At 36.3% G+C, this 576,716-nt stretch overlaps 1 protein-coding gene, 1 long non-coding RNA gene and 1 pseudogene across 2 annotated transcripts; 1 reads left to right on the top strand and 2 right to left on the bottom strand.

Moving 5' to 3' along the window:
* The first annotated feature begins 92,885 nt into the window (after nucleotides 1-92,885).
* On the top strand, nucleotides 92,886-358,943 carry CHSY3 (chondroitin sulfate synthase 3). The gene is made up of 3 exons (XM_041764534.1): nucleotides 92,886-93,837; nucleotides 96,212-96,495; nucleotides 356,555-358,943. The coding sequence occupies exons 1-3, from the start codon at nucleotides 93,030-93,032 to the stop codon at nucleotides 358,115-358,117; spliced, it is 2,655 nt and encodes an 884-aa protein (XP_041620468.1). The 5' UTR covers nucleotides 92,886-93,029; the 3' UTR covers nucleotides 358,118-358,943.
* Nucleotides 171,285-171,910, bottom strand: LOC121496191 (annotated as a pseudogene).
* LOC121496192 lies at nucleotides 271,271-284,162 on the bottom strand. Its single transcript, XR_005989121.1, has 3 exons — nucleotides 284,105-284,162; nucleotides 282,062-282,212; nucleotides 271,271-271,341 (listed from the first exon to the last, which is right to left on the bottom strand). It is a non-coding gene; the product is annotated as an uncharacterized LOC121496192 (long non-coding RNA).
* Nucleotides 358,944-576,716: the final 217,773 nt, after the last annotated feature.

Below are 576,716 nucleotides of genomic sequence, written 5' to 3'. Positions count from 1 at the left end.
AATCTGTGAGCTGTATACCTCAAGATCCTATCTGATTCTGGGGAGGCACTTCCCTAGTCAATTTTTTTCCAGTTATATTGAGAAATAAATTTAAGGCATACAGCAAGATGGTTTGATTTGCATTTATTGCAAAATGATTACCACAATACGTTGTGCTAATATCCCTTTTCTCATATAGATATAATGGAAAGAAAAAAAGGAAATAGGAAACAAACATTATCCTAGTGCTAAGAACACATAGGATTTACTTCCCTAATGAGGTTCCTGTACACCAAATGTCAGTGCTACCTACAGTCATCATGACATACATACCTGGTACTTATTTACCTTATAGAACTGGAAGTTTGTATGATTTGACCACCATCCTCTCTGCCAGACCCTCCGCCTCTAATAACTACAAGTCTGATCTCTTTTCCTATGCATTTTAAGATTCCACATGTAAGTGAAATCAAACAGTATGTCTTTCTCTGTCAGACTTATTTCCCAGTCCCACCAATTATGCATGAGGCTTCTCTTTTCTCCACATCCATACCAGCATTCATTACCTTGTGTCTTTTTTTTATGCTGGCCATTAGCAGAGAGAAAAAACAACTAGTGAAGACACAAAGGAAATAAAGCTTATATATTGGAAATGACGATGACATGACATCTCCTTATGGTTTTAATTTGCATTTCCCCAATGACTAGTAATCTTGCGTATCTTCTCATGGACAGGTTGGCCTTTTATATATCTTCTTTGGAGACATAGCTTCTAGTCCTTTACCATTTTTTAAAATTTTATTGAAGTTCAATTTGCCAACATATAGTATAACACCCAGTGTTCATCCCATCAAGTGCCCTCCACAGGGCCCATCACCCAGTTATCCCATCTCCCTGCCTGCTTCCCCTTCCACTACCCTTTGTTCATTTCCCAGAATTAGGAATGAATTCTCATTGTTTGTCACCCTCTCTAATTTTTCCCACTCATTTTCCCTCCTTTCCCTTATAATGCCATTCACTATTTCTTACATTCCCCATATGAGTGAAACCCTATAATGATTATCCTTCTCCGATTGATTTATTTCACTCAGCATGATACCCTCCAGTTCCATCCATGTTGAAACAAATGGTGGGTATTCGTCCTTTCTAATGGCTGAGTAATATTCCATTGTATATATAGAAGACATCTTCTTTATCCATTCATCAGTCAAAAGACATCGAGGATCCTTCCACAATTTGGCTAATTGTGGACATTGCTGCTATGAACATTGGGGTGCAGGTGTCCCAGCATTTCACTGCATCTGTATCTTTGGGGTAAATCCCCAGTAGTGCAATTGCTGGGTCATAGGGTACCTCTTATTTTCACTCTTTGAGGAACCTCCACACTGCTTTCCAGAGTGGCTCCGTGTGTTTCAGTTTCTTCCAAATTTGTTCTTGTGATTGAGTTCTAGTTTCAAAGCATTGAGGTCTGAAAATATGCAAGGACAATCCCAATCTTTTGGTATCGGTTGAGACCTGATTTGAGACCCAGTATGTGGTCTATTCTGGAGAAAGTTCCATGTGCCCTTAAGAAGAATGTGTATTCAGATGTGTTTGGATGGAAAGTTCTGTCTTTATCTGTGAAATCCATGTGGTCCACTGTGTCATTTAAGACCCTTGTTTCTTTGGTGATGTTCTCCTTATAATTTTTGTCATTTGCAGAAAGTGGCGTGTTGAAGTCTCCCACTATTAGTGTATTATTATCTAAGTATCTCTGGTTATTAATTGACTGATATACTTGGCAGCTCCCACATTAGGGGCATAAATACTAATAATTGTTAGGTCTTCTTGTTGGATAGACCCTTTAAGTATGATATAGTGTCCCTCTGCATCTCTTACTATAGTCTTTGGGATAAACTTTATCTGATAGGAGGATTGCTACCCCAGTTTTCTTTGGAGGACCATTTGAATGGTAAATGGTTATCCACCCTTTCATTTTCAGGATGGAAGTGTGAGTCTCTTGTAGACAGTAAATAGGTGAGTCTTGCTTTTTTATCCAGTCCAATACCCTGTGTCTTTTGATGGGATCATTTAGCCCATTCACATTCAGCGTAACTATTGAAAGATGAATTCAGTGTCATCGTAATACCTACTCAGTCCCTGTTTTTGTGGATTATTTCTTTGGACTTCTTCTTTCTGTTACAGGGTCCCCCTTAATATTTCTTGCAGAGCTGGTTTGGTGGTCATATATTCTTTTAGTTTCTGCCTATCTTAGAAGCTCTTTATCTCTCCTACTCTGAATGAGAGCCTTGCTGGATAGAGTATTCTTGGCTGCATGTGCTTCTCATTTAAGACTCTGAATATATTCTGCCAGCCCTTTCTGGCCTGCCAGGTCTCTGTGGAGAGGTTGGCTGTTAATCTGATATTTCTCCCCATGTAAGTTAGAAATCTCTTGTCTCTTGCTGCTTTAAGGATTTTCTATTTATCTTTGGAATTTGCAAGTTTCACTATTAAATGTCAGGGTGTTGAACAGTTTTTATTGACTTTGGTGGGAGGGATCTCTCTATCTCCTGGATCTGAATGCCTGTTTCCCTCCCCAAATTAGGGAAGCTCTCAGCTATGATTTGTTCATATATACTTTGTGGCCCTCTCTCCCTCTCAGCATCTTCTGGAACCCCAATTATACATAGATTCTTCCTTCTCTGGCTATCATTTATTTCCCTTAACCTTTCCTCATGGCGTCTTGTTTCTCTTTTTTCCTCTTTTCTCTCTTTTTTCCTTAATGGCAAGCTTCATTCCTTGTCACTTAGTCTTTCTTCCACCTCATTAACCCTAGCAGTTAGGACATCCAGTTTGGTTTGCATCTCATTTAATTTATTTTTAACTTTGGCCTGATTAGATCTAAATTCTGCAGTAACAAAGTCTCTGGAGTCCTTTATGATTTTTTCCAGAGTCACCAGTAGCTTTATAATTGTGCTTCTGAGTTGGCTTTCTGACATCAAATTGAAATCCATATTCTGTAACTCTGTGGCAGAAAGTATTGTTTCTGATTCTTTCTTTTATGGTGAATTCTTCCTTCTTGTCATTTTTAGTGCAGAGTGGCTGTATGAGCGGGCTGAGTCAAAAATATCAACCATGATCTAAGTAAATTTCACCCTAGATGATTCTGACAAGGTCAGAGACCAGAAAATGAAAAAGAAGATCAGAACAAACGAAAACAAAAGGACCACAAAAGTGAAAAACAAATTTTAAAACAAAATTGTGAAAAATAAAAGGCCAAAAACCCCAAAGAAGAAGAAAAAAGAAAAAAAAAAAAAGAAATCATAAGAGGAAACAGAGAAAAAAGAAAAAAAGCGAGGGGTACTGGGAGATAGTGGTGGTGAAGAAGTGGTAGTGGAGGGAGAATGTAGTCTACCTGAGGGGTTCTAGAGGGTTATCCTTTTGGTTCTGAGTGTATTAAGTTCTGTATGTTAGAAGATGCTGAGTGCCAGATTCATATAAACCAGCAATACTTGTAGAAAGCCCCAATACGGACCACCAAAATATACAAGATAAAAGAGGGGGGCAGAATGGGAATGAAGAGAATATAATCTCACAGAATGATCCAGCAAGGTATCCCACTTTGTTCTGGGTGTATGTTGTTCATGCTTTAGAAGATATTAACTCCCACCATTGTAGAGCAAAATGAGGCAGAGAAAACAGAAAACACAAAACAAAAACCCATATCTCGTATATCTCCCCAAATTAAATTAAATATGTTGAAGGGAATCCAGAAGTGAAAAAATACATCTAAAACAGTAATTGTAGAAATATGAAAGTCAAAAGAAAAAAACTTAAAAATGAAGAGCTGGTAAAATATTGTAGTTAAGAGAAAAAATATTGGAAATTTTAAGTCTGATATAAAAACGAGTTGTAATGGAAAAAGGAAAAACATTTTTTTAAAAAAAGGGAGGACCCTCTATTTCTATATACTATGTTCCCTTGATTTTCCCTTGGTCCTGGAGCTTCCCAGAGCCACGTGGTCCAGAACTTGCTCCTCCCCGTCCTTCCAGCTGGTCTTCCGGGGGCGGGGCCTGCCGCGCTGACTCTCAGGTGCGTGCACCTGGGGGAGACGCCCCGCCCCCCGCCAGGTGCTGGGCTCCGCCTGCGCTGCTTCCCGCGAGGCCTCTGTCCCCCGGGCCCCCCCTCCCGGGCTCAGGGGAACGAGGAGGAACCAGCAGGGTGGCGGCGGCCGGCTCTCCAGCCCTGGAGTCAGCTCCGCGGGCAGCACCGCAGGCTCCCGCCCCACCCCCCCCCGCCCTGGCTGAGGTGCTCCCGGGGCGGCGGGGGCGCTGCTCGGCGCAGCTCGGGGTGCCTGGCAGCAGGAGAGGCCGCGCTGCCCTGGGCCCTCCCCGCCTCCCCCGCAGCCGCCGCCTGCCCCCCCCTGGCTCCCCCAGATGCCCCCAGGCTGCGGCGCTCCAGCCCCACCCCGAGGTCGGCCACGGGGTGCGGGGAGCTCTCCCCGGGCGCCCCCCCTTCCTGGGGACCCCGGGAGCCTGGAGGCTTCCCCGCCCTCCTGCGGCCCCTCCGGCCTCCCCGCCCAGCACTTGTCCACCCGGGGAGCTCCGCGGGGGTCCAAGGTCCCGCTTCTCGGGCGGGGCTTCCCAGCTCCTTGCGGCGCCCCTCCCGCACTTCATTGTTTGTTATTTATTTTTTTCCACCTTTGTACTTTGTTAGAAGACAAAGCTTTTCACTCTGTAGAGTCCCGTCTGTTCTCTATATCTCAGGTCGAATTCATAGGTGTTCAGGATGTTTTCAAAATTATCTAGGTAAGTTGGTGGGAGCCGGTGAGTTGAGTACTCCTACTCCTCTACCATCTTGCCCCACCTTATCCAATTTTTTTTTAAGATTTTATTTATTTAGGGATCCCTGGGTGGCACAGCAGTTTAGCGCCTGCCTTTGGCCCAGGGGCGATCCTGGAGACCCGGGATCGAATCCCACGTCGGGCTCCCGGTGCATAGAGCCTGCTTCTCCCTCTGCCTGTATCTCTGCCTCTCTCTCTCTGTGTGACTATCATAAATAAATAAAACTTTAAAAAAATTAAAAATTAAAAAAAATATTTTATTTATTTATTCCTGAGAGACACAGAGAAAAAGGCAGAGACATAGGCAGAGGGAGAAGCAGGTTCCCCAGTGGTTCCTGGTGTGGAATTTGATCTCAGGACCCCAGGATTGTGACCTGAGCCAAAGGCAGATGCTCAACGAGTGAGCCACCCAGGTGCCCGCCTCTTTGTTCATTTTTTAATTGGGTTATTCATTCTTTTTCTATTGAGTTGGATAAGTTCTTTGTATATATTTTATATTAATCTCTTATCAGATGTATGGTCTGCAAATATTTTTTCCCATTCTACACATTGTCTTTTCACTTTTTTTGATGATTTCTTTTGTCATACAGAAACGTTTTAACTAGATGTACTTCTACTTGTTTAGTTTTTATTTTGATGCTGTGCTTTAGGTATCACATCTAAAAAATCATTACCAAGACTGATGTCAATGAATTTTTTTCCTGTTTTATTTTAGTAGTTTTATGGTTTCATATCTTACATTTAAATCTTTAATTCATTTTGAGTTAACTTTTGTGAGCGAGCAAGATATGGATTCAGTTTTATTCTTTTATATGTTAACATCCAGTGACTGCAGCATCATTTATTGAAAAGACTCTTTTCTTCATTGAGTATCTTTGTTCCCCTGTCAAATATTAGTTTACCATGTATGCTTGGGTTTATTTCTGCGTTGTCAATTCTATTTGTTTTTATACTCGTACCATACTCTTCTGATGACCATACTTGTATAATATAGCTTGAAATCTAGAAGTGTGATGCTTCCTGCTTTTTTCTTCTCTCTCAGGATTTATTTGGCTAGTTGAGGTCTTTTGTGGTTCCATATAAATTTTAGAAGTGTATTTTCTGCTTCTGTAAAAAATATCTTTGGAATCTTGATAGGGATGAAAATGAATCTGTAGATGGCTTTTGGTAGTATTGACATTTTAACAATATTAATTCCTCCATGGGATGCATTTCCACTCATTTGTGTCTTTAATTTTTTTCATCAAACATTATACTTTTTATTTGTTTTAAGGTTTTTATTTATTTATTCATGAGAGACAGAGAGAGAGACACAGAGACATAGGCAGAGGAGAAGCAGGCTCCACGCAGGTTGCCCGATGTGGGACTCAATCCCAGGACCCCAGGATCACGCCCTGGTCTAAAAGCAGGCGCTAAACCGCTGAGCCACCCAGGGATCCCCCAAATCTTATACTTTTAGAGTAGAAGTCTTGCATCTCCTTAGTTAAATTTATTCTAAGTATTTTGTTGTTTTAGATGCTATTGTATATAGGATTGATTTCCTTATTTCTGGTTCAGAAAATTTGTTGTTAGTGTATCAAAATATTAAATTTATATGTTAATTTTGTACTTATCCTGCAACTTTACTGAATTCATTGATTAGATCTAACAGTTTCTTGGTTAAATCTTTAGGATTTTCTACATATATATCATGTCTTCAGCACATAGCAACAGTTTCATCTCTGGCTTTCCAATTCTGATTTTTTAAATTTCTTTTTCTTGGGATGCCTGGGTGGCTCAGCAGTTGAGTGTCTGTCTGCCTTTGGCTTAGGGTGTGATCAAGTCCCACATGGGGCTCCCTGCATGGGGCTCCCTTTGCCTATGTCTCTGCCTTTCTCTGTGTGTTTCTCACGAATAAATGAATAAAAATTAAAAAAAAAATTTCTTGCCTGACTGCTCTAGCTAGGACTTCTCGTACTCTGTCAAGTGGGAGCGGTGAAAGTGGGCACCCTTGTCTTGTTCCTGATCTTAGAGGAGAATTTTTCAACCTTTTACTCTTGAGTATGACTTTAACTGTGGGCTTGTTGTATATGGCCTTTATTATGTTGAGATATGTTCCTCCTATGCCTAATTTGTTGAGTTTTTACCATGAATTGAATGTTGCAATTTGTCAGTTGCTTTTTCTGCATTATTGGGATGATCATACGATTTCTTTCATTCTATTCATGTGATGTATCACGTTGATTAATTTGTGTGTTGATGAGTGAAGCCATGGGCTCTGCTCTCTACTCAAGTGCCACTCTACATAGGGCTGCTGAATAGGCTACATAGCTTCCAGTGTGCTTTGGTTAGTTTCCCTGGTCAGATAGGCCTGACGGCTGTATTCAACAATAGGGTGGTGGTGGAGGGGTGGCTACACATTAGACTCCCCAACCAGATACAGAAGGAGAAACAGCTTTAAAGCTGGTAAACCTCTTTGCTATCTTAGTTTGAGCTGACCCACCAACCTACATCCCAAATTCTCTGACCAGAAAGGGCCACTGGCTTTGTTTTGCAAAATATCACCTCACATACCTGCCACTCAGCTTAAGTGTCCCTGGAGTTGTTTTTTTCAGGAGTTGTCCCTAGCCTATATGGTCAGATGGAGCCTCTCTACACAGCAAATGAGGCTTCCAGGAGTTGTTGCCAGCCATTCTGGTCAGATAACCCTGGAAGATGCTCTCCAAGTGAGTGGGTCTTTCATTTAGTGGTGGAGTGGGTGTTGGATTTTGCTCTATACCTGGGCATAGGCAAACCAGGCTCTAGGGCTGGGAAAATTCATTTGAGGATCCAAATTAGATCCACTGAGTTCCCTGGTCAGAATGCAAACCTGCCATGGTTCTGCACGTAAGTAAAACCACTAGTTGGGATTTCTGCTTGGGCATTGCAGGTATGAACTCAGTTTGCCAAGATCCTTATGCTGGTTGTTGCAAGCTCGTCTCATCATGGTCAGGTTCCCAGTAGCTGGACCCCACAGATTTCCCTGCAACCATGTAGTGTGAGATCAGAGTAAGGGTTCTGTCAAAGTGATCCATAATGCCGGGGTGGGGGCAGCTTCTTGTCCTCCCAGGCTCTGTTTCCACACTTGGAGGAAGTGGAAGCACTAAGGAGACCACTCCAGGTAGTGCTGTGCTGGCCTGGCAGAGGGGCAATGCAGTAAGCACATAGCTGCTGCCCTTCCCCTTCTCATGCAGTCTGTTTTGTCCCGTGGTGCAGGAGTGGCTGCTCCAGGCTCACTGCCATGTTCTAGGATCCTCTCAGTGATGTCTTATTCTTGAACAATCATCAGTTGTCCTTCTTGTGAAGGGGACAGTGTCAGGAAGAATCTATGTTAACATCTTGATGACATCAACTCCCTCTCTGATCAATTTTAATTTGAGACTTCTAAGTGGCATGCAGTTCCAGAGTCTAGTGGAGCCTTCTTTAACTGAGATATGTGGGCTGAAGTGTTAAGTCTCTTGAATTTGGCTACTGTCTGGGTAGTGAGGAGAACCTGGTATCACCCCTTCCAAGTAGGTTCAAAGACAGTCTTTGTTCTCAGGGATTCCAAAACAGAAGAGTACCAGAAAATTGAAAACATTAGTTTAGAGAATTGCAGCCAGATATGTGAGGAAATTAGAAGAAGTCTGGATCCAGTTTGGTTTAGAAGTATATAACAAAACCTCAGAGACCATGAAGAGAACTAGAATTTGATACCCACAAAGATGTGTTATAGTTTTCTACTGAAACATAATTTTTTTACTCTATAATAACCCTCATTTCAATCAAAGATATTGAAAGGAAGACTAATTTGTTTGCCAAATAAGTCTAATCTCATTAAAGTTGGTCTGATTATTTACGTAAGTATAACAAGAGAAGTAATTGGCCATACAGGCTCTTTTAAAATCTGCTTTGCAAGAACTGTTAATAAACAATCTTAATTCAGTCTTGTAAAGCCTCTCTAGGCTGAGACCAAGTCAAGGACTCACTTTCAGAGTTCACCTGGAATACCCATAGATTTTGGGTTAAATCTTCTCTTTTTGAGGTCCCTAAAATATCCTGAGGCTCCTGGGACTGCCAGGAAGTAACCTTACTTATTCACCTGGTAAGGCATCAAGGAATCCTGTCAGCAAGTTATCAGGCCAGTTTTTCCAAGGGCCTTGTATTGTCTCCATAAAATCAACTTTAGTTCCTTAAATCTGTTTGGTGATACTGATTTTATGCCTGTTCTCAAATATGATAGTCTAGTTAAAGCCTTGGTAATGGACCAACGTTTCTAGTTGTGTCCTGTTATAAGAAGAACAGATTCCTATTGAACTGATGCAAATAATTATCTTGCTAAGAAAATAAGAATACTCAACAAGTTTCTGAATTCTGGAGGGATTATGTAGGGAGAAAAAGTAAATGTTTCCATTCTGTTTACAAAGGTGTATTTACGAAATTACTTTTGAGCCATAGGTAACTTAGGAAAAAAAGAGAAAAAACTTCCCTTAAATCTAGAAAAACAAAACATTAAGGAACTAGGAATATTTCAAAGAAAAAGTGGTAAAAACAATTATAATCATCATCATTTCATTCAATACTTTGTTATTCTTGTTCTGCTTGAATCCAGTTTTTTCATTAGTTCTGTAAATTCTTACCCAGTTCAGTTCCATGATCTTTTCAAGTTTTCAGAAACTTGAAATCTGGAGTTGTTGTCAGAGTCTTTTCCATGGATCTCCTGAAGATGCAGGACTTTTGCAAATGCTTCCGAATAAAACAATAACTATAAATGACAAAAGAACTTTTTAAAAAAAATGGCCATTGTTAAAGAGCTGATGAGAGTTCATTTGATAAGGAAATGCAGTTATTTCCATGGTATACAATAATTTAGAATAATAATTGAACAATGAGAGCACTGACAAATTTTTAGAAACTTCAAACAATTTTTGGAATACTTATATTAGTAACATATAACTATACACATGTCTCCTAACAAGGTTTATTTTCACTTCTTGCTTGGTAATGCTTCCCATGGAATTTAACATATCAAAGAAACCACAATAGTTTAATATCTGTCCTTTACAAAGTAGGAACAAATTCTTTGAGATTTTTTTTTTCAGGAACATTTTGGGAAATCTCCACATTACTTTGAAGCAAATAGATTCCATTTAGAATTTGATTTGGGGAAGTTGTTAAAACATCAGAAGTTTTGAGCATCTAACTAAACAGGGTCACACATCATTCTGAAATAATAATTATCTATTTAACCAAAATGACAATAGAAGACTTTAAAGGCAAATACAGAAAGTTTCATAGTTTTGGACAAAACTGAGCCCTTTTAATATTGAGAAAAGTAGATTTTCTTAATTAATGAAAAACCTGATAAAGTCAACATGAAGCACAAGAAGTAATTCTAAGATCTTGGTTTCCTAGGAAGATTTTTGAATGGAAAAAAAAAAATCCACAATCTCTTATCAAGAGCCGACCAATAGTTGAAGAACATTTTGTCCTTTTAACACAGGAAAAAACAAACAAACTAATTCTAACTTTGTACCAGTGTAGCTTTAATATTAAGGCCCTTTTTATTTTAAAAGATTTTATTTATTTATTCATGAGAGACGCAGAGAGAGAGAGAGAGGCAGAGACACAGGCAGAGGGAGAAGCAGGCTTCATGCAGGGAGTCTGATGCGGTATTCGATCCTGGGTCCCCAGGATCAGACCCTGGGCTGAAGGTGGCGCTAAACTGCTGAGCCACCCAGGGGTCCCCCTTAAGGCCCTTTTTTTTAAAAAAAATAAATAAATTCATTCCTATCTGTGAAGATAGCTTGACCACACATAAAATTCCTTCATCATGATTCCTTTTCTACAATTCTTAGCCACTCTTATTTTTCCTCATGTGCATTCTGGAATGACCATTTTACTCTAGGTCAAAATTACTCTCTTTTTTTTTCTCCTTAACAACAACAAAACATGTCCTCCATAACTTTCCTTTTCCAGATACACTTTCAACTCCTTTTAAAACTATTTTCTGGGATCCCTGGGTGGCGCAGCGGTTTGGCGCCTGCCTTTGGCCCAGGGCGCGATCCTGGAGACCCAGGATCGAATCCCACATCAGGCTCCCGGTGCATGGAGCCTGCTTCTCCCTCTGCCTATGTCTCTGCCTCTCTCTCTCTCTCTCTCTCTGTGACTATCATAATTAAAAAAAAAAACAAAAAACAAAAAAAAAAAACTATTTTCTATGTGTAGTTATTTTCTTTTTGCTTCATTACTCCTAGTAGTTTGAATTATACATATTGATTAGCATTCTTAGAAACATTCATTTCTAGTGAAATTACTTAGCAGTAAGCAGCTCTGGAGCTGGTTACACACTCCCATTCTATGGGTTAGTAAGTTTATGAATACATCCAACTACCTTATCTTCAGTTTGCTTCTTTATGTCAGGGAGAAGATCTTTGACTAAGATGGAAATCAAAGATTCTTATGTCTGAAATTTAGAGCTGTGTGTCTTTATAATGTTTTAGAAAATCCTTCCGTATACAGCTTCAGGATATTTTTCTTTCCCTCTGGGTATAGAGTTTCATTTAAACTTAGGGGAGAAGATCTTTAAAAAATTTCCTATCAGACTCTGAATGGTAGTTTCCAATTCAGCCAACTTCTGAGCATAGGGCTACTTTTAATTTTTTTTTAAACAGATTTTATGTATTTGAGAGACAGAAGGAATACATGCACAAGAGAGAGCACAAGCAGGGGTAGGAGCAGAAAGCAAGGGAGAGGGAGAAGTAGACTCCCTGCTGAGCAGGGAGCCCAATGCGGGGCTCGATCCCAGGATCCTGAGATCATGACCTGACCCAAAGGCAGATGCTTAATCGACTGAGCCACCCAGGTGCCCCCATAGAGCTACTTTCAAAAAAATCCTTTTGCAAGCACCTGGGTGGCTCAGTCAGTTAATCTGACTCTTGATTTGGGCTCAGGTCATGATCTCAGGGTCTTGAGATGTAGCCCTATGCTGAGCTCCACACTCAGTGAGGATTCTGCTTGAGATTCTCTCCTCCATCTGCCTCTCCCCCTGCATGCTTGCTCTCTCTCTCTCTCTCTCAAATAAATAAATAAAATCTTTTTAAAAAATCCCATTGAATATCTTGTCAGGTTTCAGCATGGACAAACAATAATAATTCCTAGCAGTTTTGGAAAACCCCATAGGTGTAAATGACATCCCACAGAGGGTGCAAAAGCTACTACCCTCTCAAGATGCAGAGCCATTCCCCAAAATAACCAAAAGAAACACAGACTTGGGCAATTCTTCTGGGAGCTAACAACAGTTAGTAGGGCCCTAGCAGCAAATGGTGTGCATCTCATATTTCTGTCCAGCCATACTTTGGAGCCCCCAACCTGAAGGCTGAGCTTCCTATACACAAAAGAGCTACCTGTCTCAGGCAGGCAGAAAGCCATGCTAAGTTCTCTGCACATGAGACAAATAAAAAGGCAATACCTATTTCTGGGAAAGGATCAATAACCAATTGGTACCCCAAAGCAAATTCATGAGTCACAATTCAAAGCTCTAATTCTTAAAAATTTTTTCCTGCAATTTGAATTTAGAGAGGAAGAAACAAAATGAAATTTTACCTTCCTTTCTCAACCACATACCACAGAGAGAAATCTGGGAGAGGTGACTTTGGTAAAAAGTCTTATTTTTTGCTGATTTCTGTCAGTTTTTGCCAGATCCCATCTGCAGGCTCTGGCGTGGGTGGAGTATCCCAGTGGATCTCATCTAGGTCATCAGAAACCGTAAAAAAGGAGCACCTAGGTTGCTCAATGGTTGAGCATCTGCCTTCAGCTCAGGTGGTGATCCCAAGGTCTGGGATAGAGTCCTGCATTGGGCTTACTGCAGGGAGCCTGCCTCTCCCTTGCTCTATGTGTCTGCCTTTTTCTCTGTGTCTCTCATAAATAAGTAAAATCTTTAAAAAGAAAGAAAGAAAGAAACTGTAGAGGAAGAAAGATAATTTCTCATCTACCCTTTATAGTGAATGGTTGGCCACTTTTTCTCAAGCATATCTCATACATGGATACATTTATCTCAGTTAAAATTCCTCCACTGCAGCCAATGTGATTCCATATTACCTTTGATGAGATTAACCTACCTGTGCCTCATTAAAACAAAATTTCATTTACCAGAGGCTTCATGCTGGACCCAGTCCAGGTGAAGGCGGACCTAGTCCAGCTCTGAACTCAGTCCAAGTCTGGCTGGTCTCAGACCCAGTCCAGAAAAAAGAAAAAAAAAACAAAACAAAACTGAAACCTCATAGCACAAATGCTGCAGAGTCAGGAACTGAGAGGTGCTTACCCAGAACCTTCCTTCAGAGGCAGTGAGAAAGCAACCTGCTTAAGGGGCTCCACAGGTACCCATGTCTGGTTGCCCCTGGCTCCTGGGGCTATCTGGGGTCTCCTTTGGTTTCCTTTTCTGATGCCAGAGCTGTTAAAGATAAACTGAAGTATATTAAAAATTCTGAGAATTTATTTGAAGAAATATGGATTTGAATTAGGCAGTGCCAAACCGGAAGTGGTTAGGAGCATTCTGTGGACAGGGGCCAGGGAAAAGATTTATGTAGAGAAAGCACAGAAACAATGGAAATTATTGATTGTCTGTAGTTTAAAGCCTAGTCAGCTGTTGGTGATTGGTTTGCCTTAATGTTTTGATTTCATAACCTTGAGACATTTCCAGGCTTACATTTTGGTGTGTTTATGTAGGCCACTGGGGTGTGAGGCCCCCATTGCGGGGAGAGGAGACTCCCCACTGAGCAGGGAGCCTCACTTGGGCTCCATCCAGAGACTTCAGGATCATGACCTGAGCAGAAGGCAGACGTTTAAGGCAGCACCCCTAATGGCCTCCCTGTTTGATTACTTTAACAGCACATAGAAATCATTATAAAACAGCAAATAAACACAAGTAAACGACAATGGAGTTCAAGAAGGGATCATACCTGGTGGAGGGGGATCAGAGGTTTCATAGAAGAAGTGGTCTTTGAAATAGGTCTGAAAGAACCAGTAAAATTTTAGCAGACGGAGGTAAATGGAAGGAGTTTTCAGGCCCATAAAAGTGAGTCAGACCAAACTATTTGTACTCTATGCCGTGGAAGTTGGCAGCTGCCGAGGGTGTTGAACAGGTGAATGTTGATTTCCTTTTGACATTTCCTTGGCTTAAGAAAATAACTGAACATGGATCTATGCTATAAAAAATTAATAACTAAAGCAAAAACGAAATTCTGGCCTTGATTTATATACAGGGTGATCTCTATCAATGTTTTGAGCTCTCAACCTCATGTAACCAGATGGTTCTGTCAAGTTTGTCTCTTTCCCCCCAAAAAATTCACCAGCAGAGACATTGGGGTCAGGAGTTGGGAGACTAGAATTCAGCCTCGGTCAGTTCCTACCAGTGTGAGTGACCTTGGGAAGGTCTCCCACTCAGCTGGAACTTCTTCATCCATTAAGAAATAATGAATCATTTCATGCCTTCTTCACAGCATTAGAATGATCAAATGAGTGAACATTCAGCAAGAATTCTTTGTGAGCAGTGAAGTGTTCTGCCAAAGAGATGCAGCTTTATTCTGTCATTTCCCATTGCTCCCACCCCACCCCACCCCACCCCACCCCTTGCCTCCTCAGCAGCATGATGATGGCAAATTTGAAAGCATAGGCAGATGTGGTGGCCTAACACTGGATTTTATTATTCAGCATTTTCAGTTGTTAACATATGCAATGACCATCGGTAAGGATATATGTTTCTGGCCTATCTGGAATCCAAAGCAACATTTTGCCTTTGTGTTCCTCTGCTATTGCAAGTGGGGATTGTTTCCTATTTGCTAGGAGAACCTTTAACTAGGGTAAAACAATTTAAAGCCAGATAGGATATTGAGAATTATGCAGCCACTCTATGCCCCAAAATAAATGTAGCATAAGTACTCCAACATAAGCAAGGCTTTGGGCATCTAGCTAACTATGATGGAAAAAGTCATTTTGTGCCCCCAAGCAAAAGAGAATTATAAAAGTAATGTGCTGTCAGAAAAAAAATAGAACAGTTTCCACAGAAGGAAAAACTCAACTACAAATATCGGGTAACCACATAGCTGGTCTAAGCAGTGAGACAGCTCTCTTGGTTGTGAGCAATTTGGAGATGATACAGAATTTAACAGGTCAAAGTGTCAAGTTACAAAAGAACTGTTTTGGAGAACTGAGATAAGTCATGCCATTTTAAAATTCTGTCCTTCTATTTCTGATGGCCTCTCTGAGGGTTTCCTCATCCTAACTAAGCCAGCTGAAATGAGATTAAATGAGGATAGTGTCTAATTCTGGCCCTAGGAAAAACTGAGGTAAGACTTTTTTTTTTAATTTACTCTAAAACTCACCATGAAATTTGTTTCATTGCCCTTGATAATTTTTAGACATCTACTTCCTTTCTTTTCTCTTGTCTCCTATCCCCTCTTTTATATCGACATATATCATCACTTACATACAGGATAATCCCTCTACTACCCTGCATATTTCATTTCCATTTCAAATCCTGTGTAGATTTCAGAGTTAACCCACAGTTCCAGTCCCTCTGGAGCTTTCCTTCTACTCATGTGGTGATGACTGATAACAAATTTGTTGATGTGCCCTTCATCTCAAGAAGTATACTTCTATTATAGGGGCACCTGGGTGGCTCAGTTGGTTAAGTGTCTGACTCTTGGTTTCAGCTCAGGTCATGATCTCAGTCATGAGATTGAGACCCACATCAGGCTCCACACACACAGTGGGGAGTCTGCCTGAGAGCTCTCTCCCTCTCCCTCTGCCCTCTGTGCATAGATATAGATATAGATTAGATATAGATATAGATATAGATATAGATATAGATATAGATATGGCACTTCAAGTAGTGAGAATTTGGTTGTAGAAAACCAAAAAAGGGAATTTTGCAATAAGCCTTGCAGAAGTGTTCCTTATATCCCCAGCTACTTGACACTAAACTAGATGATATCTGATGAAACTTTAAATAAAAAATAAAAAAATGTATAAGTATATTAAAAGTAAACAAATGAAAAGAGTTGTGCCATGCAAACACTAACCACAAAGATACCTATTCTAGGTATATAGTATCAGGCAAAATAGATCTCAGAGAAAGGACTATCACTGGAATAAAGAGAGACATTATGTAGGGATAAAGTAGTCAAATTTCAAATATATATATATATATATACACACACACAATCTTAAGTATATATATACTTATATATATTATACATAATATATATAACAATCTTAAGCATGCACCAAATAATAAATCTGCAAACTACAAGAAGTGAAAAAATGATAGCATTTAAAGAAGAAACAGACATATCTACAATTATAGTTGAATACATCAATATTTTGCCCTTAAGAACTGACAGAACAATGAGAGAATAAAAGGTCTGCACTGAGCTCCACGTCCCCCTGATCCTCTTTCAGTTACCCTAACCCCTGAACCAAGTGTGTATCAAATTCTATGATGATAGACAACAGCAGGAGCTCCTCTTGCACACCATCCATCCCATCAAGGTTACGGGTTGCAAGAACTGATACGTGTTTCAATCTATCCTTTTAGGTTCCAGTTCTTGTTTGGGGTCACAGCTTGTCTTTGCTCTTCCCTACATGACATCATCTTTCCTCCTCACTGCCTGCCCTGCAGACTTTGGCTCCAGCATTAAATGCAAACACAGTAGCCTTACAGACACTGACTCACAGGCTCCCGTAATTGTATAAGGTCAAATCCTTGTAGCAAATCCTTTAATATATTATATTTGTGTCTATGAGTCTATATATCTACATCCATATCTGCAGCTGTATTTCCAACTACATCATATGTATATCTACATATCCTACTGGTTCTACTGCTCTGATTGAAGGCTGATTGGTATAGAATTTGGTACCAGAGGAATAAAATCTTTAAGATTAGTTCTAAAAAAATAGAATCTTTAAATTAGTTTTTCAGAAACTCAAACATAGTTTTGAGTTTTCTGGACTGGATCTTCAGATTAGATTTATAGGCATTAATGACCACCTTTCCCAGGGGAAAAGGGACCTTGGTCATCCATGGCACACAATTTCACAACAATTACTTAAATTATCTCCTATAGATGACAGTAGTCATGTGCCCATTGAAGCCAGTGCTCTGGGAGGCCTAGTAATTGCTTCCATAGAGCATTTTAGTGAATATGAGAGGTATGCAGGTGCCTAAATGGCTCAGTCAGTTAATCGTCTGACTCTTGATTTCAGCTCAAGTCATGACCTCAGGGTCATGTATCGAACCCCATGTGTGGCTCTCTGTACTGAGTGTGGAGCCTGCTTGGGATTCTCTCTCTCTCTCTGCCCCTCACCCCTGCTCATTCTCTCTCTCTCTCTCTCTCTCTCTCTCTCTCTAATAATAATAATAATAATAATAATAATAATAAAAGAAGTATAATGGAGTTGGTTGGCTATTGTGCTGCAGAAATGAGGGAAAGAAAGTAGTGAGCTCAGGGCTTTAAATTCCAAACTTTTGGTCTGCCCAAGGGATTGAAAGCTTCAATAAGTCTCCTAAAGGAAACTCTTATCTCTTGTAGCCATAGGGAAGCTATTTCTCAAAATCAAACCCAGTGTCTTATCCTGGGGATGGCTGAATTCCAAATGCAAATCAAATTCCCAATTCTAGAGAATCTCTATTGTTAATGTTAGATCATTGATACAGCTAGAGTAACACCTGAATAATTGGAAAGGGATCATTCAGGCATATTCTGGTGACCTTGGTACTTGGAACCTCAAAATTCTGCCAAGCCTTCTTTCCCTATAGAAGACTTTTAACCTCTGCCTAATGATATTAGTCTTCCCTTGGCTGAAGAACCTGTACTGGCTTCCCCAGAGGTAGTTATCTTGCACGGTACTACTGATAGACCTTGGGACCTACTCTCACCATCTCTCTATACTTGCAGACATATAACTATACTCAAGACTCAGTAGGCCTCAAAGGATGAAACACAAAGTGTGTTCCTTGAGGAAATCTGATATACAGAAAATAACTTTTTTCCAGAAAGCTGGAAAATAGATATAGGAATAAATTTTAAAAGTATAGGATCAAGGTAGAAGCAATATAAAGTGATAGGGCTCACTCATCAGAGAGTCTGCATTCAAAACTAAAGGCCTGTAAATGGCTCTAACAGTTTTCTTGATTAGCTGTCCAAAATATGGACCCCAAAGTGGCCTATGCTAAATTAAGTCAAAGTGCCAGATTTTTGGTATACCAGAGAATAAGCTATCCAAACATTAGGGAAAATAAACAAACTCACATACATTTAGTGACTGTTTAATGTAGGTATTCTCTGCTCAGTATATGAAGTTTTATTTATAGTTATTACTTTGATCTCATTAACTACCTTATTCAGCTTTGGTATTTGTGATGGCTTGTCTACTTTCCATATCTGCTTCTGAGAAGAATGTCCTAGGACTCTGTAATCACAATGGCTTGTCTCTTTCTTCCGGTTCTGTCAGCTTATTTTATTTTATGAAAAGAACTCTCTAATGATGAAAGTTGTATACTTTTTTTGTAACTAACTTGCCCTTTTTCTTTGGGCTCTCCCCAAATAAAACTCTCTTTGCAAAGGAGCATTAATAAATAATGGTAAGTTTATTCAACCTAACACAGGTCACAAGGGAAGGGATTGTGTTTTTCAGTGTATAATACTCATTTCAAACATTTCCATTATATATCCCCCTCCCAAGTTTCCTTTCTTGGCCTCACATCCATCGGGCGTCCTCTTTCCCTTTCCCTGCTCTGGCTCTACAACTCTTGCCTCCATCTTGTGTTACCCCAGCCCCCTCTACTCACCACAACTAAAACCATCACTACTCTCTGTCTTGGTTTATTATATACAGAAATTTAGCTCTATCCTAGATTCTTACTGCAAATCATATGATTTAATCCACTACTTCATATAAATTCAATGTATCTAAGGCCTTTGTGATGAGGGAAACATGTTGACTATGCTCAGAAAAAGAAAGACTCCCCCACTCCTAGGCCCCATCTTCCTTTAGAGGCAATGGGCTTACACATTTAATATGGTAATATATTTCAGTTCAAAATAAGACTTTTTTTTTATTCAAAGAGAAGAGAGACAAAATTGCTATTTTTTTCTGGTTATCTAAAGAGTCATGCATAACAACCTGAATTAATGGACTGGATCTATGTTTTTATTCCAGGTTTTAATGAGTTTCTTTTTTTTTATTATTTATTCATGATAGTCACACACAGAGAGAGAGAGAGGCAGAGACACAGGCAGAGGGAGAAGCAGGCTCCATGCACCAGGAGCCCGATGTGGGATTCCATCCCAGGTCTCCAGGATCGCGCCCTGGGCCAAAAGCAGGCACCAAACTGTTGCGCCACCCAGGGATCCCCTTTAATGAGTTTCAATGATGTCTCAGGGTCTCTTGTGGGCAGTCACTCTGGCAACTGCTGGCTTGACCCATCATTTGATCCAATTCTATTCCAAGATCATGACAAGAGAAAATACTGAAATTTCTTGGAAAATCAATGAATTTCAATGTCCTTTTTATCTCATTGAATGATTTGTCTGTTGACAATGCTTTCTCTCCACACACAGCTATACACAGAAAACTATTTCATTTTAACATAAATCATACAATGTTTCAGATGATAGGACATTACTATGGTCAAAATCAGTAGTTGTAATTATCTAAGACCAACTAACTCATGAGGGCAGAAACATGTAACTTTAATGTTACATCATTCATCTTTGCTTCTGTCTCAAGTTTACACATCTTTTCTGATACCAGAAAATAAAAACTTAAATCAGTCCTAGGTTCCTTCAGTCTTTATCAGCACTAGCATCCTGTGAGTACGTATTTGCAGACCACAAATACGTCCTAAGTACAGAGTTGACAAGATACATTTCTCATCATCTCCACAGAGCCTGAAGATGATGGCATTATATAATTCAGATAAAGTGCTTTGAAAAGTTAAATGTACCATATAAGTAGACCTTGGTGTACAGCAATATGATGCCCAGTAATTTTCTTTTATAGCTTTCAGCCAATTAAATCTGTGTTGTCAATTGACTGTACTCATTGCCAGCAGAGAGCACAAAAATGAACCTTAATCTGCTATTCTCTTTATGTTCTCTAGCTTCTAGACCCACACATATCTAACCTTTTGCGTGTTCCTATAACCCCCCACCATTCTTCCTCCGTGGGGCCAGGCAAGTAAAGTAGGGAAAACAAGAAAATCTGGGGGCCAAAGATGATTGTCCCTGCCCCTGTGTAAAGATAATGGTTCTTATCCATTGTTGTGATTTTCATGGTTTAAACGCTTTTTAAGCCATTACAAATAAGGTGATCCTAAAAGATATCTATATAACCTCCCTCTGCTTTGAAGAGTTCTACTTTGTCATTGCTCGTATTCATGTTTTAGCAAGAGAGAGCTTAGGCTTTGGAGTTAGACAGACTAGGAATAAATCCATGCTTTACTTGTATTGTCTTTGTAGCTTTGGACAAGTTACTTAGTTTTTTTGAGTTTCAATTGTTTTTCTTTTTAAAACGTTAATGAAAAAGGGGCACCTGGCTGGTTCAGTCAGTTAAGCATCTAGCCCTTAATTTTGGCTCAGGTTGTGATCTCAGGGTCATGGGATTAAACCCACATTGGCTCCATGCTCAGCTGGGAGTCTGCTTCTCCCTCTCTCTCTGCTCCTCCCCTTGCTCTTGCTTTCTCCCTCTCTCTCAAATAAATAATCTTTAAAATATTAATTTAAAAATTTACCCAACAGAGAGGTTGTGAGGATTAGAGATTAGTATTAATACATGCACCAGCTGTAGAGTATTTAGCACATTGTGGATCCTTGGTCCTTGGTCACTGATACCTACTGCTGGGGCTGCCCCTGGGTGTGGAGAGCCCTGATCAAATATTTTGTCTGGGGCCTCTGCTATGTAAACAATTTGATTTAAAGCAATTATTAGAACATTTACTGAAACAGGTAAGGTTTGTTGACTTAGTGATGAATATTTAATGAGAAGATGAGAGGTACTCACATATTTGTTTATTGTCCAGTCCACGCACATGAAGATTCTTTGTGGTGTTCAGATGCCATTTCTTCCTGTTCAGGTTGAAGAACCACTTCTTGTGATCCTTATTGTCATGTGTACCATCCCAATTTCATATCTCCCACTGTGAGATACATGATTAATAGAGACAGTGCTGTGCTCTTCAGAATTTGTGTTTGTATTTTGAATTGAAACAAAATAAACTTCCTTGCCACTGTAATTCCGCTTACCATTTATTTACTGCTATTCCATCATTACTCAAGACAGTGCATCATCCTTTGTGTGGCCCATGAACACTGGCCTCCAACGATCCTCTGAAAGTTGTTACTGAGCATCACTGATAATGACCACAAATGCACGTGTACCCAGAGTAGGCAGGGAAATGAGACCAATAATTTATTTCTTGGTCATGTTAAATTTATTATTTCAAATTTTATAGCATATAAAATAGAATAGTGTATCTTCCAACTGTTTTTCTCTAGGCTGCACACAATCATGGTATTCCTGGAAAGCGATCTTTTTCAGTGTTGGCCATACTTCTTCCTTCCACATGTTGCCAACAATTAGAAGGATGAGGGAGGTATTCATGGGCAGGGTGAATAGAATATCAGTCCTTCTTCCAGCATGGTTTAAGAATGCTTACTGTGCTTAGGTCTGAGGCAAGGCAGAACTTTTATCTGAAGAGCCAGTGGTGTTTTAGCAAAGGCCCTCAAGCCCTCAGAAGAGATAGGGGTGGCCCCTTTTGGAGGACTAGTGACTTAGGGTGGTGAGCTTGCAAGCAGAGTTGGTGAGGCCATCCTGGGTACCAGGGGAAGCCCCCTCTACATAGGGTAAAGAGTGACCACAATATCCCTGCTGTAGACTAGAGGAACTGTCGTGGTTGGAATGCAGATGGTTGAGTGCTGGCTCACACACATGGCCTATGATTTGACAATGGGCCTTCAGTGCCCCAAAGCCATGCACTTATCCTATACCCAGGACGAGTGAGTGTCACCCACCATCAGCATGTCAACCATAGAGGCATAAATTTGCCCCATTTCACAAAACAATTACCATATTGGCAACAGGAGTTGCCCACTTGGTACTGGGATCTGGCTACTGGCTTCTGGGATGATCCACTGGGCAGATCCACTGGGCAGAGTCCTCAAGCTTTATAGCATGTCTGATCAACCTCACATAATTGGGAGGGCTAAGGAGTCAGAGAGCTCCCCAAAGGAGAAAAATAGGGACTTGGATCCACTAGATCCCTCGTTGGGCACAGGGCTTCAGCCTAGATGAATTGCTGGTATAATCTGGTTTCAGGTTCCATAAGGTTATGAATTATTGAGTCAGAAACTTTAAAAATACAGAACCCTTTGAGGAGCAGCCAGTGCAAAGGTCTTGCTTGCTGAAGTCTAAGGCAGTACTGCCAGTTGCCATAACCAATTTTTAACAAAACTGACTAAAGAAACCAGTGGTCTAGTGGTCTTAAAAGCCAGACTAGGGGTCAAATGTAGGACTTGGAGATGGAGCACAGATATTGTTGATTTTGAGGACTTGGAACAACACTGTTGCCTGTATTTGTTCAAAAGTCTGACCAAAGCTTTGTCATTGAACACATGAAACAATACAGGAGACTGACAAAATAAAGAACTAAAATTAGGATTTTCTCATAAGTCTTCAGCAGTTCTGTCCACTATTACTTCATACCGCTTAAAGCATGAAGCTGGAATGCCAATCGGGGTGGCCTCAGCAAACAGGAGGATGTTTAAAGGTGACAGACTTACCCAGGGCTTGATCTCTTAATCTGTGTTTACTGTAGGAAAAACCACAGTGCGGAAATAAGTCACCAGACAGACATACCAGTGAACTAGTAACATCAACAAAACAAAACAGTCACATCAAGTGACCTAAGCCTGCCTGTAAAACCCCTTTGAAAATATCAGAGAACCTCTTTCAAATTCTATTACCTCAGTATCTACAATGCTTCTAATGTTTGTCATCCATCCATGGCAGTAGGAGTAATATTGAAATTATGTGATGTGACATTTTATATATACAGTATTTGATTATCTAAGTTTATAAAGTTTTGGATAAAAAAATAGAGTTTTGGATAGTATCTAGAATACAGTTTAAGCCAATGTTGTCAAAATATGCTACATAGACTGCCTAGATTAGAACCAACTGGAAAGCTCTTTTTTTTTTTTTTTTTTTTTTTTAAATAGCTTCCTGGATCCCAGAATTATGGACTCTGGGAATGGGTTCTTGAAATCTGCATTTTTAGCAAACCCTTTAGGGAATACTAACAAACTATCTGTTAACTCTTGGATTAAGATTTTAGAAATTAGGGATCCCTGGGTGGCACAGCGGTTTAGCACCTGCTTTTGGCCCAGGGCGCGATCCTGGAGACCCGGGATCGAATCCCACATCGGGCTCCCGGTGCATGGAGCCTGCTTCTCCCTCTGCCTGTGTCTCTGCCTCTCTCTCTCTCTCTGTGACTATCATACATAAATAAATAAAAATTTAAAAAAAAGATTTTAGAAATTATTAAATTTAGCCACATCTTCTGGAAGTAAGGCATTAATTCTGTTTTTTCAGCTCAATGCGCCATTTATGAGATGCAGCAAGCCATCTCTTATCATTAGCCCACCTGAGCCCTGAAGCCAACTAGCCTCTCCCTAGCACCAAATAAGAAAGAGTATTTTCATAGAGAGAAAAATCCCATCAGTGCTGCCTAGATTGAAAGATAGGCTTAGCTTTTGAGGGTCTCAGGCATCTGAAGTTGAGAAATAATGGAAAGTACATGTAGCAAAGCATCTAATAGACCAAAAAGAAAAAATAGTGCTTTTTAATTAAAAACTAGGAATCTAGATATTTCTAGATTTCTGATTTTTTTTTTTTTTTTTTTTTTTTTTTTTTAGAGAGAGACGGAACACACACATGCATGAGTGGGAGCAGGGGAGGGACAGAGAGAGAATTGCGAGCAGGCTCTATGCTCACCACCCTGAGATCATGACCTGAGCCAAAAACAAGAGTCAGATGTTAAACTGACTGAGCCACCCAGGGCCCCTAGTTTTCTGACTTCTTAAATGACCTTTTGCATCAGTTGTTCCTGAGTGCTTTTAAATGCCTTATTATTACAATATTTCTTCTCTCTCCCTCCTGTGTTGAATATTTATTGGTAGAAATTGATTTTCAACACAGTTGTCTAAGCATTTCCAAAAATCTTTAATCTCCATTTAATATACATTCTAAAGGGTGGGTTACTTTTCTTTGTAATACAATGTCTCCTACTGAATGTGTTAAAAATAATTTAATGTTGAGTTTTGTAGTTTTTCAATGTGAAATTATCTTGTGAGGATAGTCTCCTGAGATGGAAAGTTAACACTGCCTTGTTATAAATTCTCTGAGATAGAGGAATTGACCAATCCTGGGAAGAAGTTAAGAATATTAAAAAAAAATACTGTCAGGAATAGAAAAAGTTATTTAAGTGATTAAATTGAAATATAGTCAAAATTGAAGTTGAAAATGTAGAATCTCAGTCCATTTTAGGATACTCAGGTGCATGAAGCCTAGAATCACTATCTCAGTTTACCTAGATTAACATTTCTATCATTAGTACACAGCTAAGAAATCCCATGTTTAAAAAAAAAAGAAATAGATTAGGTATTTAATAGTCAGTCTTTAATGTTGACTTGCTGCCTGGCCAACACCTCTCTTTTCTTGGTCTTTGCCTGAGTATGGTGCTACCTTCCCGGTATCTGTTCATCCCTGCATTACCATGGAAAAACAGTGCACAGTACCAAGTCCCTCTCACTGTTTGCAACCTTAGCAATGGATGTAATTGACCCAGAATATACTATATATGGAATTTGAATGGTAGGTTTTATAATTTTAATTTAGGAACATAGGATACACATAACAAAATGAAGAACTAAAAGATTTTCTTTCAGGTGAATGAAATATATTCTATACCAAGCCACAAATATGCTTGGTGCTTTGCTTAGAGTTCAGGTGAACTCCTTGGAGTTCATGCTGGCCTCTGTCCTAGAATTTAGAGTCTAGATTGTAAAACAGAAGTAAAAGACACACACACACACACACACACATACTAGTTAATAATCCCTGACTCCAGTGATGTGCTAAGTATCATGAAGGTTCAGAGAGATGAAGGAAAGAGAGGACTCATTTTACATTAAAAAAAAGACAACCGCAAAAATAAAAGTAATGTTTTCTTTTTCTATTTTTAGATTATCAGCCAGAATTAACATGCTTTTCCCATCACTTCAGTATATTTCATGTAATTTCCCCCTCTTCTCTAAAGAAGATCCATAGAATACCCTAAAATCTGCATTTTTAATGAGTTTCATAAGTTAAATATTCTGACAAGAACAAAATATAAAGCAGTAACATATATTTTTCATCAATCTTCTTTTGTCATTGATAAGTAAAGCTTTTTAAAATTATTGAGATATATATGCCTTTCAGGCAAAAACACATCCTTTTCTGATGCATTTCTTTTATTAGTTAATATATGTTACATCCAGACTTAGGCTTCCAAAATATATTTGGTAATATAAATGTTTAATGAATCAAATAACACTTTATTAGGCATAATACACAAGACGGTAAGAAAACATTGTGTCCTAATTATCTTTACCATCTGTGTTCAGGAGGACAATGTTTCTGAGCTCTTCATATTGCTAAGTTTTCTTTTTTAATGTGCTATTATTGGTACATGACAAAAGATAGAACTGAAAGAAAGTCAAACATCAGATAGGGGACAGAAATTAATGAGTTAGGATAGAAAAAAAACCAGAAAACTTAAGAAGTCAAAATACTGTGTTTTGGGAAAGATTAGCAAAATAGCTCAAAATAACAAAACATCGTGCTTGATTAAAGAAAAAAAAGGGAAAAGCACAGACAAACATAATAAAGAATGATAAGATAGGAAATAATGTTTGAAACAGGAGACATTTTTAAACAATTCTAAGATACTATTTTGTAGACTTCTATGCAAAGAAATTTGAAAACTTAACCAAAAGGACAATTCCCTAAGGAAATATCCGTGGCACCAGGCCCAGATGGTTTCACAGGTGAGGTCTACCAAATCTTAACCATTACATATGAGGAAGGCTCATTGTGTGGGTCTCTCCTGTCCTCTATTACTGCTAGTAATATAAACTGACATTACTGAAGATATTTCTTAGAGGAACTTAGAAAATGTCACACATTCAATTTGCTAAAACATAGGAAATTCATTTTTCAGAAATGCTACATTTTACTTGCTTACCATTTGCTATTTGGTATTATTATATCCTTCCTTTTTTCTGGGAGAAGGTGGGGAAAGAGTGAGAAAAAGAGAAAAAGTCTTTAATTTTATAAATGCGAAGTGATTTTGGATTTAAATAGGGAACTCTGACCAAGGGTTGTCCATTAGAAATCACACCAAGACATCTAGGGTCCCTGTTATTTCCTGTTCTTTGAGACATACAGGCATGATGTTATATGTGTGTAAACCACATTGTAAAAGGGCTGTGGTATACTGTCGTGGAAAATTTCAGCCCAAAGTAGATGCATTTGTTATAAGAGTAAATAAATCTGAATCTGGATGGTGAGGGTGTAGTGCAGTACTGGTAGGTTAAAGCAAAATCATTATGCTATTATAAAAATAGACAAATATATTCAGCTGACATAGCTTCCTATCATGTGCTAGGAGTTGCATTAATTTGCCTCAATAAGAAAACCACACCTGAAACATAAACAGCAATTCATGTCATCACCTGATTAGGTTTATAATAACCCTTTGCCATTCCCCAAGACTTTTCAGTATTTCTAACTCCCCATCTGTGGAATTTAATGAGGATGTAATCAGACCTTAGATACCAAGTTTGAATTTCCTGCAGTGAAATAATTTTGCTTTGAATTTGCTAGTTTGGGAGAAAAGAAGAGACAAAAGGATTTATTTTATGGGTAAAGGATTCTTTCAGTTGCTCAAGATATGTATTCCAAGTATCCAGTAAGGACTTGGGAAATAGCCGCAAGTAATATTGAAGTCTACCATGAGTCTACCATGAAACAAACTTAGCAGAGACATACTTTTATGCTAGTTAATGCCCATTGGAAATATTGGGCAGAACTGGGATCCTAGTCCTTCAGAAAGTAATGTCATTTCTTAGCCAACAGTCCTTCCTTACTCAAGACTTTCTTCAGGAAAGAGCAGATAAAAGTACCCACATGTGAACTATCACAGTGTCTATCAAGAGTCTTGATCTAACTCAGGCATGAGACTTAGTTAGTGGTTGGGACTTTCTAATGTTGTGACTTAAATCATACCCCTGTTTACCAGATTTCGAGTGTGGGGGTTTTACAATTAAATAAGACCTAATTGGCTTTCCTGAATATTTTATTTTGGTGGACCTCCATAATTATATAACCATTCTAGAGAATTCTGAGTGTTGAATCATTCCTTGAGTTACCATGTCTTTCTGCTCTACTGCTCTATTTATCACTATGTAGGCTCAGCCGTACAGGTTCCTCCCATTTTTGCAAAAATCGGAGAGTCCAATTTTGTCCATTTCGATTGCTGCCTCTTCCACTAGAATTCCTGGCCTAGAATGAATAACCATCAAAGTTATTCTTAAAGATTCTAGTCCTTCTCTCACCAGTCTATTCTTCATCATAAGTGTGAAAGAATAAGGTAGAGTTTTCTTTTCTTTTTGTGATTTGGTTTTTTGTTTTGTTTTTTTGAAAGCATGGATATTCAGTAACATTTCCATCTCCCAAACTCTTTCAAGTCTACCTTCCAAATTATGTCAAGATGTTTCTAATCTCTTTTGCTACTTATGGTCTAAGTTCAGTATAAATTATCTTAATGAACCTGGAAAATATTTACATCAACATGGAGCTACCATGTTTGATACAGAAACTCTAGTAAGTTCATTCATATAAAAAATTTAGCCTAATCCAAAAATTTATTTTCATTATCCTTGCTTGGTTAAGCAAAATATTCATTTCCCCAGGCACTTTACATTTATGAATTCCTGTAATACATTTTAGTCTGATTTTTCATTTTATCACCTAAGGAAAGTTGAGATTTTTTAAATCGTTAGAATAAGGCTCTAGTAGAAGTTTTATCTATTCTTTAGGGAGGTACATTTTGTTCAGCTAAGAGACATGCAATGAAAATCATTTCAGATGGAGTCATTGGTCCAGGGCTTTCAAGGTCTTCAAAATCATCTCTGATTTCATTGTTTCAGTTATCAAAAACTCACTTATTTGATCAAAGTTCTAAGTTTTATTTGAAAAACTTGAGTGAAGTTAATTAATCCAAAGGATACTGTAATTCAGCAACTTAAAAGAATCAGTCTTCAATTTGATTTTCAGTGATCTCTAACCAACTGCTGGAGTCAATAAGGTATTTTTTATGACTGTCACAGGAAGGCTAATAGTTTCCTCCTGTTTTTGCTGAGCATCAAACATTATGAACTTGTTCTCTCTAGCTTTGACCATCAGGATCAAATGTTTCACCCCTGTCTGGCATTCTTTATCCCCTTTAAATTAGCCTTGTGGACTAGCACCCCATCCAAGAGTGTCACCCTCAGAGGGCACATTGGCTCAGGTGAACAGTCCCAATCAATTGATTCATCACATTGCCATGACTGACCATCAGTAGCTATGTCCTCATCCAGAAGTCTTGTTACATTTACTTCATCTCATCCAAAAACCAAATCCAAATTACTCACATTTTCCTGAGAGTCTGTTGCTAGAATCCAAGTTTTATTTCTAATTTTGTTACATTTCTTTGGGTGTCATCAACAGAAACCAATTATGCTTAACTTAAGGGAGGCGAAAGAATGTGTTAGAAGAAAAATATGTAGCTTACAAAATCAAAGGACAAGTTGAAAAACTAAATCTTGGAGCAGATTAAATTCAGAATAGTTTCAGGTATTTTAATGGTAAGGACTCAGGAATTTATCCTTGGGTCTTATAATCAGGAAAAGTCTTCCAATTTCCTTCTGCCTCTAGGTTTTTCTGTGTAATAACTGAACTCTGAGAACAGAGAGTCTAATTTGCTAGCATGGGACATGGATCTACCTTCGTGTTGGTAAGGAGTACACTGGGCCCCAAGATCCCTTTAAAATTATCCAGCTTAGGAAAGGAATAATCCCCACTCCACTTCCCAAGAAGGGAGGCTGGGAAAGCTATACATATAAATACATAATGTACATCTATACATACTTAAAAGAATGTCCCCTACAGCTGGAAAATGATGAAGAATTCTTATTGACTTGCATGATTATTCTGGAAAAGAAATCTGATTACTCAAATGAGGGTAGGTATGCTTAGTTCAACCACATCCCTCAGCTGCCACAGGCATGGCTTTGTGTAAATTATTTCCAGTACATGGATTCTACACACTTTTGTTTCTGAAACTTGACTTTCACTTATCTTAAATGAGCTCTAGGGATCTGTAAATAGAAACATTAGACAGTGATGAAATAGGCTGGTCATCAAGATTTCCTGGTTGTCTTAGTGCTCAACCATCACTTCAAACTCTCCCCAAGGTGCCAGTCCTGCTAAATTTCTAATTAGGTGATGTCTTAACTGTGCGTATCCAGATACAAATGACAAATTACAAGACAACAGGTACAGATTCCAGCTAATGCTTTGCTTTAACCACCAACTCCTAGTGTTTTTGTTTTTGTTTTTTTAACACAAGAATTAGATTTTCTTGCCACAGTAACTTGGGGACTTTTTTCCTACCAAGAGAAAAGATAGCATTGGCCACTGAAACACCATCATGGTTCAGTTTTGAAAACATTTATTTCACAAAGGGCCTGGGCTTGCAAATTAGAAGAATGCCCCCTTTCTGAGATGGAATTAGAAGAGCCACTCTCTGAGCAATGACAACCACTCAGGTATACAACTTGGCAAGTAGAGCAAGGACAGAACTTCAGCTGCCCCTGGCCCTGTGGCCTAAACCTTTGTACAATGCATAATCTGATCTGCTGTTTGTGGTGACTCTGCTCTTGGAGTGATTGAGACCAGCTGGAACAACTGCAAACCTTTCTTTTGGGGTCATCTAGTTGGAAGCATCAACAAAAAAGACCACAGAAAATCCTGAACTGGAGTCATCCAGTATTTCCTATATTCCTTAGTTTATTAAAGAAAATTGCCCCATCTAACTGATTGAAAGCTTTTTGCCTTGTGGTACCCAATTCTTGAGATGCTTATGTCTTCTTGATATTTAATGTAATACATCATATTTAAGATGCTGGATGTCTGCTGCATGTCGTCAAAGTTGAATATTGGGGTGCCTACCTCCTTTCCTGAAGGGTAGGTTTCCTAGCCTCCATCTTTCTTATACTTCTTTCTCATTCCTTGCTCTCAACTCTTCTATTGTCCACAATATGTCTGGTCCCTTTAACCCAAATGTGTACAGGCTATTATGTCTTGTTAACTACCCGGTATTATTTTCCCTCCATCTCAGCAATACCTTCATGGACATCATTAAGTCATGAGCCTTCTGTCTCAGCTGGGCCCTCAGGACCCTCTCATATGTATACTTTATTCCCAATCTGGCTTGGCCGGACTGACAGATTCTCTCTGGCTTTTATCTTTCCTTACCCACTTTGGCCCCAGGCTCACTCTTTTCAACCCCACTTTTATCAGCACTATGCATTTATTTTGATCCTCTGTTAAAACTACCTAACTGAGATCCTTAACGTAACCATTCTTAACCCAGCCATTCTCTCATTGGTTTCTAGTAACACTTCACATCAGTGGTCCTCAAATGTCATCTGGGCATCCCTGAAGCCCTTCAAACTATTTCAGGGGGTCAGTGAGGTAAAAGTCAATTTTATATTAATACCTAAATGTCCTTTGTCTTTTTAAATTCTCATTTCCTCTTACTAATGTGCAGCTGAATTTTCCAGAATGAATATAGAAGCAGATATGAGTCTACCTATCTTGCATTTGACCACGTATTACAGAGTTGCCAAAAATTCACACTTCTCTTCTCATTAAGCTTTTGCTTTCCAAATAGTTATTTTTCGTAAAAATCTAATATTTTAATGTGTTTAATTTGATTTTTATTTTTAAATAAATAAATACACTTTATTTTTAAAATAAGTAAATAAATACGTTTTAAAGTTTTCAAAGGCTACGTGGTAAAGTTTTATAGGTGTAGTACACAAAAGTAAAAGCTCTATGGGGTTCAACAGTTAAGACTGCAAGCAAGATGTCTGAAAATCACTGTTGTCAAACATGAGCTCACTTGTGAACATTTTGGGAAAGTGTGTGCCAGGATTCTCCTGAGTCCAGGTAGCATGCTCCATAGCAGTTGGACAGTGAGTGTGGATGTCAGGACACTGATATTTGATGAAAATTTGTTGCTATTTGAATCTTTGGTGTATAAGTGATAATTTAAGCAGTAGCCGTGGTTGAAATGTCCCAGGGAATATACTGAGTAAGAGGAGAACTAGGATAAATTTTTAAGAAACAGCAACCTATAAAGATAGACATCAATAGAAAGGTTTGCAGAGAATGCCCACGTGAAACATCTAAAGAAGGAATTGAGGAGAGGGCAATGTCATAGAAAGGAAGGGGCAAATGTTTCAATAATAGTAGAGTTGTCACACCAGTGAGAATAGTGGAAATTAACAAGACAGGAAACAACCAATGTTGGAGAGGATGTTGCACTGTTGGTGGGAATGTGAACTGGTGCAGCCACTCTGGAAAACTGTGGAGGTTCCTCAAAGAGTTAAAAATAGAGCCACCCTACGACCCAGCAATTGCACTACTGGGGGTTTACCCCAAAGATACAGATGCAGTGAAACGCCGCGACACCTGCACCCCAATGTTTATAGCAGCAGTGTCCACAACAGCCAAACTGTGGAAGGAGCCTCGGTGTCCATCGAAAAATGAATGGATAAAGAAGATGTGGTCTATGTATACAATGGAATATTACTCAGCCATTAGAAACGACAAATACCCACCATTTGCTTTGAAGTGGATAGAACTAGAGGGTATTATGCTGAGTGAAGCAAGTCACTCGGAGAAGGACAAACATCATATGGTCTCATTCATTCGGGGAATATAAAAAATAATGAAAGAGAAAAAAGGGGAAAGGAGAGAAAATGAGTGGGAAATATCAGAGAGGGAGACAGAACATGAGAGACTCCTAACCCTGGGAAACAAACAAGGGGTGGTAGAAAGGGAGGTGGACGGGGGGTTGGGGTGACTAGGTGACGGGCACTGAGGGGAGCACTTGGCGGGATGAGCACTGGGTGTTATGCTATATGTTGGCAAATTGAACTCCAATAAAAAATATACAAAAATTAAAAATAATAAAAATCTTTAAAAGAAAAGGCAGAGTTGTCAGTAGTAATTCTAGGAAATTCTGCCATGGGATCAAGTAAGAGGGGACTTTGGTGACCGTGGTGAGAGACATTTCAGTGACCTTGTGGGGAAGAGGTTTGCAGAATTCACATGTAAGTGATTTTAGATAAAGTAGAAGATGGAAAATTTATCATAGCAACTCAAAAAAATCAGTTGGAAGGAGTGAGGTAATAGGATAATGAAGGCAGAGAGAACACAAGTTAGATCAGGATTTTCTTTTTTTTTTTTTTTTTAATTTTTATTTATTTATGATAGTCACAGAGAGAGAGAGAGGCAGAGACATAGGCGGAGGGAGAAGCAGGCTCCATGCACCGGGAGCCTGATATGGGATTCGATCCCGGGTCTCCAGGATCGCGCCCTGGGCCAAAGGCAGGCGCCAAACCGCTGCGCCACCCAGGGATCCCAGAGCAAGGTTTTCTAACAGGGAATATTCATCCACCCAAGAAAGCGGCTTAAATGTCTATTTATGTAATTATTTCCATGTGTCTGTCTTTCTTGTATAATTGCAAGTACCTTGAGTGAAGAGGTCTTTCTAACACCCATCTGTATGTTCTTAGCACCCACTACCTATCTGACAAATCACAGAAACGTCATATTTATTTGTTTAAATTAATTAATTACCTTTTACTATTTTTAATATAAGGTAGGCTTATCATTTTTAATAAAGGAAATAAAGAGCTAGCTATCACCCCTGTTGAAAAAAGCCTCAAAATGCTTATGTTAATAGGCCATGGCAGCTAGTTGATATCATTTAGGGAAAAGACTAACTAATAAAAATAATTCTTTGGGAGTGCCTGGGTGGTGCAGTTGGTTGAGCAACCGACTCTTGGTTTCGGCTTAGGTTGTGGTCTCCATGTCCTAAAATTGAGGCCTATGTCAGGTTCCCTACTCAGCATGGAGTTTGAGATTCTCTCTCCCTCTCTCTGCCCCTTCTGCTTGTACTCTCTCTTTCTCTCTAAAATAAACAGATAGGAACACCTGGGTGGCTCAGTGGTTGAGCATCTACCTTTGGCTCAGGTCGTGATCCTGGGGTTCTGGAATCGAGTCCTACATGGGGCTCCCTGCAGAGAGCCTACTTCTCCCTCTGCCTCTGTCTCTGCCTCTCTGTGTCTCTCATGAATAAATAAAATAATAACATAAAGAGATAAATCTTTTTAAAAATTTCCTTTAAATGCAGCAAATTATAAATCATCTTTAATCACAGAAAATGTATATTCCTAGCTCCTCCCTAATAAGAGGATGATATTAATGACACTTACTTCAAGCCAGTGGAACAGGGAAAGCGGAGGAGAGTCACCAACTGTGGAAGCTCTGAGAAAGGAATTGATTTTTGACTGACGTAAAGAGATTCTTGATTCATCTATGTGTATCTAGTAAGTGGGACTTTGAAATCCTAAATATACACTGTAGTTACCAACAGTGATCTTTTAAAGGTCTATGAAGTATTAGTGAAGTGAAATCATCACTGGGAAATCATATGTTCAGAAGAAAAATAAAGTGAGCCTAATTAAATGGAATGGTGATTGAAATTTACATGTACAATTCATAATTCTTCAATTATTTTCATGACAGTACTCTAACATCTGTGTATAAAAAAATTCCATTACAAACACAAGACACACAGGAGCTTCTATAGGCTCAAAAATAAAACAAAATTATGCACAACTGAGAAATCTGCAGCATGCTAATGACCGATTGCTTTATTCATTTGTGAGATGGGTAATTGGTGAAATGAATACTGTCTACCATAATTTTTCATTAAAGAAACATTTTTCTTTTAAACTAGCAGCTTGTTTTAAATAGAGCAGAGCCAATGACAGGTTCTCACAATGTATCAGTAAATGGTATCCAGCGCTTAATTACTGATACAAAACAGGACTAGTAAACTCTTAACTCTTTCAGTATGTGGGTAGAAAACAGAGTAGGGATTAAACTTAAACCCTGTTTGTAATGGACATCTACCACCTTCTTCATTCCCCTCGTCTTTGGATGGCCTGTTTGGGAGGAAATGTCCACAGTACGATCATTACTTTTGCAGCGTGACAGTCAGAAGTAAATTGTCAGCCTCGTTTGCAGAGAGCATGAAGGCAGGTGCCCAGAACACCCGGTCAGACACACCTGCGGAGCTTTCTATTCAGAAATGAACAATGGAGACAATGGGATGTAGGATATGGGACCAGAGACAGGCTTGGTTTCCCAGAGGCGGCAGTGCTGGGTTTGGAATCAGAAGTGGAATCAGTACTGGTGGCAGTGCCAGTCAGGTGCAATGTCTGGTATTTGGCACCCAACAGAGGCACCGGGCAGGGTGTCCTCAATTGTCCAGTTCCGTGTTGTGTTTTGGAGTATTATTGCTAGAAGCTTCATTTCGAATCTCTTTTTTTCTCCCCAGTGAATCTTTTAACCTTCTGATATTCCTAACATCACTTTTCTGATTAAACTAGTCAGAAGAGAATCTGTTGTTTACCTATGTTAGGACTTATATACCAATGTAGCTCATAAATTGGGGGGGAAATTCAAGGTCTCATTGCTTCTTTGAGCTACTTGAATTTTTATTGGAGGAACTTCTGTTTCTGCTCTACAAGGGTAATGAAACTGAGAAGCAAAGTACAAGAAGAGTTACATGATCTGCAGAGCTTTGGATTTGCTTCTTAACACCACCATTACTAGCTGTGGCTAAGTGACTTAACCTCTTTGATTCTGAATTCTATCACCTATGATGGATGATAATAATAATTGTTAGGATTAAATGGGATAATATTTATAAAGTATTAGTGCAATGCTTCATACTTCAAACTGACAAAGAGCTTTGATTCAGCTATTGCTAATGCCTCATAATATTGGTGAGATTTAAGTTTCAGAGAATCTAATCCACTCAAGCTACTTTACACAGAAAGGGATTTATATTGGAGGATTAAATCACTTCCCGAATGTTTGGGAGGGCTGAAGAAATGAAGTCGAGGGTGAGATTCTAGGAAAACCCCAAAGCCACCCTCAGAATATGCTAACAAAAAGCTGGTATCCTGGTTCTGATGAGGCAAGTGTAGAATTGGGAAGCTTTCTAATAACTAGAAAGCTTTTACTCAAGCTGCTGGCTCTACCATCTGAGTTATGCTCTGGAAGCTACCTGCTGAATCAGAATATCATTATTCGGGATCCCTGGGTGGCGCAGCGGTTTGGCGCCTGCCTTTGGCCCAGGGCGCGATCCTGGAGACCCGGGATCGAATCCCACATCAGGCTCCCGGTGCATGGAGCCTGCTTCTCCCTCTGCCTGTGTCTCTGCCTCTCTCTCTGTGACTATCATAAATAAATTAAAAAAAAAAAACAGAATATCATTATTCTCCATCGGACTAAAAATACACTTAGTTTGGCCTTTTTTTTTTTTTTAAGACTTTATTTCTTCATGAGAGGCACATAGAGGCAGAGACAGAGAGAGGGGGAAGCAGCTCCCCACAGGGAGCCCTATATGGAACTCGATCCCAGGACCCTGGGACCACCACCTGAGCCAAGGCAAATGCTCAACCACTGAGCCACCCAGGCATCCCTAGCTTGGCCTATTTTTGAACTCTATTTAAACAGAACCATGAATTATCTACTGTTTCATGTCAACAATTCCCCATCAGTTTATGAGATCCATTCATGCTGCTCTATGCAGCAGTGCTACAATCTTTTTCACTACTGTATGGCTGGGTAACGTGTATGTCTGGGTAAGGTGTATGGCTGGGTAAAGTAGGTAGAATAACATCTCCCAAAGATGTCAACATCTTAATACCTAGAACCTGTGAATATGTTGCAGCCCAAGGCAAAGGAAAATTGATTTGCCCATGGAATTATGTTACTAATCAGCCAACCTTAATATAGGGAGATTAGTCTGATTATCCAGATGGGCTCAAGATAATCACCAGGATCCTTAAAAGTGGAAGAGTCAGGGGATCCCTGAGTGGTTCAGCAGTTTGGCACCTGCCTTTGGCCCAGGGAGTGATCCTGGGGTCCCAGGATCAAGTCCCACATCAGGTTCCCTGCATGGAGCCTGCTGCTCCCTCTGCCTCTCGCTCTCTCTGTGTCTCTCATGAATTTAAAAAAAAAAAAAAAATGGAAGAGTCGGAACGATAGGTCAGAGTTAGCAGTATGAGAAGGAGTTGGCTGGCTTTGCTAGCCTTGAAGGTGAAGGAAGGGGTCCAGAAGCCAAGAAATACAAATCTGTGAAGTGCAGTAATGAAAAGTGAATGTCCTCTAGAAGCTGGAAAACACAAGTAAACAGATTCTTCCTTAGGGCTTCCAGAAGGGAACACAGCCTTGTCGACCCTTGATTTTAGCGCTGTGCAGCCTGCGTGGGACTTCTGGCCTACAGAACTGTGAGAACATATGTGTGTTGTTTTAAGCCACTAAATTTGTGGTAGTGTGTAATAGTCTGTGGTAATGTGTGATTTTCATGGAAAGCTAATACAGGGGTCTCATCTTCAGGGGTTCTCTTCTTCAGCCCCCATTGACCTTTTGGACCAGATAATTGTTTGTCATGGGGGCCATGCCGTGTATTGTATCTGTGTTAAATGTTTGGATTCTACTTGCTAAGTGCCATTAGCACTTCCACTAGTGTGGCCAACACAAATGTCTTCCAAACATTGCCAAGATGACTCCCAGATGAGAACAAATACTGCACAGGATTTTATTTTATTTTATTTATTTTTATTTTTATTTTATTTTATTTTAAAGATTTTATTTATTCATGAGAGACACACAGAGAGAGAGAGAGAGGCAGAGACACAGGCAGAGGGAGAAGCAGGCTCCATATGCAGGGAACCTGACATGGGACTTGATCCCAGGTCTCCAGGACCATGCCCTGAGCCAAAGGCAGGTGCCAAACTGTTGAGCCACCCAGGGATCCCACAGGATTTTAATTTATAAATATGCCACAATTTATTTAGCTAATCTATTATTTGAAGATTTTTTTGGATCGCTTCTTTGGTTACCATCTACATATGTGTTTTGGTTAATATATGTGCAGCTTACTCTGGGATATATACTGAAAAGTGAAATCACTTGGTGACAGAGTATGCTTTTTGTACCAAATCTGCAATTCTACATGAGATGTGTGAAAATTTCTGTTGCATCTCATTCTTGCTAATATTTAGCACTGCCTGCCTGTTTAATTGTAGCCATTCTAGTAAGTGTGTAGAGCATGTTCCTGTGATTTAAATTTGCATTTACATCATCTCTAAAAAACGTTAGGTATAAGTATGTGTGTTCACTAGGACAGTCTTAGTTATGAAGTGTCTCATCATGCCTTCAGCCCAACATTTTTTTTTGCATTGTCTTTTTCTTTTTTGATTTGCAGAGATTGTTTTTATGTTCAGATACCTGTTCTTTTTTGGATATGAACATATGTTGACTTGGGTGATGGATCCTAATTATCTTAGTACAATAAAGTTGTTACCTAGTAGGACTGAGATTAAGTCTGGAATCTGAGTAAAATACTGTAGTGCCTCTTAGGTGGGCATTCACTTTAAATTTTGTATTCTCAAAACCACAAGGCCCCCCAAAACTCTATTTTCCATTGCAGAGGGTTTCCAGTGTGATTTGTTTCTCTCTCTCTCTCTCTCTCTCTCTCTGCAGCTGCCTCAAGGAGAAACACCTGGCAGTGTGGGGCTCTCATCCCTGTGCCTCCCTTCTGTTCAGTGTCTTGGCTACTGCACATTCTAGTTTTTTCTTTCTGGACCTGTGCAGTTGCCCCAGCTCTGCAGGCATCCCTGCCTCTCATCTGTAGTCCTCCATCTCGTTCCCCTGCCCACTTCCCCAGTACTCCTAACAATAACTATCAGATACCTTGACGGGGAAAGCCGAATTCAGGTCACTCTGTGATCCTGTTTCTCATGTTCAGGTTGCCTCAGGAACTCTCCAACACCTTCAAACAGACAGTTTTATATTTTGGAGCAATTTTGTATTTGGCTAACTGTTCTCAGCAGGAGACATGTTCTGATGAATTCCATCCTAGCTGGACACACAAGTGCCACAGTGGAGGTTTAAGGCCTGACATCTCACGTTCATTATAATCTTCCCAAATTTCTTCCCTTTCATTTAGTACCATTGTTCTACACTGGGATTTAACATCTATATTACTAAACTGTTTCTCATGTCTGGCTATACCAGCCTTTGTAGCCAGTGATAAGAGATTCTTTTAGGAAAATCATAGTTCTCTCAACTTCTGACTGTGCCTTGTACTGAGAACATAAACTATGAGTTGGTTATTTTCTTTCTTGTGTAGTATGGTTAGAAGCTGTGAGCCACCCGCTGTTTTCCTCTTCATGCTCAAATGGTTTGTTGTAGCAGCTACTAGGTGTACCAAAGAATTAGCCTCATTTCACATTAAATGACCATATGTGAAAATTGTTTTCCCATGGTCTTTATGAACCACTGCGCTCTCGTTTCACGTTTGTGCAATCCTTTCCAGGTAACATGACTTGTCCCAGAATCCTATTTCCTGGAGAGTTTCTGTGAGCTACACAAATCTCTGTTACCGAGATGTGCATTATTCCAGAAACAGGCACTCTCTGGTTTCACTTCAAAGGGAGAGATTGACTATTCTTCCAGAATGGTTAGGAGAACTGAAGAAATAGAATAGGCTAAACTTGAGGAGAAAATAGATCAAAGCAATGCCTGCCCTATCTGTGATGATCACCAAGTGGTAGACTTAGAAGTGGTCATGCCCTGTGTCTCCACCCCTGGGCCACACCCTGGGCTTGACCTCTGCCACACCCTGGGCTGTCAAAACAAGTGTCAAGTCTGGCTTGTCTCTCTCGTAATCTGTTTTCAAGCCAAGTCTTATAAGAATGCATCTAATTGGCAAAATCCAATTTAGCTCTGATACCCTCCCTGTGAGATACAAGGGAAATGCTGCCTAAAGTTTCCTTGCCTAAAGAACTCCCTTTGCAGTTCAGGAAAGTATTTGAAAAGGGAGCTAGACCTAATATAATAACAAGCCAGTCTGCCGTGTTCACAAATCTACTCATGACCTATTTCCCAGGGCATCATAATTGCTCTTTTTTCACATTATTTGACCAGAATGTCTTGCTTCTAAGCCCTTCACTGTGTGTCAATGCTGAAGTAATTGAGTCCTCCAGACCTATTTCTCTCCCTGTTTTCTGCTTCTGAGAACAGCAGTGGCTCAAACTAGAGGCCTGATAGGTAGCCTGGCATTTCCCACTTTCCTTTTTTATTTTATTTTATTTTATTTTATTTTATTTTATTTTATTTTATTTTTATTTTTATTTCCTAACAGCTTTCTACTCCTATTTAAACAAGCACCCAGTCCTGGGGATTGTCTCCTTAACATTCTGCATTTCATCTTCTCCATTCTCTATGCCACTTAATTCATTTGGACTTTTCCCGTTCTTTCTTTGAATATTTTCACAGCCTTTTCATTGTTCTTCCCTCTTGACTCTATCCACGTACGTCTCTCCAAACAGAGCCTATCCTTGCCAGTACTGCTGGACATCTGTCCGTTTCCCTGCCTCTTCAGGAGTGCACCCTTCAGTATGCATACGCAGCCACACGGAACTAATAATTGACCAAGTTCATTTTGCACATTTCTACTTCTTCCACTTTCATTTCTAGTATTCTCTCTGCCTGAAAGTTCTTGTGCTCTCCATTCTTTTCTTAAATCCTGCCCATTCCTTAAAACTCTGTTCAAGGGTGCCTGGCTGGCTCAGAAGGTTACGCGGCTATCTTCGGTTCAGGTCATGATCCCAGGGTCCTGGGATTGAGTCCCAAATCAGGCTGCCTGCTCAGCAGGGAGTCTGCTTCTCCCTCTCCCTCTGCCCTTCTATCCTAGACAGGCTTTCTCTCTAAAATAAATAAAATCTTTAAAAAAATTGAAAGAAATTTTGTTCATGTGTCACTCCATGAAGCCTTTCTAAACTATTTCTGCTTTAGATGTGCATAATCTGTGACAGCCTCAACCTGTTCAATCATCAAGGCTTCAGTAGTCTGTTGCTTTCCACCAGACTATGAAATCCTTGAGGACAGGTATCCCATATATTAAACTTTTCTTGCCTAAAACATACTATTAATAGCTGGAATTGAGTAGTCAGGCATATTTGTGGGGAAAAAATAGTGATTAGAGTAGAAGTCTTAGTAATATTTTGCAAGGCCTATAAATTAGATTATATTTTTGAGCTAATTGCAGGCTGGAACTTGATAGTCTGTTTTCCCACAATTAGTACATTCTCAGTGTTGACAGCAAGGAACAAACTTTACTAATCTGAGCCAGGAAACTGTCTGAAAAACACTCTCTGTTCCAGCTAGGGTCCAAATATTTTCTAGAAAATTAATGAACACCATTTCTCAAAAAATTAGAATTTCACTGTAATTAATAGGGCATAACCATGACTTTAAAATCTTCCATACATTGTGAGAAAGAAAAAAACCCCAAATACAACAAACTATATTAGGATTAAATTCTCACATAGGTCACTTTTTCTAAAATACTAGAATTTTTAAAAAATTAATTCTAACATTGTAAGGTAAAGAAGTTTACCTTTACTAAATCTCTTCTTAAATAAAACCATATTCCTTTAAATTTTTTTCAGGAATAACACCCCTCATCAATCTGACATACTTACTCTGAAATAAGACTCTCCTTTGTATACACAGACCACACTACTGCCCAGGGACCAGTAGAGCATGTAGTTTTCCTAAAGAGATAATAAGCATCCAATTGTAAATCTAAATTGCACCAAACAGTCCTGGAGTTTCAAAAAATATCATGCATTTTCAAAATGTCCAACCAAAATTACAGGTTTATCTCTGACTTAGAAGTAGGGCAAAGCCAGGTTCTCACCAAGTTGTTTATCAAACTGTATTCAAGGGAACCTTGATGATAAGATTTTAATAGTGGTCCTTGAAAATGGCAATATGGCAAATAAACTTGGGATACTAGGTTAAATTTGAAAAGACTTGTTTTTGTCTTTTTTTGTGCTTCGTTTTTATAAGACTTCTCAAGGTTTTCATATGATGATAAGGATTCTGTTGATTGTCAAAGTATTAGGATTTGCAGGGTCCCCAAATTTACCTGACCATAAAATTGTCTCCACTCTCAAACAAGCACACTTTTTTCTTCTTCTCACATAATTTGTATACATTCTTCAGAGCTCAATTAGGAAATGCTATCCTAACCAAAAAGAAATTAAAAGTGACAGTTGACAGGAAATCTTGACAAAAGCATTTTATTTAAAAATGTTTCAAAACACAAAAATTGGACCTTATGAATTTGAGAAAAATTCTACAAAAATTTACCTTAAAAAAAAGTAATAAGAATAATCTCCTTCTACATAGTCCCTTCGCTGAAAGAGAAACAATGACTGGTTTGCAGAAAAGGTTTTTTTCTTTTTTCTTTTCTTTTTTTTTTTTTTTTGTCTGGAAGGGAAGGATCATACTTAAATTCTCAACATTATCAAAAATGAAGGTCTCCCCTTAGAACTCATTTCTGCATTGAGTAGTTGGCTCTAACAGGAATAGCTCTCTTGAATCTAAACCAGTCAGGGGCTGTGCTCCTGAGAGGGCAACCTCTGAGAGGTTTGCTAAGTTTACTTTGAGTTTCAAAATTGTGTTACTGAATCTGTAAATGGAGCCAGGAACAATTAGATGCCAACTAGGTACCAATGACTGCTTATTATGGCTCTAGTTCCTTTTTTGTTGAGGAGATATTATTTATATTAAATACACCATTTTTTAGGTGTGCAATTCTGTGGTTTTTAATATACACACAACATTGTACAAGTATCAACTAATTCCAGGACATTTCCAGCACCATCCTGCATAATCCCTCCTACCTATTAGCAGCCACTCCCAGTTCCCTCCATTTGCTAATGACCATTTAATGCATTTGTCTGTTCTGAAATTTCATATGAATGAAATCATCATAAGTGGCCTTTTGTGTCTGCCTTCTTTCACTTAGCATAGTATTTTCAAGGCTTATCTCTCCATACTTTATTCTTTTTCATTTTTGAATAATATTCCGTTGTATAAACAGAACCTATTTGGTTTATCCAATAATCCTTGAAGGAACATTTAAGTTTTTGCCACTTTTTTTGGCTATTGTGACTAATGCTGCTATGAACAAGTTTTTATAGACACATTTAGTGTTCAAGTTCTTAGGTGAATATGTGTTTCTGTCTTCTTGGATATGTACCTAAGAGGAATGGCTTGGTCCTATAACTCAATGTTTAACTTTTTGAGGAACTGCCAAAATACTCTGCACAGAGGCAGCACTAGCTTCCCCCCACATCACCAGCGATGTATGAAGGTTCCAATTTCTTCATATCCTCGTCAGCATTATTTTTCTAAAAATATTAATAACTCTTATAATTCCAAAAATATAAATAACTCTTATAATTCAATAATAAAAGGCAAATAGCCCAATAAAAATGGGCAAATGATTTAAATCAGCAGGTCTCCAAGTAAGATATACAAGTAAATGATTAATGAGCTCATAAAAAGATGCTCAGTATCATTAGTCAAAGAAGGAAATGTAAATCTGAACTACAAGATACTACATGTAGTCCTTTTGGGCTTGAAAAGAACAATACCCTGTAATTTTTTCTTATATTTCTTGAAGAGATCCATAGTTAGCTCTAAGGCAATTAACTTCACCAAGTACTAAAACCCCTGGTGACCTTTGTCCTTCTTGCCTTAGGCATGGATACTCACCTGGTCCATTTCATTATAAACCCTGCTCCTTTTTCTCTTTAGTTAGGTTTGTACTTAATGCACATTATCAGAGATAGAGTCTATATTGTTTCCTGTGTGTTTCCTGAATCTGTGGTAACTTTCTGTCATGGTGCAGGGATTGATTTTATGTTCTTAAGAGAACACCTTACCTTTCAAACACTATTTGACTACTCATTCTTTCTGACTATTGCCAGCACACCTTCACTATTGTTTTCAGGTGTCCTATCATTTTATAGTTTAATCTTTGATCCAAGAAGCCTTCATTCTTAAATGGGTCATACTTCTTTTTAAAGGCTATTCAAGAACCTCAATTTTAAAACACAATTAAATATAACAATAGAGCCCTGGATAAAAATACAAGGTGATATTTTGGAGTGTATTAGACAAGATATTAACATTTTTATATCTAAAAATTTAAGAAAATCATCTTCACAATTATGTATTTTTTGAGAACTGCTTCTAATTTATGCACAACACACACACACACACAGACGTTCACATGTTTCTAATGAAATACTGGTAGAAAACCCTTTAGAATAGGAAGTAGTGACCTACTTAGTTTTTTCTGGATGTTCTATCTTTGAGACCAAAAATTTCACAGGTAAAGTTTTCATTCAAAAGATAATAGGAAGTATTTAGAAGAATCATTCTATGTGCATGTTAAAGCCTTTTCATGACAAGGCATAATAAGATCATTTATATATATAAGCCTTGTTCTTTTCCACATGCCAGTAAGAAAAATACTACATCATATAATTGCTTTAAAAGAGGTCATTAAAAGTGGGAAATAGATCTTTGCACAACATTCTCACTTTTACAAAACTGCTTTATTTCCCAGTTTAAAAGAATTTGCTGAAGCATGCACATAGATGTTTGAGAATAAATTATGAGAGACCATATCGGCAATACTGATTTTAGAAGCTTATGTTTCTCAGCGGAATTTTGATGAATGTCTTCAATGTATATTTATGCATATTAACAACATTTGAATTCCTCTTTGACTATAATACTGCCTCTAAAATACTGAGAAGATTTAAAGCAGACTTAAAAGGTTGGTTTCATTAAAGGTAATGTTTTTCTCTTAATCTCTGGGAATACACTTGCCTGTTCCTCTTCATCTAGGTGGCTATGTATATGCTAAAGAAAATAATGTAAACTGTAGCTCCCTGCTTGCAAATATTAATAACTCTGGCAAGGTTGAAATGCATTTTCTCTTCCTCACTTCCATCTTACTTTTTTTTTTTTTGCAATCATCTGCATTATTTAGCCTGTTTGTTTCAGGGGTAGAAAACTTTTCATTTACCCCTGAGAATCATATCAGAAAATGGAACCTATGCCTCCTTAGAAACTAAGGTGTCTCATGTGAGGTGGCCTTTGGTTTGTAATCCAGGGACACCTGGGTGGCTCAGCAGTTAAGCGTCTACCTTCAGCTCAGGGTGTGATCCTGGAGTCCTGGGATCAAGTCCCACATCGAGCTCCTTGCCTGGAGCCTGTTTCTCCCTCTGCCTGTGTCTCTGCTTCTCTCTCTCTCTCTCTCTCTCTCTCTGTCTCTGTCTCTCTCTCTCTGTCTCTCATGGTTTGTAATCCATTCTCCATCCACTAAACAGTTAATACTAGGGAGAAATATGCAAGACCAGTACCCATGACTTGAACATTCAAAGGGCATCTAAAGCAAAATTTATTTCATGAGTGAGAGGCTACATAAGGCTCTTATGTATTCTATCTCAACATGTGGTCCTCTATTAGGTAGATTTGATTATTTATATTTAAAAGGGCATGCAGAGTAATTTTAAAGATATTTTCATCTCCCCTCACTGCTAACAGATTTGAAAAATGAAATGTGCTTCATTACTTTTATTGCTTTCCTTGTGGCAATTGCAAGTTCTTATCTCTTGACTTTTAATGCACATGTCAGTATGTTCCTGTTTCATGTGCTATGTAACTGAGCAGAGACTTAAAAACTGATGGTAAAATGTGCCAGGGTTCCCTAACTGTCCATGAAGTGCCGGTTCCTCTTCAGCACAATCCTTAAATGTCAGACCAATTCTCCATGTTCATATCAAGCCTGACCGTACTCTGGATCTCTAGGACTACAACACACCTCTCATCCTTTGATCTTTCAGGACGGCTTCTGCAATACAAGAAAAAGTTGTTAGGCCCAATGACCATGGACCATTATGGGAGCTATCTCCAAAATTTTTGCAACTTTGTGAAGATATCAGCTGAACCGCTAACTCTATAACACTGTATCAATGGAGACTAGATCCAAACATCATGGCTTTTGGGAATCAGTGCTTTTTCCATACCTTCTCAACTCCTATTTAAAAAGGAGGCACTCTTTCAAGGAAATTTTTAAGAAATGTAGGTTTAAAAAAAATTGAAATCAACTTCAGAAAAAAAAATCAAAAGCATCAAAGTGAACAGACGAAAGAATACAGATTTTATGTTCTAATTCAACTATACGTGATAATATTTATTGAACTCTTGTGTACAAGGCCATGCCTTAAGTACTCTAAATGAATAACCTCATTTAGTCCTTAGCTGATGGATGTAGATAATACTATCTTCTCCATGTTATGAATAAGAAAACCAATAAGGAGAAAAATGCCCAGGATCATATGCTAGCAATATGTGGCACTGTAAGGAAGATTAAGATCTCTGTAAATTGACACAGTTTTGAGACAGAAGACACTGGGCTCCTAAGGTTAGCCTATTGAAACTAGATTCTAAGGTATCTTTTTTATTTGTTGAGTAATCAATATTCTCTGGAAGGGATAATCTCAACTATGAACTTCAGGTTGCAAATTATGAAATTTTGCATTATATCTACCCTCTTTATCACAAAAATCTTTGTCATTACCAGTGAAAATAATGTAAAATATAAAAACATAAAATCATTGAATTGTAAATACTCTTAAACTTGTATGTGTGTGTGCGTGCGTGTGTGTGTGTGTATGTGTTTGTGTGTGTAGAAACATCCATTTCTCCTAAGAAACCTTTTTGGTGGATATAAAATGTAGATACATTCAGATAAGTAAAAATTTTAGAGGATCCCTGGGTGGCGCAGCAGTTTAGCGCCTGCCTTTGGCCCAGGGCGCGATCCTGGAGACCCGGGATTGAATCTCACGTCGGGCTCCTGGTGCATGGAGCCTGCTTCTCCCTCTGCCTGTGTCTCTGCCTCTCTCTCTCTCTGTGACTATCATAAATAAATAAATTAAAAAAAAAATTTTAGGCAAGTGAATGGGACAATAAATGAACGAGAAAGGCATTTCTTCCCAATGGGAAAGGGCAATATTTACAAAGAAAACACAATGCCTGTAAAAACACAATGAATAAATATTTTGTATACATTGCATAGTCTTGAATAAATTGCAGCCAAAGAGATGGAGGGTTCTCTGAAAATAGTATCACAAATAATATCCCTACTTAAGCAGAACACCTTGGGACAAAAAGTGGTCCAGTAGAAACATAGTAGTCCAGGCCAACCTCGACAGATTAAAGATGAGGAAACCCTCCCAGAATTCAACAGAGAGAATTAATGAAGCACTACCTTGGTAATCCAACTAAATTTTGCAAATAAGAATGAAAAGTTTTTACTAGAAAAAAAAAAGAAAAGTTTTTACTAGAAATTAGCTTTATATGACTAGCATGATTTAGGCATCTGTGCTAAGCCAATTATATAAAAAATGGTATACATATCTTCTCCAAAGTTAAAGGAACCAACCCTGTAGGTATTCTGTTAGAGGTAAACCTGGGTCGTATCAAAATTTCAGTAAAAATAACTGAGATCAAGCTTTCTGGGACAAGTACTGAATTCTTAGGGATGCATGACTTGGGATGACATCACGAAGGTGGTCTGTACCAGAAGCATTCCCTTGGTGGTAGGCAGAAATGGGCAAGAATGGCCATATTTCTGTGCATGGCCTTTCTTGTGCCCTGCAGGATGTAGCCTTCAAGATGCTGGGGTCTGGAATGGGTTGAAGAGAGAATCTGACTCACCTGCCGTGCCTGTGTATGAACTGGAACACATGTTTGTTGAACTCCTTTTCCATCTTTCTACAGAAAGTGCTTTGGAAGCAGTTTGGTCTGAATTCCATGTTGTGTGTCAGGATAGTAGAGAAGAAACAGACAAAGAAGTGAGGTTTAATGTCTTTCGACACACAAAAGGCAGTACACCTTCAAAGGATAAAGTTAATTGTTCTGCTCAACTAAAATTGAGGATCTGCAAGTCTAAGTTACAATGACAGATGGATCACTGACTGTATGACCTTGGCACCATGCTGCTTTGAGGCCCTTCTAATGTAGAGGCATCCTATGCCAGGCCTGTCTCCGAGGAAGAACTCTATCTGTACTATCACCATCACCAAAGGCACCAATGTGGAAAGGAACTGCAATGGATTGCTCAAAATAAAAAATGCTGACAGGAAGTCTGGCAGGAAAAAGCACATGTGAAAGGGATCTGTGGCTCCTAATCATGAGAAGAACAAAAAATGTTGAGACATTTCAAGTTTGGTCAAAACCACAGAGCAACTGAAAAATACTGATGATGCCAAGATCTCCCCAGAATCTTCTACAGCAGCTCAAGGTCAAAGTAGCAAACATCAGAACATAGTAGATGAAATTCAAAGGGCCAGCAGTTTATAGGGGCTCATAGACAAAAATCTGGTACTCTCTGAGGCTTTCCTTCAAGATGGAGCACCAGTTTGTACCCAAAATTTCCTGTAGGTCCAGTGTAGAGTTAAATTTTGCTCCAAGGAGACAGAAATAGTGAGTAATATTAAAATGTCAGAAAACAAATAGGAAGAAGGTGTAATAGAAATTGAAACTGAATTTTTCTTACATCTCTATTGTTTTTCACACATTGTGAGAAGCTTTTTAAAAAAATCCTTTTATGAGGGCTACCAAAAATTTTAAAACTAAGTTAATAAAAAATATAAAGAACCAGAAAATAACTGAATCAGGTAAGCTTCTGTAACAGTAGACTACCATAAGACGACTCATTTTTATCAGGGGTGTGATACCAAGGGATGCTACAAAATTCTTGGAAATAAAGAAAGCAGATTGCAGTCAGGGTCACTTCTAGCCCATAAACATCCTTCATGATAACAAGAAAAAGATGCCCCCTCTGAGCAATACAGCTTTGTGAATATTCAGTATGGAGAACAGGCTATGTCTTTGGGCAAATTAAAAGCTGCAACTGTCCCTGTGAGTAAATACAGTCCCATGATGGGCTCCTACTGGCAAGGGAGTTGCAATCTGGATTTTAGCTCCCATTTACTCCCTTGATAGGGTACTATTGTGCAGTGAACTTTCCACCAACTGAATGTGACACCAATGCCTATACTTTAATCACGGTTTTATAAGCAAAAATCAAGCACAGGAAGTATGTGTATGAAAATATTAACCTTTAATATTAAAGCATGTCTGGCATCTCTGGATTGTGGACTGTGATACTTATATGTGTTTTGAAATTATCTGTAATTTATAAATTACCCACAGCAAACCAGTATCATTACTGAAATAAGAAAAGTAACATTAAAAACTATTAATTTTCAAATCTCTTTTCCTTTGGAGTCTTTTCTCTCATACCATTATTTTTGTCATTTGTCTTCACTTTCTATTACTGTCTATTGTTCCAGTTGTTATATTATAAATGAATTCTGACAGGTGGCATTTGTATGGCATTGTCTAAACACCAGCACTAGATATATCTTCAAGCACTGGGGTGTGGAAGAAGGCAGACTTCAAATCCTGGGTTTAACACTTTCTAATTTGGTCATTGAAGTGTTCTAAATTTCTAATTCCTAATCTTTAAAATATAATATTTAAGTAGTAAGATTACTTAAAAAGATACAATTAATGTACATAAAACAGCTATGCATAAGAGATTTTAATATATTATAATTACTATTATGTCTGAATTTCTTCAAAACTAATTATACCCTGAGTAAGAATATTAAAGTCTCTTACAGCTCCCAGTGGCGCTAACTGGTCATTCATCTGAGATGAAGCTGTACTTGAAGTAACTCTTAAAATGTTGGTTTCAGTAATTGATTTTTATTTCCCCTGAGTATATGCAGCTGAATTTGTTGAGGGTTGGGATGAGAATTAGTTGAACTATTGAAAACAGAAAAGGAGTGTTTGTCTAATGTATGGAAAAGCATGTGGTGATATTAACAGTAAGGATAGTTGTGCCTAGTGGTGATGCCACATAGAGGCTGCAGGAGCAAGAGGTAGAGGAGAGGGCAGATGAGGGGGTAGAGATATGCTAGTTGAGCAGGCCTCTGCTACCTACCTGAAACATAAATGAGAATAAGGAGTCAGCCACTGATCTCTGGCTTGTTAGCTCACTTAGAAAGTAGCACAGAAAACAACTGAGAAATAACCTTGTAGAAAGAGTCAAAGGTCTGATTTCCAGAGATGATCTCACAATTTCTAAGTTTTGCAACCTTTGGCTAGTCTCTAGCTTTTAGATTGCCAGTGCTATTTCTAAAATTTGAAAAAAAAATTGAATGGATTGAGGATCAAAAGACATGTTTACCAAATCGCATTTTAAACATTTTGTTTATGTGTGAGTTAGTATTAGAGTCACACTGGCAGTCTTCCTCTTCCTTTGCCTAGGGCCTCCCAGGTGCTGTGCTAGAAGAATAAGAGGAGTACAACTCAGAGCAAAGTTGCAGTGCATTTACTGGGATGTTTATGCATTCATTGATAAAAGAGATACTTATTCACTCCTTTCTGTGCGCCAGAAACACAGTAAGGTAGTGATGTGGTGATACAATGTAGGCGTACAGTAGTAAATGAGCCAAGATTATACTGTTCTTCGTCGCTACAAACAATGCTATGTCAATTCTAAGAAGGGAATTATAGGCTGCTATGAGATGGGGCAGCAGATCTAGCCAGGTAATTCTCAAGGAAGAGACATGTGCCATGAGAGCTGAATGACAAAGTGATGTTAATCAGTCAAAGAGAGGGAGAAAGGGTCTTCTGACAGGAAAGAGTATACAAATGCCCCTGAAATCAAGGGAGCTTGTATATTGCAGGAACTGGAGAAGGTCAGTGAGGCTGAAACATGGAGGCAAAAAGAAGGAGCTAAGATTGGGATGTACTCAAGGTTGAGTCCATGTAGCTATGGCTTGGCTACACGAAAGATTTGGGTCTTGAAGCAGAATAACCCTATATTCAGTTGGACTAGTGGCATTGGAGAATAAGAGGACATAGAGAAAAGATACTTAGTTAAATCAATGGATATGCTAAAGGTTAGATATATATGGGTGATAGAAACTATGTATTATGTTCCCAACTCTAACTCTCTGCCTATGTATTTTGATGGATAATGGTTCCATTTACTGGGTACCAGATTTGGGGGAAAGATCATGACTTCAATTTAGGCATGATGAGTCCAAAGTGATTTTGAGATATCTAAGGGGATGTGCTAAGTAGGTTAATCGAAATTCAGATCTGGCATTCAGAAGAAGAAATCTGGGCTGAAGTATAATTGATCCTTTTCCAAAGATACAGGAGGTAGAAGCCATGGGCACAAAGGTGGAATTCCATAAGATAAAGAAACAAGTGAAAGGGAAGAACACTTGTACCAAGCCTAAGACAAAACTGACTGCTATGTCAGCTATATGGACTTTGCTTAATCTGCTACATAATATAAATGATCTCTGAAGAGTAAATGCCCATAAATTGTATAGTTGGATGCCAGCCAGTCCCCTAACTCAATTTTGTAGAAACAAATTGCGTCAATTATACTTCTTTTATAGCATGGAGATACTCATGCTATGATCATGGCATGTTTTTTAGTCAATCTTTTTTGTTATTTGCTACCACTTTAGATTATTAAAAAGAAATGCAGCCTGTTTTAGAGACCAGATAACTTACTAAAATCATGCCTTGGTGCCAGAAATATCATTGAGAAAAACAAATGGGAAAGAATGCAAGATTCTTTGATGTAGAAACTCAGAAACTAGACAATCCTCTAAATGCTTTTCTAAGGTTAAAAATGGAATCTCACAACAGATTACAAACTTTCTAACCATTTAGCATTGGAAACCATTAAAATAAGTTGATTCTAAAACTGTGTAGCTCACTATTTGTTTCCCTCTGTTCATCTCACTGCTACTTTTTTGAAAGATTTTATTTATTCATGAGAGATATGAAGAAGTCATAAATATACACACATATATAAATTATATATTATATATATTTATATATATAAAATTTATATATATATAAATTTTGGGGGTAGGCATATTATGAACCAAGTTATTTGGAGAGCAACATTGAAAGAATACTTGAGCAGTGGAACAACAGAGATGTAATTTGTGGATGATACCAGCCAAAAAAAAAAAAAAAAGGATAATCCTATTTTTAAAAAGTTTTATTTTGACAACAGTAAATATTTACTTTTAAAACAAATAGTGAAAATATGGTTAAAAGACTATGGAGTTTAGAATAGTAGTTGGAGAAAAAGTTGAAAATAGAGCTACCCTAGACCCAGCAATTGCACTACTGGGTATTTACCCCAAAGATAGAAATGTAGTGATTGAAAGAGGCACCTGCACCCCAATGTTTACAGCAACAATGTCCACAGTAGCCAAACTACGGAAAGAACCCAGACCCATCAACAGATGAATGGATAAAGGAGATGTGATACACACACACACACACACACACACACACACACACACACACTGGAATACTAAGCCATCAAAAACAAGAAAAAAGAAATCTTGCCATTTGCAACAATGTGAATGTAACTAGAGGGTATTACATTAAGTGAAATAAGTCAGTAAGTCAATCAGAGAAGGATGATTATCATATGATCACACTCCTAAGTGGAATTTAAGAAACAAACCAAGATCATAGGGGAAGAGAAGGAAAAATAAAATGATGCAATCAGAGACAGAGGCAAAACATAAGAGACCCTTAATCATAGGAAACAAACTGAGGGTGGCTGGAGTGGGAGTGTGGGGGATGGAGTAACTGCGAGATGGGCATTAAGGAGGGCTTGTGATGTGATGAGCCCTGGGTATTATATAAGGCTGATGAATCACTGACCTCTACCTCTGAAACCAATAATACACTACATGTTAATTAATTGAATTTTATTTTTTTTAATTTTTTTATTTATGATAGTCAGAGAGAGAGAGAGAGAGAGAGAGAGAGAGAGGCAGAGACACAGGCAGAGGGAGAAGCAGGCTCCATACACTGGAACCCGATGTGGGATTCGATCCCAGGTCTCCAGGATCGCGCCCTGGGCCAAAGGCAGGCGCCAAACCGCTGCACCACCCAGGGATCCCAATTAATTGAATTTTAATAAATTTTAAAAAATAGTAGTTGGGGGAAAAAAAAGCAAACTCATATTAACCAATACTATTTTCTGACATACACATCATTTAAAAATTCACCTTCAGTAAAGAATGATTTTAAATGGAGGTTGGTTGATGTTTTTCCTGATAAACAAGCCAAACAAGCAAGGAAACAGGAAGCCAAAAATATTTGTAGTCATCAAGATATGTTTTCTCATCAGATAGCTGATGAAAAGCTATCTTAGGATTTTGGAAAGTAAATAGAGGTTACCAAGTTAATTTGAACCTTGCCTTAATGAGAAATAAAGATATGAATGTTCCAAAGTCAGGAATTATTATAACTCTAATACTGGCAAACAAAGGATTTTAAATGTTTTAGCAGGAACTATAATTAACCGAATTTTTATAGGTGAAGGATCTGAACATTGATATTACAACCCAGTAACCCAAGATTGCTCAGAAATGGCATTTATCAAACTGAACAGTCAGATGCCAGAGCCCACAGGCTTTCTCTCTGTGCTGAATTTGATAATACTAGGAGAGAGACCAGAAACTCAGCTTACAACCTTACTTACCTTACAGCACCGAACTGCTCATACCTATGTTGGAAAATGTGTGGTTCCCATTTTATTATATTTTATCTTCTGATAAATTCTGAAGAAACTGATAAATTCAGATATCTGATAAATTCAGATAGCAGGAAATTCAGAAGTACTTACTGTAACACTAAAACAGTAGTTTGCGTAAACAGGACAGGCAGGCTTGCACAAATATGCAAGTTAGCTGTGCTTTGCCTCCAAAGAACGGGGAGCCACTGCATCTATAAGGAGAAAGTCTCATACCTGAGTCTCCCTCAGACGGACCTGCTTTCACATGCCGAGAAGGAATTGTCTCACATTCATCATAATCTAATACTAGTAAAACAAGAGCAACAATGACAAAAATAACAAACCCAAGGTAGGATTTTAGTGAAACATTTTTAGGGAGACAGAGGAGGGAGCTAGCATCCCATTGTTCAGAGTGAAGTTCTCAACAATTACTTAACCATCTCTACTCTTCTAAGACCACTGGCAAGCTTTGAGTGTTTCTCCTTGCCTTCTGTTTCAGCTGTTTTCAGGACCTCTCTCACCTGTGTTTCTTCTTCTTCCCAGAACTCTGAGTCTTCCCCCTGAGTGTTTCTCTTTGCCATTCTTCTGTAGCACAATGTATCCCTCTCTGGGATCCACAATTTTGCATGTTCGTCTGTCATCTTGCTCAACAAGAAGCATCCCATGACTGACTGACTTAAGAAGGCGTGGGGTGGTGGGTAGGATGTGTCACTTTTAATAACTTACCATATTTTCCCTGGTCACACTTGGGACTTCCAGGATCTGAATGGATACACGTCATCTCCTCTTACTCTGTTTCTTGTGCATTTTGTTGCATCCAGAATGGCCTCTGTGCTAACCCTTAGACCTGCCAGGCACACCTTTGTTTGGTTTTCTCTCTTTGAAATGTTTTCTCTGAAATGTTTTCCACATGGTTTCCTTCCTCATCTTCTTCCTCCTTCATCAAAAGTGATCTTCCCAGTGAGACCCCACATTTCAATCCCTGATATTTCCTCCCGGCTTTCTTCGTAGCACTTAACCACTCTCTAACATAGTATATATTTTGCTTATTTGCCTATTTTAAACCTATTTCCCCTTTAGAATATAAAGCACAGGAAGGTAGGAACTTCTGTCTTCTTTTTTTATACTCCTCTATCTTTAGAGCTAAGAATAAGGCCTGACATGTAGTCAGAAATCATTACATATTTGTGGTTGAATAAATTGTATCTAAGTGCCAACACGTTGGTGATGGATGAATTTTTCAACTAATGGCTGATTGACTTAAGAAATGCATAAATTTGTATGGAATCAGAAAATTTCAGAATTTACATCAGAGAATTTAAGTGGGTGGAATTTGAGAGTTAAGAGATCATTTGCTTCAACCTTGCAGTTTGACAGATAAGGAGATTGGGGCCCCGATTGGAGGGATTTATATATCCAGTGACTCTCACATCACAAGTGAGAAACAAGGTTGCAATGATAATCTAGTCCTCTGACCTCTGAGTCCAGTGCCCTGTCACATATAGAGATAAATTTTTAGAAAAAGAAGATATTTCATATTTTAAAGTCTATTTTATATGCAGATAATAATCAGAATATTTGAATAAAGCTCCCTGAATCTTAGCTTAATGTCACTGTCATTTTCAGGGCTTACACTTAGGTAGCTTCTGGCTTTGGGCTGGTTTATTGTCAAAGCCCCTGCAACTTGTCTTTCAGCTGCTGGATATTACTTCTCACTGTATGAGCCACGGGTGATCTTTTTAATTTCACTAAGCTGCTGAAGCTAATAAAAGTAAAGGTCTTTTTGCCTCTATAGCACTCCTGTTGATACAGAAATGTTTTTTCTATGTTCTCTTGCACTAAATCCTCCTGTTTCTTAATTATCCAGAGGATGGAAAACCAAAAGAAAAAAGCATATGTGTCCAGCCCCGACTGGAACAGGGGAAAATAGTTTCCAAACTATTTCTACTTTTAAAATAGATTTAATAAATAAAAAATCTCTTTAGCTTCAATCTTCCTACATTATTTGCCATTTAAAAGTGACTCAGAAACCACCTTTGTTTTTGGAATAGGCAAAAGAGAAATTCTGGGCTTTTGTTGTTTACATTGGTGGTGGTAATAGACCAACTGTTGCTTTTTAAAAGTTTTTTTTGTATATCTTATAGCAGAATGGACTCTATTTTTAAAACAAAATGCAATTAATTAATGGTTTTAGCCTAAGAGAGATATAATGATTATTCAGTAATTTGGTCCATTTAGAGATAAGGAAACAGGTAAAATATCTTGTCTGAGGGTACACAGCTAGAAACTAGCACAATTTGGGTTTTAATTCAGATCATTCTGATTCTAATATCTAAGCACTTTGACTATGTTATGGCCATAAAGGAGAATTGTCATTCCCCTGAAGAGTAATAACAACAGTTCCTAAACAATTTTTTTAAAAACTTTTATATATTTTTAAACATTTAAATTGGATTCTAGATGCACAGATTCTCAAGAGTGAAAATATCTGGTGTCATCTAACCCATTCTCCTTCTGGCAGCTTCAATCTCTTACACAATATCTGGGCAACTGAGGATCTGGTCTCTTACTGAACAACTTAAGGGATAGGAGACTTAGTCCTTATATTCAAAAATAGGTTGCGTATAACTTTAACGATTAGAATAGTAATTTATTTTGATATAGGTTCTACATCACTAAAACTTTTGAGTTGTGGTCTTTAGAACCAAAATATATATAGTTCATCAAAAATGTGTTGTTGTTGTTTTCATTTATCAACCTTCTTCCAGAGTATGGAATCAGAACAGAACACAATACCATAAAACCTCAGGATAATATACTGGGGAGGTGCATGGTCCAAAAATTAAAATGCTGGTCAGTAATGTTGCCATGTTGAGGAAATTGAACCACGATGAACCTGGAGTCCACAGGTCTGTCTTGTGATCCAAATCCACCTTGATCCCTGCTGTGCTTTGGTGCCACCTGGTGGTGGATGCTCTCTGACACATACTGTGATGTTTGCGCTGGGTACTCAGTTGATTTGTAAAAAGACAGATTTAATCAATGACGCAAAGAAGCTCATTATAACAAACTGATAAGAATAAGAACAGTGTTAAAGAGAATAGAACAAAAAAATTTCACTGAAAGGGAAAGTGAGGAAAGCCTGTTTAAGGAAGTGACATTTAAAACTTAAATGGTTCTAGAAGTCAGTCTCAACCTGCAGTTAATGGAAAGGGAAGTAGCAGGTATAAAGAGGCTCAGGAATATAGAAACAATATATTTTACAAACTGTAAGAAAAATAATGGCAAGAAGCTCAATGAGGCTGACAAGCTGTTAATAGAAGGAGCTCTTAATAAGAGAGTAGTTGTTAACTGCAGAAGTAGTCAGAAGCCTGAACTTGAAGGATCTGGAAAAGTTTGGAGGTTCTCAGACTTCAGTGGGAAGCCATTAATGTTGGGATTGATATTATAGAGGGGAAAGCAAGAGTAAAAGCCAGGAGACCAGTTAGAAGATTATTGAAATGGTTCCAGTGAGAAAGCAGTGCTTGTGGCTTGAACTAGAATGGTAACAAGGGACAGAAATAAATAAAATGGCTGATTTGTTGGAAATTTCCTTTCTCTTGGTTTCCTTTTGTTTTCTCTTTTTGCACCTATGTGGTGTGTGAACATGCCTTGCATTTTAGAATGAAGAAAATGAGGTAATTGTAAGGACAATTGGTTACATGAAAACCGAAGATTTTTGGTTTTGTTTTGGTTGGTTTACCTAGATAGACTGTCAGAGCTGTCAGAGCTAGCTCTCTAAGTTGCAAGTATATCCACTAAAATTCTAGCATTATTTGTGTCATGTTTGAAAATGAGAGGAGACTAGGGAACCTGGGTAGATCAGTTAGTTGGGCTTCTGACTCTTGATCTCAGCTCAGATCTTGATCTCAGGGCTATGAATACGAGTCCCATGCTGGGCTCCATGCTGGGTATGCAGCCTGCTTAAAAGAGAGAGAGAGGTGAAAGAAAGAAAGAGAAAGAAAGAAAGAAAGAAAGAAAGAAAGAAAGAAAGAAAGAAAGAAAAAAAAAAAAAAGAAAGAAAGGAGAGAGAGAGAAAAAAGAAGCAAACACTGCAGGGCTTCTCATGTCAAATTGACTATCAGACCTCCAAGCCTGTGCTACAGAAGGGAAAGGAAATGGGGCTGAGAAAGGATTTTTTCTTCCTTCTCTATTCTATAAAGGTGTTCAGCTTCCTCTCAGATGTGAATAAGGAAAGTGAACACAGAGGCAATAGAATTTTATGAGTAAGAGCACAGGCCCTGATAAAGAATACCTAATCTTCAGTCCAGTTCTAACACTTACTTGGGCAAGTTACATAACCTTTTTGTGCCTCAGTTCTACCTCTATAAAATGAAGATAAAAATAGAACCCATTTCATGGAGTTGTTGGGATAATGAAATGAGTAATATGAGGTAGGTGTTTAGAAGAGTATCTGGCATATAAGCAGTGTTAAAAAAATATTAGTTTTTAAGTTTGTGAAATATCACTATGTGGTTAACTAATTTGAAAATAAAATTGTCACCAATAAGAGGGTTTTATATTTAAAGTGAGAATAAAAGGACAGTGTTTCAATTTTTTCTATCTGCTACCTAGAGATGAGTCACATACTGGAAATAATTTATTGCCAACTTGAACACTCCCCCCCCCAAAAAAAATCCAACATCAGCAAAAGGATAAAATGAAAGGAACATCTAGGGTTTCCATTTACATCCCCTTTTCTACTAAGAATTTGAAGGGAGAGAAAAAAAAATTTGAAGGGAGAGGCTCTTGGTGGATGTTTTCTATTTTTCCAAAGATGGAAATCTGTTGGAGGAACCTCTGCACGTAAGAGCATTTTGACACCTCTGATCAGTGGATTGTTAATAAGGAATAAAACAGGACAATACTCTCAAGACAGGTCACACACTTTACAGTGACTAATCCTAAATATAAATAAAGACATAAACTCTTCACTGCATTTTTTCTTAAAGAATTTTAAGAGATGCTAAAAAAAAAAAAAAAACAGTTTTGTCTGGATAACTGAGTTGGATGGTAAACAGTCTGCAAGAGTAATATTTCCCAAGATGGCACTCTGTTTTTTTTTTTTTTTTTCTTTCTTTCTTTTTTTTTGTAAACCAGCAGACGGCTTTGGCAATAGCCAAAACATTCAGGAATAACTGTTAATGACATAGCCAGATGTGCCTTAGAGAATCAACTGTCTGGCCAAACCACCAAATTCTACAGAAAGGGAGAATGAGCTCAACAGGTAGAAAAAATCCCATCATGCATGATGTATGCTAGGAATATTATTGCGACTCAGCAGCATAGTCTTTATTTCCTATTGGGTTTAAAACTCTTAAAGAAGTTTCTCCCAGGGCTACTGCAAGATAACAGAGACCCTCCTAAGTCCTATCCTAGGATCCTCAAAGCAATCATGTGTGTTCCAGCAGGCCTTGATTCATTCCCAGGGCGCACTGTACTCAGTGGTGATTCTTACTGATTATTACAGAAGAGCAGCCAGCGTCAGTCATTCAAATGCATTATTATCTAGAGAGCTGCTATTAAGAATTGATTTTTTTTTAAACAAATTACGATGCGAAGATAATCCTGTAAAGAAAAACTGGTTCATGCTTCTAGTAGCAGAGAACACTGCCTGACTTCTTCACACGACCTTGTGCTTCTTCTGGAGCTTCTTTGCTGCAGGAGACCTTCCTTGCCTGTCTCTCTCCCCTTGAAGGAGGAGGAAGAGGATTCATCCGAGTGGAAAGTTTGAGAGCTCATTAAGGGCAATTTCTTTTGTTTCTCTGTCAATCTCTGTCACTCTTTCTCCCTCAATTCCAGCTGAGTACTGGCAAGAAGATGTCTTCTCAGCTGTAAATTGTTCCATAAGAGCTTTCCTTGCCCAAAGGTGTTTTGTAATCTCACCTGCTTCTGTCCTCCAATAACCTTATCAGATTAGGTTGTCTGGGATAGGAGTGGGGGGAAGAAGAGGAGGGTCTGGCAGTTTATTTTTTGAGAGGGGAGTAAATTCAGTTTAGAGGCACATGAGAAAGGCCACGTGAGCTGTTGATGCGAATGAGTACCTAAGTGTTAGTGGAGTGGGATAGGGCCAGCAGTATCTCAGGGATGCAAGAATGAAACAGTAGGGGCATTGGCTTATAAAGTATCTCCAGCATTTGGGCAAGATGGGCCAATTATAATTATAAGGACTATAAAGCTAATTACTAGCTGCTCTGCGCCATTTATGCACCAAGGGAAGCAAACATAGTGGCAGATGAGTTAACTCTTATGTCAACATATGAAAGCCAAAAGACCTCCATGGAAGTAGCATCTGAAGACCTCCTCATGTCCTGAAGTCACAGGCAGACTATTGTAAAGTTCAGTCCCAGGACCTGGTGTTCAGACTACCAGATTTACAAAGATTGTTGAACTAACTAACAGCCCTCAAAAGTCACCTTGGTGGATGTCAAAGCCCTGATAAAGAATGAGTGAGATCCTGAGATGCAGGATGAGAACATGTAGCTTGGATGTCCTTGAGACCCAGACTCTCAAGTGTACCCTGATTCTTCCAAGCCAGCAGGACTGTCTCCTTCTTGATTGGAGACAACATCCTCTCCTTGCTTGGAGACAACTTAAAGTCTTCACAGGGGATGTGTGCCTTGCAAGATGATTCTGGCCCTCTTCTAAATCTGCCCTAACTTCCCTCATGCCTTCTAAACCATAAACTAGATTCACTCTCCACATGGCCTGACCAAGCAACTATTGGGAAGAAATAGGTTCATCAAAAACATCACAGGACCTGGATAATGTGTCCCAGCTGGAACTAAAAGAGCATGCTGGAGAGTAGATGAGGATACCTATATTTAGGGTTTAATGTTTTAGCATTTACACCTATGGCTATTCCTAACAGGCTGCTAATATAGGTCCTTGATGTTGAAAAAAAATATATAGCTGGAAAAGCTGGAAATGCCTGGATAAAATACTGACAAAAGGCTCAGAAAACTAGTCAGGTCAGAATAGATTTATTATGTAACACCAGAGAAGGGCTGACTATGTTGCCCTGAAGGTCCCAAGGGAAACTTCCATTCACTGGAGTCTTAGGAATCTGCCAGTAAAGGAGGACCAGCATTTTAGATAAGATCAGATGCTTGTTCTCTTTAGGCAGGGCCAAGATTACGCTATACTCTTGTGGATTTGGATTTTCTGAAGGTAATGGGATTCCCAACTAACAAAGGCCAGGTAGCAGCACTTACTTCTGAGTCAAGATCAATGCAATTCCTGTAGTGGGCAGAATTGTCAAAAGCAACCAGGGATCTCTGACCCATAGGGATCAGTCCGTGGTAATAGCTTATAGAACATGGTGATCCTTGGGTCAAGATAGATGGGCAACCCCAAGAGTATTGCTTAAGATCTATAATAAAAAAAATGATCAAGAGTGCAAGAACAGAAGGCTTATTTAATAGCCATAGAAAAGTCACAATCCCTTGCCAGTTTCCAGACCTAAGCCTATTCTCAGATCTAGAGTTCATGGACTTAAGAAAAAAACTAAGTTCTCTTGAGGAAAGATTCTTAAATGTCTTTACAATGTTTACATTGTGATTCTCTTAGTCCTTCTTCTTGGGAAGCTATGACCATTGCCTAGGTAACACGTCTTCAAAGGGGAAAGGAGAATAATACTCAAATCTTTTAGGGGTAGTTTAATACAGAAACTGAGAGGACTCCAATACAGGGTACAAAAAGCATCATCATGGTTCCCCTGCAAGAGTGCAGGGAGACTAGTGATAGTGTCTTGGCTCAGAGTTTGTCTCACAATGGGACTGGTATGTCATTTTCCTGGTGTCTGAGTGTACAGTTGGTATGGATATACTTGGTAGCTGGCTGTACCCTCATATTATTTCTCCAGCCTGTGGTAAGAGCCAGAAGGAGAGAAAAGGCCAAGTAGAAGCTCTTGAGCTTGCTGACTCTGGCCAAGATAATAAATCAGAAGCAATACGTCATTCTACATAGAATTACAGGGATCAGTGCTGACCTCAAAAACATAAAAGGATACAAATGACCATTATATCCCCATTAGACCTACCAGTCTGGTACCTGCAAAAGAGAGATGAATTGTGGCAGAGATGTAAAACCATTTATTGGGTAACATGGAAAGTTTTTCATTTTGAATGGGGCTCCTTAGAATGTACAGGCTGCATTACCAGCCCTGCTGCTATTTGGGCCATATGTCATAGCAGATCCTATGTACTACATATTTCTTGATAAGGATGCCATGTACATTTTTGCAAGTACCAAAACAAGAGGCATACCACAGACAGACATCCTACTATTCTGGGGCAAGATGACATCTACAGAGAACTTCTTCTGCTACAGAGAACTATTCATCTTTTAGAAAGTAGTTTCTATTGTGCAACTAGACCATAGTAGAAGCTTGCCATCTGACTTTAGAGTATCAGGTGAAAGTATGATGGAGATGCCCATCCAGATATGGGTTTTGTCAAACCCATCAAGTAATAAGATTGGAGGTAAAACAAGATGGAAAGGATATGTTGAAGTTCAGGCCAAAGGAAGCCTGGAGAGGATAAAAATGTTAAAGATAATCCAAATTTTCTCTTCTAGACACCTTTATTGCATTAATACCAATCCCACAGATCATACTGTGGCCTTATGGGGCAGTTCCCTGTGACCAGATAACAAAATATGATGAGTTCAGGCTGTCATGTCAGCAAAATTCAAGTGTGTTGCCGCTATAATCCACTCAAAGTTGTCTTAAAAGATAACAGTGAGACAAAACCCTCCCATGGGCAGAGCTCTGAATGGTATACCCAATCACCAAGTAGCTGTGGAAGAGAAGTGGTCTGAGGTAAGTATATGCATGTGCCTATATTCCTGATACTTTGACTACATCCATGCAGCACAGTGCTTGAAAAATTGGCCTTAGATGGAGTACTCAGAACATCAAGGATAATGGCTTGCATATCTATGCCAAAGGCTGCCCAAGTATTATATAGTTACTACCAGTGCTTAATTTTGAACAATCAAAAGAAAAAAAAATGATGTTAAGTTCTCAATATGGTACCATTTTTCAAGAAACCAAACAGCCACCTGGTGGCAAGTTAAATAAATCAGATCTCTTTCAGCCTGGAGGAAACAACAGTTTGGATTTACAGGGATAATACCTGTTGAGTATATTTTTTTCCCATCCTTTCCTGTGTTAAAGAGGCAGCACAAGTCTATATGTCTATACATCTAAAAAAGCTTCTGATCACTCCCACCTATTGCTTCTCCCATGGACTCTGGAAAAGTTGGAGTAGCACATCCACATTGCTTGCTCATTGTGCTCACTGACAAAATCATGACCCATCAGGAGGGAACCATACTCCTCTACTATGCCTTTTGTCATTCAGGTTAGGTTCAGAGACCAGAAGCTTTCTAGAGTCCTCTTAGGTACACTGTGAGTAGGGAGCAAAATCCTCCTCAATTCTGTTCAGTGCTTATCTCTGCTGAATTTTGAATTTCAGGACTGCTTCTCTACTAAGATGCACATGTAAAGAAGGTCTATGGGAGACTTACCACACCTTTACAGATTCATGTTGCCAAAGACTGATTTTAATTCACCTGCCCTTTTCTGCTAGAACAAATAGGTAAAACTTAATGATATAGAAAGCTTGGTGACATTTTGCTCCAACATCCCCAAACTGAAGAAGATGTAATTAAATCATTTCCTGTATAATAAACACAGCAAAATAGAAAAGTGAAACTAATCAGCCTAGGGAGTATTACTAAAAAGGAAGGGCAAGGAAGAGGAGGAGATAAATCACCCGTGGGTGCCATTGGGAGGAAATAAGGCAAGTAAAGCCTGAAGTTTGTATTTGGTAATATTCTAATTACAGCTACTCGCTGTGGTGCAGAGTAAATTTAATTTTTATTACCCCAATCCAGCCTTCTGTTCTCATTCTGATAAGCATTACCCTAAGAACTAGCTTGTGGGACTCAAATGAATTGACGTTTGGACTTGGTGTCCTGAAGTGTCTTAAGAACTTCATCCCCACGTAAGGAGAGTGCAGAGGAATATGTGGATGGATAAAATATTGATGGCAATGCAATGGCAGATTTGGAAGGAATAACATTTTGCTTCATTCTATTTAAAAAGTCTCCTTGTTGTGTTTCCTCTTTTTACTTTTCTCCAGTTTTGCTGGATTAATCAGGTCTTTCCCCCATCTTTAGTGTCTTTTACTGGCAATGTGATATTACTCATACAGAGTTCTACTTTCTAAAGGCTAACTTACTATTTCTAAAAACTAACATTTCATTCTATATTTCTCAATTGAGGTAAAAAATTTAAGTACTAATGCTCCAGATGATTTATTCCCCAAACATCAAAGAGAGTGCTGATTTGAAACCCAGCCTCCACTGATTGCACAGGTATGGGACTGAGCAGAAGGGATATGCGTCACATGACTATTTCTGGGTGAAAGCTATCCATTCTTTGGTGAGAATGGCCCAAGGACAAACACAAGAGTCAGTGGCTGAGGCTGCCTCAATTCTTCTGCTTTTATTATTTGCATTTTCATTCAATACCTTTTGCACTCTCCCATCTTGTGATTATTGATAGGTTCTGCTGGAAAAAAAAAAATCCTGAATTTTTGGATTTGTGCCTTTTTTTTAAAGGCTATTTATATCACTTTTTGGAATTTCAGAGTTTTCTACTCTTCTAGATTTTGAGACCAACTTGTTCCTTGTTCCTGTCTGCTTTCCCCATTTTTCTGGTCTTGCTATGCCAACCTTTTCCATTATCCGGGACATCAGATATTTAACCTGTCACTGAAGCTGCATTTAATGAGGAAGATGAAGCTATCACATATGTGGCTATTGTGATCTCTATGCTAAAGTCCAAAGGAAAGGACTAAGTGAATGAGAATACAATAGATCATTGGGGTTTACTTATATCTTCTTTGTGAAATGCCATAGATACATAAATGTACCAAAAGTTTCTGGAGGCAGTATGTCATGGACAAAATTTGAAAATCCTATAACTTACAGTTAATACTTTGTTTAACCAAAAATAGCACAAATATTTAGGCTTTATTTTAAAATAACTCTGGTAAGAATCATTCAAGGGTTTAATCCTTATGACTTCTTGGATTTATTACTTTTATTCTCCTAGCCACTTTCTTTTCCTTTTCTTTAGAGTAAAACATGCAGTGTCTGTCAGCCATGAATTTGCCTTCTTTCAGTACCTCTTTTGTTTTCTGTATTGGCATGATCCACTTAGTTCTCAATTTCTACTTTACATTACTGTGTTGGAGGCTAGTTGTGAACAGAGAGTATGGTGCGTACTCAGTGTGTGTTTACCCAGAATTTCACCACCCACTGTTCCTTGTCATTAATTGAAAGAGAAAATAGAAGCTGAAAGGAACCAGAGTTGATGTGGCTTATGAAGTTAATGAAGTGGAGGAAATATGAAGATTCAGGACATGGAGGAAGATACACCCCATGATTTACAGAAATAACTACTCTGAATTGAACAAGTTACCGATATTTTTTTTTTGATGCAAAGTCTTAGGATATCTAGGGCTGTGTACAAAACCTCGTTATTAGAAATCCAGAAAAATTAATGGAAACAGATTCACTTTGCTACAGAAGGAAGAGAATCAGGGGTTTGGAAAGAGTTGAGTAAAAAAAGATTGTTAATATTGCAGAGGAAGAATGATTGTTAGGAATGTGAAAGAGAAGTAAGAAATAAAGAGAAAAATTAATGTCTGAAAAGGCTATTACAATGTGATGTAAGAGGTCATTATTTCAGTGCAATAAAATTGTATAACTAGGAGACATCAGCCAATATGTAGCTATAACCACCTTTGCATATAAACCCAGACAAAGCCATCTCTACTGATATAATGATTTAAATATGTCTTTGTTTTTTGTTTTTAGCAAATAGCACAATTCAATTGTAGGGAAACAGTTTTATTGAGTAAGATGTCCTGATAAGCTTATTTTAAGGGGGACAAACTCATTTCAGTTTAGTTCCCAGATGAAAGAAGAAGCATCTCTGCAAAATAAAGTGTGTGAGGGGAGGGAAGTACAGGGATTCTCTGTGTTGTAAGGATAGAGAAAATGGTTAGCATGGCTAAGAAAAGAGTTAGTTGCACAACGCCAGGCATATCTAATGAGAATTTACCAAATTATTTGTTAGTGATTTTTATTTAAATCTCACCTTCCATCTCACCTAGAAAATTTCCAACAATTTCTTAATTGTTCCTGAAAGCTTTTTGTTAATGGATTGTTTCCATGGGCTATTTAAAGCTTCATGTGAAGTAGGGTAATATGAAAGAAAATCAAAATACTTTGGGAAGTCAAAAGCTTGCAACTGCAGCCAATCTGATTTTTGAAATTTAGGAACATCTTAAAAATATTTCTTTCATTTAGGAAATGACAGCATCTACCTACCTCTATCTATTATATTACTTATAATCATTCAACCTTGAGTTATTAACTTTCTACCCTTCATAAAGCACTTGTTGGCACAATTGAAGAATTAAGTTACCTTAAAATGGAATAGTGAGTAACGATAAGATCTTATATAATTAAATGGTAAAGTAACTTAATGGACATGAAATATAATGAGTACTAGAAATATAGATGGCTCAGAAGAGAAAAATGAAAAAAGAACTCAAAAAAGAAATTACGTATAAACTGGATCTTAAAAGATGGGTAAAATTTTCTTAAACAGAATGGAGTAGACATGAGGAACATGAAAGGGGAGGGAAGCATATGAGTAGCAGTGTGGGGATATGGGGAAAGCAGAGTACACTTGGAGAGGGGTGGAGGTAAAGATTCAATGGCAAGTGGGAATTATAAATAAGTTAGCCAGAAATCAGTGTCTCATCCTACAGTTACCTGTGTGATCCTGCAATCACCGAATTACCCAGGCTCTCTAGGACTCAGGGAAGTACATATGGAAGTATGGGAGTTGGTGGAGAAGCAGTGGCTCATGAGGATTGGGATGTTGGGGTTAGGCGAGAGTAGAATAAATCCAAGAATTCTGAGCCCACAAACCTCACAGAACTCCCTTTCTCAGCAGAGGCCACCTCTCTTGAGTTCTTTAATGAGCTGGCTTTGTTACTTAAAGACCCAGCAATGACCTCCTCTGAAAGCAGCCAGGTGAGGATGGGTTTTTAAAGTGCTGGAGCAGAGAGGAGGGGACATAGCATTAGTTGGGCCATTTCACACACATTCCTTCGATTTCTTTATGTAAATTTAGCAAAATCATGCAATTCATTTTGGGTATAGGCTCTAGGGAAGAATCAGTTGCCTTTTCCAGCTTCTAGAGGCTACTTGCATTCCTTGACTCAGAATCCCATCCTCCACTTTTAAAACCAGCAGTATAGCATCTTTGAATCTCTTTTTAAATCTGACCTTACTGCCACCCTCTGATAAGGACCCTTGTGACTACATTAAGGTCACTCAGATCATTCTGGATAATCCCCCTATCTCAAGAACTTCATTTTAATCACATCTGCAAATTCCCTTCTATAAGATAATATATTCAAAGGTCCCAAGAATTAGGATTCTTAAAGAAATTGAACAAAGAGGCCATTTGATTGAGGAGACTCTAATGCCTTGGTAGCCTAATAAGCAACACTGAAACCTAAGCCAGAGTCAATTCCTATAAATGCTTTCATATTCTTAAAACAAATTTAAGAACACCCAATCACTAACCACCAACTAAGTTTTCCCACATAAGGCAACTATTTAAACAATAGCCAAATAATTTCCTTGCTTTGCTTCTGCAACTCCTACATAAAAATATTTCCCTAGCTCTTGTCCTCAGATCCTAACCATTTTTGTTTTGGTGCTGCCTTATTTGAATTGATGTTTGTTCAAAGAAAGCCTGAAAAGTCAGATGTCGGCATCCCTGAGGCCTGTTACTCAGCCTCCTATACCTGGAGCACAGGGATTTGATGTTAGTTGTGGTCCTGGAAAGAGGAAAATTGGAACAAGTGGCACATGAAGAGAATTAGTATTCCATTGTCAAGTACCTGCCTCAGCATAGCTGTCTCAAGTAGAGTGATGTGGTGACAGCAACCGTCCCCTGAACTGTGAATGGCAGCACTAGATTCTGAATTCTGAATTATAGTATCAGGGTGTGACTTCTAATTCAAAAGTTCATTGACAGCCTCTGCCCCTCTAGTTCATCCAGTGCATTTGTAAAAACCTGTCCCCTTCAGAGTAAATCCTTCGCTGCTTGTGATATCTAGGTGGGTTTCTATTTTCTGCACTGAACTCTGATTGATAGGACTTTTGAACCCAATACACATTTATCACCTATGGCAGCTAAAAGCCATATTCTGACAGGTCTTAAGTTTGGAATCCCAGCTCCAACACTTAATGGCTGTGTGATCTTAGATGAGCTATTTCTTTTTTAATGCCTCTGTTTTCTTGCCTGTAAATGAGAGTTATAATATTACCTACCTGCCACCCAGGGGTTTGTTTCTTCCTCTTTTTTTAGTTGAGTGAGTCACCATATGTAATGTCTTTAGAAAATGTCTGCAACATATCATTACTATTATACAGAATATCACACCCCAAAATACAGCAAATATTTTAATAAGAAAAAGAAAAGTCAAACATAGAAAATCATAAAAAGTGATCATTTGTATCTGTCTAATATCTTAAAGGAAAGGATTTATATTTTAATAGGAGATAATTTAATGTAAATAATTTTTATGTAGTAACTGAAAAGGCAAAGAAGAATATTACAGTATCACAGGAAAGCAAATATATCACTCCCAGATTTAGGGAAACAAAGTGAAGAGATGCAAATTAATTAAAATTAGAAATTTGGAGGGCCCCCATGGAGCTGGAACCATGGTCTCTGAGGAAGGGATGACTGGCTTTGTGAGAGGCGGTATGATGAAGCTGATTCTAAAAGTGTTGGGGAAATATAAAATTGATGCAAACACTGCTGCAGAATGGTACACAGCTTCCTTTGTTGGAAATGTTTTTAAAGAGTGTTTATAAGATGGTGCTCATAAGGCTAGGAAGCAAACACAAGGCAAATAGGATGGAACAAGTTTATTTTTCCAACTAAAGCTCTGAGTGTTTGTCTCGAATGCCAGATATCAGCTAGATAATAGGGAGCCAGTGCAAAGCAGCAAAGAGATTTGTAGACTTTCAGCCATACTCTCTTAAAATGAATATGGAAGAATGGGTTTGGAGCTGAGAGAGAATAGCTTAATAACTAGCAAATCTACCTAAACTACTCAGTATCCATAGGAAAACTTTAGATAAAAATTGGAAATTCCCTATTTCTACCCAACACAATGCAACTCTCCTTCTTACAGATAGAAATGTCCTTCTGTTTCCCTGAAACGGGAAGCAAACTTCCAGTACCCATTGAACCATCTCTGGGAGACAGCTACACTGTCCCTTTCTGTGCTATGTTAATTAGTCTTCAAATTCACTCACGGGGCCAAGTGACTTCCGTATTACTTAAAAACCAACTTTTACACAATATTTTTATAAAATGCTAAAGGGAAGGAGGAGATGGTGCATGGGGGAGAACCTCCTCTAGGAAAAAGTCAAGTTGCTCCACTTTTTTTTCCCCCAAATATTACAAAAGAGTCATCATGTTTGATGGGCATTTTCATTTTTGCAGGCAACATTCCTTCTCATTTGAGCACCTTCCTTAGACTTGCTTACCAAGTTAAATTATAGGTTTGGATCTGATGGTTATTAATGTTGAAAATAATGTCTTAAAAATGTGTTATAATTGAGTACATTTTATCTAATATTTTCTAGAGTATAAAGGGATAGTTACATTTCCAAAATGCTCAGATTGTTCTAGAATCTCTCATACATCCTCCAAATACACTCACTCTCTTCCTTTTCTGTTTATATACAGTTAAATTTGTATTACAATCAACATCATTTTCCATACCTTTCCATAAACCTTCATGATGACTAGACATATTTAACCTGATTTTGCCATTGTTCTTAACAATGAAATTCAATACTTCTGAATAAAGGAACTCTTGGCTTATTCTGATTGAAAGGTAAATAATAGACTTTTAAATAATTAGTGCATTTTTATCCTTTTAAAAATTCCTTTTATGTGATTCTTCTTCCTTCATCTTCTACAGGCATTTTTTTTTTTTTTTAATGACAGAGTTCAGTTGTTACGGGAAGGATGCCAAGAGGAAGATGGAGTCAACATTTAGCGTTTCATGTCAGAATGGGATTTCTGAGACAAAAATGTAAAAATAAACTTGAGACACAGGCTTTGTGAAGAAGAGGATTTCATTAACATATCTGGGGCCAAACTTCATTGATCAGCTCACAGAATTTTATCATAAGCCAAGAATAGGACAAAAACAGAGTAAAGTGAGGCAGTCCTTATCATATAGAGGGGAGACAGAGAGACTTCCTGTTTGACCTTGAATTGGGGGAAGAAGGCCACTGCCATCATGGAAGTAAAGGTGTGTCTCCTGTGTTCTGTGTTCTCACTTCCCTTTTGCCAGGCTTGTGTTCCAGTAATTATGGTGGTATATATTAGCATGTTCTCCAGAAAAGTACAAAACAGAATAGCTTTACCTTGTTTTCTATTCAAAATCTTGGCAGAGGGATGCCTGGGTGACTCAAATGGTTGAGCATCTTCCTTCGGCTCAGGGCGTTATCCCAGGATCCTGGGCTCGAGTCCCACATCAGGCTTCTTGCATGGAGCCTGCTTCTCCCTCTGCCTATGTCTTTGCCTCTCTCTGTGTGTCTCTTATGAATAAATAAATAAAATCTTAAAAAAAAAACACCTTGGTAGACCACAGACAGGCTGACCCCTCTCCATGATGGGGGGGGGGGGAGGAAGAAGAAAAAGGTGGTGTGGTGTTTAATGGCTCTGTACAACAAAGGCAGTTACAAGGATCACACAAAACTAGGGAAACTGTGCGCCATGTCTCAAGGACTCCTATAGTTCCAAGTTTCATGTCCCAAGTTTCTCTTATACCCTGACTTCAATTTCAAGAGGAAAGTGAAAGGGATAATGATCCCTAAAGTAGGTTTAACTGTGGATTGAGAGAGTATTAATGCAGTAGAGATATTTTAAATTGAAAGACATTGAGCAAAACAAAAAATAACAAGCTATTGTTAAAATTTCCCTCCAATTCCAGTGCCTGTTTTTCCTTGTGGATGGTTTAGAAGAGCTGCAGATAATAATGAATGCTTGCATTCTTTGGACATCTGTGTAGCGTATGTGTGAATTTAATTTCACAATAATTATCTGTTGATTTAAAAGAGCTTGGTGATAGGAGCCGTAGGCATATAATTATATATAATCTAAGTCACAAGCATTTTGGAGACAGAACTCCAAATAGATAAATGTAGGGATTATACTGTTTCAGTATTTCTTTTAATTACTTGGCAATGTTGACATTATATTGTAAGAAGCAATTAGTTCTAATAATAGTCAAATAGGTTCACTTATTTTATGTAAAATTGTACAATTTTCAGTCTTTTGTGATATTTTGCTATATTTCTACTCTAGATCATTCTTACTGGATTCATGTTAGAGAAAAACTAATAAAAATTATCTTATTATTTATAAAAGGCCAATATCCACAGAATAAGTAGTTGCATTTATAAGTTAACACCTATGAAAAAAATACATGCTATAGTTAGAAAGTTTGAGGTTTTAATCTTTTTCACATTGCATTATTTTTCACCTAGCTTACATTTTTACATTTGGTTTAAGCCTAGGAATTGACTAGCTATATTAAAAATGAGACAACATTTTAATACAAATTATCATTTTAATAATTGCTGCCATATAATTTATTTCTCATTTTAATACAGAATAATTTGATTTTAAAGCATTATCATTTTATTTGCTTTATACACTAATTAAAAGCCTCCAACTGGAACCACATTCCATTAAATATCTGTTATACCATGTCTGTAGAAATGTCTGCTCTTTGTGTATAAAATCCTCAGGAAACTGGAAACTTAATATTCAAGTTTTATATAATTCTGTTAACAACACCCTGAGGAAAAAAATTAAGGAAAATTTATGACTAAGTTACTGAAATAGCTAACAAAAATTCTGCCAGTTTAGAATATCTACTGGTTTGTTGCTATCCATAGAGTTTTTGTTTTAGTGCCAGAATCAAATATTCCATTTAAAAAATAAAATAAATAGAATGTCTGGGCCACTGGTTGGCAACTTTTGATTCATGGATTTTATGTTGCTGGTGTCATCAAACACAAGAATTTATGTCTTCACCTTTTTTTATGTTCTAATTTTTGCTGAGAATTTCCTCATCTTTCTTTGATTCCCTTTCATTCCCCAATTTAATTTCTTTGATTCATCTTTCTTTGATTCTCTTTAATTCCCTTTTAATTTAATTTAGATTTTTCTCTATCTTTGCTTTGCTTCAGTGTTGTTTCCAATTTCTGCATTATTACCTGGTTGTTTTAAATGCATCTATTCCTACCCAGGAATTTGAGTGTATATACTATTTAATGTGATAATAATAATAGCTTGCATTTACTGAGCACTTATCATGGGCCAGACATTCTACTATAATACACACACACACACACACACACACACATATACACACACGTGCGTGCGATCGCTCAATAAATACTCCTCACTTAAAGAGGTCACAAATTCTGCAAGTGAAAGAGCTGAGCTTCCATTGCATGTGGTCTGACTTTGGAGTGCACTTAACAGTATTCTAGTGAAGATTCTATTACTCATGAGTGACAGAAATTTATTGGAAATGAGCTTATGAAAAATGGCATAAAATGCCTCCCAAACCTGAAAAATCCAGAAGTGGTTTTCTAAACATGCTGCATTTAGACACTTAACGAACAGCAGGGTCTCCTTCATCACCCTTTGGCTTCCTCTCTTCCCTCTCAGACTGCCTCTGTGTATCTAGAAGGATGACTACCAATGGCTGTGGTGTTACCAGGTCCCTACAGCAAGAGATCATGGAGGAGTGAGAGCATCTCTCCTACCTTTCTAGCAATAATCCCAGGGAAGGTTACAGTTAGTCTTGTTTGGTCACACGCTTGAAGTTTAATTGTGGTTAAGACTTTTAAAGGCAGCTATGGACAATAGTCAGCCCTTAGTCACCCCTACCCAAACCATAAAGGCTGAATAGGATTACTGTATAAGATAGGGATAGAAGAAGGATATTGGGCAGCCCCAAAAATCCATTCCATGTCCATTAATGCACATTGGCCTTAGACCCTGTGAATGGAAATGACTAAATATACAAATCACAAATGCATCACATAAAACCTTAGAAAAACTGTTATCTTCATTTTTTCAAATAACAAAAACTAAAACTGACACAACTTGCCCAAATTCACATTAGGTGTAAGTCATCAGGCCTTTTGTTTTTTGTTTTATGTTTTATTGTTTTCTGAAGAGAGAAAGCATGCACACAGTAGGGCTGGGGGGCAGAGGGAGAGGGAGAGGATTGATCTTATAACCACCAGACCATGCCTGAGCCAAAATCAAGAGTCAGACACCTAACCACCCAGAAGCCATCCAGGTGTCTCCATCAGACCTTTTATTTTATTTTTTTAAATTTATTTATGATAGTCACAGAGAGAAAGAGAGGCAGAGACATAGGCAGAGGGCGAAGCAGGCTCCATGCACCGGGAGCCTGATGTGGGATTCGATCCCGGGTCTCCAGGATCGCGCCCTGGGCCAAAGGCAGGCGCCAAACCGCTGCGCCACCCAGGGATCCCTCCATCAGACCTTTTAAAGATAATTATGTATCCAACTGCACTGCCACCAGAGGAATAACATACAGAATTCAAAACCTAGACCTATATGTCATGGCATCAACCTAAGTATTCATTTTTTAAAGATTAAATATTTTGGAATGGATGAAATTAGACATTACTCTGGCTTTAGTCCTTCAGTGTTTGATGATAATTAATCTTTCAAAGATATTCTAATGTCCTGTGCATCCTTTAACTTGCATTCCCTGAGGGCATAAAATCAGAGTGAAAAATTTTTATTGGATGAATGTCAGCTTTATTCACTTTCTTTAGTTGAATAAATGTGATTGCTAAGAAGCATATTTAATGAAGTAAGTTTAGAAGTTACAAGGACTTGAAGCAACAGCTAGTACTTGATTAACATTCTGTGTAATACAGAAGTGTCATCAGGGAAAAGAAATTATTTTTTAATATTAGTAAAAGTCATTGCTGCCTAAGGAAGGGGGAATTGTGTTTGCTTTATATATTTATATACTCCATATACATGCAAATCATATTTCTTTATTTTTTTAAGTCATCCTAAGTCCATCTCCAAGCCTCCATTTGGAGTAGATATTAAGAAATTAAATCTAAGACATTACTGGGTTATGCACCCTATGCATGGTTGTCTAAAATACAAAGGTTGTGTAAAGCATTGAGTATCTCTGATCTCCTCGAAGTAATGGTTTTGCAGTGTTTTATGCCAATACAGCCATCCTTCCACTAAGAATAGCCCCTTCAGTCCAGTGGCTGCTACTTCTCTTCTGTTGGGTGCCTTTGGTCTTTGTAGAGACTGAAGCTACCGTGTCTAGGGTCCAGGTTCCCTGGAGGCTGCTACCTATGGGTAGTCATGGGACCCCCAAGTCTTAGTCTCCTTCACGTAGTCTGGAAATGTCCTCTCTCTTTGGCCTCCATGGCCTATTCTCTTCTCCCTTCTCTCCTCATCTGCTGGGACAGCCAAAGGATCTCATCCATGAGCTAATACTCTATAAAAGATAGGAAGGGCTGTTGTCCTTGAGATGATTCTACTTCCAGCTCTGTGAAAAGTCCCAGAGCAAAGAAATACAAATGGGCCTGGCTACCAACTTGAAATAGGAGGAATCAACACAAACCTTTGTTTTAAAATTACTGTTCTGTCATAGGCATATCACCAGGATCTACAGCTTGAATTATATACAGGTTCATCAGTGTTTCACCTCTGAAATAATGTGTCACATGACAAAAAAGTCTCATTACCTCTAGCCATCTTGAAGAACAGCTAATCAAACACATCTCAGCTCCTGTGAGGTAGTGATTATGCCTGAAATGGATGCCAGCAGGATCCATAAACAGCAGCTGGATGAAGGAATGAGGAGACTCCATTAGTGGGGTAAGCAGAATAAACATTTAAAAACTGTTGGAGAATAGTTAAGGAAGTCGGGCAAAAATACCTACAGCTAGAAACTGAGAGGCTACTGTCTCTTCTGAAACTGAGGGATGTGGAGAATTTTGATATTGGGAGTCTTTAAACTCATCTAGCTCAGAAATCATCAGTCTATATTCTGTGGGTCCATAGAGAGGCTTGATGGCTTCTCAAAATATTTGATTGGTTTTTCATTTAAAGATAGTGTGGGGTTTGTGTTTGTTTGTTTATTTTTGCTATTTTAAACATTGTAATAAAAAAAAGAAACTAAAAGAGTTACATTGTGAAGGGATACATTTGGTATGTATGTATTCGGTGGATATGTATTTGGTGTGTAAATTACAACTTAATTTGAGATCCTAACTTTCATGTAAGATGTGACTCCACAAGCCCCATCCTGGAGGAATGTGTTAAATATATGTGATCTTACTGCCCTCCTCTATTCAACATCTACAGTGGCTTCCCATCCTACTGTAGGTGAAAGCCTTACATTGGCCAACAGGTGCTACAGGAACATCCCTTACCTTTATAACCTCATCTTTTACCACCTTCCTTTTGTTCATACCCTAGTCTCCTCGCTGCTCCTAGGACATATCACCCTTGCTCCCCTCTGCCTGCAATCCTTTCTCCATAGGCATCACTGTAGTTTGCTTCCTCACCTCCTTCAAATATTTGCTCATATGCTATCTTCTGAATGAGACCCTTCCTGACCACTGTATTTAAAAATTGCCTCCCTGTCTCTAAGTCCCTAATCCTCTTCCCTGATTCTGGTATTCATACCTTGTCTCACTATCTTATATACTATGCAGTTGAATGTTGTGTTTTATTTTATTGCCTGCCACCTCCAACCAACATGTACACTCTCAAGACAAGGGCAAGGGAATTTGGTTTGCTTTATTATACCTAGGACATCACCATATAGAAGTTGCTTAGGTAATCATTGTTGAATAAATGAATAGAGGGCTAAATGATCGGTGGAATAACAAATGCTACCTCAGAAAGACCAGAGAAAGTGATCAAATTTTGTTTACACTTCTGTGTGTGTGTGTGTGTGTGTGTGTATGTTCTATCACTTGCTTAAAGACATACATATATATAAATTATATTTAAATAGAGGCAATATTTATGAAGCACCTCTGTGTTCCAGATCTTATGCTGGGATGATTCATCTTGTTTAATTCACTTGAACCACAAAACAACTTGTAAAGCTATTAAGGTATTTCAATAGAAGTTAAGCCCTGGGACGCCTAGGTGGGTCAGTGGTTGAGCGTCTGCCTTCAGCTCAGGGCATGATCCCAGGGTCCTGGGATCAAGTTCTGATCGGGCTCCCCACAGGGAGCCTGCCTCTCCCTCTGCCTGTGTCTCTGCCTCTCTCTGTGTGTCTCTCATGAATAAATAAACAAATCTAAAATATATATATAGAAATTAAACCCTGAAAGCAAAGGGCATTTTAGAATTCTTCACTTACCCTGTAGTCACTGCAAGAGTTTGATAGGTTATCTTAAAGGCAGAATGTCATCATATATGAGTAGAATCTTTTCCTTAGGCTAGTTCAACTTCCTCAGACTTAAGTGGCATCAGATATATCATACAGGGATATATATTCAAGATCACGTATAATCTATATAGTTAAATAAGGGATCATCAAGAGTAATTTTTACTTGACCCAATTTTCAGTTTATTTTCTAATCTAATCTCTCAAGAATGTAACTTCAGTTTTTGTACTAACTTCAGCCTGTGATTGTAAATTACCTGGTTTCTTTTTGCTTGAACTTTAGCATAAAGCTTCAACTGTTGTATTTGTGCACATACCTAAACATTTTGTTAAGCAACCCTAGAACAAGAAGGTTGCTGTTCTTCTCCACTCTCCTTAAAATTCAAATTTGCTTATGTCCACTCACATAAAATTGCAGCAGCAAAATCATCTGCTCTGTCTGTTTTTCACTGCATGGTTGTCATTGGTACAAGGACAGGAAAACACCGCAGGTGTTAAAATACATAGACAGCTTTATCTCCCATTCCAAATTGTTGGTGCTTCTCTCTGATTGCTATATTTTGATTATGAGGAGGTTTTTTTTTTTTTTTTTTTTTTTTTGGATATTGCAAGTAAAATCAAAATTTCCTAATTCTCTTTTAAGAATTAGGATTAGTTTAACTTCAGAGTGTCCTGAGTTTGCAAGGTGAACTGTTAAAAAATTGCTACTAATAATAACCACTTATCTGTTCAAAACAGGACTTTATTTTTGAAATCATCTAACAAAAAAATCCACAGGAATAAATTGTAGGCTAAATCCTAATTGTCATCTACAATCTCCAATGTCAAAATTATCGTTCCTTCCTTTAGTCTCTCATGTTCATTAAAGCAGCCTCATTGTTCCTGATTGAATTTTTTAGCAAGCAATTATTTAAAATTTTAAATTAATTTAAATAAATATATAGTTATTTGTTTTCAGCAAAGGGTTTGGGAATAAGATTTTCTCCCTCTCTTTTTAAAGTTCTGTAACTGAAGATAGTTTGAAAATCACAGCTGTGTCCAAGGGGTGATTGAACATTTTCTGCAAGGGCCAAATACTAAATATTTATGCTTTGCAAGTCAAGAGACAAAAACTGAGGATATTATGTAGTTACATAATTTTTTTTATAATTATTTTTTTTTAATTTTTATTTATTTATGATAGTCACAGAGAGAGAGAGAGAGAGAGAGGCAGAGACATAGGCAGAGGGAGAAGCAGGCTCCATGCACCAGGAGCCCGACGTGGGATTCGATCCCAGGTCTCCAGGATCGTGCCCTGGGCCAAAGGCAGGCGCTAAACCACTGCGCCACCCAGGGATCCCTAGTTACATAATTTTTTAAATGTAAAACCATTTTTAAAATTCACAAATCATTCTTTAATTTAGAAACCACCAAAAAAAGGTAGTGGGTTGGATATGGGCCCATGGGCTGTAGTTGGCCAACCTCTGTGCTAGCCCAGTATTATTCATTTTTTTAGGTGAAGAAATAGCATAATTGAATTTCTTGTGGAAGGCTCATTGGTACTGTGGTAGCACTAGGAGAAATGCATGAAGTGCATCGGGGGCCTCTAGGTGCCTGATGTTGCAGGATTGTTTTTTGTTGTTGTTGTTGTTGTTGCAGGATTGTTAATGAAAACTTCAGAAAAGTCCCAAACATCAAAAGACCCCAAGCCATAAGTGATGACAAAACCACACTGAATACAACTACATAAACATTCACTCTATAAAAGAACCAGGTTTAGCATGTTTTTAATGCCTCAGAGTATACTTACTAAACCTAACTTGTATGCAAAGGAAAATTTCTCATAATTCTTTTATGATTTCCTATATAGTAAACCAGAAATACCAGATGGCTAGGAAATAGATACACATAGGTAAAATTTGAATTCCGACTCTTAAAAAATCCCGGCCTATTTGCTTCCAAATTTTAAAAGTTAAGTAAATGCAATTTTTTTCGTATATTTTTTATTGGAGTTCGATTTGCCAACATATAGTATAACACCCAGTGCTCATCCTATTAAGTGCCCCCTCAGTGCCCGTCACCCAGTCACCCTATCCCCCTACCCACTTCCCCTTCCACAACCCTTTGTTCATTTCCCAGAGTTAGGGATCTCTCATGTTCTGTCATCCTCTCTGATATTTCCCACACATTTTCTCTCCTTTCCCTATAAACCCTTTCACTATTTTTTTAATAAATTAATTTTTATTGGTGTTCAATTTACCAACATACAGAATAACACCCAGTACTCATCCCGTCAAGTGTCCCCCTCAGTGCCCGTCACCCATTCCCCCCATCCCCCGCCCTCCTCCCCTTCCGCCACTCCTAGTTCGTTTCCCAGAGTTAGGAGTCTATGTTCTGTCTCCCTTCCTGATATTTCCCACACATTTCTTCTCCCTTCCTTTATATTCACTTTCACTAGTATTTATATTCCCCAAATGAATGAGAACATACACTGTTTGTCCTTCTCCGATTGACTTACTGCACTCAGCATAATACCCTCCAGCTCTATCCACGTTGAAGCATATGGTGGGTATTTGTCATTTCTAATGGCTGAGTAATATTCCATTGTATACATAAACCACATCTTCTTTATCCATTCATCTTTTGATGGACACCGAGGCTCCTTCCACAGTTTGGCTATTGTGGACATTGCTGCTAGAAACATCAGGGTGCAGGTGTCCTGGCGTTTCATTGCATCTGAATCTTTGGGGTAAATCCCCAACAGTGCAATTGCTGGGTCATAGGGCAGGTCTATTTTTAACTCTTTGAGGAACCTCCACAGTTTTCCAGAGTGGCTGCACCAGTTCACATTCCCACCAACAGTGTAAGAGGATTCCCTTTTCTCTGCATCCTCTCCAACATTTGTTGTTTACTGCCTTGTCAATTTTCCCCATTCTCACTGGTGTGAGGTGGTATCTCATTGTGGTTTTGATTTGTATTTCCCTGATGGCAAGTGATGCAGAGCATTTTCTCATGTGCGTGTTGGCCATGTCCATGTCTTCCTCTGTGAGATTTCTCTTCATGTCTTTTGCCCATTTCATGATTGGATTGTTTGTTTCTTTGGTGTTGAGTTTAATAAGTTCTTTATAGATTTTGGAAACTAGCCCTTTATCTGATTCGTCATTTGCAAATATCTTCTCCCATTCTGTAGGTTGTCTTTTAGTTTTGTTGATGGTATCCTTTGCTGTGCAAAATCTTCTTATCTTGATGAAGTCCCAATAGTTCATTTTTCCTTTTGTTTCTTTTGCCTTTGTGGATGTATCTTGCAAGAAGTTACTGTGGCCAAGTTCAAAAAGGGTGTTGCCTGTGTTCTCCTCTAGGATTTTGATGGAATCTTGTCTCACATTTAGATCTTTCATCCATTTGAGTTTATCTTTGTGTATGGTGAAAGAGAGTGGTCCAGTTTCATTCTTCTGCATGTGGATGTCCAATTTTCCCAGCACCTTTTATTGAAGAGACTGTCTTTCTTCCAATGGATAGTCTTTCCTCCTTTATCGAATATTAGTTGACCATAAAGTTCAGGGTCCACTTCTGGGTTCTCTATTCTGTTCCATTGATGTATGTGTCTGTTTTAGTGCCAGTACCACACTGTCTTGATGACCACAGCTTTGTAGTACAACCTGAAATCTGGCATTGTGATGCCCCCAGCTATGGTTTTCTTTTTTAAAATTCACCTGGCTATTCGGGGTCTTTTCTGATTCCACACAAATCTTAAAATAATTTGTTCTAACTCTCTGAAGAAAGTCCATGGTATTTTGATAGGGATTGCATTAAACGTATAAATTGCCCTGGGTAACATTGACATTTTCACAATATTAATCCTGCCAATCCATGAGCATGGAATAATTTCCCATCTCTTTGTGTCTTCCTCAATTTCTTTCAGAAGTGTTCTATAATTGTTAGGGTATAGATCTTTTACCTCTTTGGTTAGGTTTATTCCTAGGTATCTTATGCTTTTGGGTGCAATTGTAAATGGGATTGACTCCTTAATTTATCTTTCTTCAGTCTCATTGTTAGTGTATAGAAATGCCATTGATTTCTGGGCATTGATTTTTGTATCCTGCCATGCTACCAAATTGCTGTATGAGTTCTAGCAATCTTGGGGTGGAGACTTTTGGGTTTTCTATGTAGAGTATCATGTCATCGGCGAAGAGGGAGAGTTTGACTTCTTCTTTGCCAATTTGAATGCCTTTAATGTCTTTTTTTTCTGATTGCTGAGGCGAGGACTTCCAGTACTATGTTGAATAGCAGTGGTGAGAGTGGACATCCCTGTCTTGTTCCTGATCTTAGGGGAAAGGCTCCCAGTGCTTCCCCATTGAGAATGATATTTGCTGTGGGCTTTTCGTAGATGGCTTTTAAGATGTCGAGGAAAGTTCCCTGTATCCCAACACTGAAGTGTTTTGATCAGGAATGGATGCTGTATTTTGTCAAATGCTTTCTCTGCATCTAATGAGAGGATCATATGGTTCTTGGTTTTTCTCTTGCTGATATGATGAATCACATTGATTGTTTTACGAGTGTTGAACCAGCCTTGTGTCCCGGGGATAAATCCTACTTGGCTGTCTACAAGAGACTCATTTTAGACAGAAGGACACCTACAACCTGAAAATAAAAGGTTGGAGAACCATTTACCATTCAAATGGCCCTCAAAAGAAAGCAGGGGTAGCCATCCTCATATCAGATAAATTAAAATTTACCCCGAAGACTATAGTGAGAGATGAAGAGGGACACTATATCATACTCAAAGAATCTATCCAACAAGAGGACTTAACAATCCTCAATATATATGCCCCGAATGTGGGAGCTGCCAAATATTTAAACCAATTAATAACCAAAGTGAAGAAATACTTAGATAATAATACACTTATACTTGGTGACTTCAATCTAGCTCTTTCTATACTACATAGGTCTTCTAAGCACAACATCTCCAAAGAAACGAGAGCTTTAATGATACACTGGACCAGATGGATTTCACAGATATCTACAGAACTTGACATCCAAACTCACCTGAATACACATTCTTCTCAAGTGCACATGGAACCTTCTCCAGAATAGACCACATACTGGGTCACAAATCGGGTCTGAACCGATACCAAAAGATCGGGATAGTCCCCTGTATATTCTCAGACCATAATGCCTTGAAATTAGAACTTAATCACAACAAGAAGTTTGGAAGGACCACAAACACGTGGAGGATAAGGACCATCCTGCTAAAAGATGAAAAGGTCAACCAGGAAATTAAGGAAGAATTAAAAAGATTCATGGAAACTAATGAGAATGAAGATACAACTGTTCAAAATCTTTGGGATGCAGCAAAAGCAGTCCTGAGGGGGAAATACATCGCAATACAAGCATCTATTCAAAAACTGGAAAGAACTCAAATTCAAAAGCTCACCTTACACATAAAGGAACTAGAGAAAAAGCAACAAATGGACCCCACCCCCAGCAGAAGAAGACAGTTAATTAAAATTCGAGCAGAACTAAATGAAATCGAGACCAAAAGAACTGTGGAACAGATCAACAGAACCAGGAGTTGGTTCTTTGAAAGAATTAATAAGATAGATAAACCATTAGCCAACCTTATTAAAAAGAAGAGAGAGAAGACTCAAATTAATAAAATCATGAATGAGAAAGGAGAGATCACTACCAACACCTAGGAAATACAAACAATTTTAAAAACATATTATGAACATCTATACACCAATAAATTAGGCAATCTAGAAGAAATGGACGCATTCCTGGAAAGCCACAAACTACCAAAACTGGAGCAGGAAGCAGTAGAAAACCTGAACAGGCCAATAACCAGGGAGGAAATTGAAGCAATCATCAAAAACCTCCCAAGACACAAAAGTCCAGGGCCAGATGGCTTCCCAGGGGAATTCTATCAAACGTTTAAAGAAGAAATCATACCTATTCTACTAAAGCTGTTTGGAAAGATAGAAAGAGATGGAGTACTTCCAAATTCGTTCTATGAGGCCAGCATCACCTTAATTCCAAAACCAGACAAAGACCCCACCAAAAAGGAGAATTACAGACCAATATCCCTGATGAACATGGATGCAAAAATTCTCAACAAGATACTAGCCAATAGGATCCAACAACACATTAAGAAAATTATTCACCACGACCAAGTAGGATTTATCCCCGGGTCACTATTTTTTATATTCCCCGTATGAATGAAATCATATAATGTTTGTCTTTCTCCGATTGACTTACTTCACTCAGCATAATACCCTCCCAGTAAATGCAATTTAATGAATAAAAAGGTAAAAAAAATACAATAAAAGGCAAAAATAGAAAAATATAGCAACTTTTTCTTCTCTTGGCAGCACCTTTATGTCGTGATGTAGAGATTAGAATATTAGTGATGATTAAAACTTAGTAGCAGAAAATGAGATTGCTTCTGGGAGGAACAAGCTTCTGTTTTTGGATTATTCAGTTAGTTTTACCAAGCAAGACCTTCTAAGGAAATGAGGATAGATATCTTTAATGTTCAACCATATTTTAAAATCTCTGGATCATCAAAAATTAAAGATAAAGAATCATTTGTGCTGTCTTTACCAGCAGGTTGTACCATGAGATAAGTTTTCTCCTCATAGAAGTATTCTAGTTAACAAAGGAAGAAACAATGGTGAATTATAATTATTACCATTTGTAACTTCTAATGAATGAACAAATCTAGGAATTCATTATCAACAGCAGCTTATGTCAGAAATACGAATATTTTGGGTCTCTTACTGAAAGAACACAATATCATCTATTGAGTAATTTTGTTTAAAAAAAGAAGTGAATTTGTATCTGGAAATTCTCTAAGTCATAATACCAATTTACCAATTCCCAGGACATACAGAAAACAGAGAAGCATGTTAAATGACACTGTAGGAATGGAATCTACAGAATCCAGATGGTAGGAAACCCTATAAGGCAAATGATCCACTTAAAAAAAAAATATATATATATATGTATATATAATACAAGGAAAATAAGAGATAAAGGCAGAACTTATTAAAGAAGCTTGAGAGCTGCCTGGGTGGCAGCTTAACTCTTAAATTAAGAGTTAAGTGTCCAACTCTTAATTTTGGCCATGTCATGATTTCAGGATATCAAGCTCTGAGTCTGGCTTTGTGCTGGGCATGGAGCCTGCTTAGGATTCTCTCTCTCTCTCTATCCTTCTGCCCCTCCCTTGTGCTCTCACGCTTTCTAAAAAGAAAAAGAAGAAGCATGAGAGACATATAAAATGATATTGATAATTAAAAAATAGAAGTGTAAAAATCCAATTGGTAGGACTGTTGACAATTTGAACAATTATTTGATGATATTAAGGAATAATTTTTGAATTTAGATAAAGTGATTGCATTTTTAAAGTTTTTACATTTTAGAGCTATATATTTAAATGTTTATGGATAAATAGTGTCTGTAGTTTGCTTTAAAAAACTCCATCAGAAGCTAAGTAGGTAAAGACACAGATAAAACAAGATTGATTGAGTTAAGAAGTGCTGAAGCTGGGAGATAGGTTCAGGAGGTTTTAGTCCATGTAGTTTGTATATGTTTGAAAATTTCCCTTGCAAAACGTTTTTAAAAGATAGCCAAAGGGAATTCTCAAAACTAAGACACAATAAAATGGCCCTCCACCAATAATTCTAGTAATTCAGCAGAGGAGAGTAACAGGAAAACATCAGCAACTCCAATAGCCCCATAAGATTGTTTATATAACATACATTCCTCAGTTAAAAGAAATCTAAATTTGCAAATCATGCTTTTGAAAATATTACTTGGTGTATTGTTACTCACGTGGATTGTATTGTGTCTATTGTAATATAGAAAGTCCAAAAATCTGGCATTAGGAGTGAATATCACTTTAATTTGTGGCTTAGAGCAGAGGATGCCAGAGTCCTGCCCACATCTCCTTGCCTTTACCACTTCCATCCTTGCCAATGATTCGTCTTCCAACTATTAACCTCTTTAACTCTTTGCTGAACAGTTTTTTCAAACTGTCCAACAGGCAGGCTTGAAGTGCTGGGGAATGTGTCCCCTGGGAGCAGCCCTTCATCAATGACAGACAGAAGTTAGTATATAAATACACCCAGCTTGTTTGCTTTTCCCATGGGATAAGCCTGAGGCCTATGGCCTACATTGACTGCAAGAGTTTCCTAAGTGGAATTAAAGTTGAGCTTTCCACAGGGGTAACTGACTTCTGAATTTACCCTTTATTGGTTTCCTCTCTTACCCTTCATCCCTTCACTTCTCCATTCTCCCATGGGTATTCCCTAGGATCACTTTCCAAATAAAACACTTACTCTCAAATTTTTACCTTGGAGTCTGCTTCTTGGGGAATGCAAACTAATTTACATTCAGTTTGTAAAAAGCAAGTGAATAAGGGTTATTCCATCATTTGGGGCTGAAGAACCTAGAGTTTCAGCCATATATTCATGTTTTGTGTGTGTGTGTGTGTGTGTGTGTGTGACAAATGTCAGTAAACAGATATAACAATTCTGTTCTTTATGTTTATTTGTTTAATTTAATGTATGTTCTTAGGACTTTGAATTATCCCATTTATCAAGAACGATTAGAATATTAGGTTACAAACTTTAGTATGTTTAACAAGTGCTCAAGTGTCTTGTTATAAATATGGATTCCTGGCCCCTTCAGCAATTCTGATTTCAGAAGAACTCCAGATTTACTATTAATAGCTATGCACATTAAAACCTTAGAAATACACAGGAGTCCTGAGGATCCTACTTTGAGATACACTGACCTAGGTGCCAAAGTTTTAATTATTTGTAAGATGTCATGGCCATTTGGGTTCTATATGCCTAATGAGAAGATTTGATCTGACTCTGATAGCTTTATCCTGTCCTGGAGTCCCAATTCTATGCTGCTAATGCTAAAACCTAAATTTAATTTTAATGTGGTTCAGATGGTACTGTGACTATTTCTGTCCGTTTTCTGTAAAGGTAGACGTGGGAAGTGCAGTTTGGAAGAGGAAAGTGTGGTGTTGTATGAAGGGTGTGGTAAGCAGAACTGTAGCAAAGGTCTTAAAAATTCAGTGCTCCACCCCTTGCTTAGGTCTTGGGTGTGCTTCAGCAATGCCTCCTTTTGAATCTCTTTGTGCCCAGTTGGGAGATGAAAGCAGAAAACACTGCTGGAAAATCATTTAGCTATAAGGCTAACATTTGCTCTTAGTCTTCTCTTGAGACTTCTTCTAGTCCTTTTTCTGCCCAGTGAAGTTTCAGAGGTAAGGCCACAGGGACCCAATGAGAGAAAGTACCACCAGGTACTAGCCCTCCTCTCCCCCAACTCATATTTTGTATCCAGAACACAATTCCTATAGCAACTTGCAAACGACGACCACTTATTTCATTTATGAAAGCCAATTTGACTTTTTCAATTAGTTCATGCAATTTTATTTGGATTTTACATTTTGTCTATTCCTAGAGCTAAAACTGGCTTCAAAGGGCAAATAATTGGACCTTCAACTTTATTGGTATGGCAATGTTATCTTCCTCTCTCCTCACTAAATTTTATGATTCTCCACCTCTAGAATGAACTTACTGAGACATTTTCTTTTTGGCACAGTAACACGAAATGGTTAGAGCTTCGGAATGATGTATTGTTCTATGCATAGCAGTGAAATGAAGTAAAAAATGTACTCCCAAATTTGTGTAAGTTACTAATTGTTATTTGATACCAATTAGAATTTGAAATGTCTAAATGATTTAAATTGTCTTGAAATATTCATTCTTGACATTTTATTCCAATAGCAACACATTTAAAAGAAAGAAAGAAAAAAAAAGCTGAGGCACTGGATTCCAGAATGTAGTATGTATGAATCTCAACGCATGGAGGCAATAGTATACTTAGAAGCATGTCAAAGCTTCAAAAATACAAATTCAATGATAGCCACTCTCATGTCATCCCAAATTATTAGAGTCAGTGTTCCATCAGATGGAAGGTAGTCTCTTAATTATTCCTCCTAAAAAATAATTGTTGTGCTATTTCCAAGAGAAAAAAATAAATGAAGCTATTTCTCTAGACATTGTTCTCAAATATTTTGTTCTTGGGACTCCCTTATGGTCTTAAAAATCAATGAAGATCCCAAGTATTTAGAGTATTAGAAGTTAAAAATTAGAAAAAAATTCAATATTAACTCATACAAAAGTAACAAACCTATATATTAACATGAAAAATATTTTGTGAACATAAGTATATTTTCTAAAATAAAAACAACCATAAAGGGTGGCAGAAAATAAAAGCTCTGCCCTCACACTGCTAATATTTTATTGAAATATATAAAATCTGAGTTTCAAAACTATTGAGAGCTTGTGTCATTGTTAGCTCATTGAATTTAAATAAAAATCCACTACTGGATCCAGCAGTCTTAGAGTGAATTAAAACTCTACCTGCCTCACGCTCTCAAAATGCAATGACAGTGGGTTGAGAGATGCTATATTTAACCTCTCTTTCATCTTAGTAAAATATCCTGAAATTGAGGCATGGTAGAAAAATCCCCCTAATCTCTCCGCTTATGCTTATTCTGCAGTGGTAGTATGGCTGTAAACAAATAAATGGTATATATATCTGTACCCACATGCATATGTATATATCATATTCATGTATCCATATGCAATTTATTTGTATATTGATACTTAAGAAAGCAGCAAAATAAATCCTGTCCATGTTCTGAAATCCATTTGTCTCTTTGTTAATCAAAAATGAGCTTTAAGACTTAAGTCAGAACTGGATGTACTGGGTAAAATAAAGTATATTATTAATATTCATGGCACTTGTTTTTATTTTTTAGAATGTGGCTCCTAGAAAAATTTGTATTACATATGTAGGTCATATGATATTTCTTTTCAATATTTCTTTTCAGCTGTGATCTGTAGGAGAAGAAAAGACACCATATAATTTGTAGGGTTTTAAAAAATTAAACAGGAAGGAAGGTGGCATGCGCATTTTAAATTTTTGATGGATTACAAATATCGAATTGGAGCATGTTAATATTTTGAAGAGTAGTGAAAGGAGAAAATCAGAAAAACCTTTTAGAATAAATTCATATTAGTTATTAGGAACTCTCTGAGGATTTTATAGATCACTGCCTAATCACAGATAACTACTGCTTAAAAAAAAAAAAAGTCCTCATCATAAATAGGGCCTCTTTATTTGTTAAAGCTTGATTAGGTGTTTTGCTTACATCTAAGAAACTATAATGGATCCCAGGGGCAATGGAAGAAGAAGTTTTAATTCTATATGGTCACCTCTTGAATCTTTCTTTCTTTCTTTTTTTTTTTTTTTTTTTTTTTGAATCTTTCTTAAGTAACAGCAAGAGTCTTATTTTCTTCTCAAAATATGTTGATGGTTTGGACAAAGGGACTATCTTATGCTGAGATAAATATATAGGAAATGAAATTTATATATGTGCTGCTCTTTTTTTTTAAGATTTTATTTATTTATTCATGAGACACAAAGAGAGAGAGAGAGTGAGAGAGAGAGAGGCAGAGACACAGGCAGAGGGAGAAGCAGGTTCCACGCAAGGAGCTCAATGTGTGACTCAATCCCAGGTCTCCAGGATCAGATCCTGGGCTGAAGGCAGCGCTTAACCCCTGAGCCACCCAGGCTGCCCTATATATGCTGCTCTTAAACAAAATATTTCCTTTAAGTGTTTTATTACAGAGAATTCCAAGTCTACCCCAAACTAATCTCCCAGCCCAGTTAGCCCAGTTATCAATACCTGGTTATTCAGGCTCCACACACATCGTCATCCACTAGCACTTTCCTCAAGCCTATATTATTTGATTTCCAGACATCACACCAGCTCATCTACAGAGAGTTCAGTATGTAAATTCTGAAAAAATAAGGGCTTTCTTTGGAAACATAGCCACTATACCATTATCATATCTAAAAAAAGGAATTAATAATTCCTTAGTAGCATCAACTATCTAGTCAGCATAAAAAAAAACACCCTACAACATTTTCGTTTTTATTAAATGTAAGTTAGAATTAGGCTGTAAAAGATACATAGTTTTATAATGTGCTTTAAATAATTACCTTTTCACATTTCAGTATATGAACTATCATTCCCTCATGTGATGGTTTCTGAGGAAATAAACATAAAATTAAATGGTCATCTTATTAGGGGTCTATGTTTAATTTCCTATTTATTGAGATTCCTCTATCGATAGGGGATGTCAAAAATGCCATTCAACACAATCTACCCCTTTGAAACAAACCGAATTACATTATGATTATTAGCCACTAGATGCCACAGTTGCTTCACACAAATGAAACCAACTGGGCCTTGGTCTGTCAAGAAAAAATGATAATATTCTAAAGATTACAGTAAAATACTAAATCAAAGTGTCAGTACTAGCCTAAACTTGCTTGCACCTTGTAGTACAAGTGTATGCTTAACCATATGCTTAAATATTTACCTTTAACTTTCATACCTGAGCCAACTATGATATCCACCCTTTTAAAAGCATCTCTGCCTTTTTCTGTGATTTTGAAGTTGTTGCTAATTCTTTCCAATCAATTCACTCAATGCAATACCTTCACAGAAGTCTGCCTAATGGCTGTCTGTAAGTGTGCCTGACTTGATTTCGGGGTGGTTGAAATTCTTAATGGATTGAGAGGACAGAGAATCAGTTTTGTACTTTTTTTTCAGGAAAATACCATAATTTTAAGAAGCTTTTGTTGTTACTGTTTTCCCTACAATCTGCTGAGCTGCTTCATAGAGATTTTATCAGGTGGTTCACAAGCATATCTATTGAAATATCCTTGTTTGGCTAAGAACAGCAATCCTATCAACATATTTGGCCAGCGGTATTAGAATTGCCTACACTTTTATACGCGTTCTTCCAATAATGTACTCTGATCTGGCTATATTTTAGTATACATTTGGTATGTTTAATTTCATTCCATGATAAGAAGTTTCCATACACATTTGTCAATTAACACCCTTCTTGTCCAAATACTGTTTTTAGAGCTTCTTCCTAGAATATATTATTCTTTGTTCTAATAAAACAAAAAACAAAAAACAAAAAAAAAACCTTAGTCCTTTGTGGAGATTTCCCAGCAAATTAGCTACCTGGCAACTCATGTATCTTCAAAATTAAAGTGAGTATGAGAAAATTACTTCACTGACCTTGGGAAATACCACATAAATAGCTAACGGAAATGTCAATATATACGAAATTAAACTTTTAGGAAAAACTTTCTCAATACTTCTACTCATACAAATGAGGAAGAGACACAGACACTGTGTGGGAAGAAGTCATGGAGGTCACCTCAATAATGCTTTAAATGCTTTCCCTGCTTTTATCCTTGTCCCTTGCTAGCTTCTTCTTCCCACAGCAGCTAGAATGGTCCTTGTAAAACATAAATAAATAAAAACCATACCACCGCTCTACTCAACACGTTCATTGTCACTCAGCGCAAAAGTCCAAGCCTTTACAAATGTCTGTAAGGCTCAATATGTACTGCCCAGTGTGGTAGACACTAGTTACCCGTGCCTCTTGAACATTTGAAATGTAGCTAGTTTGACTTGAGATGTGTTATAGCGTGTAAAATACACAATGGATTTGGAAAACTTAGTACTGATACAAAGAATGTAGACTAAGAAATAATTTTATATTATTATTTATATATTACATACATAGTTGCAATGATAATATTTTGGATATATTGAGTTGAATAAGATATGTTATTTAAATTGAATTCACCTAAAAATAAATAAATTGAATTCACCCATTTTTAAAAAATGTATGTACAAGAAAGAAGTTAAATTACATGTCTTACATTTCTGACTCACATTCTAATTCTGTTGAACAGCACTAGCCTCAATGACCAGCAAGTCACCAGCGCCCTCCCATTTGCAACCCACATTGGCTTCTTTGCTGTTCCTCATTATAATCCACGTATATCTCAAGCCTTTGTGTCAGCTATTCTCTCCTCCTAGATAATCTTCCCTCAGATATCTTTATGGTTAGCCTCATCACTTTTTTCTGTTCTGTGCTAAGATTATCAGAAACAGTCAATCAAAGATGGTCTCATCTAACACTTGTACATACCCACTATCTCTATTTTTTTTTAAATTTGTATCAGCTGGCACAATTTATGTATTTGATTGTGTGTAATTCCTCCTTAGGAGAATAATCCCCATAAAGTCAGGAGCTGTGTTTTGTTTATTGCTGTTTCTCTAGAATAGTGCTTGGCTTTTGGTACACACTAAATAAGTATGTGTTAAATAAATCAAAGGATAAATATCATTAAAAATAAGTAGAGTGATATCTAAGGCATTTTATCATGAAAGTTTAGAAAATGAGAGCAATCAACACTTCCTGAGTGCCTACAATGAGCTAGACACTGTGCTAAGCACTTCTATATAATATCTTAATAAATCCTCACAGAAACGTACTCGCAGATTAGAAATTTAAAGCTCAGACAACTTAAATGATTTTCCCAAGGTCACTTAGCCAGGATGGAACATCATTTCAATACTTTTCATTTTATTTCAATGTCTCCAAGTACTTTCCCCGAGTTCCAGAATAAATTACTTTCCATGTATTTTCCTTTCATATCATTTGTCACCACCGTGATAATTCAATTTGTAATGTGGTGCTTAGTGTCTGTCTTCCCCACTGCACTGTAAACTTCATGATATGTGGCAGTATCTTGTTGATATTTCCATGTCCAGAGACTTCACCCTCATGCTTAATCTCTAGTACATATTTATTGAATAAATGAATAAAGTTAACGTTATCTCAAAATATTAAAACAGTTGATAAGTGGGTTATTTGTGGTCAACGAGAAGTAATGGTTTTGTAGATCTACTAAAAGAATGGCACTCATTGGGGATCCCTGGGTGGCGCAGCGGTTTAGCGCCTGCCTTTGGCCCAGGGCGCGATCCTGGAGACCCGGGATCGAATCCCACGTCGGGCTCCCGGTGCATGGAGCCTGCTTCTCCCTCTGCCTGTGTCTCTGCCTCTCTCTCTCTCTGTGACTATGATACATAAATAAAAAAATAAAAATTTAAAAAAAAGAATGGCACTCATTTAGAGTAACACCCCCCTGGGTATCGCCGGGGAGAGAGTGCTGGTGTAGGGGTTCTTCACACTTGATGATATGTAACAGTACTACACGTTGCGGATTTTCTCCGGAAATGTGTTGTTCAACATGGCGGTCACATGGGGGCTATTTAAATAAAAATTAAGGTAAAATAAGTGGGAAAATCCATTCCCTCAATTTTATTAGCCACACTTCAAGTGCTCAACAGTCAAACACGGTGAGCGGCGGCCTTAATGAAGAGACAGATAAATAAAATTTCCATCATAGGGAGAGTTGTACTGAACAGCACTCTTAGAAAGTCAAAAAATTCTTAGGAGGATCTATTTTTAAATCTGAAGGGGATTGTTCAATAGTTTTGTATTCTAAGTACACTGAAACTTTGAGAAAGAGCCCAATAACCTGTATTCCCAAGTGTTTCTGGGCAAGACCGCGACATGGAAAAGCAGCTTCATTGTCTGGTGGATGAAACGTTTGGTCAGACGTGCTCATGCACAGCCAGTGGCTGGTGTGGAAAGAACCGCTCCTCCACGGCCCCGGCAGGCCTGCTGTTCCGGGGATGCTGCCAGCGCCTGGCTGCATCCAGCCCTACGTCTAATGCGACCCAATACCATCCCTTTGCATCTGATGCACAAAACAGAAGACCGGAATTTGAAGAGGAAAAGACTTTGGAAGGCCAAACGCACCTCAGACTATTAGTTAGATTCACAACTTCTAGAGAGAACGTTTTTTTTTTTTTTTTTAAATGCCCCCTTCCTCAGGTTAATTTCTTCATAGTGTAACTTTCAGTCATTTTGGCCAATACAATTTAATATTCTTTCAGATTCTTGCATCCGAAGATGTTTTCCCGTAATCGGACGAGTAGAAACATTACCTGTCATTGCCTTAGAAAATAAAAGTTTAGAGACAAGAATAAAAATCATATTTTCGATTATATTTTCTGATGAACTTCACTTATTTGGGGCGGGGGGGTGTGTGTGTAGGCATTTTCTTAAACGGAATCTTTGGTTCTTGGCTCTATCATTTGCTCACATTTCTCCACCATCTGCCAGTCTTACGAATCAGGCTTGACCGAGGCTGAAAATAGTTCATGATTGTGGCTTCTTAGACAGGAGCCCAGCGGGCGGCCCACACTTCCCAACTCAACAGGTGGGGAACGCGGGATGTCTCTATTCTTTGGGGACTGGATGCCCACTCCCCGCCGTCTGCCAGAGGGGGTTCCCTATGCCTCTGAGATGGTCTTCGGAGAGACACCGGGTGACAGTGGCGCCGCGGCGAAGGGTGCAGGTGGGCCTGGGGAGTTGGAAGGGCTGGGAGGTGGGGCGCTAGCACGGGACAGACGGTCTCCGCGGCAGCCAGCAGGGCCCGAGCGGAGGGCGGGGAGCCACCGAGCCGCGGCGCCGACTGAACCGCGAAAAGCGCCGCAAACGCGAGGCGCGGAGCGCGCACGGACCTGGGCGGGGCGGAGTGGGCGGGGGTCACGCCGGGCCGGGCCCCGCGGTGGGCAGGGGAGGCGCGCGGGCGGCAGCTGCGGGCGCCGGCCGGGGCTCGGGGGCTCGGGGGCTCGGGGGCTCGGGGGCTCGGGGGCTCGGGGGCCCGAGCTCCGCGCTGAGGTCAGTGGAGCCGGCGCGCCGGGAGGAGGGCAGCGCGGCCCCCGGACGCGGGTGCAGCGAGGCGGGCAGGGGGGCGGGCCGGGACGGGAAATGGGACGGAGAGCTCGGCCGTGGGCGGAGGGACGGGGGGGCGTCGGCGCGGGGAGCCGGAGGCGGCCCGACCCGGACCGTTTCCTTCCGGAGAGGAGGCCGGCTCTGGGCCGCGGCGCGGACGGGGGCGTCCGGGGGCGGGTGGCGGGGACTCCGCGCGGCTCGCGGGCTGCCGGCGGCGCTGCTCGCGGCTCCTGCCCGGGGCCGGTCCCCGGCCGGGCGGCGCGTTGTGGGGGGCGGGGGGAGCGGGAGGCGGGGAGCGAGGGCGGGGGCTCGGGGAGGGAGGAGGGAGGGACCAGGCGCGCCAGTGACAGGGTGGCAGCCTAGGAGCGGACGCGCCGCCGCCGCCGCCGCCGCTCCACCTCCTCCTGCTGCAGCTCCTCTCGCCGCCGCCGCCGCCGCCGCCGGGAGAAGTTTCACTCCCGACCCTCGCTCGGAGCCGGGACCCGGAGCGGAGCGGGGAGCGCAGCCGGCAGCTGCTGCCCGGAGCGCTCCGACGCGGAGCCGGAGCCGGAGCGGGAGCGGGAGCCGGAGCGGGAGCCGGAGCGGGAGCGGGAGCCGGCGTCGGCGTCGGCGTCGGCGCCTCGGCCGCGGGCAGCGGCCCGGGCTGGGGGCGCCGAGGCGGAGGAGGGGCGGGTGTCAGCCGGGGACCCGCGCGCAGCGCCACAGCCGTCGCGATGGCCGTGCGCTCCCGCCGCCCGTGGATGAGCGTGGCGCTGGGGCTCGTGCTGGGCTTCACCGCCGCGTCCTGGCTCATCGCCCCCAGGGTGGCGGAGCTGAGCGAGAGGAAGAGACGCGGCTCCAGCCTCTGCTCCTACTACGGCCGCTCGGCCGCGGGCCCCGGCGCCGGCGCGCAGCAGCCGCTCCCCCAACCTCAGCCCCGGCCGCGGCCGGAGCAGTCGGCGCCCCCCGCGCGCCCGGAGCTCCCGGGGCCGCCGCTGCCCGAGGCGGCGCCCGGGGCGACCAGTTTTCGGAGCAGCCCCTGGCAACAGCCGGCCCCGCTGCAGCAGCGCCGGCGAGGACGCGAGCCCGAGGGCGCAACGGGGCTGCCGGGCGCCCCCGTGGCCGAAGGGGACCCCGAGGAGGAGGACGGGGGCGCGGCTGGGCAGCGGAGAAGCGGCCGGCCGGGGAGTAGCCACAACGGCAGTGGGGACGGGGGCGCCGCCGCCCCGAGCTCCCGACCCCGGGATTTCCTGTACGTGGGAGTGATGACCGCGCAGAAGTACCTGGGCAGCCGCGCGCTAGCGGCGCAGCGGACCTGGGCGCGCTTCATCCCCGGCCGCGTGGAGTTTTTTTCCAGCGAGCAGTCCCCGAACGCCGGCGCGAGCCAGCCCCCGCCACCCCTGCCTGTCATCGCGCTCCCGGGGGTGGACGACTCCTACCCTCCCCAGAAAAAGTCCTTCATGATGATCAAGTACATGCACGACCACTACCTGGACAAGTATGAGTGGTTTATGCGCGCCGACGACGACGTCTACATCAAAGGTGACCTCCCAGCGCCAGCCGTCCCGCGCCCCCCTTCCCGCGTTTCTCCGCAGCCGGCCCCGGCCCCCGCCCCTGCCCAGCCCCTGCCCAGCCCCTCTCTGCTGCTCGTCGGCACGTGCTCGGGGCTCCTGCAGCCCCCGGCCTGCCGTCCCCCACCCCCTCGCCTCCGCCCACCGTCCTTTCCTCCTGCGGTCTGGACCCCCCCTCACACCTGACCGGCTTCATTCGCCCTCCTCGCTCGTGCTGTGCTCGCCTCCGCCCTGCGCTCGCCCCTACTCTGCACTGTGTGGGGGGGCGGTGTGGCAAGGGACTTCAGCCTTAGCCAGAGGCTGGTCCCACGCTGTCCTGCTCTGACAGCCCTGGGTGGGGGTAGTTTCCCAAATCTATCCAGAGGGGCGTGTCCTCGGTGACGGAAAGGAAGACCGAGCCCGGGCGAGAGCCTGTCTGGAGAGGGTGTGCTGCCTGTAGCCTACAATCCTTTTGTCTTCATTGGATCTAGCGCAGTTTGGGAGCTGCTGAGATTAAGGCATCATTTCTCGCTGTTCCGGACCGTTCCCTGTGCGTTTCCTTCCCTCTGTCACGACCCACCACGCCCTGGGAGCCCTTGAGCACCCCCACACTGCTCCAGCGCTCCCCTCCTTCCAGCCGCTACAGTGTAGCTGCGAGTCGGCCGCTGCCACCACCACGCCGCCCCCCCCGCTCCCCGCTCCCCGCTCCCCGCTCCCCGCCGCTCCTCTGTAAAACCCCGAGGAGATGAATGTGTCTTTAGGAATTGGCGGTGGAGAAGAAGGGGACAGCGCTCGTTGAACTCTCCAGATGCCAGGAGCTCCAGGCTGTATATACACTAGTGTGGATCCTTTCCAGTCTGTTTCGGTGGCTGCGGCGATAAGCGGAGCCTGGAAGTCCTTTCCAAAACCACGCACAGCCACAGCAGGAGAAAACTTTGTCAGTTTTAAAAGAGGCGCGGTCCTTCACCCTGGGTGTGGGTGGCTTTGGCCAGAGATTTCTAAACTCAGCATAGACGAGTTCCTAAGAGCCGGAGTAAATCTTTCCAGTCCTGCCCGTTGCGGAGATAGAGATGGATTGGTCAAAGGGAGGCAGCCCTCCCTAGTGCATACCTCTCTTGTAGCCTCATTGCTTTCTCCTGATCTAGGTAGTCTTTCACCTGATTCAAGGGAAAACGAACAAGATCTGTTACATTTTGGCTCAGGGAGTGAGTGTAGAGTAATAACTAGGGATTTCTTGGGGTGAGATTGGGAAGAGTGAAGTCATTCCATTGATAATTCGATATAAAAATAAATGATTGCATTTCTAATGAAAACACTTATAGATTTCATATGTACAGATATCTATATTTGTAAGCGATAAATCCTTTCTTGTGTAGCCCCCTTCTCTTCTGTGCCTCATTAAAATCACAAAGGCTTCCTGGCAGGAGTTTGCCATACTTTGCAGAGTATTTCTAAAATGCATTAGCAGCATCTACTTCTGTCATTTCTCTCAGTGCTTTGAAAGATTGTCCTTCAGAACACTGAAGTGCCGTAGTCTTTCCATTTCTATTAAGAATGAAATGTATTTTGTATTAAGAACCCAATAATAGCCCAAACTCATTGAGATCCAAGGGGCGAGGCATGGAATCAAGATAAATGACTTCAAGTGCCAGGCTCATCAAAAAAAATGATAGTTAAAGTTGCTGACTGGGAATATAAAGAAGGTGACTACCTCGTTGTATCACTTTGTAGAATACCTAATGTGTTCAAACTCTTTTAGCTACAGAGTTTTACTTTTAAATAGTTTTTCTTGATGAACTTAGGTACTGTAAGGAAACAAGTTATTTAATTTTTAACAAATATTTATTTTTTCTGAAAAGATGTTTTCCAAAGTTAAATTCCAAGAGACTTTAATAATCCTCTCTTTATCAGCTTTTGGGTTATATATGACTGTTCAGTAATGTGAAGTTAAGGACAAAAATGCAACTAAATCAATTATCAGGGAAAAATATTTATTGAATATCAACAGTCTGTCAGTCAATACTAAATATAACATTGTTTTCTGAAAAATTTATCATTACTTCAAATATATGTGAAGAAATTTGTCATTATTCTTGTCATTATCTCACCTTTTACAAAACAAAGTGATGGTCGTTAGACTTCTTAAGGCTTTTCAGTGACCTTGATTAAAAGATTGATAACATTCCATTATGATTTAATTAGTAACTGAAAATTAGTAGTTTTAAAATAATAGAATATTCAGAGAGGTTTTTTTTTCAATTGTAGTGTGACTTTCGCGCAGTGTCCGAAGTTCTTTCTCTTACTTTGTATATTCTAAATAATTATGAAATGAGGAAAAGGAGTGACTGTTGCCTTTCTCTTTGTAGGTGATAAGTTAGAAGAGTTTCTTCGATCACTGAATAGCAGCAAGCCTCTCTACCTGGGTCAGACTGGCCTGGGAAATATTGAAGAACTTGGAAAATTGGGGCTGGAGCCTGGAGAGAACTTCTGTATGGGGGGACCTGGCATGATCTTCAGTCGAGAGGTTCTCAGGAGGATGGTGCCACATATTGGTGAATGCCTCAGAGAAATGTACACCACTCATGAGGACGTCGAAGTAGGAAGATGTGTTCGACGCTTTGGCGGGACTCAGTGTGTATGGTCTTATGAGGTAAGACAGTCTGTGATGAAAATGTTCACGTGTTACAGATGCATGCCAATTCATAATCTGGGGCAGTGATTTTGTTTAATTTCTCAGTATCTTTTTATTTGCTTGAAAATGATAGAAGCAGCCAGGAATGGACACAAGAGTGGTTGTGGAAGACAACTTTCTTCACAGGGCTGAGACCGATTGAAGTATTTTAGCATGACCCTCAGCTTTAAGTAGCGGCCTATATAAATGGTCACATCTTTGGAAGATGCTACTTTCCATCTATTTGATTTACTGGTGTTTACATACATGCTTATCCATTTTCGGTCTCTAACAAGAGGACTGATTTTATTCTCTCGGGTTGTTACTGCCTTTAGCATTTGGTACTTGGTTGGTTGTTGCTGTTGTTGTTTTGGTTAGGTATATAATCACATCTCTTTGTTTCCAAATAGTTAAAATCTGAAAATTCTTTCTTGAAAGATTTTCATGTGGAAATTTAACATGCTGTTTTTTTAAAGCATAGGAAAAGTTAGCTCATTATATATCATTTATGATAGATTTATTCACAGAATAAAGGGAATTACTTACCTGGGAAAACAGAAGTAGTTATGATGATGTTAAGTTACTTTAATATTATGATTGATTGCTTAAAATTGGTCTCTGTCTGCTCTTACTCCATTTCCTGAACAGCAGCTATTACTTAGATCATCTGTTATGAACTGTTCTTTTATTGTGATAATTAGCTTTATGAAATATCTGGGATTTTTTTTCCTTCAGAAATTTGTTTTGAAATGAAATATAATTTTATTTAAATTAGTTTTCCTAAAAGATATTCTTAGTAAACATTGGATTTAACATTTAAATAGTGTATTGCACTTTCCAATAGTTTGGTTTTTAAGTATTTGGGGTTTGATACACTTCAGCTACCCAATGCACATATTTGTAAATTACAACTTAACTTATTTATTTATCTTTTCAAATTTTTCATGTCTCCTGGTACAGAAGAAGCATAAAAATATGTTCTTGTGAAGTCACGCTACCTCAAGATTATGCAGTCCTATTCACTCTTCTTTTGGAAGTGTAATCCCACTTTAGTTAATTTTCCTTAATTTTTTTACTTTATGGTATTTATACTTTGGAGGAATATTTCTTCTATCTATTATAGAAAGTAAAAATTATCAGCAACCATTTATTTGGATTACATACTATGCAAATTTAGAATATTATATACCTCATTTCCTTTGGTATAAGAGAGTAATTTTTTTTTTTTTTGTAAAACTATGACTACCCTGTAGAATAAAATATATGCAAGAACATTATAGTTAAAAATAGGTATTTTAGAATAAACTTATTGAAACATATTTGTGTCTCTTCATGTAATGTAAAACTAACTAGAAGGCAAAAAATAAGTAGTATAGAAAACACATTAGGTTGATTTTGTTTGTATGAAGATATTTTGGAGACATTTGTTCTGTGTGGATGATTAAACGAAATTAACCATATTTAAAAATAAAGGTGAGAATTTATTGTGTTTTATTTGATACTTTATTGGCTTAATATCACATAGAAAGTTTTAACAGACCTTTTTTTTTTTAATGTCCTTCCCCTCATGTTTTCATTGATTATGCTATGAAAGCATAGTCTTCACCTAGCCATGTACTCATTTATATTCCAAGAGAGTAAAATATGCTCAGGTAACCTATGTGCCAAAGAATTGACTTAATATTTATTTTTAAAATAGACATTTGTTCTGATTAAAATGGATGGGAATTCTCATAGATGTGCATACTCTATGTTAGAATAAGTGGAATCTTACATCTTATCATAAACTGACATAAAAGAATAGACAAGCCAAGGGGTTTCAATTCTTACAAGATGTAACTTCATGATCACAATATATTCATTAGCTTTTCAAAATACATTTTATTTTGGACTCATACTAGGACATCACTGACTTCACAATCTGTATGAGGAAAATCATTTCTACCTTTTTTCCTGCCAGTAGAAAATACTTTTTTCTGAAGTTGTGCTATTCACTTTGTTTTGCTAAACAGTTGTATAGTTTTGTTTTGGAATTTCAGTTTTTAAAGAGTATTTAAACAGTATTTATTTTAGAGGAGGCATCAATTTGGTAATACAAAGTCAACAAAGTCTTATTTAAAGGAATGATGGAAAATTTCATTACCAGGGGACATATTAAACAATATCTGCTAATACATTCAGTAAAGATAAATACACAATTAAGTTGTAATTTCAGCATTTTAATATTAGGATGTTGTTCTCCGTTTTGAGACACCTGATTAGGTCAATTGGATCACAGCCAAACAAAGGTGTTCTTTGTTAATGAGACACCCGATTAGGTCAATTGAATCACAGTCAAACTAGGGGTTTCCAGTTTGGATTTTAGGTTAGTTCAGATCATGTCCATTCTCTGCTACTGTTCACATTATATGGAAAAAGTAATCTATTCTACTGTACATTGGCATCCTCAGCAAAGGTGAGATTTTGTATCTGGTCATATAACAAGTTATGAAATTGATCCTTAACTTTGTTTTCATATTTCTTTTGAAAGAACCATCTGTGATGGAATTCTCTTAAAATCTTGAATTTCCTTTATCTCTTTCATGGATATCAGGATTGTTTGGCTTTTTCTCCTAGTAAAAGTTCAAGCAGAGTTAAGAGCACAATCCACGATTTTTTGAGTTTGAATATATGAAACATTCATGATTGATTTTTATCTCTTAAAAGTGGTGAACAGACTTGCAAATCTTTCAGGAAGAGAATTGGACAAATCTATTAAACTATATAGACAATGTAGCTTTTCTTTATTATAAATTATGTTTTTTATAAAACCATGGAATCTTCTAGAATTCTTTACTGCTCAGTGAAAGTGTACTTTCTTTGTATTTACAATTAAGCATAATTGAGAAAAAGAGAGGGTAAACTTGAACTTGGTTTGAGTTCTGTTGCCTTTTATAAATTACTTCTTTGAGCCTTGTTTAATTCAACTGATATTAGAGATTGTAACAGTATCTACTGTTGGAGATTAAGTGAAATGGCAAAATGATCTATGTAAAGCCCTTAATACAGTGCTTGGCACCTCGTAAATTGTCAGTAGATGTTAGTTATTGTCATATTGTTGCTGAGTAGATCGTGTACTATATTATGTATAATAGGGATTCATCGGTATTCTATTTCATTTATTAAGTATTAATAATGAGTGATTTGTCTATATCAAAAGAGCCAAACTAAAAATAAACTGAATTCTTTTCAGTTGAAGAGTCCAAGTTTACGCTTTTCTGGCAAAGAACAAGAAACCAGTGTTTTGGTACTGTAGAAGTATAGGGAATCCAATGTCAGTAGAACTTATTATAAAACATGGAAGTTTGTATATTTAAATGATGCATTACAAATATTTGCTTCAGTCTTTGACCACCATATTAATAGCTCATCTTAAGGAGATAATGCAGAAAGTTTTATTTAACAAGTGATTATCTAATATACATATTTAAGGAATCCCAAATAGATCAGACTCTCTGTTAAAAAAAAATTAAAGCATACATTTCTAGATCAGTTGGCAGAACAATGGCTTTTTTTTTTTTTCTGATTTTCTCTGGAATTTTCCGTAGGAAAGGAAGTTAGTAGTATCTCATTCTGCAGTCAATTTATATGAATACCCAGGAGCTTTTCTTTCTAGTATGTAGAACCTCATTCTGATGTTGCTCACTTTTTCAGGAAATGATAGATAGCTTCACTTCCTACCAGGGTAAGGTCCTGGTAGTCTGGGATAATATGTCTTACCTATGAGCTTCTTGCTTTGTTTCTCTCTCTACCATCTCCTTCCCTTGTACTTTTTTCCTTCTATATTTAATGATATATAAAATAGATTACAAATGCATTTTGGTATGCTCTGCTTTTCATCATGTTCTCATTAAATTAACATGCTTTGTTGGCCAATCCCAGTATTGCAAGAGATCATGTGATGTGTGCCAAGATCATACTTAGGGCCCAAGAGTCCCTTGACCTCTTCTGAGTTAAGAGGGCTTTGGTTGCTGGTGAGCCTCAGGTGGATTGGTTCTCTGTGTGCCTGAGACCGTTGGACAGTCAAAATTAGGATTCTCCCTTTGCTGCTTGGAGGGAGAAACATCTAGATTCTAAGGACATATGGCAGATGTTAATAATCAACACACTTGATGGGTTGCTTTTGTGCTCATTTATACCTCAAATTGTTTAAGTAAAGATTACTAACTGAAGCATGTTCGTGAGAAATCATTCTATTTTATTCACTCTGTGAGTGTGAGAATTTATTGGCATCTACTGACTTTTTTAGTAGAGCTCTGTCTTGGCTACTGTTTTCCTAGTTATCTGAGCTACAATCTGGCAGCTTGGGAGGCTGCATATGGCTCTTAAACATTGTTTGGCTCATAGAGTGTTTTAAGGTTTTCTGTTTTTGTTTTTTGATGCCTTTAGTAGAGACAGACGGTCTTTAGTCCCCTTCAGGTCCTGTTTCTAGCACCAAGCTCTCCTTGCATGTTTTTTCTAACTGCCTGGCCCAGGTATACATAGAGTCCTGATATTTTGAGACAGATAATCCACATGTTGAAATTTTTATTAAAATAGTCTCTAGAAAATGAACTCATCTTCTAGTAAGAATGAGATGTGTATTTTAAATACTGTAATTTACAGAATAATTATTTTTTTCACCTTGGCTGTTAGAATTTGTATATCATTAGAATAGTTAAACTTTCTTTGTTTTAGGTATGTTTTTAGTACCTAGAAAGTCCCTGCTGTTAAAGGAAAAAGTTTAAACAATTCACTTTCAGCCCGTGTCTTAGCAGAATTGGAAGTTGTGTTTCTTCGGTTTTTGTTTTAGTAAGATCTTTTATATTCAAGCATTAAAGTGATTTTAATTTCAATGATTCTTCCTCTCCCTGTGAGGGAGTTTTACGTTTCATAGTCTAAGACTTATCTTTGGAATAGCGTGTATTTATCTTTTTAATGTTTATACTTAAATGGAGCCAGAGAACATATATATCTTTATTTCATTCAATTAAATGTTGTTTCAAATAAAATATAGCTCTTTGTTGATAAAAAATATTTCTCTATGGGTTTAAAAAACCATTTCTTACGACTAAACAGATTTTTTATTAGATTCCTTAAAGAGTTAATTTCAAGCCAGAATGTCTTATGTCTAATCTTGGCCCCCTAAAGGCTATAAACACCCTAGAAGATTCCATTATTTCACAAAAGGATATGTTCTGAAAGTGTTTCTCTGGGCTTGTAATACCAGAGAGCTACACCATAAAAAACTTAACTACAAATAACTTCTTCATAACATAACCATTAAGGTTAAAATATCTATGCCATTCTTAAAGGACTATTGCACATCCTTCTTAGCATCTTGCTATTACTTATGGGCTTCATTCCTCTGTAATGCTAATTTTGCTGTATCATGAACATGGTTGATGCCCCTTAAGTATATTAATATGTATGGAAAAGCATAAGTGGGGATTTTGATCTAAAATTCAGTCTTTCAAACTTCTTTTCTTGGTTCTTATTCAGTCACAGTTTAGTTTTTAACTAAAAGCAGTAAGCTTCTCACACCTACTCTTCCCACCCCCATTCCACTTGTCACATGAAATCATCATGCATTGATTTTATGCAGTTTCTTTTCTGCCACATTGTTTTCTCCCTTGTACAAAATGAAATTGCATTCCAGGTTGAAGGAGAAACAGGTATGGTTTTTCGTATTTTGTAGTCGTAGCTAGTTTATTTTTATTGTTAACTGATGCCTTATCACCTGAATTGTGACAGTATGTGCTTTACAAGAAGATGATTCCTACAAGTTGTGAAAAATAGGTAGATGCCTCCACACAATTTTGAAATAAGTTCTGCGATAACATAAATATTAATTTTAGTTTAAAAACTTTGAATATTCTTCTTCCTAAATTGATCACAAATATACTAAATTCCTGGAGAAATTCCAAGTCAGTTTTTTACTTCTACTTCTTTTGTCTTGATCTCCAAAAACCTATATTTTGAAAAACATTTACTTCACTCTTTTTTCTATCTAGTAAATTAGTGCTCATTATACAAAGAGATGTATTCAGTCATATAACTAATATGACATTTTACTTTGATTATAGCATGTTCCTTGTTTTGCATAAAGGTGTACCTTTTAATAATGGGATATTGGAGCTAAACAGGAACTTCATTAAAATAAAAAAAAATCAGTATCTTCAGGCATCTGAGTCATTATTTGATATTATTAAACAGTAAGAAAATCTCAGTAAACTGAACAGTTGGGGGGTTGCAGTTCTTCAGAATTCTAACGTTCTGTTCAATCACTATCCTAACTATTAACACTAGTTAAGGCTTAACCACTTATAAATCATTTTGAATCATGACATTTATTTAAGGTTACCCTGTCTTGCAAAGGTGTTGGACATTTATAGTACAATAAATATATTATAAATTCTAATTAACTGGTCAAAATAGTATTAAAAAAATCTGTAAGCATTGTTTTGGAGCTAACTAATAAATGAAATGGATTTCTTAATTCCTTGATATTCTAAAATCCCTACTCATCACTCATAATTTTGAAAGCTGTGTCTCTCATTTTTACCATCCATAGTATATGAATTTTTCATTGTGTCTTTCAGTTTTATTTTTTATTTTTAGCCCTAATTATTTATAGAGCATCAGTACCTTAAAAAGAGTTTTAAAAATAGATACATATTAATAAAAGTAATATACAATAAAATTAAAATGTGGAGAAATAATGGAAAAACAAAGATGTAAAAATTAAGAAAAATGATATTAAAAATATTTTAGGCTCCTGTTTAGCTGGTATTAAAGAGAACACTAACTTATCTAAATATTGAGATCTGAAAGAAATCTTTCCCATAGAACAGAGGGAGGCTCTGAGGGATTACAACACTCAGCACCACGTCTGTGATTATAATAGGATGATTTACTTCCATGTTTCTTATTAATCTCCTCAACATAAACCAGGAATGCAACACAGAAGGGCAGTTCTACTGAAAGAGTTCTACTTGGAAACAATGAAGTTGGGCAGTCGGGGTGGCTCAGCAGTTTAGTGCTCCCTTCAGCCCAGGGCATGATCCTGGAGACCTGGAATCGAGTCCCACGTTGGGCTCCATGCATGGAGCCTGCTTCTCCCTCTGCCTGTGTCTCTGCCTCTCTCTCTATCTCTCTCATGAATAAATAAATAAAATCTTAAAAAAAAAAGAAACAATGCAGTTATGTTCAGGTGCATCATTGTCTGGTGACTTACTTGATTTTATTTTAAAATTTAGAATAGCCTTCAGAGAGCCCTTCATGGATATTACTTCTCACTAAGATGTTGTACATTAGGTTGGCCAACAGGAAATTTGAATTATGCATGTTGTCTGGTGAGAACCCAGAGTGCATCTGTTGTGTCATTGGTTAAGAATAGATATATGATTGTGTTTTGTTCATCAAGAGGATGATAGAGACACCAGCTACAAATGAAGAAGTCAAACCACGTCAGAAACCCAATGGCAAAAAAAAAAAAAAAAAAAAAAAAAGAAACCCAATGGCCATCCCATCTGAGGAGCACAGAGTCAGGCCCAAGAGAATTCCTAACAACTTGGCCTAGAATTAGCAATGTGGTTACATAGCTATTGAGTTGATTATTAGAAATGTCTATTTTAATTAATAATTTATCATATAATAATTATATACATTCTATAAATATAAGGGCACCCGGTTGGCTGAGTGGTTGAATGTCTGCCTTTAGCTCAGGTCGTTTTCCCTAGAGATAGAGTCTTGCATCAGGCTTCCTTTGGGGAGCCTGCTTCTTCCTCTGCCTGTGTCTCTGCCTCTCTCTCTCTGTGTGTATCTCTCATGAATAAATAAAATCTTTTAAAAAATTATATGAATATAATTGTTAAGTTTTTATATAATATAAGTCAATTTTATGGTAAAATTTGCATACACAAATTAAAATGTCAAAAGATCAACATTTTAATGAAAAAGTATATTCTAATATAATCTATTATACAGAAATAAGTTTTATATAGAATAAAGGTATTATACATTATGGGTATTGTGAAATATGAGAAAAATACAGCGTTAAGATAAAAAGCCTGCTTTAGAATTCAGTTGTCTCACATCTTCTGTAGCTAGCTGATTTCATTTGCTTATATGTATTTATTGAGCACTGTCAGCAGTGAGCAAACATAGACCTTCCTTGTCTTCATGGAGCTCACAAGGAGGAGGGGCCTGGCTTCTAACCAGTCTCTTGCTTTCATGTCTTCTAGAGTTGGGTTTCCCATCTTTGTCATGCTTCTAAATTCTTTTTCATTCTAAGTCATAAAAGCTCCAGTTGGGTTCACCAGTGATGCCTGTTTTAGAACTGGGATCACATGATCCTTCTTTCTTCCTCTCACATTAGTGTTAATATTTCCTGAAGATGAGTTAAGATAAAGACGTGTAGTGATTTTATTGTGTATTAATATATTTTGTGCCTTTCGTAGAGCACAGGTCAGTAGGATTTTGGTTTTTAATAAAATCTAGAGCTAGAATACTTGGCTTCAAATCCCAGCTCTGCCATTCACTAGCTGTAAAGCGCTAGACAGTAATTTAGCTTCTCTGTGCCTTTCTATCAAATCGTTACAATCGCAGTACCTACCTCATAGAACAGTTGTGAAGATTAGATGAATCAATGTATATAACAGCACTCAGAATAATGCCTGGCAGTGTTAAGTATTCTGCAACTGTTAGCTATTTTCGTAGAAGCAGAATGGCATAACATAGTGCCAGCTTTATAGAGCCATTGTGAGGCATAAAAAGGTCAATGTATTAGAAGCCCTTAGAATAATGCTTCATATAAGTCCTGTATAACTCTTAACTACTATTAATGTTTTCCAGTTTACAATGTTCATATTCTTTTTTCCCTCATGGGAAAGAGAGAATGTTGATTGGAAAGGGTTTATTGCAATTGCTTTTTGAAAGATGGGCTTTGCTGTAACAGGGAACATGCTGATTCAGTATTTCCCTAGCCTGACTGCACAATTGAATCCCCTGGGGGACTTTGAAAAAAAAAAAAAATCTGGTGCTGGAACCCATCCCTGACCCATTATATTCAGAATCTCTTACAGGTGAGTCTTGTCATATGGGTAAAGTTTAAAACTCCCTAGGTGATTCCAATGTGGCTCTAGGGTTTAGAGCTCTGTATAACTTTTTAAATGACTTTTTTGTATTCAAATATCCAGTCTATTCATTGTAAAAATTACCTTTTGTTTTTGTTTTACTTTAGGGGGCATCATAGGAGAGTAATCAGCACTCTGCATTTCTTTCTGTTACTCATCTGTTCCAAAGAGTTAGTGAGTGGATTTTAAGACAATAAATTTAAAGCCATCACTCACAACTGTAGGCTGTCTTATGATCTGATTTTCATGGCTCATATATTACTCTTTTTTTTATAAAAGAAAAATTAAAGATAGATTTTAAAACATTCTTAGAAAAAAAGTACTTTTTAATCCATGCAATTCTTGAGTTTTTATAACTGTTTTTTTAATGTAATACATTTGAGTAATATATAATAATAGAGTTCTTAAAATTATAGGTGGGATATTTTCATTGACTTGATTGCTTTAACTGTGATTGTTGAATTGGAGCACAAAAGGAAAAAAGCTATCATGGTGTCTGTTTGATTCCAGAAACAATAACTTATTTAAAAACTTATGTGGGTAAATTTGTTTTTACCAGTCATTTTCAACAAATATTTTCATGTCCATGCTATAGTCTACTAATGGAATAGAGGAAAATATAGGATATAACAGAACTATAAGGAAAGAAGTCCCCAAAGAAAACAGCAAAATGCAGTGCTTCCTTCAGACTGGAAGTCACGCATAGGTACCTTGCCAGGTGAGTCAGGATGCACGGGGAAGGCAAAGGTCGAAGGAGAGCATGGTGGCAAATAGTGTGTTTACTTCAAGCATATCTGAGAGTAGGAGAAATGGCCTTCAATAGCTGTTGGTAGAACTCAGGAAAGATCTTGTACAGCATCCTCAAAGGTTTAAGATTATACCTTGTAGATCACTGATTATTAGAATCACCTGGGGAAATGTCATTGGTTTAGATACTATAGTAGTAATGGAGCTTTTGCATAATATTGTTAAAAATCTTTCTGGGCAATTGTAAAGAGTAGTCAGAGTGGAAAATCAGATCCATAAATAATGAGTAGCTTTGATGAGTTTTTCATTAGTAAACACCATGATCAGATTACACAGTTAGTGGGTATAACATGGAAGGATGGAATGGAGGCTTTTGTCCCTAGAAATGGTGACAAAAAACAGGATGCTATTGCACCACACCAATAAGAGATGAATTTTGATGAAAGAGTCATAGTGGAAGTAGAGGTGAGGAGATGGCATTGAGAGCTAGTGAAGAAAGAAAATTAACACAAGTAGATGCTTGATTCCATGTAGAGTAGAATGGAGAGTTTAAGGTAACTCCTTGGTTTTGGATTCAGATGATAGTGCTATTCCTAGAGACCCAGAATAAAGGAAGACTAAGTGTGGGTGATTCGTGTATTTCAGGCCTGGGCAGAGGGTGAGAAAAATTGAGTTTTATTTTGGATACATTGAGTTTTGTTCATTATTCATTGATTCAACCAATCTTACTGAATAACTAATATTCCTGGCACTTTTCTAATGGGAAAAAAAAATGGACAAAAGTCCCTGTTTTGTTTTCTGGAGGGGAAAGACAGTAAATTACCACAGGAGGGACTAAAGAATACAGGACAGTGGATGTGTAATTTTAAATAGGGTGGTTAGGTGAGCCTTACTGAGAAAATGATATTTGAACCATGCTGATAACTGAGGGAGAAGCTTTCCAGTCAAAAGCGATCAGGGCACAAGTCAGGAACTCACCAAAGGCAGAACAGAAGCTAGAGTTGAAGAAGGGGCCATGAGAGTAGTAAAATGGAGATCAGAGAGGAAAAGCGGTAAGAGGTGGAGGCAGACATCATGTTTGGCTTTGAAGTCCTATGTAAATACAAAAGTGAGGCCCACAAAGCTGTTAATTTCTTAGGTTAGGCAGGTAGGAGTATGGCTCCATTGTAAGTATTATCAGACTACATAAAGGCATTTTTAAAAAAGATTGATTGATTAGAGAGAGAAAACATGAGCAGGAAAGGCAGGAGGAGAAGGAGAATCTTAAGCAGACTCTGCACTGAGTGCAGACCCTGACACCAGGCTTGATATCACAACACCCAGATCATCGCCTGAGCTGAAACCAACAGTTTGAGACTCAACCACCTGCACCACCCAGGAATCCCAATGCATTCATTGCAATTCTTCATTCATGGGTGAACAGTTACTGTTTAAAATGTAAAAAGAAAACTTGTACCATAGCCATAGGATTAAAAAGTTTGCTTAAAATTTAATTTATTAAGATTAGTGATTTGTTTTTGAATTATTTAAAAATTTAAATTTTATTTGTGATTGGAACCAGTGGACTTAGAATATGGTTCAAAAACAAAGCATAAAAATAGATACTGTTAAAAGCTCTTTCAATTTCTGTCCCCCTTCTGTCTGGAGAGGCCTTCCCTCTACCAGCTGTGTACTCATCTTTCCAGAGTTTCTTTTGCATGTCAGACTATGCATGCACAGTATTCCCCACCTCCACAAGTTGTGTTTTTCACAAGAGGTGGCATATTATACGCTTTTCTGTGAATGCTGCTTTTTTCAGTGAAGAATATTTCTTGGAGTTATTCTTATATCATTACCTCATTCTCATTAATCTCATTCTTATAAAAAATCCTCATTCTCTTTAATGTTTTTTTTTTTTTTTTTGAGAAAGGGAGGAAGTGACAGAGAGAACAAGGTAGGAGGGGCAGAGGGGGAGAGAGAATCTTAAGCAGGCTCCATGCTCAGCACAGAGCCTGCCCCTGGCATGGTATCACAACCCTGAGATCATGATATGAGCAGAAATCAAGAGTCAGGCCCTTAACTGACTGAGCCACCCAGGTGCCCTTCATTCTCTTTTATTTTAATGCTGGTGTAATAGTTCAAAACAAAATTAAATTATTACTTTAAGAGGTACTGCTTTCACTAGTGTGAGAGCAAAAGGAAAATGGACAATGCAACAGCTTGTAATCAATATACATATTCCTGCTTTTTCTAGACAGCTAAAAAATTTTGTTTTTTTATAGTTTTTATCCAAATTTCAGTTAACATGCAGTGTAATATTAGTTTCAGGTATACAATATAGTGATTCAGTACATCCATATAAGACCCAGTGCTCATCACAAGTGCAAAGAAAACCAAAAACTGAAAAACCAAATAAATAAAATTTTAAAAAGAGTAAGAGACTCCTCAAATGGTTAACCCTTTTTAATCTCTATACCCAAAATTAAGCTCAAATAATTTGGAGATTAAAAGTTGCATGCTGGGGGCACCTAGGTGGCTCAGTGGTGGGGGGTCTGCCATTGGCTCAGGGTGTGATCCTGGCATCCTGGGATCAAGTCTCACATGGGGTTCCCTGCAGGGAGCCTGCTTCTCCCTCTACCTATGTCTCTGCCTCTCTCTTTGTGTCTCTTGTGAATAAAATCTTTTTAAAAATAGTTAAAAAAATAAAAATAAAAAAAGTTGCATGTTTTCCAACTGACTTAGAATTAGAAATATAAAATATATATTATTTTATATTATTTTAAATAATACATATTTTATATTTCTTGAATATTAATGCTTAGTGTGAATAAATATGTATTAAATTTACTGTATTATATGTTAAGTATGTATAATTTATTTAATGTAAATGTGTATTTGTATATACATATGTAAATTTATTAACATATGAGCTCTTGAGGATACATTTAATAGGGAGGCATACAAGTGCTTTATTACTAAGCAGCCAGTAAGAGAATATTGGGCATAAAGCATAATAAATGTCAAGTTATAAATTTGGGCTTCCATTTTTTATACCTTATTTACCAGATCTTATATGCAATATATTATGTTATTGTATAGTTTTCTACAATAGGATTACCAAACAAATTTTGGGTCATTAAAGCATATAGCATGGAACTTCATTATATAATATTATTTTGCAATGGACAAAAGTTGTTTTTATTTCACTTGAAAATTTAGATAATTTTAGAAAAGCAATGTATTGCAGATTTATAAGATTTGTTATGATTATTCATTCATACAATATAGAAATCATGTTACAAAGTTTTGTTTTTTTTTTTTTTATTACAAAGTTTTTATCTGATATGGCTTTAGCTTAGTGTTTCAATCCTTTAAGATACATATCTTCCTTTGTGAAACTGGAATTTAGGATTTATGAACATATAGTCTTTTTTGTATCTTAATTGAATTTTAGGTGCTTTGGTTACAAATAGATTTAGAACAGGATAACCTTAGATTAATTACGTATCTCATAAATCCATCATCCTTGATATCCTATCCATATAATTGCTTATATTGATTCATGTGTTTCTTTTAGAGTTGCTTAAAATTCTTCATTTCTCATTTTTAACCTTTTTCTTATTTTGCCTTCCTATTTTAATTAAATAACCTTAAAGACTTAAGAAATTGTGGTCAGTCATATCACGGCGAGAACGCTGACTTTGTATAGAAAGACCCAGTGTAATCAAATAAACTTTGTTAATTAGTATTTGCTTTTCTGACAAAACATTTTATAGTAGTATTTGTGAATGTTTACTTTTATTGATTGTAAGCATGTAACTGATGATCACTCTTGTTCTTAAACACATTTGTTACAATAATATTTATATATTCCCTCCAGTAGATTCTACATATAGATTGTCTAATTCTTAATTTTAAAAATAATCTGTTTGAATTGATCTGTTTCTTCATTTAAAGAGCATTTCACAGCATACCATAAATTAGTTTTTTGAAGGTTAAGCAATATAATGAATGATAGTGTATTAATTGAAATACCAAATATATACATAATTATAAAATAATTATGATATTTTATAATAAAGCAGAATTTCTTGAAGCACACCTTATAAATGTGTTTTCATCAGGTCCTGTAAGACCCTCATTTAAATACATTTTAATTTTTGGTCCTTTTTTTGTAGAAAATAAATCTGTTTCAAAAATGATGCCTTAGCTAACAAATACAGCTACACTGGCCTAATGTTATTGACACAGTATGAATTTTTTTTTTTTTGACACAGTATGAATTTTGATTACACCTTTCATGTAAAACCAAATTGCTATATTGAGAGAAAATGCATCATCTTATTTTTTATTTTCAGTTTTGATACTTTAAACACAAGGTCACATGGCTTTGCGTTCCTAAATGACAGAACTAGCCTGGCAAATACCTTCCAACTATACGAAGCTTGCAAAACTTAAATCTCCTTTTTAATTAGACAAAAAGTTCCATTTTGCCAAGAACATCATTTGAAGAATTGCTTGAAACAGTAATAATGAGTGAAATTGATTTTATCAGTTTTGATAGATAGTGGTAAATTGTGTCTGGTAATAATGGAAAGCAGATCTGTTCCATTGCTCTCCAGGTTTTATTTTATAGCAATTATCAGTTGTATAAAGTATGTAAGTAATGATGCTGATAATTACTGATTATGTAAACCATTTTACTTTTATTTTTTAAAGAACCCCTGATTTCACCTTATTCCTTGTCCAAAAGAAAATTTGTTACTGAAAACACTATGTGAAAAAAAATATTTTTAGGAATTTGAGTGGTGAATCCCATTTTTGGTTTTCCATTTTTTTCATACTAGTGTTAAATTTCACTTTACATGCCATTTACATGCATGATTCTTTGTGACATCTAGTTTTCCAGCCAGTTTCTACAACCCTTAGATAAGTTGAATAAGGAGTGAGTTTAGCGGTATATGATTCTCATGACCAGTGTACATACATTTATTAGTCATAGATTTTGGAATGATAGAGAATTGTGAAATACTTTTTTGTTAGTACATTTTCTGTGCTTTTTCTGTAGAGTAGAATTAATGTAGCATGGACAAATTAATCTAGATCTGGATCTAATAGATTTTCTTCTGCTTAAAAAATTGGTGCGTAATCCTGGCATCATTTTGTAGAGCCATTTTGATCACATGTTTCTTTTGTTTTTTATGTGTTTTATTTTCTTTACAAGTTTTCATTTAAATTCCAGTTAGTTAACATTGGTGTAATATTAGTTTCAGGTGTAGAACACTTTCATACAGCATCAAGTGCTCATCACAAGGGCCCTCCTTAATACCCATCACCTATTTAGCCCATCCACCGCCCTACCTCTCCTCAAGTAACCCATAGTTTGTTCCCTATAGTTAAGGGTCCATTTCTTTGTTTTCCTTTCTTTTGTACCCCCCTACATTCATTTTGTTTCTTAATTCCACATAAGAGTGAAATCATATGGTATTTGTTTTTCTCTCACTGACTTACTTTGCTTAGCATTATACTCTAGCTCTGTCCACATCATTGCAAATGGCAGGATTTCATTCTTTTTGTGGCCAAGTAGTATTCCATTGTGTGTATGTATGTATGTATGTATGTGCACAATATCTTCTTTATCCATTTATTAGTCGATGGGCATTTGGGTTCTTTCCATAATTTGCCTAGTGTTAATAATGTCATTTTCAACATTGGGGTACATATATCCTTTTGAATTCATATTTTTGTATCCTTTGGGTAAATATCTAGTAGTGCAGTTGCTACATTGCAGGGTAGTTGTATTTTTAACTTTTTAAGAAACTTCCATACTGTTTCTTAGAATGGCTGCAACTGTTTGCATTCCCAACAATAGAGCATTCTGCTTTCACTGCATCTTTGCCAACACTTGTTTCCTGTGTTGTTGATTTTAGCCATTCTGACTTGTATAAGGTGATATCTCATTTTAGTTTTGATTTGTATTTTCTGAAGATGAGTGATATTGAGCATCTTTTCATGTGTCTGTTGGTCATCTGGATGGCTACTTTGCAAAAGTGTCTGGTAATGTCTTTTTTAAAAATATCTTATTTATTTATTTATTCATGAGAGAGAGAGAGAGAGAGAGAGAGGCAGAGATAACAGGCAGAGGGAGAAGCAGGCTCCATGCCCCAAGCCCGATGCGAGACGAGACTCGATCCTGGGACTCCAGGATCCGGTCCCGGGCCAAAGGCAGGCGCCAAACTGCTGAGCCACCCAGGGATCCCCCTCTAGTCATGTCTTATGCCCATTTTTTTAACTGGATTATTTGTTTTTTTGGGTGTTGAGCTTTAGAAGTTCTTGATATATTTTGGATACTAACCATTTATCAGATATGTCATTTATAAATATCTTCTCCCGTTCCATAGGTTGTCTTTTAGTTTTGTTCATTGTTTCTTTCACTGTGCAAAGAAGCTTGCTTTTTATTTGGATTAAATCCCAATATATTTTTGCTTCTGTTTTCCTTGCCTTAGGAGACATCTCTAGTAAGAAGTTGCTACAGCCGATGTCAAAGAGGTTACTCTAGGATTTTGATGGTTTCCTGTCTCATATTTATGTCTTTCATCTGTTTTGAATTTTCTTTTGCATGTGATACAAGAAAGTGGTCCACTTTCATTTCAGAAAATGTTACAATTTTTTTTTCAACCATAAAACATATTTTAAAGAACCCAAGAGCATGTCAAATAATAAATAATAGAATGTTAAATTAACCCAGATTTTACCATTTCTTTTGATCCTCCTTCATTCCTGATATTTCAAGTTAACTTCTGGTATCATTTCCCTTCTCTCTGAAGAACTTTTACCAGTTATTTTAGAGCAGTTCAACTGTCAAGGAATTTCTTTTGTCTTCCTTCATCTGAGACTGTTTTTACTTCATTTTCCTTCATTCCTGAAGGATGTTTTTATTGGCTATAGAACTGTGAGTCTATGGTTTTTTTTTCCTCTAGCACCTTAAAGATGTGATCCCACTTTCTTCTGGGCTCCACAATGAGACTTCCTTCTCTCTTTTGATATTAAATCTGAAGTCATTTACATGTATTACCCTATACCGGATTATTTGTTTTTTGGGTTTTGAGTTTCATAAGTTCTTTATAGATTTTGGTTACTAAGCCTTTATAAGATATGGCATTTACAAATATCTTTTCCCATTCTATAAACAGCCTTTTACTTTTATTGTTTCCTTTGCTGTGCAGAAGCTTTTTATCTTGATGAAGTCCCAACAGTTTATTTTTGCTTTTGTTTCCCTTGCCTCCAGTACATGTCCAGTAAGAAATCGCTACAGCCTAGCTCAGGAGGTTGCTGCCTGTGTTCTCCTCTAGGATTTTGATTTTTACATGTAGATATTTCATCCATTTTGAATTTATTTTTGTTTATGGTGTAAGGAAGTGGTCCAGTCTCATTCTTTCGCATGTGGCTATCCAGTTTTCCCAGCACCATTTGTCAAAGAGATTGTCTTTTTTCTATTTAATATTCTTCCCTGCTTTGTCAAAGATTAGTTGACCATACAGTTGTAGGTTCATTTCTGGGCTCTCTATTCTGTTCCATCAATCTCTGCATCTGTCTGTTTTTGTGCCACCACTATACTGTCTTGTTGGTTACAGCTTTGTCATATAGCTTGAAGTCCAGAATCATAATGCCTCCAGCTTTGCTTTGCTTTTTTAGGATTGCTTTGGCTATTTGGAGGCTTTTGTGGTTCCATTAAAAATTTTAGGATTGTTTGTTCTAGCTCTGTGAACATGCTGGTGTTATTTTGATAGGGATTGCATTATATGTGTTGATTGCCTTGGGTAGTATAGACATTTAACAATCTTTCAATCCATGAGCATGGAATGTTTTCCCATTTCTTTGTGTCCTCTTCAATTTTCTTCTATAAGTGTTCTCTAGTTTTTAAGAGTACAGATCTTTCACCCTTTGGTTAGGTTTATTTCTAGGTACCTTAGGGTTTGGGCACAATTACTTATTTTCGATTTAGTTGAATGTCTGCATCTTTTTAACAGTTAAGGTAATAGCCTGTGGGAAAATGGAAGCCAGGGTAAGGATGGATTTAGGATAGTGTAAAAAGCAATGTAGACAACTTAAGCAAATGCTGAACTATAACTTAGTGTGATTCTGCTCATTTTACTTTATCTCATGAAGAACAAAGACTATGCTGGGAAATGTCTGCAACTGTCTAGTATTTTTTAATATGATGAGCAATTATCTAAGCTTTTTAACTTGAGTACCTGAAATAATAACAATAAAGCATCAGATTGATTTATGTTGACATGTAGCTATAAAAATAACTACTGATCATTAGTTATATAGAAAGCACTATACTGGATGCCTTCACATACTTTTCTGAGTCATAAGGAGGATTAAGTGAGTGAAACTGTCCTTTGCCTTAGGGTCCACATGGGCAACACATTCAGAGCAGTTGAGTAACTTGCCCAAGTTCACACAGCTAGGAGCTGTTTGAGTCTTGCTCTGAATTCTAGTTCATTTGATTCCAAAGACCATATTCTTCTTGTTATGTTACATTGACATTCTGCCTAAACATTCAGAGAACGAAATTTCATTTTTATTTTAAAACTATGTTGTCAGATTGGAATAAACAAGTTCAGATGTGTTCAATAGGGGGAAATTGGAAAGAAAAGAAGTTGGCTGCAAAGGTCAGACAGTAAAGACCTCGAATGGAGAGCTGCTGCCATCAATTTTAGCATCCCTTCCACATCCCTTCCTGCTGGAGATAGAGAGACCTTCATCTTTCTGGGAGAGACCTATAAAGACTGAATGAAAAGGACCAGAAGGTACAGTCCTTCTAGTCCTTGACATGTGTGTGTATAGGAAAAATATCTCACAATAAAGCTTTCATTTTCTGTAGAAACAGAAAATTGTATATTTTACTTTACTTCAGAGTGAAAATAAAAATGTAGGCTATCAGTTTTATCTAAATTGTTTCTTTCTGCTTCACTATGAAGGAACAAAGCACACATGGGCATATGTATCATGATATAATTTTACTTATTGGGATATATGCTGAGAACTCAGGATTTTATCTTTAAAATATTCCTTATGAATTGGTTTATGTGAGAATGAAGATTTGTCATTTACTTGTCAGAAATGTGTACACATAGAGAAAAAATTTCAGAAATAGTTAAATACTGTTTTTTCAAAAGGCTAAAACTTTGTAGAAACCCTTACTGTTCATACTTATTAGTTGCTAAGAGTGCCTTTTTCATGGGCTTAAACTGTTAATAAATTCTTGTGAAAATCCCTGAGGATAAATAGGCTTATTACCATCTTTATTAGAACTGTCATAGTAAGCAGGCCTGTGTTGAGTACCAGCCTTATACTTAGCTCTAGACAGAGTATGAAAAATAAAGATGGTGCTGCAGATAATAGCTTTAGAATGGTACCGCTATTTCTAGAGTTTAAACAAAATGAAGTCATACGGTAGAAATATTAGAATAGCAGCCTATGTCTGAGTGAATGTATTTCAAGCACTTGCCAATATAAGATTGTGTGTATTGTTTTAAGCATGTAAACTTCTCTTGAAGGATTTAGAGTGTAGCTAGGAGAAAGGATACCTGAATGAGAATATGAATAAAATGGAAGTGAGTGTGGAATTGATGAATCATCCTCACTGTAGTAGTCTCAAAAGGAGCCATCCCTGGGGGCTAAGAAATTGTCAGTTTTCCAAAAGTGTAGGTAAGTAGGCCACGACTAAGTAGGTGCTATATATTATCATCATGGTCCTATGCTTTTACTGTCTTTTTTGATCTGCCTTTGCTTAGAATGTTAGCTTCTGTCTACATGGTTATAGATTTCAGGAACTTTCAAGTATCTGATTCTAGTTTCAGGTAGGAAGGGGAAAGACTTTCTATTGGCAAGAGTTTAGTCCTTTCTTCAGGGATGGAAGTCCTCCCCCGTGGACTTCTGCCTACATATCCTTGATTGGAATTATGTCACATAGCCATCTGTGGCTGCAAGAGAGGTGGGTAAATTGGTACTTCTAGCTTCCATAGCAGAAAAAAAACTAAGGAGAAGGAACTTGGGAATAGGTGTTAATAAATCTAACCTACTATATTAGAAATCTATGGAGAAACAGAATAACAGGATGTATGGCTAGCTGCTTATATCTATCTATCTATCTATCTATCTATCTATCTATCTAGAGATAGAGATATTTTAAGGAATTGGTTCACATGGTTGGGTGGGGGTGCCAGCAAGTCTAAAGTCTGCAGGGAAGCCTGGCAGCCTGGAAATTCTGGCAAGAATTGATCTTGCAACTCAAATCTAAAAGCAGTCTGGAGGCAGAATTACTAATATCAATTTAAACAAGGGAAAGTCTTTTTAAGAAAAAAAATTTGAGTTTTATTTAGTTCTAAGGTGGTAAACGACTTATAGCATTTTAATCCATAAGATTACTTTTACCTAAATGGGCCAGAGAATGTTAGGAGGGACAGTGGAATACTAACTGGCCTAGAAATTGGGAAACCTAGGTTTTTATATTATTTCTGACATCCTCTAGTTCATTACCTTTCCTTTCTGAACCACCTATAAAAGAACCACCTAATAATAGATCCCCTGCTTTTCCAACTGGATTGTGACACTTACATAGGATATGTATCTGAAAAATGCTTTGTGAACCATAGAGTAATAAAATCTCTGAGGATAAACTAGAATAGAAAGATAAGTGTCTTGTAATAACCTCCTCTGTGCTTGAAAGATGACATGGCTGATGAGTTGTCAAGTGAGGGTTAGTGCTGAAAGCAGAGTCAGAAATGATCTGGTCCTAACTCTTACAGGGTAAGCGTTAGTCTAGAGGGCCTCAGAGAAACATCAATCCCATGAAGGTGTGATTTTGTGGAAAGCAATAGGACGAGGGCTGTTTCCTGGCAGAATGAGGAATGTTTTGAAATTCACATCAGGCTGTTAGGTTTGGTCAGTGTGACAGCTGTCGCTGTCCATGCTTGCTCCACCCTCTCTCCTTTGGACATACACAATGGTTATTCAACTAATATTGGGAGAATATAATTTAAGAAATACTTCATTTTAAGAACGAACTTCTACACATAGTTAGTAAATTCAGAAAACTAAGGAAGGGATTAATAGAAGAGTACACCTCGTGTTATATTTATTAAGAACAGCCTTTACATAATCCCAATTGATATTGTTTAGTTTTATTTGTAAGAATAAGTAGGCACAACTAAAGTCATTGATAATCTCTTCATTATTCAGCCATTGTTTCAAGCACGTATACACCAGCTGAAATTCGACAAATAGTTGATAATAAATATACCTATGGAATAGGATTCACATGACCCTAACTATATTTACCATTAACTTCTGATTTCTTTCATATAATCCTAAACATCTTTGGAAGAATGATTTTGAATGTGTTTATATAGGATATCAGCTTCTTATTTATAAAATTTAGAAGGTATATCTAGTAATTTAATTCCTTTTGAAAATGCTGATTTTTGAAACTCTTAAACAATACCAGTTAGCACTTTTTATTGATGTTCATGTGAAATGGATACTTAAAATTTCAAAGTTGTCTTCAAGTTTCTTCAATGTTAGTTACAAGTAATCTATCTTTTGTCCTAGCAATTTTCCTTTCTTTCATTTATTCTAAGGAATCTAGAGATCATTAGATTTGTATGTAAGTATTTGGCATATGAGACAACCTAAACAGTAAAGAAAGTGGTTAAAGTACTATGCACCCATATAACAGATTTGTAGTCACTAAAAATGCTTTGCTACATTTACAATATGAAATAAAAAATACTTAGGATGTAATGTGAAAAGAATGAGATAAAAATGGAATATAATCATTACTGGACTACAATATATAAATTATATTTGCAGTAAAATTAAGACTTTGGAGATACCACATTGCTTTCTGTTATTTTTGGTAAGAATAGGTTAATATGTAAAATTCTGTGAGTCTTTTGTTTAATGAAATTGAGAGTGCTTTTTTATGTGGGAGAATGAAAAGCAGACATGGTGGATATATTTCCAGTCAACATAGAATAATTTATTTGAATTTTAACAGTAGGCACTGTCATATGTTCCTCAGTAAAGTTTCATGATTACCATAGACTTATAAGACGATAACTGAAATAGCAATATGTGGAAAATTCTAGAATAATGACTAGATTTGAAATGGGGATGGGAAGCTTTAATTTGTCATTCAGAATATGTTGATGATTGGTAGTTGGGTATGAAAAAGGCTTAGAATTGGTTTTTGGAGAACATAAAATTAAACTTAGATATCTTGTTTTTGTTTTCAAAAAATAATGCCAACATCTTTTTATTTCCAATAGAGGTCTGATATGAATTAGGAGAAAAGAGAAGAGAAGCACTGGGGAATCAGATGTTCTATAAAGAGGTTTAGTTTTAACAGTTGAAAGGAGCTTCACTGCTAGTGATTAGCCTACCTGGGAAGATACCTGTACTAACTTAGGAGTCCTTAGTTCAAAGGTGGCCCTTAGAAATACAGAAGGAAATTCTTACTCATAATAATAATTAGACCCTAACATTAAATCAGTCATACTAAGAGCTGAGCTATAAAAGGAAGGTGAACTTTTAAAAAGAGCTATTTTAATTACTGTGCCAAGAAATATATTTCCAGTAAAGATAGAATTTCCTTGGTTGCAACATGTTTCTTTTGTGTAGTTATCTTTTTTTTATTGTAAGAAAATTTGAATTATTCAAATTGACATTTCTTCAGAAATATTTCTCTGAAATATTTGTTTCGGGCAGTTCTTTTAACATTTAACTAATCTCTCTTTCTGATCACAACCATGAAAGAGACTGTCTTGTTAGGTATCATTTTTCCTCCTAGTGGTCATAATATAGTCATATATGAAATATGAAATAAAATCAAAAAGCATTTTTGTTCATTTTTGGCAGTCTATATCTTTATTCTGTGTTCCTAAATTAGACTCACATCACAGCCTTACCTCAGAACACTCATTTTCTTGTGCCAAATAAGGAAGGACAGATGTCACTCCTGTGGCCACTTTGTCATTCATCCAATTAAAAGGTTGGTTCTCTACAGTCTGTCATTTAGGCAAAATACTCATCTCATACAGTTGGCATCTTCAGAGTTCATTCATCTACAAGGGCAGCAATTTTCTGTATGAAAGGAATTCTTTATATAAATTGCTTGAATAAAAAGTAAAAAGGATGGTAGAGCCTTCCTGAAATTGTATTTAGAAATGAGATGGGAATACTTTTTTTTTTTTAAAAGATTTTATTTATTTGTTCATGAGAAACACACACAGAGAGAGAGGCAGAGACATAGAGGGAGAAGCAGGCTCCATGCAGGAAGCCTGATGTGGGACTTGATCCCAGGACTCCAGGATCACTCCCTGAGCCAAAGGGAGATGCTCAACCGCTAAGCCACCCAGGCATCCCCAGTGATACTGTTTTATTTACTTTTACTAAATTCTAAGTCAATAACATGGAAATAGTGCGTTTTAAAATAGATGTTACACTGCATCACTTATGGCTTTTGTGCTCCTAAAGTAAAGTTGCCACATTCAGGTGTTAACTTATATTGCTCATAAATCTCTGTTGAGACAATATTCATTTGCAAAGGTGGTGCAGAAAAATGTCCTGTTAAGCACTTTTTAAAACAACATTGTTGGGATCCCTGGATGGCGCAGGGGTTTAGTGCCTACCTTTGGCCCAGGGCGCGATCCTGGAGACCCGGGATCGAATCCCACGTCATCCCACGTCGGGCATCCCGGTGTATGGCGCCTGCTTCTCCCTCTGCCTGTGTCTCTGCCTCTCTCTCTCTCTGTGTGTGACTATCATAAATAAATAAATAAAAATAAATAAATAAAACAACATTGTTGCAGAGCAGTTTCTTACTAGACTTATCTGGGATCTAGTAACAGGGCTGGGGAGAACCTCTTATTCATTGATTCAGAAGGCAATTTTTGTTAAAAAAATAGATATAAAATAATAACTTGAGGGCTAAATGTATAAATCAGGATTTCAAAGTTTTAGCAGAGTACAAATTAAAAGATAATCTAGGGATACCTGGGTGGCTCAGTGGTTGAGCGTCTGCCTTCAGCTCAGGACGTGATCCCGGAGTTCCAGGATGGAGTCCCACATCGAGTTCCTGCAGGGAGCTTAATTCTCCTCCCTCTGCCTATGTCTCTGCCTCTCTCTGTGTCTCTCATGAGTAAATAAATAAAATCTTATAAAAAAAAAAAGATAATCTACGTTAATATTGGTTTTTGTTTTTGTTTTCAAATCTTTTATTATTTGAGAGAGAGAGAGCATGAGTACGAGGGGGAGGAGGGACAGAGGGACAGAGAGAAGCAGACTCTGCGATGAGCAGGGAGCCCAACTCAACTCGGGACTCAGTCCCCAGACCCTGAAATCATGACCTAAGCTGAAGGCAAACTATTAACCGACTGAGCCACCCAGGTGCCCATACATTCATACTGTCTTTATTTTTTAATTAAAAAAAATTTTTTTTTCATACTGTCTTTATTAATTCAGTAGTACATATCTTGATGTAAAATTTTGGGCTAAGTTGATAACTTTGTAAGACTCTTTAGTGGTTAAAAAGAAATAACACTTCTAAATCAAACCCACATTTGGAGAAAATTAGTTTACCTCTAACTGACTTTTGATTTTACCTATCCTACAAAATAAAGGTCAAGCACTTTTGCATGGTGTATTAGAATTCTTGGTGGAAAGCCAAAATACCACCTCTGGCTAATTTGTACAGAGGGAATTTTTTGAAAGAACTGTGGGCAGTTCACAAAATTTTGACAGAGCCTGAGAAACAGGTTGAGGCCAGGCTGCCAGAGATGGGCCCAGAATTATATTCCAGTCCCTATCTGGTAAGGTATCAGGTGTATGGCATGTGATATAGCAGCCACATTTTTCTTTTAATTTTTATTTACTTATGATAGTCACAGAGAGAGAGAGAGAGAGAGGCAGAGACACAGGTGGAGGGAGAAGCAGGCTCCTTGCACCGGGAGCCCGACGTGGGATTCGATCCTGGGTCTCCAGGATCACGCCCTGGGCCAAAGGCAGGCGCTAAACCGCTGCGCCACCCAGGGATCCCAGCAGCCACATTTTTGCAGGAGAGCAACTTAACACTGTTGATTTCTTCCTCTCTCTAGCTTCCTGGATCACGTGTGGCTGGTGGGAAAATCCCAGGTCAGATTTCCGTATCCCAGCTCTAAGGAAGGCTTTGAACATGATTGTGTTCCACTTTTTCCTTCTTGGACAAACATAAACTGGGGGATTCCTCAAACTTAGGAATGGGGTATAGATGATGAGAGTCTGGAAAAAACTAAAATGTATATCACATGTGAGTTCTTCAACTACTAACTTCATCACTCTGTTCCACCCTCACGTTGCCCCATATACTCTGCATTCTGACCATAGACGACTCCTCATCCCTTCAGCATCCCTTATCCTTTTCTGACAGTGTGGCTTCACTCATATAGTTCCCTGAGCCTGAAATTCTCTCCTCTTCCATTTATGTACACTTTCCTTCCAAGGCACCTGAGCAGCCAAGTGTTCCACAGAGTCTTCCCTTTTTTCTCCAGGTATAAATACCTTCTCTCATTTAGAGTTCTGTCTCCAGCTCTTTTACTCTCCTGTCAAATTCTTTCTCATCCCTACCTGGATGTAAGCTCTTAAACATAAGGTGCCAGTTTCATTTTTTATGGAACTTCAAGTCATGCTGTATTCACTGGTGCATCCTCTTGTCAAAGGAGTTTGTAATAAAACTCTGTAGGACTCTAATTTTATAATATTTGAATGAGGATTTAGATTTTTGCTTACTTCCTCCAAATACTATTTTGCTTATAGCTGTAAATACTACTTTTTTGTATAGTTTGAAAAATAAAACAAACCTAAAAGTTATATATTTTGAATTTTTCTCTCTAAATAATAACATATAATGTTAAAACAAGTTTGCTGTGGGTGAAAAACCAAGCCTATCTGCTTGTCTAAATGTAAGTTCAATTATATTCGTGGACTATCATAAAAAGAACTTTTCATATTAAAAATAAAACATAAAGTACAAACCTATCGTATTGCTAAATGAGGACTCAGAATATGGAAAGTCTTATGCTGATTGAGGCTTTGAATTTGCCATGTAGTGGACTTTATTTCAGTGAGTCTGGATTTACATTTGGGACACTAATTTTCACTGGTTTTGAAAATGATGGGCTGAAAGTCAAGGTACTCCTAACTTTTTCATGCAGAGCCTGTAATATCAATTAACATGGGAAATCTTTTTGTAAGTACTGCCTCAAGATGATAACTTAAAGCCTGAGGATATGAAGATGTAAAGATTATACATGTCTTAGATTCTAATTATTCTATTTCATGTGATAGTGGCAGATATTATTCCCATTCACTGGGGACCATTTTCTGTTTTCTGAGCTATGGAACTAGTAAAGATTCTAAGTAGTTTATGCTAATCAAATTATAATGGCTTCAAAAGAATTCTTTAAAGGCTTGACATTAAATAGAAATGTTCTAAATTCCCTTTTCCAGTTTAGATTACCTTAGGATACCCAAAGAATGCAAAATTTAAACCTATTTTCTAGATCTAAAGGATTTTGGGGTGGCATGTTGTTTGCTTTTTTAAAAACAAACAAAATCTTTGTTTACTACAGATGGGATATGAATTTCTGATCATTAAATTATTGATGATGTGATGAATCTAGATTCTTTTGACTCTTGCTAACTGAACTCATTCTTAGCATTTGTAGTGATAACATGTATGTAAGTCAAGGATTAAAGTTTTTCAGAGGAGATAATTGTCAAAAAAAAGTCATTAAGACTTCTGTAAAAATTTTATTTTCAGGAATCTAATCTTTAGACATTATGTTAACCTTTTACAAAATAAACTGAGGACAAACCCACATGTTGGTAATTTTAGGTAGATTCTTAAAGATGTGAGGATACGTTTTTGGGGGGATGATGACATAAAATTGACCCTGTCTTTCTTTTATAAACTATTCTTTAAAACTTTCACTTTTAGAAAAAAAATGAATTGTGTATCCTTATGTGTGTGTGTGTATATATATATGTATACTATATGTATGTATACTATGTATATAGTACATACAGGTGTGCAGATTTATAGGATAGTTTATTTGCAGAGATATATATTTTATATAATATGTATTATATAATATATTCATTTACCTAAGTATAGATATATATGTATATATGTCTCTAATTACATACATATGCACACAGCTTTATATGAGACAGATTTTTTCAGTCCCTGTTTATGATTTTTATGACTTTTCTTGACATAAGTGAAACCTACCCAAACTTCTGAATACATCACTTTACATACAGCAAGGCCCACTCAAATTCTCATAATATTAGTACTAGCTCACAAAAACCATCTAATGTGAAGATTACCAAAGAGTAACATTCATTGAAACTGTAAAACACTATTTGTTTTACTTAAATGAGTCTGTTATTCTCTTATAATTGTTAGTCTCTAAAATTTCTATTAGATATTTGCAAAACTACATTTGTTACCTTTTTTTAAACTTTCATAGAATTAAATAAATTCTGTCGTATTCTTGAATATAGATTTTATTCATGCATAGTAATAAAATCAAATAATTATATTTTAAAATGTTTATTTCCAAAGGGCATGGTCCCAATTAGCTGTAATAAAAGAAGGTATTCACATTTATTGCCTCACACACCATGTATAACATGATCTATATTATCTTGTTCAGTTTTGACAGTAACCCTGCATGTATGTATTTTTATCTCCCTTTTACAGATGAAGAAAACTGATGCTAAAGAGGAGATTAAATCATCTTTCTAATATCTATCTGACTGCAAATCCTCTGCGGTTTGCACTTTACTTCATCAAATCAGGGAGACAGTGCACACTTTGGTTTGAATTTCTAAAAGTATCTTTTATTTGAGGATAGATTTGGGAGGTAGAGCTTATGTTTAATGTTTTCTTCACTTCAAGCATGTTGCAAATTTAGTGAATAACAATTTACAAGGTAAGCTTTATTTGAACCTTAGGTTTATCCTGCCTCTAATGGAAACTCTCCATTGGGGTGTTTTCTTGAACCTGCAGGAATCAACAGTTGATTTTTATGGGTCTGAAAGTTCCATAGAAGTTATTCTGTGTTTTTATTTTGATGATAATTAAAAAGTATACAATGATACATGAACAGATTCTGAATCGATTGGACAGTGTCATAATTGAGTCTTGCCATACAGAATAAGTATATTTATAACCATGTTTACTCTTTTGTTGGAGCTGAATAGGACTCTTTTCATTATCATGAGTGAAGGGTAGCAGAAGAGAGTCAGACTTAGTATAGACATAATACATTAGCACCTAAACGAGGATTAGAATATCTTCAGTGCACTCCATGCGAAAGGGTTTGCGGTAGTGCAAACAGAGCTGTTGGAGGAAGTGCTTCATGAAATGGTGATTATATATGCAGGCTGAACTCAAAAGAATCTGTGCCATTTTAGGCAGTACCCCAAACAAATTGCAAAGCAACATTTGTCACTTTAAAATATTGCTCAATTAATGTTAATTCAGATTTTAATTGTATGTTTGTGTCTGTGTAGTTTAATCAGTGAAGTAATTTATATATAAATAAGATTATAAGATATAAGTTCATAGATTTTATACTTAGCATATGTTTGTATGTATTTAGGTACTATCATGATACTTGAGGATTTTTTTTCTTTCAAAAGATATTTTGTCCATAAAATTTGATAAAATGTAGATTAGAATATTTCAGATGCCTAAGGACAGGGACCAGGTCTAACTCAGAGCTCTAAACTATAAGTGTTTTCAATAAATTTGTGAAGAATTACATCGTATAGTACCACATACATACAGCTATTAAGGTCATGCACATAGGACACTAAAAAAATGAGCATATAAGGTTTCGGGGGTTAACTATTAAGCATTGCCATAAAATTTGGAAGATGTTAACTGGAAATCTGAAGTTAGATTAATCCTTGGCAACTTGCACCAAGCTGCGCGATAGTTAAGGAACACATGTGTATAAGAGTTGTAATGAATTGCCTTCTTATGAGTATCTTTCCACTCTTCAGTGCTACATGTCTTTTCTAATGATAGCTCTTCAAGGATTCTTATCAAACTTAGAGATTCCAATTGGAAAGTGATAGTCAAAGAACTATCGTTTTCCCTTGGGCTTCAGCACTGAGTCTATGATATCCCTCTCTTGTGATGCTTGGAAAAAGGCCAGCTGAAATTAATCTGAGGAAGAGTCAGCACCTCTAACCTTAAGATCTCCTGTCTTGGACTAAGATAAGCGACCCCTCTGAATACCCATGGCAGTTTGCTGGTGGAGCTGGGGAGGAGTGAGAAGACTAATTGTTCTAGACTGGTAGTGTCCCATGATGAGGTCTGTTCCAGTTTGCTTTAGCCGAATTACAAGCTATGTGTGGAGGTAGTTTTATAAATTGCCCCGTGGTAAAGAGCCTTCAGGTCATTCAGTGGGGTTGATGGAATGGATTTGGTATTTTGAACTGTTTACTGGAACTTATATTTGTAACACCAGTACATTAACCTTTTTAGATCAGTACACTTTCATGGAAGGTGTTCCATGAAAACAAATGTGTCCTCTGTGTATAGATGAAAATTTCCACCTCTGTAATTTTACTGCTTTTTTTTTTCTTTTTTTAATTACAAAAGCAATGAGTGCTTCTTAAAAAGTAACAGGACATGTGGATAAGGGGAACAAAGTCAAAGTCTCCTTTCCCTGGACTCCTCATAATGTATATTCACATTTTTAGACACAGCTTGCTTTTTGATTAAGACATGAAAGGTATGAGAAGGATTAATTTCTAATTCTCTTTCAAATAGTAATGTCAAATGATAATGTGAGTACGCTAATATTCCAGAGTAAGAAATCTATTATTTTCTTTTTTATTTCTTTAAATTTGTCTGCCCAAATTAACTGGATTGGAAATGAAAATAATGAGCCCACAGGTTGCATTCATTGTGCTTGAGTAAAAACAGATGTCTAGGGAACCCTGGGTGGCGCAGCAGTTTAGTGTCTGCCTTTGGCCCAGGGTGCGATCCTGGAGACCCGGGATCGAATCCCATGTCGGGCTCCGGGTGCATGGAGCCTGCTTCTCCCTCTGCCTATGTCTCTGCCTCTCTCTCTCTCTCTCTCTCTCTCTGTGTGTGTGTGTGACTATCCTAAATAAATAAAAATTAAAAAAAAAGAAAAACAGATGTCTCTTTTAATACCTAATACCTAATTCCAGTACCTAGTCCGTGAATCATCCTGAAGTCTTCTGTGAGCTACTGCTCTGGGTTTTGTAGGTGAAGGTGGGCATTTGGGGACTCTTTGGGATTGGAGGCATGTGTAACATGGCCCATGTGCCTGCTTGGAGAAAGCGAAAAGCCAAAAATCGCTAGCCTGCTCTTTTTAAATTGGCCTGGGTGCCCCAAGAAATGCTGCAGGCTAAAAATGGCACTATTTAGTGAAGTATCAGCTTTGCTTGAAGTTTTGAGGGCAAACAGTTACAATGAAATAGATAAGACTTTATTAGGGAACAAATTTAAGTACCTAATTTATAGGAATTTTAAACTTTTAACATAAAACAGAAGAAATTCTTTCTAAGCCTTGAGCTTATACATTAATGGTATTAATGACCTGAGAGCACATAGCTTACCTCCTTCTTCATAAGGGTACTTCTCTTTGGGAAAATTTGAGAAACTCTGCTGTTTTAGGGACCTAGGGAAAGAACAAAGTCTTTGGTGGTTTCCTACGAAGTTTAGAATTATTTGTTGTCTTATTCCATGAAAAAAATGAGATTGAAGTTTTGATAGGGATAGCATTGAATATGTGGACTCCTTTAGGTATTATGGACATTTTAACAATGATAATTCTTAAAATTCATGAGCATGAAGTAATCCATTTATTTGTGTCTCCTTCACTTTCCTTCATCATTGTCCTTGAGTTTTTACTGTACAGGTCTTTCACTTCCTTAGTTAAATTTATTCTTAGGGATTTTATACTTTTTAATGCAGTAGTACATTTTCTTAGCTTTTCTTGCTGATTGTTATTAGTGTGTAGAAACAACACTTTTCTGTATGTTGATTTTATATCTTCCAACTTAATTCATTTATTAGTTCTAACAGTATTTTGGTGGAGTCATTAGGGTTTTCATATATAGTATCATGTCATCTGTTTTACTTTCTCCTTTCTAGTTTGGATAATTTTTCTTCCTTTTTCTTCCCTAACTGCTCTGCTTAGGATTTCCAGTGCTATGTCAAATAAAAGTGACAAGAATGGATATCCTTGTCTTATTTTTGAAATTATGTGAGAAGCTTTCAGTTTTTCTCTACCTGAGTATGATGTTAACTGTGGGTTTGTCACGTATAGCCTTTATTATGTTCACTTATGTTCTATCTATGGGCATTTTGTTGAGAGTTTTATAATTGATGTTGAGTTTTGTTGACTGCTTTTTCTGATTGTGTTGAGATGAACATGTTGTTTTTATCCTCGTTTTGTTAATGTGGTGAATCGTGTTGATTGATTTATGGTCATCAAATCACCCTTGTATCCCTGAAGTAAATCCCACTTGATCAGGGTGAATGAGTTTTTAAATGCATTGTTAAATTTAGTTTGGTAATATTTTGTTGAGGATTTTTGCATCCATGTTCATTAGTGACATTGGCCTATAATTTTCTTATTTTGTAGTGACCTTGTCTGGTTTTGCTACAGAGGGTAATGCTGACCTCCTAAATGAGTTTGGTAGCTTTCCCTTGTCTTCGATTTTTTGAAAGAGTTTGAGAGGAATAGTGCTAAATACTCTTTGAATATTTGTTACAATTCATCACTGAAGCTGACTGGTCCTAGATCTTTGTGTGTTGGGAGTTTTTTTTTCTTATAGGTTCAATGTCTTTACTAGTAATCTATTCAAATTTTCTATTTTATCATGATTCAGTCTTCTCATTTTATATGTATCTAGGGATTTACTCAATCTTCTTCATTGTCCAGTTTGTTAACTTATATCTTTTTATAGAAGTCTCTTATTATCTTAGTGTTTCTGTATATAAGTTGTAAATTCTCCCCTTTCATTTCTGATTTTATTTGAACCTTCTCTCTTTTTTCCTTGGTGCTGTCAATTTTGCTTATCTTTTCAAGCAACTGGCTCTTAGTTTCTTTAATATTTTCTGTTGTCCTTTTTGTCCCTATTTTTGCTCTATTCCTTGTTATTTCCTTCCTTCTACTAACTTTGGACTTCATTTGTTCTTCTAGTTCCTTTATGTACAAAATTAGAGCATTTATTTGATATTTTTGTTTCTTTTGGTAGATCTGTATCACTAGGAACTTTTCCATTCCTAGAACTGCATTTGCTACATCCCATAGATTTTGGATTGGTGTATTTCCATTTTCATTTGTCTTGAATTTTTAAAAATTTCCCTCTAGTTTCTTCATTGACCCATTGGTTGTTCAGTGGCATGTTATTTAATCTCCACCTCTTTGTGTTTTTTTCTGGTTTTCTTCTTGTAATTAATTTCTAATTTCATACAAATGTGGTCAGAGAAGAAGCTTGATTTGATATTATTCTTGTTAAATTGATTGACTTATGTTGTACCTAATATGTGATCTATCCTGGAGAAAATTCTATGTGCACTGTAGAAGAAGGTGTATTCTGTTACTTTTAGGTAGAATGTTTTATATGTACCTATTAAGTTCATCTGGTCTAATGTATTGTTTAAGGTTGGGGTTTCCTTATTTTTTGTAGACAATTTATCCATTGATGTGAATGGGACATTAAAGTTCCCTAATATCATTGTATTGCTTTCAGTTTCTCCCTTAGATCTGTTAGTATTTGCTTGTATGTTTAGGTGCTCCTGTGTGGGATTCATAAGTATTTACAGTTGTTATGTCCTCTTCTTGGATTGATCCCTTTATCGTTATGAAATGCCCTTTTGGTCTTCTATTGCAGTTTTGTTTTAAAGTCTATTTTGTAATAGCTACTGTTTTATAGTCTATTTTGTATAGCTACTCTGGCTTTCCTTTTTGTTTCCATTTGCATGAAACATCTTTTTCCATGTCTTCACGTTCGGTTTGTGTGGAAGACACTGCCCTGTCTTCCAGGTTATTGATCTGCTTCATCTAGTCTGCCTTCAAACCCTTGTAGTGTATTTTTCCATTCAGTGATTGTATTCTTCAGCTCTGTGACTTCACTTTGGTACTTTGTTATATTTTTTATCTCTTTGCTGAGGTTCCCATTCTTCTCTGGAGTTATATGAACATCTTTATGGTCATTATTTTGACCTCTTTATCAAGCAGATTAGTTATCTTTATTTAATTAAGGCTTTGTCATAAGTTTTGTGCTTTTGTTTGGAATGTATTTCTCTCTTTCCTCATTTTACGTGACTCTGTGTTTGTTTCTGTGTTATTGGGTGAAATAATTCCTCTCCCAGTCTTGATGTAGCGGTCTTATATTAAAGATGACCTTATCGGGGATCCCGGGGTGGCTCAGCGGTTTAGTGCCTGCCTTCGGCCCAGGGGGTGATCCTGGAGTCTTGGGATCAAGTCCCGCGTCAGGCTCCCTGCATGGAGCCTGCTTCTCCCTCTGCCTGTGTCTCTTCCTCTCTCTCCCAGTGTCTCTCATTAATAAATAAAATCTTTAAAAAAGAAAAAGATAACCTTATCATTTATCATTGCTCTAACTCCTGGTTGTCTCTCTTAAACTTTTGTGATTGACTAAGTAGCCTAATGTATTCTTGATAGGTCCCAGTTGTTTAGAGTATGACAAGGCCTGTCACTTTCCCAAAGGAGAATCTCACTCAGCACCTAGTTTCAGGCTGATTGGAAGCCAGATCCTCAGGCCGCAACCTTGAAAGCATGCCGATATATACAGTCCTGTGGCGCTGCAATTGTAAACCCTGCTGACCTCCAGTTCAGAAAATACAGAGAAGTCCCCTCAATGTATATTGCAACAATATTTCAAATGAATATATAATAAGCTCTTTTTTGGGGGGGTGCTATGAAATTGCGGTGAAGCCAGGAGATGGTGTCTCCCTGCCCACGTTACCTGAGACTTCCTCTGTAGCCTCTAAGTGTGTGGCAAACCTAAAGCCTGTCCCTTAGAGTAAAGCTCCAACACAAGTAGATGGGCCTTTTTTACAGGCAGATTGTGGGACTGTGTTTCATTCTATGGTCTGTGCAGTGCCCTGGGTTTGGTAGTCTGGCTGGAACTCATAGCATGAGTCCCTCAAAAGGAGTATCACGGGTCCTCACAGGTACCCTTTCCCCACATCTCCTGGACATAAGCCCCATTGATTTCCACTGCCAGATATTTTTAGGGCCTCATCTGTCCAGTGCAGGTCCCTAGGGTTGTGGTGCCTCCTGTATCACACAGATCCCTCACCCCTCAGACAGAGGCTTCAAACTTGTGAGTTACCTCCCCATTGTGAGTTGTCATGCGAGGTTGGGGTTTTTTGGGAAACCACATCTCTTTTATCTTCTTATGGCACTTTTATCCTTTATTGTGGAGGGAGATGTTTAGCTACTTTTTAGCAGGTATCTGTCCATATGTAGCTCTAGATGATGTGTCCTTGAGAGAGGGTAAGTTCAGGAATTTACTATGCCACCATCTTGGACTTTCCTTCCCATGAAATTTATTTTTAAGTCTAATGACTCTTAGCACTAATTCTTTAAGAGTATCAGAGAGGCACAGGTTAATTCTTTGATGTATGAATGGGGGTGCGGGGCTGAGTTTTTCCATATTTGTGGACATCCCTATGTTGTTCGCCAGCTGTTTCCTTTGTCTTTAAAAATGTAGGCTGATGTTAGGTAGTATGGCTGAAATAAATTTTTTACGTTTTTTAAAAGTAAATTTTTAAAAAAGTTTTCTTTAGGATACATAGACATTTCAAGAAATTTTTCCTTCTCCTTTCATAGGTGCTTTCTGAAGAATATTTTGAAGATAGGTTAGGGATTTTTGAAGTAAACGTTATTTCCAGAAAGAGTTTCTCCAGATGGGGAAATTATTATCCATAATTAGGTCAAGGTAAAGTATAAGATTATAAGATTAAAAGTAAAGTATATTTTGAAACCTAACATTCCAAACATAATTATAAATTCATGTGAATTTTTTGTTTACACCAAAATTGAGTATGTTTTGGTAGGTAATTTTGCATTAACTTATGCTTTCTGTACTTTTAATTTATAAAGTACATGTAAGCAAAATAAGAGAATTTTTACAATGCCTTTTGAGTTAATATTTCTCAGTTTTTTGTCAGATCTATAAATTCAAATGTGCAATGTCAGTGTAAGAAATAACATATAACGTTTTCATTGTGACTAATATTTTTTTGAAACAGTTGGAAGAGTTTAAATAGAAAGCATTGAAATCTATATTGTTTAATTAATATTCAGAAATGTTAGAATACCATGGAAACTTAGAGAATAATTTTTAGGATTTATCTCAAGAATGGTGAAATTAGTACACATAAACAGGTATTCTAATAATGTTCTAAAAATCTCATCAATTTTCTTTTACCAAATTTAGTAGTTTTGTATAACTTTCAGCAGATGATAACAGCTGAACAGTTGTCTTTCTCTCTGAATGACTACAAAACTTTTCTCTTAGTATGCATTGATGATATTTTTAATCTTCATTTTGACGTTAATGTATTATGTCCATATTAAATCTTACTCTCTTCTGAGACCCTTCACTCATGTTAATGAAAAAAGTACTAGTTGGCTCCAAAGGAAGAGCAACTATGAATATAAATATACTGCATGGCAAGACTCAATTTTCATGTATCTAGGTGTTATATTCATTTCGTTATAAATACTTATGCCCTTTAAATTTGTTTTTTTTCCTCCCTGTTATTCTTTGATACCTTCCTCTGCACCATTTTGTGTTCACTTTCTTTTTCCTGATATGAATGCTCATTAGTCACATCTTTTATCCTGTTTTATTGATTCCCTGTTTTTTTTTCATATTTTCCTCCTTATATTTACATCCTGGGCAATATATTCAATTATATGTCCCAGACCTTCAGTTGATTTTAAAATTGACAGTCTTCTAACTTTCTAAATGTTCATGTTCTTGTATTGTTTTTCTTTAAATCGCACAGTTATTTTTATGGCTATGGCACCCTTTTTGAGTATTTTGAATGTTATTAGTTTGTGTGTTTTTCTTTTGTGGCTTAAATTAGCACTTTTTTCTGTTCTTTCTTTCTGATGTTGTTGCTTTTCCTTGGAGATCTGTTGATTTTTGGTTGCCCACATTTCAGTGAAAGCCTTGATTGATTATTCTAATTAGGCAGTTTGGACTTCTGGAATGTTGTGTAAGGAGACGCATTTCCTGCTGAGACTTTCTCTGGAGGAGGACATGTAACTGGGAACTATATGGAGGAGGAAGATGGCCTGAATGAAGAGTATTACTTACATTGAGTGTGGGGCCAAACAACTGTCAAATGAATGACCATAAGTCTTCATTAGAAAGCTCTCCTACAGGTTACTTTACAATTTTTGTAACTTACATACTTTCTTGAATTATTTGTGTGTGTGTGTGTGTGTGTGTGTGTGTGTGTGTTTAAGTAATCTCTATGCCCAACAGGGCTCAAACTTACAACCTCGAGATCAAGAGTTGCATGCTCTACTGACTGAGCCAGCCAGACACCCCATTAGATTCCCTGAATCATTTTTGTTATTCATTAAATTTCACTTTACTGCTGGTTCTACACTCAGGGAAATCATATTAACAAGTTAAGGGTCAAATAGTTTTAACCTGCAAAGCAAAGTTGAAAGTAAACAATAAAAAAGGCACTATGATTCTGAAGAATCTGTCACAGAAACCTTAGAGAAAAAATCGTGAACTTTATTTTTTACCCTTCATATAGTCCTATAATCTCCAAGTTTATCTACGTTCATTGCCTTCTTTTTAAGAAAATAAAGAAGTAATTTCTTTTAGGGAGATTATTTTTGAATGACCAGGAAATGTAAAAAGAATAATCCTTGAAAGTATAAAATTTAGAACTTGACATTTTCCCTACTTGCTTAAATGAATGAGTTGTTATCCTAGTTTGTTAGCCACACATAACAAAATTCTATTCATCATTCAAAGGTCATTTTGAATCTTGACCCTTTTAGTCATGTCTTTCCAGATAAACCCCACTTGAATGTACTCTCTCTAATCCATTTACATACTTATATCTTTCTTTTTCTCCTTCTTGGGAGGTTTGCCATGTTTTGCTTCATATTCTGATTTGTATGCTTGTGTTATAGTTAATGATAGAAGCTAATCATGCAAAAAAATATTTTAATTTTTAATCATTTTTGTATATTTCTTAGATATTCTTTGCCCAGTCTAATGATTGGAATGATGTCAATCACATAATTTTCCAATAATCAATTGTTACTTGCTTCTCAGCAAAAAATACTATGTATGTATTTAGAATATTGCTACCTTTTGATGAGTTCCCTTCATATTTCCTGAGCTTGTCTCTGGAATTATGGGTAGTATTTTCACTTAGGGCTTACATCTTGAAATTTGAATGTCTTCTATTTTTTCACATTCATTTTATTGTGACTCAGTAGTGCAGAGAAACTCCTACTTTGCATGAAAAAGAATGTGAGATGTGTCAGTTTCAATATTGTTAAGTAGGGAAAAATAACAATAAACATGTACTTATGATCTGGAATAGTTGAGCTCATTGTTATTCAGTTTGAATATGCAACTAAAGTGGCAACATTATAAATATAAGTGGTTTCCATAGATAGTATTTTGGACTGATTTGCATTAAGATTTCTACATCACCAGCATGGGAGAGATGCTGAGAACTGTAATAAATTTTGAAATTTTCTTCATTCACATGTACATTCATGTACATTTTGTTACAGTTTAAGGTACTATTTTTCCTGTTATTGTAATTGATGTATTTTTAAAAAATTTCTTAATAACACTTTAAAAGTTCCCTGATATGTTATTAGATTATTTCATTGCCACAGAGTTGAGTGATTTGAAGTGTTAAAGAATTTCTGATACTGGCTTATATTCTTCAGAAAAACCTTAGAAAATTGCTAATCCTAAGAACTCCAAATACACTAGGTTGGTTTTATGACAGCAGACCTCCATTCGATGAAGTTAAAATGGCTTTTCTGGGACCCTGTCCGAGTGATGTTCCCATCCTACAAACAGCAATATGGCCAAATTCTTTCTGTTCCCAAAAGACTAGCCATATCTTGTTACACAGCCTATATGCTGCCTTTGTTGCCTTAACAGACTTCTTTCGCCATTTGACTTTGTTCACAGAAGTTAGGTTAGGGTCTGGCATTTAGCTGATACTCACTAAAACCATGGAATGAATGAAGTTTGATTTCCTGAATGTTGGAATCTCTCTTTGAAGGCTTTTGACCAAAAAATAACACGGTGAAAAATCAATCTCCAAAATATTTATTTCCTGATGCTCAATTTTTTAAAAGATTTATTTATTTTAGAGAGAAAGAGCATGTGAGTAGTGGCAGGGAGGGATAGAGGGAGAGAGAATCTTAAGCAAGAATCTATCCAAGGCAGAGCTGTCATGGGGCACAATCTCACATTATCTCAATCCTGAGATTGAGCCAAAATCAAGAATTAGGTGCTTAACCGACTAAGCCAGCCAGGGACCCTGTTTTTCCTGGTACTCGTTAAAATGGCTATTGATACTGGTATTTTATTACTTGGTTCATTTATTTTAAAAATATAGAAATTCAAGGATTGTTTTTTTTATGGAATAACTCAAGCAAATGTATAATCTCTCTTTTCTGCAAAAAAAAAAAACTGTAGTGAGATGAGCAAGGCTTTGGACATTTTACTTGAATACATTAGAAGATGGAAATAATAATAATAAAAAAAAGATCATTTAACTCCAATATTCTGGTTTTGGTTAGATTTCTTTTAAAGTTATGCAACTCTCAATGTAGTAGTCTTATAATTTGCTAAATGTGAAACTTTGCATCAGCATTATTTTAGTAAATCACTTGTTTTATACATTATTATTTTTAATGAATTTGTTACATTTTTTAAAAGAAATAAGCTAGTTTTTACTACTCCTGAAATCTATTTTGCAGCTTTTTAAGGAACATTTTATATGTACCCTACATCCAGTGTTAGCATAGATGGGGAAAAGTATTAAAAAAGGACTGCTCTTGTAATAATTTTATTTTGTATCTAGTGTTCTGCATTATCGAATTAGAATTTATTTTCTAATATACTCTAAATACCATTTCTACTAGTAGATATGTTCAAACTAGTAGAAAATCTCTGCATCCTTTTCTGAGTTGAAATTCTTCCCAGAGTGACTTGAATTGGAATGTTGGGTTGATTACGGCAAGTCTGACTTGCTTTTCGCCATAAATGGTACAGACGTGAGTTTTCAGAAAATGGGCAGTGGAAATTACAGCTAATGCATGGAATACACCAAAAGGGGTAATTGCTTCCTTCCTTCCCTCTTTAAATTTAGTACTTCTGACACTGCTAAAGTTGCTCAAAATGCTTTCTTTCCTAATTGTAACATATAAAGTCAGTAAAAACAGGGGAGGTGAGTGAAAATGAAAAGAGGTTTTGAATTGAGAGAGAATATGTTCACATTGGCCTATTATCTCTTACAATATTTTCATGCGAAACCATAGCAATATAGAGAAAATTATTCCTTAGGATTGTCTGGATTATCTCAAGTTGAATCTTTCCATTTGAGAGTAAAATTTGAGATGACTTACCCCTTTTAAAGAGCAATGGTCGTTTGTCATGACCCCTTCATCTCACGTCTGTGAATACTGTACAATATATTCTTAGCCCTGGGTGTTTTCCCTGGCTCCCAGAAGGCACTAGAGCATTCCAGGCTTTACTCATCCCTCTGTGCTTCAGATTTTCTTTTGAAGATTTATTTATTTATTAGTGTGAGTGTGCATGTGTGTGAACAAATCAGGGAAGGAGCAGAGGGAGAGAATCTTCAAGCAGACTCTCCACTGAGTGCAGAGGCTGACGTGGGGCTCCATCTCATGACCCATGAGATCATGACCTGAGCCAAAACTAAGAGATGCTTAACTAACTGAGCTACCCAGGCACCCCTGTGTTCCAGATTTTAGACACTATACCAGGCCCTTCTCTGAGCACAATTGTTTCTTTATCTTTGAGCATAATCAAGCAACTCTTCCCAACTTTTCCCTCTATTAGTCATCTTCATATATATATATATATGTATGTATATATATGAATTGTATGTATACATATATGTATGTATATATATGAATGAATATATGTATGTATATATATATAGCATATATATATATATATATAGCATATATATCCCATATATATATATAGGGAGAGAGAGATCTCTATATATCTATCTCTACATCAAAGTCTGCAATTTCAGTAACATTTTATGTTACAATTCCTTTTAAGCCCAGACTTTTTAATACAAATACAATCTGATGTCACCTTACACAACTGTACTTTATTTCTGTGGTCCACATACTTTTTTCACTTTCAGTAACTACCTCAAACTTTCTGTACTCTCACACTTTTTCTTTCTAAAGATTTTTTTTATTTATGAGAGAGAGTGTGGAGGTGAAAGCAGAGGGAGAGGGACAAGCAGACTCTGCACTATGTGTGGACCCCATGGGGGGGCTTGATCCCATGACCCTGAAAGCATGACCTGAGACAAAATTAAGAGTATGACACTCAAGTGATGGAGCAACACCTAAACAACCCTTTACTCTCACACTTTTTGTTTTTCATGTCATTCTCTACAAATGACCCTTTATCTTCCATCCATGTGGAAACTCAGCTTCCCTCACGTCAGACCAGGAAGTTACCTATATCTGGAGCCATCCTTCAACTTTTTCCTCACTTACATAAGAGGGATCCTGATTGTATTATACACACCCCTTCATGTGGGCTTTGTTTCCTGTATTCCCAACTCAGAAAATTTCTGTGATCAGTTACTCCTTTCTCTTTCACATACAGTTTCATCTCAAAGCAGTCATTCTAGTCATGACTCAGATTCAGCTACTCCATGCTTGAATGCTTGACCTTCATCACCATCCCCTGCCTCTCTGATCCTCTGATCTCAGTAAATAACACCACTCCAAGAAATTGTATACATAAACATGAGGCATTCATGAGAGCGCTTCTCTCACTTTCTGAATTCAGTCTCTCCCCATGTCTAATTGATACTGCTCCCTCAAGATCTCCAGTACACCTCCTTCTTTCCATATCCTTTTTAAACAGTCTCATGTAGGCTAGCATGACTTTTGCCAGAGAAACTGTGAAAGCCTCTTAACTCATCAAGACCATTCTCCAGTTTGAAGCAGTATTTATCCTTTCTGATTATAAATATGACCTGTCAATCTTCTACTCAAAACTATTTAGTCATTTCCCATAACACAAAATAAAAACCACACTTCTTTCAGTAGCCTGTAAGATCCCACATGGACTGGCTGCTGCCTGTTTTTGAACCCTCCCCTCACTCTTCCCACTGTCCATCTACACCAGCTTTCTTCTGCTGCTCAAGCAAAGGAATCCTGGCCTCCTCCTCTTTGATGGTGACACTGAGTCCCTGGATGGCTCTTTTTTTCCCATATATTAACTCAGTGGCATAATTCTTTCTTCAAGGATTTCATTCAACTGAAAATTCTAGTAGAAAGAGGAGAGTTTTCTAGAGTTATTGAAATTATTTAAAAGGGTAAGTTGACTCTGAGAGTTGGTCTAGGTTCCAGCCATCTTGGATGTTGGTAGCCAATTTGGAGTCCAGTTTCTGGTGTGGTTTGTGTTAAATATTCTGCTGCTGAAATTCTGTCAACCTTAAGTTGGTTTCTAGAAAACTTGGGGTGGCTGACAGGGCTCCAGCTTCAATGGTGAGGCCAGAATGATCAGAATTGACTATACTTATAATCATTCCAACAAAATGATAGGACCTTATTTTATTTCTGAGACAAGATTACTGGATGGTAGGTACTATAAATACTTTATATCTCTGTAGCATTTTAGTGTTTATAAAACTATTTTTACATACTGTGTTGGTTGATAATTCATTTCTTAAGGTAGACACAACTGTCTTTCAAATTCTTTTTGTATAGGTGAGGAAATTAAAAAGATTAGAACTTCACCATGACACTTGAGTTTCAAAGCCAGAGTGAACAGCAGCATCTAATTCCTGTGCTCCTCTTCACAGGGTTGCTATAAAATTCAGCCCTCTTCTGGACAAAGTGTGTACTATTAACATACTAGTGAAGTGTGTTGTACTGGGAAAATAACTAGCAGATGACATTGAGGAATCCATTTTCAGCTGTTTTTCACAATGCAGCCCACTATTCAGCAGTTCCATCAACCTATTTTTAGTTGTGTTTGGGATGAAGCCCAGAGCCGTACTGAACAGAGTCTACAACCTTCTGTGTGGTGTTACTTGCCCTTATTCATTCTTTGAATGTTTCTGATGTCGTCTGACACAGAAGATACACATTTTCATTGTCTGCTACAGTATTGGTTCAGCTTATCTTGAGTCCTTTAAAATGTCAGGGATTTTTTAATTTGTTTTTCTTTATGAGGTTGAAAGAACCCTAAGAAATGATTCTCTGTATGTGTGTATATGTGTAGAGTTGCACATGGGTGTGTGTATCCTGTAATTGGTTAGTGATAAATGTCTCAGTCGTGGTACTGCTTAGTTTCTGCATTGTCACTTTTCAGATTGTATGTGCCAGTTAGTGGGTAACCTGCCCATCAAGCCCACCTCATGGTGACAGGGAAGTCTATGCTGTTTGGGCATGAGATAATGGTTTGGCTCCTTCCTCAGAAGCCAGGCTTTCTATATAAGTTGGGAGCTGTTTTCAAATAAGAGAATCTGATGTGCCTGCTGGCCATGTGATCCTGGAGTGACTAACTTCATGTCTGATTTGACTCTGAATGTGCGTATTTGTATAGGAAAAGAGGTGTGTCCTTGGATAAGGTGGAATTCCCAGTAGTATCTCCCTAGCCTCCCCTGTCTCATCAGTCAATCTCTACCCTAGCTAGTGAAGGATGAGGTAAGAGAAGGTGATAGTGGTCTAGGGAAGAGAAGACCGTGATGATTATAGCTTTCCTTGAAGCTAGGGGCTGGCATAGCCCAAATATAGCTGGGGAGATTCCAGTAGGTCCTAACTCATCCCTGCCAATACCATGTGCTCCTTCTCTGGGATTCTCAACCAGAAGCAGTGCATGATCTCGGACTCTCCTTATTTTAATAATTTTGTGTGTAGCAAATAGCATGTACAGAATCTTAATCACTTTAGAAATAATCTTAATTACTGACATAAGACAACTTATTAGTAATTCTGGTGTGTTTAAAATTCAAATTAATATGAAGAGTCTTTATTCTTCCCTGTATAAACTATTGAGCTGGGAAGCTGCTCACAGTGTAAACATTTTTTTTTTTTAAGTTTTAGAGCTGTGACCAAAAACACAGAGATTCTTGATCTTTCTTCCCCACCATGAATTTTCTATCATTCAAATTGTTTTTGAAATATGTTTAGTCTGCTACCAAAAAATGTAGATTGTCACATTATTTACAGGCTTTTATTTCTACCAATTTAAACTTTGATTTTTTTAAATGACAAAAAAATTTTACATATGTCATGAGAATTATCAGTCTCAATGCAATGAACAGTGAGAGCCACTGTCATCAGCATCAGTGGCTATAGATAAGCCTCTTTGCCATCAGCACACCCTTTAAGTATTTTCTCGACTGCAGTTTGAAAGATAAAGGTCAAGACTGGTGGCCATGCAGTAGCCAGAGGAGAGTGTGTGTGTGTGTGTGTGTGTGTGTGCGTGCGTGTGTGTGTGTGTGGTGTGGGCATGGACTGTGGTTGATGAGTATTAGAAACTGTCAGGCTTCCAGGCCACACACATACCAGGAGCCACTTCTGCTGGTATCTATTCATGTTGCAACTGTTTTTTTTTTTTTTTTTTTTTTTTTAGTTAAAAGTAATACCTCTCATCTCATTGAAGATTTAAGTGACTGGGCTTATGATTATTCTTTTGGTACATGACATTTTTTAAAGAAAATCTGTTTACTGCTATATTTCCAGCACCTAGTACATGGTAGGCACTCGAATAAGTAACTTCTGAATGAGTGAATGAACTGGTCTTCAAGGCAGCTCAGAGACTCATACTCTGAACTAACCCTTTGTAGCCAGCACACAAATTGATCTAAGTCCTTGTTTTCTAAAACTTATATTCCCCATGACACTTTCAAAATAGATAAAGGCATTAATAAAAGCTTTGCATATTAAAATTACTTATTCAAATTGTTCAATGTTTATTATATGTCAAGAAGAGTTTTAGTTGCTAGGGATTCCAAGATGAAAAAAAAAAAATCCCAGCCCATTTGGAATTTACATTTTAGTTCAGAAAAGGAGGCAATGCATGGACAAATAAATTATTCTGTGTTAAGTCCTGGCAAGTGCTATAAAGAAAAATCAAGAAAGCCCTCTCTGAGGTAACATGTCAACAGAGATCTGAAGGGAGTGCTGTAGTGATCCTGTGAACATCTAAAGAATGTTCTACTCAGAGAAAGTACATAGGTTTTGTGGTGGTAGCATGCTTGGTGAACGCACAGGCTCAATAAGAAGGCAAATGAGGCAAAAGAGGGGTAGGCAAGGCTAAGAATGGTAGTGTGGGGTCAGTGAAATACTGAGGTGGGAACAGATGATTTGTGGGATTGGAATCCATTGTAAAGTTATTGTTTTTCCTTTGAGTGAGCTTGGAAGCCAGTGGAGGCATTCTGAATGACTCGATAATGGGATCATCAGAAAGACAGAGCAGGACCTTTTCCATCACCTCTGTGGGGATTGGCTGGTAGAGCCATTCATCTGTGTATCCACAGTGTCTGCAGTATTATGATAGATATTAACCAAGATGATATACTTTTAATTAGAGCTAGCCCAGGAGAGATGTATAGGTACAACAGACAACACCACTCCATGCCTCTGACCCACTAGCACATATTTATTTAAAAGACATTTTCCTTTAAATTTTTTGTTATTCTAAATTTTAGTATTAGCTTGAAATCTCTGGGTATGCATGTTATCAAAAAGTTGGATGTAAGAGGAATTTGCATTTTAGGAGTAAGAGAAATTGGGCATTTGTGTGGGTTCACATTATTTCATGGAAAAAGCTCTGAAATGGGTCTCAGAAACCTAGTTTTCAGGCCAACTTCTGATAAACACTGCCATTTGACTGTGGGCAAATGATGTTATTCTTAAATACATAGATCTGCCATCTTAAAACAGCAGAATTTGGCTGGATGTATTCCAGAGACATTGCTAGTAAGTATTTTAGTCTGTTGTTGCTGCTATAACAAAATTATTTATTGGGTTGCTTAAGCAATAGAAATTTATTTCTCATGGTTTGGGAGGTTTAAAGCCCAAGATCTGGGGATCCCTGGGTGGCGCAGCGGTTTGGCGCCTGCCTTTGGCCCAGGGCGCGATTCTGGAGACCCGGGATCGAATCCCACGTCAGGCTCCCGGTGCATGGAGCCTACTTCTCCCTCTGCCTGTGTCTCTGCCCCTCTCTCTCTCTGTGACTATCATAAATAAAAAAAAAAAAAATACTGTGAGGAGACAAGTTATTTAAAAAAAAAAAAAAAAAAAAAAAAAAGCCCAAGATCTTAGTGCAGACCACTTGGGTTCCTGTTAAGAATTTCTAGCCTGGGAGATCCCTGGGTGGCACAGCGGTTTAGCGCCTGTCTTTGGCCCAGGGCGTGATCCTGGAGACCCGGGATTGAATCCCACGTCAGGCTCCCGGTGCATGGAGCCTGCTTCTCCCTCTGCCTATGTCTCTGCCTCTCTCTCTCTCTCTCGCTCTCTCTCTCTCTCTCTGTGACTATCATAAATAAATAACAATTAAAAAAAAAAAGAATTTCTAGCCTGTAGGCAGCCTCCTTTGACATCTGTTCCTATAATGGCCCTCACATTCTCCCAGATACCATTCAGTTGAGGCTTCAGTGTGAGAATTTGGGGAGACACAGACATTCAGTCCATTACAGCCAACTTGTGTTCCTGTGACACCATCATATGTTCTTTTATTTTATTGAAGAATTTTCAAGTCATATCTAATTGGTAGTGTTGGTTTGACATGGAGCTCATCAAAAGTTTGCTTTACCTGACACAATTGACAGTTAAATAAATATCATATGCCCTTGTTTTGTGAACTCCTGGGTTTTAGCTATTATAGGCTATTTCGGTGCTATAGTAGGCATTGTGGTTGTTCTGTTTCAATACGCTATATTAATAGAGTGCAGTGGTTGATGAAAAGTTTTCATTGTGCCTTATTTCATTGAAACAAGGTAATTGACAGGTTTCAAAAAGAAATAAGGGGGTTACTAATTGTAACATATAATTAATAAATGGTAATTGTCTTTCCACATTTGCCAGACATTTTCTTCTTCGGTAATTATTCTTTGCAGTTCTAAGAAAGGCATTGTAGAGACACCAGAGACTTTGTTTCATCTTATAAATTTGCTGGTAGAAAAATATTTCAGTTAGTAAGATGAGTGGCTTAAATTCCTGTTTTAAAAGTTGTTAGATGAGGCATCGTTAACTAACTCTTCTTTAAAAAAAAAAAAAAGATTTTATTTATTCATTAGAGACAGAGAGAGAGGCAGACACATAGGCAGAGGGAGAAGCGGGCTCCCCACAGAGAGCCTGATCCAGGATCCTGCGATCACGACCTGAGCCAAAGTCAGACACTCAACCACTGAGCCACCCAGGTGCTCCCAACTAACTTTTCTCAAATTCCGTGCCTGTTGACAACCTGGAGAGGACAAAGGTGTGATCCTAGCTCCTGGTATTTTCACATGATCAATAGGAAAACATTTGCAAACTATTTAGTGCCTTGTATGTAACAGAATGTTACACGTGGCGAATGTCAATAGTCAACATTTGTTCCTTGCTGTGCAGCTCATTAGGTAGGTCATTCTGTAAAACCTGTTGCACTGCCCAAGCTTGAGTCCTGGCTCTCCGCATGCTTGCCTCATCTCTCTCTGTCTCTCTCTGTCTTTCTCTCTCTCGAGCTTCCGTATGCTTATTTGAACATGAGGCAATCATAAGACCAGTGTCATAGGGTTGTTATGAGCATTAAACTGGATAGTAAAATCTTATTAAAATAACTCAATTTTAATAATATTTTTGGTTTGGGCTTAGTACATTTTAGAGGAACCAAAACAGAAATGCCCCCCAGGCAGAGCCATCGAGTCATTTTGGAGTTATAGAGCCTGGCACATTAAGGGGAGAGTCTTTACTAAATGGGAGCTTTTTTAGTTGCATAAAAAGTTCCAGTTTTATCTAGCAGCTACTTGAGGGACAGACTCTAACCTACAATTGTGGATCAGTTTTCTTGAAACGTATTTAGTTCTAGCCTTGAAAAGGGAAAGGAAAAAGAAGGCAGACGGAAGTAACAATAAAGGAGCCAATGCCCGACTTTATTTTCTCTCTTGGTGACCAAGTTGCCCTTTTTACACTGGGCATACTGTAAGTAATTTTATACTTAAAGTCAAAGGACTCCTTGTGTAGGGTCTCAACACGTCTAGTGTTACTTGTGTCGAAAGCAATTTAAGAAGGTAGTAAATGAATGATTCTGACCATCTTCTATTTATATAACCAATTTAGAGTGACAGGGTTGTAATGGAAAAAACACTCATCATCAAAGAACCTTATGTTTAAAATCAGACTTCACTCCTCTACTGCCTTCAGTGTCCTCATCTGTAAAATAAAAATAATATACTTGTCTCATAGATTTCTTGGTTTTAATGTGCTTCACACATAAGTACCCCCCATATGTTGTTATTTGAAGTCAGTGTGATATATACATGAGTTTGAAGAAACATCAAAATCTAATTTAAATGTATTTGACAGTGTGGTCATTTGGGTAGTGATCTGACCAATAGTATATCTCCATGTGTGAAACAAATTGGTTCTTCTGTTTATATGGGACTAATAAATTGCTAAAGCTACTATAGTCACTTATTCCATTCTTTTTAAATTTCAGGATTGAAAATCAGTTATCCCTTGTTCAGATTGTTCAAAATTCTTCACAGAGGGCAGCCCCCGTGGTGCAGCGGTTTAGCACTGCCTGCAGCCCAGGGCGTGATCCTGGAGGCCCTGGATCGAGTCCCACGTCAGGCTCTCTGTATGATGCCTGCTTCTCCCTCTGCCTCTCTCTCTCTCTCTCTCTCTCTCTCTCTGTCTCTATGAATAAGTAAATAAAATCTTTTAAAAAAAAAGATTAAAATTCTTCACAGAGTCTTTAAATTTGTCATCACAATAATTTTTAAGATTCAATTTATAATAGTAATCAAAATTGAGGATTAGGTTTTAGGTATTGAGCAGTTAATAAAAGATAAATGAGTGAGCCAAAAAATCAGGCATTTTTGTATAGATGTTTTAATTAGATTCCCTCCCCCCCCCTTTAGAATTCCTCTCATTCTTCTTTCTCCAATGTGGATATGGTATTCCTGTGGTTAAAAGTGGAAATATTAAAAAAAAAAAAAGTGGAAACATTATCTCTCTTCAGATAATTATATTTCCTGAGATTGATTAAAATTAAATTTATTGCAATAAAGCTGCATGACTTAGGTGCCAGTGGCCTGGGAAGGATGAAGATGTATCCCTCATTTCTAACGGTCTTTTAACATAATCAATAGGATCACATTTGGCTGTAGAAAAGAGCTAGAAAATGGGTACTGGACGCTGTAATCAAGTGTTGAGATGTCTAGCTCAGGCAGGATTAATGAACACAGAGCACATCCCAAGTAGAATTCCAAGTGAAAACGTGTCCTGTAATGTATATTGGTAGGCAGAAAGTCCAAAGCACACTTTAGGGCATTAGATGCAGTTCAAAAAGAATCTCTTTAAGGAGGATGCATATAAAACTGGTATTACAGGACAGTATGGTAAACTTCACAAACCAAATATATGTAGTGTGAAAAAGAGTTTGAAGGAAGATGGCATCATTTAATGGAAGGCCTTTATTCCTAAAGAGTTAATAGTTAGTTGATCCAAGAGGAATCAAGCGAATGAAGACTATTTTTAAATGATCATCATAGATGATGATAAGTATTTCTCTGACATACAGATGTGCACATATATTTGTATCTTGTTTACTCTTAAATATCCTCTGAAGAGTATAAAATAAATTTATTTCTGTGGAAATTGAAAAATAACTTATAACTTCATTTTCTGGCTAAATATGGCATTTATTTAAAAGGTCTAATATTTACCAGTCACTGCTACTGTTTGGTTCCATAAAAACCCTCCTAATTATCTGAGAAAGCCAAATGTGATCTGGGCTTTCTTGGCAAAAGGATATTGACTTTCATTAAGACTGAATTGCAGTACAGACCTTTAAGCCTTTATCTGCATCTCATTAACTAGCATGTGATTTGGGAGAGTGGCTATTAATTATACAGAAGATGGTGAGTGAATAGAAAGGATCGTTCAAAGGCAAACCATGCTTAAACCTGACTGTGTCCTCAAGCATTATACACTTCATCTGATAGGCATTCATTTGCCTAAGAGTTTAGAATCAGCCATAGTAAGAGCGTTTAAAGGACACATCCAGAGGCAACATTAATGTCTAGGTTTTTTCATTTAATTTAATTTACTACTAAGTCCTTTTTCATGAGTTTGCATGACTGCTTGGTTGAAGAGGCAAGAAAGGAGTGTATTTGATGTAATAGGGAGTAAACTCTGAAAAGCTTCAGATCCATTTTTATAAACTGAGTCCCTCTCCCCTCCATTATAAACTATGTTGGTGTGCTTTTCTGGAATCCACTACAAAATAAAATGTCCCCTTACTTACTATAAAGATACAAGAAGAGATAATCCTCATTCTTATTTTTAGGAGGTCAACAAGTAGATTGTGTCTTGTTAAATATGGACTGTACTGGAAATCCATATTCTGCTTTCACTAGCATTAGAGTGACATCTTCTCGTAATATATTTTTATAAACCCACACATATAAGTATAGATTAAGATGAATTTGCAGTAAACTCTGTGTGAACTCGGTTTTTAGTTTTATCTGTGTAGCTAATGCTTTTGAAATATTGGCCGCATGCTCTCAAGTTTGGCTTCTTTATAAAGTCAAACTGTTATATCTGATTTTTGTATGGAAAATTCCTATCCTTTCCAGTATAAAAATTATCCGCCTAACTATAATTTAGCACTTACATACAATATTGAGTGTACATACGTTTTGCTCCATTAAACCATTTTTAAAAGTGGTCAAAACTTGAAACTCAACACTTGAAAAGCAAGGTGGGGAAGAGAGGATTTTCCACCCCCACTCATGGTGTGAATGGAATGTTTAGTCATCTGATCTGATCAGTTAGTGTTTTTTTTTTTTTTTTAAGATTTTATTTATTTATTCATGAGAGACACAGAAAGAGAGGCAGAGACACAGGCAGAGGGAGGAGAAGCAGGCTTCATGTAAGAAGCCCGGTGCAGGACTCAATCCCAGGTATCCGGGATCATGCCCTGAGCCAAAGCCAGACAATCAACCACTGAGCCATCCAGGCATCCCTGATCAGTTAGTTCTGATTAATTTTCATGAGTTTGAGTATAACTATGTCTGTAAATGATAGATCTTTCTTACACATTGATGGAATGAAAGCTAATAGAAGTTAGTAATTTTGGTTGTATATTTTTATTAAATGGTAAGCATTATGTGACAGTAAGATCCTGGACTAGATCGGACCCTGAGGTTTTCCAGGCTATAAAGGGCAATGTTTCCCGAAGTTCAAGGTACCAGTAGTTCTCCTGTATATGAAATATACAAGTGTTTGTTAATGCAGATTTCTTGCCCTGCTCCAAACTAAACTGAGTCAGAAATCTCTAGGAGGTTAGAGCCTGGGGATCTACATTTAACCCCCTTCATGGGTAATTCTTAACCACAGTTTTATCTTTCTAGTATTTGGGATAATGAGCGATCTATTTCTATGAAAAATGCTTATATTTAGTGGATGTCACATTATAGTTAAATCAGTATTGGTATTGGTATATATTTTATGGAATTACTGTGTCTTTCAAAAGAGGTATCTGTGGGTCATTAGAAGTAAATTGATACGGCTATGGTATCAATTAAAATTAAATTTTTCATATAAATGATATTCCCGATACTATTTTCTATTTTTCATATAAAATGATACTTCAAAAGGTGTGCTTTGTACAAATGTAGATGAACACACATGAAGTTAAGAGGTGGCAAAGCCAGGGTTAAATAAATTGGTACAAGTTTAGGACCAGATTTCTGGAGTTAATATAAATACCACTATATTTAAAGTAGTTGATACTAATTCCATTATCAAAGTAATGATTTACTTATTAATGTTTAATGCTTAAACATTACTTAATGTAATTAAATGAATCATGTTTTATGATGCACATTTTCTTCAGCTAAGCATTCAGTAATTGTACTTAAGTCATTACATATACTGATTGCAAGCTAAACACATTTCCTTGCTCTTTATAAACATTTAATTTGAAATACTGTGAGAAAAACTATCAGTTATTTTTATTTGCCTCTGACTAAACTCAGGGTGAATAGAAACTTTCTCATGAAGTATTTTAATTCATTTCTCTTTACACAAAGGATCTACAATTTGAAAGCATGATATAAATGGATTTGCAAGATCCTTTGGAGTAGAAAATATATCCTTCTCCCTATTTTAAATTCTTTTATCTTTTTATTTAGCAGTGGAATCATTTTGGTAAGGTGTTCTTAAGTACTAGTCCTACAGTAGCTGAAGGTCAGCCAAAAATATAAGCTCAAGCAAAATGTTCCACCTTAATTAATTCATTAAGGCAATTCTTTTTGTTGAATCAAGGAGCGGGGGGGGGGGGGGGGGCAGAACTTAAAACCAAAGACTAGTGAAGCATTATGCTCGTATTTATTTGTTGAATAAATAAAAAATATGCTGCATTTTTTTCAGATTCTGCAGCACTCCGCTGTTTCCTGCGTATAGCTTCTTACCACACATTGTACCTCTACCTATAAAGAGGTTCTCCAGGTTTGCAAACCTGCCTCCTTTTCATCTTTTAGATTCTCACTTGAAGGCAGTCTTCTCAGATCAGTTTTGACTGCTCTGTGTAGCACATACCTCCTCTTCAGCCTCTTATTTGCATCTTTCTTAAGACTGAAAGACTTGTCATTGTTATCATTGTTTTGTTTGTTGATTCATTTCTTGTCTGTCTTTTCCCCTGGGCTGTAAGCAACTCGAGATCAGAGAAAATATTTGTCTCATAAACATTTGTATCACCTGAGCTTAGCAGAATGGCTGCCACGTAGGAAGTACTCCGTATGAATATTTTGATGTCGGGATCGAATAGATAGATGGGTGGGTGGATGAAGGGATCAAAAGTAAATGCTATTGGGTTGAATATATTTACAGAGAGAAATCTTAAATGGTATGCCAACATGAAATAATGCTTACATTTGATCAGTGGTGGGGAATAGGTAAACCTACATAGTAATTATTTATTTACCTAAACCGCTTGAGTGGAATTGGACCAATCAAGTTGGAGTATTTTGTAGCTTGTGTCCTTATTCTGAGATTCTGTACTTTACATTGCTTTATGTGACTTGATTGAAACCATAGGTGTAATTGTCTTTGTGTAACTTTTTTCTCCTTTTGATTTTTTTCTCCTTTTTATAAAAAGGACATGATCTATGGATATATTTTGTTTACTAATGCCACCAGCTACTCTAGGTTATAAAGTCATACTGCCAGAAGTCATGCTGTGATTTGAATTTGGTACATATTTAAACCTGGTGATGTATGAATAGCACTGGGGGAAAAGTGAGTTGATATATGCAACTCTAAATTGTTGTTGTTAAATATCAATGTAGATGCATCTGTTATGCCAGATAAATATAAGATCATGGCATCTCTTTTCCATGAAGCTAGGAAATTAAGGTTTACTGCAGTAGGTATTTATAAACTACATAAGTAGCACATTTCTTGGTGTTCATTTTAAAAATACATGAAAACATTTAGAAGAAAATGGAATATTGGGAATTCAAAGAGAATGTGCTGAGCAGGTTCAAGAGATTTAAAGTGAGTAGTTTTCAAGAGTATTCTGTTCTCTAATTTATAGTAAGATGAAAGTAGCTCTGCATGTATTTTAATTTTAATAATAAGGTAGGAAACTGTGCATTTTAGATTTAGCATCATTTTCCAGAGAAAGACAGCACATATTTGATACACAGTTTAATCAGTCAAATATAGTAAGTTGTTTTAAGACAGATCCTGTAATAAAGATGCAAAAAAATCAGTGTTAGTTCGTAATTACATGCTTTTCATTTAACTTTATAAATCTTCAGTAATTGATTAATAAAAGACTGGCATCAGAATACCAAACACTGTAGGTTGAATTATTATATTATATTACAGGCACTGAAGTAGGCAAGGTGTTGGTATATCTGTATTCACAGCAACTCTGCAAATTAGTATTATTATGTCTGTTTTACAAATGAGAAAATCGTGGCTTACAAAAGTTATTAGTCTAAAGCCATATTGTCTAAGAATTGCTGAGTCAAGTTTATCTGCTTTCAAACCCAAAATTCTTTATGCAGTATTACACACATTGTTTCTAGAAAATAACTTTAGCAATTTAAAATAACATGCATAGACATTATTAATGTAGTGTATATTTCCATTTAGTTAGTCAACAAACATTTATAAGAAGTGATGAGGCACTGAACTGAGAATTGGGGATAGGCTAAAATTATGCATGAAACCTGTCCCTGAGGTCCTGATTTTTGTAAAGTGAGACTCTTGCTGGTAGCTGTAAGTTTCCGCACATGCTTGGGTGCTAGTGGGAATTCAGTGCACTATTTTACTCAACTCTCTTTTCTAGCTAATGCAAAAGTGTGAAAGGGCTGCCTCCCCTAGAGCAACTCTCCATGTGCCTTGTTTAACCAACAATGACTAAATCATTCTGGCAAGAGACAGATTTTCCCTTATGAATCAGATTGGAATTTTAACTGAATTAAAGTAGGTAATTTGAGCAAAAAGAACTTCAGTGTTGCCTGCTACCTATGGAGTAAATTAAATTATTTAGATTGATTTTAAAAATATATCACCAGTCTCTAAGTTTAAAAACATTACAGGCTGTTTCTAGATTACCACTCAGAACCCTCAGATTCAAAAGGCTAGTTATCTAACTCCTTATTCCCTAAATTTACTCTGGTGGTTATTGACACTAATCCTTTGCTGTCAGGTTTTCTGTGCCTGGAGTGTTTTTGCTGCTTTGGCAAATCTTCCTCGTATTTCATGTCTGGCTCAAGTCAACTTCCCTGGCAAAGACATTTTCAACTGTTCCCATCCCTATTAATCATCCCTTTCCAGAACTCTTTTAGCCCATATTGTTTCACATGTCCTTGCCGCCTTAACTTTTGTATGCTCATTCATCTCTATCCTCAATGTGTGACTATATTTTCAAATAGGTTGTAAACCTCTGTGGTAAGGGATCACGTCATACCTTCATTTTGTTTGTTTTTGCAGTGCCCAGCCGGTATTACGGATACAACTGGCATTTAATAGTCCTTTGGTTCAGTGAATAAGCCCAATTACTAGGTGACGGTTTCTAATTTCTAAGGACCAACAACTATATAGTTTTTTAACTGCTTTCAAGGTGAAAGCTTATTAAACTAGGACTAATTCATCCACGCTGAGTATTTTAGTGGGAAAAGATGTTACCTTTGAGAACAAGGGAGAAATTCTAAGCAGAAATATCTGCTTACATCACTGTCAATCACCTATGAGACAAAAGGCCAAAAGCACAGAATTTTTAGTTTTAAGGATTGTGCAGTGAAAGAAAGTGCACTTCTTCTTGGTTTGATACTTAAATTTTGAATATCCACAGAAGGGTAATTGATTCTAATTAAAATGAGGACTCTCATGTTGAAATCTGTTAAAAGCATAATTGAACATAAAATGTGCATATAACATCATCACCACAAACACGTGGACTGTCATATTGTCCCATTCAGTCTAATTGTCTTTCTGACAGTGTCATCATCGGCTGTATGCTTTTGTTTTTGTTTTTTGCATTTAACTAGATAATAAGGCTTAAATGCTCCTAATTTCTTGTTATAAGCCATTGTTGGGGTGCCATCTGTAAGCATGTAAGAATATAGTTTCATCTTTTGCCACTCTTTATGATCTCAGTGATAAAAATCCATATACAGTTCCTGTTGTTTAACCCAACACTTAGCTTTAGGAATTACCACTAAAAGTAAGTAATGCATAGAGGACAGAGAGAAGAATTCCTCAGGGTCAAAGTGAATAGTGTTCTACTAATATGTGCCTATGATCCTTCTTTCCATTTGGAGTGACCTTTGACCATCCATTGCCCAACAGAGTGGTTTGAGCTCAAATTTCTCACTAGATCTTTTTTCAGACGGGTCATTGCTTCTATGCTTATGTGTTTTATTTATATTTAATATTTAATGTACGTTCACTTGGAAAAAAACAACAGAAAGTATTTTTTCATTTAAATTAAGAGTTAATAAGTCCAGCCATACCAATACTAAAACATTCTAAGAAAATCTCAGCATCTAAACAGACTTCAGTGTTTCAGAAAGATATAAGAGTGAAAGATCACGCAGGAGAGGGGATGACTTGAGGACATTTAACCCTGTCCCTGGAATGTTTCCCTTCCCACTTTCTATTTCTAGTATTCCAGGATGTTGCAGAACAAGCCCAGTTTAGTCTTTGCAGCCTCACAGAGTATATATAGGAGGTATCTTGTTTTTTCATAACTGAAAATTCTTGATTGTACTAGCCCTTCTTTGCTAGGTAAAACTCTTCATATTTGTTTTAGGAACTCTGTTCTGGGAGGTCTGTACCATGAAAGCAGCTACTGTCCTATTTCTGCAGTCAGGTGTGTGTGTGAGTGCATATACACTTGTGTATGCTTGTGTGTCTCTGTGTGTCTGTGTGTTATTTGTGTGTCTGGATGAATATGGGAAAATGCCCTGCAGTTGGACACTGAAAGATACTTTCTCCATCCTCTGTGCACTCAGCATCAGGCACATATAGTTGTCAGGAAATAAGTAGAGAGACTCTTCTCTTTATTCCTCTCCCATTATCCAATGCTTAGATATTGCCAGTTTGCCTGCTGCCTGTGCCTGCATGTTGTGGTTACTTGGGTCTTAATTTTGTGCCTTATGTCTTCTCATGGCCGTCACCTCTGTCTTGTAGGTTTGTCATGCCTACTTTGCCCTTTTCTCCCATGCACAGCCTTGTCCCTTCTAACAAGACCTTTAGTCCACTGACCAGATCTTGTGATGGGTCACTCCTGCCTTCTCGTCTCATGATGAGCCTCATGCCTTCTGTTGCTCTCACATGGGGATTCCAGCTGTCTCACATGATGCTCCCTTCTTCTCTCTCCTTTGATGGCTCTTGGATTAACTGCCTTTCTTGTGAGTTATCCTTTAGCCATGGTGTTTTTGAAACCTTTGGGCCATAGATTCTGCCTCCGCTAATGATGCCTTATCAGGAATTTAATCCTGTAGGCCATGATTGTTGATGCATGTCATATCACTCAATGCAAGGTCATAAGGTTTTCCAAAAAGAGCTCATTCTTGTTTTATTCCTTTTAATTTAATTATACTTTCTATGAAGAATTTTAAAGAGGATCTAGATTCCTATCATAGTCCTAGCTTAGCTACTTCTAACTGCATATTAAAATGAACTGAGCAAATTTTGTCTGTCTTTATATATCTCTCTGAATTATATTCTTTTATGATTAGCTATTTTCTGAATATAAAACTCTTGTTCTGTTTTTAATGAATATAAAGGGTTTCCTTTTGAGCAGTTGCTAAATTTTCAAGTTAATTTCAAATGCAACTCCAGTTTCTTTAGGAATTCAAAATGCTTATGTTTTTCCACCTCTCTCTTTCTGATACCCAAGGTTGTTTGGTATGATTTCTGTTAGAAGTTTTCAGTGGCCTGTATTGTCATTTTGTAAAAATCTACTTTGCTTAGTCTTTGCAGGCAGTGCTTTGATTAAAGACCTCATTTACACTCCTGGAAGAATGATGAGCTGCACTCGTATAGTCCATCCCCTCTCCAAATGATGGCTTCTGTAGTACTCTTTCTTAAATATGTCATTCTGGATAAGGCATTTTTATGCTTAGGGTTTTTAAATGTCTCCCTACTGACAAAAACTAGACAATATAGCAAGATCTGCCCCTGCTTACATTTTCAATAAAAATTACCCTATTCCTTCTAAAACCCAAACTACTTGTATTTTCCCTTATAATGATATGCTATTTCATAACACCATGATTTTTTTATATGCTAGAACCTCAGTCTGGAATGCTTTTATTTTGTCTCTTTGGTGAATTCCTCTCTGCCTGCATTCTTAATAGATTGACTACCTCTGAACTTTTTATAGTTATAAAAATAACTTATTATCCCAAATAACTGGATATGAAATATTCTAGTTTCATCAAATGTATTCTGGAATAAATGGATTTTCTGGTACAGAACTTCTTTCTAGTAATCCTTAATCAGAAGGGATATATTTGAACTGTTGAGGCCTTTTACAGTGATCTGGTTACAACCTCCTGCCTGGTCCTCCTTGCAAAACACGTATAAGGGATGGAATGTGCCAGTCTGGGTATGCTGATTATCACCGCAGGAAGGAGAAAGGAACTGGCCCTTTTGTGGTCTGACTCTGAATTAGACCAGTTCGAAAAACAGTCATTCCAGTTGAAATACTTAAAATGTGTTTGTGCTCACACCCTTACTCTTATGCTTTTGATATGGTTCCTGTTGCTCATCTTTAAACTGGGATTTTAGAAAACACCAGAATCTTTTAAATGATCTCTGATAAAATGCAAGTAGCATAGTTCAGAATCAAAAGCAAAGGACTCTATGTATTTATGTTCTTCAGGGATGTCGGGTGTGATTTGGTAGGTGGTGTACCTTGCAGTTCTAGAGAAACTGCATGGCATGGTTCTAAGGGGTGGCACTGAGAAAAGAAGGCTGAGCATAGGATTTCTTCATTGGGTGCATGGTGGACAGTGCAGAAGACAGTAAAGGATCGTAGCAGATCTTATAGATTTCAGGCCACCATAGAGAGTCCTTTGTTCATTCTGTGAAAGAGATCTAAATTTATCGTTTCTGCTGGAAAATATTTTATTGGCATAATACACTGTGTAAGGAAGTCATGTCATGTTAGATAGGACGACATTTAAAACCTAGTAAGACTGTGGTTTTCATTGTTTCTGTTATAGTATCATCTAAGAATTTTAGTTTTCAAATTGTATGTAATTATTACTTACATATAGTTACATCATAATTTACAATGCAACAAAATGACTTCTCCTTGACGCTCAACTTGTAAAGGAGGTAACAAGTTGAAGAATGTAACTAAAGTACTGATTATAAGCTGATTATCATGATCTTTAATGGTAGGACAATAGTTTAATACAATAATGAATTATTCCTGTGTAACAATCATTTTAGAAATTTTGACTAAGATGGTCAAATAGTAATTTTATTTTTTAGAAATTATTTATTTGACAGAGAGGGAGAGGGAGTGCAAGCACAAGCAGGGGGAGTGGCAGGCAGAGGGAGAGGAAGAAGCAGGGAGTTTAGTGTGGCCCTTGATCCCAGGGTCCTGGAATCACAAACTGAGCTGAAGGCAGAAGCTCAACCAACTGAGCCATCCAGGTGCCCTCAGATAGAAATTTTAAATAATGGTTTACTTAATCTGATTATTTGAGGGATCCCTGGGTGGCGCAGCGGTTTGGCGCCTGCCTTTGGCCCAGGGCGCGATCCTGGAGACCCGAGATCGAATCCCACATCGGGCTCCCGGCGCATGGAGCCTGCTTCTCCCTCTGCCTGTGTCTCTGCCTCTCTCTCTTTCTCTCTGTATGACTATCATAAATAAAAAAAAAAAAATCTGATTATTTGATGGTTTTTAAAATGTTTATAAATAATTTTTTTCATACATTATAGTATGTCATTGTGTAGGTATTTGAAATATTTCCCTCTGAAGCTTTTCATATGGTCAGCCTAGTGAGGCATCAGTATAATGAAGAAATTAATTTTAAATCATCTTTCTTATAAGATTTCTCTTCTAAGAATGATGTCTCTTCTGATGATGATGACAATGATAATGACGGTGACATGATATTTACTGTATGATATTTTAGCTTGTATTATTTGAAAGTCTGTATTTTAAATATTTTGTAGGGATCCCTGGGTGGCGCAGCGGTTTGGCGCCTGCCTTTGGACCAGGGCGTGATCCTGGAGACCCGGGATCGAATCCCACATCGGGCTCCCGGTGCATGGAGCCCGCTTCTCCCTCTGCCTGTGTCTCTGCCTCTCTCTCTCTCTCTCTGTGACTATCATAAATAAATAAAAATTAAAAAAAATTAAAAAAAAAATAAAAAAAATAAATATTTTGTATAGGATTATTGCACAGATTTAAGGAAATAGTTCATGAAGTAGATGCCATGGTGTTCCTCTTTATGCAAGGAGTCTGAAGGATGGAGAATTGAAGTAACTTGCCCACGTTAGTAAATGGCTGCAATCAGAGTTTTATCCCAGATGGTCTGACCTAATTATATGTTCTGTGTGTTAAAGAGAGAGAGAGAGAGAGAGAGAGAGAGAGAGAGAGAGAGACTGAGGAGGATGGAGGGAGGGGGGGGGGAGGGAGAAAGGAAAGAAAGAAGGAAGGAGAGAGAAAGAAAAGCCTGTTTGACTGAAATTAGGGGCACAACCTATATCCATTTGTCTAGCAACCCTCAAATGTCTGTAGGTTCAGTTGAGTAATCTGAACCAAAAGATTTGCCCAAGCCCTTTATTTTTAAAGTTCAGACACAGCTGAGTAGAGAGATCAAGTAACTGCCATGTACCTTCTCAGGGTCAGCTATCAATAACTAGTTTTAGGATTGAAAAGCCTCATTACTCAAATCAAGTGTTGTTTCTGCTACATGATTTGCCCTCATATTTAGTTTTACTTAAATGCAACTTCTGTGTTTGAGGCATCTGTTAAGTCAACATGTATCACCTATTTGTCTATTACTTAATATGTACCAGGGCCATCTCTTTCTGTACCCTAGAGGTGACTTAGACACTTATTAAAGCTGATCCATAGTTAGAAGCTTTTTAGAGGCTGAATTCACTGGCTTGGACCTGAAGCCATTATATTCACTCCCCTGGGTTTAGTCAAGAGTGCGCGCACAGAGAACTGTGTCAGGAATGAAACAATTGGCTGGACTTTCATCTTGCTCAGGGAATACCAGCTGTTTTATTATCTCTCCTCTTGGTACAATAATTGGTTTGAAAATGTCCCTATCTAGAACCCTGCAGCTACTGGAGATGTGCAGCAAAGATCTCACAAAGAAGTAAGATGTGATCAGTCAGTTTGGAGCTAGAATCAGTTTTTCATGAACTGGAAATTATCCTGATTGGCAGAAAATTCCTGAGAAAGAAGCTTGGCCATCTGCCACTTAGAGTACCCTTTGCCAGTTTGAATTGCTGAACAAACCCTTTTCTTTTACCATCAGCAGATGTGGTGTCTTTATAACTTACCTCCCCACTGTGGATTCAGATTGTGTTCTCATGGTCAACGTCATTCAGTAACTGTATCATATTCAATGAACATTCCAGGCTCTTGCCCCTTGCATTTGGGTACCAGCACACTGGGTGATCATATCTGTGTTCTGTTACTAGTTCGGGTATCACCACTATTAAAGTCATGCTCCTTGCCTACTGAAATGGGGCAGATTCAGGAATACGTGGCCTTTGCACTTACTACAGAAGTATGGTCATCACTTAACTTGATAATCAGAATTTTCTACGAGATGATTCATATGTATATGGGTATATTGTTTGCATTAGCTAGCTTTAGATATACTTAAGAATCATTATGGATTGTCTTGCTCATTTCTGAAACATCATTCATTCCCTTTTAGTAAGTAAGAATATAATGCAAAAGTAAATAAATTCTAAATGTTTAGGGTGACATGCTCAATTTTTTGTAACATGGAGCATGATGTTTCCCTCTGAACTATTTGAAGAACACTAGGGAAAAACTATTAAAAATAGGTGGAGGCTATAAATTATAAAAAGTTAAAAAAGCAAACATATAGTGATTTGAGCTCTATAACCATTCCTGTCCTGGTTTCATGTATAACATCCCAGTGAATATCTCAGATATTTGCTGTAACAGATGTCCACTTAAAGACACAGGGAATTTTTTGAAGGTACTTGAATCAAATGTTATAAAAGCAGATTATTGCATATCTGAGAACCCTCCTTTTTAAAAAATTGTATTCCTTTACCAATATTTAATATTTGATCTTTCTGATTGAAAGTTGTACATGTACATAAAAAATGCTTCACATAGATTTCTTTTTTTAATGGTGAGATTTCAAGCTATGTATATAATGGTTTCTATTAGCACCTTTCTGCTGTGGTGTTTTTATCTCATGATGAACAAAACTCTCTAATAACTTGAAAAAGATTTGTTAGAGAAGCTACATAAATTATATTGTTTTTCTTGTGACAGTCTCTGACTAGGAGTAGTTCACTTGGGCAGCTTATAAAGCCTAAAGATTCGTTCTTTAAAGAAAAATTTTTATTCTTTAATTTCTTAAAAGTAAGTAGCTTTCTAGTTAAATATGGATAAGCTAGATATAAGATGGAATAGTATATAAGTAAGACATTCTTGTTTATTTTAGCTTTCCCTTTTTTGTTTCAGGTAATAGTCTAATTTTCATTGATGTCATTTAACTGAGTAGTTACTATGCAAGAAACTGCATGCTAGGTATATTAAATATAACACTTTCGATCTGATGAAGAACTATATGACCATAACCCCGCTTTACTTATGAGAAAACCAACACTCAGATAATTTTACATAAAGTGACATTACAAAAGTTATGCAGGAAATCATGTTGTCATTCCAAGTTCCAGTCACTTTGCACAAATATCACACTTTTCCATACCACGGTGGCCCAAGGACAAAATGAATCCAAAGAAAGTAATTTCAAAGATAGGTTATATATTGAACTACTGATTAGCAGCAAAATGATAAAGTTAAGCAGGCATTTAGGACAATGCTTTGTTTGTGAATTCTTGTTGCTCACTGCTATAGCAGCTCAAAACAACACCACTTTTGTGCATAAAATGTGTCTTTATTAAATAAATTATCAAGTTATTTTATTAACTTAATAAGTTAATTTAAAGTATAGTTGTCTAATATCTAAAGCTAGTATATCTGTTAGAGAGTTTTAACAGTGTAGGCAGACAATAAATAAAATATGCTGATGATTCATCAAAATGTGAAAAAAATATGCACTGAACAAAATTTACCCAGGTGTCAACATTTCAATGATCACTCTTCTTAAAGAAGTTAAGTATTCTTTCACTTACGAAGAAAATCAAAGATTGGAAAATGTTATTTTATTACCATGCAAATGACAAAAGATTAATAATGAGATTTTCTGTTCTACAATTTTAATTTAAAATAACTACTTTTAACAACATACGTGAAAATATTAAGTCATTTCCTTGGTTTTAGCTTGCTCATTATTACCATTATACGTATAAGCAAAAAGTAAAACAACTTATTTCAGGGGAAAAAATTAAAGTGGGGGGGTAGATTTCTACATAGGGATTATAAAAGGCAATATTGAAAGAAATCCATCTGAAATTTCTTTTACCAGATGTCCTCAGCCCTTTTTGTTTGTCAGTGTCTGTTGTGCTTGTTTTCCATTTCAATACAACTTTCTGTTTTTCTAGAAAGTAAATATGTTAATTGCTTATATCGGAGTTTACAATGCTATGAATTGAATATTAATTTCACTTATTTTTAAATATTCCAAGCTTGGTGTTCTAATTATTTTGTTGGGTTTCGTTGTTTTTTTTTGCTTTTGAGGAAAGATGGTCAACATTCTGCTTCCACTGAAATATTTTCAGTAATGTTTATAGTATATCTTTGATCCCAAAGCTTATAATAATATCTAAAAGATTTGTTTTAGTCATATATAAAGTATTTAATATACAGTAATTTATCAATGGAAATTATGGTAATGAGTTTTTGTAGCTTCATTAATATTTTTCTTAAGTTAGATATATTAGAAGCTCCTTGAGCTTCAAAGCCAGAGGTAATTTATCTTTATATCCCCAAGAAATTAGTACAGTTTCTGAAATGTTGCAGACTCTGGAATGTTTGTTGAATTGAACATTAATTATAAGAGTATTCAAAACGGCTGTATATTTATCTTTTAACATTATATATTTAAATATTCTTGATAGTCACATTCTTGTGAAGATATATGAATTCAGTTTAAAGAAGTAGAATAGGTTTGATGTCACCATTTAAGGTATTCTGGTGCAAGGTATCCCCTTTCAGTACGATAGTCCCTCTGTTTCACACCTCTCAAAAAACTGAGAGATTTATCTTCTCATCTGAGTGCATCCTCTACGAGGTCCAGAGTTAGAAAGAAAGATGGGAATAGTTTTTTTTTTTAATTTTCCTTTTGAGCATAGTTGTATATATAGTGCAATGTTACATTAGTTTCAGGTGTACAGCATAGTGATTCAACACCTCTATACTTTATGCTGTGCTCACCACAAGTGTAGCTACCATCTGTCATCATACAACAGCATTACAATATCATTGACTTTATTCCCAGGACTTACTCATTCTCTGACTGGAAATCTGCATCTCTTACTCCCCTTCACTCATTCTGCCCATCCCCCGCAGCACTTTTCCTTGTGACAATCTGCATTTCTAGGTCTGATTCTGCTTAAAATGGTTATAGTTTTGAAATATGTAACAAGCCTGGTTTAAATTTTGTGGTTTCTTTGTGGCTTTGATGTGGCTCCTCTGAATATTATATATTTGAATAAAAGAATATATGTGCATTGAAAATATCTATATGATATTTTAGAATCAATAGATTCTAAATCTAAAATATCTATGTGATATTTTAGATACAATAGAATTTTATCTCTATGTTAATTGTAACCCTTATTCTCTGATTATTTTGAGTTAAATTGAGAAAAAGAGGATTGTTCATTAACAGAGGAAATAATGATATAAAAAGATGAAGAGAAATGATGAGTTTTTACAGATTATGATAAATATTCTATCTGGGTGTTAAACAATAGTTAAAAGTAGGAGATTTTTGAGTGAAATGTCAGTTTATGTGTGCTGCAGTCCGGTTCCTTGACATTTGTTTTCAGGACAAAATGAAAAAATGTAGGGGAAACGGGAGTGAAGCATTGTTTATAATAGAGGAAAAACTGAAAGCAACCTAAAAATCTACTACTGGGCATAATTTAAAAAAATCATCGTATACTGGTAAAATTTAACATGATGCAGGCACCAAAAAGTATTTGATCTGTTGTCTGTTATTTATTATCTTAGAAAGATCTGCCCAATATGTTGTAAGAAAAAGCATACTGTGAAACAGCATGTTTAGAATTATTTTAATTTTAGAGAACTATATATTCATATGTACATATCATCCTGAAGATAAGTCCATAATGTTAATGATTTTTGCCTTCAAGCTCTAAATATTTTGTCTTTTTCTTATGCTCTAATGAATTTTTCCCCAGTGACTCTATATTATTTTAGTTTATCCAAATACATAAACATATTTTAATCTACCTGGGAAAAGAAAAAAACCTGAGCATGTTCGATAAATTATAACGAAACTTGGAATTAATTATGTTTAGCTTCCTTAACACAACTCTATTTGTTTATTTACAAATTTATTTAGCTGTTTAAGAGGTCAGTGTTGTACTGTCATTAGAGAAATTGCTACTAATTTACTAGCAGGCAATATAAACAAGAAATGAATCTAATGTGAGAAAATATTTGAAAAATAAAATTATAAGTGAGGATTAAAAATTGACTGAAGGTTTAGGTCTCTCTCTTTATGTATTATATACTCATTCGTTGGTTGATATCATGTGGCACTTCAGCTTTCCAGTTCACAAGTGGTTCAGTTCGAATGAGATTCTGGCTTGCTGTTTAATAGGACTTGAGTGCTGTGTATATTTTTAATTTTACCAATGTGTTATCTTTTAATAATCCAGTTCATAATTTAGTTTCTCTTATAAATCCTGTTTTAGGTTTTATATTCTTCATTAATTTATTTATGTGATAGGAACTCACTTGTCGATTATTCTTTTCATATACTTCTCTATTCAGTTATGTTCTTCTCATGTGAAAACGACTCCTCGGTGAACTGTGTGGATAATAGTTGGCTTGGTTTCCTTCATAATTGTAAATGCTTTTAAACATAGGACAAATAAAAAATGTATCTGTGTCATCTGTATATTACATGTAGATGTCAACCCCATTCTTTCATCATCATTTCCCCTTTGGAATGTACAATAATGTCTGTAAGGCAGTTGATCAAAATTTGTGTCCTGGAGTTTTCTTTGGACAGTTCAGTTTTAAAAAGGGAAAGAAAAGGTCCCTGGGTGGCTCAGCGGTTTAGCGCTTGCCTTGGGCCCAGGGTGTGATGATGGAGTCCTGAGGTCAAGTCCCACATCGGGCTCCCTGCATGGAGCCTGCTTCTCCCTCTGCCTGTGTCTCTGCCTATCTCTCTCTCTCTCTGTGTCTCTCATAAATAAATAAAATCTTAAAAAAACAAACAAAACAAAACAAAAAAGTAAAGAACAGTTACTATATTTAATACAGTACCTTTCCTTCATTCTATTCAGTGTATTTTAGAGGTCTTGACAAATTCAAATGTAAATGAAACATTTCTCTTTCTAGGCTTAAAACAAGATTATATTAATTTAATTAAAGCAAAGAATCAGAAGCAGCACTCACTAAGTTTGATAAACAGTAATGGCGTTAAGCTTAATTAGAAGTGTGTGTACTTTTAGTTTTTGATTTACACTTGAAGTGTTTTCACTTCTTAGTGTTCTGTTGTATAATAGAAGCAAAACTGATAACCACATGACAAAGATGTTTTAAGAATTAAATGGCCTAATGGAAATAAAGGGATTAACATGTACCTGTCATACAATAAAGCCCCAGTAAATAGCTTTTATTAATGGTTACTGTTCACTGTCATTTTCTGATTGGAATTAGAATTTTATTTCTTGTCATTAAATTAACCAGTTACTAACTTGTCATTAAATTAACCAGTTACTTAAATTAACCAGTTACTACTTTCCACATAGTGAAGCATGATGCTTTTTTTTTTTTAAAGCATGATGCTTTTTAAAATAAAAATGGAACTGGGGTGCCTGAGTGGCTCAGTTGGTTAACCATCTGCCTTTGGCTCAGGTCATGATTCCAGGGTCCTGGGGTTGGATCCAGTCCTACATCAGTCTCCCTACTTAGTGAGGAATCTGCTTTTCCTTCTCCTTCTGCCTGCTGCTCCCCCCTGCTTGTTTGTTGGTTCTCTCTCTCTCTCTCTCTCTCTCTCTCTCTCTCTCCTTCTCCCTCTCCCCCATGCTCTCCCCACCACCCCCATCAAATAAATGAATAAAATCTTATAAAAAGTAAAATAAAAACAAAACTTTTAAGGTATAGCTTTAAAAAGACTGTATTATATATCTATCGAATTAAAAAGTATAGTAAAATAGGCATCTTGTGAATATGTTAAGTTGTGCCTTTGCCTCATTTCCCTGGATTTTCTTAATTTATCAGCCCTGTGACTGTCCCCACAATGGGAAGATGACATCCCTGGGCTTTGAGTGTCTCATTCTGGCCTCTGCTGCTTTGGTAAACTGTCATTCTTTTAAATCCATCCTCACAGAGACAATGTGATTAAATGTACTTTATGCTTTGCTTAGTATTCTTTGTCTTCCTAAAGCTATACTTGTCAATATTAGAAGTGTAAACAGTACAGCAGATTATTTAAAATAAGTTTATGATTTACTCCATTTTTAAAAGCACATCAGCATTTTTCTACCATTTACACTCAGGTGAAGCTTAAATATTCTTTTGATTTCTGAAGAAGGTGAAGTATTTTCATTGTTGCCTGATGTGGACTGTTAATGATTCTGTTCAATACATATTTATTAAGCATCAACTGTATACTAAGTGGTAGATGGATGCTAATGATAAAACCATGAAAATTTACTCTAGGATGCTCAGGCACATACAAAGTCATGTTGAGATAGTTTATTAAGTGTTAAGACCAATTCATGCATAAATTGCTAGGGTAATAGAGTGTCAGAAGAGCACCTTAATCCAGTTTCCAGGAAATGAATTCAGTCCAAATAACTCTTCAGAAGGTGGAATGATAATTATATCCAGAATTATTCCTCTGAATTATCACCAAACCCTCAGTCATCAGCTGAGATTCACTTGTGATCATGATAATTTCCTGAATATTAAGCAAAACATCCTAATGCATTTTAGTAAAAAAAATTAAATGTAGTAAACAAGGAGGATTGTCTGCTTGATGATTAACTGTAAAGTGCATCAGAAACCTCATTTATTGAATATTATTACTAATCAAAGATTCACACTTTATTTGGTAGAGACTATCTTAATTCTTAATATACTATTCATTTTTATAATACCAGTGTGATTGGTTTATTACCGTTTTCTATATTTCAAAAAAGTTTTCTGGCTAATGAGTTTTCTTTGGTGAAAAACAAATTGAACAGAGCTAGAAAACAGATATTATAAAAACTGTAACAATATTTTTCATTTATCTTGTAATTATTTAAATTTCTAAAAATTTGCTTTTTTTAAGGGTATGTTTTTTTTTACAAAGTTTAGTTATTAGACCTTGATATTTTATAAAATAAAAATTTAAAATAAAGAATACAGAAAACATAATGATTTCACCACACCTTAGAATCCAACTTATGATAAAAGGAATTACGTTCATCACTCTGTTCATAAAATTCTCAGAACTATAGCAGAGGTTTTAGCATAATCTTATCAGCAGAAATATTTGAAAAACAGAGGAATTGCATAATACAAAACTTTAAACACTTATCCCAGTTAATGGTGTATTATTAGAGAATGCAAAATGTCCTTGTCATATGAAATGGGTACAAATGTTTTTAATATAATAGACTTTTTTTTTTTTTTTTTTACTAGTTGGACCTTAGGACAGATTTTGTGTAATTAATAACAGGCGATGTTTCTTAATTCATTATATCAGCTCCTTTGCAGTATTTGGGGAGTAATCTTTTAATTAAAATATACTGGTTGTCTGGAATAGATGAAATCATCCATTATAAAGGAATGATTTCTCAAGAGCTATAATTATCTTATTCAAAGAATTTAGACATTTAGTTATGTTGTGAGACTTGGTTTTAGCTCCCCTAAAAAGAAGACTGCCATGTCAACTAATTTTTTTCTCTGTCTTGGTCACATGTGTATGCTATGTTTATGTTTTGTATTATTTGACTATAAGTAATATGGTAGCAAGCCAGTAAGAAAAATAAATATTTTGGTAAGAATACTCTTACATTTGGACTATTTCTTTCTGTTGTTAATTGTGTTAAAGAGTTGCTAACTTTTATAGCTACAAATGTGGTCCTAATGTCATTTATTTTAACATCAGCTAAAGATGTCCTGCCTGCCTATTTCATATCATTCTCAAAATCTTCCTTTTACACTTACATTGTGCTATGAGATTTATAAATGACAACTGAATTTTTTAGGTGGCTGAAGTCATACATATATAGTGATATATGTATTTAGTGAACTAAGAAGTGCAATATAATTAATTTATGGAATACTTTATAGATATAACATTACATTTGCTTCAAAATGACATCTGGGCTCAAGGCTAAAACCAGTTACTATCCTTGTCCAGGGAAGTGTACTCTCCTGTACTGGCATATTGTTCCTTGAATTTGGGTGAGTAATAGCACCAAAGGCACGTAAATGTGAGTCCAGATCTCTTAGATTCTTTTAATCCTCTTTACCACTCAGGAGGGGAGTACATAGGATGAACACATTATTGGTAAAAGGCATACCTTGATCATTCATCTGAAAGATTATCATTTTCCTTTACCTTACCTTCCTTGTCTTGATAAGCCTTTTCAAAAGCAGCCCTATTTATAAAACTATTAGAGAATCAGGCGGTGGTAGAAGGATGGCCAGGAAGCCCCATTAGCTTTCATAGAAAATTCTAGAAATCCCCTTTTCTGTGTTGGTGATGGTGTTAGCTTTCACCATCTTACAGCACGGGAGTTCATATACTCGTTCGAAAGCGGAAGGACTACTGTGGACTCTGCTTACTCTATATCACCACTATTCCATGCTTTATCTCCCATGTCCTCAGAAAGTATATATAATCTCATCTGGTATATATAATCTCAGCTGGTTATTGACTCTACTGTCATGGTGCTAAGCAAAAATCATGTCATATTTCCCTTTACTGCTCCAGGTCATGACCTTCACATGAAAGTCGTTTTTCATGAAGAAGAAAAAGATTGAATATTAGCATTTTAAGAACATGTGTAAAAATTCTTAAATGAAAAACAAAGCAAATGGGGCATATACAGAATAAATCTTCTTATAATTTAACAGCACAAATAATAAAACTTATGCCTCTGTGTGTATGAATTTTGAAAGAGAAAAATGCACATGTATTATTCTTTTAAAATTTTTTCTTTAAAATCCAGAGCAGAGCTTTTCATTTATAGCTAATTTAGGGTATAATTTAGGGTATAATTAGGATAAACTTTAAGGGTCACTAAGCAGGACTTTTCATTGGTTTTGTTCACTCTTTTAATCCCTAGTACCTAGAACAGAACCTAGCATATAGTAGGTGTTCAAGAAATATTAATGAATACATTTTGTGTATTCTGTTAGAATTGCCACTTGTGTGTCATTGTGTGGACCAATCAAGTCAAAGATGCTGTTCATTTGCAGGGATTATCTTCTGAAGAAAGAGCTTTCATCTTTTGCAGTAATTTTAACTACTATTCAAGATTTTAGAAAATGTAGAAGTATATAAGTCCATGCAACAGAGAGTTTAAATGAGGGAAGGACTTAAAACATGGACTTTTGTACCAACATAATTAGAGGGGACCATTAGCCCTTCTGAAAGAACAGCTTGGAATATTCCTCCATGCTGTTCCACATCTGGCAAACTTCACACAGCTGCATTTCCATGAGGGATGCCTCCAGAGTAGGCAAAGGGCGTACATATTAAGAGATTTTAAAGTACAATAAAATCTACTTGAAATGACTGATAACCCTGATGCTCTCTAACAATTTGACTCTAAAGCTTTATCTTTTAGAAGCAAACCAAAAAAAAAAAAAAATGTCATTGAAAGAAGAAAACCTCAAGATTAAGAATTCTATCAAATAGATTTTGGTAGATTTTAGAACATCTAGCATGACTCTAAAGGATACTACTCTGTTTTATATGTAAGTATTTACTATTGTGGTACATATTATTATTGAATATCTATAGAACCATTGTTAATTTTAAAACTAGCAAACTATTCATTAAATAAAATACATTAGGTTAATTTGAATAAAAGCACTAACATCCAGGTTTACCATTTTGCAGAGATTCCTTTTTTCTCTCATATCAAATTTTGTAAAATTGATGTGCACAGTGGAAAACTAACATGCAGATTTGATTTTCCTTTTTTTTTTTTTTTTGAACACGAGAGAGAAAGAGAGTGGTGAGGAGGGACAGAGGGAGAAGAAGGAGAAAGGCCAGGGCAGAGCTCAACACAGGACCCTGAGATCATAACCTGAGCCAAAATCAAGAGTAGAATTCTTGACTGAGCCACCCAGGCACCCCTAACATGCAGATTAAAAAACAACAAAAAGAGATTTCAAATAGCATTCTTTTGCTTTTTTTTTTCCTGTTAAATTAGATCTTAGTTAAGAACACAGGCTTAGAACCAGAGTGCCTTTGTCCTAGCTCTGCCACTTGTTGATTTTGTGACATTTGGCAAATTACTTAACTTCTTGGTACCCCAGTTATCACCCATAAAATGTGAATTATTATAGTGCTAATTTCTCATAGGATTGTTTTTGTGATTTAGTGATTTAATAGAAGTAAAGTACCTAGAGCAGGACTCAGCAAACTTTTTCTGTAAAGGAACAGATCATAAATACTTTGGGCCTGTGCAACTATTTAACTCCATTGTTGTGGTTTTCAGGCTGGATAGATAATCTGGACTTTTGTACCAACCAAATGAATGAATATGCTTATATTCCAGTAAAAAATATATTTACCAAAACAGATAATCCAAGAGTCATAGTTTGCTAACCCTTAGTCTAAAAAATTGGTTAATATGGACAGTATTAACAGAGAATACAGATAAACCCAGTGGTAGTAGCAACAAATATATTTCAGGTATGGCAGGTATTCAATAAAAATTTACTGAATAAATAAAAACATTTTGCTTAGTACATAATCAAGTTTGAAAGTAATTATTTTGTTCCACCTTTTAAAATTTTTCATCACTTAACCTGTCATAGACACACAGAATTATGAAAGTATAAAAAACAGCATATTTGAAATTCTACTTTTTTAACAAAAATACAAAATGATTATAATGTGAAATAATGCCTGAAAATTTCTGATAGGAAATGCTAAAGTTAGTAGAAGATATAATTTGGAAATTTTGTTTTAAATATAAATGGAATTGGCTTAGGGACATTCAATGATTTGAATCAAGTCAAGCTGGGAAGCAGCAGGAGTAGGTGCTAAAATGATATGAATGTGTTTATGTGTGTGTGTCCTGGCTTTCTGGTTCTATGGTGTTTCTACAAGCCAGTCTTAAGAATGATGGGTTTCAAAATGTTTCCCTTTTGGCCAAACAGAAATTGAATATGAAGATTAAAAAAATTGAACATTAAGCTATATGCATATTTGAAGATGGGGAGGTAAGATATTGTCAACTCAAACTTTCAGTTTTATAGACCTCAGCTTCACTATCTGGTTGTACCTGACTCAATGCTAGAAATAGTACCCCAGTCTCATTCATATCAAGGTTGGATTAATCCAGTCAGATTTCATTTGTTTATATAGTAGTGCTTTTTACTTATATTCATTTAAATCTGGACTCACTCATTGATTCATTTAGTAACAATTTGTTGAGCATCTTCTCTAGGATAGATTTTGAGGACCATAAAATGAAAAAAAGAAGAAGAAGAAGAAGAGTCCCAGCAATCAAGGTGTTTACAGTAGAATACTGACAGTAGAGAAGCAGTAGGGTGATTACTTCATAGTTCACAAAGTTTCCAAAGAAGAAATCCCAGGGGGCTGTGAATTTTCAGAGGAAGAGCACATAATCTAGCCTTCCCAAGGAAATTACACCTAAGCTAAAACCTAGGAAAAGGGGTTTATTAGCAGGTCTTAGGATGCCTGAAAGGGCATTTCAGACAAATGGAGCATCAAGACAAGAGATCATAGGGGGATATCAAATAGATCGTTAGGGATGAGTGACAGGACAGAGAGCTGCAGAGGTTGTTGGTCTCTCTGGGTGTAATTACAGGGATGGTGACCAAAGCATTCAAGTTGAAGAATAGTATGATTGTATTTGCCTTTCAGAAGAACATCTGGGGACAGCAGGGGAGATTATTGGAGGAAGATGAGTCTGGAGGTTGGAACAAATTAAGAGAGTCCTGTGGTAGCAATTCAGGTGAAAGACGATGCCAGCTTGGACTTCTGAAGGGAAATTTAGAAGGCAGAGTTAAAAGATTGGAAGGTAGATTTAGAGTGGGAAGTGATTGTATAGATAGAATCAAGGTAACTTCTAGATTTCTGGTTGTCTATTACATTAATTTATATTTGGCACCCTGAGTGTGAAATTTCATCATACATTAATTATACTTTGTGTTCTTTTACAAAGTAATGATAGCATTGATATGTTCAAGATTTTGTTCCTTCGATAGTGTAACGATAATAAAGGTAAACAGTAGATGAGGTTTGAGATCTGATCAACAAGATTCCGAGTATTTCTAAAAGTTTAATTGTCATCATTTTCTACCGTAATCACATAAATTTCTTCTGTCGCCATTGTTACAGTTGTGAAATGCAGCTTTTGTAAGTAATGTAAGTGGAATGTAGCCATAAGTGATAGATTTTAAATAGCATGGGCAGTCTGTCACTAAATGAAGAGATAAGAGAAAAAAGAGGAGGAAGAGGAGGAAGAGGAGGATTCTTGTTTCCTTTTGGGAATCAGGGAAGCAGGTTACTTGTAGACCTTAGATTAAAAAAGAATGCAAGGAATAACATTGTCCTAGGAATATTAGGGGAAATGAAGTTGCTTCTTGCAGCTGTCTACATAACTGCACTGTAGTGAGCGTCCTCACTGTGATAGACTCATCCTATAGTAGTACAAACTACTCTTTGTTATGCCAGTTAATTCTAAGAAGCCCTGGAAATAGACAATTAAGGATGAATAAAGAATCTTTTAATTAATTAAAGTTGTTCTGTAGCTTTCCTTTGAAGTTTTCTTTTCTGGGCACTGCTTTTCAGCAGTTCAGACCTTCCATGAGACCATGCAAGCCAGCTTGCTAAAATTGAAGATTTGCAAGCATTCTCTTCCAGGATGTTACACACAGTGGCAAAGGCACACATTTTTTTTTTTTTACCTTTCAATCACATACAACAATAAAAGTAAATTAAAATCGACTAGAGTTCAATAGTACATTACATTGGCATTCTAACAAATGATTTCCTTGGTTAAGCCTATATGGCTTTTTATAAGAATAAGAATATCTCCCCTACTCTTATTTATTTTTTAATAACATTTGATTTCATATAAACTTTTCAGTTAGAAAACAGAAATCACTGCCTTATTTCTTTTTTACTGACAAAATGATGCTAAAGTTAATCACAAACACAACATAGGGTATGGAATGGGAAAAGCTGGCATTCTTTGGTATTTAAAGATTTTTGTCTTAAATTCTTGAATGCATTTCATATACTTTAGATTTTCAAATGGAATATATCTTTATACCATCCTAGTGAAGCAAGGAAGCAATCTCTGATTCTGATGTCTGTTATTGATAGTACTATAGGTAGAGGAGGTGACTTGTGATCAGTAGTCCTGACTCATCAGTACATCCTGTGTTTCATAGCGGCAGCGATCATTTGTAGTTGCTGTCACCTTCAGTGGCTTTGGCTTTTAAATCTCTGATTGGCCTCAATGTTTCGCTTGAAAGAACTAAGCTATTTCTAATTGTAACATGTTGTTCTGTTTGAGGCAATTTCCTAGTAAATCCCCAGTCATACTATGTTATACCAAATTGTGCTGTAAAGCAGTAGTTTTACATTTCCACATTCTCACATATATTCATTATTATTATTATTATTATAGATAAAATAATAATTATTGTTCTATGTTTTGAGTGTGGGAATGTTTTAAGTTCTATTTTTAGTTTTTGGAATAACAAACTTCTGTTCAGTGATATGGCACTCAAAACACTGTTCTGAATGTTTTATAAATGTCACATAATTTTCATCCTGGCTTTTAGAAGTAGGTACTATTTATTATATGCTGTTTTAGGTGGGAAAAAATGAGCTCAGAAAGTTTAAGTGACTTACTCAAGTTTAGTTGGCAAATTAATATGTGTTAGGATTAGGATCCTGGTACTTAATTACTCATTCTGACTAGCATGTAACCATATTACTGCCTTTTTTTCTTTCTTTTTGTGTGTGTGTGTGAGAGAGAGAAAGTAAGCTTTATTTCTACTCTCAGATTCTCACAACTTTGCATATAGTCCTCATCCTCTGCCTCAGAAATGGCAGAAACTGTAATAAATGATCCACCCCCCCCCCCATACAACACAGTGAATTTTAATTTCCCACCTCTCTTAGTGGGAAGGGAGGTAACACTACACACTTTTGGAGGTGCCCCAAAGATTGTCTAGCACTTTGGTACAGAAAGGATTTGGTATGATTTTTTTATTGGCCTAGGATACTAAAAGGCACATAAAGTTGGTCGCTCAACCCCTCTGGGGTCGGGTGGGGCAGAAGTTAGACTGGAGGTGGCCTTGGTGTAGGCTCAAGTTCTGGATGACAGAGGTGGTTGATCCTGGGTGGCTGGTGGGGTGGCTGAGGGCAACCTGAGTGCTCAGGCTGGATAGATGCTGCTCTGGTGGCTTTCCTCTGCCCCGTCCACCAGCTCACTGCTCTGAAACCATAGCTGGATCTCCCTCTGGGCCCCCTCCATGTAGTCGTTGGAGTAGATGATGTTCCTGCTGATGTGAACTTGGAAATACCCCTGATGGTGCCAGAGGCAGCCTCAGCTGAGTCTGTGTGTCCCATCATGGCCTTTGAGGAGCACCCACATTGGAGCCTTCCCAGATCATGGCCACCACGGGGCCGGAGTTCATGTAGCTGAGGAGGACTGGGTAGAATGACTTCGTCTGCAGGTCATGGTAGTGCTCAGCAGTATCTTCATCCCCATCAGCTTGAAGCCCCTCCTCTCGAAGTGCTGGATCACATCCTCAACAATCTGCTTCTGCATCCCATGACTTCATGCAACCAGAGTCCAAAAGTAATCAATTATTTAAGTTGCAGTAATTTAACAGTAAAATATTTGGAAATATTTTACTCTTATGCTAGCATCTGTATGTAAATGAGCACATTTGCTATTAATCCCTGGGTTATTTTTCCCGACTTACAAGTTTATCTTTTTAAGATCTTTCTACGTTAGTCCATGAGGAGTCTTATTCTTTTTATTTTTTAAGCAACTGCATGGTATTTCATTGTGTGAATATGATTCTATGCATTGAATAGCCTGTTAATGAACATTTAGAGAGTTTTTAGCCTTTTTAGCATTTAAAAACAATGGTATGACAAATATTAGTATAAATACTTTATATATATTTATATTTAAATATGTCCATTGGATGAATTCTTGAAGTAAAATCTCAAGTTAAAGGGTTTGCATTTTCTAAGTGATCATAGATCTTGCCAAATTTTGCTGTAATTTATTTGCCACAATTTATATTTATACCAAGAGTCTAAAAATGCCTTTCCTTCCAGGTATTTAACAATATTGTTTATGATCAGTCTTTTCAAATTTTGCTAATCTGGTTAGTGAGAAATGCCAGTTTTGTTTTAAGCTGTTTAATTTGCATTTTTAATGATGTAAAAGGCTCAAGATCTTTTTATGTATTTGAAATCCGTTTATATTCCTTTTTTTGATTGCCCATTTTTCTTTGTGTTTTTGCCTTTTCTTACTGATTTGTAGGAACGCTTCAATCAGTATGGAAATTGGTTCTCTCTCTGCCACATGTGGCAAAATTATATTTTTAGTTTGTTGTTTGGCCTTTTAAAACAACTTTACCATATGTTTTGATGCAAAAATTTTAAAAATGCATTGTTACTTATCTTTCTAGCGTTTTTGCCTTGATGTCCGATACAAAATGGTCTCTCTGGTCACCCATTAATAGCACTTAGCACAATATAATTCCATCTTGTGTGCAGTTATTCATCCAATTTCTATTTCGCTCTTGAGACTGTAAATTCAATAAGGTCCAGCATTATCTTTCTATAACTCTCCATGTTATGCTCAGCACATGACATAGTGCCTGCCTGCTCTAAAAAGCCTCTTAGGAAATGTGTGTTGAGTAAGAGAAGGAAGTAATAACATTATATGATGTAATTCATTCACCTAAAATATGTGACTGTTTATAATCAACTGTGTGTTTATCACAGGCTGTAGTCCCAGTGACATATAAATGTATCTTCAAAAAAGAAAAAATGATCCTCAACTCATTTTATGTCAGTACAAATCACTGAAGACTATACTTGAAATTATTTTATATTTGTGAACACCGATTTTTTGTAAGACGGTGCTTACGTGGTTGTCATTTTTCTCATACACAGCATCACTTTTTTCATTCAGAAAGCTGAAATCTCTGGCCTGCCAAGAAACTTGTGATGAAATTCAGCATTATGTCTCAGAAACAGCTAACTTTGAACAGTGTTGAAAAAATAATTTTTATAAAGATAATCACTATTTTTAAAGAGCTCATAACTTTTTAAGATAATAGACACTTGGTTTTCAAAGATAATGATTAAGAATAACATATATTTTACCTTCTGTTGATTTTTATTAAAAATATGGGCATGTTAAGATTGTTTTTCCATACTTTAGTTTAAAACCATCTTAGGATTTTGGTGTAGCATTTTGGAAAGCTGTGCTATCACAGTAGCTTACAGGTACAAATACAAGGTAGGTAAAATGAGTATGTATAATTTATATTTGACTATCAATAATAGAAGAGTTAATGACAAGAAATATCTTCAATTTCAAATTTCAAGCCAACCCAGGATTATACTTTATTTAAAAATCTACATCATTTCTCTAAGTGTAAAAGATCTTGGCTAACTTTCATTTATATTCAGATATTGACATCCACTACCTTTTAATTATATATTTGTTATGTATTTTTTTTACATTTTATTTATTTATTCATGAGAGACACAGAGGGAGAAGCAGAGACATAGGCAGAGGGACAAACAGGCTCCCCACAGAGAGCCTAATGTGGATCTCCATCCCCGTGACCTGAGCCAAAGGCTAATGCTCAACCACTGAGCCACCCAGGTGTCCCTTGGTATGTCTTCATTGTCTCTCTCACCTCTTCCACCATCCCATCTAGGTAACCTAGAAGTTGATGCTTATTTTACAGACTATAGTAAAAGCCAGGTATACTTTGTGGGTTCTTTTTTATGTGTGTGCTCAGGAATTTCGACAAAGGGCTCCACTTCTCAGCCCTCAGGTACCTTGGAGGTTGAATTCATTCTTCTAAGAAAAAAAGGATTATCTTAGAAACAAGTCATGATTCAGAAAGTTTGAGGACTTGATTTTCTGTGGAATTAACTCTTTAAAATTCTCCTTTTTTTTTTAAAATTAAAGACAGTGGAGTAAATAGTCCCCTAAAGAAATTAATGGATAGATTGACGTTTCGAGCCTATGGCAGAGCTCAGTTCCAGGATCCACTGAAGGGCCTGGCATGGGAACCAGGTAGAACCTCACTGAGACTGTCTTTCTTCCTTATTCCACAGAATGATACTAAGCAGTAAGGAAATTGGTTGAGCATTCTGTGAGAATTTCTTGTTGTTTCTTAGGAGATGGTGTAATGTGTGTAGAGTAATTTAATGGCTATGTATTAGCTATTCTTCATGGTTATTTCATTAAAAATTATAGCATATTCTTTTTAAAAGATTCTTATGCTTGTAGAAATTGGCATCCCTTATTCTGAACGTGCCTTCACCAGTAGCTTTCTGTATTTTCACTTGGGGAATACAAATGTCCATGCACCTGCAATTGACATTCAGAGATTTAACCCACAAACATAGTCCCATGGAAGCCAAAACGGAGGGTAAAATGTAGCAAGACAGTTAATTGCAATTCTGCCCAGTTTCCTTTAGGTTATTGGTATGTAAGCCAATGCTTATATTTAAATTTGAATTACTCTTTATGGCCTTGTTCTATTCCTGTTGTCTCTTACAAGGACTCTGTCTCTGCCTTTTATGGCTTAGGGATCAGGACAAAGTTTACAAAGTCTACATAGTTAAGGAATAGTTTTTACTGGGACAACATACATAGACAAGAATCAAGAAGAGAAAGTGTGGATGCCTCTGTTCCTCTTGTTTCTTAGGGAAATGTGTCATGATTAGGCTACTCCTAGGGCTATGCTCACAGAGGGGGATACATAATCTAATGGGTGCCATAAAGCCTGAATTTAGGTTGCCAGATGTTTAAAAGCCTGAAAATGCCAACTGCCAGTGCTTGCAGACCTTAGAACCCTTGGGATAGTATATATAGTTCCCTTTGCCAACAGATGTTAAATCAGAGGAAGCTGAGCCTGGATGGCCCCTCCTGTCAGTAGACAGGGGAACCCCCATCCCAGCTAGATTAATGTCTAGACATCCAGAATATTCCTAGAATCATTTTCAAACAGTCTTGATCCTTGTACTACAATTGAAGGAATTATTGAGAGCAGATACAGAATCTAAAAAGGCAGAAGTAAATGTTAATAGTTGAAACTTGATACACATATTAAATGTGGGGTTTTTTCTGTCTTTTTTGGGGGAGAAGACTTATTATTTTAATTCACATAGCCACATTTCCAACCAAATTGTTATGCTCCCAGATGGCTTTATGAATGCTTTCATTTCTTTGTTTTTGAATAACTGTTTCTGTTTGCCTTGTTTTTAAATTTCCTGTGTGCATTCCCACTTCTCTTGTGTCATTTTGCATGGGAATGTTATCAGGGATTCTCAGGTAAGTTTCTACTCAAACTGATTTGTTCTAAGCTGTCCTTCAACCACTGAAGGTCAGCTGTGCATGTCGTCAGAAACTTTGTCCTGTTTTATTGATGATGCCAATAGGGCTATTGCTAATTAATATGTTAGGACTCTGGACAGGATATTGATGACAGCTCAGATTCTTGCTTTCCAAACTGGAATGTGGTCAGGAGCATTATTATTCAGGTAATTAGTTTTTCATGAGGTACGATGCTATGTCGTAATTGACTTTGCTGGTATGTAAGAATAAATTTGTCTTTGTTTTCTTTGACTGGACAGGAAACTTTCAAGGAGTGATATGTTGTAGGTCCTTGTGGGGTTTTATTGTGTCAGAATGCGCTTTCAGATTTGTGTCTGATAGATGATTAACTTAAATGGCAAGCTAATTTGACGAAAAAACAAAAAACAAACAAACAAAAAATTACCTAAAGCCTTATTGAAGAGGCTTCATGGCTCAGGTTAGGTTTCGTGCAAAATCCCATAGTTACCACATGCTTACGTGAAAGTAGCATCGATGCAGTAGTTTTCCCAAGAGCCAGATAATTTTAATGCCCATTGTTGAAAAGTGGCCATTTCAGGGTGATGCTGACACCTACCATAGTCATTTTGGTCCTGAAATTTGAGAATTCAAGAAAATAGTTTCTTTTAATGAAATTGATATGTGGGAAATTCAGCAAGTCTTTAAGCTAACTAGGATGCTTTATAAGCATTTTATTCTTGGTCCACCTTGTGTGGAAAAGTGCGTTATGTGAATGAGAGCTGTTCACTTTCATTTCTTTTTCAGCTTTATAAGATATAATTGACAAAATTATATTTAAAGTGTACATTGTGATGATTGCATATACATTTATATCAGAAAGGGTTCTCTTCATATACTTAATTAACACATCCATCCCCTCACATGTTTATCTTTTTATTTTTTTGATGAGAACATTTAAGTTCAATTCGCTGCAAATTTTATTCAGTACACCATTACTATCTATTGTCACAGATCCTCTGACCTTTATTTATCTTAGAGCTCAAAGTTTGTATTCTTTTACCAATCTCTTGTTAGTTTCCCCACTCTCTCCAAACATTGCAAAAAACTTTTCTACTCTCTGTTTCTATGAGTTTGACTTATTTTTTAGATTCCACGTATAAGTGGTATCATGCAGTATTTGTCTGACTTGGTTCCTTAGTATACTGCCCCCAGGTTTCATCCATCTTGTTGGAAAAAGTAAGATGTCCTTCTTTCTGAAGAGTATTCAGACATATTTATGGCTTAAAAATATTCCATTTTTTATATACTACATTTTCTTTATCAACTCATTTCATCAGTGGACACTTGGGTTGTTTTCATGTCTTAGCTACTGTGAATAATGCTGCAATGAATATGGGGATGCAGATAGCTTTTTGGGTTAGGGTTTTCATTTCTTGAAGATAAATACCCAGAAGTGGAGTTGCTGGATTGTATGGTAGTTCTATTTTTAATGTTGTGAGGAGCCTTTATATTGTTTTCCACAGTGACTCAGCCAATTTATGTACCCACCAATAGTGCACAGCATTCTCCACATCCTTGCCAACACTTGCTATCTCTTGTCTTTTTGATTATAGCCATTCTGACACATGTAAGGTTTAATATTATTGTGGCTTTGATTTGCATTTCCCTGATGATTGGTGATATCGAGAACCTTTTCACCTATTAGCTATGTATATGTTTTCTTTGGAAAAAACATCTGTTTAGATCCTCTGCCTCTTTTTAAATAGGATTGTTTGTTTTTTTGATGTTGAGTTTTATGAATTCTTTATATATTTTAGGTGTTGACCCCTTGCCATATATATGACTGGCAACTATTTTCTCTCATTTTGTAAGTTTCCTTTCCATTTTGTTGAGGTTTCCTTTGCTATGCAGAAGCTTTTTCATTTTTCCTTTTGTTTCCTTTACTTTTGGTGTCAAATCCAAAAAATTATTGCCAAGACTGATGTCAAGGAACTTACTGTTCCCTTTTAGGAGTTTTACAGTTTTTTGTTTTTTTTTTTTGTTTTGTTTTGTTTTGTTTTGTTTTACAGTTTTAAGTCCTAAGTTTAAGTCTTTCATCCATTTTGACTGATTTTGTATATGATTTAAGATAGGAGACCATTTTCATCCTTTTACTGTGACCGTCCAGGTTTCCCAACAGTATTGAAATTATAGAATTGTCCTAAGTACCTCCTATAACATGGATATTTATTTGTTCATTTGTTTGTTCAATTAAATTTTAAGTTTGATTACATAGCTATTTTTTTGTTTTGTTTTTCCTTTGAAAACTTCAGTTATTTAAGATCCCTACCTGAGGGACACCTTGGGTGGCTCAATGGTTGAGTGTCTGCCTTTGGCTCAGGGCGTGATCCTGGGGTCCTGGGATCGAGTCCCTCTTGGGCCCCCCGCAGGAAGCCTGCTACTCCCTCTGCCTATGTCTCTGCCTCTATGTGTCTCATGAATAAATAAATAAAATCTTTAAAAAAAAAAAAGATCTCTACCTGAATGTGTTCTAAAACAAGTGAAGCCATTGACAAAGTGAATATTTTTTGGATTTATGAAACCTTTATACTCATTTTAATTTACTTCACACTGTAACTCTTCAGTAAATACAGGATACAACTTGTCTCTTGTTTGTTTCTGGATTCTCCATATAGTGATCATTCAGCCCACTTTTCTTAAACTGTATTTTTTCTTACCTGAACTACATAACATGAACATGGCTGGCAAATGAATGGCAGATAATGAGTAGTGCAATATCTTTTATTAAATAAGCTTATATTTTGCAGTGTTTAAAATTTTCATATATTTAAGTATAAGTGATATAGTTCTATTAGAAAATTCTAAATCCTCTAAAGTAGAAATGCAAATTAGAACTTGCTTTTTATTAATGATGACTTAAAGTAAAAGAGTAAGTAAATCCATAACAACTATAGTTACCCAGCTACTTGCCTGTTTGTTCTTCTTTTTTTTATACTTAGTAATATCTGCTTGAACAAAAACGAGATAGGATGAGACAAAATATGAGATTTGCTTAGTATAAGAATGAGAAGACCTAAAAATAGTATAGTTCCAAATCTTGATATTTAAGGATTAAGGTAGCTCTGAGTTGTTTCCTGTATATCTCTAAAAATGGATCATTTTTAAAGTGAATGTTTCTAAGTTATTTGGATATTACTCAGGAGACTGGGAATAACATTTATAAAACTAGAAGGTAGTGAAGTAGGGCTTGAATAAACTTGTCATTTTAAAATTATATTTAAGCATGTTTTAATTTTTTCTTATCACCTAATAATCTCATATCTCAGTATTATTTGTAAGTAGCAATTTTTATAATACATAAATAACTTTATGTCATTATATCATGTTAAGGGATGAACTGAGTATGATTTGAACATTATCTAAAGATGATGATTTGTGTCTATTTAATATTACACAATTGAGAATTCTATTTCAACAGCACATACTTAAGCACAATATATTAAATTTTTAAAAGGTATCATAGAATCTAGTTTTGCAAAATTTGCCTATATTTAAACAAATAAGATGAGACGTTAAAAAGTCACTCATTAAATAAACTATATTATGTATAATAAAAATAAAAGTTAATTTTTTAAAAGTCCCTTCAGGGGTATACATTGTTAAACATGGGTCAATACATTATTGAATTTCAACTTAAATTCACATTAACTTTCTGAGGATATTATGGAACTTTCAGTACTTATGCTTAGGAATCATGTTTGTTTGTTTTTTCCTTAAAGATCTATTTATTTATTTTAGATATATATAGAGTGAGAGCCCATGTGAGTAGAGGGAGGGGTGGAGGGAGAGGGAAAAAAGCATTCTTCCTACTGAACACACAGTCCTACACAGGGCTCATTCTCAGGACCCTGAGATTGTGACCTGAGGTAATATCAAGAGTCAAGTGCTTAACCGACTGAGCCACCCAGGCACCCCTCAGTTGTTTCTTTTTAATTGCGTTTTCGATCTATAGGTATTTCCAGTAAGATTTATAATTAAAGCACCCAAAACAGATCATTATGGTCTTTGTTTTTTATGTTGACATCTCTACTAACACAATAATGAATAACTTCTGTCCTAAGCACTCTAACACTCTAAATTACAAATTTGAAATGTAGTCAACTCTAAAGTATTCTATTGAAAGAAGTGGTTAATGTACATATATTCCCCAGATAATTTATGTTAGGCTGAAGAATACATTAACTTATGCCTTTTTGTGTTTAGTTTACCTTCACTGTGTTATCAGTGACAAATATTTATTGCCTCACTAGTCTGTTTAGAATATTGCTAAAGATAATGAGAATCCTAGAGACATGAGATATGGAACTTAATCTACCAGGCAAATCGTATATGAGAAAATGAACAACATACAGCATCACATGTTAATTTGCATTGGATGTTTGTGCCCACAGCAAATAAGCACTGCAGAAAGGTAGAGCACTATTTGGGTCATTGGGGTCTAAGGGCAGTCATTGAATATCATGATCTTGGATTACACTTGGTTATATATAAATAAGCAGAAAAGGAGGAGGAATACTTCTAAGCAGTGGAAATTTGGGATAAGACATGGACTTAGGACTGTGTCTGGAATGCATATCTGAAAGAGGACAGATCTTACAGTGTGACACTAGGCCATAAGGATGAAGAAGTGTTAGCTCCTGAAGATCTTTGAGCTAAAGAACCATTTGTGTCAGATAGATCAGAGCAGGATGAGCTTTATAAGAGTCTGGGTGGGATGATGTGTTTGAAAATGTTTTATGAAACAACAGTTTATGCTACAGATTTTGATTTCTAGAATTCACACTATTTACATGATTAATTAAAATTTGTGTTTTCTAAATACTGCACTGAATTACCCAAAAGGCAAATGAAGCACAGGTGCAGCATATCATGAAAATATCCTCAAATATATCTTGTGAAAGAGTTTGATATTGATAAGAAAGGCTTTAAAGTGTTCATTAATGGTAGAAAACAGAACTTCATGATTTTCAGTTTTTAATATTTGTCATTTTCACTTGCATATAGGAAGGGGTTTTCAGTACATGGGGCTTCTGAGGAATTTATGTAATCCTGTGCGGGTATAATCAGTAATGAGAGCACCCTTTACCTACCTAAGGGAGGAGTACATGTCTGGCTCCATTGATAGAACATGCATTATGCATACATACATAGATAAATAAAATCTTTAAAAAACAAACAAAAAAGATTCTCATTCAGTAGGCCTGGAGTGAAACCAGCGATTCTGTATTTCTAACAAGCTCCCAGGTGATACCAGTGCTATATGTCCTTGGATTACACTTTGAGAAATACAATGGAATTTTTAACACAAATTTTACAACAAATTTTAATACAATGAAGTTGGTCTCTTAATGGGCAGTACATGCACAGTAATTTATAGTATAACTGTTATGTGTTGATTTACATTTGGGATGCTGTTCTGAGGTTCTTTCCTACAACATTTAAATACTATGAAGGGTTCATCCTTCTTTCATTTTTTTCTGCATGTTGTTTTAATTATCTTTTCAGTTACATATTTGCTGTGAAGGACAAAAAGTTGTAAAAGATGTTATCATCACATTGAGGATTAATTAGACGTGAGGGTTAACGTTTTATTTAGTGGGCAGTGGGCAGTCGCCATCCATTAAAGGCTTTTGAAGTAATAGAGGTGATTGAGAAGGATGTGCTGGTAAGAGGAGAATGATGAAGAAGTACATCAGAATCTCAATATGGGGTGTATTGTAGGTGACACTTGTGAAAGTAGGAATATAATCATTTAAATCATTTAATCATTTGAATATCTTTTTGGAGATGACTGCAACCATCTCGTGAAAGTAAATATAATCATTTAAATCATTTAATCGTTTAAGCATATTTTTGGAGACGACTGCAACCATCTAGTCATGGTAAGGAGAAGATAAAGACAATAGCCATGAATTCGAAAGACACTTATATAAGCCAGATTGATACAGATTTTAGTTTTTTATTGTTTTCTTTTTGGTTGTTTGAAGTCCTTTGAGAAAAAGAATAATGTTGGCAGTTTGTGTGTTTTATATTGCTACTATGCTGGTGTATAGGTTCTGATGTGTAAGGTCTGTGTTTAGGAAACGCCTGCCTCCAAATATTTTGGAGCTTAGTGGCTATACCACAGTTAGATTTCCACTGCTTATTTTTCCCCACTCTGATTCTGAGATCCCCTAACAAGCTAGTCTCTCCATTGCCCCAGGCTTTTCTCAGTTATTAACGTGTCCATTGCCTCTCCAGTAGATCTTTTACTGTCCGCAGGCACTAGGTGGGGACAACTTTCTAATCCTGATGATAGTGGAAAGCAAGGAAAGATAAAGTTATTTGACTAAACCCATCTCCTGAGAAGCCCTTATTATCCTTTTTTTCTCCAATAAGAGAATGTGACAGGATTTTAAAGTCTCTTTTAAAGGAAATCTCAGTCCATAGACTTTCTCTTGAACAGTGTTTATATCTTCTTATATTTATTGTTTCCTTCATACAAGTTGAATGCTAATGCCCTGAAGTAAATTTTTAAAAATGTTCATGAGCAATCTTCTGTTGTAGGATGTAAGACTTACTAAAACATAGCTTTGGAACACATTTAAATAAAACATAATAAAGTATTAAGCTGTGATATTAACTGGATTTAATACAGGAACTCCAGAAAGTATAAAAACATTGCTTGCTTTTAGGATAGCGCTAGCGAATGAGAAAGCCAACCCTGGCCCTCTTCAAAACACTTAGAACAAGAAAGCTTACTGTTGGGAGGCTGGGTTTGAAGGACACATGGTTCCTTTGTAGTAACTACTGTGTTTTTTTTAAGTGTCTTGGGGGTCATAGCCGGGTTCCCGCTGCCTGGTAATCTTATATGGGAATTACCACTGTAAAGTATCAAAGTAGATTGCTTAGATAGACCTTTAGATCTTTTAATTTTTAAAGGGAAATTATAATTTTATATTTGTTTTAAAATTAATTTAGTGGAAATATAGTAAGTTCTTATTTGACAAATAAATCTTTTTTATCAATTTATTTGATATAGTAAGTTCTTACTTGCCAAATAAATCCTATGCCTCTTGCCCAGATAAATATCTCCTAGCATATTCAGAAATGTTATTGTTTGCCTTAAAACTATCTGTACGTCCATTTAACATACTTAATGAATAACTATGAAATGGTTCTAGTAATTGGAATAATAAATACTTTTGCAGTACTCTCCTTCTGGTTCAACCTATTTGAGTATTATCCTCTAGCTTTGTGCCTCTGTATGAACATTTTCTTGTAGGAGAGATTGTGGAAGGATTATGTTAGATCAAACAGATTTCTTAGAGTTTTGTTATTTAGAAAATGATTTTATACGTTAACTACTGACAAGCCTTGTTGTTCTTTTGTGGGTCTATCCTAATATATCTTTATAGAATATATACTTATCAAATATTCCCATTTTAATAACTATATTTCTATGTGTTTAGAGAGTAACTGATCTTATAGTTATCATTCAATATGGCAGTATAATATTAGGCCCTAACATATATTCTGGAACATATCATTTTGCCCTTTTGTTTCTTTTCCTTTTTATCCTCATGTGTTTTTTTTTTTTTTTAATCTTGATGAATGGTGTTATCGACTACCCAGAAACCAGAAACTTGGCATCCTTTGCCTTCCAGTACTCTTTCATTCCCCTAGAATTGTTATCTGATTGATCCTCTTAATATCTATTAATTCTGTCACCTCCTTTTTGTTTTTTATCTCCCCACTTAGCCCCCTTCCTCCTTACTTCAGATTTATACTTTTTCTTACCTGGATTGTTGCAATTTCCATCTACTTAATATATGTCAGGGCTAGCTGTCCTTTTATACACTTAACCCACAGATTAACAACCTTATTCTTATTTCCTTGGTAGAACTTGTTTTAGTTTTTACAATTAAAACTTCATAAGATGTTTTCATTTGATCTTTTTATGAGATAATTTTATGAATTTTTAATTTAGCTAGGATGCATCATTTTGGGTGCCAACTAAGGGTTGTGCATCTTTTATATCACTGGTACAATGAAGGGCCGTGTTATTCGTCACAAAACTCTGTGGCTTAGTGATCATATTGTTCCATCCAAGAAATGGTAGTTTGTAGACTTTAGATATGCTTTAGAGAAATGTTAGGGATTTGGGGTGACTTACTACACATTATATTTCTTCCCACTGAAAATAATGGGAAGTAAGCTCTAATTAACATTTTGCTGAAGAACATCAGAATATATTATTTTGGTAGGTTACTGATGTTAAGAATAAGATGCATATGTTTTCTTCATACTGTCTTAGAGATCTTACTATAAAACACAAACGTGATCCTCCTACTTCCCATATTAAGTTTTTACTGGTTCCCCCACATATTTTTTTTTTCAGAAGACTTTATTCATTTATTTTGAGAGAGTGTGAGGGAGAGAGCATGAGGGAGGTGAGGGGTAGAGGGAGAAGCGGGGTCCCCAGTGAGCGGGGAGCCCAATGATGGGGATCCCAGGACCCTAGCTAGGATCATGACCTGAGCACTTAACCAGCTGAGCCACCCAAGTGCCCCACCCCCATATCTTTTTTATTCAGATCTGCCTTACTTGAAGAAAGCCTTTTATATCTTCCCATGACTTTTCACACTGCCTTTCTGGCAGTCTCTCTCCACTCAGCATGACTTGTATCGAAATCAACTCAGATGCATTTTAAAAATACTGTTCCCAAACCATTTCCCACATGTACAGAAATGAAAATTCTGGGAGTGAGGCCTAGGAATATATACCCTTCCCTTACAATTATAAACATAAAGTCTAACCTTCACCTAAGTAGTAACTAGTTTGGGCTAGTGAAGTACTTGTGTACCTCCCCTGGGAAGCCTATTGCCACTTCCTCTGTTCTCTACCCAAAGTGTGTCAGGATGTTTCAGATCTACGAGATGCTCATCTTTGTCCTCATGTAGATCCTTATCTAACTGCCTTCCATACTGTAATATTTTCAGTTATTTCCATAGTTTTTCTTCTCACCTCTATTGTAGACTCTCAAGAGAAGGAGCCATATTTAACTGTTACGTCTCCAGAATTTGGTGTACAGCAAACACATATGTATAAGTGCCTGACCATTAGATGAGTGCAAGTCTTTCTGCCAAGGCAGTAAGCCTTGGAGGTAGTATCTCTGTTTACTTATCATATTACCAACATTTATGTAGCATCAGATGTCACATTTTCTTTATTACATGCATAAGAGGATGATTTTAATTACAAGAATCTTGTCCTGATTCATACCTCCAAAAAGAATATATTAGTATTATCTACATAATCTTAGCAAAGGGGATGTGGCTAAGTGCTGTACTAAGAAATTCTTGGTTTCTGTGCCTACATTTGTGGTTATAATGCTGCTCTTACTACCACCACCAATAATTTGCCCCACGTAGTAATAACACCTAACTAGCAATATTGAAATTTTTATTACTATTATTTTTAGTCATAATTGAATTCTTGTCCTGACTACATCAATGCAACCTGATTTTTCTTCATTTTCTGCTAACTATGAGGAGAGAATAAATGAAAAAATTGCTTTCTTTTCAGTTTCCATGGTAATGAAGCCTTCTCTGTGTTTAGCCAGGAAGAATGCTAGCAGAACTCTGTCTCTTAGCCCCTCCTCTCTCTCACGCGCGCGCACACAGACACACACACACACACACACACACAAGTACACACACAAAGTACACACACATAATAACAAACACATAACATGCAAGCTTATTCTATCAAATTTTTCAAAACTAGAATAAATTTATTACTTCTTTCTGCTTCAGTTGTCTTACCCAGTGCTGTTTCCCTTATCAGAAAAGGGTAAACACTATCTAAATTTATGTATCTGGTAAATATTGAGAAAACAGGAAAGAAGCAAATGTGTCACATTTTCAAAATATACCTCTCAGGGTTATGAAGAGTTTTACTTCTCTGATTACTGGAGTTTCAATAAAAACTAGGAAGTAGGTGATTTTTATTACTATCATTTACTCATTGTCTTGCCAGCATATATTTTATGTAATTGGAAGGGTCCATATAACTGGACAGACACATGGAACACAGAGGTGATTAACTGCACTTTTATTTATGGTACAAATGAATGAGGTCATTTGTTAGAGAAGTAAATTAAACTTCTGTTCTCCGAAAGGCTAAATTTGCTTTTGCATATATCCTGCCCCTCCACCTCCCAAGGGGGTTAAATATATTTGACTACTTGATTTATAGTGTTAATGCAGAAAATAATTTAATTCTGTATCTATGAAATTACTGAATATCTATTTCCACCTATTATCAGCTTGTTATTATCAGTAAATTAGGTTTACCATAGCATTATTCACTTTGATTTTCATGTGTTGATGAATCACAGGACTCTGCAGTATATTTACATTCTTGGCATACATTCGCATTGTCTACATAATATTAATCAGTGGTTGTAACTATGAACTGTGCTAAGTAACTCTTTGGTTTTTATGTGCGCACTTGTATTTGAATTGCTGCTGTCAGTACCACCACTAATAGTAATATAAGGAATTATATATATGTTTGTGTTTGATCCTAGCAAAGGTGAAAATTTAGGAATCTTTGAGAGCAATACTAACTTTATGGTTTTTCTCTCCATCATTGACATCTTGCCTAATTTGTTTCCCCCTTTTCGATGAAGTATAATGTGTAACTCATTTTTAAAAATGCTTTTGAATAGGAAATGAAGTGATAAACTTAATGGATAACATTCTCTGTATAGAATTTAATCATTTTATATTCAGTGCATAGTGCTTTGTTTGGAGGGGCCTTCCATGAAATCACCTTATTTAAATGCTGCCTCCTTAACTTGTATATTACTTTAGAATGTATATCAAAGTGAATGGTAAATATATCACATTGAATATAAGTAGAGAATAGTAATTTCTTGTTTTCAGTTTTGCAGAAAGGTTCTATGAAACTTCTAAGAACCGTGAAATTTAATTCACTTGTAATTTAAAGTATAAAAATAAGTCTTGTAGTTGTATATGGGGAAAGGATAGTTTTAAAATCAAATAATGATGGACTTAAAAGCTTCAGATATTGGGAACCATAAAAAATGATTAGAATGTTCCAGGATATTTCTAAAGAGGACGTCTCAAAATTCTTGAAGGACCTCGCAGTACCTTCTAGAACACTCCAGATTAGAGTGATTTCCATAATACACTCCTAGATAATGTGACCTTCAACTCCCCCTTTAGAAACAGGGAAGTTTCTACATATGAAGGTATAGTCTTTGCATTTTTGTTTTTTAAATTTTGTTTTCCCTGGCCATTGCAGAAAAATAAAAGAGGTTATAGGTGTGAATAAAAAGCATTTATGAGAATTTCATCAACTCTTTAAAAATCAGTGTGTTTAATATGTAAAGGAAAAGTCCCTGACCAAGGTGAAGTGAAAGTTAATCATTGTGCCTTATGCCTTCAGACTTAATAAATAAGTGAATAAATAAGTGAATAAATAAGTGAATAAATAAATAAATAAATAAATAAATGACGGACAGTGAGGTCTAAAACTATCATCCTAAGTATTAAAGACCACCTTGAGAATAGTGTTACAGAAATGAACACCCAGGCCTTCACATAACTCCCTCAACTTTTTTCTCTGGTTTTGGTCTCTTGTGTTAAATAAAGTATACAGAGAAGGCAAATGAGTTAGGCAATTTAAACTAACATAGCAGGAAACACCTATTCTCTAAATTTGTAGCATTAAACTACACATTATTTAAACATAACACAGCAAAGCCTTTATTATTTTTTTTTAACAAAATAGCTGCTTGAAGGAAATGCAGTTTGTATGGCATGAATTACTCTAATGATTCATAGTATCACATTTTCTTAATACCAGGTATTGTAAGTGCCTGTCAAGGTTTTTGAGCAACCTCTTGCATATAAAATATGTAAGCAGTAGAGAGTTTTCTGAGTTCTACTTATACCTCCCATGTACTAATCCAAAACTATCCCTATGCTTCTCTGTGATATGCAGCCAAAAGATACTAAAAACTGCTCCTGCTTCATGTGGGGCTGTTTCTTTGCTGGTCTCCTAATTTTTTAATTATGTAACCCACACCCCTAGGGGGGCATGGGAATCTGAATTATTTCCTTATTAGGAATAGAATATTTTCAGTTTTTTTCCCTAGCTTTTCTTGTAGAGATAGAACCCAATTTGAATGAATTTGGTAAGATTTCAAAACAACGGTAGTTGATGTAAATCTTTTAAATGCAAGAGCCCATTGCAGAGGTCTCTATTTTATTGAACCTTTACTTAATTAATATTTAAAAATGCCTTGAGTACTTTGAATTTGTTTGAGGAGGGTTTATTTGTAGGAAGGAAAATATTGTGCAGACTCTGAAGCTGGCTTTCTACCTTCTACAGTGGTCTCAGAGAACCTATTTAGTCTCTGTTGTAGCCTCAGTTAAGGAGACAATATAAGATAGCTTTAGTTGGATTATGTTCTACAAAATGTACTTTTGCTGATTTCTTATTGACAGTATGGAGAGTTAATTTTCTTCTATATATCTAGAGAAGTGGCAAGATTAGAACTTCCTTCTAACCATGGATAGTAGGGGGAAAGAATCAGACAAAACATTGAGGCAACCTCCATGAAAAATCTGAAACTTAAGGGGAAAGGAGAAAAAATCAGAAAGGGAGACAGAATATGAGAGACTCCTAACTCTGGGAAACGAACCTAGGGGTGGTGGAAGGGGAGGTGGGCGGGGGGGTGGGGGTGACTGGGTGACGGGTACTGAGGTGGGCACTTGACAGAATGAGCACTGGGTGTTATTCTGTATGTTGGCAAATTGAACACCAATAAAAAATAAATTTATAAAGAAAAGTCTGAAACTTGAGGTAGGCAAATCTGATGAGTCCCTACCATTGCTTTGTAAATTGCAATGTATAAACTTGAGGAGTAGGGGAATTCGAAAAGTATCTGATTTTACTGAGCCCAGAAATAGCCCTTCAACTCTAGTTTCAATCCTCTCTGACAAAAGAAATTGAAGAGACTTTGGTAGGACTTACCTGGACAAGTTATGATGTTGACAAATATTAGAAAGTGTTTTTCAGAGTTTAGATGTTTCACATTTACCATCTAATTTAATCCTTTGAAAAACAGCACAAAATGGGCTGCAGAGCTAATTGTTTTAATTCTAGTTTTACAAATAAGTTATCTGAGTTTCATAATTGAACAGGATCAAAACTGAGTGGCAGCATGGGATTAAATTCTCCTTAATGACTGTACAGTATTCATTAATTGATTCAGCAAATGTTTGATTAATGATTAATTTACCGTTTAGAGCAGGTTATACAGTGAAAAATAAAACAGAGTTTTTCCCTTGAGAAAAACTTTAACAAATAAACATTTCCTTCAGTATTTCCACTGTTATGTTAGGGACCTATGGATTAGTGCTCTAGGCTTCTTCCTGGATGACTGGTCCCTTGATTTGACTTAGCGTGAGAAAAAAAATAACAGAAGTGTTCTAATTTGGATTTGAGAGGGGCATCAGTGAAATCCTTTCTAAAGAAGTAAACTTTAGGTTGAGCACTGTGAAATTAGCCATGTGAAAAATGTAGGGAAGGATGTAGTAGGCAAAAGAAAAAGAACATGAGGGATACCTGGGTGTCCTCAGTGGTTGAGCATCTGCCTTTGGCTCAGGGCATGATCCCAGGGTCCTGGGATGGAGTTCCACATCAGGTTCCCTGCATGGAGCCTGCTTCTCCCTCTGCCTGTGTCTCTGCCTCTCTCTGTGTGTCTCTCGAATGAATGAATGAATGAATGAATGAATGAATGAATGAATTAACTAATTAATAAAATCTTTAAAAAAAAGAAAAAGAAAAAGCACATGAGAGGCACTGGTACCCACCCATGAAATGTGGCTCTTGTGGCCAGTGTGAAGGAAGCATAGAAGAGGATGGCCACAGGAGCCAGACATGCAGGCCTTTGTTGGGTGGGTGAAAGATGTTCTTTTAACAAAATAAGGTGGGGAATTATTTAAAGAAGAAAAGTGATATCATCTGATTTATATTTAAATCGATAATTTTGAACCAAAGGGCCAAGAAGGAAGCAGGCAGGGATCCATTTCACTAACTTCTGTAGCACCTTGTAGACATCCAGGTTAGAGATGATTCTGTCTCCCAAGGCACAGGATAGTGAAGAAGAAAACTGAATGGATTTGAAAAAAATCTTCTTATGGGTGGGGCCATGTTGCCTCAAACCAAGTAGGGTTACTTTTCATCTTTTTTGTCTGGTAGCTCTCATCTCTGCAACCCAAACTCTTTTTTCTTGAAATTTCTGCATTTACCATGGACTTCTTAGCAGTTTTCTATGGCATCCATAGATAGGAATTACTGTTTAGCCATAATATCTCCTCTTAATTACCAATACAACATTTAAAAAAATACCACCTCTTATTTGGCAAAGTATTAAAATGTGAGTTATGAAGTGATTAAAATATAAACTACTTTCACTATAATTAAATACTATAGTAAAGGAAGATATTCATTTTTTGAATACATTGACTGCCTGCTGACACCATGGGTACAGGATTTCCGTCAATAGAATTCATTGTTTCACATCAACAACAACAAAAAATGTTACTATGAACTGTCATATAGGATCTATAAATAGCAGTGATACATTTTAGTGATATTAATATTAAGTGGATTTATGCCTTGTGATTTTTTTGTTTTGTTTTTTTTAAGATTTTTTAAAATTTATTTATTCATGAGAGACACAGAGAGAGAGGCAGAGACACAGGCAGAGGGAGAGGCAGGCTCCATGCAAGGAGCCCGATGTGGGACTCAATCCCGTGTCCCCAGGATCACACCCTGGGCCACAGGCTAAACCGCATGCGCCACCGGGGCTGCCCTGCCTTGTGATTTCTGAACCTAATTTGCCAATCTGCATTCTCACAGGAAAATCCTGTCTAATAACCATTGTCCAGAACCAGTTCTCTGAAAATGGGTTTTGCTGTGCTTAAAATTATATGTAAATTTTTGGCATTTCATATTAGGTTGTGTTTTTAAAATTAAATTTTTATGAACAAATTACAGTAAAAACATGCTTTCCTTATGGAAGTTTGGCAGATTAGTCTATTTAAATTTTAATTAAATAGCAGTATAGAGTGAACCAAAATACTTATAACACTTAACCTATCATTTAAAAAATACTGGCTAGTTCACTTTTTTGGAAATTGTGAGAGAAAGTATCATTTTCCCCAGAGCTGTGCATATCTGTGTGAATGTGAATGTGTGAATGTATGTGTGTGTGTGTGTGTGTGTGTGTGTGTAAATCTAACTTAAAATAATGGACATTGGAGTGTTTGGTGTTCTCTTTCCCTGCATTTATGGCCTTCATCATCAAGGCATCACTACCTCATGGGACTTAACCCTGGTAGTCCCTTAGGATTCAGATTAAATATATGCCCCAAGACACTGTGGGAAATTCAACCTTTGGGGTCCTCTAGCAAAGTGGTACTTTCTGAGAAAAGGGGAAGGAGTTCTATACTGGCATTAAGAAGATACGCTTTGGCATTGAACTTAGCAAATTTTCTAATAAGTGTCTAATGAATCATCTAGTCTTTCATCTTATACCTAGAAAAGTTGAAACCCTAGTCACCTTTATGAAAGGAGAATATAATTAAGAAGGAGAGTAGCCATGGCTCTGATGATTGTTAGCTGGTCATTAAAATGAGTATGATCCTGGGATAGCTCCTGGAAAATGTCACAATGGGAGTACTCTACGGATGAAATTAGATAACCTGCAGCAGTATACTAGGTGAATAATAATTTTCAGTAATTATGAGCAATTATTATTATGTCAAGCATCCACCTTGTTGCCTAGTACCTAATAGCTGCTTAATAATGATTCTGGTTGAAGTGAAATCCAATTTAAATCACTGTGGTGAAAGTGAGGACTTACTGTCTCACATTGCTGAAAAGTCCGGCTATCAGGTTTATCCAGAGAGAATGCAGGGAAAATCCAATTACTCCTCTCTCTGCCTCGTGCCTTCCTTTTTTTTTTTTTTTTTTTTTTAAGATTTTATTTATTTATTCATGAGACACACACACAGAGAGAGAGAGAGAGAGAGAGAGAGAGAGAGAGAGAAAGAGAGAGAGAGAGGTAGAGACACAGGCAGAGGTAGAAGCAGGCTCCATATAGGGTGATCCTGGGTCTCTAGGATCAAGCCCTGGGCAGAAGGCAACACTAAACCACTGAGCCACCCGGGCTGCCCCATTCCTCGTGCCTTCTCTCTCTCTCTCTCTCTCTCTCTGTCATTCTGTCTCTATTTCTAGTCTTTGTGTCTACTTCTGTCTCTGCGTATTTCCATCTGTTTCTTTGTCTTTTGTCCTTCTCTAAAACTGTGTCCCTTCATCTTTTCTCTCATTGTCTCTTTCATCCTGCTTCTTTCTCCACCTCTTTCCCTCACCTCTTTGCCCTATCTCTTCCTTCTTCCCTCTCACTCTCCTTTGCCGACCTCACCCCTGCCCTCTGTCTCTTCTCTTTTCCTCCTTCTCTCTCTCTTTCTTGGTCAGTCTCTTTGGCCTTGTCTTCACAGGTTCTGTCTCCCTCCCTCCCTTTCTGTGGGTTATAACTCTCTGCAGACACTGGTGTCAGGATGGCTTCTGACCATTTATTTATATGGAAATCAGTGCTGGTGACTCCACAGAAAAGAGAATGCTACGTCTTCAATATATCCAGGAAAAGTCCAGTTATCCTACTTTCCCCAGAGGTGAGTTAAATGTTGTGTTTGCCCAGGACTGGAACCAGGAGCTTTGAATCACCAAACTCTATTGGACTTGAAATGGATTGTATGTAACAAAAATCAACACTGTTGCTTATTAGGTATTTACTATGTAGCAGGCCCTACTCTATATGTTTTTTTTTTTAAGATTTTATTTATTCATGATAGACACAGAGACAGAGAGAGAGACAGAGACACAGGCAGAGGGAGAAGCAGACTCCATGCAGGGAGCCCAATGCAGAACTCGATCCCAGGACTCCAGGATCATGTCTTGGACTGAAGGCAGGCACTCAACCACTGAGCCACCCAGGCATCCCTATATATAATCTTATTATATCCCCATAATATCTTTAAATATTAAGAATTATATTTTCCCCCATGTAACAAATGAGGAAATTGAGGTTTAGAAAAATGAAGTGTCTGGTCTAGGGTATATCAAATGAGCAACTGAGCTGGCATTAGAAAATGGACTCCTTCAAGCCCTATGCTCTTGGTTTCCATACCATTGTCTCTCAAGAAATTTCAGCTTTTGGATCTCCATTTCTTCATCTGTAAAATGGTTTAGATATTTATACTACTTGATTCTTATAAAATTAATTTTGCAATTATCTGCTTTATAATATAAATGAATTTATGAGCCTTCTGCCCCTTCCAAGAGTTCTCACCTCTCTTTCTTGTTTTGATAACAACACATGGGATTTTATTTAACACACTGTTTCAGATTTACCAGAGCTCCTAGGAACTTAGCCTCTTCTTACTATCAAACAGAAAATCAGCATTGTTGAGCATCCAGAGAAAGTATTGGTTCCCTAACCAGCCCCCAGCTCCACTTCATTTTCCTTCAGAAATAAGAATTAAAGTCTAAGACTTCTCATCCTCAACAACATGCCAAATCTTATCCTTGTAATTTAGCTAAAAATGATAAGAAGTGGTGAGTTAACTCTTTTTCCTTTGGATATTATAAATGACAGTTACTATAGGCACAAGCATTCGCATCTGTTCTGTAATTAATTTTTTCTTAATTAGCTTTTTGATTTTTTATTTCTCATTTTTGTATTTCCTTTTGAGAGATCCCCTTTATCCTCTAGGTTGTTCTGTATCCTCTAGATTTATCCTCTAGATTGTTCTGTATTTTTTATTTTATTTATTTTCACCAAAATTGGATTTTCTCTCATATCATAATCATCAATGATATTTCATTCTAATGAGTTGAAAAGGAAACTTTAAATGTCATAATTTTTTAGTTGTGTGACATCTAGCCCATTTTGTGTAGTATAAGTTTAGAAGAGGGCTTTTCTTTTAAGACTTTATTTTTTAAAAGCAATTTAAGTTTCTATAATTTGTCCAGCCTCACTTATTATCAACATTCCAAACCAGGATGATGGTTCATTTGTTATAAATTGATGAATTTAAATGGACGTATCCTAATCATGCAAGACCATAGCTTTCATTGGGGTTCTTTTTTGGTGTTGTATGTTTTATGGGCTTACACAAGTATATATTGGCATGTATCCACCATTAAGGTATCATGCAAAGTAGATTTGCTGCCCCCAAAAATCTGTGCCCCACATTTTCATCCTCCCGTTATCCTCATATCCTGGCAACTGCTGTCTTTTAACTGTCTTCCTAGGTTTTAGAAAACCTTTTTTTTTTTTTAAAGTTTCTATTTTTAAATTTCTTCTAGCAATGTATGTGGCATGGTTTAAAAGAAGTTGAATAAAGATACTTTTATTGTTTAAGCTCCATTTCAGGGTTATTTCCCCTGAAGGACTATATGTCACAACTCTGATATAATTGCTGGTGTTTAGCTCATTGTACAAAAATAGAAAAAATTCTAATATTACTCTTAAGTTATTATCTTGTCTGAAAATAACCTATTAATTTTTTTAAAATACTGTTTTTGGAAACTTACATTAGTAGTGTTTTTTTTATTTTTTAAGATTTTACCTATTTATTCATTAGAATACACAGAGAGGAGAGAGAGAGGCAGAGACACAGGCAGAGGGAGAAGCAGGCTCCATGCAGGGAGCCGGACGTGGGACTCGATCCGTGGACTCCAGGATCACAGCCTGGGCTGAAAGCGGCGCTAAACAGCTGAGCCACCCAGGCTGCCTAGTAGTGGCTTCAAATTCTAAAATCCAATTTTGAGAAACACTGTTAGGCTCTTATCTGAGAACTGATCCCACAGCGCCCTCTGGGTGGGTTCTTTACTGAGTCAGGGTAAGTTTTACATAATTTTGGAGACTCATTGTTATCCTCCAGAGCTGTTTTCTTAGAGAGCTTCTGAGGCCAAACTCCTTGGCTTCTGAGCCTTCCTTTGAAGGCTTAAAGATAGTCTGAAGAATGGTAGAGACTTATTAGCATATAGTTACATATAAAACATTTTGCTATAAGAAAAACAGAGAAGGGTTTTTGCACAGCACAGCAGAAGCATAATTGGGAATAGTTTTTACTTATTTTAAATTGCTAGAATACAGCAGAAGTATAGACATGTTCTGGAAGAATGAAATCTCAGGTTGCTATTTTTCTTTGAAAAATAAGAGTATTACTTATTAAAGATTGAAAGCAGATCCTATAATAAAAAAGACCTAGGGGCAGCCCCGGTGGCGCAGCGGTTTAGCGCCGCCTGCAGCCCAGGGTGTGATCCTGGAGACCTGGGATCGAGTCCCACGTCGGGCTCTCTGCATGGAGCCTGCTTCTCCCTCTGCCTGTGTCTCTGCCTCTCATTCTCTCTCTGTGTCTCTATGAATAAATAAATAAAATCTTTAAAAAAAAAAAAAAGACCTGGACTCTGCTGCCCCTTGTGTGTATCTAGATGAATCCTTAACTTTTCTGCACCTTTACTGATACATGAGGGGGCTGAGTCTAGTCAAGGATGGTTGTTATTAAACTCTAATTGTTTTTATTCATCTGAGATATAGCTATTTGTTTGCTGTCTTATCCTTTGATAGATTTTATGGATATTTAAATAATGCAAATTTGAAATATAATATGTAATAGTGTTGTCTTACTGTGTGTCCAAAATTTATTTAAAGTGTATAATTTTTTATGTTTAAAGTATTGCAAAATTTCAAAGATAAATGGTTATTTGTATACTTTATGATAGTTCATGTGGGAACATTTCTTTGGCTAGTAAACCAATAAAATAGTCATTGGTCATCAGGATTCATGTGAATTATGTGTTTTAAATTATGTGTTTTATGTGTTTAAATTAAGGTCTGTATGGGTACATACCTTGCATCAAATGTGAATATTGTGTATATTGTTCTCTAAGATATTTTTAATACCATGAGTGAATTGATAAAAGTTAGCTTATTCATTCAACAATGTACCTGAATTAAATAAGATGCTGGAGACACATAAGTGAACTAACTAGATATGATAGTTTCCCTCCTAAAGCATGCACAGTGATGTCACAAAATAACATTTGAGTCAATATGTAAGGACCAGCTTTTGGTTTTAAAAATAAATTATCTCTGTTGAAATAAAGTTGTTTTAACAGACATATGCCCAAGCCACACATTTTGGTATTTCACAGAAGAAAGATAGAGACTCCTAGGTGGAAGAAATGATCTTTGACTTATATATTTATTTAATTTGATAATTTTGCAAGTTGGTAAATTGGTGATTGTCAGCATTCAATTAAACATTAAGCAAATTCCAAGTAAAAGCAAACTTGTATTTCACTTATAGTTGATTACTGCACTTGTACTACTTATGATCACTAAATCCAATGATATAGTTACGTATTGGTAGACTTGGAATGTATCTGTTGCTTTTCTAAGTATGATCTATTCACTGTGCTTTGGTCTCTTATGGGAGTTACTTGCATATCATTTTTTCCCCACATATTAGGAATGTGAGGCAACTTGAAACAATAAAAGAACATTTCCTTCCTGAAATAATTATTGTTTAGAAGATAGTAGTCATAGCACCTATATTATATGTATTATATTTCTAATAACATGATAGTTTTGTTAAACCATGATCATTTAAAAATTTTTGTTCTGATTTATTTTCCGTCATTTGACACACATATATCTTGCCAGTCAGCCTAGAGTATTTGCTGCTTTTCACTACAATGTTGTCCGAGTCTTGTGTCCTTGCTTATCTTCTGTCTTATACTCATTATTGAAAGTGCAGTGTTGAAGCCTCCTTATATTGTCTTTCTATATCTCCCTTCAATTCTGTCAAAGTTTACATCATATATTGAGGAGCTTTGATGTTTGGTGCATAAATATTTATAATTGCTGTATCTTCTTGGTAAATTAATCCTTTTAATTAAAAAAAAGTCCTTCATGTCTTGTAACTTTTTTTTAAGTTAAAGTCTCTCTTGCTGTTATTATTAGGTAAATGGCACCTGTACCCTTTGGGTTACCATTTGTGTGAACAATGTTTCTATCTTTCCACTTTCAGTATATGTGTATCATTAGATCTAAAGCGAGTTTCTTGTACAAAGTATAGTATTAGATTCTGTGTTTTTGATCCATTCAGCTAAACTATGTCTTTTGATTGAGAAGTTTAATCCAGTTATATTTAAAGTAATTACTGATATGAAAGGATTATTTCCATTTAAGTAATTGTTTTCTGTATGCCTTGCAGCTTTTTGTCCTTCCTTTCCTTTATTTAATTTAAAATTTTAAAAGGTTTTTATTTAAATTCCAGTTAGTTAACATATAGTGCAATATTAATGTGAAGTGTACAAGATAGTGATTCAACACTTTCAACTTAATATTTTGTTAGACCATGTTTATGTTTATAGGAGAGTGTTAAAATGGAAGCTTTGGCTGAGATGCACTATCAAGATAGATTGTGTCTAGGCTTTCCTCACAGAGAAACCTGCTATGACTTAACACTCACCCTGTCTCCCAAATGAGAAGAGTGAGGATGTCATCACCTACTGCAAGCCTAGTGACACAGTCTTCAAGGAGATCTGTTAGAGGGAACTCTGCTGTGCATTCTGATCCCCACCTTCCAATGAGTGTCACCCTCTTCACCTCAGGTTAGGAGAGGGGAATTAAAGAGTCTACTTTGAGGGCATAAAATGAGTCCCTGAAGTTTAGATATGGTGGACCACTGTCTAAAGCATGTCTGGAAAATCAAAATTGAATGCAAATGAAAGAGTTGTCACAGGTTGGATTCTCAGTAAAGCAGGCACTGAGATGGAGTTAGCACAAAAGGTTTCTTGCAAAGTTAGCACCTGTGAAAGGAAGAGTGGGGAGGCAGGATTGGTTGGGTCAGGGAAGCCATCAGATAGCCATTAACAAGTGACAATGCCTCCGCCAGCCCAGTAGGGAGCTCTGAGCAGAGTGTCCTTTAGAAGTCTAGTGTTGGGTAGAAATGACCAGATCCTTATACCAAAGTCTTAGTCATGGGCTGGGGGCCACCTGAAAAGACTCCCCTTGGCATAAAAGCTGAGGCAGGGCAGACCCTGATGAAGCTGACAACTGGATGCTGTCCACTCACCACGCTCCTCACAGAGGGCACTGAGTGCTTTCTTGGAGGGTAATCCAGGTGGGGCGTCTCCATTTGTAACAAATCCTCTAGTGTCTGTTTATACTCATAAAATAAAAGTCCTTTGTGTACTTTTAGACATGAAAGTCTCATGTAATTAAAATTTTCCAATTGAGTGTAATAATTCAAAATGTTAAATTTTCTTCAAGGTTTTCTTTTTCCTCCAGTCCCAGAGCATATTTGACTACTTTCTTCCTTCCCTTTTCTCTTTCACTTTCTTTTTCCTGCTTGCCAGAAGTAGTTTCTACCCTTCCAGTTTGGACCCAAAGGAGCAGGCATTAGTAGTAGAAAGAGAAGATACTATTGGGATCTCTCTGACCCATAAATGTGCAATTACTGCTTCTCTTACATGAACTATTTTGTAATAAAAGGTACCTTATTGAAAGAAGAAAGTATTAGATGCTTTTGATGTGTTTTCATTAATGATAGCAGCTACTACCGATTAGACAGGCACTTCGACCAAGCACTTTGTTGATAAATCTTGTCAAATTTTATCCTTACCCTAATACTTGTATGTGAGAAATGAACCCTCTTGGAAAATGAGGAAAGTGGAATCTTGGTGTCTGAGGATCCCAGAGTTCTTGTTCCTAGACTGACCAGTGTGGGTTATTTTTATGTCATATACATTCTGTACTTCCCATTTGCTTTCTTATTTCTGCCCCACTCAACACTCTTGATTTTTTTTATATTTATCAATTACTGATCTTCCTATTAGTACAAATTAAGTGAATAAATACAGTTAACTATCTTAAATCAAATCTAAGTGTAACCTGCAGTTACCTGTATGTTAGGAAAGTAGTTTTCAATGTGAAAATATACTTTTTGCTTTAGGAAGATACATTTTAACAAGTTGCAAGAAAGAATAAATTTGTTAGAAAAGAAGATGCTGATAATAATAGATCTAATTCACTAAATTTTGCCTTTGGCTGCTGCTAAAGAATATCTGTACAGGAAGGCCTCCCAGATGTTTGTTTGCAAATTATTTTAGTGTTTATTACTTGAAATGGAACAAACATTAATTGTGGCTAGTTCTACTTTTTTTATGTTAGGATAATGCAGACATCAAGATTTGTAGGGGTGGTATTATTGTTTACAAAGAACATAAATCAAATGGAAACAAATTTTACTTCCTTTTACAGTGAATATTCTGATAGTTTTTAGCTTTTAATCTTGTGATAATTCTCCTGTGAGAGACACTATTATTATTAACCTCCTAAGTTATTCAGAATTCATCTCTTCCATATTTATAAGAGGTACAACTTTACATTTTTAAAAGAATGGTTCATTTCCCCAAATAGAAATCTGAGCATTGACAATTTTAGCAACATTTTAATATGAGCATTTGTCACCATTCTCATCATTGACATTTAATTGCTTTCCTTTCAAAACCAAGAAAAGATCATCCAGTAGATATTTATGGTATAGGCACAGTTCTAGGGGCTCCGCATAAAACCATGAGCCAAAGAGACAAAGCCCTTCACTTCAGAGGGTTTATATTCTAGGGAGGTGAGATAAACAATTAAAAACCTTTAATTTAGCATACATGATGATAATAAGTGCTATGGTGAAAAAAAGAAACAAGATGTCAGGACAGAGAGTCCTGATGGGTTGGGAGGGGACAGAGTGTTGTAATTTTAAAGCAGGAAATGGTTGCTGAGAAAATGACATTTGAGTAAAGACTTGATGGGAGGTCAGGGAACAAGTCAGACAAGTATCTAGGGAATGAACATCCCAGGCAGAGAGAATAGCAAGTGTAGAGGTCTTGAGACAAGAAGTTGCTTGGCACATTGAAGGAGTAGAGAGGTCAGTGTGGAGGTTGCAGAGCAGTGAACAGAGCAGATGAGACAAGAGAAGTAACAGGGACATAGTAATTAAGGTCTTATAAAGTCATTTTTGGAACTAGGACTTTTTTAAAAAAGATTTTATTTATTGATTCACGAGAGACCAGAGAGAGGAGAGGCAGAGACATAGACAGAGGGAGAAGCAGGCTCCATGCAGGGAGCCTGATGCGGGACTCAATCCCGGGACCCGAGGATCACACCCTGAGCCAAAGGCAGATGCTCAACTGCTGAGCCACCCAGGCATCCCTAGGACTTTGTTTTTTTTAAGTAGGCTCCATGTCCTGCGTGGAGCCCCACATGGGGCCTGAATTCACAACCCTGAGATCAAGACCTGACCTGAGATCAAGAGCAGAGTGCTCAGCCATCCAAGCGCCCCTGGAACTAAAACTTTTATGTCCAGTGCGATGGGAGTGCCTAGAATTATTTTGATTGTAGGAGTGGCAGTGGTCTTCCACTTCAACATACATTGAAAATAAACTCTAGCAAAGGAAAAAGCAGACAGATTAGGTAGGAAGTTGTGGTAATAATCCAAGTGACAGATGCTGGTGACCTGGACTAACCATTATAATGAGGACATGGAGAGGAGAGGCGGTTTGTGAAATATGTTCTGAAGATAGAGTCAGAGGGGTTTCTTGAAGGATTGGTAGTGAAAATGAAACAATCCACCCTGCCTTCCAAATTTCTGGTATTGAACAACCAAAAAGATGGATTTGTCAAAATACATGGATATCTCCAATTCATGCATAATCATGTCTGCATTTGGTATTTATGAGACATAGTACAGGTGTTGCTAGACAAGAGAGAAAAACAAACTAAATTGGCTGTAGTTAAAGTAAAGGAACATGAAGCCTATGGTTGACCTTAGGCTGTATATAGTGCTGAGAAAGTAAGTAGAAATAAATGATATGACACATATGCCTCCAGAAAGCAGAAAATGAGTTGAGGTCAATTGCAGTGGGTAAAAATTACTGTGTGAAGGAGGTAATCAGTTCTGTTCATGAAAATTCTTATCCTTAGATCAGATCTTCAGTCACTTTAAAAAACAACTGCTTCTAGTTAAATTCCTTTCTTTTCAAATTCAAATGACATCTTAAAATTTGTGAGGCTAATTACTATGACATTGAAATTAAGAACAAGGTATGTAGTTGATGAGGATACTGGTAATCCCCAGGGTAACTCTAGAGCACCTTCCCAAATCTGATCATTGATTTTGCTTTTCATTTAGTATTGCTTAGCAAGGAGTTCATGAACATCACTAGGTCAGGCATGATCATCCTGAATTAAAATGTCCTACACAGTAAAAATGTTACAAATCACTTTATTCCATCCTGGCCCGTTAAGAATGTAACTTTGGTTGCAGATGTGCTGGCTGCCTTAACAAAATAAAGGAAGATGGATTTCGCATCTCAGCACTGTCACACACTATTGTAACATGGCAATAATTTGCAAATACTTCTCTTACACAGTCTCCAGGACATTATGCAGAATAAATTAAATAATACCTATGAAGCATGCACTCTTTAGGTAATGTACTGAGTAAAAACAGTGGCAACAGCCTTCCCGTACTGTCCATTAATTGTATCTTCTGTATCTTCTCGTTTTGCCCCTTCAAGATTACCAAATATAGATTTATATGCATGCTTAAATTCTCTAGATATTATTTTGCTAATATATCTCTTCCATTTATCAGCTTGCATATCATAACTTATATGGAGTACCACACTTAAAAAGCATCTGAAATGCACAAAGATTGCTTTTGGAATGGGTGCTACTTACAGTGACTTTGGGTTGGTATGTTGTAGATTTTTTTTTTTTTTGTATGTTATCTGTTTAGCTATTTTTTTCCAGTTTCATTGAGGTGTTATTGATATATCATGATATACCATGTTAACTTAACATGGTATAAGTTTAAGGTGTATAACATAATGATATATATATATATATATATATATATATATATATATGAAAATAATTACCACTGGAGGTTTAAATAACATCTATCATATCACATAGTTAGAAATTATTTTCTTAAAATGAGAACTATTTAATACCTACTCTTAGCCACTTTCAATACAGTATTTTAACTATAGTCCTCATGTGTACATTACATCCACAGAGCCTTTTTTTTTTAAGATTCTGTTTGTTTATTCATGAGAGACACACAGAGAGAGGCAGAGACACAGGCAGAGACACAGGCAGAGGCAGAAGCAGACTCTCTGCAGGGAACCTAACGTGGGACTCTGTCCCAGGACACTGGAATCATGATCTGAGCTGAAAACAGATGCTCAACTACTGAGCCACCCAAGCATCTCTCCACAGAACTTATTTATCTTATCACTGGAATTTGTATTTGTTTTATCATCTTCATCCATCCCCCCCACCTCTGAGAGTAACTATTCTGTCCTCTGAAAGTCAATTATTTTTAGATTCCTCATATTGGTGAGATCATACAGCGTTTGTCTTTCTTTGTCTGATTTATTTCACTTAGCTTAATGTCCTCAGGGTTCATTTATGTTGTCACAAATGGCAGGATTTCCTTTGTAGGGGAGGAAAAGTTATTTCCTTCTACCCTTTAAGGGCTTCCAGCTGGTCTACAAATTAGACTGACACGAGACAGATTAACAGGAGAAAAGAACTGAAGTTTAATTATGTGTGCGTGGAGGCCCGCTAATGAAATTGAGATCCAAAAAAATGACCTAGGTGGGCAGTTTTTATACTTTTTAGGTAGAGACAATAAATCTGTGAGAAATTGACAGGACAGAGAAGACTTAACTTTTGGAAGCTTCAGTTAGTAACAAATTCCAAACAGAATTTGGACTGCCCCACTAAATTAGTAAAAAGTAACAAAAATTGTTAATACAGCCTTCTCAGCTCTAAATTTCTTATCTCTGGTAATAAGGATGCCTCTTTACCTGCTGGTACAGGGATGATGCCTTTTATTTATTTCCTTCTTTCAGGAGGACAGAAGAGGGTGTGAGGGTTCTTCTTGCACTGGCTGTCTCTTAAGTAATTTTTATTTAAAATAATTAATATGCCAAAGTGGCACACTTTGGGGTAGTGTACTCTTGGCTCCTATACATTCTTTGTATAGATGAATAATATTCCATTTTATGTGTACCACGTTTTCTTTATCCATTTATCTGTCACTAGACACTTAGGTTGTTTCCATGTCTTGGCTATTATAAATAATGCTGCACCGATCATGGGGGTGCACGTATCTCTTTGGGATAGTGATTTCATTTCCTTTGGAGATCAACCCAGAAGTGGAATTGCTGGATCATACCGTAGTTCTGTTTTTAATTTTTGGAGGAACCTCTATGCTTTTTTCAATAGTAGCTACATCATTTTACATGTCCACATCTCATTGTGGTTTTGATTTTCATCACCCTGATGATTGGTGATATAAAGCAGCACCTTTTCATGTACCTGTTGTCCATTTGACTATCTTCTCTGGAAAAGTATCTATTTGGGCCATTTGCCCATTTTTTTAAATTGAATTCTTTGGTTTTTACTACTGAGTTGCATGAATTCCTTATGTATTTTAGATGTTCATCATGTATCAGATACATGGTTTGCCACTATTTTCAATTCCATAGGTTGCCTTTTCATTTTGTTGATGGTTTCTTTTGTTTTGCACAATTGATGTTAAAATTTCAATATTACCAAAAGCCATCTTTGGATTCAATGCTATTCCTATAAAGATTCTATTGGCACTTTTTCAGAAGTAAGCAGTCCTAAAATTTATATGGAACCACAAAAGACCCCAAATAGCAAAAATAATTCTGAGAAAGAACAGAGCAGAAGCAATCACACTTTCTGATTTCAAGCTATATTTCAAAGCGATAGTCATCATAACAGTATGGTACTGGCATGCAACTAGGACACATAGGCCAATGGAACAGAATGAAAAAGCTCAGAAATAGACCCATGCATAAACAGTCAACTAATATTTGACAAGAGAGCCAAGAACACTCAGTGGAGAAAGGACAATTCTTCAATAAACAGTGCAAGGGAAATTGGATCTTCACGTGCAAAAGACTGAAACTAGACCCATATTTTATATCTCTTATGTTGCTCACAAAAATTAACTTGAAACGAAATAAAGACTTAAATAAATATAAGACCTAAAACTTTAAAAACTTCTGGTAGAAAACATTTAAAGCACAAGCGACAAAAAGCAAACTTAAGCAGATGCTCTCCTTTTTAAACATAAAAATCAATCTGTTCATTGCTTAAAAAGCATATTCCTTGTTAAGCTATCAATGATGGCTGAAAAGTTGAAAACAATGTGAGAGGGCTGTTTAGGAGAACTTTGGCCTTTGGAGTCCTGTGTTCCTCCCACCCTTACAAGCTCCTTGCACAGAAGGTGCAAGAAGCTATTTGTGCCCCTAGGGCACAGTCTGTTAGATGCAGTGAAAAAAAAAAAAAAGGAGAACGAATTGGAAACATTATTTGTAAAACATAAAGCAAAAGGCTTGATTTCTTCAAACAAACAAACAAGCTTTTAAAGCTTGAAAGCAAGTAAGACCCTGGCAGTGCCTGTTCTCATTTTCTTTGGCCTAGCAGTTCCACTTCTAGGATATTATATGTAATAAAACAGTAATAGTGACTACTTTTTGTGAAGATGGTGGGGAAGGAGCTTTTCCTTTTCACTTCATTATTTCCCATTTTGTTTAAATTCCTTATTAGGAATATGATTTACTCTCTTTTATAATTTAAAGTTTTTTTTTTTAAAAAAAGATTTTATTTATTCATGAAAGACACAGAGAGAGAGGCAGAGACTAGGCAGAGGGAGAAGCAGGCTCCCTGCAAGGCACCTAATGCCAGACTCAATCCCAGGACCCCGGGATCAGGACCTGGGTCTCAACCTCTGAGCCACCCAGGTGCCCCAACTTAAAGGTTTTTTTTTAGATGAAAGAAAAAAAATTATTTCTCTCAAGCAGCAGCAGGCTGGGTTTATAGTAGGCAGCAGAGGTATTCCAGGAGAGGTAACCTTCTTCCCTTTAGGATTTTAATAGTGAAGTTGTTCAAATCCTACCTTCACTTAGAAGCAGTCATCTGATCATGCATAGAGGAAAGAATGCAGGTTGTTTTTTAATCCAAGGGTCATTAGTATTGGTAATGAGATATTTATTTTTAGAATCACTTACCCTCTTGACCCTGAATTTGTGGTGCTATTTGACTGTTAAAAAATGGCTGTGAGAGGATATTAAGTGAGATAAATAATATTAACCTGAACTTGATCTTTCATTAGCCCCTGTGATATGCAGTGCTACTGAATTCAGATGACACCTGTTTTAGTAGGTTAATTTCTGCCACAGAGGGAGTTGCTGAAATTTACATTTGCTTTATATTTAACTATCTGTAGGAAATGACTTTAGATAGTTCTGCCTAGGAAAAGGGCAGAATATTAATATTGTGTAATTATCTTTTCCTTCCTATCCCCAGAACATTTGTCCAGGGAAAGCATTCAGTGGTAGTGAAAAAAGGTACCTCTTTGTGTTTCTTTCCTTGGAAAGTTATAAGGCAGTATTACTGCCTATTACCTTCCAGAAATAAAGCAACCTATTGTTATTAAGCTTGAAAATACTTCTTAACACACAGGAATACTATGCTATTGTAGGGAAGGAGAAATCCTTCCTCTACCCTTCAAGGTCTTCCAGCAGGACTAATAATTAAATTTATGTAAAATGGGTTAACAAGAGCAAAAAAACAGTTTTATTACGTGTCCACAGAGACCCAATATTGAAATGGAGAACTAAGTAAATGACCAAGACAGGCAGCTTTTATACATTTTAGACAAAGAGATGATAAATTTGTGAGTTGATAGGATAAAGATAACAGGTGTTTGGAACCTTTAATTAGCGGGAAATCCTGAGCAGAATTTAGGCTCAAGTAGTAGAAGGCAAAAACATAACCAAGTTTGTTTCTACAACTTTTTCTGCTTCAGAGTCCCTGTCTCTGGTAATATTGGATATCTTTTTACTTCTTAGTATTAGGAGGGCATTCATATCAGTGATTTGTTTCCTACTTTCAGGGGGAGCAGAGGAGGGTCTGAGTGTCCTTGCACTGGCCATTTCTAAGTAACTTTAAAATAATTAATATGCCAGGATGCCTGGGTGGCTCTGTGGTTGAGTGTCTGTCTGCCTTGGCTCAGGGTGTGATCCTGGCATCCCTGGATGGAGTTCTGCATCAGGCTCCCTGCAGGGAGCCTGCTTCTCCCGCTGCCTTATGTCTCTGCCTCTGTGCGTCTCTCATGAATAAATAAATAAAAAAAAATCTTTTAAAAAATAATCAGTATGCCAGAGTGGCACATTTTGGGGCAGGCTGCCCTTGGCCCCTATGCTATTCTTTGTTGTAATTATAACTGAAAAAAAAAAAAGAGATCTGATAAACTTTCTCTTATATATGACCATGAGTTTGTATTTAAAGAAAAAGACCAAAAAAAAAAAAAAAAAAAGACCAAGTAATGTAGAGATTTTGCATGCACAGATTTGTAACCCACAGACACCCTGGGAAAGACTAAAGTTTGTCAAAGCCTTAGTGATGCTGTGAGGCAGCTAATTCCTTTGTAGGGACTCTCTACCTTCCTCCTTTGGTCCAACAAGAGCATTGTTTGACCATTTCCGTCTTTTATTCCTTTGCCAAATGACTAGTTCCCTCTACATCTGCAAAAGAACATAATGAATATGCTGTGAGCTGGGTAAGGAATGTTTATCTGAGCACACTATACAATATGTGCACCATTATTGTGGGTAAAAATGAATGCTGGGTTTTAGTAGTGCTGGAACAGAAGTCACTGGAAAGGAGAAGCAAGCATAGTTACTAGATTATCTTTACTTCCCTGTCTTTCTGCTTTTCCATCTTTTATATTTCAATATACTTGAATTTATCACAAGAAAAAGAAAGAGAAGCACCACTAAACAAAATGCTGAAATTTTGATGAATGCTTCTACAACATAATGATTCTTAAAAATTATTAGAGATGGAGGAAACAAAGGAAAAATTAAGAGATTAGAGTTGAAATATTTTCAAAATATGAATGCTTCTACAACATAATGATTCTTAAAAATTACTAGAGATAGAGAAAACAAAGGAAAAGTTAAGAGATTAGAGTTAAAATATTTTCAAAACACTTTCTGATCGAATTCTAATTAATGATTGACCAAGAAGAAGGCACTGGGATCTGGGTGGCTCAGTCAGTTAAGCATCTGCCTTCGGCTCAGGTCCTGATCTCAGGGTCCTCCAATGGAGCTCTGGGTCTAGTTCTGGGTGGGGGCTCCCTGCTCAGCAGGGAGTCTGCTTCTCTTTCTCCCTCTGCCCCTCCCCCTTGTGCTCTGTTTTTCCCTCTATCTCTCAAATAAATAAATAAAATCTTTAAAAAGAAGAAGATAGCACTTGCGTGGTCGTTACTTTTGGAGAACTTTGTAATTATTTAGTATCCAACACCACAGGTCACAGAATAAAAACAGATGATAGCTTAGTGTGTGTGTGTGTGTGTGTGTGTGTGTGTGTATGTGCCAGAGGAGAAATTGCTTTGTAATTGTTTCATAATAGTCCTGAAGTTATACTCTTGAATGCTGAAACATTTTACAAGATTATTTCATATACTGAATTTTGTTACAGTTATTGTCTGGGTTCTAGAATTTCTCTCCTTAGTATGAACATTTTTTAACCCTAATGAATGGTTGTGGCAAAGGGATTTTGTCCTGTAAGAACGAATTTCTGGTGCCCTCGTCTTTTTATGATACTCAATTTTCCAGGGTTCTCATTTGAAAGGTTCTGGATATTAGTCTTAAATTGTTCAATTTTTGACATTGACAGTGTGGTTTTAGGGAGGTTGGTTTTGGTGAAATCAATTAATTTCTTCTCTGTGGAAAATAAAAGTGTGTCTACAAATATTTTGAACTCCAGACCAGAGTTTTGTACTCTATTGACCACATCACTGATTGCTAAGCATCTAGATACTTGGAAGCCTTGGCACAGGAGCCTTTGGGTGTCTTTCTATTAAATTTGAGATAAAGCTGCTTTCAAAATAAATTGTGTTTCAACCACTAATCAGTGACCATTTTCATGGAAACATTGAGTGATTATCTTGCATTTAGTGTATTTCATGTGAAATCAAGTCATAGGGAAAGCTCTCTTTGTCCAGCTGTCAACAGTACATTGTCATCAGGTTTCCAGAGTACCAATTTCCATATTTTGTGACAAAATATTCATTCTAAAATTTACTCCTACAAATTGTTCAGACATGTAATAATATATATTTGAGACTGGGAAAAGGTTTGAACTGTCAAAACTGCTTTTCTTTGCCCATGCTTAATTTTAAGGAGAGGGGGAATTTCAGACCAGCTCTGATAAGTCCTCTGTGGCTCTAATGTTTTTTAATACTATATCAAGGAAAACTGTAAGTCATAATATGGTACTATAATGATGGAAATTAGGAAGGCGAGCAATTTGAAATTTCATGGTCACTCAAAAGGAGCAAATGTTTAGGTTTCATAGAAACTGATTCTCACATCAAATGCCCAAATGAATAATTTTCAACCTGTGTTGACAATATTTCTTGAGTAAGGAGAAAAGTGGTTCTTGCAAGATTCTTCCTAAATGCTTTCAGTGTGTAGTCCATACAGATCCCTTTGGGGTGCCACCTATATGATTAAATACATAAACTGGTCTATTTATTTTTGGAAGAGAAAATAGCATTTATTAGTCTCAAGCAGAAAAATTGGCAGTTTCTTTAATGGAAGCAAATTACTATTGATGAACAGATATGATTAATAATGTAGATCCTAGCTGTCTCAGCTGATGAGATGCAGTTCAGGCCCCCACCTGGACTGTCATCAAGCCTGTCATTAAGCTCCTGTAAGTGTCGACTGCCAGCAGCTCAGGCTGTCTTTTTCTTTGGAGAGCTATGCATGCCATAATAGGAGTTGTCTTACCCCTCTGAGATGTTATACTCCCTTTTCCAACCCAAGGACTGACTGATCCCAGGATATAAAAGGTGGGCCTTTGCTTCAAGGTGGAATGCACTCTGCTGTGCAATTGACACCCATTCCTCCTCCAAGCAGTCAGGCTGAAGTAGACACCAGTTAGACCACACCAACCTTAGGTCCTTCTGCTCTCACTGCTTCTTTTTCTTCCTTTACCCCAAGAGCGCTCCCCGGATAACCCAATGCACCTGAACACTGCCTCTAGGCAACGCAATCCAAGACAAAAGTGAATGCTGCATTTCTTCAACTCTGTTGTTATGTTTCTAGTATCAGATGTAAGAAACACCAGATGTGAACAAAAAAACCATCCATTACTTAGCTCTAATCATCACACTAAATAGAATGAGAAGAATGAGTGTTTTCTCAAAAATTGTATCCTAAATCTGTAAAAATGAAGCTCACTATAAAAAATTAAATTTAAATTTGTCATTAAATTTTCTTTTCCTGTCATGTTTTAATTTGAAAGTCATAAAGTTATTTTTAATATAGGTGTAGATAAACAGTGCATTGATAGAAAATAAATGCGTAGTGATTGAATATTAAATTTTAAGAAATGTGAAAAAAATTTTAACACATCTTTTAGGGATGCTTGTGTCTTTATAAATTACAAATTGAGAAAAGCACAGAAATGGTAACAGCAATAGATATGATAAAAGTGTCCTATGAAATTTTAAGGAAGCTTGGAATTAAGATTCAAGAATCTTCTTTGTTACCAGATATCATTTCTGTCTAGATTTTAATTTGCATATAAATTTATTGTAGCCTACCATCTAACTAATATGCATTTCCCCTAAGACAGTGATTATTCAGGCAAATCTTAATTAGATCAAGACAAAATAAATATTCTTATGCTCTAATTTTGAATTATTTGAATCTCCTATTACAATTTTAAAATGATAGATTGTCATCATAGTATCAATTATTTCTGTCTAGGATTTATAACAAATATAGGCCATCATTTTGTTTGATCAGCACCCTGCATATATAAGACAGGTTTTCAACAGTTACTTGTTTTTTGTTAAGATATGTAGTGTTTATGTTCTAAGTTTGATAAAGGTACTTTTTAAAATTCCCTTCTTAATTTTTTAAATGATAATACTTTACAGATATAATCAATCACTCTCTTACCATGCAGGGAAATATATAACAGCTACAGTTAGCAGGACAGAGTTATTATGGGGCAAAGTCATGAGTTGCTGTCTTTAATTTTCCTCCCTCTTCATAGAGCCAATAAACATTAATATATTATTTTGTTCCTAGGGTGGAGGACCCTGGAGGAGTTTCTGCTTGTTTTAATGGCAGATATTATATAATTAGTAGAAGTACAAAAATATATTCAGAAAAGGAGTTTGATTTTCTGGTTCCTTAGCAGGCTCACAAAAGTGGCCTACAGAATTCTACCTCAAGGATTGACACAGCCAACTTTGATTATAGGGAGTTAAACGGTTGACCTCTGGTAGTTACCCTAAAACTTGAAACTTATGTAGAACTACTGCTGACCCAGTAAGCAGGCTGAGATGTTTTCCTTAATGTTGATATAAACTAATATTATATAAACTTTATGTTAATAGGCAATCCTGCCTTCAAGACTGCCTCTACTAACTGGGTCAGAAATGCAAAAATCTCCCATGTTAAAGATTACTTTAAAAAAAAAAAAGTAGGCTCCACGCTGGGCTTGGAGCCCAGCATGAGGTCTGAACTCAGGACCCTGAGATTAAGACCTGAGCTGAGATCAAGAGTCGGCCTTTCAAACGACTGAGCCATCCAGGTGCCCCTACTTTTCGTTGTTGTTGTTTTTTACTTTATTTTGTTTGCTGTGCTGAAATAGAATTTTAGTTACTGTTAAATGTTTGGATTATGTTAAATGTTCAAATAGGCTTATCCTTTAATTCATAATACCAGGTAGGTGAATCATCAGAACTTTTCCCAAAGATACAGTTTAATAAAGGCATAGAGATCGAAAGGAGGGTTTTTGCATGGATTTGGATGCCTGAAGAATGGAGAACTCCATAATTGGGAGGTAGGCCACAAGTTATGTGATATATCTGCCCTATTTAACAGTCTTATGTACATAGGTCTGTTTGTATAAACAGCTCTGGCAGGCGGGAATATTGCACACACTGTCTCCAAATCAAATGTTAGAACATTTGCCATCTACAGTCCTAAATGGAGGGGATTGACAGCACAATTATAATTTGCTCTACTATTATATAATGTTGTGCCTTCTAGCATGGAAGTAAGTCACATATAATGGTGGTTATTTATTTTATTTGATATCATGGTTTGGGAAGACACCTGATGTTTGTACAAGTTTGACAGTGTTTATAATTGTGTTAAATATTGTGGGAAAAGAGCAGCCTTTAAAACTTACTTGGAGAAAAATACTGGCTTTGCATTTAATTACAGTTTAGTTCTAGATTCAAGATCAGTGTATTTTTATGTTGAAAATCCCCATTTCACCATGCATGGCTTCTTTTGTCAGCTTTGTGCTTCTGTAATAAAAGTGTGTACTCTAAATGAGAACTTGGAACAGGAATTTGGGGATCTCATACATTTCTTCATTCATTGTGTTCATTAAGCAAATATTTCCTGAGCTCCTACTCTGTGCTCCTCACTCTGCTAAATACTGGGATCCCTGAGGTTAACAGGAGAGTAAATCCCTGCCCTTATGAAACTTAAAGTCTGTTGGGGGAGTCTGGTAAACAGGAAAAGGAACAAGATAAATGTAAATCTTAAAAATGCGGAGAAGGGAGTTTTAAGAGATGATGTAATAGAAAGTAATGGGAAGAGGCTACTTTAAGTGAGCTGGTGAGTAAGAAACCTGCCATGGTTGGTATATTTAAGGAAAGGTAGGAAGGCCAGGATCACTGGTACACATCAACCGGTCCTGACACATGAGATCATGAGGTCAGACAGGTGCAGGGCTCACATCTTGCAAGGTCTTGTAGATAATTATGAAGGTACCATTGTCAGAAGATTGGAAAGTCATTCATAACCTTTTAAGCAGGGAAGTATCATAATCATTGTGTTTAAGAGATCTCTCTGGGTTTCTCTGGAGGATTAGAATAGGGGACCAAGGATTGAAGCTGGGAGATTAATTAGGCTCCTGAGATGCATGCAGATGAGTGTGGTGACAGTGGAAATAAATGAAGATTGAGGGCTTACTAATAAATTTTGGAGATAAAACCACTGGGATTTGGTACATAAGAAAGAAAGTGGAGAAAAAATAATTAAGGCTGTCTTCATTTTTTGTTTTTGTTTTTAGCAAACTGGGTATAGGTGGTGTCATTTATTGAGGTGGTGGAGGCTAGAGAGGAGTTGGACTGGGGAAGTGGTATCAAGGCAGGAGTCAAGACTCAGAGTTGGCCATGTTGAGGTTAAAATTCATGGTAGATATCAGTATGGAGATGTCACATGCCCAGCTGATTTGATACTATAGTTTAAAGAATAGATCAGATTTGGAAATACATATGCTAAAATATATGTGTATACAGATGTATCTGTGTATACTATATATAGATGACAACTAAAGTACCAGGATCGACAAGTTTACTTTAAGAAGACAGCATGGAATGACAAAATCTGAAAAGTCCAGGACTGATTATTAGAGAACTTCATCATTTGGAGGTCAAGTAGAGGAGAAAGAACAAGGAAAAAATACCAAGGAGTCACTAAGAATGTAGGATAAAAATCTGCACAGTGTAATATCACAGAGAACAAAAGAATAGAATGTTTCAAGAAGGGAGAGGAGGTCTGCTGTGTCAGCTGTGGCTAAAAAGTGAAGCGAGAGACAATGTTATTGAGTTTAGCAACATGACCTTGTAGGTGACCTTAATGAGACGCTTCAGAAGCATGGTAGACAGACATTGGATTGGAGTGTACTGAGACATGATTAGTAAGAGAAAAAAAGGACAGAAAGTTAAGTCAAACCTTTTAAAGGCTTTTGCTTTGAAACAGGGGGAAGAAAAATGGATAGTGGAGAGAATATGAGGTCAAAGGAGATACATATTTTTTAAAGATATAAAATTCTTCACCGTGTTTTTGCATACTGATTAGATGGCCTAATAGAAGAGAAAAAAATTCATGATACACGGCAAAGATACTATTTTATAAGAGCAAAATCCCAGAGGAGACAAGGGAAGGTGGGATCCAGAGTACAACCGGAGAAATTGGCCTTTGGTAAAAGAAGGAACTCCCCCTCCATTGTGATGAGAGGGAAGACAGAGAGGACGGGCACAGATACAGGCAGATTTATAAATTCAGTGATAGGAAGATGGAGAATCCTCACTGATAGCTTCTGTTGTCTCAGTGAAATAAGAGGTATAATCATTAGCTACAAATGACTAGGGGCAGGAACTGGACAATTTAGAGAAGAAAATGTTAAATAATAATTTTGGAAAGTAGGAAATTGAATTTATTAGGAAACATAAAATAATTTCCTGGCAAAGTGGAGTGTCATGTGATGTTTGTTGTTGTGATTCTAATATGGTACCATTGTGTGATTTCTTCCAGCAATATTAGAGGCTCAGATACGGATGCAGATAATGGCAGAAAGCTGTGTTTGAAACTAGGTCAGGATTTTTCTGGGGGTCAAGATACTGGGAATATTTATGAGGCAGTGACTATAATGATGGACCATGGAATTAAAGCCATAGAGGGAAACAAATGAAGCTCAGAAGACAGAAGACAGTAACAGGCAGTGAAAATGTGAACAGGCCAGTAAAAATCATCATGAGGTGGTTGAATTTTAAAATTATATATTTGAGTAAATGAAAATTTTAGGAGAATGTACTCAGAGTAAGATACCTGTATGCTAGGTGAAGGAAGTTGCCTATTTCCAAATGAAAACCAGAACTGGGACATTATGGGAGTGGAAAACTGAGAAGAGGAATAGGAAAAGATTATTGGAGGGGATGAATTCAAGGTATTAAGACATCGAGGTATTGGATGGGTATTCACATGATGTTGACGTCACTCAGAAAGATGGCAGAGAAGAAGATACCTGTGTTGTCAATGAATGACCCAACTTTGATGAATGACACTAGTGAGAAGGTTTGATGTGTGGCATATTTGGGTGGCATAATGAATTAGGGTGTTTAATGGAACTCAGCAAATTACAAATGGGAAAACAAAACATTCATCACCACTTCCTGGCCCTGAGACACATAGGATATAAAGAGAAAATTAAAAGCATTCATTAGGTTGGCTAGAATCAAAAAGATAAGAAATAACAAGTCTTGATGAATATGTGGGAAAAAAAGGAACACTTTGTGCACTGTTGGTGGTAATGTAAATTGGTATAATCACTAGGAAAATACTATGAAGTTTCCTCAAAAAATTAAAAATAGAAATATCATAAGATCCAGTAACTTCATTAGTGGGTATTTACCCAAAGAAAACAAACAAACAACAAAACTAATTTGAAAACATATATGCACCTTTATGTTTACTGTGGCATTATTTGCAATAGTTAAGATATCAAAGCAATCCAAGTATCCTTGGGTGTTAATACCAAAGTATTCATCAATAAATCAATAGATAAAGTACCCCCACACACACATATACACATAATGGAATATTATATAGACATAAAAAAGGATGAGATCTTGCCATTTGAGACAACATGGAAGGACCTAGAGGGTGTTATGCTAGGTGAAATAAAATAGAGAAAGACAAATACCATATATTTTATGTATGTATAGAATCTAAAAAATAAAACACATGAATAAACAAACAAAAAGCAAAATCAAACCTGTAAATACAGAACAACCTGATGATTGCCAGAGGAGAAAGGGTTGGGGGTGAGGGATGGACGATACAGGCTTCAGGTTATTGAATGAGTAAATTATGGTAATAAAGGGCACAGCATAGGAAATATAGTAAGTGGTATTAAATGCCTTGTATGGTGACATGTGGTAGCTACACTTGTGGTGAGCATAGCATCACATATAGACAAATTGAATCACTATGTTCTACACCTGAAACTAATGCAACATTGTGTGTGGGCTGTACTCAAATAAAAATATATATATTTCAAGCATTTTCTAGGGCAGGCTGGTGAAAATAAAAAATAGTGTGCTCAGGGTACATTGAAATTTAGCTATAGCAAGGTGAAAGAAATATTTAAAAAGAGATCGAGGGTAGAAGAAAGTTTAGTGATCATAGATACAGGGTTTTACAGGACACATTCAAGCATTAAGGAAAGAGTAGAGGAGCAGAGATTTAGCAAATGCACAAAGAAAACTGAGGATGAAAATTGGAATGATATGATCTGGGAGGTTTGCTTTTTTGCTGGTGGCCAAGATGTGGGGTAAGATGAAATTTGTCCTGAGAGCATTAGAGTGGAAGGAAGGCTAGTCCTTTTTGTCTGTGTCCCTGAAAATTTATCTGCTGTGGAAGGTTTGGTACTCTTCACAGGAGTAGATGGCAATGCCCTGGCTTTGGGATTGCTGTTACAGGCAAAGGATGTGGAAGCCTGTGTGTGCATTCCTGACTTAGTTAGCATCAGTCTGGGTCATGCTAAGTCTGGTGAGTCCTCTGAAATAGAAAATATGTCATTCTTGTATCAGCAAATATGAATAATCTGTGCACACTCAGAGTGGATAAAGGTTCCCAGGCCTTCCAAGGTGTGCTTTGAGCCTAATTGCTTATGGTAAATTCCCCGTGCTTGGTGGCAGGGCCAGCAGTGAAGGGGCTGGACTGTCATGAGTTTCTAGCTCTGCTGAGCTTTTGACAGCCTTGTCTCATTTATCATGACTTCTGTCTACTTTACTGCTATTTGGTAAAAGTCACAGTCTCCACACTACTAAGGTTAATAATGGTAGAGAGTGGGAAACAGCTCTTATATACAACTCACGTCATTATACTAACAGCTTTAAAATAACCTCTTTAGAGGGTAACAAGCGCTGACCCAGGAAAGCCATTTTGCTGTTATCACATTATATTTAAGTAGAAATGGTGCTGAATTTGGAAGTTAGATTTCTTGTATCCTAATCTTTTTGCAGGTGAGGAAGCAATGGCTATGTGACTTGCAACAAAAATGAAACTGGTTAATAATTAAATACATGAGTGCTTCGCTGTTCTTTTAGTGTATGCTACAGTGGCTGGTTGAAGTTTGAAGAGATGCTGAGAGGGAGTTCATCATGATAAAAAAATTAAAAAAATAAAACTAGCTCATTATTAAGGTGCTTCATAACTTGATATTTTTACCATAATCTGAAACTTGTAGGCTAATCGAGTTGATCTTGTGATTATCCCAAATACTTGTTGAACAACTAATTTGAGGGAAGCTCTACCTGCTGATACAATATTAAATGTGACATGTATCTTGACTTGAGTGAGCTCACCATCCAAAAAATACAATCAGTTGGCTATTATAAAACTGTAACCACCTACATTGGAAGAACAAGGAGCCTAAGCTTGGGATAGGGTTTCCAGGCTGACCTCACAGACAAGTGGAGATCTAATAAGCATCAGTAAATAATCGTTAGAGACCTCTATATGAAATTAGAATTTTAATTTTTAAATTTACTATTATAATGTCTGTCTAGAAACTGAGACCTTTGGTGACCTCTTAGTTGCAAGTTAACTGTAAATAAGCTCAGTGTATTGGTTTATTATCTCTTTGGAAGAAATTAGATTTTAGAATTAATTATTAAATTAATTATAAGAACTACTAAAATAAATTACTTAAAAATTTAAAAAATGGTATTGTTTTTTCTATTCTGTTTCAGTGGGTACATGTATTTTCCTATCTTCTATAAATACAAGAAAAATAAATAAGCCAAACTTGAAAGTGTATTTGAGAAGTTGCCAGACTGGTTCTGCAAAAACCTTGGGATAATAAAAATAAAGAGGAAATATTTTCAGTTTGGGCTTTGACCAATGTAAATTTTCATATTCACATGAAATGACTTTAGCTCACCTCATCTTTTATCTACTATTCCTCCCTGAAGATTTAACTGCTTTCAGGAATGTTGATGAGTCAGTCATCCAGCAAATGCTTTTTTTTTCTTCTACTGAGAATAAAGTACTCAGAGTATAAAGCTCTGAGTGGCCAGCCAGACAGAGGCCTCCTCAATCTTAACAAACACAAGGACATGACCAATTACAAGTTAATACTACATATAGGAAAAAAGTTTTTTCTAAAATATTTGTGATAATTCATTGGCCACCTGTAGACCTTCATAATCCTTTGTTCATCGTCCAGTTTTTTTCTGGACCAGATCCCACTTTAGTATAATAGGAAAATTCCTGTTGGCATCACTTCACTAGCTGAGGTTAATAAAGTTCAAAGATAACATACTTCTTACATAATATATTCTAAAAACCCCAAATTAGCAGCATACTGGTCTCACTAATGGCAAAGCAACAGTAATATCTCATTGCATTTGAACTCTAGAAACCAGGAAATAAAGACTAGTACACTACATTTTAATCACTTTTCCCTTTTGTCATTATCTGTTCAAACCAAATAGAGTACTTCTATTGTGTTATAGTTGTATAGATGTATAGGTGTTTTAACTGCCTTTGTAAATTCATATTTTAGTATAACATTTCACTTTTTTGTGCTTATGCGACAACCTATGTGGTCAGGTTTTGTTGTTAACTTGCAAATATTAGGAGTGTCCATTCTTTTTCTTCCTTTTTTGAGTAAAAATAATGTATAGCCTTACCTCCTGTGCAAACATATGGCATTTATTTATTTATTTATTTATTTATTTATTTATTTATTTTAATTGGAGTTCAATTTGCCAACATATAGCATAACACCCAGTGCTCATCCCATCAAGTGCCCCCCTCAGTGCCCGTCACCCAGTCACTCCCACCCCGTGCCCACCTCTCTTTCTACGATCCTTTGTTCGTTTCCCACAGTTAGGATTCTCTCATGTTCTGTCTCCCTTTCTGATATTTCCCACTCATTTTTTCTCCTTCCCCCTTTATTCCCTTTCACTATTTTTTATATTCCCCAAATGAATGAGAACATATGGCTTTTCAAAAGAACGAATCAAATCGATAAAGAGGGGAAAAGTAAAAAAAAAAAAAAAAAAGTAATTTTTTTTTCATATGAAGTAAAATGCATAGGTACTCCCTACTCCTCAAGGAATATTTCTATGTATTTTGTAATTTTCAGTCTTTATTTCTTCTTACAGCTTATGATTTTCAATGTGTATCCCTGAAAAACGATCACACTGCATATGATTACTTCAGCAGATGTGATTTTTTTTTGTTCCATGTCCCCTCAGATGTATGGAGCACAGCTTGCGGTCAGGGCAGAACTGGGCAGACAGAGCCCTGTCTCTGCAGGTCTCTAAGTGTACTCCTGTCTTCAATTAGGGAACACACCACATCCAGATCTGGGCAAATTACCCTGGCATATTTCACCTTTTTTTTTTTTTTCTTTCTTTCTTGCTCTTCTCCTCTTTTTTTTTCTTTTTCTTCTTCTCCATTGCTCTTACTATTTACCTTTTATCAAAATTCTTTTCTCCCCTAAGCCCTACCCTGTGTTAGAGTAAGATGATGAGGATAGATATGAAGCTGTGGATTGTGAGCCAAACCCACTATTCAGCCCTAGTTTTCCCCTTCACAAAATTACAGGGAAAGAGATGGGATCGTGGTTACATAATTGACAGCATTTATAATCTGGCCCTAAGTCTTGAGATCTATTAATAAATCTCCAAACTCTCACCTTAGAGCTCAATGTAGAGTTTCTAAATAAAAGATAAAATATGACATTTATCTGGCTGGAGTTGAGAATTTTGGTTTTCATGGTTGGGAAGAAATGACAATCTGAGAAGATTTTTTTTTTTAATGCTTTCATTGACAGAGACTGGATCTTCTCTTTTTCTCAGCTGGGAAAATGCTTACGTAGTATAAGGCTCTCTTATGAAAGAAAATAATTTGTTAAAGATGTGTCCACTTACATTTTGCCTACAGATAGCTGGCACATGCCATGAAAAAGAACAAGAAATCATTCTCAGATGTTCCCTTACAAGTTTTCCAGAGTCAAAGGCTACCATTCAGCAGCTCCTCAAACACTTAGAAAGTCTAACTAGACTTCTGGGAAAAGTCTAGTTAGTCTTTTGAATTTTGAACTGTTATATGTGACACCAGGTGTTATTTGTAACTATCATGATAAAATGCTATTTGATGCACTTATTAATTAGTGCATAATTGGGTGGTTCTCTTCAACTGCCAGCAATCAATCAGTGATAAAACATTTTTTAAAAGATTTTATTATTTATTCATGAGAGGCAGAGAGAGAGACAGAGAGAGAGAGAGAGAGAGAGAGAGAGAAAGAGAGAAGCAGAGATACAGGCAGAAGGAGAAGCAGGCTCCATGCAGGGAGCCCTGGACTCGATCCCAGGACTCCAGGATCACGACCTGGGCCAAAGACAGGTGCTAAACCACTGAGCCACCCAAGGATCCCCACAATGATAAAACATTTCTGACAAAAAAATCCAATGTCCGTAATTGAGATTACCCATGACCATGCCTCTTCCTTAAGAGTTCACAGATGGAAAAAAAAAAAAAAAAAAAAAGGTCTTCTGCTCCATAAAATTAGCACAGTAGGAGAGTAGGCTAATTTCTTTGCCCTTTCTTGGTTGGATAGTCAAGTTTCTCTATGGTTTGTATTTATTTGAATGTCTTGTCAGAGGAGTTTAAAGTATAACCTTCTGTCTTAAGACTATTTCCTCAAGCCTTTAAAGATGCCTGAGGAACCTTTTGTGGGTATGTGTCAGCTGTGTCTTCTTTGAACACTAAGAATGAAAGTATTGCTACTAAGCCACCTGATGTTGTGGGGCTTGTTTAGCTATTCCACAGAAACAAATACACATGCAGCTAGAGCAGGATTGTATTTAAATGGTACTTTTTTTTATTAGTGTATTCCATTCCTTTCTTTGTGTTATACAAGGGCTACCAGTTGTATGTCAATTATCTTCTATTATCTCTTGTTAAAAATTTTGTGGGAATAATTCAAATTAGCTTTCATTTGTTATGTTCTCCTGTTTTAAATAATTTAAATTTCATTTGTGGTATCTTCAGACAATATGTTATAGTTAAAAGGGGCATTTATAAATGACACCATATGCCAGTGGTAGGAAAATAAAACGCTGTCTTGACAGAGAATACCAATTTATTGTTATGTTAAAATCTTGATTTAACCACTTGCTTTTTTGAAACATCAAGAATCTCTAAAGAAATAATAGTTTTAATGAATATTACACAATAGCTGGTACAGTTTTACTCTTTATAGAACATTTAATAAGCACTAAGATTTAGAAACAAAAAAATGTCTTTTAAAACTGGAAACCTGATACAATGAAAGGAACATGGGCTCTAGGTAAGAATCTATCTTCACAGTCAAGAGGATGAGAATTTGGACTTGGCCTGTGTAAATAGGCTCATTTCTGAAACTGACACAACACTCATCTTTCAATATAGATAGGCAAGGAAGAGTCAGTCATCAAGGCTTGAAGAAAACCAGCTGGTAGTATTGCCGCCATATTCAGCTAACAAGTAAAACCACCACAATGTATTTATCTGTCTATGCTCATCAATAAGTTAATAGTTTGCATTAATTGATATATATCTATCTTAGGTTAATTATTACAGTCATTAAAAAGAATATGGTATATTTTTGTATATTATCGAAAGATAAACAATATATATATTATCATAGAAAGATAAACAATATATATATGTTTTTTATTCAAGTACGGGTGACATACAATGTTAGTTTCAAGGGTACAATAGAGTGATTTGACAATTCTGTAGACAATTCTATACATTCTATTATGCTATGCTCACCATAAGTGTAGTCCCCTTCTGTTACAGTACCAATGACTGTAATCCCTATGCTGTACCTTCCATTGTGAGTAAGCATCTTACTGACTTCTCTTATAACTGGAAGCTTGTATCTCCCACTTCCCCTCACCCATTTTTCCTGTCCTAACTCCCAGCAACCATCAGCTTGTTCTCTTTGTGGATCTGTTTCTGCCCTTTTTGTTTATTTTATTTTTCAGATCTCTGGTCTTTCTCTGACTGATTTCACTTAGCATAATACCTTCTGACTTATTTCGCTTTCTCTAATTTATTTCATTTAGCATAATTCCCTCTAAGTCTATCCCTGTTATTGTCACAAATGGCAATTTCTCATCTTTGTTTTGGCTGAGTAATATTTCATCACACACATGCACATGCACACACACACACACACACACACACACACACTCTCCCAGCACAACTTCTTTACTTATTCCCCCCTCTGTCAGTGGACACTTGGGTTGCTTCCATATCTTGGCTATTATAAATAATACAGTAAACATAAGGTTGCATATACCTTTTTAAAATAGTGTTTTCTTTGAGTAAATACTGAACGATATATTCTTAAACAGAAAAAAATCAGAATACTATAAGGGGAAGATCTTATTTTTGTTAATAAAAGAAAAACAAATTCATATTTACAAGTAACTTCTCAGTAAAACATCTGGAACAGTGTATATCAAACTCTTAACAGCAGTGACCCCTGTGGAGAGGAGTGGATGGGAAATGAGGCTGGGATGCATGATGGGAGGCCTCATGTTAAATTTTGTGCAATTCCTTGTCATTTGGATTTATTTTTAGGAAAATGATATATTCACATGTTGATTTTTAAAGTAAAATATAAGGTATATTATTGAAAATCACCAAAAACATTAAGTTGAATTGTCAAATCACTCTAGAACTTTTCAAAAAGAAACTAAAAGTTCTTTAGATGCTAAACTTCTGTCTAAAATTTAGATTGCACTAAATTTTTTATTTTTTTTTCTAGCCTACTTTACTTTCCTAATTACAGAAAAACATGTTTTTGAGAAGAAAGGGAACATATCTTACTGAATCCACTGATTGGGATCCCACAGTGAACCCTCAGTGCTCAATCAAGTTATTACATACTTGGGAAGAAAGTGACACCACATGGATGTATGTAATAGGACCCAAAAGAATTATCTAGAAAACTACCATAGCTTGTCAAAATATCTGGGGGATGAGACGGTGACATTTCCTCGAGTGCTCAGCCAGAATCAAGGATTTGAAGAAAGGGACAAACTTAGAGGCAAAGGTGGAGATAACATTTAAGGGACATTCAGGGGAGTGAGATCAAGACAGATGTAACGCACAATTGATATAGCATTTTGGAGAAGCTAAGGGGAAAAAGACAAGTTGTGGTAAATTGTGAATGGACCTAAAAACCAGATGTAAAATTAGAGTTGTCAGAAGGGATAACAAGTGGTGTAAACGTCAATGCAAAACATTGAAGTGTCAGGGCAAGTTAGGGAGAAGTGATAAAGACAACTGTGCACCTCAAGATTTGAAAGCAAAAGTGGAATATACTAAAAGGATTAGGGTGGAGCAAACTAAGAATGATACTTTGTTCCTCTGTGTTTTTCTGCACGTATCAGTGTCATCTGTACCTTTTTCTCTGCAGGTGAGCTTTCATGGACTTACAGTCTACACTGCCATAGATGGTCACTGTCAAAACTCCCACTCTGCATGGTGTAGCCCCATACACAGAGCTACCAGGTTTCCTTTCACTCAAATCTGTCATTACAATGAGGGAGGGATAAATCTGATCAGCCAAACTTAGTTCTAGAATCCATCCAATAATCTACCAGTGACAAGTAGTAAGCAGCTGTTTGGTGCTTTCACAACTCCTGTTGATTCATCTAGTGTGGGGATGCAGTTCCCACAGACAGTGGAGGGTTGAGTTCCTTCTCCATCTATTAATTGTGTAACTATTAACTATATAATAGCCCCTGTGGAGATTTTCCTTTGGGGACTATTATCGGCAAAAAATATTGCCAGGAAATATTTTATGACAAAGCATTGGTCCCACGGCACTGATGACACCAATTCACCATGAGTAATCACAATTTTTTTCTCCCCTAGGTCCTCTGGTGTGAGAGAAAATAAGAATGAATTTTAGTGAAAGGAAAAACAGAGACTTCTGTCTAATCAAGAAGTTCTGAAACCAATCTTGGGAGTGTTTTCTAGTTCCCTAAGGGAGCCTACCCTTTCAGTCATGGCTTTTTGCACCTTAATACTATTTCAGTGTTGTAATCAGCTGATATCTAACAGGCTTTGATTGTTCCTTTCCATCCCTGTTTTACAAATAGAAAAGCCAAAGCACTTTGGCTTTTTCAAAGTTTCAAAATTTTTTCAAATTTTCTCAAAGCTACATAAAACTGGGAAAAATGGATTTGAATCAATAAATGTTTGAGTATAATGGAAAAGGCCCCAGTACTAGAAGGGATGCCTAGAAAAGACAAGAAGTTATACACCATGAGAAGTGAACAATATAAAAATGTAATAATTATGAAAGATAGTAAATAAGGCCTGAATTGGACAATAAACCTTTGATTAATGGGCAAGTCAGTTCTATAATGATAAGTATTATAAGTTCAGAGGAAGACAGACAATATCCTAAAGACTTGAAATGCCCAACAATTTATGTAATCCCAGATAGAGATATTCTCACTAAATTGAGAAATTAGAACAGAGTTTGTTGTATAAGGAAAAATAGCTACTGTTTATAGACTCTGCCTCCTAAAGAAGAATAGAACTCCGGGAAGACTAATAAAAACCAAAGCTAGGATATGATCGATTTTAAGCAGCAAAGGGTTGGTATAGACAAAGGGCAGAGACAGAATCAGAACCAAAATGGGTTACAGCAAGTCAAAGGAAGCAAGAACTCTAATTAAGGGAAAGTTGTATAAAATGAAAGGTAAGAATTAGTGAACTGAAGGTAGCAATGCCAAGTAAGCAGATCTGTAAAAAGAATCCATAGAATAGAATTGAGCATTTAATAATAATGATCATTCCTTATGTTTATGATTCTCAGATCCATAGATATTGCCTTGGTTCCAGAGCTAGCTATCTTCCATTTCCTGACTGTGAGATCAGGTTTATGAAATCTTTTGATTGTGAACTTCCATATGATTCCACTATCTTTATCACTTCACGCGTCTTTACAGTGATTTCTATACTGACCTGAGTGAGTTTCTGCTCTTTATAACCAGAAGAGCCCTAGAATAATGAATGGATCTGATCACTGTCTTAGTCAGCTTGGCCTGCCATAACAAAATTCCACAGACTGTGTGGCTTCTGCAATAGAAATTTGTTTTCTCACACTTCTGGAGTTAAAAGTCTGCAATAAGGTTGCTAGTATATTCAGTTTCTGGTGAGAACTCTTTCCTGGATTGTAGACAGCTGCTTTATCACTATATTGGGGTGGAGAAGGGAAAGAAAGAGAGAAAGAGAAAGAGAGTGTGTGCAAACTTGTAAGAGCACTGATCCCCTCACCTGTTTTCCTTCCAAAGGCGCCAGCTCTCCAAATCATCAGATTGACGCTAGAGCTTACACATTTAAATTTGTAGGGGTCATATTTCAGTCAAACACAGGCAGAAAAAAGAAAAGTTAAAGAAGGCATTGCATTTGGAGACTGGGTAGCTAGAAGAATATTAATGTTGGTGACAGAAATAGGGAAATTATAATGAGTCGGTTTAGATTGGATAAGCTCGGTTTTAGACACAAGTTTTAGTTATGTTAACTTTGAGGTGACCAGAAGCAGTGAAATACAAACATTTAATAAATCTGGCGAGTTTGTCATAATGTGTCAAGATGTGTCCATTTTACTCATTTTTAGCCAGCATTCACTGGGACTTGTAAATCAGAGAATCTAAAACTTTCCTCAGTTTTGGAACATTTTGTTTTATTTACATGTTCTCTCATTTTAGTCTCTTATTCTCTCTTTCTAGAAGCCCTATTGTCAAATATTGGAATCAGTCTCCGGTGTCCTTTGGCTTTTCTTTAATTCTTTCTATGTCTTTGTATTTTTAACTGCTTCTGTGAGGATTCCTTGGTTCATTCTAATTTGTCCTTCAGCTGTGCCTATTCTTTTATTTGGCTTGTCCATTGGGATTTAAATGTCAATGATCATTCTTGTCATTTCTCTGAAAACTAGTCAGTTTTTTGTTATGGATGTTACAGCTGTTTATTTCCCTGGTGACATTCATTATACTTAATCTAAATTCTTGAGCAGATTTTTCTGTTAACTTTGTTTCCATATATATTAATATTTATTACCTGTTTTTCATAGTGTTGGCTTTCCTGTGCACTCACCTTTGTAAATGAGATTTTTTTGTTAGCTCAAGAAGAGATTTAGCTCAAGAATGGTTAAAGAGCATGAAGTCCAGAGCCTCATGGTCTGGGCTGTGAATTCACCTTTCTCTGCCTCAGTTTTGTCATGTATAAAATGAAGGCTATTCTATCCCTACCTCACAAGGTTTTTGTGAGAATTAGATGATGAATATATATAAAGCTTTTGGAAGGCAACCTACAACCTTACCCCATCCTTCCACTCAGTAAGTATTCCATTTTAATGTTAGGAGAATAATGAAATGTTTAGTATCAATAAATAATAGCTTTTAATATTATGTGACTACTGAAGCATTTTACTGTAGCCAGGCCCCAGTGATTCTATGAAATGTTAGGCTGTTCTCCTGGGCGGTAGTATACTACTAATGCTCCAAAGGGGTGGGTGGCATCTGGAGGTGAGGATGGGAGAGCATGATAGCTCATTCTCATGCCAAGTGTGTGTGTATGTATGTGTGGTGTGTGGACTTGGAAGACTACCCAGCTACTCCGATCTGGTATCATTACTTTCCACCTTGTTGGGAGCATGTCTGCCAGTCTCTCTAATTTCGTCATTTCTAGAATTTTATGACAAGAAAGTGAAATGGAGCTTGTGCTCTGACCCCCACCAAGGAGATCTTCAGTGATTGTCCTGAATGTGAATTGCAAACTATTTGAGAAACAACTCTGTATATTTAACATCTCCTCTTCTCTGCCATTAGGTCTTTAGTATTTGCCCCCTTGTCAAAATGGTCATTTTTAACTATGGTTGTGGCAGGTCTACAGAAGTGTTATAAAGATAAGATCTTTGTTTCCATTCTCTAGCATATGGTATATGGCTATAGTGTTTAAATATATCTATTAATACCATAGAGTATAGATTTTTCCTTGTGAGCTGAAGTTTTTACTCATAGATTGAGATATAAGAGTTGGGAGCAACTGGAAAACGATTTAAGTTCTTGACCCTTTGGTCCTCATGAAATGTTGGAAATGAAATGTTTCTTCAACTGTTCCTTAACCAAGCTGTTTTACTTGTTTTCATGGAACTAAATAATGCCTTTAAGGGAAGAAAGTAAGCATGAGCAGATGAGAAAAACATAGGCACCTAGTCATATGTACATGCTCCCTCCACATTCTAGAAGAGAGTTTGCACAGGAGTTTGGTAGCACAGTGGCAGTAGCCAGAAGCACTGTCATGTGAGTGGACTCCATTTTCCAAGCTGGGTGCCAGTGAGGCCTGAGCATTTCGAACAGATGATGTATTCAGTGTTTTAGTGCATGCAGGGTGATGACAGTGATGCTCTTGTCTACCTGTTACAGAGCTGTCATCATGGGAACAAGTCACCAACACTAAGAAATGACTTATGATAAAAATGATGCCAGTAGAAAGATGTAAAAAAAAAAGAAGATAATTAATATTGATTTTCTTTTCCTTTTGAATGCTTAAGTATTAATGTTGCTTCACATTTGATGGCTTATTAAGATTCTCCTTAGTGGAAGAGGGGAACGCCTATAATGCTCTAAGGATTGATGAGGTTTATGTGATATGCCTTGAAAACCTCATACTGTAATTTCTTTCCTTTGCACATCCTAATTTCTCTGGGTTGGATGCAATTCATTGACCCAGAAAGTATCTGATGGCATTGATTTGGCTCTTAAACAAACTCTCTGACTCAGCCACTTAAAGTTCTGGTTTATCAGAAAGTTTAAAAAAATTGAAAAACTTGAGCAATTCATTTGACAGCTCTCAGTGTTCAGTTTAAAATGTGTTGCCCTTTTGTTAAAATGACAGCATTCCATTTATTGTGGCTCCCATCTTTGGGCTCTTTTTCTTTTGCTTAAAGAGCTTTGATAGAGCTGGGTTATAGCACTGTGTAAGAAAAAAGGAAATTTCAAAATTTCCTTTGAAAGAAAGGGAATTTCAAAAGGAACCAAAGGTGAATCTTCTCTGATCCCTACAAGAAAAGCAAAGGATAAATGGAAGCTTGACTTTCATAATTAATATTTTTGTTTTACAGCTAGTTTCCACTTCAATCAATTTTAAGAAAAGAACCTAAGTGTACATACCTATTACATTCTGCTAAAGTGAATATCAGCCTTTGTGTATAGGTAGCATTGCATACAGTAGTATAGTTTAATAATTTGGATCAGGAGTAAAATCCTGGCTTAAACCCTTACTAGCTGAGTGATACTGGGCAAAATCCTTAATTGTGCTGTGACTCAATGTCCTCATGTATAAACTAGGAATAATATTTTTATCTGTTTGATATGATTGTTAAAAAAAAAACCACATGAGTCAATACAGCAAAAGCATATAGCATATGGGGTTAGGGTGTGAGTTAGGGTTAGGGATTAGGGTTAAAGTTAGGGCTAGGTTTAGGGTTAGGGCGAGGGTTAGGGTTAGGATAGGGGTTAGGGCTAGGGTTAGAGTTAGTGTTTGGTTAGGGTTTAGGGTTAGGGTCAGCTCAGGGTCAGGGTACGGTTTTGGAAATAGGTAAGAGATAGGGTTAGGGAGTGGGTTAGGGGTTAGTTTTAGGGTACAGGTTAGGGTACAGTTTGGGGTATGAGATAGGATTAGATTAGAGGGTTAGGGTTAGGGTAAAGGTTAAGGTTAGGAATAGGATTTGAGTACAGTAAGTTAAGGATCGGGTTATAGGTTAGGTTTAGGGTTAGATATAAGTTAGGGGTCAGGGTTAAGTGTTTAGAATAGGTTTAGGAGTTAGGGGGAGGTTGGCAGGAAGGTTCAGTGAATTTGTTTCGGTCTTGGGGTTTGTGTTTGGTTTTCGATTAGTGATAGGTCTTGTTTAAGGGTTAGGTTAACATTAGGATTAAGTGTAGGGTTAGGGTTCTGTCTGTGTATGGTTAGAGTTTGGGTCTTGACATGTGCCTGCACTGGGACTCCCAGTATCTTGGGCATTTTAGTTTTATGCACTCTATTTAGGTTTTGGGATCAAAGATAGCGTGACTCCACCAAGTCAGTGGCCTCCCTAGAGAATCAAAATCCAGGCTTCTGCTGGGGTGAGAATAGACATGGTAGGCTTCTCCTGAGCTGAGGTAAGGACGGGATTTGTGGCTGTAAATACTCTTTATTTGGATTTTCAGTTGCCTTTTTGATTTTATCTCTAGTGCGCGCATGTTTCATCAATACTGCGAATAATTATTTTAAAGTTTTACTTGAATTCCTGTTTGTACACACAGTATGATATAGTTTCAGGTTTACCACATAGTGATTCAACCCTTGGATACAACGCCTGGTACTGGTCACAGGTTCCCTCCAATATCCCCATCCCCTGATTCCCCATCCACCCCACCTTCCTCTGGTATTTATTAGTTTATTCTCTGTGGTGAAGAGTGTGTTTCTTGATTTGCTTCTCTCATCCCCCCACCGCCCCTTTGCCAGTTTGTTTGGTTTATTAAAATACACATGTGAATGCAAAAAAAAAAAAAAGAAAAAAAAAAAAGCACTACATGGAAGCACTCTATACATGTTTTTGCTGTTAGTGTTTCCTTTAATGGAAATCACCTGAAATTTTGGGGAACCTTAAGTTCTTAGACTTCATGAAATGAAATTATTTCTTAAGCTCTTTGTAAATATATCCTATGGTTATGACATTATGTGTCATAATGTAATGATTACTAAATAACTTCCCAATTCCTATTAAGAAGCAGGATAATTAAATAATGATTCTTCTTACTAGTGTCATTGTTTTCTGAAATTAAAATATTTTCCTTTTTTTGGATGGCTCAGTATAAAAAGTACCAAATACATGATGTGCTCCTTTTGGAAGGAAAATATTATCCATAATCTCATAATAACAATATTTGTCATTAATAGCATAGCTCAGTAATGCTCTTTGTAGTATTTTTATTATTTTTTAGCAGAAAAATCACATTAAATGTTTATATTAATTGAATGACAATGCCCTTTAATGTAAAGATGAAAAGACTAATAGTGGAATTGTCTGTAATTCTTGGTTTGCTTTTTGTGTCTTCTTCAGCGTTCTTTGTTGATGAAAATATTCATACCAAGATGTTTAGCCACCCCCTCAATTTGAACATACTCTAAACTTAAGTCCTCATTTATGTTTATTTCCCTCTGTCTTCTCCCCCATCCCTCCCCTTACTCTACTGATGAGCACAAATATGTACACAGCACCTCTGCTCAACTTCCTTGTCAGATGTACCTTTGTTTTCCTCATCACCAATCCCAAAGATTTAGTCATATTTGATTCACAACTTCTCTTCATTCATTTGGTAGGCAACTAAATCTTAGTGGATCTTCCTTTGAGTAGGTCTTGTTTATATTCCTTCTTTTATCCTAAACTTCTGATTTTCTTTTCCATACAAACACTGCATTTAACAGTCTGGGTTTATTGATCAAATTACTTTTTTATTATTAGTTTTATATGCAAGATGCTCATTGCTTTAAAAAATGTTGCATTGGCTAATTATCTTTTAGGTGTGGGTAGACATAAAATGGACACAGGATGAGGAAAATCATATCATCATATCATAAAATTACATGAGAAGTTTAGATTAAATGGCTAAAAGTACTTCCCTGAAATGAGGTAGATATTAATTTTCTATTTATAGCTACTAAATTAGTTTTCTGTGGCTGTGATAATCTCTTTCACAAACTGGGTGCCTTTAAGCAACAGGAAGTTGTTTTCTCACAGTTCTGGAAGCCAGGCTTCTAAAGTCAAAAGGTCCCTCAGGAGCTCTAGAACTGAATTTGTTCTTCGCCTCTTCTAGCTTCTAGTTATTACCAGCTTCCATGGCTTGTGGCCACTGCTTTCTGCCTTATCTTCATGGGGCCTTCTTTTCTCTGTGTTTTATATGTGTCCTAAGGACACATGAGTTAATTTTATGTGTCAACCTGGCTAGGCTCCAATGCTCAGTTGTTTGGTCAAAAGCTAGCCTAGGTATTTCTGTGTAGGTGTTTTGTAGATGTGATTGACATTTACAATCAGTTGACTTCATGGTTATCCTTAATAATGTGGGTGGGGCCTCATGGAATTATTTGAAGGCCTCAAGAGCAAAAGCTGAGGTTTCCTAGAGAAAGAATTCTACTTCAAGAGTGTAACATAAAAGATCTGCCTGAGTTTCCAGCATTCTGGCCTTCCTTCCCAATTTGAGACTCAAGACTGTGTTAACTCATACCTGAATTTACAGCCTGCTGTATGGATTCAGACTTGCCAGCTCCTACGATTGCATGAGTCAATTCCTTAGAATCTCTTTCTCTCTTTTTCTCTATTTATATATATTATATTGGTTTAATTTCACTGGAGAACCCTGACTAGTGACTAATACAGGACCCAACCAGATAATTCAGAATGATGTCATTTCCCAATGCTTAATTTAGTTAATCTGCAAAGACCCTTTATCCAAATAAGGTAACATTCATAAATTTCAGGAACATGATGTGAATATATTTTGGGGCCATTTTTCTGTCTACTACAACTACTCTGTAAATTAGGAATTCCTGCTAGATTTTAGGACTTACCACAGAATGTTACCAAGTTTTTCAAGAGGTGAAACAATTTTCAAAACAATTATCCATATAAAATTAATTTCATTCACATCAAAGAATAAATACATATGCCAGAAGGAATTTTTGTCACAGTGAAGAAAATTGTAATGTGTAGTGAATTGTAGCTTTAAAATTCATGTGTATCTGTATTCATTACTTAGAGTCTGAGCCACACTTTAAAAAAAAGAAAGTACCTTACAAGGACATCCATCTTTCTACAAACTAGAAACCCACTTTCTAAATATTAGGCCTAAAGGTTAGCACATATGATATTTGTTTTCATAATTTGCATATTTGACAGAGTTTATGAAGAGTTTTTTTTCCAGTGAATATGTTTTTCAAGCTCCTTATATATCAAACTGAAATAAATAATGACCATATTTTTAAGGTATGTATTAATTTCTCTTACTGTCAAATTTTTTTAAAAAAAGCATGTTGAGAAAATACAGATTTTTTTTCAGATAGGAGTCAGTGTCTAAATAAAAACAGATTTTTCCTTAAACAGATTTCCTTAAAATAATAATTTTATTATTCAGTGGGTAATAAGTAAGTAGCTCCTGGGTTTTGTTGAGTGTGGTTTCTTTTAGCATTTTTTTCTTCCTCGCATTGCAAAATTTGTTAAGGTTCAGCAATAGAGCATGGTCTTTTATATTAAATGACTACATCTGTTTTTTCTTTTACTTTTTATTTTTTGTGATGAGGATGTTTAAGGTCCACTTTCTTAGCAACTTGCAAGTATGTGATACAGTGTTATTAAGTATAGTTATCATGCCTGTAAATTATATCCCCATGACTTATTTATTTTATAACTAGGAGTGGTTTTTTTTTTGATTTTTGAGTTTATTTTCTCACCTTTTTGAAACAGCATAATTTTAAAAGATTATTATACACAAAAAATCTTAGCAATAACTTGGTGAATTGTCTACTGGCCTGAAACTCATAGGGTATTTGAGGAAAGAGCTGAAAATACAATAACAAAGTAAGAACTCTCAGCACAAATGACTGAGCTGCATGATTTTAAAATAGCCTTTGGAGCTCTACTTTCATGAATACTTAGGCGCCAGTTGTCCAAAGTTCCACGATGTTGGATGTGTTTCGGTAGTACAATTTCCATTGTACTAAAGCAGTTTGTATCCGATTTACTATTGTTGAAACATCTCAAACAGACATTCGTGTAGGAGTTTTGTATCTCTATTCGTTCTTTCTCCTCAATTCCTCTTGGGAGCCTGTCATTGTTATTGTTGTATTAAATATGTGAATAGGGTATCCAATCTTTTTCTAAAATTACTATTTTCATTTCCTGGATCATTAGGGTAGTGAATGCTGACTAGGAGGTTTCTAACAGTAAATTACTTGAAGGTAACTGTAGAAGAAACCATCCTAAGTGTGTCTATTCCAATTCTATAGAAAGAGGAGTTACGGAAGGCTTGGCAAATTAACACGGAGGTGTGCTACGGAAGACTTAGGTAAAAGGGACTTGACATCTGGGCTGGAGACAATTTCATGTTTAAAAATATTTCCATCACTTGCCTGTGAGCTGATAGATATTCCTATCCACTAGTAGTGTTAGTAATCATTTTTAGGTATGCATATTGTGTCAGAAACCTGCCAGGTGTTTTTACACATTCTTTCCTGTTCCTGCAGCAGGCCCATCACGTAGGTATAAGGCCCAATGTACATGGAGAAATTAAGGCTGACATTAGGTTACAGAATTTGCACATGATTATCCAGTGGCTGAGCCAGGGCTGGAGGTGAGCCCTATCTACTGTTCCAAGTCTTCACTGGCCATCCGTTTTGTGTTTGGAATAAAGGAGGTGGTTTTGAAATGTTCTTTACTTGCTCGAGGCATGTTTCAGAAGCAAATCTACAGTGACACATGTTAAGAATTTAGAAAACAGTTCAAATAATTTTACTTAATTTGGGAAACGGATGGGAATCTTGTCCACTATTCATTGACTTCACGTTTTACATAATGAATATACGATGTTTAAATATGCGTTTGCCTGAATCTTCACCTAGAATCCAATCTGAGAGAGTTCCCAAGGGCAAGGGCTGCTCCCAGAATTCTCCCATGTAATGTGCAGGGACTAGAGACTTAAGTCCAAATGAAGTTATTACCGTGAGAAAAGAGAAAAGCTGAAGAGGTTATGAAATAATTGTGCTGCATAAGAAACACTGCTTCCCTTGCCTTTCTTCTGATGCCGCCTTTGTGTTAAGTTTAAGGAAATGCCTTTCTGAGTAGCTGCCTAGGGGGAATATTTTTATTTTGAGCAGTCAGGGATTCATGTATACTTTATGCTTTGCATTTATCATTTTTGCAAGAGCATTCTCTTTTTCTTCTCCTCTTTACTCTGTGTAGAATGATTTTCTGCATAGGCTGCGAACAGAACTTGCTTTCTGTAACTCATTCATCTGGAAGAAGTCCATTATTTTGCTACTACTGAGTCAACAGATGCAAATGCTTCAGAACAGTTGAATTTATTTAAAAATCTGTTGTTTTTTTGTGATGGTTGTTTGGGTTTGCCTTTAAAATAAGAACTTAGTCTTTGTTATTTTGAAAGAATAAGTTCACTTTGAAGGAAGAACTCCGTTGCTGACTAATAACAACTTTGACATTTAAAATTGGCTTGTAAAGTCCTTTTTAAACAATGTTTGAATATTCATTGAAGAATTAGTAGTAGCCCCTAGCTCTCCGTCTAATGCTAGTAAAAACAAATAAACAGAAAACAAGCTCTGTGGGTCAGTGGGTCTTCATCTGTTTCTTTTTCTAGAAAATTCTGATTACAGAAATTTTAAGGCACTTCATGTAAAAAATAAAGTTGCTTGTTGGTGGTTGTGTGGCGTTCATTTAGTGACTCATAAGTTCACTAAGTCACTCCATAAGTGGCAAAGTCATTATGTGACTCCCCTAGGGTAGTTTCTTGTTCTTGGGTGCATCTGAGAAACTGTTAGAGATCACAGACTGCCAAAGATTGTCACTGAGAACCTTACTAATTAACTTTGTAAATCAAGAAAAGCTGGTTAAGGATAAGATACCTGAGTTATCACTGCTATTAAACCCCAGAGCAAAAGAATCAGAGAACGATGTACTTCTAGACTGACAGATGATCCATTTTATAAATATGTTCCTAAATCTGTTATCTGACATCATTGTTTAATCACGGCTGTTCATTGACTTTTCCAGTTTGGTGAGATGCCATCTTACTAAACTGAAATGTCCCATTCAAAGAGTGCCCTACCTTGTCATATTGGTTCGTGGCTTAAATTTACCTAATTCTAAACAATTTCCTTGTTCAAGCTGCTTCATATTATGCTAAGATCTCCCCAGTGTTTTTTCAGTTGTATTGTATTAACTCATTGTTCCCAAACACATACCGGCTTCTACTATGGAAAATAAACCAAAAATTGGACACACCATGCCCTGCGACTGCACAAACCCAAAAAATTTTCTTTGCCCTCATGTCTCTTTACTTCCTCAAAACATCCTTTTCTGTGTTTCTGTCGGAGGTTTCTTCTAATCATTACTTCCTTTTTTTCATTACTTCCTTTTTAATATCCCTATTTATATTTTTCTTTCTTTTATTACATTTTAGAGAATATTTAGGTGATTATTGAGCTCCTGATCAAAATTTTCTGTTCATATTGATTTAGTACATACTTCTACTAGGTATTATTTTACAACACTCTGTGTATAATCTTTTGCTACTCCCCAGAGTGACAGAGCATGATGTGGACAAAGGAACCTCTTGGTCAGCCCCTCTTCTTTTGAATAAGAGAAATAACGAGCCTAAAAGTTAGTGACTAGTCTGAAGGTCCACACCTAATGAGCAACAGAGATTAAATCTGAACTTAGGACCCCTTACTGTAAAGTCTGATATTATTTCTATACTGCTCTACTCTCAAAATGGAACTTGAGTGTTTGGTACAGTAGGGCTTGACCACCCCAAAAAGAACAGGGAGGAAAAAAACCAAAGCAGAGCTTCCCTGGCCACTCCGAGAATTTCACCCAATCCTCAGGTAGGTAAGGCCTTACTGGGTCTACTTTCTGTTTATCATTTGTATTTACCTTGCATAAGCACTTTGACATTTTTAGATGATTTTCATTGTATAACTTTTCCCTGAAAAAAATAAGGAGTCTACTCTGTATGTAGGCTTACTTTCAGGAGAGGGAAAGGCCTAAAATGCAGGGCTAGACACCCCTCACGGTCCTGACACTTTTCCACACTGTTCAGGATCCAGGTTCTGTCACAGGTTTATGGTGGCTACTTCCAGAAGGGTGTCGTTTCATCCAGTGCCAGGGCCATTGCCAGCCAGACCAGGGTGCTAGATTCCTTTTCAGTGACCTTTTCAGAAAAAAATGTGTTTTTTATAACGGTGTGTAAGAATTTTGTGACTTAACACTTCTGTTTGTTGTCCTGGTTTCATTTAATTTTTATTGTTTTAATATGCATTTTGTACAATACAAGTTGTAGTGGCTGTGAATGGCAAATGGTTCTTTACTGAAGTTGTCACATTACCATTTGCTAAAACTCACAAGTAGGGCTTTCCTGAAGCCTTCTCTGAATCCATTGGCAAAATTCCTCTTATGGATCATAGTCTTTTTGTATTCTGTAAATACAAAAATCTACTAATTTCTGTATTTTTATTAGGAATGTTCTTTATTTCTGTTTTATAATATGGTTTGAACAATTGAAAAATTGGCATATCCTTTACAAATATAGTAGAATGGTTTGCACACACTGGGCACTCAAATATTTTCTAAATGTATGACACTTCAAGATAATGAAATTTTGTTTTCTTTCCTACTTTTTCAAATAGCTGTGAAATAAAAGCATGGGTCTAGAATATTTCTGTAAAACAAACTTTTGGGGATAGTAATGTGCATTTAGAAGAATTCAAGGAGGGAGATGGGAAGGAAACCAGTGTATAACTAGGTGAAATAATGTCATTTTTAGGTATAAGTTTGGAATTATTTATGTTCTTTAGATTTGACCTCCACCTCACCCCTTTTCCCTTCCATGCAAAAATCTATGGCCATCTAAGACTAAATGCATTATTTCAAAGTGTCATTTTGTTATGTGATTATTTTCTGCTGGAATAACCCATAAATTCAATAGGATATTTGCCACCCTGACACCCTGAGCATAGAAACTTTTTCTTGAGATTTTCTTCACATTCATTGTCATTTTGAGATAGAAACACATCATGGTGAGTGGTGAGACAGAAGGCACTAAAGAGGTCTATACACAAGACCCTACAAATGGGCTTTTACTTTGGGACTTACTGTGGCTAGACCATATTTTGTCAATGAACAAACACACTAAGTCAATATATTGATATTGGTAAGCAGTCTTTTCTTGGAACAAAATAAACTCGCTAAGGCTGACACCAAAATGATTATTTATTAATTAGAAATATTATGTACAATGAGGCACCTGGTTGGCATAGTTGTTTAAGCGTCTGACTCTTGATTTCAGCTCAAGTCATGAGCTCAGGGTTGTGAGATTGAGCCTTGCATCCAGCTCCATGCTCAGCAGGGAGTCTGCTTCTCTCCTTTTCCCTCTGCCTCTCCTGATGCTCTCTTTCTCCCAAACAAATAATACATCTTAAAAAAAAAACACTATGTACAATATCAAGTCCAACATATATACATCAGTGATCACTACATTCTTTGCCAGTGCCTGAGATGCTGAATTATAACAACGGTGGTGACTTACTCATACAGTGAGTAAAAAGAACACTTAGTAGAGGGACATTAACATTAAAATGACTAGTATATCCTGCACTGGAATGGAAAGGTACAAGAAGATCCACACTATTAAATATTTTTATAGGGAACATGAAATATGAAGGTGGTAAGTTGTGTGACTGAAATATTTAATATCGTTAGGATCAGACTGTTATATCCTCCTGGATCCATCTATATTTTTAAAGATATGTCTGCCAATTACAGAGCTATGATGGGGCATTCTTTTCTCCGGATTTTTTTGTTTCATAGCTTCTCACCCTGTATTTGATTCTTTTAGCTTTAGTTTTCACGCTTCTAACTTAAAACTGACCATCTTCATGTCCTTGCCATGAAGGACAAAAAAGTTTTTCTTTTTTCTAAAAAGTTTATTGAGTCCCCTTTTCTATATTATACTATAAATGCCAAACACCCTGAAAATGTGAGCCAGATGCCTCCGGGGGAAAGGCATTCCAGGCAGAGGGAAAAGTCAGAGCAAAGGCCCTGGCTTATGTCTGGATTATTCTGAGAATAACAAAGCTTAGTATGGTTAGTAGGCAGTGAGCAAGGAGGGAAGTAGTAGGAGATAGTGTGTTGAAAATACCCTACTGAGGCGATGCAAAAAGATGGAATCCATTAATCCATGGAGGATTATAGTTTGGATTAGGGTCGTAGCAGAACAAGTGGCAAGAAGTGTAGATCTCCTATTTATTCGACTGTACATGTAGTAAGTACAGAGTTGGATATATTTATAGATACATATATTTTTAAATGAGTGACTCAAGAAAGTGGCAGTAGTTTGGGGTTAGTAGTTAGGCTTATTATTATAAGCCTTGTAATGAACCATGGATTTTAAGCTAAGTAAAAAGGGAATTAAGAGCATAAGCAAAGTAATGATCAGGTCAATCAATTCTTGGTCCTACAGGAGTTGAATAATTATGCTGATACCAGAGTGAGTTGGAATGATAGCAAATGATGGTAATAGAATGGGATTGTGGAAACTAAGATTATGGATGGGTTGCATTTGTGGTTAATAGGTTAGAGTGGAGCTTGAGTGTGAAGACCTGAGGTAAAATAATGATAAGATCACTACATTATTAGAGGTGAAGAGGATTTGAGTGGCCAGAGTACTGGAAGGTTAATTTTTGTGGATGTGGATATTACAAAGAATTATGACAGCTTTGAGTATAGAGAAATCCAGAAGCTAAAATTTTCAAGAATTGAGGGACAATTTTCTGGAGTTACCATAGTTGACTGTGACAAGGAGATATAGTAGATATGATTTGATGGCAGTAAATTCACAGGTGGGTGTTTTTTGGGGGGGAAAAGAGAATTATGTGCAGTGGCAGTTAAGACACCCACCAGACTTCTATACTTGATGATACTGAGCTTTTAGGAAAGAAAAGAGCCACTCCTTAAGAAGGTCCCAGGAAAAGGACCCTTGTGGGAGAGACATTAGGCAAGGAGGTGAAAGAAATGTTCAGGGTAGAGGTTGAGAATATGTGCAGCTATGGGTGTTGCTGTATCTGCCTTTTTTTAAAAAAATCAATTGTGGTATTAGAGACATAGGATGTATTTTGTTCATATTTGGGTTCCAAGCATCTGTCACAATGAAGCATGGTTGAATGATTTAATGTTGTATAGGTTTTCCCAAAATAATTGAGCACAATTTTGGAAAATAAATCTCAGCCATAGTTTAGGTTTGTGAAAGTTAATGTTTCTCAGTCTATAAATAAATGTCCCAATGAATAACTGGGTACTTGGCTCATAAATGTCCAGGCAACTATAAATGTATGCTCTATGTAACTATTTAATATTTAAGTTGCTGACTCCTCTTCTCACCCTTTCTTCAATATGGCCTGTTTTCATATTGAATTTAATTTCATTTGTAATTCTTTATTGGTTTTCCAGCCCACAACTAAGTGTCATTATCATACACAGAGCACCACCAGTTCCTGTTAATTAGCCCTATAATTGCAAGTGAAGGAATTGAATACACTTGAGTTTCCCATGAAAATTAAAAAATAAAATGGAAATCCACTAATTGCCTATTTCACTTTCACAAGATTTCATAATTACTGAAGCATCTCTCTGCTGCTTTGAATTGATGCTTCTGACTATAAATTATGGTCCAGGTGCTCACAAGATAGGCGGTCTTCAGTTGTGCCAATTTCCTATTTGTTAGTAACAAATAGGAAAACACTGTGAGAAAAATACTGCTCTCTAATGTGAAAAAACTTATGTAACAGAATTTCTGTTTCTTTTCCTGACATGAAAATCTTTGTCACTTAACATCCATTGATGTTTATTGAGAGGGACATAGCAGGGCAAAAGGGATGCCCAACACAAAAGTCTGGTTAGAAAATAGGAAGCAGGTTCACACCATACTACTTTTCTTAAGAACATAGTCTTGAATAGTATAATTCTATAAAGATGTTTTCTAAAAGCTTTCATCAGTTATGGTGGTATGTGTCATTTGCAATCAATTTATTTATAGTCTGCCACTCTGAGGGTCTAGTTCAAAGATCTGGTCTTTCACTTTAGGTGAGCTGAGAGTTATTAAAAATAACACCACTCTCTAAATGCTAGATACTGTGCTAAACACTTTCTATATATTATTTCATTGAATCTTTACAAAAACACTATGAGATGGGAGCTATTATTAAATCTATTTTACACATAAAGAAACAGAATCCAGAAGTAACTTTCCTATGATCACGAAGCTAGTAGGTGTCAGGGAGGCATAATAGGCACACTGAGCCAAGTGGCTGAACTACCCCCTGAAGATGGAGTTCCTCATAAACAAGCCATTGAAGTAAGCTATGACTAAGTCTAATGATTTGCTAAAGATTGTTCTAAGTCTTATATACATTCATTCACTGATTTATTTACTGACTAAAAATGTTTTATTGAGGAGTGCCTGGGTGGCTCATTCAGTTAAGCATCTGCCTTTGGCTCAGGTCATGATCCCAGGGTCCTGGGATAGAGTCCTGGCTTGAGCTCCCAAGCTCACTGGGGAGCCTGTTTCTCCCTCTCCTTCTGCCCCTCTCTGCTGCTCATGCTCTCTTGTGCATACTCTCTGTCTCTCTCTCTCTCTCTCAAATAAATAAAATCTTTAAAAAATACATATTTTATTGAGTGCTTATGTCAGTAGCAGAAATGACCCTGAAGATCAAGTAGCCCAACTATCCTTGTACCCTCTTGCAGTGCTGTACTCCTCATACACACTGAAGCCTGTTAAGTGGATTATCCACAAAGATTTTTTTTTTTAAGCAGGAAATTGGGTACAAATTTTGTTATGCAGATTTATCACAAGAATGCACATATCAACTTAATAGAGGCTCTTGTTTCCAATAGAAATTCATTGAAAATACATGTTAAATGAATGAAATGGAGATTTTTCAGGTTATTGAAAATGCTTAAATACATAAAAGTAGTTATTAGCAAAACTGGAACCAAAACCAGTGATGTATAACTTCCAAGTGAGGCTTCCAAGAAATGTTCAGTACAAAAATGGAAAAACTACCCCTCTGATTTGCAATATCCTCTAAGAAAGATTAGACCAGATATACTCTAAAGAAGTGACTTTGTAAGTAGTTTGTGTACATGACAAGGAACACTGCTTATAAGAATGCATCTATTCTTGGGGCATCTGGCTGGCTCAGTAAGTTGAGCATGTATGAAACTCTTGACCTCAGGGTTGTGAGTTTGAGCCTCACATTGGGTGTAAAGATTACATAAAAATAAGATCTTTTAAAAAATTAAAATTAGAAAAAGACTGCATCTTTTCTTAAAGCATCTAAATTTTAGTAACTATAGAATAGAACAGCAAATATGTATTTATTTTGGAGCAGGTTTTTTAAAAAAATTATGTACAATTTGACATATACCTTAACAATATTTAATTTTTTAGTCTTTGGGACTTACCATGAATTCTACCTCAAACTTAAAATCCTTTTCTGTGATTTGTTCTAAATTTTCTTCGTAGTATCACAAATTCTAGGGATACCTATTTTTCTGTAGGTCACTCGAACACCTCTGTCTCACATACATACAGTCTCTACGGCATAATAGACTATCCAAGTGAGCCTTTTCAACCAATCTAGTTCTATCTTTCCCCACAAATGATGATAGTGAGAAGAGGATAAATTAGATATTTGCAGTGTAAAACCCTGGAACTCTTTCTCTTATTCATAAGATATTTTCCCTTTTTTTCTCAGACCTCCCTCCTACCATCAGTTGCAGTATTTTTCTGCAGTCAGATATACATTGTTTCATAGATAACATATTTTCTTTACTATAGTCTGTTTTTTTTTTTTAAAAAAAAAAGACTAAGTATGGCTGAAATGAGAAAGATTCTTTTATATATTTTTTTAAGATTTTATTTATTTACTCATGAGAGACACACAGAAAGAGGCAGAGACACAGGCAGAGAGAGAAGCAGGCTCCATGCAGGGAGCCTGACATGGGACTCCATCCTGGGTGTCCAGGATCAAGCCCTGGGCTAAAGGTGGCGCTAAACCACAGAGCCACCCAGGGATCCCCAGAAAGATTCTTTTAAATACTTAAGTACTATCTAAGTAAAATTTATATGATGATTTTGTACAGGAATGCTGGATTCTTTTATGTCATAGTCCAAACTATGACAATACCTTAAAGATCAAGTAGCTCAACTATCTATCTAGTTTAGCAGCTTTAGACTATTTTAAATCTACAATATTCATAAATGAAAATATTCATAAAAGTGAGTTTTCTTTAACCTTAAGCTTTTAAATCAATTAGACTGAGAACTACTTTATTTTTTGTAAAGTTAAAAAAGGGGGGTACAAACACTTTGTACGTGTTTTGTTTTGTTTTTAGTGCTCTCAATCTTATTAACATTTTCCTATTTTCTGAACAGTCAGGCCCTTTTATTTCATTTTATTTTTTTTTAAGATTTATTTATTTATGATAGACACAGATAGAAAGAGAGAGGCAGAGACACAGGCAGAGTGAGAAGCAGGCTCCATGCTGGGAGCCCGATGTGGGACTCGATCCCGGGACTCCAGGATTGCGCCCTGGGCCAAAGGCAGGCGCCGAACCACTGAGCCACCCAGGGATCCCCCAGTCAGGCCCTTTTAAAAGGTAGTTATCATCTCATATTTGGTAATAACATCTCTGTGAACCCAAGACCAGAGACTAAGTACATTTATTTTGTTCCTTCAACCCCCCACTCCATTACTTATATATTCTTTAAGTTAAATGTCTTGCAAGTGATATAAATTGACCCCAGTGCACTTCAGCATTAGGAGAGATTTAATGAGAAGAGACTGAGTGATTTGTTTAGTTGAAGAAATCCTTGGATAACAGGGATATAAATGAGGCAAGAGCAAGGATAATTCTGGATGCCACAGCAGTAGGAAATACTGCCAGTTTACGGTAGTTGAATGACGATGACTTCCAAATTTGAAATTCCTAGGAGAGAGAATCTGAATGCTCCAGCTTGAATCAGGGTGTTTACCCTGGGTAGGTAAGCTCTGGTCAGAAACAGGGTTTTAGAGCAAATATACTGTTAATCATGAAGGGTCGTTTCCATAGGAAGGGGAATAGTGGTAAGTGGGCAGCATCTTGAGGAGTATTTGCAAAAATTGTCCATATTGGCTTCCCTCAAAAGGAAATGAGAAATTCCACTCAGTTTAAAGCATTTACATACACACACACATGCACACACATAGAGCAATGGGAACATGTATTTATTCTACTTAGGATAACTTACAGTGTAAGCCTTTATTAACATTCCATATTATTTGCATTCTACAGTGATTTCTACATTTTGTTGATTTTATTCATCTAGAGCTTAAAATTATCACTTGTCAGAAAAAAACAAGTTTTTTTGAGACTTTTTTATTATTTGTATAATCAATTCATGTTTATACTTTCTGAAAGAAAAATTATAGTTCAAATGGGGGATAAAGAGGGATTTTTATGGGTAGTTCAGTAACTGGTATAAAGTACACTTGTTAAGGACAGGGATTTAGTTTTATTCAATTTAGCATCTATAGCATCTAGTACCAGACAGTGTCTGTTACCAGTCTAGATAGAACTCAATACTTACTTTTTGTTTCTTTTTTTAATAGATTTTATTTATTTGAGAGAGAAAGTGTGTGTACGTGAGGAGGGGCAGGAGGGGCAGGGCAGAGGCAGAGGGGAAAACAGACTCCCTATGGGGCAAGGAGCCCAATGTAGGACTTGATCCCAGGACCCTGGGATCATGACCTGAGCCAAAGGCAGATGCTTAACTGAATGAGCCAATCAGGTGCCCAATAATTACTTTTTGAATGAATAAATAAATGGGGGAAATTCCCAAAGAATAGGCATACATTTTATTCTATTTGTAATCATGGGCAGCCCGGGGGGCTTAGCAGTTTAGCACCACCATCAGCCCAGGGTATGATCCTGGAGACCCAGGATCGAGTCCCATGTCAGGCTCCCTGCACGGAGCCTGCTTCTCCCTCTGCCTCTGTCTGTGCCTCTCAATCTCTCTGTGTCTCTCATGAATAAATAAATAAAATCTTAAAAAATTAATAAATGTAATCGTGTTGTCGTAGTAAGTCCATATTCTCTTTTAGGCTCTGCAGAGTTTAATCACCTTTAAATCAAGTTAGCAGAGACTGAAACACAAGTACTAGTTAGCTCATTGGATGGAGAATGTTATTAAAGTGACAGAAATGAGGGCACCTGGGTGGCTCAGAGTTCCTCTGTCATAAAAAAAAACAACCCTACCTTGGATATTTTTGATATTTCAATAAAAGATCACTTTATTACCATTACTTCTATGGTATTTTCATTTAGCGTTTGGCATTTCTCTTAAATTTTTAGAGAAACATTAATATTTTGTGTATGAAACATTTTTTCTATATACATGCACACATATCTGTATGTATATTATCTATTTTATGGTTATAGAATCAGAAACAGAGATCACAAGTCTAAGGAAAAATAATAATAGACATAATGGAAAATTGGATTTTATAGTTATGGACTGTCATACCAACATAGCACATCTTTGGGACTTCAGAAGGATCTTTTCATTGAGTATGAACCTGTGGGAAGTACCATGTATGCAAATGTTTCTCTTTATGAAAATCATGATTTTCATGAAGAGCTAATATATTTGTTTTTATTATTTCATTGGGATTGTTAATATGTCCTCATTGTCATATAATATTAAAAAGAAATAATAGCTACTGAACTAATCAAGCAAGTTGAGTTCTTCCTGGAATGGATTATATTGATTGAATTATCAGGCTGCTTTCAATAGTGAAGGTGGAATATCTGGTTTTCAGCCAGGATTAGAGAACAGTAATTGAGAAGCAAAGAGAGGTGAATGAATCCTCCAAATCCAGGTTTCCTTGCTTCATCATAGTAAGTTTTTTATTTATTTTGCTGTCTTAAAGTCATCAAATAAAAAATATTCTAGATACAAACTTATAGTTAATTATAGAAGTCATAATGCAGTTTTGAAATGATTAAATGCAATTGATTTTATTGAGGTTGAAACTGAAAAATAATTTTAAGGTCACTACTCATTTATTTGGCTAAAGGCTATGTTCTTGATTATTTATTACAGCCTTAGAAAAATAAATTCAACTTTTACTACTTTGGTAAAATATACAGCTCTTCAGTACCGTTGAAATGTTAATAAAAGTAAGATAAATCTCAGCAGTGTTAAAGCTGTCTTTAGCAGCCAAAATAAAACTGGCTGGGAATAAACACAGCAAAGATAGTCAGATTTTGAGTGTTTTCAAACTCAGATCTGTTTTATTGGTGTCTTAGTAAAAACTGGAAGTCACTTATATTTGATTTATTTTCATTTGTAGGAGGAAAGGTTCTGATGTTTCATAGACCTCTGTCATATGTCACTGTGTTCATATATCTATATGTCTCTGCCTTTTAGCTATACATATATTTTTTCAAGATGAAATCACCTTAATAGTTTGAAATTCAATCTGATACCCAACATTGTCAGTAAATCAATGCAGTGTTCCATTATTAAGATATAGGGAACCTCAAAAGCACTTCTGTTGTTTTTTAACTACTTGGAAAATCATTAAAGGCATATTTTTATAAGTGTGTAACAGAAGTAACACATGTTAAGTGAAGTATTGACTAGGGTTTTTTGTGTGGCCTAATCTTTTAAGTTTAGATGTTTACATGGAAATGAATGAAGGCTTTCATTGAAAATTAATTTTTCAAACTTGATATTTATCTTTTGTAAGTAAGAAAGTTGAGCCCATCCTCCGAACAGTCTGGACATGAATGAAATGAGTGAAAACACCCACCATGTCTGTGGGAGAAAACTAACCAGCTGTATATCACCCTATAGTACAGGACAACGGTATCGATGTATAGATGAGTAGAAAAATGTTAACATTGACAAAATTGTATTGAAATAAATGCAATAGAATCCCCACCAAATTTTCATGTTGATATTGTATATAGTGTGCCAAGCATATTCACATTTATTTTTTATTCTCATAATAAACTTATAGGAGAAATGAGATACAGAGATTTGAAAACCCAAGTTCACAGAACTACTATATAAAGTGCAATCAATATTCTCCAAGTGGGGAATCAGACTTTTTTTAGTTCACTTGATTTTTGTTTCCTTGTTTGTGTCCTGATAAAATATCGACACATTGGACAGTCTAACAGTTCTTCAGCTAGAATTAAGCTATCACCTCTTTTCTGTAATGGTGCACTATCTCATAGAAGATGTGGTACACATAGAAGTTTTGGATGCAGTAGTTACTGAAAGCAGTTGGAGGCTTTGCTTTTATACTAAATAAGGAGGAAAGCTGGATTTTTGAGAATAACCAGTAGGAGTTAAATAAATAACAATAATCACAATAATAAGAAAAAATCTGAAGATAGGGATTACTTATCAGGCTGTTTAAGTAGCCACATGACTTCAGGTGAGCTAACCTGAGCTTCATTGTTATCATTTGTAAATGAATTAAGAATTCCTCTTTTACGGGAATGTTGTCAGGGTGAAATGGAATAAAGGACTTTTGAGACTATAAAAAGTCTAACACACGCTGAGGTGCTATACCATTTGTTTTAAAAGTACTGTTATTTTTTTTTAACAACATCAAAAGGATATTAGTGTATCTACCTTAAATGTGTGTAATGTATTTCAAGCCCAGTGATAATGCCCAATTCTATTTTCTCCTTGCTTTATAAGAAAAAAATTTGAACATTCCAATTTTTTTGTAATCTTGAACCTAAAATTAAAAAAACAAAAAACAGAAACCACTCTGCTTTAAAAAAAAAAAAATTCTGGTGCTCAGAATACTTTAAAACTAATTGAAATGCAGTGATAATACAAAAAGCAATATAAAATTCAAAGAGAAAGGCTGTATTTTTATATCATATACTTTAGTGACTTCAGCTTGCATAATATTCTTCATTCTATGAATAAACTCCTTTTTGAATATGCTGTAGTTTCCTCTCTGTTCTTTTTCTCTTGATTTGCTCTGGGCTCCCAAGGTGGACCTGTTTCCCTTCCTATTCATTAGAACTTTAATTTCCCAAGTGGCTGTTATGCGGAGAAGACCTTTTTGCCATGCTCCATGAAGACTATAGTGACAAAATGTATAAACCTTTATCTCAAATTGCTTAGCATATAGGAGGGTAAAGGTTAATCAGTTAGAGATACATATTAAAATTCAAAATGGAAAGAATACAGGAGTGCGTTGGGGTTTCCATCTCTGAGGTATAAAGGGGGTCAGTGGTATGAGACTAAGTAAGGTATGTCCCATCTTAGGTCCTTTTCATATAGGCCAGCATAATTTATTTGTATTACTTGTGATTGTTTCTTTTGCTATCCTAGTACCTCGGATTCATCGATATATACCTAAAATTGTCATGGTTTCCAAAAAATATTCTTTCTATTTAACCTAATTTTCCTCTTTGTTTGAAGGACATCATCCCCATCTTGGCCATAGAGGCTTAAAGTCTTTGTAATCTTTAACTATCCCCATTCTTCACATCCAGACTCTGTAAGAATAGGATTCATGCCTTTTTTTACAACTGTGTTTTGTCTGCTGCCTTCCTGATTCTGGCCTTGCTTTGAATTAACTACTTCCCACTTTATGAAGGCACCCAATGCCATTGCCCTTCTGTATCCTTGCATATCTGTCTTCCTCCACCTGGATCGCCCTTCCTCTCCAGTTTCTTGCTAAGGGCTATAAACCGCTGACTCACATGCAACCTTGTACTGTCCTCCTTTTCACCTTGTACCTTTGCATCTGGCTGCAGAACATCCCACTCTCCTAGGTAAAAACGAATCCTTTTTTCCAAATCCCATAGCCCTCAGTTTCTGTCTGTTTGGTGGCTCTCTTCCATGCTACACTGCATTATAATTATTTGAGAACATTCTTTGTTCCTTAACTAACTTTAAAGGCACGAAAGCGAAAAGGACTGTTTCTTTTCATTTGGGTATCCTGAGTCTTGTGGAGTAAGATAGAAATATATGCTTACGCATGAATGAATGAATATATGAATGCATAACCATAGATAATTTCAGACTTAAATGGTTTAACATTTTCTTGAGATTAATATTTTTGGAAATATTTCTACATACGCACTTTACAAGTATTCTAAAGAAATATACGTATATTTAGATACATACACTCATAGGATTTTACTTTTTTTACTCTCAGTATAAAAAGCATGTCTTCTTCCTAAGAATGCCACATTATTCCTGCTAGGATTTAAATGTAACATAGTTGGGGGTGGAGTGTAATAATCTTTCCTTGGAGTTAAAGATTTTAAACTTGGAAAAATAGTGACACATATAGTTAGAAGACATCTATTTTGCTGGAAGTAACTTTAGGCCTGCTTTACAAATTTTTAAAATTCTACTCATTCTCCATATCCCCATGATGCTGGAAGTTGTTTTGATTTCAACAAGATAGTGAGAAAGTATAACAGCAGTGTCTCTACCTTCTAATTTGGAGTAGCTAGATGTTATAACACAGCTTAAGTAGAGCAAAAGCCAAAATGGGAATTTTAAAGGAAGCTAGCGGAATAAACATGGAAGTTCTCATCACCAAGGTGTTGATCCAGCAACATCTGTATATGCTGTATATAAAAAATATATGAAATATGATTAATTTTCTGTACTATTCAGGGTAGTATGTTTAGGTCAAGGTAGGCAAGAAGAAAAATTGGAAAATTCTTTCTTATGTATATTATATTTTGTTTATAAGCAGGTATGCTATACTGGTAAATAAAATTTAAAATTATCACAGAAGTCTGAATATCAACAGAGATCATTCAGAAGTGCCCATATTACCCACTAAAAGGTCCTATAACCTTTAAATTCATGAAGCCTAATTATTGTATCTAACTTTTTAATTAATCTAGTAGTTTTAACATATATACATATGTATGCATACACAAACATGCTTATATATGCATATATATATCCTTTCTAAGTTAGAAAATAAACTAAAGAAAAATTTTCCCTGTTTTATTGTAAAAACCGACAGAAACCTTCTAGTAAGACTATTTCTAAGGAAAACTTAAAATGAATATGTAATCATAACAGCTAACATCTTTGAGTGCTTCTAGTCATGGTGCTAAGTAATTTATGTGCATTTTCTTTACACTCTAACACTTTGAAGTTTTGAAGTATTACTTCCATTTTATAGATGAGGAAACTGAGATAAAGAGAAATACTTCATCCAGGATGAAGTAGCTTATGAATGATTATAATAGGATTTTAAATCAGGCCGTCTGACTCCATATCCTACATACACCATGATGGAGGACAATACATACAGCATTACCTGTTCTGTCCTTCTTGCCTGAATCAAAAGTGCCTCCTTGCCAGCCTACCAGCTGGGGCTTCAGAAACACGAAATATCATTTCCATAATTTTTATATGCTCATCATGCTGTAATGCAGATAGGCTGCCACATAAAGAAATACATATTGGGATCCTTGCAGAGCTGCCCCATCTCAGTGATAAATCACTCTGGGATTAAACAGGGATTCAGTTCTGAGATTGTTTTTAAAAGTTCACACATCGGTTTTGTCATCAATGGGGTGCTTTACTTTTTTATCAGCTGTTCAGAAACCATACGTATTGCTTGTACTTGTTGCTCTAAGACAGATTGCTCTTTAGCCACTATTATAGAAATAGGAACAATGTGTTAAAGATCATTTGGATAAAGGATGCATAACTGGACCTTAAAAAAACAGAATGCAGAACCCAAAAAGAAATTCCTATTGACTTCATCAAAGCAGGCCTGATTGTTTTACTCAGTGCTTCAACCTTTCTTGATGCCCAGCTGCCATCCAGAGGGGAGGGAGGAAGACAGGCATCTGTCTGGAAAACTGCCATGCCCACCAGGGCTTTGGAGGATAAGATGGATCCACTGGTACCTGACCCCAACCTTGTCTTTCCTGGTCAGCGTCTTTAATCACCCACCCCTTTCGGCTCACTTGTCCAATATACTGTAGTCATCAAAGCAGAACATGAAGTACTGAGTGAGATCCCTTTTTATTCCAAATGTCATTCTGAGGATTGATGAGAATACGTTTTTGAAAGATTCTAACAAACACCAATGAAAAGGATTGCCTGCATAGCAAGAGCTGCTCTATTTGAAGCAGAACACCATGCTTCTCTGCTTTTATCTCTTATTTCCCTCTGAGACCCCTGATAATATTCATCCTTCCATTTCCCCCAGCTGGGACATAGATGGTAAAGAGGACAAAGTTCAAAGTTGAGGTGAAAGCTGCTTTCCTTCGATATTTATGTCTGACTTGTATTGCTATCATCTCTTCTAAGAAGAGTATTTCCTCTCAAATATATGTTATGTATCTATAGATGTACTTAAACAAATGGAAGTTTCTTTTTTTAAAAGATTTGAAGCCACATCTCACAACGAACACTTGTTCCTGGCTGTGGTATTTTTAATTTTTGGCATTACGGTAAATTTCAGACTGCATGTGGAAAACAGAATGTTGTTTTGTTAGGTTTAAAAGCAAATATTTTTGCTCCTTGCATTTATGACTTCCATGATGTTCTCATATGTAGAATGAAATCCTGCTCCATATTCTATAGAAAGCAGTTTTAGAGAGAAGCAGAAGAGGATCATAGTTAAGAACACAGATACAAATCTTTCAGACTTGGATTCAAAAACTGACGCTTACTAGCTAGCCGCCTGACTTCAGGCAAACAGCTCAATGTTTATAAATCTTTATCTTTTCTTCTGTAAAAATAGAATAGGAATCCTACTTGCTGCATAGAGATGTTATAAGGAGATCAGGTATTCATATAAAATACTTAGCACAAGTTTTATTATTTATTTATTTTTTTAAAAGATTCTATTTATTTATTCATGAAAGACAGGGAAGGGGGTGGGCAGAGACACAGAGAGAGGGAGAAGCAGGCTCCATGCAGGGAACCAGACATGGACTCGATCCCTGGTCTCCAGGATCAAGCCCTGGGCTGAAGGCGGCGCTAAACTGCTGAGCCATGCGGACTGCCCCTTGGCACAAGTTTTAAATTAACAGTCATTACTGATGATCCTTTTGTGCTTTTAAAATATATATCAAAAGCAAAAAAGCCTGTGGGTACAGAACCAGTACATGAATTAGAAGGCTGGCCTCCTTCTAATAATCCAAGTGGTGTTATGAAGCGATTAAATTTATTTCTTGGTTGTTTTTGGAAAAATCATAGTTGGCCATACTTAGGGAAATACTTTTAACCCTAAAGAAATACACCTGAATGTTTAGACACATACCCTTACACATATACATAGAAACATACATATCTATCCATCTATCTATGTATCGTAGTGCTGGTGCCAAAAGGAACAAAGATTTCAATCCATTTATAGCTCTGGGGCCAAGATAATTGGCCCTCAGTTTATTTTTCTGTACAATTAAAAGTTTACAGTAGACAAACTCCCAATTTTAAATCTTTGACGTTTTTAAATGTATCTTTTCTTTTTACCTCCAGATATAGTTGTATATAATATAGTTCTATAATATTAGCCATTCACTGAAGAAGCCTTTCCTTACCCTCTCACTAGATCAAACCTCTATTATACACTCTCATTGCACTGTACACCCATTCCTATGTATGACCAGGATGTCTCCACTAGTCTGTAATTTCTGTAATATTGATTCTTCCCACCACCAGCACAGTGCCTGTACATAGTAGGGCCTTCATCTATGTTGATCCTGGGACTATTTTATAACTGGGCCGAATTCTGTGAGTTGCCACCTAAAGCCCACTGGAATCTGTTTCTTCTCACAGTTTATTTCTGCAGGCGAGGTACTTTGTCACAAGAATATTATTTTGTTGATAATATGTTGGCCCTGTTCTTAGGATATTAGGTAAAATCTGGGAAAGTAAAATTTCAGCAATTATTTAATGTAATCCTTGGAAAATAATCAAGACCAGAAGTCAGCATGTGCTGAGCTGAACAGATTGGCTTCTTTAAAAAGGACCATCTGCATTGTTTCATTCCATTAATACCTAAAAATTATGGGTAGCACTCAGGCAAAAGAGAGCTGAGTGGGTCCAAGGTGCTTCACTTACTGTGTGATCTTAGCCAATCTTTTAGATTCTCCAAGCTCCTGTTTTTGAATTGAACATTATATACCCCCAGGGCATAGTATAAAGATTGGATTAGATATGTTGCATACCTCAAAACAGCACCTTGTACCCAATCGGTATTCTTTTCCTCTCTTTTCACACATTTGCCACAACTATTTAACAGAAGAATTAGGGGAAAAAATTCCAAGTTATTGCTAAAACTTGAAGTTCTCAGTTCTCTCTACTTATATGTGTTTAATCAAAAGTAAACCTGAAGACATTCGACATGGAACCTAGTATTTCTCCTAGAAATACCCAAAGACTGGTGCACATTACTGGAATACATGGAAAATTATATTTCTCACCTAAGTCCAAACTAATGGAAACTCAAGTGGTAGCATTAGTAGTCTCTATTGGAGACTCGTGGAGTTAAGATGATGATGGTTACTTTTCAAAAGCCCAGCAGAAATGGCATTAAGAGTAGACTATTGGATTTTTACTTTTATGTGGAAAAGAGTCTTGATTTTTTTTTTAAATAACAAGTTATTGATCATTGCAGTATGATTAATTACATTTTTTAAAACATGCATTCTTGGGCAGCGTGGATGGCTCAGCGGTTTAGCACTGCCTTCAGTCCAGGGCCTGATCCTGGAGACTGGGATCGAGTCCCACATTGGGTTCCCTGCATGGAGCCTGCTTCTCCCTCTGCCTGTGTCTCTGCCTCTCTCTCTGTGTGTATGTCTCTCATGAATAAATAAATAAAATATTTAAAAATTGTTTTAATAAAATAAAATAAAACATGCATTCTCCATAGAAAAATCAATACAAGGGATTTGGGATATGGCAACTTTGAGAAGCAGTTGCTAGTATGTTTAATTCAGAGATAGATCCAAATCACAGTGGAGTTTGTTTCAAATTGTATGTTTTATCTAATAAAACATTTTCTTAAAATGCTTTATCTTTGGTACTGAATGCTATAAAAGGAATCTCTCCTATTATTATGAGAGCTTATAAATAAATCTCATTAGTGCTAGTCTCTAAAGACTCTCACCAAAGTCCTTGTCTACTGATTTTTAAAAAATGATTGTTTCCCTGTTGAGCATGTTGTGTTTTATCCCCAAAGATCATGAATGGTTGAGTAACAGTGGGGTCAAGGGTGAGAATTCTCTTGTTTGGGACAAGTTTATAAAAAGCCTTCAACAGCGGCTCCTGGGTCGTTTAGTTTGTTAATCAGACTCTTGACTTTGGCCAAGGTCATGATCATAGGGTTGTGAGATCGAGCCCTGTCAGGCTCTGCACTAGGTGTGGAGCCTGCTTAGGATCCTCTCTCTCTCTCACTCTGAAACCATATTCCCCTTTAAGAAAAAAAAAAAAAAACTTTAATAAGCATATGATAAACTTTAGTTTTTCACTTACAGAAGTGGGGTATATTTAATTACTCTTATATACTTGGGTGGCAGCACTTCTGAGATCCTGGACAACTTTTTAAGACTTTATTTTTTGAGAGTGGTTTTAGGTTCATAGCAAAATTGAGAGGAAGGTAGAGACTTCTCATGTACCCTCTGCCCCCACATGCTCCACCAGAGTGGCACTTTTATTACAATTGATGAGTCTACATTGACATATCATAGTCACTCAAAGTCCAGAGTTTACACTGCAGTTCATTCTCCATATTGTGGCTGCTATGGGTTTAGACAAATTATAAAGACGTTTATCTATCATGATAGTATCATACTGTCCTAAAAATCTTCTGTGCTCCACTTCTTCTTTCAACACTCCAACCTTGGCAATCACTGACCTTTGAGAACTTTTTTTTTTTTTTTTGAAGAAGGAATTGTATTTGTCATAGAAACAAAAGTGGCAGAAATAAGGAGTTTCAATTATATTCAGTGCTGCAAGTTCCCAGTGAATACAGTGTGGAAACATAACTCACCCAAGACCTAATTATTTATCTCTCTTTCCTAATGTAACAAGAGATAGTTTATTCAAAAGTACTATTTTGTCTCCTTTGAGTTACTTTATTTTGTATTTGAGGGTTGATTATCAGTAAAGACAATTCATTTCTCAATTCCTAATCTTCCTACATATGTCCTTATGCAAGAACAAGCAAATTCTGGGCTGTCAAGTCATCTTTTTTCACTGGATCCTGTTCTATTATTCTTAAAATGTTTCTCTGCTATGTTAGCATTTTAACATATGCATACATATGGAAATGTATGCATAGGAAAATATATCCTATCTTTCTTTTTCCTCAAAACTCATTTCTACTGCCCTAAGGCTACCAATTCCATGTTGTAAGCAGATATTATCATTTAGCCATAAATATGACAAAAATAATAAAATCATTTTTGATCATCACATGTAGTAGCATTAATTTTTCTGACTTTATCAAGGAATTACATGATAAATATAAATGAATGTTTTAGATGATAAAGTATTATTTCCTTAAAAGTGCTTTTTTTATTTTAGTAAGTTTTTTCCAATACATCTTTCTAGAATGCATTTATAGTTGTATGAATTCTTGGAATAAATTATTCCAAATACCAGCAAACATTTTTATGATGAGCAAAGATCATTATCAGAAAAAAACATTTTTTTTTTATTTTTTCTGTACTGAAACACCTAAGAAAAGCTGTTAGGAAATGTACAGTTTTTTACATTTTTATCAATAGACTCCTGCTGGTCTTCCGTCTTTCTTTTTACATTTTTTCTTTTTTAATTGGAGTTTGTATTCAAGTGTGTTTTCCTTTCTCTATGAAAAATGCATTTTGTCAAATAGCCTTACTATCTACTCCTCATATTTACCTCTCTTACCTTTGATCTAAGCAAATAAACTACTTGTGTTAAGCCAGTTGACATAATTTAGCCACAATGGAAGTTTCCTATAGTCTAAGAATTTTTATAGTTTCCTTTTTTTAAAAGATTTTATTTATTTATTCATGAGAGACAGAGACATAGGCAGAGGGAGAAGCAGGCTCCATGCAGGGAGCCCGACATGGGACTCGATCCTGAGACTCCAGGATCATGCCTTGAGCCGAAGGCAGATGCTCAACTGCTGAGCCACCCAGGCATCCTGATATAGCCTCTAACATAATTTATGTTAGCACTATGATATCTTGCAGAATGCCCTTTGTCCACTTACTTCTGGGCTTATGATTATGTTCCAGACACCTGAAATTGCTGAAAACTTACCCGCTTCAACAAGTTGGAAATTCTTATATCATACTTTTAAATACAAAAATGTAACACATATTGTTAATCAAACAGTGATGTGGATATGTGGAATTAAAGCAGCCTTGAAAATGTCACAGACAGGTTAAAATGAGTCACCTTATTGTCATAAAGTGTGTATAATTATGATGATTTTTAACTCAGAGCATTTTTTGCATTATTTTATTCCATAACAGATAACTCTTTTTTTAATAGATTAAGCATTACCTGACTAAAAGAAAAAATGCTGCCTTCTAGTGGGTATTACAGTTGTGTATATCGATAGTTTCAGTATGCAGATAGTATAAAATATGTTCAGTTTCAGAACCTTGACTTTCCAGTATCCCTGATCTGTCTGTGACAGTGGAGACACAAGTATTAGTTGAAAAAGATTTGCTGAATTGATGTTAGAGGAAGAGGCATTACCAGAGTTGACTGTGCCTGTTTGATTTCTTCTCATCTATTTTTCGAAACTGGATTCCTGTTACTTGTGTGTGTATAACTATATACATTTCTCTCTGTGCAGATATGTGTAAGCAATTTGGTAAAGGAAATATAGAGCCCTGTAAATTGGCAGCCATGAAGTCCTGATGATAAGGGAAATGGAAGCTTATTATTGTCAGCATGTGTCCAGATAACAACTGTGGACTAACAAGATTGTTCATCCAATATTTACACTTCAATGTGACAATGCAGTTGTAACTGCTTTATTGAACTAGCAGAACACAATAGGGGGCATGCATCTTTATTCTTTCATGCCACCATCTTTCCTTCGTGCTCCTAGCTAAAATTCCTTAGGGTCCCCACCACTTGTGCATTCACTCCAGGAACTAAGAAGTGATTTTGTTTTTCAGTCAGTAAGAAGTCCATTCCAGCCTAACATCAAAGCTTCCATCTCTTACTAGTCTGCAAGTTCCTGTCTTCCCCTGCCCTGGTTTGCCTTAGCTTCTTCACTGTTTCCCTCCTCTTATACTCACCTGGCTGCCTATGCTTTGGAGAGTTAGGCAAGGGGGCAGGGGAGATGAGGCTGGTATGGTGTCTGTGTCCTGAGACAGACATTTGGATGTCCAAATGCCATTTTTTTTCTTCTGTGGTGCTTTTGTGGGTTTCTCTGAGAACCGTTCATTGGGGTCTTCCAAGTCCCTGCCATGCTGAAGCTCCCTACAGGTGCCTGGCTGCCAATGATTCCCATCTGGTCGCCTCTCACATGTCCACGTGGGTGGAGTCACTTTCAGGAAAATGCAAAGTTGACTCCCTTCTTCAAGGGGCCACCTCTCTTCTCTCTCTCACTGTTAATGCTCTATCCTCATTCTGCAGGCTCTAGCAGGTCTTTTGAGCGTTTAAACAATTTTAGCTGTGTATTGATACCAATCCCTGCATCCTCCAAACTCTGAAGAACCTGTATCACATTGTATTATCCACCCATTTCTCTACCCAGTGGTTACATTCACTGTCCATGGATGTGAATACACAAAATTCATTTATTCAGGTACACAGATTTCATGGAGTTGTTTCCACTTAAAAGTGCCATGTTCCTCCAATGTGGTATCACCAGTAAGAGAGACGGTGAATGAAAAAGTGCCTCATCTCAGAATGATGCTTCCTAAATGAAAATGAATTTTTTTATGAGGTTAAAGGGGAACTTACTTTGCTTTGGCCTGTGAAGCAAGTGAATGAATTCATGGTTTGAAGCATGTTGTTAGTATAACCTGCTAGAAGCTGTCTGTCTGACACGTGTGTGCTTTCTTCCCTTTCCCTTTTTTTCATTTGGGATGTTCTATTTATGAAGTATTTATAATTCCTGTTTACCAGAAATGAATTTGGACCATTGCCAAAAGTACCAGGTCTGCAGTTCCTGAACTTAAAAAAAATTTTTTCTTTGCTTTTGTTCTGTTTAATTATGTAGGCTTTTGCTTGCCTTTTATCAGGACTGTGATTCAGTCCTTTTAGTGTGTAATTATCCCAAGTGTCCTTGATTTGCTAAAGTAAGAATCTCTATATTTTTGTCAGAAAGCAGAATGTTGTTCTGCTTTGGAAACTTTGTGGCATTTTGTTTTCAGTTGTACCTTTTGTGATCCTGAAAGTAAACACACGAGGTTGAATTCCTACTTGGTAAAGAGAATTTATCTTGAAATAAATTAACAAACAACAACAAAAAAAGGAATATTCTAAGCATTCATTGCCTTACTTGCAAAACAGCTGTGATGGCAGGAATAGGCCAAATGATCCTGTGAAGATCCTTCTAGGTCTGTCCTGTAATGCAGGATAAGAACATGAATTGCTGGGGGAAAAAATTCACTTCTTTAATTTCCACATTCTTTATAAGATGACAAAACTTCATAAGGTTCATAGGAACATTAGACGTTATAACAGTGCCTGAAATAGGGGACATGAAATGAATGACTGTTCTCTCTAAAAATGCATTATGTTTGTTAAAGAAAAATATTACTTCTAAACTGTGGTTGAGGGATCCCTGGGTGGCTCAGTGGGATCCCTGGATGGCTCAGCGGTTTAGCATCTGCCTTCGACCCAGGATGTGATCCTGGAGACCTGGGATCGAGTCCCACATCAGGCTCCCTGCATGGAGCCTGCTTCTCTCACTGCCTGTGTCTCTGCCTCTCAATCTCTCTCTCTCTCTCTCTCTCTCTCTCTCTCATAAATAAAATCTTAAAAAAATAAAATAAACTGTGGTTGAAGGAAGGGATTTTTTTTTTAATTCCAACTTTATTGTCTTCTTTGCAAAGCTAATTGACATTTCCAAGTCCCCCAGACTTCATAAGGTTAACTAGCCTGGGGTTTGAAATGGAATCCCATTAATCGTGGCAATCCTTATTTTGCTGACTCCTATCCGTGTCAGGTCACCAGCACTGGTATTTGGGAATCCTCAGAGAGGGAAGGCTCTCATTTGTTCTCAAAAACGAACGCAGTCAGTAGCTATCTGGAGTCTCTCATTTGCTCCCTTTCTGCTCCTACCACTTTGAGTGAGGTCTGTTGCTGAATGGTGGAAAAGCCCCTCAATGTTTGGGATCCTCTCCCAGCCCCTGTCCTGCTGGATTCCACTGTGGCAGACACCTCAGCAAGGCGGAGGAGCCTGTAATCTTTTGAAACATTCAAAACACTGTGGCCCATTCTGGTTCCTTGCATATGATATGGGAGAATGCTTTCTTTCCCTCCTGCTATATTTTATCACACAGTAGAGAAGTAGGGGTTTGAGGGATAAATCTGAGTTATCTGAGTTGCAGATGCCTAATATGGTAAGTGCAGCAGCCCTGCTTTACTAGTAAGCCACACTTGCATAAATTGGCTAAAACTCACGGTGACTGTAGCATAGTCTTAAGCTGAGACCTCTACTTAGAGTTTTGTTCACTGTAAAAGTAGTCCTATACCAGGGAGAAGAGGTCCCCAAAACATCTGGCTTTGGAAATCAACAGGACTTATGTCCAGGGGATCCTGGGGGCCTATGGGGATATAAGATACTTCTTTAGAGGAGCTCACATGCAGAGTCATACTGGGACCCAGTGCAAAGACAGCACTTAAAGAGATGACTGTATAATATGTGAAGGACATTCATGTGCTAATCTTAAATGACTGCTAGAGGGGCAGGGATGGATTCGGACTTTTTGTGGGGGTGGGGACATTGGCGAGTCCCTTTTGTGCACTCTCCTTCTGTCTTGCCAGTGCAGGCAAGTGTGTACAGAGACATGGTCTCATTACAGCCACAGGCATGATTTGCCTCTAGCACTCATTTCTGGACTCCTGAAAACTACAAGTGTGCCTCAACTCCAATGTGCTTTCCTGACCTCTTAAGAGCTGTGGTTGTATCCTGCTCCCACTGCTCTTCTCTTCCATCGTTAAAGTCACAGTCATGCCCTGCCCCAAGAACTGTCCCACAGTTTCAGTGAAGCCTGCAGGCAACATAATTCACACAGGGGGTGCCCTTGGTCTTCTGGCTCCTGTGACCAGAAAGGATTGTGTTTCTGGGCTCCACGGGATTGTAACAACCCAAAAGACTACTGTGGGCAGGATACCACAGCTAGGCCACTGGAGAGAGAGCAGTCTGCCTGTGAAAAAAAGTCGATGTACTTGTACTGCAGCTTCAACCTGAGTGACAAGCTTCAGGTTTGCAACATACTTAGAGGCTACAGAGGAGCTCACAGGGAAATGTCATCTTTGAGCCCTCCTTTTACATTACCATAGCTCACTGCTAATTTTCAGAAAGGAGTGTATACACTCATCTAAAGCACAATTTTTGCAAAACTCAAACTGTGAACACCTCCCTAGATGTTCTGGTCTGGAGTTCAGCAGTTTGCAATTGTAACCCCACAGGGCTGTGTATACTGGCATGCTTTAATAGCTGCTGCTTGAGTATCTGGCTTCCAATCCGCCTGAAACTATGTGATGACTGAGATTCTCCCTTTGGGGTACTGACAGGCCTAGTCATATCCTCAGCAATTGGGACCTATGTATCAGGCTGCTTAGATAATCACATAGGTCAAGAGACAACCAAGAGCTAAAGCAAGGTTGAACAATGAAGCTCATTTCCTAAATGAGGTCTTCAAGACTGGGAGAGGCAGCTCTTTCACCTAATACACAGAAACAAATAGTCAAGCAAAATGAGGAAACAGGGAAATATGTTCCAAATGAACAAGAAAACCTCAGAGAAAGACCTTAATGAAATAGAAATAAGTAATCTATCTGATAAAGAGTTCAGAGTAATGGTCATAAAGTTGCTCACTGAACTTGGGAAGAGAAATAGATGAACACAGTGAAAACTTCAACAAAGAAATAGAATATAAAACAAAATACCAAAGAGAAGTCACAGAGCTAAAGAATACAATATCTTAATAGAAAAAGACACTAGAGGGGTTCAACAGGAGACTAGATGGAACAGAACAGACCAGTGACCTGGAAGAGAGGGCAGTGGAACCTGTCTAAACAGAGCATCAAAAAGAAAATTGAACTTTAAAACCTAATGATAACTTAAGGGGCCTATGGGACACCATCAAGCAGAATAACATCCACATTATCGGGGTTCTAAAAGGAAAAGAGAGAGAGAAAGGGGCAGAAAGCATACTTGAAGAAATAATGGCTACAAGCTTCTGTAACTTGGAGAAGGAAACAAACATCCAGATCGAGGAAGCCTCAGAGAGTTCCATATAGGATGAACTCAAAGAAATCCACACTAAGACACATTAAAATTAAAATGTTAGAAGTTAAAGATGAAGACAGAATCTTAGAAGCAGCTAGAGAAAAACAACTTTTTGCATACAAGGAAACACCCATAAGTTATCAGCTAATTTTTCAGCAGAAACCTTGCAGGCTGGAAGAGAGTGGCAGTGCTGAAAGTAAAGAAACTTCTAACCAAAAATACCCTGTTCAACAAGGTTATCATTCAAAATTGAAGGAGAGAGTTTTCCAGATACGCAAAAGCTAAAGGAATTCATCACCACTAAACTGGCCTTATAAGACGTGTTAGAAGGAATCCATCAAACTGAAAAAGAAAGGCACTAAGTAATAATAAACAAATATATGAAAGTAAAAATCTCATTGTTGAAGATGAATATATAGTAAAGGTAGTAGAATAACCATTTATAAAGCTAATATGAAAGTTAAATCAAATGTTGTAAAATTAACTGTAACTACAATAACTAGTTAAGATATACAAAAATTAAAAGATATAAAATATTGCATCAAAAATAATATGGGGGAGCAGAAATGTAAAGTTTTCATAATGCATTCAAATTAAACTACTATTAACTTAAAATAGTATGTTTTTTATATATAAGCTGTTATATGTGAACCTCATGGTAACCAGGAAATACTTAAAAGAGGTATACAAAAGTTGAGAAAAAATCTAAACATAAAATAGTCACCAGACCATAAGGAAAGACAGCAAGAGGAGAAGAAAGGAACAGAGTAATTATAGTAACAGCCAGAAAACAATGAGCAAAATGAAAATAAGTACATAACTCTTCATGATTACTTTAATGTAAATAGACTAAATTCTCCAAAACACGTAAGGTGGCTAAGTCGATTAAAAAAAAAAAAAAGACATCCATATATTGCCTACAAGAGACTCCCTTCAAATCTAAGGGCACACACACTGAAAATCTGTGGCAAAAGATATTCCAAACAAATGGAAATGGAAAGAAAGCTGGTATGGTTATATTTATATCAGACAAATAGACTTCAAAACAAAGACTATAATGAAAGACCAGGAAGGATAATACATAATGATAAAAGAGTCAATTCTACAAGTCTATAAGAATATACATTTATGAAAATTTATAATATTAACATATTAACAAATATTAAGTATTTAAAATATATACAGACCTAAAGAGAGAGAATAACAGTAATACATTAAGTAGGGGACTTTTTTACCTTACTTTCATTAGTTGTTAGATCATCTAGACAGAAAATCAATGAGGAAACATGGACCTTAAGTGACATATTATACTGATAAATTTGAGATACACAGCACATTCCGTCCAAAAGCAGCAAAATACACATTCTTCTCAAGAGCATCTAGAACATTCTCAGGGATAAATCACATGTTAATCTACAAAACAAGACTCTAAATTTAAGAAGGTTAAAATAAACCATCTTCTCTGGTCACAGTGGTGTAAAACCAGAAATCAATTATAAGAGGAAAACTAGAAAAACCACAAATGTGTGAAAATTAAATAATATGCTGTTGAATGATTAGTGGGTCAATGAAGAAATTAAAGGGGAAATTAAAACATAACTTGAGACAAATGAAAGTGGAAATGCAACAATCTGAAATCTATAGAATACAGCATAAGCAGTTCTAAGAGGGAAGTTTATAGTGAGACAGACCTACCTCAAGAAAGAAGAAAAATCTCAAACAATCTAACTTTATACCTGGAAAAGAAAGGAAGTTAGAAGGGGAAGAATAAATAAAGCTCAACATTAGTAGAAAGAAGAAAATAATAAAGTTCAGAGTAGTAATAAATGTAATATAAACCTAAAAAGAAAAGAGCAATAAAACTAAGAGCTATTTCTTTGAAAAAAATGAAACAAAAATTGAAAAAACAAAACAAAAAACAAAAATGGGGAAAAGACATCCTCTTCAGTAAATGATATTGGGAACACTGGACAGCCACATGCAAAAGAATGAAACTAGACCATTATCTCACATCATACACAAAAATGAAGTCAAAATGGTTTAAGAATTAAAAGTAACACCTGTAAGCAAAAAAGCTTCTAGCAGAAAACCTAGACAGTAAGCTCTTTGACAGCATTTTTAGCACTGCATTTTTGGATCTGACTCCAAAAGCATAGACAACAATAGTAAAAATAAACAAATGGGACTACATCAAACTAAAAAGCCCCTGTGCAGTTAGGAAACTATCAACAAAATGAAAAAGCAGTCCATTTAGTGGGAAGAAATATTTGCAAATCATATATCTGATAAGGTGATGATACCCAAAATATATAAAGAATTCAACTCAACAGCAAACAAACAAAAAATTCCAGTTAAAAAATGGACAGAGGATCTAAATAGACATTTTTCCAAAGAAAATATACAGATGGCCAACAATCCCGTGAGAAAATGTTCAACATCACTAATTATCAGGGAAATGCAAATCAAAACCACAATGTGATATTGTCTCACACCTGTTAGAATAGTATTATCAAAAAGACAAGAAATAACAAGCGTTGGCAAGAATATGGAGAAAAAGGAACTCTTGTGCTCTGTGGGTGGGAATGTAAATTGATAGGCCACTTTGGAAAACAATATGGATGTTCCTCAAAAAATTAAAAATAGGACCACCATCTGATTCAGCAATTCCATTTTTGGGGTATTTACGCAAAGAAAACAAAATACTAGCTTGAAATTACAAATGCACTCCTATGTTCATTGCAAAATTATTTACAAGAGCCAAGATACAGAAACAAATTAAGTGTCATTGATGGATGAATAAATGAGAAAGACATGGTACATGTTGTATATGTACACACAGAGACACACATATAAATGCACACACATATACACACCCACAGTAGAATACTGATCAGCCATAATAAAAGAAGGATTTCTTGCCATTTGCAACTACATGCATAGATCTTGGGGTTAAGTGAAATAAGTCAAACAGGAAAGACAAATACTGTACGATTTCACTGATACGTGGAATTTAAAAAACAGAACGAAACTTTTAGATACAGAGAAAAGATGGTTGGTTATCAGAGGAGAGGGGGGTTGGAGTATGGGCAAAATTGGTAAAGGGAGTCAATTGGTAAGAGGAATTAAGTAGACTATTGTGGCAATTATTTTGTAATATATACAAATCTCAAATTATTATGTTGTGCACTTAAAAATAATATAGTAATTTTACCTAAAAAAAAGAAAGTATAGACTCAAAAGAACCACATCTTCACTATTCCTAAAATGCAGTGTTACTCTAATTCCTCAAAGAACTAAAACCTGGACATTTTTAATATGCCGAGAACATTTCCTGACCATCTTTCACTTTATATACTGGCCTTTACTGTGATCTGAACAGTTGTTATTCACTTGAATTTGGAATGTTTTTGTATGTCTCTTGTTGGAAGACCTATAGATACAAACCTAAAACACTTGGGTCAGTCTTCTAGGAATATGCATAGTCTATAAGATGGCAACCACAGAGAAAAATTGAGACATACCATTGCATGTTATCTCATTTTTGAAGCACAACACTATTAAGTTTATTTGAATGATCAAACCACACTGAAGTTCCTTGGAATCATGGTTATTTAATAAAAAATATGTTTGGATGTAAATATTAAATACTACTGCTCTCTTAGATTTCCCTATAACCTAAGAAAATATGCACAAGTACTAGGTTACTGCAAAATGCTCAAACTTGCTTAATTATTACAACAACCTTGATAGTTATGTATTATATGGTTTATTTTATGAAGAAGGAAACTCAGTGAGAGAAATAGTAGTTTGCACAGAATCACACATTGTCTGGCCCAAGGCAACTATAAAGCCTGTGCTTTGAACATTACCTCCTCTTCTTGAAGGAGACAGGACCTTCTCAAAGGTTGGGTTTGTTTTCATTCATTATTTCGTTACTACTTCACTTGTTGTTCATTATTTCATGTATATTTTTGTAGCCACAGGTAGCAGGCAGCACACTTTGGGAAATTGCTTTGAGAAAAAGCCCATATAATGATAACCACATAATGATAAGGATAATTACAAGGGGTTTTTAATTTTTTTTTGCTGATTAAAAAGTACTACAAAGCTCTTTTATTTCCTTTTCTGAACACACTGCCAATCACTTGCTTTTCATTCTACCTCGCTATTTATCCACTATTACAATAATAACAAAATCATATATCTTACACGAAAATGCACTAGCACACTATCCATGAGCCATTTTCTGTCAGCATCCTCCTCAGAGTGGCTCAATGGGAGTAGATATGGCAGGCTTTCTAGTGATCTTTGGCAGATACCCAACTGTTTTGTGAAACATGGTTGTCTACCATGTGGAAGAATAAGAGAGCAATCAGGTATTTCCATCCTTTTCTGTAAATAGTGATGCTGAAGATTCCAAATGTAAGCAATCAAAGAAAGAAAAATGAACAACAATGACCAAAAAATCCATGGTGTAATTTTTTAAGCTACTTAGATCCAATTAAAGGCCAAATCTCAGTACTAATGTTTGTTTAGAACAACAGCAGTTTATACTTTACAGATTAGGCTTTGTCTCTTTTGACTTTGAGATTCATTATTATTATAACATGCTTGAAATGCTCTATTTAATTCTGATTAATTCCAAATCATATACCAGGATAATTGAAGCAAAAGTCTGCTTTGGTCAGGGCTTGGGGAGAAGGGTTGTTTATACAAAGGTAGTTTAGAGAAATTTGGGGAATAACGAAAGTGTATATGAGTTGTGGAGATAGAAACACAGTTGTACATTAGTCAAAGTCTATAGAACTGTACACTACAAAAAGTGGATTTTACTCTGTAATTTTAAGAAATCAATTAAAGATGAGGGGAAAGATAGAATGCAAACTGTGTCAGATGAATCTAACTAGACTACATGTGAACCATGTGACCTCCACAATGAAGGGAATGTGATGAACTTTGGAAAGCAGAGCTTTGACTGGATACTAGAAGCTGAAGACCAAAGGAACTATATATAAGCTCTAGAATGAAGTTGTTAAATTTGTTTCTCACTCAAGTATTAGTAAGGAATTCTGGAACTAATTTATTTTTATACTGAGATTGAACAAATAAGCAAAGATATCATAGATCATAAAGACCAGGTTTCCCAAGATTATAAGAAGTTGCAAGAGAAAGGTGAGGCTAGAGTGGCCCTTTGGTACTGGATTGTGGGCAGAAGTATCAATATGAAGGCATAAAATACACACAGAAATAGATACAGGAATGTAGAGGCTTGTGTAAGCATGAGTTAATAGAAATGCATACATTTCCCAGCTCTCTTCTGTGAAGGGGCTAGAATCAATGATTTCCCCAATAGCAATAAACACTGAGTGCCCATGTCTCTGTTATTAAATCCCATTTTACAGTAAAGAGAACTAGGGGTCGGGGTCCTTGGAGAACTGACTGATTCTAGAGTTGAAACTAGGAAAACACAAGAGGAGTATTCAGCTTCTTCTGGTGTTAGAAAGTGAGAAGTGCCAAAAACAGGAGATGGGAGATGAGGCCTATGGCAAGTAGCCCAAGAACCAATCTGGAGGAGCTTGAGCAACAAAATGATAATATTATATTACCTTATAATTCAAGAAAATGGATTATAATCCAAGAAATGGATACAGCCATGAGCCTGTACAGATATAAATTTTAAAATAAATAAATAATTAATTAAACAACTCTCTCTTGCTGAAGAATTCCAATTATAAATGTAGAAGGAAGCACTGCAATGGAAATACCAAGTTAGAAACAGAAAATCCCCGTTATAATCCTACACTCATGGAACGCCTGGGTGGCTCAGTGGTTGAGCGTCTCCCTTCGGCTCAGGACGTGATCCTGGAGTCCTGGGATGGACTCCCACGTCGGGGTCCCTGCAAGGAGCCTGCTTCTCCCTCTGCCTATGTCTCTGCCTCTCTATCCGTGTGACTTTCATGAATGAATAAATAAAATCTTTAAGAAAAAAAAAGAATCCTACATTCAAGATCGCTGCAGGCAAGACCCACCAGTGGATATTAAAATTAGTGGGCAGAACTTGAAGTAAAAACGGGAGATTTGCATAGTCTCAAAGTACCTCCGTATAAAAATGTTTAATAATTACAAGTGGAAGAGCAATGTGTTTCTAGTGGGCAGTCTCGGCAGCTACCATCTTAGCCAGAGTTAGCATCACTCTCCAAATGATCATAGTCAATGACCTGATGGGATGCAAGAAGAAGGATGCATCCATGTGGTACCACTCCAGATAATACGTAGTCTCAGTTTTATCATGAGGAAACATCAGACAAAGCTAAACTGAAGAACTGTCTACAGGATAACTGACCGTACTTTTCAAAGGTCTCCAGGTCATGCAAGACAAAGAAGCTTGAGGACTTGCGGTGATTAAGCAGGCATAACATCTGAATGCAATAGGAGATCCTCAATTGGATCCTGGAACAGAAAAACTATATTACTGGAAAAACTGGAGAACAGAAAAAGTTCTGTTCTCCACTTGAATTAATGGGATTATATCAAAGCTCTTAGTTTTTGTAAGTCTTCCATGGTTACATAAAATGTTAATAGAGGGGAAGCTGGGTAAGGGTATATGGCCATTCTCTCCACTGTTTTTGCACTTCTTTTGTAAGTGTAACATTATCTCAGAATAGAAAGTTAAAATTTTTTGTTTGATTTTTTTATACCAACTATTCTTTCTATAGTATGATGTATAAAACCTTTGCTAGCCATTTTTTTAGTGTCTTTTTAAATGAATGACCACTACGCCTCATTAGAAGCAATTTAAACATCTCTCATTTGTAGCAAAATTTAGCGCTTTCATCCCAAGTATGATGCTGGTTCCTTCCAGATGGTCTTAACAGGGAGAAGTACTTGGAAGAAGTGCCTTGGCTGAGATATGAATTGTCCACAAGTTATGATTTTCATTCTTTTCTCCTTATAGTACTAACATTTTTATTGCTACTTCTCTTTCTCCTATTATAATTTATAGTCTAAAATTATTTTTATATTTATATAGAATTTTTTACCATACTGCTTTCAAGTGTCTGGTTTTTTTTGTTTTTTGTTTTTCTGTTGTCCTTTTGAGCACACATACACATGAGGTAGAGAAGTTTTCTTCAATAACTTTGTCACTTACCTGTAAAATGCTAAGAAATTTGGAATTATTGATTATCCAAGGAATGGTAGGTGGCTAGACAGAATGTAAATTATAGTACAGCCAGCAGTGTACTCTCCTCTCCTTGCAGAGTGGCCCCTTCAGAAGCCCTAGTCACCAACTATATTGTCATTTTCTGAGTGGGCATTTTTAATAACCCTGACACCAGCTATTAAGTATATCTCATATTAGGCTACCCAGAGCAGCCAATTAGCCAGTTTGGACAGATAAGACTCGGAAAAAGACTCTCTCCCGTTTTGTCTCCTTCTGTGAGCAGTCCCAGAGAGGATCAGTCTAAAGACTGACTCCCATAGCTTGTTCTTCTCCTCATTCATGGGGACTATGCCCTCAATGACCTAATCATCTCCCAGAGGAGCCACCCCCAAATATCTTCACATTGGGGATTAACTTTCAATATAAGAATTTTGGAAGGACACAAATATTCAATCTATAGCAGAGGCTATTGGTATAGTCAATTTACAGAACATGAACATTTCAATTACCTGAAGAATCTCTCAGATTGTCTTAGCCACACCTGCTTCCCTCCTGCCCCACCCCCTCCTTAATTCCTGGCAACCATCAATCTTCTATTTCTACATGTACTTAAAAAATTTATAAAGGGAAATTGATTTACCCGTTTCCCAGTGAAAGGCAGTTTTTCTCCTTAACTTGGAGGATAGATAGCACCACATTTATAATCTATCTGAAGAACGTTGACTGTCAAGTTGGGTATTGGTGAGAATTGATACACTCATGGTTTGGTGGTACATTCAGGAGGCTGAGCACTAAAGCTACCAGGGATCCAATGATCGCTCTGCGTCTTACTGGCTGTGTGACCTTAGACAACTTGGGAGACTTCTCTAAGACAAAGTTTTCTTGCCTGGAAGGGTGGAGGGAACAAAAGGACAGTTATGATATGTACCTTAAAGTGCTGGAAAGAGAACTACATGAGATAATTTAAGTAAGTTACTTAACATAGCGATTGGTTATAGAGTAATCCTTCTGGAACTATTACATGGTGTAGGTGGCTCTGGTCGAGTTCAGAAAGCAAAGGAAAGGCAAGTGACATCTGAAAACCCAAATCCTTAATTCAACTTTCACGAACTTGGGAAGAAAAGAAAATCAAATTTATACAAGATTATTCACCAAAAGGAATCATTATTAAGTATTCAGAAAGTACGAAATTATCTCCGTATGCACCATGTCTGCTGAGTATGGAGGCCTGCAAAAACTAGAAATAGATTCTTGATCAATATTTTAACTTTGATTAACAGAAAGCAATGGTATTCACTTTTCATTTTCTACAATCAGAACTTATCCATTAGTGTCTTTGAAGTTTTTTTGACTATATTAGAATTTCCCCTTCAAAAAAATTCCTTTATTTTACAGTATGAGTTTGACTTTGCCTTGCAACACAGCCCTAAATGTGCACCTGGACAGATTGAAATTAATTCTTTCCTAAGCCTGCAGCTGTCAAGATTATTTGGGTAGAGCACTATCTGTAATTGGTATAACATATTGATAAATCAACACATTTATTTCCCCACCCTTCGGTGAATCATGCAGCTGTATACATCTAAAATAAACCTTATTTTGCCTCCCACAAATTGGTTAGAAGACTCTCTGCTAATGTTTCTTTAGCACTTGATAAAAATGGAATAATTAAATTGAATCGTGTTTAGTTTTGTTTTGTTTTTTGTTTTTGTTTTTGTTTTTTTTTTCCTTCTGGCATTTCCAGTACTCATTTTCAAGCAGGTCTCTCTGAGAAAGTATTTTAAAGGCACTGCTATCCTTTTCTCCATACCTTCTTTGGCATGCTGGTAACAATATGGTGGCAAATAGATATATGTCCTTTGTTAGTAATATTTCTTTTAACCAAAACTGGACCACATTTTACTACAGATGCCAGGGATATAGTGGCAGTGTGAAGTCTTACATAATTCTCACAATCACATGATTTACCAATGACAATGAAATAGGAATTCCTCTACCTTTATATGTGAATAAATACATTAGTTCACACATAAGTGACAGTGATTCTATTTTGAATGTAACATTCTTTTTATATGCAGATCATTACCAGTAAAAGCTATGATGAGCATTCTATCATCTCATTTTCTTTTATGCCTGCATGAGGAGATGTCTGTTATAAATTCCACTTGTAAACCTGGAATTGGGTCAGAGGCAAATGATGAAACATTTCTAGGGAAATCCTCTTTGCACAGATTCTCAGGATACAATCATGATGTAAACTGTGGCACATATCATTCTCTTAAAGCTTATCTCTGCCAGATTTTTAGATCTGACTGGTGAACATGCAGAAGCTGTGGTACAGGCTAAATCAGGCTCCGTCATAGACTAGGCACAATCTAGTGAGATGTCTCACCCATAATAAGTCCCTGGGCATCTCCATTTATTCTTCACTTTATCTGAAATGTGATCATAAGTAATAGACAAAGTTTTGCAGGGAGAAACTTAGAAACTACATACTGTATTTGGGAAAACATTAAGGATTGATGGGAGAATGTTTTTATAAGCACAAGGACAAGAGGTGGGCATATTTATAGGACAGAGATTTTAAAAAGCTTTTAATATACTCTCTTTGAGGATTTAGACTTGTAATCATTTATATGTTTTATAACATATACCTAATTATCAAATTACCTAATTGTCAGTTAATTATTGATTCTTCTTTGGATTCCATGTAAAGCTTGAATAGAACAGTCACATTTAGATCCCTTACTGATAATAGTTAAATAAAGTAGCTGCCATTGTTTGAGTGCTTTTTATGCTCCATCTCTGGGTTAAGTGCTTTGCATGAATTGAATCTTTGAAACCTCCAATAAACTTAGGAAGTTGACATTTCATTATAAATGTTATAGTAAAGTAAATTGAGGCTGAAATAAGTATCATATGCAGTTGTAAATATTTGGGAACTTGCGCTTTATAAATTTGTAATTACTGTCTCAACACTTTTAAATAAATCTTCGAAAAGGTGCAATTTGTTGATTAATTGATATAATCAGCCATCAGCTGTACCAGAAATGAAGAAGCTCACCTCAGCTTTGCCTTGAAATATAAATGTTTGACTTACCTTATCTGATCTAAACTTCACAATTTGAGTTGCTCCAGAGTATAAACTATCTCCTTGTACCTAAATGTATTAAACAGTCTCTGAAGTGCTCTTTAATTGAAAGGGAAGACTGCTAGTAGTAGTCTGAAAGGTAAAGTATCTCTGAAGAGCAGGCAGTCAATGAACTATTTTTATACTTCATGTCCTCAGTAGTGATCACACTGCTGTAAACTTTTAAAAAGCTCATCCTCTGGTTTTGTTTGTCAATTTAATGCTGTCAAAGAGTAATCCCAGCCAGACCAAATAAGTGCCATCTTCTGCTTTATCACTTCCCCCATAGAATAATATGGTATATATTACTCATCATTACCATCCATTCAACAAGTATTACAAGCTTCTGAGAAATACTGCATGACACAAAAGTTTTTTCTGGAAAAAAAAAATCATCAAAAAGACATAACCATATCAATCACGTCTACATGATATTTTTCAAATTATGTCATTTTTAAAGGAGAACTAGACAAATATCTCAAGATAGCTCAAATAAGTCATTAGATTTAGAAATTCGCATATAAAGTAGGTAGTTCAGTCATTACATGATAAAATGGACATTGGGGGATCAATCACAATTGATTTCTTTCAGTATTTTTATTTAGGAAGTAATTGAAATTTGCTTTTGGTTGAAAAGTAAACTGTATTTTCTGTGTCTTTCTTCAGCTTTTAATGAACTTTCTCAAAATCAGTTGCTCCCTCTTCCATTAGCTTTAAAGAAGCAGAATATTTCTTTTGTTTTTATTTAAAGATTTTATTTATTTATTCATGAGAGACACAGAGAGAGAGAGAGGCAGAGACACAGAGGGAGCAGCAGGCTCCATGCAGGGAGCCCGACGTGGGACTCGATCCCAGGTCTCCAGGATCACACCCTGGGCTGAATGCAGCGCTAAACCGCTGAATATTTCTGCCCAGAAGCAGAATGTTTCTAAGCATTGTTTTGCTTTTGCATCCAGCTTGCAGTGGATGTTGACAGAAAAACTATACTAAAAAAACAGCATTGTTTGTAGTATTATTACATACAAGTATTTTCTTTCAGAAGCTGTCAATGATATTTTTTCCACAAAGATGTTTGGTTAAAGAGTACAGACTTCCAGTTACAATATGAATAAGTTCTGGGGATCTGATATACAGTATGATGACTATAATTAACAACACTGTACTTAGAATTTGCTAAAAATAAGATCTTACTTATATACTAGTACACACAGGTACTTAGGTGATGGAGATGTTAACTAAGCTTGTTGTGGGACTCATTTTGCTATATATAGGTGTATCAAATCATCACATTGTACATCCAGTGTTATACATAGACTGTATCTCAATAAAGCTGGAAACAAAAATAAATACACACCCATCCATATATATACACACACACAAAGAATTGAGCTCATTATCTATCACAAGTTTGAATTCCAATATATATTCCTTGTGTTTTATCATTAATATATTGATTTTAAATCTTTTAAAATTACTCTTTTTTAGCATCAGTCTTGAATAAACTATAATCAAACAACAGTAAAATATTTACTTTTATAAATCATGTCATTTGAAATCTCTAATAATTCAATATAATTGAAAATCTCACTGGGAGTTCACCATTGAGAAAGATTCTCTTTTTACTTTTTAACCACTGTTCCTCTACAATAAAAGAACAACAAAAATTCAACCAGTGAGCAATATTTTCACTTGTTTTATAAGTAACCGTGTTTGCTTTATAGTCTGGAGCAAGAACGAGATGATTTCAGTCTTCAATGGGGCTCGTGTCCTTGCTGGTATTGAAGCACATGCTTGATATTTTATCTGCTAGATGTAAGGGCATGATTAATAGGATGAGAAAATGTTATTGACCATGAATAATCCTTGAGTCTAAAGCTGAAGCACATTTATGAATATGGTTTCATTGGAATTTAAGCTCCTACATATTGGCCTGGTTATGTAGAAAGAATATGGGAATGGGTGCCATGAATCTTCTGGCTTACATTATTTCAGAAGTTTATTCTCTCTTTTGAATGAGTCTTCTTACCTACATGTTTTCCTAGCAGCTTGCTCCCTGAGCAAAAACTATATGATGACTTGAGCATAGAGTTTAACATGAGGATGAAAATGTTTACCAAGTAATGTGAAGGGCAACAAAAGGGTTACTTATTTGCGTAACAAAAAATGAATCACAAGCCCTCCTGGAAAATTAGGACTGCTTAGCTTCCTTGTGCCTAGATGCAACTATGGATTCAGCCAGATGAACATATGGCAGAGACTAATTAAGAGATTCCTACTGGGAACAAGCCATGCACCTTCAGAGCCATTTCTAGAATGTTGAAAATTTCTAGCAACAGCATACTCTGTGGTCTTGTTTAGCTTTCTGGCCATATTTGCAAGTTGTGTGACAAACCTACTTATGCAGGAGACGAGCTGTACACAATTTAGAGGTGACGGGATCTGTGGAATTATCCCTGTAATTAATATGTTATGAAGATTATATTAGAATTATTCCAGTTGAGAATCTACTTCTATGGTGTTCTACTACGTTGAGAGCAGAAAGTAAGATAATTGTACAAAGGCTAAGTACGTCCTATAAAGTTTATATAAATGTTCCCTTTCTGAGTTGCAATTTCATTAGTTTTGTAATAATCTCCTTTTTAAATTCTGGTCCACTCAGGTTCCACCTTTTTGCCAAGCATACTCCAGACCTAGGAAATTGTGTAGCCTTGTGTAATCAGATATGCTAAAAGGGAAAAATCTCACTGTTGAAAGAAGAAAATAGATATATAGTGTGTATATATGTAAAAACTTTTTTTTAAATTGAAAATGAAATATCTCTCTTTATGAACAATCTTAAAAGTACATAGATACTTAATACTGCAAATAAGGAATTTTTAATGTTACGCATAAATTTACCGGAGGACATTGGCTTCTTATATACAGGCAAGACTTGCTTTTTGTATTTGCATTTCACTCTCTTTATAAAATACCATCCTTGTTCTGGCTATCCCTGGCTTTGTACATGCCACAATGCACATTTCTAAAGCTGATAAAGATACATTGTTTGCTCCATGACAATACATTAATAATGGGGTTGCCAGGAGTCTGTTATATCTTAAAAGTGACTTATATCTGAAAAGCAGCAGCTTGCTCTAGGGAAAGAGTAAATATGTGTTGATGGACTTTAAATTTAAGCATTCCTTTTTCGTAAATGACCAAATGCATCTGCTCTGTTGGTAGTTAAACTTGAAAGCACATTTTTAACTTCAGTGGATTTTTTTAAGTTGATTTTTGTTTCAGGGGGTTTGCCTTTTATTGTTTATATCACCAGCCCATAAAACCCAGCAGAGGCACTGATAGCTTGATTATTGAGATTAATAAAAAAAAATGCTTCTACAATATTTGCCAGCAGATTAAAATTGAAGCTGTTGATTAAACACATATTTCAGCTTATCTCCGCTGTGGTGATTTCTTATGGGAATCTTTTCTCGCTAAAGAGCTCTCTCGCACATATATACGAGGCTTCCAGAGTGAATTAACACTCTTGATCAAATTAACTAAATGTGTTTTCAAATACCACCTTCCATCAAGGTAATGTGCTTTGTTTGTGAAACACAGTGAAACTCAAAAAGAAAAATTGGAGCCTTGCAGGCTACGGGAAAAGATAGCCTCTTTTCAGGAAAGACTTCATACCAAAAGCCATTGCAGATGTGCAGAGGTCCTAGTCTCCTAGCATGAGTGGTCAAATAAACAGAGACAAGGAAGAGCAAGTGGAAGAACAATGCCATAATCAATGGCTTGGGGTAGGGTAATGAGGGCATTGGGTTTTCCAAGACATCTTTTTTATGATTTTATCATGGTGCTAATGTGAGACAAATAAGAGGTCAGGCTCTGAAATGCCTCCAACCGATGGGGGAGTTTTGATGAAAAATGTCAGGTGTAAGAAACGATTCTTTTTGTTTGAGCAGGGTGGTCTGAGTAGTTTTCAGGGATGATTAGGTGACAATAATGTGGCCATCAATTGGAAGTGGAAAATGTGAATATAAAATTAAGACAACGTGTGAGCACTTTCAGCCATATAAGCCAGTGCTCATCCTTCCTGAGGATGGATGTTTGTTTGTTTTTTTTTTTACTCCTTTTCTCTTAAAAATAATATGATCTGTTTTGTTTTTTAAATTCTGCATATGAGTGAAGTCATATCATGTCTTTCTCTGACTAATTTCACTTAACATAATGTTCTCTAGTTCATCCAAGTTGTTTTAAATGGCAAGATTTCATTCTTTTTGAATGATATTCCATTATGTGTGTGTGTGTGTGTGTGTGTATACATACACCATGTCTTCCTTATCCATTCATCTGTCAGTGGACATCTGGGCTCTTGCCATAATTTGGCTCTTGTTGATATCGCTGCTGTAAACTTTGGGGTACATGTGCCCCTTTGAATGGGACACATTATGTTTGTATTCTCTGGATAAATACCTAGTGGGTATAGGGATGAGGTAACTGGGTGATGGGCATTAAGGAGGAAACTCTTAGGTCTAATGTAATCACCACCGAGTGTTATATGAAACTGATGAATCACTAAATTACCTCTGAAACTAATGATATACTATATGTTTATTAAATTGAATTTAAATTTTAAAAAATGAAAAAAATGAATAATTCTATTTAAATTATTCTTTTGAAAATGAATTCCAGAACCTCAAGGTACTCTTTTATTTCACATACCTAATGTTTAGACAAAGTAATTGAGTCTCACTACTGGAGTAGTTCATTGAGATACAATTGGTCTATGGGTAAATGAAGTTAGCCATTCATTTAATGTTTCATGTTGACATTTGCACTGTGGCATAGTTTATAATTCTCTGAGTTAGCCCAAATCCAACTATACACAAAGAAGACAAATAGATTTATTACCAACATCAAGAAAGGCCTGCATGTAGTAAACATTTTTAGAATGAAGTGTCATGGAATTAAATGTAACTTTTAATCACATGTGCTGTTTCATTCTGAAAATTGGTTGTGGTTATGCTGTCGCATTATACATGTTCCATTACAGTAACTACTAACTAGGTATTTTAAAATTGTATTCACATTTATAGCCTCCTGACTGGTGGAAATTCTGTTAGAGTTCACTAAATACCATCCTGAGTCTTTACTTTCCAGATGTCTTCCTAGCATTGTCATGGGCATTGAATTATCTCTAGATGATTTGCTGAAAACATCAAATATGAAACAAGTTATTAAAATAAAGGTGGATATCAAATTATTCTTATAAAGCGGTATGTAGGAATTCAAGTATTCTCTTCTGCAAGTCCCAGTGATTGGTACTTATGTCCATTTATAAATGTGTCCAATTGGATTTCCCTAGCATTACCTTCCTGTCTTCCCAGAAGATAGGATATTGTTTATTTCCTTTTAGTGAGCAGAGTTTTGTGGGTTCAGTTTTGATTTTAGACCATTTTCATTGTGAATATGTGAAAACTTTTCTCTCTGATTGAGACTTTTATTTAACCTCTCAAAAAAACCCAACAGAGTTTAGATATGAAAGTAAGAGTCTCAGGCTGAAAAGTAACTGCCATTTCTATTATTTTACTGTTCCACGTGATGCATTTAATTAGCCATATTGGTAGGAATTTTATTGTTAGTCATATGAAGAGACAATGCTTAGCTTTGTAGTAATTTAAGTGGGTGTATTATACTGTCATGCACTTAAACCTTTCTCATTAAGTCACATAGTTTCAGTGCTTTTGAATAGTGTACAAATGATCAACTTTATCACAAAACCCTTTACTTTGTGTTTAGGGGCTATTGCTTCAAGCAATACTGAAGGAGGTCCACACCCCATGGGCCAACCAGTCAGCAGAAACAGTTGCCAGACACTTTTCCAAACTCTGGAGATATAGCAGGAAAGAAAATAGATTGAGTCCCTGCCTTCAAGCAGCTTTTATTTCTGTTGCAGGGATACAGATAAGTAAACCCATAAACAAATGAATACATTTTAGGTGGAAATAAAGTTTTATGAAGGAAATTAAAGCACCGTGAGAGTGAGAAGGGATTGTTGGCAGGACAGTATTGAACACAGTTTAACCTGTCCATGATATTACTTGGTATCATCTATTATAAATATTCACACTTGTATGACATGTTGATATAGTTATGTTTGTCACTAAAGACAGATTTATAATCTCAGCTGTAACTGTTCTGGGAGTAATGATAACTACCTCAAACTGCAGCACTTACTATATTATTACTTTATGAAAGCCTGGAAATTAGCCTGGTTAGAAAGCTCATAGTAAGAAAGAGTCAATCTAGCTCTGCATGAATACTGGGGACGGTTGATAATTTTAGCCTAAGCAGTTTTTATATAATATATGTTCTATAATCTCAGTGACCTCTTTTGTTTATGCTCTGGTTATGCTTTGAAGAATTGAGATAGAATGAAATCTAATTAATTATTGTCATTTTGTCCCCATATGGGTGCATTTCTGGCTTTACCATTGAAGGGCCCTTAGTCTTTTACTAAAATATGAGTAACTAAGGTTATTAACATGGTTATTAATATTAATAAAGTTATTAATATGGCATAACTGATTAAAGGTGCTTCCTTTGATGTAGGTTTTTTTCAGAGAAAAATGACTTTTTACTTTTATAACTTGTATTATTTGGATCAGAGCCTTCATTCTTTCATCTTCATCTGTAAAAGCAGATAGAACTGATCTGAGTTGCAGTGTTACCATCTAAGCCTTATATAAAGGGTAAATTCTCCTGACCTTCTTCGGAATGTTACCATAGCTAATGTTAATAATAGTAATGTAGAATTCCCACTAGCTCAGCAAAACGAATAGTATATATTTAAAAATCAAGGTGACTTGCTCTGAGTCCCCCCTTACTGAATAAGTAAGTATTCCTTAGAGGGCTATTATATATCTCTATAAAGGAAATGGTAGTGCTATTAAAATAAATTTGAAAATAAGTTGGTTTCCTCCTGCTTTATACATACATATACCACTATTGCAAACGTGTTGTCAGCTTAAAGAAGAAGTATTAATGTTTTATCTTATGTATTTATATTAGTGCATATAATATCCATTATACATTTTTGTAGGGCAATGCAGAGTCTATGTAACATACCGTAGTACAAACAAGTAGCTTCTCCTTTGGCTAATTTGTTTTAAGTGGTAATTTCCCATTTATCTAAGATTGGAGTTTTATTCTTTCAAGAATAATACTTGTAATCAAAATTCTGTAGAATGATAGAAAAAATAAAACTAGCACTTAATCTAGGTTGTAATGCCTTGTCAAAATTAAAATAACACAATCAGGGCAGCCTGGGTGGCTCAGCAGTTTAGCGCCACCTTCAGCCTAGGGCCTGATCCTGGAGACTTAGAATCAAGTCCCACGTCAGGCTCCCTGCATGGAGCCTGCTTCTCCCTTTGACTGTGTCTCTGCCTCTCTCTCTCTCTCTCTCTCTCTCTCTCTCTCTCTCTCTCTCTCTCTCTGTGTGTGTCTCTCATGAATAAATAAAATCCTTAAAAAAATAAAATAAAGACACAATCATATGTATATGAGGCTGCAATATACTTATGTGAAGTTTAATGAACAAAGAGATTGAATTTATTGGTCTTGTTTGGTAGATGTGATAAAGCTTTTAAAACATTTGGGAGAATAACCACATTGATACTGGAGGCTTTTCTTTAGAATACTCGCATGCTATTTATCAACCAGAAGGAATTACTAAACAGAGGCATTAATAAAGCATTTTTATCCAGAGGTATTTTTGAAGGTTTATAAATGGAATATAACATCTGTCAAACACCCAGAATAGTCCTAGTATATAGTATCCATTCAATGAAGTAAATATTAGTTTTGTATTTTGTTGACACTTTCCTCCAGAAATAAGCCCCTGTAACTTAGAGCATGAGTATTACGCATTTGACTATGCCTTAGCCCTCACATTTCTGCGGCAGAAAGAAGATTGTAATCTACCACAGTTATATTCTGTATTTTATATTAATAGTTACACCATTCTTTGTAAATAAAATAGAAAAAATAAATTTCTAATGGAAATAGGCATTAACTTGTGCTTTGGGTGCAAATCTCTGAGACTTTAAAACTATCAATTAACTTATTCTTATGCAAATACAGACTCACTACAATTAAGAAATCTATTTTGCTTACAAAAAACCCCTCTTCAGTGTTTGCTTATAAACATCATTCTAAGTGTCATGGATTTCCTTTAAATTTCACTAGAGAGGCACAGACATAGCATATTGTATACTACATTTCCAGTAGAGGGTGATCTACAATTGAAAGTAGTAAGAGAAGGTTTGAAAACACTGGCCCTACCAATGAGAATGGAAATTCTTGGTAGAACGCTCTGAAATAAAATATTTTAAGTAAAAATAAGAGAAGATAAAATTAATGCCTTTGGAGTTAGCTTCAGGAAGGAGTATTCTACACGTATACAAGAAAACGCAATGTTGAAACTTAAATAGGTTAGTGAAGCATTTTTTTCCTTCACTTACAAATATCAGTTCAAATTTTGTTCTCATCAATGTAGAATATGAATAGAATTTCTATCAGAGAGGGCTTTTATCTTCCTTTATTCTTTAAAAAACAAAGTTTCTTGCTCTGGAGAGAAAAAATTTTTTAAATGAATTTTTGCAGGGATCCCTGGGTGGCTCAGCGGTTTCGTGCCTGCCTTTGGCCCAGGGCTCAATCCTGGATTCCCGGGATCGAGTCCCGCATCAGGCTCCGGCATGGAGCCTGCTTCTCCCTCTGCCTGTGTCTCTGCCTCTCTCTCTTTCCCTCTCTCTATGTTTATTGTAAATAAATAAAAATAAATCTTTAAAAAAAATAGAAATGAATTTTTGCACATATAGTATTTTGTATAACAATATACAGATAAATACTGGGAGGTACTGAGAAAGAGGTTGGAATCTGACAATTACTACACTTTCTCAGAGCTAGATGCTGTGGGAGGCAGGTTTCATGCACTATATCATTTGGTCTCCACCATCTTGCTTGGTTGAATAGAGATTAGTTAGGTACTAGGCAGTAGAAGAAGGTGGGTTAGAGAATGGAAGGTTCACAATTGCTTGGAATACCATCAGTTATCATTTGCTAAAGAAAAAGGCTTTTAAGTACTATTTAAGTACTAGAATTGAAGATTCCAAACATGGGATTACCCTAATGAAAAAACATTGAGAGAGCATGTATATCGATAGCAAACCTTCCTGCTTCTGAGATGTTTTTTCTTTTTTTCCTGGAGTTTCTCTGACAGAAATTTCCAAAAACCTTGTTTATGTAGTGATTTGGAAAACTAGCCTTGGCTTCTGGTGAACATGGGTTGGATCTAGTCAAAAGATTTTGTAGTTTCCCGACAAAATTCTGACTCAGTTTCTGCCTTTAGTCAAAACCTCCCCCATAAAGCGTTGCATTTTAAATGCAATGGATACCTAAATTTAAGATTAAGGAAAAAATATATCCCCATCTGATTTGCTTCATCTTGCTACCACGCCCATAGTAACACACAGAGAGGGAGCATTTCTCAATAGAGAACTACTGCTTCATAAGAAATATGTTCTAACATTTCTCAACAGAGAACCCAGGTAAGCCACAATTGAATCTGTGGCTTTCATTCTTCCCAGAGGGTTTTATGCTGACATAAATGAGTATGTGAAGCTTAGTCCTCCGTGTAAGATACCTTGAGGCATAGAGAGATAGTCTTTGTAGTGGATGGACACTTAAAAGCAGTTTTTTTATAGCTTAGATGCAAAATGCATTCAATTTGTTTTCTACCTCACGTAAGAAGCATTCCTTTTTATATTTAACTAATTTGGGGATTTATTGAATCTAAATAAAATATGTAGCATTATAGGAGATCTTCAAACTCTGTGTGTAGTATATCCGTGGAATCTTCAAACGGAGTATTTGTAGGGTCTTTAGAAATATCCAGGCTTGAGAGTATAAAAAATGTTTGGACAATCTGTGCTTTTGTTAAGTATTGAATTTTTGCTATGAGTAGCTGTTTATAGCTACCTTTCATCTTGCAGTGACATTTTATTTCTTGCATGTTGCCTGTTCCATACATAGAATCTCTGCATTTTTATCATTAGAAACATGATGTGTGACTATGGGGAAGTACTGCCCAGTGGGCAAGGCTCCAGTGGCTCCAGTCCAGTTCACCAGCCTCGAGGCATGACTCCTTCAAATCTGTGTTTCAGTAAAGTACATATCCCCATAGCTGTGGATCTTCAGTATGAAAAACTGATAACGTTAAACCTTCAAATGCCAAGAATCTGCTCTACTTTATTTTCACTTCTGTTGCCAACATTGAAGGATCGCCTCTTTAATCAGACAGGTGTTTAATATTCTGTACACACCAAAGTGGAGTGTCTGAAAAGATACCTTTTATAACCCTGAACAGATAAGCCTTATTTTATCTTAAGTCCTTAGATACGTCAAGTTCCAGATGTTATTAAGTTCGTGAGCATCTTCTATAATCAGCCCAAGTTTTTAAACAGCTCTGTTTAAAACAGTAGAGCTTTGCTGTATTCAGTAGAAAGTTCTTTGTGTTGATTGACAAAGGATCCCAAATATAACTGTTGTATTCTAGAACCATACCATTTTTTAAATGTCAGGTCACTAGTTTCCAATCCTGACTGAAAACTAGAATGTCTTGGGGGAAATTAAGGTATTCTAATGCCTAGGCTTCAGACCAAATCAAATAAGTTAATAAATTTAGAAAGCTTCCCTGGTGATGCTAATAGTCCAGCAGGGACTGGAACCATTGGGTTAAACTGATTTCTTTCAGCTATCTGGAAATAAAAGCTGGCAGAGCATAAGCAGGTAAAATAAGTTGGCTGTATGGGTAAAATATAACAGATGCAACTGATTGAGAATGATTTATTTATTTATTTTTAGCACATGTATAGGACCTACTAGATGCCAGGCAGAATGTAAGTGGTTGACTCAATTAACCCTAGTAATTCCATGAAGTCTACACCAACTCCTCCTCTCCATTTACAGATGAGAAAATTGAGATAGATAACTTCCTCAAGTTTCTTTACCTGGTGAGGGGCTGAGCCTATCTTCAGAGTCTATGTTTTCGGGGTATTTTTGTTTTTTCTCTTATTCATGAGAGACAGTGAAAGAGAGAGAGAGAGAGAGAGGCAGAGACACAGGCAGAGGGAGAAGCAGGCTCCATGCAGGGAGCCCGATGCAGGACTCAATCCCGGTACTCCAGGATCATGCCCTGGACTGAAGGTGGCACTAAACCGCTAAGCCACCCAGGCGTCCCCATAGTCTATGTTTAAGTCATTGGTTCTCCAAGTGTGGTCTCTGAATTAGCTGCATTAGTCTCATTTGGAATCTTGTTACAAATACAAATTCTCAGACCTCATCCCTAGAGTTTCTTAAACCTACTATGGAACCTAAGAAGTTAGATTTCTAATATTCAAGGTGCTGCTGCTGATCTGGTTATCATCTGGAAAATCATTGCACTATGTTGCACAGTCTCTGTACTTTGTCCAGCTATGCTCCAGGATAGAATACTCTTTTTTAATTATGGAGCAATGTAAGTGTAAAAGTCCAGGCTTCAATAAAGATAAAATATTTTTGTTACTCAAAGTCACCTTTATTTATTTGGAGAGGTGTAGGCTGGCATTGTTTGGAGTTGATAAATCGGTGTGTAAATTGCACAAGCTGCCACTGAGTTCTTGATTAGAGACGGGGAAAGCAAAATTAAGTAAACAAAAGGCATGGAAAGGAAAACGACATTGTAGATACAGGATATCCTCATTTCACTATGGTTTTGGCCACAGTCCAACTCTTTCCCCTTTTAGGTGTTTTGTTTCATGCCATCCTTCCTCCATTTTCCTTTGGCTAAATAATTCAGTGGTTAGCAATATAATGCAGAAAATTACTATTATGGCCACATTTGTAGCTGATATTTAGAGGCAATTAGAAGTCACATTTTAAGCTAGTAGTATTAATCATTTGTTTTGCACAGCTGTGCTGGAACGAGAGATGTATTATATTTGGAATTCTATTTTCTTGAGTTCTGCTGTAAAAGTGATATAGTAAATATATATATATATAAAAGAGGAAAGGGAGAGAGACAAGGGGAGGAAGAGAGAAAGAGGGAAATTTTCTGTAAAGAATATGAGACAGGATATCAGCTAATATAGCAGGGAAGATAACATATGATGAATTCATAGATTATCTCTCTGGTAATATTTCAGCTCCAAAATGTTAGTGTTTGTGTAAAAATCATTCATAATATCCCAATATATTTTTGTCAGAGCTTGGATCTTTAGTATGCCCTTGTCAAATACAAGTGAGTTTCGATCTCTGTAGGAATGTGTTTTCAGTACAGTCCTGTGTACTTAATTATCTCTCAATCAATAAATGTCACAATATGTATTTAAACTCAGAAGCAAAATAAAGCTATTAAAAGAACATTTTAATTCATTCAACAAAATCCTGTTTTCTATTATAACTAGTAATCCAGAATTAAAAATAAATAAATACAGACCTAGCAGTTAGAAAACATGGATACCCTTTTATTCCTTGACTTGGCACTAGGCATCCAGTGTCTTGCATGATTCCTTTGTTTGACATATGGCTCAGTCTCTCCATTTTAATCTTCAGTCTGATGCATCCTAGGAGTTGCAGGAGTGATAGGCCTGCAGGTGAGACCACACCATCCAGAGCTGTTTCACCAACCATAGCTACCAGCAAATGGAATCATTTTTGTAGTGCTTTTTTTCCAGGTACATAAAAATCAACTATTTTCTACAAAAATTGCTCCATCTAAAAAATAACCATTACAATGCAGGAAAGTGCTAAAAATACTATTAGTGGAATCAATAAGAATTAGATACATAATTCCAGAAATTATATTCCCCTTTTGCTGTTGCCACTGTAAGAACTGCATTATCTTTTTTGAATGTGGAGATATAATGCTACCCCTACTGTTTTATGTCATTTACATCATTTTGTAAGACTCACCTTTTGTTCCTATTCTTTTCTTCATCATTGCCATAAGTGATTTGTGTGAGCCAGACTAAGAAAACATTATTGTAGGTCTGAAAACCTCAGATGATAGTTTATCCCAAATGCAGTTATTATAAACCTTATTTTTGATATTTTCATTGTGGTTCTTGATACTGGCTTATGAAGACAGCAGAACAGAAACCTGGGGAGTATTTCAGCTGGAGAATTATGAATCAAGTTGTTGCTGTGATGGTTGCTGATTTGGAAGAGAAGGCATGGGAAGCATGTATAATAAATGAGTAAGTCAGTGAAGGCCTATTGAACATTGCTGTTCTTCTGGCCACTTAAGAACCCAGAACCCTTAAGGGAGATTAGAAATGTAAAAACATGTCATACTTTTTAATCTCTGCATACTGACAATAATTTTACTATCCACTTTATAGAGACATCATAGTAAATATGTAGTGCCATGAAAGTGTTTGATAAACATAACGATGAATAAACCAGAAACAGATTCATTAAAAGCTTCTTTGAATGGTGTTCGTGAAGCACAGAGTTTTATCTTTTAAATTGTCCTTGCCATTTTCAGAATATCTGCAAGTCACTCTTTAAGTTTTGCTCCCTTTAGCTGTCCTTTACAATATCATCCTGCAGTACCGGGCTGAGTGACGTGATCCTCCTGCTGCCTTTGCTTGTACCTGTTTCCCTTCCTTTCCATTACCTGCAGGAACATCTGTCCTTAGCTGACTCCTGAAGATGCCACTGTAGTCAAGAACACTTCCCCCTAAGTTAGTCCCAGATCCGTCAACTCTCAATGGGATCTGTAGCTATCATTTTGGAATGTGCAACTGACATACTAAGACCCAAACAAAGATAACAACATTGTATGTAGAGTATGATCACAACTATGCAAAAATATAAATATAAATATATGTATACATGCAGGAAAAAAATCAGCAAATATTACATAAGGGTTTATTGACTTTTAGGTGACTTTATTTCTATTCTTGACTTTTTACAAATCTTACACAATGAAAGATTGTAATGTGAATGGGGAGAGGATTTTTTTTTTAGCACTACCATCCCACCCTCACATAAGAAAGGTTTTAGGTTTTTCTTTTTCCTTCCATGTTTTACTTCCAAAATACAGAAGCCACAGTCGTTTTGTGAAAATATCCAAGTTTAATATTTTGGTGGCAATACATTTCTATTCCTAAGTTGCAAAATTAGATCTAAAAAAGTCACTTCAAAACAATGCATGAATTTCATATTTTACCAATTTCCATCAAGTGTTTTTCCATGTTATCATTTTCTAGCATTTTCCCTTAAATTTTGTATCTCCAGAGTCCCATACATTACAAAACCAAATTCTTTCCTGCTTAAGATACTACTTGAACTTGAAGGCCCTGATCATTTTACCTGAGCTAGAATATGACACTTCATGGCTTTTCTTTCCTCATATCTCTTAAACCAATGATTCATTCTTTCACTTTGTTCCTGCAGCATCTTTTACTTCTGTAAGGTCTTCTGCCCTGATCTGTCAATACATTATTAATTTAGGGCCCAATTATCCATTTCTTACCTGGATTATTGTAGCGTTGTCTTTGATGACTTCTTGTCTATGCCCAACCATGTTTGTGAATTTTGAACAACTAAGAACAAAGTGCATGTGATCATTGGTGCTAAAGAACAGTTGGACTGAGCTCAGTCAGGTTACATGATGATGCTCAAGACAGAACTGCTCTTTGAAAAGACAGTGTCCTGGATTCTTGCTCCAGACAAGTAGCCTTGGGAAGCTCAGAATGGCTTCATGTCAACATTCTGTTACAGTGGCTAAGAGACGCCTTTCCTCCTCTTTCCAACTTGTCTCTCCCTACTGATGGCACAAGAGGTTCTCATTTCTCATCTACTGGAGGCTTTTAATCCTCAATTCATTAACTGTCCCAAAGTGACCCAGCCTAAGTGCATCAGTGCCCCTTTCTTCTCCACAATCTCCCTGGTGATTCCTTCATTTGCCTCCCGGAATTCTTTTTGAAAAACCTTTCTGGGAACTTTTAAGATATTTGACCCAAATAGCAACAACAACATTTCCAGCAGTAAAAAAAGGAGGGTTACACTCCCACAGCCTTAAGCAATCATACTAATTATCCTAGAGGACTTCACAAAAATGTGACAAGGACAGAGTGCTAATTGTAATGTTCACTCTCTGACATAGTCAGGCTATAAATACTGCCTTCTCGATCAGAGCAAACACCATGCTTTTAAATATATTCTTGAAATAGGTTTGTCACTTTTTATATTCAACATTTTATTTTTCTGGTGTGTTTGTTCCTTTGGGCTAAACAAGAGTTCATATTAATCAAAGAATGGGAAGATTGATGGGCAGAATTAATCCTATAATTTTAACAGGCTGCACAGGTTAATTGGCACATGCTTTTCTTTATTCCTGATGTAATAATGGTCAGTGTACTTGGCTGTGATGAATTGCTCCACCTCTGTGGGCAGTTGGCCCGTGCCAAGTGAAGTGATTCTTCCTGATTTCTTCACTTCCCTGTTCCTTCTGAAGTGGAGAGTTTCACTACCTGTTTCAATCACCTGAGATCACAGAGAGCCTATATATGCCTGCTGCTCATAGGAATGGCAGGCTAAAGTCAGCACCAACAACTGAAGATCAGATGATCCACTTACTCAGAATTGATTCTCCCAACAACTCAGTCAGCAGTAGGAGGGACCTGACTGACTTGCCCCAAGTAGAAATCATCTTTGAGTTTTAGCTTCAATCATTTGACTAAAAAAAGTTATTGCAGCAAAAACAGAATCATTGATTGAGTAGTAAGTGTTCTATTTTTGTAGCTTATAAAGAAATTTGGCATCATTTCAGGGGGGGTCAGGCTACTTTTTGAAGGACAGAGGCGAGAGATGAAAAGGGAAAAGAGAGCATTCTGATTCTTCCAGTGTATCCCTCCCTTGCCTAGCAACCTCTTGTCCCTTAGTGGAGCTGTATGGGAGCCTGTCAAGGAGAATCCCATGGCAGAGGGCACTAGAAAGCAATGAGATGCCTTTATGAGCACCCTTGTAATGAGCATAAGGAAATAGTGGACATGGAAGAGCAACAGTATAAATATGCCTTCAAGATGCTCAGGAGCCCGGACGATGTGTCAGATCCTAGTAATCTCTACACTAATGAACCATGCAGTCATGGAACTTTGGTGATAGAAGAACTGTTGAAGACAAAGCCTTCCAATACATTTAAATTATAACCAGTGAAAACTGATATTCCCTTGAGATCTCTTTGAAGAGCTAACAATAAACAGCCCATCTTCTATAACACATACCATACATCTGTTGAACACTGATGTTTCCAGATCATTTTTCTTGGTACTCACAGTGATGCTGCTGCATTCTCACAACATTCTCAGCATTAATAATTAATCTTTTATCTTTGTTTCCAACATATATAAATCAGGGCATTCATCATGTTTTAAATGCAGGTAGACTTACTAGAACAATTAGAATTTGCCAAGTTGTTTTATCAGTAAACCAGGTTATTCTACATAGACAATTGGCCGGATACCTAGGATTACTACATATATTAATAATCATGATGCACATTGACTTTAGGCTGTTTTATATGGAGAAGATAAATTGGAGCATGTGAGCTTATGCTACAGAGTATGATACTTTTCAGCAGCATTTTTGTAAATTACCATCAATTTATTTTCTCTACATGTAACTGAAAAATGAAGAATTGTGCCTTTCTTCTAATGGAAGTGAAATTTTCTTCCCTAAATTACCCTGGGTAAAGCACTTTCCTAAGTAATTCTTTAGCTAAGTGTCCATGAAATAGGAATGCATGATACTTTTTGTGTTCCAGGTGTGTTATTAAGTGAGACTGCAGTCATGAAGATCCTGCCAAATTTCCCTTCTTCTTCTACAGATGGAAAGGAGAATGATGACTAAAATCCCAGATTGCGTCATTTAATGTCTCTATCACCAGAAGTGAGCATACAGTTTTCTTTCCAACTGAACACATCTTAAAACGAAAGGGGACATTGTTAATAATTACTCAGGAGTGATAGATATAAACAAAGAATGTTCTGGGGACATCAGGAATTGGGATCCTCCTATTTTTGACCCCTAGACAAAAACATCAACCCCTCCCATTGTACAGGTAAGAAAACTAAGGTTTAAAGAGGGTATGTAATTTGCCCTGATGTCATATTTAGCAATGTCATATTTAGCAAGTGAAGTGTCCAAGAGTCCAACTCCAGACTGTCTGACTGCAGAGCACATGCTGTTTCCTCTCTACTTTCTTTCCATGCATTCAGCAGTTCCCAGGTCTTTTACACAAACATGCCATTTGTGGCCATGACTGCAGGAATAAGGGTTGAATGCTTGAGGAAAATGGAACTGTGCTAAATACCCTAGCTATTACTCCATATGGTTGGTTCATGATGTGGGGATGTAGCATGTGAAATGCCTTTGAAGGGTCTCAGACCTCATGGGTGAGCTCCCTCCTGCCCACTCATATGCCCTCTCCAGCCTGGAGTAGCACTGGCTCCTGGATTTCCATTTTTTTTCCAGGCTTCTGCTTGACATATTCAGCCTGGTACTCTCAACAGAAGGAGTTCTCTTTCCATGGTGGAGGTTCATTGCTTGTACTCTTAACACATTGTTTATGAGGTTTTCTCAATTAGAAAGCACCATTCTGCCCTTTCCTGCCTGCTACCTGCCCATTTATATGGAGAGTCTTCCAACCTTGCTCCTTGGTGACCTTCACCTCCTCCAGGGCTTCGTTACCTCATGCCTAGATAATTTTAGGGACATCCTTCAAGTATCTCTGCTGTTTTTTTTCTTACATTGCTAGCCTGATCATCATCCTGAAAACCAAACCTGATCATATCACAATTAGGCCTATTTCTATGGTGTTCTCTGTTGTCTTTCCAGAATAGATAACATACAGTCTTTCCAGAATAATATATAACTCATTCCTTAGAAAGGAGGGAATATCAATCTCTCTTGAAAGAGGGACAGAGGGGAGGGACAGAGGGGCAGAAGAAAAAAAAAGTCTGTTTCAAGGACATACTGTACAGCACTGCTGGTTGCACAGGTCACCCAGTTGCTTGGCTCTGGCCTGCATGCTGCTTTCCAGAGCCCTGACTCTAAGCACATGGATGAGACTGCCTAGGAGAAGAGACTTCTTTTAATTTGCACAAAAATTCCTCCAGTTGCCATGTGCCCATAGAGCTTCCTCTCCCTGGAGAATCTGTACCTTTTAACAATGTGCCCAGCAGCTCTGCTTGAGCTGACCGTGGCCCTGACTGTCTCCTCTGAGAGACTGTGTATGCCCCAGATGGGAGGCACTCTCCTTCATAGTACTTCTCAAATGTTTATGTGAATATGAATCACCCAGGGTCTTGTTAAAGTGCAGGTTCTGATCCAGGGGTCCTGGGTGCTCATGCTGCTGACTCACACTTTGAATAACAAGGTCCTAAACTCTAGTCATGTTCTTAGCATGTAGTAGGAGCTCACACTTTGAATAGCTAGGTCCTAAACTCTAGGCATGTTCTTAGCATGTAGTAGGAGCTCCATAAAGAGTCCTTGACTAGATAGGAAAATAAAAGGGAGGGAGAGAGGAATGGAGGAATGAAGCCATATTCCATACATATCGGAGACCTAAAGTTTCATTTTTCTGATTTAGGGAAAAAAATGCCAAGTAAAGGTAAAATTATAGAGGACAATTGTAAAGTTTTTTTCCTTGGGTAAACTTTTTTTTTTTTTTACTATGGAGCACCAGACTATAAATCCATTAAAGGAGTTCTCTGTGTTTTTGCTCAGAGCTCCCCTGTAGCCCTAATCATAGAGCCTCACCTCCATGGTAGCATAGACATATATAGATAGAGGGGGCTCATCCCATTTTAAAGAACTCTTGTAAAATATTTGTGTGTTGTGACATTTATGTAATTTTTTAGGAATTTAGGGCAGCAATCTTGTTGAATTGACTTGAAACCAATCATTTCAGTGTTTACTTGTCTTCCCTTAAGGAAAAACAGAAAGTGTGTACTTTGTCATTGGTGATGGACAAGCCGTAAGAGCAAACACATTTTGTTTTGTTGGACCACATAAGACTCCTAACTGCTTATCTCATTTTGAAAATTGGGAACCAGGGACCACTGAAAAGGATGAGTCTGGGCCTCATGGAGCCAGCATTGAGCCCCAGAGCTTCCCCCCTGCGCACTTCATCCATCTGGCATGTATTTATTGAGTGTTTACATGTGTAAAGGCCAGGTACCTGAGGTAGTATATGTGAGTACCTTGAGTTAGATTGTCCCCAAACTCATTTTTCATTTTTATTTTTTTAGAATTTATTTATTTATTGCACATGTGAGCTGGGGCAGGGACAGAAAGGGAGAAAATCTGAAGCAGAATCCACTCAGTGCAGCGTCCAACTCAGGACTCAATCTCACAACCCTGAGATCATGACCTGAGCCAAAATCAGAAAACAGACGCTTAAACCAACTGAGCCACCCAGGTGCCCCCTCAAGCTCCTTTTTCAGTCTTCAAGTCAATAATATATGTGACTTGCCATGATGCACATAAGTACATGAATGAATAAGTCATTGAATGAATGAATGAATGAATGAATGCATATATACATACATACATAAAATCACTTTGTGATAACTGCAGATACACACATTAATCTATTTATTGCTATTTTTGCTGTTTCCTCCAGTCTCTGTCATAGACCATATTTCTTCTTGGAGTTGAATTTAAACTTTTTTTTTAGATTTTAAGATAAGATTTGAGCAAAACAAAAGATTGGTCTCATCTGAGCAAAACTATTGCTTTACATGCCTCTTTACTTAATGATGAGTATCATTCCACACATAATGCCTTTCTGGAAAGAAAACAAAAATGAAGTATACATTTTTCTACAAGCCTGGGGCAAGTAGTACGACAGCAGCACTCATTTTTCTGACACCAGTGTCTTCGAGAAAGTATTTGTGTTAGTTTTTAAAGACAGGCATTCTGGCAGTTCCACAGTCGCAGATAAGCAACAGCCAGTATTTGCCACTAGGTTGGGGATACTATTGCTTACTTTGCTTCCAAAAATAAATAGTGTTTTCTGGAGAAACTGATAAATATTTTAGCCTACCTAAATATACACCAATTGAAAGGAAAAACAAAAATTATGTTGCTAGACAGGAATAAGTTTGTTAAAGCATAGTGTGCTTTCCTTTCATTTATAAATGTTCTTTCATACCGAAACATATTAGAAGCAGTATGTAATGTGAGAAAATTACCCACAGAAGAAATATGTTTCTGGTGTCTATTTGTTCTCATTTCAGTGGTCGAAAGAGGTGATGTTGACCGACCACACAGCAATATTTCTGTGAAATTAGATGCCATCCCACCTTTAGATTTCATGTAATTGGAACAAATGTTCTGGAACTCATACTACTGCCTTTTCTTGAATTGCTGTGATCCCTACCCCATAAAGTGAAAAAAAAAGTTTAGTTAAAAAGCTTAATAGCAGAGAGCCATCAACTAAAAACATTTCCATCCAATATTTGTAAAATAAATGATTAATTTTATAGAGTTGCCACTGTGTTAAAAATAAAATTATAGTAACTTGAAAACATGTCTTTTGAGCCTCAAAGTAGGGAGTCTGAGAAAAAGAATAGGTTTTCAATTTACTGTTTTCAGTTTCATGAATACATTGGTTTTTCAAATGAGCTTATAAGAGCACATTAGCTGCTGTTATTTCTTTCTCTCCAGTTCTCAAGTGCCAGGGCACAGAGATACAATCAGTGCCCAAAAATAGTTTATAACAGTGGTAACAAAATTAATGTAAGAGCATAGAACGGGTTGAAAAGATCCCAAAAAGATTTCACGTCGTAAAACAGAAGACAGAATTTGCTGGATACCATGCCTTCAACAAGATGTGTGCCTAGTGGCAAGACAGCGTCTCAAATGTTTGACATAGCCTGTCTGAGCAAACCTCACTCAGCCTGCATGGTTCAACATGCATCCCGTATTTCCCTGCCATGTTCTCTGCGCCTTAATCCTCTTCATGGGAACAGATTACTGAGAATGAACCAACAGTAGAAATCCTTATAATCTCATCTACAAAAATAGGTGAAACAATGTTTGTGTCTTGCCGGTATGTTGATGCTTCCATTTGCTAGAAAGTTATTTCGATAAGAATACCAAAAACACGCCTGTTGAACTCTTTAAAAATGCAGCTCTTTAAATTTGGTTCTATGTGTGATTTCTCACTTTTTATTCCTAGGGCTTCTCTCTCACATTTTGTTCTCAATGTCAGCAAAAACTCTAGCCGAGAAGATGCTTATTAAAAAATAAATGGATTAAATATCAATCATGCCGCATTGCTCTTCTTTTCACTTTATCCCTGGAGAACAAGAGAGTAGGGGATAGAAATGAAATGCTGAGCTATAAATAATAAAATTGCAATATAGAGATGGTGATGAACTCTAACTAAATCTCTAATTTAAGATAAGAATGGGAAGGGGAGCAAAATTTAGCCTCTTGATCCCTAGTCTAGTCCCAAAGCTGTACAAGACTGTGACGGTCACTTGGGAATGGGCAGGTTTGTTTGCCTTTGAATCTGCTGAATCGATGGTGGCAGAACCCAAAACAAGGAGATAAGTGATCCCAGAGAGCTGCTCTTGTAAAGGTGTGCTACTGTCTAAGGTTTCCCTGGATAGCGAGCCTGAATTTTATATTTTATGAATTTGTCTCGTATGATTGTGAAGACTGGCCTCAGGAATGTCATCCCTCACACTCTATAGCTAATGAAATTGAGCATAGTTAATTAGGAATTTAAGCTGACAGTAATTTCCCAGCATCAAAGGTGCCTCAGTTCACACATTTTTTTTAATGTATTTGATATTGGTCATTGTGATACTTTGGGTTTAGCTCTCTCACTGTGCTTTGTCAGTTGCTATTCTAATTAATAATCACATTTTGAGGTTGCATGAGAACTGATTTCATGTCTGCCTTTGGTGTGGTTTTCTTACCAATTCAGAGTCCCTAACATGATCTGGGTGCTTAATTAAGTATGTGTGTATTGATTTCCTGCTGAATGGCCTCTATTGGGCTCATTAACCTTCCCGGAGAAAGACCAATGGTTATTGTTTATATAGGTTGAATAAAGAACGTTGGTTATTAGGTTGTAACACTGGATAATCTTACTGCTCCACTTCCAATTTCTTATGCAGTTTGTTGAGCTTATATTTATAGTCATTACAGTACTAACCCTGAGTCAATGAAGACATAGCTATGCTTGTATTGAGAACGTCCTAATAAGAATGATGTCCATCTGTCTTTTTCATCTGAGGTTACAAGATTGGCTTATAATTTTGTTATAAGGAAGAGAGCGAAGGATAGACCCCACTCTGTAAACCTAAGAGTGCATGTTGATCTTATGATTTTATGGTTTTGTTCTGGTAGGCTAAAATGTGAATGGTTTGATCATTAATATTTCATTTCTTTGCTTTTTTTTTTATCATAAAATCCAGTGTTAGCATGACCAGATAATTTGATCATACAAACCAGGACACTTGGCTAATAAAAGAGGCATTTTTATAATTAGGAATGAAGAGTACAGTTGGGCTGTGCAAATTCACCTTGTCATTGCTGGGTTGGGTTTTTGTTGTTGTTTCTCCTAAAGCTGTTATTTCACTTGTGAGCCACCCTTGCCTGACTTCAACAGATGCCAAAAAGAGCCTTGCTGTGGTTCTGTTGCTCATGGCTGTGTAGCTCTGCTAATGCTTTCTGGCTTTGCATGAACTGGAACATCTTTCAAAGAGATATAAAAGCTGTATCTATCTATCTATCTATCTATCTATCTATCTATCTATCCGTATATGTATCAGAGAATCTCATCTGAATCAACTATCAGCTTTATTTTCCAGGATCAACATACTATGATAGACAAAAATGCTATAGCATGAATAAGTAAAACTCCCATTTTAAATATTTTTTGCTTATTTAATATTTTGTTTAAATTCAGTTTGCCAACATATAGTACAACACCCCGTGCTTATCTCATCCCAAGTCATATTTTTAATTTTCACATTTTCCTCTTGAGCAAATCATCATGGACTTAACATTTGTCTAAATTTCAATCTGTGGGTAATTGATTATATTAATATTTCCAAAGTAAGCTTCTGTTTCATGCCACACACTGTGCCAGACACTTTCCTACATTATCTCTAATTATTAAAACAACGTTGCAAGCCAAGTGTTCTATCCCCATTTGAAATCTGAAGGAAAATAAAGAAGAGATATTAAGAAATGTGCTTAGTCAGGTAAACTGTAGATTCTGAGTTCCTAGATCTTTCCAGCTGTATACCCTTGTTCTTCTACTAAACCCTATTGTCTCTTTAATTTATGATTACCATCAAGTCTCTAAAACTTAATTCTATTTTACTCTCAGCTATCGGACAGCAGTCATTTTGTATATCTCTATGAATAAAGTATTTTATTTTGATATTACTTATACCACTGTTAAGTCATAAATTAGGGAAACCAGACAGTCTTAAAATTAACAAGTACTCAAATTTAGGTAAACAAGGAAATGCTGTGGGTACAGTTGTTATCACAGTATTAGCTGCTTAAGGGTTAAGCTGTTTCTTGTGTTTTTTCTCCATGAAGATGAACTAACAAAGTTTTGTTCTATTCTAAAGATTAGTTCAGAGCGTGGGATGCTTTATTATGATTTTACATTATTAGTGTTCTCAATTCTATAAATATATGCTTTGAAATATAGCAGTGAGGTGTAATTCCAGCACCTTATCAACCAAGAAAGGAAGTATGTACCTAAATTATTACCGCCACACTGACAATTTGCAACTTCAAATTATTCACAAAGTTTGAAAGAAATATATCCCAACTTCATCTTTATGGAGCATTTAATACAAAAAATAATGTTTTTAGCTTGTTTGAAGGAAATATTTCCAGTTCTAATAATGAATGCATACTGAGGAATGAAAATACCAAAATCCAACACACACGCACACAAAAAGTGCAAGACTCTGAAAAATTCTGCTCTCAAAGTTTAGCAAGATTGAAAGATTTTTCCTGAACAACCTTATTTCTCATTAAGGGAAAGGCATGGGGTAATGTGTGTTGATGAAATAATGAGGGTTTTTTTTTTTTTTTAACCCCCCTGCCCAGAGAATACTCAAGGCAAAGTTCTGGCTGTCCTACCTGGCCGCTATTCTATGGAGATATGCACAGGCAGACACTTATCTGCTCTCTTCCAGTGATGCATATCTTAACTGGCCAGATATAGAAAAGTCCTATGTATCAAGTTTCCTCAAGATTATCAATGCCAATTATGGGGAGGGTCCACAAGAATGCTCGTTGTATTCTTCTCTGCTATTTAATATACCTACAATATAGCACTTACAAAAGATATCATCAGTTTAGCTCAGATCTTCCTTTGACTAAAAGGCCATCTCAGATTGGGTGGATCATTGTTTGACCATCTTGAATTGTGGCATCGCTCTAAAAGAGTTGGTTCAGCAAGGGGCTCTCTACTCATGGTGTGCTACTGGTGGTATGTAGTTAAGTGTCCCTCAGCTTTTAAGTGAGCAAAGAAATGACTTTGCATTGTCAGATATACACCCCGCTTACGTGACACAAATTAATTTATGACACACAAGAATTTCATTATCCTGTTTACGAAGCCAGATAGAAGAATGATAATCTTCCCATACATGGTTATACATGTGCTATTTACAAAACTAATAAAATGTTATGCCTTTAACCTACTTTTGAGATGCAATGATATAAATATGCATAGAAGTTTAGGAAAACAGGGTGCCTCGGGGTGGTTCAGTCAGTTTAGCATCTGGCTTCAGCTCAGGTCATGATCCTGGGGTCCTGGGATCGAGTCCTGCATTGGGCTCCCTGCTCAGTGGGGAGTCTGCTTCTCCCTCTGCCCTTTCCCCTGGCTCATTCTCTCTCTCTCTCTTTCTCTCTCTCAAAAATAAAATATTTTCTTTTTAAAGAAGCTTAGAAAAATAAATATTTAAAAAATTAATTTTAAATTTTATCATTAAACATTATAATGGAAAGAACAATGGGGAATTTATCAGAAGCTCTAACTCTGGAGTTGTCACTGCCACCTGCTAGGGATGTGTGCCTGTAGAAAAACTGCAGGGTCTGAGCCTCATTTCCTTTGTAAGTAAAGTGCTAGTGGCTACACATTTCACATCAGAGTCACCATGATCACCCCAGTGAAGGAAAGCACATCACAGTGCTTCCCAAGTTGTAAAGTGCTATATACATAAAAACTGATATTATTAAAAATATTTCGTGTGACATACTTTTCCTCTGAATCTTAAGTAAAACAAAGTTAGCTCTTGATGGGAAAAATACTGTCACAATGATTGTTTTAAAAACCTTAATTTCACAAATTTCTACACCAACAGAATTTTAGAAGAAACTAGAAGTAATCTAATTATCTTAACTGTAACTTTCTAAAATATTTATTCTTTTAGAAAATCAGAGTTTGTAAACAAATGGTCTAAATATATATTTTAACTTGAATGATTTAAGTTTGGACTGTCAGTGAATACCTCCTTGTTTTCATCCTCTCATGTTTTGTTTATATTTCTTTCTTTTTTGCTTTCTTTCATTTTATTTTTTCTTTCTTCCCTCCATCCTTCCTCCCTCCTTACTTGTATTTTTCTCCCTTTCTTCTTTTTTTCTTTTCCTTCCTCTTCCTTCTCCTTCCCTTACTTTCCTCCTCTTCCTTTTTCTTTTTTTTCTTCTTTCTCTCCCTTTCTCTTTCTCCTTCCCCTCTCATTTTGCTTTCCTAACATCAGACCCAAATGCAATTAGGACTATAGGACTTGTGCTAGTCCATGACCAGGAAGTTACCTACCTGAACAATGTTCACCTGGTCACCTTGCTTTTATACTCTTGACAGGATTGCATTCTTTGTGCATTTCTGACTTCCCGGTTCTTTTAAACTATCCTCTCCCAGAATTCCATGCCATGTAACCATGTAGAAATCTATATTCTTAAATCTGTGGCATGTACCTGAAATTCTGTTCTAATATTCCCTCCTTAGCTCTCACAATCTCTGTGATGCTATAATCACTTTGTCTTGGGTTCCTTGTTATTTTGTTAATTCATTTCTCCTCAGTAGCCAGAGTTAGGGTTCACAAGAGCCTCTCCCCACAAGTCACATGTCCTCCTTGAGACACTAAGATTCCTCCTGGTCCTTGACAGAGGCTCACAGAAGATGACCCAGTTGTTGACATTCACTCCTGCACACTTCCTGCCCTTCCCTTGGTCTGAGATATCAGAAGTGTGTCATATTTTCCTCTACTACCCCTAAGCAATTGGAGCTAATCCCTGCAGTGATCAGAATTCTGTTCCTTTCTCTGTCCTTACATGCCTGTTCCCCAATCCCTTCACTCCTTCAGGTCCACAAATCTCCACGCAGATGTTCATATTTTTTAAGAGGCATTTCTCTGACCGGCTTCTACCAGAAATTGTTTCTAAAAAGTAATGCATATTCTCATATCATGTCTTGCCGTCCCCACACCAATCTCCCAGACCAGTTCTATTCTCATGATACTCCATACTCTCCGTATCTCCTGACTGTTCACTGAAGGTTTCTCAGAGCTTGTTCTTCACCCTTCTTCCCTTTTTATCTCCACATACATCCCTAAGTAAAACCATTTCTTCTCACTGCATGTACTGCCCACTTTTTGCTCATCGTCTATTCACACATCATTAGGCAAGGCCAAACACGGTTAGGATTACATTCTGAAATATCTCCCTCAAATCTACTTCCTCCTGGTCTTCTCCACCTTAGGAAATCACTGAATGGGTTAAGTTGATGAAAACTCCAGAATATTCTTGGATTTCTCCCTTTAGTTCCCTCAACATCCCTAACATATCCTCATTTGCTGCATTTTTCTATGTCTCTGTACCACTATTGCCTCCTATTTGGGACGTGTGCAATCTAGCCCTTTACCTAATCACAGCTGCTTCACTTGGCTTTCCATGCAGCAGTAAAGAAGCACCTCTACAGTTATAAAGCAGAATATGCAGCTTGCCTACTTAAAACCCAGGAATGATTTAAGTTGCGTCTTGAAAACAAAGAAGTAGCTTTACCAAGCCTAAGGTAATAACCAATATTTAAATGTTACTACAACCACCCCATGAGGTAAGTATTAATTGATAACCTAATAACCTAATTGAATAGAGAAGGAACCTGAGGTGCAGAGCAGGCAGGAAACCTATGCAGTACCCCCAATAATAACTGGTGAATCCAGGATTAAAACTCAGGCAGCTGCCTCCAGAGTCTCTCTCATAAGTGCAGGTTGCTACCATATCCACTGTTCAACCTGACCATATCCACTAGACTCCTAAGCTCCACAGGAGCTGTTAGTCAGCTTGGTTAATAGCTATGTCCCAGACCCTGGAACAACATGTGTACTTGGGAGGCAAGGTCTAGATACCTGTAGACTTTGTACTTGGTGATCCCTCTACCTGGACAAAATTCTTAATTGTACCATAGAAACAGCCCCCTTACCTTTATGATCTTACCTAAACTGTGCTCCTTTTTTCCCAAAACACCTCCCACAGAAAAGGCCCTCCCTGGCCACCCTATTTATAATAAGTCCGATCTGACCTCATCATTCAACTAATTTCCTTCATATTCTGTATCTCAATTTGAACTTAATGTTAATCAATTTATTCTTTTCTTTTGTACTTACCTGCCAGAATGTCAAATCCACAAGGGCATAGACATTTTTTTTATTGCAAATCTAGTGTCCCTCATAGCAGACATTCAAGAAATATTTATTGAATGAATCAACTTTCCATTTTCAACTTTAAGCTCTCTTTATCTTTAGAGACCTCAAATAAGCATAGTTATTCCTAGTACATTCCTAAATTCCAAAGATATTATGTCATTTATTATGAGACTCATTCTGAGCTGGGAACTAGAGATACACCATTCTGAGAAGCTTAAACATGGTCCTGAGCCTCAGAGAGCTCACAGTCTATAACAAGGAGAAATATTAAAAATAACATACAAATAAATGGTTATAATGTGATATAAGATGATGAGTTGTTATAGAATAACCCATCATTCTTAGTATCTTAAGCCACATTGCCAAAATCTAAGTTGATATAAGTAGCTAGACCTTTCACTTTTAATAGGCCTGCAATATATATACATAATATGTAATAGATAGTATATATCCTAGATAGATACTTCAGAAAGACCTTGTTGGATCTGAACTGTAGACTCCTCTAAATCTTTCAACAAGAAGATTCCCTGTACTTCTGTTTTGACCTCCTTTACAGGACAAGTAGTGATTTGCTTTGCATACCCTATTGCTTGGTGATTCCTGCTGTTGTGAGCTCTTTCTCAAGCTCTGGCTTCTGCCACAGCAGAAATGACTTCACAACCGCCTAGACTTTTCTAGAAGACATATTTTAGCTCATTTCTGTTGTTCCCCTACCTTGTTCTTTTTCTCCACTCTTTCTTGTAACTCTGTATCAAATTCTTTTCTATACAACCTTGGTCCCCAATGCCCCAAAGATCCAAATTTTACCCTCTGTCTACAGCATCTCATTCTCCCACTATAATGAACTTATCTTTACCCTTTTTCTGGTTGAATTCTTCAATAATCTATCTTAAAAACTGAACACCAAATCTTTATTAAAGGGATGGGAGTGTGTGTAAACCACGTGTATATCTCCCCATGGAAATATCAAAATAGCCAGTATAGCAGATAAGATTTACAATGGACTCAGGTCCATGATGAGAAATTAAACATGAAGGAGAATTATTATTTTTATGGCAACTAAGACATTGTCCTAGTTATACTGAAGAGAGTAGGAAAATAAAGCAAAACAAAACAAATAAAAACTTCATTAGGCAAAGTTTACATCCTTTTTTAAAAAAAGATTATTTATTTATTTGAGAGTGAGATGGAGAGCACGTGCATGCTCATGAGCTAGGGAGGGTCAGAGGGAAAGGGAGAAGCAGATTCTCCCCTGAGCACAGACCCTGATGTGGGGCTTGATCCCAAGACCACAAGATCATGACTTGAGCCAAAGTCAGACACTTAACCTACTGAGCCACCCAGGTGCCCCAAAGTTTTCATACTTCTAACATAACAGAGGGCAGTGTAGGTTTGTGAACATCACCAAAGTTCTTCTAAAATAATATTTGTAACTACTGATCATTTCTTTAGAAATAGAAGAAATAAATTAATGAGGGTACAATAATATACTCATCAAACAATTACAAAAGTTGGGACTTCGGCCTTCCCCACCCTTAAAGGAAATTAGATTTTTAATATGTACACTCATAGAAAATGAATTGGCTTAGGGTAGCAAGAATTGAGTTGATGGATACAAATAGTCCAGTGGTTTTCAACCGTGGGTGATTTTACCTCCCACCCCAGGAGACATTTGCCAATGAGACATTTATGACTGTCATATCTGGGGAGGTGCATCTGGTCAGCAGAAGCCAGGATGCTGCCAAACATCCTACATTGTGCAGGATGCCCTCCTTCACACACACATGCACACACACATTTGCACATTTTACAGGATACCTTCCTTCACACACATGCACACACGCATTCACATTGTTCAGGATAACCTCTTTCACACACGTGTGCACACCCATCAGACAATTTTCTAGCCCCCAAAGCCAATATTACCCAGGTTGGAAAACCCTGAGATAGCCTAATAGAGGCCACAGAATCAGACTTCTCTCATCTTTCCCAAAAGACATCATAAACGTTACAGTTAATATTTTCTAAGCCCCTTTACACTTCACTCAGAAAATCTTTATTAGGAATTACTCTGAGAGTATAAAACTGTGCCCCTTATTGACTCTTTCTGTAATATAGGACATGTCAAACAGAGGTGGTATTAGCAATGAGTCCTGGGATTTTTATGTAAAACATTATATAGTCATTTGCCAATTTACCAGAAGTTCCTCTTGGTAGGTGTAAGAAAGACTCGTACTCTCAGCACTGTGTCAAGGGCAAGAGTCAGAAAGTTTTAATAATTTTGCTCCCATTAAACTCTCAATTGTCTATGAGATAATTGTTCAGATTACTTGTAATATAATTTTTCTCCCCCTAGTCACTGTTGGAATTGACTCCTTCCTGTGCATAGATTTGTATGACTATTGGGTGGCCTTGGGTGTCATCTGGGACATAATTTATAATTTTAGCTGTCAGGAACTTGGAATTAATGGAATATGATGATTTTTACTATATTTTGAAAACTAGGTTTTTTAGAAGAGGCTAAACATAGAGATTAGTTTATTATGTAAAAAGACAGTCAAAATGTCTCTATGATAGCCTGCCAACCTGAAGGAGAGAAGCAGTGAAGGTTGGTTCAGGTTTGCTCCAAAATCTATATTCTCTTTATTCTGATTGCTTGCTTTCTACCTCATGCTTAATTCTAATTCTTGATTTCCAATTGTTTCATAAAAGCAATACCAGATTCTTATGAGTAACAACTCTCATTAAGCATTAGTGTTACTATCTGAATGACATTTGAGAATCTACTTGATGCTGTTTACTTAAGGTTTTATTTAAATTTTCCCACTAATATTCTTTTTATTGAAGTATAATTGACATACCATGTTATACTACCTTCGGGTGTGCACCATATCAATTCGACAGTTCTATACATTACTCAGTGCTCACCACAATTAGTGTAATCACCATCAATGTTATTATGATACTCTTGACAATATTCCCTACGCTGTACTTTCCATTTCCATGACTTATTTCTGTTGTAACTCGAATTTTGTACCTTTTAATCTCACTAATCTTTTAAATATGTTCCCTTGTTTTTAAAGAGGGCATTGAGGTTTATGGTAGCTATATTGCTTTCCTGGGGTCACAGAGCTTATAAGGAGCAGATTTGTATTCAAACCCGGGTTTGTCTGATTGAATATACAGACTATGATCCTAATTTCCAAGGCAGTACTATACCAGCATACATGGTAATTTATTTAACATTTAAACAATTTAATTTGCTTTATTTTTTTATTCTAATTGGTAAGTCATAGTTTTATGATAATTTTAGAAAGGGAGCCTTAGAAATTGAAATATGTAATACACTATTTTGGTAAGGCACAAAAAGGATTGGGATTATTACTTTGCCATTGACAGGTAACAGTCAAGAATGTAGCCTTGTTCTGAATCCTGTTGATATTCACCAATTGTAAACTATAATTATGAGCTTATGTGACATTTTCCTTACATATGTTGAAGATATTTACTTTCTTGCAAAGGGCCTTCACCTGCTGAGGAGAAAGTTAGCTGAACTTTAAAATGCTATTCCTAAAAATTATGGTATCATCTTAAAATCATAAATTACTATTAAAACTACTGTCCTGATCTATTTAAGATCTTCTGATTGAAGATTTTAACTAAAACAAAAACAGTAATTCCAATTTTGCTTGCAACATTTGGCTGCACTCAAAATATCATATAACATTGTTTTAATGTAATTGCAGCACAGAGTTTCCTTAAAACAATGTGAATAATTAAATTGTACAGTCATCTCTGGTTTTATTTACTAAAGGGTTCCTCCACATTTTGTGAGGTTTTTTTTCTGTGATTATTATGCGGCACGAATATCACACATGTGGGTAAAAATTCGTAAGCTGCAAAAGGGTAAGTAATGAAAAGTGTTTCTAATGCCAGACTCTTAAAGCACATTCTCCAGAGTCACTTCTTGGTGAATTTTAACTTTCAAAAAAAATTACTAGCATATAGATAGAGATAGGTATAGATATAGATACACACATTTATACTTACATAAAGACATATTCATGTACTTATATGTATGTGGTTTCTTCTTTCTGACTGTAAATGTGATGATATTATATGAAAGTATTATATGTACTGTATATATGTACATGTAAATATGTATTGTATTATATAAATAGTTTACTTTCATTTAACAATGTCTCTTAAAACTTTACATTTCTCTGGACACCTGAGTGGCTCAGTTGATTAAGCCACCAACTCTTGATTTTAACTTAGGTCATGATGTCAGGGTCCTGAGATCGAGCCCTGAGTTGGGCTCCATCCATCCACAGCACAGACTCTGTTTGAGATTCTCTCTGCCCCTCCTCCTTCCTTACTCACACATGTAAATAAATAAAAAATAAATAAATAAATAATCAATCTTTTAAAAAAACTTGAATTTTTCTTAAACTTAACTTCACACTAACAAATACAGACTTACATCATTCCTTTCAAGGAGTATAAAATGAATTTATGTATAGGTGTTGAGGTTTGTCTGTGGAAAACTACAGTAAGAAGCATTTTAGCTAAAAAAAAAAAAAAAAGAAGCATTTTAGCTGTCTGAAATAAACTTCTGATTCTTTTTTTCACTTATTTTCATTTGTTTAACTTAACATTGAAGCTCCTGCCAGTCTTGTTCTTTCACAACTTTTTACACTTTCCAATTCAATTATGTTTATTGCTTGTTGCCATCATTTTTCTCCACCTCCTCATATCACAAAGAATTGGTTTCCCTGTCTGTCAAAACTGTCACTGAAATATTGTTCAGAAAACTCTCAGACTTTGCAAGTGGTATTGAAGTTGTTACTAATTTCTTTGGAAATAAGGTAGCATTTCTTAATAGAGACCATGTCTTGATTATATATTTCTTAATAAGAGTAAAAGACAGAGAATTATCTTGCTACCCTCATTAATCTTCAGACTTAGAAGAAATTTTTTAAAAGTTCATTACTATTTTGCTTTGTTTCTGTAACTGTTTAGAGATAATATATGGTCAATATACCAAAATTAAGAACATCAAAAATTTTGTTCCAAACATTTATTTAAGGGTTTTCATTTCCTAGATATTATGCCATGTCTTCAGAATTCACTAAGAAAAGTTTTAGACCCTTGCCTTTAGTAAAGCTAATAAAGGAGATCAGCAAATGGATAGAAATAATGTGCCATGGTGTATAATCAATGTGTGTCTTGCTTTTGTGGGAATTAGAAGATATTAATGTAGCCAGGTAAGGGTCAGTGGAAGGCTTCACTGAGAAAGCAATGCTTGATTTCAATCTTAATGGCTGAGGAGATAAAGCCACAGAGAGAAGGGGTTGGGGAAGGCAGAAGGAATTAAGTCAGTCCAGGCAAGAAGCAGCATAATATACTTGGGAGACTGTAAGTAGTTTGATATAACTGGAATGTACTGCATATGTAATGGCTGCAGAGAAATCCCAGAACAGTCATGAAGCCTCCTGCCAAGGAGCTCTGAGCAACTGAAAATTTGAGGGAGCAATACCAGTGGATTTTAACTCTGGCAGCTGTGTAGCAGATGGAATTGAGAAAGAAGAGAGTGGGCCATTTCAGAAGCTACTGAAATAGTCCAGGCAAGAGCTGATGAGACACAGACCTAAGTACTGGCAAGGATGATGGAAAAAAAGAAAAAAAGAAAGAGAGGTTGAGATTTATCTAGAAATTAAACAGAAGGGCTTAATTCACTCCTGAGTCACTCAACAAGAAGCTACTCAGGACCTACTGACTAGTAGGCTCTTCCTTAAATCCTGAGGATCCAGGGAGCATGTGAAGAAAACAGGCACCATGGAAGAGCAATGTTACTCTCTGTGCCTCCATGGGAGTTTATATTTGGTGCCATGAGGACCAGGGGAGAGAGTCATGCTTCTGTCTCGGAACTGCCAGCATTCGTCCTGCTACAGGCTTGCCTGTGAATGGCATGGAAAGAAGTCAGGGAACAGATCCCAGAGGTCTCACATGCCTCATTAAGAGTTTGGATTTTGTCCGTTAGGCAAGGAAAGCAGTTGGCAGATTTTAAGCCAGATACGCCTTTTAGAAAAGTTTACCATGAAAATTATGTGGAAGACAGCTTGGAGGTGGGACAAGACCTGAGGCAGGAAGAATAGTAAAAAGACCAGTTGAATAATTGAGGTGAGGTGACAATGCTAAACCAATGGTCAGAAGAAGAGGAAGAAGCAAATAAGACTGGTGAGTGATACCCAGTTATAAATCAGAGGGGTGAGTAGAATAACAGAGTTTAAGATGACTTCCAAATTCTGGAATGGGCATCTGGGTGAATGGGGACAGGAGCACCACCAGATGGGTTGCACTGTGCAGAAGAAAATGTGTTAGGTTTTGGTTCTGTTGGGTCTGAGGAACCTATGGAAACACCCAAGTAGAGAAGTCCAATTGGTGGCTGAATATATGAAGATGAATCAGAATGTGCAGGAAGAATGTGCTAATTGAGTCCCAGAGAAATTTTTTTTTAAGATTTTATTTATTTATTCATGAGAGACACAGAGAGAAAGGCAGAGACACAGGCAGAGGGAGAAGCAGGCTCCTCGCAGAGAGCCGGATGTGGGACTCCATCCCGGGACTATGGGATCACGCCCTGAGCCAAAGGCAGACACTCAACTGCTGAGCCACCCAGGCATCCCTAAGTCCCAGAGAAATTGATGACAAACTTCTAAGAAACTCTTTCAGTGATGAGCAAGGCTATCTGACCTCCTCAAGTGACCCCTCCATGGCTTCAGTCTTATAGAAAGTGTTCTGTTTTGCTAATAGCCCAAAACTCATTCCCATTTAGAGCCATTAAACTATAATATTTTTTTCCTTCAGAAAATGGTTCTCCTTGATGGCTGCTTCCTCAAAGAAGACATCTGTGACCAACCTGTATTAGATAGCCCCTAAAGTAAATCCCTGTCATCTCAATCACATTCCTCCTCCTTTATTTTCTTCATGGTACATAACACTATGATTTTGATTGAGCATTTATTTGGCATTGCATTGTCTCTCTTAAATCCCTGTATCTTGAAGCACATTGAAATAAGATCTTGGCTATCAGTTTTGCCCAGATTCATGCCCAAGATATAGTAAGTGCTTGAGAAATAATATGAACTACAAAAGAATGCCAAATTCCTTTTATCAGGTGTTTTCATTTATATACATGGGATATATAATTGTTGGTTTTATTCCTAGTTTCATCTCTTCGTGCATTTGCAGAAAGAACATGACAATGGTTTATGTTCATACATCTTACATATGATAAAAACATGTAGTAATACCATGTATTACTACAGTACTGACCTCCAGATATTTTATAATTAGATTTCATAACCTAAGTGGAGATTTTAGTTATTTTTAGGTTTTATTTATTTTTTATTTTTTTATTTTTTTTAGGTTTTAAACAGAATCTCATTTGTAACACTTAAGCCACAAAAGTTTTGACAGTTCTTTTCCAAAAGAGATTGAATTTCATTTGGAATCTTTTCTGTTTTTATGTTATTTTATGCACCAAAATATAGATGAAATTTATTTAAAATATAATTCATAATAATAATACAAATATTTTTAACCCATCATCTAACTCAAGAATTATACCATCATCAATAAGTGGGTTTGTGTATTTATTTCTTCTCTATAAAACCCTCCTACCTCAATAATATCAGAGATCATCTTTTTTCTGCTTTAAAAAAACTAATTCTACCATGTAAGTTTGTATGCCTAAACTATATTAACTAATGAGTTAACTGATCAGTTAATTATGTTATTGAGTTTTTATAAAATGATGTCACACAATATAGAACCTTCTGGGACTTGGCGTTTATCATGGAGTGATACTTTTCTAAAGATTCATTTATATTATTTTGCATCATTATAGCTCATTAATTTTTACTGTTACATAATGATCCATTATGTGAGTATATTACAACTTACCTGTAAGTCTTCTGTAAGAGAATTTTTCTTTCTTTCTTTCTTTCTTTCTTTCTTTCTTTCTTTCTTTCTTTCTTCTTTCTTCTTCTTTCTTTTTTTTTTTTTTTTGGTTTCTTTCAGTTTTGATTTCAAGGTTTTTCTTGAAGTTGTTTTCCTGTTGCAAACAGTACTGAGATGAATATTCTTGACAGCCTGCTAATACAAGAATTCTCTAGGGTAGTGCTTTCCAAACTGTCTCTGCTGAATAATCAAGGTTTTTTGCTTTTTTTTTTTTGTCTTATTTTCAATATTCCAAAGATTTAAAATATCCTGTGTAAAAGACAGAAAAGACAACAAAAACTAACTTGTAAAAAAAAGAAAAAGGACATAGAAGCCATGCCTCACTTTTTGGGTCAGATTTACAGAGGTCAATTACTCTATCACATTGCTGTCAGTTTCAGCGTCTGTGCCTATCTCTTTTTTTATTTTTATTTTATTTTTTTCATCTTGGTTTGTATACTCTGATCCCTATCCTCTATTTTCCCCTTCCTCCCCCTCCCCCCCACCTCTCCTCTGGTAATCATCACTTCTCTAGAGTTAAGAGTCTCTTTCTTGCTCTCTCTCTCTCTCTCTTTCCTTTACTCATTTGGTTTGTTTCCTAAATTCCACATCTGAGTGAAATCATATGGTATTTCTATTTCTCTAATGAACTAATTTCACTTAGCATTATACTCTCTAACTCCATCCATGTCACTGCAAATGGCAAGATTTCATTCTTTTTTATGGCTGAGTAGTATCCATTGTGTACATATACCACATCTTCTTTATCCATTCATCTATGACACTTGGGCTGCTTCCATTATTTGGTTATTGTCAGTAATGCTGCCATAAACATAAGGGTGCATGTATCCTTTCCAATTAGTGTTTTTGTGGGATGCTTGATTACTCAATCAGTTAAGCGTCTGCCTTCAGCTCAGTTCATGATCCTGGGGTCCTGAGATTGAGCCCTACTTTGGTCTCCTTGCTCAGCAGGGAGTCTGATCCTTCCTCTCCCCACACTACTTGTGCTCTCTATCTCTCCTTCACTCTCTTTCTCAATTAAATAAAAAGTCTTTTAAATTTTTTTAAAAAACAAAAATAAATTTAAAAAAAAAGAATTAGTGTTTTCATATTTGGGAGTGAATATCCAGTAGTGCTGTGTGCTGTTCCTGCATCATAGGATAATTCTATTCTTAAATTTTTGAGGACCCTCAATACTGGTTTCCACAGTGGCTACACCAATTTGCATTCCCACCAACAATGCACAAGGATTGCCCTTTTCCACATCTTCAGCAACATTTGTTGTTTCTTGTGGTTTTGATTTTAGCTATTCTGACAGGTGTGAGGTAGTATCTCATTTTGGTTTTGATTTGCATCTCTCTGATGATGAGTGATGTTGAGCATTTTTTCATGTTTCTGTTGGCTATCTGTATATCTTCTCTGGAGAAAGGTCTGTTTGTGTCTCCTATCCATTTTGTAATTGGATTATTCATTTTTGGGGTATTGAGTTTTATAGGTTCTTTCTGTATTTTGGATACTAACTCTTTATCAGATGTCAGTTGCAAGTACCTTCTCCTGTTCAGTAGGTGGTCTTTTAGTTGTGTTGATGGTTTCCTTTCCTATGCAGAAAGTTTTTATTTTGATGAAGTCCCAATAATTTATTTTTGCTTTTGTTTCTCTTGCCTCGGGAGACATATCTAGAAAAATGTTGCTACAACCGATGTCAAAGAGACTACTGCCTTTGCTCTCTTCAAGAATTTTTATGGTTTCAGGTATCACATTTACTTCTTTCATCCATTTGGAGTTTATTTTTGTGTATGATGAAAGGAAGTGGTCTATTTTCATTTTTTGAATGTGGCTGTCCAGTTCTCCCAACACCCTTTGTTGGAGAAACTGTCTTTTTCCCATTAGATGTTCATTCCTCCTTTGTTAAAGATTAATTAACCACATAATCTGGATTTATTTCTGAGTTTTCTGTCTTATTCTATTGATCTATGAGTCTATTTTTACACCAGTACCATACTGCTTTAATACTGCTTTATAAGATAACTTGAAATCTGGAATTGTGATTCCTCCCATTTTGTTTTTTCTTTTTCAAAATTACTTTGGCTATTTGAGGTCTTTTGTGGTTTTATACAAATTTTAGGATTATTTGTTCTGTGAAAAATGCTGTTGGTGTTTTGATAGGGATTGCATTAAATCTGTAGATTGCTTTGTGTAGTGTAGACATTTTAACAATATTTTTTCTTCCAACCCAGGAGCTTGGAATGTCTTTCTATTTCTTTGTATCACCTTTAATTTCTTTCATCAGGATGTTTTAGTTTTCAGAGTACAGGTCTGTCACCTCTTTGGTTAAGTTTATTCCTAGATATTTCATTGTTTTGGTGCAATTGTACATGGGATTTTCTTAATTTCACTTTCTGCTGCTTCATTAGTGTATAGCAGTGCAACACATTTCTGTATGTTGATTTTATATCCTGTGACTCTACTGAATTCCTGTATCAGTTCCAATAATTTTTTGGTAGAGCCTTTAGGTTTTCTATATATAATATCATGTCATCGGAATATAGTAACAGTTTTACTTATTCCTTACCAATTTGGATGTCTTTTATTTCTTTATGTTGTCTAATTGCTGTGGCTAATAATTCAGGTATGATGTTAAATAAAAGCATTGAGAGGAGCCATCCTTCTCTTCTACCTGACCTTAGAGGAAAAACCCCTCAGCTTTTCACCATTGAGTATGATGTTGACTGTGGGTTTTTCATACAAGGCCTTTATTTTATTATGTTCAGATACGTTTCCTCTAGACCTACTTTGCAGAGGGTTTTTATCTTAATGGATGTTGTACTCTATCACATGCTTTTTCTCCATCTTTTGAAATGATCTTATGGTTGTTATCCTTTATCTTATTGATGTGACATATTATATTGATTGTTTTGCACATATTGAACCATCCTTGCATCCTGGGAATAAATCCCACTTGATTGTGATATACGATTTTTTAAATATATTATTGGATTCAGTTTGCTAATATTTTGTGGAGGATTTTTGCATCCATGTTCATCAGGGATATTGGCCTATAGTTCTTTTTGTGTGTGTGTTGTCTTTGTTCCATGCCTTGTCTTACTGCAGACAGTGAAAAAGTTTGAGGACACAGTTTAAGAGGCCCTGCCCTAGAGTATAGTCTTAGAAATGGACTTACCATAGGGTAATACTTTGCACTGTAGTATAAATTGTGTCTAAATCGTTATCTTGAGTTAACATTGACAGTGGCAGTGTTCAGTTTCCTCCATTGTCTGATCATCACTCATACTTTCCTTCTGGGTTTTTACTACTTGCCAGTTTGGTAAATATAAATGATTTTTCATTGAGGTTTAACTGCATTTCCCTGATTACTTTTACAGTTGACATCTTTTCAAATTATACTGCCCATTCATGTTCTTCTTATGTGAATTGTCTGTCTTTTCCCTATTTTTCTACTGATTTAGTTATAATATATGTGTATACCATATGCTAAACTTGTGTCAACTGTATGTACAGTAAATATCTTCTCCCAGGTTGTGACTTGCCTTTTCACTTTAAAGAAAAGTTTCTTTTCATCAAAAGATATTCATTCCTATGCTTCCTCACATTTTGTGAGAAAACATAAGATATAGATGGTATTGTAGTTATATCTATGCAGTCCAATAAATGGAAATTTTGGGCATATGTGAAGAATATTAAGGTAAGCATGAGAATATTTTTTTCTGTTGAACAAATGAGAATGCCCCGGCTCAAAGACAGAACAAAGACAGAATTGAATGGGTCCCTGATATATATACATACATACAAAAATCTTTTTAATTCCTTTTTTCACTTGAAAATTCAAAATATCAGGGAAATGGATAATCCCACTGTGTCAGATACTAGTGGATAGATACATCACAAAATCACAAATTAGGACAGTGAATGTATTGTATAAATTTAAAAAAATTGGAATACCCATGGAGTCATGAAGTCTTTAAGACTTAGATTTAAAAGATACAAAAAAAAGGTACAAGAAAAAAAATTAAAATAAATAAAAATAAAAGATACAAGAGAAGGCTGTAGAACCAGTAATAAATAACGTGGGTTTTTTTTCTCTTTTATCTTTGATGAAACTCTTCTTTCCAATTGACAGGTTGTTTTTGTCTTTCTAAATATTCCTAACATTTCCTCCTCAAAGATAAGATGTTAGAGCAGGAAAAAAAAAAAAATTCCTGCAGAGAATGTGAAATCTGGTCTCTGAAAGACAGCACTAAGAGAGTCTCATTAGAATTGTTTATTAGAAAGTCTTTTAATATGAATATCCTTTTGAAGAGTCTTGCTAATCACCCTGAGTACAAGTTTGCTTTTCTCCTGGGTGAGTGGCTCCGTTTCATTGGCTATAATAAAGCATTAACCACAAATGGCATGTGCATTCTGAACATGCTAAAGCATTTTTATGTTTTGCTGGTGAGACTTAGATTTGCATAGCTACATATTTTGTAAGATAAATTTGTTTTTTCTTAGTACTCTTCTCCCTCAATTTTGAAAATAGATTAATTGCTTACAGTTAAGCTTCATCTTAGCAACTGATGAACTATATCATGTATAGCATTATGTGTGAAGGAAATATACTTTGAGATTTTTAAAGTAATCCATAATTACATGTTAGTTTTGAAGCATAACTACACTGAACAACTGAAATTATGTGGGGCCATGTGTAAAAATGTTGGTTAGTGTGGTTAATATAGATTTCTTTAATAAAACGTGTTCAGTCTTCAGCAGTATTTATTAAACTATCCCTGTATACAGGCCTTTGTGTAGACACAAAGGAGACCTTAATTCATCAAAACTTAACTCATAGAGGGGAGGAAAGAAATATTGGAAACTATTTATTATATTTTGATTTTTTATGTCTTTCACTGAACAAAAAGTACACAGAGTAGTAGAGTAGAAGAGTACACAGAGTATTTTCTAGGGACTATTTTCAAAGACAAGAATAAATTTTTATTAAAAAACTCATTAATAAGGGTATATTATTTTGATGATCTTTACATATATCTAAAGCACATGTGAAATGGCCTTGGTTTGTATGTAACTTGTACATAAATGGTATATACTTTTATGATTAATCACCAAAGAGTATTCCAGGGTTGGGAAAAAGTAGAGAGATCCACATATATTGTCTCTGAATTAAAGAGTTTATTTCAGTGCCAAAAGTTTAAGAAGCCTGAAAAGAACTGATATACCTTCAAAATTCTTAGGTTTTTCTTTTTTTTTTTTTACCTTTCACTAGCTCCAAACAATACTTAATGTTCAAAATTGTTAACTCCTTCATTCTTTCTGCATTTTTCCTTATACATACCCTGTATCCAACTCTCCTCTTCAGATAAACTGATTTTTTAACAAAAATCACTCTTCTCAGTATAAGGTCTCTTTCTATTTGAAAATCATAGACATTTGGGTCTGAAAGCAAAATTGGGGTCCGTAAGTGTTGCTGTAGACCCTGCTGGCACACAAGCAGGGATGGAGAATTTGGCACATCCTGTGGTTTTCCTTACTATTTCCTTACACCCAAAATATGTCTCCCTACAACTCTTCCCCATCATCAGTCCTGTGAAACCACATAGAAAAGGTTAATTCTTCTTCTAACAACTCTTCAGATATATGAAGATTATCGTTACCCACTGTTTTCTCTTTTCCAACAATATTTCAGTATTCTCAGTATTTCTGCTTGCTCTTGAATCATTTTACCATCCTCACCATTTTCCCAAAAGCGCTCTATTATATGGATGAACAACTTAAATACCAGCAAGAATCAGGATGGTTATGTGAATGTGTGAATTTGTCTTGAAGGATGTCAGAAATGTTGCACACTGAACATTTAGGAATATTACCATCCTATAAGAAATATTCTCTCTTCTTTTTTTATTAGCATGTAGTTAGATCAATTATTTGTTTTCCCACCTATAGTAGAAACATAGTTAGAAGAATATATCAACTTTCCACATAAATCTGCCATATGAAAAAATGCAGCAGTACAGATATGATGACCAGGGTCTCTGACATTCAGTTACAGTTAGGGAGACAGTAGGTCACCCAGCAACTGTAACATCTGGAGAGAGAAATCACACACAACCTGAGGCATCAAGGACTGCTCATTTCTGGTAGAGGTTTGCCCAATGGCAACATGGATCCAGCATGTTATAGCTTCCACCTTCAAGTCAGCCTGGATATTCAGTTTTTGTTTTTTGTTTGTTTGCTTTTTTGCGTGAAATTTTCTAGTTTTAAAAGTTACTGAATGTAACAAAAAGAAAGAAAAAATCCCTGCGTATCAAACAAAATCTCTAGCCAAACAAAATACATAAATGCATCTGTAGGCTAGACATGGCAGGTTTGTGACTCCTGCTTACCAATCACTGCTACAGATGTTGTTTTTAGAATTGAAGCTCATTTGGCAGAAGTGTGGAGCCAAAGAGGCACAGCTGGGCTGAGGAGGCTGTGCACAGGCTGAGCCAGCACCAGGTGTCGGGGCATATCTAGACGAGCCAAGGGCAGCATCTCTTTAGGAGTCTGGCAGCAGGCAGTGGCCAGAGGTAACATAGGCTGTCAGCAGCAGCAAGGAGGTCTCACAACTACCTAAACATAGACTTTATCTGAAGGGCTCGTGGAGGACCAAGGTAGAAAGGCCCCAGGGGAGCACTGGTCATTGGCGTAGCTTAAATATAGGGGGTTCAGGGGCAGCCAACCAGGCAGAAAATCTGAAACTAGCCCCAGTTTATTGAGCACAAGTAGGTCATAGGAAAGGTGAGATGGAAAGCAGACAACAGAACAAGAGTAGGCAGCAAAGCTGACTAGATGTTGAACTATTAGCCCATTCCTTACACTCAGAAATAGGATTGGTTCCAGAGCTGGGAATGAGGCTGAACCTGTGGTAGGCAGAAGGTGAGGAGTGGGGTACAGATGAGAGTCTGGAGGACAGGGCAAACAGGTACATTGTTACAGAGACAATTTTATTCTTTACCTAAAAATCCTAGGATTAAAGATTATTTGAAATCTACAAATAGGTGTATGCATCTTCCCTTTCATTCAAGTAGAACAATGATGAAAGAAAAGAAAACATCTCAAATACTGCTTCAGCCAAGGCTAGAGATTTTATATATATCATAAGATATATAACGTATATATAAGATATATATTATGTGTAATATATAAAATCCCTGGCCTTTATATGTTATATATTAAATTGCCTATGTATGTAAATTAAAGCCTATATATGTATATTTATATTCCTAAAACAAAATTTCTTGAAGAGAAATCTTTGTATGTAAAATCTCTAGTATACCTCCTTGTTCTTTCTCTCTTGACTAAGCTTTAAAAAAATTATAAGTGAAATTTACATTAGGAAATCAGAGATCCTGTAAAGGGATGGGTATTTAGGGAAAGGAATCTTGGATCAGAAATCTCTATTGCTGCTGTAATTCTAAAATTTTTCTTGTACAACTGTTTATCTTTTCCTTAGGAACTCAAATCAGCAGGACTGTCACACCCTAGCTATTTTTGAAGGGAATATGCTTCAGAAATTATCCAGGGTTAATTATATGCAATTGTCTATTCTCCAGAGATAGACAGAAAGGGGATCCTAGGAACTTTACAACAATTGGTCATCACTTTCATCCACCCATGTGGGTAAGAACCGAAATATAATGACCTAAAGTTAGCTGATTTCATAATTGCTTGCAATATTGATAATCCTCATAAGATTCTGAAATCAACTGTATGAAAAGAAAAAGAAAATAGCCTAAGGAAAAGTCCAGAAGGCGGTACTGTATCATTGAGCTTGCTTCTATATAGCTAGCTTGCTAGGGTGCATGGTGTATATTGATGCTTAATGAATATTTGTTGAATGAATGAATGTTTCACAATATGCATCGGTGGCTTAAGGTCTTCTAAGAGAAAGATAAATGAAAGTTCATTCTTAATCTGTACTCATGGGAGATGCATTTTTCATAAGAATGATCATTAATAATACGATTAGGAGATTTTATTATATGGTGAAAAAAACTTTCTAAGGTGAACATTTGTTTATGTTATTTTTACTTGCAGATCCAAAAAGGCTAGATTTATACATATTAAAATATAAACTATTAAATGATAGTCATAAATTTTTAAGGAACTATCTTTGGGGGAGTAATCATATGTAATATATATAAGACATCATTGTAGCCAATTTGGCTCCATTTCATAATCATTAGCACAGATAATACAGAGATAATAGAGGCCACATAGGAAATAATCCTTTCATCTGATTTGGCAGTCAGCAAGAGATTGCTAAAACAATGATGAATTGTGAGATAAGGATATATTAATTCAAGCGCTTATACAGTTCCTGTATAAGGTGGACCTGAATCCCTTTTGTTCAAGTAGAGCAATTATGAGACTATCAAAAGAAATCTTTCCAAAACAGTGGTTCGGCCTAGGCTAGTAATTGATTGAATCAAGAAATTTCCTTGGGCAAGACATGTGGGAAATAACCTTGAAGAGAGAAGTAGAGATGAGAGTAGGTGATGATATTTCCCATTTTACCAGGTTCAGAAGCTCAGAGCAAGCTATGCCAGCTTCATCATACTTTAGCAGGATACTGAATTCTTCGGGTAAGTTCCGGGTTAGAATGCAAGGATAACCTTACATCTTAACACTGAAGCCTCGGTAGCTGGTACAGCAAAAAGCTGTTAATCATAAGAGATGAGCATTAACACTTTGTTAAAACATCTAAACAAAAGCAATTTTTTAGAGTAAGAGCTGCTTTATATTCAAGAGGTTTTTTTCTGTCCTGCTACTGGGAACATGCAGCTGCCCTCTGAGTCATAACAGAATATGAAAACTCTGCAGTTGCACTCTGATTATTCTGTATTTATAATAGGGCAAGGAAGATTCACAGTAACCATTAGGGGTGCTGTTATAATAGATGTTGACTATTGTGGAGAAACTGGGAGCAAAAGCTAATATTTTTAAGGCTTCTGTCTTACTAGATTGCTTAATAATGTGATTTTATTTTTTTATTTTTAAGAGACACACAGAGAGAGAGAGAGAGGCAGAGACACAGGCAGAGGGAGAAGCAGGCTCCACGCAGGGAGCCTGACGTGGGACTCAAACCTGGGACCCCAGGATCATGCCCCAGGCTGAAGGCAGCGCTAAACCGCTGAGCCACTGGGGCTCCCCAATAGTGTGATTTTAGCCAATGATTATGTTTATAATAAACCTTACCTAAAAAGTACAACTACTTTTCATAAAATTGAACTATCAGGTCAAGATCAGTGACAGAGTTCTTGAATCTTTTTTTTTTTTTTAATTGTTATAATACTGTGGGTTTCACATCACTAGACTAGCAATCAGTATTTTCTGGGTTGTATTTAGACCCTGGCTCATATGGCCAACACGTAAAGCCACAGATCGAAGAGATGGGGATCTTAGAGTACTTTGAAACACACACACACACACACACACACACACACAGTGATTTCATTTATTTAAAATAAGTTGACTCCGTTAATAGCTATGATTTAATAGCTATTACTTGGTGACTTTCAAACATTTATTCTCTAATGTGAGGATCTTGGCCTTTTGTTTATAATTTTTCTTTCCTAATTGGAAAAAATTGAAACCTTGCCTTTTCTAAAATGTTGCTTTTAGCTGAAGAGGCAATAAAATACTCTGATATGATTAGGTTTGAGAAAATTATTTTGAAGTATGGCATCAAAGTCAACCTGGTTTTTTTTAAAAATTTATAAATTAGAGAGAGAGAGAGAGAGAGAGCATGCAGGAGTGGGGGGATAGAGAGAAAGAATTTTTAAGCAGACTCCCTGCTGAGGGTGGAGCCTGACACAGGGCTCAATCCCACAACCCCGTGAGATCTTGACCTGAGCCAAAACCAAAAGTTGGATGCTCAACCAACTGACCCTCCCAGGTGCCCCAAAGTCAACGTGTTTTTTAAAGAGCTATTGATGGTGGTAGTATTATTGTAGGTATTAATTGTGTAATATCAAGAGATAAATCATCAAAACCTTTTTTTTTTGAGGCTGTTTGTGAGCAAAAATCCTGGCTGCTATGAAATGTGTAGGGAGCTCCTAGGACATCCGGTCAAGTCCCAAATATCCACTTTCCAAGGGTAGAAAATTGATGTCTTTCACTTTAATAGCCTTATTGGTGAGTTTTCAATTGTATTTGGAAGGACCCAGCTCCAGGAAATAGGGCAAAATCAAATGAACCTTTGTGAGTGGAGTTTAAGATTTCCCATCAATCAGAACATAGAAGATGGCAGAAAGAGACAAGAGAGCCATGGTTAAGAGACAGAAATATTGTACCTGGAACTGATTCTACATTCATTCTTCTCTGAAAATATGGAAATGTGTTAAGACTTTAACTTTTTCTCACTAATGTGTTTGCTAAGACCTCTGTGTATCTACCTGAAAAAAAAAATCCTTAATTATAACAGAGAAAATCTTTATAGATTAAAGTGTAGTGATTGCTTAGTATGAAGAGCTAGCTACTTCCTTCAGACTATTTCTTCTCTCCGATCATTATCACAGCTGGTCTGATGGTAGTAGTCTGAGTTCATCAGTTGGAACAAAAAGAGAACCCTCCTCTAGGAGTTGGATAAGTATGAGAATGGTTGTAATAGCAAGACATAATACTAAATTTACCAGGAAAAATAAGTAGAACATTCAATAAAAAAAATCTTAAAAGACCCACTGACTAAGATACTAGAGTTCTGAGAGAGGTCAAATGAATAGTTGCTGTTTGAACTTCAAATATATGAATTCACATGGCGTGTGCTCTTTGATTCTAGTTTTTTGTATCTACTCACTCAGCATTACAAGAGTCAGTATGCTGTTATGTGGAGTTATGGTTTGTTCACTATCACAATATATATTCATTCATTCTTACTGGTCTGTTCAGATTTGCATGCAGTTTTGAGCCATTGCTACTACTGGGGGCTATTATATACTTTTACTACTATGAAAATGTTTATACATGCCTTCTGGTTAACATATATACATATTTATTTATTTGTTTATTTATTTATCATACCAAGGAGTAGAATTTCTGGTCATGGAGTCTACAAATACTTCGGTATATTGGATATTCCCAAACAATTTCACAAAATGGTTGAACCAGTTTTAAATTCCCAGTGATAGTGAATGAAAATATTACTTTCACATTCAGGATGACTCACATCACTACATAAACGTCAGAGAGGCACTTTAGATTCCTGTCTTCTCCTTCTAAGTCTTTCAATCCTGGGTGTATAGACATTGAAGGGGTTGATTTGTAGGTTACCTGTAGGTCACATTAGTTCAAGATGTTTTTATTCCATAGAGATAAGCTAAAAATTATTCAGAAGTGCTTGCATGTTTACTAATGGAAAACCTTTTAATGACTTTGATATAAATGATGGTACTTTATATGTATGTTCCAATAATGGAACACAGAAATATCTTTCTAAAACCTCAAAGGGTTTTCCCATACTGTTTTCTCATGACAGTACTGCCTGCCCCATTTTCACATGACACAGCTGAGACCTTATGCAGTTAAAAGATGAACACTTTTGTTTTGGGAGCATCTCTCCACAACTAAACCTGGCCCAAGATTCAGATGTTGGGAGTCGAGGTTCCTTCTTCCCAGCTGCAGACACAGGTCTGTGAGCCAATTGTTGAGGTGTATATGAATTATGGTTGTATTAGCTGAGCTTTATTGTTTTCTGGAATTCAGTACCACTGCTAATTTGCATGAATGCTTTCTCTTCATTTATATGTTAGTATACTTTTTGAAAAAACTGAGAAAGCAAATCAGAGAAAGATTAAGTGTTCTTGTTTAATATTGCTAGAGGGTGATATTCCATTTCTCAAGTTTCAGTTAAAATGTCTTGGACTTCCACAACACTGAGGATTTTAACTGCACATGTAATGGCACCTTATTATAACAGCTTATTATGTTAAATGGGACTGCTTGAACATGCAAAAAATAAGAACTGCGTTTTGGATGAAAAGCCTGGTATACTAAGGGTCAGATCAATTTCCAAGAATTGGGCAGAGTTGCTGCTGTCCATTTATTGGTAAAAACATGAGTCTCTGTGTCCAAGTTTCTTTAATAAAGTGAGATGTTATAGTAATTTTTAAATACAAATTATGGTTGGAATTTTTGTGCAATCATGAATGATATTTATGAACTTTTTGAAATAACTAGCTTTAAAAGCACATCATGAAATTTTATATGTCTTATGATTACAACTATATACAAATATACAGAAAAAGATTGAAAGCAAGTTTATAAGATTATTAATAGTGACTCGTGATTTTGGAAACAAGGGTATTTTTATAACTTCTTTATAGTTTCCAAATTTTGTAAATAAGTATTCATTTTTTAAATTTTTACTCAGCTTATTTAAACTAAAAACAAAAAGGAAAATAAAACAACACAACAGTTCACCCATTTCTTCCACTTCCTACCTAATGCTTTTACAAACACCAATATGTTCTGTAGATCTGTGACCTTGTTTTTTTGGTGTTTGTTTGTTCATTTTAGTATTCTGCATATAAAAGAGATCACACAGTATTTGTCTTTCTTTCTCTGACTTATTTCACTTAGCGTGATATCCTCAAGGTTCATCCATGTTGGGCAGCGTAGGTGGCTCAGTGGTTTAGCGCCACCTTCCCCCAGGGCATGATCGTGGAGACCTAGATGGAGTCCCACGTCCGGCTCCCTGCATTGAGCCTGCTTCTCCCTCTACCTGTGTCTCTGCCTCTTTCTGTGTGTGTGTCTCTCATGAATGAATAAATAAAATCTTAAAAAAAAAAAAAAAGATTCATCCATGTTGTCACAAATGGCAAGATTTCATTTTTTTTTATTGCTGAGTTCCATTGTATGTATATGCTATATCTTCTTTATCCATTTATTTGTCAGTAGGCACTTAGGTTGTTTCCATATCTTGGCTATTTTAAATAATGCTGCAGTGAATATGGGGGTGCATATACCTTTTCAAATTGGCATTTTTTTCTCTAATTAATACCCAGAAGTAGAATTGCTAGATCATAGGTATTCTATTTTTTTTTTAATTTTTTTTATTTATTTATGATAGTCACAGAGAGAGAGAGAGAGGCAGAGACGCAGGCAGAGGGAGAAGCAGGCTCCATGCACCGGGAGCCCGATGTGGGACCCGATCCCGGGTCTCCAGGATCGCGCCCTGGGCCAAAGGCAGGCGCCAAACCGCTGCGCCACCCAGGGATCCCGGTATTCTATTTTTTAACTTTTGGAAGAACCTTCATACTGTTTTCCAAAATGGCTGCACCGATTTACTTTCCCACCAAATTTCCTGCACAAATTTTCCCTTTTGTCTTCGTTCTTGCCGGTATTTGTTATTTCTTGCCTTTTTGATAATAGCCCTTCCAATGGGTGTGAGGTGGTACTTCATTGTGTTTTTGATTTGCATTTCCCTAATGATTAATGATGTTAAATGTCTTTCCATGTACCAGTTGGATATCTGTATATCTTCTTTGGAAATATGTCTATTCCGATCTTCCCATTTTTTAAATCAGAGTGTTCGATTTTTTTGCTATTGAGTTGTATAAGTGCTTTGTTATTTTGGATATTAATCCCTTACCAGATATATGATTTACAATTATTTTCTCCTATTCAGCAAGTTGCTTTTTTGTTTTGTTCATTTCCTCTGCTATTTAGAAGCTTTTTAGATTGATGCAATCCCACTTGCTTATTTTCGCTTTTGTTGCTTTTACTTTTGGTTTTATATTCAAAAAATCATTGCCAAGATCTATATCAATGAACTTAACTGATTGTGTTTTCTTCTAGGAATTTGATGGTTTCTGATGATATTTAAGTCTTTTATCCATTTTGAGTTTGCTTTTGTGTACGGTGTCAGTGATCTAGATTCATTCTATGGAATGTGGCTGTCCATTGTTCTCAACATCATTTATTGAAGAGACTGTCCTTTCTGCATTGTATATTCTTGCCTCGTTTGTCATAAGTTAACTATCTATATGTTTTTGAGCTTTCTGTTTTGGGGCATTGATCTATATATCTGTTTTTATGCCAGTACCATACTGTTTTAGTTAATGTAGCTTTGTAATATACTTTGAAAGCAGGGCACATGATGCCTCCAGCTTAGTTCTCCATTCTCAAGATTGTTTTGGCTATTTGGGATCCTTTGAAATTCCATACAAATTTTAGGACTGTTTGTTTTTGTTCTGTGGAAAATGCCATTGGAATTTTGACAGGCATTTCAGTGAATCCCTATATTGCTTTGAGTAGTCTAGACATTTTAACAATCTGTGAGCATGGAATATCTATCCATTTGTTTTGTCTTCTTTAGTTTCTTTTAATTAATGTCTTGCTGTTTTCAATATACAAGTCTTTCACCTCTTTGGTTAAATTTATCCCTGGGTGTTTTATTTTTTTATTCGTGTAACTGTAAATGGGATTGTTTTCTTAATTTCTCTTTATGATAGTTGGTTATTAGTGAAAAGAAACACAATAGGTTTTGTTTATTGATTTTGTGCCCTGCAACTTTACTGAATTCATTTGTTAATTCTAACAGCTTTTTGATAGTCTTTAGGGTTTTCTATAGATTATACCATGTCATCTGCAAATAGTGACAGTTTTACTTTTTCCTTTCCAATTTGGATGACTTTTATTTCATTTTCTTGTCTGGTTGCTCTGGCTAGGACTTCCAATGCTATCTAAATAAAAGTGTGAGAATAGACATCCTTGTCTTGTTCATAATCTTAAAGGAAAAACTTTCAGCTTTTCACCGTTTAGTATGTTAGCTATGGGCTTGTCATATATGACCTTTGTTATGTTGAGGTATATTCCTTATATTCCCTCATTGTTGAGATTTTTATCATAAGAGAATGTTGAATCATCTTGTATCCCCAGAATAAATCCTACTTAGTCATGATGAATGAATCTTTTAATGTATAGTAGAATTTGGTTTGCTAATATTTTGTTAAAGAATTTTGCATCTGTAATTTTCTCTTTTTGTAGCATCTTTTTTTTTTTTTTTTTTTGGTTCTGTTATCAGCACAATGCTGTCCTCTAAAGTGCACTTGGAAGAATAACCCTCTCTCTTATTTTTAGCAGACTTTGAGAAGAATTGGTATTAATTCCTTGAATATTTAGTAGAACTCACCAGTGAAGCCATCTAGTCTCAGAATTTTGTTGTTGTGAGCTTTTTGATTATCATCTCCACTACTCCAATTACAATTCCACTACTCCTTGTTGCTAATTGGTCTGTTTAGATTTTCTGTTTTATCTTGATTCAGTTTTGGTAGATTGTGTTTTGACTGAATTTGTCCATTTCTTCTAGGTTATCCAATCTATTGGCGTATAATTCTTCATAGTAGTCTCCTGGTCCTTTGTATTTCTGTGGTATCAGTTATAACAACTCCTCTTTCATTTCTGATTTAGTTATTCAAGTCCTCTCTTTTTTATTAGCGATTCCAGCTGAAGTTTTATCAGTTTTGTTTATCTTTTCATAGAAACAACTCTTAACTTCTTTGATCTGTTCTATTATTTTTTTAGTCCTTATTTTATTTATTTCAGTTTTCAAGGTAGACATTGATAGCTATGAACTTTCCTCTCAGAACTACTTTTGCTGCATCCCATAAATTTTGGTATGTTACACTTGATGGGATGAGCAGTGGGTGCTATGCTATACATTGGCAAATTGAACTCCAATGAAAAAAATGTAAAAATTTAAAAAAAAATTTAGTATGTTACATTTCCATTTTCATTTGTCTCAAGGTATTTTTTTTAATTTGTCTTTTGACTTCTTTGACCTACTGGTTATTCGGTAGCATGTTGTTAAATCTCTGTATATGTGAATTTTCCAATTTTCTTCATGTAATTAATTTCTGATTACATACCATTATGGTCAGAAAAGATACTTGCTATGATTTCAATCTTCTTAAATGTATTAAGAATCATTTTGTGACCTAACATAAGATCTTAGAAAATGTTCCATGCACACTTGAAAAAAGTATGATTCTTTTGCTTTAGATGGAATGTTCTGTAAATATTTAAGTCTATCTATTCTAACATGTTGTTTAAGGCCAATATTTCCTTATTAATTTTCTGTCTGGATAATCTATCCAGTAATATAAGTGGGATATTAAAGTTCCCTACAATTAGTATATTGTTTTTCCCTTTGTGTCTATTAATATTTGCCTTATATATATTTAGGTGTTCCAATGTTGGGTGCATAAATACTTACAAATGCTATGTAGTCTTGTTGGATTGACCCCTATATAATTATGTATTATCTTTCTTTTTTTCTTACTACAGTGTTTGTTTTAAAGTCTATTTGATCTGATATAAATATAGTGTCTCCAGCCTTCTTTTGACTTAAGAATTTAACTTTAAAGTAAAACAAACAAAAAACTATAGAAATTACAGTATGCTAGAGAAACTTGAAAATACTATTGATAAGCAGGGACGTGAGAGAAGTGTTTAGTTAATTGTTATGAATTAATAAGTCAATACTTGATGATATACTATCAATAGAATTCTAATGATTACATGATATTTAGAGCTGCAGCAATCTCAGAAGGATTACTTTTAGCCATAGTGTTAAGAGCACCGTGACCTTTCATGCTAAGTGTGCTCACTTACAGGATAAATTAGGACCTCAGTCAGAACTATAAACTGCATTAGCACTTCTGTTCTTACTAATGAAAAGCACATTTGAAGTAGCACTGGATCTGCTCCAGTTATTAATACCATGGATTTTCCATCTCTTCTGAATCTCTAAGGAGGAATAAAACTTGCAGCTATATTGGTTTCCCCCTCTGTGTTTTATGTAACTTTAAGGCTCCATAAAAAAATATTTCCATGCACCCTAGAGGAATAATAAAAGATTTTCTAAAAGAAATCTTGTGTGTGTGAGTCTGCCCTTCCCCCAGTCACCTTTAGATCCCTTTGCAACACCACACCAAATTGGTTTCACAGCTTGACAACTAATACAGAAACATTTCACAAGCTTACAATGTCTGAGAAAAAGAAAAGGAAACTCTTTAGTTCATTGTCATTCAGACCTCCACAACATTTTTCTGAGACTATGGGTGCCATATTTTGTGTGATAGGTTAAAGAATGCATTGGAATGTGGATGCCAATTCATCCTGACCCACCAAGGATTTGCAACTTTTTCATGCACATTCTCAGTTTTATAGGTGTCCAGAGAGGAAAACTCTAATCAACATTATAATTTCAGGACTGAGAATGGCTATGCAGAATGCCATCATTCCGAGCCTACAAATACCTCTTTTTATGAAAAATTTTGTTGAGTCCTTTATCTGACTGATGGTTAATGTGAGACAGAGGACCAACTTAATAAAGTTCAGAAAGCAAGTGTTGGCATGCTTGATTCATTCTTCTTATATTCACTCAACAAATGGTTATGCAGTGCTCCCTCTGTGCCGGGTGCTGATCTCAGTACTGGGGACATGGTTGCAAACAAAACAAGCAGAATTCATCCCCTCACAGGCTTGTAATCACTTGCATTATCACTGTGGATACATCTCAGTTTTTAATTCCATGAAGATTCGTTTGGGCCAGATACTCAGTGCATGATTAGCCCAGCATCCTTGAAAAAGTAATTTTGGAACCACTTGCATGAGAGTCACTTAGGACACCTTTTAAAAAAAACATAATCAGACTTTCTTCACACAAGGCCTGGAAATCTGAATTTTAACAAGCATCCTCTTCCACCCTCACTAGCTATTTTTTAACCCTAACATTTAAAAACCACCAATCCAAGAAGATAGATCTTATGTTAAGTGTTCTTAATACACACACACACAAATAATAATAATAATAATGGTAATAATATGATAATAGTAATGGTGAAGTGATGGAAGAAAATTCTAGGAGATAATGGATGCTATGTCTGTAACCTTGATGGTGATGATGATTTCATGGGTGTATACTTATCCCCAAACTCATCAAATTGTATACATTAAATATAGACAACTTTTTACCTGTCAATCATACCTCAATTCAGTGGTTCCAATTTATTTTAATTTTATTATTTTTAAAAATAAAAATAAATATGAAGAAATAAAAAGCAAAATATTTGAGGCCACAGTAATTTGCAAACCTTGTGACCATTACCAAAATTGTTGACTCGCCATGAAAGGTGTGGTCTTCCCATTCTAAAACTCTGTATTTGGAAAGAAGCAGCTGCACACTTGACTATATTAATGATTTCCAGAGCACATATTAAAAACTAAAAAATGCGTAACAGCATGTTTTACTACCCTAATAAATTTCATCCTTTTTCTTCTTCTGGCAATTTTTGTAGATATTTTTATGTTGAGTTTCTTTTTTCCTTTACCCAATTTTACCCATTTAAAATTTTTCTTATCAGTTCTATGAGGGTGAGCAAGAGGGGGAGAGTTATTTAAGTTCCTAATCAATGCTCTTTTGCTAACATTGGAGGTAAATAAATAATTAAAAATCACAGATGGAATACTTACAATTAAAATAACAGATATAGGAATAGACATAAAAGTTTCCTTTAAAAGCAGCAAATAAAAGAATCACAGCTGTTGTTTAAAGCTGTTTTGGGAAGAAATATGAAGTCAGCTTGATTGATAATGTTTAATGCCCTTTGAACATCTGTTAAAAGCTCTTCTTTCATTTTTGGTAATGTAGGGGAGGAAAAATAATTTCCTGTCAACCTTCCAGGTTCTTGACGAAGACCACCCTCCACAATAAAAGACAGATTTGTAGGAGAAAAACAGAAGTTTAATAACATGTATACTTCCTGTATACATGGAAGAGACCCAAGAAAACTGACTAACCTCAAAATGGCCCAAGCTAACCACCTTAAATACCATCTCCAGCAAAAGACAAAATAAAATGTTAGGGGATTAGTTATGGGAAGTTATTAAGAAAAGCACAATAAACAAAAGTAAAGTTGTTAGGAAATTTAATTCATTGCCTCTCATTGATGAATCACCAGAGATTTAGTCTTTTTCTTCTTAGTATGGAGGGAGACATCTTTACAAATGGAGATTTCCCTTATAAATGTGAATTTCACTTATATAAAAGAGTATATTACACTTGGTTTTCAGAGCTTCTCCTACATCTGATGTGTCTTTAGAATAAGCAGCTCAAGATAATCCTTATGCCAAAGAGGCATACTTTGGGGTAACAAATTCTGCTCCCCTTCATTAATTTCTAACAAATAAAGGAATTATTATAAACTTTTTGGCATAGCATAAGCAATGAGTTTATATTCAGTGAAATATTATAAAATCATTTTATGTGCATTTTCTCCATATCTCCAATCAAAGACATATCACATAAAAGCAACTACTCATGAACAAAAGTTCTTTTTTAAAAAGATTTATTTATTTACTTATTTGAGGTAGAGAAAAAGAGAGAGAGCACATAGAGGGAGAGGGAGAGAGAGGAGCAGACTCCCCGCTGATCAGAGCTCAATTCCAGGGCCCAGAACCATGACCTGAGCTGAAGGCAGATGCTTAACCATCTGAGCCACCCAGGTGCCCCTAAAAGAAAGTTCTCTACTTTTTTTTGCTCCATATTGGTAAATGATCATTTTTAAGAAGAAATCATATGATGGCATTATTCACCAGCTGTTTAAAGTTAAGCCCATTAGTTCCCTATGTATATTCTCCTCCTAGTCATCCTGAACTCTGATATTTCATCCAAACATCATTCTCTCTCAAGCCTTTAGGTTTTCCAAGTTTATTTTTCTGACCTGGAACGTTTTCTCCCATTATCTCTCTTTTTTATTTCATACCTCTTGATCCTTGAAACCTCAACTCTCCTCCCCATTTGGAAAGCCTTTCCTCATTGCTCTGGGGAGTTAGTCCCTTTTCCACCCACAGCTGCCTGTATGCAGGTTTCTACTTCAGCACACATCACTTTGTGCTTCTTCATATTGTCTGCTGATTGGTTGGTGATTGATTAATTGGTTGATTATACCTAGTATTTGAACATTAGGTGATTGCACATGCCATATAAATCTGACTTTCTGGCTATTTCTAAAAGTCAGATCTGGCAACATCAGGCCCAACAGATTGGAGCTTAAGGAATAGTTGTCCTTTATTTATTTTTTATAAGATTTTATTTATTCATGAGAGACTCAGAGAGAGAGAGAGAGAGAGGCAGAGACACAGGTAGAGAGAGAAGCAGGCTCCATGCAGGGAGCCTGACATGGGACTCAATCCCGGGACTCCAGGATCAGGTCCTGGGCTGAAGGCAGCGCTAAACCTCTGAGCCACCTGGGCTGTCCAATAGTTGCCCTTTAAAGTAGGACAAATACCTTTCACCTAATCCCCTTAATCCATTTGCTCCTGACACTAATGGAATTTATGTACCACCCCTAATTTAAATCCTAAATGCCTTAGACTTGAGTGCAAAATATCAAATATTTAATCCGAGTATCTCTATATTTCAATAAACCCTCATATGTTCTTAGTATCCCCTTTTAGAATGTCTCAGAGCTTTCTTAAAAAAAAAAAGAAAGAAAAGATTTATTTATTTATTTATTTATTTATTTATTTATTTATTTGAGAGAGAGTGAGTGAGCAAGGAGGGCAAAGGGAGAGGGAGAAAAATCCTCAGAAAGACTGAGCATGGAGCCTTAGTGGAGCTCAATCCTGAAATCATGACCTGAGCGGAAATCCGGATGCTTAACCGACCAAGCCACCCAGGTACCCTGTCTCAGAGCTTTCTGAAACAACATGTTTCTCTGTGTCTATCCTGCCAGCCTTATAAACAAAAATAAACTCACAGGGTTTGCCAGTTGGGATGCATTGAATTGAATACAGCTCAAGGAAGTGTTGAAATCAAAGAACTTTATTACTTATTACAAGTGAAGAGACAGGGAAATAGCACTCAAAGCACTGTATTTTCCTGGGATTCATAAGGAAGCTTTTATTCAGTGTACTGGGGACAGGGACAGGGAGTTTCTACACACTGAAGGGACATACACGTCTTCTGTTAGGCACTCCAGTTCAATTGCACATGCCTAGTATGTCAACATGCTAGCACATATATCACACATATGTTTAAAAAATGGCAGAAAACACCACCCAGAGGAAGAGATCTTTGTATCATAATGACCTAAAAGTGGTATCAGGGCAACCCACGGGGGCTTCTGTTAAGGTCCTCAGCTCCAAACCATTTGAAATTGGCTCACACAAGGGGCTTTCAGACTAAACACTTAGCTGGGCGTTTCCTTAGTAGGAACTGCAGGTTCTGCTAAATAAAACACATTTCTTTCTTGCTTTTGTCCCTTCCTCCTCTACGTTCCTTACTAATAGCTTTCGGGCCTCTGATTTGGGTAATGTCGTGCATCCTAGCTAACAGCATTGTGATTATTTGTACATGTCCAGGCACCGTTTGCTCTTTGGGTTGAAAGTATATCTTTTTCATTTCTGAATGTTATATAGCACATAGATGTTCAATAAATAGTAAAGCCATGTCTCATATTATTGTGCTTCACAGGTACTGTATTTTTTTTTTTTTTTTTTTTACAAATTGAAGGTTTGTCACGACCCTACATTGAGCAAATCTATCAGCACTAGTTACCCAATAGCATTTATTCACTGAGTCTCTGTGTCAATAAAGTATTTTTTAATTTGGTATGTACATGTTTTCATAGACATATTGTACACTTAGCAGGCTCCAGTATAACATAAACATAAGTTTTATATGCACCAGAAAACTAAAAAGTTAATTTGACTTGGTTTATTGCGATATTTGCTTATTGCAGTGGTCCGGAACTGAACTTGCTGTTTCTCTGGGGTATGCCTGAAATGTGTTAATTAAGTAGCTTTGACATGAAGTGTCTATGGGGTATTGCTGTATAATTCTCAGATTAAATTCTTTTCTATTCAATATCCTATTTTAGCAGAAGAAATTAAAGTTATTGTTATGAGAATGAGATAAGACAAAAGAACTACTAAGGGAGCCGGAGAGCTTCCTGAGGAGACAGAATTGCATAGAAATTGACTCACATTCTGCTACTAAAACTTGCTTGCAGATCCCTTGGGGGTTAAACTGTTAAACTGCAGCTGCTTCTTCAGTCTATACAGGGTAGGACCTGAGAATCTGCATTTCCAATGCGCTTCAAGGTGATCCCTTGAACAGCAATGGCAGCATATTTGGTTCCGCAGTAGAGAATCTGGTGTTGGTTAAGGGTAGACCGCCTCTCTGGGACACATTGTAATCTGAAGAAAGGGCTGTGGGAAGCATTTGCATGAGTTTACTTAACTTTGGCTTTAACTATTCAGTGTGCCAAGAAAACGGAGTACTGGACTCTGGATTAGGAGTTTGTAGTGAGCCAGTAGATTCCCTGTGTATGGTATATGGGACCATTACCTATTTAGGAATCCCTTACTCTGAAAAGAATGTTCATATAAAAGAAGGCCCCTTGATTTCAGTTCAAGGGCAAGCCATCTGGCCCTCTCCTTGCGTAGTCATCAGGCTAATAGTGCCAGTGGCTTCACTGGAGAAAGCATAGAATGGCACTTTAAAATCTGTTCAGGGGCCTATTTTTAGACTCTGGCAATGCAGGAAGGAGTGTTTATTTCATGTTTAATGCAACCTTCTTCAAACTAAAAATGTTTCTTTTCCTCTACTGAGTTTCTATCAAGTCTCCCAAGAAACCCTGCCAGCTTTGCATATCCCTACCCTCTAAGATGATTAACTGTTTAAAATTGAAAAGCCCTAAAAATGCAAATCCTGCCACAGGCCCCTGTTGGGGTAAAAAGACAACTCAAATAAAACGTTTCCAGATGGTTTAGGCATTATGTTCTTTATATTCTCAAAGCAAGGGAGGATTCCTAAGCTGGACGAGTTAGTAAAAAGTCATTTTGAGGAATATTTAGCAGCTTTTTTTTTTCCCCAGAAGCCTGTGAAGGCCGCGGTGTAGTTCCTGGGGTACCATACATTAGTGACATTCTGCTAAACAGCTGTTCATCTCGGGTACGAGCTGCCTTAGCAGAAGGCTAGGATGGCTCATGTAGTCTCTTGTTTTTGAATCGTTTACACTCTTAATCTATTTTGCAGTCTCAAAATGTTTTCTTAACCTGACAGTTTAGAATTTGAGAGCAAGCTGTGTCTGTTAATCCAAATCAATGGCTCTATTGCATAAGAAGAGAGCAGTTATATACCTTTATTAGTAATATTGAGTTTTTAACAGAGAAGAATCTTGAGCTGTCAGATTTCTAACCATATACTACCTTGATTCATTTTCCTCCTGAGCAGTGCAGTCACTTCTCCTTCTGACATTCCCTTAAAGTATATCCTCTACCTTTTTTAAAAAGGGAGACATTCGAGTTACTGCTTATTTGTGCCTTTCAGTCACAAAATCTATAAAAATTGTGTTGCTTCAAAATAGAGTACAAGCAGGAACAAGTCTGTATTTTGAGCAGGTGTAAGGTTGTTTATTTGGTTTCCCACTTTGAGCAAGGCGAAGCCATTTTAGCATCTAGGGCATGTTAATCCCAAGGTGCATTTGTCTTCTGTTGAATACACATATTTAGCATTTAAATAGCAATTTGCATTTTCGGAGTGTTCCATGAACATTAATTAGCATGTCTTCACTGGATGCCCATAAGATGGTCAACATCATTACTGCCATTTTCCAGATCAGAAAAATGGGATGGTAGAAGCTGCAGTTTTGGAATGAGGAAATAACGAGTCAGAGGCAGCCAGGAACGGACTCATTGCAGCAGCCTGGGAGTTCAAACGTATGGCACTCTCTTGACCATGAGTGCCCCTCCACCCAGTGTTCAGAGGACTCTTTTTAAAAAAAAAAAAAATTATTTATTCATGTGAGACACAGAGAGAGGCAGAGACACAGGCAGAGGGAGAAGCAGGCTCCCTGCGGGGACTCTGGATGCGGGACTCATCCCAGTACCCTGAGATCCAGACCTGAGCCAAAGGCAGACGCTCAACCACTGAGCTACTCAGGTGCCCCTCAGAGGGCTCTTATTATTAGTAAATGCAAAAATAGTTTTGCTTAAGCAGCAAAAGGACAGATCAAAAGGACAGATTATTAGAGAGTTTAGTTGTTTGCTACATGAACTAGCTCTCTTATGTGTCAGCAAGCTGTGTCATGTGGAGCACTGCTGACTGAAATTGATGAAGTTATGGAATATAGGTGAGGTCCAGAGCTGATGACCAAAACCACAGAATACCCACCTCTGGGACCTCGTGGGTATAGTTTTTAATTGCAAGGAAATACTTTTTATTTAGCAGCTATTCTGCGTGCAAATAATCTTAGAATATACAGACATCATTGCTTGGATGCCTATGAGGAGGTATTATCAATTGTTGTTTGTGGATTTAAGAAACAAATGTTTGTAGGTTAAATGCCTTGTCCACATCACTTAGCTGATTCGAGGTGAGGCTTAAGTTCAGACACAAGTTCATGAGTGGTTTGCTTGTGGTCCCCAAATGTGCAGGCGATGTGAAGTTAAGGGTCAGTCTGGAGAGAGACTTTTATTGACAAATTACCCAGCATCAACTTCTGTCTTCTTCTTATCAGTGGCTCAGGTGAAGGCAGAAATAGCGAGCACATCATGCTTAAGAATCTTTGTAGATTAATAGCATAAATGTTAGTTAAGAGAACAAGGATACACTAAATTTTCAAAAGGCCAAGAGAATGAGGCAAATCGAATGCTGTGCCAATCAGGCCATGTAGAAGTGCTGCTGAGTGTTGAGTTTGCCTTATTATACTTTAAGAGTATTAAAATCCAGCAGAAACATGTTTAGAAGTGACTAACGTGCCAATAGGATCTATTTAGGTTGCATAGCAGCAGACTCAATTGATCATAGCTATCTTTTACCTGAAAAGGTATTTATTGTGTGGAAGAAGGAATAAATCTAGGTTTGGCTTATTAGATAACAAAATTCAGCCAAGTAAATGTGAAGACCTGATTGGTTTTATGAAATGACTCATGAATCAGGCAGCACCCATCTACCAAGTAGAGAGACACCTTGAGGAGTTGTACAAAACAGAAAGTTTTTATAAAAAGAGGATTAGGGCAAGAAAGTTATTAGCAAAAGAAAAGGATTGCTCCCAGAGACCCTGCTTATCATGCAGATTACCTCATCTTTCCTTGGAGGATGGAGAGGACCTAAGTGACAGATTCCTATGTAGGTACTGATGGAAAGAAAAATTTTCCTGACTTGACCAGTCAAGGCCATATTTCTGGGAAAGGTGGAAACTGCAGTTAGATTAGGGGTTAATCCCTGGTTTGGTTAACTCAGTCTAAGTGACACCATTTTAATCCTTTGGTTTTGGTTTTTGGTAGGCCCTAGAACACTACATGGTAAAATTAACACCAGTGGTTAAGAGTTAAAGGGCCAAAGACTTTGGTAGAGAAAATTTTTCCAACAGTCAGCTATGTCCAAGCAATAAATCATTTAACCAGTAAGGTACCAAATCCCAACCATTAAAGTCCTTTGACTGGTATGGTGAGTGGTGGGAGCATGCCTTTGGAGCCTGATGTGTCTGAGTGTGAATCTGGAGTCTACCATTTCCTCTGATACTTAATCTTGTTTTTAAAAGATCAAGTAACAGCAGGTCTACCTTATGTTACATTTCCTCGAGTACTTCATAGCCAGCAAGAGCACCTGATAAATACTTGATGTCAGTTTCTTAGTTTAGAGAGATCCAATGGAATGAATTTGACATCAAATGGAAGCTTAGACAAGGTGTGCTTTAAGGGGTTCACCATTATGCTCTAGGTAGCCTTTGATTTCTTAATCAGGGAAATAAGTCTTGTAAGTGGTGATATTTCATAAAGTACAAATGAGTTGAAAGTTTGTCCCAGAGTTTTTACACCATGTCTCTCAAAGTATTACTGAAATATAAAGAGAAAATTGTGGTCAGGGAGGTTTTCAGTTTATGTTTTAAAACGAACTCCTTAATTGTGTATTACGATGTTTTAAAGCATGTTTTACACAGAAGTTACACCTGAGACAACTATAAATTTAGTTATAAGTACTTTTACATGTTTTATCTTCTCTTCTGTATCCTTTCAACCCTTTCCATTGATGCATCATGAATAAATGGAATGAAAGCTTGAGTGCCATATATTAATTATGTGATATGAATTTTCTTTGTAGGAATATAAATTAAATCTAATAACTCTAAGCAACCAAATTAGCATGTCAGTTATACTTAGCAATTTTGTACACATGAGCAGAAGTGTGAGTGGTGAGACTTAGGTTATTGGTAGTATTTGAAAGAAAGGGCAGGTAAGGCAGAGATGGGCATCAGTGATTGCTGCAGGTCAGCCAAGAAATGCATCCAGCATAATTGGTTACTGGCAACACTTACCATGGAACGGCTTCTTGGTAGAAGTGCATACCTAATGTAACGTGGAACATTTCCAACTAAAGATCCCTAATCATAGTTTGGTTTTGTTGTTGCTATTGTTTTGAGTTTTGTTTTTTTTTTTGCTTTTCAAAAATCGTCAGCAGAATAGTGGTTAGAAAAGAGTTTGAAGGTGTCACCCTGGTTACAGAAAAGGAGGCATATGTGTTTGAAGATTATCTATTTTGGGATTCATTAGCACCATTTAAAGACAATTCCATCTTAGAACATGATTTCTTGTCATATCTTGCATTCCAGTTTGGATCTAAATCTGGAACAGATTGAGTTTTTGCATCCTATTTTTATTCATAGAAAGATTATGTAAATTGGAACCACAGATTTACTCATTTCAACCAAGCAGAGTTAAATTGACAGCAAGCAAGTTCCCTGACCATCTTATTCCCAATACTTGCTTTACTTAAACGTAGTTCCTAAGAACTCACACTATAGGCAGCCCCTCATCTTCCCACCACTAATCCTCCATTCTGCCTGTGTCTGCACCCCTTTTCCTCATCGTCTTTCATTGTGACACAAGCAAGCGTCTTTCTTCCTATCAAAGGCTCATCTACCTCTAATGCTTTGGGCCTCCTTTCTTTCTCAGATGCCTGTCTCCTTCCCTTTCTAAGTGTTACCTTTTTCCCTTCTTGCTTTGTTCTTTCAAAATCTGTTAAACAGTCTGCTAAGCACCTACTCTGTGCTGTTCTGATGTCTCCCGCATTTGGAGATACTTGCAGTTTCTAAGTTAAAGAGTTTTGATTCTTTCATTATCACGGAGGGAAGATTCATGGAGACCTTCTTTCTCTCTCTCATTAAGTACAACACCTTCATGGTAGTTAGAAGGGACCTATATATTTCTTTCAACTCTGTGCCTCCTGAAAGGAGTCTTCAGTTGTTAAGAAGGTTCTAATCTGATGGTGTTACTCACTTGGCAAAGAGGGTGAAGGTAGAGGATGAGGGGAGTGGTCAAAAGAGAGGTTTCATCACAAATGCAACCAAATATTTGGAGGGAATACCAGGAGACAGCTCCAGAATGTGGAACAAAGTTTTCTGGTCCTTTTTATTACTTTCCAGGAGCTATACACTGTGGGCTCCCAGTGGTATCAATTACTACTTCTCTTTATGGTGAAATACTTGTTTTATTGTGTGCTTACTGTATGCCAGATATTCTTCTGAACATATTGTACATACTGATTACTTTAATCTTTTTGACCATAAAATTTTCCACATTTTACTGGTAAGAAAACCAGAATAAGGAAATATTAGGGGTGCTTGGGTGGCTCAATTGGTTGAGCTCAGGTCATGATTCAGGGTCCTGGGACCAAGCCCAGCCTCAGGTTCTGCACTCAGCAGGGAGCCTGCTTGGAATTCTCTCCCTCTCTTTCCCTCTGCACCTCCATCCCCACTCATGTGCCCTATCTCTCTGTTAAAGAAAACAACAACAGCAAGAAATATAAAGTGATTTATGCTGGACTGTATGAAGTAGAGCAGGATTCAAGCTTATATCAAGTAAAGCAGATAGTCTACTACTAAAGCCAGCTCTCTCATCCCTGCTGTAAGATTCTTCATAATCTCTTTAGGAAGACAACATAAAAAAGTCTCAGCAAAACATGTCTTGCATTCCCACAGGCATATATACTCAGTGTCTTTGGTATGCCTTACTTAAAAGAACACACAGGTAGAATGTATTAATATGAGTTTTTTTCCTATCAAAGTAAAGTCCCAAAGTAGCAGAAACAGAATTCTTGGGATCCGTTTGGGGCTTTTTCCTGTGTGTACCCTGTAATGTGTACTCTTTTCCCCTATGAAGATTTCTTATCTCATTCTTCAAGATAGGATCTAAACTATCCTGTCTTAAAAGAGAAAGAGAGAGTGGGTAAGGTAGTTTTCTTCTAATACTTACTTTTTTGTTATCAATTTTTTATTTACATTCTAGTTAGTTAACATATAGTGTAATATTGGTTTCAGGAGTAGAATTTAGTGATTCATCACTTACATACAACACCCAGTACTCATCACAAATGGCCTCCTTAATCCCTATCACCCCATCCCCACCCCTCCAGCAACCTCAGTCTGTTCTCTATCCTTAAGAGTCTATTATGGTTTGCCTCCCTTTTTTTCCATCTCCTATGTTCATCTGTTTGATTTCCTAAATTCCACAAGTGAGATCATGTGATATTTGTCTTTCTCTCACTTACTTTGTTTAGCTAAGATGCTCCATCCATCCATTCTGTCACCAATGGCAAGATTTCATGCTTTTTGATTATTAAGTAATATTCCATTTTATATATAATTTTGTGTTTTTACATCGATTATTGATAATTTAAATGTTTATTTGTGGCTGTGTTCAAAATTAGGGATCAAATTTATTTTTCCTATATTATAGACAATTGTCCTAACAGCCTTTGTTGAATAATTTATGCTTTACCTACCTATTAGAAATATTGCCTTCTAATTTATTAGATTTCTTTATAGACTTTATAGTCTATGTAGGACTCTGAATTGTTCATTCTGTTCTATTGATCTGTTTGTCTATTCTTGTACTATTGCCACACTACTTAAATTACTCAAAGAAATGTGATGTCCCTCTTTTCAAGACTTTTTTGATTGGTATTATTCAAACACCATAGATATCTTAGGATAAACCTATCAAGTTTCAGGTTTTTTTTGAAGCTGATATATTTTCTGGAATTATATGGTATTTAAAAAGGCATTTTAATAAATTCTGATTAATGAATTTGTAACTGATATGACAGTTTTTAAAGCATTGCTTCCTCATTCAGGACTTTGATACATTTTCTAATTTATTCAGTTTGTGTTCTTAAATTCTCTGTAGTAGCAGCTGTTATACATTTCTTATCAGGGTTTTTCAAGGGACATTATAACATAAAGTTGGCATGGTTGTTTTGTGAAGGATATCACTCAATTACATAATTATTACAAACTTGTTACAAAAGAGTGCTCATTGCATCTTTTCACCACTTCCAATTTAGCATAATGCTTCTGAATTAGAATTGAGTGATTTTAATTCCTTGGCATGTAGTTTAATTATTTTGTCTTACAAAAAGATCCAAACAAATTATTTTAGGAACTCAGAAATAAAATAACATCTAATTTGAAAGCATCCTTAATTTTCCTGATAAAAGAGAGTAATAAGAAATCATGAGTTCTAAAGTAAATTACTAAACTGAGTTTTCTGGTGTGTGTTAACTAACTTACTAATTTAATGTCCTTCCTTTCTATTACTTAAAACTTTAAATTAGATTGTGAAAACATGGTTAAAGAAATATGAAAGCAATGATAATTCTAGAATGTGTTTTGTTCAAATGATAGTATCTATTCATCCTACCCAAGATTCTCATACACTATTATCCCACTAAGAATTACTGATCTCAGTTGAATAACATTTGATTTTTTACTTGAAAAATAGTTGAAAAATTAAAAGTACCCTTGGGTAATGTTTCAAATTTGTACCAGAATGGACTTTGTATTTAATAATTATTTTGTCAACTGATTTTACTCTTCAGTAGAGTTTTTATTTTTAAATATGTCTCTGGATAATGAATGTCATTCCTTGGTTTGTTGGGGGCATTTGTAAAATGTTAACATTTAACCAGAGATACATATTTTCTATATCTCTTCTTTTAAATCACTCATTTAAATAATGTATCCCATATATAAGTATATTTTATTTTTTTAAAGATTTTCTTTATTCATTTATGAGAAAGAGAGAAAGAGCATGAATGGGAGAAGAGCAGAGGGAGAGGGATAAGTAGACTCCCTGCTAAGTGGGGAGTCTAACATGGGGTTCAATCTATGATCATGAGGTTATGACCTGAGCCAAGATTAAGAGTTGGATGCTTAACCAACTGAACCACCCAGACACCTATATTTTAATGCTTTCACATAACTGTTCTCTGACCTTCACACTGATGTACCTTTGAATAGTCAATGGCTTATTCTCCCTAATTAATAAGTGAGAAAATTGACACAGACAAATAATGTGCTCTTCTCACTGTCACATATCTGATCAGTAGACTCCCAGTGCAATGGTCTTCCTTGTAAAATCAACTCCTTCCTATATTCCTTTTTAAAAAGCCATAGAACCAACTATCAAGATTCCTATCCTTGTTTTTGTTTCTGTTCTTGTGTTTGTTTGTATATTACTTTTCATTATGCTTTCTACAAGTGGCAGCTCATGGCAGAGTTATGAGGAAACCATAATCTTGGGAGGTGATGGAAAAGTTACATACAAATTATATTGTGGATCTCAAAGTAATACAGAGAGAATAAATTACAATGCCACAATCAACTTGGATCTAAACTCAGGTGATATGAATATAGCAATATTGTGCCTTCTCTGTGTAATTGCAATTACTTTCAAGTTTATTTTGTCATCAAACAAACAATTTTTCAATCAGTGCAGCCTGTGCAAATCAGCACTCTGGTATATGAATTATTTAATTCATTTATCATGCATTTCTTAATGCCCAGTCCCACACTGCTGAAAAAAAAAAAAGATCCAGAATTTTAAGGAAAGATTACATGGAAAGCAAATAAAATGGTAATATCTGAGTTAGTTCTTATTCTCAAAACAAAATTTGTATGTGAGAAAAGTATAATAAACCTGTTAGTGATACACATGATTTTATTTTATAGAGAAATGGAAAATATTTGCCAGAAATGCATATAAAGTATATTTTGTGCTTGGTTAATTTTTCCTTCTTTTTAGGTAACTTAAATGACTATACATAGGAAATGTTTGTTTTGACAAAGATGACATTTAAGCAGAAAGAGGATAGCCTCACTTTTTATTTTCTTCCACAAATGGCAAATACTAATACTGTGGGATTCACTCCCAGTTGATCATTACACTTTTTCCCTTCAACTTGGGGTCTCAAAGAGTTCTCATTTGTTCTAAAATCTACTCTAAGAATATTTTTTTCCTAAAACAATATATCCCTTTTTCTTTCTCATTAAAATCCTGATCATTTAATCAGACTTTGTCATCCTCAGTTATCCCAACACTAGTCATAGTAAGGTAAATGAAAAATTTGTTAGATAGTATCTTTGCCAAAATAAACTTACAACCTGTGGATAGAGAAGGATCAAAAATAACTAAATAACTAATTAGCTAAATAAATTAGTATAGATCTCTATACTATCTCAATAGGTAGTATTGATCCATCTCAATAGATCGATCTCTAATTGACAAAAGAAAAAAGTAGAAAGCCAAGTATTATAGTAAACACCGAACTACATGATATAGTGAGCTCTGTGATACCTTGCAAATAAGGTTAGCCTGCCCTGGGATTGATAGAAGATGCATCTGTGTAGTGGGAATTTAGCTGGAATTAAAGGATGAGTAGCATTTGAATTGGCAGGGCTATGCAGAAAGGGCAACCTCAGGTGATTGAGAACAGTGATTTTCAAACATTTTTTTCTCTTCTTCAGGATTTTTTTCAAGTAAAGTATTACTTACAAACCTGATAGGTACCATCTCAAAGCAGAGCTGCTCTGAATGGAGAGAGCAGAGTCCTGTTAATATGTCCTCTTGGTTTCTCCAGAACCTCTGGTTTAGCAAATTCAAAATTATTATTTATATTTCCTTTTACCTATATCTTCTTTGACTTCTGTTAAAATATTTATTTATTTATTTATTTATTTATTTATTTATTTATTTATAAGATTTTATTTATTTATTCATGAGAGACACAGAGAGAGAGGCAGAAACATAGGCAGAGGGAGAGGCAGGCTCTCCTCGAGCCTTATGCGGGACTCGATCCTGGAACTCCAGGATCAGCCTTGAACCAAAGGCAGACGCTCAACTGCTGAGCCACCCTGGTGTCTGTATTTTTTTATTTTAGAGAGAGAAAGAGAGCCGTTGGAAGCAGCAGTGAGAGTCCGAGGGAGAGAACCTCCAGCAGACCCTGAGATCATGACCTGAGCTAAAACCAAATGCTGAACACTCAACTAACTGAGCCACCCAGGCATCCCAATCTTGACTTCTTTGATGTCTGAGCCATTGTGGAGATATTTGGAATAATTCAGACTTGAACCATAGTCCAAGCAGTAGAAGGGGAAGAAAAAGGATAGTTCAGAAACGCTTGTGAAAAAGAAATATAATGTTTTGAAAGGGGTGGTGGGAAGTAGAAAAAAGTATTCTGAAAAAAGTTGAATTCTGAAAAAGTTGCTGAAGTAACGAGTATATATATATCAATAAGAAAAACAATGTACTAGGTAGGGAACTGTGAAATCTGGAGAAGAATTATGTTTGCTTCTTTGTTTTACTATGTATATGTTTTGGGTTTTTTCCCCTTTCATTATATCATTGTGCTGAGTTGGGTTTTTCTTTTTTTGCGTGTGTGTTGGGTTTTAAAGCAGAGACTTAAGGACCAAATTTATACCAGTTGGATCTTTAAGTGTCTATCTTTACTGAAAATCTGGAATCTACTCATAGATGTGTGATGTACATCAAGGCTCATCTCCAGACGGCCCTGCTCCTGCATCATTTCTAGCATATCAGGCACTGGAGAAGAGTAAGAAGGCAGCCTGATCCTACCTTCAGAAAATTCTCAAATTTATTTTTAGATGAATAAACAAATGCTAAATTAAAACTGAGTTAAATAAGTGGGACAGAATGGCACCTAGTACCAGAAGAACATATACGAGTCCTGAACTAGTCAGAGAAAGAATCCATGAGGCAGTGGTATTTAAGCTAAATCATAGTTAAAGAGAAGAAACAGAATTGAGAGCTTGGAGAATGTTCCAAGGAGAAGGAAGAGCATGTGCAAAGACATAAGGGGAGAGGAAGTCCATATGGCTGAAGCATAGAGGGTAAGAGGTAACAGAGAAAGTTGGATAGGAATACATTTTTTAAGAGTATTATTATTCTAAGAGAGCATTGGATGTTATCAATGGGGAAAAAGAATTGATCCCCCGATCAATTTTGGGTTTTAGAAAGATGATTACTGTTGCTTCATGGAGAACTGTTCAGAGAGTGGCCAGATGAGATAGTTAGACAGGTGACTGTTGCAGAAACACAGAGAAAATTATTGGTATCTTGGACCAGAGCACCGTCCTGAAGATATAAAGAAAAGAATCAAGATTCAAGAGACACTTAGAAGATAAAACACATTGCAATTGGTGATGAGGGTTAAAAGAAAGTAGTGACAGGTTAATGATACATTAAGGGTAGTAACTCTTGACATGGCATCATTATTGAGCAAATCACTCTCTCAATTCTATGTTTGCTTTTTAATTTTATTATGGTGCTTTCAAAACGGAAATTTTTTAATGTACTATTAAAATCTATTATTTTTTGTTTATATTTTTGTTTATACTTTTGTTTTTGCTTTTTTTTTAAATTTTATTTATAATAGTCAGAGAGAGAGAGAGAGAGAGAGAGAGAGAGAGGCAGAGACACAGGCAGAGGGAGAAGCAGGCTCCATGCACCGGGAGCCTGATGTGGGATTCGATCCCGGGTCTCCAGGATCGCGCCCTGGGCCAAAGGCAAGCGCCAAACCACTGCGCCACCCAGGGATCCCTGGGTGGAATTCTTAAATAAAGACCTCCCCACATGCTTAGAAATAGTAAATGTTTATCTACATTTTCTTTCCATTCTTTTACAGTATTTTTTTCTTTTAGTGGGTGTGGTTCTAACAGGATCTAGGTCTTTAATACATCTGAAATACACATACACATATATGTACATACACATATAGATACACATACATTTACAGATATATGTGCATATGTATATGTATATAATGTATTCAGTATAAGATGTGAGTAGGGAAGGAACTAAAGACCTATTTTTTTCCTTGTAAATAGTTAATTGTCCTATAACCCATATATTAAATTATTACTCAAGTCATTTGCCTTTTTTTAAACTATTTTCACATTTCACAATGAATGTTCTCCTGAGATTAGCCCTACAAAATATGTATATATAAATATATATGTAAAATTAGGCATGATAGCTACATGAAAATTTTGAGTGAATTTAATATATATGTTAAATATATTATATATAAACTTATAACATATACCATAAACATCTGGTATAATATGGTATAATATTACCATAATATGGTATAATATTACCATAATATGGTATAATACCATAATATAATGCTATGATATGGTATAATAATATACCATATATTTATGGCATACCATATATTTATATTATATATTATATATCAAATATGAATTAATATATAATATATATGAATGAAATATATAAAATATGTTTTAAAAATAAATAAAACATAATAAATATATAAAATATAATGACATAATACAAATATATATGAATTTATATATATTATGTATAATATATTGATACATATTAATTAAATAAAAATAATAATACATTTTATAAAACATGAAAGTAACACTGTAAACATATGTAAGACAAATTTTAAATGTCCCCCAGTATTGGGAGCAATAATGTTGAAAACAATCAGACAAATCCAAAAGCTAGTGAGATTTGGGAGTGTATACTGTTGCTTATGTATAAAATACAGCTTTTTTAACTCATTGATTATGCTTACTGTATTTATATTCCTGAAATCTCAGTCATTTTCTCCTTGGAATTATACCTTTGCCTTTTAAGACTAAAATAACTCAGTTTTTATCTTCTCAAACAGAAAAAAAAAAATTAAAGTTCTTTTAACCCATTTTGAAAGATAACCATGTAAACATGAAACCCAAATTATCCTTTACTCTTTTCCTAAAGCTAATGAGTACACTGTGAAACTTACGGGTCTCATAAAATGATTTTATTAATTTTTAATATAAATTACCCCTTCCTATTGTGGACAACTTTATATGCGAGAAATGCAGGTAAGCTATACCCAGTCTGCAGTAAGCAAATGTCATTGTAATTAGCAAGGTCAAAATGACTCAAATCATTGTATTTTCATTTCTAGAAAACTTGACTTTTAAAAAAATTAGGCTTCACTTATTCTTAGCACCATTTTGGAAACACCTACCTACTAATTAGAGCTGTGATTCCTATCCATTCCCACAGCAGGGCTGTGCCCATGCAGAAGTCTACAGCACTATAATTAGGAATTTTCTTCTAAGAAAAACATTATAATAGACATCTTCCCATGCTTATGTTATTTTAATTGGGTGTTTAGCTCTAGGGATCATCATAATTTATCATAAAACTTTAATGTTAATAAAATCAGCTGGAAGGAAGCACTACTTATCTCCTTGATTACACCATAAGGAGTAGGATCTTAATTTGAGTCTTTCTTCTTTTTTTTTTTTTTTAAGCTAGCAAGAGCAGAGTTGTAAGTGGATCAAAGGATCTAAGTGCTGTAACACAATATTCACCAAGTATTATCTATGACCCATGTGAAAGAAAAACTACCCAGAACAGAGTTAAATGGACCAGGAACACTTAATTCAAAACTATTGCAATATGAAGAGAAATTGAACTCAAGCACTGCTGAAATAAAAGGCAGGAGAGTGTTTAATCACTAGGGTGAGCTAATGAGTCCTGGAGGACTTTAGCAGGGATGTTGGTCAATGTTACGAGGCTATCTGTGTTTGTTCATGGGTGCTTCTGGAGTTTGGGCTCCCTCCCATGAAGACTGAGAGATAGGGGCCCTTTCTTCATGATTACGTTTCAGAAGGATGGTTTCCAAGTCCTTGAGAAAGACATTCCTGGGTGGTAAAGCTGGCAAGAGGCTGGAAGATGATTTCCATCTCAGAGAAGCAGAGGAAGAAAATATAATAAAGATTTTCTAAATACAGTACACACTCCTAAGAGAAGGGCAGTCAAGAACCTACAGTCTGGAAGAAACCTGTTTAAGTTTAGTCAAATTGAGGGGAGTGTTAAGGCCATCTTGGAGACCCATGGTTGGACTCCCAGGTTTTACCTGATTATCTGGGAACTGATCTACAAGTTGGACCAGTCCCTTCCTACAGGCAAATGATACACAATCTCACAATCTTTAATCTTTATGTATAACTAAAAGTTGCTCACTAGTAACCTACCAAATTAGATATAATGGGGATATCTTTGCAGTCTGCTTTAGAGTGCAAGAAATTTCACCATCTAAAGTTTACTAAGCAATAATATAAAGACACATATTTAATCAATGACCATTCTACCCTGAATGCACACAATCTCACCTGATCTCAGAAGCTAAGCAGGGTCAGGCCTGGTTAGTACTTGGAGGGAGGAGACACATACTGAAAACTTATTCTATACCAGGTAATGTTTTAACCATGTTTTATATAATGTAGAAAATAGTCCAATAGCTCCTCTTTTTCCAGAAGTTGTCCCTTGTCCTAGGTCACCCTGGGAATGGAAGAGCAGATCTCAAAACCAGGCCGGCAATTGCAAAGTCAGGATGTTAGTCCCAAATAGACATGCATGAGCACAAACTGTGAAAGCATGGCAAAGAAACAGACAGGAGAGCTTACCTTTTTTTTTTTTTTTTAAGCTCTCGTATAAGTGATTGAAATGCCCCTGAAAGCCAGTCCTGACTTCTCAGCACTACAACAATTCCTATATAAACCATGGTTCTGTTCTGTTTCTTGAATGCAAAGCTATCCTGTCTCCATATGGGTGGAAAGACCTTTCTTGTAGCATTGCTTTTATTCTCATTTACTGTGGTCTCCCAGCAGCACTTCATTTATGTGTGCAGAAATTATTAATGTGACAGAATGCAGTGTGACTTAGAATCGGTTTAGACTCCTACAATCATTTCACATTCCAGTGGCACAAAGCAGAAACGATGATGGGTGTCCTCGACCTTTCTCCTTGCTTGGATAACTGCATCAATTACGAAAATAGTAAAGAGATGTATGACCACCATCAGTCATGGTACGATAACACTGGACTGAGAGTCAGTACTTAAGTAAGATATAAAAGCTTTAAGATAAGTGCCAAGTCTTCTACGAAGATATTTAGTCTTGTGTTGCATTTTACTTTTTAACTCGAAGAAATGTTTAGAAGCCTAGGAAATACTACAGCATGCTGAGAATTTTCTATGAGAGGATTAAAGTTCTTAAAGTAAATGTTGTGATCCCTATTTAGGTTATCAACTTGTTTTGGAGGCAGTGTGTCAACTTATTAAAAATTAATTATAAGTATTTTACCAAGTATTAGGCCCAGGCTACCCTGTGGGAACAGGTCATCTAGAAAGAAATACAGTCAAGTAAAGCAACAAATACAATATGGTATAATTAGTTTAGTGAGTGCATATCAAAATTATACAGCTCTTTATGAATCTATATATTTAGTGCTTATCTCCTTCACTGGGCAGTTAACTCAATGAGGGCAGGGACCATGTTTCTTTTGTTGCTCTATCCATAACAGCTTATACACTTTAGTAACTTAATGAATATTTTTAAATGAATGAAATATTTATTTTGCAAGTAAGAGAGGCAGCCAAAAGGTCAGGAAGGAGGATCAGGAATGATTTGGTCAGGGAAAATTACTGAAAGAAATTGTCATATTGTCATAGAATCTATTATGTTGTCTTTTTCATGTTTTCAGTGTTTATATTATTTGGATCCCACTAGTTTTCTTGAGCATCTGCCGTACACATGGCAGTGCATTGTGCTGCCTAATCCAATTGATCCAGTAAGACTGTACTCTAAATGTACTGGCAGCTGAAGTCAATTTTATACATAATGAATATGAAGTTTTTAACTCTTAAATCTTAATAATATAATGTCTTATTTTCACTTCAGGCTATATTTGAGCATATACCTTCTACTTACATAAGAAACTGGTATAAACCAATAAACACTGAACAATGCAGAATGGCCCTCCTTCTATTTGTTGGAAGGTCATCGAGTTTTAGCTTCTATCAAATAGCACTCCAAGTTGCCCTGAAGGTTACTATAGGAATATCAATGATTATCACTAAAAATTGTCATGTAGCCAAAAGTCCATTATTACAAAAGTGTATGTCATTCTTTAAATAAAATATCATAATTTTGCCCTGTCAAAAATTCCAAAATAACAGAAGTAAAACCAGTGAATCACCGGAATTAGAAATTAGTAAAAGTTTCTTGTGCATACACCAAAAGACAATTTGAGAACTGGGAGCACTCAAACCAAAATATAGAAAGAAGCTCAGGGGTATATTTTTATAAAGGAGCTTATGTAGTGGGAAGGCAGTGACTGTTTATTCTTCAATGATTAATTATTAGAATATTTTTTAAGTGATAGGGCATCGTTCAGTGGTTACCTCATATCAATTTTGGGAAATAGTTCAAGTTTTGCTTATGGCATATAAGGTCATGAGCAAGAAATGACCCAGATCTAGTTAGTATTGCCCAAGAAGCTCAATTAAGTTTTGTTTGTATGCCTAACTGGTTTTGTCAGCTCAGAGAATTTTCAGGGCTGGTCACTGTTTGTTTTTTATTTTAACAACCCCAGTCCTTATCTGCCCCATTTTTCTGCCTTTTCCATTAGTGGATTGCATGATGTCTATAGAGAATTAGAACAATTGTGATGAATCTTTCATGAAGTTAAATGACTGGTTGCTTGAATTTGGGAAAATGGAAATAAAAAATTAGCAGCAATAAGAAAGACCATCTTTGAGTTTAACTTTAGCACCTTTAGTTAAGTAGGACTCTTCTTGGAGTTTGAAAGCTTTCATAGCTGGAATAAAACCCATGAATTAAAAAATAGATCTTTCCCTCTTTTCTTATTTGGAAAGTGAGGTATAACTTTATGCATTATCAATGTCATGATGAAGTCAATATATTTCCTCCAGTGGTTGCAACACATTCATTGATTGTATTGATGTCTTTCAAAATTGTATGGCAAATACTTTCCTTACATATTCTTGTACAAAGGTCTTCAAAGACTAATTCAGAAGTGATAACCTCCCTCCTTCTTAATGTCTGTTATTAGTTATGATGTGACAATTAAATCACCAGTGAAAGGAGTAGTTAACATGAATGAATGTGTGTGCATGTTTGCAGAGTGGCAACCTCAAAAATCCCTTGATGAAATTCCTCTTTTCCTCTTGTCTTTAACAAACTGTGAGTAGGATAAAGGTTTAGGAAAGCATGAATACAAAACATTTACTTGACAGTTTACCAAAACTTTTAAAATATCTACAGGGGAAGTGAATTGTTTAAGTTTCAACATTTCCACTATTATCTTAACTACATATGGTCCCTGACTAATCGTGGATGCATCAGGCTAAATCAGGCAAATAAATGAGCAGTCAAGTTCAGTTATCATTAGTTTAGTTTTGTGTTTTTGATGGTGGTATTATTTTATTTATAACAGAGTAATTTTGATATTTGGATTATTTAAACAAACAAGTAGTTGGCGCACTTGGCCGGCTCAGTTGGTAGAGCAAGCGACTCTTGATCTTGAGGTCATGAATTCAAGCCCCATGTTCTGCATGGCATTTACTTAAGAAAAAATGAATAAAAATTTAAAAAAATAATAAACTAAGAAGTGATTACCTGCCATGATACCATTATAAACTGATGTCTCATTACCTTAGTGATTTCTTTCTGATTTTAAATCTCTTTGATATTTGCCTTGGAAAGCATGTGTTCAGAATTTCCCTGCTGCGGTATCTATATCCCATGGTAATTTTCTGTGTTGTCTGAAGTATTTTTAAACTGTAGAGAATATATACTGCTGAGAAAACTTCACCACATATAAAAGTTAGTATCTAGAAGCTATTTTCTGTGTTGTCTGACGGGTTTTTTTGTGTTGTTTTTTTTTTAAACTAAAATAGCTAACAAAATGAAATGTAACAGGAAGAGAATTACCAGTTTTAATGACACAGACTGCCCATGGGATTTCAATCAAGATTCAACTAGCTAATTAAACAGAGGCAAACCATACAAAGCATTAGTAAGAGCTGAAATGAAAATGTATCAGATTATTTATGGCAGGATTCTTTAGGTTGCCAGTTAAGCTACACAACTAAACTACCTGAAACAGAAGAGGACCTACTGTCCCTTGGAAACTGGAAAATCTGCGAGATCTGGCCTTCATTACTGCTCAGTGCTGTGTTCATTGTTATCAACAGCATTGTTGTTTCTTATATCACTTATCTGCCCTTGTGTGGGTGTCAAGTTCTGCTTTTCTTTCTGTAGAATTATAATTGTGCAAAATGTGTACCAATGGCCAAAGGGAATCATTTTTGCTATCAAGAGAGATCCTGCCCATGAATGAAGCAAATCTGGAATAAACCATTTATAACAAAGTATATTAATTGGCCACACTGTGACTTGTATTCCTGTTTAGGAAAGGTGAGGATCATGTGAAATAAAAGGAAAAGCAAAAATTTTTTTTTACCGGTTTGATCATGTTTAAGTATACCATTCAATAGTGACTTTAGGTACTTCATGTAAGTGGACTCATACATAATTTGTCTTTGTGACTAGCTTATTTCACTTAGTATGATGTCCTCAAGGTTCATATATGTTGTAACATGTGACAGGATTGATTTCAAAAGGAAAAGACATCTTAAGGTTTTTTAATTTACTTTAAAAGGCTATCCAAGAACACATACCCTCAAGCAACTGAAATTCATGAAATAAACATAAAGAAAGTCTATGAGACTGACGATAGCTGGAAAATGCACTGCTCAGTTAACATCTTTTAAATTCAAGTTCATTTAGAACATTGGGCTTACCAAGAAAAAAAGACAACATCACATCTGCATCCTTTAAACATCCTTGCTGCTTTTAGTGTCACTTGGGGTGATTTCTTAAGAAAACAAAGAAATAAAATATTTAAAATTTTTTGCATGTCATTTTTTTAAAAGATTAATTTATTTATTTTAGCGGAGGAGGGGCAAAGAGAGTCTCAACAGTAGATTCTGTGATAACCTCAGAGCCTCTCTAGAAGCTCTATCCCACAACCCCAAGATCAGAGCTCAAACCAAGAGTCTAACATTCAACCAACTGTACCACCCAGGCACCCCTGCATGCGATTTTAATTAAATCCTTTATTTTGAGATAAATACTGTGTACAGAAGTACACAGTTATTGACTTGTGTACTTCTGTAAAAATTCATATATATATATATATTACAAAGAAATTCCATGTATCCCATAACGAGTTTTCCCCAGTGGCAAAATCTTGCAAAAGTGTAGTTAAAACATCACAACCAGGATATTGACTTTTATGTATTCTACTGATCAATTCAGATTACCCCAGTTTTCCTTGAATTTATTTTTGTGTGTGGGTATGTGTGGGTAGGTACACACATGTGTATTTGGTTTCATGCAATTTTATCAATGTTGGACACTGAATTTTTAGTTTGTGGATTAGATGTAGCTACTTCCAAAGTACTACTGTTTTCATTAATCTTAGTAGTATTAAGAATATTATTTTATGCTCCTAACTTAATGTGACAGACATATATAGATGATATAAGGAAGAGCATATCTTATCATACGTAAACTAGATCTTTGCATTCAACAACATACTCAAGCTGTATCCTTTACATTTTTGTCATTCACTCTATGCTTATAGAATGATATATGAATATTTTCCCCAAACTTATTTCTTCTCTTTAATATTTAGAATTAGGTACAATATTTTTTAAGATTTTATTTTTAAGTAAGCATGTAAGATTTTGTTTTAAGTAACTCATTAGGGGGCTCAAACTCACAATCCTGAGACAAGAGTCACCTGCTCTACCAACCGAGCCAGGTAGGCACTCCAGGTACAGTTTTCATTATGGTATTATCACTAGAGAAGTGGAAAATACTTTAAGAACTTTATTTATTTATTATTTTCCCTTAATATTTGAAGATAATAATTGAGGGAAAATAATAGTGTTAATTTGAAAATTCACTGTTTTGCCTATACCTTCATATTTACTGGTTTTATAGAATAAAAAGAAAGATCATTAGGCATTTGCTTTAAAGGTAATAAGTCCCCATTTAGTTATGTAGTATTGTTTAAATCATAGAAAATATTTACAAATTTTCTTAGGTATACGTTTGCCATTATATTTTACACCACTTTAATGATTTATTATTTCTTTTTTGCTTTCATAAATTATTCTATTTTGCAAAGTCTGTACTTCATGGAACAGGAGTGTCTTTTTTCTACAAATTCTTCTTAATCTCATTTATAGGAAGAGATTCAAAGAGAATTTTCTAAGTTAGAACATCCTTTCTCTTAACAATAAATGAAGTGGCATAAGGAGAAAAAAGAAAATACACTAAATTAAAATAGCTTCTTTGCACAAATAAAGTAAGGAAATTTTCTCAACAGAGAAAAAAATTAATGTACCTATTTTCTTAATAGAGAACGTGAAAGATGTTCACGAACAGATGTCTAATAATGCCATGGACTCTAATTTCTCCTTCATTTCAACAGAGACTCCATAAAGACAATTCAGCCATTTAGTTCTTAGATGATAATCTGAGGTCAAATTATGGCTACACTGAGCATATTTGAATTATTTTTAAAGGAAAACTTATGGTCATTCTCAATTGCTCACTTATTCATCTACACTAATGATAGTAAAAACAAAAAATACAGTAATAATACTTATTATCTCTTATTAATAGCAGTTACTATATACCAATTACTCTTCTAAGTAATTTCTCTAATCCTTTGTAACTATTTCTATCCCATGTTTTTAAAAATCATTTATTTATTTGAGAGAAAGAGAGTGTGAGCTGGAGAGGGGCAAAGGAAGATGGAGAAAGAATCTCAAGCAGACTCCCCACTGAACGCAAAGCCCCACATGGCATTTGGTCCCAGGACCCTGAGATCATGACCTGAGCTGAAATATGGAGTTGGCCACTTAACTAAATACCCAGGCACCCCTCTGTTCTATTTTTTTAAACTTTCCTACTTTCTTTTTTTTTTTGAGATTTTATTTTTTTTAAGTAATCTCCTCACCTAACATGGCGTTCGAACTGAAAACCCTGAGATCAAGAGTTGCATATTCCCCTGACTCAACCAAACAGGTGACCCTAAGTTTTCCTACTTTCCATCTTTTCCATCCCTTACTGAGCTTTTCATGATGTCTCTTCTTTTCCTTTCCTTCTGATTTTGTTTTCATGTCTGTGATAGTTTGTTATTCTTTATTTCTTAGCTCTGTGAACTGACATTTCATTTCTCCATCACATCTCTGAGATATTTTATTTCTACTTTGTTATTTTCAAAGATAGAAGAAAGTGCTTATACTTTTAAAACACTTCCTTAAATGTTGCCCTCAGTTCCATGGCTTCTGTTTTTTGGTGGGGTCGAAGGGGGAGGGCAGAGGCTAGCTTTTCATGTGGCCTTTTTTTTTTTTTATAGAAACTTTGTGTTAATCTGTACTGTGTTCCTTTTCTTAGAAAACATACTTATCTCTGGAAAAATTACTCTTCCCTGGACAAGCCCTTCACCATAGATTTATTTTGGCAGAGAGGTTTGTTACGGTTTTAGGCTTGCTAATTTCCTTTATTATTTTTTTTTTCTGTAAAGATTTTACTTATTTGAGAAGGAGAAAGAGAGAGAGCACAGGAGCAGGGGGAGGGGTAAACTCCCCACTGATCAGGGAGCCAGATGTGGGGCTCAGTCCTAGGACCTGGAGATCATGACCTGAGCCCAAGGCAGATGCTTTACCAATCGAGCCATTATTTGGCCCTCCCAGATCTCAGCTCTTGCACCCATAGTTGTCTGCACAGAATACATTTTACATCCTACATTATCAGACTGTGTATTATTCCTGGTTATTTCTGTGGTTTTCTGTCCTTTGGGTCCTTTGCCCTGACATTGCTCTGTTTGGCCTTCTGTCCTCACTTGTTTCCAGATTACCCTGCTCAACCTCATCAGCTTTCGGAAAACATATGCATATTTTGATGACTATGTATGTATGTATTATTCCTGTCTTTTCATTTTAAAAGATGGAGTTTGCTGTATATTATTTTTAGCATTTGCTGTGTCTTTTAAAAATAGTCTTATGGAGGTATAATTTACATTCTACAGAAGTCTCCCCCGTAAATGTACATTTTAGTGGTATTTGGTGGTATTTAGTAAATTTATACAGTTGTACAATTAACAGATCTAGTTTTCAGAGCTTTGCATTGCCCCAAAAGCTATTTTGTGCCTGTTTGCAGTCAACTCCTTACTGTTTCTTTGAAGATTTAATTTCTAAAATGGAAGTCTCACCCAAATGGGTTGGAAATAGTTGAAGTACTGGAGTTTTTCGGGACACACTGATGTTAATTGCTGATGTGATTTTGTTGGTGTGAAATGATTTTTCCCTCCCAGTGTAATTCTCTGGAAGTAGCATGAAATCAATAGAAAGTTCTATAAAGAAGAAGTCCACCTATATTAGAGGTTCTGAGTTATTCAAACAAACTAATATAATCTTAAAAGTAAATTTTACACTGTTTCTTAAGACAATTTTGCCTCATTCAAAATTTAATGTGATAAGTAACAAAAACTGGCTACTTATTCCAGTTGTACTTGTGATCTCTTATATCTCACTTGACCCTTGTTAAATCACTTAACCCTCATGAATCCCAGTTTCCTGAAATTTCCACAATTAATTTATCTTTCTTAAAGTAAAATGTTGAGCTTTCTTGTTAGAATATGCCTTAAGGGGCACCTGGGTGGCTTAGTGGTTGAGCGTCTTCCTTTGGCTCACGTCCTGATCCTAGGGATCTAGGATTGAGTCCTACATCAAGCTTCCCGGAGGGAGCCTGCTTCTCCCTCTGCCTGTGTTTCTGCCTCTCTCTCTCTCTTTCTTCTGAATAATTTTTTTTAAAAAAGATGCTTTAATGGCATGTTTGATACATTGAGTGCATGTAGCCAAATTATAACTGTTTCCAAGCATTTCTAGAGATGATCAAAGATGAAGCAGGCCAAGGAAAGGGTGCCACTCTCCTTGGAAAACTCCTAGTGAAAAAGAACAGCCTCAGGAGGAGATTGGCAAATCCTTGAACTGTTACTTATGCACAGCTATCATTTACTGAGCATTATATATATATATATATAAATATAATATATATAAATATATATTTTATGGAGCAACATTTTTTAAAAAAGATTTATTTATTCATGAGAGACAGAAAGAGAGAGAGGCAGAGACATAGGCAGAGGGAGAAGCAGGCTCCCTACAAGGTGCCCAAAGCGGGACTCAATCCCAGGACCCTGGGATCACGACCTGAGCCAAAGGCAGGCACTCAACCACTGAGCCACCCAGGTGTCCCTTGGAGCAACATTTTAATATACATTGTGTTGGTTGGCATTTTCCCTTTTATAGATAAGGAGGCAGAGATTTAGACAGATTAGCCAAGAAATGGCTTAGAAATTGTGGGACCAGTACTCAAACCCAGATCAGGCTTACTCCATAGCCAAGCTCTTAAGCATTCTTACATTTATGCTGTATCCTTAGACCTCCCTACATTTAAAAATAGAAAAATTGGATATGTTCTATGCTTTTCCATGGAGAACGTGATATAAATGCAAGACATTTTCATTAGTGAACCTCCTGGGTTGTGTATGAATACACTATTTTCAAAGATTGCCCCATCACTATCTTTATCTATTTGTAATATTAAAGTTATCAAATTGTACAGTATTAATCACTTTAATAGCACTAAAAGAGCAAAATAAGTCAACTTTACAGTTTTATCTGAGCATTGTTTCCTGTTTAATTTAGTATCGTCCTTTTTTCTTAGTACTGTAAAGTATGCCTAAAGAAAGAATAGTTTCATATAGCCAATACCTTTCACAGATAGTATAATTAGTAGTTCATATGTGATCAGAAATATATTTTTTAACTTCTTGCATGCAAAGAAATAAAAATCTGGAAAATTATATAAAGTAAAATATTGAAAGCAATTTCAGGTAAAAAAATACCACTGCAAATTATGGATTAAATTTCATTTATCATCGAACAGATGTTAAAATAAAAATTAGTATGTATTTTGAAAAAAAAATTGGATGCAGTTGAACTATTGTGTCTTGAATCAAGTCCAAAATCCTTCTCTAAATATCTATTGTTATATTCTTCTGATAGTGATTTGAAAATGTGAGTATCTCAGTTGAAATACCAGAGATAAAGAATCTGCTATAGTATTGGTCTTATTCCATTAGAGTGACCTTCTTTAGGAAAACTTATGTGATTTATCTCCCTTCCTCTATGTCTCTCTCTTCTCCCCCTCGTCCCACCCCTCCACCCACGTATCCGCACATATTTATATACATACATATCAGGAAAACCTCCCTAATTCTCCATGTATGTTTATAATAGTTTCAAAATAAAATCTCCTGTTAATTGGAGTATAACAGACAAACATATCTTAAGTAACATTTCAGGGAATGTTCACAAATCGAATACCTACCTGGCACCATGACCTACATCAACAAATAGAATATTGACAGCACTTCAGAGCTCCCCACCCCCTTTCTTGAATTTTTTTTTAAGATTTTATTTATTTATTCGTGACAGACAGAGAGAGAGAGAGAGAGAGAGAGAGAGAGAGGCAGAGACACAGGCAGAGGGAGAAGCAGGCTTCATGCAGGGAGCCTGATGTGGGACTCGATCCTGAGTCTCCAGGATCACACCCCGGGCTGAAGGCGGCACTAAACTGCTGGGCCACTGGGGCTGCCCCCTTTCTTGAATTTTTATTACTATTCTAAAAGCTAATAGCATAAGTTAGCTTTACCTGTTTCTGAATTCCATGTAAACAGAATCAAACAAAATGTCTTCTTTTTATACAGATTGTTTCATGGTGAGATTTGTCCACATTGTACTATTTCAGTTATTTTAACTCATGTATTATTTACCATTATGTGAATACACATTTATTTATGCTACTCTTGATACACATTTGGGTTGTTTTCAGTTGGGTGTTTTTTGAATGATTCTGCTATGAAAATTCATATACATATATATTTTTAGGTGTATGTATGGATATATTTATATTGGGTATATATCTAAGTGTAGAAATATTCACTATGGGAATGTATATGGTCATTTTAGTTGATAAATTTTCCATAGTGGTTGAACCAAGTTATATTCTCATCACCCATGTATGAGTGTTGGATATCCTGGCACAGTATTATACATCTACATCTATCCATGTAGTTTTAGAATTCTTACAGATCAGTAATGTTACCACATTATGACTTTAAATTGCATTACCCTGATGATGAATGACCTACAGAATGTTCTTGTATGTTTATTGGGCATTTGCATATTCTCATTTGTGAAGTGCTCATTCAGGCCTGCCCCCCCCCCATTTTCAGCTGGGTTTGTCCTTCTTCCTCACTAATATGTGCAGGTTCATTGCATATTCTAGGTTTTAGACCTTTTTGGTAAACTCTGTTAAAGATATCTTCTCCCACTCTATAGTTTACCTTTTATAATCTCTTAATGATGATTTTGATGAAAAGTTATTAATTTTAATGTGGTCCAATTTATCAGTCCGTTTTTATGTCATATTTAAGAATTCTATAGCTAACCAAAAGTCATGCAGGTATTTTCTTATGTTAACTTTTAGAAATTTATTTTATTTTTTTACTTTTTATATTTATATCAACAGTCCATCTGGGTTGGATTGTTTTTGCAGGCAAGGGGAGGTACGGGGCCAGTTTTTACTTTTTTCTGCATGAATATCCAACTGACCTTGCATTGCTGATGGAAAAGACCCACCCTTTCTCTACTCTCCAGTATCTTATTTGTCATAAATCAAGTGATGTTGTAAGTAATGTGTAGGTTTATTTATGGATTATTTTGGTCCTTTGTTCTATTTGTTTAACCTGGTACCAGTATCATACTATCTAAATTTCTAAAGTTTTTAAATCATGATGTATCTTTTAAAATTTTTTATTTATTTATTTATTTATTTAGTTAGTTAGTTAGTTAGTTAGTTAGTTAGTTATGAGAGAGAGCATGAGCAGGGGGAAGGAAGAGGAAGAAAACGGAGAAGCAGGGATCCCTGGGTGGCGCAGCGGTTTGGCGCCTGCCTTTGGCCCAGGGCGTGATCCTGGAGACCCAGGATCGAATCCCATGTCAGGCTTCCGGTGCATGGAGCCTGCTTCTCCCTCTGCCTATGTCTCTGCCTCTCTCTCTCTCTCTCTGTGACTATCATAAATAAATTTAAAAAATTAAAAAAAATATTTAAAAAAATTATTAAAAAAAAAAAAAAGAAAGAAAACGGAGAAGCAATCTCCCTGCTGAGCAAGGAGCCCAATTTGGGGTTCGATCCCAGAACCCTGGGAAAATGACCTGAGCAAAGGCAGATGCTTAACTGACTAAGCCACCCAGGCACCTGTGGTATGTCTTTTTTTATATTAAATATACTGCTTCACAGTATATTTTAAGCAAACATTTGCAAATATAATCCAGCCATATATAAAGAGGATTAACTATCAGGATCATGATGGGTTTAGTCAGGGAATACAATGGTTATTTAGTGTTGGAAATTCAATTAGTAATTCACTGTAACAGGAAAAAAAAAAAGACATCACATAATCTTCTCAATGGATGCAGAAAAAAACCTTTGATCAACTTGAAGTGTCGTTCATGATAAAAGCTCTTAACAAATTAGAAATCAAAATGAGCTTACTTTGTGCCTTAAAGAGAGATATTGCAACTTCCTCTCTGTGTCTGGGATTGGAACAGGGTTGTGCTATACCACATTTTACTCAAGATCCTGGCCCAAAGTAAGGAAACTAACTCAGAATTGTTACTTCTCAGCTGACTTCTGAACAGTGGGAATCCCAAAAGACGAGAAGGGAAAGCTGCCAATCTAGAAGCTGGCACATTGTCATATCTAGTGTGGTATCTTAGCTCAAGTAGTGACAGAATCATGCAGACTCAAGAGAAAGGGGCATAGATCCCATCGCTCAAAGTGGGGAGTGTCAGAGAATCTATCACCACTGTTCGTCCATAAATTCTTATATGTTAGGGATGCCCAGGTTGAGCGCCTGCCTTTGGCTCAGGGTTTGGTCCCAGGATCCAGAATCATTGGGCTCTCTCTGCCTGTGTCTCTGCCTCTCTCTCTCTCTTTCTCTCTCTCTTTCTCTCTCTCTCATGAATAAATAAACTTTTAAAAATCTTTTTAAAAAAATCTTACATATTAGAAGCTAGTCATTTTTATAATAAAACTTGAGCTCTAACTTGATTGGGATAAACTGGAGCTCTAGCTTGATTGAATAGAAAATAGTCATTAATTTACTTCCTTGGGTGTTCCTAGGCTGTAGTCTGCTGCTTTTCAGCATGGGTGTTGTTGTGGAAAATTTTGTGACAACTTTCATTCTTTTCCTGCTTATAGCCGAAGTAGGTTTTGTTTATTTATTTTGTTCTTTTTTCTCTTGGCCTCATTGCACACAGATATATATCTGCCTTTACTATAAGAAAAATATGTCCCTCAGATATATTTTACATATGTAATCTTTAATATATGTCCATGTGTATTGCATATATATTCAAGCTTTTGAATGCATATAAATATATATAGTGATATATGTGTATGTATATATATATACACACAACGATTTGTATCTCCAAACTTTTTTTTTTTTAAGATTTATTTACTTATTTTAGAGAGAGAGAAAGCATGCATGAGCAAGGGGAGGGAAAAGGAGAGGTAGAGAGAGAATCTCAAGCACACTTCGTTGAGTGTAGAGGCCAATATGAGGGTCGATCCCACTACCCTGAGATCATGACCTGAGCCAAAATCAAGACTCAGATGCTTAACTGACTGAACCACCCAGGCATCCCTATATCTCCAAACTTTTAACCTCTCTTTTATGTTTCCATTATTTCACTAAATTTTCTCAAGTCTCTTCCTCCTATGTTTCCCACAAGTCTTTCTCTTGGTTCTTGTAATGTGACTGTCTTTCATTTTATTTATCTTCTTTAAGCCCATGTTTTATTTCTTTTATTTTATGCATACTGTATTTTCTTTTAATTTGTTTGACTTGTCTATAACTTTTACTTGCTTTGGATATGTGTTCTTAAATTTGTAATACTCTTTTCTTCCTGATTCATTGATATTCTTACAGATATCTCATGTTGCTGCTGTGCTGCTGGTAGTTCTCCTTCACTTCTTCCTCCTCCTCCTTTTCCATCTCCATTGGCATGTCTCTTGAATGGATGTGATGGAGGTTTCTTTATTGACAGACAGTGAAGGAAGAGTCAGCTGGCCTTTTCTTTGAAGTGTGATCTCATAACTCTCCATTTTTCCTCATTCTGTTTCTACCTGAGATAATGAACTTGGTCTAGACTAGTAGAGAAAGTTTCTGGCTCATAAGGATGTCAAGCATGTCTAATTTCAGACATGATCCTTTAGATAAGTAGTGTTGATCAATATAATTTCTGTTCTACCTTACCTTAACACGTACTTAATCTGTAAAGATTGCATATCAGAATGCTCAATAAAACTTACGTCTTCACTGGGTCTGTCATTCCAAGCTATACAGCAGAGTAAAGCCTCTATTTTGGGAAACCCATGCTCTATCCACCCTGCCTCTCCCTTGCAATGATCCCTTATGGGATTTGGAGTATATTCAATTCTTATTTTTTTATATTTTGGGTTGATTTCAAAAGGAATAGAGGGATAAAGATTCTTCAAAATATATGCTGGAGGTTACTGTGAAGTATTTGTGTATTACAGGAGGTTGGTTTGCAGTGTTTAAGCATATGAATTTAACATTTTAAGACTATTTTCATTTATTTTAAATGCCAATTTTACAAGTCATTTTTGTTAGGAAATATCATATAATGAATTTCTATTAAATATTTTCATTTAAATGCTTTCATTTATTGCTTTATTTCTTTTTAAATTTATTCTAATATCTTGATTTCTCTTACTTTTCAGATGCAGCAACTGTTCCATGAAAATTATGAACACAATCGGAAGGGTTACATCCAAGACCTTCACAATAGCAAAATCCATGCAGCCATAACACTCCACCCTAACAAACGGCCAGCCTACCAATACAGGCTTCATAATTACATGCTCAGCCGCAAAATTTCTGAACTTCGCTACCGCACTATCCAGCTCCACCGGGAGAGTGCTTTGATGAGTAAGCTTAGTAATAGTGAAGTGAGCAAAGAGGACCAGCAGCTGGGAGTGATGCCTTCTTTCAACCACTTCCAGCCTCGGGATAGAGATGAAGTGATAGAATGGGAGTTCCTAATGGGAAAACTCCTTTACTCAGCATCTGAGAACCAGCCTCCTCGGCAGAACATCAACAGCATCCTCAGAACAGCACTGGATGACACTGTCCTACAGGTGATGGAGATGATCAATGAAAATGCCAAAAGTAGAGGACGGCTCATTGACTTCAAGGAAATTCAGTATGGCTACCGCAGGGTTGATCCCATGCATGGAGTGGAGTACATTTTGGATTTACTCCTCTTATATAAAAGACACAAGGGGAGGAAACTAACCGTGCCAGTGAGACGTCATGCCTATCTTCAGCAGTTGTTCAGCAAGCCTTTCTTCAGAGAAACTGAAGAGCTAGATGTCAACAGTCTTGTGGAGAGTATTAACAGTGACACTCAGTCATTCTCCTTTATATCTAATTCCTTAAAGATACTGTCTTCTTTTCAGGGTGCCAAAGAAATGGAAGGGCACCATGAAAAGAAGATACACATTCTTGTTCCTCTTGTTGGAAGGTACGACATTTTCTTGAGATTCATGGACAACTTTGAAAAAACTTGTCTTATTCCAAAGCAGAACGTAAAGCTGGTCATCACCCTTTTCAGTAGGGATTCTGGCCAAGATTCCAACAAGCATATTGAGCTGATCAAAGAATATCAAAACAGGTACCCTAATGCAGAAATGACCTTGATCCCCATGAAGGGAGAGTTTTCCAGAGGTCTTGGTCTTGAAATGGCTTCTTCCCAGTTTGACAATGATACTTTGCTGCTATTTTGTGATGTTGACTTGATCTTCAGAGGAGACTTTCTCCAACGATGTAGAGACAATACTATTCAGGGACAACAGGTGTACTATCCCATCATCTTTAGCCAGTATGACCCAAAGGTAACCAATGGGGGAAATCCTCCCACTGATGATGACTTTGTCTTCTCAAAGAAGACAGGATTTTGGAGAGACTATGGATATGGAATTACCTGTATTTATAAAAGTGATCTTCTGGGGGCAGGTGGATTTGATACCTCAATACAAGGCTGGGGACTGGAAGATGTAGATCTCTATAATAAAGTCATTCTATCTGGCTTAAGGCCTTTCAGAAGCCAAGAAGTGGGAGTGGTGCATATTTTCCACCCAGTTCATTGTGACCCTAACTTGGATCCTAAGCAGTATAAAATGTGCTTAGGATCCAAGGCAAGTACTTTTGCCTCAACCATGCAACTGGCTGAACTCTGGTTGGAAAAACATTTGGGTGTCAGGTATAATCGAACTCTCTCCTGACAGTCCAGGCAACACATATTGCCTTTTTAAAGGGGAGTTTACCTCATTGTTGGTTGTTGTTATTTTTATTTTATTATTGTTATTTTTATTATTATAATTATTATTGTTATAATTTTATTTTGTTATCCTGGTCTTAAACTACTCTTGGTTGTCTTCCAAAGAGTGTTGACCTCAAGCAAGAAGAGTCTGCAGTTCACTGATATTTCAGATTTCTACTGAAGTCAATTATGTATACTTTTATCTATCTTTGTTTGAGATTGAGTTAAATCATGGCAATCAAATGACTTTTGAAGCTCATTCATCATAAGAGACAGCTTAGAAGAATGTTCTCTTGGGGCTTAAAGATGCAATATCGACTTTTATTTTGTTTGTTAAATTCAATGTGATGCAAATATTTACTGGTGAAAGGTACCACAAAAGTGCTTTATGCTTCCTATGGGGAAGGGACTCTGTAACATAAACTTGAGTTTTGTAATTTATACAAGGACTTAAATATATAGACAATAATTTTCTTCATCTTTAGAATTTTTAACGTAAATGAACACTTATGATTGTATGTTTATTTTTTAAAAAAAAGTTTTAAAAATTGAGGAGTTCTGTTCCACAGGCAACCGGTACTGGCTACCCTGGTCTTCTGACAATTATGTACTCCTCACAACTGTCTGCTATAAATGCGAACGAACTTTATTTTCTCAAGGAAATATGATTTAATTAATATTCATGTACATTTTAGAAGCTTTATGAAACAATGTCCTTCATTTGCTGGCAAGAAGAGAAAATATGACAGAACCTGGTGATTTATAATAAAACACAGGTATAACAGTAATCTTTTTCAAAAACCCTCAAGAGGTTGTGTTGTTTCCTTTCAATCATACCCGATGTATTTCTTGGCAGTCATACTCATCAAAATGTGCTTGCTCCACAGACTTGAAAGAGTCCATAAGGGATTATGGGCATACTGTTTGTATTATTATGATTTAAATCCTGGCTGTCACAACTGATGAAAACGAGTAGTTTCTTTAGTCAAAACTTTACATTCCAGGAGAAACATTCCTCCTCAGTCTCTTCAGCTTTGTGATCAAACTCAACCAAGAACAGGTCAGAAACTGCCTTTAATTTGGGTTAATTTGTGTTTTCACAAAATGTAGCAGATTGTACATACTGCTCAGAACTTTGATTTTCTTTTTTCATATAACAGGACTAAAATTTGCATTAAAGTTGACTTGAAGGTTGTTTTTGGAAATTGCTACCATTATTTGGAACTGAATGTCAGGAGGCCATAGAACATTTGCCTTAGTGATGAGTTTTGTACAGGGTAACAAGACAGTCTTTTAGTGAGGACATTTGGGGAGCCTCAAAGAAAAAATAACATTGCTTAATGTTGTGGCAAATATGACACTCTTCCTGACTATAACATATAATCTTAATAATGTCACATTCATTAGAAAGGAATTGATGGCACTTTTAGGCATTAAAAATCTTGACAGGGCCAGCAATTCAGAATTGATCTCTGCTCTAACATTTTCTCAGCCTTCATAAACCTTTACGTTAATAGTTTATTTTCCTACATTATGTGGTTTACCTCTTTTAACAGTTTTTTTTTTCCTGAATATATTAGCATGCAGTAAAGATAGTCATTTGGGAAGATCTACTGCAAACTAATAATTATTAATGATCTCATTAATGAAGAAAAAAATGGCAGGCTGCTCTTTTCTTTACCTTAAGAGAGCTGAAAAACAGCCCGAGTCTTGAGGCAACTACCTAGGGATGAAGTGGCATTCCCTGTAATACTCGGGAAATTTTACCAATGAAACAAGGTCATCTGAACTTAATTTCATACCTGCATGCTGCCCTTAAACTAATGTAAGTGCATTTTTAAGTTATATTTTATAATTCTGCATTAAGCTTTCCTATCATTTTTTTTCCGGCACTGCAATATTTCCTGACTGAAAATTTATTGGAATTATACTAGTGAAATTGAGAGTGTTTTCCTGTCTATGCAGTGTCTATTATTTAAAATCCCTGTAAGGCTGAAGGGTAATACAACATGAATCCAACCTGAAGCATCATATATGTATGTTCTTGCAGTTACCTTATTTAGATGCCTGTGGATGTTCTATTGAAGTGTCACTCTAGTAATAATTCCATCTTATTGATCATCTTCTGTCCATTCACTACCATCCTGTGCATTTTACTTGCATTGTTGTGTAATTCTCACAACAGCTCTCAGAACATTGATATTATTTTCTTCATTTGACAGACACAGAAACTGAGGCCATGAATGATGAAGTAATGTGTCCCGGGTTCACACTCTTGGCATACTCTAGTTGAGATTTAAGCTAACTGTTATCTGAATCAGAAGCAACTGCCTTTCCGCTGTAACCCAAGGCCTCTCCACTGTTTGGGTGCTGGAGAAGACAGTGGCAGCGGTCTAGCTGATTCCTTAAACATGTGTGATCCCCCATCCAGTTTATTCTGCTGTATGCTCATTCTGAGCTGTGCTCAATTGCCTGATGTTTTACTCCATTAGAGCCTCTTTAGGCTTTTAATCTGTCTTCCACCACTTGGCTTGCTCCCTCTGTGCAGCAATGTTGTGGAGAAAGGTTTCTTCTATCTGCTTTCTCACAAGTCACTGGACATCCGCCAGCACAACATACACTCTGCATTCCTGATGCCAGCGGCAGCCCTTATCTTAGTGGCTTCAGCCAGCTGAGTACAGAAGCTGTCCACAATTAGTATCACCATGTAATTGCTTGACTGTTTATATCATTTGACCCATACAGACTTGGCCTAAAGCAACTTTGCCAGAGCTGAGATATTTCTGAATCTAAGAGTTGAACCTATGGTGCCTTGTGATAGATGGGGAACTATAGGAATAAAATACCCAAGTGTGTGGACCAATAGTCCAAACAAGAGAATAAATGCTCACTAGAAAGGTAAACTATAAAGCCCCACTGTTTTTAGCATAAGGAAAGTGGAGCCCATCTATCTCCAGTCAGCAACCACATTTCTGGAATTTCACATGGTTGTATTTTCACATTAATCCTGGGCAGTTCCTTCTTCCAATAGGAGGACCCAAAAGATGAGGCTCCTTTCTAATGGCTCAGCTCACCAGGCCTGGTGAGGCCTCACTTGGGACAGAGTTAGGGAATGGCCAAAGCTAGACGTGGACCTAGAAAGAGACTGGTGTCATCCCTCTTTACTTCTCTCTACCCAACAGAAAATATTTTTAAGCAGATGAAATATACCTAGCTGAATCTCAAAGAACCAGTAAAATAGCTGTAGCTCTTGGCCATACTGATGAGATTTATGTAGGAGAAAGAAGGCATCCACATGCTTGAATTCTGTGGCAGAGCTCCCTTTCTTTCCAAACTCCCCCATGCTGCTTTCTGAGTCACAGCAAGTCTCCTGCAAGCCCTGGGAACCTATGTTCTTACCCTAGTGATCTCTCTGAGAGGACACTGCTGATAATCTGGGGAATTGTGCGCTTGAGCTCTCATTTGTGCTTGTTTATTGAAGGCATATCTCTTCAGGAAGTAGTCTGTGATTATGGAGATTACAAAGCACATGGGCAAAACAGCGTCCTGAGGGACAGTAAAGATATCTATTATCACTTCATAGTGCTGCTGACTTGTCTGTTTTCCCATCTCCGCTTTTATTAGCATCCTAATCATTGTCAAACATAGAGTACGTGCTGAGTCCAGAAGCCTTCTAGATCCTCAGTGTTTGAGCAGCAGCAACAATAGAGGCAGACTGGGGGATCCAGAATAGATGCCAGTGCAGCTCTGCCTCCCTGTGCCCCCCAGCCTCGCTCAGGCGCCAGCTGCACTGCCAATGTAGCTTTGACAGATGGTGGGGATGATGAGACTTCCTTCAGTGGTGATTCATGCCCCCAGGCGGCGACACAGTCACATCTGCAGCAAGCAGCAAACCACCTGGCGCTGGCACAAAGATGCCAGAATTTTCTAGTATTGCCTTCAATTTGACGTCCAATTGTCTGTTTCCCTCTACCTTTCTCATGTCAGAAGCTGCCAAGGGCTATGCCATATTTAGAATTCTCTTCCGTGAAGGATTTTATTTCATTCGATTTTGATCAATATGTATTAATGTCTGTAGGTTGATTTAAAAAGCAGAGATACTGGGTTTTTATTCTCCATCGAGCACAGGTATACACACTTGCTCTTCCATTACCAACTTCAGTCATTATAGGGTCAATTCTGATGGAATTGGTGGGTATAAGAATGGGAGGGTAAAAATTTATATAAAATGGACCTATTATATAAAAAGAGAGTCAACAGAAAAAAAAAATAAAAAGTTTTTCTTTTCCTGCAATCCTTGCTGTAATCTGTAATGCTAACTAGTTAGCACATATTTATTGAGAACTTAAGAACAGTGCTCTCAGGTAGAACTCTTACAACTGAAACACGCATCACCTGAAAGCAAACCTGTTGCTACACTCAGGCCTCCTACAGAGTTGCTGTCCATTTCCTTATCAGATCTTTCCCAACTCCTATCCCCTAAATTCCCAGAAACATCACATGTCCTTATTTTATGCAAGTGGGGAGAATATGTATAGGCCGAACAGAATCCTAGATCTGTAGGTGAATTTCAAATACAGAAATAGGAACCTGTCTTGATTCTTATGTCTTGATTATGGGACCAGTTGTTCAACTTGGCATCAAAGACAACTCAAGGCCAGAAGTTCATATAAAAGTGAAAATAAATACCACAGCATTAGGATTAATAGCATTCTGTAGATAATCTGTTAACTATTCCGTCACTACAATCAGCTTCCAGTTTATTTCCCCTTCCCTCCCATAACCCACCGAAGTGGCTCCAAAGCCTCTTTCTAGAAGAAAAACCTTGATAGGTAGTTAAGTAAAATGTTAGAGGCATAATAGCATGAAAATGGGGGAGGGAGAAACCAGTGCAGTGTGTATCCTTGAATTATTTTTTTCACTTGCCTCCTAGTTTTCCTGCCATTCTAACATGCTGATAACCTACTTTGCTTTTTAATGTTTTGCTTTACTTTCTTTGCTGGTGGCTTCTTCCCTGTCTCCCCTACTTAGGAACTACTTGATATGAACTATATAAGCTTTAGACTACAGGTCTCTAGTATTGGTTTTGAGAAGTTAACAATTGTATAAATCATGAGCTTGAAGGCTGAAGTTAACATACATGTTTCAGCTCTTTTTCAAGAGCAACCCTGGTCTATTTAAAGTCCACCGGAATTTATTTCTCCCCCTTGTTAGCCAATTGGAATCTCAAGGGCATGAATTTTACAAAGCCCCTTGCATATTTGGATTAGTAACTGAAAGAATTTGGAACTCTTTGATGCCCTCCAAGTATTTCCTATTTCTCAATTAATCTCTCCAATATTAAATGCAGTTTGTGCTTTAATGCAAAAAGCATTGCATCAAAATATTTACTGAGCCAATTATTCATTCAGTTAAAAGAGATTTTATGAATAAATCTTAATATCAAAACTTATTCTGCCTTTGCAAACTAAATTTATAATGAAATATATCAATTTGCATAAATAATCGTATTTTACTGGTCATCCGTTATATAGAATTTAAGAATATCAAATAATTACATGATTTATAGAGTTATCAATATGTTTCCCCAATAGCAATAATATTCATATTTTCATTTTCTATGTAAGACAAGCAGAATTCTTCTAAGAAGGCGAAGACTCAGAGCTCAGAAGGGAAAGAAACTGTTACTGCTCACAATCACCCATCCTTTCTTTTACCCCTGACTCTTAGGCAGTGCAGTTGATTTAGAAAAGGGTCCCTTTGCCTCCAAACACTTCTGACATTTGTCACTTCATACAGGAAGCCATTTTTGATAAGGAAGGGGAAAAGTCAAAGTGATTTGACTTTTTATTATATAAAAATATAATAAACATTTTAATATTTATTATAAATAATAAATAATAATGACCTATTATTATGACAGCAACCCAGTCTTGTTCATTTAGTGTTACTCTGCATTGCTACCTGGAAGACATCTCCTTTGAGCTTCATCAACTCTGAAGTAAGTACCATTCCCCATTTTACAGATGAGCCAAAAGGCTTCAGAGAGATTCATTTTGTAAATGTGGTTTTTGAAAACTAGAAAGTGCTTTAGAAATGTCCAGATCCATCTTTGTTTTAAAATACTATTTAAAGATATTTAGTCTCCATTTGGATAAGATTCCACACTGACTTTTGAAGACCCAAGTTGTGGTTGGTTGAGTTAGTATGTTATAAACTCCAAAAATAAGCAAAATTTTGCTTATGTATGTATCTTCATTGTTACTTCTCTTCTTAAAACTCCAAGTTTTCCAAGCTTACTTAGAATAAAACCTAAACTCCTTACCTCGGCACCATGGCTGGCCCTGGTGCCCCACTCTCCTCCTGCCAGTCAGCTGTCTCCTCGCTCACACCCTATTGCTTTCTGTTCCCATCATACTGGCCTCTGCTCAGATTTTTTTTTTTTTTTTAGATTTTATTTATTTATTCATGAGAGACAGAGAGAGAGGCAGACACACAGGCAGAGGGAGAAGCAGGCTCCATGCAGGGAGCCGGACAGGGGACTCAATCCTGGGTCTCCAGAATCACACCCTGAGCTGCAGGTGGCGCTAAACCCCTGAGCGCCACCCGGGGCTGCCCTCTGCTCAGATTTTTTTTATTTATTTATTTATTTTTTATTTTTTTTTAATTAATTTTTATTGGTGTTCAATTTACCAACATACAGAAAAACACCCAGTGCTCATCCCGTCACCCATTCCCCTCCAACACCCGCCCTCCTCCCTTTCCACCACCCCTAGTTCGTTTCCCCGAGTTAGGAGTCTTTATGTTCTGTCTCCCTTCCTGATATTTCCCAACATTTCTTTTCCCTTCCTTTATATTCCCTTTCACTATTATTTATATTCCCCAAATGAATGAGAACATACACTGTTTGTCCTTCTCCGATTGACTTATTTCACTCAGCATAATACCCTCCAGTTCCATCCACGTTGAAGCAAATGGTGGGTATTTGTCGTTTCTAATTGCTGAGTAATATTCCATTGTATACATAAACCACATCTTCTTTATCCATTCATCTTTCGAAGGACACCGAGGCTCCTTCCACAGTTTGGCTATTGTGGCCATTGCTGATAGAAACATCGGGGTGCAGGTGTCCCGACGTTTCATTGCATCTGAATCTTTGGGGTAAATCCCCAACAGTGCAATTGCTGGGTCGTAGGGCAGGTCTATTTTTAACTCTTTGAGGAACCTCCACACAGTTTTCCAGAGTGGCTGCACCATTTACAATTGCACCCAAAAGCATAAGATACCTAGGAATAAACCTAACCAAAGAGGTAAAGGAGCTATACCCTAAAAACTATAGAACACTTCTGAAAGAAATTGAGGAAGACACAAAGAGATGGAAAAATATTCCATGCTCATGGATTGGCAGAATTAATATTGTAAAAATGTCAATGTTACCCAGGGCAATTTACACGTTTTCTGCTCAGATTTTTAAGCATGTCAAACTCACTCCCACACTTAGGCCTCTGCCCTGCTTGCCCCCTGAACTTGAACAACTTGTCTTTTGAGATCATCTCATGGCTTGTTCCCTTTTTGTACTTCAGGCTCACCACAACGGTCCTCTCTGGAAATTTCCTAACCACCAATCTTAAATAGTAATCTCTGCCATCCCCTCGAAGTTATTTTCCTTGACCTCTCTCTTTATCATCATCAGATAATCATTATTCCGAAAAAGCATTTCATATACCTTTGTCTGGTATATTCTGTTTGCGTGAATCGGGTATTTTCATGATTTCCTTTTTTATATATCTCTATCCTTATCTTCTTCCTCTCTAAATAATATGCTCCATGAGAGCAAGAGCCATCACTGTCTTGCTCAATACTATGCACCCAGGCTTTAGAAGAGGGCCTAGCTGAATTCATGCTCTCTGGCTCAGAGATCTCAGTGCTGAGAGCATGACCCTGACTTAGAGATCATTGCTTATATGAATTACTCAGGCTTCTCTCCATTTCCATCTTCTCTACCCCTATAATTACTCTTCATCCTTAATGAACCTTTTTCATTTATTTTAGCTCTGTGGGTTTCCACCTTCATTGTATTCAGTGTCATGCATCATTTTATCCCTTTTACTCCTCTGCCCATCCACCAGCAAACTTTTCATCTTCTAACATAAGCTGAATATTTGTTAAGTACCTCGCAAAACAGGGCATTGAGGGGGGGCGGTGAGGTGGAATACCTTCCTCTTTATAATAATAGCAAAATACAAAAAACCAACCCCAAGTTAAAAGAGTTTTTCAGGATATCGCAACGATACTATTATGGCGGTTCTTCCCTTTAAAAATTGTTTTTATTTCTATGGGCAACCTGGGTGGTTCAGTGGTTTAGTGCCGCCTTCAGCCCAGGCCATGATCCTGGAGACCCGGGATCGAGTCCCATGTCGGGCTCCCTGCGTGGAGCCTGCTTCTCCCTCTGCCTATGTCTCTGTCTCTGTCTCTCTCTCTCTCTCTCTCTGTGTGTGTGTGTGTGTGTGTGTGTGTGTGTGTCTCATGAATAAATAAATAAAATCTTTTAAAAATAAAAATTGTTTTTATTTCCAGATTATGAAAGTAAACCATGTCTCTGGGTATCACTATACTATGACCTAATCCATGCTCTCAAATCTCTCCTCTGTTTGAAGTTTCAGATCAAAGACTGTGGTTTAAGAGGGTCTACACTTCTGTGCAATCTGAACAGCTCTGAGGTCCATCAGTGACCCCTGTGAACTCAGGGGTCCACCTCATCAAGGGGTTTTTAGCAGATTTTGAGATTGATTGATCTGTGTTACCAAATCTTATAAGGTACAGAATTCCAGTGACTCCTCAAACAAAGATAACAGTGCTGATTAATTTACAAAGACATATTGGCTGGCCTCATTATTATCTTTTCAATATTCAAAGCCTTTCTAGAAGCAAAATTCAGGAAAAAAGGTATCTAGTAAGCACAGGTTTGGAGTTAATGGAAACAGATGATGACTTTAAGCCATCAAACTCTGGGGTATAAGCATCAAAGGACTAAAGCAAGAGCCTCCCTGGACCACAAGCCTTTATCCCACAAGGGTGGCTGTACTCACCCTTCCATGGGTATAGGAAATTGCAGACCATTCACAGTACACATTACTATTTTCCTTCTTCAGTCATAGTGCTGTTAGAATAAACTATCTAGTATCAGAGTGAAGGTATGGCCATTTTTTAGAGAGCAGAGTATTTTGGACTATTTCACCTTTGGAACTTATTAAATCATATTTTATAAAACAATATCAACAGGGGCAAACTAAAATCCTGCCTTCTATGCAAAAGCAGTCATTTAAAAACTGCATTCTTATGAATGTGCATAAGTGACTAATAATCAGGCTAAAAAGACAAAAGGGAATAAAAAGAATCAGAAATTTGCGGTGCCTCGAACTCACTCCAATTATGCAGACCGTTTATTTTAACTGAACAATTTGAACTTTGTAAGTATATGGGTGCTTTGCAACTAAACTGGAGAAGCAGTACATGAAGGCAGCAACTTTTACGGTATTGGAAAAGTGACTAGCCACAACTAATGACTAATGGCTAATTTATATGTTTTATCCATCACACATGTAAGTATAAATAAGACAGAATTGGGTTATACAAAAGGCGAACTATTTGAGGTCTAACTTTCACCTTGACCTTTAGTAACTCCAGATCACTTCTGGCTTCTTAACTGTAGGCAAGTAATTACCAAGCAGCTCAGGAAACTCTGGCAGTCTCCCTGAAGTGATGGAGGTACTGTAAGAAATGCCACTTATTCTTGCTCCTATTCTAGCCTCCATGCAGACCACTATTCTTCCATCATGACAACATGGCTTTGTGATGGATGTGTTAAATATGGTTAGATTACAGGTTATTTTATTTTGGCCTCATCATTACATTGACTCTGTGAGGTTTGGGGATGAGTCTGTGGTCCCAGAAACCACACAAGTTCAAACTATGTATTGGGACAAACTACTGCAAACTACTGCTTTACTTCCATTCAAGTCTATCAAAACTAGCGAACACAAGGTCCTGTGCCAAGATTAGAGATGTGAAATTGGCAAAACCCACACCTCATCCCCAATAATCTTAGCCATTTCATGTAAGTAGGAGAAATCATTTTCCACTTCACTGGTGACCGTTTCTGCCCTTGAGATCTAATTGAGGTCCCGCACAGAGTATGGGGGTCTAGCTAAAATTGCATGCAATTTTATTTTTAAAATGTTTAATTTTTGTCTTTAATAATCTTTCCAACAAATACTACTGCCTTTTCCAACATATTTTATTTTTCAGAAATGATAGAAAAAGAATAAGAATAGAAACCTGATTAAGTAGACTCAGGGAGCTCCAAGCTCCAAACATAGCTTTTACTACAGGGGTGAGGGATTTTACCCTATAGACCCCAGTCCTGTTAAGTTTTTACACCTATATTTATTTCGTGCTGGCAGAAGACACAAGGTATCTGGCTTAGAGAACATTTTGATTATTTACTTACAGGACATCTTGCATTGGTTTCCTATACTCCAGGCCCCGACAGGGCAATGCCATGAAAGCTGGATGTACCTGGTGTATGCAAGGGGTAGAGGTTAGTATCACCAAAGATGAACTCTGAAATGATGGATCTCAGAGCTTTCATAAGTTGCTTGGCAGGGCTGTCCATTCCTCCACTAAGGAGAAAGACAGAGCTTATCTTTCCAACAGAAACAAATTCTCTTTGAGGAAAAGTCTCTAGAACCATTGCCCTTGCAACCTAGACTCTTATTTCAGGGGCGATAAATCTGTAAATCTTTCTGAAGTATCTCAGTTTAACTTCCATGGTGTGTGTGCCATTCTTTCATCCTTTGTCTCTGGGTGCTAACATGTCTGCTCGGAAAGCTCTGACCACAAAGAAACATGACAATATTCATGAAACAGTGTCTCCTGAAACTCCAGGGTACTCACTTGTAAGATCACCTCTTAGTGATGTGACAGCATATAACGTGACATGGCAGTGTCTGGAGCCATCAACTGGTTTTCTATTGAGGTCCCAAAATAACCATACCTTCCCCCAGGTCCCTGTTTCAAAATGCTTCATCTTCTGTTAGTCCTTGATGACCAGGGTGAATGAGCTTCTCCCCTTCTCATTCTTTTACCTGTCAATAATTATGAAATTAGATTTTTGAAGCCCCACTTTTATATTGATTCAGAAAACTAAAAGAAGCAATAAAATACTTTTTAAAAAAGGTAAAAATCGAAAGTGACCTTAATGTTTTTGTCTAGAAAACTTAGAAACTTTCTCTGGAAGAAAATAATGCTCACTTGTAACAGGTATCCTTCTCTCATGGTTTACTTTGCATTCACTGGGAATTTTATTGTCTATGCAGAAATGTGACTTTTTTAAAGTTAAATGTCTATGCTTATGAGTAAAACAGCACAAAACAATTTCATCCCAAATGAATGTTTAGATATTAAAGGCTTATTTTCAATTGGATGAAATTTCAGTATCAGATTTTTATCTAACTTATGTTTCAAATGAAAGGTTTTATCCTGCGGAGATTAATGCATCTGCTAATGACAGAAGCATTTGTCATTTTTATGAACTTGACATCCTCTTCTCTCATCAATTCTAAACCAGGTCAAAAAGGCACAAACTGTTCTGCAGAAATTTTTAGGTAGTTAGAAATGTTGACACTTTATCATTGCTTGGACAAAAATTAAAGACAGGTGTGAAGAATATCAATTTTTAGTTACTGCTATTATTTCTGTAATCAAAAGGTGCTTTTTAGTTTAACATTCTCTGGGACATGCAAATTTCTGGCCTTGATAATTTAATAATTATTTTGTTATTTATCCAAATGCTCTACTGAAGCTCTAAGAGAAGGCAAGATTGACCCTAGAAATATATCTGAAGTTTTCAGTAGATTCTCATTTGTTCTGATTAACTATTGCTACATAACCAGCTACTCCCAACAGCTCTTGTGGCTTAGAGCAAACATTTTTTTATTTTAATTGATTTTGCTGACCAGGAATACCGGAAGGGCTCAGCAAATACCCATGGCATCTGCTGGGATGGCTGTGGCTGGAGGGTCCACATTCAAGATGGTGTCTTCACAGACAGCAGCTGTGCTGCTCTTGGCTCTCTCTCTCCACGTGGTGTCCCATCCTCCAGAGCCCTCTTCATGAGGCTGGTGCTTCTTAAAATGCAGTTGCTGCAGGATTGCTAGCTTCTTATGAGGCAGTTCGGGGGGTCCAAGAACAAGTGTTCCGAGAGACCAAGGCAGAGTCTGGAAAGCTTCCTGTAACCTCACTTTAGAAATCTGCCACATTCTGATTGTTGATCAAACAAGTCACTTAGGAGGGGGAATTCTGTGCTTCCTCTCAGTGGAAATAATTATAAAGAGGGGTGCCTGGGTGGCCCGGTTAAGCATCTGCCTTCTGCTCAAATGATTCCAGGTTGCTGGGATCCAGCCCCGCATCAGGCTCCCGGATCACCAGGAAGCCTGCTTCTCCCTCTCCCTCTGCCTGCTACTCCGCTTGCTTGTGCTCTCTCTGTGTCAAATAAATAAATAAAATCTTTTCTTAAAAAAAAAAAAGAAATAGTTATAAAGAACACGTGGCCCTTCTAAGTCTATGATACACTCAATATGCTTAGAAATTTGCTTCATCTTCTTCCTCTCCTAAAAACTGGAGATTAGAGTTAGGGCAAGAAACATTGACTCTCTTTCAAAGCCCAAAATTTCAATCTCAATATCAGACAAATTGAAACAAACAAAATGATGTACTGAACAATCATGAAAAGGGTCAAGAGTTGAGGCTTTTTTTTTTTTTTCCTCAAGAAGAAGGGAGGTATATTCATTGAAAGTAAGTTTAAAAAGCACTTTACAGAACACCTTTTATAAAGTTGCCTGTCAGTCTCTCACAGAGACAAAGGGTTGCTAGCAGGCTGCAAATGACATGATTGGAGGATGTGTCAATCAAGAGTTTTGATTAAACAAAGCGTTCAGCATGGGAAACTTAAATCTCAGAAGAGCATGTTTACTTGGTTGCTTTACCGCTCTAGCAATTTTCAAGTGCTCTAAATAACTTGGCACTTTCTCACAGGTAAATCTAGCATTTTAACCAGTAGTTCATACAATAACCTAAAAAATAAAATCTTTTTACATAAAGGAATGATAGATCTAATTAATATATGTTTAAAATTATCTTACAACTGAACAATATCATTTATACTCCAGTAGACAATACATATATGTTTTTTATAAATCTATTAATTTTTCACCATATGATTGATTCCTTGCAATCTGTCACTCTCTTCTGTACCCTGTTTGGTGTTCTGTTTGTTTTTTATCATCAGAACATATTTGATTTATACACATTTCAATACTCATGGAAATGTTTAACTTTCAATAATGAGATTTTAGAAATTATTTTTCTTTCTCTTTTCCATTGTAGTAAATCATCATCATCTTTTTTTCTTTGTCATTGATGAATGGCTGCAAATAGCTGCTTGTTGCTCTGAAAATGATAAATAAATAACTGTTGCTATATCTTTATTTCTCAGTATTCTCCCTTTATGCAGATGCTGGCTCTCCTGCTCTTCATAGTGTACATTGATTTAAAAAATGTTTCTGATAATTTTAGATACCTGTGTTCTCTGACTTTCCCCCCACTTTTTCTATTAATTCTAGACTATAAAATAGTTATTCATGCTTTAAATGGTTTCGATGTGCCTACTTTACTCCTCTCACCAAGGCACTAATTTCTGGTCAGAGTTGATGAAAATAGAGCTGTTGCCCATAAAGAACTCATAGTCTAGTCAAGGACAAAGAAGAGCAAAAACCATTGCAAAACACACAAAATGCCATGGTGGAGGAATGCATTGGAGATTCAACAGAGTCTGCAAATTTTCCTTGTGGACAAAAGAGAGCGGACAGGGATTATCATCTCCAAAAAAGGCCAAATAAAGACCTTTACTGTCATACTAAGGACTTTGGAATTTATTCTGTAAACAAGGGTTAGATAATGACAAGAACAAACATGCACTTAGAATTTTTTTCATAACCAAATGTTAAAGCCTATGACCTTTATCTTCAATTTTGTGAAAAATTTCAACACATTGTTTATAAAATTATCTATCCATGCATGCATATATGTGTATGAAGTGTTCTCCCTTCCCTAGATCTTTCCATCTGAATGCATTTGCTTCCTTGCCTATCTTTCCTCACTTTTTAGAATAAATCCTCAAATATTTTATTATGAAACAATTCTTCATTTGTTATTTATGACTTCTTTGAAATAGATAACATGGGCTATGTTTAAGCGATACTTATATCTGAAAAGGATACAGGTTGAGATAACACTACAAATTACAAAAATAATAAATGTATTATATCTACTCATTTTCTAGCACTCTACTAATTATAGATACTTTCTCATTTTGCTCTATAATATTCTTACAAGGTAGGTATTATGATTATCTGTATTTTACAAACGAGCACACAGAAACTCAGAGGCTAAGTTACCTGGCCCAGATCCCATGGCCAGGAGATGGAGCCTCAAGGATTCTATTATAGGCACCAAGATTTTAGAGTATATAAACTATTTCAAATATGAGACCTCCCCCCCAAAAAAAATTAAGTAGCTGCTTAATACATGTTATCCTATATTCTGATCATTTCTAAGCAGATCATATTAACTATTTTGTTATTAGTTTTTTTTATGTAGCCGTGTAATCCTGAAAATTTCAAAAATCTCATTTTGCTCTAATAGCTAATGTTAAAGTGTGCCCTCTTTTTATTTATTGCAATATAATTTGAATTCAGTAAAATGCACAAGTCTTAGTGTACAGCTTGATGAATTTTTACATAGGTGCACACATACTAACTCCACCCAGATTAAAACAAATACCTTTTTCCAGTAGCTTCCTCCTAATACTTTCTAGTAAATAGCTAACTGCATCCGGAAGTAACCATCTTTTTTTTATTTAAATTTGATTTGCCAACAAAGTATAATACCGAGTGTTCATCTCATCATGTGCCCTTCTTAATGCCTGTCACCCAGTTACCCCATTTCCTCACCCACCTCCCCTTCTGCAACCCTTCGTTTGTTTCTAGAGTTAGGAGTCAGTCTCTGATGGTTTGTCTTCCTTTGTAATTTTTCCTTATCTTAAAACTCCAAAACCATAAATTAGCTTTGTTCCCTTTCTGAATTTCATATAAACACAAATGTATAGTAGGTACATTTTTTAGTCCTGTGTCTTTCACTTGGTGTAGTATTTTTGTGATTTATCCATGTAGTTACATAGAGCAGTAATTTTGTTCTCTCCTGTATAGTATCCTATTGCCAGGATATATCACAACTTTTAATCAGTTGTACTATATAAGTGGATGTTTGAATTGTTCTCAGTTTGGAGCTATTATGAACAAATCTTTTTTGTGTATCTTGCCCCTGTTTCCCATGGCCATGTATCCAAAGAGTAAAATTGCTAGAACATAGGTATATGTTTAATCTTATGAGTATGTGCAAAGGGTTGTTCAGAGTGATTTACTATTTCACTTACACTCCTACCAGTTATGTGTGAGAACTGTTGTTCTTTACAACATCTCCAGTATATATGTCTTTCTAATTTTAGTTTTTCTGATTTTATTTTGGTTTTAACTTCGTTTTACTGATCTATCACTGGATCATGATATAAAGAGCAGATTGGGCATTGCAAGAAAAACAACCCATTAAAATTTTTACTTCAGTTATTGAAGATCTAAAATGTCCCTTAGTTCTATTTTAGAATTTGTTTTTTCTCTTGAAGTGTCCCATCTCTTCACAAATTACACCCATCTTTTCCTTTAAATTATTTAACATATTGTTAACAATTGTATTCAAGTTCTTGTCTGCTAATGGCAGGAACTGGCCTATCTGCAAGGCTCTTCTATTGAAGCTTTCTTTTGATTCCGAGGCACACTTTCCTCTTTCTTCATATGATTGTAATGTATTTTATTGTATTCTGAGAATTATGTATAAAAGAATATTGGAGACTGAATACACATGTATGTTTTTTATTTCTCAGAGAGGCAAGCCCTTTTCTTTGTCTAACAGCTTGGTTCAGGGCTGTTCATTCAGATTCATCCCAGGATATGTTGGGCTGAAGTAGGTTGAAGCTGTAAATAGATTGTATTCACCGTGATTAACTCAAGCCCCATTTCCCTGAGGTGCCATCTCTTTGATATATTCACTATTTGTGTAGGGACAGGACTGGCAGAAATTTTAGATATTTTTAGTTCACTTCTAGATTCGACTCTAGATGGGCTGCAGAATCCAATTACCTTGATGATGCAGTATGTGATTTCTTTCTGTTCATCAGTTCCTCCTTTAATTTTGTTTTCTGGGCAAAACCCTAGGATCGAGGAGAATTAATGACTCAGTTGCTTGTCCTTATATTTGACTCTCTTGCAGATACAGTCCGTCCTGTTCTCAAAAACCCAAATGATTTCCTCTTCCTCATGCAAAGCTTCTTCACTGTCCATTGCATCCCCACCTGTACTCAGACCAGGCACCGTTCTCTAACTATGAATACTAATATGATATGACTCTGTTTACCTGTAAAGGGTTTGCTTTATTCTGAAATTCTGTCCATCAGTACTTCTTTGCCAATTACAACAATCTGTTGATGGTAGAAAAATAGACCGATTTAAGTAACTCAGTCACGTCTACTTTAGAATTCAATCACTTTGGGTAAATATCCAATCCAATTCAGGTCCTCACCTCTTCTTTCTCATTCTTATTCCTTGGATATATATCTAGCATTTGATGTGCCATTTGCCATCATGGCACTAGGAAATAGTTCTCCTCATATCCTCATAACTTTTGGGTTTTGGTTTTGGCTTCTCTTTAGGAGCAGCATCTTAAGTGATCCCTATCACCCCAAGTTACCAGATAATGCTAATGATTTGCAGACATCAGATCCTTATAATTTGTATCTTCTTTGCCCTCCTTATTCTCCCTTAGACATATCTCTTTTCCCCCTTGAGGCTCTTGTCTAGTGCTTTCCATCACTGCTGTGGGGTATAAAGGGCTACAGGAATCTGCCCTCTGGACCATCCACCTAGATCACTCACTCAGCCATTGCCTGGGTACTGTTTAGATGCATATGCTTCTGAGACATAAGAAACCTTCTTAGAGTACACAAAGTGAAGAATAACTCTATCCATTCTCAGATTTACCTAAACCTATGTGGAATTTCTTTCAGCCTGGCTCTGGGGATCTCAATCCATCAGAGAACAGAAGATGAGATTTCACATTTGCATCTCTGCTTTTTATTCTACTTTTTTCAGATCTTTCTCTCCAAAATACCCCCTCTTCCTTTTATAATTCAACAAAAGTCTCCCTGGTCCACACTGGCAAAAAACTGTTCTCAAATTATTATCTGGAATCTTTTTTTTTATCTGGAATCTTTTCTTATTTTTTGGTTTATGTTATTAACCCAAATTTAGTTTTCTTGGCTTTCAAGATGAGGAGTCAATCGTGGAATTCAAGAAAGTCTTTTCTCTAGCTCTTGAAATTAAGAGTTTTTAAGATGATCATTTCTGTTAAGAGCTTAATTACCTTCTTTTTTCTACCTATATTTGCCTTTCACATTAATCAATGGATATACAAGGCTATTCTGCTACCTGAATCCTGGGGTCAGTTAATGATGCAAAGAAACATGAAAATGTGATTTATAAAACTTCATTATATATAGAGGTGCCTAGGTGACTGGGTCAGTTAGGCAACTGACTCTTGACTTCAACTCTGGTCATGATCTCATGGATCACAGATTCAAGCCCCACATGGGGGGGGAGGGGGGCTCAGTGGAGAGTCTGCATGGAGATTCTCTCCTTCTGCTGCTTTCTCCACAGGCAGGAGTGTGTGAGCCCTCTCTGTTTCTCTCTCCAAAATAAAATAAACCTGTAAGAAAAATGAAACTTCATTGAATTACCTCTATTAGTGAAGTTTCTGACAGGAAAGAGATGGTCAAAGTGGAGAAATGAAGTTTTTTTGTTTTGTTTTTGTTTTTTGGGGGGAGAGAGAGAGAGACAGACAGACACACAGACAAAGTGGACAAAACACAGTCAAAACAAAACACAGACAAAGTGGACAAAACACAGACAAAACACAGTCAAAGTGGAGAAATGAAGTTTTTGTTTTGTTTTTGTTTTTTGGGGGGAGAGAGAGACAGACAGACAGACACACAGACAAGATGTAGGCACACAAGTGCCAGAGGAGTAGAGGAAGAGAGAGAATCCTTAGCAGGCTCCATGTCCACCATGGAACTCCACTCAGAGCTCCATCTCACGACCCTGTGATTACAATCTGAGCTGAAATCAAGAGTCAGACACTTAACCAACTGAGCCAACCAGGTGCCCCATAAATGAAAAAAACTTTAAGGAAGGAACTATTTACTAGGTATAGACATGATTGAGGGAAGCCCATTAGAGGTGAAGGAAATAGGAATTACCATCTTTAGGTAAAGGATAAAATAACTGGTTTTAAAGAAGAGAAAGCAGTTATGTCCTTTTATATAACTATAGGAAATAAATGATTGTGTTCTAAACCATAAGTACTTAATAGAGCTAGAAAGCAGTCTTCAAACTATGGGTATCATATTAAGATTTTAAAAGAGTATGAACATATGAAAAATATTAAGTGATTTATTTCAAGATGCTCAAGTTCTGGGGCAACCCAGGTGGCTCAGAGGTTTAGCACCGCCTTCAGTCCAGGTCGTGATCCTGGAGACCTGGGATCGAGTCCCATGTCAGGCTTCCTGCATGAAGCCTGCTTCTCCCTCTCTCTGCCTGTGTCTCTGCCCTCTCTCTCTCTGTCTCTCATGAATAAATAAATAAATAAAATCTTTAAAAAAAAAAAAAAAGATGCTCAAGTTCTCCAGATTTGATGTGCCTGAGAAATGCCTTCTTTTAAGTCCTCAAAGAAGATAAGATTCAAGGTATTAGGACCTGTGTTGGAATATTCTAAATTGCAATATATTGTGTAGTGGGGCAGAGTGAATGATGCCAACTTCCATTTAAAGATCTTGTCACTTCTCTTATCAGTTTTTCTAAAAATGTATTATCCTGGGGGAGAGAATTGGTGAGAAGCAGCTATACTACTTGTCCTCTGGCCTTTGGAAGGTTTCAGGCAATAGCAATGAGCAGTATCAGGAGATACTCATTGCTCATTGCTATTGACTGAAACCTTCCAAAGGCCAGAGGACAAGTAGTATAGTTGATGCAGTGTTTAAAAATAAGCTTTTGGGGAAAAGAGGCAGGAGAAAAGAGTAGAGTCCTAGGAGGCAAAGGGAGAACATTTGGTAAATATACTACTCCTTTATTTTCTAAATTCCTTCTCGACTATTTTTAATGTAAATTAAGGGCAGTGTAATTCCTGATTTATTGTGTATATAATTTTCCCTTTCCATAATTTTTTCCTCATGCAATTCCTTTTTTTAAGGAAGTGAGGTAGAAAATGAACTCAGTCTACATATTATTCTAGCTATATATCAAGTGACTAAATTGTCTTTGAAGTTTTTTCTTTCCTTCTTTGTCTTCCTGAGCAGTCACTATTCCTTCTCTGAAATGCTATCAGTAATTATTGCATGGGTTTTAAAATATTGAATGAATGAATAAATGAATGAGAAAAATAACTTCTTGCAAGCTACAGTCAGTCTTGCCAGGTCAACCACATTTCCTCTTTTATAGTCTTCCTTTATTCTCTTAAAGAACCACATTTTAACCTCTAAAAATACTTATTCCTCTGCATTATAATCATTGCTTTCCGTGTCTTTCCTCCACTACATTTTGAACCCTGGGAAGCAGAGACAGTGTTTTATTTATTTCTTGGGATTTTACAGAGGACCTAGTACACAGTAGGTACTCACTAAAAGCTTATTGAAGTAATTAATTTGTTCCTTCTCTTCATGAGCAATATTTTACCCCTAATCATTTATAGAGTATAGCCTTTTTATATCTGCTCCAATGATCAACATCCAAATTGTTAACAACATATTCGTATCCAACTATTCACTTCTCCACTCCCAACATTACTCCACTGTTTCGTGTGCTGTGTATTCTAAATGTTTTATATTTATTTCACTTAATCCTCAGCACAACTTTATGAGGTATATACTATAGTATTCTCATTTTTATAGTTAAATATGAAGGCTAAAAACTTAGCAGATCCGTCCCTCAGTTATTAAGTAGTTGAACTGGTATTCTCTGTCTCTATGGTTCAGTCTTTTTTTTTTTTTTTGAGATTTTATTTATTTATTCATGAGAGACACATAGAGAGAGGCGGAGACATAGGCAGAGGGAGAAGCAGGCTCCCTGCGGGGAGCCTGTTGCAAGACTGGATCCCAAAATTGCAGAATCACGGCCTGAGCCAAATATTCAACCACTGAGCCACCCAGGTGCCTCTAGAGCTCACAGTATTTACCACTACGTGACACTACCTCCTATATTTCCTTATCACTCTGGAGGCACACGTCGTTAGATGGACAAATGCACCAGCCTAGGTATTTTCTTTCCCATTTTTACAGCTCTTACTGTTGTCTCAGATGCTTGTTCTTGTCCTACATCTTTTGTGTAGTTTGCAGAAAAGTTCCAGTGAAGACTGATTGCGGCCACTTTTGTAGTCCCCATTTCAGACCGTATTGCAGGGGGATCCTTTACACGGGACAATATCAAGTTGGCTTGGCCATACCAAGGCTCCACCGACCTGGAACGCCCCAAAGTCTAAGACCCGCGGGAAAGGTCCATTCCGTGCATACCCGTGCCCTGAAGTTCAGGGAAGCTGAGATCTAGAACAGTTGAAGGGTAGTGAGGCATCAACCTCATTCTAGCTCCTATCCTACCTAATGTCAGCTGTTCCTCATGAAGGCAGAGCTGGTGCGAATTCAAAAGTCTTGCCAGGGTATAGTGGGAAGGGCTGGCCCGGAACCTCCAATAAGAAACACTCAGGAAGCCCAATTGCTGTCGTGGTTGCTAGGGGGCAGGGCCGCCGGAGTGTGATTATGCATATGCTAATACGCATCGGTGGGGCGCCATTCTCTGGAGAGTCCTCACCTGAGGGGGTTCAGAGGAGTCTGAATTCTGATTCATTTCTGCAACTCTTGAGGCTAACCAGGCATCTGCCATGGTCTCCACCCGCACCTGCACAGAGACTTTTATTCATTTTGAAGCCAGATCCTGGAACACTGCCGCCTTCATTGGTGAAGCCCATGGGTCTCCAAATGAGAGACACCTGGGAGTCCTGCTTTGGGCAGAAGCCCAGGACCGCATCACCAGCATAACCAAATAGGATGAACTGCCCTCTTCTTTGCATTCCCAGTATCCGATTCTATTGCAAGAGGGAACCCTCACCCAGAATGGTAGTCAGGTGGTTTGGACAGGCTCTGGCCCCACAGTCTCGGAGCTCCCGTGGGCCCAGCCCCACTGAAACATTGCATACCCCGCATGCGCGTGCAGTTGGACAATGAGTGCCTCTCCCGCCGTTGCGCCACCGTCTCTTCCTCAGTATACATCTATGGCCACATGTCAAGATACCTGGGACAGAGCTGACTGAGCAAATAAATAGTTAAGGCTGATTTGCTGGTCGGTAAATACGCGCAATATGATAGCACTAGCCAGAAATGATCTTTGCAGTAAGTATCTCAGGGGTGTCCCTGGACTATAGTAAGGAAGTGATGACATCCTGTTGGCTATGTCTTCAGAAGCTATATCTGGAGGGCCAGGAAAAAAAAGAAAAGTATGACTATACTCATGATTAGTGGCTAAAGTTTGGATGGAGTGGTCAGATAATTAGAAGGAGCAGTCTTTGAGGAGTAGGAACAAGATTTGACTCTGTTTTAGGTATGGTTTGTCTCTGAATGGGCTCAGAGTATAAGAATACATGTGTCCTGTCTGAATAGTCATCAAAGGCACTCTCTGCAGAAAGGCTTTCAATAATCAGGTGGAGAGTATGACACATTTTTTGGATGTCTGTGTGATTCTTTCCAGTTATCCTTAGTGCTTTGTTTGCTCAATGGTTTCATGAGATAAGTGGCCACAGTGGCAAAGATGGGATTTCTACCTATTGTTGACAACCTGGGCTTTCCCTCAGCAAAGTTCAGCTGGGTAACCCCACTGCCAAGTGCCTCATCTACTAACCAGAGACAAAAACTGACCCTCTTTCCTCAAGTTAGGATGGGTAGGGTCCAAAAGGAACCATGTCCACATGTATGGGGCAGAAATTCCCCTCTCCTGGAATAAACATTTATTCCAGATTGAGATTTGTCTTTCTTAGATAGTCCTGAATACCTTATTTCCCATCATTGTAGCCCTTATGCTTTAAAAAAAGAAGCTATTTTATGGTGAGAAAACAGGCTGATGCTTAATTCATTACACAGTGGTGCAGTGGTCAATAAATTACTTCAAGATGACAGCAGTTGGGTGACAACAACTTTCAGATTTGAGGTGCTGTCCCATAAGCTGCTCTATATGCTCTGAACCAGTATCTGATTCTTTTTCATCACCCCCAGAGCCAGAATATAGTCATTAAGAGCATGGTAGTTTTCATGATTTCTCTTAATGGCCCTCTTGTAAAGATTTTGCTTTCATTTTCTCTGTCTATACTTTTGATGATTTAGGATTTTTGGTTTCCAAGGCAGGAATGCTTTCACAAGGGTGCACAATAATGGTTCAGTTGACCTCAACTGCTGAGGCTTTCAGTTGACTACTGGGGCTTCTCCTGCTCTTGAAGCAATAAGAAGGGAGTTGATAGACTGTGATGACTGATCCCAGAGTGAATATGACTGATGTTATTGCTCAGTAGAGGAAGGAGAAATATGTCTGAAACTCAGGGAAATCTCAAGATGCCTTTTGGCACATCCACAATCCAGTTGAAAATGTTCATGGGAGTTTCAAACAAACCAATGATGACAATAACAATAATAGTAATAGTAACAACTATCAAAGCTCAGCCCCCAAAGGGTAAAAGATTTGAATCACTCAATTCTACCATCTGAGGTACATGGAAGTTGTAAATATCAACTATGACCTCAGTACCAGTTGAAGAATGAGCTGTAATAGCAACCTGTGGTATTTTTGTTTGCTTATTTTTGTTTTTGCTATTTGTATATTTATTAATTTAATCAATCCCCCCCTTTCTTTTCGTTTTCCTTACCACTTAAATTTAAAATTTAGCTCTGAGTTTGCATTTTGTATCAGGGTAGCACTATGACTAAATTAAGATTAATAAAAAATACCCACTAGGGTAATAGTTACAAATGGAATGAAGGATATATTTGGATATTTAACGAAGTAGTGGCTTGGTGAATGAGTTTAATTCAAACCAAATATTGAATAAGAAAAAGAGAGCCCTTTATTATTTTTTTTAATTTTTTTTTTTTATTTATGACAGTCATACAGAGAGAGAGAGGCAGAGACACAGGCAGAGGGAGAAGCAGGCTCCATACACCGGGAGCCCGACGTGGGATTCGATCCCGGGTCTCCAGGATCGCGCCCTGGGCCAAAGGTAGGCGCCAAACCACTGCGCCACCCAGGGATCCCCAAGAGAGCCCTTTAAATGATGAAGCATGCAACCCATAATAAGGCTGTAATTTTCAAGCATCTTTATTTACCAGCTATCACACCACAAAGATACCTAAAGCAAAAATGCTAGTGGAAATTCATAATAGTCATAGGTGAATTCACATCCTTTGTCAGTTCATAATTGATGAGGTAGACCAATATATGTAAGAGTGCATTATATGATAAATCATATGGTTGACCTAATCAGTATGTCTCAAACAGAATACCCTGACAATAGAGAATACTATTTTTGTGTGTATTCCCATGAAACTCACACAATTGATTATTGGGAGACCAAAGAACCTCAATAAATTAAAAAAAATAGAAATAATGTAGATCATACCGATTTACTTTTTAACCTAAATATTTTCTTTTGTTTTATATTCGTGTAACTCCCCTGTTTCTTTTAGCAAACATTTTACTGTTAAAATACTTAATAGAGGACTTGGAAAAAAAAGAATGGAAATGCTTATGAAGAAATTGCTCCTGGCTGCTGCAGTGGAAAGAGTAGAATCAAGTTGTTGCATATTTTCCCCCTAGGGAATAAAAATAATACATTCTTACTTTTACTTAAAACAAACAGAACCATTTACAAATCTTTCATTTTCTCTTAATAAGCCTTCAGATCAACTCAGGCTAGTACTAACAAGCAGAACTTTCCTTGGGGAAAGATATTTGGAAAAATTATTACTTCATCCTATTTTGCTTCTGAATTATTTTATTCATTATATACCAGGTCTTAGAGTATTCTGGACTAAATTAAACAGGACTCAATTGTAAAGATGGAGCATACTGGTGGCTACTTAGTAAGATGAATCATGTAAAAGAAGGGTCTACTCAGATCCTCTGTGTATTTAGTATATTTTAAAGTTATTGATCACTCTCAACATTCGGGATGAACTAAGTGGACAGAGGATGTCTCTGTATATATTTGATTTCTTCAAAATGTTTCTCCTTTATTCCTCTAAGCATATTCTCTCTTATAGAAACGTACCTTGTTTCTCTGCAACAATCTGCATTTGTTTATCCGTTCAATTCTTATGTGCTCATATTGGGGTTTTGCATAATCTCATTACTTAGAGATCTGGCAATGTAATATACAAAACAAATCAGGTGTGAATGTGAATTGCAGTGCAAATCTGAATATAATGAGCAACACAGAAATAGTATCAAATGCTTTAGGAAGTCAGTCTTCCAGTGAATGTTTAATGAGGGCCTACTATGCATCAGCTGCCATTCCAGGTGCTAGAGATGGTGGACAAAACAAAGTATCCGTGCCCACATTCAGCTAGAGGAAACAAAACAAACAAAAAGCCAAATATGTCAGAGTACATTGTATGTTATGAAGAAAAGTAAAGCAGGGTAAGGAAGGCAGCACCAGAGTGAGCAGAGGTTGCTGTCTTATACCTGTAGCCTGCGAAGGCGTCTCTAATAAGGTGACAATTGAGCAGAGATTTGAATTAAGGATACACTGACACCTGAAAGAAGAGTTTCCTTAGCAAAGGAAATAGTAAATGCAATGCCTTAAGGTGGGACTCTGTTTGACTTTGAAAGAAGGGCAAAGCAGCACATGTCGTTATAAAGCATCTGTGGGAGCGGAAGGTGGTATGTGATGGGACGTTAGAGCTTGTATAAGGCATTGTAAGATATAACGACTTTGGCTTTAGCTTAAGAGATAACATTAATAACCATGTTGTTTAGATACATAATTCAGAAGGTAAATACCAAAAGGAGTGGCTAAACTAGCTGAAAGTAGTTTCCTATAAGGAGCAAAAAATGGGGGTGGGTGAGAGAGAGGACTATTATTTGGGGCTTTTTTCAAGTTTTTATTTAAATTCCAGTTAACAGGCATATCTGTTTGGCTCGGATGATTAAGCATCTGCTGTCAGCTCAGGTCATAATCTTGGGGTTCTGGGATTGAGCCCCACATCAGGCTTCCTGCTCAGCAGGGAGTCTGCTTCTCTCTCTTCCTCTGTCTCTCCCCCTGCTCATTCTCTCTCTCAAGTGAATACATAAAATCTTTAAAATTAATTAATTAATTAATTCCAGTTAACACAGAGTGTAATAATAGTTTTAGGTATATAATTTAGTGATCGATCACATATACAAACATGATGTTCATCCCAAGTGCCCTCTCTAATACCCATCACCCATGTAACCCATCCTCCCATCTACCTGCCCTCAGGCAACCCTCAGTTTATTCTCTATAGTTAAGAGTCTGGTCTCTGGTTTGTATCTCTCCCTTTTTTTCCCATGTTCATCTGTTTTGTTTATTAAATTCTACATACTAGTGAAATCATATGGTATTTATCTTTCTCTGACTTATTTTGCTTTGCATAGTACTCTATCTAGCTCCATCCACATCATTATTGCAAATGGCAAGATTTCATTCTTTTTAATGACTGAGTAATATTCCATTGTGTATATACACCATGTCTTCTTTATACTTTCATCAGTCAGTGAACATTTGGTCTCTTTCCATAATTTGGCTGTTATTGATAATGCTGCTATATATATTAGAGAGCCACGTATCTTTTCAAGTCAGTGTTTTTGTATCTTTTGGGAAATACCTACTGGTGCAATTGCTGGATCATAGGGTAGTTCTATTTTTAATTTTTCAAGGAACCTGCATACTGTTTTCCAGAGTGGCTATACCAGTTTGCATTCCTACCAACAGCGTAAGGGGATTCCACTTTCTCCACATCCTCACCAACACCTGCTGTTTCCTGTGTTGTTGATTTTTAGCCATTTTGACAGGTGTGAGGTGATAACTCATGGTAGTTTTGATTTGTATTGCCCTGATGATGAGTGATGTTGAGCATCTTTTCATGTGTCTGTTAGCCTTCTGGATATCTTCTTTGGAAAAAGTCTGTTCATGTCTAATGCCCATTTTTTAATTGGATTATTCGTGGGTTTTTTTTTCTGTGTTGAGTTTGATAAATTCCTTACATATTTTGGATACTATCCCTTTATCAGATGTGTCATTTGCAAATTCTTCTTCAGTTCAATTGGCTGCCTTCCAGTTTTGTTGATTGTTTCCTTTGTTGTGCAGAGCTTTTTTATGTTGGTGAAGTCCCAATAGCTTATTTTTGGTTTTGTTTCCCTTGCCTCAAGAGATATATCTTGTGAGAATTTGCTACAGCCAATGTCAGAAAGATTACTGCCTTGTTCTCTAGGATTTTGATGGTTTCCTGACTCACATATAGGTCTTTCATCCATTTTGAATTTATTTTTTTGGATGGTTAAGAAAGTGGTTCCATTTCATTCTTCTGCATGCTGCTGTCCAGTTTTTCCAACAGTGTTTGTTGAAGAGACTGTCTTTTTTCACTGGATAGTCTTTTCGTGCTTTCCTGATTAGTTGACCACATAGTTGTGGGTTCATTTCTAGGTTTTCTTTTCTGTTCCACTGATCTGTGTGTCTGTTTTTGTACCAGTACCATACTGTCTCGATGACTACAGCTTAGTAATATAACTTGAAGTCCAGAATTGTGATGCCTCCAGCTTTGCTTTTCTTTGTCACAATTGCTTTGACTATTCAGGATATTTGTGGTTCCATACACATCTTGGGATTGTTCTAGTTCTGTAGAAAGTGCTGGTGGTATTTTCATAGGAATTGCGTTGAATGTAAAGATTGCTTTAGGTAGCATAGACATTTTAACAATATTTGTTCTTCCAATCCATGGGCATGGAATATCTTACCATTTCTTTGTTATCATCTTGAATTTGTTTTATAGTTTTCACAGTACAGATCTTTTAACTCTTCAGTTAGGTTTATTCCTAAGTATCTTATGGTTTGTTTTTTTTTAATTTTTACTTATTTATGATAGTCACAGAGAGAGAAAGAGAGAGAGGCAGAGACATAGGCAGAGGGAGAAGCAGGCTCCATGCATCGGGAGCCCGATGTGGGATTCGATCCCGGGTCTCCAGGATCGTGCCCTGGGCCAAAGGCAGGCGCCAAACCGCTGCGCCACCCAGGGATCCCCGGTATCTTATGGTTTTTAGTGAAACTATAATTGGGATTAATTCCTTGATTTCTCTTTCTGCTGCTTTATTATTGGTGTATAGAAAAGCAACAGATTTATGTTCGTTGATTTTGCATACTGTGACTTCACTGGTTTTATTTAGCCGTTCTAACAACTTTGGTGGAGTCTTTGGGTTTTCTATATAGAGTATCATGTCATCTGCCCCCTAGTGAAAGTTTGCCAATTTGGATACCTTTTATATCTTTCTGTTGTCTGATTGCTGAGGCTAGGACTTCCAGTACTATATTAAATAATAGTAGTGAGAGTGGACATCCCTGCTTGCTCCGGACCTTAGAGAAAAAGCTCTCATTTGTTCCCCATTGAGGATAAGTTTTTCATATATGGCCTTTATGATGTTGAGGTATGTTCCCTCTAAGCCTACTTTGTTGAGTGTTTTTATCCTGAGTGGATGTTGTAGTTGGTCAAATGCTTTTGCTGCATTTATTGAGAGGATCATATGTTTCTCACCCTTTGTTTTATTAATGTGGTGTATTACATTGATTGATTTGGAAATATCGAACCACCCTTGCAGCCCATAAATAAATCACAGTTGATAACATGAATGATTATTTTGTTGTGGTACTCCTGGGTTTGATTGGGTAGTATTTTGTTGAGAATTTTACATCTAGGAACACTTGGGTTGCTCAGTGGTTGAGTGCCTGCCTTTGGCCCAGGGTGTGATCCTGGAGTCCTGGGATCCACATTTGGCTCCCTGCATGGAGCCTGCCTCTCTCTCTCTCTCTCTCTCTCTCTCTCTCTCTCTCTGTCTCTCATGAATAAACAAATAAAATCTTTAAAAAAAAAAAAAAAAGAATTTTACATCTATATTCATCAGGAATATTGGCCTGTAGTTATCTTTTTTAGTGGAGTCTCTGTCTGATTTTGGAATGAGGGTAATGCTGGCCTCATATGGAATGAGCTTGGAAGTTTTTCGTGTATTTATATATTTTTTGCAATAGTTTGAGAAGAATTAACTCTTATTCAAATGTTTGGTAGAATTCCTCTGTGAAGCCATCTGGCCCTGACTTTTGTTCTTGGGAGATTAATTACTGTTTCAATTTCTTTGCTTGTTATTGGTCTGTCAAGTTTTCTATTTCTTTCTGTTTCAGTTTTGGTAGTTTATGTTTGTAGAAATGTATCCATTTCTTCCAGATTGTCCAATTTATTAGCATATAGTTTTCCCAATATTCTCTTATAATTGTATTTCTGTAATGTTGGTTGTTATGTCTCTCATTTGTGAATTTATTTATTTAGGTCCTTTCACTTTTCTTTTTGGTAAGTCTGGCTAGGAGGTTACTAATTTTATTAATTCTTTCAAAGACCCAGCTCTGGTTTCACTGATCTGTTATACTGAGTTGTTTTTTTTTTTTTTTTCCTTTCAGTCTCTGTATCATTTATTTCTGCTCTAATCTATATCATTTCCCTTCTTCTGCTGGCTTTAGGCTTCATTTGTTGATCTTTTTCTAGCTCCCTTAGGTGTTAAGTTAGATTAGTTGAGATTTTTCTTGCTTCTTGAGGTAGGCCTGTATTGTCCCCCTTCTGAGCACTTTTTCTGCATCCTAAAGATTTTGGATCGTCGTGTTTTTATTTCCATATTTTTCAAACATTTCCAAATTTTTTAATGTCTTCTTTAATTTCCTGCTTGACACATTCATTCTTACTAATATGTTCTTTAATCTCCATGTGGTCTTTCCAAGGTTTTTCTCTTGGCTGACTTCAAGTTTCATGGCGTTGCGATCAGAAAATGTGCGCAGTAAATCTCAATCTTTTTGTGCTTGTTGACAACTGATTTGTGACCTAGTATGTGATCTATTCTGGAGAATGTCTCATGTGCACTCGAAAAGATAGTGTATTTTGTTGCTTTAAGATGGAATGTTCTGAATATATCTGTTAAGTCCAGTGTATGATGCAAAACCATTATTAACTTGTTGATTTTTTGCTTTGATGATCTGTCCATTGATGTCATGGGGCATTAAAGTCCCCTACTATTTTTGTGTTATTAACACTGAGATCCTTTATGTTTGTTATTGTTTCATATATTTGGGTGCTCCCAAGTTGGGGCCATAAATATTTACAATTGTTGGATAGTTCCCCTTATTATAATATAGAGCTCTTCTTCATCTCTTGCTACAGGCTTTGGTTTAAAATTTAGTTTGATTTAAGTATGGCTACTCTGGCTTTCTTTTGATGGAGGACTAATATTTTTCATAGTAAACCTTTGGTTACCATTTTACCTTTCAAACTATACATGAATATCTTTTAGCAAATTAGAAGATAAATTTATTAATATTTATTAAATATTTATTAAATTTTTATTTAATATTTTAAAATATTAACTATTTTAGAGAGAGAGAGAGCATGTCCATGCAGTGGGAAGAGACAGAGGGAGGGAGAAACTTAAGCTGTGCTGTGCTGAGCCTGGAGCCCAATATGGGACTCAGGCTCATGACCTTGAAACCACAACCTGAGCCACAACCTAGAGTCTGATGCTTAACTAACTGTGCCACCCAGGAGCCCCTAAATTTACATTTTATTTTATTTTTTAAATTATTTTTAAAAATATTTTATTTACTGATTCATGAGAGACATTGAGAGAGAGGCAGAGACACAGGCAGAAGGAGAAGCAGGCTCCCTGCAGGGAGTCTGATGTGGGACTCAATCCCAGGACCCCGGGATCACGCCCTGAGCTGAAGGCAGAAGCTTAACCGCTGAGCCACCCAGGTGCCCCTAAATTTACATTTTAAAAAGATACCTTAGTCTGGAAGCTTCATAGCTCTTCACTTCTTGGTGATTCCCTGGTGACAGCTCCATGATAAATTTTTCTCTCCTTCCTTCCTTCCTTCTTTCCTTCTTGTATAATGAATATACAGTGTTATATTCATTTCAAATGTACAATACAGTGATTGAGCAATTCTTTATGTTAGTCAGTGCTGACCATGATAAGTGTACTGTTAATCTCCTTCACTTATTCTACCTATCCTCCCACTGCCCTCCTCTCCAGTAACCAGTTTATTTTCTGTAGTTAAGAGTTTTTTTTTGGGGGGGAGAGGGTGTTTCTTTTTCTATTCATTTGTTTCTTAAATTACACATATGAGTGAATTCATACGGCATTTGTCTTTCTCTGCCTGATTTCACTTAGCATTATACCCTTTAGAGCCATCCATGTTTTTGCAAATGGCAATATTTCACTCTCTTATGATGGAGTTGTATTCTCTTGTATACTCCACATCTTCTTTATCTGTTCATCTGTTGATGGACATTTGAGTTATTTCCGTATTTTGGCTATTGTAAATAATGTTGCAATGGGCACAGGGGTGCATATATCTTTTCTAATTATTGTATTCATATTCTTTGGGTAAATACCTAATAGTAGAATTACTGGACCATATGATTATTCTATTTTTAATTTCTTGAGCAACCTTCATACCATTTTCCACAGTGGGTGCAATGCACCAGTTTGCATTCCATCAACAGTGTGTGAGGGTTCCTTTTTCTCCACATCCTCACTAACACTTGTTTCTTGTGTATTTTATTTTAGCCATTCTGACAGGTGTGAGATGGCATCTTCACTGTTAGTTTTAATTGGCATTTCCCTAAGCTAGGTGATATTGAGTATCTTTTCATGTTTGTTGGCCATTTGTATTCTTCTGTGAAGAAATATCTGTTTGTGTCTTCTGCCCACTTTTAAATTCAGAAATTCAGTTATTTGTTTTTTTGTGTGTTGAGTTTTGTAAGCTCTTGATATTGAAGAAACCTCCCCCCCCCCCACCCCTATAAGTAGGGCCAGCCCTAATCCAGAGGCAGCACATCCAGGCGCCTTCCTGAAATTTTAGCAACTAAAAGCATTCTGTTTACAATAAGAAAACCATTTCCCCCCACACCCTGATTGGAATGTCCCTGAATAGGTTCATGTTGACCCTCTGTGAAATCAACCTGGATGCTATGCGACTCCCGCGGTTCTTTTGTCTTTAGGCGGTTTCTTTCCTTTTGCCTTTTAAAAAATACCTGTAATTGCTAATCGGGGCTCTTTTCCTCCTCGGAGGCGGAGAGCCCGTTTGCGCAAACGTTCAATAAACCCTCTTGCTAATTGCATCTGCCTGTCTGGGGTCTGAGTCTCTGGGGCGTCCACCGGGACACGTTGGCACCCGTGAGCCAGGGTCCAACATTTGGGGGCTCCTCCGGGATCTGAGACGCCCCAGGCTCAATCCTAAGACCGGTAGGAGGTAAGACCGAGCTCGTTAAATGTCATATCTGTCTCGTCCGTTTGTCTGACTGGCCGGGTCTGTTTTGTGCAGGGTCTGTATTGTGCCTGCAGGACGCTGTACTCTGTATTTGGACCAGCGGGGGAGGCAGACGTGCCCGAGACCCCTGGTCCCCCTCCAGAGTCGGACTCCGGAGTGGTCTGGAAGAGGAACGGAGCCCCGGCACTCCCTCCTCTTCGGGGAGGAGAATCTGCCATCTGAATCTGCCACTCCAGTCCTGTCATTCGTGTGCGTCTGTTCGTTCCGTGTTTTTCTTCCTTTCCTGTCTTCCTCCTCACCGTTCACCTCTTCTCTACACCCATGGGGCAAACTGTAACCACCCCTCTAAGCCTCACTCTAGATCACTGGAAAGAAGTCGCCGGCCGGGCACACAACCTTTGGGTCGAAGTCAGAAGACGAAGATGGGTCACCTTCTGCTCCTCAGAGTGGCCGGCTTTCAATGTCGGGTGGCCCAGGAATGGAACTTTTAATATTGATATTATCTTGCAGGTGAAGGCCCTGGTCTTTCAGCCAGGACCCAATGGACACCTCGATCAGGTGCCGTACATCATAGTATGGGAGGATCTCGCTAAGAATCCACCCCCCTGGATAAAATGCTTCATCCCTTCATACTAAACTTTTATTGAATATTCCCTGATGAATTTTTATATTCACTTATTAACATTTAGACCCATGATTTCATACTCATAGCTCAAAGTTTATACCTGGTTTGCAGATGTGCTTTTTATGGTTTGCACAATGTTGGTCCAAGGAGGGCTTTTCAAGTGCAAATTGGGGGCCATTATCTAAAATTGGGAGATTCACACACACACACAAATGTGATTTCCAGTTTCTGTTGAAAAATCAGAGACTCTGGCAACACTTGGGTCATCTTCCAGAGTAGCACAAATTAGCCGGATCTGAAGAGCCACAGCCCATTTCACATGCAGTTTCTATTTTTCTCTTTGACAGTGAAACAAAGTATCAATTGCCATTTATCACTGTGCTTGTGCTCTTGCTTTTTTATAGTGAAGTTAGGAAAAATGTTTTGTCCTCAAAATTGGGAAATAAAAATGAAAGAGCAGTATATTTTTTAAAGAAAAATGGGAATCCCGTATTTCTTACTAGAATTGAAGAGGATGCTATTTACCCAGTAAGCAAACCAAATGTGTCTGTGTTAGAACAATGCAGACTAAGACATTATATTTTTAAAAGATTTATTTATTTGTTTGAGAGAGACATTATTTTTTAAAAGATTTATTTATTTATTTGGGGAAATATAAGCTATTTCTTATATAAACAATAAGGTATATAGTAAGAGGGCAGAGACAGAGGGAGAGAGGGAATCCTCTAGCAGACTATCAGCTGAGTGCAGACCCACATGGGGCTGTATTCCAGGACCTCAAGATCATGACCTAAGCTGAAATTAGGAGTCAACTGTTCAACCAACTGAGCTACCCAGGCTCTCCCAGATTAAGACATTATTATGAAACATGATTCTTTGGTCAGAATTATGATAAGTGTATAAGTTAAAAAAAATGCTTAGTGCCTGGGATATAAAAGACTATAATTTTTAACAAGTTTTACTTTTTTTTCTATATGTGTAAAGATAATTAGTACTATGTGGAATGCAATTATGTCCTAAGTAAAAATATTATCTAGTTTTTAAAATATTGTCTGGCAGATGAGAATATTTCTTAATGCAACAAAAATGGTGAACCTAAAATCACAGATAATAGTTTCTAAATTAATTCTCCCCAGAAGTACTACTCATCAGCATGTTGAAGATTTAGCTGATAATTCTCAGAACGATTGCATGAAAAATGCTAAATTGTTTATGGTATTATTCTCTGGCAGGTGTTGAGAATATAGATGTAAATAATCTCACCTAAAAAATATTTTGACAGAATTCTTGCATGATCAAAAAGATTTGGACATGTTGCCCATGACAAGTACTGCACTAAGAACTGATCAAATTTTTGTTTTGAGGGCAGCCCCAGTGGCGCAGTGGTTTAGCGCCGCCTGCAGCCCAGGGCGTGATCCTGGAGACCCGAGATCGAATCCCACGTCAGGCTCTCTGTGTGGTGCCTGCTTCTCCCTCTGCCTGTGTCTCTGCCTCTCTCTCTGTCTCTATGAATAAATAAAATAAAATCTTTAAAATAAATAAATAAATAAATTTTTGTTTTGAAAAACATCTTATAATTTTAACATAAACTGGTCAAAATTGTAAGGAGTGCCTACACATTATACAGCTGAGGAATGGTCCTTCTGACAATGGATCTGTTATAGAAAAATGAAAGTAAACAACATTTTGTAATATTGTGTGAGCTTAAGTTCATTGCATCATTCAACACGATGGAATTGTATTCAGAAGTTCAAAGCAGAGGTGCCTGGCTGGCTCAATCAGTAGGACATGTGACTTGATCTTGGGGGTCACGATTTCAAGTCCCATGTTGGGCATAGAGCTTATGTAAAAAGAGAAAGTTTAAAGTGAAAGCCTTCATGTGTCATATAAGATTTGTCAGTGCAAGGATAAAAAGTTCTAACTCAAGTTGACTTAAAAATAAGAAACTAACAATTTCTTAAGCAGAACTTACAGAAAAATGGTTTTAGGATTGATGGATTCACAGTTTCAGTGTGTCATTAAAGACCATATACATCAATGTCAATTTTATACTCAGCCTTTAGCAAGATGCCTAATGGATGGGGTGCTGAACACATTTTTAAAAAAATGATAATATTCAAAAGAAGAAAAAAATCAACTAATGGAAAGAGGAATTTTATGAAGACCATTGAAGCCTGTCTTGAAAGCTGAAGTTGGGTCACTTTGCTCTGAGATACATAAACACTTAGAAGATTTTCTAGGGAAAAAAAATTAGGATTCTATGGGTTGGAAGAAAATGGATATAGATATTAGGTTGGAGCAGACAATGTTATCTTAGATGTGTTCTTCTGGCCTAAAGTGGAGACAGTTTGGTCTTGATTGATGAACTGCAATCTCATGGTGGTTGGCTCTATTAAACTGAGGTTAGGTGGTTTTCTTATGAAGTGGTGCTGAATCCTTCTATGGAAATTTTAAAACATGTAAGATCAGCTAACCAATGAAAACTGGATCAAAAATTTTTATATGAACATTTTAACCTTTGAAATCCTTTGTTCCTCAGCAAGGTCTTTAAAGGGATTTACACTGTTGTATGCTTTGATTTGCGAAATTATGATTCTGGGAAATTCTTTGCAGAGCACAGACTAGTCTGTCTCCATCAGCAGAAGTTGGTTTTCTAAATTAAAGTAACGGCCTAAGTTGCACTCCAAAAATTTGGGGGTTAAAGACTAATTTTCTAAAAAAAAAAAAAAAAAACCTCCCTTTGATTACACACTGTTTGAAAATAAACTATAATTTTCCAGTTCACTTTTGTCTTGTAAATTTGAAAATGTGACTGCAAAACTACTAATGGATATTATTGAATTATAAGACTACTTAGTACTAAAATTAAATGGGATAATATTAGGAACCAGAATTCTATAAATATCTTAGTAGATGTATTCCTAAAATTCAAATCATGCTATAAAACATTATCTATGCTCATAAGTACCTATTTTTGTGTACCACCCTTTCCAAATAAGAGACTACTTAAAAATGTGGAGGCCGAGAAAATTAAGGCCATTCCACTTTAAGTTCACCGTTATCACAAGTACAGCCATCCCAGGCCCCTGTGAATAAGAGCTGAACTTTACCTTACTTCAGTTACAGGAAGAAAACAGCTTACAGCTTAACGTCCTAGAAAGCCCCATATTAGAATAAAAACAGAGCCCAAGCCAAGGGCAGGAAGCCCCTATTAGAATGAGAACAGAGCTCAATGCCCTTGAAGGCCCCATATAAAAATGTAAACAGAACTTGAGGAATTGCTCCACCCCTTCTGGAGGTCCCCTAGACCAGTCCTTAAAACTAAGCTGAAACCCACCTCGGGGTCCAAGTCCCTGCTCCGCTGTGTCGGGTATACTTGGGCCCAAGCTCGAGCTTGTAAATAAACCCTCGTGTACTTGCATCGGTGTCCGCCCCTCGGTGGTTTCTTGGATTCGCAATCTTGGGCACAACAAAAATAAATGCTGCGCCAAATTAATGGGTCAGAAACTGAAACAATTCCTGATTTTTATAGTTTGTTGCCATAGAAAGGTGTCAGGTTTCAGACTGTAAGTCAAACAGTAACATGTCAAAGAAAAATTTAGGAATTAAATATTTCCATAATTAAAATGATAGTGTCCAATATTACTTTCATTTTATTTTGTTAAATGCTTACACTGAGATTATATTTCTGATAGTTGGATTTTTTTTATACATGCCTACTTTTGCATTTGAATTAACCTGCCTATAGGCATTTGATTTGGAATCTGTTTTAGATCTGAATGAGTTATTTTACTTTAAAGCTCCCTGAAAATTGGGGCAACTGGGTGGCTCAGTTGGGTGGCTCAATCAGTTAGGTGTCTGCCTTCAGCTCAGGTCATGATCCTTGGGTCCTGGGATTGAGCCCCATCTCTGCTCCCTGCTCAGTGGGGAGCCTGCTTTTCCTTCTCCCTCTGCAGCTTTCCCTGCCTGTGAGCCTGTGCACGCTATCTCTCTCTTTCTCAATCAATCAAATAAATAAATAAAATCTTAAAAAAGCAAACAAAAATAGCTCCCTGAAAATTATACAAAGGACTGAGAAATGATTCTGCTTTGACCTTGTAAGGACTGCTTTCTTAATTCCAGACCTGCATTGAAGCTGTTTCTTCATTGTTAAACAGTTACCACTTTGTGGTGGAGCTACCATCATTTAGTTCTAGATCTTAACAGATGTTTCGCTTAGTTTTAGGTGTCAGTTTTCTGTGCCCAGAGAGTGTCCAGATACTTATTTAAACATTATTCTGGGTGTGTCTGTGTGGGTGTTTCTGGATAAAATTAACATATGAATTGGTAGACTGAGTATAGTATAGCAGTTGACCTTCTCTAATGTGGGTGGGCCTCATCCAATCCTTTGAAGCCCTGAATAGAGAAATAGGCCTAGTGAAGAGGGAATTTTCTCCTGCCTAACTGCTGAAGCAAGGATGTTGGTGTTTTCTGGCCTTTATATTTGAACTAAGACACCAGCTCTTCCTGGGATTTGAGCCTGTGGGGTTTCAGCCAGCAGCTTTACCATTGGGTCTCCTGGGTCTCTGCAGCTTGCCAAATGCAGATCTTGCGACTTCTCAGCCTCCATAATTGCATGAGCCAGCTCCATCCAATAAACCTCTTTCTCTCATATATTTATAGGTATGGATATATTTTTTCCATATATAGGGAGAGATAGAGATATACAGATAACTATATATATATTTATGGAGAGATATATGAAGCGATGAATGTTTACATGTGTCTATATTTGTGTGTATAATATAGATAGCTATCCAATTGATTCTCTTTCTTTTTTTAAAGGATTTTATTTATTTATTCATGAGAGACACAGAGAGAGTCAGAGACTTAGGCAGAGGGAGGAGAAGCAGGCTCCACGCAGGAGCCAGATGTGGGACTGATCCTGGAATTCCTCCGGGATCACGCCCTGAGCCAAAGGCTGACACTCAGAGCCACCCAGAGTCCCTGATTCTCTTTCTCTAGAGAACTCTCCTACACTGGAAATCAGTTTTTTATATCCTCTTTCAGCAAAAGTTAAATGAGGCATTTTACTGATTTTGTGCTTTTCTCGACTGTAGCTAGATCCAACATTTCCATATAGTCTATTTGGGCATTAATTCTCAAACTTGAGGACCTTGTTAAATGTACTTCTAGTATACTAGGTCTGGAGTAAGGCATTAATTTCTACATTTCTAGCAAGCTTTCAGCTGATAGCCATACCACTAATCCTAGGACCATTGTGTGAATAGTATCGTGTTTGAAAATTGCTTTTTTGCAAATATTGGACTTACCTTAAACTTTAGCAATGTATGAAGGCTCACTTTCTGTTGTCTCTGTCTATAGATTTGTGTATTGACACTAGAACACAAAAGTTACTTTAGAGACCATAATTTTTAGAACCATCTATTGCCACCTAATGATAGCTTAGAAAAACCATGAGGTCTTAAAAAGAAAACATGTTCTATGCAGAATAACTATTATACTTTAAAGAAAATTATCAAAACTGACCTTTTACAAAGTTTCCACAAACATTTGTGACTTCTCCAATAGAACTAAATTGGATGTTAGAAAATTTTCATTCGTACCCCTCATTTTATACTTAATATTTACTATGTGTGGCCTGATAAAATGAAGAAAGGCTTCAGAGTCAGACACAATTTAGGGAAATAATCTAACTTTAGGCTTAAATTTAACTTACTATGTCAAGTGAAGCATACTCTTTACTATCATATAAGTCCTCTTTATTTGGAGCCCTTACTAAAAGTAACAATCTGCAGAGTCAATAGGTTGTAGCCAACTTGAGATAGTTTCATTTCTTCATGGCATTTCCAAATTCAAGGAAGCAAGGAAATATGTTAGACGAAGCCTGACTCAGAGAACAAGTCTTTACAAGGATTTTTTTTTTCCACTGCAGAATAATTCCTTAATTGTCATTTTGCTTATTGCTTTACCCTGCCAACTAATACTGTATGCACATGAAGGAACATGTAAGAAACTTTAGAGGGTAGAAGAGGGATGCCTGGGTGGTTCAGTGGTTGAGTGTGATCCCGGATTCCTGGGATGGAGTCCCACCCACATCGGGCTTCTTTTTTTTTTTTTTTTTTAATTTTTTTTTTTATTATTATTTATTTATGATAGTCATACAGAGAGAGAGAGAGAGAGGCAGAGACACAGGCAGAGGGAGAAGCAGGCTGCATACACCGGGAGCCCGACGTGGGATTCGATCCCGGGTCTCCAGGATCGCGCCCTGGGCCAAACGCAGGCGCCAAACCGCTGAGCCACCCAGGGATCCCCCCACATCGGGCTTCTTGCGTGGAGCCTGCTTTTCCTCCCTCTGCCTGTGTCTGCCTCTCTTTCTGTGTCTCTCATGAATAAATAAATAAAAACACAATGTGTTTTCCTGTAGCTATCAAACCCCAATTATATATATAATTTTAATTATATATAATCTTTGTTATAAAGATGTACTACTCTCTTTTCCTATGTTTTCTGGAAAGTAGAAATGGAGACAAGAATTATGTTATAATAACTTGGGGGTACAAGTGCAAGGCATGAAAAGTGAGGGAAACTGGCAATAAGGCAAGAGATACAATGTGATATATACAGCAAGTGATGAGACGACCTTGTTCACTGGGCCAAGTACAGGGCTTCTCAGGAAGGAATACACAAGGAATTGAGTTTGGAGTAACTTGCAGGAGAAAAAAAGGAGACATTTATCTGCATAGCTCATTCTATTTCCCTTTTCCTGTTTTTCGTTATTTTATCCTAAGGGGGTTAAGGATTCTGGAATGCATCATTTGGACTTGCAGCAATGACTCAAGTAATGACGTTCCATACTCTGAGGTGTGGTACTTAATCCAAATCTGAAAATAGCAGGATTACCTGGTAGCTGGGACACTGACCAAAGGGAAAGAAAGAAAGCAGTGGTTGTAGGATTCCTACTAAAAAATGATGCTAGAATATATTGGCATAATGCATTCTGTTTTGCCCAGTAATGTGTGTAGCAGTTTAGTAACTGAGCTAGAGTTTTATTTAAAATCAGACTCTTAAATAATAACTCTTAGTATCATTTGCTTACCAGCCTTTAAGAAATATTTTTATTGGCATAAATACTTTCTTAGAGTATCTACAAGATTTCTGGGGTAATTTTACTTAAAACATGGTCCTGCAGAGAAGTGTGAAATACATTTTGGCTAGCACTATATGGCAAATAAAAGGATTTTTTTGAATCCTTTTACATAAGAATGCCGAAAATTCTTTTAAAAACTAAACTAATTATTTGCTGGGTAGATACTTCACAGAAGTTTTACACATCAGTGGAGGTAGTGAAGAATGCAGACACTGACCTTGGGGTTTTATTTGATAAGTAAATGACCAAACTCTGGCAGAAAAGGCCACACTAATAATGCATTCAATCTGTCTAACACCTATGTCATTTTAATATCTGTAAGACATCTGGCTAAGCATAATTTTTGTATATTTTTTTGGTACTTAGTGAGCCAGTCTCACAATTTTATAGATACATTTTTTTGTGGTTGCAAAGGAAAGTTGGATTTCAGGATTAGGTTTTCATTGTGCTTCTGTCATATTTAAGATTTTGATCACAGTTCACAAGAGATCTCTGAGAAATAAAATAAATGATGTAATACAATAAGACAACAAATATCTATTTCTTGATTGTAGAATGTAGCAATAATTTTAAGAACAAATCAGAACTTTTGGAAAAATCTGTGAAACAGAGACATGAACCTCTATAAAATAAAATACTATACAGAATTAGAAGTGCTGATAGTACTGTCTCATATACCAGCTGGAAGACTATTTCTGCCAACTGTGGAATTTGCTTAAGAAATGAATAGTTTAAAAAAAATGAATAGTTATAACTTTAGAAAAAAACTCAATTCTTTGAATTTAGTGTTCATACTAGGTAGAACAAATATATGAGATTTATTCTATCAGGATACTTTAAAAATTAATCACACGATATTTTGCTTTTGCCAGAATGACAGACTTGCTTGTCTAAGGAAATTCTCACAATGAAAAAATGTACATTTAAGGGAGAGGAAAATCTGAAATGTAAAGGAACTGTTGAGAAAAGAAGTGGAAAATGTATGTAAACCTAAACCCAGTGTGTGGTGAGTATATGTGTGTGTGTAGTGTTTTTATTAAAGTGTTTTAAGAGTCATGTATTATTCTGGAGGGGGGTTAATTGTTTAATAGATTTTTTTGGTGATGTTCAAGGATAAACGCTAGAAGAGATACAAGATACACATTTCTAAAACAGTAAGGTATATAGTAAGAAGAAAAAACAAAAACAGTAACACACAAGCAGGACAAACAGAAAAAGTTAAGAAAATACAAGTAAGCTTGGAGAGATTAACACCCACAGTAAAAATGAATATATTATAAATAAAAGAGTGAATAGAAATTAGAATTTATGAATATAATTAGGAATAATAACATTTATATTAGATGACAGTAATAAAAAAACAAAACTTTTAGTACCCAGATGAGTAAGACTTGTCTGAAAATGTAATTTTGAAAGATACTAAAGAGGCTCTAAATAGATATACATTCCATATTTATGGAAAGAAAAGCACAAAATCATAAATAAATTGCCCTTCCCAATTTTTACATATAATATGATTCTAGGGGATCCCTGGGTGGCTCAGCAGTTTAGTGCCTGCCTTTGGCCCAGGGTGTGCTCCTGGAGACCCGGGATCGAGTCCTGCATCAGGCTCCCTGCATGGAGCCTGCTTCTCCTTCTGCCTGTATCTCTGCTTCTCTCTCCCTCTCTGTGTCTCTCATGAATAAATAAATAAAATATTAAAAAAAAAGATGATTATATCAGAATTGCAGCAGCTTTTATATGAACTTGTGAATCTTTTAAAAAATTTATATGAAAGTGCAAAGCCAGGTACACCAAGGTGGCTCAGTTGTTGGGGGTCTGCCTTTGGCTCAGGGCATGATCCTGGGGTCCTGGGATCAAGTTCCTCATTAGGCTCCCTGCGTGGAGCCTGCTTCTCCCTCTGCCTATGTCTCTGCCTCTCTCTCTGTGTTTCTCATGAATAAGTATATGAAATCTTAAAAAAAAAAAAAAGAAGAACGTGCAAAGCCCAAAGAGTGGCCAAGACCTCTTGAAGGAAGTGACTAATACAACAAGTGTTGCCCTATGAGTTATCATATCACTCTTAAATTATAATAATCAAGATAACATATATTGATTCAGCCTAGGATTACATATTAAATATTTTAATGACTCATGAAATTCTGATGCTAATAATTACAATAGATGTCTAACCAATCAAAATAAAGGTCTGACAAGTCAGAAACAAGTAAAAGTAGACATGCTGTACTGATTCCGGTCAAAAGGATAAAAAAATTGGCAAGAGAACAGAATGGAGAAACTAAAAAAGACTTCATCTTATATGGAGAGTATGTATGGTAGAGGTGTCTTCTCATCACTGAGAAATGAATAACTGGTTAATAAATGAGATGGAGATGAGTATTTTTTGATATTAAGAAAGATGCAGAATTTGGTTTCACCTGATTAAGTACATAAAAGCCAAAGAAAATAGCTAAACATTTTAAAAGAATATATTTAATAATATTTTTTTGTCATTAAATAGGTAAGACCATAAAAATAAGATAACTTAAATTGACTATATTAAAATTAACAAATTATATTCATCAAAATACATAATTAAATAGTCAAAAGGCAAGTACAGACTTGGAGAACTTATTTTCAAAACATAGAACTTATGAAGGATTACTGTCCAGAATATGTAACGAGGGCAATAAGACAATTGTGTCGGAAAATGGATGTAAACGTGGATAGATGAATGGTAAATAAACATTTTTTTAAGATGTATTTATTTATTTTAGGGGGGAGGGGCAGAAAAAGAGGGAGAGACAGAATCTGAAGCAGACTCTGCACTAAGCATGGAGCTGATGGAGGGCTTGATCTCACAACCCTGAGATCATGACCTAAGCAGAAACCAAGAGTTGGATGCTTAACAAAGTAAGCCACCCAGGTGCCCCAAATGGTGAATAAACATTGTAAAATTGTTCTAAACTTTGTTGGAAGTTTGGGAGATGCAAGCTAGTATCTACTAAATGGAGAGTAACAGTGGTAGAGAATATACCTGTAAATGGAAATTCCTATATCCTGTTGCAGAGCTAATTGATAAGACCACGATGGGAGAAATTTTAACATTATTGTGTCTTTGAATGTTTATATTACTTAAAGTCAGCAATTCTACTCTTAGGTGTAAGCCATAAAGAAGCGGAACCACCAAACCTATACAAGAATATAGCACTGGGATCCCTGGGTGGCGCAGCGGTTTGGCGCCTGCCTTTGGCCCAGGGCGCGATCCTGGAGACCCGGGATCAAATCCCACATCGGGCTCCTGGTGCGTGGAGCCTGCTTCTCCCTCTGCCTGTGTCTCTGCCTCTCTCTCTCTCTCTCTATGTGACTATTATAAATAAATAAATAAATAAAAAATAAAAAAAAAAAAGAATATAACACTACTTATACTAGTAGCAAACCACAAACATCCCAATTGCACATTGGTGGGAGAATTGATAAAAACACTGTAGTATAGGTACATAATGGAATACTATATAAAGAAGGGTTACAGGAAATTACATACAAATTTAATTTGGCACTAAAAAAGCAAGTCCTGGGGTACCTGGGTGGCTCATTTGGTTGACCATCTGACTCTTGGTTTTGGCTCAGGCTGTGATCTTAAGATAATGAGATTGAGCACTGCATCTGACACCATACTCAGTGTGGAGTCTGCTTGAGATTCTCTCTCTCCTATTTCTTTGCCCCTCCCCTCATTTACATGTTCAATCAATCAGTCAATCGCCTTTAAAAAAAAAACCCCAAATCCTTAAGGAGATTCCACACATAAAAATAAGTTTCAGGAACAAACAAAACCAATCAAGATATGTTTTTTGGAATACATATATGTGTGATAAAACTTTATTGAGAAAAGCAAGAGATTAATAAATGTGGGATGTTGTTAAGTGGATGGAGGAATGAGATGAACTAGAAGAGGAGTACAGATAGATGCAAAGTGCTAGTCATATTCTTAGGCCTTAATTTGTTTAGTGACATATGGATGTCCTTTTTATTTTATGCTTTCTAACATGTGTTACATATATTTTTTATTTTCTGAAGTGTCACATTCTCTCTTTTTTTTTTTTTTTAATTTATTTATTTATGATAGTCACAGAGAGAGAGAGAGAGAGAGAGGCAGAGACATAGGCAGAGGGAGAAGCAGGCTCCATGCACCGGGAGCCCGACGTGGGATTCGATCCTGGGTCTCCAGGATCGCGCCCTGGGCCAAAGGCAGGCGCTAAACCACTGCGCCACCCAGGGATCCCCACATTCTTTACATAGTAAAAGAGGAAGTAAAATTACATGTGTAGATTTCATTGTATTTAAAATTCTAGATACAAAAATATTAAGTATATGAGAATCATTAATTGAGATCACACTAATTCACTACTTATGATAGTATAAGTTTAAGCATACCAAATTTCACCTTTATACTTTAAGTTGTGAAATTACATGTTTAACTATAGCACAATATATGGCAGATGGAGGTATTAAAAGTCTAACAGTGAACTGTTTCAGGAACTTTAGTAGAGTTATTTCCAAGTTTAATGATGCTATGAACTTATACAAATTTAATTAAAGATATCCTCAGAAGTAATCAAGACCCTGTGCTGGTAAAAGGGTGGTAATAACTTAGGTATTGAAAGAGTAGCTTGAGAGGAGCCTGAGGGCTCAGTCAGTTAAGCGTCTGAATCTTGATGTTGGCTCCTGTCATGAGCTCAGGATTGTGATATCAAGCCCTGTGTGGGGATCTGTGCTAAGAGTGGAGCCTGCTTAAGATTCTCTCTCCCTCTCCCTCTGCCCCTCCTTCCCCTCTCTATTCCTCTCTCATTTTCTCTCTCTCTCCCCCCCCAAAAAAGAGCATCTTGAAAATATCAAGCACCTAGTGGGCACACACCAGGAAGAGAAGATAGTGAGAGAGTATCCCACATATGCCATCTGTCAGGATGGATCCCAAGCTGTGGCAGAGGATCCAGTAGATATCACTGTCAAAGAATCTATGATGCCTACTAGCCAAAAGGAAGGAATACAACTTCCTGTGTCAAAGGGAACATTTAGGAACACGGGGACTGTCAGTGCAGGACTCATCAAAAGGAGCTGGATGATTAAATGACTTCTCTTGGGAAAAACATACAAAAAGATTGACAATGAGTGTCCCTACTCATTTTCTCAAACTTCTAATCTGATCCTTTCAATTAACCCTAATGATTTACCAAGGCCTTCTTTCTTAATTTAAACTTCAAAATTTAGTTATATTATTTTCCTATAACAGTTCTATTAAAGGGTTTTTTTTTTTTAGACTTTGCAGCCTGAGGAACCATGTGATTTTTGGCAAATACTTTATTTACACAGGCAGAAATTGATACAGTTTCCTAAAAGCATGGGATGCTCCTCTTCTCATTTTGCACATGCTATGCTGATGTTCCTACCAGTTATTGTCTCCTCCCAGGAAGCAGTGATTGATATATTAGAAAATAGCTTTGACAATAGCCTACAGCAGAGCATGTGAAATTGAATTGCTTCTGTAATTTTCTTTTCTTATTCCTTTATTATGTGGTATCCAGGAGATGGTGAGGGTAGAAACACTACCAATTTCTGCTCTTCAGATTAATGAAAATTAAAGTGAGTCAGTTGTAAAAAGTCAAAATTAAAGTATCTCCACGGTTTAGGCTAACGTGAAAATGATAAAACATTTTAAGCCTTACTATAAAAATAAAATAAATGATACATATATCTGTATTGCATTCTAACTATATGTATCCCCCCCACAAGCATATTTGCAAAAACATGTTTCTGTTTCACAAGAAGACATATGTATCAGTATCAGAACATACATAAATATCAGATTTAGTGTACTCTGATTTGATACACAAAATTATAAAGACAAATGAAAAGTTATTTAGCCAAGCTAAAACTATTTTTCTAAAACTTATGGTTTTGAATGAGGGTTGGCCACAGGAGAAATTGTAAGATTTGAAAGGTGGAAGTATATAGAAGCCATTAGCTTCTAAGGTCATTGTATGGTACTGGGTATCACCATCCTTAGCCAGCACACATTGCTGTTGATCTGCTGGCTTATTTTGTTGGGATGGGGCAGCAACCACTGAAGCTGATAACCTTGACCCCTAAATCTTGCCAAATTTTCTTTGCTAAGTGGACATAATTTTTCCTCCTCTCCGGAGGACATTAAGATTCCCTTACCTCCTTCCATAATGGTTGTTCCCTTCCAAGAGACCTCTGATCTCCTAAGAACTTAGCTCCAGTACTTCTGTTCCTCCTAAACCCGTACCAGGCTAACCTCAGAGGCCCCCAGGGGATAAGAGAACAAGTACAATCTCTGAAGAGTCTCAACCACATCGGAACTTCCAAGATTTTGCCATTTCATGTTGCTACAAATTAGGGAACAAATGTGGGAGTGGATCACAAGAAATACTGAATCAGGGTTATAGAAATATAAAGTTGGACTGAACTGAATTTGTAAACATGGATGCACTAAACAGATTCTGGATTTAATGTGTCAATTTCCAAAGCTTGGAGTGGCTCTGGCATTTTCTTTAACTGGTTGACTGAAGAAAACTTGGATCCACAGTTGTCCTAAACTGAAAAAAGTTGAATTGTCACATGTTATTTGGTATAACATAGAGGAAGGTATTTCAAGGGTTAAGAATATTAGAATTCTAAGTAGATTTATCATTTGAGTTATGTATACAACTTCTAGCTATTTCTTGCAAGAAGGGTCAGAGAGCAATGTGTCTTCACCACAGTTGTGAGAAATTAACCTTAGTATCCCTGAAGGACAGGCTCTGTCATAGCTTTTGTTAGTAGTCAAGAAATGACATTGGAAACTGCTGTCATCAAATGTAAGGCATGATTTCAGTGGGATGATAGGATCACATAGTGCTAGAAGCCAAGTGGTGGCAGGAAGTGCCAGAAGCAAGCTGAGTACAGTTAGTATAACAGGCAACAGAGGAGGAATAAGTTGCACGGCTTGATCCACAGAGATTGTTGATGGTGGCTGATTGATTAAGCTGTCCCTAGAACTGAAATATATGAGGCAAATTACTGAAGTATTACTTGATTTGAATAACCAGTCTCTCATTTGGTCAATAGAAGTCTAAATTAAATCCCTTCAGACACTCCCCAAACTTAGACTAATTCAGCCACTCAGAGTCTGGGTTCTCTTGAAAAAGAATCCTGCTATATTGCCAAAAATGTATGCTATTAACACTTATGTTGTTAAAATACAGGATCTGACCTTGCCCTTGGATAACTCAGCCTCAGCAGCCTTGCCCTAATCTGTGTTGGATACTCAATGTCTTTATTTAAAATGTTGATATTTTGTTAACAGATTTTTGGCACTAATTTTGACTTTTATAGTATTATATTAAAACACCATCGATCTTGATTTCTAAGTTTATTGGCACCTTATGAAATTCTGGGTTAGGAACTAGTTCGTAGGGCCTCGTGTCTCAAGTCCTGGCCCTCTATGCAGCTCCTGCCACATCTCCAGATTCTCTGCTTCTGGCACAGGTGCATATGCCATTCTGTAATGCAGAGTACCCTCTTCTGAAGATCTCCCATGTGGTTGAGGTCATTGGTGAGAGATAGATAGTGTTAAATTTTGACCTTGTGATTCCAGTTTGTTGCTGTGGGTTCTAAGCCTTAGTTTATCCTTCCTCTCCCCTACTTGCCACTGTATTTTCTTGCTGACCTAAAAGAAATTCAGACCTACCACTTAGGCATCTCTGAGTCAGAGAAGCAACAGCTTTTCATAGATTTCTTCTCCAGCTCCCACAGTTGTGCAAGATCTAATTCTCACAGCAGCCCTCATCCTGTATTGCTCACAGCAGTTTTTCTCTGTTTGAACCCTAACTAATGGACCCACACCCCCAGAATGCCTTGTTACTTTTCCTTGAGACTTTTTTCCCTTGGAGGTTCTTCAGTACTTCCTGAACGCTGAATATTTTGGTTCCAACTGGATAGTTTTCCAGAATTATACAGAAGTGTTTGAACTTAAGCCTTGTGTACCACTGGAGTTCTTTGCCAGCAGAATTCTCAGCTTCTATTTACATAAGCATCTGGCACATCCTCTATGGCTATTTACCAGATGTGACCAGACATATCTAGCTCTTTCTCAAGCTGTAAACCAAGATGTTTTACAACTCTTTGAAATATCATTCCAGTTAATATATAACCTAAGATATGTCCTCCAAAGATACTCCAATAGTATACATACTTTTCCATATATTGTCCCCCAAGGCACTTAACATTGCTTGTGAATGTTTGCTTAGAATCATACTTCTCATGCAAGCGTTGTTTGTTTGTTTGTTTGTTTGTTTGTTTTTCTGGGTGAAAGGTGTCTTCCTCAAAAACATGATTTTCTAGACTTACCATTTGTTTTTGTTTTTTTTTTTTTAAGATTTTATTTATTCATGAAAGACACAGAGAGAGGCAGAGACACAGGCAAAGGGAGAAGCAGGCTCCATGCAGGGAGCCCGATATGGGATTTGATCCCAGGACCCCAGGATCACGCCCTGAGCTGAAGGCATACACTCAAATGCTGAGCCACCCAGGCGTCCCTAGACTTACATTTGTATTAATATCTAAGGGCTGCCATAACAAAGTACTACAAAATGAGTGGCTAAAAACAAAAGACATTTATTGTCTCACAGACTGGAAGTCCAAAATCAAGCCGTCAGGACGGCCCTGCTCCTCCTAAAATTTGTAGGGGAATATTTTCTTTCCTCTTCCTAGCTTCTGGTGTTTTACTAGCAAACGTTCGTGTTCCTTAGCTTATAACTGCATAGTGCCAATTTTTCCCTTTGTCATCATGTGGCATTCTTCCTCTGTATGTCTTCATAAAGATGTCTTCTCACAAGGACACCAGTCATCCTGGAGCAGGGGTCTACTCCATTATGATATCATGTGAACTAATTACATCTACCACAACTCAATTTCCAAATATGATCGTATCCTCTTTTGGAGGGGGGGAAGGACTTGAACATTTTATTTTGGAGGGGGACAGAGTTCAACTGACACCATTGCCTACCTCCTCTGGTGTTACCTTTCCAGTGTTCTTAAAACATGATGCCAAATACTAAATAAAATACTCTGAATAAGTTTTGATCAGAGCAGGATATATTGGGATTATTACTTTATTCTGCTATTCATTTTGTTGTTTCACTTAATTCAACAAATATCCATTGAGCTTCTTTCCATGCCTGACATCTTGCTTGTGCTAGGATACATCAGAGCAAAAAAGAGACAAAGATGATATGTTCGTAAAGTCTACCTTCTAATGAGGGGAGGTAGATCATAAGCACACAAACTTATGTTAGTTCAATTATTTCTAAGTGCTATGAAGAAGAATTAGTAGGCAATTGAAAAGAAGTGATAGTGAGTGTTATTTGAGAAAGGATTGTGTTTGAGGGAGCCTGTAAAAAAGGCTCTGGGGTGGGATCATACTATGTATGGGGAATTTAGGGCATAGCAGGGAGACCAGGGTGGTGTGAGGGCCAGGGAGAGTGATGTGAAAGGAGGGCAGGAAAGTAATCGCCACCTTAGAGACAGAACTGTGAATTTTATCTTAGAGGTAAATTTAGTTGAAGGATTTTAAGCACCTGAGTCACATGATAGGATGTATTTTAAAGAATTCTTCTGGCTGCTGTGTTGAGAATAGGCTGCTGTAGAATAGAGAAAGCTGAATACCTCCTTAGAAGCCATTTATAGTAATGCAGGTGACATATAGTGGTAACATGGCTACTGGGATAGCCATAGTGGTGATAAGTTGTCAGATGTGGAAGGTATTTTGAAGACATAGGCTGATGAAGAGTAAGTAATGGGAAAAGATGAGTATTAGCCAAATCTAATACTTAGAGTTTTAGAAGGAAAAGGGTATTCCATAAAGGATATTAAGAAGAAATGCCCTGGGAGGCAGAAGAAGAACAAAGAGTGAAGTCCAAAAGCCAAATAAAGAAAGTGTCTTCAGGAGGAAGATGTGATCAAATGTGCAGATGCTACTGATAGGTCAGGTAAGATGAGGACAGAAAATTGACCATTGGAGGTCATTAGTGGTGTGGTATTAAAAGCCACAGTGGAATTTCAAGAGAAAATGTGAGCTGAGGTAAAATGTTGAGTGAAGGCAACTCTTAATCACGGTCACTATTGCAAACCAAATTATTATTGAAACACGTACTCACCAGTTTCATTTCCACAAGTTAACTTCTTTCAGATTGTCTGACCAGCTGTTTCTGAAGCTTTCCAGATGGCTAATGGGCATGTTCCCAGGAGCAATTACCTAAATGGCCGTCCACTCAGCCTTCTTATCTGTTCTCTGCTGATTAGTTATAAATACTAGTTTTCACAAAAACTAGCTGAAATACAATTATTTTCCTAGAATTTTTTATGCGAATTTTCCTAAAAAACTAGAAAACTAGATTCAGTTTAGTTTTTACTTGCAAGATGACTTCATAAGTGGTATTATGTACTTCCTTCAAGAGTTGTATGCTGTTTGGTTATTTCTTCCTAATTATAGCAGAAAAATGTTGGATTTGAGTTGTCTCTATGTTTTAATTCCATGTAGATATATCCAAGGTTTCTTTAAAGCCAAAATTTATACACACATCTACTAAATTTTTTCTTAGTTCTGGTCTGTCACTCTAGTGAGCTGAAACATGTACATCAAAAGCCATATTTCTCTATTGTGCCCTGACGTTTCAGGAGAAATTTTTGCAGATGTTTTGATAAATCAAAATCAAACATTTCAAGATATCTTCCCTAATTTAGATACCTTAGCCACAGTTAATCCATTGATAGTTCAGTGATCAATAAATACATCCTTTACAAAAATATTTAGAACCAGTCTATTTAATATTTGGTTCTAAGGACAACTGGTTGGTTCAGCGGTTGAGCGTCTGCCTTTGGCTCGCCGCGTGATCCTGGGGTCCTGGTATCAAGTCCCACATTGGGCTCCCTGCATGGATCCTGCTTCTCCCTCTGACTGTGTCTCTGCCTGAGTCTCTCTCTCTCTCTCTCTCTCTCTCTCATGAATAAATAAATCTTAAAAAAATTTTTTTGGTTCTAGAGTTCTTACAGGGATCAGTAATTAACACATTGATCCAAAGTTTAATGAAACCACTTTTTAGTCCTACTTTAGAAACTTCTGACCAGTTTTATGGAGCTTCCTTTATCTTTATAAAACTTTAAAAAAATAGCTAATGATTTGTAATTATATATGCATATCTTTCCAGTACTCTGAAATATGATTTTGGGGGAAGTTCATTTCTAACTAATAGCTTCATGTTTCCTGACCTCTGATTTGCTCTGTATGATGTGTTCTTTAGCCTTTCCGCTTTGAATATGATTCTTCTTGTAGGAAAAAGAAGTAAACAAAGTAGGGACTAAGGAGTACTCCTCCTTGTCCATCTACACAAGGTCTAAGGAAATTCCAAGGGAATGATCTTTTGCATTTGCATTTATTTATAGCCCACTTTGCTCACCTCCTATCTCCATTCTCTCTCACTCAATATAAGCATTATGACCGCAGGAATTTTGCTTCATACTTTGCTGGACTCACAGACCTGTATAAGTCCAAACACCAGCAGGAGCTGAAAAAATATTTGTTTAGCAAGTGAACTGTTTTAGACAGCCATGCTTTTAAAAAAGCATATATATACAACTTTACACTAAACTCTCCCATTTCCTCTTTGTTGAGAAGAAATATTGGAATCTTTGTGCTTCTACTTCTTTTTTTTATTTTTTATTTTTTTTATTTTTTTATGATAGTTGCACAGAGAGAGAGAGAGAGGCAGAGACACAGGCAGAGGGAGAAGCAGGCTTCACACACCGGGAGCCTGACGTGGGATTCGATCCCAGGTCTCCAGGACCACACCCTGGGCCAAAGGCAGGCGCCAAACTGCTGCACCACCCAGGGATCCCCTGTGCTTCTACTTCTGATAGTTTCATGTCATAACCTTTAAATACAAGTCTTCTCTTAATAACATATTTTAATTTTAAAAATTATGTAATCTTAACACAGCAACACCTTTTAGACCATTAAATAATTTTCGTAGTTTATTCTCAGTTAGTTTCAATCTATCTTAGTAGCCGATATGTGTAGAGTCTTTGGTCAAAGTTCTCCAGGGATTGTCAGTTTGACTTCTAACTCAGATAATAAATCATTTGGGCTGCTTGTCTTGTCACATACTCTCTGACAACTTACTGTGAGCCCGTTATTCAGCATTTTACTTGTGTTGGAAATATATTCATTGACTAAGACTTCCTAGCAAAAGAAAGTTCTGTTTTACTCTTCAGTTGTAGCAGTGCTTTTCCCTTATGTCCATTTCTTTGCACATAGAAACAGGGGTAAGAATAGTATTTATTTAAGTCCTTATTTCATGGTTTGTTTATTTACTTACATTCACACAGTCGAACCATCCTTTTTTTTTTTTTTTTTTGTAAATGTTATTCTCCACAAATAAGAACTATCTTAGTGTTGAGTAGCCGTTACTGATTTAATACTACAGGAATCTCTTGGTTGAATTAATAAGGAGAAAAAAAAAGTCCCTGCAAAGATATATAAGAAACTTCAGAGACAATGGTTGATCAGTTAGCTGGAAATCAGTCAGCTGGAAAACATAGCTGAGAGAGACACTTTTTGCTGTATACTTTTCTGTGCCTTTTTAAGAACTTTGTAAAAATATTACATATTCAAAAATTAAAAAGAAAAAGAAACCAAGAAATGGAATAGTTTAGAATGCCTTTGTCCAAGCACTTAAAAGGACATAACAACAAAAGAGCTAGGTTAGAAATACTGAGAGACTTGAGAGTCTTGTTAGTTGCTAGAAGATAAATTTGAAGGTAAATCAACCATACATGGACTCAGATTTAAATAACACTCTCCACATTTTCAATATAAGAAACATTGTCTTTACCTCTGTAGCATAGAACCAATTATTTTCAAGTTCTGTGAGTTTTTTTTTTTTTTTTTCAGAGTATCCCTTGTGTTGAGCTCTTCCTCTTTGGTTCCCAGGATACCATCCCAGACATCCTCAGCATTTCCTCCCACCTGCAGGGACCTTCCCTGCTCCCTGCTTTCATGTCCTTACTCACCATCCTCCACCTTACTTTTAGTCCCGGCACTCTTATCATGATTTCGTTCTGTCACCAGCTGATCAAACAGTATGGTGGTTCTTTGCTTCCTTCTACAAGAAACCAAACTCTAATTTATCTAAGCCATGCTTTGTCAACCTTAGCTCAATGGACATGTTAGACTGGATAATTCTTGGTTGTAGCACCCTATCTTGTGCATTGGAGGGTGGTTAGCAGCAAAACTACCTTCTCTACCCACTACCCTCTCTACCCTCTCCCCTGGTAGTACTGTCCAGTTATAACAGCCAAAAAAATCTCCAAACATTGCAAAATATCCTTTGAGAAGCAAAATCATCTCTGGTTGAAAACCACTGATCTACAACGCTATCCTGTTTATTAAATTCTCCCTGGCTTGTCTCTTTGCTTTTCTTTCTTTTTTTTTTCTTTTTTTTTAATAGAGAAAACAAGTGGGTATGCGAGCGGTGGAGAGGGAAGGTAGAGAGAGAAGGGGAGAGAGAATTCTAAGTAGGGTTCACGCTTAGTGTGTAGCCAGAGGCAGGGTTTAGGCTCGTGACCCTGAGATCATGACCTGAGCCGAAATCAAGAGCTGAACATTTAACCACTGACCCACCGAGGTGCTCCTCTCTTTGCTTTTCTATCATTATGCTGTGTTCATTCTAAACTTGGTTTAAATGGTTCCTTTCTTCACTTTGCCAATTTTTTTCTCTTCCTTCCACATAGTTATAAATGCTATTCACCTTTTATTTTCTTCTGATTAAATGGTAGTACTGATTTCCTAAAAATATTTTATGGCCCTTACATATGAATTCAGTTCTTTCAGCAGCAGCAATGTATTAATGCATTTTAAAATAGTCCATTTTGCTTCACCAACTTCAGTCAATCTGTTTCTTTAGTTAATAATTCAAGCCAATGACTCAGTTTCTACCGTTATGCTTACTTTTTAAAAATACTAACTTTTTTCTTTGCCAGTGATTCTTAAATACATCAGTGAAATCTTTTGTTGGTTATCTGAATCACTTCAGAGCAATCAAAATGATTATTCACCAAAATATTTCTGACTGCTTTTATATATTATCCTACCTGCATTACAGTTTTTTGGAATTTGAATCAAAAGTCAGATATAATTCTCTAGACTTTTCTCTAAAATTATTTCATATAGTTACAGTAGGATTCATGATATAGATTAAAATTTGATAAATGGATTAAAAATCCTGTATAACAGATACTTTCTCCTGGGATATAATTTTCATCTATGTTTAATTACTTACCTTTCTTATGGCTTTTTTCCTCTCCATTTTCAAATAAGTCCTAAGCAAACAATCAAAGTAAAATTCCTCTTGTCCCACCTTTTATCACCTCACCTGCCCTACACCATCAACCTTAATTAAAAGGCAGTGTACTCTACATTACAAAATGCCTAGCCTAACATTCCCCACTTGCCACCAAAGCAGCACATCATACTGAAACTAATTTTACCATGTTAGCAAAGACCTCCTAATTGATAAATCTAGTGGTTTAAGATAAATTCTTCAAAAGAAGTAACATAATGAGGAATATGAATCACTACCTTTTTTTTTTTCTTTTCTAACTGTATCAAATGTTTTGCCTCCACATGGCCAAGTTTGACAGAGTATCCCATCTTAGCAATTATTTTAGGAACTTATCCTCCTTTTTCAACAGAACAGAATCCTGGAGCTTAAACAATTCAACAAGCTTAGAAAGGAGTCTTAGTTCTTCCACTGTGATTGACAGTTGTCATTAGTTATGCTATTTCTCATATTAAATATCTAATATTTAGAGATAGAACTTCAAATCTCATATTCAGTTGATAAGAATCTGTCTCTGAACCATTACTGCTTTCTAGCCCCACTGTTGTTTTCTTAATGTAGGCCCTTTTCATTTCTTACAATATCAGAGTTTTTCTGCTAGTATATTTGTACCTATTCTCTCTAAGCTGTATTCTCTCTCATACAAAGTTACACTTAAAAAAATAAAAATTTGTTAGGGCAGGGCAAGATGGTGGAAGAGTAGGGTCCCCAAGTCACCTATCCCCACCAACTTACCTAGATGACTTTCAAATCATCCTGAAAAACCTACGAATTCCTCCTGAGATTTATTCTTTTTTTTTTTTTTTTTTTTTTTTTTTTATGATAGTCACAGAGAGAGAGAGAGAGGCAGAGACACAGGCAGAGGGAGAAGCAGGCTCCATGCACCGGGAGCCCGATGTGGGATTCGATCCCAGGTCTCCAGGATCGCGCCCCGGGCCAAAGGCAGGCGCCAAACCACTGCCCCACCCAGGGATCCCCTCCGCCTGCGATTTAAAGAGAGAACAGCTGGAATGCTACAGAGAGAAGAGTTTGCACTTCTAACAAGGTAGGAAAACGGAAATAAATAAATCCAAGGGGGTACGGCAAAAGCCCCCAGGACAGGAAAGCCCAGTCCCAGAGAAGTAGGAACTTTAAAAATCCACACCATAGGGATCCATAGGGATCCCTGGGTGGCGCAGCGGTTTAGCGCCTGCCTTTGGCCCAGGGCACGATCCTGGAGACCTGGATCGAATCCCACATCAGGCTCCCGGTGCATGGAGCCTGCTTCTCCCTCTGCCTGTGTCTCTGCCTCTCTCTCTCTCTCTCTCTCTCTATCTCTCTCTCTGTGACTATCATAAAAAAATAAAAATTAAAAAAAAAATCCACACCATATTCTTCCCAGAGGAAAAGGTGCTTGCAGGGAACTCTGGCAGGATCCCAGGAGGGCCAGTGGAGCCTCCAGGTTCTAGGGGTCCCTAACAGAGGAAGTGTGTCCCGGGGAGAGCGTGCCACACCCCGGAGGCCGAGCTCGGTAAAGGGCTGGAGCACGTGCCCAGGGGATCCTGGGGGGAAGCTCAGGCGGCGGCTCCGGGCGGAGGGGGCTGCGCCGGGGAGGGCCATTCCAGTGGCACAGGCCCCGGAGTCAGGGTGCCGGGGGACATAGCCCAGGATCCTGCGCTCTCCCTGGACAGGCGGAGCCCGGAAGGGCACAGGACAGTGAGGACCCTCCTGCCACCGAGCGCCCCCAAGCTGTGCAGATCGGCGCCGGCGCGCGGGAGAACCGAGGCCAGTGTGCACCGGGAGCTGTGGTAGTTACTGAGGAAGCTGACGCCAGAGCTGGAGAGCTCCTGCTGTCACCCTGTGCCTGGGATGGAGGGGGGCCACCAGGGAACAGAGGCCTCACGGGGTAAACAGCTCCCACTGAGCCGTGCACTGGCATAAGCGCACAACCTGAGAATCAGCAGGCAGGCCCCTCCCCCAGAAGACCAGCATGGAAGGACATGGAAAGAGCAAGTTCTTAACCGAGCAGCGCTGGAAAGCTCCAGAAGTCAAGGGATTTACAATATATAAAAACAGAGGATACCTTACCTTGTTTTTTTGTTGTTTGTTTTTCCTTTTTTTTTTTCTCTCTCTCTCTTTTGTTTCCTTCCTTTTTCCAGTACAACTTGTTTTATCCACTCTGCAATGAGCAAAATGACTAGAAGGAAGAACTCCCCACAAAAGAAAGAATCAGAAACAGCCCTCTCTCCCACAGAATTACAGAATTTGGATTACAATTCAATGTCAGAAAGCCAATTCAGAAGCACAAGCCTAAAGCTACTGGTGGCTCTGGATAAAAGCATAAAGGATTCAAGAGAGTTCATGACTGCAGAATTTAGATCCAATCAGGCAGAAATTAAAAATGAACTAAATGAGATGCAATCCAAACTGGAGGTTCTAACGACGAGGGTTAATGAGGTAGAAGAAAGTGAGTGACATAGAAGACAAGTTGATGGCAAGGAAGGAAGCTGAGGAAAAAAGAGAAAAACATTAAAAGACCATGAGGAAAGGTTAATGGAAATAAATGACAGCCTCAGAAGGAAAAAATCTATGTTTAATTGGGGTTCCAGAGGGTGCCAAGAGGACAGAGGATCAGAAAGTGTATTTGAACAAATCATACTTGAGAACTTCCCTAACTTGGGGAGGGAAACAGGCATTCAGATCCAAGAGATAGAAAGGCCCCCTGCTAAAATCAATAAAAAACAATCAACACCTCAACATTTAATAGTGAAACTTGCAAATTTCAAAGATAAAGAGAAAACCCTTAAAGCAGCAAGAGACAAGAGATCCCTAACTTATATGGGGAGAAATACTAGATTAACAGCAGACCTCTCCACAGAGACCCCCTTTCTGGCAGGCCAGAAAGGGTTCAGGATACTAAATGAGAAGAACATGGAGCCAAGAATACTTTATCCAGCAAGGCTCTCATTCAGAATAGAAGGAGAGATAAAGAGCTTCCAAGATAGGCAGAAACTGAAAGAATATGTGACCACCAAACCAGCTTTGCAAGAAATATTAAGGGAGTCTCTATAAAAGAAGAGGAAGTCCAAAGAAATAATCCACAAAAACAGGGACTGAATAGGTATTATGATGACACTAAATACATATCTTTTCAATAGTAACTCTGAATGTGAATGGGCTTAATGATCCCATCAAAAGACGCAGGGTTTCAGATGGGATAAAAAAAGCAAGACCCATCTATTTGCTGTACAAGAGACTCATTTGAGACCTAAGGACACCTACAGCCTGAAAAATGAAAGGTTGAAGAAAAATTGACCATTCAAATGGTCCTCAAAAGAAAGCTGGGGTAGCAATCCTCATATCAGATAAATTAAAGTTACCCCAAAAACTGTAGTAAGAGAAGAAGAGGGACACTATATCATACTTAAAGGATCCATCCAACAAGAGGACCTAACAATCATGAATATTTATGCCCCGAATGTGGGAGCTGCCAGTATATCAATCAATTAATAACCAAAGTAAAGACATACTTAGATAATAATACACTAATACTGGGAGACTTCAACACGGAGCTTTCTGTAAATGACAGATATCCTAAGCACGACATCTCCAAAGAAATAAGAGCTTTAAATGATACACTAGACCAGATGGATTCACAGATATTTACAGAACTTTACATCCAAATGCAACTGAATACACATTCTTCTCAAGTGCACATGGAACTTTCTCCAAAATAGACCACATACTGGATCACAAATCAGGTCTTAACCAATACCAAAAGACTGGGATTGTCCCCTGCATATTTTCAGAACATAATGCTTTGAAACTAGAACCCAATCACAAGGAGAAATTTGGAAGAAATTCAAACACGTGGAGGTTAAAGAGCATCCTGCTAAAAGATGAAAGGGTCAACCAGGAAATTAGAGAGGAATTTAAAAGATTCACGGAAACTAATGAGAATGAAGATACAACCGTTCAAAATCTTTGGGATACAGCAAAACAGTCCCGAAGGGAAATACATCGCAATACAAGCATTCCTCAAAAATGGAAAAAAATTCAAATATACAAGCTAACATTGCACCTAAAGGAACTGGAGAAAGAACAGCAAACAAAGCCTACACCCAGCAGAAGAAGAGAGTTAATAAAGATTCAAGAACAACTCAATGAAATAGAGACCAGAAAAACTGTGGAACAGAAAAACAAAACCAGGAATTGGTTCTTTGAAAGAATTAATGAGAAAGATAAACCATTAGCTGGCCTTATTAGAAAAAAGGCTCTAATTAATAAAATCACGAATGAAAAAGGAGAGATCACAACCAATATGAAGGAAATACAAATGATTTTAAAAATATATTATGAGCAGCTATATGCCAATAAATTAGGCAGTCTAGAAGAAATAGATGCATTTCTGGAAAACAACAAACTACCAAAACTGGAACAGGAAGAAATAGAAAATCTGATCAGGCCGATAACCAGAGAGGAAATTGAAGCAGTCATCAAAAACCTCCCAAGACACAAAAGTCCAGGGCAGATGGCTTCCCAGAGGAATTCTATCAAACGTTTGAAGAAGAAACAGTACCTATTCTACTAAAGCCGTCTGAAAGATAGAAAGAGATGGAGTACTTCCAAACTCATTCTATGAGGCCAGCATCACCTTAATTCCAAAACCAGACAAAGGCCCCACCAAAAAGGAGGATTATAGACCAATATCCCTGATGGATATAGATGCAAAAATTCTCAACACGATACTAGCCAATAGGATCCAACAGTACATTAAGAAGATTATTCACCATGACCAAGTGGGATTTATCCCCAGGGTGCAAGGCTGGTTCAACACTCATAAAGCAATCAATGTGTTAGATCATATCAACAAGAGGAAAGACAAGAACCATATGATCCTCTCAACAGATGCAGAGAAAGCATTTGACAAAATACAGCATCCATTCCTGATCAAAACTCTTCAGAGTGTAGGGATAGAGGGAACATTCCTCAGCATCTTAAAAGCCCCCTATGAAAAGCCCCCAGCAAATATCATTCTCAATGGGGAAACACTGGGAGCCTTTCCCCTAAGATCAGGAACACCATAAGGATGTCCACTCTCACCACTGCTATTCAACATAGTACTTGAAGCCCTAGCCTCAGCAATCAGGCAACAAAAAGAAATAAAAGGCATTCAAAATGGCAAAGAAGAAGTCAAACTCTCCCTCTTTGCAGATGACATGATACTGTACATAGAAAACCCAAAAGACTCCCCCCGCCCAAGATTGCTAGAACTCATACAGCAATTCGGCAGTGTGGCAGGATACAATATCAATGCCCAGAAACTAGTGGCATTTCTATACACTAACAATGAGACTGAAGAAAGAGAAATTAAGGAGTCAATCCCATTTACAATTGCACCCAAAAGCATAAGATACCTAGGAATAAACCTAACCAAAGAGGTGAAGGATCTCTACCCTAAGGACTATAGAACACTTCTGAAAGAAATTGAGGAAGACACAAAGAGATGGAAAAATATTCCATGCTCATGGATTGGAAGAATTAACATTGTGAAAATGTCTATGTTACCCAGGGCAATTTACACATTTAATGCAATCCCTATCAAAATACCATGGACTTCCTTCAGGGAGTTGGAACAAATAATCTTAAGATTTGTGTGGAATCAGAAAAGACTGAATAGCCAGGGGAATATTGAAAAAGAAAACCAGACCCAGGGGCATCACAGTGCTGGATTTCAGGTTATACTACAAAGATGTGATCATCAAGACCATGTGGTACTGGCACGAAAACAAACACATCGATCAATGGAACAGAATAGAGAACCCAGAAAGGGGCCCTCAACTCTGTTGTCAGCTAATATTCGACAAAGCAGGAAAGACTATCCACTGGAAGAAGGACAGTCTCTTCAATAAATGGTGCTGGAAAAATTGGACAGCCACATGGAGAAGAATGAAACTAGACCATTTTCTTACACCATACACAAAGATAAACTCAAAATTGGATGAAAGATCGAAATGTGAGACAAGAATCCAGCAAAATCCTAGAGGAGAACACAGGCAACATCCAAGTTTTTGAACTTGGCCACAGCAACTTCTTGCAAGATACGTCTAGGAAGGCAAGGGAAACAAAAGCAAAAATGAATTATTGGGACTTCATCAAGATAAAAAGCTTCTGCACAGCAAAAGAAACAGTCAACAAAACTAAAAGACAACCTGCAGAATGGGAGAAGATATTTGCAAATGACATATCAGATAAAGGGCTAGTATCCAAGATCTATAAACTCAATAACAAAGAATCAAAAAATCCAATCATGAAATGGGCAAAAGACATGAACAGACATTTCACCAAAGAAGACATAGACATGGCCAACAAGCACATGAGAAAATGCTCCGCATCCCTTGCCATCAGGGAAATACAAATCAAACCACAATGAGATACCACCTCACACCAGTGAGAATGGGGAAAATTAACAAGACAGGAAACAACAAATGTTGGAGAGGATGTGGAGAGAGGAGAAGCCTCTTGCCCTGTGGTGGGAATGTGAACTGGTGCAGCCACTCTGGAGAACTCTGTGGAGGTTCCTCAAAGAGTTAAAAATAGAGCCACCCTATGACCCAACAATTGCACTGCTGAGAATTTACCCCAAAGATACAGATACAAAGAAAGACCGAGACACCTGCATCCCAATGTTTATAGCAGCAATGTCCACAATAGCCAAACTGTGGAAGGAGCCTCGGTGTCCATTGAAAGTTGAATGGATAAGGAAGATGTGGTCTATGTATACAATGGAATATTACTCAGGCATTAGATATGACAAACACCCACCATTTGCTTCAACATGGATGGAACTGGAGAGTATTACGCTGAGTGAAGTCAGTCAATCAGAGGACAAACAGTATATACAAACAGTCTCATTCATTTGGGGAATATAATAGTGAAAGGGAACAAAGGGGAAAGGAGAGAAAATGAGTGGGAAGTATCGGTGAGGGTGACAGAACATGAGAGACTCCTAACTCTGGGAAATGAACAAGGGGTAGTGGAAGGGGAGGTGGGTGAGGCGTTGGGTTGACTGGGTGATGGGCACTGAGGGGGACACTTGACGGGATGAGCACTGGGTATTATGCTATATGTTTGCAAATCGAACTCCAATAAAACAAAATTTAAAAAAATAAAAATGTGGATCTTTCTTATTAATAAAGTAAATTGAACTGTTCCCTTACTATTTTTTTTAATCTCATATTTCAGGCTTCAAATGCCCTCTAGGGAGGGGCACCTGGGTGGCTCAGTCAGTTAAGTGTCTGCCTTTGGCTCAGGTCATGATTCCAGGGTTCTGGGATCGAGTCCCACATTGGGCTCCCAGCTCCAATGCGAGTCTGCTTCTTCCTCTCTCTCTGCACCCCCACTCATGAATACATAAATAAAATCTTTTAAAAATTAAAAAAATAAAAAGCTCTCCTAGGACTTGTCTTTGATCTCCTTTGTATAAATATCAGTCAGGAATATGGTGCCCTCCTGTTTCCAAGTGCACTAGGGACCATGGCTAATGAAACATCTGATTTTATGTCCAGAGACTCTGGAAGGTGTGAGAACAGGCTGCTAAAACTACAGTGACAAAGTCTGTGAGGGCATTGACAGAATGCCTATTGATTTTGATTTAGACAGATTCCAAAGCCTTTTGCAGGAGCAGGCCCCATTTAAAGTGCTCTGACTCATAAGTAGCAACATCAGTGGAATTAAACAAAATTTATAAATGAGGAATATGTGGCTTCCAGAACTATAAAGGACTAAAAGATGGTGTTCTTGTATGTCTTTAATGAGTATGGGAACCATACTCTTTGGAGGAGCTGTCATCACCATCAATGCAATGTCATATCTGTACTCCTGAAGAAAGATGGATGTAGTTAAGATCTTGTCTATCAAGATAGACAAGTGTGTGATGATGTGGCTGCTTAGGTACTCAGTGCTAGTCTAATAATAGTACAATGTGTTCCTTCAGAGATGATGGTGACAGTAACTAAGAAGCTGTTGAAAAGTGCTGAACAGAACTTATCAGCCAAATCTGTAATAGTAACATATTTACCACTTGTTGCTTAGACAAGGTTAGTAATTTTGGGGTGATTTTTGTTTTTAAGTAGGCTCCATGCTGGCCCTTGAACTCATGATCCTGAGATCAAGACCTGAACTAAGAGTCAGATGCTTAACTGACTGAGCCACCCAGGCATACTGGGGTTAGCAGTTTTAATAATACTAGGTGTTGGGTTTGGGGCCTTAATGAATGGGACCACATCCTCCAGGTCTTAAGTAATCCACTGTGAGGCACTACTTATTTATTTATTTATTTATTTATTTATTTATTTATTTATTTATTTATTTATTTATTTTTAGATTTAAGAACAGGTGGAATTGGGCTGTCCAATGCAAAAGTAGCGGAGTTAACGACCTGTTAATTAATTAGGTCAAATATGAGAGGTCCTGATCCCAGGAAAGTGATATTCAAGAGGCCCATCCTCCTACTGCCCTAGTCCCTGGGATTTAGCCAGTGAACACTGCTTGTGTTGAATATTTCCACAGAGAGATGTAGCAACCTCCACCGGCAGACAGAGATGAAGGTACCAAGGCTAAAGTGAAGCTCAAGTTCCTGTTCAAGCTGCTCTTGGGTTGCTTTGGAACCAATTAGTAAACCAAGAGCAGACCCCCAAGAGGCTATTCAGGAGTGATTATGGCCATACTATCCTGCTCACTGTGTCAACTGTTTTGTAAGACTAAGATTCTTCTAATGGTGAGACACAGCACACTGACTCTTGAATAGATGAAAGGCAGAACTTAAAAGAGAAGGCTGCCAGCCTCGTCCTGCAGGGGGTTACATGGGTAACAGTAAACCGCAGCAGTAGAGGAATGCTCTCCTCCCACAAATGAGGTGGGGTTAGCTGGATTTTTCCACATCTCTGTGGATTGGCTCACTTGAATAATTTCAGAGGCTGCAGGGCATTGGGGCTGCTGCTTCTGATACTTTGTCCTGGGGCAATTAGAGGTCATTTAGTGGACCAGAGTATGAACTCTGGTAAGGGAGGTGGTTCGTATAGACTTTAATAAGCTGTTTAGGAAGAAGTGATTGGCCTATAGCCAGGGTCTTAAAACTGGGTGGAGACAGCACTGGGAAAACAAGACAAAACCAAACAACACTGTTTATTATACCTGTAACAAAGGTAGGTTACTGGGCCCTTCTTCGGACCTCTTAAATTGACTTTCTCCCGCAGGAGTTGGAGAATCTGTGAAGGTAACTTACTGTTTGGTTTCTAATTGCTCAAGTTGGGCTCTGGTGTTAGGCTGTTGTAGTTAATAAACTACATCTTCCAGCTGTAATCCCTGGACTCGTTACTCATTTAGGTCCCAACTTTCCCACTGTAAAATGAATACAACAGTTGAACAGTAAATGGAATGATGTATGTAAAATAGAGTATTTGCTACATATCCTAAGTGCTTATATTAACTTTAAAGATCTGTGAATTTTAAAAATTCTTTGAAAAAAGAAGAGACTCATAAACATTCAATATTTTAAACAATTCATTTAAAAGATTTGTAATAGTTGCTCTGATTTAAAGAAATACATAACATGGATCAAATCCAGTATATTTCTCAAAAAATTTTAATATTAGGAGTTACTGATCATAGTACTCATGAGAAAATGCTCTTCCACCATTCTGGTTCATTTTATTTGAAATAATTCAACTTTAAATTTTGGAGCACTCATACCTTCCAGAAGTCTTTAAGAGTGTGTTGACAGTACATGTTTTGTAGCCAAAAAAAATAAATAAATAAAATAAAATAAAAATGCTGTTTTAAAAGCCTTTAATCTTTGTTCCATCAGGAAAGAATTGATTACTACTTGCTTTACAACTTCAGAAGCTGGAAAGATCCTATTGGCATTTTCCAGATCTATTTTCTCCCTTTCACCTTTTAGCCACAATGAAAGCAAAATTGTCCAGTAATGTGATGTTAGTAGTCTGCAAGAAAATTTGAAATGGCCTTTTTCCATTTATAAGAAAGTTATATTCCCTTCTCAAAGATAAAACCCCTCTGACCATTGAAGACGCACTGCTGTTTTTCAGAATTAATCTAAAATGATGATAAGATATATATTTTTTGTTCTTTAGCCATGGGTTTAGCAGACTTCCACCAATCTTGATAACTTTAAATATTTTTAATTTATTAGGATATAATTGTTAATACAAATAATTATAATCTTAATGCTCTTCTTTTGCAAGCACTCTCACTGAATAAAAAGAAAGCTACATGTCTTCCTATTTAATAGGCTAAAGATTTTCGTTTTTTTATTTTTCATTTATTTTAAATATTTTATTTATTTATTTGAAAGAGAAATTGAAAGAGAGATAGAGTACATAAGCTGTAGTAGAGGGAGAAGCAGGTTCCCTGCTGAGCAGGAAGCCCAACATGGGGCTTGATCCCAGGACCCTGGGATCATGACCTGAGTTGAAAGCAGATGCTTAACTGACTGAGCCAACCAGGACCCCCTATTTTTATTTTTTAAAGATTTATTTATTTATTTATTTATTTATTTATTTATTTATTTATTTGAGATAGAGAGCCAGAGCAAGCAGGAGGGGCAGAAGGAGAGGGAAAATGAAATTCAAGCAGACTCCATGCTGAGCCCAATTCTGAGATCATGACCTCAGCTGAAACCAAGAGTCTGACACTCAACTGACTGCACCATCAAGGCGCCCCTAAATTAAAGATTTTTAAATAAGAAGTTCTTTATATCTGTTATAAAAACAAAGTACTGTCTATCTAGTTATTTTAAATTATAAAACTGGTAACATTTGACATATTAAATATTTACTGACTTCAAATAATTGATTAATTATTTAAGAGAACCCTTAAAAGAGAAACCCTTTTAACAACTTTTAGTGAACATTACTTTCTTGTTGATGATAGTCTATGTAAATTAAAACCTTCACAGAACACCTACTTTTAAAGAACACACGTATCTTTTTCATTTCTTAACAAGTAAAGATCCCTGTACTTTATTCTACCAAACTGCTATCATGGATCATATTTACTATTTTTTGTTGTCATTAACTATGAAATGCTTAATGTATTCAACACAGTGCCTAGAGCATGCCTTGTGTTCAGAGAACATGTTTGCTTTACGGTTTACATTTTTCATCCTAGGTGTTGATTATCATTTATCACTATCTAATCCCTTTAGGTGTCTACATCATGCTTATCAATAATCATAATCAGAATATCACCAACACAACTAGCATTTCTTTTGTGCTCCGTATGTACCAAGCCAAGAACACAGTTGCTTTGCCTAGCTATTATTTCTTTTATTCTCCAGAACACTCCTAGATAAAATTAATAATATCATGTTTTTACCAGAGAGAAGGGTGAGCAATTAGATTAAATAGCTTGTCCAGGGCCACAAAATTCTTCAGTGGAACAAAAATGTAAACCTTAACCCCTTTAATACTAATGTCCTTTCCCTCAACTGTCAGCCAAATGGCTTTCATCTGTGGAGAAAGCATCTTCTTCTCCAGGAGCCTACCTCCAAGAATTAACATTTGCTGCTTTTGTTTTGCTTTTGTTATTGAAAGCCTCTCTATCCTTTCTCACCTGTGATTTGAGTGAGCATAGCTTACTGGTACTGTCAGGTAGAAATATACAGCATGCCATGTGTTATTTCAAATGTTTTAGTAGCCACATTAAAAAGAAACTGGAGAGGGGTTTGCAGCAGAATGCCTGGGTGGCTAAGTCAATCAAGTGTCTGACACTTGATTTCAGCTCAGGTCATGATCTCAGGCTCAGGAGATCAAGACCTGCATCAGGCTTCTCACTGGATGTCGATCCTGCTTAGTTATCTCTCTCCCTCTGCCCCTCTTCCCCATGGGCACTCATGTTCTCTCTCTCTCTCTCAAATAAATAAAAATATCTTTAAAAAATTACAATTATGTTTAATAATAATCCATTAATTTCCATAAAGAACCTTTCAAAGAGTATTTTACTATAAAATCTGTTACTGGAGATAGGAAATCTTCTAAATAAATGCTAATTACTGAGGCTAAAAATCAGTATGGCATCTTGAAGCAAGAGATGTAAAAGCTCACCATATTCTTAAACATCTTCAAATTAGCCACATTGGAACCCATGGTATCATTGTCATTGGGGGTTATAACTAGGGTACCATTGGCTTTTTCAACATTTGTTTGATTAGCTTCAGAAATGACTTCATATACAGTTAGCACAGCACAGTCCATATCAGGGGTAAATGTGTTAGAGGGAGTTTTTTTTCAGGGAAGGTTTTATGTGGAGAGTAGCAGTTTGATAATTTATATGTCAGTAATATTGTAAAAACATCTTAAATATTTTTAAAAGTAAAGAAACTTCCGATGGTTTCACCATCTTTAGCTTATCCTTCTGCTTTGGGGCACTTATTAACCCCATCCAAATGCCAGTGCCAACATACTTCACTTTTAAAGCTTTTAAGAGACGCTGCATGGAATTTTCTGTATTTCAATTACCAAAGACTGCTTTAATATCACAAAGTGTTCTAAATGGAATTAATTATTATGATATGGTTGTGACTAATTATAACTGAATTACATTGAATGTAATTACCACATTATGTTTATTTTCTATGCCAAATTGCATGTTTTCCATAACCCTTGCCTCCTTCTTTAATCTGTAAAAGTCAGTAATCTATTATTTGTCCCTCTGTGGCCTAAGTAAAAGTGAAACATGCAAGTAGAGCTAATGAATTTTCAAAATATTAAAAAGGAAAATATATTTTCCCTTCTTTAATGTAGAGAATAGAAAAGAGAATTTTTTTGAAGATTTTATTTATTTGAGAGAGAAAGCAAGTGTCAGAGCATGAGCAGATGGGGAGGGGCAGAGGGACATGGAAAAACAGACTCCCCACTGAGCAGGGAGCTGCAAGCTGATCCCAGGACTCCAGGATCATGCCCCTGCCGATGGCAGATGTTTAACCGACTGAGCCACCCAGGCATTCCAAAAGGGAATTATTTAAAAGTAAAAGCATATGACAATTATCTTTTATACTTTATGGCACTCACTCTCTGGTCTTTGGAGTTCCTTAACTTTTCCTTGCTTCTACTTGTCCCATGGGTTGTTGTTGTTTTTTTTTTAAAGATTTTATTTATTTATTTATTCATGAAAGATACACAGGGAGAGGCAGAGACATAGGAAGAGGGAGGAGAAGCAGGCTCCATGCAGGGACCCCGATGTGGGACTCGATCCTGGGACCCGGAGGATCACGCCCTGAGCCAAAGGCAGACGTTCAACCTCTGAGTCACCCAGGCATCCGTGTACTATGGGTTTGTATGTGAAATTGAAACAACATATATAAAATGCTCACACATTTCTAATAACACAAGCATGTCTCAAACAGGTTTCTCTTTCTTCATAATTGTCATGGTAATTATAATAAATTTTCCCTATTTGCTTAAGATCAGGTTCGGTGGTATGCTATAACTGCCTTGTAATAGCCAATTGTTAAATTTTCATGAGTTTTGTGAGACTGTTGTTAAACTTAGCCATTATTAAAAATTATACTTTTTAAACTTACAATTAAATTACATAAAATATAAATGTAATAGATACCAAAAAGATCTCTCTAATTATTTTACTATATTTTATAGTATCTATGCTCTTGAAGTTTAATATGCAAGGTCTATTGCAGCTATATGGTAAAAACTCAATATAATGGTGTGCTACTGCCTGTCCTTTTCCAACTGTGCATTCAGTGACATTATGTTCATAGCTTGAAAGTGGCCACAGGATAGTATTTATAGCACAGAAGTTAGCAAATGCCACAAAGGAAGGCTTTCCCCTACTCCAAAGAATCATTTATTAAAATTTTTACTTGGAACAGGAAATACACAAAATATTCTTGGGGCATTTTGTAGTGTCAGAGAGTAAGGTAGTACTAAAAAAGAAATAAAAAGAGAGAAAAACAAAGTGAAAAAGAAACAAAGAGAAAGAGAAAGAAAATCCATAGTGAAAGAGCTATGTAAAAGTGATACAGGTACCAATTAAAAGAGCTTCATAAGGCCAAAGCTGGAACAATTTGAGTGAGGAAATAAATAAGGTAGTAACACAAAGTTATATTACACTCATATCCAAGAGACCATACTCATACAAATAATTGAATAAATAAACCACTGGAGGAGAACAGAACAAATCTCATCTGCTGAAGATTTCCAAATAACTTATGTAGGCACTCCACCCTCAAGGAGGTGAAATGGAATTCCCCACTCCTTAACTATTGACTTCATGTGGTAACTTCCTTCCAATGAGGGCAGTCTTAAAAGGGGAAGAAAGAGAATAGTTTTAGAGTAACCTGACGAATATTATCTTAGGTGGTCAATGTCGACATCATCAGGTAAATGATATTGACAATATGTACCCTTGATATGACATGAGGAAAATAACCCTTTACTTCCATGATCTTCCTCCCAAATCCAATAACCCCAGTCTAATCAGGAGGAAATTTAAGACAAGTCACATTGAAGGACATTCCACAGAATATCCAATCAGTACTGCTTGTAACTGGCAAGATCATCAAAACCAAGAAAGTCTGAGAAACTGCCACATCATGAGGAGCCTAGGATGACACAGTGACTAAATGTAAAGCAATATCCTGGGTGGGATTTTGGAGCAGGGAAAGAATATTAGGTTAAAACTAAGAACATCCAGATAAAGAATGAATTGTAGTTAATAACAATGTATCGATAATGATTCACTAATTGAACAAAGGCACCATACTAATGGAAAATATTAATGGAGGAAACTGAGTATATGGTATATAGGAACTCTATACTATCTGCATTTTCTGAAAATCTAAAATCATTCTAAAATAAAATTTTTATTAAAAAAAAGAAACATTTATTAACATACAACTAATATATCTACTGGCAGATAAGTATTACTGATCCTGCCATTAACTAGGTTTTGTACTAGTTAGCACCTAGTGAAGTTCTACCCAGTGCTAATAGGTAACTCTAGACAGACATCAAGTTATTTTTTTGATAAGCCACTAGATCCTGGCATATCTCTCAAGTATGTCATGCTGGGAGGACAAAAGAAACCTTGATGAACCAGGCAGTAATTCATAATTTCTCTTAAATACATTTTACATCTCTATCACATAGTCTGAACTCTTATCACATCACTGTAAGCCTTGAATATGTAAGCCCAGGATGGCAAACAAATTCTACTACATCTATTTAAATATACAGGTTAATAATATTCCCTGCTTTTGACCTACTTTTTGCTCAGTATGGCAGGAATAGAGTTCTAATGCAAGGGTAGAGACTCTAAACCTTCAGGGTTAGAGTGTTAAATGAGTGCAATGATGGGAGGGAAAGACATAGGACGCAGTGGAGTCTTTCATTAAGGTGGAGATCTTCTGCTCAACCTCAAAGCATTCAAGTTAGATATTTGTTGAAATGATTTTGTAGGCCATGCAAAATTGTTCTCAATTTTGGGAGGAACCTCTGCTCTTCTAAATGGTCAATCATATCCCAAAGGAATTTTTTGACTGTCTTGAGTGAAATTGTTATGTTTTATCATGCTCATAGTCTTTATAGAAATGTAGATCTTGGGATCCCTGGGTGGCTCAATGGTTTAGCGCCTGCCTTCAGCCCGGGGCGTGATCCTGTAGTTCCAGAATCGAGTCCCACATTGGGCTCCCTTTGTGGAGCCTGCTTCGCCCTCTGCCGGTCTCTGCCTCTCTCTCTCTCTCTCTCTCTCTCTCTCTGTCTCTCACGAATAAATAAATAAAATCTAAAAAAAAAAAAAAAAAAAAAAAAAAGAAATGTAGATCTTGAGAAATGTTGTTACATACTAGTGAATTTCTCCCATTTAAAAATCAAGTTTGTTTAATGTAATATCTTGATAAGCACATTTTACACCAACTGGCAAAGAAGAAATAAGCCACTTTCTAGTATCTTTGTCAATGTCTATTTCTAACATATATATATTTGTAAACATTCGTTACTAAAATTTAAGATATTTTCAGCTTCATGTTTGTGGATAGTTTTTCTGTTTGTTTTGTTTTAGTTCGGTGTTCTTTTGAGATTATACCTTTAAATAATACACTGATAAGAGTTTCTTTGCCAGAAAGTCTTAAAAGTAATGCATTTCACTACTTCTTTAATGCCCAAGCACATACCTATTATTTTTCTCCCATATCAGTCCTATTGAAAATAGTCAAGGGCAATGGGTGAGCTAAATATAAACCATTGTTGAGAAAGACTAGTTTAAGACTTCCAACTAACTTAATACAAAAATATTCACAGAATAAGAAAATACATTGGGTAGATTCCTTTGGGCTAAAACAATATTCATTGTTATAGGAGCTACAGAGGATATACAGAAATAATCATGTAAATCTCATGTAAAAATAAAGCCCTGTTAATACTTATATTAGGCAAGATTGTTTGTGTTTTGGGGTCTAATGCTAAAATACATTTTTTTCCTCACCTCCAGGCAATATCTTTTAAATTTCTTAGCAATTTGAGACAGGCTTGTGATGCTCTAGAAAGCTTTAGATCACCAGTAACTAAAACCAGTAGATATGATGCAATTCTTATCTGACTTAGCTCACAGCAGTATTTGATAATATTGGGGTTTTGTTTGTTTTTGTTTTTGTTTTTCTACTTTTTTCTTTCTTAAAATGTTTGAATCCTAAACTGTCACTTGTAACTTGCCTCCTACCTCTCTGGCTCTGTCACCATTAAGTTTTATGGCTCTTTCCTTTCTTGTCCCTCTCTCAATCCTGTTCTTAAAAGCTCTCTTCTGCTCTCTGCCTCCACATAGTTGGAGGACTACATCTATTTTCTAAGGCTCTCCAATAAAAATGTATTTGGAACCGATTTGGGTTTCTGGTGACCAATGGATTTAAGAGTTAAAGTATTCTGAATTGAACTAGCAATGCAACTATTAGTAACAAATATTCCCTCAAAATGATATATATTGGACATTTGATAGTAAGTATCCAACTTAAAAATCAATAATTTATTGGGAAGACATCCTTTAAATATATGGATGACATGGCTTTTCTTTGTATAGATATAAAATATGAGATGCTTCCTTCTCACAGATAACTGGATGAAATAGTAGAAATTTTATTAGTTCAAAGTCACTCATTATTTGAACTCCTGAAATATATGACAATAACCACATTGCATTATATCATAAAAAATTACTTCAAAGATTTGTGGTTGACAGTTTGATTAGACTTCCTTCAATTTTGTTGTTGAATGTCCAAAATAAAAATCACCTGACCTGAAAAATAGTTATTATTTTGTCATTACCAATCATTTAATTTTTTAGTTTCTTGAAGGTTAACCAAAAAAATTTTTACTGAAACTTATTCAATGATAATTTTGCTATGCTTTCATCAGAAGGCACATTGTTTATGCTTTGCCACTGGAAAGAACAGATTGTACATAGTAGGACTTTTTTCCCTTTATGAACAAAGGGCTGTACATTCAGGCCAAATTTTAGTATTCTGGATTATCTAGAGGGACCTTTTGAAGGCAAGCCACGTGGGCCAGTGATATGAACATTTAAGGTTTATTATACATTTAGCCAGATTTTTTCATGGCTGAAAACCATTACACTTAAAAAACTGTTTTAACAAAACTAAAATATTATGTCAGCATTCAAGAAGGAGGAATTAATCTTAATGAAATAAAACAAATTTTCTAACATTAAGGACATTATGTCTTAAATTGAATTTTGGGAACATTTTTTGTCCTACAAGTAAGTGTACAATGACTATTCCATTTTTCAAAATGAAATTTAGTCAAATTAGCAACCAAAAAAGAGAAGGCATTGACCAGCTGGTACGTAAGGGCTCCAAAACCCTGTAAGTGACTTAATATATATGTTTAAAGTAAAATCCAAAACACTCAGATTAAGCTAATCTATATTTAAATATGCATTTAGTTCTAATGACTATAGAAGCAGAGGAGTGTTTGACAAGTAACAATGAGCAGGAAACTTTCATTTGAATGAAAAATGAGAATGGATTTATAGCTTCCAATAAATTTCTTGGCAAACTTTAGTGGCACTATATCTTAAATGAGTCTGAATAAATGTTCACATATATTTCAAACATTAACTAGCCTCATTTATAAGTCTTTTATTTGAAAAGTAACATTGATCTGTTGGAAATAAAAGTAGGATTATTAACTTTTTCATGTTTAATATTACGCAAAATATGTAAGACCCCGATATGTGAGAGGTCTCCACAAGTATTTTTTTTTTTAATTTATGATAGTCACACACAGAGAGAGAGAGAGAGAGAGAGGCAGAGACACAGGCAGAGGGAGAAGCAGGCTCCATGCACCAGGAGCCCGACGTGGGATTCGATCCCGGTCTCCAGGATCGCTCCCTGGGCCAAAGGCAGGCGCTAAACCGCTGTGCCACCCAGGGATCCCCCCAAGCATTTTCTTAATGAGAATGGAGAGAAGACCTGCTTCTCAGAGACTGGGTATTTATTCCCTGCTTTATATCAATCTTAGAAAATCTCATTGTAAGATAGATGGGCAATGGGTTTGTCACCAGGAGAAAATAATGTTCTGCTGGGTTCCATATTTCTTACAAATTCTTTCCCTTGATAGCGATATGTTTTTAGAAAGTCTAATATGAAAAGCAGCATGATTTTTATGTAATAACTGTCATTATTCCCTCTGCCCCACTGCACAATACATTGAAATGTAAAACATCCCAGCACAGATTCTAATGCCTCAATTTTCCATCCACCACCATGAAGTCTTAAAAAAAGGGTGCTTTCTTAAGCACATTAGTTTTATGAAAACAAATTTAGGAAATTAAGGATTTAAAAATAAATATGTTAATATTTACCTGTGCTCATATGCTTTCAAAGTCTAGATATTCTGCCCCAGTACACAAATCAGGTTTGCAAACCACTGTTTGAGCTGAAATACATTACTTGTGGTTTATGAACATGGCCATCTCTTTCCCATGGTTGTACAAAATACAAACTGTTCTCTCAGCTTTAAAAACCAATCACTTCACCCTTTTAGCTGACATTTCTTTTCTGTTTGGAAACAGTCTCTTACTCTGGAACAATAGGACTGGGAATGTTAGTCAATTTCACTTTCTTCAGTGTTCTCAATATTCTTTGCACATAAATTTATATGTGGTTACCATACTATACTATAGTCATTTGTGTATGTCTCTAAATTAGGTTCTGGACCCAATTCCACTGTGTGTGTGTGTGTGTGTGTGTGTGTGTGTGTGTGTGTGTGTGTGTGTGTGTATGTGTGGAAGGGGCAGTGGCAGGGTGGGGTGGGGTGGGGTGGGATTAGGGGCTTCCCTCATGCATTACCAAGCAATTCTCTGGACTAGCTGAGTGTCCTAAAATTCAACTCAACTATGTACCCAGAGATAGTATCAGAATCCAAAGATTGAAGGTTCAGTTCAACAAGACTATCTCTATACCTCACTTCAGATGCCAATTGCAAGCCCAGGTTGTCACCTGCTTCTGACCAACAGCTCTAAATCAGAGGTTCCCACAACCCCCTCCATGGGTTCAAATGATTTGCTAAAGCAGCTCACAGAACTCAGAGAAGCATTTTACTTACTGGATTACTAGCCTATCACAAAAGGACATAATTCAGGAACAGTCAGATGAAAGAGATGCATAGGACAAGATATATGGGAGGGGGCGTGCTGGAGTTTGTGTGCCCTCTCCTGGTATCTTCACATGTTCACCAACCTGGAAACTTCTAAACCTAGTTCTTTTGGATTTTTATGGAACCTTCATTACATAGGCAAGATTGATGAAATCATTTGCCTTTGATAATTGATCTGACCTCTAGCCTTCACCCTTCCTCAGAGGTTGTTAGGGAGAGGGGGAGGATTGAAAGTTCTAAACCTCTGATCACACATCTAGCTCCACTGGCAACCAGCTTTCATCCTTAGGTTCAGGCCAAGTGTCTCGTTAATATAACAAAAGACACTTTTTGTTGCTCTCTTCACTTAGGAAATTCCAAGGGTTTTAGGAGCTCTGAGCCAGGAGCCACGGGTGATGACCAAATATATATTTCTTACTATAAATCACAATATCACGGTCACTTTCCTTCATTAGATATAGAAAATTTTATTAGGGAGGCTGAATAAAAATATTCCTGTCCCCAGTGCACAGTGCCTATCTTAATATTGATGTTCAATAGATCAATAGAGACGAATGAATAGTCATGACCACTAGTGTAGCATAACTGTGGCATATGTCATGACCATATGCTATATAGTCATGACCACTATAGCATAGCCCCTATGATTAGTTAAATTGCTCATCAATAAAATAATCTCTTGCAAAGTATTCTAAAGTATGGCTACCCAATTTTTGCCCAAAGGTATTCAGGTACAATTATGTTGCTACTTCTTGTGACATTTCAATTTCACTTGATGGCTGTCTTTATTTAGAACCTAAGCATGCCTGAACTTCAACAATGTGTCTGAGTTCTCCTATCTAGAGAAACAAAGTGTACAGGCTGGTGCTTTTTCATGGCACTTGTATTTTCTTATGTCCCTTTTAAAAAATAATTATTTTAGGTTAAACCTTATTTCAAATATTCCAAATATGACATGGTTATCAAACACTTGGATTTTGGACAACTACTTCTATGTCTTTTTTCAAATATCCCTTTTGAAATATGATATAGGAATTGAAAATGTTACTTTAGAGGAAATGATCAGCCTAAAGCCTATTGGTTACATGGCCTCCATAATGTTGAGTTAATAATTCTATTATAAAGCCAAATGACAAATATTGAACTACAGTTACTTATTGCCAAAAATGCTATCACATTTTAACTGTATCATCTGTACCTATTCTTATAACCTTTAGATTAAAAGGTTAGTGCCTTTTTAAAACCAAACCCTCCTTTGATCCACAGGCCTAATAACTGTTGATTGATTTTCTCTTCCTGTAGTTTTGCTCCCTGTAGAATGCCATGTAATTGGAATTACATAGGATTTACCCCATTGAGTCTGACTTCTTTCTTAGCAAAATACATTTGAAATTCATCCTGTATTAGTAGTTTATATCTTCCTGTTTTTGAATGGCATTCCATTGTTAATTTATGAATTTACTAGCCAAAGGAAATTTGAATTATTTCCAACTTTTGGTGATTATGAATACAGCTGTTATAAGCATCCACACATAGATGTTTCTGTGAACATAAATTTTACTGTGTTTGGATAAATCCCTGGGAATAGGATTGATAGCTTCTGTGAGTAGATATTCAATTTTACAAGAAATGTCAAGGTGTTTTCCATTTGGCATTCCCATCAGTAATGTTTGAGAATTCCAGTCATTGATTTGGAAAATTCCAGTTGTACAACAGCTTCATGAGCACTTGGTATTGCTATGTTTTAATTTTACTATTTTTATTATAATCATTCCAATGTGTAAATAGTGACATCTTACAATTTTCAGTTGTTGTTTTTTTTTAAGATTTTATTTTTAGGGCAGCTCGGGTGGCTCAGAGGTTTAGCACCGCCTTCGGCCCAGAGCCTGATCCTGGAGACCTAGAATTGAGTCCCACGTCAGGCTCCCTGCATGGAGACTGCTTCTCCCTCTGCTTGTGTCTCTGCCTCTCTCTCTCTCTCCTCTCTGTGTTTCTCATGAATAAATAAATAAAATCTAAAAAAAAAAATATTTTTAGATAATCTCTATACCCAATGTGGGGCTCAAACCCACAACCCCAAGATCAAGAGCCACACATTTGACTGAGCCATCCAGACAGCAAAATTTAGGTCTGTGGTATATAGATAGATGTTCATATGTTTTTGCACATGAATGTCCAATATCTAGCACCATATGTAAAAACTATTTTTATCTATTGAATTGCTTTGGTCAAAATTGGCCTTTGTCAAAAATAAATTCCACATACGTAGGGGATTTATTTTGGGCTCATTATTCTGCTAAATTTATCTGTATATTCATTCTTTTGTCAATATCATAATATCTTGATTAGTATAACTTTAGGGTAAGTACTGAAAAGTGTTAGTATTATTCCTCCATATTTGCTCTTTATCAAAATTCTTTTGGCTATTCTAGACAGTTTGTTTTTTCATATAAATTTTAGTATATAGTTTCCAACTTCTGCAAAAATTTTTTGCTGGGATTTTTTTGTCGTTGTGATTGCTTTACATCATTTTGAGGAGAAATTATGGTATTAAGTGTTCTATATATGAATACAGTATATATCACATATTTAGGTCTCCTTTGCTTTCTTAACATCAGTATTTTGCAAAGGATAGCATGTGCATTTTACTAAGAATTTATTAGATTAATTGTTGAAGTATTTCATATTTTTGTTATTATAAAAAGCATTTTCCCCCATTTCTAGTTGTTCATTGCTAGTACATAAAAATACAGTGATTTTGTATATTGGCTTTACATTTTACTACCCTGCTAAAACCACTAATTAATTCTAATAGCTTTTTATAGAACTATTGGAATTATCTACATAAGCAATCATATCATTTGTCAATAGAGACAGTTTTATTTCTGCCTTTTCTTTTTTCCATGCCTCCTTGCATTGACTAGACCCTCAGTAAAATCCAGAATGAGCTTTACTGATGATAAAAAAGATGTATTTAACTTGTAGCACTGGATTTTCTGTTCAAAGACTAAGTTTCAGATATCCTTTGATGATAGGCTGTTTTTAGAGAAGCTTCTGTTATTATGTATGTCCATCAAACTTTTATGTTCCATCTACCCACCTCCTCTGATACTTGTTATTCACAAAGGCTGGACAGAAATCTTTGATAATTCAGTAAAAAGTTCTTATAAGCAAAACATGACAATTTCCATTTAAAATTAATAAACACCAAAGGTACCAATCCCACTCATTCATCGCAGTTCAGTGGAGGGAGATTTAACCCCTTACCTTAACCTTTTGTACAAAGAAGAAACAATTGGAATATTACCCAAAAATGTTTATATTTGAAATAACATTGAAATGCATTCTGTGGGGAAGATAGTCAGTCAGCACTCTGGCAAGGGCAAGGCCTCCATGAATGGGAACTGTCAATACTCTGCCTTCAATGACATTACTGAGTGTGACATTTGAAATAAATTTAGCAAAAGAAAAATAATGATAGGATATTTGAAGAGACTTTGTACTGTGTGTCTAAAAGGCTTTCAAGAACTCTGAATAGTATATAGGCTTTTTAATATTGTATATTATCAGATACACTTAAAACTTAAAAGTATCCTAAATATGATTAACGAATTAGTTATTACTCCAAGCTTGTAAAGGATTACACAACAGACCTTTTATATAGCTATTTTTTTCTTTTGTCTTGATATCCATATAAAAACTGAGGAACAAAATGCTCTTAAGCATTATCAAACATTTATTTCTTTCAAGAGTAATACAAAATAGAAAAATGATAAAGTGGCAAAATTGAAAAGCAGGACTACTTCAATAGTTCCTCATGCATAAAACCATATTTATTTAAATTATGTATTTTAAAATAAATTCTGTGTTTTGGGATAATTTTACCTTAACAAAGAATTTTCAAAGATCACATGGAGAGGAACTGCCTATGCTTCAGCTAGTTTCTCTTCATGTTACCATCTTATATAACCATGGACATTTATCCAGATTAAGAAATTAATATCATACATTACTATTGACTAAGGACATATTTGTATTTCAAAGTTTTTTTCACCATCTTTTCTCTGTTCCAGGATTCAGTCCAAGGTACCACATCACACTTAGTTGTCATGTCTCTTCAGTCTCCTCTGATTAGTGAGACAGTTTCTCAGAATGTCCTTGTTTCTGATGACCTTAACAGTTTTGAAGAGCCAAGCCAAGTTTCCTTGTTTTTATGAGTTTGACAGTTTAAGGAGTCAAGTTCAGAGAATGTGCCCCAATTTGGAATTGTCTGGTGTCTGTTGCATGATTAGATGAGGCTTTATGAGTTTTGGGGAAGAGACAAATGTTTTTCTTACATCATGTTAGGGGATTCAAGACATCACTGATGATGATGTTATAGCTGGTCACTTGGTTGAGGTAGTGTTTACTAGTTTTTTCCACTATGAAGTTACTATTTTCCCTTTTCATAGTTTGTTTTTGGAAGCAAATGACTAATTCCAACCTATAAAGCACATTTTAAGTATGAGTATCTTGAATATTCAAAGAGTTCACTAGTATTGGGCAGAAAGTTCAGTGTATACCTACTATCTTCATATGAAAAAGAAGAGCAAAAACACCTCCAGGATTCCTGAAATTTAAGATGTTGAAAGCAAAGTTGAACTAGACTATCAATTGTGCGACTTCTTTTTGTCATTGTTAATTTCTCAGGCATTTGCCACACTTGTAATGAGTTGAGTTTATCAATAATTCAGGAACTCTAAGAGTTCTGGGACTGAACACTCAGTATCCCTATCTAACAAAGTGCCTATCACACTATAAACTAAATAAACAATTTTATCATTTATTCACTTGAAGCAGTACAAACCTGTGATACAAATAGTACAGTAAATAAATGTATCTGATAAGTAAGTGGAAAAAAAATCAAATAGAAGAACATTCTCTACTATAAAAGAATGCATACGTTTTCATTAGAACATGTTTCAAGAATAAAAAACAGTGTATTTAAAGGTTTTGATGGCCTATACAAGATCCTTTCATGGCTAAGTTTGCTTCCTCAATACTCTGAGAATTTGGTAAAGAAAATATTATTTTCTGAGAATATGGTAAATTTCCAAGAATATGGGTAAACAAAATTACTAAAGCTTTATAAAGGTTATCACATCTATTTTCCAATCATAAATCACCATGATTTATAATATAAGAAGGACTAATAATAATTCATTAGTTTAATTATTTTTATTTGACTTATCCCATTTTCATGATCTTAAGAAAACATTTGTTTAAATTAAATCTGTGATTAAAATAATTGGTAAGTGGAGTTGGGTAAGATGCATTAATGATCTACAAGATTTCTTGACTCAGGCTTCTAGTAGCATCACTAAAGGAGTACTATAACCTAACTGGTCTCAATAATAACACATGTGACTAATGATAGATCTCATTTGTTTCAGTAGTTCTACAAGCAGTGGTTAATCATAGAATTGAACTGCAACTATTCAAATATATATCAACGCCATTCTTTAATCAAGTAATAAAATGAATATCAAAAAAAAATCTTCCAGAAGGTTTGCAATCATTGGTCTCTTTGAAAACTGAGGTATTAAAATTCCAAAAATATTGCTGTAATACAATCTAGAGCCTGATTAAATGAACCAATAGGTATGCTGGGATATAACAATACCATGTTATGGCTGTAGGTCATTATGAGAGGGAAAGGTATTTTTCAAGTTCTGTCCAGTCCACAAGCTCCTTTTCTGAAACACTCTCACCTTCAAATAATAGGTGAATTCTTGCTGTCAAGCTAATTAACCAAATAAGTAGATATCAATCCATAGTCTAAGTGAGGATAATTCTATGCTTCTTCTGGGAATTTGGTATTAGGACACAAAAACTAGATCATTTGTTTGTCAGTTCAACAAGAAAATGATGTAAAACTAAGTCTGAGTCAACTATGGTGGTCTGAGAGGATCTTTTGCTGGAGCACAAAGACCAGAGAAATCACCTCTTCAGAGACTGGCGATTGAATCCACTGAGAGACACAGAGGTGAAAGAAATCCGAGTGAGAAGAAGCACATAGAAAGCATTAATGCCACTATTCCTGGTGGCTTTTATTCCCTATTAAAATTTACTGAGGAACGTTGTCTGCCCTTCCCTTGGAATCCTTGATATAACTTTCTAAAAATTTTTATGTTTTGTTCTGTTCTTTGCTACTAAAAAATTACTGCCTAAATAGAGAAAAATGGATTAAATCATTTATCAAACAATGGTAAGTGTATAAATCAGAGGGCAAAAAGAGCAGAGAAAGCGTGATTAAAAAAAAAAAAAGAAAGAAAAAAAGAAAGCGTGATAACTGTACTCTAATGGCTAAAAGGCTCTTACATGTTGCTCCAGATTTGAAAAAAAAATAAATTTGCATCAGGAAATGGAAATGCCAGTTAAATAAACTCAGGCTTAAAATAATGTAAAAAAATACAATAATTTCAGGAAAATGCAGTAAGAGATGCTGGGTTTTTCCCATTATTATATATTTTCAGCATTGAATTACATGAGTATATCTAGTTGATTTGGTTTTGTTAGTTAATGCTGAATTGAATTCTCTATAAGAATTTCTTTTAAAAAATGTATTCTACATCTCTATCGAAATGCTGTCCAGTATGTTCTTAGCATTTCACAAATGCAAATAGAGTTAGGATGGTTGTAGAATTTTGTACCCCAGGTGGTATTTGTAACTGTGTGAAAAAGCATGACTATTTTAGGTATAACAGAATTTGCCTTTGACCTTTTGAATATTTTACCACATCCTTGTCCTTTTCAAAATGACTTCCCATTTTTAATTCCAAGTTTGATGAGTTTGAGACATATTCTTATATAGTCAACCCATTCCTGTTAGGGCAAACTTAAAACATCGTGTGTTCTGAACTGCAGGGCACTGTAGTAACCAACTAAGACTGTAATATCATGGCATTTTTCTTGAATTTGGGCCATATCCCAAAACAATTTTAGGAAAACAAGCAGTTCACTGTGGATTGGTGTTTCCTTTTCTAGATTTTTCCTCTAAAACAAAGCTATTTTGTTAGGGGGAATAAGTTCCAAGTATATGGAAAAATATCTGCTACGTATTTTAAATTAGACACAATTACATTTCAGTTTCATCAATAGAACAGATTGATTTTTAAAGTCGTGTTATAAGTTACAGCAGCAGTGAATTTTTGTCATAGATAGTATGGCAGCTTAATGCAGTGATTAGGAGGACATACCAGGACACACTGCTCTAGTTAGGATTTCAGCTTCATTTCTTATCTGGTGTTAGAGACATCTCTAGCTCCAGTTTTCTTCTCTGTTAAATTGTGGTAATGTTACCAAATTCATGGATCTCTTACGAGGGTTAAATGAATTACTCTCATAGAACATTTATAACAGCTCTGGGAACCTTGTAAGAGTCATAACAGTTTTACTGTATACATATATACATACATTAAGTGTGGGTATTAGCTATTAACATAGAAAACATTTTGAAGCCTTAGGAATTAAGGGATGCCTTGGTGGCTCAGTCAGTGAAGTGTTTGACTTCAGCTCGTGAGGCTCAGATCATGATTTCTGAGTCCTGGGGTAGCTCTCCTTCACTCGGGGGCTCCAACTCGAGCTCTGTGGCTCATTTGTTCAGTGGGGTGTCTGCGGCTCCCTCTCCCACTGCCCCTCCCCCCACTCATGCACTCTCAAATAAATAAAATCTTTAAAACAAACAAAACTTTAGGAATGAAAGGTATATATTACTATATAAATGAAAGGAAGTCAATATAAATATAGGGAAGGAAACCAACTTTTGTGTGCTTAGCTTGTGTAAAGCACATATGTTGCATTGTTTAATCTTCAAAGCAGTCTTCTGTGGTATGATGATCTCATTTAATAAATGAGAAAACTGTGGGTAAATGTTTAAGTATTTTTCTCAAGGTCTCATGGTGGTAAGTGCCTGAGATAGAATTCAAATTATGATCTAAAAAATACCAAAATATATGCTCTTTGCATTTCTCCACATTAACAAAACCTTGGTTGAATAAAATTGAACATTTTAAAATGGGATTTATTGAACATCTGTTAGAGAAGATATCTCAGGGTTTATTCTGCTTCTGTTCCATTCCTGTATTTTGCAGTACTGGAGATATTCATAAGGAAGAAATACTTCTTTCCTTTTCTCCAGTAAACTGACAAGCAGAGCTACATTGTTCATTTTCCCTCAGACCTATTCAGTAGTCCCCCTCACAGCTTTATCCAAGATTTTACTTCCTGTACTTTCGAGTTACCTGCAGTCAACTGTGGTTCTGAAGCAGATGATTCTCCTTCTTGCATATTCTCAGAAGGTCAATAGTAACTTAATACTATGTCACAATGCCTAAGTCATTTACCTCACTCTCTCTGGTTACGTAAGCATTTTATCATCTCAGATCATCACAAGAAGGGGGAGTTCAGTACAATAAGATATTTTGAGAGAGAGACGACATTCACATAACTTTTATTATAATATATTGTTATAGTTCTATTTTATTATTGTTAATGTCTTACTGTGCTTAAATTATAAATTAAGTTTTGTCATAGTTATGTATAGGAAAAAAACATAGTATAAATCGGGTTTAGACTATCAATGGTTTCAGGCATCTCCTGGGGGTCTTGAAATGAATCTCCCCCTACCAATAAGGGGGGACTATTGTAGTCCAAACAGGTCATGGACAGAGAGAAATATTGCAAAATCCTTGCATTCCTGCTTCTATGTTGCCTACGGTATGAAATAGAAATACTAATACAAAATACTAGTATTTATTAGAAATATGAGTATTTCATTTCATCTCATCGTGATGTAGTCTTCCTCTACCCTGTGAATCTGGGTGTGGTCATGTGGCTGGTTGTGACCAACATTAGCAAACATGATTTAGGCAGCGGAATAAAAAGTGCCTATAAATTGGAGCTTCACTTCTGTGGCTCCTGGAAATACTTCTTCTACTATTTATATAGACTGGACCTATCTCCTGGAGTTTGGGAGACCACAGGAGGCAGACCATCTCAACCACCTCAGCTGGAGTCTCACAAACTAAGCAACATGGCAACCAGCATATATGTGAGTAAGGCCATTCTAGACCAAGCCAGTCCAGGCTAGAGGGAATGTCAACTTAACCCCTTAATTGTGAGAAATAATAAATATTTGTTGGTTTAGACACTAAATTTTTGAGTGGCTTGTCATACAGCAAAGTCTTTCTGATACAATAGACATGTGCTGGACACGTTGCTTGTCACTTCAAGGGGGTTCAGCGATGAGTAAGTCATTGTCACTATTTTGTCACTGCTCTTAAGAAGGTTATAGTTGAAAGAAGAAGTCAAGGTAAAAATATGTCATAAGTATCATAAAAACAAATGATTGAATAGCTTTGTATCTATCATTGGAAAGGATATCACAGTAAAACAACTAAAATTCACCTTGGAGTTAGGGAGCTATGGTAATCTACATTTTCCATCAATCTCAAAGTCAGTGTAAGGAAAGGAGAATGTTTTCAGAGAATTTTGGAACTAAATTTTAGAGACATAAGCAACATTACTCTAATTCTCAAACTCTGCAGATGAGAAGGTCAAGTCAGGGTAGTCATGGCCATGACAGACCCTTGCCCATCCAACCGTTCAGATTTCTGTATGTGGATGCCTTTGGATGGCTGCTTTTGGATTAAAGAAGAAATCTTTCCCTTTCTTCTTACTCCCCAGTCCTTCCTGGGGAAACCCCATAGTCTACCCACCTGAACAGAACCTGGCCCATGCTATCCACCATGGTATTCAAAAAGAAAGCCTATTGGGTGATTGAGGGGATTGGGTGAAAGAGTGGCAACTCACCAACCACAGATGTGCTGAGCCACAGAGACTAATGCCCTGAGGCTGCCCTTCAAGGCAGATGCTCAAGGAATAGGTAGAACTGGTAACATGGGACAAATTTTAGACCCTTCCTCAGATGCTGGGACGAAATGATCATGAGGATGTGCAACAGAACAGCACATCTGGGTTGCTGAGGCCTTGGCCATTGGCAGATGTTAGATTGCAGCCCTAGCATTCCACACCAGAAGCAGGGGTCACTGCTCTGGGCCTTTAGTGCTCTGGGAAAGCTATAGGTTTTGTCCCAGCATGAGCACACTTTACTCTCCCATTCTGGCTTGGATGGGTCTCTCTCACACACAGCATTTGGGCTGAAGCAGCAGCCTATGCACCTGGTCTGATTTCTGGGGCAGATGGACCCCCACAATGAGTGGGAGAGTATAGAGTCCACAAGTATTGGGGATTTTGTAATAGCTGTTGTGAGCCAAACTTCTCATAGAGAGTATGGGAGGGGGGATCCTGAGCACCTGGCGCTCAGGTGTTTTTCATCCCCAGACTTCCCTGCCAATCTCTTACATCTGAGATCCCATGAGATGGGGCTTCATCTGTGAGCCTCAGGCCTGATTCCACCATTCTCTGAGCCACTGCTAAGGCTCAGCACATCCAGGCCCATCCCCTCCCTGCAAAAGCTAAGGAAGATTATTTTCCTCCCAATTCATTCCTTCATTTATTTATTTATTCATTCATCCTATTCAAATTCCTTATCAGAGATGATAAGTTTTTTTAAAGATTCTATTTACTTATTCATGAGAGACGGAGAGAGAGAGAGAGGCAGAGACACAGGCAGAGGGAGAAGCAGGCTCCACGCAGGGAGCCCGACGTGGGACTCGATCCCGGGACTCCAGCATCACACCCTGGGCCGAAGGCAGGAGCTAAACCGCTAAGCCCTAGATGATAAGTTCTTAAGCTCCTTTAAGATTAAGTGTGAATAAATAAATACTTTTCATTCTTTTATAGTCTTGAGAATAGGCTCTTCTCCTTGGACAGATGGTTTCCAAGATTCCTCTGTTAGAGAAGATCTTAACATTTCGCACATTAAAATCAATGAAAGCATACTTTTTTGCAAATAGGATGACAATGAGAGGATCTAACATCTGGTTTACAAGAGGTGGTGGCATACAGTGGCTCCAAACTAAATTTAATCTACCCACTAAATCTTAGCTGTGTTCCAGAGGAAGCATGACCATTGCCTTGGTTTGTTCCCAAAGCTTGGATGTCCAATAAAGATCCCAAAAATGTTTTTGTATTTTTATCTTTGGTATTTGAAAGCAAACCACACTTACTAATGATATTTTAACATTTTTACCAGTTGCCTTCATTATGTTAAAAATGTAACCTTTTAACAATGATCTTTCTTTAGAAGGTATTTTGTGCTCATTTATTGAATAAGGAGTAAGATTGATAAAACGAGATGATGTACTATTCCAATCATACTCCTTGTTTTTCTTGCTGTGTCATTTTGCTCAAACTCATCAACTTCTTTAAGTTTCGTTACCTCCCTGATAAAATTGGAATATTGGCATTTTCCCTGTGTGTTGTTAGGATGATTGGGAATTAGGTATGCTAAGTTTTTGAAACTATATAACTACCCAATAATCAGTTATTACTGATATGAAGCTTCAGGTACAGTATGGTTATCAGAAGGGGGTGCTGTTTCATACCTACAAGACATTATGAATACAGTATCTCTGAGCTCAGATATAGTTGATGAATTTCTGTATTCTTTTCCTCTTTCTTAATAGTAAAGAGTATTTGAAAATGCTAGTACCAAGTGATTGTTCCAATATTCATTTGTAAAATGTGGGATCAGATCCCTGGCCACTGAACTCCAAATCCAGAACCTTTTCAAGAGCATCCAAAGAGATGGTGTCTGTCTCTTGATTTGGGATTAAGTAGTACTAATCCTCAGCTAAAGCGTTGGTTGGCAGTGTCTTACCTTGAGTAGCCACCAGTGAAGATATTAGGGTAACTCCAGAAGATTCATTCATTTATTGGTGTGTGCTTGCATTCATTTATTCAAAAATTATGTATTGAGTGCCTGCTATCTAACCAACCCTGTGGCAGATGTCAGGAATAAACAGTAGCTCACTCTTATTAAGTCCTGCTGATACCAGGATAGGGTTTTACCATTTTATTTTTTACCCGTTTACTTCTCAGTACTTCTCATGAGGTATTATTACTATCCCCGTTTATAGGTAAGAAAATTGAGAGAAAGAGAAATTAAATAACTCACTCATGGTAATGTCATCTAGCAAAGCCAGAATCCAGGAGATCTGGCTCTAAAGAACTCAAGCTTTTGAGCACCGCTCTGTACTGTTTCTTCTCAGTAGTAAGCAAGATAGACATGGTACTTGGCTTTCACTAGTGGTGGTGAAGGAAATTAATCAACTAATCACAGTGAATATATGCTTGTGAACTATAAATGGGGCATATCCAGTAGTAGAAACATCACAGAGAGAGATTCTAACCTATGAAGTAACACAAAGAGTATGAGAGATTGGATGAAGGACAGAGTGTCTGGGACACAGAGAACGAGGGGAGAAATGGTCTAAAGTATTGCCAGAGAGGGAAGGCTCTGCATCAGGTAGACGTGGAGGCAGACCTGTGTACTGGTTCTGGCCTTCCCACTTTTTGGCTTGTACTTTGGATTAGGGACTCAACCTCTCTGAGCTTGTTTATTTGTGAAATAGAAATAATAATAGAATCTGCCTCACAAAGTTGCTCAAAGCAATAAATGAAATACTTTATGTGTAGAACTATGCATAATGCCTAGCACATGTAATACCTACGTAAAGTTTAGTTATCATAATTATCTTAAATACTAAAAATTCTTGAGACTTTAATTCCTTGTACTGAATCTAATTCTTTTCCTTATCTTGAAGTAATGGTCTGTAGCTTATACTATTTTTTTTTCTTTTTTGAGAGAGTACACATGTGCATGGGGGAAGGGGCAGAGAAAGAAGGAGAGAGAATCTTTAGCAGACTCTGTGCTTAGCACAGATCCTGATGCAGAACTCAATCTCAGGACCCTGGTGTCATGACCTGAGCTGAAATCAAGAGTTGGGGGCTCAACCGCTTGAGCCACCCAGGCACCCCTACTATAGTTTACACTCTTAATATCCATAGAGCAAGATGTGAGCTAAATTGTTTTGCTTTTTAAAGCAGATTTTGGGCTAGAAAAAAAAAATTAAAGGTAGTGTAAGAAAATAAGAAGACTAGTTTTCATGAAAATCCATTGTAATTCAACTCCCTCACCTGCACATGTACACATATGCCCAGTTGTGTGTGTGTGCACGTGTACTGTAGTGTGGATACCCTTTTATATAAACTCCAATTGGACCATACCAGTAAATATGACATAATCCCGGTCATCCATGTTGTTACCTAGAGCACAGTTATGTTGAAACCCCAAATCACTGGCTTTACTGCTCTAGAGTGGCTAAAGCAACCCGCAAAGAACTGGACAAATGAATGAATTTCTAAATTTAGCCTCAGTGATTGTTCACAGCAGTGACTATCATTCTAAGGAATGCTGTGGGTTAGTACACTGGATTGCCAAAGTAAGTGGCAAATTTCTTCCTTACACAAGACTGAAGTAGTTAGGGGATTCATAAAAACTCAGTGGCAATAAAACTCTTATTTGTTTTGTTCTATGCGAATAGAAGAAAGGAGAATTTCTCTTTTGTAATCAAGAAGAAGGTAGCAACAATTATACTAGATTCACCTCTCAAAAAAGACAAGTGGCCCAAGCTGATCCAATGGCAAAGGTAGTACAAGCCTATTGGGCAACCCTGAGCATTAGGCTCTTTTTCAGTGGATAGGATAATCAGATGACTTTCTGTATAGGTTATCATCTACAGGGTCCTCTGCAATGAATGCCTTAAGAAATTTTTGACAGCACAAAGCAAGAATATGCAGTAACAGCCAACTAAGTAGGTAAGGAGGGAGTCTAAAGAAATAGAATATTTATAGGCAAGGGAGTAGTGCTACCCAACAGAACACCTGGGAAGATGCCATAACAAGATTTGGCCCAGAGCTGTGTTATTAAAAAAAAAATTTTAGGTGCCTCCTTTGGCAAAAGTTCCTTCCTTTCCTGTTCCCTGCGGTAAGCCAGGCTGGGCCAGTCATGAGGCTGATGTCATTTGAACAGTCATTTCATCTGAGGAGCAACCAAGAGTGCTATGAAAAAAAAAAAAAGATAAAACCATGTATTAATTGTCTCTAATTTAGTGTCCAGTCTAATTAACAAGCTTTGCAAGTTCAAGAACTTCACAGTGCTCCCAGGACTGTCCCCATCTGCTCTCTACACCATGGGTTCAGCATGTAGCTGCTCATGACTGCTTATTGTCTGTGTGCTACCAGTCAAGTCATGAGAGAGAACATGGAGCACAGCTGATTTCGTGGCTCGGTTCATGAGATTAATCAGTAACTGCTCCAGATATGAGCAAGATGAAGTTCATATTTGAACAACCAACAAGGAATTCAGGGTAGTAATTTTAAATAGTAAACACGGTGTGGACCTTTGACATAGTTCTAGTGAAATTGTACTATCTTGTGTTTTGTTTTAAGGGGAGAACTTTCTTCCCATGTGTTTTTGTAAATTTCTGATTATTGTATTTAGCTATCCAAATTGCCTATAAAGTCAAATCAGTTTTTGCCACAGTTATCTGTAATGTATGAAAAAGTCAATATATAGGAGTTTCTAATAGCTAATTGTTTTTTTGTAAGTCTTTTAAAAATGAATATGATTTTAATAGAAATCTTTTGTTGTTGATAATATTTGATGTACCATTAAATTGAGATAATGGACATTCTTGCTTTTAAAAGGAGCTGTGAGTCTATTGATGATTTGAACTTCATTCTTTCTGAAATGTGTACCTCCTGATTAATTCAATTTTGAATCGAAGTAATTTATCACTTTTATAAATTAAGTGGCTTTCTCTTTCCTCTCAAACAATGAAGTTATTAATCTAATGGTGCTGCAATATAATGATCTCTCTCAAAAGAACACTCCAGGCAGTTTAATTCTGATAAGCTGCCAGACCCCAGGAAATATGACTAATTTACAGTATTCATATAAGTGACCTGTAAAATTATGACAAAGAAAGCACTCTAATTTGCCAAAATGATTGGTTTTCACTATTTTACCAAAAAGATCATTTGAATAATCCTGATATTATAAAATGAAAAAATCGCTATAGACTCTTACCATGACTCAGTGATTTGTGATTTTTGCCTGTGATTATTATAAATGTTGTTATTGACAATGATAGAGACCATTTTGGCAATTGCTGTATGCCAGGCACTGTATTTAGAGACAGATACTAAGTATTATTGAAGTACATTGGCTTTGGATTCACACAAACCATGTTTTTTTTTTTTAATTTATTTTTATTTATTTTTTAGATTTTATTTATTCATGAGAGACACAGAGAGAGAGAGAGGCAGAGACATAGGCAGAGGGAGAAACAGGTTCCTCGTGGGGAGCCTGATGTGGGACTCAATCCCAGGATCACGGGATCATGACCTGAGCCAAAATCAGATGCTTAACCACTGAGCCACCCAGGTGTCCCCAAACCATGTTTTTTTAAATTATTACATCTTTAAGAAATACATTTTTATTATAATACAGTCACTAAAATGTAGCTTATTCATGTCTGTTTCAGGGAAAACCTTGTGTAACTGGGAACTCACTTTCTGTCAGAATAATGAAGATGATAACACTACTAAATAGGAATGTTACTATGATAGAGAATTTATGCATAGCACTAAGCAGAGTTTTCAGAAAATGAAATTAGAGAAAACCAGAGCAAATCAACTTAAAAAACTAAGTTGAAAAGTCATTGCCTATGAAAGGGAAAAAAAATGTGTTTTGGCTTGAATTGTTCAAGTAACACTAATATTCCATTTCAGTTCTTTTACCTTTGGCAACTTGGCAATTTTAAAGTGTTAAATTACATTACAGGATTTATTTGTGTCTGATGATGTGCTGAAAACTCATCCAACTCAATAGTTATAAGTTGGTTAATCATACACTTGGCTGTCTGGAGTAATTACATATTTTGGGCAGTAACTTAGATGAGTACCCTACATATAGTCATCACTAAAATACTTGAAATAATTATTAATAATCTTCTTCTACATGCTAAGATTCAATACTGTTAGCAAACAACGATAAAATGGTAACAGTATTACTATACTTTTTAAGTGTGATTTTACTAACATACTTCCATTGAAATTCAAAACTAATGATATGTGGACAGATAATATTATTCATTTTTTAGAGGAAGACCCTGACGTTCAGAAAAATAACTCCTGGTCTAGGTAACCTGAGAACTAAGAAGCAAAGTTGACTAATTGGCTCTACACCCAAAACTCTTATCCTTCCCTTTATCCCATTGTCTGCTTCTTCATCTTTGGAGGCACGGCAAGAGAGTAAAACTCTACGAGAAAGAAAACTAAAAAACAAGGAGTGGACAAAATTTTGCATAAAAGTTTTATCAGTAAAACTATGAGCCATACTACTATCACAATTTATAAAGAGAGGGTATTTGTCTTTTGGTTCTATTCATAGACTCTTTGATTAGAACAGGATTTCTTTTTCTTTTTTTTCTTTTTTAAGATTTTATTTATTTATTCATGAAAGACAAGGGAGAAAAAGGCTGAGACACAGGCAGAGGGAGAAGTAGGCTCCATGCAGGGAGCCTGAGGCGGGACTCGATCACGCCCTGGGCCAAAGGCAGGCACTAAACCACTGAGCCACCCAGGGATTCCCAGAACAAGATTTCTTTCCTGTTCCCTTTCCATCCCATTATTTACTCAGTAATTGTAGATGTCTAAAGACCAGGGGCCCTTAGTACAAAATCCTAACTATGAGAAATTATATTATGGCATATTACACAATTTACATTATTATGTTTTGCACTTTTTATTTCCACTTGACTTTATAATTTTTGACTTCCATGATGATTTCAGACTTTTATAAATTGATATGCCTACTATGTATAAGCAAAACTAGGACTGTCATTAAGAAGACAGGAGCAATTATACCAGTCACAATTTTTCTTGCTATGTTCTTTTTTCTTTTCATTCTCCTGTTGGAATATGTTGGTTTTGGTCTTTAATCATGTATAAATAGAATTGGTGTGAGAAGAAAGTTTTCTTATAATTTTAAATAAGTTTTAATGAGCATTGAAATATTTTCACCTGTCACAATAGACCAATTAGAGACAGTCATTTGCCTTATGTATTTTATTTCAGCTAAGCAGAGTACTAATAAAATTCAGACACAAATTTTAAATCATTAGGATTTAGGGATACACTAGAACTTTGGCCTTTATGAAACTTAATTAGCATACTTAAAAGAAATTATATAAAATCTGAGACGTACAGAAGTATGAAATGTAAGGAATCTAGCAGACCTGATTACTATGACTGCCTTAACTATGGACGCCTTGCAATTTGTATGCATTAAGACAGTGGAAGTAGGTGACATGATTGTATGGTGGTGCCCTTTTTTCTTACTTAAAGAAACATTCTATAAAAATAATTATGTAAAAACTGAAGAGAATTAAGGCTTTAAAATATGATGGAATACTTTAAGAAATTAAGAGAAAGGAGCAAACTAAATTCCAGATTAAGTGGGATAAATTGTTTTGGGTATTGTTTCTCTTGTTGCTAGCCTGGAAAACTAAGTTTGAGTGCTGCAAAATACTCTGTCAGCTTACACATCCATGACACTATTTTACTTTTGCTGTCGTATTTGGAAGTGGTAGCATATCTTGGTTGAAGAGTATATTAAAAAGATGGAATATAGCTCTTGGGGTAAACTATGCATTGTTAAATAATTCAATTAATTAAAGAAAAAGATCTGATCTGTCAAATGGGGAAAAGCAAAATGATTATTCTTAATGTTAATCATTTGTCAGTTGATTGTGTTTGGCTCATTTAAATCTAGACTAAAGAAGAAACAAATGAGAAAAGCTGCAGGAGCTATAAAAGAGTTTCTAAATATCAGGAGAGAAAATAAATAAATAAATAAATAAATATCAGGAGAGGTAAGTAAATACAATATTAAATAATATCTGGAAAGGGAAAGATCCTTCTGCAGAACCTAGATGATGCTAAAGAAAACATTACATTTTATAAAAATGAAGTAGACTTAAGATTTATAATATACAAGATGGAGGAAAGAAAAAGAAAAGAAATACATATATTGATGGCATCAGCTCTAGAAGAAAATGTTTGGTATGTTTCTCTGTATCCAAAGACTGTACTTTACCTACTTTTGATCAAACTTTATGTGCAAATTTTTGTGCTAAGTTTTACTGGTTTATCACTATAACAAGTGTTAGATTTTCATGTTCCCTTAAGTTTAATAAATCTCTTTAATTTCAGCACAGTATTTCTTTTAGGATATCCATAAGGGTTATGTGGTCATTTTCTAATGTTTAGATTTTTTCAATATGCAAAAATAAATAATGATATGTATATCATATATCATATATATATATATGTATATATATATATATATATATATATAGTGAATAAATTGGAGTAAGTACCACAAAGTTTCCTGATATTCTCGACACTTTTGGAAGATGTGCACTATAATCACTAGGGAATTCAGGTACCTGTTTTGGCCTGCCATTTAATATTGTGGCTTTTTATTCTTGCTTTTTTGTTTAAAAAACTAAAGCATCAGTGATTAATTTAATGATTACCTAATTTCATGGTCACCAGAGTATTTTCCATCCTTAAATATGTTTTATCTTATTAAATTTTATCATTCATATATAGTCCATGCTCTGTTTTCTCCATCAGTGTATGAAGGAACACTCTTTGCTTCGTCCTTTACACTTCTCCGTCACCTATATTCTAGGACTTTTCGGGGAAACCCAAATTTATCTAATTTGACTAACCTTGAATTCCAGTCTCTTTTCTAATTGCCAGTAGATTATAACAATACTTGTTATTTATTGAGCTTCTATTTCTGTTCCAGGGCCTAGGAGTCCATCCAGATAAATTCTAAATGAACATGAACTGGGACTTCTACAAATTCATACATATATAGTTAAATCTTCCTATTTTCTTTCACCAAAACAGAAAAAAGAAGAAAAAAGAAATCTTCTGTTTTGATCTTTGTCTTACTTTAGCTTTGTGTTGTTTCATTCAACTCTTTCTAGAAAATTCCACATGCAATTACTAGTAGAAATAATACTCCAACTTAAACTTCTTTTTAAAGTTTTAATTTCTCCATAGCCATCTTCGGAAACTTCAGTTCCATCCCCAATCCACCCCCCAACAGCCCCCCCACCCCTGCCATATACATCATTAGGAGATAAGAAGAAAGACAAGTCCCTTAGCCTGTGAAAAATCTCTAAAAAGTCTTGTGTTCTTATAAGAAGGATTCTTATAATGCTTTTGAAATAAACATTCTGGTGAAGTACAAGGATCTTCAATGAATAGTGTCAAACAGATAAAATTTCAGCAAATAAAACAGGGGTCAAAGTCTAATTGCATCTAAATTCAGATTGTACCAGTGGCACCAGTGACATTTCTTTGGCCTCTTCTGAAGGCCCTGGGTGCTGCTCAGATTGTTAGTTTTAACTTTTTTCAGATGTGTTTTCATTTTGAATTGGTACAGAGGTGGCAAAGGGAAACAATCTCTGGAGGCAGAACAAATGGAGAAATGTGTTTTTTGAGTCCCTTCCAGTGGCAGCCAGTTTGATATCCCTTAGGAAATGTTTTTTGACAATAATTATAAGAAAAATACCAACATTTGATTTCCAAATGTTTGACAAAATGGAAACTCTTCTTTTGCCAGGAAAATAGAACCAGTGGACCCTTTAATCTCAGTATTTAATGGAGTTTTAGAAAAGGCTATAAAGGAAAGAATACGTGAATTGTGCCCCAAATAGTCTGTAAAGTAAATCTAACAACACTCTGGATTTGTCCAGTCCCAGTTTATTATTTTTTTGAAGTTTGGGGGCTTTTTGGTTTGTTTTTAATCCTTCCTGCCTTTCAGTAACTCATGCAGTTTTCTTTGTTCTTTTCTCTCTATTCTAGTTGTTTGGAAATTATGCATTTAAAAATATTATGGTGGCTATTAGAGATAAACAAATTTTAAATGTATTAATTTTGATATCAAGATAGCCTGAAATTGTGAAATTTCCAAACAGTTCAATAAAATAAATTTAACACATGGAACTGAAATTACTGTCACCAATTTTTGGAGTCTGTTCTTTTTCCAAGTAAATGTTAATGAGAAAGTGGCAGGAAAAGTGACCACAACAATTGGCAGGTTTAGTTATTTTTCTAGCTTCAAAAGTTTATTTTAAATGTGAAAGGCAAAAATATAGGCCAAAACAAGCACCACCCAACCAATAAAGCAAATTTTTAAAAATCTTAATGACTTCAGCCCTGTTATTTTGTTCATCTTTGCCCCCTTTTCTTTCATTTCCTTCTCTATTACACTTGATAATAACTGGTAAAGAAGATATACTAACTGAATGTGACTCTAGATAAAGCTTATTCCATAAATCACAAATCACATAATATTCTGCAAAGCTCCTTTATTTGCTCTATATAATTAACATCTGACTGGGAACTTCTACTTTTTTAAGTCTGATAAATATTTGAGATCAATAGACAACTATTTAGTTTGAAATTTTATTGCATCACAAATTAGCATTTAACAGACACTTATTTACCTAGTCAATCCATAATTAATGAGTTCATTTCATGTTAGAATTATTGTCTCAGTCATCATAAACCCAAGTTCTGTTCCCAGCATACTTGATAGGCCTTTAAGCTTTACAGGTGAGTTGTCACCAGAGAATATCTCACAGTTCTGCTTTTTCTCCTGTCAGTGCGATATGAAATCTATTCATGGCCCTCTTTTGCTTTGAATACCGTATTGGATGGTAATTGTTTGTGTTTAAAAAAAAACAAAAGAAGAAGAAGAAAAGAACATTTCAAGATGCCATTATTAATTCCACATGATGAATATTTACTGGAGTTGCTATTTAGATGTCTCAGAGGATATTCAAATTAATTTGATGTAACATGGAGAGACTAGCAAACAACATCATTAGCCTTGGAAAAAGCACTGATTAAAATAACTAAAATCAAACACAAGCCAAAAAAGGGACAGAAAGGGTAACACTTTCTCACAAACTTGATTTGGAAATTTCTGTAAAAAAATTCTGACCGTTTGTCAGCAAGGCAATGTTTTTCAGATTGTTTTGGATACTTATATATTCATCCAATAAAATCATGCTTTTATTTGTTTTTTAAAGTTGGTACATGATGACAGCGCTGTTCTACTAGCAGGAACAGTATTTTCCTGGTCTCCGTGCTCTTTCACTTCTTGTTACAGTCATTTGTAATTATCAGGGAAGTACAAGGTAAATGAATGTGGCTTAAAAAATTGTAAGTTGTAGAATCATACTTGGAGATTTTGAAAATATGAATTAAATGGGAGGGGCTCCAAACTGATAGAAATGTTGAGTCAGTGCCAAAAAATGTGAATAAAATTGCCACTGCTGCTTAAAATTCAGTGTAAATGTTGAGATGTTAGGCTTTATTTTCAGTTATTCACTGAACATTTCCTGAATATGTAGAAAGATTCTGGTACTGTGTATGCACACATACATTGGGACTAGAGAAATGATTAAGTCATGGCTTCCATTCTTGAAGAGTTCAAGAGTATTTCTTAGGGAAATACTTATGTAAGTTTTAGTCTAAGAAGTTTGATACCCTATTCTTATAGTTCTTTTCATTTGCATAACTTCAATTTTACTTGCTGTAGAGCATCACAGCTTAAACTGCTTTCCCCACATGTTCTTAAGACAACTAAATACTATGATGGTCTTTTCCTGAACCCATCACCCATGGCCAGTTTTCTTTTAAATGTATAGTGGGAATTCTCAAAATTGTATTTAATGGTTATCTGATCAGGATGGCACATAGAAAATGTGGCATTACCATTTCTTCCTGTCTCCAAATTCCTTCTGAAATAAGAATTTACTAAAAGAAAAAAAGAAAATAGCAGTAGTTGCTCTTTGAGGAAACTTTGGAAAATAGTAAAAAAAAAAAAAATGATTTGGGATTGATAGCTAAATTTAAAACAAAGTCACCTAAAACCATATGCACGGTGCACATACTTCTGGATGATGACTGGTTTTACTGGTAGGAATTCCAAATCTGGAGTTAAGGGGAGAATGTGGGTGATCACAGAACTTCTTGCTGGATATTGGGCAGGACATGCCAATCACATTCTCAGAAACTCTCAAGATAGGAGACTTCACTTAAGCTTTAGAATATTCCGTATATAAGAACAAATTACATTCAAATAATGACAGCTTTACTCTTTCTTTAAGATCTGAATACCTTTTGTTTCTTTGTCTTGCCTCATTTGCTTTAGCTAGAGCTAGGACTTCTAGTACTTTGGTGAATAAAGAGTGTTGTCTTGATCTTAGAGGAAAACTTTAAATATTTCACTGTTTAGTATGATGTTAGCTGTGGGTTTGTTATATGGGGCTTTTATTATGTTGAAGTATGTTCCTTCTCTACCCAATTTGTTGACAGTTTTTACTATGAAAGGATGTTGTATTTTGCCAAATGCTTTTTCTGTATCTATTGAGGTGACCATATGGTTTTTATCTTTAATTTTATTAATGTGATGTACCACATTATTGATTTGTGTATGTTAAACAATGCTGCCCCCCCAAGGATGAATCATAATGTATGATCTTTTTAATACCATGGTGAATTCATTTTGCTTATATTTTGTTAAGAATTCTTGCATCTTGGGATCCCTGGGTGGCACAGAGGTTTGGCACCTGCCTTTGGCCCAGGGCGCGATCCTGGAGACCCGGGATCGAATCCCACGTCAGGCTCCTGGTGCATGGAGCCTGCTTCTCCCTCTGCCTGTGTCTCTGCCTCTCTCTCTCTGTGTGACTATCATAAATAAATAAAAATTTTAAAAAAAGAATTCTTGCATCTTTATTCATCTGGGATATTGGCCTGTGGCTTTCTTTTCTTACAGTGTCTTTATCTGGTTTTGATAGTCTCAGGCTCAAGTGATAATACAATAAACTAAGCAAGGTAGGCATCCTCCTCATTGGGCATTGGGATAGAAAACATGTCAGAGCCTAAGGTAATATCAAAATGAAAATAAGAAACACTGATGTATTTTGTGTTCTCCCCAGTAAGTCATCCTTTACTTTAACTATCTTACGTGCCCCATCTTGAGTCCTTACTCCTTACCTATTTACCTAAAAAAAGGTCACAGTTACACAGATGAGAATTCATCCCTGTCATTCATAAAGAAGCCTGCTATAGAAACTAGTTTCACAGTTATTTAAGCAATTCAAGTTAGCTATTTCTCTCGATCTTGATAATTCTCTTTTTAAAGTAATTCATTCAGCTAATACAGACATATTTTTGAGTCCATATGATATGACAGGCACTGTTCTAGGCATGAGATACTCAGACATGAATAAACCCAACAAGGTCTTTGGTATAAAAGAGTTAAAACTTAGAGGATACAAACAGTAAACAAGCAAACAAAAAAATTTACAGATACTGATAAGTGTAAAATGTAAAATCTTCTGATAAGATTAAAATGCAGGTAAGATGCTAGAGAGCTATCCTGTTTTTAGTGGGAGATCACTATTTGACTACAGTGATGAAAACCTGTGTTGAAATGAGTTTACTGAAAATTCAAAAGTAATCAGCAAATCTTTAGAAATAGAACTTAAAATTTCCAGGTAACCAAAAGAGGAAAATAGTTAGGAAAACCTCATTGGTACAACAAACAACTAGGGAAGGTGAAAGCAAAAAATAAATCAAATTATAAACATATAACATGTCAGTATATCCAAACTAGATATATTCTGTATTCTGTAATTATACAAGATGTAGTTACTTTGGTTGTTTTACAATTGTTTTTTTTTTTTAAAGATTTTATTTATTTATTCATGAGAATACACAGAGAGGAGAGAAGCAGAGACACAGGCAGAGGGAGAAGCAGGCCCATGCAGGGAGCCTGATGTGGGACTCCATCCCGGGTCTCCAGGTCACACCCGGGGCTGCAGGTGGCGCTAAACCGCTGAGCCACTGGGGCTGCCCTACAATTGTTTTATACTAAACAATTATACTATATGCTTTATACTAAAATGATTATGTAAATCTTGGTGAAAATACATGAATATTCTTATAGGGCAATTAGTAGCAGTAGGATTATGGTCATAGAGTACAATTTTAGATATGACGGCAATATCAGTTACATTCCTTAAGACAACTTTTGTCTTACTTTATTTTCTGTTTTCTGTTTTATTGATTTCTGGTCTGATATTTATCCTTTCCTTTTCAAATGTTTGTTTTGGATATAATTTATACTTCTTTTTGTTTATTTATTTTTGTTAAGGTAGAGGATGAAGCCATAGTTTTAATATCTTTTTATATATAAATAAATGTTTATCCTATAAATTTCCCTCTAAATGCTGCTTTAGTTGTATTATATAAATTTTGATGTGTTTTGTTTGTATTTTTATTGAAGATAGTTTCTCTTTCGTTATCTTCTTTCACTCATGGATTATTGAGAATTAAGTTTTCTTAGTTTCTGAATATTTGGGGATATCCTTCTGTTATTAATAATTGAACTGGAGGGTATTATGCTCAGTGAAATAAGTCAATCGGAGAAGGACAAACAGTGTATGTTCTCATTCATTTGGGGAATATAAATAATAGTGAAAGGGAATATAAAGGAAGGGAAAAGAAATGTTGGGAAATATCAGGAAGGGAGACAGAACATAAAGACTCCTAACTCGGGGAAACGAACTAGGGGTGGTGGAAGGGGAGGAGGGCGGGCGTTGGAGGGGAATGGGTGACGGGCACTGAGGTGGACACTTGACGGGATGAGCACTGGGTGTTTTTCGGTATGTTGGTAAATTGAACACCAATAAAAATTAATTTAAAAAATAATTATTTTGGTTAGTGAATATACTTTGTATGACCTGAATTATTTAAAATTTATTGAGATTTGGTTATAGTTTAACTGGTAAATATTCCATGTGTAGTTGAATGCAAAGTGTATTTTCTTGCTGTTGGGGAAATATTTTATAATCAGTTCAAGTTAGGTGATAATGTCATTTACCCTTCCTGATTTTCTATTTATTCAATTAATTATTGAAAATGGGCTATTAAAATCTGTCACCGATACAGGCACCTGGATGGCTCAGTTAAGTATCTGCCTTTGGCTCAGGCCCTGATCTCAGGTTTTGATATTGAGCCATGGGTCAGGCTGTCTGCTCATGAGGGAGTCAGCTTCTCCCTCTCCCCCTGTGCTTGCTCTCCTGCTTCTGTTTTCTCTCAAATAAATAAATACAAATCTAAAAAAAGAATCTCTGACCTGTAAACGTGGATTTGTCTATTTCTCCTGAAATTCTTTGTTTCTGCTTCATGAATTTAAAACTTTGCCTTCGGATACATAAATGTTTAAAATTAGGTCCTCTTGATAAATTAACCCCTTTATGTTTAGGTCGTTTATGAAACGACCTTCTTTTTCCCAGGTAATATTTTGCTTTATAACCTATTTTGTCTAATATTACTATAAGCGTCTCTAGTCTGTGATTAGTGTTAGCTTAACTTTATTTTTTTTTTAAATTTTTTTTAAATTTTATTTATTTATGATAGACACACAGTGAGAGAGAGAGAGAGGCAGAGACACAGGCAGAGGGAGAAGCAGGCTCCATGCACCGGGAGCCCGACGTGGGATTCGATCCCGGGTCTCCAGGATCGCGCCCTGGGCCAAAGGCAGGCGCCAAACCGCTGCGCCACCCAGGGATCCCAGCTTAACTTTAGATACCGTTTACTACTGATTTTCTTTTAACTTCTTTGCAGTATTATATTTTAAGGAGTATTTTTTTGGCAGCCTATTAGTTGAGTGTCTCTTTTTTATCTGATTCAACAGTCCTTGCCTTTTTTCATCATTATTTCCCTTTAATCTTTTTTTTCCATTAAAATTTTTTTTATTCCAGTGTATTTAATGTACAGTATTATATTAATTTAGGACTTATAATACAGTGATTTAGCAGATCTTTATATTGCTCAGTGCTCAGCAAGATAAGTGTACTCTTAATCCTCTTCAGCTGTTTTACTCATTCCTGCACCCACCCCTCCCCTCTGGCATCCATTTTTTTTTTAAGATTTTATTTATTTATTCATGAGAGACACAGAGAGAGGCAGAAACACAGACAGAGGGAGAAGCAGGCTCCATGCAGGGAGCATGATGTGGGACTCGATCTTGGGACTCCAGGATCACACCCTGAGCCAAAGGCAGTGAAACTCAACCACTGAGCCACTCAGGCATCCCTGACATCCATCTTTTTGTTCTCTATAGTTGAGCCTGTTTTTTTGTGTTCTCTCTCTCTCTCTCTCTTTTTCCCTTTGTTCTCTTGTTTTGCTTCTTAAATTCCACATATGAGTGAAATCATATACAGCATTTGTCTTTCCCTAACTGGCTTATTTCATTTAACGTTAAACTCTCTAGATCCTTCTTTGTTGTTGGAAATGGCAAGATTTCATTCTTTTTTGTGGCTGAATATTACATTGTGTATATAAACCACATATTCTTTATTCATTCAATAGTGATGGACACTTGGGCTGCTTCCATAGTTTGGTTATTGTAAATAATGCTGCATTAATCATAGGGATGCATAGCAGGTCAAATTAGTTTTTGTATTCTTTGGGTAAATACCCAGTCATGCAATTACTGGATCATAGGGTAGTTCTGGTTTTAATTTCTGAGGAACCTTCATACTGTTTTCCAGAGTGGCTACACCAGTTAGCATTCCCACCCAACAGTGCATGAGAGTTCCTTTTTCTCCACATCCTCACCAACACTTGCTTCTCGTCTTTTTCATTTTAGCCATTCTGACAGATGTGACATGAGATCTCACTGTGGTTTTAATTTTCATTTCTCTGATAATAAATGATGTTGAACATCTTTTCATGTGTTTGCTGAACATCTGAATGTCTTCTTTATAGAGAAATGTCTATTCCTGTCTTCTGCCCATTTTTAATCAGATTATTAGCTTTTTGGATGTTGAGTTATATAAGTTCTTTATAAATTTTGCATACGTCATTTGTAAATATCTTCTTCCATTTGGTAGGTTGTCTTTTACTTTTTCCTTTGCTGCACAGAAGCTTTTCATTTGATACAGTCCCAATAGTTTATTTCTGTTTTTTTGTATCCCTTGTTTCAGGAGGCATATGTAGAGAGATGTTGCAAGGAAAGTCAGAGGAATTACTGCCTGTGCTCTCTTTTAGGATTTTAATGGTTTCAGATTAAGGACATTTTGGTCCTTAATCCATTCTTATTTATTTTTGTGCATGGTGTAAGACAGTGGTCCACCAGTTTCATTATTTTGCTTGTAGCTGTCCAGTTTTCTAAGCATCATTTGTTGAAGAGATGGTCTTTTTTTCTGTTGCCTCTTTTTGACTCCTTTATCATAGATTAATTGACCAAACAACTGTGGGTTCATTTCGGGGTTTTTGTTCTGTTACACTGATCTGTGTGTCTGCTTTTGTGCCAGTATGATAGTGTTTTATTACAGCTTTGTAATATAACTTGAAGTCTGGAATTGTGATATCTCCAGTTTTATTTTTCTTTTTCAAGATTGTTTTGGCTACTCAGGGTCTTCTGTGGTTCCATACCTATTTTAGGATTGTTTTGTCTAGTTCCTTGAAAAATGCTGTTGGTATTTTGATAGGGATTATATTGAATATGTAGATTGCTCTGTGTAATATAAACGTTTTAACAATATTTTTTCTTTCAATACATCAGTATGAGGTGTCTATTTCTTTATGTTGTCTTCAGTTTCTTTCATCAGTGTTACATGGTTTAAAGAGAACAAATTTTTCCTCTGTGGTTTATTCCTAGGTATTTTATTATTTTGGTGCAATATAAATAGAATTATTTTCTTAATTTCTCTTCATATCAATTTATTATTAGTGTATAGAAATGCAACTGATTTCTATGCATTAATTTTGTATCCTATGACTTTACTGAAATCATTTATAAGTTCTAGTAGTTTTTTGATAAGCATATTTAGATTTCTTCTATATAATATGTCATGTGCACATAGTGAAAGTTTTACTTCTTTCTTACCAGTTTGATTGCCTTTGTTTCTTTTTGTCTGTTTGTATGGCTAGGACTTCCAGTACTATGTTGAATAAAACATAGTACTGAAAAAAAAAAAATAAAACAAAAAAAACAAAACAAAAAACAAAAAAAAAAAAACATAGTACTGGTGAGAGTGGATATCCTTATCTTGTTCCCAGTCTTAGGGAAAAGTACTCAGTTTTTCACCATCGAGTATGATATTATCTGTGAGTTTTTCATAAATAGCCTTTAGTATGTTAAGGTATGTTCCCTCTAAATCTACTTTGTTGAGGGTTCTTGTCATGAATGAATGTTGTACTTTATCAAATATTTTTTCTGAGTTTACTGAAATGATCATATGGTTTTTACTTTTTCTCTTATTGTTGTGATGTAGCATGTCTGTTGATTTGAGAATATTAAACTACCTTTGCATTCCTGGAATAAATCCTACCTCATTATGGTGAATGAGTTTTTTTTATTACATTGAATTTCCTTGCTATTAATCATCTGTTCAAATTTTCTCTTTCTTCCTGCTTAAGTTTTGATAGGTTATATGTTTCTAGGAATTTATCCATTTCTGGGTTGTCCAATTTCTTGGCGTATAACGTTTTATAACGTTCTCTTCCAATCATTTGTATTTCTGTGGTGTCAGTTGTTATTTTATTTTACTTTTTGATGAATCTGGATAGAAGTTAATTAATTTTGTTGATCTTTTCAAAGAACCAGCTCCTGGTTTCTTGATCTATTCTATTTTTTTTGTTGTTGTTGTTTCTATATCAATTATTTCTGGTCTAATTTGTATTATTTCCTAATTTCTGCTGGATTTGGGTTTTGTTTATTCTTTTTTCTAGCTCCCTTTGGTGTAAGGTTAAGTTCTTTGAGATTTTTCTTGCTTCTTGAGATAAGCCTATATTACTATAGACTTCCCTCTTAGAATTGCCTTTGCTGCATCCCAAAGATTTTGGACTGTTGTGTTTTCATTTTCATTTTTCACCATGTAATTTTTGATATTCTTTGATTTCTTACTTGACCCAATTGTTTAGTAGCATGTTATTTAGCCTCCATGTATTTGTGGTCTTTTCAGAATGTTTCCTGTCGTTGGTTTCTACTTTCATAATGTTGTGATTGGAAAAGATGCATTGTTGACTTATCTTTTTGACTTTGTTGATATTTGTTTTGTGGCCTAATATGTGATCTGTTTTGGAGGATGTTCTTTGTGCACTTGAAAATAATGTATGTTTTGTTGTTTTAGGTTGTCTGAATATGCTCTAAATATATCTGTTAAATCCACCTGGTCCAATGTAGCATTCAAAGCCACTCTTCCCTTGTTGATTTTCTATTTAGATGATCTGTCCATTTATGTAAGTGGGGTGTTAAAGTCCCCTGCTATTATTATATTACTATTAATTAGTTCCTTTATATCTGTTTTTAAACTCTTATGTATTTGAGTGCTCATGTTGGGTGCATAAATATTTATACATTATATCTTCTTGTTGGATTATCCCCTTTATTATTATACAGTGTCTGTCTTTTATTGCAGTTCTCATTTTAAAGTTTGTTTCATCTAAGTATTGCTATTCCATCTTTCTCTTGACTTCCATTTGCATGATAAATGTTTGTTCATCCCTTCACTTTCAATCTGCATGTGTCTTCCGATTTGAAATTAGTCTCTTGTAGGCAGCTTATGAATGGATATATATTCCATCACCGTGTGTCTTTTAATCGAAACATTTAGTTCATTTACATTTAAAATAACTATTGATAGATATGTATTTATTGCCATTTTGTTACTTGTTTTGTGATTGTTTTTGTAGTTCTCGGATCTTTTCTTCTCTTGTTCTCCTTTCTCATGGTTTGCTGGCTTTCTTTAGTGATATACATGGATTCCCTTCTCTTCACGTTTTGCAAACCTATTACTGGTTCTTAATTGGTGGTTACCATTAGGTTTGTATATAACATCTGCATCTAGCAGTCTATGTTAAGGATGATTGCTTAGGTTTGAACCCATTCTTACTCCCCCACCCCATTTTAAGTATATGTGTCATACTTGACATCCTATTATTCTGTGAGACCTTTGACTGATTTTTACAGATATACTTCTTTTTACTGCTTTTGTGCTTCCTACTTTTCTTGCTCTTATTTATGATGTTTCCTTTCTACACACAGAATCTCCTTTAGCATTTCCTATAGGGCTGGCTTAGTGTTCATGTACTTCTTTAGCTTTTGTTTGTCTGGGAAACTCTCAGTTTCTTCTTCTATTCTCAATGATAGCTTTGCTGGATAGAGTATTCTTGGCATTTTTTCCTTTCTGTACTTGGAATATACCATTCTACTGTATTCTAGTCTACAGAATTTCTGTTGAAAATTTGCTTATAGCCTTTGGGTTTTCCCTTATATGTAACTGTCTTCTTATCTCTTATCGCTTTTAAAATTCTCTCTTCATACTGCTTTTTGCCATTTTAATTACTGTGTCTTGATGTGAGACTCCTTGGATTGATTTTATTGGGGGAATCTCTCCACCTCTGAGTATCTATTTCCTTTACCAGATTCTAGAAATTTTCAGTTATTGTTTCTTCAAGTAGGTTTTCTGCCCCCCTTTTCTCTCTCTTCTTCTAAGAGCCCTGTAATGGGAATTTTTTTGTTGTTGTTGTTTGTTTGTTTGTTTTTTGTAATGGGAATGTTATTATGATTGATGAAGTCACTGAGTTCTATAAGTCTGTTCTCATTTTGTGTAATTTTTTTCTCCTATCTGCTCAGCTTGATTACTTTTCATTAGTCCATCCTCCAGGTTGCTAATTCATTCCTCTGTCTCCTTTAGCCTGCTATTTATTCTATCTAGTGAGTTTTAATTTTATTTATTGTGTTCTTCATCTCTAATTGGCTTTTTTTTATCCCCCGTTGTTAAGGGTCTCAATGATGTCCTCCACTCTTTTCTCAAGTCCAGTGGATATATTTATCATCTTTATTTTAAATCAAGCATATTACTTATATCTGTTTCATGTATATCTTTTGTGTAGTTTTGTTCTATTCTTTCACTTAGGACATATTCCTATGTCTCTTTATTTCATCTAACTCTCTGGTTCTGTGTGTTTGAAATGTCAGCTCTATCCTCTGCTCATTATAGTAATGGCCTTATGTACAGGAGTTTCTGTAGTCCTCTGCAATGCTCTGTCTTTTTTCCACTGGAACCTGGCACTTCAGGGTTTTCTCCTATGTGTGTTGCATGCACCCCACTGTTGTATCCTGGCTACTTTTTCCTTTGGTCCAGTCATCTCAGTGGCTCTCTTTGCCTGTCATAGGTAATGTTTGGTCCCTGGCTGGGATGGGTTACATAATTTTAACAAGGGTTGCACCAGTCGGCTTGCAAAATGACCTGCCTCTTGCTGCTGCTTGAATCAGGGTCATTTGGGCCCATCCACAAAGCATGTGTGGGTGGGGTGCACAGTTTTAACAGGGTGTTGATGTAGCTTCCTCAGGGCTCATAGTTGGCATCAGACCAGACCAATACTCTGTGAAATGTGTGGATGAGGAGACATTGTATTGGCAAGGTTTGCACCAGTCTCCTGGGGGAGAGGACCACATCACCAGGACTGAGGCAAATGTGACCAGAAACAGCATATCCTGGGAAGTGCTTGGGGGGGAGAGGGGGAGCAGGGCTTGGTTAGGTAGTAAATGTGGGTGCCCTACTGCTTCCTGCAGGTGGCCATGTATTTTTCCTTGGAGTATAGGTAGGGATATGGTGCCTGCCTGTTCCTTTGTTTCTGGAGGAGTCTTCCTGTGAATCCTGCCCTTCCAGGGACTCTCTGAGATGAGTAAATAACCTTTCCTCTCCTCCTGTATGTCTCAGGCATTTGTCAAATTGCTGTTTCTATACTGCATTTCTTTTTTTTTTTTTTTTATTTATGATAGAGAGAGAGAGAGAGAGAGAGAGAGAGAGGCAGAGACACAGGCAGAGGGAGAAGCAGGCTCCATGCACCGGGAGCCTGACATGGGATTCGATCCCGGGTCTCCAGGATCGCGCCCTGGGCCAAAGGCAGGCGCCAAACCGCTGCGCCACCCAGGGATTCCCTATACTGCATTTCTGCAAGCTTTTTGTTGTGCCGTCTCTTTGTCAGGGACTTACCTCCATTACTTACTTACCTCCTTAGTTTCTTACCTCCATTGGGGCTCTTCCAGAAGCAAGCCAACTGATTTTTAAAACTCTTGCCCGTAAGTCCCACTGGTTATAAGAACTCATGGAGTTTGGTTCCTCTCACTTTCATAGCCAAATGTTATGGATTCATCTCTGTGTGGGTTTGCCCAGTGTGATAGTCTATTTCTCTCACTTATCTGTACTGGTGCTCCTTTCTCTTATGGAGACTGTGGTCCATTTAGCTCCTTGCTACATCTCTGCCCTTCCTACCTTCTTCATTGTGTCTTCTTCTCTACTTTTAGTTGTGGAGTTTTTTCTGTCAATCTTTGTGTTGTTTTCTGGGTTATTTCACTGATAGTAGTGTTATATAGGTGTATCTATGGACCAGGTGAACTTAGGGTCCTCTTCCTCTGCCATTTTCCCAACTTCCAATCCCCTGACAATCCTTGTTTTTTAATGGGAATGATTAGATTATTTAGATTTAATGTGCTTATTAATATGCTTTGGTTTAAATCCATCTTGCTATTGATTTTCTATTTCTAATCTGTACTTATTTCTCTTTGTTCTTCCCTACTTTTTTGCATTATTTTTTTATTATTCTATTTCTCTTCTTTATTTTACCAGCTATGACTTTTTTTTGGTATTATGCCTGTACTTGTTTTGGGGTTATATGTATACATCACTAATTTATCACACTCAACCAACAAGCAGACATTATGGCATCTTGTATATAATGCATGGACCTTATAGCTGAATATACCCATTTCTCATTTGCCTGACTTTTGTATTTTCATTGTCATATATTTTCCTTCTCCATGTGTTCTAAACCCCACAGTGCAATGTTATTCCTTTTGCTTTAAACTCTTAATAATCTTTCAAAAATATGTAAATAATAGAATGTATTTTATTTATGCCCATAGAGTTATTTCCAGTGTTCTCCCAAACTTTGTATGGATTCATATTTTCATCTGGTTATCATTTTCCTTTTGCTCTAAGGACATCTTTAAACATTTCCTTTACCGTAAGTCTTCTGGTGATAATTCTTTTGAATTTTGTATGATAAGAAACCCTCAGTTTTCCTTATCTTTTAAAAATATTTGCCAGAAATATAAATCTAGACTGACAAGTTCTCTCTCAGCTTACCTCAGTACTTTAAGATGTTATTCTACTGTCTTCTGGCTTGCCTCATTTCCACTAAGCAGTATGCTGTCATCTATATTTCTTTTCATGTATACATTCTGTATGTTTTTCCTTCTGGTTTGTTTTAAGATTATTTCTATGCCTCTAGTTCTAAGTAATTTGATTAGAATGCACTTTGATATAGTTTTGTTTCTTTTGCTTCTGGTAATTTGAACTTTTTGGATCTGTGTGGTTGGTAGTTTTGAGTTTAAAATTTTTCAAGCCTTACTTGTTCAGGTACATGTTTTATATCTTTCTTCCTTACTACTTCTTCTTCTTCATGAACTCCAGGCACATGTATATTAGGAAATTCAAAGTTGTCCAACAGCTCATTCACACACTGTTCATTTATTTTTAGCTATTCTCTGTATTTTATTTTGTATAGTTTCTTTAGGTTTTCACGTTCACTGATCTTTTTTGGCAGTGTTGTCCAATTTGTCATTGCTTGTGTGTTTGTGTTTTTTATCTTTGACATTATTATTTTCATTTCTAAAAGTATGATTTGGTTTTTTCAACATGCACGTCCCTCTTACCTCGTCTTAACAGGTCAGTATTTCCTATAGTTTTTTTTTAAGATAAAGATTAATTATCACACTTTTATTATTCTCATCAACTGGTTTTATCATCTATGTTATTGCTCTGTCAGTTTCTTTCAATTGATTTTTCTCCCTATTATGTACCATATTTTCCTTCTTCCTTGCTTATTTTTGCCAGTGATTTCTTGTTGAATGCTAGACATTGTGAATTTTATCTTGTTTGGGATTGTATATTTTGTGTTGTGTTTTTGTACTTCTTATATTTTTGTATTTGAGATTTACTATTTTGGCTGGAGCAAGAACAGTGCTTATTCCTTTTACTTTCCTTTTTTCCAGTGGTCTTTCCTCTGTCTTCATATAGAGTTTCATCACACACGTGTGCTAATCAATTCTTAGCTGAAGACTTCAGGGAGAACCTCTGGTGGTTTCTAGAATTTCTTTTGGTGCATCCCTCTTGTGTCTGGAATTCTGCCCTATTTGCTATAGCCATGTCGGTCTCCCTACTCACAGCTCTGTCACCTCACCTCAGGAGACCAAGATTCTACTGACTTCCCACTCTTTGTATGTGACCTGGATTTTTTCTCCAGGAAATAAACTTCAGCAGTTGTGGGCCTTCACTCATTTATTTCTTGCTTTTCAGGAATTACTGTCTTTCCTTTCCTAATGTGTTATATATTTAAAACTATTCTTTAATATATTGTGTTTGATTTTTAATGTGTTTCTTATTATTTGGTAAATCTGGCTATAAGTAGAAACCCAGTATGTTTTTCTTTTGATTTAACCTGTTAAGTACTCTGCAGCCATGGCTTGGTTTTTTATTTTTCGTCAATTTTAAGATTTCTCCACCATTTATTTTCCACTTTTGCTATATCCCCTTTCCTTCTGCCACTCCAGTTACACATATATGTATATTGTATGTTTTCTCTATATCCCCTGCATCTTTTACTTTCTTATGTATTTTTCTTTATTTTTTTTACCTTTTTATCTCTCTCCATACTTATTTCTAGAAATTTTCTTTTGACATATTTTCCGCTGAGTGAATAATTATTTTTCCAATATGCTGTTAAAACGATATTTGGAGTTACTACTTTTGAGACTGTGTAAGCCTTGGATGATGTTCTTCCTTCAGAAGAATTTATTTGCTTCTGGCAGGTGGCTAAAGCAAGTCAAAGTCCTAGAGCTAGTATGTCTCCATATTTGTGCTTACTGATCCCATCACAGAGAATAGAAAGATGTCAAGTGCCTCTTTCTGATATGTTCTGACTCCATTTTTTTTTTCCAGTAGCATGAAGCTGTCAAAATCATAGGTCAACTCTTTAACTTCTCAACATCTTTTCAGTTTACCAAACAGCATTTGGAGATAATGCAGTTCTAAAAGCTGGACTTACCCTCACTGCTTTCCTTTGGATCTTGGCCTCAAAATTTGTACTGTTTTGTTGGGTCTCCAATACCTTTAAAGCAGTTATTTTAAATATTTTGTCCAGTTACTAATCATTCTCACTGGGACTGTTGGTTTGAATTACCTTGAGGAAGTTCTGTTCTCATTCTCACCTTTTTATATAAGTACACATAGCCCTTTGATAAAAATAAAATTAATTTATAATTAAATACTTTTTGAAGTAAGTAATTTTATTTGACTAGGAGTAAGAAACCACTCTAAATTCTAGTTCAGGTTAGAGACATAAAGAAAATATTATTGGAGAAATGAACAAAATTATGAATGATAATTGGCAAATAGATATCCATAATTTTGAATGGGGTTAAACTTTTTAGAGCAATTACTATGTTAGTAAACATGGTTTTGACCAAACAGTAAAAGTAAGTTCACATTCCAGTTGTTGTTCATAGGTATTCTGTTACTTTGCTTTTAGTAGATATAATGATGTGAGTCTGAGCTGAATCTAACATAGTGGGCAGTTATTTGTGTGTTTGTAGGGATGGTCAGTTTAAACTCTAATAAGGAGAATTCAGAGAAATTAAAGCTTGGGAGAATGGTCAGAATTAGAAGATATAATGTAGAAAGATTAAAATTTTATAATAAACAAATTTAAGTGTTTTAGTAATTGAGGTTTAACAGAAAATATATGTATCAGCTCAGCATTTTAGTAAGAAGTGTATCTTTCAGCAGTATCACCAAAGAGAACCAGCAGGGTATAAAATACCAGCAATGGATATGGAGGACAAAATATAATATTCATACCTAGTGCCTATATTTTAGACTTTTTCACTCTGCATTAGAAATATTATCTGAAGAGTGGCTAATTTCATGTTTTTGGCCAGAGAAACATTAAAAATAAAATGTGTTTGAAATATTTTATTGCCAGAAAGCAAAGGTGCTTTTTGAAATATCTAGGGTAGTGTCAAAGAAGCCAATTTTATGACGTTCCCTTTACCTAAATTGGTGCAAGGTAAGATTCAAAAGGAGTTAAAATTATCAGTAACTGAAACAAATTGAGTCTACGAATCTACCTATCCTTAATGATACTCAAAAGGGAAAAGTGAGTATGAACTATACAAAAACACAGCTGTAATACAAAATGATTAACTATTCTTTAAAGATGAGTTAAATGTACAGGTCACTCTGTCATCTGCTGGACAGTGAAATCTCGTAGGGAAATAAATAATAATATGCTTCTCATTTTTTGTCTTTCTGGCCCTCCAGGCTGTCAAAAGCACTACTCATTTTCTTAATCTCTTTGCCTCTTCTTCTGGAATCATCACGTGTTTTCAGGAGAAAAGCAGATCCATATGCTGGGATCTACTTATTGCAGGAGGGGTGGTTCTGTCTTTTATTGCATATTGGCCAATATAATTCAGCACTTATAGGAATTGAAATATATCTTCAAAAAAAATCTCAATCCTTAGAAAAGAGTGAGGTGATCCGTGTTTATGCTTCTTGATACCCATTAAAAAAATGAAAACATTGTAATTTGCTAGTAACTAATTCACAAGTTTCCTGTATTACTGACTGACATGGTAAATATGTATCAATGCAGAGCCATTGGTTATTTTAGGAAGACCTAGCAAAAACTGAAGAATTTGCCTTTTGGAAAGAAAATGCAATAAACAAACTAAAACCTATGCAAAAGACATAAGGCCAGAAGTTCTGTTTATATAATAAGAGATAGATATATAATTTTTTATTTGTAAGGATAAAGATCTTGCATTATATAGTTTGGAAGCATGGTAGTAGTAAGAATGAATGCCACTGAAGTTAATGTGACCTCACTTGAATAAAAATGTTCTTATATTTGCAGCCATTTGTATTTTACACTGAATGCTGCAATAAATTCTGAGGACATAGAACTGTAGCACCATTGTTCTAGGTAAAATTCTTACTGTGTTTAAAAATAATTTTTTAATACTGAATTTTTAAAACTCTTGAGTATTATAAGTATTTCTTCTATGGTAAATAAATAATACAAAAATAGTTTTTAAAGTGTTGTAGACAGTATATAGTAAAATTCATTTTACTGCCATGACCAAACACACACACAAAAAGTTTCCTGTAAGTGAGTATAGTGGGGATGCAAATTCCTATTAGTTGTGATGAAAATGCATCTATCCCATAATGGAAAAGCATATTTTGAAAATTTATTAGTCAGCCTGTACTACTTTTTTGGCAGTATTTTAAATACTCAGCCTAAATCAATGAACAAGACAGAGAACGTCTGTCTTCCCATAGAGAGAGAGCTACCACTCTAAGAAGGAAGAAATATCCAATGAGTAAACAAAAAATATAATCCATTATTAGAGATTGTACTTCTATGTTCTTAGAGAGCAAATATCATATATGAAGTCTCAAGGACATTGCCTCTTTATAATAGTGACTGTATATTGTCTAACAAGGACACTTAAGAGAATAAAAAAGGAGTGCTAAAGTAATAGATATAACTTAATTTTCAAGTATTTATTTGTTGACTGAAAATTAGTTTTATTTTTATAGGTTTATAAAATACTTTTACTCAAAAATTATTTTTAAATATAGTTTTCTTAAAATGAAAATAACATGCATCTGTATACACTAAAGCAAAATTTTAAAAAACTTTGCTTTTGTAACATTAAAATAGCATAATTTGAATATTTAACTTTGGTACAGATTCACATACATTTAATCAGTTTTTAAACTTTATTAGTCTCTTAATATTATATTACTGGTATTTTTCTGAAGGAAATTTTTTTCAACAGTTCTTATTTTTATTTTGCCAGATAATTCCAGTGCTTTAAAAAGTAATTTTATGAGACACCTGGGTTGCCCAGTGGGCTAAGTGTCTGGCTCTTGGTTTGGGTTCAGGTCACAGGTTCAGGTTGTGAGATCGAGCCCTGCTTGGGGCTCTGCACTCAGTATAGTCTGCTTGGAATTCTTTATCTCTTTCCCTCTGTGCCTCCTGCTTGTGCTCTTTCTCTCTCTCTAAAATAAATAAATCTTTAAAAAATAAAAAGCAATTTTATTATTGGGGTACCTAGATGGCTCAGTTGGTTGAGCATGAGTCTTGGGGTTGTAAGTTTCATACCCATGTTGGTATAGAGATTACTTAAAAAAATAAAATCTTAAGAAAAAGACTAATTTTGGAAACATTTGATTTCTTTTAAATATTTTATTTATTTATTCATGAGAGACACAGAGAGAGGCAGAGACAGACAGGCAGAGACAGGAGAAGCAGGCTCCATGCAAGGAGCCTATATGAGACTCAATCCCCGGACTCTGGGATCACACCCTGAGCCAAAGGCAGATGCTCAACCACTGAGCCACCCAGGCATCTTGAAACATTTGATATCTTTAATGAACTCTTCTCTAAAGATCATACTTTGTTTAATGGAGAAAATATTCTTTTTATACATGGTGACCACTTGAAACATCCAAGCAGTTTTTTTCCTAAATGGAAAATATTCTCATTTTTTATTCTCCCATATTGAAGTATATAAATATTTTAATCCATGTATTTTTCCAGGGTCTGCCTTTATGCCCTCCTTTAGAAAAACCTTTGATAAGACTCTTCTTTTATAAGCCCAAACTCATAAATTCTATTTAAAATCCTTGTGAATATTTCACCAGACTTAGATACAAATCATAGGACTTCTCAGTTTAATTCCACTCTGGTATAGAATGTAAATTTTGCCAATTAAAAATAGTTCTGTCGAAAATTTCTTCCAACAAGTCATGATGTCATACAATTCAATTACAGAATTTCAGAAATAAACCTTGAGAACTGCTTCATATTTTATCATTCAGTTTCTTTAGTTCCTCACTTGTTCTTGTAGGAATAATTTTCACTATCTGACATTTGATTTGCAAATTTTGTCTTTGAAGTGTTGATAGAAATCAAAATAGTGGTTGAGGAATGATGAGTGAAAAGAAAATTTTCTGGAGTGATGGAATTATTCTGTGTCTCACTGGGGTAATGGTTATACACATGAATGCTTTTATTGAAATTCATCAAAATGTACTCTTAGGATCTGTGCATTTTATTTTACTGCATGCAATTTTTACTATGATAAAAAAATCAAAACCGAACTAAAATAAAAACCTAAATGCTCATGTGAGAAAGGTTAACAAACAAACCACAGTAAGCTATAAAGTTTAATATCACTTATATAAATTAAAAATGCATAAACATAAAACAATAATACATGTTATATAAAACATACACCAAACAAAAAAACCCCATATCATTTATCAGTATAAAATGGTTGCTTGGTTAGGAGCTTGAGGGAGGGAAGTAGCATATAAGGGGAAAATGAAATAAAAAATTAGAATATGAGTTTTCTTTCATTTACATTTCAGGTACAAACCTCTATATTTAAGTCCAAAATTTAAAGAAAATATGTTATTAGAATTGCATGAACAGTCTTTTTAAGGGAAATTTTACAAACATATTTACATTGAAAATTCTAGTCTAATTGAGAGTAAAATTTTGTGAAACTTGGACAATGAAAATTCTCATTGTAGTTAAAAGTAACAATATGGTAAGAAAATAACTGAAAATTCTGAAATACACCTGGCTGACTTTCTTTAGTAGGAAAAATACGTCTGTGGCAAAGAATTGGAATCCCATTTCTTTGTTTTTTCACACATATTAAATAAGAGATTCATGCCTGTCATTTATAGAAGTGCACTTTTCTGAGTCCTGAGAGTGGATATCCAACTTCTTCATTCATAAAGTGAAGAAATGCAATTTTGCAAATAAGATGAATATTTTAAAATACAGGTTATTGATTTCAAGAGCATTTGCACAAATATTGCAGTTCATATATGAAGGCAAAATTACAGTTCTTTAGAGTGGAGATGCCCAAGTTTACTCTTACTTTTGAATGGTATTCAGATACCTTCTGAACAAAACATGGGTTTGTTGATTCCAAATTAAGTAAAACTGGATTTTAAACTATAGAGTCAATATTAGTAAGTTATAAAACATAATATGACAAAGTGCCAGATTATTAACATATATTAATTCAGTCAATAATGAGCATACACTTGGGGCACCTGGGTGGCTCAGTCAGTTGAGTGACCAATTCTTGGCTACATCTTGGGTCATGACCTCACAGTTGTGGGATCAGACTCTCTCTCAGTGGGGAGACTTCTCCTCTCCTTTCTCTCTCTGCCTCTCCCTCCTGCTCACGCTTTCTATCTATCTGTCTCTCAAATAAATTAATTAAAAATAATAACATGCACTTGTAGACTTTTAGCTCAAATATATGAGAAAAACTGTACTCTGTATCTTTCTGACACATTGTTCACAGGCTTCATAGTATGGGTTAGTATGAGTTTGGTAGTATGAAGTATTGTTGTTTTCAGTATTTTATAAAGTCTCCTCAAAACAGCAAATATTATTATAATGTAATTCTAGGTAGGCAAACTTTGTAGAATTATTAAATGTTAGTTTCAAAAACTAACTTATAGGTTAGTCAGACCTTTACTCATAACCTCTGTATGTTGCTTAAGAATGGATATTGGTACCATGCAGATAATTCAAGGGTCATTAATTGAACTTCTGCTTGTGGTCAGTAATACTTTCTAAAAATTACATACAGATTTCCTCCTATCTAAAAATATTTAAGTGAACAGATTTGTGTGATTTTGTATGTTTAATTCTAACCTGTGATGTAGGTGCCATCTCTAAATGCTATCGAGAAATTGGTGACTTCAAATATTTTTGTTTAATATGGAAAATAATTTTAAAGAATATATATATTTGATCCAAGTGTTCAAAATACCATATAATGGAATCTGGACTTTTCATTTGTAGGAATAGGTATTTATTTATTCTTTATAATAGGTATATCCTTTAGAATAGGGAAATCTCATGCATATCCTTTAGTACAATATGAGAGTAAGTTAGTTAAAAGAAAATTAGAGTAACATGACTGAAGTACTCTGTGTTTTTAACCCTTTCCTGGATGAAATGTGGTTTTCCAGATTAGAAAACGGGAGTGACTTTTTTTTAAAGATTTTATTTATTTATTCATGAGAGACAGAGAGAGAGAGAGGGGAAGAGATGTAGGCAGAGAGAGAAGCAGGCTCCATGCAGGGAGCCTGATGTGGGACTCAATCCTGGGACTCCAGGATCACACCCTGAGCTGAAGGCAGATCCTTAACCACTGAGACACCCAGGCATCCCAGGGGAGTGACTTTGTATTAATCTTACTGCCTAACTCTCTGTTAACTATTATATTCATTCTTTCTGATTTAAATAATCATTTGATATACTACTTTCCCACCCAAGTCACAAATAAAGGGATGATAACTTATTCTTGGAGGTGTTCTGTTTTAATAGTGCTCCATGGTGAAAACATGGACATCAGGGTAAAAACAGAATTTTCCCTCATTATTTAAATACACAAAAATCATAGGTAGCTCATGTAAAATCTATGACTCCAACTACCTGTGTTTTTGTATAACATTAATGACTTTATCAAAAGTTGTGTTAGTCCCTTTGAGTAATAAGAATTCCTATTAGTTTTGTTTTGTCCTTACACATTATATTAACTAAACTTAATGTCTTGATGATTATTAAAAATCTGCCAAGTTATTATAATAATTAGAAATGTCTGGAAATGTGAAGTATCTGTATGACAATTTTATTCGAGCTTTCCAGGCACTATTGAAGCACATTTCACCAGTAAATGCCAATTCTGGCAGAGGCTTTTGAAGTAAATTGTTTACATTGATTTACAATCCCATAAGCCTTTATAGTGAGCTATCCTCTTTGAGTTTACAACCTTGTTTAATTCAGCAGAAAATTGCCTTCCACCAATTTCAGAAACCCACTTAGAGGACTTGAGCTCAATTAAAAGAATTCTGCCTGTGATGATGATGAAGGAAGAGCCTGAGAACCCCTTTGATGCCCTGACATACAGAACTGACTACACAGTACAGCCTTCTCTTCTGGAGAACTGAGCTCTATACCTCTCACTAAAGGAGATGAAAGAGGTGAAAAAGTATCTACCATGGTGCCTGGCACAGGTTAGGCACCCAAATTATTGTTCCTGTGAAGCAGCAAAGAAATTTTTACTTCCTCAAAACCTCTTATATCTAGTGAAAGGTAGAGAACTAAGATTCTTCTTGTGCTTAAGCAACTCTTAAAGTAGTACTTTCTGTACTTTCAAAAGATTGATTGCGTCAGAGTACCTGTGACATGTGATATTAAAAAAGGAAAGTGAACAATATCTTAAGAATACCCCAAAGATAAGAAACACAGCTCTTAGGATACCACATACGCTATTGGAGAGTATATATCAAAAAGAAGTGAGAACAATATATTTATATTCCCATGTTCATTCAAGCATTATTCATACCTACTTAATGCTGTGTAATCTTCTATGCTATGTAACACAATTAATAATTTGCTGCATTAAAATATACATTTCCTAGGATGAAATTGGGGGAGAGGGTACAGATTAGCTCTCTTTCAATATCCAAATGTATAGTTATATATTACTGTTAGGCATCATCCAACAATGCATTTTAAGTTGGTAATTAGGAACAAGGATAAAACCCACATGCCTAGTGCTAAGGAATAGAAAATACTCAGATCTCCCTCAGTTCAAAGCTCCAACTAGTAAAAATTTTGGCCTTGATTTTTAGCTAATGGAATCCATAAGGGCAAAATTAATACCTAGCCAGTTGGAATTTTATGAGAGTTGAATTGTCAGAAAAAGCTGAGTTTGGCATCCAGGGGCATCTGATTGCCCAATACCTCTGTTGATTTTTAGGCCATACAACTGGCTCCAAAAAGCACCTGGACTGCTGAATTGGCATAGTCACCAACACTGGAAGTTTTCCTAGTGTACCTTTCAAGTCTGAGGAAGAGAGATGCTGCCGTGGGTAGACCCAGGGACAACCAAATAAGCAGAACAAGAAATTTGCAGTAAGTGCAGAGTAGGAAAACTTTGCTTCTCCTTTCCATCTGGATATGACCTAAGGTGTAGACCAATAATCACTACCAGTACATTTTCCTCTATTTCTACGGAGGAAATATTCTGTCTTTCCTCCCATTGTGTTTTAAATAAATTCATCACACTTTATAGGGTCCTGGGAAATCATTCCTGAACCTGATCAGTCAGAGATGTTAAGTTTGAAATTAGATAGAGGAACTAGATATTACTGGACAATACCTAGATGTTATTGGTCAGAGAAACTAGATCTTATCCTTTGGTGAAGGAATAATTCCACTTTCACGTACATACTGAAGAGTTAGTGGGGGCACTTTTGAAATAAGTATGCCTCTAAGGTTCAAAGAAGAATTACAAAGAGAAAATTGAAAAGCCACAATCTTACTGGATAATGCAACATTTTCAGAGACAGGACACACACAGAAGAGAAATTCAAAAGTATATCACTTTTTTTCTTGTATCATAAATCAGTGAAATTTAAATTTAAATTCCAATAGGGATTTCAGTTAAACTTAACCATTTGACCCTAAAACTTAAAACAAAATATTAAATGTGCAAGAATTACCACAACAAATTTTCTCCACTAAAATAGTAATATCTATATTGAAATATAATTGACCTACAATAACATTTTTCAGTGCACATTTTGATAAATTTTGACATAAGTATATACCTGTGAAATCCCACAATCAAGACAGTGACTGTATTCATCATCCCAAAAGTTCCTTTGTGTCTTTTATAATCCTTCTTTCCTTACCTCCCTTTCCTTTGGTAGGTATAGATTTCTAATTGATAGTTTTTTTTTCCTAGCACTTTAAAGATGTTAGTCCACCATAAGTAGGTTCATATTGTTTCTAATAAGAAATCTATTGTCATCCTTACCTTTATTCTTTTATTGCTTTCTTCTCTGATCACTTTTAAGACTTTTTCTGTATCACTGGCATTGAGCAGTTTGATCATAACATGCTTTGGTGCAGTTTTAAAAATATGTGTCTTTTGCCTTTCGCATTTGAGGAGTTTTTCACACTATTAACTATCAGACGATTTATCACACTATCATTTCCTTAGACTTGTAAAATTTTAGCTATCCTTTATGGGTTTTTTTTCTGTACATCCTTTTTCTCCTTTCCTTCTGGAACTTTAGTTACACATATATATTATTAGGCTGTTTGAAGTTGTGATATAGCTCAGTAATTCTCTCTTATTATATTTTTAGCCTATTGCTAAAAGGCTTTCATTTCATATTCTACAATCTCTACTACTATATCTTCCAGTTGATCAGTTATTTCTGCTGCAATATCTAGTCAGCTATCAATCCTATAGAGAGGATATTTTCATTTCTAACATAGTAATTGTGTTACTTTTTAAAAATATTTTTCTCATTTATTTATTCATGAGAGACACAGAGAGAGGGAGAAGCAGATCCCTGCTGGGAGCCCAATGTGAAACTCCATCCCTGGACTGGGACCACACCCTGAGCCAAAGGGAGATGTTCAACTGCTAAGACACCCAGGAATCCCAGTAATTTTAAGCTCTGGAATTTTGATTTGGATTCCTTTTTTGATCTTTTTCATATTTTGCATGCCTCTACTCAACATATTCTATAATTCCTTTAACTTTCAACCCTGTAGAATATAGTTGTAATAACCAGTTTAATATTATTATCTCTTGATATTAATACCTTTGCTCTGGTACCTTTGCCTTTGGCTATTTTTTCTCTTACTTTGGGACTGTATTCTTTTTTCCATTTTACTTTATTTTAATCTTTATTTTTTCTATGCCTTTTTAATAGAACGATAGATGTAAATTTTACCTTCTTAGATACTAGACATTTTTGTGTTGATATAAGTATGATTGAACTTTGTTCTGAGAAGTAGTTAAGTTGGCAACAGTTTCTACTTTTGAGATTTCTTAGGTAAATAAAACAGTAGCATTTAGCTCAGGGTTATTTATTGGTAATTGGGTTTCCTTGGATTCTCAGCTCTATGATTTCAAGAACTCTATTAGGCTATGCCTGGGCTTCTCTTCCCTGTCCATTTTCCGGAACACTCAAGACAATAAGTAGTGGTAATTACAGGGCTAATTTTGTTTGTTTATTGGCTGTGAGTGATCACTATCCATCCTTTTTTGTTTAACATTAAATGTCTTGAAAATATTGTTTTATGTATTTTATCTAGTCTTTTAGTTGTTTCTGCTAGGAGGATAAATATGGTCCCCTACCATTCTATCCCAATTGAAAGTAGAAATCAAACAAGACAATTTAGAGCTAAAATATGAGAATATTAGTAGGAAATAATGAAAGCACTACTTATTTGGTACAAAATTTTAAAAATGGATCAATTAGAAATACCTGAATGTATATGGAAAATTAGTACCCAATAAATATAACTTTTTTGAATTAGTAGAGAACCTACAGACCATTTAAAAATTGGAAAAATTGACAAGTATTTTTTTAAGATTTAATTATTTATTCATTCATTCATGAGAGATACAGAGAGAGAGAGAGAGGCAGAGACATAGGCAGAGGGAGTATCAGGATCCCCGTGGGGAGCCTGATTCAGGACTTGATTCCAGGACCCTGGGCATGACCTGAGCCAAAGGCAGATGCTCAACCACTGAAACACCCAGGCATTCCTGGTATTTGGTAAAACCTAGAGTTATACACCTTTACTTAAGTCACAAAAAAATATATTTTAGCTGGATTAAGATACCAAAACGTAATGAACAAATTTTTATAGTTTTAAAAGAAAATAAAGAAAAATAATGTTGTGACTGTGCCTTTAGGAAGTTCTCTATAAACCAAAATTATAAGCCATAAAGCTAGACTGATAAATTTGATTATATAAAAATTAAGTCTTTCTCACCCAAAAACTCCACCACAAACAGTATTATAAGGAAAGTGACAGATGAGAAAGAGTACACATATAATAGACATTGGATTCATGTTAAAATATGTAAATGGTTTACCAAATATTAAAAATAACAGACTAATGGAAAACAATAAATAAACACTACTTGCACAATAGAAAATGCATATGGTCAAGAAACATATGAAACGTCGTCAAGCATTTTTTTTAATTGGCAAAAGACTTTAATATCAGATGTGGTAGAGTTACAGGAAATATATAATCTCAAAAAATTTAAGAATTGTGTCTTATGACTAACAATTTTATTTCTTATTAATTAGCCAGTTTTAATGTCATATGTAAGAATAAGGAATAAAAACGTTTTGTCAAGTTGTTGTTTTTTATGATAAAAAAAATTAGAAACAACCTGTATTCCCATTGTGGAAAATAATTAAACTACAAATGAATCATGTGTACACATTACTTGATACTATATATCAATATTTTAAATGACACTGAAAACTTTCAAAGTGCATTATTGTGGTCAGAAGGGAGAAGAGGGAAGGAAACAATTTTTATAATAATACATATATAGTAGGACATTTCTCCCCAAAATACAAACACACACATAAACACATCCACACTGTATATTTCTCTAAAAATTTGAGTGAATGTATGTTATGTATTTAAAACATAAAAAAGCCTGGAAATATACTCATTAACCTGATAACAGGGATTACCTGTGGTAGTCAAAGTGGGTTTTACCTTAATCTATATTTCATTCATTTTTTACCCGTGAGAAAGCATTCTACATTCCTTGTGTGATTGTATAGATAATACCAAACAAACACACAAAAAATGGGTTGTATGTTTGGCAAGAAGTAAGTATGTGGGAGTGTGTGCATGTGTGCAAGGTGGCTAAATAGTGGAGTATGCTGTTTTTTGCCACTTCTGTAGCATAGTGTCGCTTCTTCCTTTTCCCAGTTAATAGAGCCATTGGGTTCATTTTTGTTGTTTTGCTTTATTTTGCTTAAACTAATTGAAATGGGATTTGTATCACTTAAAACTGAACAGTTCCTTATTTTCTTATTAGGACATTTTCTCTTTTTGCCTTTTATGTTTAAAAAATAAATAAAAATTACTATATAAACTCCTGCTTCTCCTCAAGAAAAGAATCACTAGCCAAGTATGGTGCATAACTTTAATCTTGTGAAGTGGAAGGTTAGACCAGGAAAGGAATGATGCTTTGGAAATTTGCTTTGAGAAATGTCTACATGATTAAACAGTATAAGCTTTTCATTTGTCTATTGTGTCAGTGAGGTTATAGATTTGAACCACGTGGAATTAAAATGATAGACTAATAAATTAAAAAGTAAAATATAGGGTTAAATAACGTATGTAAAATTCTAATGGTAGAGGTTTTAATAATGGTTTGCTGTCTTCTGTTTCCCCTCTGTTCAATGACCAAGCCATCAGAATCTGGACCTGGGGATCTGAGACCTGGGGAAGTTCCCTTGATTTACCACCACTGTGCTCTCTTGCATGCTGCTGTAGATTGCAGGATTGCCAAATAACCGGATACTGTGGCCTAGCTAAATTGACGTGTAAAATTAACCATCATGCTAGTATTACATTTTTTGAGAATTCACAAATTGCTTTTATTATTATATTTTAAAGATTTTATTTATTTATTCATGAGAGACACAGACTGAGAGAAAGAAGCAGAGACACAGGCAGAGGGAGAAAGCAGGCTCCATGCAGGGAGCCTGATGTGGGACTTGATCCTGAGATTCTAGGATCACGCCCTGGGCCCAAGGCAGGCAGGCGCTAAGGGATCCCCTTACACTAAGCCACCCAGGGATCCCCTACAAATTGCTTTTAATAATGCACTGGTGAATCTATGATATACTCCTATTGAAAACTATTTTTTAAAATACTTTTGAAAAATAAGGATAACATATAACTACTGTTAATGAAAAAGTGACATTAGCAAAATAATTATGTTTGGTACTTATTTGAATTTTAACTTTTGACAACCCTGTTTCTAAGATCATGTCAATGGAGTTCTTGTAAAGAATGCATTTTTTATGGCCTTATTCTTTCTTTTTTCTCATAACATTTATTTTTTTTTAAGATTTGTTATTTATTCATTTGACAGAGTGATAGAGAGCACGAGCAGGGAGGGGGGTTAGAGGGAGAGGGAGAAGCAAACTCCTCGCTGAGCAGGGAGCCCAACATGGGGCTCCATCCCAGTACCCCAGGATCATGACCTGAACCAAAGGCAGACAGCCAACTGAGCCACCCGTGTGCCCCCTCTGGTCTTATTGAAATTGTGGCTAATAAATCCATGATAAATTCAGAACAAATTCCACTAAATGAAAAATACAGTCATTTCTGATTTTTTCGTAATAAAATATGTAAATATTTTAACAGAAGTATTGTTGCAGGCTTAGTCTTTTCGTTTCCATTTTAGACATATACTTTTAGATAACATCAAAAATTTGCCACCATTTGTGATTATTTTTAATTTTTGCTGTAAATATTTCAAGATGTAGTGCTTCTCAGTATCCTAACCTCACAGTGGAAAATATAAATATAGTCAATAGGAATTTCATTCTTTTTACAGATATTTTTAGGGTTCAATTAAATTTCAAATTTAGGTTTCATTCACTTTGAATTTTGTAAAGTTTGAGCTTTCAGCATTTGTTTGGTTCTTTTTTTTTTTTTTTTAAGATTTTATTTATTTATTCATGAGAGAGAGAGAGGCAGAGACACAGGCAGAGGGAGAAGAAGGCTCCATGCAGGGAGCCTGATGTGGGACTCAGTCCCGGGTCTCCAGGATCAGGCCCTGAGCTGAAGGTGGCGCTAAACCGCTGAGCCACCGGGGCTGCCCAATTTGTTTAGTTCTTTTGTGACTTTTCAAAGTAAACTTCTTTCTTGTACAACATACATATTGGGGAGTGAACAAATCACAAGTTGTACAGCTTGGTGAAATTTCACTAAGTGAGCAATGTCAATGTAACTACCATTAGGCTCAGGAAAAAGATCATTATCAGGTTTCCAGAAATTCCAGTTATATGTCCTCCCTATCAGTAACTATTAAAAGTCCATAATTGTTGTTTTTTCAGTTCAGAAAAAATCATCTTCCCCCACTCTCCACTTTATCAGGGGTGCATTATCCATGTAGTTCATTCCGTGTGTGTGTGTGTGTGTGTGTGTGTGTGTGTGAGAGAGAGAGAGAGAGAGAGAGAGAGAGAATGAGAAAGTGTGCCACACATGAGTGAGAGGAAGACTACTGGTGTATAACATTTCATCTACTTTTATGATTTGGAGATGATAAATTATGTGAACCTATCTTGAGATGTTCATTGCTAAGAAAGGCCATTGTAAGAATTAGATATTTAGTGTATGTGTAGATCTTTTACAAAAAGTCAGCACAACCATTTGGAAAAGTCAGTGCCAATTGCTCAGAGTAATGTAGTGAAGTGGATTCCTCTGTGTGCATAGCTTCAAGATGGCAGGTGCGTGGAAATCTGAAGAAAATGAGAGGAGAGACAGGAAGTGACAGAGCAGAGGTGTCTGCTCCAATAAACAACATCTTTTTTCCATCTTGGATTTAGAGCCATGGAAAAGAGACTGGTAGTGATTATATACTAGCTTTGATACTGATAAAGCTTATCATAAATATGGCTTTAGTTTGTGAACCAAAGGACTTGCTAAGACTCACGCAAGGAAGACTTTGGGTCTGCTAATCAGATATACTGACCTGGGATAACTACCTTAAACGGATGGAGAAGAAAAAAGGAAAGTTTTTTTTTTTTTAACTTTTTATTTTATTTTATTTATTTATGATAGGCACACAGTGAGAGAGAGAGAGAGAGAGAGAGGCAGAGACACAGGCAGAGGGAGAAGCAGGCTCCATGCACCGGGAGCCCGACGTGGGATTCGATCCCGGGTCTCCAGGATCGCGCCCTGGGCCAAAGGCAGGCGCCAAACCACTGCGCCACCCAGGGATCCCAGAAAAAAGGAAAGTTAATCCCCAGTGCTTATAGATTAATAGATTAGTTTTGCTAATTAAAAACATGGATCAATACCTGTCAGACTCTTGGTAATCAAGGATATGTATTCAACTCCTTCTATATGGAGTGGAATGAAGAAAGAATGAGGAAAGAAGACCAGATATTACAGGGTCGTTGTTATCCTCCTGCTTGGAAAAATGAAGCCAGGAGATTTCTCTCTAATATTACACACTAGTCATCATATATAACCTCCTTACAGACTGCCTGCATGTCTCAATGCTGCCTTGTGCTATAATCAATAATTTAACTTAATTTTTAAAAACCCTTTGGTAAGCACTTGTGTCTGTACAGAAAGTGGTATAATCCTCCTCACAATATATAAGATGAATTACTTAGACAAATTAATCAGCATTTTGGTGACCTATACAGTACTGAATCATCCTACCTTTCAAATAAATAGAATTTGATTAATAATTTGACCCCAGAATTCCAGAAATTGTATATTTTTCTATCGATAATGCTAAGTAAATCTAAGGTACTATGTAGAAACAAAAAAGGCAGGAAAAAGTAGTTCTCATAGGTATACTCTGTAGACTTGGCCTTTAGTGCAGGCTAAAATTTAAAAATAATTATAAAAAGGTTGATATGTGAACAATTGGTGAAAAAAGAAGTGATCATTAAAGCCAACATAGCCTTTTTAAATTAAGCTATGTCAGAATAACTACAATTTTTTCTGACAAGATTATAAGATTGGTAGTTTATAGAAACACTAAAGCCAATAAAAATAGAAATAATAATTCTAAGGATAATAGCAACAAGCAATAATGTTCAGTTTCATCTGTTGAGCTCTTATCACATGAATTAAGAGCTTTAAAGACATTGGAACACTGTGATACATGCTAATAACTCAAAACATACGAGCTATTATTTATGGCTGTTATTGTTGGTATTATTTTTTAGGAAACTAGGTAGATTAGAATATACTGGGTGCTATGGGCCGAATGTTTGTGTACTCTCTAAATTCATGTGTGGTTATCTTAATGCTCAAGTATTAGCACTATTATTTAGTATTTGCTTATTATTTTTATTATTATTATTATTATAATCAATTATAGTACTAGGGAGTGGGTAGGCCTTACGAGGTGATTTGGTCATGAGGACAGATCCCCAATGAATGAGATTAAATGCTCTTATAAGCAGCCTGAATGAGCTCCCTAGTCTCTTTCACTATGAGGACAGCAAGAAAAGTTGGTGGTTTACAAGTAGGAAGGGGGCTTTCGCCAGATACAGAATCTGTTGATGACCTGAACTTGGACTTCTCAGCCTTCAGAACTGTGAGCAGTATATTTCCGTTCTTTATAAGCTACTGAGTTTACGCTATTTTTGTTAGAGGAGCCTGAATAGACTAAGACACTGGGTGTTTATCATAAAATTTGGGAAAATTCTTAACATTGTATAAATTGATTAAATGGGATAGATTGGAACAGATTTTATTATAATAAGGTGAATGTGTAACTAGGTGATATCAAAGGATTTAACAAAGAAATGTCTTCATTGGAATAATAAAAGTCTATGATCTAGACCCTTTTATTAAGCATTTTCATTAATGATCTTATGAAGACTCATTCATTAGCAGGTAAATTAAACAGAAGGGTAGCAAATCAGGGCCCCACGGATTTTTGTCATTCTGGAACAACATAACATGCAGGGTGCATGCATCTTTTTAAATTAGTGTTTTTTCCTTTAGATAAATACTCAGAAATGGAATTGCTACACCATACAATATTTCTATTTTCAATTTTTTAAGGAACTTCCATACTGGTTTTCAGTGATTGCACCAGTTATATTCCTACCAACAATACGTGGTTCTCTTTTCTCCACATCCTCACTAACACTTGATATTTCTTATCTTTTTTGATAGCTCATTGTGGTTTTGATTTGCATTTCTCTGATGATTAATAATGTTGAACATCTTTTCAGGCACCTATTAGCCATCTGTATATCTTTTTTGAATCTATTCAGTTACTCTGCCATTTTTTGATCAGATGGTTGGTTTTTTCGTTATTGCGTTGTATGAGTTCTCTATATTTTTTGGTTATTAACCCCTTCCTGGATGTATGATTTACAAATATCTTCCATTCATTAGGTTGCCTTTCCCTTTGTTGATAGTTTCCTTCACTGTGCAGAACTTTTGTAGTTTAATATACTTCTAGTTGTTTATTTTTGCTTTTGTTGCCCTTGCCTTTGGAGTCAGATAAAAAAAAATTTTGCCAAGACCTATGTCAGGAAGCTTACTGTCTCGTTTTCTTCTAGGAGTGTTATGGTTTCAGGTCTTATGTTTAAGTCTATTCCATTTTGAGTTAATTTTTTTAAGGATTTATTTATTTTAGAGAGAGAGAAAGAGAGTATGAGCATAAATAGAGGTAGGGGCAGAGGGACTAGGGAGAGACTCTCAAACAGACTCCTGTGCTGAGCCTAGAGCCCAGTGTTGGTCTCCATATCACGACCCTGAGATCATGACCTGAGCCGAAATCAAGAGTCAGATGTTTAATCGACTGAACCACCCACACGCCCCTGAGTTAATTTTTACATATGGTATAAGATGCTGTCCAGTTTCATTCTTTTGCATCTAGCTGTCCAGTTTTCACAACACTGTTTATTTAAGGGATTGTCCTTTCCCTATTGTAGGTTCTTGGCTCTTCTATTGTAAATTAATTAACTGTACATGAGTGGGTTTATTTCTGGGCTCTCTATTCTTTTCCATTGATCTTTGTATTTGTTTTTATGCCAATACCATACTATTTAATTATTTCCACTTTGTACTGTTATTTGAAGTCAGAGAGCATGTTTCCTGTAGCTTTGTTCTTTTTCAAGATTTCTTTGGCTATTCAGTATCTTTTGTGGTTCTGTGCAAATTTTAGAATTATTTAATTTCTATGGAAACATGCTTTTGGAATTTTGATAGGAATCATGTTGAATCTGTAGATTGCTTTGGGTAATATAAACAATATTGATTTTTCCAATCCATGAGCATGGAGTATCTTTTCACTTATTCATGTCTTTTTCAGTTTCTTTCCTAAATGTCTTACAGTTTTAGTGTATAAGTCTTTTACCTCCTTGGTTAAATTTATTTCTATATATTTTACTGTTTTACTTGCAACTATAAATGGAATTTTTTTCTTAATTTCTTTTTCTGTTAGTTTGTTTTGATGTATAAAAACATAAACTTACTGATTCTGCACTCTGCAACTTTGCTATATTTATAACAGGTTTTTTGATGGAGTCTTTAGGGTTTATTGTATGCAAAATCATGTCATCTACAAATAATAACACCTTGGCTTCTTCCTTTCCAATTTTGGTGCCTTTTATTTCTTTCTTTCTTTTTTTTTTTTGTTTAATTGCTCTGGTTGGTACTTCCAGTACTATGAATAAAAGTGTCTAGAGTGGGCATCCTTATCTTAGAGGAAAACTTTCAGCTTTCTACTTTTGGTTATGATGTTAGCTGCAGACTTGTCATATGTGGTCTTTTATTATGTTGAGGTACATTTTGTCTGTCCTACTTTGCTTAGTGTTGGTATCATAAATGTATGTTGAGGTTTGTAAAGTGCTTATTCTACATTTATTGAGACGATCATATGGTTCTTTTACTTTGTTTTGCTAATGTGATGTAATCACAGTGGTAGATTTGTGGTTGTTAAACTGTCCTTGCATCCAAGCAATAAATCACATTTGATCAGGGTAAATGATCCTTTTAATGTATTGTTGAATTTGGTTTGCCAAGGTTTTGTTGAGGCTTTTGCATCCATGTTCATCAGAGATATTGGCCTATAATTTCCTTTTCCTATAGTGTCCTTATCTGGTTTTGGTAATGTTGGCTTTGTAAAATAAGTTTATCCAGTCTTCTGGGTTGTTCTATTTGTGGGTGTATAGTTGTTCATAGTAGTTTCTTGTGATATCCTTCATATTTCTATAGTTTCAGTTGTAGCTTCTCTTTCATTTCTGATTGTATTTTATTTGAACAATTTCTTTTTCTTAGTAAGTCTAAATAAAGGTTTGTCAACATTATCTTTTCCCACAACCGGCTCTCAGTTTCATTGCTCTTTTCTAAGTCTTTTTAGTCTTTCATTTATTTCCTCTCTGATCTTTATTTTCTTCCTTCTGTATACTTTGGGGCTCTATTTCTTCTTTTTCCTAGTTCCTTTGGGTGTAAAGTTATATTGTTTATTTGAGATTTTTCTTCTTTCTTGAGATTTTTCTTTTTTTTTTCTATCTTGAGATAGCTGTATAACTATAAACTTCTCTCTTAGAACTGCTCTTGCTACATTCCACAGATTTTGTATTGCTGTATTTCTATTTTCTTTTGTCTCAACGTATTTTTTTATTTCCCCTTTGATTTCTTTATTGGCTTATATATTCAGTAGTTTATTGTGTAATTTCCACATATTTGTGATTTTTTCCAGTTTTCTCTTTATAACGGATTTCTATTTGTATATTATTGTGGTCAGAAAAAAATGCTTGATAAGATTTCAGTCATCTTGAATTTATTGAGACTTGTTTTGTGGCCTAATATATAATCTGTCCTGGAGAATATTTCATGTGTACTTCTTCCTTCCTTCCTTCCTTCCTTCCTTCCTTCCTTCCTTCCTTTCTTTCTTTCTTTCTTTCTTTCTTTCTTTCTTTCTTTCTTTTTTTCTTTTTTCTTTCTTCTTTCTTCTTGATTTCTTATTGCATGAAACATCTTTTTCCATTCTTCACTTTTGGCCTGTGTGTGTCCTTATATCTGAAGTAAGTTTCTTATAGGCATCATATAGATGGGTCTTGTCACTCTATGCCTTTTGATTGGAGAATTTAATACATTTATATTTTAAGTAGTTATTGATAGGTATGCACTTAATTCAATTTTGTTAATTGTTTTCTAGTTGTTTTGTACTTCCTCTCTGTTCCTTTTTTCTCTTACTTTCTTACCTTGTGTTTTGATGGCTTTTTATAGTGTTGTGATTATATCCTTCTCTTACCATCTTGTATATATCTACTCTACATTTTTGCTTTCTGTTTAGCATGAGGCTAACATACAACAGTCTCTTTTAAGTTGATAGCTAGGTAAGTTTGAACACATTCTAAAATGCTACATTTTTACTCCTCCTCCCTACCACCCATTTTATGTTTTTGATGTAACAGTTTACATCTTTTTATTTCATATATCCCTAAACTAATTGTCGTAGTTAGTTAGTTTTACCACTTTTGTATTCTAACCTTCATACTAGTTTTATACATGATTGATGTGCTACCTTTACTATATATTTATCTTTAGCAATGAGATTTTTACTTTCATGTGTTTTCTTGGTATTAATTAGTGCCTTTTCTTTTCACCTTAAATGTACATTTACCCTTATTTCATTAAGGTTTTTTTGTTTTGGTTTGGTTTGGGTTTTTTTGGTGGAGTTTTATTGTATTCTTTGGAACATACATCTTTCTTTTCTCATTTTGCTTGATTCTATGTGTTTGTTCTATGTGTTTTAAAAAAAGCTATCTTTTTCAATCTTGAATAAATGATCTCCTATAGGACATGAACCTCACCATTTAACCTTACCCTAGCTCTTAATTGTCTCGGGAACCTTGGTGATTATCTAAGCATCCTGGTTTATTCTTGAAAGGATCCAGCTATTGACGATGTGCTAACAAAGTCAGCTCCAGAGGAAGGGATCTTAGCCCCTAGTTTGAAGCTAATTAGAAGTTACATCTTCAAGTAGCAGCTTTTAAGGTATGCAAATATATACAGTCATATGGGACCACAATTGTTAATCTGCTGGCCTCCACATCAGGCAGTCTGGAGTGTTCCCTTGGCTACAGTTGAAAAATGGGTTCCACACAAGTGTATAAAGTCCTTTCTGGGAGGTACTGGCAAGCTGTAGTGAGGCTAAATGAGAGTGCCAAGATGATATCTTCTGTTCTATGTTCCCTGAGAACATGTCTGTAGACTTTAGATGTGTGGTAAGCCTGAAGCCTATCCCTTAGCCTGAAGCTCCAGAATAAATAAATAGGCCGTTTTTAGAGAAAAACTGGAGGTTTGTTTTTGACTGCTTTCTGCATATTGCTCTGAGATTGGTAGACTGCCAAGAAATGTCTCTCTGATAATTTCAGAACTATGGGGCCCAGAAATGCCATCAGAGCCAGGTGCTCAAGGTGAAAACCATGTGTAGGCCATGTTTCTGGCTTTAGGGGGGTATATGTGAGTGTTGTGAGGACAAGTTTATCACTCTATGTTTAGTTAGGCCTTGGGAGTGTGGGGGGTAGGGTATGCCTCCAGTGCTAGCCCGGTAGAGAGGGAGGATATGATCAATGGTGTGTACAGATGTCTCAGTTCAAATGATCTCCTGGCCTTACAGTAGATGCTTTAAGATCAGTAAATGAATCTCCTAGGATGGTGTTGGCACTTTTCAAACTGCTATTTTTTTTTTTTTTTATTAATTAACTTTTATTGGTGTTTAATTTACCAACATACAGAAAAACACCCAGTGCTCATCCCGTCAAGTGTCCACCTCAGTGCCCGTCACCCATTCCCCTCCAACACCCGCCCTCCTCCCCTTCCACCACCCCTAGTTCGTTTCCCCGAGTTAGGAGTCTTTATGTTCTGTCTCCCTTCCTGATATTTCCCAACATTTCTTTTCCCTTCCTTTATATTCCCTTTCACTATTATTCATATTCCCCAAATGAATGAGAACATACACTGTTTGTCCTTCTCCGATTGACTTATTTCACTCAGCATAATACCCTCCAGTTCCATCCACGTTGAAGCAAATGGTGGGTATTTGTCGTTTCTAATTGCTGAGTAATATTCCATTGTATACATAAACCACATCTTCTTTATCCATTCATCTTTCGATGGACACCGAGGCTCCTTCCACAGTTTGGCTATTGTGGCCATTGCTGATAGAAACATCGGGGTGCAGGTGTCCCGACGTTTCATTGCATCTGAATCTTTGGGGTAAATCCCCAACAGTGCAATTGCTGGGTCGTAGGGCAGGTCTATTTTTAACTCTTTGAGGAACCTCCACACAGTTTTCCAGAGTGGCTGCACCAGTTCACATTCCCACCAACAGTGTAAGAGGGTTCCCTTTTCTCCGCATCCTCTCCAACATTTGTTGTTTCCTGCCTTGTTAATTTTCCCCATTCTCACTGGTGTGAGGTGGTATCTCATTGTGGTTTTGATTTGTATTTCCCTGATGGCAAGTGATGCAGAGCATTTTCTCATGTGCATGCTGGCCATGTCCATGTCTTCCTCTGTGAGATTTCTCTTCATGTCTTTTGCCCATTTCATGATTGGATTGTTTGTTTCTTTGGTGTTGAGTTTAATAAGTTCTTTATAGATTTTGGAAACTAGCCCTTTATCTGATATGTCATTTGCAAATATCTTCTCCCATTCTGTAGGTTGTCTTTTAGTTTTGTTGACTGTATCCTTTGCTGTGCAAAAGCTTCTTATCTTGATGAAGTCCCAATAGTTCATTTTTGCTTTTGTTTCTTTTGCCTTCGTGGATGTATCTTGCAAGAAGTTACTGTGGCCAAGTTCAAAAAGGGTGTTGCCTGTGTTCTCCTCTAGGATTTTGATGGAATCTTGTCTCACATTTAGATCTCTCATCCATTTTGAGTTTATCTTTGTGTATGGTGAAAGAGAGTGGTCCAGTTTCATTCTTCTGCATGTGGATGTCCAATTTTCCCAGCACCATTTATTGAAGAGACTGTCTTTCTTCCAATGGATAGTCTTTCCTCCTTTATCGAATATTAGATGGCCGTACATTTCAGGGTCCACTTCTGGGTTCTCTATTCTGTTCCATTGATCTATGTGTCTGTTTTTGTGCCAGTACCACACTGTCTTGATGACCACAGCTTTGTAATACAACCTGAAATCTGGCATTGTGATGCCCCCAGCTAAGGTTTTCTTTTTTAATATTCCCCTGGCTATTCGGGGTCTTTTCTGATTCCACACAAATCTTAAAATAATTTGTTCTAACTCTCTGAAGAAAGTCCATGGTATTTTGATAGGGATTGCATTAAACGTATAAATTGCCCTGGGTAACATTGACATTTTTACAATATTAATTCTGCCAATCCATGAGCATGGAATATTTTTCCATCTCTTTGTGTCTTCCTCAATTTCTTTCAGAAGTGTTCTATAGTTTTTAGGGTATAGATCTTTTACCTCTTTGGTTAGGTTTATTCCTAGGTATCTTATGCTTTTGGGTGCAATTGTAAATGGGATTGACTCCTTAATTTCTCTTTCTTCAGTCTCATTGTTAGTGTATAGAAATGCCATTGATTTCTGGGCATTGATTTTGTATCCTGCCACGCTACCAAATTGCTGTATGAGTTCTAGCAATCTTGGGGTGGAGGCTTTTGGGTTTTCTATGTAGAGTATCATGTCATCGGCGAAGAGGGAGAGTTTGACTTCTTCTTTGCCAATTTGAATGCCTTCAATGTCTTTTTGTTGTCTGATTGCTGAGGCGAGGACTTCCAGAACTATGTTGAACAGCAGTGGTGAGAGTGGACATCCCTGTCTTGTTCCTGATCTTAGGGGAAAGGCTCCCAGTGCTTCCCCATTGAGAATGATATTTGCTGTGGGCTTTTCGTAGATGGCTTTTAAGATGTCGAGGAAAGTTCCCTCTATCCCAACACTCTGAAGGGTTTTGATCAGGAATGGATGCTGTATTTTGTCAAATGCTTTCTCTGCATCTAATGAGAGTATCATATGGTTCTTGGTTTTTCTCTTGCTGATATGATGAATCACATTGATGGTTTTACGAGTGTTGAACCAGCCTTGTGTCCCAGGGATAAATCCTACTTGGTCATGGTGAATAATTTTCTTAATGTGTTGTTGGATCCTATTGGCTAGTATCTTGTTGAGAATTTTTGCATCCATGTTCATCAGGGATATTGGTCTGTAATTCTCCTTTTTGGTGGGGTCTTTGTCTGGTTTCGGAATTAAGGTGATGCTGGCCTCATAGAACGAATTTGGAAGTACTCCATCTCTTTCTATCTTTCCAAACAGCTTTAGTAGAATAGGTATGATTTCTTCTTTAAACGTTTGATAGAATTCCCCTGGGAAGCCATCTGGCCCTGGACTCTTGTGTCTTGGGAGGTTTTTGATGACTGCTTCGATTTCCTCCCTGGTTATTGGCCTGTTCAGGTTTTCTATTTCTTCCTGCTCCAGTTTTGGTAGTTTGTGGCTTTCCAGGAATGCGTCCATTTCTTCTAGATTTCCTAATTTATTGGCGTACAGCTGTTCATAATATGTTTTTAAAATCGTTTGTATTTCCTTGGTGTTGGTAGTGATGTCCCCTTTCTCATTCATGATTTTATTAATTTGAGTCTTCTCTCTCTTCTTTTTAATAAGGTTGGCTAATGGTTTATCTATCTTATTAATTCTTTCAAAGAACCAACTCCTGGTTCTGTTGATCTGTTCCACAGTTCTTTTGGTCTCGATATCATTGAGTTCTGCTCGAATTTTAATTAACTCTCTTCTTCTGCTGGGGGTGGGGTCTATTTGTTGCTTTTTCTCTAGTTCCTTTATGTGTAAGGTGAGCTTTTGAATTTGAGATCTTTCCAGTCTTTGAATGGATGCTTGTATTGCGATGTATTTACCCCTCAGGACTGCTTTTGCTGCATCCCAAAGATTTTGAACGGTTGTATCTTCATTTTCATTAGTTTCCATGAATCTTTTTAATTCTTCCTTAATTTCCTGGTTGACCTTTTCATCTTTTAGCAGGATGGTCCTTAACCTCCACGTGTTTGTGGTCCTTCCATATTTCTTGTTGTGATTAAGTTCTAATTTCAAGGCATTATGGTCTGAGAATATACAGGGGACTATCCCGATCTTTTGGTATCGGTTCAGACCCGATTTGTGACCCAGTATGTGGTCTATTCTGGAGAAAGTTCCATGTGCACTTGAGAAGAATGTGTATTCAGTTGAGTTTGGATGTAAAGTTCTGTAGATATCTGTGAAATCCATCTGGTCCAGTGTATCATTTAAAGCTCTCGTTTCTTTGGAGATGTTGTGCTTAGAAGACCTATCCAGGGTAGAAAGAGCTAGATTGAAGTCACCAAGTATAAGTGTATTATTATCAAGGTATTTCTTGAGTTTGGTTATTAATTGGTTTAAATATTTGGCAGCTCCCACATTCGGGGCATATATATTGAGGATTGTTAAGTCCTCTTGTTGGATAGATCCTTTGAGTATGAGATAGTGTCCCTCTTCATCTCTCACTATAGTCTTCGGGGTAAATTTTAATTTATCTGATATAAGGATGGCAACCCCTGCTTTCTTTTGAGGACCATTTGAATGGTAAATGGTTCTCCAACCTTTTATTTTCAGGTTGTAGGTGTCCTTCTGTCTAAAATGAGTCTCTTGTAGACAGCAAATAGATGGGTCCTGCTTTTTTATCCAGTCTGAAACCCTGCGCCTTTTGATGGGGTCATTAAGCCCTCAAACTGCTATTTTTATACTGAATCCCTTCATAGTGAATCTGTAAGCAAGTCCTCAAGCCCTATGGTCCTGGATGTAAGTTCTGTTGATTTTCAAAGTCAGATGTTTTAGGGGCTCTTCTCTTATGTGCAGGTTCCAAGGGTTAGGGTACCTCACACGGGGCACAAACAATTTGCTCCTCAAGGAGAATCTCATAACTGTGAGATCCTTCCCAATCGTGGGTTTCCATGCTAGATGTGGAGTTTTTGGTGATATCACATCTCTGCCTCTCCTACCTATTTTGATGTGGCTTTTTTATCCTTTGTTGTAGAGAAGCTATTCAGCTAGTTTTCAGGTTTTTCAGAGGGAATTGTTACATTTGTAACTGTAGTTCTCTTGTGTCCATGGGAGGAAGTGAGTTCTCTAGTCTTACACTGCCATCTTGAACCACCTCCTCCTATAACGTCTTGCTGTTTTGTGGAGTATTCTGTAGATATCCATTAGGTCTAGTTGGCTTATAGTTGGTCAAGTCTTCTATTTCTTTGCTGATCTTCTGTATAGTTGTTCTATCTAGTTGTCTGTATTTGTTCTCTCATAAATTAGCCCGCAGGTTAGCTTTTGTTTGAAAACTTCTCCCTGTTTCCTTTCACTCCAGCCTCTGCTTTCTTCAGAGTGCCCTTAGGCTTGACTTCCTGTAGCAAAATCAATCCCTTTGGGAAGAGATTAGGAACTATCTGTTTCTCTACCACTTTCCCCCCAAGATCTCTTAACAAGGGTTCTAGAGCTGAGGATGGGTACAGTGGCATGCCTCCCTTTGAGTGGCCCTTTTCGCTCTAAGATCTGAGCGCTCCTGGAGTGGGGATGAGCCCCTCTTCCTACTCATGGTGTCTTTTATGAAGTCTCCATTTTATGAGTGGGGTTGGGCAGTAGCCTCTCAATGACATTTACCCAGGATTTTTCTTTAGCAACAGGAAGCCGGAGGTGGGATGAGAATTGCTGATGTCCTGTTCTTCCTCAAGGGAAGCAAACAAAACAAAACACTTTTTTACAGGGCACGTTCAGAGGTAGAGGGACATGCAGTCATGGGAAAGAGCCCTATGTTCTTAGCTGAATTAGCCTGGAGTAGAGTGCCTACTTTTCTGAGATGGGAGAGAATTGTCTTTCTTCGAAGACCACAGACTCTTGCCATTCTCATTTAAACTAAATTTTTTTCCAATTTTCTTTTATCAGTGTTTCTTTATTTGCTGTTTATCTTTAAGACTATTTCTAAAAATTGAATTTAAAAAAGTTTTTTAAATATAATTTTTGCCAGTTTCAATGGAAGGCAGGCCAGTAGACCTTCTCAGCTGTCATAAAGACATGCAGTTTCAAACTCTTTAACTCTGATGTTCAATGTTTATGATTATAGTTCTTTAACAAAGAAGTTTTTAAATAAATGGTACTTGACTTTCAGATAAAATAATTCTCTCTTGGTTAAAAAAATTAATCTGTTGTCAATCATTCAACACGTATCCTGTGGGAGTTCATATTTTTTTTGAAATTCCTGCCATATCAATTTAATGGAATTGACGCATACTGTGTTTTTTTTCAGTGTTGGCATGTAGGTTGGTAAGAGGTACAGAAATTGTAGCCAAAGTAGACCTTTCCTTCATCATTCTACAACTGTTGCTGAGATTGACTTACCTTTCTGCATTTTTATAGTTGGTTCTTGCAAAGTGTTTCATTGAGAGAATAATGCTAATATGAGCAAATTTCTATGTCAGTGCCTGACCATAAACCTAGGAGTAGGTAAAGAGTAGGTTTGGATTATTAGTAATCTACCACCTCCACCAAAAACATGGCTGGATCGCAAGCTCTACTTGCAAAGAGTCAATAGCAATGTCTTTACAAAAGTACAGTGTCATTGTTATCACTATCACTATGTGTTCTACTAAGAGGAATTCTCCTCCACACAGGAATCATCCTCACTGAATACATGGGGTTGATATCCTGGCTTCACAGGTGGTATAATGTAGTAAAGAAAATACTAGAAGCCCGAGCTTTCATTCCATATTTGTAATTAATTCTTTGACCACTGAGAAAGTCATTGAAACTGGTGGATTTCTGGAATCTGAGGGTATTGTTGAGTTGATCCTGTTCTGGCTCTGATATTCTGTGATTGCATGCAAGGTGAGATGTGCTGGCGAGATACAGGAAACTGAAACCAATGGTCCTGTAACCCAGATTTTAAAAGACATTTTAAAAGAATTTAAACCCACTAAGGAGTATGGTAAATGTTACATAAGCACTATAGAAAATAATTCTTTCATCATCAAATATTTACATCCTGAAAACAAATTACCTATAACTTCCAGTTCTCTGTTTAACTTTCATTACCCCCAAAGAGCTAAGCTCTGGGGGAGAAAAGTCACTTTCTCAGTTGCAAAATATGAGGTCTAAGGAAATTCCTAGAACAAGCGGACAGATTTTGAACAAACCATAACATTTCAGAATACACAAGTAAATTAAGATGTCTAATTGTGGAGCCTTTAGAAGCAGAATTTTAGTTCAAGAATGTGATAAATACCGGGGGGAAAATCTAGTTGCATTGTAATTCAGTACCGACTTGGCCAACAACATGTTTCAAATGAAGCAGCAGAAAAATTGATTTCAAGCTGCAATTGCCTTTGGTTTTTCTTTTTTATTGGTTAAATGATGCAGGTACAGTGGAATCAAACATGTAATTGCTGACAGCCTCTAATAGCTCCTTCTTGTACCTTTGAGCTATCAGAAGGAGAAATAGTTGCTTTTAAGGGTAATGGCATATATGGGAGCATTTGTCTATTTTGAAACTTTATGAATCATTTTCAAATGATTTTCCTTGATACCTTGTGATATCAACCATTATGACCCTCTTCTGTTTCTCATTTTTAACTTTTACTTCTGTGCGCTGTGGTCTTACTCATTTTAGATACAACTAAGTGTGCCATAGTAAGTAACTTTCCATAATTAACTAGGTTAATTTGTGTTGTTTGTGACTTCAGGTTTTATTTGGGATGTTCCCTGTAATTTATTCTCTGAATAATGGGAAAGAAAGACATGAATGTGCTATAAAATTTTTAGATGCTAAAACTCAGTATAGTTGCCTCATGCAGTTAAGTGAATTTGGGGCTAGGATCTGATATAGTATTTTTAATTTTTTAATAGTTACACTTTGATTTCTATAACAAAAACATTTTTATTACACTCCTATGTGTATTATAAAATCCTGTGGGCTCAGTAGCAATTAAATAAGGACTAAAAGAAATGAGCTTGAAACAATAAATAAAATCTTTATTTTACATAAAAACTTGACAACATCTAATATTTTGTAAGTATTCGCCATATATCCTGGAGGAAAAATACTCAATTCATTTGGAAATGAAAAACTGAGTCAGATTATTTATTATCTAGTAGATATTTAAATACCTCTTTTTAAAAAATTCAAGTTAGTTAACATATAGTGTATTATTAGTCTCAAGTAGAATTCAGTTATTCATAGTTGCATGTGATACCTTGCACTCATTACATCAAGTGCCCTCCTTAATGCCCATCACCCTGTTATCCCATCCCTCTACCCACTTCCCCTCCAGGAACCCTCAGTTCCCTGTAGTTAGGAGTCTCTTATAGTTTGCCCGTCTCTGTTTTTATTTTATTTTAGTTTTCCCTCCCTTCCTCTATGTTTATCTGTTTTGTTTCTTAAATAACACATAAGACTGAAATGATATGGTATTTGTCTTTCTCTGACTGGCTTATTTTATGTAGCATAATATCCTCCAGTTCCATCCATTAAAAGTCATTGGGTTGAGTTCAGTTAAGCTAGTATGTTCTGAATATAAAGGTACAGTTTTTGTGTTTTCAGAAATTCAGAGTAGAGACTCATGTAACTGCACAGTTCCAAAGGTCTGTAAGATCAAATGTCAAAATACAGAAATTTATATATTTTACAACAAAGCCCTAATTAGTATTATTACAGGCAAATTAGATGTTTTCAAGAAATTCAGTTCAATTCAGAAATTTCTTGGCCAAATTTAAACTCTGTGTTAAATTTTGGATTTCTTTTGTTAAATTCTTATGTCTTTTATTCTTTTTCATGCTGTTATAAATTGAATTTTAAAAATAATTTTATTATTAAAAAATTAAATAAAAAATGAAATCATTTTATTATTCTGGAAGTCATTCTTGGAAGTATTGCTTGCAGCCAGCTCCTTCAGTTCTTTGAATGATATTATATTTCCTAATATTAAACCTCTTCTTGCTTAAGTACTTTGAAAGATATATGTTCTCTATGATTAGCTCTAATAGAAAATGACTCTGGGTTATTTGGGTTATTATTCATGAGTGGTGTTACATTAACTTAAAATATATAAGAAGATGTTCACCTTTAGAAATTTGTATTCTGGGACACCCGAGTGGCTCAGTGGTGGAGCATCAGCCTTTGGCTCAGGGAGTGATCCCAGAATTATGGGATCCCTGCAGGGAGCCTGCTTCTCCCTCTGCCTATGTCTCTGCCTCTCTCTGTGTCTCTCATGAATAAATAAATAAAATCTTAAAAAAAAGAAATTTGTATTCTGTGTCACACATAACAGTGGAAAAATATCTATAAATTTTGTCTATAAGATATGAGAAGTATTGCTGAGAGATGTGAAGTAAGACACTTCAGGATGCAGAAAATATCACACCATCTCCAACCAGTGGTAAAATTCATTGAAGTGTTCTAAAATGGACCTAAATTGGAAGAATTTAATCATGTAACATCTGTTCCTGTCTGTCCTATGAATTCAAGGGATATTTATAGTCTTTGATGTTTGGGGAGAGACTGGCTTCTGTGAATTTAAGATACTTGATCTTATAAATAAGATTAGGAAGACTGAACTTACTTGAAGATGGAGCAGCTGTTTGATTACACAGGGTGGTTTGAACTCTTTCAATTTTCATGGCTTTGAAAAAGAAGGAATATAGAATTAAAGGTTAGAAACCCCAAGATAAATTTTAATTAATCAAAAAAATTTTCCATCTTAGAAAATTTTTAGGTAATAAATTGGAACATATTGTTCTCAGGGGTCTTTATAAGAGATCTAACAGATGTAATAGCAACTTTTAAAGATAGCTGTTATTTTATCATTTCCCCTGTCTTAATCATTAAAAAAATGTTGATAAGATGGTAAAGTTATCATTTAGGTTGCATACCTAAGTTTATATTAAAATACTTTTTTGGAAAAAAAAAATACTTTTTTGGAAAAAAAAAATACTTTTTTGGGGTGCTTGAGTGGCTCAGTCAGTTAAGTGTCCAACTCTTGATCTCAGTTCAGGTCTTGATCTTAAGGATGTGAATTTAAGCCCCACATTGGGCTCCACGCTGGGTATGAAGCCTACTTAAAGAAAAAACAAAAAACTTTAAAGCAATAGATAAAAGCTCAAATATTTAGTTTTAGAATGTCAGATGTTTTTCAAAGGAAAAGAATATTAAATTCTATAACAAAAATTTTAAAATACTAGCTAAGATGGTATAGATATTAGCTTGATTATTATACCATATGTCACTTAAAAATATTTGATTAAACTGCTTATACCAATACAAATTTAAAAAGTAAAAAACAGAAGGAGTTTACCCTGTTTATTAAGTATAAGGTATATATCTTCTTGGTCAGTTACAAAGCAAGTAGAAATTTAAGCTGGAGTTCAGTTTTCATTTTAGAACTGCTTTATTATGGATGATTTTATTTTTACCAATTACTGTGTAGAATGTCTAGATACTCCTCATATTTTTTCTGTTCCCTTTATTAACAAAACATTTCTTATTTGAAAAATGTTAGAGAAAGTCTCTGTATATATGAATTAATTGGCCAGAAAACAGTAGGGGAATTTTAATAAATTCATTTGCTTACATGGAAACATGACAACTTTTCTTAAACTGTAAAAATTCTACTATATTTGTGTTTCTCACATACTGCTTGGCCCCACATCCCTTATATGGAGAGAAAAGCAGGATTTATTTCCGACTTTATTTTTCTGATTTGTATTACTCTTCCTTAACTAATAAAATAAATTTCCAAAATACAGTGATGTTTAACTCTGTTTTGCCCTTTCCTAACTTGATCTTATTCTGTTATTTTGTTTTCGTTTCATGCCTTGACATTCATTTTAAATAATTTTGTTTTAAGATTTATGTTTTAAAAAAAAAAGATTTATGTTTACTTCTTAATCGTCTTCCTCCTATTTATTGAATCCAAAGTATTTAATGGGTATCTGTTACTTGTCATATACTGTCCTTGGTGCAAGGATATAATGGGAAAAGTGCACAAAAATTTAATGTTTTTTTTTTTACTTTAAAAAAGTAAATATACAGTAATAACATGAATGTAATATCATAGGATTTAAAGTAAAGATTGGGGATTTTTCCTTTGCCAGATTCTTCTCCAAACAATCCAGAGACACTTTATTTTTATTTATTTACCATTTTATTTATTTTCTTTTTTAAAGATTTATTTATTTGAGAGTGAGAGTGAGTGAGCAAGTGAGTGGGGAGAAGTAAAGAGGGATAGAGATAGAATCTTAAGCATATTCCATGTTGAGCAAGGAGCCCACATGGAACTGGATCCCAGGACCTTGAGATCATGATCTGAACTGAAACCAAGAGTTGGACATTTAACTGACTCATGCAGGTGTTCTGACACTTGACCATTTTAAAAGGTTTAATGTCCACCTTTCAGACTTTGCTATGTATTTATAAAAATATTTATATATAGAGAAAAATAAACTTCTGCTTGAACAAAATCATGCTATAAATGCCTCTTAATTTTCTTTTTACCCTTAATAATGTGTTTTAGCAGTCTTTCCATTTCAGAGCATATGGTTTCATTTAACTACTCTATGGATTTCTCTGGAGGTTAACTTAATTCATTTAACCATTCCCCTCCTGGTTAACATTTAAGTTTTTACTAATTTTTGAATAATAGAGTCAATACTGTAATGAATACAAGTATACATACACAGATTTTTACATATATGTAGATATTTTTAGAGATACTTCATATAGATATAGGTAGATAGATGTTGATATTCTTATGAACTAGATTCCAAAATTAGATTTCTGTCCAATATATCAAGTTCATGTTTGTTTCAATACATAATTCCAAAAAGATTGCACCAGTGTATACTGTGGTCAATAATTTAATTGAATTCTTGTACTTTTCACATGCCATCCCCACAGTAGTTATTTTAATTTTAATTAATCTGAGGGATGAAATATATTGTTCTTTTAATGTGTATTTTCCTGATTTCTGGGAGGTAGGGCATCTTTTTGCATGAATATGGGCTTCTTTTACTTCTTTTGTGAATTGTTATTTAATCAATTCATTTACCTTTTGCTTACTGAAGTGTAGACATTACTTTTTTCTTTTTTTTTTGTAGACATTATTTATTTATGATAAATATAAAACCTTTTATGCATTCTATATGGGACATCTATAATTTAATATCTAATAAATATCAATTTTATTACATCCCTACTATATTAGTTTGGTAGGGCTACTGCATATGAGACCTCTTAGCATATGAGTTATACTTCCTTTTTTACTTTTTTAAGTGGTTGCTCTGGAGTTCACAATTGACATGACTAATCCAAGTCCACTTTCAAATAAACACTGTAACACTTCATGGTTGTATGAGTATCTTATGTTAACAAAATAATCTTAATTCCTCCCTTACATCCCTGATATTATTGCTCTCATTCATTTCACTTACATATAAATATACAAAGCATGTGTGGGGTGTGTGTGTGTGTGTGTGTGTGTGTGTGTGTGTATAAACACATACATATATACATAAGTGTGCATAATAAAATATATTATAGCTGCTATTATTTTGAACAAGTGGTCGATTAGGTAAATTAGGAATAAGAAAAATGTTGATATGAGTTTCTGACCTATATTATTTTCCTTCTCTTTAAAGAATTTCTCTTAATATTTCTTGTAAGCCAGGTTTACAGACAACAAATCCTCTCAATTTTTTTTTGTTTGTTTATTTGAGGAAGTGTTTATTTCTTTCACTTTTGGGGGGTAGTTTTGCAGGGTATAAAATTCTACATTGGCGGTTTCTTTCTCTTAACATTTAAAATATTTCACTCCATGTTCTTCTTACTTTCATGATTTCTGAGGACAAGTCACATGTAACTCTTACTTTATTCTTCTTTGGATAAGGTATTTTCTCCCTCTGACTTCTTTTAGGATTTTTTTTTATGTTTTATTTTCTGTAGTTTGAAAATGATGTGTCTGGGTGTAAATTTTTTGGCATTTATCCTGCTTGTTGTTCTCCAAGCATCCTGGATCTATGTTAGTTGTCTGACATTAATTTGGGAAAATTCTCAGTCATATTGCCTAAATATTTTTTCTTTTTCTTTTTTTCTCCTCTGGTCATCTCATCATACATATATTACATACTCCTTGGATATTCTGTTTTCTTCTATCTTTGTTCTCTTTGCTTTTCAGTTTTAGAGGTTTCTTTCGAGACATTTTCAAGCTAGGAGATTTTTTTTCCTTCTTTGAATCTATTTTGCAAATAAATTCATGAAAGGCATTCTTTATTTCTGTGAGTGTTTTTTTTATTTCTAGCATTTCTTTTTGGTTCTTTCTTGGGATTTGCATCTCTGTTTACATTGCCCATTTGTTATTGCGTGTTGTATACTTTCTTTATCCATTAGAGTCCTCTGTGTATTAACCATTATTGTTTACATTTCTGATCTGATAATTCCAACATTCCTGCCATGCTTGGTTTTGATATCTATTCAAATTTTGATATCTATTCAATTTTTTTTTTTTTGCCTTATGCTATGCCTTGTAATTTTTTCTTGATGACTGGACATGATGTCCTGGGTTAAAGAAATTGCCATAATTCGACCTTTAGTAATGTGGCATGAGGTGTTGAGGGAGAGGAAATGAGCTTTAGTCCTATAATTTGTCTTAGTCTTTTAGTGAGCCTATACCTCTAGACTCTGAGTTTCACAGATGTTTCTGTTTTCTTTTTCCTCTTTTGGAGAGAATGACTAGAGTAAGCTGGAGTTCAGTATTACCCTTTTACCAGGCCATTTAGGGTCTGATCATACCCCAGCAGGTTAGGTTCTGGTTAAGTAGCTTCTCCTGATGCCAAGCCATATTAGAAACAGAGTGCTCTGGAGTATTTCACAATGGTTCCTTTGTAACCTCCCCCCACCTAGGAAACATTAGGGGATTTTTCTTTGATATTTACTTTGAGACTGTGGCCAAACTCCTGGAGATAAAGCTTATACTGTGTCACTTGAGATTTTTAATTCTCAGACTTGTTCTCTGAGTCTCTAGCAATTTGTCAATTATAATTCTGCTTTTAATCTCAGAAATTGATTCCCACAGAGGTTTCAGATCATGAGTTTCTGTTCTAGAAAGTTGCGATTCTCTGTATCTGTATTTACCTTGAGGTCTCTCCAGTTTGGGGAGCAGCAGTTTGCCTTGTGACCTCATGTCTCTTATGGCCCTAAGGAGAGTTGTTGATTTTTCCATACATACAGCTTTTTAATCTGTTAGAGTGCCCACCTCCAAGCTCCTTATAAAAGTCTATTATAAAGGAGGGTAAAGAGTTAAAAAGAGGTGATTGATAGAGTGAGCTCCCAACAAGATAGAGTTGTTAAATTAACTATGATCTAAGGTTCCAGAAAGGATAATGAAAAAAGAAGCAAAGAAGTTGTGGACTATTGTGTCAAGCAGGAAATAGCCTCCTCAGACAGAAATAAAGGGGATGCTAGTGTAAGATGGCTGAAGAATCAGGAAGTTTGGAGTTTTCTGAGTCACCCCAATATGTTTCCCATTTTAATTCTCAGGATTCCACTGATTCTTAACCAGTGTCCTAATTGTCCCATTAAAACCCAGATGTAATAAAATCTTTTAAAAAACCAGATGATACCTTAAATTAAAATAATAGAGTTAAACAGTTTGCAAAATTAAATTGTAATTTTTTTCTTAGAAAAATTTTAGAAAGTCCCTGTTTCTTTATCCATGATTTGAACCAGTAAAGTAGAACATTGAACTTGTCAGACTGTTTCTTTAATTTTTCCAGTATTTAAAAAGTCCTTTATATTGTTAATAGTCACAATTAACAAGTTTTCTGAAGCCTTGCCTTCAGTCTATACTTTATTCTAGGAAATTACAACTTACTCTTTTACCTGTCCCTGATGTATTGCCAGGGTCAGATGCCCAAACACTAGTCAGATTTTCACTCATATCATAACCAATTGTTAATTATCATTTTCTTTAATTTCTGATTCCTGCCACCATTGGGTCATACCACTTGCTATATTAGTGAATTTTATAAATTTCACATGGCACAACTATTATGGGTAGTTTAAACAGAAAACAGATTGGCTTACAGATTCTGTGTCAGGGCAAGATAGGTTTGCAAGCAATATAAGGAATAACACTGACACATTAGAGCATGGAAGCAATCTCATGAAGCCACATTGCTACCACCCAAAACACATTTGCCAGAGTACATCTGTGTATTCTGGGCACTTGATTTTTAAATTTCTGCCTCTTCTCTGTTGGTTCATAATTTGACCCCATACACAGAGGGGGCAGGGAGAAACAGAGGACAGAACCAACCACTGCAGGTTGGTGGATGACAGTTTTAATAAGCAAGGGCACTTATAGGTGAGGCTTTTCTGGGGTGGCCACAAAACAAGTAGATCTCTACAGCCATAAGCCAAAATTTAAAAGTTTGTATAGAGAGGTCCTAACTGGGTTTCATCATGTATTCCACCCAGGGAGTCTCATTAGCATTTTATTTTCTCTAGTCTATGTCCTTAGAATAGCACCCCCTGGAAGAACCTTTGGAAGAATGTATATTCCAAGAACAGAGGAGAGGGTGAGAAGCCTCTGAATGCCCAGGTGCTGCTAATAGGTCAACCTGTGGTCTGTCATCTCTATCACCTCCTCCAGCATTCTCTCAGTGAATGCTGGATATCTCTGCCAACCTCATGATAGATGGTGGTGCTCGCTTCTTCACACCATCTACTTTTGAATCAAGGTTTTACAAAGTGCATTTGAGTGGCAGATCCTGGATCACAAACCTGACTATGAAGGCTGAAGAAATCAGTTTGCAGTTTCTGCCTTGAGGTTACAAATTCAGAGATGAAACCTCTCCAAACATGGAAGGGATATGTGAAATGTTTAAGGCAGCCAAAAAGCATAATATTTGTCTCTGGTACATACCATTTTCTTATGCAAAATTATATGTTTTAGACATGACTTTCTTTTGCCACTGTCTGCATTCTGTAGTCCTGGAGTTTGTAGTGACTTTTCTTTTCTCCTTGATGAAACCAAGAGAAGAATTAATTTTATCCCTAAGCTTGTTCACCATCTTCGTATTATTTGTTGCAGTAAGTCCACTTTGATCCTAAGGATATGCTTGAATTTTTAAGACTTCCCACATCCATTTTGGACTACTTTACAGGCTTACTGCCGAGCTGTCTTTCTTTAGTTTTCTAACATTTGCTCTTATGGTTTAGTTTCCCTTTTTCTTTGATTCCATGTACTTTCTTTCTTGGATTCTTTCACTTTTATAGACTGCCCTCTTTGTTAATTTTCTCAAAAAGAGTGTATGGGAGGAAAACTTTCTGAGTTCTTCCATGCCTAAAATTATTTCATTTTTTCTCCTTAACTTGATTAAAAGTTGGGCTGTGCATAAGATTCTAGATTCAAAATTATTTTCCCCCAGAGGTTTGAAGACAATAGTTCATTTTCTTCTAGTACTTAGGGTCTATAGTATTGATGGTAGTTATATTGATTATGATAATTCTAATTCTTTGGGGGTAACCTGTTTATATAACTAGGTGGTAAGAGTATTGGCTATTAAGCTATGGTTTTAACTGCATAAATAGTATTTTATTGAGTGTAAGGAGAAAAAGTGAAGATAAATTTTAACTACACAAGTCTTTTTTAATACACTGAATTTATGGAATGTGAAAGAAAATAATGCAAAAAAATGAAAACAGGAGGATATTGTATACTGATTTTTTTAATAATAAATTTATTTTTTATTGGTGTTCAATTTACCAACATACAGAATAACACCCAGTGCTCATCCCATCAAGTGCCCCTCTCAGTGCCTGTCACCCATTCACCCCCACTCCCTGCCCTCCTCCCCTTCCAACACCCCTAGTTCATTTCCCAGAGTTAGGAGTCTTCATGTTCTGTCTTCCTTTCTGATATTTCCTACACATTTCTTTTCCCTTCCCTTATATTCCCTTTCACTATTATTTATATTCCCCAAATGAATGAGAACATACAATGTTTGTCCTTCTCTGACTGACTCACTTCACTCAGCATAACACCCTCCAGTTCCATCCACGTTGAAGCAAGTCGTGGGTATTTGTCGTTTCTAATGGTTGAGTAATATTCCATTGTATACATAAACCACATCTTCTTTATCCATTCATCTTTCGATGGACACTGAGGCTCCTTCCACAGTTTGACTATTGTGGACATTGCTGCTAGAAACATCGGGTGCAGGTGTCCCGGCGTTTCATTGCATCTGTATCTTTGGGGTAAATCCCCAGCAGTGCAATTGCTGGGTCGTAGGGAAGGTCTATTTTTAACTCTTTGAGGAACCTCCACACAGTTTTCCAGAGTGGCCGCACCAGTTCACATTCCCACCAACAGGGTAAGAGGGTTCCCTTTTCTCCGCATCCTCTCCAACATTTGTGGTTTCCTGCCTTGTTAATTTTCCCCATTATCACTGGTGTGAGGTGGTATCTCATTGTGGTTTTGATTTGTATTTCCCTGATGGCAAGTGATGCAGAGCATTTTCTCATGTGCATGTTGGCCATATCTATGTCTTCCTCTGTGAGATTTCTCTTCATGTCTTTTGCCCATTTCATGATTGGATTGTTTGTTTCTTTGGTGTTGAGTTTAAGAAGTTCTTCATAGATCTTGGAAACTAGTCTTTTATCTGATACGTCATTTGCAAATATCTTCTCCCATTCTGTAGGTTGTCTTTGAGTTTTGTTGACTGTATCCTTTGCTGTGCAAAGCTTCTTATCTTGATGAAGTCCCAATAGTTCATTTTTGCTTTTGTTTCTTTTGCCTTTGTGGATGTATCTTGCAAGAAGTTACTGTGGCTGAGTTCAAAAAGGGTGTTGCCTGTGTTCTTCTCTAGGATGTATACTGATTTTATGTGCATTTTTACCATTTATAATCTTAGTCTCTTCCCTTCTTTTTTCTTTCTTTTAAGATACAGCCATCCCTCTTTCTTGTAGCACAAAAATACCATTCGTTCCACAGCAAATACAGGGTTGTTTCTATGCTCTTCAGCTAGGGTCAATGCTTGGTTAGCAATTCTAGGTTCAACTAGGGAATCAGACCCAGTAAATACATTTTATATACACATACATATGTATATATACATAAATATTTGGTATAGCTAATTGGCTTACACAATCACAAGGACTAGTTAAACAGTTTTTTAAAGCAATGTTGATCTCCAGATCTAAAACTGGAATTTGAAGTCCATAGACAAGTAGGAACAGAAAATCATGAGCAGGAGCTGGAACTCCATGATAATGTGTTGAAACTACTCAAAGATGAACTGAAACACTTGTCCATTCTTGTTGCCTCTGATCTTGGTGAAAAGAGTATCATGCAGAAGTCTTAATTGCAGAGCTAACTGTATAGTTGGCTTAGAAATCAGCAAAACTGAAGGAGAATCTCTTCTCTAAGGTAGAGCATTGTATGTGCTTCATGCTTTTTAGATGAGTAAAGCAATCAGCAGCAGCATGGGTAAGCAATAAAATGGCTCCTTCCTTTCCTAGTTCTTACAAGTCTTGCAGGAATTTCCTTGTGGCTCACCCTAATAGGAAGCATATTAGAAAGGCAATTCTGAGTAATATAGTTTTCAGCTTAGCCAAGTGACACTTATATAGCCATTACACTTCCCCCAAAACAATAAATTATTTACCCTGAAATTTTGTTCACTGCAACTAGAAAAAAATCTTAAATGGCCATCCATATGATATTCCCATATGTCTAACAGAATGAGTTAAGCTAAAAATGCACCTAAAGTTAATAGTGATAGGATTTTCTATAGGGATTTGTATAATACTGGCTTTTGAAATATTTGCCAGTGGAAATACTTTTCATTTAATCCTAGTTTTCTGTCTGTAACTTTGAACCCTACAGGGTCCATTTGTTCAAAACCATAATGTTACTATATACAAAGTTTTTTTTCCTTTTTATTTGCTATGGCAGGAGAATCATCTCTTGATTGATCTAAAAGTGGCATCACATTATTATTAGATAATTTAAAATCACTATAAATTATAATCTGTTTAGTTAAAATACTCATCCTGATTTCTCCTGCTCTGATGGTGTCATAAGCACCAAGATATTATAGAAGTATTAATAATCAAACTCACAGCTGGGTCTTGTCAACACAATCAAAGACTAATGAAAGTGAATTAAAACTGAAAGGATTGGTTGGAACAGTTCTCCAATCATTCTGCTACTACTCACATAGCCAAGGCCATTACATGGTGCTCCAAATGTATAATCCAAAATGGAAGTAAAATGAGATTCAGCTGGTCTCCAAGACACACAGGAGACCTGATGAAAGCATTGTAAATAAGCCAGTGGACTCCATCTATCACAAATTGTAGGCTGATTTTTAATAAAACAAAGGACCTGGCAGAGAAAGTGCCAAAATGCTGTTCTTTAATAATGAGATGGAGCTGATAGTTTGTTCAATTTACACATCAATTTGTCCAGAAGATTTTTTTGAAAGGCAGAAATGTTTGAATGCTAATCACTTCATATTTGAAAGGTGTCTAAATATCCAGCCAGAGTGTATTGTGGAGAGATTAAAATGTTCTTAATTTGGTGGAGCCTGAATTTACAGCAGTGAGTTTGGAAAGCTAAAATGTAATCTCCCGTGGATAAAGCTGTCATAGAAATAGATATGTCCTGGGCATAAACATGATCATTTTAAGGCCTTGACTTGTCACATCTACATTAGTTTTTGCTACACACACACACACACACACACACACACACATGCACACACACGCTATGTATATATATGTGTATATGTATATATATTTAACATATATATATATATATATACATATATTTTTTTTTTTAATTCTGGGAGTTGTTTCCCCTTCCCTGCCAAAAATATTTTAGATAAATTTAATTATACTCAGAAAAAATAACTTATATGCCTTTATCAAAGTGATATAATGGCTCAATCTTTTCAAGAGAACTGTTTTAGTTGGTATTATGAAGCTAAATTTCTTGGAAAACCAAATATCCTAAAATTGTAACTGAATATATTCAGGGGAAAATGTGAGAACAAACCAGGTGTTGAGTCTTATTCTAAATATCTAGTTAAGAGTAGGATCTGGTGGGATGCTTGGGTGGCTCAGCAGTTGAGCATCTGCCTTTGTCTCAGGGCGTGATATCGGAGTCTGGGGATCAAATCTCGCATTGGGTTTCGGCACTGAGCCAGCATCTCCCTCTGCCTGTGTCTCTGCCTCTCTCTCTGTGTGTCTCATGAATAAATAAACAATCTTAAAAAAAAAAGACTGGGAATTAGTGTATTTACTCCCTGTAGGCTAATTAAAAATTGTACATATTTTATTTATTTCAATATTTTTATGGATAATCTCCTTATAAAATAATGCCTCAGGTGGATGCTAGGTTTCTAGAGATGGTTCCAGATTTCATAAAATTAACTCAGATTTCACTAAACATGTTTATACTATTAAAAACATAATTTTAAAACAAATGTTTTATGTAGCTTAGTTTGACATATTAAAGATGATGAGTATGCTGATTTTATATGAAATTTCTTCATATTTACGTGATTTTCAGGGAGAAAATTTTAAAAAAAGATTTATTTATTTGAGAAAGAGAGAGAGCACAAGTGGAGGAGTATGCTCCTCCTTGAGCAGGGAGCTCGATGATAAGGGGCTTGATCCCAGAAGCCTGATTTCTTATGCCTTCATGGCAATGGTTACATCCTCCATAATAGAATCTAGCCCTATAGCTCTTTACCTCCTTTGTAACTTATGTAGTAAGTAAGCCAACCAACCAGGGCTAGTTGATCAGTTTAGAATAACTAAGAACTCCAGTCAGGGGTGGGGGGGCATATTTACTTGAAAGCTCTTTTCAATAGTTATCCACTCAGTACCCACAATAAAGTGTGAGGTTGGAAAGTGCCCCCTTCACTATTTAGGTATGCAAATAGTTATCAGCTGCCACTTGAGTCAAGTACACCATCTGCTTTTTTGGATCCTGCTTTCATATAAAATAAAAGCATGAGGATCTTGGCAGGGAATTCAAATTCTCCCAATTTTAGAGCCCAGATAAAGATCCACTGTTTCTAGGGAAGGGTAGAGACAAAAACTTTCTGTCTCAGGTGAAAAGCAGGAAAATCACTTGGTTCCAGGCTTTGGCATCAACACAAAACAGAAGGAGCAGGAAATTCTCTTCTGACCAAGACCCAGTATGGATACAGGTAGAGTTTAGCTCCCAAATAGAGTAGTGAAAACACCGAGAAGACCCATATACAAGGCCTACCACAGGCCTGTATAACACTGAAGCTGAACAAATAGAACTGAGAACTTGCTTGCTACACCACCATAAACTCCAAAGTTTATTAACAAATCAGGAAAAATAAAATATCCTCTCTGTGGCATAGATGTCAGAAACTACTGAAAGCTGACAGTGGAATAGAAACAATGAGGAAAATACTGTGGCATCATTGGCTATATTCTGAACACAAGCTAATAACAGCATATGGCTGGAGGAATTTGAAATCTATGATGCACAACTGTGGGACAGTATTGAAGAGTCTAATGTAGATATAATTAGAATCCAAAAAAGACAAGGCAGAGAGAACTGGACAGAAGGAATATTTGAAGAGATAATGGCCAAGAATTTCTTAAATTAGTGAAACAATATATTTAAGATGTTTAAAAAATCTAGGAGAATAAACAAAAATTTTAAAAATAAATAAAACACTACCTAGACACTTTATAGTCAAATTTCTGTACACCAGAAATAAAGAAAATGCCGAAAACATACGGAGAAATAATAATTATTAGAAACAGTGAAACAAAAGAATTATAGCATACTATTCATCAGAAAATATGTAAGTTAGAGAAAATAGAGCAATATCTTTTTATTGTGAAATTAAAAGAAAAAACTCATCCAAATTTCTGTACTCAACACATAAATCCTTCAATAAAAAGGCAAAGATTTTCTTAGAAAAACAAAAGGTGAGAGAATACACTGTGAGCATACCTGCCATCCATGAAATATTAAAGGAAGTTCTTTAGGCATAGGAAATATTACAAAAAATGGAAATTTGGATCTATATAGAATAAAGAACACACAGTGTATTTGAAATTTCTATAACATCAGTGAATGCATTTCTTATTTAGTGGCAAAGTTAGTAAGAGGTAAAATGTTCATTGTTCCATCCTATGTAATTCCCCCAAATAGCAAATCCTGGGTCAAGCCTTGAGTATTAGGTGGCTGTATCAACCATTTTTTATTTGTCATATAGATGATTAGAGTCCTTAACTACTCTTTCTAATATTTCTTCCCCCAAAAACAAAATCATTAGGATATCTTCAATATATAGTATGTTCAGTTATTCTTGATAATTATTCATTCCAAGTTGGTCCATACTGGATTATGACAGCACATTGATGAATTGAAATATCCTTGTGGTAAAACCATAAATGTGTATTGAATGTAATTCTATTAAAATGCATATTGTGCCTGATGTTGATTTTGAGACAGAAAGGAAGATAATTGCCAAAGCTGTCATAGCATCTCAAACATTGCTCTCTTGTACTTTTTGTACTCTCTTTACCATGTAAGCACACCTAAAATGCTATGGTAACCCCCATTTTTCATCATCATAGTCTACTCTTTATCTCCAGAAAATATGCCTTGCATTCTGGCACCCCAAGACTATTAGAAAGAGAGCTTTCAGAATCAGTGCTTCACTTTCAATCATTTCTCTGATGAGGGCTATTGTATTTTCCTGCTTTCCTGGAAATCCATATAGCTTACAAGGAAATCAAGATAAGGTTATTAGCACATTTTCAAGGAGATCAAGAGCCCCTTCTTCACTTGCCAGTGTGGAATAATGTACATTATATCTATTTTATCCTTCCTTCCTTTCTATATCTTTCCCTTCTGCTCCTCTGCTCCCCTTCTCCACTCTCTTCTCTCATCATTCTAATCCAGTGGGTAACATTGAACATTGAAGATCACTGCCAGATGTGTGGAAATCTCAACAATTTTCTATACCCAAATGATGCATGTGCCTGAAGCTATGGTTTTGTCCTGGTTTCTCTTCTTTTCCTCTGTGGGTGGAAGGATTAAAACAAATGATGAATTTTTCATGTATAAGGATATGGTTATTTTTCTCTATTTCTTTCCTCCAAACACAGTACATCTTTCATAAATGCTGATGTAATTTTCCCTGGCAAGTTTAAGCTGTTGTGTGCACTTAGTCACACATTTTCAAATGCATTTTTGTGACAGAAATGTGGTTTTGCTTTAGAGAGGTACAGTCCCAGTGACTAGGGATTGAGATTAGGACCTCGTTTTCCTAATCCTAGCTCTTTCTAGAGCATTTTTCAGTAGTTCTCTCCACTGTTTATTATTTGTCATGCATTCTGTGTAGAGCATTAGAAACTATTTTTTAAAAATGTATTTAAACCTCAGGACACCTTAGAAGATAATTAATATTGTGATCTCCATTTTACAATTGAAACTGTAGCTTACATAGGTAAATAAATTGTCCAAGATCACACAGTTAGTAAATGATTTTGGGGGGAAAATGGCATTTTTGTCACCAAGAAGAAATGTACCTTACCTCTAATAATAACCTTCAATTTTCAAGTCCTAATTTTCTTTTTTTTAATAACAAATTTATTTTTATTGGTGTGCAATTTGCCAACATACAGAATAACACCCAGTGCTCATCCCGTCAAGTACCCTCCTCAGTGCCCATCACCCATTCACCCCCACCCCCCACCCTTCTCCCCTTCCAACACCCCTAGTTCATTTCTCAGAGTTAGGAGTCTTCATGTTCTGTCTCCCTTTCTGATATTTCCTACCCATTTCTTCTCCCTTCCCTTCTATTCCGTTTCACTATTATTTATATTCCCCAAATGAATGAGAACATACAATGTTTGTCCTTCTCCGATTGACTTACTTCACTCAGCATAATATCCTCCAGTTCCATCCACGTTGAAGCAAATGGTGGGTATTTGTCATTTCTAATGGCTGAGTAATATTCCATTGTATACATAAACCACATCTTCTTTATCCATTCATCTTTCGATGGACATCAAGTCATGTTTTTCAAGCTCTACCAGCCCATGATCTTCTTGGCTGAAATGTAACCTGAGAGAATGTAGAGCTGTTAGCCATTTTCCACAATAAATAAAGTCATTGCATGGAAGAGAGAAAACCATGCTAAGAGTTGGAAAGAAACTCAGGCCTCATAATACTGTTTGATCCCCAAATTTGAATCCCTGAATCCACAATTCCCTGGAATTTTTCTTTGTTTTCCCCCCAGTTTTATTGAGGTATAATTGACAAATAGAAATTTTATATCCTTAAGGTGATGTTTTGATAGATGTACACATTGTGAAATGATTTTCACAGTCAAGCTAAAAAAAAATATCCATTGCTTCACAGTTATCTTGTGTGTGTGTGTGTGTGTGTGTGTGTGTGTGTGTGTGTGAGTGTGTTGAGAACAGTTAAGATCTACTCTCTTGGGGTGTGTGTGTGTGTGTGTGTGTGTTGAGAACATTTAAGATCTACTCTCTTGGGGTACCTGGGTGGCTCAGTTGGTTCAGTGTCTGACTTGATTTCTGCTCAGCTCATGATCTCAGGTTTCTGGAATTGGCTCTGCACTCAGCAGGGAATCTGCTTGAGGATTCTTCCCTTCTCCCTCTGCCTCTCTCCCTGCTCATGCACCTGTGTGCTCTCTTTCTCTTTTTCTCTCTAAAATCAATAAATCTTAAAAAAAAAAACTACTCTGAGCAAATTTCAAGTATATAACCCACTGTTAACAGTTACAATCACCATGGTATACATCACATCTCTGAACTTATTCATTTTCCATAACTGCAACTTTGAAAATATGTTTTCTGTTTGTGTGAATATTTTTCAGTCCTAAAAAAGGAGGAAATCCTGCCATTTGTGGCAACATGGATAAACCTGGAGGACATTATACAAAGTAAAATATAGTAGAACAAGAAAGACAAATACTGTATGATCTCATTTCTGTTTGGAATCTTAAAATGTCAAACTTACAGAAGCAGAAAGTAGAAAGGTGGTTGCGAAAGGCTGGAGAGTGAGGATGATAGGGAGATATTGGTCAACGGGAACAAAGTTTTAGTTAGGCTGGAAATGTTCAATTATATATGTAAATAAACACCCTTTAATTGCCTAAGCTAGTTGAAACTGTGTTTTATGATACAGTGGTAAAGACATGACTTGAACCCAGCTCTGCATGACTGTGAAGTTTATAATATAATTCATATGTTACTGTGCTTTTCAGTGGATGTTATACTGAGGACAGAGGAAGTTCAAGGGAATCTTTACCAATATCTCGTGGTTTAACAAGTAAAAATATTCTATAATTTCCTCTTCTATCTGTAATGAGAAAACTATCTCATACAAAGTAAAATGCATCCAATGTGATAGTTTATTGGGAAAGTAAAAAAGCATTTGTTATCTTCTCAAAGTGCTAATTTATGTTATGAATGAATTTGTCATTACAAATGCCATTATATCTTTTCTGTAGACTTGACATATTTTACTTAAGAGTGTCCAGGAAAGAGAGATATCATTCTTATTATTTTCTTTTTTAATAAGTACTTCTCTGATATGTGATCATTTTTTCCTTGGTTCAAATTATGTCAGTGTTTGTTAAAGGGACTTAGACATATGGTTCATTTATTTTACTTCTTTCTAGTACCAAATCAATATATTCTAGTAATAGGACAAGTAACTCTTTCCTCTGCCTTCTCTTACTAAAAAAAAAAAAAAAAAAAAAAAAAATCTCTTCACCTGATTCAGACTCTGGACCTGACCAAACAAATATAAGCCATCAGACTAAGTTGAAACTAAAAGAAAAAATACTGTTCTCAAATAAACAGCTCTTTACAGGACTGATGAAAGATTCCTTTTTCACCTGACATGTGGAGAATTTGCTACTACTATACTGGATAAAAACATAGAGTGTGTTGATTTTTGACTGATACGCATACTTATTGGCTCTTAAATGAATCAAGTCCCTGCAATTTTTTTAAGTACCCATTTAAAGACATTCATTCATCACCTTGGCACAGAAATACTCAATAGCAAACCTTGTACTTCGTGCACTGTAGCTACCTTAGCCACCTGCTAGATAGTTCCTGTATATAGCTTATGAGGCTAGTGCCAGCCACTTTGTGAGCAATGAATAAACACAGAAATAATTTTGTCTGGAAAAAAAGGCCATAACACATAGTAGCTCTAGAGAGCTCTCAGAAAATGCCCCAAGATACAGAACTGCTTGGCAAAACAGACTTAGCCTTTCATTTGTACTCTTTGTTTTTCAGGCCACCAAATTTTAGCATCTCATTGCCACTTTGATTGCTGGTTCTACCTTCAGGGAGGCCGAGGGGATGTTAACCAGAGTATTTTTCACAGTTAAAGACTCCATTTCACCTTAATGTCCCTTAAACATGGAAACACTTCTCCATTTAGACCACTTTTTGAGGTACAATAGTTGGGAGGTAGTAGAGGGGAGCTACAAAAACTTTGCAAGATGGAGTAGAGTCAAGAGGCCAAAATTTATTCATGCAAAAGGCCAAGAGACATTTAAATGCCTAGAGGATTGTGCCACAATTTTAACTTTATACCATTAATTAGGGGGACAGTAGAATAGCATTTATTTATCAGTCTGCTTATTGAGAGTCTCCCATGACCAGTCCCTGTAAGTGAAGGGTAGTAAGGTAGAAGTTTAGATAGGTAGAGTGGAAAAGAAGAAAAATTCAAAGCAACCCTAAAATGTGGTCTTTCTCATTTAGAAGTAACAATTAAGTGGGAAAGTGGAACATGAATTCATTTAAAAAAATCAGTATAGCAGCAAACACAAAGGAGCCAAAACCTCTGTAAGACTCATCATTATTTCTCTCCATTACCCAAATCTTATCACACACACTTTTGCCCACCAGTACTTTCCAGTTGTGCCGGGATTCATATCTGTTATACTCTCAATATGCTTCCTGACTCAATCCCTATCTTTTTCAGACTCTGAGTTCACCAACTCCAGGAAGGCTTTCCTGAAATACCACCCCCCACACCCTTACCCCTCTCACTGGGCTTTATCATAGCATATGTAACTTGACTATAAGTATTTGAAGATTATATCTTCACCTTTCTTATCTTCAAGGCCTGAAATACAGTGAACATTCAAGAAATATTTGATGAATAAAATAATGTTGTCAACCCCCATTATTTTGTAGGTGGGTTGATTAAGTTGTGTGGTAACACGTTTGCCCAAGGTCCTACATGTAGAATGGAGACTGTAGCTCTGACTTTTTTGTTCATGGGCCTGTTCACTCCAGTTTTTCTACTGTTTTTGCATCATATGACTTTACCAACATGTACTGTTGCATACTCCAGACCAAATATATATCCTACAACAGACTACCTAGCTTCCCTTATTGTCTAAGGACTTTTTCTGTGAAAACTAAGGGCAAACTTTTTTTCTCCCAAGAATCCGAAAGACTAAATATGATGAAATGCAACTTTAGACTTCAAGAGGCTTCAATAGTTATCTTGTATAACCCTTATGGATGAATAAAAATTTCTTTGACATTTAAGACAAAAATGGCCATTTGCCATCTATTTGAAACTCTAGTGAGACAACCATACTTCTGAGGCATGAATCATGAGGGGTGAATGGCTAACATTTTAGAATTCTTCCTCATAATGTGCTGAAACATGCCTGAAATTTACAGGTCTATCTTTTTTTCTACAGCGTGAACTACAAATGTTAGTTATGTGTACTTTCTGAAGGGTTGTCCAAGATTGGGCCTCTGTAGGAGTACATAGTCTCAAATCCCCTCAGGGTGGTGGCTTTCAGGAGGATGGGTCTGAACATCAGACAAATCACTGTGACTCAGGTGGTCATGGCAGTACATGAGTGTATAAAAATCTTTGGGTAAAAAGGAAGGAGGCAGGAGTATGACCAGGGAAAGGATGAATTAACTAATGATCTGTCTTCGGTGAATCTGGTGCAACTCTGAGTATTACATTAATATGCTAAGAAGATGTAGTTTATATGAGAATAATGTGAAACTTATTAAAAGAAACCTTTAAATAGAATGTTAACCTCTAGTGTATCTAGAAAGATTATCTTTGTTGGTTCAAAACAAATATAAATACAAGCCATGACCATTCCACACCTATAAAGTCCTAAGTAATTTCAAATAAAATAACTGCTTAGCTGAATGCTTAAGCAATTTTGGATCGCTGGAGTGAATCAAAGAATACTTACAATGTAAGCTCATTAGGTTCACAGAGAGATGTGGTGATTTAATTCAAGTGTCCTCAAACACATTTAAACCTCACTTTCTTTTCTTATTTTGGATTACTAGATGCTTTGGCTAATGCTATTTAGCAAGCTGCATCTTATAAATTTGCCTGTTTGTGAACTGTCTTGCTATTAAAAATTCTATAACAATGGGGATCCCTGGGTGGCTCAGCAGTTTAGTGCCTGCCTTCAGCCAGGACGTGATCTTGGAGTCCCAGGATCAAGTCCCGCATCAGGCTCCCAGCATAGAGCCTGCTTCTCTCCCTCTGCCTGTGTCTCTGCCTCTCTCTCTCTCTCTGTGTCTCTCATGAATAAGTAAATAAAACCTTAAAAAAACAAAACAACAACAACGACAAAAAAACCTCTGTGTTTAAAAAAAAAATTCTATAACAAAAATCACTTGAGTCAAATAAAATCATTAAAAATGTCTGGTTCTTAAAAGTATATCTCTCTTTCCACCATCATAGTATCTCCCTATGTACAAAATAAGCTAGAATATTTATGATGGTTTATATATAATGGCTTGCATATTATTTTTATGTTTATGATGGTTTCCAAATATCATAAAATTTATTTCAGTGTTAATAGAGATCCAGTTTATATCATGAGTCTTGATTGTGCAGTCTAGGATTTTTATGAAAAATCTAGGGGAAACCTTACTCTTTTATCCAACTAAACAATGTGTCTCTTCTAAAAGGAATAGGGAAGTTTTTTTAAATGCAAACTTTGCTCTCAGAGTTCCCCTTTTTTTCAATAAAAATATGTACAAGTTCGTTGTATATTGTATGTATGTCCTGGTTTTAAGTTCTTTAGATCAAAAACCTCATGATTGCTCTATCTATACCTATTTGGGAAAATATCTATTTCTCTGTTTAATAAATTATTAATTTACAGTACACAACAGTGTGGCATTGTATGTATTTTACTTGCCTTAACTTGGCACTCCTAGGTCATGAACACAATATAAAAATAGACTGGCACATCCTGTTTAATTATTCAATCAGATAGAGACTATGATTCACCCTCTCTCCAATATGTCTGCCCCCAAAATATCAAAGCAGCAACAGCTTGGGGCCTGAGTCTGCAAGGACCATTGACTTTGCCACTACCAAGCAGAGATGGAGGAAAGCATCATGAATAATAGCTTAATATGGTTTATACATTATTTTAATAGGATATAAAAGGAAACAAAATTGTTTGTTTCCTACCTATTCGTGTTCTAAAATTTTTTACTCATAGCAAGTAAAAAAATCACAATGAAGTTTGTCCCAAACTGAGTTGCTTTAGAACAGTAAGACTAAAACCCAAATGTGTGTGTTTCAATAATGTAACTTTTTTGTTTTGCTTCTTAAAAATATAGTTGTTCACTAAGGTTCTACAGAAGAGAGAAAAATAAACATATAAATGTTAAGATTTATCTCATTTCATACCTAATCTAGCATGGTTTGTTTTCGAATTACTACTTACATGGTCTTTTTTGCTGGCACTTTCCCCAAGAGATTGAATCGTAGAGATTAATTTCCATTTTATACTAAAGGGAAGATTCTTGGGTCTTATAATAATGGCCAAATATAGACTGAACATACACCAAAACAAAGTAAACAAATACAACATTGGGGCTACTTGGGTTTAAAAAAGCATTTTCTGTTTCAGTTACCTTAAAACTTCAGCCCAAAGGAGGATTTAATTAAGATCTGAGTTACCTCTCATTTGATCTGGCTGTCTGTGTCATTGTCATTTTTAAAATTTTTATTATTATTTATTATTTTTTATTTTATGCATCATTGTCATTTTAAACACCCCTTTCATTTTCAGCGTTTAGGTGTAGGTTTTGTTTACATGTATGTGACAAAATCTAGCACATTGTTAAAATGTTAACCTGGCTGGTTTAACATATCACACCACATTTGTTTTGATCTATTGTATTGTTTAATTTAACTCAAACCAAACTATGAAAAACAAGCATATCTAGAGTAGCTTTTCTTATGTCAAACTTGACTTTTTTTCATGAAATTGCAAAAACTTGCAATAATCCTTCACACCTTAATTCTCTCATTTCAGAAATCAGCAAAGAATATTTATAGACATATTTTTGATAGATACCTCACTGACAGTAGTCATTTTTAAATTATGAGGTGAAATATGAAATTAGAGATAAAATTTGATATTTTAAGAAGTTTACTTCCTCAAATGCAATTATAAGAATCAACTTAATTTGAAAATAACAAATACCTTTCACTATCCTCAGGATGGAGCTTTTAGAGAGCCTCAATATGATCTTGATGGGTACATCAAAGATGATGGAGGGTTGTGGAATAGTCACATATTGAATTACATACTACCTTCACTATTTTTTCCTTTATTGAGGTCAAATTAACGATAAAAATTATATTATTTAAAGTGTACAAAGTGATGACTTAATGTATGTATACTTTGTGAAATGATTACCACTATCAAGTTAATTAACACATCCATAATCTCAGTTACCTTCTGTGTGTTTGTGTGTGTGTGTGAACATTTAAGATATACTCTCTTAGCAAATTTTAAGTATATAATACAATATTATTACCTATAGTCACCATGCCAAACATTAGATCCTTAGAATTTTCCTAATAACTGAAATTTTTTATCCTTTGACCAGTATCTCCCCATTTCCCTCATCCTACAGCCCTTAGCAACCACAGTTGTATTCTCTTATTACAAAAGTTCAACTTTTTAAAATGCCACATGTAAGTGAAATTATGTAGTACTTCTCTTTCCATGTCTGGCTTACTTCACTTAGCATACTGTCTTCTACATTTATCCAAGTTGTCACAAGTGCTGAGATTTCCTTCTTTATGACTGAATAATATTCCTCTGTGTGTGTGTGTGTGTGTGTGTGCATGCCTTATTTTCTTCATATTCATCCCTTGATGGGTACTTACATTATGTTCATATCTTGGCTATAGTGAATAACACTGCAGTGAAGATGGGTGCACAGATGGGTTTTCAATGTACTGATTTAAACTTCTTTGGATTATATACCCAGGAGCGGGATTCCTGGACATATGGTAATTCAATTTTTAGTTTTTCTAAAGATTTTATTTATTTATTCATGAGAAACACACACACACACACACAGAGAGAGAGAGAGAGAGAGGCAGAGACACAGGGTAGAGGGAGAAGCAGGCTCCATGCAGGGAGCCTGATGTGGGACTCAATCTTGGGACTCCAGGAGCGCACCCTGGACTGAAGGCAGGCACTAAACTGCTGAGCCACCCGGGGATCCCCAATTTTTAAGTTTGTGAGTAATCTTCGTACTGATTTCCATTTTGGTTATATTAATTTACCTTTTCTAATTTGAATTTAAAGCTGTATTACTTTGTTGCTTAATCTCATCTTATCTTAATACAATTTTAAGAGGAAAATATCATTATGATTTATATTAAAATATTTTTAGGATGCTTCAGAAGGCTACATATCAGTAAATGTAAAAAAAAACATGTATTTGTTAACAGATATTACTTGAGTATCTATTAAGTATCAATAGTTATGCTAGATACTGGAAATATAGTAGTGAATCAAGCAGACACAGTTCTTGCTTTCACAGAATAAAAGACACAGATGGAAAAGCAACCAAATGAAAAAAATCTTTATAAATTGTGCTAAATGCTCTCAAATGAAATACAATGGAGAAAAATAGGTGTGTGGGTGGAATGGAACTGCTTTGTATGTGGGAAACCTTCTTTGAGGAATGGATGTTTAAACTAAGAATTGAATAATTAGAAAGCACTAGCCATGTGAAAGACAAACAGAACTCAATAAAGAAAGATGTGACAAGATCACACTGATCAGTGGTGTGTTATATGATAAATTCTGTTGGAGCAATAAACCAGGGTGAAAGCAAAGAAGGACCAGAAATGTGTACATCATTTGAATTGAATCCCAAAGTACAATGGGAAAACTTTGAGTCTCAAGGAGGAAGGGTATAGCAGTGATATGTAGACATAGATTGGAGGTATCCCAGGTACAAGCAAGGGGACATCTTGAAAGGTGACTGCAGGAGTTCAAATGAGAAATGATAGGATTGACAAGTGTAGTAGCCATAGACATAGAAAGGTAGAGGTATTCCTAATGTATTTTAGGGGTAGATCAATGAAAATAAATCATTGAAAATTGATGATAGAGTGAGTGGGTGTGGTGGCAAGCAGGGGTTGGGAACAAAGTGAAAGAAAATAATAACTTCTTCATTTTGGCCTTAAACTGAATATATGGTGGAACATTTTACTGTAAGTGGGAAAGTAGTATTTGAGTGAAAATGAAGGGTTGTCTTATACGTGTTGAGTTTGACATGTTTGAAACATTCAGTTATAGTTGTTAGGAGTTCATGTAAAAATAAGAATGTAGAACCCAGAGGAGTTATTTGGGTTGCAAATGTATATTTAGAGATCATCAACATGTAGATTTTATGATAAAATTCTCCTTTCTACTGATAATATCATGTATTCAGGGCTAAGTACAGCTCCAGTAAAGCTCATGCAAATAGTATCTGTTTCCTGATATTAATCCTTTTTATAACCACCCTTACCTCTCTTTTTATATTATTGGATAATACACAATACACCCTGCTTCTTAAATCAATGACCTAGAAGTCATCATCAGCCCTCTTCACATTTTTCATCCTCCACACATATAAAAGCCATATTTAGAGGTCTCAGGTACCCCCTTTCAGGTCTCTGGAGGGTTGTATCACAGAGTCCTTACTTTTCATTACTACTTTTGGTTAAATATTGAGTATAGTAATGAATAAGTTGTTTTTTCAGAATTACCTGATTTTTAAAAAATTTCCAATCAAAGTTATTGTCTCTTATATCCCATTCTGAGCTGATTTAATAAGGTAATTGATTAATGTTGGATTCTAATGAGTTAAAATATCATCTTAAACCAGCTATCTGGTTGGTTTAAGAGCAAGTTGCTTTGATCTGCACTGCTCAAATAATGTTACCTCTTAGAGATGTCCATGATCCACTTCTAGGCGTGAATCTTCATCTCTCTCTTTTTTTTTAAGCTATTTAATATCTACCCACCCTTTAAGGACCAGGCAAGCATTTGGCCTACATGAGCCAACTTAAAACCTTTAACTCGCTCTATGTCCTTCTTCCTAAATTTTCCAAGGCTCTTGCTGAGTACTTATTTTATTCTTGCTCCTTTGTGTATTTCCAAATATGTTTGATCTTATTTCCTGGAAAGTCCTCATGATCTGAATTATGACATATAATGGTATTATTTCTCTTGGAACCTGCATGGGTAGGGCTGAGTTAAGAAGAGATGTTCAACAAATGATAACTGAATAGAACATTAAGAGGTGCTTGCTGGAAATATGTTTTAAAAGTTTTTATTTAAAGTCTAGTCAGTTGACATATAGTGTAATACTAGTTTCAGTAGTAGAATTTTGTGATTTGTTTACTGGAGATATTAAATGATGTGATGTTTAGGCAGAGATTTCAAATCATAATTGTGGAAATAAATATTGAGGAACTTATAGGCTTCTTAACACTTTTTCAATAAAGCCATATTTGTGATTACTTAGACAAAATCTTACAGAATAATACAAAACAGTCTTCCGGGATCCCTGGGTGGCGCAGCGGTTTAGCTCCTGCCTTTGGGCCAGGGCGTGATCCTGGAGACCCGGGATCGAATCCCATGTCAGGCTCCCTGCATGGAGCCTGCTTCTCCCTCTGCCTGTGTCTCTGCCTCTCTCTCTCTCTCTCTCTCTCTCTCTCTCTCTCTCTATCATGAATAAATAAATAAAATCTTAAAAAAAAAAAAAACAGTCTTCCACACAATAATATAGGACACACAGAAATGGATTAAAAAAAAAGAAATGGATTTTTTCCTATTACTGTGGTTGATAAAATTATGCTACAAAGTATAAAGTCTCCAGGAAATAGCCTGAACAACAAACTTCCATTATACCACAGCAATCAATCATCCTGTTGATTTTTGAGTACTTACTGAGCTCAACAATTACTCAGAACTTTCTGGAATTACTGATTTTAACTTAATTCTAACCACTTTTCTTTTTACTTGTACTCACATGCCAATTTAACAAATAGGCTATAATATCAACCCCTCCCCCATATTCTATAATACGTGTTAAGAATAGCAATTCTACAGTGACAAGGATATTACACAACAAAGTCCTATGGGGACCCCCACTAAACAGCTGGGAGACAGTCTCAGATTTTGTTTAAATTGATGATATATAGCTCAAAAGAATTCATTAATTTCCATCAGATTGATAACGTAGAACATGTACTGGGTAAGGCACTATGGATACAAAAATTTTTTTAAAGATTTATTTATTCATGAGAGACACACGCACACACACACACAGAGAGAGAGAGAGAGAGAGAGAGAGAGAGAGGCAGAGACACAGGCAGAGGGAGAAGCAGGCTCCCTGCAGGAGCCTGATACAGGACTTGATCCTGGATCCCAGGATCATGACCTGAGCCGAAGGCAGCCCCAACCACTGAGCCACCCAGGCATCTCCAGATACAAAATTTTAATTAAAATATATTATCAGCACTCAAGAGCTCAAAGGGAAAAATAGATAAGCAAACAAACATAAAGTCATATGATAAGTGCAATGGTAGAAACACATATAAATTGTTTGAGAAACCAGTGGTATGCCTATGAAGCTAGCCTGGAAGGGTAAGCCAGAATGTACCGGGAGAATAAGGAGAGCAAGACATGAAGAGAACAAATAGTTTGAGCAAAGGCGCAGAGGTGGCCACAGGGGAAAAGCTTGTCTCTAACCTACCTTACTTATCCACCTCCATTTTCTCATATAGCTTCTATTTTTTGGTCATTCCTATACCTTAGAAATGATCACACTGGGTATGTGGTCTAAATTCAGGGAGGTCGACCTGGGGAAAAAGGCTAGTTACTGGCACTGGATCTGTGCTTGACACCATTTGGGCAGGGAATTCCTGGGGTTTCAGGCCTCAGATACATGATTTATGAGAGGGAGACATACAGTATCACAGTGAGCTTGTTCCTTGGCTACCTAACTCTCAGCCCTTAGGGCACAGTGAAAGGAAAATCAGAAGGGCCATCTGAAGTATGTTATACAAGCCAAGGGCTCATCTTTGCCAAATTTAAGGATTGTAGTGACTGTGGTCATCTATTTCTTCTGTTTATAAGAAGTTCCAGTATAAATTCAGACCTTGACTCCTAAAGATACTTTTCCAGGTCCAAATATGCATATTATAGTATTTTCCATAACAGGATGGTCAGTAGTGGTTGCCTGAGTATGACAGCAAATAGTGAGCAGAATTATTTAATATAAGTGATGAAAATATAGCCCTACCTATAGTTTGTCTTTGTTTTCAGATTGTTTGGTTTTTTATTGCAACTTAACCAAATGTAACAAGATATTTTCCCTAATTTATAGCAAGAATGCAACACTTTTCTCTAAAAGTTGTGATAGTTAATATTGTCTGTGACCTTCTCTGGGGGAAAACAGTTCAATTAACTGCTGTATTAAAAAGTCATTTGCTGTGGGAAGAGAGCACTCATCTTGATTCCATCTCATTTTCATAATCCTTTGAAACACCTTACACATAATGGGAAACAAATAAATATGCCAATTTATTGAGTCACATAGCAGTTCATCCCCTTTTCTCTCATATATTATCTTGCTATTTCTGCTTGAACGTTTTATCCTCTAGTCGAATGCCGTGTTTTTTAATTATTTTGAAGAAAGCTTAACAGAGATAAGAATAATCCAATTAAAAAATAGTCCTGTTCCTGCAGCTTTGTTACCTATTGTAGAAATTTAATTCTTGCTATAACTTAGGTCGATAAACATGTTAATAAAAGATTTTACTGAGAAAAAATAAAGCTTAAGAAAGATATTCTCTAGACACAATAGACTCCTTTACAAATGATAATTTCTTACAGTTGTTTTCAGTAAAAATTCTAATGTGTCTCCAGTGATTAAGTTCCATGGTCCTCTGATAAAATATCTTTACTTTGATATGAATAATCAGAGAAACTAAACCCATATTCTATCCATACTTTTTCACCCCTTTAGTTAACATTTACTTTTCAGATAATGGAATTTAAGATTATTAGTTTTAAATATGTGAGCATTTTTCAACATTAACAACTGACTATATTAATTAACACTACCATGCAGATAATTATTTACAGGGCAGCCCGGGTGGCTCAGCGTTTTAGCACGGCCTTTAGCCCAGGGTCTGATCCTGGAGACCCAGGATCGAGTCCCACATTGGGGTCCCTGCGTGGAGCCTGCTTGTCCCTCTGCCTTTGTCTATGCCTCTCTTCCTCTCCCTGTCTCTCATGAATAAAAAAAAAAAAATCTTAAAAAAAATTATTTACAAACCTCATTTCTATATGAAATAGAATTTTTATATAAACTCACTGATTTTTGCTTTTGCAGTGCATTGAAAATGACATAAATATATTGAAAAAGTTTGCTGATTCACTTTTAATATAGCAGCAAAAATAGGAAATACAGACAATTGGAATGCACACTCATGCAGAAGACAGGCTGTCCAAGCTAGAAAGTTACCTGTGTTTGATTCATTTGTAAGAATATTTTTGCTGCTCTATTTCAGCTATTAAGTAAAAGGCCCAGAACTCCTGGCAATGATGTCATATGCTTTCCATGTTGCTTAGTAGGTACTCTTTAATGTACAGTTGCCGAATCATCTATGAGCTGGCAAAAAGACAGTCAGAAGGAACTAGTTGATATTTTTTGGTGTTCATTCCTGTATCCTTGGTTGTGATTTGCCCCTGATTATTAAATTTCGTCTGGGGAAATGGACCCGCTTCTCAGTTCACAATGTGATAGCTTTGCAAAGTGAATAAATCTGGAAGGACTTATAAACAGTGTTTGTTTTACTTCATGAACACGGAGCAGGAGATAAAGTGGCAATGAATACTACACCTCTGTATCAAATTTGGCTTGATGGTGAAAGTTAAAGCAGAAGAATAGTTGAACATTTCTCAGAGACAGCAAAGAGGGGCAGAAAGCAGAAAACCTGAGTTCAACACCATTGAAAGGATAGGCTGAGGAGGAGAAGACCTCTGAGAGAAAGCCAAAAAACTGACGGAGGAGAGATTTGTAAAAAAAAAAAAGGGGTGGTGAGTAGTGTGAAATGCCATTGGTCAAGGAAGAGAGAGAAAATTTTTCTCTGTGTTTATGAATTTGGAAATTGGAGTGACTTTATAGAGAGATTTCAATCAAATATTAAATGGAAAATATAGAATTTCCAAGAAGCTCAAATAAGAAAGAGAATTGTTCTGTGAAAGAGTACAGGATTGAGAGGGAAGAATTCTTTAAGTTTGAAAGAGCTCTTTGAGAGAATTAGTTGCATCATGTCTTTCTTTAATATGCACTCTAGTGTAGGGCTTTAGATTTTTTAAAATAATATTTTATTTATTTATTCATGAGAGACAGAGAGGCAGAGACACAGGCAGAGGGAGAAGCTGGGTCCTTGCAGGGAGCCCCATGTGGGACTTGATACCTGGACCCCGGGATCATGCCCTGAGCCAAAGGTAGTGCTCAACCACTGAACCACCCAGGTGACCCAGGGCTTTAGATTTTTTTAATGGAAAATTTTAATTCTTGGGGTGCAGGGCTCAATCCCAGGGCTCTGGGATCATGAACTGAGCTGAAGTCAGTCACTTAACCAATTGAGCCACCCAGGTGCCCCAGTGTACCAGTTTTTCTTTGTTTCTTTTCTTTTTTTTTTTTTTTTTTGTATTTTTTTTTATTGGTGTGCCAGTTTTTCTTAATAAAGACAGATTTTTCGAATTTTTCTATGCTCTCAACTCCAAAAGCTTCCTATATTTTGATTCTGATGATGTATTGTAATCTATTTCTTATTCACTATGTTACTTTTGCCTAAATTTATAAAACTGATAAAAACATAATTCTGAGGCATGAACTGGACCTTCAGTGCAGTCTCATATGGTCATCATTGATGCATGTGGTCTGGAAGTGGGACTAGAAGTCAAGCATAAATAGCTTCTCCACAGCAAAGGAAACAACAAAATTAATATATATATTAACATTTTATTTCATTTTTTAAGATTTTATTTATTTATCCATGAGAGACACACAGAGGGAGTGGCAGAGACATAAGCAGAGAGAGAAGCAGGCTCCCTGTGGGAAGACTGATGTGGGACTGGATTCTAGGACCCCGAGATTACAACTTGAGCCAAAGGCAGATGCTCAAACGCTGAGCCACCCAAGTGCTGGTTTCATTGATCTGTTCTATTGCTTTTTGTTGTTGTTTCTATACCATTTATATCTTCTCTAATCTTTTATTATTTATTTCCCTTCTTTTGCTGGCTTTAGGTTCATTTATTGTTCTTTTTCTAGTTCTCTTAGGTGTATACTTAGGTTGTGTATTTCAGATTTTTCTTGCTTCTTGAGATAGGCCTGTATTGCTATATACTTCCCTCTTAGGGCTGCTTTTGTTGCATCCCAAAGGTTTTGAGCTGTCATGTTTTCATTTTTATTTGTTTACATGTATTTTTTAAATTTATTTTTTGATTTCCTATTTTGTCTGTTCATTCTTTAGTAACATGTTGTTTAACTTCCATGTATTTTTCGTCTTTCCAAATTTCTTCTTATGCTTGACTTCTAGGTTCATAGCATAGCAGCTTATCTTTTCTTTTTTTTTTTTTTCTTTTTTTTTTTTTTAGCAGCATATCTTTTCAATCAGAAAAGATGCATAGCAGGACACTTGGGTGGCTCAATCAGTTAATTGTCTGCCTTTGGCTCAGGTCATGATCCCAAGGACCTAAGATTGAGCTGTGCTTCAGGCTCCCTGTTCAGCAGGGATTCTACTTTTCCCTCTCCCTCTGCCCCCCACCCTGATCATGCTCTTGCTTTCTTTCAAATAAATAAAATCTTAAAAAAAAAAGGTGCATGGTATGATTTCATTCTTTGCGTATTTGTTGTGGTCTGTTTTGTGACCTAATATATGATCTGTTCTTGAGAATGCCCTATGTGCACTTGAAAAATAATGTATATTCTGCTGTTTTAGGATGGAATGTTCTGAGTATATCTGTTAAGTACATCTGGTCCAGTATGTCATACAGAACCACTGTTGCCTTCTTTATTTTCTGTTTAGGTGATGTGTCCATTCATGTAAATGGGATGTAAAGTCCCCTACTATTTTTGTATTAGTTTTTTCATGTTTGCTGTTGTTTCATATATTTGGATGCTTTCATATTAGGTCTGTAAGTGTTTACAATTGTTATATCTTCTTGTTGGAGTGCCCCTTTTATGATTATATAATGCTCTTCTTTGTCTCTTTTTATAGTCTTTGTTTAAAGTCTAGTTTGTCCAATATAGGTATTACTACTATGGCTTTCTTTTGACATCCATTTGCATGATCAATATTTCTCCCCTCCTCACTTTCAATCTGCAAGTGTCTTAAGGTATAAAATGAGTCTCTTATAGGCAGCATGTAGATACATGTTGGTTTTTTTTTATCCATTCTGACACCCTTTGTCTTTTGATTGGAGGCTTTGTCCACTTACATTCATAGTAATTATTAATAGAGATGTATTTAGTGCCATCTTATTAGTTGTTTTGTTGTTTCTGGAGATCTCTCTGATCCTTTCTTGTGTTTGTCACTCTCCTTTGCACTGAAAGAGCTCCCATTAGTATTTCTTGAAGGCTGGTTTAGTAGTCATGAACTTTTTTAGTTTTTGTTTTGTCTGGGAGACTCTCTCTCCTTTTATTCTGAGTGATTGCCTTGCTGATAGAGTATTATTGGCTACAAAATTTTCCCATTCAGCATTTGAATGTATCATGCCACTCCCTTCTATCTTGCCAAGTTCTGTTGAGAAATCTCCAGCTACCTTTATGGGTTTTCCCTTGTAAGTTAAAGACTCATTTGGTCTTGCTGCTTTTACAATTTTTTTATCACCATATTTTGCAAATTTAATTACAATATGTCTTGGTTTTGGCAAAGACCTATATTCTTATGTGATCAGCAGAACCAAGGAATTTCGTAAGGGTGTATAACATTAAATTTTTGTATGTTTTAGGTTGTAGTTTTACTCATGTTATCTCCTATAATTTTATATGCAGTATAAATAATGCTACCCACTATTTGTTACCTGTTACTATATACAATTTTTTTTTAATTATTTCATCTAACCTAAATGTTTTTGCAAGTGAAAAAGAGAAGCTCTATAATATGGGAATATAATGAGTGAACTACTACCTTGGAAATGCCTTCCTCAAAATACATGTGTATTCATACAATTTCTAGGTACAAGCATACCTAGTAGATAATATGGGTTCAGTTCCAGACCACTGCAATTAAGCAAATGTTTTAATAAAATGAGTTAAATGAATTTTTTGATTTCCCAGTACATTTTAAAGCTATTGTTTACATTGTGCTATAGTATATTTTGTATGTAACAGCATGATGTCTAAAAAAACCTGTTTTTTATTAGTTGTGTTCTAGAGACCTGAAAATATGTTGAATGTATTTCAGATTTGTTAAATAAAGCTCAAAAATTCATATTGAAAATGTTGGCCTTTTAATAATGTTATTCAATGAGCTTTATTCATTATGTTACTTCAGATGTATCACAAAGATATTTCAAAACATAGCCATGTTACAGTGTATTATCCCAGATTTTTAAATCAAAATGTAGAGAGGAATGAATGAGTGAAGACAAGTAAAATTATTCTTGATTGTTCATATTATTTAAACAGAATATAAATGGATAAGCTATTCTTTATATAAATGGTTGGTGAAATCTTTATATAAAAAAAAAAAACACCAACCACTTAGGAATTAAGAGAAAAGAATATTTCCATGTACATGCACACAAACTTAGCTTGGATTTAAAAATAAAATCTTTGTAGATGTTGGTTCTTTTGAGGGAAAATACAATTTAAAAAATCAAATTTCGGGATCCCTGGGTAGCTCAGCAGTTTAGCGCCTGCCTTCCGCCCAGGGCGCAATCCTGGAGTCCCAGGATTGAGTCCCACATCAGGCTCCCTGCATGGAGCCTGCTTCTCCCTCTGCCTGTGTCTCTGCCTCTCTCTCTTTCTCTCTCTCTCTCATGAATAAATAAATAAAATCTTAAAAAAAATCAAATATTGAAAGATATGTAGGAAAAGGCAGAAATTTGAGAGCTTTGTAAAAAATACATCTTTTAGGATAATTGTATTGATTTGTTGTTTGAATTTCAAAAGTTTTAATCTAAAAATTAACAAGATTCCTTGATAGGAATACTGAAATATTTTTCATCAGAACTATTCTACTCTACAACTGTGACATTGTTGACCAAATAGTCGTGATTTACTAGTCACACCAAACAATGTGAAAAAAACAACTCTTTAGGATCTAGGGAATTTTTTGTGTCACTCTTTCTTTTTTCCTCCTCCAAAACTTGAGAACATTTAGCCAAAAGAAAATGCTATAATTTTTAAGGAAAACAACATAATTGTTAAGGAGAATATAAGTTATTGCAGTCAAGTGCTAGGTTTTACTATGTAAAGTGTCAAGAAAAACATTTAATATTCCCTTATATAACAGAGTTTAAATGTTTTTCTGGTCGAGCTTGTATTCTCATATCTTTTTTATTATGAAAGTTGCAAATTGTGTAGTTCGCTGCAGAGAATAATACCAAAAAAACACTATTATTTATGTTTATCAAGAGAAATGAAATAATCCTCACCCAAATTACTTCAACGATATATTCTTTTTTTATTTAGAGATTCTACTGAGAAATTAAAAGGACCATGAATATAGCTGAAAATGGTGCACATTAATAAATAAAGTCAGCTTCAGAATTATGATATAGTATAAAAAGCAACATCCTACATGTTAGAAGAATTTCAGGAGTCTCTATTGCTCATTAAGCACAAGACAAATCCTTTTACCTTTCATCTTTCCTGGCCTGATATTTCAGTATATTACATGATACTATCTAGCACCAATGCATTGTTATTTAGTAAAAGTTACGATTTTCAGTGGAAGCTACTGTGAGCAAAATGTATAAACTTATGCAGACATGCTATCATGTAGTAATAAAAGCAGCTTAAGAAAATGCTATGCTAAACTAAGAGTTAACGTATGTAATTATTAAGGTATAAAAAATATTTTATGAAGATACCAATTGTATTTGAGGTTTACTGTTACTTTTTGAAAAAGAATAAATAAGGACTAAATAGAATAAAAAGTTATTACAAAAAATAAAGGCAAAAAGGAAAAGAGATCTTGGACTTGATAATAAAGAAAATATGCTTCTTATATATATTACAGATTGGCAAATTATGTTCCACAGGCCAAATCCAACCCACCTCATATTTTGAAATAAAGTTTTATGGGAACACAGATACACTCATTTGTTTATCTGTTTGTCTATGATTGCTTTCCCTTTACAACTATGAAATTGAGTAGTTGATACAGAGACTGGCTCATACCTAAAATTATAGGAAAAGTTTGTTGACATCTGGCATAGAAGAATTCCAAGACAAAAATGATAATTAATGCCATACTAAAAATACAACCTACATCTACTAACTACTGCTTAGTTTAATTAGTGTCTTTGGGCTTCATTCTAAATAAATACGTATATAAACCTCTTACAACAGGAGCATTGGTAGAGCATTAAAGATAACAAATTTGAATTCCTAATAAGTAGTAAAAAGGGTTATTCCTTTTAGATATATAATTCATTTTTCCCATATTTAGAATAATTTTTAATACCTCATTTGACTTAAACTATTTTAAAAAAGAAAGTTTTACATTATGAGTGGTTAAAATTGGTACACTTCTGAAAAAAATTTCATAATCATAAATTACAATGAAAGCATACACTTTGAATTATAGCCATCTTCACTGTCTTTCTTATCCCATAGAGAAGTCTTCCATACAGGCAGAGTTTGAATATTTTCAGATCCTTGCTTGGCACTTGGTAGGTACCCTATAAATATTTAAATAAATGAATTTCTTCTGATAAGCTTTTGTAATCTTTCTATTATTGCCTGTGAAAGAAGATTTCGATAGTTGTTCATTTCTCCATAGACAACATTTGGCAGGGAAGTAATAGCAGGCCATGTAAGTTATATTAATTATAAGCACACAATTTCTAGAGATTGCCTTTCTCTTGGAGATAATGAAACAGTTATGGCTGGTTAGCATTTGATTTACTTTAAATTTCTATGGCTGATCTTTCCATTTAAATAAACTTGTGAGTCTCTTTCTTCGACATTGAATTTGTCCAGAAACAGTCTCTTTTTATAACTTTAAATGAATATTGATTTTTCTTTTGGTTTTAAAAGCTATCATTTAGGTTTTTAAAATGTATCAGTGATTATTATGAGAATTAAATAGTGCCGGTAAAATAACCCACTTTAATCCAGTTGAGCAGCCAATGATGACACTTTTACATGAAACCCTTATTCCATTCTTTGGTTGGTCCAGAGGCATTTTGTCAGGAAGAAGTACAATAGGTATAGTATAGACTGTCTTCATAAAGAGCTGATCATACTGTAGAGGCTCTGTAACTGATTATTTTGGAAGCTAATAGAAGAAAGGAAGAATACAGACCATGACTTGGCCCCTTAAAAATAATTGATAATTCAAAATCAGGTTGGTTGTCTTCCCACCCAAGTGTTTTTACATTGAAAATTAAGAGGCAAAATTAACTAACCCTTGAGGGGTGTGTCATTATTATTGCCATTTTTAAAATGATAATTTTACTTTATTTTCTTATACTTCCTATTATTGATATATATATTCAATTTTTATCTGTACTTTTTCCTGAAAATTACCATTTTTTGCCTTTTTATTTAACCACTAAAACTGTGTTAAGTCCTTCAAGTAAGAGCTTTAAACGAATTTTATTTCAAAATCTAGTTGAGATCAGATTAAGACAGAAATTTGAAGTGGCCCCTGTAGCTGGGTTCCCAGCTAGACAAAAGGGCTTCAAAGAAGTAAAAGGGCATTGTCTCTTAGCTCCTTGACTTTTCAGTAGAAGTTAGCTTAGATTGAAGTTATGTGTTAAAGTGACTTATCTGATAGAGTGGATTATAATATAATATGCAGTAAACCCGCAAATTTTTAGAAGATTCATGCTATCTTGAGCTGACAAGGATAGGAACTGTTCAAAATGAAAAGAGGCTTCGTGGCCCCCATACTTTTACAGCAAGGAAGCAGTCTAGAGAACTACTCAGATGCAAATATGAGCCATTTCCCCTAGAAAAAGCATCACTCGGAGGAGGGAACCAAGCTTATAGAAGGCAGAATCAAAAGCTCTGAGAACTATGCTCAGGAGCCAAACTGAGTTTTAATCAATAACATTCCTAACCCCCTGGAGCATGATAAACGCAGAAAAAGTATTTGCTTTCAATATGTGACTTAATATGCTGTTACAATACAAAATAAAAAATTTTATAAACAGTATATTAGAAACAGATGGAGATTTATAAAACCTAGCAAAACTTTCATGAAAATCTAGAGCAAACATTTTCTTAAACAGGATAACATTAGGAGCAACCCTTGTAAGACAAGTAAAGTATCACTACCACCATATCTATTCTATGTTTTGTTGGAGGTCCCAGGTAGTATAAGAAGAAATGTAAAAACTCTTAGGGCTATAGGATAGTAGGATAGAAAAGCAAAAAATTATTTGGAGATACTTTTTATCATTCACATAGAAAAAGCAAAAGGATCCTTAAATCCAGTGAAAGGACAGAATAAACATTTGTATACACCAGAACCAAACACCTAGAAAACAAAAATAAAAAGATACTGTTTGCAACAGTGTAAATACCATAATAACTGGATGTGATTCTAGTGTATAAAAATAAGTACCTTTCTTGTGACATGCATCTTAACTCAAAACAAGTGCTTCTTCTCAGTTTCAGCTGGAGAACCAGCCACTCAAGGGAATAGTATACTTACTGAGCAGTGGCATCTCATTATCTAACATGATACTTTTTACTAATATATATTAGAGAATAATTTTACTACTCATAGTTCTCATTTTAGTAAATTATTAGCATATGCACTCACATGGTAGCATAACTTTTGTGTGAATTAACAATTTTTCCCTCACTCCTTTTATTTCTATACCAAACAACATTTAATAAGCTGGAAATTAATTATAATATTATTTATAATAAGAAAGGGTTTCTGTAATTGTTTTTATTTTATTTTAGTTTTTGATTGAAGTATAATTGACATACAGTATTGTATTAGTTTTAGGTGTACAACATAATGATTAGACAATCCCCTACATTATAGACTATTCACCAATTAAGTATTAGTTACCAACTATCACCATACAAGGTTATTGCTCTATAATTGAAATATTCCCTATGTTGTACTTTTCATACTGATAACTTATTTTATTATATTTGACTCCTACACAAATGTGAGCTTCTTAATAACATTTTATTTGTCTTTATATCCTTTGTATATGCTGGAGGTAGAATGCTTGAGGTAGGCTTAATCATCCTCTAAAACTTATATTTTTAATCATCATGTAAATCTGCCTCCTCATTTATTAATTCATTAATTCAAGACAGTTTGAGGAATGAATTAATGAATTAGGAGGCAGATTTACATGATGATTAAAAATATAAGTTTTAGAGTTAGAAAGATCTGTTCAAGTCCTCCTTTTCTTTACTAGTTATGTGAATTTGTGAAATTTAATTTCTTTTAGTTGCTGAGTAAGAAAATAAATAATGATAGCAACCACCTCATGGAGCTGTTGTGATGATTAAATGCGTACATGGGTATAAAGTACGTAGTGTGCCCAACACATAGTAAATGCTCGATAAATTTAAGTCATTACTGCAATCATCATCATTATTACTATTACTATTATTAAGAATGCTTGCTAAACTAGAACTTATCATTACTTGATGGTACCCAATCAGGAGAATTTATTATAATATTTAAAATTAAGGAATGTATTATAATCTCTAAACTAATAAATTTATTACCTTTATGAAATCATAAAAACTAAAATTTTATATTAGGTACTTATTAGGCACTGCAAGTTTTTAATCTTAGTGGTCTTTATGTTCTAAAAAAGATCATTTAAACATCTTTGATTTTTCTTTACTAAGCAGGAAATATTGAATGTAGAACAAATGTTTGGTATAGTTCTTCCTTTCTGTACAAGAAGAATAAGCCAACTTTTCTAATGAATTGCAAAATGCTAGGCCTTTCCAAAATCCTCTCTTTATTGCAAAATTATTCCAAGTGGCTTTCAAAAGCTTCTGATTAACCTTTGAGGAAGAAAACATATCTACAGCACGCTGAATAAGAGTGCCAGAAATCTCTTTTCCTTCAGTTTGGTAATAAGCCAGATCCACTGTGTATTATTATATGTTAGTGAAATTCTGTAGGTGGCCTGGAAGCTCCATTCTTAGATTACCAGAAAAATGACAAGCAGGGCAGTCAGGGAGGATGTAAGCTTCTATAGACCTTGACTCAGTGCTTTCCTACAAAGAACCTGACAGGTAGGCTTGTGTTAGACAGTAAAGGTCCTAAAAAAACCCAACTAAACAGAATTCTGATTTTCAGTATCTTGCAGTTAATTTCAAGTTCCAAAAGAAGCATACAAACTCAGTGTAATTTGACCAAGAAAGAGAATAGTAGGAGATGGTCAGAGGGATGTTGAGGGTCAGCATCAGGTAAGGGCCTTGCAAGTCATGATGAAAGATTAGATTTCTTTTTTAATCCACATATATTTTGAAAACTGAGGTAAAAATATTTATATACATGCACACAGTGATACAAATTTTTTAATGTTCGATTTGATAAGCTTAACAAACATGGTAATCACCATCTCAGTGAACATACAGAACATTTCCAGCATACTGAAAGTTCTCTTGTCCCTTTGTCTTGACAATGCCTAATGTCATAGAATCAATTGCTTTGGTTTCTCTCATCATTGATGAGTTTTCTCTATTTTTTAACTTCATATAAATGAAATTGTACAATATTAATAGTGCGTACTATTTTGTGTCTGGTTTCCTTCTCTCAACATAATGTTTTGGAGATTTATCCCTATTGTTGCATGCAGGAGTAGCTTACTCAAGTATAAGTCTTTGTACTGGCATAGACTTTCATTTTTCTTTGGGTGAATACTTACATGTAGAATGGCTGAATATTATAGTAGATATATGTTCAATTTTTTAGAAACTGCCAAACTGTTTTTCACAGTGCACTTATCATTTCACATTCTCACTGGCAATGAGAGTTCCAGTTCCAACACATTCTTGCTAATACCTGTATGAACTGTCTTTAATTTTAGCCTTTCAAATAGTAATGGTATTCCTTGTGGTTTTAATTAGTATTTTCCTTATAATAATTATGTTGAACATCTTTTTAAGTCCATATTTATCAAATGTTTGTCTTCTTTGGCCAAATGTCCGATAAAATCTTTTGCCCACTGTTTTCTTTGGATTGCTTGTTATCTTAATATTGAATTTTGAGAATTCTTTATGCATTCTAGATACAGCTAGTTTATCAGATATATGATTTGTAACTTCTTAATAGTGAATTTTGAGAGTTTATTTTTTTAAGATTTATTTATTTGAGAGAGAAGAAGAGTGTGCACGTGTGTGAGTGAGGAGAGGGGCAGAAGGAGAAGGAGAGGGAAAGAATCTCAAGCAGACTCGCCACTGAGTGCAGAGCCCTACCTGCGGCCCCCCAATTCAGGACCCTAAGATCATGACCTGATCCGAAATCAAGAGTTGGTTAAGTAAACAACTGAGCCGGTAGGGAGCCCTTGAATTTTGAGAGTTCTTTATGCATTCTAGATATAAGTGCCCTCTCAGATAAATGATCTGTAAATATATCCAGTTTGTATTTGTGTTTGATGTGCATGCATGTGTGTATGTGTGTGTGTGTGTGCTTGTTTGTTTAAGAAGGATGTTTTGTTGAGCAAGTTTTTAAAATTTATGAAAGCTAATTAATCATGTATTTCATTTTAAGTCATTACTGCAATCATCATCATTATTATATTATATTATTATTATATTAGGTACTTATTAGGCACTGCAAGTCACAAATATTTTTCTTTATATTGTCTCCTAGAAATTTATAGTTAGAGATTTTACATTTAAGTGTAGCATATATTTCTAGTCATTTCTTGTGAATTGCAAGATATAGATTGATGTTCATGTTTCTGCATATGGATATCTAAATGTTCCAGCACTGTTGAAAAGACTATACTATCTCCATTAAATTGTGTTTATTCCCTTGTCAGAAGTCAGTTGTCCAAATATGTGTAGATAAGTTTCTGGTGTCTCTATTCTTTTCACTTAATCTCTTTATTTATGCCAAAGCTGCACTGTCTTGATAATTGCAGTGTTATAATGAATATTTAAATCAGATAATGCCATCTTTTTGAAAGTTTCAAGGAGTCTTCTATGGGGATGCCTGGGTGGCTTAGTGGTTGAGCATCTGCCTTAGCCTTAAATCGTAATCCCAGGGTCCTGGGATTGAGTCCCACATGGGGCTCTTTACAGAGAGCCTGCTTCTCCCTCTGTCTATGTCTCTGACTCTCTGTGTCTCTCATGAATAAATAAATAAAATCTTAAAAAAAAAAAAAGAATCAAAGACTTTTCTATGAAGTTGTATTTGATGTCATGTTTTCTTGTATTTCCACATAAATTATAAACTCAGATTGCTAAATTCTACAGAAAAAAGTTATGGAATTTTTTTTAAAAGATTTTATTTATTTGACAGAGAGTGAGCGAGCACACACAGAGATGGAGGGAGAAGCAGACTCCCTACCAAGCAGGGAGCCCACAACAGGGCTCCATCCCAGGACCCCGGGACCATGACCTGAGCTGAAGGCAGACACTTAACCAACTGAGCCCCCCAGGTGCCTCTGGAATTTTTTTTATTACAGTTGAATTAAATCTATCAGTTTGAGGGAATTGACAGAATACTGAATTGTCTGATCTATGAATACAGCATATCTCTGTTTATTCAGTTTTCTTGTATTTCCCTAAGCCATATTTTGGAGCTACAATGTCCTATGTATCTCTTTTAATATGTTTCTCTAAATAGTGTTATATATGAATAAAGGCAGCTTTAATTTTTTCTTTACAATTTAGATATATTTTATTTCCTTTTCTGCCCGTACTGCACTGGGAAGTATCTCTAATACAGTGTTTGTTAGAATTCACCAGGCAAACTATCTGGCCCTGGGCCTTACTCTATTGGGAAGTTTTGATTATTTATTCAGTATTTTACTCATTATTGGTGTATTCATTTTTTCTATTTCCTTATGAATCAAATGTGGTAGCTTGTATCTTTCTAGGAATTTATCTGTTTGTTCTAAGGTATCCAGTTTGTTGACATTTAATTGTTCATAGTAGACTCATGATGTCTGTATTTCTGTGTTACCAGTTGTAATGTTTCCTCTTTAATTCTTAATGTTATTTATTCAAATCTTTTTTTTAATAGTTCAGCTAAAAGTTTGTCAGTTTTGTTTATCCTTTCCAAAAAAATCAGCTCTTAGTTTTCTTAATCTTTTCTATTGTTTTTCTGGTGTTTATTTCACTTATTTCTGCTCTGGCTTTGGTTATTTCCTTTCATCTCATAACTTTGGGCTTAGTTGCTCTTGTTTTTCTAGTTCCTTAAGATAAAAAGCCAGATATTTTATTTTAGATCTTGCTTTCTTGCCTTTTTTTTCCCCTTTTTTGAAATCTTGCTTTTTTCTTAATGTAAATGTTTATCATTATAAACTTCTTTCTTTCTTAGAACTACTTTTGTTGCACCCAATAAGTTTTGGGTTGTTGTGTTTCCATTTATATTTATTTCAATCTGTTTTTTGATGTCTTTAAATTTTTTTTGACCTGTTGGTTGTTCAGGAGTATATTGTTTAGTTTACAGATATTTGTGAATTTTTTCACTTTTCCTCCTTTTATCAATTTCTAGTTTCATACCATTTTGATCAGAATAGATAGTTGGTATGACTTGTCTTATTATATTTGCTAAGATTTGTTTTATGACTAACATCTGTCCTTTAGAATGTGCCATGTGTGTTTAAGAGGAATGTGTATTCTGCTGCTATTTAGAATGGTCTGTTATATACATTGTTCCCTTACTGATTTTCTGTCTAGATGATCTACCCATTGTTAAAAGTAGAGTGTTGAAATTCTCTACTGTTGGTGTTTTGTCATTTACTCCGGTTACATCTGTTAGCATTTGCTTTATACATTTAGGTACTTCATTGTTGGGTACATAAATATTTATAATTATTACCTCCTTTTGATGAATTGGCTAAATCCTTTATCTTTGTGTATTAATGTGCTATGTCTCTTGTTACAGTTGTTTTTTTTAAAATATTTTATTTACTTATTTATTTATTTATTCATTCATTCATTCATTCATTCATCCATGAGAGACACAGAGAGAGAGAGAGAGAGAGGCACAGACAGAGGCAGAGGGAGAAGCAGGCTCCATGCAGGGAGCTCGACATGGGACTCAATCCTGAGTCTCCAAGATCATGCCCTGGGCTGAAGGTAGCGCTAAACTGCTGAGCCACCTGGGTTGCCCTCTTGTTACAGTTTTTTAATTGAATTCTCTTTTGTCTGGTATAGATATAGCTACCTCTGCTCTCTTTTGGTCCTTTTTCCATCCCTTCTCTTTGAGTCTATGTGTGTTCTTAAAGCTGAAGTGTCTTGTAGGCAACATATAGTTGGTCTTCTTTGATCCATTCAGCCATTCTCTGTCTTTTGATTGGAGAATTTTCCCATTTACTTTTAAAGTACTAATGGCATTTGTTAATTATTTTCTGGATTTTATTTATTTATTTATTTAAGGTTTTTACTCTTTTTTTTTTAAGATTTATTTATTTATTTATGATAGACATAGAGAGAGAGAGAGAGAGAGAGAGAGAGAGAGGCAGAGACACAGGCAGAGGGAGAAGCAGGCTCCATGCCAGGAGCCTGACGTGGGACTCGATCCCAGGACTTCAGGATCACGCCCTGGGCCAAAGGCAGGCGTGCTAAACCACGGAGCCACCCAGGGATCCCCTATTTTCTGGATTTTAAAAACTCTTGTATTCCTTTCTTTCTGTCTCTCTTTGTAAATTGATGATTCTTCCATAGTGGTATGTTTTCATTCCCTCCTCTGTCTTTTGTGTATCTACTGTAGATTTTTGCTTTGTAGTTACCATCAGGGTTACATACAATCTTATAGATGTAACAGTCTTTTTTAAGTTGATATCAACTTTCCTTTGATCACAGACAAAAATGCTACCCTTTTGTTTTTCCTATTTTATGTTTTTCATATCACAGTTTAGATCTTTTATATTTTGTATCCTTTAACAAAGTTTTATAGCTATAGTTGTAATACTTTAACCTTTCCCTTTATAAGAGCTAATGATTAATGCACTATCACATTATAATATACTACTAGAGTATTCTGATTTTGAATATATATTTACCTTTACCGGTTTTATATTTTCATATGTTTTTATGTTACTAAATCCTCTCTTCCACATTTTGTGAGAAATAAAGTGTGTTTCCCTTATCTTTTGAAGTATGAATGTGAATTTCACGAAGATTATAGGAAAATCTTTCCTAGCACTAATTTCTTCTTGTTTTTGATTTATTATTCGCTCATATCTCACATCATTTAGCTATGTTCTTTTGTTACTCTGTGGATCATAGAGCATAGTCTTTTCAGACTTTAACAGACCAGCAAACACAGTAGTGATTTGTGTGTAGTAGGTTTTAATAAAGATGTGGTACAATGGAAAGGGGGCTGTGTTGCTGCACTTAAAAACAATGTTTCAGTTTAGCCTACTGCTAAGAATATCTTACTAAAAGGTTTCTGTAGTCCGACAGAACAGTCTCTGTTTTACAGTCATGTTGGTAATTTTTTCCTTTTTGTTTTTTCTTTACTTTGAAAATGTGTCTCTGTTGGGGCATCTGGGTGGCTCAGACAGTTAAGTGTCAGACTCTTGATTTTGGTTCAGGTCATGATATCAGGGTCTTGGGATTGAGCCTTCTGATGGGCTCCATGCTCAGCATGGAGTCTGCCTGAAAGATTCTCTCTCCCCCTCCCCTTCTACCTCTCTCTACCACACTTCCACTTCTGAACTCTCTCTCTCTTTCCCTCAAATAAATAAATCTTTAAAAAAAAATTATTGATGGTACACGTACTAATATGGTACATTCCTCCTCCTTTATTCATGGTTGTAACCATAGATGAATATATTTGTCATTATTTTCTTATGACCCCTTAGCTTTCATCTAGTGAATGTGTTTAAGAAACCATGTTCCTGTGGTCCAACTCTGCACCATATGCTGAAATATATGGATTTTTGCCTAGTCTTGCCACTTAAATGAAATTTTCTTATTTGTGACCTATGGCTAGCAATCATTAAAACAAAGTTTCTTTTGTGGTTCAATAGTGCAAACTAATGTGATTTATTAAACACAGATTATAAACCAAAAATGTTATATAGATATCAAGTATTGTTATATTTTTCATTCATTCTTTCATTCAGAAATATTTTATGTGTGTGAAATGTTACAGTAATCTTGGTGACATTCTAGATATTGAGGATATAAAGGAAAAGTCCCTATACTCATGGACCTTATATTTCTCATATATTTAAGAGGGATTTTTTTTTTGTAAAATAAAAGATTTTTATTTTTTTCTTCTGTGAAGAAACATAGAACATTGAACTTATTTCTGTGGGATCCTATCTAGTTAGTAAATCTTACAGACATCAGCTAAAAGTTGATCCAACAGTTGAAACATCTTATTTCACATGAAAACAATAAGAATAGTCATAGGAGTCAATATAAACAGTACTTTGTTTGTGCCAGTGTGAAGAAAGAAAGAAATGGTGTGGGGGTGAGGGGTATTAATTATAGAGGTTTTTCTTTTCTGAGATTTACCTTTTAATATATTCCTTTTAAAACATTTCATTTATTAATAATAATAGAAATGGAGATTTCAAAGCATAGCATTAAGGTAGAACTGAGAGCTATGAATTGACTGATGATGAATTGGAACCAGACCTATGAGCCAAAAAAAGATAGAAACTCAATTTTCATGACTTAATATCATTCCTCCCAAATGTCAGTGCTATATATATATTAGATTGGGATTTCAAAATTACGGTGTGTGCTAACTTCCCAAATGATTCTAGAATGTCTTCATTTTAGTTTATAATAAAAAAGGACAGTTTATGAATTAGAAGCCAAAGAATATGATTCTGTTGACTCTTTGGCAGTAATGCCATTATCTCTCATGTAAATCATATGATAGCTTCTTCATTAGCAGTCAGGAAATCAATATTTTAAAACCCTTTAATTCACAGCCTCGGGGACATACATCACCCTTTTATGATAGCATAGCTTGTAACCATGGAAATAAGATACACATATTTTAGTCTCCCCTGCAAGAACCATTAGTTACTGGGCAAATGATCACATTTACACCGTTGTTAAAGATGGAAAAGCAAATTCCTCATGTTGAAGAAATACTGAATGCAAAAGAGAGAATGAAAACAAGGAAGAAAACTATTGCCTGTGAAAATAGGAGACAGCCACAGTTCCAAAATATAATCTATTAGATACTTTTGCCAAAAGGAGTGAAAGATAAATAAAGCTGAAGAAGAGCAAACACACACTCCTGCAGATAAGTCCGTGCGCAGAATTGTCTAAGAGGTAAAGGCACAATTTAAGTGTCTGAGCTAATGATTCCTTTCTTGTAATAATAATATCTAAATTGCATAGATTTTTGTCTTTATTAATAAGTTCACTAAAATAAATCAGAAACAAAAAATAAATGTGCATACAAACTATAGTATGTGTTGCCTTTATAAACAAAGTAGGCAGATCAGGTTTTAAAATCACACAAGGGTCACGTGTAAGGCTCAATGGTTGAGTGTCTACCTTTGGCCCAAGTCATGATTCCAGGGTGCTGGGGTTGAGTTCCACATCAGGCTCCCTGCAGGGAGCCTGCCTCTCCCTCTGCCTATGTCTCTGCCTCTCTCTCTCTCTCTCTCTCTCTCTCTCTCTCTCTCTTTGTCTCTCATAAATAAATAAAAATATTTTAAAAATCAATCAATAATAAAATAAAATAAAATGACACACACACCATAACTACAAGAACTAGAGTTTCAGCATGATTAAATAGTGAACAAATGAAACATTACAATTAGCTTTGTGGTGGTTAGACCCTGAGGTTAGCTGAGAAGCAAACATTCACTCTCCAAAAAGACTGTGGATATGTGGTTTCCCTATAAACAAGGCAGTCTTCTGCCGGTTCATTGCAGACCATATCCCCAAGGTGGAATGTTAGTGAAAATTATTAACTTTTCTTAAACCAAAACTTTATGTCTAATGGAATTGAGCCCCAGTTGCTCACAAGAATAACCCACCCATTAATACACTCACTCCCTGGAATAGAGCCTTATGGATCCAGTCCTTATGAAACAACAAGAGATCTCTGCATCCTAATTCTAGGCTTGTACCATTTTTTGAATGAGTCAGTAGGCCTTTGACTAAGGCTTTATCCAATACATCTGATATTATGTTCCAAAGTTCAGTTTTTAACTACTTCCAAAATTTCTATAGTTTCCTGATATTAAGACCTCTTCCATTAGAGAAAATAACTCACCTGTGGAAAAAAAAAATCCATGAACAATGTAATTTTGGCAATATAATATGGAAATAAATCTGTTTTGTTTTCTAATTAATCCTTTCATTTATCTATGATGATCATCATTTCCTCAAGATCTATATATATCCACTTTAACCCACACTCCCAGCAATGGACACATCATCAAAGCAGATGATCAACAAGGAAATAAGGGCTTTGAATGACACAGATTAGATGGACTTCACAGATATATTCAGAGCATTTCATCCTAAAGCAACAGGATACACATTCTTTTCAAATACACATGGAATATTCTCTAGAAGAGATCACATACTGGGTCACAAATCAGGACTCAACGAGTATGAAAAGATTGAGATCATACCATGCATATTTTCACATCACAACGCTATGAAACTTGAAGTCAACCACAAGGAAAAATTTGGAAGGACCACAAATACATGGAGGTGAAAGAACATCTCACTTAAAAATGAATGGGTCAACCAGGAAATTAAAGAAAATGTAAAAAATATGTGGAAGCAAATGAAAATGAAAACATGACAGTCTAAAACCTTTGGGATGCAGCAAAGGCAGTCCTCAGAGGTAATTGTGTAGCAATACAGGCCTTACTTCAAGAAGAAAGAGAAGTCTCACCTATGCAACCTAACCTTACACCTAAAGGAGCTGAAAAAGAATGGAAAATAAAGCCTAAATCCTGCAGGAAAAGAGATATGATAAAGATCAGACCAGAAATCAATGATATAGAAATAACAAAGCAAAGCAGTAGAATAGACCAAGGAAACTAGGAGGTGGTTCTTTGAAAGAATTAATAAGATTGACAAATCCCTAACTATACTTACCAAAAAGAAAAGAGAGGACCCAGATAAATAAAATCATGAATGAAAGAGGAGAGATCACAATCAACACCACAGAAATACAAGCAATTATAAGAGAATATTATGAGCAATTATATGCCAACAAATTAGGCAATCTGGAAAGAATGTATAAATTGTGGGAAACATTTAAACTACCAATTTTGAAACAGGAAGAAATACAAAATATGAACAGACCCATAACCAGCGAAGAAATTGAATCAGTAATCAAAAATCTCCCAAAAACAAGAGTCCAGGGCCAGATGGTATTAATTCCCACAGGAATTCCCACAGGAATTCTTCCAAACATTTATTTTTTTTTCTTCCAAACATTTAAAGAAGAATTAATACCTGTTCCTCTCAAACTATTCCAAAAAAATAGAAGCAGAAGAAAAACCTCCAAACTCATTCTGTGAGGCCAGCATTACCTTGATCCTAAAGCCTTTCTAGACTCTATTAAAAAGGAGAATTACAGACCAATATTCTTGATAAACAGACCAATGCAACAGAATAGAGAACCCAGAAAATGGACCCTCAATTCTATGGTTGAATAATCTTCGACAACGCAGGAAAGAATATCCAATGGAGAAAAGAAAGCCTCTTCGACAAATGGAATTGGGAGAACTAGACAGCCACATCCAGAAAAATGAGACTGGACCACTTTCTTACACCATACACAAAAATTCAAAATGTATGAAAGACCTAAATGTGAAACTGGACACCATCAAAATCCTAGAGAACACAGACAGCAACCTCTTTGATCTTGGTGACAACAACTTCTGTTCCCAAAGGTCAGGGAAACAAAAGCAGAATTGAACTACTGGGACTTCATCAGGATAAAACACTTTTGCACATTAAGGAAAAACCAACAAAACTAAAAGCTAACCTATGGAATGAGAGAAGATATTTGCAAATGACATATCAGATAAAGGGCTAGTATCCAAAATCTATAAAGAACTTATTAAACTCAACATCAAAAAAAAAAAAAAAAAAAACAAGAAAAAAATTGAGGTTAAGAAATGGGCAGAGGACATGAAAAACATTTCTCCGAAGAGACATACAGATGACTAACAGACACATGAAAAAATGCTCAACATCACTCATCATCAAGGAAATACAAATCAAAACTACAATGAGATACCAACTCACACTGGTGAGAATGGCTAAAATAAGCAACTCAGGAAACAATAGATGGTAGCAAGGATATGGAGAAAGGGGAACCCTTGTGCACTATTGGGAATGCAAACTGGTGCAGTCACTGGTATGGCGGTTCTCAAAAAAAGTTAAAAATAGAACTGCCCAAGACCCAGAAATTACACTACCAGGTATTTATCAAGGATTCAAAAATAGTTATTCAAAGATGCACATGCACCCCAATGATATTAGCAGCAATGTCTACAATAGCCAAAATATAGAAGGATCCGGAAATCCATCTATGGATGAATGGATAAGAAGATGTGGTATATGTATACAATGGAATATTAATCATCCATCAAAAAGAATAACATCTTGCCGTTTGCAAGGACATGGATGGACCTAGAGCATGTATTATCCCAAGTGAAATAAGTCAGTCAGAGAAAGACAAATACCATATGATTTCATTCATATGTAGAATTTAGGAAGCAAAAATGATAAACATAGGAGAACAGAGGGAAAAAAAAGATAAAAACAGAGAAGGAGGCAAACCATAAGAGACTCTTACCTCTAGGGAACAGATTGAGGGTTGGTGAGGGTATAGGGTAATTGGGTGATGGGCATTAAGGAAGGTTATTGATGTAATGAGCACTGAGGATTATGTACAATTGATGTATCACTAAATTCTACCCTTGAAACTAATAATACATTATATGTTAGCTAACTTGAATATAAATAAAATCTAAAAATAGTAAGAAATAAAATTGTTTGATTTTTGGTTGAAGTTCCAGAAGAATTCGTTTAAGTCAATTTGAGAATTGCCATCTCTGCTTTGTGTACTCCAAGTTATTAAATGTAAAATGGTACACCTCCTCATTTATTTTGGAGTTTTTCAGTGCATTGCAAGAACCATAGCTTTATCTATATGATTTTTCTACTTGTTTTATGCATATATTCCAAAGAAATTATATAATCATTTTTGCATTATAAATAGTAATCTTTTCAATATAATATTTCAGTGTTTATTGATGAAGTTTGACATTCAACTGATTTTAATATATAGATTTTGTATCTTAAAGCTCTTATGATTACAGTTATAACTGAATTTATTTCTCCCAGTGTATTTTGTATTTTCTACTTGTCCTATACTATTTTTCTCTACTATCTTATCTTCATTTGCCTTGATTGTCGTTTTAAATTCCATTTTTCTTTACTAACTTCATATTTTACATTCTTTTCTTGTTCTTTAATAGTTACCCTTAGAATTTTAAAGCAGATACTTAAGGTTTTAATATGTCAAATTAATAATAACTTTATATATCCCAACTAAAGACTTGAGGGATCTTAGAACACTTTTATTCCAAAACCCCTGTCCTATTTACATGCTATATTGTTGTCATTTATCTCCAATTTTGTTTTTCTCTTAAGCTATTTTATGGTTTATGTTATATATAGGCATCAGTATATATATATATATATATTTATCCATATAGATTTGGACTAAATGGGAAACCTGGGTGGCTCAGCAGTTTAACACCATCTTCAGCCCAGGGTGTGGTCCTGGAGACTGTGGATCAAGTCCCATGTCAGGCTCCCTGCACGGAATGGAGCCTGCTTCTCCCTCTGCCTGTGTCTGTGCCTCTCTCTCTCTGTGTCTGTGTCTCTCATGAATAAATAAATAAAATATTAAAAAAAAAAAAGGATTTGTACTAAATGTTTGTGTTTCTCCAAAATTTATATGTTGAAAAACTAACCCCCCAGTGTAGTAGTGTATTAGGAGGTGGGGCATGTAGGAGGTAACTGGGTCGTGAAAGTGGAATGCGTATGAGAGGATTAGTGTCCTTTTAAGTAGATACACAGAAAACTTACTTCCTGTCTCTCCACCCTTTATCATGTGAGGTTACAATGAGAAGATGGTCATCTATAAACCAGGAAGTAGATCCCCACCAGACACCAAATCTGGTGGCACTTTGATCTTGAACTTCCCAGCCTCCAGAACTGAGAAATAAATGTTTGCTGTGTAAGCTACCCATGCTGTGGTAATTTGTTATATAGGAGCCTGAGCTGACTGAGACACATTAATCATTTTCTCAACTCTCCTTTCTTCTTGTGGAACAGACTTTCCTTCTGAGAAGCCCTTTTCTTCTACCAGAAATATGTATTTAAATTGTCTTTTAATAAAGATTCCCTAGTGGAACACAATAATTTTTTTGTCTGAAAATATATATTTTTTCCCACTTGGAATGTTGAGTCACTTTTGTTGAATATAGAATCTACAGTTGACAGATACTTAGCATGTTGAAGATGCCATTCCACTAATATTTCACTTCCAGTTGTTACTTAAACGTAATTTATCCTTGGGGTGCCTGAGTGGTTCAGTTTAGCATCCAGCTCATGATTTCGGCTTAGGTCATGATCACAGAGTCATGGAATAGAGCCCCATGTCAGGCTCCATGCTCAGTTGGGAGTTTGTTTGGGGTTCTCTCTCTCCGCGCCCCCCCCCCCATGCTCTCTCTCAAATAAATAAATATATTTTTAAAAACCTTAAAAAGATAAAAGTTATTTCTCCTTTATCAATAGATATATTTTATATCCTTATATAGATTTATTTTTATCTTTCTACGTTTATATAACTGGGCTTCTTAATTCTGTAGATTGAAGAATCCTCAACCATTATTTCTTCATTATTGGTTCTGCTCTGTTTTCTCTCTATTCTCCTTCTATAACTGTTTCTAGTTCATAATCACTGACATTTTCTTCTTGACCAAAGTCTGATCAGGCTTCTCTGAACTCTTTCTCAACTAGGTCATATTTGAGGGAATGTCTTTGAGAGCCCAGTTTTAGCAAGAATCCTGCTAGATCTCTTTAGCCAGAATTCTCACCTACAACATCTGATCACCCTTAATATCTAACCAAATTCCTCATCTCTCACTATCTCCTAGGTGATGTCTGGTGATCCTGCTTGCCTTCACCTAGAATCCTATTAGATCAGTTTGGCCAGAATTCTCTCTTATTCCTGATGTTTTTTCTTAATAATGTTCTATATACCATATATACTCTGCTCCTTGGCTATAAATTCCCACTTTTCCATATAAGTATCACAATAAGTTTTCTTTAACACCATCTATGTAGGGCAAATTTTGTTAGGAATATATGTGATGAAGAACTTATGGTTATTAAAAAAGAAGGACTTATGGTTTTAAATTTTGAAAAGATAATTTTTTTCCCTGGTACACTCAGTGCTTGAGTTCAAAACAGGCAATTTTCTTTAAGGGAAATTTATAGTTTACCACTAGACTACTGGTATGGCCTTAAAGATCTCATTTTATGATGGTGACATCTCCATTGAGATGGGCCGTGGAGCTTGGTTTCTTAACCACTGAATTCTGAAATAGTTCAAAACTAAAACTCAAATTAACTCATTTTGGTAAATGTCCTTACGGGTAAGGAAAAGTTTCATGTTCCATTTACCTTTATTAACATCTAATTGTTCCTTACTTTTTTGATGCTTCTTGGATAATTTAAGATAATTATAAAATAAATATATATTATTTTGTTTTTTTAGTTACATGTAGTGTTCATATCTGTCCAGAGAAAATGTGATACTGTTAGACAAGCATAAGACTATTACCTTGGTGAAAGAAAATTGTTTTATTTTTGAATTCTTTGAGAGAGAGAAGATGTATCTGTAGGGTTTAGCTGAAATACCAAATATGTGACTCTACATAAATAATCTTTTATGTAAATACAATTACATGTGGCTTGACTATTCACATATGTAGGTAGACCTTTGCTTTTGCATCTTAAACTGTATTTTGCTCTTTTCAATATTTTGTGTATTTTATTGCTTTTAATCAATTCCATCCAAATATAAGGGAAATAAAAAGACAACAAAGAGTAGTAGTTACCAACCCAAATTCTAGAGTCTTGGTTTTTCTACTTAATGCTGTGAGAGCCTGGGAAGTTATTTAATCTTTATTTGTCTCACTCTCTTCATCTGTAAAGAAGGGAATAGAATATCTAAGACATAGGGTTATTTTGAAGATTAAATGGACTAATATGGCAAATGTGTTCACAAAATGCCTGTACATAGTAAGTAGTTTGTAAATATCTAATATCATTATTATAAAGAAAAGCATTTAAGCCCCAAAACATAATTTTTCAGTTCTTAAGACTTTTTTTTTTTTAAGATTTTATTTATTCATTAATGAGAGACAGAGAGAGAGACAGAGACACAGGCAGAGAGAGAAGCAGGCTCCCTGCAGGAGCCCGATGTGGGACCCAATCTCGGACCCGATCCCGGACCCGATCCCAGATCCCAGGATTGCACCTTGAGCCAAAGGTAGACGCTCAATCACTGAGCCACCCAGGTGTCCCTTAGTCCTTAGGACTAAAGGGGAAAGAAGTGTAAATTAATAACTTGAACTTTAGACTTTATTATTTATGGCTTTTCTTCCCAGTAACAAACACAATCAAAAGTTAGCCTTTAGAAATTATCTTGCATTTGATTTTAGATTCTTTTCTGGTTACTAACATAAAGAGGCAATATGTTCTGGTATTCAAGGCGCTGTTCGTGCTTATTTCATTATGGGACTTCCAAATGTGGAGGTGGTTTTCAGAACATCCCTAACACTTACTCACAAAGTCTCAAATTTGTCATAACATTTCAAGAAGTAGGAATAAGTCTGCTTTTAAGGCAGCTTGCCCTGTTGTTGTAGTAGTTGGAAGTTCTACTCCCTCCTGTATCAAAAACAACTCCCCTCTAATTTTATGCATTGTATTTTGTTATGCCACCTAAATGATATATCTACTCCATTCTGCTGTCAAAACAGAAACTACCAATTCTTCTACAAATAAATGAATTATTTTAAAAGCTTGTTGGGGAAAATAAGTAATTAAAATGTTATTTGTCCTTTCATTTTCTTCTTTTATAAAAAAAAAAATAAAACCTTCAACTTATTCCTCCCTATCTTCTCTCCTTTTTTCCTTATTTGCCTTCAGAAAATATATATCGTATGCTTTCAAGTCTTTCCTTCCTAACAGTTTTTTAGAAACTTTACCTTTATGAAAATTATTTTACAACTATTTACCATTGTGACTATTGCTTTAATCACTGTGGTTTTCCAATTATCATCTTTAAAATATAGCTCAAAGTACTGAAGAAAGTGTTCATCTCATTTCCTCCATTGCCCCAGCTACCATGGTGCTGATACTATAAACCTTCACTGAGTTTTACACACCAAATCCAGGTTGGCTCACAATGAACTTGAGGTCCTTCAAAATCCTTAAGGGCTTTCTACATTAATTGCTATAATTAATGACTCCAAAATTCAAATTGCAGTTGTATACTTGAACATGTAGCATAAAACCAGGGTTTGTTTGTTTTTTTTGTATTTATTCCTCTTAAGTTATATCTTATTGCTTTCTGCCATAATTTGAATCTGTCAGGATGTTTCCTTCTTGATTTGACTATTCTTCCATTATGTGAAAAATGGAAATTTGAAAAATCTGCCATCCATTGTTTTGTCCAAGTTATTGAGTACACTTTTCACATACCCTTTCATCTATCCTTTTAACAATCCCCTCAGATACCAACCTGTTGGTAAACATTTCCATTCAATTATTCAACCCATTATATCCTCACAAGCACTATTGCCATGTGAAGACATTTTCTGTGCTTTCAATAAACATGTTTTAGAAGACTTTATTTAATGCCAGGGAAAATTTAAAATTTATTACGTACATGCTGTTCATCTGATCTGCCAATCTGGAAGAAACCATCCTCAAAAAACAAACTATTTTAATTTTCCATGACATCCTAAGTCATTTCATTCTTATTCCTAGAAAATGTATCTTTAAATGTTCATGAGCCATCTGTACAAAAATCTTTTCTAGAATTTTGACAAAGTATATTTTAAATGTATTTAACTGTAGCATATAAAATTCCTTTTTTCCATGTCTGAAAATCTGGAACAACATGTGCTTATGTTTAGATATCTGGCAGATCTCCTATAGTCAGTGGATTCCCAAACTTACTGAAAAGGCTTTATGTTCTCTTCACATCTGATGGATTTATTTTCTCAGTACCCTATAACTTAATTCTTCTGAATACAGGTGCTTTGAGTTGATTTAAAAAGATGAACTACTTTAGTGTCTTGTTATCTCTTGTTTTAATCACTTTATAATGTTTGTAATATCAGTTCCTCTCCTTCCAATTTGAAGATAATTCTGGTAGATGGAGAAGATAGAAGTAGACACAGCTTGAATGACATTATTTTTTCTCATCTCTCATTACTGATTTTTTAAAAAGAGTTGATTTTTTATTTTATTCATATATTTTAAAATTGTTTTTAGTCTTAGTTTTATTTTTAAGCTTCCTTATTACAATATGGCTATTAGTCTAATGAATTGCAGCCTTTAATACTGGTGATGCTTTTTGACCATGTGCCTTCTATGTCCTAATTCTTTAAATCTTAGTTTATCAGCAGTTTTCTTATTTGGGCAATTTTTAAAAAATGGCTACTTCTTTTCCTCATGTATGTTTTATAAAACTTTTTTTGAAGACTTTACCATCTTTGGTCACAGTACACCTTAGAGTTTTTTGTTGTGAGACAAAACAAAGCTTTTTTCATATTAAAAAGTTAATCTCATTTTTTAAAGCCTGGTGTGCATAGATCTATCTGAATGTGTTAATTATTAATTCCTGTATTATTAATCAAAATTCTATTTTCACTTTCTTCCAAACTTTCTATTACTTCTGTATTATTAGCCATTTCTTTGTTAACTCCAGAAACAAGTCAAGATTAGCAATAACCTTTGCTCCTTATTCTGAATTCTGTGACCACTTTTGGCAGATGATTACCATTAGATGTTTAGATAGCTGACATTTTTTAACCACTTACTTTGTTGGCTGCTTTAATCAAATCCATATTCTCTACATTTCTGGAATATCTATAGCATATTTATCCCCCCAGAAATACTGCTTCTTTCTTCCTTGGTATCAATTTGCCTGTAAGCTGTTAGCCTCCACCTCTGATCCTTAGTCCCATAAGTCTTGAATTTTTGTATAGATAAATGTAATTATTTTTAGCCTCTAAATGCCAATTTATTTCTGATTCTCATATTAAGGCTGTATATAATGGTTTGGAAGTATCATTTACTCATGAGAGCAAGTGAATTTTGTTATCTTAAAGCCAAGCTTTTTCTGTCATCTACACTGTATGCAATAAAACATACATATGTAAAGTCATATATCAGTGACATATGTATAATATATATATTGTATATTGTGTGTATATATGTCATGTAAGTCATAAATATGTGGTTGCATGTGTTTTGTGTATATATGTGTGACATATGAACACACATAAATACTCTTCCTGACCACCATCTTTAGTTTCCCCCTGGCAATTACTGAAATATTTTCCACAACTTTTTTCTTCCTTTTTTACAATACAACTTTGACCTGAATAATAGTCTATGATTGTGTAGTGTAATTTAGGGTTGTAGTCTTCTCTTGGTTTTAAAGTTCACTTTACTGCTTTGATAAATTTACTGTTTTGCCTACCAAACATGCTCATACTAATTTTCTAAAGAGCACCTTGTTTCTTGGTGAAAGAGCACCATTTAATGTTCTAGCCATCATCTATGAAATTATCTTTTCTACAGTGTCAAGTATTTTAAAGTCTAAACATTTTAAAAATTATTAATTCAGCAAGCATGTCATAGCTTGTGGGGATGAAGTGATATCAAGACTGAAGCATTTTTGTCCTCATAGAGCTCACATTCCTGTGAGGGAGACAGCTAGCAAAGGACTATACACATAAAGTAGTTATAGAATGACCAGTGCTTTCATGGAAATATGCAAGGTGATATGAAAAGGAATGACCAAAAAAGGAGAGACTGTGTTAGATATGTGCCTGCCAGATTAGATGTCAAGTTGAAGAAAAGATAAAATTAATGTTTTTGTTTTACTCTGTTTCCTTTCAGTGCTTTTAAGAGACTAGAGATATATTTGTCCCCATTCAAGTCAGCTGAAGTCACTGAATTAGAAGAATTTTAGGAGTGATTTTTCTTTTGAAATTTTATTTATTTATTCATGAAAGGCAGAGACACAGGCAGAGGGAGAAGCAGGCTCCCTGCAGGAAGCCCAATGCAGGACTCAATCCTGGATCTCCAGGATCACTCCCTGAGCCGAAGGCAGGTGCTAAACCGCTGAGCCACCTCGGGATCCCCCTTATGCTGCATTGAGGTAATGAGGACTGGCTTCAGTTGCAAATAAATTTTTTCCCATTTTTTTCCACCTTGGTTCCATGCCCAGTGTGGACACTGGGACTCACAACCCCAAGATCAAGACCTGAGCTGAGATCAAGTGTCAGACGCTTAACTGTGCCACCTAGGCGCCCTGCAAATAAATAGTTTCTTGTTGTTATAAAGCCCCAAACCTTGAAGACAACACCATTGTTAGATCTCTGTCTTCTTCCATATCTGCATTTGAGCCTTACTAACAATGAAAACCCTTCTTTTCTCCATGGGACTGTTAAAAGGGCCCATCCATTTTTTTTTTTATCTTTTTTTACATTTTTTATTTGACACAGAGTGAGTGAGAGAGAGACAGAGCACAAGCAGGGTGAGCTGGAGAGGGAGAAGCAGGCTCTTTGCTCAGCCTGTGGGGATGTGGAGCTCCATCCGAGGATCCTGGGATCATGACCTGAGTTGAGGGCATGCCACCCAGGTGCCCTAGGATCCAGTCGTTTTTATGTGGGGCTGTTTGTTCATCTTAAGGTTATACTGGATATCTGTTGTTGTTATTTCTTCTGAACATCCAGCTTTATTGTTCTGTTCAATGGGTAAAAATATAGCTCAAATAGTGGTTTTTCCTCTTCCTTTTTCTTCATTATATTATTTCATTCATCCTCTTTGCTTTTCTATATTCTTAGGTTCTTTCTTTTTGTATAATTTCTTCCATATTGCCTAGTAAAACTCTTTATGTCTGTTAAAAAGTAAAGGATAGGGATGCCTGGGTGACTCAGTGGTTGAGCAACTGCCTTTGACTCAGGGCGTGATCCTGGGGTCCTGCGATTGAGTCCCGCATCGGGCTTCCTGCATGGAGCCTGCTTCTACCTCTGCCTGTGTCTCTGCTTCTCTCTCTGTGTCTCTCATAAATAAATATAATCTTTTTTAAAAAAGTATAGGATAGATAGATGTTCCTCAAGATCACAAATTATATTCACAGGTGGAATGATTCTCATCTCAATCTAGTATGAGAGGCTAACAGAAGAACATCTGCTCCTGTACTTCTCTGTATTCCAGTATTCCAGAGAACAGCCAAATGACTGACCCAGCACTAGACGGTTCATTCAATTCTAAGTCAAGTGCTCTTTTCAATATACAGTAGGATAAAATAGAGATTTGATTAAGTTTCCAGTTTAACAGAGTGTGTACCAAATCTCAAGATCCCCAAACCCACTTTGAGTTCTTATTTATTAGCTTGTAGAAACGTTGATTAAATAAAGTGGATGATTTCCATACTTGGTCAATTTGGTACAATATGGGAAAAGGTTAAAAAGGGAAAAAATGCATAATAATTAATAAAGTTGAGCATGATGAATGTTTTTGAAATTATGTTCAATAAATTATGTCAGTGTGTGAGTTCCAGCAGTTAAAATTATTATAAATTAAAAGCCTTAATTATCTTTCTTAATTATTGTAATTGTCTTTTTTAAGATATCAAACTTTTTATATTTTTTTATTTTTTCATAGTGTATTTGTTAAATATTTTTGGAGGTAGATGTGTCATGTGGAGATGTGTATATCAAATTCAAAGGCACAGTGATTTTTTTCCTAATTTATCAATATTATAGAGAATTCTTTCAAAACTGAATTCCTTTATGATATTTTAGCAATGAATAAAAGAAGTTCTGTACATCCTGAGATGACTATTTCTCCCCTATAATAAACACTGGATAAATTTATCTTTTTATGGCTTTGGAGATGAGGCATAAAATCTTGATGGTTATGGTATATTTTGGCTATAAGGTATATTATTTTCTGAGTTTATGTTTCTACCATAGTTTTAGGGAATTTTAATCATAAATACAATCTTTAATGAAATAATAAAGGATGTTATCTATTCTTGAGAGATTAAAAATATAAAGCTTAATGTTTCCCACTGTGAACATAGGAAAAAATAAATTTAATTGACACATTAAAATTGTATTTTAAAAATTAATTAGTTAATTATTTTGCCTGGAGCTTTCTCTTTTTAGAAAATCAGACATTATGACAGGCAAATACATGCCTGAAGCAAATTGATTTATTATTTATTTTACATGCTATTATCTTTTCAAATTCCCCTATTTTTTATTTTACAAGATTTTATTTATCTATTCATGAGACACACAGAGAGAGGCACAGACACAGGCAGAGGGAGAAGCAGGCTCCATGCAGGGAGCCTGATGTGGGACTCCATCCCAGGTCTCCAGGATCACATCTTGGGCTGAAGGCGGCGCTAAACTGCTGAGCCACCCAGGCTGCCCCAAATTCCCCTATTTCAGAACAGCAAAGCAGAATATCAGAAACTAGTGACCAAACTCCTTGCATGTCAGGATACTCACTGGAAAAACAGGATGACTATAAAAATCTTCTGTCATTTTGGAAGGCACAATATACAGGCAGAGTTTTACAGATCACTATTTGCAAGCTTTGTGAATTCTCTAATTTTCCTTGTTCTGCCTTATTCAGAAAGAACATGATTCCTACAAATCTAAAAGTACAAATGAGTTAGGATCAGTAGGCCATTAGGCACATTGAAAAAAAAATTTTTTTTGAAGAGCCTTCATACTGTTTTCCTTTATTTTTTTTTTGTATATTTTTTATTGGAGTTTGATTTGCCAACATATAGTATAACACCCAGTGCTCATCCCGTCAAGTGCCCCACTCCGTGCCCGACACCCAGTCACCCCAACCCCCCGCCCACCTCCCTTTCCACCACCCCTTGTTCGCTTCCCAGAGTCTCTCATGTTTTGTCACCTTCACTAATATTTCCCACTCATTTTCACTCCTTCCCCTTTATTCCCTTTCACTATTTCTTATATTCCCCTTTCACTATTTCTTATATTCCCCAAATGAATGAGACCATATAATGTTTGTCCTTCTCCAGTGACTTACTTCACTCAGTATAATACCCTCCAGTTCCATCCACATCGAAGGAAATGGTGGGTATTTGTCGTTTCTAATGGCTGAGTAATATTCCATTGTATACATAGACCACATCTTCTTTATCCATTCATCTTTCGATGGACACCGAGGCTCCTTCCACAGTTTGGCTATTGTGGACATTGCTGCTATAAACATCGGGGTACAGGTGTCTCAGTCTTTCACTGCATCTGTATCTTTGGGGAAAATCCCCAGCAGTGCAATTGTTGGGTTGTAGGATGGCTCTATTTTCAAGTCTTTGAGGAACCTCCACAGAGTTTTCCAAAGTGGCTGTACCAGTTCACATCCCACCAAAAGTGCAAGAGGTTTCCCCTTTCTCCACATCCTCTCCAACATTTGTTGTTTCCTGTCTTGTTAATTTTCACCATTCTCAATGGTGTGAGGTCCGTATCTCATTGTGGTTTTGATGAATATTTCCCCAATGGTAAGTGATGTGGAACATTTTCTCATATACTTGTTGGTCATGTGTCTGTCTTCTTTGCTGAAATTTCCTTTTTTTTTTTTTTTTAGATTTTATTTACTTATTTATGAGCGACAGAGAGAGAGAGAGAGAGAGAGAGAGAGAGAGGCAGAGACAAAGGCAGAGGGAGAAGCAGGCTCCACCCAGGAAGCATGACATGGGACTCGGTCCGGGTCTCCAGGATCAGGCCCTGGGCTGAAGGCAGCGCTAAACCGCTGAGCCACCAGGCTGCCCTGAAATTTCTCTTCATGTCTTTTGCCCATTTCATGATTGGATTGTTTGTTTGTTGTTGGGTTTAATAAGTTCTTTATAGATCTTGGATACTAGCCCTTTATCTGATATGTCATTTGCAAATAGCTTCTTCCATTCTGTAGGTTGACTTTTAGTTTTGTTGACTGTTTCTTTTGCTGTTACAGAAGCTTTTTATCTTGATAAAGTCCCAATAATTCATTTTTGCTTTTGTTTCCCTTGCCTTCCTAGATGTATCTTGCAAGAAGTTGCTGTAGCCAAGTTAAAAAACTTGGATGTTCCCTGTGTTCTCCTCTAGGATTTTGATGGATTCTTGTCTCACATTTAGATCTTTCATCCATTTTGATTTATCTTTGTATATGGTGCAAGAGAATGGTCTAGTTTCATTCTTCTGCATGTGGCTGTCCAATTTTCCCAGCACCATTTACTGAAGAGACTGTCCTTTTTCCAGTGGACAGTGTTTCCTACTTTGTTGAATATTAGTAGACGATACAGTTGAGGGCCCATTTCTGGATTCTCTAATCTGTTCCATTGATCTATGTGTCTGTTTTTGTGCCAGTACCACACAGTCTTGATGACCACAGCTTTGTAGTACAACCTGAAATCTGGCACTGTGATGCCCCCGGCTCTGGTTTTCTTTTTTAATATTCTCCTGGCTACTCAGGGTCTTTTCTGATTCCACACAAATCTTAAGATGATTTGCTCCAACTCTCTGAAGAAAGGCCATGGTATTTTGATAGGGATTGCTTTGAACAAATTGCCCTGGGTAGCATAGACATTTTCACAGTATTAATTCTTCCCATCCATGATCATGGAATATTTTTCCATCTCTTTGTGTCTTCCTCAATTTCTTTCAGAAGTGTTCTGTAGTCTTTAGGGTAGAGATCCTTTACCTCTTTGGTTAGGTTTATTCCTAGGTGTCTTATGCTTTTGGGTGCAATTGTAAATGGGATTGACTCCTTAATTTCTCTTTCTTCAGTCTCATTGTTAGTGTATAGAAATGCCACTGATTTCTGGGCATTGATTTTGTATCCTGCCACACTGCCAAATTGCTGTATGAGTTCTGGCAATCTTAGGGTGGAGGCTTTTGGGTTTTCTATGTAGAGTATCATGTCATCAGCAAAGAGGGAGTGTTTGACTTCTTCTTTGCCAATTTGAGTGCCTTTTATTTCTTTTTGTTGTCTGATTGCTGAGGCTAGGACTTGTAGTACTATGTTGAATAGCAGTGGTGAGCGTGGACATAGCTGTCGTGTTCCTGATTTCAGGGAAAAGGCTCCCAGTGTTTCCCCATTGAGAATGATATTTGCTGTGGGCTTTTCGTAGATGGCTTTTAAGATCTGAGGAATGTTCCCTCTATCCCTACACTCTGAAGAGTTTTGATCAGGAATGGATGCTGTATTTTGTCAAATGCTTCCTGAGCAGCTATTGAGAGGATCATATGGGTCTTGTTATTTCTCTTGTTGATATGAACTATCATGTTGATTATTTTACAAGTGTTGAACAAACCTTGCATCCCAGGGATACAGCCCACTTGGTCATGGTGAATAATCTTCTTAATGTACTGTTGGATCCTATTGGTTAGTATCTTGTTGAGAATTTTTGCATCTGTGTCCATTAGGGATAGTGGTCTATAATTCTCCTTTTTGGTGGGGTCTTTGTCTGGTTTTGGAATTAAGGTGATGCTGGCCTCATAAAATGAGTTTAGAAGTATCTTTCCAAACAGCTTTAGTAGAATAGGTATGGTTTCTTCTTTAAATGTTTGATAGAATTCCCCTGGGAAGCCATCTGGCCCTGGACTTCTGTGTCTTGGGAGGTTTTTGATGACTGCTTCAATTTCCTCCCTGGTTTGGCCTGTTCAGGTTTTCTATTTCTTCCTGCTCAAGTTTTGGTACTTTGTGGTTTTCCAGAAATGCATCCATTTCTTCTAGATCGTCTAATTTATTGGCATATAGCTGCTCATAATATGTTTTTAAAATTGTCTGTATTTCCTTGGTATTAGTTGTGATCTCTCCTTTTTCATTCATGATTTTATTAGAGTTTTTTTGTTTTCAATAAGGCTGGCTAATGGTTTATCTTTCTTATTAATACTTTCAAAGAATCAACTGCTGGTTTTGTTGATCTGTTCCACAGTTCTTCTGGTATCTATTTAATTGGTTCTGCTTGAATCTTTATTAACTCTCTTCTTCTGCTGGGTGTAGGTTTTATTTACTGTCCCTTCTCCAGTTCCGTGAGGTGCGAGGTTTGCTTGTGTATTTCAGTTTTTTCCAATTTTTTAGGGATGTTTATATTGCAGTGTCCTTCCCTCTTAGACTGCCTTTGCTGTATCCCAAAGATTTTGAACAGTTGTATCTTCATTTTCATTAGTTTCCAAGAATTTTTAAAATTCTTCTCTAATTTCCTGGTTGACCCTTTCATCTTTTAGCAGGATGCTATTTAACCTCCACATGTTTGAGTTTCTTCCAAATTTCTTCTTGTGATTGAGTTCCAGTTCAAAGCATTATGGTCTGAAAATATGCAGGGGACAATCCCAATCTTTTGGTATCAGTTGAAGCCTGATTTGTGACCCAGTATGTGGTCTATTCTGAAGAAAATTCCATGTGTATTTGAGAAGAATGTGTATTCAGTTGTGTTTGGATTCAAAGTTCTGTATATATCTGTGAAATCCATGTGGTCCACTGTATCATTTAAAGCTCTTGTTTCTTTGTTGATGGTGTTTAGAATATCTGTCATTTGCAGAAAGTACTGTGTTGAAGTCTCCCAGTATTGGTGTATTATTCTCTAAGTATGTCTTTACTTTGATTATCAATTGAGTGATATACTTGGCAGCTCCCACATTAGGGGCATAAATATTCATGATTGTTAGGTCCTCTTGTTGGATAAACCCTTTAAGCATGATATAGTGTCCCTCTTCATCTCTTACTACAGTCTTTAGGATAAACTGTAATTTATCTGATATGAGGATGGCTACCCCAGTTTTCTTTGGAGGACCATTTGAATGGTAAATGGTTCTCCACCCTTTCATTTTCAGGCTGTAGGTGTCCTTAGGTCTAAGATGAGTCTCTTGTAGATAGCAAGATGGGTCTTGCTTTTTTATGCAGTCTGAAACCCTGCATCGTTTGATGGAATCATTTAGCCCATTCACGTTCAGAGTTACTATCAAAAGATATGAATTTAGTGTCATCGTAATACCTATTCAGTCCCTGTTTTTGTGGATTTCTTTGGGCCTCCTGTTTCTTTTACAGGGTCCCCTTTCATATTTCTTTCTTTTTTTTTTTTTTTTAATTTTTATTTATTTATGATAGTCACAGAGAGAGAGAGAGGCAGAGACACAGGCAGAGGGAGAAGCAGGCTCCATGCACCGGGAGCCTGACGTGGGATTCGATCCCGGGTCTCCAGGATCGCGTCCTAGGCCAAAGGCAGGCACCAAACCGCTGCGCCACCCAGGGATTCCCCCCCTTTCATATTTCTTGCAGAGCTAGTTAGGTCACATATTCTTTCAGTTTCTGCCTATCTTGGAAGTTCTTTATCTCTCCTATTCTGAATGAGAGCCTTGCTGGATATAGTATTCTCGGCTGCATGTTCTTCTCATTTAGGACCCTGAATATATTCTGCCAGCCCTTTCTGGCCTGCCAGGTCTCTGTGGAGAGGTCTGCTGTTAATCTAATATTTCTCCCCATATAAATTAGGGATCTCTTGTGTCTTGCTGCTTTAAGGGTTTTCTCTTTATCTTTGGAATTTGCAAGTTTCACTCTTAAATGTCGAGGTGTTGAACGGTTTTTATTGATTTTGGGGGAGAACCTCTCTATCTCCTGGATCTGAATGCCTGTTTCCCTACCCAAATTAGGGAAGTTCTTAGCTATGATTTGTTCAGCTATGCTTTCTGTCCCTCTGTCCCTCTCTGTGCTCTCTGTATCCCCAATTATACGTAGATATTTCCTTCTGAGGCTGTCATATATTTCCTTTAACCTTTCCCCAAGGTCTTTTAATTGTTTTTCTTTTTCCTCAGCTTCCTTCCTTGCCATCAACTTGTCTTCTATGTCACTCACTCTTTCTTCCACCTCATTAACCCTCATCGTTATTACCTCGGGTTTGGATTGCATCTCATTTAATTATTTTTAATTTCGGCCTGATTAGATCTAAATTCTGCAGTCATGAAGTCTCTTGAATCCTTTATGCTTTTTCCAGAGCCACCAGTAGCTTTATAATTGTGCTTCTGAATTGGCTTTCTTTTTTTTTTAATAAATTAATTTTTATTGGTGTTCAATTTACCAACATACAGAAAAACACCCAGTGCTCATCCCGTCAAGTGTCCCCCTCAGTGTGCATCACCCATTCCCCCCCATCCCCCGCCCTCCTCCCCTTCCACCACCCCTAGTTCGTTTCCCAGAGTTAGGAGTCTTTATGTTCTGTCTCCCTTCCTGATATTTCCCACACATTTCTTTCTGACATCGAATTGTAATCCAAATTCTGTAACTTTGTGGCAGAGAGTGCTGTTTCTGATTCTTTTGTGGTGAGTTCTTCTTTATAGTCATTTTGCTCAGTGCAGAGTGGCTAAAAACGAGGTGTACTGGGAAAAGGAAAAAACAAAAAGATAAAAAAGAAAAAGAAAAAAACAAGGAGGAGTAACCTCTGGTTCTATATACTGTAAATCCCTCGACTTTCCCTGGAGCTTTCCAGCACTGCTGGGTCAAGAACTTGCTCTTCCCATGTCCTTCCAGCTGGTCTTCTGGGGGAGGGGCCTGCTGTGCTGATTCTCAGGTGTGTGTACCTGGGGGAGCTGCCCCGCCCCCTGCCAGGTGCACGGCTCAGTGGGAGCTGTTTACCCCGTGAGGCCCCTGTTCCATGGCGTCCGCGCTCTGTCCCAGGCACAGAGTGACACCAGGAGGAACAACCACACTGGCGGCAGCCAGCTCTCCAGCTCGAGTCAGCTCCAGCAGTAACTACCGCAGTCTCCCAGTCCACATTGGCCTGGATGCTCCGGGGGCGGGGGGCGCTGAGCTGCACAGCTTGGGGGTGCCCGGCAGCAGAAGAGTCCTCACTGTCCTGTGCCCTTCCCGCCTCCGCCTGTCCCGGGGGTGTCACAGGATCTGGGCTGTGCCCCCGGTGACCTGGGATTCGGGGCCTTCTCTTCTGGAATCGCGCTACTAGGGCCGCGGCTCCGAAGGCAGCAGGGCGCAGCCCCCTCGCCCGGAGCCCCCGCCTGACCCACCGGCTGCTCCCCGAGGCCCCGCCGGGCGCACCAGCCCTTTACCGCGCTCGGCCCGCGGGGTGTGGGGCGGCCTCCCCCGGGCGCACGTCCTCTGTCAGCGACCCCGGGGGGCTGGAGGCCCCACGGCCCCTCCTGCGGCTCTGCCCGGGCTCCCTGCTCAGCGCCTTTCCCTCCGGGAAGAATCCGGGGCGGATTCCAAGTTCCCGCTTCTCCCGGGCGGGGCCTCCCTGTGCGGAGGCTTTCACCGCGGCTCGGCCCGGCTCCTCCGGGCCTTCCCCCACTGGATTCTTTTTCATTTTTTTCCACCTCCCTACCTTGTTAGACCTTTTTCTCTGTAGCGTTCCTGCTGTTCTCTCTTTAAATCTCAGGTCGAATTTGTAGGTTTTCAGGATGGTTTGAAAGTTACCTAGGTAAGTTAGTAAGACAGGTGAGTTGGGGACCCCCTACTCTTTCGCTGCAGTTCCCTGCCCTCTGCACCCTGAAATTTGAAGTTTCTTCTTGAGTATGGACAATTTTCTCAATATTGTACTAAATGTCAATAAACCACAAACACATGTTAAGCTCTATATGATGTTTTATTGTTGTATAACTAATTAATGATACATATCCATTAAGAAAATTGGAAAATATACTGTAAGCAAAATGAAAATTTCAAACATCCATACTACTACCAACCAGAGATATCATTTGGATGTATACTCTTTTCTGTGTTTTGAAGTATAATTTTGAGTTTTCATCCTAACCTGTTTTTCCCTTTATTCTCATTCTCTCTTCTCTTTTTTCTCCTTCACTGAAAATAAAGTGCTCCTCCAAGTACAAAGGTATCTTTTTAAAAAGTATTTAAATGTAAGTAAAAAATGATGTTTCATGGCCCATGATAATGAGTTAGGGACAAACAGGACTAGGTAGGGGGCGACAGAATCAGACTCACAAAAATCCTAAAAATGTGGAGATGAAAGTAAACCAGAGATAAATAAATCAGGCCATCCTGACCCAGGTGCCAGGTGGAGCCTTGTTAATAACAGCTACTTTTGACCAACAAAAGGAAGTAAGCCATTAAAGATATTATTACTAGCCCTTACCTAATGGTGATATCAATAGATATGGTAAAAGGATTTAGGTTCCCTAGTTGGCTTTCAATAAAGGGCCAATCCTACAAGCCCTAAGTGGCAACCCTGTTGGGACCCCTCTCACTTCTGAGAGCTTTCTCTGTATCTTTGCTTAATAAACTTCTATCCATTTACTCACTCTCCTGTGTCCATGAGATTTGTTCTCTTACTCCATGAGACAAGAACCAAGCTCTCCTGTATCAATAGTATCTAAAACGTTTTTCTAAAGTACATAATTGTGACAACGTTTAATGAAAATATGTTTAAGAATTACTCTTCAGAAACATCCTAGAAATGAGCCAATGAAAAGACTAATAAGCGTGCATCTTACTCTCTAGCCAAATTTGATTCAGTAACTTTAGGAAATCTTTCTAAAATTAATTGATTTAAGTCTTTAACACTTCAAGTCCATCAAAGTAATAATGCAATGACGTTAATGGATCGTTCTCAATTCTACCAGGTGTGATATGTAAATTTATGGTATGTTTATTTTACTTATACAAAATAAACGTGTTCCTTTTTAATATTATAGTATGGGGCCCTTTATTGCTCATTTAGAGAACAAAATATTTTTTGACCCAGAAGGCAAAATAGCCAAAAAGCATAATTTGTACTTTGTTGACCAAATTGCTTCATGAATATTCAGTTGATTTACTCAAATGTCAGAAAGCTTGATGAGTTATTAGAATTATGAAAAAAGTTAGCACATCTGTGCAATTATGAACTAAATTTTAAGATAGAACATTATCTCCACCCCAAGAACCTTTTCACATTCCTTCCCAGTCACTAATAACCCTTCTCTATTCCTTAGTCATATTCTGGTATTCTGCAATCCCACACCAAAGATTAGTCTTAAACTTTCTATCAGTAAAATCATATATTATGACTTTTTAAATCTTACGTCTTTTGCTCATTTGTATGTGTGAGTTTTTTTCCACATTGCTCCAAGTGGAAGTAGTGTATTCATTTTCATCGCTGGATCATATTCCATCATGTGACTATATCAAAAATTATTCAAGTATGAGTAATGCTGCTGTGAACATTCTGGTTTCTATCTTTTTACTCACACATGTACCCATTTCTTTTGGCTGTTTGCTTGTGAGTCAAATTGTTGGCTTGTAGGTTACATTATATGCTCAACTTTAGATTCTGCCAAATTAGAATTAATGGTTTAATTAACTCTACTGATTTACACTTCCAACAGCAGTGTAGGAAAGTCTCATTTGCTTGGCATGTTTACTAATTTTGTCAGTATTTTTAAATTAGAACCATTATGGTAGGGGTAAAGTGTATTTTGTTTGGATTTTAACTATCATTCCAGATGACTAATAGGGTTCAGCACGCTTTCATATGTTTATTGGCCATTTTGTCATATTCTTTTGCAAAGTACTTCTTCAGATATATTCCCGTTCTTCTGTTGGGTTGTCTTCCTTTTTTCATATTAACCTGTAAGAGTTGTTTATAGGATTGGATGAAAGATTATTGTGGGTTATATGTTTTGCAAATATCTTCTCTAATTATGCAGCTTGACTTTTCACTTTAAGCATAGTTTTTGATGAACAGATGTCCCTAACTTTAATGGAGTTGAGCTTATCAATCATGGTTATTGTTTTATGCTTTCTATGACTTATTTTAGAAAATTTTAGTTATGTAAGAATCAGTAAGATATTTGTATGTGTTATTTCCTAGATAATCACTGTTTTATCTTTCATAATTAGATTTATAATTCCCTTACAATTGACCTTTATATATAACATAAGGAATGGGTAATGTTTAGTTTTTCTTTCTATTTCGATATCCAGTTGACCCAGGCTTTTTTTGCTCCACTGCTCTGCTCTGCATAGCCGCCTTTACCGTAACTCAAATATTTATAAATATGTTGATCATCAGAATCTATTCTGTTCTATTAGACAGTTTAACCATCCTTATAATAAATAATGTGGCTTTACTGTAAGAGTTGCTATTCAGTAGCATGCGTTTTAATTTTGTTCTCCTTCAAGACTGCTTTTGCTATGGTTAGCTCTTGGTATTTTCATATAAATTGTAGAGACTGCATATTAGTTTTTTAATGCACTGGCATTAAATCTATAGATCAGTTTTGAGAGATTTTACAGTCTTGAATCTTTTTTTTCTGTGAACGCAATAGTCTATCAGGTAAAGACCAAAGACCACCTTTGCTAATTTTCTAGGTAATCATCATCTTTTCCACTGAGTACTAAAAATTATCCTATCAAAGACATTTGTCCTGATAGTCAGGATTGAAAATATAGAATACTAAGCCTCTTTAGCCTTTTCTGTTCAATATAATTATGTTCTTAAGCAAACTTACAAGAGCAAATATCAAAGTATAAAATCTGTCATCTCAGTCAAAGGCAAGATTTTTATACTTACAATTATACAGTTATTTTCCTTATATAAATTTCAAGTGTTAAAGGTATTTGTATAGCTCAAAATAATTAACTATAAAAAGCAAAAATTACTATTAGGTAGTCTGCTGTCTGATTATACAAAGCCTTTGCTCAAGAATTATGGACTCTATTTTTCTATTACCATAAACAATAATATTAGCACAGTGCTTTACCAACTTTCTTATTCATTGTAAGGAAAAGCAGTCAATGCCAGTCATTCAAAACAACTTTATGGCAAATGTAATATTTTCCCAGACATACTGTTAGTCCCTGATCTTGAAGTGTTGTTTCATTCATATATTAAATAATTATTTATTGAACACTTACACCAATCCAAGCAATATGACATATGATGAAAACATGATTGCTACCTCATAGTTTGAGAAGATAAAATTCATATACAAGAATTTTATATACATGAGAAAAAACCAAGTAAGTTCTTTGATTAAGTCACCTCATACTGGTCTCTTCATCTATGATTTTTTATACCTCTTTACACACAGCCCTAAAGGCATAGAGTAATCATTCCTATCTCTACACTTTACACAATGCCTCTCATGTCAGTTTTCAAAGTATCCTCCACCAACATTTCTGAAATAACTGAGTTAGTGAATCCACTTATTAGCATTCTCTTTACTGGGTTCCATTTCCACATATCCACATACTGATTGGTCATCTCTACCTAGAAGGTCCACAGTGACATTTAGCTTGGTAAATACCAGAATGAACTTATTACTGTATTTACAATTAGCTCTGCTCACATCCTACTATCTTAGTGTTGGTGTTTAATAGCATAATCTAGATTACAAACTTGAAATTTGGGATTAAATCTGGAGTCTTCTCATCTTCTCATTTTGATACTGTCACTCTGCTTAAGTCTTCATTGTTACTTTGCTTTGTTACTGAATAGTTTTATTGAATAAATTTACTGAATAAATACATAGACAAAAGCTGGAACAAGAACTAGTATTAATGGGCAGCCCGGGTGGCTCAGCGGTTTAGCACTGCCTTCAATCCAGGGCATGATCCTGGAGACCCAGGATCGAGTCCCACATCGGGCTCCCTGCATGGAGCCTGCTTCTCCCTCTGCCTCTCTCTCTCTCTGTCTCTATGTCTCTCATGAATAAATAAATAAAAATAAAATTTAAAAAAAAGGAACTGGCATTAATGCTGACACAGTATTTTAGCTTCTGGTTCCTGTTCCTTCCAGAGTCCAGCCTGCATTTTTATTTATGGTCACTGGATGCATCCTAGATCCCTATCAGGCAAATGATGCTATCTACTCTATATTCCAAATAGAGGGATCTGTAGTCATTCTCTAGGATCACTGTTTTTATACAAATGCTTATAGCATCTCTGAAAGAGTTACATTTTCTTTTTCCATGTTTCTCTAATCTAGTAAAATTTTGCTAAGATTCTTGAAGACAGGATTTATACTAATTTCTGTGTTTCTTTGCACTTGCCACAGGGCTCAGTTAAATATTTGTTTAATTAATGAATGGGTGGATGAATGTATAGATGAATCATTAATTTGAGTAGTTTTTTTCTGGGAAAACTTCTTGACCTTGCCAGTAAGTTTTCATCTGTAGTATTTTGAACAGATAATAGACATTATCTGTGTTCATCATCACGTGATATCTTAAAACTTATTTTATTTTATTATATTGCCTTTTAGCTCTGTTTTTCCTCTTATTCTTCTGATACCAATAGGAGTATAAATGTTTCCATCTTTAAAGTGATTCAAACAGGGGAAATATATAGTATTTATCAAATAATTCTTAGATGATAAGGTAAGAGTCACAGAAGTGAAAATTGCATAGCAATTAATATATATAGTCCTAATCAATCATTTTATAAATATTGACGGTGGATTTTAGAACATTTTAATGTCTGTTCAAGAAAATAGAGCTAGTTCATAGAACTGAGCCAAGATCAATAATAAAAAATGAAGGCAAAACAAGCTTTCTTTATAGTACTGTTTTTAATATTACTAGCTATGCTTGACATCTTAACTTTACTTCATACAAGTTATGTGTGATGTAATAACTCATGGCTTGATAGAAAGGAGACTTGAAGTTAAGGTGCTGTCGCTCTGGGAAATAAGGGAGATGGTGAATAGTGTCAACAATGAGTTGTCTCAACTGACATGGAAGAAGAGGACAAAAAGGAAATTGAAGTTTATAGAGGGAGCAAATCAGAAAACCAATGTAGATTAACAAATTAAAACCAAGGAAAAATTTCTTTATGGAATGGATTAAAAACTCCAAATGAGTCATCTATGAAGTTTTGGCAATGGCCAGGTATCACTGATTATTGTCACTAGTTTTAGACAGGGATTCAAAAGGTTCTGAGGGTGCTGCTTGTAAAAATTGAAATGAGTTTCCAGTAAATTCTTCACAGCTCATAAATCATCATAATCCTGAAAACAAGAAAACTTTAGGTCAGGCACGAAAGAAACCAAATTGCATGCTTGAAGAGTTTTCAATAATAATTAGAAATATACTTCACAAAAGTGTAACAATTCTTTGGGCTACTAATGGTTGCTGCCAAATTATCTGTCATTTTCATAGAGTTAATTTTTTTTAATTGGAAGTTTTAATTTTTTTAATTGGAAGAGTTTTTAATTGTTGTTTTTTTTACATGGTAGAAGATAGATGAGCAAAGTTTAGTCTTTTAAATGTGCTGTAAAGGAATAATTCCCTAAGAGAATAAGCTACCTAGTGTGTCATGTGAACCATAGGGATATTTTAAAATATATATTTTAAAATATATATTTAAAAAATATATATATAATTAAAAATTATAGAAATGGGTTTGAAATAAACATGTTTACAGTCTTCTGGCACTGGAATTTCCTTTGGGGAGTATTATTTTTTCCTTTGTGCTGAGTATCTCCATGTATCTACTGTTCATAGCTGTGTGATCTATGGGCAGTTTTCTGTGTTTGCTGTTTCATCCTTTTTCTGGTTACCATGTCATCAGCAAGTACTGTCACTTACTCCTTTAAAATGGTCTTATATATGATGATAAGATAAAAGAAAGATAGAATATTCTCTTAGTACTTTCCCCATTTTCCTTCTCCAGCAATTTCAGCTTTCTATTACCATTGTTGATTTTTATATACTAATTTTCATGTCACCCGTTTTTTCAGTGAAATCCTGCCTCAGACTGTAAATGGTTGAAACTAAACCAGTTTCTTCTAATTCTCTTTCTCCGGTTGTAAAATGAAAATGTACGCAGCTGAAAAATGGCCTACTAAAAATACTAGGTTCTCATCTATAGAACCTATGACAATTATCTCCTGTGGCAAAGACTTTGCAGATATGATTAAGTTAAAGATCTCGAGACGGGATGTGTTACTTTGCTAGGCCTGCTGTAACAAAGGACCACAGGTTGGGTAGCTTAAAGAACAGAAATTTATTTTCCTCACAATTTTGGGAGCTAATATCCAAAATCAAGTTGTCCACAGAACTGGTTTCTTTTGAGGTTTATCTTTTTACCTGTAGATGGCCATCTTCTCCCTGTGTTTTCATATGGTCTTTACTCTGCTTGTGGTGTTGTCCTGGTTTCTTCTTTTTGTAAGAACGCTACTCATAATGGATTAGGGCATAAACATACTACCCCATTTTAACTTAATTACCTCTTTAAAGACCTTCATTTCATATACAGTAATATTCTGAGGTCCTGGAGGTTAAGATTTTAATATATGTATTTTTGGGGGGTTCACAGTTCAGCCCATAACACTCCATCAGCCAGTCCCCCTAAATTCATGTACTTAAAACACACAAAATATATTCACCCTATCTCGGTAGCTTAAAAAGTCTTAACTGACTGATTCCAGTTTCAACTCTAATTCTAAAATCTCACCTTAAATCAGATATGGGTGAGACTTGAGGTATTTTTCATCTTGGTGAAAAATTCTTCTGCAGTTTTGAATCTGTGAAACCAGACAAAAATTATATACTTTTAAAATAACAGTAACTGAACCAGTGTAGTATAGAATATATTTTTCCAAAGGGAAAAATTGGAAAGAATGATAAGTTGAGTCCTAAAAGCAATCTCTAGTATCCTAAGAAGAAGAAGGCAACAGGAAATTTGAAACACAAAAAGAGAATGCAATATGAAGTTGGAGCATGAGGAGATTGGAAGATGCTTACCTTGAAGACTGAGTACAGTGGCTCCAGGCCAGGAATGCTGGCTGCCACCAAAAGCTAGACAGTCAAGGAACAGATTTTTCCCTACAGCCTCTGGAGAAAGTGTGATCTACCTCTTGAGTTTTGGCCCAGTGATTCTGGTTTTGGTTTTCTAGTCTCTAGAACTCAGAGGAAATTAATTTCTGTTGTTTTAATCCACCAAGTTTGTGATAATTTGTCACAACAGCCTGCAGAACTAATAAAAAGAGTAAAATCTATCTCACAGGATTTTGTAACAACGATATGTAGTAACTTATAGCAGTTTGCACTGTGATCTACACATAAAGATGTGGGCCAATGAATGCAGTACTTCTGATCTTGTTTTTCCCTATCTTTACAGTCATACAGTCTGCTCCATCATGTTTCTGTAGGGCTCACCTCAGGATCTCAGACATGGTCAGTGAATATAATAGCTATTACAGATCTCTAAAGTGATAAACTAAAACTTCTTTCTCCCCCTCGCAGCATAAATTCCTTTGTTGGAAAGGAACATAGAAGATAGAAGAAAAGAAACAAATTTAACGTTACTGGAAAAAAAGAGGAACAGAAGTTTGGGGTATACTGGAAAGATAGAAAATTAATAGAATGTTCAGTTCTGGCAACATGGCTGCCTAAGCTAATATGGAATCCGTTCTCACAAAAAAAACACATAGAAATAATGATTAAAATATTTTTAAAGAATTATATATGTTTATGTCTCAATTTGATAAAAGATAAAGGAATATCCAAGTGTAGAGTAAGTGAGGAAACTGGTAGCCAGAAAGAGCTGGGTCTTCTTTCTCCTGATTACCAAATCAATGCCCAGTCATTATAAAAAAGTATCATGAAACTATACAATTCAGTGATTGAAAATGTCCCATTATCTCAGTCATCAGATATAAATTCCACTGATACTTTTGGAAATATTCCACTGACATTCTTCCCTGCATTTGTTCACATGTTGTTTTATTTATTCATGTTCAAGAATGCGTGCTTTATAGTTTCATTTGTATAACGTTCAAAAACAGGCAAAAACTAACCTACTTTAAAAAATCTAAAAACTAATTCCTAATGTAGGTCACACAGTATATCCCTCTTCACAACTTACTTTTTTTTCACTTAATAACTCTTGGATTTCTTTCCGTATCTTTCCCTATGGATCTGCATAATTATTTTAATGTTTATTCAACATTTATAGAAAGGATTTGAGATCCACTTATTTCTTCTAGTTTAAAATCTGTGATGTATTTCACTTGATAGGCTTTCACAGGCCAAATTAGAGTTAATGTTCTAGAAATTATTTAGCAAAACAGTTCTCATTGTTGTATCATCACATTTGTCTTTTTATTGATCTCTTATGATTTTCCTAAGCCAGGCAACTTCTGAGAAGGCACATGTAAAAATTTTAATTTTATATAGTTTAAATTTATTTTTTAAGTAAACTTTTTATCAAAATAAGATGTACATGCATAAGGGTGCATACATTGCGATTGCTCAGTGAAGTGAATTTTTAAAGTGTGAACATATTCATGAAAGCCACCATTCCTATTAAAAAATAGACTATAACTAGCACCCTCAGGGCTCCTATCTAATCACCAGAAAGTTGACTATGAAAGTGGAAACACTAACTCAGCCATGTCTGTAGCCATTTTTAACTTGAACAGCTGGGAGTAGAAAGCAGAAGGAAGCTTCTGGCTGCATTTCTATTTTGATAAGCATGCATATATTAATGAAAAGCTTTAATAATTGTCTGAAAGAATTATTCTCAGAGCTCCCTATAAAGTAGAAGAATTCACAATAGACAGAGAGAAAGATGCCACACCTATAAGCAACAACCTGTAACATAACATTTTGGAAGCAGGAATAGGTATATAGTTAAATGATTTTCAAACTGTTGTAGTTGATGTGCTGTCCTTCCAATGAAATTCTGAGTGCAGGACCATATGGAGGTATCCAGTTCAAGATGGTACATTGAACATACATGTCTATCTCTCATTTCTCCTAGAATTATCTTTAATTGAAGAGCCCCCCGTTTGGAAGTCTTTTCCTTATCTGTACAATAAGAGAGCTAGACTAGATATTCCTTAGTGCCCTACTTTGCTTTAATCTTGAATTTTACAATTTTTAAACACTGTATTATTTATTTTTATATTACTATGGAAATTAAGTGTTAATTACTGATTTTATGTGAATAGAAGCATTAATGACCAAAAAAAGGTAAATAAGTATTGTGTGAAATCATCATGTGTGTATGGCCAAATAAATATGTTAATTTGAGTACATAATCCACATATTTTAGAATCTAAAGTAAAGATCCAGTTATCTGATAATGAAAACATAATTTCTAATTTTAAAACTGTCCCAAATCTCCATTTATAGCTGAAAATGAAATTTCACTGTTCACTCTCTAGGGCACTTATCAATGTATAGAGCAAAGTGAAACGGAGGTAGAGAAGTTGGTGAGGGGAAAGAGAAAAGGAGAGAGGGAGGGGCAGGAGCAGGTGAGAGAGAAACTGACTTTCCTTAAAATGTATTTCTGGTCTAGTTCACAGTAGGGGGTGTGTCCAACTTTAAAAATCCTGTCATTATTTGTGTAATTTTTTCTCAATGAACATACATATTCACTGCTTTGTTATGCATTATATCATTTATTTCCTACAAAAGCCAATGAAATAGGCTTTTGCATTTTGAAATTAAGAAGCTAAGGTATACAGAGATCAGTTTTCTAGCATTATCAGGATGAATGACAAAGCTGAGGATGAAATCCACGGCTGTCCTCTAAAGGTCACATTGTCATCTTCTTTGGTATACATCTCTTGTACTCCCAGTTAACAGACTACTCCAAGTGATTACTGAGGAGGAGCAAAGTGAGAATATTGTACACATGCTCTTAGAAAAGAGATGAAATGTCAATGGAATGATCTCATTTATTTCTAATTTAAAGATTATCTTTTCCTGTACTATATTCTTTGAATGTTTAATTTGGCAAACTAAAAGTTTGAGAAATGTTTCAAAATTAAACTCTTAGCAATAAGTGGTGCCCAAATAATCCATAATTTTATATCAAGTGCAGGCTACTTTAATATTTATTCAAAATATAAATAAGTTCAGAAAGATAAAATTTCATAATTAATGTGTTTTGTGGCTTATAATACCTCTTTAGTGCAGAACCTTTATAAAGCTTGTTACCTAAATTAATTTAATGGTTGTAATTTTAGTGATGGTGAAACTTGAAAGGAGGAAATATGAATGAAACTGCTGTGTTCTTTACTGGGCACCTACCTTAAAGAGCATAGTCAGATGGTGAATAAATATCTCATAGTACCCTTGGCCTGAATGCCTTCTCGGTTTTCCTTTGCAATGGGTAGTTTTTTTTATCTTTTGGCACCCCAGATTCACTTTTGCCTTCGATTATTTTATTATCTTTTATTGGGATATATTTGCAGAGATTTGGTAGAGTTATTTGGAGTTATACAGTATTTTTATTAGATATTTGAATCCCCTGGGGAATTTTTGTGTGGTATACTAAGATGCTAAATTAATCCATAATTTCTTAAGATTAAATAGGCTTAATAGTGGAGCTGGGATTGAAATATATAACTGCCTTACTCTAAAAGGTTAGAGTTTATTACAGGGTAATGAAGCTTACAATGAAACAAAATCACCAGATGAGCCTCATGAGTCCTAGAGCCTGTGATTAGAAACCATGTTTAAACTCAAACTTCACTTTTTTCCTGAAGATACCCCAAATTCGTACTACAGCATATAGGTTGGGTTTTTTTTAACACAATAAAAAGGTGATCAAAAATACAAAGGAGGAGACTTTTCATCTTTCAGCTAAACCTGTCATATTGAATCACCTACATGTAGGCTATTCCACTGATATATTCTCCTAAGATCTAAAGTAACAATGATATCTGCTTTCTTTCTATGAGGAGGCTACAAATACTGAAGTTGATCACAGTGTTCTAACATTTTTAAGAAATAACTCCCAATAACTAGCTCCCCAAACACTTTTTTAAAACTGCTTTTGTTAGGGGTTTTTGGGTGGCTCAGTGGTTGAGCATCTGCCTTCAGCTCAGGTCTGATCCTGGGGTCCTGAGATAGATAGAGTCCCACAATGGGCTTCACTCATGGGGCCTGCTTCTCCCTCTGCCTATGTCTCTGCCTCTCTCTGTATGTCTCTCATGAATAAATAAACCCTGCTTTTGTTAAATCATATATACACATACCTACATACCTATAATTTATTTATTCTGTGGCACATTTGTCTTTGATTTTCCATGGTAATACTGATTGTCTTAGTTTCCTTCAGAAGCTGATCAAGAGTTAAAGATTCAGGTAGAAGCAGTTTATCTAGGAAGTTGTAAGAACATTGGTAGGATAGTGAGGAAGAGAGAGAGTGGGGGGGAAACCAACCATGACAGAGCAACTGGAGGCTGATCCTGTAGGTAAATTCTGGAATATGGTCCCCAACACACATCTCAGAATTATCCCTCCAGAAATTGAAGGAGTCATCAAAAACCTCCCAAGACACAAAAGTCCAGGGCTAGATGGCTTCCCAGGGGAATTCTATCAAACGTTTAAAGAAGAAACAATACCTACTCTACTAAAGCTGTTCCGAAAGATAGAAAGGGATGGAGTACTTCCAAACTCATTCTATGAGACCAGTATCACCTTAATTCCAAAACCAGACAAAGACCCCACCAAAAAGGAGAATTATAGACCAATATCCCTGATGAACACAGATGCAAAAGTTCTCAACAAGATACTAGCCAATAGAATCCAACAGTACATTAAGATTATTCATCATGACTAGGTGGGATTTATCCCTGGGATGCAAGGCTGGTTCAACACTCATAAAGCAATCAATATGATAGATCATATCAACAAGAGAAAAAACAGGGCAGCCCTGGTGGCCCAGCAGTTTAGCGCTGCCTTTAGCTCAGGGCATGATCCTGGAGACCCGAGATCGAGTCTCACATCAGGCTCCCTGGGTGGAGCCTGCTTCTCCCTCTGCCTGTGTCTCTGCCTCTCTCCCTTTCTGTCTCTCATGAATAAATAAATAAAATCTTAAAAAAAAAAACAAGAGAAAAAACAAGAACCATATGATCCTCTCAATAGATGCAGAGAAAGCATTTGACAAAATACAGCATCCATTCCTGATCAAAACTCTTCAGAGTGTAGGGATAGAGGGAACATTCCTCAGATCTTAAAAGCCATCTACGAAAAGCCCACAGCAAATATCATTCTCAATGGGGAAGCACTGGGAGCCTTCCCCCTAAGATCAGAAACAAGACAGGGATGTCTACTCTCACCACTGCTATTCAACATAGTTCTGGAAGTCTTCGCCTCAGCAATCAGACAACAAAAAGACATTAAAGGCATTCAAATTGGCAAAGAAGAGTCAAACACTCCCTCTTTGCTGATGACATGATACTCTACATAGAAAACCCAAAAGCCTCCACCCTAAGATTGCCAGAACTCATACAGCAATTTGGCAGTGTGGCAGGATACAAAATCAATGCCCAGAAATCAGTGGCATTTCTATACACTAACAATGAGACTGAAGAAAGAGAAATTAAGGAGTCAATCCCATTTACAATTGCACCCAAAAGCATAAGATACCTAGGAATAAACCGAACCGAAGAGGTAAAGGATCTCTACCCTAAAGACTACAGAACACTTCTGAAAGAAATTGAGGAAGACAAAAAGAGATGGAAAAATATTCCATAATCATGGATGGGAAGAATTAATACTGTGAAAATGTCTATGCTACCCAGGGCAATTTGTTCAAAGCAATCCCTATCAAAATACCATGGCCTTTCTTCAGAGAGTTGGAGCAAATCATCTTAAGATTTGTGTGGAATCAGAAAAGATTCCTGAATAGCCAGGAGAATATTAAAAAGAAAACCATAGCTGGGGGCATCACAGTGCCAGATTTCAGGTTGTACTACAAAGCTGTGGTCATCAAGACTGTGTGGTACTGGCACAAAAACAGACACATAGATCAATGGAACAGATTAGAGAATCCAGAAATGGGCCCTCAACTCTATGGTCAGCTAATATTTGACAAAGCAGGAAAGACTGTCCAGTGGAAAAAGGACAGTCTCTTCAATAAATGGTGCTGGGAAAATTGGACATCCACATGCAGAAGAATGAAACTAGACCATTCTCTTGCACCATACACAAAGATAAATCAAAATGGATGAAAGATCTAAATGTGAGACAAGAATCCATCAAAATCCTAGAGGAGAACACAGGGAACATCCAAGTTTTTTAACTTGGCCCCAGCAACTTCTTGCAAGATACATCTAGGAAGGCAAGGGAAACAAAAGCAAAAATGAATTATTGGGACTTCATCAAGATAAAAAGCTTCTGCACAGCAAAAGAAACAGTCAACAAAACTAAAAGGCAACCTGAAGAATGGAAGAAGCTATTTGCAAATGACATATCAGATAAAGGGCTAGTATCCAAGATCTATAAAGAACTTATTAAACTCAACACAAAGGAAATGGAGCCTGCTTCTATTCTACAAAGGAATAAGCAATCCAATCATAAAATGGGCAAAAGACATGAACAGAAATTTCATCAAAGAAGACATAGGTGTGGCCAACAACTACATGAGAAAATGCTCCGCATCACTTGCCATCAGGGAAATACACATCAAAACCACAATGAGATACCACCTCACACCCATGAGAATGGTGAAAATTAACCAGACAGGAAACAACAAATGTTGGAGAGGATGTGGAGAAAGGGGAACTCTCTTGCACTGTTGGTAGGAATATGAAAACTGGAAAACTGTGTGGAGGTTCCTCAAAGAGTTAAAAATAGAACTACCCCAGGACCCAGCAATTGCCCTGCTGGGGATTTTCCCCAAAGATACAGACGCAGTGAAACGCCAGGATACCTGCACCCCAACGTTTAAAGCAGCAATGTCCACAATAGCCAAACTGTGGAAGGAGCCTCGGTGTTCATCGAAAGATGAATGGATAGAGAAGATGTGGTCTATGTATACAATGGAATATTACTCACCCATTAGAAATGACAAA

This window comes from Vulpes lagopus, chromosome 7 (genome assembly GCF_018345385.1).
Source record: "Vulpes lagopus strain Blue_001 chromosome 7, ASM1834538v1, whole genome shotgun sequence".
Taxonomy (NCBI): domain Eukaryota; kingdom Metazoa; phylum Chordata; class Mammalia; order Carnivora; family Canidae; genus Vulpes; species Vulpes lagopus.
This window is presented reverse-complemented; position numbering and strand designations above follow the sequence as displayed.

What these genes read in the sequence shown, in the direction of transcription:
- CHSY3 (XM_041764534.1), top strand. Translation starts at nt 93,030, where the DNA reads ATGGCCGTGCGCTCCCGCCGCCCGTGGATGAGCGTGGCGCTGGGGCTC. An exon ending in CGACGACGTCTACATCAAAG is followed by an intron (nt 93,838 to 96,211) that starts GTGACCTCCCAG and finishes TTCTCTTTGTAG; the next exon opens with GTGATAAGTTAGAAGAGTTT. An exon ending in AGTGTGTATGGTCTTATGAG is followed by an intron (nt 96,496 to 356,554) that starts GTAAGACAGTCT and finishes CTTACTTTTCAG; the next exon opens with ATGCAGCAACTGTTCCATGA.